Source organism: Phyllostomus hastatus, unplaced genomic scaffold (assembly GCF_019186645.2).
Source record: "Phyllostomus hastatus isolate PE091 unplaced genomic scaffold, TTU_PhHast_1.1 phas_contig_1, whole genome shotgun sequence".
Taxonomy (NCBI): Eukaryota; Metazoa; Chordata; class Mammalia; order Chiroptera; family Phyllostomidae; genus Phyllostomus; species Phyllostomus hastatus.
In genome coordinates, this window is record NW_025333498.1 from 12,277,086 (window position 1) to 12,808,765 (window position 531,680).

General features: G+C 37.7%; 1 protein-coding gene, 1 non-coding gene and 1 pseudogene across 6 annotated transcripts; 2 read left to right on the forward strand and 1 right to left on the reverse strand.

Annotated features, from left to right (window-relative positions):
- Nucleotides 1-12,846: 12,846 nt before the first annotated feature.
- Nucleotides 12,847-12,950, reverse strand: LOC123814407. Its single transcript, XR_006784904.1, has one exon. It is a non-coding gene; the product is annotated as a U6 spliceosomal RNA (small nuclear RNA).
- A 32,558-nt stretch (nucleotides 12,951-45,508) lies between these two features.
- Nucleotides 45,509-407,687, forward strand: ZNF385B (zinc finger protein 385B). 5 transcript variants are annotated; one of them, XM_045823881.1, is made up of 10 exons: nucleotides 45,509-45,751; nucleotides 127,930-128,247; nucleotides 334,020-334,162; nucleotides 354,894-354,932; nucleotides 358,542-358,652; nucleotides 385,447-385,609; nucleotides 400,390-400,635; nucleotides 401,661-401,839; nucleotides 404,714-404,815; nucleotides 406,238-407,687. In XM_045823881.1, exons 2-10 carry the CDS (start codon nucleotides 127,932-127,934, stop codon nucleotides 406,451-406,453), a joined length of 1,515 nt encoding a protein of 504 aa, XP_045679837.1. In that variant the 5' UTR covers nucleotides 45,509-45,751; nucleotides 127,930-127,931; the 3' UTR covers nucleotides 406,454-407,687. The 5 variants fall into 5 exon arrangements, with proteins under 5 accessions (XP_045679837.1, XP_045686220.1, XP_045686925.1 ...); XM_045830264.1 differs by lacking the exon at nucleotides 354,894-354,932; XM_045830969.1 differs by lacking the exons at nucleotides 45,509-45,751; nucleotides 127,930-128,247 and adding an exon at nucleotides 317,822-317,992.
- LOC123814358 lies at nucleotides 351,071-351,167 on the forward strand (annotated as a pseudogene).
- Nucleotides 407,688-531,680: the final 123,993 nt, after the last annotated feature.

A 531,680-nucleotide genomic window follows, 5' to 3' on the forward strand; every position in this document is an offset into this window, starting at 1 on the left:
TCTGCCCCACAGTCAGCACCAGTTTTGTCCTACACGCAGTTTTGGACGGGAACACCATTTAAATAGTTTTTGATTCAGAACCATGTCAGTGATTCTGAATCACTGACTATAGGTCCTTCTCTGACTTTAGTGACTCAGCCTTGCAGCGACTACCTTCCTGCCACTGACTCTCAGCCTCCCAACCTCCACCTCGAGTCCCTGTCCCAGGTCTCCCTGAGTTTCCCATCTGGCCATTGACAAGGTGGTCTCTTTCAAGTCTTGCCTGACCTGCCTCAGCCTCTTAATTTTGGGCTGCTTCTTCCTGTTTCTCAGCTCTGTTGCATATCATCATTGCAGAGGAAGGCTTTTTTTTTTTGGTACTTTTTCCAGTTTTATTAAGATATAATTGACAAACATCACTGTATAAATTTAAGATATAAAGCATGATGGTTTGATTTATATGTATTGTCAAATAATTACTGCAATAGGTGTAGTTAGCATCCTTTTTTATTATTATGACAAAAAGTCCAGCCATTGTTAATATAACAAGAATGGTGTTTGCAACATTATGTAACCTGGCAGCAAAGGAGCGTGGACTGGAATGTGCATGCATGAACAATGACGACTTCACTGTACTAGTCAGTGAGAGCAGTAGATGCCTCTGAGTGAGCACGTGTACTGTGTACTGTCACATTCAAAATAACTGAGTGAGTAGAGCAATGAATCCACATCAAATTTTTCGTTCAGCCTAATCATGCCTCCGCAGAAATTATCCAAATGATTCAGAAGGATTTCAGGGATGATGAAATGAGAGTAGCACAAATAAAAGTGTGGCACAGATGCTTCAAAGAGAAAGTGATCCACACTCTGGAAGGCCTTCAATGAGCAGAACACCTGAGAATGTTGAATGTGTACGGGCTGCAATCCACAAATATCAGCAACTGACAGTGCGAGAACTAGAAGCTGATCTGGGGATTCCAAAAACTACTGTGTCTGAGATTTTGACCCGGGATCTTAGCATGAAACATGCCGTGGCAAAAAGTGTGCTGCAGTTGCTAATGACTTGATTCAAACCACTACTAATGAGCCAGATTTCATCAATGTCATAACCAGAGATAAATTGTGGAAGTACGGCTATGATCCAGAAATAAAGGCCCAGTTTTCCCAATGGAGGTCTCCTGGTTCTCCACACCCAAAGAAGGCAGGGCAAAGTCGCAGCAAGATCAAGGCCATGTTAACTGTGTTTTTGATTGGGAAGGTGTTGTCCAAATCAAGTATGCCCCTCCAGACCAAATAATTAATAAGGAGGACTACCTTAATGTTCTTCATCAGTTGTGAGATGCAATATGACAAAAACAGCTATAGCTATTGGCAACTAGTGATTGGCAGCTTCATCATGACAACACACCTGCTCTTGCATCACATCTTGTACAGAGTTTTTTTGCAAAACATCAAATCACCCAGGTGACTCAGCCCCCTACAACCCAGATTTGGTGCCCTGCGACTTCTGGCTTTTCGCAAAACTGAAATCACCTTTGAAAGGGAAGAGATTTCAGACTGTTGATGAAATTCAGGAAAATATGGCTGGGCAACTGATGATGATTCCAACAAAGGATTTTGCAGTGTTTTGAATAGTGGAAGAGATGCTGGGAGAACTGTGTGAGGTCCCAAGGTGCCTACTTTGTAAGGACTGAGGCATCATTGTCCTGTGTACAATGTTTCTTGTATTGTGTATCTTCTCCTATAAATGTTTCTATTTTTCATATTACATAGCTCCATATGTACTGGACAGACCTCATATAATGTAAAATTTACATTTTAAACACTTCCAAGTATACAATTCAGTGGCATTAAATGCATTATTGTGCAACAGCCTCCACCATCTCTCTCCAGAACGTTTTCATCTTCCAAAATTGAAACTCTACACCCTTTGCCACTTCCTTCCCTCCTCTGCCCAGCACCTGGAAACTACCCTTTGACTTTGCATCTCTATGAATTTGACTATTGCAAGTACCTCATATAAGTGGAATTATACAACATTTGTTCTTTTGTGTCTGATGTTATTTCACTCAGCATAACATCCTCAGGATTTATCCATATTGTAGCATGTGTCAGAATTTTCTTCCTTTTTAAGGCTGAATTACATTCCATTCTATGTATATAGCCTCTTTTGCTCATCCACTTCGCTTATCCAACTTTGAGTTGTTTCTACCTTTTGGCTGTTGTAAATAAACTTGCTGTGCACATGGACATACAGATATCTGTTCAAGATCCTTCTTTTTTATTATTTTGGATATATACCTAAAAGTGAAATTGCTGCATCATAAGCTAATTCTGTGTTATTGTTTTAAGAAGTGCCATACTGCTTTGCATTCCCACCAACAATGCACAAGGGTTCCGAATTTCTACACATCCTTACCAACACTTTTTTTTCTGTTGTTGTCAGTTTATTTATTTATCTATTTATTTATTTTTATAATAGCTATGCTAATGGGCATGAAGTGGTATCCAGGGGGTTAAAATGACCGGAGTTCGTGGTTCAATACCAAAGACTATGATTTAATTGTTTGGAGGGGACATCTTGTCAACAATATTTTTTAAAAACTTCCCCAGGTGATGGTAATGTGAAGTCTGGGTTGATAACCTCTAATATATTCTTGGCTTACGCTAGCTGACATCTGCCCCATACTCCTAGGCTGCCTTCCAGGTATTACATGAATAGACAGAAGTCTACAGAGACTTGCCAAATACACATGGCAGTAACTAACAAGGCCTGTCTGACTGCAAACCCTGTGCTCTGTCCTCCGTCTCCTAATTGCACCTTAAAGGGTGATTTTCACAGAGTGTCAGTGCAGTCTATCAGTACAGAACACACTAACTCCTTGGATCTGGTTCATGGGGTGCACTCATTTCCTGGGGCTATTCTAACAAATTGCCTTAAACTGGATGGCTTAAAATAATAGAACTTTAGTTTCTCACATTTCTAGAGACTGGAGTTTGAAATCAAGGCATCTATAGGGTTGGTTCTTCTAGAGGCTCTGAGAATGGCTTCCATGTCTTTCTCTAGCTTCTGGTGACAGCTGCCAACCCTTGGCATTCCTTGACTTGTAGATGTATCATGCCAATATTTTCTCCCTCTTCATGGCCTTTCCCCCTGTATTTTTGTGTCTTTTCTCCTTTGTGCCTTGTAAGAATACTGGTCATTCCATGTAGAGCCTATCTGAATCCAGGATGATCTCATCAGGAGATCATTAGCTTTATTAAAGATCTGGAAAGACCCTTTTATCAAATAAGGTCATGTTCACAGGTGCCTAGGGTTAGGATTGGACATATTTGGGGGGCACATACAACTCACTACAAGAAGTTTTTTTTAGGTCTTCCAATTTGTAATCAGTTTCATTGGGAGTCAAGAGTTCAGCATAAACCCCATATGTTAGGAACCAGATTGGAACTGGACTTTCCCTGGGATCAGAATACCAACACAAATCTTTGTGTTGGTCACATAAACCTTTGCCTCAGGCCAAAGATGATGCCTGACTTTTTTGTCCATCTGTAATGGGCTCTGGAACAAACTCAAGCACTTATAATGGTTTTTAGACCATCTTGGAGTCAACAAGGTAGTACAAAGACCTTGATTCAAGATGCCACAGAGATGCGCTGACTAGAGCATACGTTCTGTGATCTCTCCCACCTTAAAAGGATCTACTAGAGTACAGGGTGTTGAGGCTGCTCTAGATTGGGGCAAAAAGTTCTAATCATTGGGATGAACTCAAACAATAACATTTAACACCTCCCTGGTAGAGCTCCAAGTTGACCATGCTTCCATGGTGTTCTTTCTCCCTGTCTCCTTGTTCTAACCTATCCTATCTAGCCTTCATTGTCCACACTGCCTCCTGATGACTTCAGGGCTTCTTGGAAAAGAAAAAACTGCAACAACAACAAAATAATCCTCCTTCTCATCGAGAGGGCCAGGGCTGCCTGACTTGTGGGGAGATGGGAAGGATCCTTACCAGGCGGTCTCACTCTTCAGTTAATTTATTGTCCTGTGTAATCAGAAAGGCCCATCCCCAATGGTCAATCTCTGTATAATCTGTGGGCAGCTCGTGGGGAAGAAATTGCATTTTGTCTCATAAATACCTCTACTGTGTGCCGGAATTAGGTCAGCCCCACTTCTCCAAATGTGCAGGCATCTGGGATGTTGGGTGTCAAATCCTGAACTAAATTCAGTTCTGGAGCATTTGATAAGGTGTCTAAAGTGAGAGCATTTTGTTTCTCAGCTTTGCAGAGAATTGCACACATGGCTCTCACTCTCATTCTCTTTTAGTGTTTGGAATGATTTTATTACAGACTATGACTCCTTTATGAGAGAATACATCTGAGAATCCAAACTCAGTCTCCCAGTGGACTCAGCCATTTGTAAAACCATCAGAGAATCTGCAGGCAGAGGTTTTAAGAGGTGAGAGGGGCAATTCATCAACTCTTCATGCATATTCTCCTGACTGCTGAGGAAATTAAATTTGTTTTCACCTACTGAAACCTTAGCATGCTTTTATTATATAAATCTAATATGTGTTTAATGCTAACCTGCGATCAATTTACCCATATGGTGAAAACCTACTCCTACATTTTTCTTATGAGAAGTTCTGCCTTAGCACAACAATTAATCTAAATTCTGATCCTGTATCCTAGTGTTATTATGAATTTATAATTTTTCACATGGAGCTGCCAAGCTGGTCATTTTTATATTTTAATTTCTCCTGTTAGAATGCTTAGTTAATTATATGGAAACACTACAAGTTCAGGGGCAAGGTCATCTTTGCCTCCAAGGGCTTAGAGGAGTGCCTGGTTTGTAGCAAGTGTCCCATAGCTATTGATTGAAATGCACATATATGAGGTGGGTTTGTGCCTTATATACAACACAGAAGCTTAATCTCCCCAAACACTTAATTTCATCTATTTCAGTAGTTCTATATGTGTGCTATTGTAAGTCCTCTCAAATCTCAATAGAGCGTTTTTGTTATACATTCACAAAACATAAATATAAAACTTGTAGTGTTACAGATGGTCATGTAAATACATGTAAATATGCCCTATATCATAAATAAATAATAAATGAAAATTAAAACTATGAGATAATTTTGTCTATCATTTTGGCACAAATGTACAAGTGTGATAACATTTTGAGCTGATGAGAGTAATGTCATACATTGTTGGAAGAAACTGAAATAGGTATATGAATTCAGGAATGAAAATGTTGAGTTTATTAAGAGAGCCATCTCAATATTAGGAATATCGCCTACAAAATTAATTGCACAAGTCTGTAAATAGACATGTGCAAAAGACTTTGTAATAACAAATTATTTGAAACAAGATCATTGCCATTTGTAGAGGAATGAATAAAGAAACAGTGGTTCATACAATGGAATATAATACAATGTTTAAAAAGAACAAGGTAGGCCCTGGATGGTGTGGCTCAGTAGATTAAGTAATGGCCTGCAGACCAAAGGGCTGCTGGTTTGATTCCCAGTCAGGGCACATGGCTGGGTTGCAGGCCTAGTTTCCAGTTGGTGGCCTACAAGAGCCAACCACACATCAATGTTTCTCTCTCTTTCTCCCTCCTTTCCACTCTCTCTAAAAATAAATAAATAAAAGCTTTAAAAATGGGCAACTTAAAAAAAATGAATGAATGAAAAGAACAAGGTAGATTTACCTAACCAGAAAGAACAACTAGGGTATATTGCTATGTGAGAAAATGAATTATGAAGTAATATGTATATAGAACAAAACTTTCTTTATTAGAAAAAAGTCAGTGTTCATATATATGCATGCATTTGTGTGTGTAAGTGTATAGGTATAAAGAAAAAAAGTAGTGGAAAAACTAAATAGTGCATTTGTTTCTATTTTTGTTTTGTTAGAAATACTGTATGTCCCACTTTTCAATCTCAGTGTGGGAGAAATAAAAATAATTCAGAGCACAAGGCTAATTGGATATAGTGATCATTAGAAGATCTTGTATTTCTTATAATTTTAATGTAAGCTTCTAGCCACTTACTCTTTAAATTATCTTCAGAATTGTTGAGAATAACCAGGAGTCTGGTACTTACACATTCATTAAGAAAGGGAGAAAAAAGGAGTATTTTAGTGAGGGCTGCACAGATCACAACTTTGGAGAAAATATATAAATAAAATCTAAAATAAGGCAGAGATAGAGGCATCAATAAGTTACAATTCAAAGATGCATTGACTCATTCATTCATTTAGTCTAGTGATTTTCAATTGGTGTGCTGCAAGAATTTTTAAAACATGCAATACCTGACTATTTAGTCAGGGGCACTGACCTATTTTCTCTTAGATTATCAAATTAAAAAATGACAACAGCCAATACAATAATAGCCATCTGGTATGAATGAATCAAAATTATACCTACTTTTGTCAGATAGGCAAAAGATACATTTTTTGTGTGCTGTAGAATTTTAGTAATTAGTTCTTGTGTGCCAGGAGATGAAAAAGGTTGAAAATCACTGATTTAGTCAGTAATTGTTTATTTTGTATGTACTGCCCTTAGAACTGTTGTAGGTACTAGAGCTCAGATGACCAAAACTGGCACGATCCTGCTGTTAAGTATTTAACGAGTTCCCTTGAAGCATCTCCTGCTCTGGGCCCAAGGCATGCTGGGGAGAACAGATCAGGCAAAGGCCCTGCTCCTGGTGCAAGTTTTGACTGGGAAATAAATGTGTGCTATTTCAGATGGTAATATGACTTATGAAGAAAATAAAGCTAGGACAATGGTAGCAGTAACTGGGGTTAATTAAATTTATGTGGCTTCTTTAGATAGGATGATTGGGGAAGGGCTTTCTGGAAAGGGACATTTCCCCTGAGATCTGAATGTTGAAAAGGCGCTAGCCTGAGAAGATGGGAGAGAACATGCTAGGCAGGGGGAAAATGTGCAAGCCCTGAAATTGTTGTGGTCAGACACCATGGGCTGAATTGTGACTGTATTTGACAATAGGGCCTCCAAAGAGGTAATTACGGTTAGTGAGATTCTAAGGGTGAGGCCTTGATTCCCTAGGATGGGTGTTCTCAGAAATGCTCTCTCCATTTCCTGGCTATTAGGAGGACACGGTGAGAAGGTGGTCTTCTGTGAGCCAGGAAGAGAGCTCTCACCAGAAACTGAACTGGTTGGCACATTGACCTTGGACTTCTCAGGCTCCAGAACTGTGAGAAAATAAAATTCTGTCATTTAAGCCCCCCAGTCAATGGTATCTTTTTATGGCAGCCCGACCTGACCAAGATATCAGGTTAAGGATATATTTCAACTAGAGTTTACAGGACTTCCTAACAGATGAAATGTGTACAGTAAGAGGGAAATAGGTCAAAGATAACAGACTTTTTGCTTGAATGATAGGGGGAATGGTGATGCATTAATTGAGATGGGGAGATGGAGTGGAGCAGGGGAGGGACCAAAGGAGAGGAAGTAGGGGCTGGAATTTCATACACTTACTAATTTTATGACCTCTGCCAGTTAGACACTACACTGGAGTAGGACATGCAAGTTGGGGCTTAGGAAGGGGCATACCAAGTTGGGTGTCATCAGCATTGAAATTAGGTTTAAAGCTGTGGAACTGAGTGAGATGAGGAGATGACCTAACAAGCTATGTTGATAGGGAGCCGAGAGGCATTCCAACAGTGTATGTGAGGGGAATGAAAGGCAGCTAAGCTGGTGAAATTAGAAGAAGCTGGTGAGACTGGAAGAGAACCAGAAACCAAAATGGTCAAGTTCCTATCAACTGCTGCTAAAAGATTGAGTGAGCTGAGAACAGAAGGTGAATTTGGAAGGTGGAGGTTATAGGGACTCAGGAAGACAGGGGTTTCAGTGGAGTAGCGGGCCACGAAAAGCCTGATTGCAATGACTGCGAATGGGAGATGAAGAAGTAGAGGTGAGTCTGACAAAATTTTGCTCCAGTAAGGAAAGAGGCTGAACACAAAAACAGATGCAGGTTTAAGAATTTTAAAAATTATTTTTATGACGGAAATTTTTTTCAGGGATTAATTGAAATTTATTTCTTAGATTATTTTATTGTTGTTCAATTACAGCTGTCTGTGTTTACTACCCACCACTCCCCCCACACTGACCCCAGCCAAACCCTCCTTCCTCCCTTGTTTCTGCCTCCCCCTTGGCTTGCCATGTGTCCTCATGATGGAAACGTTTAAACGTATAATTAAATGGAGCTAAGAGTACAGTGGACCTCATATACCCATCAAGAGCTTTAAGAATTATCAGTTCTGTTCATCTGTCCTGCGATGCACACTCTTATCCTGTATTATTTTGAAACAAACCCTAGATATTATTTCATCTGTAATATTTGAGAGTGTTATCTCTAAGAGATAAGGACTCTTTCTCTCTGAGACTGGCACTCTCTCTCCTCTCCCCATGAGAGTCCTGGCTTCCTGCATTCTTAGCCCAACTGCATGGCAGAGCAATTTGGAAGAGAGAGGATGAGTTTGTTTAAGTTATGATGAAGCCTGAAATACGTCTTTTAATGACATTCAAGCAACAGACTATAAAAAGAAATTTAGGGCAAGAGCCTAAGGATGGAAGTGCCTAGGAAAGAAAAAGTTCAATTAGGGAGTAGAAGAGTACTGATAGAAAATCTTGCATTTTTGAAGTATTACTTAGAACCATCTCCCAAGGACTGAAAAGAGGAAACTTGTCCATTCTCCTATTTCTTCTTATTGGCATCCAATGCTCTCAGGTCCCAGGATCCTGAAATTGATCTACTCATTAGCAGTGCTTGTGTGCTACAGGTCACCCACATTAGAGTTAAAAAGTATCATTTTGTGGAAGTTGGCCAAAATGATTTGTATGGAAAATTTTTGTTCCATTTTTTTAGTAATCAATTTTTAAACTATCTTTGGAACCAAATGTAATCATAAATTGCAATTATACATATGAGCTGTTTATAGAAGGTTGATTTTTCCAAGTGCAAATCAGGATCTAATCACTTAGTCTGCAGAAGTATTCACACTAGGATTCCTTTCAAACAGGAACTCACTTCTTCAGTAGTGAGTACTGCTCTGTCAGACCAGTAACTACTTGACAGAGACTGGAAGGGTGGGTTAAGCCATCTAATGCACAAAAGTTGGAAATTGTTAGACAAAGATGCATGAGAAATGAATATTAAATAAAGTATAGGGAGATAGCAAAATAGAATTGATTTGTTGATCTCTATGTCTTAGGAACAAATCTCTTTGTGACAGTGAGACAGAGACTTAATTGCTGCCCACAGGCATGGTAGAATTTTGTTGTAGTTGTTACTAGGAGTAATTGAATATTTTCCTCTTGTAACATGAAATACCAATATTTTCTTATTCCATTTTGTATAGATTTATCTGCATACTATTTTACACACTTAATGGAAATGCTTATATATCTGCATGCTGCTAGTGAAAGTGCTGCCACTTCACACTTATCCATAGAGTTATTAAGATTTCATGAACATCCATTCTTGATAAATCCTAGTGATAGTGTAAAACAAGATGGTGAAGTAAGGCAATTATCCAGGTAATCTGGGGTAACTCAGAGTTGCTTCACTTGAAAATTCTAGATATTTTTTAAGTGTTCCTCTAGAATTTAATGAATATTTGTGCCACTGAGTGATTTGAGTTGGGTAGGATCTTAGAAATCCTGTCCTCAGAGAGCTTTTATTCTAAGCTGGCACCCAAATCACATATATTAAAGGAAACATTTCTCATTTTACACAACTCCTTGGCTAAAGGTTGAAGGCCAATAAATACTTCATAATGCTTATACAATTCAACTCAATGATTTTAAGGTCTTACCAACTGTTCTAGATGCTGAGATTACTGAATCTCTAGTCTCAAGAGGTTTACAATCTAGTGAGGAACACTAAAATCACCCGTTATAACTTATATTCTCTAAAAGCAATAACAAAACAAAATTCTATAGGTATAAAGCAAGTAGAGTCATTTTTTTCTGAGAGGTTTTTGTGGAAAATGTGGCTTTTAGGCTGACCTTAAAGGATGAGGAAGTTTTCAATAGGCAAAGATGATGAATAGTTTTCTGAAGGAAATGTATGGAAAGAGCAAAACATAAGACATCTTTAGAGATGGAGAAATGTTCCATGGGACAAAAGCTTAGTCTATGGTAATTTGGTGTGGTATTTGAAAATATGGTCCAAGACCAGAATTATAGTTTGGCAAAATAAAACAAAAGACTAAACTTTTCCTGATTGGCAATAAGTTTGTTAGCAAAGTTTTTGAGCATTGATTGTTCTGTGTAAGTGAAGGTAACTAACTCTTATGCCAGTTTGTAAGATTGGAAGGGGCAGAATCTGGAGTGTTGAAGATTAAATAGAAGGCTCTTGCATTTGACTAATGAGGAGAAAATGAGGCTCTAAATTAGTGTAGGAGCAATGGGGATGGAGAGAGGGGGTGGTTTCTAGATTTACCAGGGTAGGATTATGATAACCTAGTGACAGACTGAGTCACATGGGAGTAGAGGTGATGCAGAAGCCTCCTACATTTATGCAGAGGAAGAGAAAGAGAGAAAAATATTAAGAAGCAGTGAGCTTGGAGAAGAACTACACAATATCTCAGAAACCAAATGAGGAAAGGATTTCAAGAAGGAGGTCAACAAAAATAAATGATTCAGAGAAACACAGTAAAAGGAGGACAAAGAGGAAATGTGTAGAATTAACAATACAAAGTTGCTGTTAGTTTTTAACAATGTGATGAGATTGAAAGCCAGATTGCCATGGGTTGGGGAGTAAATGAGAGGTGTGCCTTGATGGAAATACAAGTAGAGATTTATTTTTGAGAATTGGGATGAAATGTAAATGAGAGAATGTTATAACTCTTTGAGGAGAATAAGGTGGAAAGAAGGTTTTATTAGCATAAAGAAAGTTGATTCAAGCAGAAAAGGAAGAGACCAGGTGGTAGTCTGTTGCTTTGGTGACCCCAGTGAGATCTGTCTCCCACTATCATGTCCTTCTGGAGTTCCCTCCTCTTGAATTTGAAATTACTCTGTGACCAGTAGAATGTAATGTTTTAATCAAAGATACTAAGAAGGCTTGGCATCGTCTGATTTTGTACTCTGTAGGAGCCAACCACCATCAAAGAGATCTAAAGCTGACAACACCAACCTTCTAGAGTTGAAATCCAAGCTCTTTTACATGGAAGTACCACAAAATGAGAGAGAGAGAGAGAGAAAGAGAGATCCAGTCAGCTCCCAGCTGTTCTAGGCCTACCAGCTATAGCACCAAACATGAGTGAAGCAACTGTGATCACTGGATCGCACACTTGGGTCACTGAGCGGACCACTCTGAGAAGCCCTCCTGTGCCCAAATTGCAGAATTGTAAGCAAATATTGACAATTGTAGTCTTTTTTAAGTATTTTATTGTAGTTCAATTACAGTTGTCTGCATTTACCCCCCACCACTCCTCCCAAACCCCAGCCAAACCCACCTCCCTCCCTTGCTTCCACTCCCACTCCCACCTTGGTTTTGTCCATGTGTCCTTTATAGTAGTTCCTGAAAACCCTTCCCCCCATTATCTCCTCCACCTCCCCTCTGGTTACTGTCAGATTGTTCTTAATTTCACTGTCTCTGGTTATATTTTGCTTGCTTGTTTTTTGTTGTTGATTAGGTTCCTTTTAAAGGTGAGATCATATGGTATTTGTCCCTTACCACCTGGCTTATTTCACTTAGCATAATGCTCCATCTATGCTGTCACAAAGGGTAGGAGCTCCTTCTTTCTCTCTGCTGCATAGTGTTCCATTGTGTAAATGTACCACAGTTTTTTGATCCAGTCATTCACTGATGGGCACTTAGATTGCTTCTAGTACTTGGCTATTGTAAATTGTGCTGCTATGAACATTGGGGTGCATAGGGTCTTAGGATTGGTGTTTCAGGATTCTTAGGGTATAATCCCAGCAGTGGAATTGCCAGGTCAAAAGGCAGTTCCATTTTTAGTTTTCTAAGGAAATTCCATACTGTTTTCCACAGTGGTTATACCAGTCTGTATTCCCACCAATAGTGCACTAGGGTTCCCTTTTCTCCACAACCTCTCCAACACTTGTTTGTTGAATTATTTATGATGGCCATTCTGACTGGTATGAAGTAATGTATCATTGTGGTTTTAATTTGAATCTCTTTGATCACTAGTGATGCTGAGCATCTTTTCATATGCCTCTGGGCCCTCTGTATGTCCCTGGAGAAGGGTCTGTTCAAGTCTTTTGCCCATTTTTTTTATTGGGTTGTTTGCCTTCTGGAGTGGAGTTGTACAAGTTCTTTATATATTTTGGAGATCAAACCCTTGTCCAAGGTGTCATTGACAAATATGTTTTCCCATATAGTTGGTTCTCTTTTTATTTTAATGCTATTTTCTTTAGCCATGCAGAAGCTTTTTAATTTGATGAGATCTCATTTGTTTATTCTTTCCTTTATGTCCCTTGTTTTAGAGGACACATCAGTGAAGAATTGCTGCATGGAATGTCTGAGATTTTCCTGCCAATGTTTCCTGCCAAAGCCCTCTAGGACTTTTATGGTCTCACAACTTATATTTAAGTCTTTTATCCACCTTGAATTTATTTTTGTGTATGGTATAAGTTGGTGATCCAGTTTCATTTTTTTGCATGTAGCTGTCCAGATCTCCCAACACCATTTGTTGAAGAGGCTATTTTTACTCCATTTTGTGCTTCTTCCCCCTTTGCCAAATATTAATTGACCATAGAGACTTGGGTTTATTTCTGGGCTCTCTGTTCTGTTCCATTGGTTTATGTGTCTGTTCTTATGCCAGTACCAGATTGTTTTGAGTACCATTGCCTTGTAATACAGTTTGATAACATGTAAAAATATGGAACGCTTCACAAATTTGCTTATCATCCTTGCGTAGGGGCCATGCTAATCTCTATATCGTTCCAATTTTAGTATATGTGCCACCAAAGCGAGCACTGACTATTGTAGTCTTAAGCCACTAAAGCTTTTGAGTGCTTTTTATGCAGCAATAGGTGTATGTATATATATATAATTATATATATTATTTATATATATATATATATAACATTTAAAAAAATGATATTGGAGAGTTTTGATAAATGGAATAAGGCCCCAAAGAAGATAAGGGGAGATAAAATCAAGAGGAAGGATTGGTCCTGGAAGTGAGTAAGGACACTGCTTCTTTTGAGGCATGAGAAAAATGAGGAAAGAGTGAGTAAAAATTAATGCCAGATATGGATGGGAAGGAAATAGGACCAATTCAGGTTAGACAGTGAGATGCTCTGTTGAGAATGAGGGCTGCACAAAGGAGGTGAGAGCTAAAGAGGGAGAAAAAAACTTTTGATAATGAATGAGATAGGGATTCATCCTGGGAGGGGTAAATAAATGGCAGAGGGCCTGGATGAGTATGGTAGTCATGAATGTGTAGTGAGGCTGACAGCTCTGTGATTTTTTGCACCCACTCTTACTAAGGTTGGCTTCTGTTGGCAATCAAAACTTACTGTTTATGTGGGTAAACAGTCATCCCTATTTAGTTTAAGAGGTTTGGACTCCAGTTATATCAACAAGCAGAAAAAAAAGTAACCCAACTGAAATTTTGCGTGTTTCAGAGTCTTTCAGAGGCCTGCCCATTTTTATAAAAGAATCCACCAACCTGCTGCTTGCCCATTTGCAACACTGGAAATGATTTCCATTAGCAGTTGCCAAATCATATACCTGAGATTACAGACAATGCTATTTATACTAAAGAAATTGAGTACACATCTTTTTTAGCTTCCTGTCCTATTTTCCTCTTTCATCCATTTGGGCTTCTGTCCCATATGTTGTCCTCCACACTCTGTCTTAAACTGCTGTCTAGTTACAGCCCAAAAAAGCTTCTGTTCCAAATGGGACTTTATTTCAGGAGGGGGCTGTACTTTGAATCTATTACTGTGAAGCTTAATTAGTCAATTCTTAAAAGCTCCCTTTGATGGCAAAGTGAAAAAAGTTAGTTTTTATTTTTTCCCCTCACCTGAGGATATGCTTTTATTGATTTTAGACAGATAGAGGAAGGGGCGGAGAAACATCGATGTGAGAGAGCAATATTGCTTGGTTGCCTCCTGTATGCTCACCAACTGGGAATCAAACCTGCAACCTAGGTAGGTACCAAGGACCAAACCTGCGACTTTTTGGTGTATGGGATGATGCTCCAACCAGCTGAACAACCCAGCCAGGGCAGAAAAAAGTTAGTTTCTATAGCCCTGAATAGAACAGAGTGACTCTTATTTATAGCTTCTTATATGAAAGGTAAACAACTGGGTGGGGGGGGGGGGTTGCAATGTGACTAACTCTTTGGAAAGCCAGAGTTAAATAATACAATGACTTTGAGACACTAAGGGGAGTTTATAACATGCCCATATCACTACTGAGAGTATCATTGCTTCCATCTCATTTCTTGCCTTGTCTTGACATGCAGGGCTCCTTGCTCCCTGACTTCTCATTTTCCTGATCCTCAAGTTTATGGTTGGCTTGATGACTGGCTTTGAACCTTTGATCTTCCTTGTTTTTGTGCCAAGACTTAATTGTGTTGTTTTTCTAAGGTCTGGCTTCTCAGTCTGAGTCTGCAACACGCTTCAATCAATGGCCTGGAGTTGACACACCTTCCACCAACTAGGATGGGGTCCCACAATAAGGAAAGAACTTGCCAAGGTGCACTATCCATTGACCTGTGCCATGTAATGTCTAGTGTTATGGTTGAAAAGAGAGGGTGCCCACTGGCAGTCAGGTAATTCTAAAAACTACTAATTACCTTTGTTCACCAGGAAGTTCCAGCAGGCCCTTTGAAACACGTTAGGATGGTATGGATTGTCATGTCAGGGGTGATGAATTTTGTCCCAGCTGCATTCAATGCAAAGATCTGAGTTAGAACTCAAATTCATTACTGGTTATTTCGGTCATTACCTAGGAACTGATTTAGGGCCACTTTATGTTTAGACCTATGTGCTGGAAGTTAACACCCATTAGGACAGACAGACTCACTACCAAGTTAAGTGAATATTAGGCTGAAGAAAGTCAAGGTTATATATCATGGTATGTACCACAGATAAGTAAGCTAAGCACTTCAATGGAAACAAGCACTTTGTCATCCCAAACTACATGCTAAGTAGATTAGGGAGGAAAAATAGAATCAAACAAATCTATGGCTTAGAAACTGAATTGGCAACAGCATACCTGGGGAAATTCAAGCCAGACTTGTGATATGCTGCAAACCAAATTTCCTAAAGGCCTGGGGGACTTTGGCATGTAGTATTGAGCTGTTAAATTCTAGAGCTATTTCATTTGTGCCAGCTACTTACCATCACTAACATCAAACTTGTACTGCAGTTTTCGTGCTGAGAATGAACTTTTCTTGGCCTGAAAATGTGCAGAGGGTAAATGGCGAGAAGAGATCCAAATTGTTGGGCAGAAAACTAGAGAAAAACTTTCATAGGAAGAGGCTTGAGCATAAAGAACTCCACACAGACATCTGCAGAAAAATTTCCAGGGAAGAAATAGCTGTTACCTAATTTGAAACAAGACTAAGCAAACTCACTTCACATGCAGCCTTCCAAAACAGTATTTAGGAACAAATATGGCCCAGAGATCATATAGTGAGGAGTGATGATCCTACATAGCAACATAGGGACAGGTGATTCCTGTTACCTGGTATAAAAAGACAACTTTTAATACAATGCTTGCAGAGGATGCTCTTAAGTGCCACCTAGATGCCCACTCTAGGGCTGAGGTGTTCTCTCCTTCAGCTGCCTGGGACATTGGCTGCTGTCCGCTCATAGCTGACTTCCTAAGCCTCTGCTAAAGAGAACAGCCTTTCCCAAGGTCATGCCCTCTTCTGGGGCAGCCCACATCCAAAGACTCTTGGTTGTTGGGTACATAGTCCTGGCCCCCTTGTCTGGATTTGGGACAACTCTGAAGGACCATCCAGTTTCATTGCTCCCCTGTAGGACTGTGGGAGGCCTCTGTTACATCTGCTTCACATTCCTTCTGGAAGTGCCCTACTATCCTTCTTTCCTTATTCTGTAAACAGGTGTTGTTCCTGAGAGCTCTCCTCAGTAAGCCTCTTACAGGCCAATCTCTGTTTCAGAGTCTCTTTATCCAGGAACCCAATATTAATGCTGTGTTAGTATCAGATTTTGCAAGCATATCAACATATGCTTGTTCCACCCTTACTTTCCCTGTTCCTCTAAAGAAAAGCCTGACTTTGCCTGTTTCATTTCTTGCCCTCCGACCTCCTCTAAGCAGCCTACTGTTTTTGCAGAATCTTAATTAAAGGCGAAAGGTGGTGGGGAGGATTAGAGTGCTGATGAGAAGAGGTACAAGAGAAGCTATGGCAAATAATGAATGTATTTTAGATGGAAAGGGGTTTTTGAAAAATATCATTGTGCCCTACATGGCCTCTTCGAGCAATATAAACAGAGAAGTTGAATTGTTGGGAAATCCCCTTTTGTGACTTGACTGCCATTCCACTGGGATTGACATGGATTACATGGGTCACAATGTGTAAGTTTTACATTTGCATATAGGCAACCTCATATCTTTGGATGTCAGTGATTATACCAGCAAAACCATATATTTTAGGGATGGCACATTGTTTTACTACAGTACAATTCATATTCTTTGAATTGTATGAATTTAAGTCAACAAAAATAGATTTATAGAGTCCAAGGCTTTAAGCAAAAGTGTTTGTGATATTATAAAAATAATTAAACTATCATTTCAGCCTTCATTGTGAGAGACATCTCAACAAATAATCATTAAAACATTCTTCAAACACATCTACAACTGTCAGCCATGTCCATATGGGAGCTCAGGACAGTCTACTCTAATGGTAGAATGATCTGTGGAAATGTATGGGCAGGGAGGATGAGACAGTCTGCGGTAAGCATTTTAGCTATTCTGTAAGGTTCAGTGTTTATTCTAATGCCCAATGGCAAGAGCACATAGTAGAATTGATGAGGAATCTAGTCAGGCTTGAGAACGTGAAGAACTTCTGCAGACATGACAAGTGGAGGTCTTTCTCCTGCTAGGTTCTCTCCGCCCAGGGACTACATCCTAATTAGACTCTCTGGAAGTGACCTTCTGTTGGTTGTGAATCACAGCATCCTGAATTACAAGATGAATCTTCATTTTTCTTTCTTTCAATTAAGAAGAATTGTTAGGTATTTTTTCTCAAGGGTAAAAATTTCTCAAGAATAAGCCTTCAAAATACAAATAAGTATTTTTAATGGTAAACCTAAGACAAATTTTCCAAACATAATATTTCCTGTGGGGTACAGTTCAAAATCAGATGTACTTACATTTTAAATACCAAAATGCTTCCATTGATCGTCCTTAGGCTAAGTGTTTCAAGGCTTAAGAGGCAAGTTTTGTCTTGAAGATCCCTTTCTCTGGAGTTCAGTTGCAAAGACTCTAAAACCAGAGATGCAGGGCCAGTTGGAGAAAATCAGGACAAGAAAACAAAACATTCTTCAGAGGAAAGGATGGGATGTGGTGTGTTGCCAAGTCCCTTCTATGTCCAGTCCACACAGTGACCTATGAGACTGTTTCTGAACCTGGTCCCATTTCTGTCCTGTGCCCATGCTCCTGGCCATTTTTCAAGTTGATCTTCAGAAATCACTATCTATTAGCTTTGATTTTGTTTATTTTTATAATTTATTTTGTAATCTAAATTTTTTTTTAAAGATCAGAAGTATTGAGATATCTTTTTAATAATGCTACTTAGTACAATACATGTTAATGTTCCAGCACAGAAATATGTAGAAACTTAGTACTTTAACTCTTACCTTTCTTTTGGAATACTTAATATTGAAGTATAGTGTATATAATGACAAATGAATATTTTACCAATACATAGCTCAATGAATTGTCATAAGTGAAACACCTCCAGTTCAAGAAACTGAACATGACCAATATCTGGAAGCTTCCCTTGTGCTCCTATCCAGTTGCTGCCCCTGGCCAAGGGTACTTGCTATCTTGACTTTTTATTCCTTGGGTTAGTTTTGCCTGTTTTGTATTGTATGTAATTGGGTGCATAAATTATGTACTTCTTGTATCTGGCTCCTTTCAATCAATATTATGCTTGTAAAATTTATTTTTATTGTTCTTTGTAGTTGTAGATTTTTTATGTTTATTGCATAATATTTCATTGTATGAATAGACCACTACTTATCGATATCTTCTTCTATACTTATAATTTATTCTTCTAGAAACATTACCCCTCTGGCTACAACAATCTAACTTCCATGGCTTTGTCTAAATCTCTGAGGCCAATGATGCCCTCTGAGGGAGAGACTACCCTTCCCCAGGCTTTTCATCTCTTCAGTGTCCAGAAACCATCTGGCCCCCTTTGGTAGCCCAGACCGGCGCTGTAATACAGTAGCTCCTGCTAGCTATGCGTTACTGCTGAGCATTTGGAACATGGCTAGTATAAAGTAAGATGGCTGTACATGTAAAATACATGGTGGATTTCAATGAGTTGGCATGAAAAAATTATGCAAAATAATTTCATAATTTTTATACTAATTACTTATTAAAATGATTATGATTTGGACTGAATGAAATATATCATTAGAATTGATTTTACCTGGTTTTTACTTTTAAAATTATGGCTATAAGAAAATTTAAAATTACATAAATGGCTTTCATTATACTTTTATGGGCCAGTGCTAATCTAGATCACTATCTTGTACAGGTAGCTCACTTACCTGTACTTACCATCACTTAGCCAAAAGCCAGGATGAACTCCCAAGTTATTTGTTCAAAAATTCTCTGAAGATCCAGGTGCCCCTTGGAGCCAGTACGTGGATGCTCAGTCCCTGGCAGGTGTACAACCTCCCCTTCAGCGATCTGAGATTGGTCCAAGGGAGACCCAGCACATGCCTGTCTCAGTGTGTGAGTGCTGCACAGATGCCTTGGGTAGCCAACAAGCTTGGGTATTGCACCGAGCACTGATGCCACTTTAATTAAGACTGTGACAAGAGATGTTGATTATAAAAGTATACGAGGCTAAAAATCATGAGAGACTTCACATTTCCAGCCTCCAGACGAAGTAACTTTTCACTTCAGTTAACACTGTTTATAGCTGCTATTGGTTTATATGGAGAATGTGGCAGTTAAAGTTCAAACAATTTATAGTTGGCAATATAATTTATATGGAGTCATTTCGAAGGCCAGCTGAATAATAAAAGTGTCAATTAATTTTAAAGTATTTGATCACTTTTATCATCTACAGACCACATTCTAGATCAATTACGAACATTCAGATTAAAGTGGTCCCACCAGTCCCAGAGCCATACAGAAATTAAGATGATATTAGTGAAATAGGAATATAATATGTAAGGTTTTTAAAAATAGAGACAGGATTCCTAACAACTTTACTGAAGTCCATATGCTCCTCATATGTAAAGCTTTATTATAACTTACTGCTTTTAACTTGGAAGAATTTCTGGATTGTTGAACAGTTCACTGGGCAGATAGATTCTTAAATTTCTCGGCACATCTGAGTTTTCATATTTTCTACCCTTGTCTTCGATTCTTCTTTAGTGGCATTATTAGTCACTGTTGGCAAATACACCCACATACGTCTTATCTTTGAAGTCATAAGAGTTTTATATCATTAAAAACCTATAAAAATATGGCTTCTTGGTTGTGCATTATATTATGCTTTAATCCCCAATTGCCCCAATCCCTTAATTAAAACTGTAGCAATTTAAATCCTTGCAATGATGTTTTTGTAATTCTATATTTTAATTGCATTTAAATGATGAATAATTTGATGCTGTATATTTGTCAAATAGTAATAGGCACCCTAATTCCCCAAAAGATAGTTAACTATGATTTAAAGCTAGAAAAGCCTTGATTAAAAAAATTAGGAAATTAGACACAACCTGTAAATGTGTCCAAGGGGCATATTCAAGGACTTCATTCTAAATACCTTTATGGGGGAAAAAATCCATGCTGATTTTAGAAAGGATTAAAAATTGAACAGACCTAGAGTTTTCATCAGGAAATGATCTGGTTTTAGAATCTCCATTATTTTTTAAGCTACTTTGGGGACTATTTTAGAAACAGCTCAGCTTCTGTGGAATGATCCTCTGAGTACAGCACTGACTAGAATCTGTTTTTCTATCATTGGATCCTCACATAAAATCAACCCATTGACGTCCTTCTAACATAATCTTGAGGGAGGATATAAAACATTTCTTTAGAGCAAGCATGAGAGGTGAGGAGTGGATGTCTGGGTGCTTGTCACCCACGGAGCAGTCTGCTGTGCTTGTGAAGTTTCCGTGAGGCCACGGAAGACAGGGAGCAGGGGACACAGCCGTTTGGCCTTCTGCAGGCATGAAAACGACTATCTGCTTGGAATCCAGAAACACCAGGGCTGAAAAGGGACCTTAGAGATCATTAAATTCAGCTCCCTTTCTTCATGAGGAAACTGAGGTCCAAAGAGGAGGCAGCACGATCGTTACTGGCAGAGCTGCTCCGCTTGGAAGTACATTAAGGCAAAGGCAGGACAATGTGCATATACGCTCTTCCATGGTTCATAGTTATCTCTCTCTCTCTCTCTCTCTCTCTCTCACACTCCCTCTCTTGTTCTCTTTCTCATAATCACATACCTTGGCCTTCTGTCCTCAGTAAATTCTCCCATGGTAATAGTCTCCTGAGTAGAGGTGGGAGCTCTTTTTTTTAAAAAATTATTTTATTTTACTTTTCCAGCTTTACTGAAGTGTGATTGACAAAAATCGCATGTATTTCAGGGGTACAACATGATTTTTTGATATACATATACATTGTGAAATGATTATTACAATCAAGCTAACAAACAAATGAATATGTCTATCACCTCACATAGTTCCTTTGTTTTGTGTGGTGAGAACAGAAGTAGACTCTCTTGGCAAATTTTAAGTACACAGTACATGTTATTAACTATAGACACCGTCTTATACAGTAGTCTCCAGAACTCATGTGTCTTATAAATAAAGGTTTCTACCCTTTGATATATCTATGCTCCCGCCTCCCAAATATCCATGCCTTCACTCCCTCTAGCACAGGGTTTCTCAGCCTTGGTGCTGAAAATGTTGGGCCAATATCAGTCTTTGGTTGGAAGCAAGGTGGAGCTGTCCTGGGCGTTAAAGGATATTAATGTATCTTATGTATCACCTTGGCAAGGATGTGGAGAAGAGGGAGCCCTTATTCAATGTTGGTGGGGATGTAAATTGGTACAGCCATTATGGAAAACAGTATGGAGAATGCTCAAAAAATTAAAATTCGACTCTTAAAAAGAAAAACCAGACTCAAAATGGCATCACTTGTGCTAAAGCCTATGAAATCAGACCTACACTTAATTCTGACCTAAATGCAATTTGACCTTCACCACAAACCAGTCTGGCAAATTCTGGTCAAGCACCAGTAAGGTAATCAGTTACCTGGCCCCTCTCCATCCCCCTGAGGAAGAAGAGGTAATCTGCATGATAAGATCCTTGCTATTCCCTTCCCCTCCCAAAGATGTTCTGGCCTAAAAAGAATCCTTTTTTTTCTTTTCCTAATAACTCATTTGCCCCACCCTTCTTTCTATAAAAACAATTTATTGTGTATAGTTCTTCCAAATGCTCTTCTAGTTGCTAGGTGAGATGCTGTCTGATTTATGAATCAAATGTGTAATAAAGCCAATAGAACTTAACTTTACTCATTTGAATTTTGTTTTTTGACAGAACTGTTACATGATCCAGTGACCCGACTTCTGGGTAAATATCCAAAGGAAATAAAATCACTGGAAGCGCTATCTGTGCTCCCCTACTCATCACGGTATTATTCAGGGTACCTCAGAGAAGGAAACAACTTAGATGTCTGTGGATGGAGGAGGGAACTCTTTTCATGGACCTGGGCCTGTCCTTTGAAAAGTCACTCCTGAGAAATCCTTCATGGGAGAATTTTTAGGTTTGGCACTGCAGTCTTGAGGGGCAGGAGACAGCTCATTTATCTTAAGCCCATTGTTGTCGATAATGTGATGTACACAAAGCAGGATGTGTAACTGCCTTTTATCAGCGTTGTCTGTGGAACAAAGGACCTAGGTTTTATTCATTGACAGCTTATGCACTGGCTCCTTCCAGATGTTTGCATTCGTTCTGGCCCTTCTCAATACATTCATGCATACATGCATACAAACCGAAAATGAAAAACTCACCTGGAAGGCAAAGTCATTAACTTCAAGCAGCCACCAGAGAATTCTCCAAATTTTACCAACAATTTGCTACTATTGTCTGAGTCTGAAGTGAAATATTCAGTCAAAAACATCCACTCTATTTTGAAGTCTTTGGAGCCTTTGAGGTCTGATTGAAAAGGCCAAACTTCACCTGGCTGGCGTAGCTCAGTGGATTGAGTGCAGGCTGTGAACCAAAGTGTTGCAGGTTCGATTCCCAGTCAGGGCACATGCCTGGGTTGCTGACCAAGGCCCCCAGCAACTGCACATTGATGTTTCTCTCTCTCTCTTTCTCCCTCCCTTCCCTCTCTAAAAATAAATAAATAAAATCTAAAAAAAAAAAAAAAAGAAAAGGCCAAACTTCTGCCACCCACAGGGTTATCTGCTGCATTTGGCTCCCTTGCATTCTGCTGCTCCTGCCTCCCAAATATCCATGCCTTCACCCCTTCTAGTACAGGGTTTCCCAGCCTTGGTGCTGAAAATGTTGGGCCACTATCAGTCTTTGTGGGGAGCAAGGTGGAGCTGTCCTGGGCGTTGGAGGATATTTAGCAGGATTCCTGGTCTCTACCCACCAGATGCAAATAGCACCCCTTCTCTTAGTCACAATAATCAAAAATGTCTCCAGACATGGACCCCACTTGAGAACCACTGCTCTCACATGACCATCCTGTGGGGTGGGGCTGACTGTATAATCTGGAATGGCTGCATACTTTTACCCAGTTCCCAGATGCAGTGCCACACCAGACTTGGCCAAGGTGTACACCAAGACCACACCCCCTCTAGCTATGCCCGGTGAGGAACTCAGCAAGTTCCTTTCCTGGTGTCTGCGGCTGCTGTGTTTTTCTATATCATGCTCATGAACTCCCTTTCCATATAGCAATGCCCAACAAATGTGGATAAAATTGAGTGATTGAGGACAAGAAGTATCTCCATAGAGGTGGCGACTATGGGCGAAACTGTAGCTGGGATGCCCTCCTCAGGAGACCATCAGTGTAGGTGGCAGTACTTCTTCAGCAGGCTGAGCCCTGGTGCCCAATCAGAGGACAGGAAGACTTCTTTTTGTCTACAAGCCAAGTCCTTGATTCTCAGGGAGCTGTCCCACCTCCCTGATGGTAACATAGTTCCCTCCCAGAAGCAGGGAGACATTTATAAAAAGACAGTGTCCCCTACTCCCAATAGCATGGGTTGCAAATGAGTCATGGGCCAAGTAAGGGCTATGGATCCTGCTTTGTAAAGGCAGTGTTGATTTCAATCATCCTAAGTAAATTAGCTTTCTTCCTTTGGTGGGAACAACAAGTTCACAAACCAATGAGGCTAGATAAGAGGGTGTGCGGGAACAAGAAAAGAGTAGGAGAAGCATTTTGCACTTTATTAAAATAGGAGTCTCAGCTCCCGGTGTTTTTTTTTTTTTTGATGCAAAAACAAAAAGCAATTTACAGTATATATGCATGCATAAACTCTTCCTTCTTCTGGACCATTTCCCAGCAGTAAAAATGTATCATTTTATAGGGTTTGTGGTTGTTGTGGTTGGTGTTGTATTTGTTTTTACCTCATTGTTTATGATCAAATTCATAGGGCCGTCGGTAGGTTAGCAGGTACACAGATGAGAAAAATATCAGCAGACAGAATCTCTTTCTTCCCCTCTCCTTAATTTCCTCTTTTACATGCTGGAACAGAGTGCGGTGCTTACAGAGTTTCTAGAGGCCATTGCAGGTGAGTGTGGTGAATAAAGGATACCACAGAGGAGGACCCCTGCTGATATGAAGGGGGGTGCAAGGTATCTTTCCAAAACAGCTAAATCTGTTTGCACAACTCAGGCCTCCTGGGACCACAGCTCCCAGCAGGGTCTCAGAGGTGCAGCCGAGGGGGTCACGGAACCTGGTCCTGCAGCTCTCTGATGCTGGCATCTCTGAACTGGATGACCCCTACCCCTAACACTGAGTTCTGCCACCAGTTCCTTCCCCTGGGTCCAGCAGATGTAAGTCTGTTCTGCTATCAGGAGGGAGGTTAGATTCCGATCACTGAATTGTAAACTATAGTGTGTTTACAGTAAGTGGCAATAATAGAGCTGTAACTCTGAAGTCTTAGCAATGTTAATGAACCTAAATATGAAAAACTTAGTTTTTTAGAAAAAGAAAGGATTTTTCTTTCAAAAAGAATAATTTGAGTCTCAGATCTATAGAGCCATGCACTGATGGACTTCATGGGGTTTGTAAACCCCTTGAAATGGAAAGCATAAGCCTTTTGTTGAAATAGATTCCATATTGTTCATCAGATTCTCCAAGGGATTCATAATTGATGAAAGGTTAAGAACTACTGTTATGAAGGTACCCTTCTGTCTCTAAAATTTTGACTTGCTTTTGTGTGTGTGTGTTTGATTTGGAACTGTCTGAGACCAGATAGTTTTTTTACAAGACATTTCCCTAGATGGTGATCCAATTTGGGGGTGAAAGTTGTCTGGAGACTCAATTCTTTACTGCATTTGGTTTAGGTCTTGCTTGTAGAATGTTATTTCATTGAAATTCAATGGTGACTTTCTGTGTACAGTGATGTCAGGATGAGAAAGGACATTGCAGGGGTTGGTGGGGGCAAATACTCAGGATTCACCATCCCTTTTGTACCTTTCCTTAAATATGCCTGAGGTCATTAATTTCCTTCTTATTGTCTGTTAAGATTACTGCCTCCATTCTTCTCCTCTGGTAGAAGTGTGTGCATCAAATGCTATTACAAGAAAAGGGACTGAAGGTTACAAAGCTGACTACAGACCCAGGAAACTGGGCTTTGCCTTCCCATGGTACTGCCCTTGATCACGGCCTCACTTCTTCCTTCTTCAAATGCCATGTCTTCTAATAGAGTCCTGAAATTGGTTTGGGAAGCTAGTCATCTCCTCTTCTTTAAGAGTGATTTCTCCCCAACCCATTTGCTGATATCGAGCCACACTGACTTCCTTACTGTTTCGGACACAGCAGACACTTTCCTGCCACAGGGCCAGTGGTTTTGCTGTTCCCTTTGTCTCAAATGCGTTCCTCCCAAAAAGTCTCACAGCTCACTCTACCACTTCCTACAGATCACTGTGTGAAAGTTACTTTCTCATCAGGTTCTTCCCTAGTCACCCTAATATCCTGATGTCCCTCTATTTTCATATCCTTCTTCCCTACTTTATTTTTCTTTTCTCTTTAGCACATAACACTGTCTTTCCTATTCTATGTAAACTTATTCATGTGGTCTCTGGTGGATATATCCTGCAGAATATAAGGCCCATGAGGGCAGGATGAGTACCAAAATTATATTCTTAGAACAGTACCAGTATCATTATAGATACTCAATAAATATTTTTGAGTGAATAATCCCAAGATATTTGAGGTTCAAACTTGCTTATGAAAAGAGCATTGTATGACCTTTTAACCCAGTGAGTTTGTGATAGGCAGCCAAAGTAATCACACAGGCTGGTTAAGTGGCCCGATAGCCCCCCATGTCTACATCTATCAAAGCCCCTGTCAGTCCTACACCGTAACTTCTAACTTGGCTGTTCTCCTCACCAGGTTGAATTCTTGGTGGGAAGGAGGACATTGTAACTCTGAGATGAGGGCTGGAGCATGTAGCAGATGCCCAGCAAATGTGGATAAAAATGAGTGATTGAAAGACAATACAAAAACACTAAGACCAGCCATTGAGGCAGAGATGAATATGTAATCACAGGATAAAGCATTTCTTTGTGAAAGTGTAGAACACTTTTGGTTTGACTTATGAATTCCCTGGAGAGAGGCTAGGCAGAGTGGACAAGGAACTATGGTCTCTGAAGGAATCTCTGGAAGCAAAATTAGGCAGGGCATGTTAGGCACCTTTGATGTGGCTCAGACTCTACTGCCCAGGGAGCAGAAGGGAGGAGAAGACATTACAGGAGCCACAGTGAGACATGGGAAGGACAGTTCAGGTGGCTTGGTGGGCGTTGACCATCTTGGAGCTGAGTTCTGAACTATGGTAAACAACAACCTGGCAACAGTCTTAAAAAAAAACAGTGGGGATGGTTTCACGTTGGTTTTGTGAGAGCAACAGTTTTCCACATCAGTTCCTACCTTTATGCGGGGGTTTGAATAGTCCATCTTCATCATCCATATAGTGATCTTTCAACCCCAGTTAAAACCCATGAGACCTGGTAGAGCATGGCTGGTACATTCATTCAGGCTAATGTATTCTGTGCCCTGAACCATATTCTTGTTCAACCTTACAAATAATCTTCCAAACAGATTTTAGTTAACCAAAATTTCATGGTGATTTTCTTATAAAAGTACACCCACAATTAGGACATTTACTTTCCCCTACTCTCCTCAGCATTATTAATATTTCTTTGCAAATGTATTTCTTTCAGAACATATGAAACTGTCTATCACTTTTCTTCTATAAAATTGTCACTTGTATTAAAAAAAACCTAATACCTTTTACCCTGCTATCTTGATAAAGGAAATATCCACCATCCACAGAAGCTCTCTGATCAAGATTTAGAAATCAGAAGGTGGGTATATCAATCAAGAAGCTTCCGACCTAACACAGAAGCTCTTTTTTTTCCCTCAGTCTTCTAACTTTTCTCTTTTTATTAAATCACAATGCCAAGCAAAATCAGGGGCATGCTGTGCCTGTCATTGTGGTTTATAGATCAAATAAATGCCAGTGTTAATCATCTGTCTCGAGTTTGGAGCCTATTAATTTTCTAAGAACAGGACTCCAATGATACAAGTCCTTCATTCTGTGATCTTATGCAGTGTCATTTGCCTTTCTCCCCTTAGAGGAAACCTTACAAAATGTTAGTTACATAAAACCATTTAAAGTAAATCTATATTTTTTTCACTGACCATGTAGATGAAAGTTCAGTTTAACAAAACTATACTTTGCTTTGCTTTTCCTTAGGAATCTTTAAAATACAGTTGGTACTCCAGGTCTAGGTCTACTAACTAAAGATAAGCTTGAGTCTTTTTTTCTAATTGTCATAAAGGATTCTGTGGAGAATGGACTCAGCTCAATTTTCAGATCTGAGGTCCTCAGATCTGTGGTAATGAGAGTTTTCTAAAGTTTTCCAAGGTCTTGAAGCTATGGGAAGAAAATTAAGCTGACAATAAAGTAGATATTAAAATTCTTAGGAGGAACTCAGTATATTGTAGACCCTCAACAAATATTGTTCATTGAACCAGTAGAGTTGAGAATAGGGCATGCTCTCCATCCTCACCATTATCTCCACAGAAGAGACTCGGATGGTGGAAAGAATGGGGAATGCTGCTTCCTCAATATATCCTGATTGGAACCATTGTGTAGCTAGGTCATTACTGGGTTCTTCTGGAAAAGCTTTATTTCCCAGTAGCATGTTGTGAGTGTATTATTCTGTAATAGAATGTGTACCTTTTGACTTGATTCCAAGTGGCTTCAGAGAATATGAATCAAATTTTTTTCATTACAAGGTTAATATAATCCTTAGGCTATGAAGAGAATTAAGTCAGTACCAGACTAACAGATAAGAGGACTTCAACTAAGATTTTTATTTAAGGATGATTCTGAATGCATATTTAAAAATAATATAGAGATGTTTCTCAAAAATTTAAAAATATAATTACTGTGTGGTCTAGCAATCCCACTTATAGGTATTTATTCAAATTAATCAGAAGCATTAGTTCAAAAGATATATGCATCCCTATGTTCACTGCAGCATTATTAACAATAGCCAAAATATGGAAGCAGACTAGGTGTCCATCAATAGATGAAGAGCTAATGAAGATGTGATACATGCACACGCACACAAACAGACAATGAAATATTACTCAGCCTTGAAAAAGAATGAAATCTTGCCATTTCTTGTAATAATATGAATAGACCCGGAAGGTATTATGCTAAGTGAAATATGTCAGACAAAGACAAATACCACATGATTTCACTTAACTGTAGAACCTAACAAACAAAACAAGTGAACAAACAAACAAAAAACCAGGCACAGACTCATAAAAAGAGAGATCAAACTGATGGTTGCCAGATGGGAGGTAATTGGCAGTGAGGTAAAGGGGTGGGTAGAAAAGGTGAAGAGAACTAAGAAGTACAAACTGCCATTACAGAACGTCACAGGGATGTACTGTAAAGCATGGGGGATATAGTCAGTGATACTGGAATAGCAAGCCTAGTGAAAGATGGTTACTAGACTTATGGTGACCACATTGTAAGGTATATAAATGTCTAGTCACTATGTTTTATACCTGCAGATAGCGTAAAATTGCATGTTAACTACAGTTAAAAGGTAAATATTTTTAAAAGTCCAACTTATGGAAGGAAGAGTTGATTTCTCTACCAGGTACCTATGCAAAAAGAAAAAAGGAGTTTTGTCTAGACTGTAAGCATAGTGTTTATTGAGGTGACCAAGTGGTAGAAGGACAAATTAATCTCTTTATGCAGCTGGGTATCATTTCAGATTTTCTCCGTCTCTTCATTTACTATTATGTTTAATATTAGGTTCTGTTTCTAGCCTTGAGAGTGGAGAGATGTGTAGAAGATACGTATAACATCTATAGATCTGTAGTGATGGATAGGAGAATAACAGAAATGTCTATTTGTCATCTAGTAAAAACACAGATATGTTTCTTTAAAAATAAAAATTCTGCATCTAAAATGGGAAGATTTATAACACTCTACTAAAGTCAAGAACCCATTCTCGAATAGCTCTTAATTAACAAGAAGTAGTCCTACTTCTTAGTCACCCGCTTATTTATAGAACTCCACTGATTGGCACTGCTCATTCCCCTCTGATTTTGAACGTAAAGACCATGGTGCTCTCCAGCATCGATGGCAATACCGGACGAATTCTGTCATGTCGGATATGACAAAGATTTACCTCTTTAGGCACCTAATACAGTAATGCAGAATTAGATATTCTTTTTTTTCCCTTTTTTATTGCTATTCAGCTATGGTTGTCCCCATTTTGCCCCCATTACTCTCCCCTGCCACCCCCACCTCCCACATTCAATGCTCCTCACCCCCATTGTCTTTGTCCATGGGTCCTTTATACGTGTTCCTTGATGACTCTTCTCCTTCCCTCATTACCCCCTAACCCTCTCCCCTCTAGTTACTGTCAGTTTGTTCTTTATTTCCATGTCTCTGGTTCTATTTTTCTTGCTTGTTTGTTTTGTTGATTAGGTTCCACTTATAGGTAAGATCATATGGTATTTGTCTTTTACCACCTGGTTTATTTCATTTAACATAATGCTTTCCAGCACCATCCATGCTGTCAGAAAGGGTAGGAGTTCCTTCTTTCTTTCTGCTATGCAGTATTCCACTGCATAAATGTACCAGAGTTTTTTGAATCCACTCATTTACTGATGGGCACTTAGGCTGTTTCCAGCACTTGGCTGTTGTAAATTGTGCTGCTATGAACAATGGGATTCATAGGTTCTTTTGAATTTGTACTTCAGGATTCTTAGGGTATAATCCCAGCAGTGGAATTGCCAGGTTAAAAGGCAGTTCCATTTTTAGTTTTTTGAGGAAATTGCATACTGTTTTCCACAGTGGCTGCACCAGTCTGCATTCCCACCAACAGTGTATTTCCTCTAAAACATCATCATGGAGCTTGAAAGCTTCAAGAAAAAATAAGCCTAATGTAGAATAGATGAGCAAGATTAGGCATATTTTATAAGGTTATATGATTTTAATTCTTAACTACACAGTTATCTTTGTGTTATAAAAGAAAACCACCTGCAAAACCAACAAGCCACACTCATAGGGAAGGTTCTTTTTTTAAGCATTTATACAGTTAGTACCAATAATGAATTTACCAAACCTACTTAATTTTATTGAGAAGAATTACATTTGTGGTTTTTATTAGGCAACCCACACTTCTCACATTCAGAGGGTTCATAGTGTATCCTCATAGGATAACAGACTCTGAGGATATGTCCTTTGAGAAATCACCAACAAGTTAAATTTATTCCAGAAACAACTATGTAGTTGCAGTTGTAAATGCTGGTATATGGAGACCACCCCAAGGGCAACCTGGAGGATGTTCATGAGGCCCTGTCTTTGAAAAGCACACTATGAGGAAATGTCTGATGAGCACAGGAAACAATAAAAAGAATTATGAAATGACTCCTGTTATGAATGTTCATAAGTTTAACCCACCACAGGGAAAGGCAGAACCAGTCTTGTATGGATATACTTAGGAAGATGTCCCTGTTTTGAACCTCAAAAATTTACCTTTCTCTGCATTGAATCCATTTGGCTCAGTCAAAAAACTATTAATGTCATTTTTAAAGCCTCCTGATTTTCTGCCTCTCTTTCTATGAAAACTCAATGATAAAATTTAAAAGCACATTCTGGTTACTAAGGCATATTAGCATTAGTTAAAAGCAATTATCCCTTGTACTATTTTTCCCTAGCACTCTCCCCTGTAACAGATAATTGACATAATTGCGGCTTCATGTTCTGCTTGTCATCTGCAGGTGCAGTTTCTCTGCTCACCTGGGCACACGTGAACCCCAGTGCGGCCCAGATTCTCACTGAAGGTAGAGGACACTCGATAACAGTAAAAATTGGACATTCGGTCTCTAACCTATTGGCCTACTACATTCTGTTAGCTCTTTTTTCCCTTTGATTCTTGTCTAGGTTGTTCTTAATTTGGCAGACACCTCCTAACTGTGTGCTCATTTTCTGTATTCAGGGCCGATCTGTAAAACTGACCTTGTCTTGCTTCTTGGGTTATCTTGTTACACTCTCACTTAAAAAAAATACTAAAAATCAAAACAAAACAAAAAGCTAATACAACAGGTCTCCATAGATAGAACCCATTTATCCTATTTCTTCACAGATTTATTTTTCATTGTTTCAAGAACTTTTGACAACTGAGCATTAGAGGAGACATGCTGACCATTTCAACTTTATTAGTCCAAATATTATTTTATCAACTTCAAAAACTTGCAGAGCTTATCTAGAAAAGAAATGATGCAATGCAGTTGTCACAGAATAATTACAGATTTACTGGTAGAGACCAGCATAATGGCCTATGCACTCCATTAAATTGAGATAAACTTATTCTACATGATATAGTTAAAATACTCATGAACTGTATCTTTGTAAGAAATTACAGCATGAGATTCTCTCATGTCTACAGGCTCATCCTGACATTGGTCTGCTAGACTGCCAGTAATAGAACAGGCGGGAGCAACAGGCTCCACATATTGTTGCTGAGGAGTTTTGCTCTAGGTTGAGGAAGCAGAATGAAGATTGAAAGATGAGACAACTTCCAAACTGATGGCAGAGCTATAAATATCTGGAAGCTATCACCAGAATTCCCAGCCTTGCAAGTGTTTATAAGAAATGGGGGAGATTCTCTTAAGTAAAGGTTGCTGTCTAGCTGTAAATTTGAAAAGACAAGGCAACAAAGTATAATCCTATCAGTGAGTGACTAGAACTTGGCCTTGAGAAGTTACCACTGTGTTTACAGAACAGGAAGGCTGGTGTTCTCATACTGGCCTCCTCAGCTGACTGCACAGATGCTTTTGTTCCTCAATTCACTGTGGTAAATGGGCAGTGGCTTTCAAACATGCATCTTTCCACAGGAAGAGATGTAGTTTATATTAAGGCCCAACACACACCTACAAATATAAAGTAACAAATACAAAGTTTAATAAACTTATGATCATTTTCTATTTTTAGTAGTGACATGCATGCATTCCATTTTGTACTTTATGAAATATTCTCTTCTGTTTATAGATAGATAAATAAGCCTATAATAAATCTGTCAATTATAGATAAAATTTAAAATTTATATTATCTATAAGACATGAATTATAGATGATGTATATTTTCTTCTACTGAAATAAGTGTTAGTTATACCTTGCCAATGGTCAGTGAGCACACTTTGAAAAACAGTAAGTTTCAGTAAATCCTTCTGCAGCAGGAAAAAGCTCTGCTCCCACCTCCCAAAGGGGCACCTGTTGCTTTACCCGTATTCTCTCAGCACCAGTGCACACAGTCCTCACAGAGTGGATTTGCGCTCATTACTCTAAGTGTCCTAACATTTTCTCTTTGGTTAATTTTTGTATTCTCAGCCTGAATGAAAATTGGAACAACAGGGGCCACCTGCTTGACTCCTATATCTCCTTTCACACCTCCTCCTGGTATTTAGCAAAGTGTGTCTGTTCCTCTGGAGGGCTGATAAATCCTGCTGATTGTTAACACAATTGCAGAAAAGTGCAGAAGGAATACAATTTGATTATTATTTCAGGTTCTGGTGTACGTAGTGTATATTCTCAAAAAAATGGGAGCTGTAAGGCAGGTAATGAGTTTTTCTCAGAATTGTGGTTTATTCAAACCAATAGTTAAATTGCTTAATTTTAAGTCAGCTGGTACAAATGTCTTGTGTTTATTGTTTTCTTCAATGGTATTCTTTATATAATCTAAAAGATTACCTGAATTTAAAAAGTTCTTACCTTAAAAAAATGCACTCAGCATCCTCATTTACTCCCCAGTCATAGCAACCTGTGGACCTCAAGTGCACAGGATTAGCTTAATCATAATCCTGGGCTTGTGAAAATTATTACCATTGGTCCATTCAGTTCATCCATCTATGTGCCTTACTTACCTCTGGAATTACCATATCCAAACTGGTCTATAGATTAACAATTGTGCCAAATATAACTATATTTTAAAGTTACAGTAATTAAGGCAACATTTAAAACAATCAGTGGTCAGGGGCATAACTTTTTAATTAACCAAAGGAACAGGACAGGGAACCTGAAACAGACATGTGCAACTTTTAGTATATGTCAGAGAGTTTATGGTAGATCACTGGGGAAAGGAAAGACAATGGAACCAGATGAGCTAGGAAAAAAATGTGGATTGCTAACACACTGACTACAGATGGATTATGAGCCTAAATGATACCAAAAACCAAACTTAAAAATGTTTAAGAGAAAATATAGATTAATACCTTTCTAACCTCCAAGGAGAGAAGGGTTTCTTAAACAAGATGTAGAAGTGCTAATCATAAAAAGGAGAAGGTTGATGAATTTGACTACTCTAAAATTAAGAACCTATGCTCATCAAGTAATCTTTTAAATGATCATTAAGTGATTGACGACAAGCTAGAAACTGGAGGGAAGTATTTGCCAAATGTAAAACTAATGAAGATCAGAATCAAAACTTTGTAAAGAATTCCCACAAATTAAAAGTGATAAACACTTCTCTTTTCTTCTGTTCTTACCAACTTACCTCTGCTCTCTCATTTTCCTGTGGACTCTGACTCCTTCATCCATCCAACAACAAATTAGACATTGTCTGAATAAGTTGTTCATGGCCACCTCTGTGTCATTTCCTCCAGCTGGAATACTGCCACCACCAGCTGGACTATTAACATCCTGAACACTTCCCTGAGAAAGTCCATCCCTCTCATGAACCTTCCTTGATGGCTCCTACTCATCATTGCTTATTCCCTCGGTCTTCATACAGAATCCATTTATACCTGTTTCCTTTATTTATATATTTATTTTTGAATTCTGATTTTTAAGTTATCTTTTATACCCTGTATCCAACCAACACTTTAATTTTCTCTGAATTCAAGGAGTCTTGTATTTCATTCTAGTTTCATGGCCTTCCTTCAGTCTAGCTTTTCCATCCCATGGCTTAGCACAAGGTTTTGCATGAGAGGGTCCCCAGCAAGTGGCTGGTTGATTGCAAACATAAAGATTTTACTCAGGTTAATCATAAACCCTTTAAAAAATAGGAGAAAATTAAGGTGAGTTTATCCAAGGAAATAGAAAGAAAAACCCAGCAGTTCACACGAATGAATGTTTAACAGCAATCTTAAGGCAGTTATGGAGACATATGGAAGAAATTTAAAAATATCCATTTACAAACAATTTGTGAAGGAGGAAGAAAGCAATGTAAACAGGCCAAATTAAGGAAAAATTATATACTGGGGTAGAGAAAGGCAATAAGCAGCAAGTTACATAAAACATTTCAAATGGCAGTAAAATGTTCAAATAGAATGGCAAAAAAAGCAACTGACTGAACTAATTAGGACTATAAGCAAGAGATTGTTTAGAAGATAAAAATCCAGATGTGTTTATATCTCTTCTTTAAAAAAGCAGGTGGAGAGCTACCTTTATCAGACAATGGTTTTCCTGGGACAACAGATGCAGGCAATTAAAAAACAAATTAGAGGAGGAAGCAGTTGTAGATAGCTGGTGTTCATGATTTTTATAAGAAAGTGAGAAAGTGATGAAGCATTGTGTTAGACATTTTTAGATGATGCCAAAATCATAAGGGTTTCAAGTTTATTAGAATAGAACAAGGTTGGAATTAATTTATTAATTAAAGGTTATATAAGTTGAGAAATCAACAGTGGATTTAGTTTGGGCATTTAAGATCCTCCAATTTCCTTGGTCATTCAAAAATACTCGAATAAAGGTGATTATTTGCAAATTATAACTTCACTAAAACATTACCTTCTAGTAGTGAAAGCTGATAAAATGAGAGTTCATCAGCTCTTCAGCCTGGGGCTGTTGAGTTACTCAGGTACGAAAAGATTCTAATTTTAAAGCTGGTTCACGTAACAGAATACCTTATTTTATTGTACTTTATTTTATTGCACTTCATAGATTTTGTGGGATTTTTTTTTCTTTACAGTTCTAAGGCAAGACCCTCCACTAGCAAAAAGATTACAGCTCACTTTATTGCCATGCTCACTTTATTCCTGTGGTCTGGAACACAACCTGCTATTTCTCTAAGGTATGTCTGCATTAAGTACTTTCGTGACAAGAATCCTAAGGACAGCTTTTCAGTACGACTAGGTACCATCTTCCCCATCCAGGTGCCTAAGGTTGGCATGCCTTTTGTCTTGAAACCTAGATAGCAACAGTTACTAGGTAGTAATTCCATGCCTGGTGCTGCATGAAGTGCTGTCAGATTAGGTCAGAGAAAGAAAGATGTTTTCAAACAGTCTGCATTCTGTATGCATGAAGTTGATTAATATAGATACATCCAGTCATTTATTTAGTCAGCCATGGAAGGCATGAATATGAGATCAAGTACAGACTCTGTTATATACTTGCTGAGTGACCTCAGGTAAATGACATACTCTTTCTGAGCCTCAACCAATACATGAGAGTGGGCAATTGGGGTTGCGGTAGTATAGTTCCTTTACAGGGTTACTGTGAGAACTAGCGTTGAGCACATGTGTGAAAATATTTTTGTAATCATAAACGTCCTCTACAATGAGAAAGTCAAAAAGGAAGAGAAAACTAAAAAGCCTCAAGATTTAGGAATCAAAAATCATTGATTTTATTGGAGGTGAAAATTTGATTGATATGGAGTTGATTGAGGAGAAGGTGAAAATGTGCAAGCAGCAAGTGAAGCCAGTTTTTTCCAAGAAGTTTCTTGTGTCTTTGCCTCCCAAAATAGATTATGCTTTGAAATCAGAGATTGTATCTCATTTATTTTTATACATCTAGCTCTACCACAGAGTTACATGGGAGAGTATCATGTTAAAATAATTAAATGAATGTTGATGGCAATGGAAAGAGTGAAAGAAGACAGCAGCTTTAGGTGAAAGCAAAGTCAAGGGGTGTTTTGCTTTTTCTTATTTTGAAAATAGGAGACCCTTGAATATATTAATTGTGAGAGGGCAGAGTGAATAAAATAGGAGCCACTGAAGGTCTTTCAGAGATGCAGCTATTATCTTAAATGATGGAGAGAGGCAAGAGGAAATAAGGTAAAAAATAGGAGGATTCTACTGAAAGAAACAAGGGAAATTGGCATCAAGTGTACCTGAAGGAGATGTCACCTTGGAGAGACAAAGTTCGAGAATTCCTAGGTGTTTCTTGTGGTGAGGAAGAAAGCTGATGATGCTCCAGGTAGATGGTTTCTGCCTTCCAGGAATTCAAGAGTTAAGTGTCTCCTGCTGGATAGAAGGAGTTGGGGGTTTTGAGATGGTTGCATGTTCCATGAGAAGTTGATATGAGATGAGAAATGGATAGTTGAAAAGAACCTGGTGTAGGCATATCAGGATATCAGGAGTGATGAAAAGGAAGACTGAGTGTGAGTTACAGGTTAGGAAAAATGGAGAGGGAGGGCTTAGTGGGGAAATCTTTAGTTGTTACTCTTGGAGAATATGCAGGCCCAGAAAGGTGGTTGCCTAATTTCATCTCAGATGCCCCAACCTCGTGGTATTTTTTTCTTTCAGTGGAAGAGAATAAGCAGGAAGCCTGGCATCCAACTTGAAAATTGCTTAGAAGAAATATGATTTTGAAATATAAATGAGGAAAATTAAAATGTAGATTTGGAATTACTATAAAGAAGAAACATTGAATAATTGAACCAGCCTAGAAACAGCAGGGTAAATTACTAGCAAAAGGGAAGTTCATATAGAACAGGAAATGTAATGATTGGTCAGGATTAAAACAAATGAAATGTAATTAATGATTCTCATGATAAGCTTGAGTGGCACCCTAATGCTAATCTAGATTATCCCTTTTTGTTCCTCATCAAAATTGTGCTTAATATTTAGTAACTTTTATTAAGCAAAATAAATACATAGATAGGTACAGATGATCTTTAGGTTTCAAAATTCCTGATATTTCAGCAGATTTTTGAATGACCTTGAGCATCACTGCACTGCTAAAACTGAGTATATACTACATCCTTCTCTGCCAACTGCCTTTTGAGAAACATTCATTACTTTTATAACAAAAGTTAATATGTGAATGCGTTATGCTTATAAAATATTCAGTTAATGTATAATAGGATAATTTATTTTACCATTCCTCTGTTGTTGGGCACTTAGTTTGCTTCCACTGTTTTTCTTACTCAAAATAGAATGCAAAGAACATCTTTGTACTACTGCTTTGCTTAGATCTGTCAGCTCTGTTGGTGGGTCTGTCAGACAATGTGGGATTGCTCTGTTGAAGAATATGCACACGAATAAGGTAACTTCCTGAGAGGTTATATCAAGTTACAGTCCCATCAATAGTGCATGAGAGCATGCCAGTGTTTAATAGTCTCATATAACATACAACTACGTCCTTAGTATGATGAAGAAAATAAAAAGCAAACTCTTTGTCTTCTTAGGCTTAAATCAAGAAAACATAACATACATATGTGAAAGAAATGTGAGATGGTGTATATCACAAAATACAATTATAAAGATATATCCAAGTATATGTTATGGGACTTTTATAGAGTTCTTAAAATGTTGTGCCAATCAAAACTTTTGTAAATCAATTTATATGGAGGGGTTTTTCATTTCCTTCATTCTTTTCATGCATTGATTTATTTTGCTTGGTAGTGATCATGCGATATTGTAATTGTTTTCTCCTTTCCTCTTTATGCTGCAATCAATAATTTCCATGTTATTATAAAGCCCTAACATCATTAAGAGTAGCTACATAATATTCCTTTAATGGGATGTATTTATCTATTCCCCTTAAATTGTCTTCAGTTTTTCTTATCATTAGTAAAGCTACAATAAACATTTTTATGGTCCATTATTTTCTCTGTATTTAGCATTATTTTCATATTGGGTTGGCCAAAGATTTTGTTTATTTTTTTTTCTGTACGATGGCTCTAGTATTGCTCAGCTGTTTTTAACTTCATTTGAAACAATTTTGTTAGGTTGCATTGTGACAGCTTGCATGTTAGGTTGCATATCAATGTGCATTAAAAACTTATCAAAATTGGTGAATTTTGTGTAGCCATTTTAATATTGAAGATGGAAGAAGATTTGCAACATTTTTGGCTTAGTATGCTTTATTATTTCAAGAAAGGTAAAAAAATGTGTGCAGTGTATGGAGAAGGTGCTGTGACTGAATGTGTCAAAGTGGTTTGTGAAGTTTCTTAGTACTATTGACATTTTGGCTAAATAATCCTTTGCTGTCATGCTGTGTTATGCATTGGAAGATGTTTAGCAGCACCCCTGGCCTCTACCCACTAGAAGCCAATAGTGGGAGACAGCTGACATACTCAAATATCCAAATCAATAAAGTTGTTGGTGAAAATAAAAACTGTCTTCTTTGTTTTACAGAAAAAAATCTAAACAGACTTTTTGGCCAACCCAATAGCTCAGGGCATTTAATTCAACTGCCCAAGGTCACTTTCCAAGTAAATGGGACTATAACTTAAGTCTTTGTCCCTCAAGCTTTAGATCTTTTCATAATCCCACACTACAGCTCTCCATTATAATTCAGCTGGGTCCATCTCCTTCATGGAAACTTTTTCACAAAACCTACCTGAGCTACAATGATTGAAACCTCTCCACTGGAGTATGGCTTTATTAGCATGGAGTTCTTCAGCTGTTTGATGTTCAAGTGATGGTCACTTGTATTCTAGGCTTGATCCAATAGCTTGAAAAATCCTGGAGGGTACGTGGGTAAGGGCTCTGACACAAAGGGCACTCACGAAATATCACCAACGAGGAACGCTTCAGTAGTGTCTTGAATTATTTTGTTAGGAGTATGTTGATCCTTCAAACTTGCCAAGTGGAGCTGGCCCCTAATAAAAGGGACACAAGCTTTGGCCAGTACAAGGAATGTGGAATATGTGAGCAAAAACCATTTTTAAAGTGAGTAGATTATTAGCATGTTATATTTAATAAGAATGAGAGACAAGAAAAAGATTTATGAGTTAGGAAACGAGGGAAAGAGTAAGGACCTGAGAGGCAAAGTAAAAGTGTAAGGTACTAATGGGAGAACGACAGGAAGAAGTGGTATTGAAGTAAAAGAAGCAGCAGCAACCATTGTTCGGTCTAGAGGAAAACCCATTTCATTTCTACAGGTTGTAGAATTCTGTGTGGTTCTCCACTGCACCCCATGTACCGACGCGGACCTGTGCATTAAACACATATTTACAGAAGAAATGATTGAACAACTGTCTGAACCTGGTTTCTAGAAAATCGCTTCCTTTGCTGTGGCAGAGTCAGGGCCAGCTCTTTACACAGGTGTGAAGAAGAACGGAAAACCACTAGCTTCATTCAAGCTTGCCTACAACCTGTCTGGTTCAGTCCTAGGCACTGCAGGTGGGGGATGAATGCATACAAAATACAAGAAACAGTCTTTGTCTGCAACAGTCTGAACAATCTTGTTGGAAAGATACAACATGAGATAGCTATAGATGGGTGTCCAAAACAGAAGGATATTGAGAGGTGAAAGGCTACAACATATTTGGAATTTGTTAAGGAATGGGGGCTTTCCTCATTAGGCTTCCCAACTCCTTTCCCAAAATGCAGCGTTCAGGTGGCTAAGTTGATAATGTTCAAACGCTATGTGACAGTAGTTGTAGCAAGTGAAAAACAGAAAGTGAGAAATCACTTGCACAGCAAACAGATATTTGTAAGGTACTATATAAATATTAGTGTTATAAGGAACTAAATAAAGAACGGGTATGTTATGAGTTCTACTCCTGGTGGAACTCACAGTCTAATCAATAATTTTGATTAACATCAAGAATCAGCATACAAAGAGCTTTTTAAAGAAAAGATAAACTTGAATTAGAATGTTAGCTCTACCAATTTTTGACCTTGAGCATCTCACAAAAGTGCTGTTTCTCACTTTCCACATCTGTAAAATGGGGTTAATATTTTCTCCACCACAGCATTCTTGTGACAATGAAATGAGACAATGTATGTATAGTATGTGGAACATAGCATTTTTCGACAAGGGCTAAGTGTTGGCTATTCAGACACTGGAGATTTTTGAAAATCATTCAACACACTAAGTTAATATTGTTAAATTCTCTAAAATTATGACATAGGTTAAAATGTAAAACTTAAAAAAAATACAAACTTAAACCAAAAGGTTTTAGTTGGTGGCGAGCTTCCCCAGTGAGTAGGCAGTTGTGAGTTAAAGGTGCAAGGGAGCACACTGAAGGACTGAGTCTGAAAAACGAGTCGTTTTGGAAGGAGCATTACTACATCTTCAGATTTACAAAAAGTAGGAGGAAATCAAAACTGTAAAAGTAGTTCAAAGAAGATTAATTATCTTATATCCTTCTCTGAGTAAAGCACCAAATTGACATGTGTGCTAACCAGGGTAATCACCTTGCAACCTGATCAGGAAAGGATTTGGGGGCATTGTGACGATAGTGCGACCTGCATCCTGGGTCTTAGGGCCGTGCTGGATTAGGTCTCGAAGGCACAGATGCATAAGAGGCACAGTTATTAGTGCAAGGCTGTAGTTAGGGTCTAGAAGGAATACTTTTATAGTATTAATCATCTCTGGACACAAAAGATATTATCGCCTTGGAAAAGGGCATAATGTCACAGCAAAGCACCAATTCCACTAGCTCTCCACTAGAAAACAAATTTTGGAGGGAAGGATGAAAGCAAACAGATTTTGGTCACACTTGGGAAAAATACTTAAATAATTAACTTTAAAGTATAAAAATAAAGAAATCATAATGTACTCATTCCACATATTAGACACATATTAGTGAGCGAGGAATTTAAATACATGGCTTTTCTCTGCTAACAGTACTCAAATTGGAAAGGAAGATAAAAGGGAATTCGATCTCTAGTTAAAAAAAGAATTGTAAGCCAGGAGGACAATTCACAGAATATTAGTGATTCACATAAAAACAGTCCCCTAAGACAGGGGGAAAAACACAGGCAAACTAGCATAGCTACTCAATTAAGCCTGAGATTTAATGATGTGTTTGACACCCCTCATTCTTCCAAAGGCAGTTGCTCCAGTTGGATATAAAAGATAATACAGTTAGGTTTTAAAATGTGACAAGTGTAAAACAGTAATTGATAGTTCAGAAATAACCTTAAGATTTTCATTTAAAACTTCCTATATTTTTCATATTGATTTTTTTAGACATAAATCTCTAGGTTCATAAAACCAACTCATTAGCCTTAAAAAACTATCTCATTATTTTCCCGTCACACTAGTGAGAAAATAATAATGAAAACTACCTCATCAAAAAAACCTCAACATTTGTGTTTTAATTCATCGTTAACCATTTTGAGTAGGCAGACATTCAAATAATAATATCAGTAATTTTGGGCAAATACAAAATTTTTTAGCTAAATTTGAGTTGGAGCTTTTAAGAACAAATGTCACCAAAATAATTAACTTATTAATTTTTCATAATATGTGGAAGTTGAAATAAAATTTTTTTAATATTTGCAATATTCATGCCCTCTTTTAATTAATTTTTATTTATTATTTTTTAAATCCTCACCTGAAGATATGTTTATTAATTTTCTTAGAGAACGGGGAACAGAGAGAGGAAAACACTGATGTAAGGGAGAAATATTGATGGACTGCCTCCTGAATGTGTCCTGACTGGGGATCAAACCCACAACCTAGGTATGTGCCCTGACCTGGGATGAAACTCACAACCTTTTGTGTATGGGATGATGCTCCAACCAACTAGACCACCTGGCCAGGGCCCTGCCCTCCCCCGCTTTTTAAAAAATATTTATTTATTTATTTTTTAGAGAGGGAAGGGAGGGAGAAAGAGAGAGAGAGAGAAACATCAATGTGCGGTTGCTGGGGGCCATGGCCTGCAACCCAGGCATGTGCCCTGACTGGGAATCGAACCTGCAACACTTTGGTTCACAGCCTGCACTCAATCCACTGAGCTACACCAGCCAGGGCTCCTGCCCCCTTTTAAACAACTACAATTTAGTAGTCTATGGAAAAAATGTTATACTATCTTCCATTTAGTTCTAAATTGCTATAAAAGTTTCAGGTATCATTTTATTTATATTTAAATGTAAATAAATATACAGTTTAGACTTTATTACTCAATATGGAAATAAACCTGTTTACTTCCCAAGTAATTATTAAATTATAGTGAACATTTGTAGGACCTTTTGCAGTTTGGAAAATTATTTTCCCATTTGCTTTGGTCCTTGAGTTAACCCTATGAAGACGGTGTATTTATTTCCCATATTACAGATGAGGAAACTGAAGGTTAGAGGGAATGAAGACTGTCACTCAGGTAGTGAGTAAATACCAAGTCAGAGCTCAAGGATTGCTCATCTAATGCTAGAACTCATGCTTCCCCTATTGCATGATGTTGGAGCCATCCAAAAGTACAGTTATCAGGAAAGATTCATAGTGGAAATTTTTGGAGAACTGAACAAGAACTATAAGACACTCTGAGGAAAGGTTTGCAAAAATCTCAAAAGCAATGGAAAAAGGCAAAATATGAGCAGGACAATTATCAACCAATGGTACCAGTATTCCTATATGGTTTCCAAAGTGTTTCATATGCCACTTGTCTTTTGAATATTATGGTAATCCTTGAGACCAGGCTGATATAATTAGTCCTGCCTTACAAATGCAAATGGCTTAAAATTGACAGCTGAATTTGGAATTTGAGTCTACCATTCTTATTTTTCTTCCACTGTTAAGAGTAGTACTCAAAATATAGCCTCCCTCTCGATACCAGAGTGTTACGGATGCCTGCAGAGCAATCTCAAATGTCTTTCAGGCCTTGTGCATAGCATTTCACTGTAACAGCTCTTACCCATTTCTTCTTGAGTAAAACTGATTTATCAAGTCTTCAAATTTGTTGATGTTGTTTTTGTTACTACCAGGTTCTTTATCCACTGGAAGCTGAATTTATGGACATAGTTAAAAGCAATTTGTCTGCCTATGATAATCAGTGTTTAGGAACCAAGGCACTGCACACCTCATACACGATTAATAAAAAAGGCCTTACATTAATCTTTTTCTGCTATGTTCCTCCTCCATGTTTAGGGACTTCTCTTTGCTGTGTGATCCCTCTGTATTGCTAACCCGACTGCCCTCCCAAACCTCCTCACCTGAGGCTAAGAGGTCTCAAGTTGATTTACTCCACTCTTTCCAGGAATGAACAATAATGGTTCTAGGAAAAGCTGTGGTGGGAGAGTTTGAGAACAAGAGGACCCCCTACATTAGATAGCACTGGAAAGTCACAGGCAATGCCAAGTTACCCAATAGGCACACATTTGCAATCAGAAAGTCTAGAGAAAGCTGACTTTTTTTCCTATATATCTGAATCTTGTAGCTTCCAACTTAATGTTGAATCCATTCTGAAGTGTCCTTAGAAGGAAGGCGCTCCTTCCAGAGGCCTTACTCTTGCTTGGCTAAGGACATGAAGACATAGTTCTTAGCTATGCCATTGAGGGAAATTGGGAGTTGTCTGCATGTACTTAATGTTTTTGCTCCAGCTGTTGTTAGGAAAGCAGCCCTCGAATTAATCTCTAGCACAGATGATTAAAAATAGCAAGGAGAGAGAGATATAGCTGCACTTTGCAGGACATAATAAAATGCACATGTTGTAAATTGTGCAAGCCACAGGGAAACTTCTCATAGGTGCTCCATTCTTCAGAGGTTACTCATTTGCCTCCAAGTGCAATCCAAGGTGTTGACTTGATGCTTTAAGGTGCCCTCTCCCATACTCTGCACCTCAGGTACCTGGAGATGCCAATACTTAACCTGAGCTCAGTAGCAACCATACTGTTGCCAACTCTGAAGTGTAGGGCACTGGAAGCTGGGTGTTTTTCTCATGGAAGACTTTGCCTCTGGAATTTCCTGCCTATCCTAGTACACCATAATCTCACCTTACTGGTCTTCAGGGCCTCACCAATAACTTCTTTTAAAAATAACCTTTACTGATGGGAAGAGACTTTAAGGCAGGGGTGTCAAACTCATTTTCACGGGGGATCACATCAGCCTCCCGGTTGCCTTCAAAGGGCTGAATGTAATTTTAGGACTGTATAAATGTAACTACTCCTTAACTAGGGGCAAGGAGCTCTACATTCTGCCCTTTGAAGGCAACCTTGAGGCTGATGTGTCCCCCAGTGAAAATGAGTTTGACATCCCTGCCTTAAGGCCATAATTTTGTAAAAGACAGCTTAAAGCTATTTATTGTAGCTCATAATCTTCTGGATGATGATTTCATTTTGGTGCTTGCTTCCTATAGCAATTTCAAATAGGGTACATTTTTAAGAATAAACATAACAATAAGTGTCTGTGCTTAATAACGAGTCAGTGAGAATGCCTACCTGGATGTGAAGATATTTAGAATTCTAAAAATATAAAAATTATTGGTCAGATAAATGCTCCTTCTTAATTGGTAGCTCAGGTGTGCCGGTGCCTGCCACAACCCTAAATTCCAAGGTGAGTAATCTGCTCCCTTTTGAAAGCTATAGGTTGGTGTGCATGTGTGTTTGATCCCAAGCCCACCCGGGAGAGTAGCATTGGCTTTGGCTGGACACTAAAATATTTACTCTGGATGATTATGCCAAGACATTAACAGCTGCTGGATTAATTATTAATGGAGTTAGTGTCAATCATCTGAGACAAAACCTAAAGAGTAATATTTTAAAATCATCTGCTCAAAAAAAAAACCAAACCAAAAAATCTCTGCTAACACATCTCTCTTGTCCTTTATTACTCTTGCACTTCTCCAGACAAAGTAATCTCAGAAAACTGCTCTTCGAAAATTTTTTCTTGCCCTTTAAATGTTTTCTTTCCAAGCGCTCTTCCTTTCAGAACTCAGCACCTTGGCTGTGTTTGCACTGTTTTCAGAAGATGCCCGACATCAGGGTAACCCAAGACATGTTACAGTTTTGAAAACTTAAACACGGAAAAGAAATCCGGAGGAGCAGGAACCCCCACCCACGAGGCTTTCGATCCCAGCGAGGTTGCGATGCCTTTAGCGCTGCGAGCCTTCCCGGCTCCGCCAAAAATGCCGAGGCTGCTCTGTGTGGTCCTCCAGCCGATAGCCGATTAAAGAGGAAAAACAAATCGAGGGTCTGACGATCTCCAAGAAGAGAGTTTCACGCTGGCTTGACAAGTATTTGAAAGATCCGCCCCACTGCGCCTCTTGGTATCCTAGTTTTGGGACCTTTGCCATTGTCAAGAATTTTATCCCGGACGGGAGCCCGGAGACAGAAGACCGCGAGGACGCCCTGGTCGGGATTTAGACTCGTCTCGCTCGCATTGCGCGCACGCCTGGAAAGGCGGGATTTAAAGGCGGCGATGCTGCGGGAGACTCCGCAGTGTCAACGAGCCCCAGAACGGTCTGGTCTTATTCACCGTAGTGTGTGTGCCTCGCAAGTCCCTGTCTAGTAAACCGTCACCAGCTTCGGCGCGCGGGAGTGGCATTGGCTTGTCTAAACCCCGGGGATCTCGGCCAGGCCACAGGGCTGGGCAGGCTGCTGGGCTGGGCCCCGGCGCAACCCCCGGCCGGCGCGCCCAGCAGGCTGCAGGCACACGCCCCTCACCTGGGCGAGGGAGGGCGCGCGGGCGCTCAGTGGTGGGGCCGCGGTCCAGCGTCTCAGCCGGGCGTCCGCGGGAGTTAGACAGTCGGTGACCGCGCCGGGCCGAGCTGTCGCTGACTCTGCTGCTGCCTCGCCACCTCGCGGGCTGCCGCAGATCGCGGGAGAGCGTCTGCGCGAAACTCCAGCGCGGCACCGGCGGGATCGCCGCAGCCGCAGGAGCGAGAGCAACAGCTTCTCAGCTGGGCTGGAGGAACCCCTGCCCCACTTTCCAGCCGGCCGCGCACCGAGGTAAGCTCCGGGCGCCCAGCCCAGCCCAGTCCAGTCCCGAGCCCCCTGTACCAGCGCCGCCTTCCCGCCCATTGCCCGCCCGCCTGCTCAGGGCGAGCTGGCACCTGGACGCGCCGCCCCAGGGAATGACCTGGAGCCCCCCTCCCGATGGAGTTTCCACTTTGTCCCGCGGTCCCACTTGTAGAGGAGGACGCCCAGCTGCCGCTTGCCGGAGCTGTAAGGTTCCTGTGAACCCTTGGAGTTAGGAGTAGTCGTGGAAGTCAAAGGAGTGGAGAAGAACCCACTGTGGGCTCTGGGCTCTGATTCCCAAGGACGGATGGAAAAGGGGAAAGGACAAGGAGAGTGTCCCACTGTGGTTAGCCGCAGTGCCTCCGCCACCTAGATTAGGAAGTTTGGGGCTGGACGTCTCTCTCGTCATTTTAGGGAAATAAATGGGTATTTGGGGGAAGAGGGTGTGGGGAGGAAGGTAGTAGTCGACGCTTGGGGTCCTGAGAGAGCTCTGCTACTGAATGAAGGTGAAACGGGGGCGGTGAGACAGAAAGCATGTTCCAAAGTTTGCAGCTCCTGGGATCCCTGAGGGGGGTCTAGGCTGCCCCGCACTGGGTGAAGGTGTCAGCGCAGAATGGAAGGACGCTGTGGGACTGCGGAAGGGACAAAGGAGAAGGGAAGGGGAGGACCATCTGTTTCGCCCCTGTCATTTGCGGGGGCCGGTGGGGAGAACTGGCAGGACGATGCTTCCCTGAATGCTTTCCTAGGCTCTGGAGGACAGACATTTTTTATGGTGAAGCCGGATGGGGAGTGTTGTGGTCCTCCAAGGAAAGTAAATTGCCATCGAGCCCCCTGCCCCCATGGGTACAAAAGAAACAGTTGTGGAATGCTCTCGGAAGTTCTTGGCTTAGCGAATGTTGTTTTCATTTTCTTGCAGAGATGTGATGTGCAGTTCTTTTTGGTTTTGCGTTGCTCCAGAGCATCATACCAAGGTGAATGCAAACTTTGTTAAGATGTAGCAAAAGATGCTCAAAAAGAAGGAATAAAACATTTGTTTTATGGAGTCCAGCCTAAAGCTTGGAGACTGGCAGCTTCAGAGCAATGCATGAAGCTGTAGGAAATGCATTTATCAAATTAAAAAGGAGGCTTTTCATAAAGTCAATAAGCTACATCTTAGATAAAGTTTAAGGTTTTGGCTTGGAAGAGTTTCCCGAAATATTTCATGGCCCGATTTCACTGGTTTTCAAAGTCCTTTCAGTTTATTTTGATGCCATATGTGCATTGACTATGGACCATCCATTCCCTGTATTAGATAAATGTCCCGAGCATGCAAATACTGCATTGCAAGTTCTGTTATTGCTTGAGGGTTTTAAGGTTGGAAAATGTTTATTTGGTCAAAGTGTGTGTTGTGATTCAGATTCTATATTCCCATAAATCAAGTATTTGTGGATTTGTAAAAGTGATCAGAGGGAGCTTGGAATGAAAACCACAAATCAAATAGCTATTCTTGTAGCTCTCCTTGACATCTCGTATTTGTAGTAAAATTCTTTTGAGAAGGTAAATTCTCCTAATAAAGGAAAAATTACTGTCTTTTCTGGAGTCATCCTAGTGATATAAATATTTTGCAGTATCATTCCTCATGTAGTTCGTTTTCATTCTATTATTTTACATTACCTGAGTAATGATCTTTTTATAGCAGTTTAATAACCACTAAGAAGCATGTATAGAAAAAAAACAATGTTGATATTTTACAGCATTTGACCAATAAACAGATTCCCAGAGCAATAATAGAACAGTGAACTTAATGTTTCCTTGCTCAACTGAGGTAGAAAGGAAACCAAGGAAGGAGTCTCCTCTACAATTAAGCCAGAGAAGGAACTTGTCACCCAAACATGGCCTGTTAGTGAGACCTGACAGCAGTCGGAGGATACCTTTATGAAGTGTAATTATTATATGAGGACCTATCGAAGTATATCAAGTGTTCTCGGAATCTTTTTTCTTAGGCCAGTGACCTGGCTCAAACAGGAAATAAGATTCCTGCAAAACAAGCACAACTCTAAAAGGGGAGACGTCTACACAGAATGATGCTATGTGGGGTTTCTACATGAAGGAGAAAAGAATCTTAAGTCCCTGAACTGTCCACCCCCCACTCTTTAGATTTTTTTTCTTCAAGCTGAACTTGAAGATATTATTGCTTGATTTTTTAAACAACAATTTATATTTAAAAATACAAGCAATTTACTTCTCACAGGCATGACTGCTTTATTGCAAAAATCTCCAAAAAGAAATAAAAAGCAAAATTGGTTGTCTCCTGTTTCTATAAGATCCTGTCTTCAGACATTTAAAGAACAATGAGTGTGTTTGTCCCAATTTCTCACTGCTTTTTATTTGCTTTTAGGATTTTATTGTGATGCCCCTCACCCAACCCACCATTTCACTATCTCTGTTTTGCCACCTCCCCCCTCCTGTCTCTGTTCCCCATATGTCTCTATTATGTTCTTGTTATTCTTCTTTTTCTTGTCCATTTGTAAATTCTGTGTATTTCTCTGGATCCTCTTTGCTTTATAGATGATTTTTGTTACTTTTTTTTTGCATGTTACTTTTCATTCCATGGTGTCCTTTTATGAGTGCTAGATATTTTCCTAAAGTAACATCTTTATCTTGACTTTCCTTCCTAAATTTCATGTTGACATTTTGAACCACCTACAAGATGGCTTTAGATTATTACTCCTCTTGGGTGCCTCAAATCTAACATGTCTAAACTGTAATCAACACCCTTCTCCTTCCATGAACAGGAGTGACTGTTAATTTCTGTATTTCTCCCAGTCGCCCAGAACCTTCCCAATATCTTTGCTTTCCACCTATACTGCACAGGTAAATTCTAAAGACTCCAATTCCCGCAATGCCTCATGATGCCTGCTTTTTCATATTTTTTATTCCCTTCATGATGTCTTTGTTCAGGCTCTTTAGAGACTACCACGGTGTCTTCCTGACTAGTTTTCCATCTCCATTCTCTCTCATTTCCAATCTATTTACACTTGGTTTGCAGAATAAGCTTCTTAAAGCAGAGCCAAGCTTAGTCACTGGCTAATAAACTTTTCCCCAGTGCCTTACCAATGCCCTAAAAATCTCTCCTATGATGTTTAAGACCCATTGCAGTCCAGCCCCCAAGTAGCTGCACATTTTTTACTTTGACCTCATAGATTCATTGACTCATTTGTTAATTTATTCAATGGATATTTGAGTGCCTGCTGCATGCCAGACATGGCTGTAGGTAATAATTTTAGGAGTACCTATGTATTGGCTCAGTGATAGGTTTCTAATTTTATTTTTCACTAGTGGAATCCACTGTTAAAATATAATCTCATGTGGATGAACTGGGGTCCTAGCAATCCCATCAGCCTTTCCTCTGTACAGTTAGCAGTCTCCAAAGCATCATCACAGAATCGTGAGTGTGTGTGAAATAATTAAAACAACACTGCTCTAGGCTGAAGGCAATGTTCCTTGAACACACAGCAGGCCTCTGAGTTCTGCATCTTTGCTTGTGCTGTTCCCTCTGCCTGAAATAGCCCTTCCCACCTTCCCATAACTATTTCTGCCTCTCAGAATCAGTGCAATTGCTACATGCTTCCTCATCTCCCTCCAAATTCAGTTTTTGCTCTTCTAAGCCATTTTGCTTGACTTCCTCTTGGAACACAAATCATGGTCCTCCTCACATATATGTGCTTTCTGCATTCACCCCTGAAGGCACCATGGCAACCATGCCTAACCTCAAGCATCCATTTCCCAAAACACCCAGCTCAGGGTCTGTCATAGTGTGGTACATTAACAGATAATTTAATTAGTCAGATTGAATTCTACCTAGTTCTCTAGTACTGGTTTCTGTAATAGCTCTTTGTTGTAATTCCTCAATTTTGTTCTTACAGTAGAGCCAGGGCTTCTTAAATTTGTATACGCATCTTAATCTTGAGGAGATCTTATCAAAATGCAGGTTTTGGTTTAGCAGGTGGGGATGAGGCACCCAGATACTGCATTTCTAACAATTCCCAGGTGATGTTGAAATAGCTAATCCATGAACTCTACTTTGAGTGGCGATTGTAGAAGATGATACAGGTTTGGGAGTTTCTGGCAGCCCCTGCCTCCCTGTCAGGTGATTTTCCTACATTTTATGCTTTTGTATGACTTTCTATATTGAAAGTACTTTAGGCTCTAGCATGCTTCCCAAAGCTAAGTGGGAAGGGTTGTGATTCTCTTATATTTTCCTTTGTTTTGCTGATGCAGCATTGCAATGCCTAGTTCTCTCTGTATTGAATTTTTCTCGGGCCAGTTCTGTTGTTTATTATGTATTCCTTCTCATTTACCTATCATTTGCAGATTGTGGCTGTTCTCCTTTCTCATTCTGTTACAATTTTTTTTCTTTCCTTTGCTCTCCCTGGTTCTTGAAATTCTCTTCAGATGCCTTGGTTGACTCCTTGTCCCAGTTGTGTTCCTACGGCTTCCAAAATTTTTCTGTGAAAGGAGCACTGAAATAGGGCACAGGAGACTCCAGCTCTCATTCCGCCTTTACTGCTGTTGTGAGACATTGGGCAAAGCTGTTTCTTTTCTGGGCTCCTCATTCCGGGCTGGAGGGTGTGGGTTACACAGTTTCCTGGGTCTATTTCAGCACCAAGATGCCATGTGGGATTTTCCTGTGAGGCAGGAGCAGGTTGAGGGGGTGGAAACAAGGATGGTCTGTTGATGTCGGTGTAGATATATGTCCCCACCTAGTGTTTCTGTTTAGATAAGCAATTTGAGTTTTTGTTGTTCCTGAACTACTTAGAGAAAGATTCATATATTTTTCACTTAATCTTTATTGTATTTTCCCCATTACCATGTAGTCCCCTTATACCTACCCCACCCCTACACCCCCAGCAATCACCATACTGTTGCCCAGGTCCATGAGTCCTTTTTCCTTTTTGCTCAATCCCTCACCCCCTAAACTCGTCCCCACCCCTTACTAGCTGTCATCTGCTCTCTATGAAGACTCATATTTCTTAAGAAAAAAACCTTGGCATTTGTTAATCCAGTTATTTTCAACCCTGGATTCACACTAAAATCCTCTCAGGGACTTTAAAAATAGTGATGTTCTTAGTTTATCTTGAAGAAATGATTTATCAGTATTTTAAAAGTCTCCCCAAATGATTCTAATTTCCAGCCTGGATGGAGAATATAGCATCAGACCTGTAAAGGCAATGTGGACTGGTGTCTAGGAATACAGCATTGTGCTGAGCTGAGTCAAACCCAGGCTTTGCTCCTTACCAGCTTTGAGAGCTTGGGGAGGAGCCCAAAGTCCTGATCTGTGAAATGGGTTGACTTGGTTGTTGTGAGGAATTGGTAAGAGCCGGTGGTGGGGCACGGCACACACTGTGGTTGTTTAAGGCACAGTAGTGATTGTTTCTCGTGATAACCACATGGCTACAGTCTGTACCCCTGAGTCACTGAAGGGTCATCTTGCCTTCATCGAGTCAACACTCTCCTAACCACTGCTTGCTCCAACGTATTCTGCTGAGCAAAATCAGTTTGAAAAGAAATTTATGAGTATGTTTTCTGGAAGTCAGTGAAAAAATACAGAAGGTGCATATATTAATAAAAACCAATCACCCTTATAATTCTGATCCATTTGGTGCCACATCAACTCTATGATGATCTCATAAATAACTGACACAGATTAAAAAAACATGTAAACTGGTACAAAAAGATGATCAGGCTTTTATATCTACTTCATGAAAAATGACTAGCTCTTTAATAAAGACAGTTCTAACATCAACAAATAGAAAGGCTTGAAACTCACAGGTCTAAGAGAGCATTTTATTTTGGAAATAATATGAATGTGCTAAGCAGTTACACTTCTGACTTCATAATGGGAAATGGAATTTAAAAATAATAATTAAAAACAAGCACACAAACACACAGATAGCCTTTGCTCTGCAGGCTAAAACTAATCAACTTTCTCTTCTCTTCTTGGCTGAGATTCTAAAATAGCCTTTATGCTATTAGGATATCATTGTGTCAGCAAAGCAAAGATTGAATAAAAGAACATAACCAGTGTTAACTGAGGCCGCACATCCCTTTTTCTGTACACACCAGAAAATGAGCGGGGTGCGCAGTGATTCCTGTAGGCCTGGCATCGGGAGGTGATCACGAGTGTCACTGTTGTTCTGCTGGCATCCTTTACCTGTGCAGGGCTGCAGCTGGGTACCAGTTCTCATCCCTTTCTCTGGGGATAAAGCATGTTATATCTGCATTGTTTACTTTTTTCAATGAAATCTTCACTAAATTTTATTTTCCATATTTTGGTGTGTGCTCTTTTTAACAACACAATTAAGAAGATGCTATGAACTTTTAAAAAGAACTTTTGCCTTACACTAATGAAAGGCCCATTGTGAGAGTTAATTTGCTAATTCTTGTGAATCTTTGCTTCAATATACTCATGATAAAGTCATGTAAAATTCCACAGAGAGCTATGGTTTTTGATGTTTGTTAGTTAGAGTGGTCAGTTTGATTGTTACTCAATTATGCAGGTTTCCAGATTCTAGTGGCCTGGACTCTTTGGTCAGTTCATACTGATTGCAAACTCAGAGTTCAGATTCTAATTAATCTCAGGTTTAATAGATTGCTATTTCTGTGAAGTACTGGTTAGTATTAGTTTCTCCTATTAGGGATATGGAAATGACACCTATCCAGTCAAAGAAAATTAGTGTCTTTAGGGTTAAAAGAGATCTTTGTGCAAAATTCTTATTGATATATTAGAAAAATAAGATGAGGGGAATTTAGAATATTTTAAATTTGAGCCCAGGGAGATTAAACATTACAGGTAAGGGGAGAAAACTTCTACTGGTATTAACACTAGAATTCAAACTTCACATAGAAATTAGATGGACTGGGTGATGTCCTTGGATTTGATACTTTAGAGGTAAAAAGTCATTTCCTCACAGACTTTGGGAGAGGTATTAATTTATATGTTATGAAAAATATAATGCTAAGAATAAGAATACAAAGCATAAAATGCCATTGTTTATGTACAGATGTTACCAGCGATGTCAGCTCTTGGTTCTTGAGTTCAGCAAAGAAAGAATTCAGAGCCAGGAACTGTAGCGCAAGAGGAAGTTTATTTAGTATGCAAAGCAGAAGTACACTCGAAGAGAGCATTCAACCAGGCTTCTCAGAAAGCTGCCTTGGCCTTTTAGAAAGTCACAGAGGCAGAAGAAGTGAGCCAGCTGAGCTGCGTGGACTCAGGAAACAAGTTACAAAGGCAAAAGCAGGGCTCTTGAAGACGGATTCAAGGGGTTCACCGAGGATGAGCTGCTGCAGCTGCCCACTGCTCTTCTGGTTGCAAGTTTTGTGGGGACCCTCAGAGCTTAGAAAAAAGAAAGCAAAGAAACACATCTAAAGAAAGCAAAGATACACCCCTTAAGAAAGAAAGTGCGTGTGTGTGATAGAGAGTGAGAACGCACACTGGGTCCTTTGTCTTAAGGGTTTTTATCTGTATTCTAAAGGCAGGAACTTTAGGAGAGATATAAGGGGAGGATCTCAGTATTCATATTCTCTGAATATTCTATGTTTTCCAGGTGTGTCTTTTAATATGCTGATTCACCAAAATGAGTGTATAGCATCAGGGTCCTGGTCTCTACCGATTAGCTGGCACTAGGGTAGGACACCATCAGTCATTGCGTCTGCTCCTGACATCAGTCAAAGTGTTGCTTCTTTTGGTTTTGTTGCATTTCTGGGCCTGGAGCTGAAACATAACATAGGCCTAGATGTTATCTCTAGTTTGACTAAAATTCTGTATCTGTGGTCAGGATATGTGAGGTTTTGTTCCTAAGTTTATTTGAATCTGAGCAGACCTCATTGTCCTAAGGGCTTAATGTTTGAGGCAGTGGTGGTGCCAGGGAGAAGAAGGCAGTTGAGTCAGGGTGCTTGCATTAGGCCAGTTTGAATCAGCTATCTGTCTCAGGATTCCCATTCCACTTGCCAAGGAATTTTCCTGACTTCTTAGTCTCCTGCCTCACAAATAAACATATTTGTATACAAACACAGGCGTTTTGATTTTTATATGTATATATATATTTCATATATATATATAATATATTTAAATAAATTGGTCATTGCACATGGTCTTAAGTAATATCTGGAAATGCTGATGATTAAACACATCTTATTTCCTGCATGTGTTGCACTAATGGAGGTGGAAATAGTTGGCCTAATGGTTGAGTTCAGGCTCTGGAGTCAGACTTCATGGTTGCAAATTCTAGTTCTTCTACTTATTGCTGTGTAACTTTGACCAAGTTACTCAACCTCTCTGTGTCTTAGCTTCCCAAGCCTGAGAGATAATGAGTGAATCTTTCATGAGATTGTTGTCAGATAAAATGAGATAATACACATAACATAAATAGCCAAGTTCTTGGTACCTACAGTACTCATAAAGTAGCCATTATTAGACATTTCATAGTTTAACAATTGATATCAAATACCTCATAGGTACACTGATTTCTTGGCCAAGAGAATTTTTGTGACTCTGACCTTTGAGCCTTCACTTACTTTGTATTTTTTAATTATGTATTTTTCTCCTCTACCTTTCCTTGTTTACTTTAGGAGAATGGTGAAATGAAAGGGAGAACAGGGGTATGGAATTGCACACTATAAGGGCTCTTGAAAATCTGTAACCATGTGAAGCACAGGCACATTTTTTATAACAAAATAAATAATCTGGGTTCTAGAATTTTTGAAAAGACCAAGTGGTTTTTAAACATGGCTTAAAAGGTAGCATCTGCATGATTGGGCTTCATGACCTGGGTTGGCATGTGTAAATCCGGACTGCTTGAAAGTGACCTGTACCAGAGAGTGACCCAGGTGTAGGAGCCAGCCGATGCCACTGTGGTCTGTGTAACCAGGGTGAACTCAGTGGAGGTCTCTTCTCAGGGACCTGAACTGCAATTGAATAGTTCCTTGGATGATCCTGGGCTCAAGGACATTTATTTTAATACCTGAATTGGATTTTCTAAGTTGGAATTTGGACAAAAAATAGGAGAAAAAGACATCATTGGTGAACTACGTGCAGAATTTTCAGAGAGTTTAAGTTCATGTATACCCCGTTGGTATATGCATGGTTCTTAATGGTGAATCTCACTTCCATAGGAATAAAATTGTTTCTGCACAGAATATGGGAGGTAAAGTCTTATTAATGTTCCTTTTTTGCATAGCATTCTCCTTGTGTCTCATGCATGTAGTCACCAGGCTGGCTCAACAAATAAATGTCTCTACTGATGCTTGGAATTACTAGATTCTCTAAGAGAATCCCTGGAGAGCTAGCCAAAAAAAATCAGAGTCTTGGAATTCACCCTTGAAATTTCTGACTCACCAGGTCCAAGGCAGGACGTAGTAATCCAAATATTTCATAATTATCCCAGTTGATTCACAGACCACACCTGGAAATTAGTACTTGTTCTCTAGGTTAACAGTAGTTTCCAACTCGAGATGCCTGTCCAAATGACTGTGGTTCTCCATAAAGGACCAGCGAAGGAGGCCAGGCTCAGTGCCCCCAAGCTTCATTAACCACAGGACATTCCTTCCTTTAGCTGCTCAGGTTGCCCGTGTGGAGCCTGTCAAGTGTGAAGTCTGCAGAACCAGGCTGCCCTTTCATTGACCCACAGGACTTAGTCCACCACAGTTCTCCAAGATACTGTAGGCCACTTGCCATATCCCTTAGGACCTGCCCTGTGACCGCAGATTCCAGGGCCCAAACCTAACCTTGTAAAATCTGAAAGGAAGTGGTGGGAGGTGGGGTCTTGGAGCCAGAACTCTTCCCTGGCTGCCCAGATGATGAGTGTGTCTTGGTGAAGTTCTCTAGCCAGCACTGTGTGGAGCATCACCTTTGCCTGCATGATTCCCAGCTTTAGACAACCCCAGGGGTTGTGGTCGTCACCAGGTCGATGGCGGTGACCATATATGGCTGGTGTGGAGACCACCATGACGACTGAAGGTCAGCAGTGTCTCTTCCCTGTCATGTCTCCAGGCTTGTTTGTTCTCTGCATCCTGAGAACAGCCATTTCTGCTGTTCTTGTGGTTTTATGGTGAGAATCACAGGCTCCTGCCTCTCTGGTCTCTTCCTGTTGTCACTTTCCACAGCTGCCAAGTAGAGACCCACAGGACCATGCCAAATGTACAGATGTGATGGCTCCCAGTCAGACCGCTGCCGTCCTGGCAAAGAGACCCCGCTAAGTCCTTTCGCATCCTTAAAGTCTTCCTTGCCTCCCTGGGTACAGCTGATGTAAACAAGGTCTAAATTTGTCGAGAATTTCACAAGTTCTCGGGTCTGTTATCTTCCTCTTATACTGCTTTGGAAAAGGAGCAGATTTTACTGCTCTTGGCTGGCATGGGGAAAAGGTAACCTGATCTTTGGGAATACTTGATTTCTCAAAATCATGTTTCTGAATTATGACAAATTATATCAAGAAAGATTGTTTACTCTGTATGTATAACAGTTCTGAGTCTTCAGATTATGTAGTTCAGTAGACCCATTTAAAACCACAAATTATGGAATCTTTCAGGGCTGCTATATAAAATAATAAGGAAATATGACATTAAAGTGATTCAGTATTATATTGTGCATAGCTCTATCGCTGTTTATTTTAAAATCTAGCAATAGTGTTCTCTTGTTAAAGAACCCTGTGTCATCAAAAAAACCTCAGAGAGTGATGGAGGGAGGGTGAGGTGCTGTAGAAGTGGGCACTTCAGCATCTCCTCATTCACTGCAAGGCCTTGTGGTGACAGAACCATGTGCACAGCCTGACTCAGGCCTCCTGGAGGTCCACTCCTTTTCTCAACAGTAAGGAAAGTTCACTGTAACTGAGGGGAGCAGAGGCTGGTGAAGGGATTGCCCAAAAGGTATACTTACTTGGAAAATGATACCACCAATCGAATTAAGTGTGAGAGGGAATTATGGGTGTAGGAGATAGCAAAGCCAGACCTTATCGATCTTGTCAAGAGAAAAATTGCTGGTCACACGGCATGTTTTTAACACTGGAAAAAGTTGAAAAGACAACATCTGAACCGTTCAGTAGGGCTAATAATGGTGCTTGTTTGAGACGGCCCTGCACAGGCCCTGTGCTTCGTTGGTAGGCTCCACTGCTTCAGAATCCTCTTGGTCCAGCCCACTTCTTTGTTTTTGTTAAGTCGTATTGTGACCCTGAGAAGGTGTGCACTGGAAACACGAGGTCAGCACTGGCGGAAGCTGCTCTGAACAGCCCTGAGTGAAGAAAGACCCAAGCAGAATCTTTTTGAGTCTCCCCACCCCCATGCTGTCATTTCTTAACCAGCCTTCGCAATAGGACAAAGCATGTGTCTCACCATCTGGTGCCAGATAAGAGGGCTTTGAACAGACACGGCAGCTGCCTGCAAGGACAGCAAGGGATGCTCTGTGGACAAAGATGTTGATCCCTTTTTCTGAAGTTCCAGCAAGCCTGGCCAGATTCCGTGAGTGAGGAGGTAGATTTCAACTCGACATGAGAGGGAACTTTCTAATGGTTCAAACTGTCCAACAATGGCCTTGAAGTTTCATGCTTGCTCCAAGTGGAAGTATGTGACAGAAGAGGGCATCGGCCACCAAAAACAACATAGAAGGAGATTCAACATGGAGTAGAAGCTCAACTTGGCCAATCTCTTCCCTGCTTGGCATTATTGTAATATAATTTGAGATGCGACAGTAGGCAGGGGAAGGGAGACATATAAGAAAACAGGCAGGTTAAGAGGTGTTCTTAGGCTCTAAAAGATGAGAGAAAAATTACTTCATATTTTCCCCACCTTTTAAATCATCTTACACTTATTGAGCACCTACTATGTACCAGAACATCATCTCATTTAACAGCCCAAAGGCACATAGCCCAGTATGTCCCCTCTTAGCCAGAGTTCCGCTGTTGTTTTCCATCTCTTTGATGACTTCCCACAGGCTGCCCTGCATAGGCATCCTACCTGGGCTAACTAACTTGATAATCTTTTCTTTTTATATCATGTTTTCTGTGTTTCTCTTATGGTGTTTGCAATATTAAAGTATAATAATAGGTTTGTATTACTTGTATTGATTTTTCTCACTAGACTGTGAGCTTTCTGGGAGCAGACTCCTTGACTTACTCATCAAGCTAATGACACATTCAAGTATCTGGCAAATACTAAAAGCTAATGTTTGTTGACTGAATATTTTATTACTCCTCCAGTTGTATCTGCCCCCCACCCCCCAAAAAACATACGTGAGATGAGTTTTATCCTTAAGTTAAGGAACTAAAAGAAAAAAAATAATGGAATATCTTTTCTCCTTCTGACCCCTTTCCAGTCCTAATCACCTCCTAATTACCTATCCCATTCATTCTATTTTAGTGGTAGAGGGGAAAGTAGTGAAGAGAATGAGGTGAAAAAAAATCCCCCAAATTAGAGAATAGAAAACTACTCCTTCATCAACCCAACCAGATGTTTGCCTTTGGCAGCACTAGTGATGGGATGAGGAGGGAGCCCTGCTCCTGCTGTTAAGTAGCTGTGTGACCCAAAACTAGTCCTGCGGCCACCTTGCTGTTTCTTTCCTATATGGGGAGTGTCTGCTGAGGCAGTTTTCAGGGGCTCACTGAGGTCTGAAACACTGTAGTTCATAATCTCGTTTCCCTTCCAAGGGTTCCTGAAGTCCTTTTCCTCTAGGAAGTAACCTCCTGGATAACCAGGGGTCCAGAATGATGAGGGAAAACAATGTTGGGAGGTGACTTTGGAATAACACTGTGTTCTTTGTGATCTGACACGTCTAAATCGAGTGCCTGCGATATGGCCTGTGCACATTATAAACCGGTCTGGCTAAAGATTCCTCTCCTGTGAAATGTCACAGGATTACAGGGACTCACTGAGAGAACATAGAGACTTGAAGTACTTATTCTGTACCAGGAACTTGATGAGCACTTGGAAAATGGTAGCTGGTATTATTTGGTAATACTGTACTCCTCCTCTCTCTTTCATCCTCTTTTCTCCAACCTCTGAAAGACACCCACACACAAGTCCTGAAGAAGTGTCCTTGGCCTGGTTTTATTGTGTTCTTGAACATCATTTCTTCTCCATCTGGAACTAGTAGAGGATAGGCAAAGTCTCTTCCTGCTAATGCATACTGCTCCTCCATGTACAGTGGCCAAAAGGGCAACCCATTTCACAGTGGTCAGGAATATATTAATTTAACATTTGCATGAACAATGTGAATGTTATGGAGCAGACACTAGAAGTGGGTGCAGGGTCATCTATTTTAACACCATATAATGTATCACTCCCACATCAAGATGACTTTATTTGAAAAAGCTGTGCCTGAGCAATGGCGACACAGCAGCCCCTGAGCCTGACAGCAAACACCTTATAAAAATTGATGAAGTTCAGGTTGTAAAGAACAAACTGCACATACCCAGTAGTAGCTTTTCTTATTAAAATAATTTTATTTTTAAGTCTGCTGTCTCCATATTATCTATAAGAGAAGCTCATGCTATGACCAGATGCCTCAGTAGCCTGTACACTGTTATATGGGCTTTCGAAAAGGGATGACCGTTTTATGAGATACGATTTTCTCATCTCACCAAATTAGATTATTTGAGACCGAGTCCCTGGTTGTGAAATTTCAATCCTGAGTAAACCCGTACCTCTGAGACTCTGGACAGCCTGCTAGCAGAGTGGAAATGGAGCATAATAAATCTGCCCAGAGCCCATTTTTCTCCACACAATGCTATAATTCATTCTTTGCTTGGTACCCATGACCACCTCTTCACAGCTAATCAGTCTGCACCTGAGTGGGCTCCCTGTACATGCAGTACCTCCTTGTCGGTCCAGATCTCACCTCCTGGCACACTCTCCTGCCACCAGGCTTCTTTCCAGGGCTGGGTGCTGTCAAGCAACCTGGATCCATTCCTGATCATATGGCAGGTAGTTACTCTAGTTATTGGGTGGCTTATTTGTTGTAGTATACTTTAAAAGATTATGTTTAAAATGGATTAAAATAGATAGCAGCATCTCTGGAATGCCTCTGTGGTCAAACATTTCAGTTATTCTTTCCTGAGTCTCCTCAGAGGGTGCAGAGGAGGAGTGACCTGTGACGGAAGCCACAAGTTTCTTTACTCAAGCCCCTTCCACTTCCCCAGTGAGGATGCTGCTCTGTTGCTCCTGTGGCTTTTCTCCCTTCCCTCTGCCACAACATAGCTTTGGTCCAATGGCACCACCCCATCTGTTACCATTTACCCAGGTGTGGCTGCAGATAACTTTCAAGAAGCTTGGGAAAAAAGAAGAGTTTTGAAAAATTTCCTCCAAGGGAGAGCAGAGGCTATCATACTGAACTTGAAGTTAATTACATCGTCTCCATTCCTGTCTCCAACCCTGATTAATTTTGTGATACTGGGAAAGGAATTCATTCTTACTAGCTCTCGCCTTTGTCATGTGTAAAACAAGCAGGTATCGGTAGATGAATTTTAAGAGGAAAAATTATATAAATTATTAATTATATAGGCATGGAAAGTTGTTTTCTCATCCTTCCTCTAATTTAGTTCTATAACTAGTATTTTGAGATTGTTTTAATGGAACCTGGGGCTTTGGAAGAACAGGTAGCAAGAGGATTGTGTTACTTGGCAGAGTGTAGGCTGGAGCCACTCAGAAATTACTTTGTGTAGAAGGCCAGGTTACCCGCTGTAGCTGGGCAGAGGGTGGACACCCAGGGCAGCAGTTTGATGGAGAACATATGAACAGAACGCTCAGTGGGTCACAACACTGGCAGCAGAAGCAGCGACATCCAGTTTGTTGGTTTCAGAGGAAGAGTTATCTTTATATTCTTCATGATTTTAAAGATTATTAATTGAGTAGCTCCTTAAACTTTTTTTCAAATGCCTCCATCTGAATTTACTCATTCATATTATTTTCAACTCTCCGAATTTGTTAAGAAGCTCCATTCCTTGCCTTGTTTTACAGGGGAGAGAACTGAAGGCTTTAGAAGTTACCTAATGAGCCCAAAGTGGTACAGCTCAGTAGTGGCAGAGCAGGACTGGGGTCTTACCGAGGAGGGGTCTCCTATCTGTGCAAGGTGGGTTCATGGACCTGCAGCATCAGCATCACTTGGGTGCTTATTAGAAATGCAGAATCTCAGCCTCACCTCAGACCTGCTGCATCCGAATCTCCATTGCAAACCTCCATGCGTTTCATTTGCAATCAAAGTCTGAGGACAGTAATGAAGTGGGGCCATTCTCCTTCACTGCCCTATGCTTTCAACACAGGGCACCACCTCAAGTCACGAAATCCCACTTGAAAATATGTAAATATAACAGGACAAGTGGGCAACATATCTGATTAGACAGCTGAGCGATTAGGACTATTTAAATCAAGTCTTGTGCCTCTCTTTCTGAAATAACTTCAGAAAGTTGGATGCCCCACCACCCACCCAAGTTCCAAATTCTGAAAAAAGCTATTCTAGATGTTTTACAAGAATATTCTCTAAAATCTAAGCATAAAAGTAATTGAATAATACCAAATTTGGAATATAAACATGCTTTAATTACTATTGTGGTAGCCATTCACTTCTCCAAGAAGGTGACTTTACACAGTCAACTAAAAGTACATATTCAGTCACTACCATAAGCAATATGTTAGTGGAGAGAATATTGTCTAAGAAGAGAATATTTGAAATGTTCCATTTTTCTTTTATCATCTTGCAAAAGAACCAGTTGGCCTTGAAAAAGTCCTGCCAGCCACACAACATGACAACTCTTGATAGTGCCAAGATAAAGGAATGGGACAGATGACACTGATTCATTTTGTTCAAAGATATTCAGGACCACCTTAAACATCCTTTGAATTCTAGGGTATCTGATATCAAATTCTTATCTTCCTTTGGAGGTCCCTAGGATTCCCCAAATAGGGAAACTCTTGCCAGGTTCCTGGTGTGACCATCTGAAAAGGTCACTTGTGCACATGTTGCTTTGCACATTCAAGCTCAGAAAATGGAACAAGAGCTGCACATCTTACAAAGATGATATGAAAAATATGATGCATGTGATCCATACAGTTCTTTTACATGAGAGGCAGGTGCAACGTGCCCTTTGTATGATTACGTTATCTTTGATTGCCGTCCCCATGGGCTTTAGTGGCACTCGTTCTCAGTTTTACAGGTGGAATGAAGGACCTGTGTTGACTTCCTTCACCACCCCCAGCTCACCTGCTGCTGAGGTTTTCCATCTCTCAAGGCTGGCATTGTTGTATTGTACCACATTACGTAGCACTGGTTCTTTTAGGATTATTTTTCTCACTTGTCTAATATTCTCCTACCCTTTTTAAATTCATTGCATTGTATCCTGTCAGATCATGTAACTCACCAAAGAATTGAACTGGGATAAGGCTGCATATTTAAGTATAGCTGTGTCAGTAAGTTGCTGCCACAGTGCACCATCTACGTAGAGAAGAATGTTCTCTAATAGACATCCTAGTTTATTCTTTTGAGAGTTTTAAAACATTCCCACCTTAGGGCTTTTAGGATAGTTTGCGGAGTGAGAAAATCAGTTGGAACTGAGGTAGTCTTGTATGGTGTGGCAGTAGTGAGCACTGTGCTCTTGACCTAAGAAGGAAGGACTATCCTAGCTCTACGGACATTGTGCATGCCACCAAGGTGAGGTTACAAAGAAAGGCAATGGGAAATACAAGTCTTTAACATGGTTCTTCAAGTTGAGTAGTTTATAGGCTTTATCATTCATTAGAGTTATGATTTTACATAATGCTATTTGTATTTGGAGTACCCTTTGTTATTAGTTTTTATTTAAGTTCTGAGAATGATAGAGCTTGAGACAAATAGTGTTACTTTTCCCCCCTCAGGTCATAATTAAACACCTTGTACATTTTTGCATGTCTGGAGAGTTGTATTGATTCTTTGTTCTTCTTCTCCCTACCCTTTTGTACTAATGTTGAGCCAAATGTCTTGATCTTATTCAGAAATTCATTTGACTGAACAATTAATGATGTTTTCATCCTGGTTTCCTTCCTTCCTTTTAAAAACATTTCAAATTCCATTTCATATAGAAATACAATAACAACAATAACAATAGCAATCAGGAGCCATAAGCTGCTTTACTGTCTGGTTTTGTTTTAAACACTTAACATGTATTACATTATTTAATAACAAGGTAGGTACTATTATTATCATCCCCATTTTAAGATGATAAAAAAAACTGATACTTGGAAAGTTGAGGAACTTTTTTAGGTTGTAAGACTAGTGACTGACAAAAAACTATCTTGAACCCAGGCCACACGGACCCTAGAACCCACTTTCATCATGAAAGCCATAATGCAAGAGCAAAAAAGAAATGGAAACATTACTAGTTCAACTATGCTTTCTGCAGATGAAGGAGTAGGTCAAGAGAGCATAAATGCCTCACCCTGCATTACACACCTAGGAAATGGGAGAAACAGTTTCAACTGGTGTCATTTTCAAGGAGGATCAGGTGTCTTCTCTGGACCAATCTGCTGTGACAAGAAGTATGGGCATAACTACAGAATTGTTCAACATGGCTGCTATCTCACTCCCCTCTTGCTGGGGTTACGAGGAATCCATGGACCTGGGAAGATACTACAAAAGCTATTGACTGTACGGAGTTGTTATCTCCCAGGCTGGAACCCCACTTCCAGCCAAACTCATGCAAAGCTAGGAAGCAAGTCCCTGCTAGGGAATTTTCCATGTTATTAGTACTCCTTCTCCTTTCAAAGTCAATCAAATCCAAGGTAAAACCAGCCTGCCTTCGTTGTCTTTGCTCAGCCCCCTCTCCAGGTCCTGCTTCTGTGCTGAAGATAGATTTCGTCTGACAGATGGAAAACCAGCAGCAGTCCCGAGACTGGCTGCCAAATGGGACAGAGGAGGCGAGCTGATGGGTTGTGGCACTGCACTGAAAGGGTGTGAACATCAATGCACAAACGAAGGCAACGAATGGGAGGGCCCTCCTGGGGAAAGAGCAGTATTTTTCATCACTGAATGAACAGGTTGAAGGGTTGCGAAAGGGAGAAGGCAGCTACTGGGCAAGGCACTGCTTTCTGTCATATCCCTGTAATTATAGTTTAAGTTGCTGTGGTGCTGCAGCATAGATGTGTGTCCCAATTGGACTTTTTTTAATAGTGTATTTTTCTGACCACAAAACTAGACTAGTCTTATTTAAGAAAGGTATAAAGAAACAAGTTGTGCTTCACTGAGATGCACAGGCAGGTGGTGACTCACTGGGACCTAGTTGCGCTTCACTCTAGGTGTGCATTTCTTCTCCCTTTCCATCAGGCACCTGGGCCTCTGTGCTCCTTTAGGCTCTGGAATGCTGCATTGCAGAGATGCAAGCAGAAGTTGCCTCTATACCAGAAATGAGGCTGGCTTTGGTCTTCTAAAGGCTCCTCAAGGGAAAGAACAGAAAAAGAGAGGTGATTTCCTAAGGTTAGTTAATCCAATGGACTTCTTTTGAGTGCCCCAGTGCTGTTGCAGGACCTGGTGTGGGAATGTGATTATCTAGGGGAGCTATGTATTTTACAAAGGGACACCCAGTTGTGGTTAAGAGTCCCACAGCACATGAAGTAGCTTCGCCACCCCTGCTCCAGCAAATGTGAGCATGCTTTCCAGCCAAAGATAACTTCAGTGACTTCCTATCTATCTGTAGGGTAGAGAAAGTTATTCCAAGCAGATGGAATAGCATGTGCAAAACTGTGAAATTAATGGCACATGTACTGTGTACCAGTGACTTTCTTCATCTGAATAACAGGGTTGTGTTGATGAGCAGCTGGAGGGATGGGGAAGGGCTGCTCATGGGTGGCCTTGACTGCCCTCTGGTGGAATCTCCATCTAGTAGGCCAGTGATTTTCAAACATTTTTTTTAGGAGCTCATACAGTTTTTTTAGGTAAAATCTTTCACGGAAACCTAATGGACCCTCATGCCAAACCCTCCCCTACACATCCTCGACTCTTGAAGCATCTCTGTGACCGTGGCAGTGAATAATGGGGAACCCATTGTCTGATTAGATTGGAGGTTTAAAATGATGATCACAATGGTGGCATGAAGATGCATTGAGGGGTGGAGATGGAGAACGTTAGATAGAATGCAAAGAGACCAAGTATGAATTTCAGTTTCTATTGGGAGCCTCATTTGATTTGATGGTAGGGATTTAGTTATAATTCATGGTCACACTCTCCTCTGACTTGGATTTAATTCCAGGGGATGTTCATATACATAGTAAGGGCCACCACTTATTCAAAATGCTATTGTGAAGACTGGGAAATTTATAAATTGTAACACATTTGATAATTATAGTTACCCTATATAGTATATGCTATTATTATCTTCATCTTGGAGATGAAGAAACTGAGTACCAGAAGGTTGAGTGATTTGCCAAAGTTAAAGAGCTCTTAATGAATAGAGCTGGGATTTGAACTTAGATAGCTCCAGTATCTCTGTTCTTAACCAACACAGCTACAATGTGGAGGTATCCAAGGGAGTGTACCGTTTTTGTCCATGGGAATGATCAGTCCTCTTTGGCATTCATTGCATTGCATTTATTTTTCTTTATCCCATATGGTTCTAGGATATTATTGTCCACGAAGGTTGCTCTGGGTCCTCCAGAATGATCCATTTAGGTACTCACAACCTATACTACACCTGGAAGAAACTCTTTGAGACTGTCCAGGACTCTATCTACCTAGACCAGTGGTTCTCAACTGGGATTTTGCCCCCAGGACCATTTGGCAATGTCTACAAACATTTTTTGTTGTCCCACCTGGAAGTGGCAGTCACATTACTGTCATTCAATAGAGGCCGGGGTGCTGATAAATATCCTACAAAGCACTGGACTGTCTTCACAACAAAGAATTATTGAGACCAAAATGTTGATAGTGCTGAGGTTGAAAAACCCCAGCATAGATATGAAATAATATTTTAGCCATTTTATTTACAGTCTTGATTTTTTTCTCAGGGTACCACCTTCCCAGGAAAGCACGGATTCCCTTGGTTCTTAGTTCCACCAGACTTTCTGGGGTTTCTGTTACTTTTCTCGCTGTCATGGCTCAATACAGAGCTGGTGAGTAGGCTGGGAGCTAGGGTCCCCTATTCAGGTATTCATGCAAGTTGAAATTCACTTACCCTTTGACTATTTCTCTCTCCCTCCCTTTTATCTTGTCTGGATGTAGGAGGCTTTGCTCTTACTCATATTCTTCAAAATCTATTGCCCATAATTTCCCCTAATGTTTGAACTCAAACTGCAAGAACTGACTACCCTTTTCTTTGCTTTATGCCATGCAGCCTCTTTCCTGGGGGCAATAAATACAAAAAGTCAGCCGCCTGAATGAAGTTTTACAGAAATGCAGGGGAAACCTTGGTTTGTCCATGTCAGCATTTGGCTGTCTATATGTTGAGGTGCATCACAGTCCCTGGTGTTGTCACCAGATTTTTATGAAAGGGAGGCACTGCTACATGCGGTCACCCTCTTTGGGGATTCACAAGTCACATAAACAAACTATTTACATTTGTTTACCTCAGGATTTCCCCAAAGCATTAGACCAGAAATCTTCTATTTTCATGGAATCTCCAAGAACAGTTCGCACATAACTTGAGAAGTGCTGGTCTGTGTGATAAATGTGGCCTTTATCAAAGCATTGGCAGAGATAAGAGGAAAATTAGAGATTAGACTCGCTGGGACTTGATGAATGATTGGTCCTAGGAGGTAAAGAAGCAAGAGAAATCAGTGAGAGAATATAGAAACTTCAAAATTGAAGGAACAAATTTTATATTAGTCCTTATATATCACAAAATACTAGGCACCAGGGATTTTTAAAAGTATAAACCACAGAATGGCAATACTGAATTTATCTCTCTCCTGGATTGTTGTAATGGCCTTCTAAATGGTCTCTTAGCTTTCATTCTTTTCCTCCTCTTATTTCAATGCCAACATAGAAATATTTCTGAACAAAGATCTAATCGTGGCATCACTGTGATCAAAGAACTTTCTGTGATTCAATTTTGCTCGTAGAGAACCCAAACTCTTTTGCATAGTGTTCAGGGGCCCTTGTCAAAATATTCCTGAATATGGATTGAACTTGGTGTAGCAAGAAATGAGCAACTCTTACTCAACAAGCTCTTGCTTTGCGCTGCCGGTGCTTCTGTGCCTTTTAGGGGCTGTGGAGGGCAGGACAAGCTGTTCTGGGGGTCTTGCATCTGCTCCTGCCTTGTGTGAATGCCTTGATTCTATATGATTTATAGATATACCTGGCCCTTACCAGTGTGGCTCACAAAGCAAGAGTTCACCAGTTCAATTCCTGGTCAGGGCATGTGGCTGGATTGCAGGTTTGCTCTGATCAGGGCACATACAAGAGGCGATGATTGATGACCTATTGATTGATGATTCTCTCTCATATCAATGTTTCTTACCCTCTTGTTCCCCCTCCCTTCCTCTCTTTCAATCAATCAATCAATAAAGTCTAATTTACTCTTAGAATGAAAGTGTGTGTCAACTGTCTCTGCCCATCTGGATTTCTTTTGCTTGTCCCTCTAGATCCACTCTCGCCCTTGTTCACTCTTTGCTCTGCTCTGGGAGGCTGACCTACATGGGCTGAATCTAATGAACCCCTTGGCCTCTGTTTTAGAGTTGGGTTTGCTTAATGGAAAATGCTGACAGGAGATTGGAAGAAGGGAGAAGAGTGAGACCAGAGTGTATATTCCTCTTCTCTCCCTGGAAGGGCACCACAGGATGCCTGTGTCCCTTGCTGGTCACCACTCCCCTCAAGGGGGCTTCTCCCGTGGTCTCTTCTCTTCTCCAGGCTCAGTAACTGACTTCTCCGCTGATGGCAGCACCGCCTCTGCTCTGGCCCTGGTTCCTGTGTGTCCTTGTGGCTCCCCTTCACTCCGACTGTGTGCTTATAAATAGCCCTTTAAACAGAAACCCTCTTCAAATTTTCCCAATTTGCATGTCGCGTTTCTTCCCCACTGGGACCCTAACTAGTACAGTTGGCCATCTGAAACGCTTTGGTTTTTGAACATCTGTGAATGGTAAAGATTTACGTGATAAAGAATTGAACTACACAGAGACACATCACAAAATGCCCATTTTTGTGTTTTGCTTCGTATCATTTTAAATGGTAACATAAAAGTGAATATTAAATTTAAAAATAGTTTTGCATAAGGATAGTATTTATATTTCCTTTTGTGATCTCTTGGTTGGAAAATTTTCCATTTCATGGACTGGCGACTTTCCATGAAAATTAACGGGTGAGGGCTCTGAGTTGCTTTGAGTGGTGGGACTTCATTTGCACACGGTTCTCTCTGGCAAGCCCAGGGAGACAGGTGTGTTTGGAGGGTAATGGGGGCAACAGACCCAGGAATCATGACCATAGTGTTTGCTGCTGTCCTTCAGTAAGTCCCCAAAGATTTTAAAGTATGAGGCCATTAGCTGACTAGAGCTAAGCAGTTGTCTTCTAGATTCAGGTATGAATCTTCTTCAGGGGAAGAATTCTCCAGAAGGAATCCAGGTAGGAAGGCCAGATCTGAAAGTTTTTCTCCTCCAGGTGGTTTATAGTACCCATGTTCTTTGCATTAAAACAGAATATATAGCACTGGGGCTGAAAGGGCTTCAGTGTTGACTTGTACAAGGGACAGCAAAATGCCTTTTTTTATTGTATACAATAACAACTAATATTTAGCTTTATTTATCATTGGTTCTTACTCTTTTTAAGTGAAAATATATATTTTAAAGGTAGCTTATATCAATTGATTTCATCCTGTATGATTTTGACCATGAAAAAAAGTTTACTGATTTTCTTATAAGGCAGTGAGTAGTGCTCAGATATGAGACTAGAGAGATCATGAAGCTTCCAGTATCCTCATTTGCTGCATTTTTCCTTGTAGCTTTAGCCATATAGATATTTATATATCCATCTATATATAGCTTTACATCCCATAGAAGCCTGTGCTTTCCTTTGCCTAAGGAATCTTCTTTTGGAAATGACAATACACTGAGCATTTTCTTTGGAGCTGTTGAGGGGACGGAACTCTATGTGTTATAGTAGTGGCATTGGGTTGGGATGTAGCCACCTAAAAGTGTGGAAAGATATTAACCACACTTTCCATGCGATGAGAAGCGAGGTTCTCCACATGCATGAAGATGCTGGTATAAGGGGTAAAAAGACAAATCTATTGTACAAACAGGATTTCCCGTGTAGATTTTCTTGCTTTGTGTGTACTGAAGTGCCAGTGTTGTTGCTGTCAGTGGTTTATGCTTGGGGCGTAAGAGTGGGAAAGAACCAAGAAAGCTCCTGAGTACTGTATGTAGCCCTCAAGCTGTGTGGGGTTTTTTTTCGTTTGTTTTTTTTTCTTTTTGTTTTCTTTTTAACTCCTATACTTGGATGCAGAAGATAATGTATATCACGTTATTTGGAAAGAAGCTTTAAAAACAGGCACAGCTTAAGAACCTGCATCTGTGTAACTCATTAATTCTCACCTTGTTCACCTCTCTATTCACAAGGAGAAACATTCTTTCCTCCCCTGGGACTTGAACAGCAAATACTGGAGATTTATATTTTTAAAGAATTAATAAATATCCTGTGAGTATATTTAACATTTAAAATTCTAGTTTCTTTTAGCTGTGATTCTGAAGTAGTATTAAATTTAGTAAAATTCTAATCATAATGCAAGAACTCAGAAAATGCACTTTATTTTTTGTTATTAAACTATAGTAATGATAGAAGATATCTTCTTTTAAAAACTACAGTCTAGTAATATCTGACTGTGCTGTTTCATTGTGTTAGAACTCAAGCTTTAGTTTATAACCATAAAGATCTTTGAAAGAAGGAAAAAGTTTTGGTATTTATTATAGTGTCTAAGTAAGATAGTTAGATTTTTGATGTGAAAGCTCTTTGTTTCAAGGAATGCCAGTAGAAACTATGTAAACTTGAATACCCTCAAAATATCTTCTAAACCAAGCAGTGTGTTTGGAAGAGGGAAAACCACGGTGAGTCAGCTGTCTCTTCAGGTTCTGCTCTCAGAACAGTCCCTGGCTTGTTTAGTGACCTTGGTCTAACTCCATTTTCATTTTCCCTCCTGACAAATGGAATTTCTCTCTACTAACCTGCTTTTCCTGAATGTACTTTGGAAGAAAGATGCTATATAAATACCATTAACAATAATATTTCCTATCTCCGGAGTGAACTTCAGTCTGAAATGAGAACAGAATTCACTGTTATTGTTTTGACCTTGTAATCCTTACCAAAAATAAAAATAAAATAAAATCTAAGTATATTTTAATAAAGCCCTCTGGGATAAATGACTAAAATTTCATTACCACATAAGAATTATATTCAATGTAGATTCTTCTATGTGTGAAAACAGGGCTTAGCCAGTTGGCAGCTTGAAAATCCTTGCTTTGTTAGTTAGCAAATGATTCTGGGGTTTTGTCACAGTTGTTGTCAGTCTTAGTTTTTGGGTGCCTAGGAATTCAAAATTATATGCTCAACTGACCCTTTAATTAGCTCTCATTCTGTCTTACATGAGTTATAGCCTGGTGGCCCACATGTAAAAATGAAATATGACTTCATGAAGTGGAAAGGCAGAATGGGCTTCCACCTCCGATTGCCTAATGCTTTTTCCTCTGGCTGGTGACTGGAGCTCTGGGGGCAAACAAAGCAGCAGTCACATCCCCTTGCTGCAAGGACAGGAAGGTACAGTGTGCTATGATTTGTGATTGTTTGCAAATATGCTTCTGTTTTGCTAGAAAACAGAAGAGCATTGATTCAGGTATTTTGAGGTAGTCTTTTAAAAGAAACATGAGAGAGGCTATGGACTCAAATTCTCTTATTTTGCATTTTTATTTTATTGCTCCAAATGCAAATATTGTGGGGAAGCAATATAGCATTTAATTTGCAGGGTTTTGCCGTGGTTTAGCATGGTTGGTCCATTACATCCATAAGTGTTTATGGAGTACATTAGGTATTGATCTAGGACTATAGCAGTGACCAAGAGAGACAAAGTCCCCTCCTAGGAGGACAAGATAAAACATCAATACATAAATGCATAATCATGATCATTTCTGATTTGTGCCATGGGGCAAGTGCATGAAGAACAACCGGCTGCTCTAGAGCTGATATCAGGGAAGGACACCCCAGTAAGAGGGCACCCCAGGCAAGACCCACAAGATATGAATGCTGCAGCACAGGAGGGTCTGAAGGCTGAACTAACCAAGCAAAGGGCACAGAGAACACAAAGTGCAAGGAGGAAGGACCTTGATGGACATGAGAAACAGGAAAAGGAAAGTGGGGTGAGGTGTTAACAGATAGGACAGGAGAGGCAGAGATTGAGATTAAGAGGGGCAGATAGTGCAGGGCCTTGAAGGCCACGGTAAGGAAGGGCCACGGTTCCATGAAGTGCCACATCCCAGCCCACACACCCGTCAGCACCCCAGAGGCACTGTGGTGTACCTGTTTAATTTGTGTGCACCCCATCAGGTCCAGGCCCCACCTGAACGATACGAGTGCAGCGTTCTGGAGCCAAAACATATTTGAAAGGGTCTTATTACCTCAAGGGTTCCTACCCTTCCCAAACAGTTTTGTTTTTTTTTTTAATTTTGAAAAAATTTAGATACATGGAAAAATTGTGAAACCCCCTCATGTAGAGTGAGCCATGGGTGATAATTTGCCACTTTTGCTTTATCTCTTTTCTCTCTGTAGACATACTTGGTTTGTTCAGCTATACTAAAGCATTTCAAAGTTAGGTGTGGACATCATGCCAGTTCACACTTAAATACCTCAGTGTGTATCTAATCATGTCCAGGAAATCACCAGCATAATACTTTATTTACCTCACAGCCTACACTGAAATTTCCAAAATTGTCCCACTCAAGCCCTTCATAGTTGATGTTTTGCTGGTCATATGGGCATTCCTTTCATCTCCTCTGATTTGGAATGGTCCCCTCGCCTTCTTTGTTCTTTATGATGTTGACATTTTGCCGGAGTACAGCAAGCTGTTCTGTAGAACCGAGGACTGGATTTGTCTGATGCTTCCTCAAGATTAGATCTAGGTTAAATATATTTGGCAAGAATGCCCCATAGGTGATGTTGCGTCCTTTGTAGTGTGTGATATCTGGTGGCTTACGGTGTTAGTGTGTCCTAATGTGGATGATATTAAACTTGATCACTGGCCAGATTCCCCCATTGTAAAGCAATTTTTGCCCTTTGCAATCAATAAACAATTTGTGGAAAGATGCTTTGAGATTCTGTGAATACCTTGTTTCCTTGTAGCCTTTCACCTAATGGCATTGGCGTCCACAGACCCACCGTTCCAGAATCAGTTATTGCTGTGGTGGCTGCGGCAAGGATGACTTTCTGTTTCTCGTGTTTCTTCTGTGCTCATTAGCTGGCTGGCTTTTGTAAAGAAAATGTCTCTACTTCCTCCCAACTCGCAAAAATTCAGTATGGACTCAGGAATTTTTTAAAAAACTCATCATGTTATATAATCTGTTGCTCTTATTGTACATGTTGATGCCATAATTGTCCCAAATTTAACTATTACGAACTTCTACAAGCTGACATTTTCAGACAGTTTTTGAGAACTTTTTTTCCACCACAGAAAGAGATTTCAGGGCTTACTTTGTATGTTCCCTTCTCCAGATCAGGAATCATTGATTTCTCCAAAATGTCCTGGTTTCTTTTAGTGTGGATGTTATTTAAAAACCAACATCTTGGAACTAGATCATTTATTGCTAACAGGGTATCACTGCTTCTAGAAATATTCGGTGGACAGAGCTAGTAAATAAGTAAACAAACACGCATACAAATGGGTTCTCACTGATACCTCTAATTCCAGTCCATGCCACATTCTTTTCCTACTTCCTCTATCTGTATCTGTATTTTCCTTCTTCCACAAGGAAAAACCCTGGATCCCAGCAACCTTAATACATTAATAATTACTCAATTGTGGATACAATAATTCCTTTCTTAAATTTTAGAATTTTCATCCCAATACCAACAACAAATTAAGTTCAAGATCTTTTTGTACTTTTTTCTGTCCTTAGAGTATGTTTCACTGAGGACATAAAATCATGTATTATGTTAAAAAATTACCTGCATTCTTTTTGTAATTTCTTCTGTATGGTTATGTTGCCTGTTTGATAGAGTATTAGGTTTACTTGTTTCTGTTTAAAATCAGTTTTAGTTTCCTCCATCCAGTCTTATTTGAATTTAACCTATTAATATATAAAATGTTAATATGGTTGAACAGCCAAAACAATACAAAAAAGTATATTCAGTTCACCCAAGTGTCAAAAAAACTCCATTAGTAATTTCAAATGCTAAACTCTTACAAGACAACAATGTATATATTGTCAATTAGTAAATAGGGTACCACTGTCAGATGGCAAATGGTGTAATGGATATCAGTACACTTGTGGAACTTTGAGGGACCATGCAAATAACATTATTTATTCTTGTTTTGATTTTACAATTAATACTTCCCCCCTGAATTGTTACTCATTTATCTTTCTATCTGAGAACTGTGTACTGGGTTTCAGTGGGACGCTGCATTTGTGTGTTTCCACTCCGTGTTTTCATCGTGTTTGTACGATGCACCCTCTGCAGAGCAGTGTTTGCCAGCACCTGATGAGTAAGGTCTGAGAGAGTTCCAAATAACAATAAAAATGTCATTTTATGTGTATGATTTTTCTTTGTGTTCTTTTGAAACAGTCAAGATATGGGCATAATTGGGGAAACAAAAGACTGAAAAGTGTAGTCAGGTCTTCAAGTGTGTCTAAAAGAATTGTACAAAGCATCTGATTGTTTCAAAAATACATATATATCTAAATTTCAGTGTGTCCAGGGTTATATACCTAGAGGAATGTAAAGTAATGGGTTGTGCAGCTTTTCAGAAGCTGCAAAGTAATTTTGAAAAGCTTTTTATATAACGTTGTTGTTTTGGGCTCAACCCAGAGAAATTTCAAATGCATGAAATGATTCTTTTTAAATTTTTTTATTGTCATTCAAGCACAGAATGATTCTTATTGGAGGTAATGTCAGCAAAATCACTTCTGCTCTTAATTGCAGAAATCTTCTTTTTAAAAAGATTTTATTTATTTATTTTTAGAGAGAGAGGCAGGGAGGGAGGGAAACATCGATGTTAAAGAGAAACATTGATCAGTTGCTTCTCCTACACACCCAAACTGGGACCACAACACAAGCCTGTGCCCTGACCTGCCTGGGAATTGAATGGGTGACCTTTTGCTTTGTGGAATGATGCCCAACCAACTGAGCTACACTTGTCAGGACATAATTGCAGAAATACCTTGAATATTTTCTCAAAGCATAGCTTACTTTAATTCTTGGATGCTTTGATTACTAGTGGGGAATGTGATGATTGTTATAAAATATATACTTGACAATTCAAACTGATCATTTAAATTGTCAGCCTAAAGAACGTGCATACCTTGCAAACTCATAAGGTGGCTTGGATTTGAATTAACAGTTTTTCAGAAGTGGAGCAGTAGGTTGCTTTGTGTCCAGGTTTGTTTTTCTGATTTAGTAGGCTAAGGTATGGAGAATAATAAAGGCAGGATGTCCTCGAATCCTGCTCTTTCCTTTCCTAAAAATGAATCCAAAAATTTAAAAGCCCACAGAACTTCTTCTTATCCAAAATCTACTTTTGAAAAGTTGATGGATATTAACATTTTAAAAATGCAAATACTGACCCTGGAACAGTTAAAGTTTCTTTCAGCCATTTACACTGTAGTCTGATTCATTTATATGTTTGCTTTCCTTCCAAAGCGCAGAGGAGCTGCAATGAGACTGCACATTTTAAAGAAGAGGTGAATGTTTGCAGCACGTAGGGAACCTCAAGGAACACCCTGGGATGTGTGCCCAGTGAAGCGGGGAAGGGAGGGAGTAGGCAGCAGAAAAGGGCCTGGGTAGGAGGGGGGAGATTCCTTTGTAAACACACCACTAGGCCAGATTTCCCCCACACTTCCCGCCCCAGTTTTGCATAGAGCCTTGGTTATCCAGAATCACTGTGATACCAATTGGAACTCATTTTCCTAACACTAACAGTTTAATTAATCTGACTGTTCTGCAACTCAGAGATGTGACTATGGAAAGAGGCTTTGCCTCGGAACCTCAGACTCACAGCTGGATGTTACTGGAAGGCGGTCTTGCCTCAACTGAAACTCTGCACCCTATCATAAGTTGTTCATGCCTTAGGACTGAGTTATTTTTCTCTGCCACAAAATAAATAATCTCCAAGGTCCCAAATGCATGAATCCAAGAACTAGAAGTGACTCATGGATTTTCTCTCCCAATCTTCTTAAATTGAGGTCCCAAGAAGCAGATGTGCTTGGCACGGAAGTGGTGGAGCTTGAACCACAACACTGGCCTCCTGACTCCTGGCCCTTTGACCCTCATACCTCTCACTCGCTACAACAGAACCGACCTCTCTTCTTTTCTCTTGCAAGGAGCATTTGAGCAAATGTCTAGGTCATGAAAACATTGGTATCTGCTTGCAAGGATTTCTACTCCGGAAAATTAGAGATTTTACTTTCATTTCACTCAAGTATAGCCAAGTAGTATATGCAGGTCACAGGTAGGTTTTTAAAAAAATATATAATTTAGACAATAAGCCCATTTTTCACCTCCCCCCCGCCCCCAGCGACTCAGTCTGATACATTTAGAATCCTTGGGAGGTGTTCGTGTAATTTTATTGGATCTCCACATTGCAGTAAAATGCATGGTGACCCTGTGGGTAAGGGTACATAGTGGCATCAGTCTGCCAGCTTACCGTTTACTAGCTATGTGAGTTGGGAGCGTTCCTTTATAATTTTTTGAAAAACAAAGATAACAATATCTACTTCATAAGATTATGTGTGGATTAATTTAACTAATGCATGGTTAAGTTAATTAACATAACTCAACTATGTTATATACAAATCTGTACAACAGTGCCTGGCACTTGTAATTGCACAGTAACTGTTACCCATCAGTCATTATCATCGTCATTATTACTGATTCAGTCTGGAAAAGGAAGTCTCCATACACCAGGCATCTTAGTTCGGGATTTAAGTACAATTTCTCTTTCATGAGTATTATGACGTATTTTCAGATATTTTAACTGGCTGAAAATAAAAATCAGTTTATATAATTTTTAAATTAATACACTTTATTTTTTAGAGAAGTTTAAGGTTTGCAGGAAAAGTTGAAGAGAAATTACAGAGTTCCCTGGACTACCTCTCCTCTACCCCCCAGCTTCCCCTGTTGTTAACGTCTTGCATTACTGCGGTACATTTGTTATAGTTGATGAACCAGTATTGGTATGTTACCGTTTACTAAAGTCCATAGTTTACATTAGGGTTCACTCTTTGTCATGTACTGTTCTATGAATTTTGCCAAATACATATTGTGTCTCACCGTTACACAGTATTATGCAGCATAGTTTCACTTTCCTAAAAATCCCCTGTGCTATACCTAGGTATTTATCCCTCTCTCTTCCTTCCTCAACCACTGGAAACCAGTGACCTTTTTCAGAATGTCACAGAGTTGGAATCATATACTATGTGACTTTTCAGATTGTCTTTCATTTAGCGATACGCATTCAAGGTTCCTCCATGTCTTTTTGTGGCTTGATAGCTTATTTCTTTTTATTGCTGAATAATATCGCATTGTCCAGATGTAACACCATTTCTTTATCTATTCACCTCTAGAAGGACATCTTGGTTGCTTCCAAGTTTTGGCAATGATGAATAAAGCTGCTATAATCATATATGTGTAGGGTTTTTTTTCTCCTGGAAATAAGTTCTTAACTCATTTGGTTAGACCCTTAGGAGAGTGATTGCTGGATCATATGGTGACACTCAGTTTAGTTTTGTAAAAAACTGCCTGTCTTCCAAAGTAGCTGCACCATTTTACATTCTGACCAGCAATGAATGAGACATTCCTTTTTCCCATTCTCACCAGTATTTGGCATTGTCAGTGTGTTAGCCATTCCAGTGGGGTTTTAGACATTCTCTTAGGTTTGTACTGGTTTCAAACCAGTGTATTTCTGTGTTTTAATTTGCATTTTCTTATTGATATGGTATTAAGAGTATTTTCATGTGCTTTTTGACATTTGTACATCTTTGATGAGGTATCTGTCAGTCCTTTTGTCCTTTTTAAATTTGGTTGTTTATTATTGTTCAGTTTTGAGAGTTCATTGTATATTTTGGATACAAGTTCTTTATCAGATATGTGTTTTGCAAATATTTCCTCCCAGTCTGTGGCTTGTTTTTCATTCTCTTAACAGTGTCTTCATGAAGCAGAATTTTAAAATTTCAATGAAGTTCCACTTATAAAAATTTTTCTTCATGGACTATACTTTCGGTGTTGCATCTAAAACCTCATTGCCCAACCCAAGGTCACTGAGATTTTTACCTGCTACCTTCTAGAAGTTTTATGGTTTAGTGTTTTACATTTATGTCCATGATCTATTTTGAGTTAATTTTTGTGAAAGGTGTAAAGTTAGTGTCTAGATTCATTTTTTTGCCTGTGTATGCCAGTTGTTAGTTCATTTAATTTTTCTTTTGGTAAGTGAATTAACGTTATGTCATGTGCTGCATTATAATGTTTCAGTCAAGGATGTACCACACATTCGATGGTGGAACCATAATATTATAATGAAGCTGAAAAAATTCCCATTGCTTAGTGACGTAGCTGTAGTGATGTCATAGCCGTTGTGATGTGCTAGCACAACACATCACTCACAGATTTTTGGTGATGATGGTGTACCTGCTTTTCTGCTTGCCTTCCATGCCCCCTCTCTATTTCCCTCCCTTCCTTCCTGCTTCTCTGTTTGTCTGTCTCCCTTCCTCTTTACCTCCCTCCTTTCCTTTCTTTTTAAATCACTGTACTTGGCTAACAAGCCTTAACATCTGCTGACACTATTGATCCTAGGAATAAAATGTGAGATGATCTCTGCGAGAATATCCAGGCACAAAGCCCAGGCAATCCATAAAACCCATCTATTTCAAGTTGTGCAAGTCTTGTGAAATATTTTCAGAAATGCAGTTGCCTGTGATTTGGTTATGTAAGCCTCTTTAAAGGAAAGGTTTTAAAGATTTTCTTGAAGTGATTTGTATTTTTCAAACTCTCAAAATTCATGAAAACTAAGAGTCATTTCTTCTCCAAATGTTTCCTTTCAGGTTCCCTTGGTATGTTCTTTATCACAGTAATGTTGCCACTCCCTGAATGATGCTTTGTATAACGTTGAAGCAAGTTATCTGACAGACAAAATTGAATGAAGGATTTTTAAAAAAAATTTTATTTAATCAAGCTGCATAGCAGAAATGGATTCATGTTATACTTTAAATAAAGAGTTCCCCTCCAAAAGACCATTACCCCTAAATGATATGTGATAGGGTGGGATCATGGTGAAAGAATTAATAAGCAGTAAATAGTGTTTAAATTTTGGTCCAGCTGTTCTTTGTAGGATGTATTTCTACCTCTTCTGTGGTTTCACACATATCCCTGTCTTACATTTACTCTGTACTCGAAAGTATTCGTGTTGTAAACAAAGGAACAGTACAAAGTAAGGCAGACCCAGCAGTTGCACGGGTATGTATAACTATGTCCTCAGAAGTCCAGGTGCTCAGAGCACCTGGTGCTCCAGAGCAGCATCACTGGTAATAACTCCAACTGGAAAATACTCAAATGTCAATTTACAGTAAACCGGATAAATAAATTGTGATATATTCACACAATAGAATACTACAGAGAAATGGAAATGAATACACACAATGTGAACAAAACCCACACACAAATAAATACTGCATAATTCCACGTTTAGGAAGTTTAAAAACAGACCAATCTAATTCATGGTGTTAGAAGTCAGGGTAGTGATTACCCCTGCGGTGGAAAATGATTGGCAGGGACATGAGCAGGCTTCGTGGATTTGGGTAAGATTCCATCTCTTGCTTTAATGCTGGTACATGGGGTATGTTCAGTTTGTGGCAGTTCATAGGTTGTATACTTATGATTTTCTATATGTTATTCCTATATGTATTCCTATATGTTATACTTCAGTAACATGCTAGAAGAAAGGCAATATTTATATCCAACTTCAGCCTCAGTGAAGGTGGCATTTAGTGGGTAGAATAATGGGAGGGGGGAAATGTGGGATATATGGTTAGTATAGTTTTAAAGAATATATTTAATATTTAATATGAATTATTATTACATTTACATTATTTACATTTTGCATGTAAAATGACATATTTCAAATATATTATTATTTATATTTACAAATATAAAAATGCAAAACACTAATTTTCCTGAATCATCATTTCTATAAAGGTACACGTGCTATTATGAAATCAGCTATTAAATATTTAAAATAATTAAAGGGAGATCCTCCCTTAAACATCTTCAGTGACCTACCATTGTCTAAGGATAGAATTCTAATTTGTGGGGGGAAGCCTACAAGGACCACTGTGACCTAGACTCTCTCTGAGTCTCTCTATTCACCTCTCCCTGCTCGGTGCCTCTTATCATGTTCTCTCTCCAAAAGACCCAGCTGCTTGCAGTTCCCTTAACTCTTCCTGTACCTGCAAGTCTTTGCTCTTGCTGTTCCTTGTGTGGTTCTTCTCCCACACACACCCACCATACTTACACATTTTGACTACAGTATCCACAGTGCTTAACATAGTGTGTATTACAGGGTGGGCTCTTAGCAAATTAAGGACAGCTTGAAGAATTTATCAGTTTCTAGTACTGTAATACCTCATTTATCTCCTAAAATAATTATATGTCTCTATTAGATTTTTTTATCCTCATCCAATGATATGTTTTATTGATTTTTTTAGAGAAAGCATAAGGGAGAGCAAGAAAGAGAGAGAAGAGAGACAGAGAAAACATGAATGTGAGAGAGAACCATTGATAGGTTGCCTCCCGTGCGTGCCCTGGCCCCGACTGAGGACTGAACCTGCAACCTAGGTGTGTGCCCTGACCAGGGATCAAACCCACAGCCCTGTGGTGTACGGGATGACGCTCCAACCAACTGAGCCGCTGGGCCAGGGCTCTGTTAGATTTTAGTGTCATTAAAGGTTAGATTTTAATATCATTGAAGGTGAGTTTCCAACTTGTCTTCTGTCTACTGTAGTACTTAGAAAATAATAGGAACATAAGGATTGAATGGATGAAAAATTTGAATGTTTTGAACTGATATATAAACCAGAATTCCACTAGATTTGTTTTATATGCATACTTTATGAATTTTTAGCTTCAAGTTTACCTTTCTTATTACATTATTTATAGATGCAAGAGCAGCTGATGTTTGTTTTTAATATATATTTTGTGGGTAGGTGCTAGGCACGAATCTTATTCTGAATAACTTACAAAACAGATTAAAAAATATGTTCCTTTCAGATACAGATCTATTGTGCATTGTGGAGAAATATTTTGCTACTGACCCCCTGTCTTAAGAGAGGATGCTAAATACTTTAAAGGCATCTCTAGGAATATTTTTGCTTTTCAGCAAAGCTATCAATAGCTCTTTGCTTCATAGAGATGGATGGGGCTGGGGAGAGTGGTGTCTCAGTGTTTTCAACAGGAATGAAATCAGTCTCAAGTTAGAGTTGAAATGTCACCTTTTCGTTATTCTTAACAAGCCTGCCTTCCACCCCGCTCCCTGAAGAAAAGCCACAAGCACATCAAAACCCTTGCCTGTTTTGCTATTGTTTTATTTGTAGCTTTATAGAACTGTACTGAGAAGTAGTGCACTAGCAGTCTTTGTTAGAAATACTCTTTTCCTTCCTCATGCCTTTAGAAAATGTCTCCCTTATTTGTTTAAACATTGAATTCTATTTCGGTGTGTCAGTTCCAAACCCCAAACTGTCGTGTGGAGGGTGGTAGCGACATTTTGGATAGGTTATTTTTCCTTTAAAAACGTTTTGTCTATCCATTCTTTTCTAATTTTAGACTCTCATTTCCAGGTCATGTGGCTGACAGAGACAATGTAAAATTTAAAAAGGAGGATCTCCAAAATTGTCTCACTGAAGCCTGCAGAGTGAGGGAGATAGATGTTCTCAGGATTCTAACAGTGAATTCTGGGGTCTTCAGCAGAAGGGGATGGCAGTGAAAGAGATGGGAGCTAGGGCCGCCGGATGGTGAAAGCTGGGAACTAAAGAGGCAAAGAGGTGTTATCTCCACTTGTATTTCACCTTCTCATGTCCTTGAAAATGGCACTCAATCTCAAAGGTTCAAGGTGAAGCAGCACTTGACAGCAGTATCACAACATGTCAAAAGCCGGGAAGGCTCATTTTAGAACGGTTTGGTGAGTCATCTTGTGGGGTCTTCTACTTTAAAACATCGTTAAGACTTAACTGAGTAAGTATAGGGGCAGCTCACTACATAATCTGAGCTTCAAGATTAAACTCTCAAGTAATTTAGAAAACAGGAAATGAGGTGCTTTTTCAGCTTGACTTTATTCTTTTACAATAGTGGGGATCATTTATTTTGTTAATCTGTATTCTTTAGAAAGGAAAGAATTGTGTTTTGTAATAACATAATTTAGGCTATTAAAATGTGCTTAACCACCACTCAAAACCTCCAAATACTTATTTTGATATTAAATTTAGACTGAGTGAATTTAAAATTTATTTTAATTTTTTTAAAGAAAAAAATTAAAGTAGATAGCCATCGGAAATGGGACTGGCTTTGCTTTTGTAGTGGGGGATTAGGATTTGTCTGTTTTATAAAGGACAAGCCACATTTAGATTAGACATAATCTGATTGTATTACAAGACAAAGGTCATTCAAGTCAGCTTGGTGTCCAGGGTCCGTAAACACCATATAACCACTGATTGGTCCAGGGAAGAGTATTTACAGAAAGATAATGATGAGTTTAATCCACATCCCTAAAGCACAACAGCTGTGGTTTCAAATGAGTTTTCTTTCAGACTTTAGAAATGAGGCTATATTTCTTACAGCATGATTAAAATGAACAGTTTTTTTACTCCCATAGAGTATGCCTGTTTAACTTTACTTTGATTAGTTTTCTTATCTCAAATTTCTTTTAGAATATAATACAGATGTTTTACATTTATTTAAAATTAGGCTGACCAAATACTTATTGTCCAAAGCAGAAGTTTCTCGAGAGTGAAAGTGAGTACTGTTAATAGCTACCCAGGGACAAAAGGCATAAACCAGGAATCTTCTAGGTAAACCAGCATGTATGGCCACACTAAGTAAAAGTAATATTTTTATATTCCAGTAAAATTTTAAAATCATGATTAAAATATTAGGTAAACACAGGTCCTTTCCAAGTGTGATTCTAAATGTATGGTTCTTTGGAAGTCATAATAATAATAATAATAATAATAATAATAATAATAATAAAAGCAAAACCTGGATCTCTGGTCACAATGAGTTTTTAAAATGACAAGTTTGTTTAAATATGATTTATAAATTTTCTTCTCATTTTGTGATTCCCAAATGTATTGATCTATCAAGCATGTGTTCAGCATTTATTCTCTCTGTGTTTGTGTTTTACTAATATCAACACTAACGTTGTACCTGCTGTTTAGGGAATGATACACTATTCTGTGTGGGATATTAGGAGGAATAGCAAGTGCAGAAAAATCACAATGTGATAACATTCAGGATTCAGTTTTGTAGTCAAAGATTGTTGGTTGACTCCAGAGCATCCCTTCTCTCTTTTGAATGCCATGTCTCAAATTTCCCAGCTGTGAAGTTTGGGTAACATAGACCTCTCCTTCAGCTGCAAAGGCCTCTGATTAATGTCAGCAATCAGTGTTTCCCATCCCCTTAGCCACAGCACCAGGCTTTCGTGACGGTCATGCGGTCCTGATGTGCACCACTAGACGATGCTGTCATTTCAGTAGAGCTACTAGAGAAACAGACTATGACTTTCCCACTGAAAGTAATGAAGCTGTAGCCTTAGGGGGTACTGAAAATCATTTGAGGTCAAAACAATCCTCGGGGTGAATACAGCACCTCAGGTCAGAGGGTCGGCATAAAGATAATCTTGGTGACCTTGTTCAGCTGCTGGCTCAAGTCAAATACTGTCACTGGTATTGTTGCTTATATGAACAAGTAAAAAATAACTTTTAATTCTTGTTTTAAAAAATAACTTTTAATGCAATAACTCCATAACTTTTATTGCTCAAGCCTTTGAATTCGAGTTTCAGTTACCTGCAAAGACTTCCTAACCTAATACAAAATTGAAAAATAATTGCAAGCCATTTGATTTGCAAATATTTGAGAATTGTTATTTAAGAAGAGGAATGACATGCTATTTCTGTGATGGATAGGAAGGTCTTTGAGTCTTGGTGTTGGATTAAGGAGGTGGAGACAGGTTGAACCATTAAAAATGCAAGAAAAATTATCCAAGTCAGGATGCTTTTGTACAAAGAGAAATGATGGAAAAAAAGACAGAGAAGAGTTAAGAAAAATGTTACAGATACACTTGATAGTGAACCAACTTTTGACAAAAAGCTAAGATGTTGTTAAAAATGAACTCAGCTTTGTGACCTTGGCTCAAAAGAGCCAGCCAGATATAAAGTAAACTTGTGTAGTCATAGCAAGCATCTTCATCTTTTTACCTATCATTTAAAATATACTTTTTCTTGTGAGACACTTGCACTGCACCTGTGTAGTAGGGCAGAGCAGATCCAGCCAGTATTTTGTTATAACCGAAGCATTTGATGAGTAGGGAACAAGATCCAGGCAGAAGACTGTGTCTCGCCCTCATTACCTCAACTACTTTATCTCACTTACGGAATCAAAGTCAGTGCACTGGAATATAGCTCTTTGGCTCAGCTTATATGAGCAGTGAGAAGTTATCTTTTGATTCATTATGAATGTTGAGCTCTTGAGCACTAGATATTTGCATCGCTTTTTTTTAACTTCTCAAATGGAGAGTCCATCTGTGGGAGAAATTTTTCATAGATTTGCTGAAATCTTCCTTTTTTCCTTCACAGCCTCCAAGGTCACATAGTTACTAACAGAACTGTCTTCATAGCCCCCTTTTGGTGAAACTTTTACACCAAGTCCAAGACTAATATCACACCTTATATGTAATTGATGGCTTACTCCCATAAGCCTAGAATTCCTGCTTTGGTGTGTTCATTTTTGTGCACAAGAGAATAATTTTTTAGGATGGAAAAGGTATTCCAATGACAGTGTTTTAAGGCTCAATGGTCTGGGGTCTTTGGCTTCCACTTCAAGGGGAGATGTCTACATTTACTCTGTCCTTCCCTTATAGCCAAACGGTATTCACATACCAGCCTCGGTTACAGATGAAGTTCTAAAGTCTAGGGAAGTTAGGTTCGGTGTGTGGAGGTGGCATTGAGGACACACATGTGCTTCATGGCTTGGAAGTGACACCTCCCACGAGTGCAGGACTCTGCCAAACACTCTTGACACCAAGGTTGACGTTGGTGCTTCTGCTGCTATTTAGGATTATACTGAGTCAGACAGATATTACAGTTTTCATCATTATTACCTTATATCACTCTCGAACTTTAAAGTGCCTTACCAAAAGAAACTGGTTTTACATGTTAGTCTGCTGCCTTTAGTTAAAATCTGGTTGTGAACAAAGGGATGTATGAAGGTCCATTGATTATAAACTGTGGAATGGCCTCACATTTCGACAATGTATAGTCAACAGCAGTGACAGGCAGTCCTCCTCGAAGAGAAGGCCTAAGGAGCCCGAAAAACCTGCTAACCGACCTCTCCCACTGTCCTTTGTCCATCACTGTGCTCAGTAGATATTTATTTAGCTCATCACCTCAGTATAACACATATTATAGAAATCTATAGTGTATAAAATTTTCTCTCATGGAAAACCAAGAATTTTAATTGCTTAAAAAGGAATCCTGTATGCTTTTTTGAAGGTGACTATTTTCCTCAGAAAGAGAAACGATGTGTGTGTTGCTATTACTTTTTAAAAAAAATAGGAAACCGTGTATTACTTAGCAGAACATAGTGCATTTTAAGCATTTGCTATCACTAGGGAGTTATCTCAGCTTTGTGTTTTTGGACGTGCTAGAGGCCCCCTTTTTCCTTGCTGCCTGTTTTGTCACTCCAGGCAGATGAATGAATTATGAACTATACTATTTCATTAAGATAATAAGAACTAACATAAAATGCTTTCTTGGGGACCTCTGCAGGGAATATCTCATGACCGGTGTTTGGTGAGAACTCTTGTCCAGGCTGAACTGGGAGCCCTGCATTAGCTGATGTGTACCAATGGGTCAAGCAGGTTCGCATCCAAACTGTCCTGGGCAAAGGACATCTTAGTAAAATGGCTAGACGAGGAACCACATCTTAAAATCGCCTCTTACTTTGCTGTCTGTCGGCAGCCTACAGAGTCACATGTGAAACTGTGAAGTGTTGTCAGGAAAACTAGAAGTGGTTTAACAAGAGTATTGTTTTTAGTTTACACCCTTTTAACCAAAGGGTGTAAAGCGTAAAAATAACTGAACTCTGAGTTGGAGGCTTTACTTATTTTCTCAGCATCTCCTATCCTGTTTCCAAACTCCTGAACTCTCCATTCTCCCTTTGTTGGAAGAAATCCAAATGTCTAACAGGATATTTTAAATACTTAACACGACCATTTCTGATAATAAAGAGCATAGTGTTTAGACATTTATATAACTTACGAAGTGGTCCCCTCGATAAGTCTAGTGTCCCCCTGACACCATACACAGTTACTACAGTATTATTAACTGCACTCCCTGTGCTGTACTTTATATTCCTATGACTATTTGGTAACTGCCAATTTGAATTTTTTAATTCCTTAACCTTTTTCGTCCAGCCCCCAAATCCCTCCCAGCTGGCTGGTGACCATCAGTTTGTTCTCTGCATCTATGAGTCTGTTTCTGTTTTGTGTCTATATTTATTTTGTTCATTAGATTTCACATATAAGTGAAATCAATGTGGCATTTGTCTTCCTCTTCCTGACTTACTCCACTTGGTCCCTTGATGCCGCTTTTCCTCAGAATCTTCACAGCATCTCGTCTCTTCTTTAAAGCCTTCATTCTTTCCCTCTCTCCCCTGCTACTCATAGCTCCTAAATGTTTGTTCATGGTTTTCCCATCCCCAAACACAGGCCACTCTCAAATTTATATTCCCCACTTGCCAGATAGTAGAGGCATGTGTATTTGAAATAAGAAAATGAAGAAGACAATAATAATAATCACCCATGATCTCACTAATCTCAGAGATGACAGAATTTACATATTTTTTTCTACATGTAATTTTACTGATTAGGATCCAAATATATATATATATTCATACAAATGTCCACATTTTTGGTGACAGATATTGTTAGAATTCTTCCTGTTACCTCATACCAAAAATACATTTCAAGGGTATATGTATACATTATATATGTACACTTTTTAAAAGTTCTTTTTCATTTGCCTAATGTGATGTCTTAAGAGTTTACATGTTATTAAAAAGTTTTGAAAATAACTGTTTTAAATAGTAGAGTATTCAATACTGTGATTATCCTATGATTTATATATTATTGATTTTATGGGATTTTTCCTAGTTTCTATTTTTGATATAAATAAGACTAGGATGACTATTTTTGTACATAAATCTTTTACTACATTTCAAATTATTTTCTAGGCTAGAGTCTAAGAAAGCTGCTAAATCAAAGAATAAACACTTTTATGACTTGTTAGATATTGCCTGATTTTTTAAAAAATGATTCTGTTCATCTGTATATCTCCTAGAGTGTGTAAGAGTATCTTTCTCCCCAGATTCTTTTCAACTTTGAGGACTTATAAAAACCTGTTTTATGAAATAATTTTTGTTAATTGGGCAGTTTAGTAAGTGTTATTTCATCCTTTAAACTTGTGTTTATTTGATTACAGAGAGATGAAAATCACTATTTTAAATTTATTTTTTAAATTTAATCTTTATTCTATTTTTTCCATTAACATATAGTCCCATTATACCCCCTCCCCCAAGAAGTCACCACATCGTTGTCCATGTCCACGCTTCCTTTTTATTTTGCTCAATCCCTCCACCCCTTAGCCCCCTGAACTCGATTTTTAATGTTTGCATTAGTGATTTATTTTTCTTCTTTCATGAATTTTTTTCATGCCCTTTGCTCATTTTCCATGCCCTTTATTGGAGTTTTAGTGGTTTTTCTGTTGGTTTGTATGATATCATAATGTTATCAATCATTCATCTTTCATATTTGCTGCCATAATTTTTCTAATTTGTTGTCCTTTAATTTTATGCTTTTATTATTTCAAAAATTTTAGTCAAATGATCAGCTTATAATTTAATTAATTAAATAAGTAGCAGAATGGCACAGGGAAGAGACCCAAATAGATAGAATTTTTTACATTTTTAAAAAATTATTTGTTGTTCGAGTACAGTTGTCTGCATTTTCACTTCTCCCATTCTCCTGCCTCTCTGCCACCTCATCCATCCCCACCTCCCACCCTCAACCCCTTTGGCTTTGTCTGTGTGCCCTTCATACATGTTCCTTGATGGCCCTTCCCCTATTTTACCCTATTATCCCCCTCCCCCCTCCCCTTTGGTTACTGAAAGTTTGCTCTTTATTTCAGTGTCTCTGGTTATATTTTGCTTGCTTGTCTGTGTTGTTGATTAGGTTCCACTTACAGGTGAGATCATATGGTATTTGTCTTTCACTGCCTGGCATATTTCACTTAGCATAATGTTCTCCAAATAGGTAGAAGAATTTAGCAGTATTTAAAGTCTTTAATTTGCTCTGGCAGGTGTGGCTCAGTTGGTTGGAGTGTTGTCCCAGACACCAAAAGTTTGGGGGTTTAATTCCTGGTCAGTGAACATACCTAGGTTGTGTGTTCGATCCCTGGTCAGAGTGCATATGGGAAGCAACCAGTTGATGTTTCTTTTTCATATTGATGTTTCTCTCTCCCTTGCTTCCTCTCTCTCTGAAATCAATAAACATATTTTAAAAAATGAAGTCTTTAATTCACTGGGGATAAATGTCCACATTTTGGGTGACAAATATTGTTAGAATTCTTCCTGTTACTTCACACCAAAAATACATTTCAAGGAGACTAAGAATACAAATATAAACAGAACAAAACAAAACATAACATTTTGTGAAGGTGTTTAATCATGAAGTCGTGGCGTTCTTTCTAAGCATGGCCGTAAAGGTAGGAACCATTAGGGTGGTCAACCAAAACAAAAAGAGCAGTAATAAAGAACAAAAAGCATTTAAAGGAGCAAAGATTTGTAACATGGAAAACACAAATTCGGGCAACAACTCAAATTGTGCTTCGAAATGAACTAAGGAAGGCTGGGTTTATAAAGGTGGAAACCATAAGTGTGGTTTCTATTTAGGTCCTCCATGTGAAGAAGGATGCTAGCTCAGTTGACAGGGATCAGTTAGGTCCAGTGTGCGAACAAGGAGGCAAAATGATGAGGACTGTTTCCATTTAGGTCCTCTAGGTAAATGTAGAATGCTGGCTGGTGAAATGGATTGATTCCTTCAAAGGTGAAGAATGCAGATGGCCCGCTTGCCATGGGGAGGTGGCAGTGAAGTTTCAGGATGTGGTTACATAGTTGGCTGAACAGTTCAAAAGTTCATGAGTGGGATATACATAAGGCCAGCTTCCTGAGGGCCTCCTGGCTCTGTTTAAGTTCCCTTGTCATAAATGTCTATACCTTGGCATTTTCCACTGACATGGCAAATATTAGAAAATGTAACTAATTTGAAACCTTTCACACAGGATAAAAGGTACAACAGAATCAGGAAAGATTATTTATAACATATATGGAAACTATTAATCTTTAAAAATTATTTATAACATATATGGAAACTATTAATCTTTAAATATATGGAAACTATTAATCTTTAAAAAAACTATTAATCTTGTAAGATAAATCACAAAAGATTTCAGGTAGGAACTCGATCAAAGAACATGAAGGAATAGCTTAGAAAAGAAGAAATACCAATGACTAATAAACATTTAAAAACTGCAACCCCACTAGTTTTCAAAAAAAGTGAAACAAATGCGTAGAAATAATATTAGAATATGTGAAAATAGAGTATAAATGTGCTGTGCTCTCCATCACTTCTTGGTACCCGAGTGGCCCTCCTCAGCCAGAGTCTAATCTAAGGATATTTTAAACTATTAAAATTAAGAGAAGTTAAAAAAATAAACTTCCAAAATAAACTTCCAGCTTTCGTGGCCAGGTAGTTGAAATAGAAAAGTTTATGTTTGTTTTTAATTCCAAACAGTTTCTTTTAATGGAACAAGACACATTGTGACCTTTGGACACGATAATGACAGTGCCCGTCAAGATCTCCTGAAAGGGACAGGTCTGCGTGATACAGAATGGAGAACTTTTCATTCTGTGTGTGTGTATGTGTGTGTGTGTGTGTGTGTACATACATATATGCATGTGAAAAATAAAGGATATTCTCTAAAATGTAACAATTTTCCCTGGATGGTAAATAAATCAACAAGCTGTCTTTTGTATTTTTCATGCTTTTTAAGATTTCTATGATTTCCATATACTACTTTTATAGTTGCAAGAGTAAAGGTATTTACATTTTGAAAATATTCTTTTCTTTGCCATTTTTCTTTATACTTACAGTCCTTCTATTAAATAAATAGTTCTTTTGTGAAATGATTTCTAAGCTCTTCCTGTTTGATATTTATTTAATATATGGTTTGAGATGAGAATATAAATCCCCCAGCGTAGCCAGTGTTCCAAATAGTTGATAGAGAGTTTCAGTGCCATTTATGAATTATTTATTGATTGCTACGCTCCTCTTATCAAGGATCACCAACTTCTACTTCCTGTTACCCGTTTGAAGACACTTGTGCTCCATTCTGGCTTTCTGCTCTTGTGACATTATCTCCCTCTTTTAATTATTATTTCATTACACTGTGTTTTAATGTTAATAGGACAAATCCCCGTGTTATCTTTTTCAGAACATATTTGTTTTACTAAATTAATTTTAGAGCTAGGAGCTTAAAATTCATTTCTCCAGGCTTCTTCATTAATTATACTGAATAAATGGCATGTATATTTTTTTTTGAAAATTCAAAGCCATGATTGTGAATCCCCATAAATACTGTAGCATTCTTGTGAGTTACTTCGGATTAGCTTGTGTTGTAAGTGGCTCTTGATTATTAGGTTTCCAGAATTTGACAGATTTGTACTCCCCCCACCCCCACACACATCTTTCTTTACTGATACTTCCAGGCGTAAAAACAACTTCCATCTGTGGTAGTCTGGGATATCATATGACTAAATTTTTAGCATTTTATATGAAGAATATACTTTTATTCCCAGGAACAAAAAAAAAAAGAATAACTGATTAAAATTCTGTGATTTGTATTTTGCTTGTTCTTGGGTATTTATGTATATTTCTTTTCTTACCCATGTTTCATGTAATTTACTGCCAGTTTAATGTCTCAGGTTAAGTGTGGTGTTATTATGTTTGCACATGAACATGAAGACATATGAATTTGAGTGTGCTGTGAAGGGAATGGGGATATCACAATGGCAAGGAATCAAGATAGAAAGGAGAGGCTTTTTTCTGACATAGTGAATTATTTTTATGAGACAAAGTTCTATGTGTGTCATTCTCCTTCGTTTTTTAAATCCTCACCCAGGGATGTGGTTATTGATTTTAGAGAGAGTGGAAGGGAGGGCAGGAGGAAACGAAACATAGATATAAGAGAGAAACATTGATCAGTTGCCTCTTGTATGTGCCTTGACCAGGGACCGAATCTGCGACCCAGGTATGTGCCCTGACTGAGAATCAAACCCGCAACCTTTCAGTGTATGGAATGACACTCGAATCAACTGTGCCACACCATCCAGGACATACTTTTTGATTGGTTCTTTCCTACACCTGAATCTCAGCGTTTATAACAAGATCACTATTTATACCGAAATTTAGATGGTGGGACAGGAATGTCCAGAGTAAGGGGCCAGCGAACTAACACAGTTGGACACAAAGTGACTTTTTTTGTTTCTGAGGCATTAATCATAGCTTGACAGTGTCCACTTGATTCCAAATCATTAACCCTGAACATTTTTTCTTCTGGTAGTCTCTCTTCTGCAGAAGGAAAAACATTCAGGTGGCGGGAAAATGGAGACAACTGTATGTGAACAACAAGGAAAATTTTTTAAAATGGTAAAACATATTTTATTTTTGTAATTCCCTGCTGTTGTCTGTCCTGTGACATATTTTGCCAGGTGAAAACAAACATGTTGCTGATATTGTCATAAACATTTTGCCACTAATTATATATATATTTTTTGCTAATTATAATGTGTTTTGTGATTCCTCTTACTTTGTTGTTTGTGTAAAACTGAAATGTCATTGCTGTATAGGAACAATTTATTTTGTTTAATCTCTAAGTGGAGGCAGGAGGCATCAAAGTTAAGGACTCAGAACAACAGATGCTTCTATGGAGCAATGAGCTCTCAAAAGAGGACTTGGATGAAATATATGTAAATTGCCTTTTTTGTTATTAATTTTTAAAATGTTCTCTGTTATGACACATCTCGTTTGTTTTTATATTTTTATTGTGAGATATTTTAAATGTAGAAATAAGTGTACAAACTGAATCACTACCATGCACCTGCCACCCACTTTTATTAAATCTAGACATATTTGCCTTAGTTAAGTTTTTTTTTCAGCCAGCATTATATTACAGATACAGTTAAAGCCCCTGTGTGCCCCTGCCTCATCCCTTTCTGGAGGTCACCAGGCTTTGGAATTTAGTGTTTATTTTCTCCGTTCGTGATTGAGTACTTTATTATACATCAAGTATCATTGGAGAATATGTATATGTGATACTTTTTCATTTTCTTTAAGTTTATATAAATGCTAGCCAACTGTATGATCCTTCAACTTTTTAATTCGATACTATTGTTTTAGTTCTCACCTATTATGAAGTTACTTCCAAGGTCTTCATGTTGATGGCTGAATAGTATTCCATTTTATGACTAGACCAAATTTATAGTTTTCCTTTGGACACTTACATATATCATTGAATATATATATATATATATATAGATACACACACACACACAATTACTTGAAATGTACGTTCTTTAGTTATTTCCTTGACAAATATTCTTTCTCTATATATATCTAGAGGTGAAACCTCTGCAGCATGGAGAATACACATTTCATTTTCGTAAATATTAGCAAATGCACCTGAAAGTGTTTGCACTGGCTATGAGCCCTCTAAACTTTATTATGGATTGTCATGGATCCACATCCTTTAAGTTCATTGTTGTCAGACTTTTAAATGTTTGCCATTCTGCGCATAGTGTGAAATGGTATGTTGCAGGTTTGCATTTCTCTGATTGTTGGTGAGATGAGCATCTTTCCCTGTGTCATATGTTCATAGGCAATAATAACATATGGTTAAGAGCTGATGTTGAAACCGGATAACGGGATTGGAATCCTGACTCTTCTGGATGACCTTGGGCGCATCACCATTTTGTAGCGCACTGGCAAAGACGGGAATAACGACCATACCTCTCGGGGCTGTTCTGCATTAATATGTGAGCATCCCATACAACTGTGTCCAGTCTTTACCATTGTGTAGTCATCATCATAAAACATCACCAAAACTTGGTAAGAGGGATTCAAAAAATTCAATTATGTAAAATGTCAAGTTACATTATTAAAAGGTTAATGGCTTTAGCCGTGGTGATCTGGAAAGATTGGGATGGAAAAATTCTGGAGATGTTTATTATCTTGCCCCTTTCTTACTGGGCTACTTGCTATTTATTACTGATTAGTAGGAATTCTTTGTGTAGCTTGGACACTACCCCCTACAAATTTCTTTTTCCCAGTCTCTGGTTTGTTTTTTAACTTTATGGTAATTTTTTAAATTAAAAAAAATGAGTGTGGTCAAATTTAATAATAATTTCCTTAGTGGTTTTACCCTTTAATACCTGGCTTTAAGTTTCTGCAGCCCCCACCACCAAGCTATTAATAACTTTCTCCTACATTTAAGAAAAATGTTATGACATTTCTGTGTTTTATAAGCAAAATTCTCTTGGAGGTTTATTGCTGTGTCTATAATAAATTAAAGAGCTAATTGTATATGCACTATTTACTGTCTAATTCCAGTGTCTGTTTTGTCTATCCATGACCTTAAACTACACTATCTTCATTTCTATATCTTCATAATTGTAGCAGCAGGAGGAGGAGCAGGAAGAAGAGTGTGAGGAATAGCAGCATCAGCTCACCAGCCTTATATAACCAGTGTTATATCAGGCCCGTTTCTATGTGCTTTACGTATGTTGACTTACTTAATCCTTAACAGGGCCCTGTGTAGTAAGTGCTCTTACTATCTTCATTCTATCATTAAGGAAACGGAGGCACCAACAGTGTAAGTGATAGGCAGACAAATGTGTCAGTGGGAATCAAACCCAGACTGTGAAACAGATTAAAACCCAGGCTGGCTGGCTACAGAGTCCAAATTTATAACCACTCTATTACCTGGCTTCCACAACTTTGTGCTGTGTGATAAAACCAAGTTCCTTCTCCTTGTTCTTCTCCTTAAAAATAGGTAAAACAATATTGGCTAACTTTGGCCTCTTTCTCTATTTCATTTATTTTTATTTTTTCTCAATTATTAGGAGACACTGGTATATAGATGAGGTTCTGGATAGAAATTACAATATTAAATCATCTGATCATTGTTTAGGGGTAATAAACATTGCCCTTTCTATGATTTCCTTTGAATCTACAAAGAGTTAGAGATGTCTGTAATGATAGGCTGGGATGACTTATGATTTTTTTCTGTTTTTTTACACCTTTGTTCTAGGTATCGTAAATTCTGCTACTTTTCTTAGAATTTATTCTGAAAAATGCTTTCCCCTAAGATCCATAGTTACTAGTCTTGAGACTCTCAGGAGAGGAGATAGACATTAAAAATAAATAATTATAAAAGTTTGTTATATTATAGAATAGAATTATGAAATCTTAGCCCAAGAATTACCTCCTCTGTCTATCATGAATGATGATTTGGTATTGCTGTATTATTGCTGTAATAAAATAATGAAAACATAGTGTCTTGAAACCATTTTATTAGCATTTCAAGCCATTATCATATATTTTCTTATCTCATATGTTTCTATAGGCTGACTGACCTCAGCTAAGTACATAGTAATATCTAGGACTCCAGCTGTCTGGGCGCTGACTGTGCTGGACTCTCCAAGACTGCTCCTTTACATGGCACTGACACCAGCCAGGGGCTATGCTGGGCCTATCAACTGGTGTAGTTGGTTCTCCTGTGTGACATCTTCATGTTGCATTGGATTCCATGTCATGGTGGCTGGATTCCAAGAGTGGGAATTGAGGGCCTGGGTTTGAGAGCTCCAGAATGGCCTTCCACCACATTCTGTGGTCCAGGCCAGTCCCAAGGCCAGTCCAGATTCAATGTGAGGGCATTGAATTGCCCATATTTGATGTGAGGGTTGAATGAACAAACAGAACCAGAGGAACTATTGAGGCCTTCTCTGGAGACTTTTAACTAGGTATGAAATTGCTTGGAAGAGGAAATTTATGCTGAACTTTGATGGTTGAGGAAGGCTTCACCAGAATAATTAGGGGAAGAAAATCCAGGCAAAAGGTAACAATAGAGACATGGAAGAGCATAATATGTTTGGATAGAAATTTTGTGCTGTGGAAGCAATTTTGAAATAGAACACCAAAGTTAGAGAAATCACGCTACCTGGTATCAAACTATAGTACAAGCCTATGGTAATCAAAACAGCATGGTGCTGGCATAAAGACAGACATATGGATTAATGGAACAGAATAGAGGGCCCAGAAGTAATCTCATGCCTATATGGTTAATAAACATTTGACAAAGTAGGCAAGAACATATGATAGGGTAAAGACAGTCTATTTAATAAATGGTATTGGTAAATTGGATGATACATGAAAAAAAGTGAAACCAGACCAACTTCTTACACCATATACAAGAATAAATTTGTATTAAAGACTTAAATGTAAGGCTGGATACCATAAAACTCCTAGAAGAAAACATAAGCAGTAAAATCATGAACATTTTTCTTAGTAATATTTTTTCTGTTATATCTCTTCAGTAAAGGAAAATTAAAGAAAAAAATGGGACTGAAAAGTGTTTGCATAGGAAAGGAAACCATCAACAAAATGAAAATACAGCCCACTGAACAGGAGAACATATTCACTGATAATAGATCTGATGAGGGCTTAATAGCCAAAATTTATAAAGAATTTATACAAATCAACACCAAAAAAGAAAAAACAATGCAATAGAAACAGACATATAGATACAGAGAACACACTGATGGGTTGTCAGGTGGGAGAGGTGAGGGGATGGGGTGAAAAAAGTGAAGAGTTTGGAAGTACAGACTTGTAGTTACAAACTGATCATGGAGATATAAAGTATTGCATAGAAAATATAGTCAATAATGTAATTTCTATGTATGGTGCCAGTTGGGTACTGGAAATATTTGGGGGAACACTTTCTAAAGTATATGATTATTTAACCACTATGCTGCACACCTGAAAGTAATATAAAATAATACTAAGTGTAAATTGTAATTGAAAACAATTTAAAGAAATTTTGTGCTGTGGAGTTATAAGGAATAAAATCGGTAAGGTGTATTAGAAGTAATGAGAAAATGATAGTTAAAATCATCAAGTGCTCAGTGTGTGGGGTATCTTTGTAGTCTCTTTAAATGAAAGATTTCTTTTATCTTCATAATAACCCTATGAATAGGAACTACTCTTATCTGAATTTTCTATGCAGAGACACTGAGGTACAGATGGGTTAAGTAACTTGCATGTGGTCTCATACCTCGTAAACGTCAGACCTAAACTTGAACACAGGTAATATTTTCAGAGATTACCCTCTCAAACAGCATAGCATTTAGGCTTACATAGGTTTATAGAAACATGGTGTGCCATATTAAATGCTGCCTCCCATTGATTGTGTATGTCATGTTAAGGAAATTGAGCTCTAAGTAAGATGCTGGAGTGATGGCACAGGTATTCACATTGCTCTGTTTTTAATATTGGTTGGATTTCTTTGAAATAGTTGAGTTTAGGAGTCCCTCAGATGTTTATGGTGACTTCATGATGTCAGGAGGTCTATGTCAAGAAAAGAGATCTCTCATCTTAAGCACATCTCTGGTAATGCCCAAGGTAGTATTGGTGGGAAAAGTCAGCCTAACAAGGCCGTAGGTGACAAACTTGATGATAACATCCTCTCTCTGGATGTCTTTGAATGGGATGCTCTGAGAGATGGAAGCCACTGGAACAGAAACAATTTCTGTTTGATGACAGAATCAGAAGTGGCTTTCAGCAGAGTAGGGATAAGCAGACCCATGTTGGTAACCTAGTTGCCAGAACTTCTTTGAATCCCAAATGACCTTCCACTCTTGAACCCATTTCTCTTTCTCCAGGCCTGGCCCAAATGGTTCTTGCATTTCTTTGCATTCCAATTAGAAGGTAGAAACACCTACCTTCTTTATTTCTAAATAGCAGCTTATAGTCAGTCAACCCTTATGATGTGGCATAACCTGAGTGAGCTTCTATTCTTATAATTAAAAGAGCCAAACTGACATGGATATTTAATTATCAGTTGCCTGTTACAGGGAATATTTTTGAAGACAGAGACTGATACTGTTTACATTAGGACTGTCTTTTATAGGATCTAGCCTAGGGCCTTACACTCAGTAAGTGCTAAGAAGTTTATATCCGCTGATCAATTTTCCTATCCATTATATTTTCAAGTATGTATATGGGTCATGGCCTAGTGATGCTAATGTGTGAAATATCATGTACTCTTTATAAACCTAATTTTTTAAGATTTATGCTTCTACCTCTGAACTGTTCCACTCATTAGAACAAAGCATTTGTCTAAAAAATATTTGAGTATCAAAATAATTCCATATAAACAGCTAATGTTTACATTAAGATTTTTATTTACTTAAATTTAGAGAGGTCTTTGTTCAAATGTCAGGCAGACACATTTATGTGCTAGTAAAAATGTTCCCAGCAGTTTATCACCTGCAATGGATGAGAAGAGCAGCCACCTTGAAACTACATGGATACCACGTTCATTTTTTTTCTATTTCTTTTCTTGTTCAGTGAGATGAAATATTATTTTGTAAATGTTCACATTTACTAAGTGTATATTACTTTAGGATATGTATTTCCTATGTCAAAAAGATGTATCTTCTGAACCATTTACAGTGTAAGTTCTGGATTAACAACACAAACTCTGGAGCCTGATGCCGTAGAATTAAATCCCAGCCAAATCATGCATGACTCTGGGCAAGTTACTGAAGCTCTCTGGGCCTCAGTTACTTTATCTGTAATGTGAGCATGATAAAACCCTGTCTCCCTTATGGTGTAAATAAATAGCCACTATGGAGAACAGTACAGAGCTTCCTAAAAAATTAAGATTAGTGCTCCTATATGACCCAGCGATGCCTCTTATAAGTATCCATCCCAAGTTTTAAAAAACATTTCTTCGGGAAGATATATGTAACACTATGTTTATTGCAGCATCATTCACAACAGCCAAGACATGCAAACAACCTAAGTGTCCCTTAGGGGATGATTGGATAAAGAAGATGTGGTACACACATATGATGGAATATTACTCAGCCACAAGAAAAGGTGAAATACTGCTATTTGTGGCAACATGGATGGATCTTGAAAAACTCATGCTAAGCAAAATAAGACAGAAAAAACAATAATCATGTGATTTCACTCATATATAAGATATAAAGACAGAAAGTAACAAACAAACAAAAAAGCTCATAGACACAGGCAACAGTATGATGATTACCAGAGAGAGGGGGAGGTGGGGGAAGTAGAAGAAAATAAATGGGTTCAAATATGTGGTGATGGAAGGAGACCTGACTGTTGGTGGTGAACACACAATGCAATATACAGATGTATTGAAACATATAATCACATTAGCCAATGTTGCCCCAATAAATTTAATAAAGTTTTTAAAAATTCTAAGCTAGTTATGAGGCTCCACAATAAATAAAGTTTATGATGATGGCAAAAAATGTTTCTCTTACAAGAGCATTCTGAAAATTGAATGAGTTAATGCATGTGAAGTATTTACAAAGGTACTACCACATAGTCAGTGCTATAGAAGGATTAGCTATTGTATTGTTATTACAATATTTACCGTTATTTTCCGAGGCTAAACAAGGCATTTTTGCTTTAGCTGTATCTCACCAGTAGGGTTATCTGTCAGACCTTTTGGAGAGCAGTGTGATATCATGGAGAATGCTCTTGCTGTCCTCTTTCCCTGGAACCACTCACTTTACCTACAAGACACAATTTTCATATTTATAAATTGTGAGCAGGGTTGTTGGAATCAATGTAATTTGGCTTCAGACTGGCTCTACCATTCTGAAGCGTCAGAGCGTGACGTAATGGCAGAACACACTATGGAACACTTGTAGAAATGCTTGAGGAATGATTTTGTGAGGTTTAATTTGTGCTAAAATTCATGAACTTATCTCCAGGAAGACATATTTTCCTAAGATTTATGGAGACTGTTTTAAGGTTGGTTTCCTGATTCTGATTGGGACTGTTTTAATATTATCACTGGATACTTCTAAACAAAGAATGAAATATGAAGCAAATCCTTCTCTAAAATAAGCCCTTCTCTTAAGATGTAGAAAGCAGAATGCCAGTATGAGAGGGAGGATTTAATGTAGTCAATCAAACTAGAGATATTAACAGAAGGGGCCTAGAGAGAGGTGAAGTTATGATACCCAGAAGAGGTTAAGGAATGTAGCAACAATATGGATGGTTTAAAATGATGCATTACATAAAGGAACATTCCCAACAGGATGCATGAGGAAGGGTGTGAAGAGAAGTGCATATTTTAAGGATTGGAATAAACAGTGCATATTTGGAGGGTCTCAAAGTATAAAAAGAGATCTGCTTAGCATGGCAGCCAGCTGCTCACCTCTCATGATGGAGGAGAAGAAATGTGCTTACGCAGAAGTGCAAGGAATTTAGGTTCACCTTTATAAACAGTCAAGATTACCAAACATTGATTTGTTTGGTATCCTCTCAGCCCTGGTCATACTGAAAAATGGCTTAAGTGCTCGTCAGCCAGAGATGTTGTGGCGCAAAAACAGTGACGGGTCCATGACTTCTGACTGTCTGCTGTTTGGTTTGCTTTATGCTTTAGGGTTTTCAGAGTACTTTCTTATTTGAAGGTATGTCATTTTCTCTTGGACTCTTTTCCCCTGCCACCTTTTCCCTTCATTTTCTTCATAGGCTTTATTTTTTTCACTTATTACTTTGTTTATCAGCACTTTCTGTGCCTCAGGTCCTCGCTAGTGCTGTTATTCTATTGTGGATGCATCAGAGAGGTTCCTCTCAGATAAGAGATGTACTTGCCTCTTAAACATGTTTAAAAATGGAATATGTCATTGATTTATGTATTCTTTTAGTCCACAGATTGTTAATACTAGGCACTGCACTAAGCACCAGAGATTCAAAGTTGAATAAGGCGTCATTTCTATCCTGCTGAGATTTACCATGTAGTGGGTCAAAGATAGATAGGACTACAACTAAAATGTAAGAAGAAATATGATAGAAATGTGGACAAGTCTCTTAGTACTAAGAGGGAAGTTAAGAACATTGTTTTGGGATGATGTGTTTATTAACAAATATTCCCACAAATCTTGCAGGGAGCATATTTCTAGTATAGGCCATGAAGAAGGAAACACCTACTAAGAAGGGCTCCTGGTGGCTAACTGGGCTCAAGATAAGAAAGAAAACAAGACAAATTAAAAATAAGATAGAGCCTAGCAACCATTTCTGCACAGGGGCCTCTCATACAAATTGCACTTCAGGAAGAAGCCTTTGCTGAACTAAACTTCATGTCTGTATTATGTTTCTGCCATTTGAGCCAGCCCTTATAAAGGGGTTCCTGAAATCCTATTTCAACCAGTAGGACTTAAGCTTTCCCCATCCAATCAGAGCTGTGCAGCTATATTCCCCCCCCCCGCCCCAACCCCCTTCAACATCTTCACTGACCAACCAGAGTGGCTCCATTCTGACCAATCAGGACAGTCCCTTTGGACCAATCAAACTGCATAAGATTTGTAGTCCTCATTTGCATGAAGTTGGATCAATCAGGAACCAGAGTGGTGCCTTCTGCTTATATGTCAGCTCCCATCCAGCTCTAAAAACTGCTTTCCTTTTTCACCAGGCTGCATTTCCCAGCCTGAGCTGAAACACTGAAGATATCCTGTTGGAGCAGAGTGGATCATGGGGCAAAGCAGGCCAGCACAGAGGAGAACAGCAAGGAACAGAGCAGAGCTGAATAGCCTGGCCCCAGGGCCACCTCACAGTCCCACTGTTGTCCCAGCCTTGACACAATTGAACTGTTTATTCTGGAAAAAAAAAAGTCTCCTTCTTCACCACACCCCTAACTGGGGATTCCTGTTCAACAACCACCATCAGTTGACACTGAGTAAAGGGAAGTGACTGGAGGTATTTGTCACTGAGAAGTGCTTTATTCCAGTCTTAATCCACCTGGGTCAAATGATCACTGCTTAGGGGAGCTCTTGGCAGCTGCTTCCCAGAAACAACTCAATATAATGGGGGAGAAAGCCCAAATTTTGGTAGACAAGTAGCTGTGTCTGCCACATTACCTCCTGAGGATATTTTGAAATTAAGTTAGGTGGTAAATGCAATAGCACCTAGCAAGAAATAGGCACTAAAGAAACATGTATTTTTTTTAAAAAGGTAGAGTTTCTCCAGTAAGAGAAACCCCATGTCAGGGGCATGGGGGAAAGTTAGAGGAGGCATGTTCCTGGGTTAAAACACCATTTGGAGAAATAGCAACAAATGTAAAGTGTAGGCTTTATTTGGATCCTAATTTGAAAGTATAAACTCTAATATGACTGTTTTGAAACAATTGGGAAATTTTGATGATGAACTGGGTAACAAATGAATCAAGGACCCATTGGCAAATGTGTAGTAGTGGAAATAACATTGTAGTTACATAAGAAAATGTCCTTCCTTTTTAGAGATGTATCCTGAAGTGTGCCTGAAATTTGAGATGTGTTTTAAAAGTCTCCCACAATGAAATAAAGAGATGATGATGTAAACGTGGCAAGTTCCTGATATTGTTAAATGTAGGCAATGGCTATGTGGAGGCTCATTGACTATTCTTTCTGTTTTTCCATGTGTTGGAAAATGTTAATAACTAAACTCTTCTCATCCCCCCCTCAGTGAGCTATTTGTGACCACATTGGGGCTCAGATATGTAACTATTGGCAGTGTGCAGGATTTAAGTGGAAAGAGGAAAACAATGTGTGACTGTGAAGTTTGGAGCTAAAATATGCATGTGCAGTATTTTTTATTTTTATGTGTGAACTTAGGTGTAACCCTGCAGCGTACACACCCAAAGCAGATTTCTGTTTAAAAGCAGAGAGGCAGATTTCTTCAGCTTCAGTTGTAACAAGAAACTAAGCTCAGAGTTAATTGGCAAGAATGAATAATTTTAGTGCATATAATTTGTAGCCACTAATATGAACATAGATGATTTTTAATGTAGAGTCATAAATCTGTTTATTCCTGTTGCTTTATCATTTGCTGAGTCACATTCAAAATGTTTCAGTGTAATATTTTTTTAAAATTTATCTTCAGCGATGGTAAGGGAGGGAGAAAGAGAGAGAGAGAAACATCAATGTGTGGTCGCCTCTCATGTGACCTCTCAGTGGGTCGCCCCACTGGGGACCTGCCCGCACCCCAGGCATGTGCCCTGACTGGGAATTGAACTTGCGATACTTTGTTTCGCAGCCCGTGCTCAGTCCACTGAGCTATGCCAGCCAGGGCCTCAGTGTAATATTCTTACTTTAATGAAATTTATGTCTGTTTAAAAGTTTTAAAAGGAAATGTGATTAAATTTCATGTATTATTTTCCCTGAGTTCTCATCAAGCAAAAATCAGTTTCCAGACCGCAGCTTGGATAACTGTAAAGTTCTCATTCACAGTCAGGTGTTGCCGTCATTTTAAACAAACAAATTAAGCTTTAAGATTCAATCTTATCAAACCAGCCATTTAATTCCCTATTTGTTGTGCTTTACAATCACAGTGTTATGGGTTTTAGTTGTTCCATTCAAATGATTAGTTCTTTCTTACAACATACTCTGGCATTGGTAGCATTATCACCACTTGACTGATGGGAAACTGGAAGTTCCAAGAGGAGAGGTGACTTGCTTGAAGTCATCCAACCAGTTAGCAGCTTAGTTAAGATTTTTATTCTGTTCTGACTCCAGATTCTCAGATCTGCAAATCTGACTGCCATTAGCAAATATCTACAAACAAGAAACTGGTAGAAATAAAAATAACTTATATGCATTCTGGAGATATTTGCAGTGTTTTAGTTAATGGGATATTTGCTCTTATAAATGCTTTGGGGATAATAGAATTCATATACTAATTTTTGGCAGACTTTCATGTAAAGGAATATAACACTGGCCTTAACAGAAACAGCCAACTTTTAAGAGAAATCGCTTTATAAGTGTCCCTTTTTCACACTGGCACTTTAAATGAGGGTGCAAGCTATGATTTTCTTACTGAGGTGTAATTGACATATAACATTATATTAGTTTCAGGTGTACAACATAATGATTCAATATGTGTATATATAGTTCACCCTCGAACAACATGGTTTGAATTGTAGGGGTCTACTTATGCATGGGTTTTTTTCAATAAATATACAGTCAGTCCTCCATATGCCTGGGTTTCACATCCATAAATTCACTGGACCATGGATCGAAAACAGTATTTTTGATACATGGTTGGGAATCTGCAGATGTATATATGAAGGGCAACTCCTGTGTCCTTTGGGCATTTTACGTAAGGGACTTGAGCACCTGCAGATTTTAGTATCCAAGGGGGCTCCTGGACCCAATCCCCTGCATGATACAAAGGGTGGCTGTAGTTACGTTTTGGAGGAGTCAGAAGTTCTATAGAGATTTTCTACATTGCAGGGGTTGGTGCCTCTAACCCCCACGCTGTTCGAGGGTCAGCAGTGAGTGATCATATTGCAAAATAATCACTGTAATACATCTGGTTAATATCCACCTCCATATATAATTACGAAACTTTTCCTTGTGATGAGAATTTATAATACCTATTCTCTTAGCAACTTTTAAACATGCAACACACTATTATTACCTTATTATTACCTACAGTCACCATGCTGTACATTACATCTCCAAGACTTATTTTAAAACTGGAAGTTTGTACCTTTTAACCTCCACAAGTGAGCAAAAATGGGTGAGGGAGGTCAAAAAGTATGCTTTTAAAACTGACTATTAATGGGTCTTTAAACATGAAGCTGGATGCCCTTTTCAGTTAGACTACATTGCTGAATCTCACAGAGGTGACAGTAACATCTGATGACCATTACATCACCTTAACTACAATAAGCAGTTGTTTCAGTAAGATAATTAAGGAAAGTTACATGATGCAGGACCTATTGAGTGAAATAAAGAAGATACATGTATGTATCATTCTTATAAGGAGGAGGTATATTTATATTAAAACTATTGTAGAATGGATAAACTATTAACTATAAAATATGAAATATAAAAATATAGTCATATTTTGTATTTAATGGAAGGTAGAGGACAAGTAGGTTAGTTAGAATTCCTTGAAGATATTCTTCTTGCAGATATGATTTGGAGCAATGTAAATATTTTAAATAATTTAAAAATCAAATGTAAAAAAGCAATCCCTAAAAGTCAAAAACAAAGTGAAACAAATAATCTACATAACAAACTGGGAGCATGCTGATAGAAAAGACCTTCTGAAAACTTCGAACAATGGTAATTTGACTATGCCTGTCTAGGGGTACACACCCCAAGAACAACCCCCACCACCAACAAAAACACACAGAGAACTGAAATAATTTATTGTAAGTATACTGTGGGGGGGGGTCAGTAATCATACTGTGATCCTGAGGCAAGCATTGTGAGAGAAAACAGATTTGTTGGTGCCCTCACAAATGGGATTTGGGGACATTAGAGCAGGAAGATAAAGATGAAAATCAATGAAGAATGGGGTTAGCAGAAGCCTTGTAGTCCTGAATTTAAATTGCAACGTCAATATGAACCTGTGATGCACTTTTTAAAGTATTTTCCAGCTCTGTCCAGCGAAATGGCTTGGAAACTGACTAACTGCATATCAATGAGCAGCCCTGGTCACTGGACTGTGGTGCCTTAAGGCCATTTCCTCCTATAAGGAGCTCGGATCCTTGGAGAAACGGTTGATCAGGAAGTAAAAGAAGAGGTGGAAAGAATGATGAAGACTGCTAGGCTTGTGTCTGGAGGACTCAGGAATCAACGTGAATTGGCTCTTAGTAAGCAAAGGGAATAATCCAATCATCAATAGAGTAATATCTGCAATGGATTGAAAACAGATCAGATATTTTAAAACACAAGTTTATGATGATACTTACAAAAAATAGACTCCTCAAGGGCCACCTGTGCAGGAACTAGCAAGTCAACTATTTTCAGTATTTTGAAAAAAATGAAGAAATGAAGGAATTTTCTTGCCTTTTCAGGAGATCAAGAATTGTTGAGAAGATTTTGTATTAGAAGTATTTTCATTTCACAATAATGGATTCATGTAATGCCCATCACACAGCTGCTAATGTCACAAAGAGACGAGAAGGAATCATGTGCTCCTTGATGGAAGTCCACAGTTTCATCCATGACCTACTGGTAACAAGAGTAGACCTCTGTTGGACCAAGCCTTCCCACCGATTGCCAGTTTACAGAAAGAGAAGAATACCAGAAGAATGCATTAAAAGACACCATGGGGATGCCATCAGAAAAATCATGCTTGTGAAGAGCTCTAACATACAAATAACATGGTTTCCAAAACAAATTGAGAGACAAAAAAAACAAAAGCAAAAACAAATGTGATGAGGGATTATAGAGTAAAATAGTCTTGAAAGACATATGAATCAATTGCAGTGTATGGGCCTTATTCAGATCTTGATTCAGTTATATAGTTATGATAATAAGGAATTATCAACAGTTTTGTTTTATACATATCCACATCTTTTAGAGATATACTGAAATATGGATGAGATGATATTATTTTGGGATCTGCTTTAGAATAATCTATGGGGAGGAGAAATGACAGGTGAAACACATGATAATAATAATCAAAACAGGATGATATCGAAACTATTCTCTCTTTTGTGTATACTTTAAGTTTTTTATAATATGATGGATAAAAAGGAGTGTCATTTAAGATCAATCTCAGAGATCATGTTGGGGAGATAGGTAGTCATTTATGTGAAATAATTCACTATAAGAAGGGCGTCAGGTTAACGATATTTCCAACCCATTTTCAAAAGTACATTTTTAATAAGGCGTTGTTAACATTTATCAAGTATTAAGTTATGTGCCACCAGACAGTTGTTTTAGTCACTTCACATATGTTATCTTGATTCAAATTTCTGAGAATCCTCTGAAGTAATTCTACTGTCTTCACTTTTCACATCACGCTGAGAGATTAAATATCTCAAATCAAGACACAGCTAGTGGAGGACGGAGGCAGACTTGCAATGCAGCCCTTTTGATGGTTGTGTTGGTGGGCTCCCCCCACTCCGTGCAGCCTGAACCACGTGGCGATTTCGAGTGACAGTGCCTGCAATTTTATATCTATATGAACTACATACATAGATGAAATGGAAGTGTATATTTCCATTTTATTGATCAGCATTCTTTGTTCAAATTCAAGTCTTTTGGGGGAGATTATAATTTGCATGTTGGCTACATAAGAAACTCCAAACCTAGTTAGCCTGCTCCAAGGCAATACTCAATCTTTAACGAGGCAAGCTGTTCCCCTTCCCCACAAGATAAGGGAGAAAAGCACAATTTTGTTTTAATATTCTTCTTAATGAATTGTTTCAAGGCAATTTTCCCTGGTATAGGGTATTTGCATAGCACAGCGTGCTGCTGGAAGGAAGGAGGATGGCAGTGACCGCACAACAGGAGACCTCCTTATCATGCGTGTGCACAAAGGCGGGATGTGGGGGGATCCCCCAGCCACTAAGAGGTGGCATTTCAGTGCAAAGTAATGAAGACAGCCCTTGCATAAAACTCTGATGTTCCCCCAAGGGGATAGCTCCTTCATCTAGGATCCAGGGGAGCTAATGCAATATTTCAAAAAGTGAAGCTCAAGTCCACCTTTGGACCGTCACAACGTTTTGTGTAAGTAATCTTCAGGCGAGGAAATTAGAAACCTCGAGTCAGTAAACTCTTTTGTAAAGTGGCCCTCTCCATTTCTGGGAGTAGCTGTAATTTGTGATAACTGATGCTGTATTGGTAAAATAGCAGCCCAGGGGGATGACTAAACTAAGTTTTTGTGCTTCAAGCAGTGTGATGACCGACTCCAAACACAGAAAACTGAAGAGATTTGGGAAGCTTCAGCTGAGCCAGGCGTCTTTTACCTCCGGCTTCATTGAAATAGAGGAAACTTGAACACTTTCTGAAATTAATGATACACATAAAACATAATGAAGCAATCCTTCAAGGAAGGTAAAAGAAATACTAGGAAGTTCAATTTCTAGTCAGCCAATGATTATTTAGAAATTGGCTAGAAATTTCCCCAAGATTGGTATAAGAGTACATGTCTTTCAAACTTTAAAATTAGTTGTTTTCACCCTTTCCTGTGGGTGGATTTTCCTCTACCCCCAGCAAGGATAACTAAGTTAAATCCTTCATAGTTCCTATGTCATGGAGGAAAGAGAGAAATAAATTAGCATGGTGTATAGCATTCTGTTCTTTGGTTTAAATCTAAAAATAATTATGCTCAGAGATGTTTCTTACTTACTATGCAGTTTTTAAACAGCTTCCTGATATACGGAAGGTCATAGAAATTTTCAGTTAAAGTAGGGATCACTCCATACTTCAAAGCATGTTTAACTTTATCAAGAAGTTAATGTTAGCTCTCTGATATTCCTTGTAAAACTGTATGTCACTGATTAAGCTCTGCCAACCCAAGTCACGAACGCCACTGATTTTTTAATTCTGAGCATTGTGTACTAACCCAACTTACTACATTTTTTTAAAAGTTGGTTGACAGAATATAAAAATATTGTAAAAGAATGAAAACTGGGATTTCCTTCTAGATCTTTAAATATATCTAAAAATAAATATATCTATATTTTATATTGTTTGTACTTTATGCTTAAGGGAGAAGCTATAGCTATCTCTTTATATAAAATTTATAACTGTAAAATTTTATAATGTAAATGTAAAATTTATAAATGTAAAATGTATACGAGAGTAACTTAAATACATAAGATTTAACCCGCATAGTGTGATGCAATCATTGGTGATGAACATGGCACTGACACTCTATAAAACTCACTGCCACTGTTACCCAGGATGTTCTCATCTATCCTGACTCCCTTTTTGCCTTCAGAAGCTGGTCTCACTTCCCACATAATGATAATGATGGAAACCGTCTGGGCTGAATTCCCTCCTAGGCCTCCGACTTTTCCCAACAGTTCTCTGCATCCGTAGTGTCCTCCTAAGGATTTCTCTTCCCTTCAACACTTTCTTGTCCACCCTACATCTGATCCCTACCTCCTCCTCCTGAGGATTCACTGCCTTAGTTACCCTACTTCAACCTAATTGCAGGCTCTTTGTGCTGTCTTCAAAGTCCTCCAAGTCTTTCTCTCTAGAAAACATTTGTTAGTTGCCCTCAATGGCCTCTTCCCATCCTAGTCAGACCCCTTTGCTGTGAGATTTATGACTGTTCCTTCTCTAGTCCTTACTCACTCATTTTCTTTTTAAACTCCCTGCACACATAGCCCCCTCGTTATATACTTTCACATCAGATCTTGTTTAGGCTGATGACACCCCTGGCTGCATTTTCACCTGTCACTTCTCTCTGTGTTTTAGGTCCAATTTCTTCTCCTGTATATCCAGTCAGATCCTGCCCAGCAGTATTCCTGTCTCATCCAAGACAACTCTTGAGGTCATACTGATTCCTCTTGCCTCTATTCTGATTGAATATTCAATGTAACTTGGCCTAAAATTATGAACATTTGTTATTATTTCCTCAGTAAGATTTTCATTTTCTCAGGACTGTAACATGTGCTTCTCTCCTCCACCCCTACGCTCAGCCAGATCTAGAGAAATAGCGAGAGTCTAATGGTCACTAAATATTAGAAGTGTATAAGCATATTCTTTTGGGGAGGAAAACTCACTGTTAGGTGGGTTATAGCATTATAGAGGTATTACCCTACAAAATTGTTGCTTTTTAAATTATCATTCTCTTTAGTTAAGTGCTCATTGACCACTTTTCATGGTATGTAGCATTTTATTAGGTGACACAGTTTCTGTAATTAAGTTTTAGAATATTCAAATACTTCCAAAAACTGAAAATCTGTTTACAGATTTAGACATGACCTAGATACATTATTAGGCCAAACAACACAGGCATGGGCACATAAATAATAAGTGTGCTATATATTAAATATGTAAACACAAGTGAAAATTGGGTGGGAGTAAGGTGTGAAGTTTGGGATGATATTGAGTTAGCCAGAGTGATTGGTTTCCCTGGAGGAGATGGACTTCAAATAGTTCTGACTCCAGAGTATAAACACGGAAGACCGGCCCAGTGAGAACAGCTTGAGTTCGGGATCAGAGACAGAAGGCACAGAGAGGCAGGATGGGGGATAAATCCAGAGATGTAGGCTTAACGTGGAATACAGGCTAATGTAGGCTTAATGCAGAAAACAGGCTGATGTACGCTTTAACTAGAAACCCAGATATTGTTTTTCTCTCAACAAACTAAATTATTGTCACATCTATACATACATTACATCATTCTCTCATATAATTGGAAGCATTGATATAATGGTTATACTTCCCATTTTGAACTTGAAACTTCAAAATAAAACCATTGTGTGTGCAAAACATTGCTTTCTGATCTTGAAATGTACTGCCTTGCCCCCACTCCATCACTTGTTACCTCTTTCTTTCACCTGTGCATACTGCTGACATCTGTCCCAGCTGCCCACATGGCTGCCTGGCCACGAGCACTCTGACTGGTGTAGATTCTCTGGTACGATCCGTGTGCGTGGTGCGTGGCAGCGCTCACTGAACAGGTGCATCCCCCCTCTTCCTCATGACAGGCGAGGAGTACAGTGGAAAGAGCCTAAAATTTGACATTTGACAGGTCTGGATTGAATTCTGATTTTTTTCACTCAACCAGTATTTGACTTTGCAATTTTCTTATCACCTTGGACTCTTGCTCCTCATATGTAAAGAAAGGGGCACTAATACTTACCTTGAAGGTTATTGGGGGCCTGTGAGAAAATGTTCCATACACATAGCCTGGCTTCTGCCAGGATGGGTGCTTCTCGTCAGTGTTTTTCATTGTGTGGTTCCTGGAATACCTGCATTAGAATCACTTAAAATGCAGATTCTGAGAGTTTTATTTAATTCAAAACTATAGGGATCATCATAAAAATCTACATTTTAAACGAGTTTACCAGGTGAGTCTTAGGGACTCTGAGTTAAAAAAGTCTGTATTCATTCTCCTCTCTTCTTTTGTATCTTTCTCTCTCCTTTTTTCTCCCCCACCTCATCTTTTTAAATAATAGAATATTCACAAGGCATATCTCTCATCAGGTTATTTTCACTTTTTAGAGTTTCATATTTCTCTTATGTAAAAAGAAAAGTTTCTACTTCTTCAGTTGCTGCTTAGAATAAATTATTGAAATGATATCAATCGCTTAGAAAAGGTGCACACACAAATCATAACTATAATAGGAATCATTAGAGTTGTTATAAGTGTTTCTCTTTATTAGGTACAAGATGCAGTAATGGTCATGTGCGGCTTAAAGCAGAAGGCAAATTACTCAAGAACTAGACCTAAGGTGATGGGAAGAAGGCAACCTTTAAGGCATGTAGGGGATGCCCAAAATTTGTAATAATGTAATACTACTTTTGTCTATATTTCAAAAAATCAAAATCAATTAAAAATTTGCCATGAACAAAAATCAAAATTTTACATAGAGATATAATTAGTAATAAAAAAAGATTTCTCAGGTTACAGTATGGCTTGCCATGGCACTGTCACTACACTGTTGCACTAACATATTGCTTATCTTGATTTTTGAGATTATCTTGATTAATGAGGCAAGTGCCTTAGTCACCTCACTATGGTCTTGGCCCTGGCTTATCTCCATGCTGAATCACTTTAGTGTTAATTATCTAAAAACAGAACAGTTCATTTCTATCCACATTTTTCCAGAATCTCCACTTAAACTTTCAAGTGACATTTGTATAAATACTTTCTTTTTGATACAGATACTGGGAAATATTCACCCTTTGGGAATGTCAGTATGGATGGTAGGGATGCAGATATGTCTCAGGAAGAAACATCATTTTGCAAATGACAATATCACCTAAAGATTGCATTAGACACAAGAAGAAGCAAAACTGCAAATCTGGTGTGTTTCAGGCTCATTTTTTATTGTTCTCAGTAAAGACTGGAAAACTAGGAGTCAACAAAAGGGAAAAATGTTCAAGTAGATAAGAATCAGCCTGGCAAGAGAAGTGATCAGGAAAGGAGATTTTGTATAATTAAATGTCTGTTTGCAATTTGAAATATTGCCTGCTGCCTCCCACTCAATCACCAAGTGAGATGCGAGGGAATGTTCTCCATGCAGGCCCAGAGCCAGCAGCAGCCCTTGGGTTTGCCACGAAGGGCGAGTTGTGAGTCAGAAGAATTGGAAGCAGATCATTGTCCCAAGGCAATAAAATATTGCCTGCAAATAGTCACTATGATTTTCCCCTATAAGAAAAACAAATGATAAGAAAGTGAGGCTGAATGATACGCGTTTGGAATTTTAGAACACAGAGGAATTTTAGAGGTTATCTAGTTCATTCTTCTCTCTCTACAAAATACGAATTTGATGTCCATTCAGGTGCATGATTTCTCAAGATACCTGAGCTCTCAGGTGGCTGACAGAGCTGTCACTTTCTTTCCCATGATGCTGGGAACATGTGTCAGGTTGAGAAGCAGGTGACTGGTGCAATAGGAAGTGGTAATTGTCTCCTGTTCCTGGTGGGCACGTGACTTAGAAGTCTCTACATCTGGTGCAGTGGGTTGGGAAGTGGAGAAACAGACTTGGATAAGTGCTCATGACCAGCTGAACACCTATGTTTCTTAGCATTCTAAGAAATACATTGGTTCTTTCTTCCCATTCTAACCAGTTACACAAATTCCAAATTTACCAAATCAGTGTCTACAGAGGTCAAGCTTGGTCATGTGGATGTTGGTTAAAGCTCCCTGGGTATTTTGATTTGCATCTGTATTAAACACTGCTACATTAGATATTTCTTTCCTTCTGACAAAGAGGTCTTTATCAGTCAATAACAGCTTAATGTGAATTAATTCAAGGGCAGGCTTGAGTGGGGATTCGGAATAAAGCATAGGAGTCCAAGAAGAGCAATCTGTGATAATACCAAAGAGGGAAACTCTTCAAACATAAATCTTGCTTCTTTTTCAATTTTGTCCAGCGAATGTAAGAACGAAGTCACTTAGACCCATCGCTAGCAACAGGGGATTTTCTTACTCTGATTGTACCCAGACTAAGCTCTTGAATTCTCCTCTAGGAGCTACTTGAGAATCATACTTAAATGGACCTGTTGTCATGGAACATAATACTGCATTATTCATCATCACGTTGTGGTTTCAAAACAAAAAAATTATATATTTTCTAATCTCAGATGTAGAGAGTTAAGTTAATCACACTTCCAGTCAGAGCATGCTTTCATTCATCACTTCTTTGAGGGAGGTGCCTTTTTTGTATTAATTTGCTTTATTTCCACATCTCGTTCTGCCATCTTCAAAGAGGCAAACATTCTTATGTGTTTGGCATGAGTTCTTTTAAAAATATTCCAATGTACTATGCATGTGTTACACTTTTAGTATATTTTACATTCCTCATCTAGGTCATTGTGGAGAGAGGAGAGAGAGGCTTCAATGCATCTTTAAATAGACAGACATTTGTGGAAATTGTAGGGTACTCCTTTTCAAAATACTTCAGGTCCTTTGTTAATTTCTCTTGGTGGTATAACACTACATGAATGTTTCTTGTTGATGTGAACATAGTGTTTCAAGTGTTCAAACTAGTAAATCCAGGTAGTCGCCCCAGGCATTGCTCCACCTTGCCTGCCATTTTCTCCTCAATCCTGGGTACATGGGTGGTTGATTGCCAGCTACCTATAAATCAAAAATACCCATACTCAGTTCTGTATTTGAAAATATGAAATTAGTCTACAACATGTTGTAGTCACCAGTGATAAAGATTTGACTGGCTGAACAAATTGTATACAAGCTGTCTTTTTTCCTAACTTTTCTGAGTGAAATTCAGTGGTTTTTAATAACTCCATAACTTCGAAATTAAGGATCTATCTAAAAGTAGTTGGGGGACTGTGCTTCATGAACATTTTATAGAGTAAATTTAGCAATTATTCTTTTTTAAAAAAATACTTTATTTACTTATTTTTTAGAGAGAGGGGAAGGGAAGGAGAAAGAGAGGGAGAGAAACATCAGTGTGTGGTTGCCTCTCACACACGACCTACTATGGGCCTGCCTGGTCCACAACCCAGGCATGTGCCCTGACTGGGAATCAAACCAGAGACCCTTTGGTTCGCAGTCTGGTACTCAATCCACTGAGCCACACCAGTCAGGGCAAATTTAGTAATTACTCAAGGGCAACAAATAAATTTAGCTTTCCCTGTTCCCTCAGTTTTTTTTTGATAATGGAATTAAGTTAAAGTCAGTCATTTCTTTCAGTAGGAAAGTGAGAACACAAAGACTTTAAATGTCATTAAACGGACTATCACAAGCAGTGGATATATTTGGCCAAGAAACACTTTTAAAGATCAATTTTAAAAGGACAAAAGACTATGTAAAAGAACTTCAATCTGGAAAGAGCAGGTAGTTGGAAATGGCAATTAATTAGATGTTAAAGCAAAAAACAAGTTCAAGCACAATCCACTTTCTTGTCATTAGACTCTTATTCTGCACGGTCCTTTCCCCGGTCACCTTTCCCTGCCTCCTCTATTTCACATCAGTTCCAACGAGCTGTGTGTGATGACGTGATGAACCTGGAGGTGCCTCTTTCATTTGAAGCCTGGAGGCTTGGTCTTGCCCCCAGAGCATCAGGACACTGGTTTCCAACGAGGCATTTTCTCCTTTTCTCTTCCGAGCAGCTTCTGATTTTGACTCTTACAGTCAAAATCTGACACTCTACGTCACTCTGATATTTGGGTGTTCGTGTTCTGTTCTTACCATCTTTTATATGCCTGATCTTGCTCTCAGTAATTGGCCATCTTCTGCCTGTAGTACCTTTGGGATTAATTTCTCCAACAGGGCTTGTGGGTTTCTTTCCGGGCAGCCATATCACAGCCACAGGGGCTGCCAGCTTTCAGTCTTGACCTGGTGCTCTAAGTTCTTACAAGAGCCTTGGGAATTGCCATTTTCTTCTCATGTTGCTCTGAAGTACGTTACACTGGCTGTATGCTTTGACTCAGCAGAACACAATCCTTTGTCTAAGTCTGCCTTTGTTCCTCATTAGTGGCAGTAGCTTGTAATAGGGTAACTACAAGGGGAGGATAAGAACACTCCAAGGACCAGATAAAATTACACATAGAAGGTACTGGCTTTGAACTAACTGATATCTCCAGATTAGCTGTTACCTGTGTGTTTGTCTGTGTGCACAGAGCATTGCCTTTCCAATGATTCCAGACCCAGTTTTAAAGTATTGTCAGAGAAGAAGAGAATAAAAATTACATTATTGTCTGAAGTTATACTCTAAGGTAAGAAAAGGTAATAATCAGGACTGGAATCCTTATACAAAAGCTTATATTCTATTTTTGAATATCCACAGATGTTAAAACTTTGCATCTGCTGCACAAGTAATACAACTTCTTTGACTTTTGAAATAACATGATAAAATGATGCCCAAGCTTTGTCCCACAAACCTCCTGTATCCAAATTTTGTAGGTGAAATAAAGAAAAACATTGACTGGAAAAGCTGGATGTAGAATTATCTCTTGGACGTGTGTTCTGCTCCTGTAGAGTCAGAGCACGAGAAGGGGGCCCTGTCCCCACCTTGTGTCAGGTAACAGTGGAACGGTCTCTCACATATACCCCAGGGCCTTTCAACATGTTGAAGAGGAGAAAAGTTCATCACCACGGTCTCCAGGATGGAATATTCTATGAGTGTCTAACAAGAACCTTCCCTGCTTTACCTTACCCCGGTTCTTGCCTTTCAGTGCAGCCACTTACAAGAGGCCACAGCCATTTACACATTGTCCCAAATGCCCTTAACTACATTAACAGAGATCATATTGGTTTTTAGACTTCTTTATTTCTTCTTAATCTGTGCATTATGATCAAAACCATAATGGCAATTGCAAAATTATGGAAGTCCCCCTTCATCTGTGGTTTGCCTTTGGCAGTCTCAGCTACCCATGAAAATCTTAAGTGGGAAATTTAATAAACAATTTGTAAGTTTTAAAGTGCGCACTGATCTGAATAGTGTAATGAAATCTCCAAGCAGCCTGCTGTCTCCTGCCCTGGAAAAGGATTACCCCTTCGCCCAGTGTGTCCGTGCTGAGTGTGCCACCCACCCTTGTGTCACTTCACAGCTTCAGTTCTCAGATCCGCTGTCTTGAGGTTGCAGTGCTTCTGTTCACCCTGCTTTACTTAATAATGGCAGCAAAGCCATTCACGTAACTATTATTATAGTGTAATCGTTCCACTTCTTATTTATTGTTGTTAATCTCTTACTGTGCCTAATTTGTAAATTAAACCTTATCACAAATGTGATATATAGGAAAAAAACCCATTGTATATACGGTTCAGTACTCTCCAGTGGTTTCAGACCTCTGCTGGAGGTTCTAGACTGTATCTCCTGTGGGTAAGGTGGGGAGTTACTTTCTATAACATAAGGCAGGGAAGGATTTTTCTAAGCTAAAGATAGTGGTCATAAATGAAAAGGTGGATAGATTTGATGGCATGGAAAATGAAAAAGTTAAGTACATCTGAAAATTTTCATGAGCAAAATGAAAGGTGAATTAAATGGAAAAATATTCACAATATATGAGAGGTAGAGTTAATGTGTTTAATACACAAAAAATGTTTCTTAAACTTAATAAGAGAAACAAGCTCCAATTGAAAAAGAAAAAGAGAACAAAGGCCACGAATAGAAATCCACAAATAAAAGCTATAATACATAGTCAACGTGTGAATGAAAACCTATCCAATCATGTCAGTAATCACCTAAGGGCATTTGAAAACACTCTGTGCTTGTCAGATTGACTAAGAGTTCTTTCAACAGCTTTCTCAGTGTTGCTGAGGGTACAGGGAACTAAACATTCTCTCACACTGCTGATAGAAGTGTAACAGGTGCAGTTTATCTACGAGTCAAAGTGTCGATATATAGTAAAGGTGAACCTAGGAAATCTACGTACTTCCTGGAATTTATCCTAAGGGAATAATCATGGATATGCACAAAGATACAGATACAAAAATATAATCTTTTCCGGTCATATTTAAAATAGTCGAAATGTGGGAAAAAAGACTATCATACCACCACCCCAGGTTCCAGAGGGAATGAAATGGTTTTGCATGGTCCTTGCTTCTGTCTAATCAGGAGATGTTTGGAGCAAACAGCTACCCTGGCCTTAGCTTCCCTGGTCTTTCTCTGGGCATCATATCCTAGCAATGAGACTCTGATTCGGTTAAATTATCTCTGTAGAGTGGATATTTTTCTGTTATTAGGACTGGTGTTAAAGATAAGTAGATAATGCATGGAAAGGTATTTATGATATGTAAACTGAAAAAGCAATATACAATTGTATGTACAGTAATCAGATTTTTATAAATGTATAGTCATGTTTTCAAAAACCTAGAAAAATATACTCTAAATTAAAAGAATATCTCTTTGGTAGTGGGTTTGAGTGGGCATTATTTTTATTCTATGAGATTTCTCAAATTTTCTCTGTTGAACACATTAGTTTTTAACATTTATTAAAATATAATATACATCTAGAAAAATATGCCTCTTATAAATCCCCAGCTCAATGAATTCCTGCAAACCAACCACCCCTGTGTAACGGGGACCCAGCTTCAGACACAGTGCACAGTCAGCTTACTTTGCGCTCACTGTAAGTCATTGCCCACACCTCACCACCACCACCACCTCCAAGGTGGGGACTAGCCTGACTTCTAACCACATGCATTGATTTCACATGGTTTTGTAGTTCATATAAGTAGATGAAATCATACTATTAGTAGTTTTTGGTCTGGCTTCTTCTGCTTGATACCACTGAGATTCATCCATATTGTTGCATGGACTTGTAAGTCATTCCTTTTTACTACTGTATGTATTCTCTTGCAGAAATGAATACTATATGCTACAATATATTCACCCATCTTACTGTTGATGGATATTTAGACACTTTTCAGTTGGAGTCTATTATGACTAGTGCTTCTATGAAAATTCTGGTGAATGTTGTACATTTAGTGAACATAATACATAGTATTTCTGTTGGACATATGAGAGTAGAATTGCCGGGTCTTAGACTATGCACACACCCAGCTTTAGTACATACTGCAGTTTTCTGGGGTGGATGTACTAATTTATACTTCACCAGCCATGTTTGGATTTTTGGAGTTCCGCGTCCTCATCAAGCGCTTTCTATTTTCTGTCATTTTCATTTTAACCATTTTAGTGGGGTAGTGGTATTACATTTTGGTGTTAATTTGCATTCCTCTAATGAGTAATGAGGTTGAGAGCCTTTCCACATGTTTTTTTTTTGTCATTTGGATGTTGTTTTGTGTGAATTCAAGGCTTTTACTCACTTTTAATTGGTTATCTTAGTGATTTGTGTGAGTTTTCATATGTATATATTCTAGATACAGGGCATTGGCTGCCCATGTACATTGTGAATATATCTTCCCTTCTGTGAGTTACTTTTTTAAATCTCTCAATGTCTTTTGATAAGAAACATTTAACATATTTCATTTTGTGTATTTCCTGTTATGATTAATACTTTTTGTGTCTATGCCAATTCCAAAGTCATTAAAATGGTTTTTTATCTTTTTTTAAGGATTCACTATTTTCTTTGAACCATTTAGATTTGCAGTCCTTCTAGAATTGTTATAGAGTGTGAAATGTAGAGAGATCCAGGTACTTTTTTTCCAATATGGATATTCAACCAACCCATTCCATTTATAGAAATGAGTACCCTAGAAATAAACCCATCTCAATATGGTTAGTTAATTTTTTATAAAGGAGACAGGAACATAAAATTAGTGAAAATAGCCTATTCAATAAATGTGTTGAGAGATCTGGACAAATACACGCAAAAAAAATGAAAGTAGACCACCAAGTTACACCATACACCCAAATAAACTCAAGATGGATAAAAGACTTAAATATAAGTCATGACATCATGAAAGTCCTAGATGGAAACACAGGCAGAAAAATTTCAGATATCCCACACACAGTATTTTCACCAATACATGCTCTATGGCTAGGGATATAAAGGAATGAATAAACAAATGGGATTACATCAAACTAAAAGGCTTCTGCTTGGCTAAACATCAACAAAATGGAAAGAGAATCAACCATATGAGAAAACTATTTGCCAATGTTACCTGGGACAAGGGTTTGATCTCCAAAATACATAAAGAACTCACATGACCCACACCAGGAAGACAAACAATCCAATAAAAAAAATGGACAGAGGACCTGAACAGACACCTCTCCAAGGAGGACATACAGAGGGCCCATAGACACATGAAAAAGTTCTCAGTATCACTAGCCATTAGAGAGATGCAAATTACAACCACAATGAGATACTACTTCAACTGGTCAGAATCAGCAAACAAGTGCTGACAAGGTTGTGGAGAAAAGGGAACCCTAGTGCACTATTGGTGGGAATGCAAACTGGTATAGCCACTGTGGAAAACAGTATGGAATTTCCTCAGAAAACTAAAAATGGAACTGCCTTTCAATCCAGTGATCCCACTGCTGGGACTATACCCTAATAATCCTGAAACACCAATTCATAAAACCTATGCATACCTATGTTCACAACAGCATTATTTACAATAGTCAAGTGTTGGAAATAGCCTAAGTGCCCATTGGTAAATGAGTGAATCAAAAAACTGTGGTACATTTACACAATGGAATACTATGCAGCAGAGAGAAAGAAGAAGCCCCTACCTTTTGCAACAGCATGGCTGGAAGTGGAGAGCATTATATTATTGCAATATACCAGGCAGTGAAGACAAATACCGGATGATCTCACCTTTAAGTGGAACCTACTCAACAAAACAAACAAATGAGCAACATAGAACCAGAAACTTGGCAATAAAGAACAAACTGACAGTGACAAGAAGGGAGGGGCAAGGAGGGTAACAGGGGAAAGAAAGGGAAGGGGAAGCAAAGGAACAGGACTAGGGACTCAAGGGCACAATTGTGGGGACTGACTGTGGGAGTCGGTGGGGACAGGGTTGGGGAGAGCAATGGGGAAAATGTGGGACAGCTATAACCAAACAATAATTAAAATTTAAAAAGACCTTTAAAAAAGAAAAAAGAGAAAGAAATGAATATCCTTTCACTGCTATACTATGATCTTTATCATAAATCAGGTGACAGTAAATGTATATGCACATATATAGAAAAAATATATATACACACACACTGTGTGTGTGTGTGTGTGTGTGTGTGTGTGTGTGTGTGGTGTGTGTCTGGGCTCTCCCTTCTGTTCCACTGTTTGTTTTTTTCTTGGGTCAAAACTGGACTGCTTTAATGGCCAGAGCCTCTTAATAGGCTGTGGTATCTGCTAGTATAAGTCCTCCAGCTCTGTAGGTATTCAGAATGGCCGTGGCTATTCTTGGCTCTTTGAACTTCTATGTACATTTTTAATTGAATTTATTGGGGTGACATTTATTAATACAATTATATGGGTTTCAGGTGGACAATTCTATAATACATTGTCTGTACACCATATTGTGCATACACCACCCCAAGTCAAATGTCCTCCCATCACCCTTTGTCCCTTTAACCCTGACTACTCCCCCACCAATCCCCCTTTTCCTCTGGTAATCCCCACACTGTTGTCTGTGTGTATGAGGTTGGTTGGTTTGTTGGTTTATTTTTGCTTAATCCTTTCACCTTTTTCACCCAGCCACCCAAACCCCCTCCCTGCTGACAGCTCTGTTCTTCATCATGCCTCAGTTTCAAAACATAATCCTGCTGGCATTTTGGTTAAGACTGTGTTGAAGCTACAGATTAATTGGTGAAAGTGAACCATTAGTTTTGTAATAAGAAAATAATTTTCTTATTACAAAAGTAATTAAAAAAATAAAATACTCAAACACTACTAGGTTAAACATTTTTGTATCACTTTTGTTTTCCAAAAAGAAGACATATCTTTTAAATTTTCAATGATATATATATTTTTAATTTTTTATCACCATTCATCCCCCCATACCCTCTTCCACCTCCACTCACGCCCTCCCTTCTGCCATCACCATATTGTTGTCTGTGTCCATGAGTTCTTTCTCTCTCCTCTCCCACCCCCTTTTTTTGATCCCTTCGTACTTCCAACCCTCCAGGGTTGTCAAGGCATATATATTTTAGGTGTATTGTGTATTCTAGAAGATACAAAAACAACAGTACAATCTACTTATTAGCCCTTTAGAGAACTCATAAGATTCCAAGGGTTGTTCCTTCACGTAAAATTGTGAAGAAAGTACATCAGACGGCGCTTTCTTGGTTTGGCGCTTCGTTAAAGGCCTCCTGTCCTAAAGCAGTATGTTGTAAACATAGGATGACCATATGCTGGGACAGTCCTGTCTCATGTCTTCTGAGTGGGCATCCTGTCCATCCGTCTTCCTACACTCAGCATTTGTCCCAGGCAAAAGTTCTCCGATTTGACTTTTATGAATCACACAGTCCATCTATGGGTTTGTTATTTTTACTACAAATTCATGTCAATACATTGTCAAAGAAAACTTTTCTTTGAGGATGTTATCCCATGTTAAAATGTCTAAAATATTTCTAAATGTCACTTTTTGAAAAATTATTCTTGTTTTCCAAACAGTATTATCAACCAAGTTCCTGGGAAGGGTCAGGAAGAATACCCTATTGTGATGTTTAGAATAAAAACCTTTCTTAACTGGGATAAAAGCGAATTAATAGAGAAGTCACCTACAGTCACGGGGTGGGGGGGGGCCAAAGGAGGTCACGGCACACCCCATTTATCCCAGGTGGGAGTTGGGAGTCAAGTGAAAACTGCTCGGAGGAAGCAGGATGGAGCCAGGGTACAGGAGGAGGAAATTCTGCCTAGTAGAACACGAGAGCCCGCTAGCTGCTGAGAATTGAATGCGGGGCTCTAGCTTCCTGAATGCAGTGTGCTTCAGATTGCTCCGTCCTGCCCGTCCTCCAAGACACCTGTGTCTTGAAATGAGAGAAAAGCCACTCAAGACCTGAGGAGAAGGTTCTTGGGCTGACTGTAGTCTGGGATTGCTGTACAGTATTCTGGGGGTTACAGTCTAATGGTATCCCCAAAGTGCTGGTGCTTCTCTCTGGAATGGAGGGATCAAATCCCCTTTCCAGACCTGGCTGGTGTCGGGGTGAAATGCATTGACCACTGCACAGCCGGCCCCCAGACTGGGGCAGAAATCACTTTCAGATAGCTGTGGTCTTTAGAGAAGCCGTTCTCACCCTGGCTGCCCATGGGAAACGTGGGAGGCTTCCACTCGCAGGCCGAGTGGAAGTCAGACCAGTCACACCAGAATCTCTAAGGAAGGGTCCCTAGCATCGGTATTTTATGTAAGAACTGTCCCAGCTACATTTAAAATCATCTTTGACACCAGTCTTCTCTCCCTCTGCTCCTAGTCTTGTTTAATCCATCGCCAAGTCTGTTGGTTTTTCTACTCCAGTTTTTCGAATCTCTCCACTTTTTTCTTCTGCTGTGGCCGCCGCTCTCCAGGCTCATCCGCCATTCCTCTTCCTTGGAATCGGTCTCTTCACGTGGCAGTCTCTCTACCATGTAGTACGTGCTTCATCCACTCCGAAGGCCAAGTGATGTTTTTTCAGAAAGCAAGTCCGACCACATCCGCCGTCCAACTGAAAACACGTCCGCACCTCCCCTGGACCAGCACTTGCAGCTCCGCCCCCAAGGGCCCTGGTCTTCTGACCCCGCTCAGTGCCTCCGAGCCCCTTCACATCTCCTTTCTCTTGCCTTCTTTGCTCTGGAGGGACCGGGCTTCTGGACCTTTGCACATTTCATCTTCTTTTCCTGGAATGTTCTTTTCTTTATTCCTACTCATCCTTCAGCTCTTAGTTCAGACCTGGCCTCCCAGACTGCCTTGCCCAGGGCAGCCCCTGTTGAAGGTGTTTCTTTTCGGCAGGACCCTGTTACAGGTGCGTTTGATCCTTGTCAGAGGAGTAAGATGTTGACTTCCTATCAATCTAATTGCAAGTGAATGTAATCAATTTAAAAGCTCAGCTCTAATGTATTTATATATTTGAACTTTTAGCAAGTCTGTGTTGTCAAACCAGAAATCTGTGAAAACAATGTATGCATTTAGAAAGACTAGAAATAAACAATAAAATGTGCTTGACTTTGAATGGTAGGAACATGGAAGATTTTCCCTTAATCCTTCTGCTCTTTGTATTTTCTAAAATCTCTAGAATATATTGCCTTTATAAAGAGTAGAATTCAGTCGATGTAAAAATGTGTCTGGATGGCATATGTAGAGTGTGTGACTTGAAATTAGACTGTGTAACATGGTCTCTTTCATTTAACTACACTTCCCCACATAGCATAAGCCAGCAAACACCATTCTTGTTCATAAACTTAAGATGACCTGAGATTTCAATGAACTGAGAACACTACTTGCTTGATGGATGGATCTCACTTGTGTGGAGCAGTCTATCAAATTACTCAAGTTCCCTTCTGCCAAGCAGAAGGTGCTTGGCAGTTGTTACCTCAGGGAGCCAGGAGAGCTCATTCTTGCTTCACACAGGGACTCAGCTGACATCCTGCGGGAGTGGCTCTCAGGCCTGTGTGCAGAGGAGGGTGGTTAAGGTTTCTGTGGAGGAACGCAGCTGTCACACCTGCCCTTGCCCAGGTCCTCCTGCTTGGGTGTGATTTTGAGTTGTCTCGCCCTTGTTCTGCAGTCCCCTGCTGCACCACTGTGCCAGCTGGAGCGGAGGGTGAGTGGAATCCAGCCTTCAACTGCATAGTCCAGTGGACGGACGTGGTTCTTGCTTATAGCCACTGGTGTACCGTGTACATGTTGTGGTGGAACACTGAGACCTCAGTGTTAAAATCAATATTTGTCTAAGGCCAAAGCCTAAACCAGCATTGAAAACAACTTTTAAGATAGAGAAATAGAAATTGTATCATATTTGTGTTTAAATATTATTTATCTCTTTGAGATAATAATTTTGAGGTAACAAAGCTGGTCTTTTTACTTTGTGTGTTTGTGTGTGCTAATGTTTTATTCATTTATTCTGCCCTCTGGTGTATAGATTATTTATCTGCTCTGCTCGTGATAGATACAGGGATTGTTTCTGGGGTGAGGGGTGAATGTGAACATTCTTATCCATGTCCCCTGGCACAGTTGTTGAAGAGTTTATATGGATAAGTGCCTGGGAATACAACTTCTGGGTCGTGGAATTCTTTTTTCAGTTTTATTGAGAAATAATTGACTTACATCACTGTATAAGTTTAAGGCATACAGCATGATAGTTTAATTTACATAATTATTAAATAATTATTACAATAGGTTCAGCTAACCTCCATCCTCTCATATAGATACAATATAAAGAAGGGAAAGAACTTCAACTGAATTAAATGTAGCTATTATTTTTACTTTGCCAAAGGTTGGTGTAACACATTTTACATGCTGGACATCTGTCTGCTTTTGGAGCTACAATAATGAATGAGAATAAAATAACCTTGTTTTATTTACAGTTGTGTAACTCGAATGCCCCAGACTATTTACCTATTGCTGGTATATTATCTAACTCAAAATAGTTCAAACTTCTTCCCTACTTGATGCAAGAATTTCATTATTTTGTCAGCTTGCCCTCTTGCACACTTTTTTGAATGCCTGAGCTACTCCAAGCCATTTGTTATTCGACATCCTAACCAGCTGCCTGGTTCTGGGCCACTGCATCATTCTTTTGTGTTTGAGTGACATCTTCAGCCTCTTGCTGCTGCTTCCCATGTGTGGCCTTAACCCTGGGTGCCCTTCCAGACTCACACACAATTCCCCACAGTAATGGGGAGCTCAGCTGTGACATTTGCAGGACCTCACTCACAGCTTCAAGATTTAAAGAAAGAAGAAAAAGAAAATACAAGTGGACAACTCCATCATTGTTATGAGATACGGTGGTTCTCCGAGTTCAGAGGCCAAAGCCCTCCACAGGCATTTTCTGTTATGCAGTTTGCTCTGCCCAGGCTGGTCTCCGTGTTTCAGGGATCCACCTAGTTTCCCTCCAAGGGAATGTCGAGAACAAGTCTCTCATGTCTGGATCGCAAGTCACCTGAACCCCAGGCCCAGTGACAGTCAGTCACAGGCTCATCCCTCTAAACGTCTATTTTCTGCCCCTATGAATCTTTTTAGGGTGACAGTGGAAAAATCTTTTCCTTTGTGGTATTCCTGCACTCATCAACAGACATAGAGTCTGTACCTTTAGGTCCTAAGATAATTCAGAACAACATCAGTACTTTCCCCAAAGTTGAGTTTATTAATTGGAAATGGTCCCAAATAGGAGGCTGGCTGTACAGTGTGGTCCAGTTTGAGCTTCAGATCTCAGGCTGTTCTTCTTTCTAAGGTGAGAGGCATTCGTGTCCTCACTGGCTTCCAGTCTCCACCTAGCTCCCTTGGTTAAGTGCTTGAACAAGAAAACGCACTCACCTCCCAGTATCTAACAAAAACTTTAGGGACAATACAATTTAAATCAACTTACAGGAAAATAAAAACAACTGTGAAAGGAAAGATAATTTGCAGCATTGTCATTGTGCTGCAGTGAAAACAACCTTTTATAGGATTATGAAAAGCAGATTAGGCTCCTTGGAGCCATATTATTTCCAGGAGACCTTCACATTTCCACTTATTTGAACAATCCTCTAAGATGTCCTCCCTAAAACAAAAGAGCAGTGTGCCCCTCAAACTGAATTCAAATATTTTCCTCAAGAGAAACAAACAAACTGCTAGAAGCATTAAAATATCAGTCTCTCTTATTCATCAATTAGTGTCAAAATCTCCTGGGATTCACCTCAGGGCAAATCATGCTGCAACAAACTATTTCACTAGAACTCAGCAGGGTGTCAGCAGGTGATGAGGAAAAAAAAAATCTGAGACAAATCAACTCCTACTAAAATCAAACCAAGCAATAAATATCAGTCCAATATGATAAAACTGACATGCTGTAGAAGTACTCTGAGGGTACTTTGGGAACTGTGATACAGGAATTTTCCAGAGTCACTCCCAAATAGGAACAGCCGTACAGCCGTGGTTGCTGCTTCTTGTTTACTTTAAGCTCTTTATTTTTTGAAGTTCTTTATTGTATTCATTTCTTTAGGCACCATAGGACAAAGGATAGGATGTATATATAGTCAGCATTTAATTGAAACACATATAGCTTTGTATACCTGGATTCTGTTAGAAAATAAATAATGAAACATACAAACTGTATCTGAGGGTAACAATGTTGTTTTTAGCCTGATACCCAAGAACTCATTTTTTCAGCTTCCTTTAAAGTAGGAGTTTATGAGTCAGAACCACGCATTGATTGGCAACATAACTAAGTGGGCAAGAATAGGTGTCAGAGTGTGTTTTCTTCTCTCTGTGTTTTTGTAACTAGATTAATAAATTGGGACTTGGTGGACGCCCACCCCCACCCCCAGGCATCGCTTTCTCTCTAGAGTGCCCCCTGAATGTGGTGTTGGAGGCTTGTGGGATCATCTTGGAGAGTAACTCTGGGAGGAAGTAAAATAGGGATAAAGATTATGAAGGGTGCTCGTATACTAAAGAGAGTTTTTTTTTTGTTATTGTTTTTTAAGATTTTATTTATTTTTAGAGTGAGGGGAAGGGAGGAAGAAAGAGAGGGAGAGAAACATCAGTGTGTAGTTGCCTCTCGCACATTCCCTAGTGGGGACCTGGCCTGCAACCAGGCATGTGCCCTGACTGGGAATCAAACCCCTGACCCTTTGGTTCACAGGCCCTCACTCAGTCCACTGAGCCACAGCAGCTGGGGCTTAAAGAGGTTTTTACAGGACAGTTATAGAATAGCCATTCATTTCATATTAAAGGTTTGTTTCTAACTACTTCAAATACTGTATATTTAAATAAATCTAAAGTATGCTTTATTTCTAGACAAATATCAGTCAGAAAGGCACAGGTAAGCAGGCCTTATCTTTTATAAGATAATATTAAAAAGTCATTTTTTAAATAATTCAAATTTAAAAAGGAATGTCATGATGTGTGCCCCATTTCCGTGAACTACTGTGTGTCAATTGGGCACCACCTCCAGGGGGTTCAGTTTCAGACCAGAGCGTCATTGGTCCTCAGCTGGGTGAGGAACCGTGGTTGCTTGAGGTGAAGTATAACACTCAGACTTCAGCAGTGCAGGGCGAGGTGTCTGACCCAGCCTTGTGAGGTTAGAAGTTACAATTTTCCGTATGTTTTACCATGAACTTGTTTTCTAGGTAGGGCATGATGTGTTAACAAGGAGCTCTTTTAAAGATAATCTCTCTACTTATCAGTACATTCAGTGAGTTCTTAAAATAGATTTTAATACTTTAAGAGAGGACACAAAGTAATATTTTTGAACATAACTTTTATAGGGCACTGATATTTTCTAAAGTTTTATTAAAAATGTTTTCATGACCCCCCCATAATAATATGGATTCAGGGAACAAAAGCAAAAGTATTGATGTATGTGCCGCTGAAACAACATTTCATTTATAACTCAGCTACAGGAATTGCTTAAAGCCTATTTATGTATAGTTTGAATAGATTTTTAAAGAAGAAAACTGCCTTTGTGGAGAGGTAAAAGGCATGGATTCTTTTTGGAAAATTTTGTGAAAGAGAGTTCCTTAAAATGGTGGCATGAGTGTAAAGAACTTATGGGGCAAATAGGTTTTACATGTAAAAATGAGCAGTTTTCTTACAACTTTCTGATGGTTGTGACTTGTTCTGTGGTGTAATGCAGCAGGCACTTTGCAATATGGAGTGCAGGTGTAAATAAGGAATTCTTTACGGTATACTGTGTGCACGGAATTCAATCTTCATGATCATGCCCTGTGCTATGATTCATTTCCTGAATTTACGATGGGTGAACACTCCAAATACAGACTGGTCTCCACCAGCTCCTTCCTTTCTACGGACTCCAGTGCTGACTCGAATCAATAGAACTGCCCAAGCCAATGCTTCTCATCTTCCCGAGTTTTCCTGAAGGCAGAACTCCCTCACAAGCCACGATCATTGTTTATCAGAGTCTTTCCTCACTCCTGTCACACTACCGCCTGTCTCAGCCAGTTCTTCTTCATGCAGTTTTTGCCAGTTATTCCCTGACTCGTGTACTCCTCTTTCTTCTATGACAGTGTGTCCTTTTCCTTGTTCTGGTTGAAAACCAAAAACATTGCAATAATTACCCTGATAAGCATGAAAACGCTGGTAAGACCAGCATTACTAAAGTGAGGAAATTACATATGTTAATGTAAAACTGACCAAAATAAAAGCCCAGGCTGTCTTCGTCAGCTGAGGTTCTCAAGGGACTGAGCAGTCTCGTTTAAAATCTTCACTTAAATTATAATCTATCACTCTACCCTTATCTAAATAAATGAAAAAGCTCCCTACTTAAAAGTAAATAAAATTATATCTTAGTTTTATTTTTTTTCTATATTTCAAATACTAGTTTTCCACATATTGTATTTCTGTTATTTTGTATTTCATATGTTCTGTATTTCAACCTCATCAAAGGTTAAATTGATGTTTTTGTGCTAATCTGGAAACCTAAATACAATTTGTTTCACTACCTCTGTAAGAAAATATGTTCCAATTCCCACTGACTGATTTGTAAAGGGGCTTTTGAAACACAACCAAATCTAAGTTGCAGTCACACTGTGCTTCAGTCTTTGTTACTTACTTTCCCCACAGGCGACAGCATGAATCTGTTTGCCAGTGCCCATCTTTGTGTTGATAAGCATATTTTTTCACAGTTCTGGGTTCAGAACATCATTTAGTCCTTCCTTTTTTCACTACACAATTGAATGTCTATTATGTAAAATGTGCTGTTTTAGGCCTAAGGGACATCCAGAAATGAGGTTATGGCCCTCACAAAGTTCCTGCCATGTTGAAGAACATAAACCAGATGGCCGCACAAATGCATGTAAAACGCACTGTTAATGATTGTGATGCAGGAAGGTCACACAGCACTGTTCGAGCAGGTAGCCAGAGGTATGCCTCGTCTCCAGGCTCAGACTGGTTCTCTGGAGAGAGCAGTGCTCCAGCTAAGGTCTCAGGTGTGGGCAAGTTAAGAGAGAAAAGGACTTGAGAAGTGAGGGGTGAGAGGCGAGGGGCAAAGATGGAGTGGAAAGTGCTTTCAGTGGAGGGAACACATGTTTGAAGACCGCATTTGCTCAGTTAGTGACTCTTGATGACTGTTTCCACGAGTGACTACCACATAGCTGGGAGACTTTTGGCCTACCAGGGGTGTCCAACCTGCAGCCTGCAGGCCGCATGCAGCCCTGGGCAGCTGTGTATGAGGCCCAACACAGCACTGTAAATTTACTTAAAACCTTCTGTTTTTGCTAATCAGTTTTCATTAGTGTTTGTGTATTTGATATGCAGCCCAAGGCAACTAACTCTTCTTCTAGTGTGGCCCAGAGATGCCAAAAATTTGGACACCCAAAGCATACCATGAAAATTTATTGTAATCCTACAAGAAGATAAAAAGGTACCTATTTCACAGGCAGTTGTACCCCTTTTTTTCAGGTATGAAGTACTATTTAAGCCCTGACAATTACCCTGAAGATGGAATTATGAATATGGCAACTTTCCTGCGGGGCTTTGAAGACAAGAGGATAAAACCCGACAGGCCTGAGGACCAGCTCAGTAAAGAGAAAAAGAAAATTTTGTTCTCCTTCTGTGAGGTGTGCAACATCCAGCTGAACTCTGCAGCCCAGGCCCAGGTCCACTACAACGGCAAATCCCACCGCAGACGAGTCAAACAGCTGAGTGATGGGCAGCCTCAGCCCCCGGCGCAGGGTGGAGGGCCACTGCTGGCCAGCCCCAGCTCCAACGCCAGCACAGGTAGGCAGGAGCGCCTCGGGCTCCGTTTGCTGCTGGGGTGAAAACTTCTGTTCTAGAAAACAAGGGCTTGAGGGCAAAACTTACCTTTCACCTTAAAGCCTACACCATGATAACGTATTCTTTTCCCTACAGGTAAAATCCAAGAGCTCTTTGTTACTTTCAGTATAGATTTATTATTATTATATATATATTACATTAGCTACAAATACATACGCGCACGCGCGCACACACACACACACACACACACACACACACACATTTTGTGTATTGGATTGTGGGCTCTGCTCTGTGTCCCCAGAGGATGTGAACAATGCTTAAAATATTTTGAATGTGTTCAAAATGGATCAGTGGTATCAGTTTTTCCCCTTCTCCATAAAATTAGGCTTTGTTAGGTTTTCTTTGTCTGCTTTTATTGGATAGCATAGTACTCGACAGTATATAAAAAGCTGCAGCTCTATTTATAAAGTCCCATGATGCAAGAAAGGAGCATTAATCTTGTGTGTTAGATTTGCTACATTCTTCTAGAGAGTTGCCAGCCACAGCTGTTTCTGTGCAGGCGGTTCCTGCAATAGGAACAAACATTGTCAAAACTGACAAGGCTTACGTCTGAGGTCCGGCACCACCACAAGCACTTTCCCTTGCCTCTTGCCTCTCACCCTTTCCTGTGGGCTGTGTGCAGCAGAAGCTCAGGGATTTTCCCTTTCCTGCATCTTCCCTGAATTCTGAGTCTTTTCCTTGGTCAGCACCTCCTCCTCCACATCACTGGTCATTGGGTATCTTCACTGTGATCTGATTAAAAGAAAATGTGAAATTTACTATGATTCATGGTGAAGATGCCTACAAAAAGTGGACCTCCTACCCAGGTTTACCTGGGAGGTCCAGATAAGTCTCCTCCTAAATGTAGGGGAAGAGCTTTAAATTCCACACTAGCAAGAGTCTGCTCTGGTGATGAGGCTTCAGCCTGAAGTGAGATGATGCAAACAGCCATTTGTTGGAATTTCACTCAGTGCTGTTACATAGTTTTTGGTTTTGTGAAGTTATGACATGATCCTTATTAAGGCCCAGGACAAATTATTTGTATGTGTGCTGTAGATAAATATTTTTTTTATATTTCAAGTTAACCTAACTACTTTTTACCAATTTAATTCCATTCAATTATTTTCCCAATTGATACTTATCATACTGCGTAAGACTTAGGAGAACTTATAAGATGTAAGATGCATGCTTATTAAAATATTGAAAAATCAGTTTAACTGTTGTGTTTATGTATTGTAATTATAAGAACTCTTTTAATATGTATATATTTATGTAATTATAAGAACTCATAATTATCTTAACATTACTGTGTCTGTAGTTTTCATATTAAAATAATAATTTATGTATTAAACTATAGTTGGCATTAGATTAAAACTGATTACAGTCTTACATCTAAATCAGAGAGTAAATAACCCTGAGCACAGGTTCAAATTACATCTGTTAAAGTCCACATATCTTTCCCTAAAGCGAGGTTAACCTATAGCTTCTGATTAGTAATATTAGTAGCCAGCATTCATTGAGCACTTTCTAATGTTCTGGTCCTAAGAACTACAGAGGAATTTCCTCATTGAATCCTCTCATCGACCCTGAGGTAGGTGCTACGGTTATCCGTTGTTCACAGGCCAGGCACCAAGAGATACAGTCCTTTGTCCAGCTCCGTGCCGCACGGAAACGGCAGGCCCACGTCCCAACCATGTTTCATGAAAAGTGAAGCCAGCATTCTTCCTCACTCATTGGCCGCGGTTTCCCGCTGTGCAGTGGCACTCAGGTTAAAGTTGGACCTATGTGCTGATATTCAGTCATCGTGGTCATGAATAGCTGCTTTCACAGCAGCTATTTCACTTTGATGTTTCTTGAAAACAGAAATGTAAATCTCCAATTCATTAATTGCTCTGTTGTTCTCCCATGCTAGTGCTAATGAAATTAGCTGGCTGATATCAAATTTAGCAAAGATATAAGCAAATAATTACGCATATATTCTGTAAGTAAAACATGGCTCATCATATAGAATAGCACAATATATTAATATATAGAAAAATGGGTGTAGCTCAGTGGATTGAGCACGGGCTGGGAACCAAAGTGTCCCAGGTTCGATTCCCAGCCAGGGCACATGCCTGGGTTGCAGGCCATAACCCCCAGCAACCGCACATTGATGTTTCTCTGTCTCTCTCTCTATCTCCCTCCCTTCCCTCTCTAAAAATAAATTAATAAAAAAAAAGAAAGAAAAATGGCTAGGAAAAAGTGACAGATTTTCAAGTCTGTATTTTAGACATAAAGGACAATTTTCATAATTGAAAATACAGTCAATGATCCATTCTCAGAAGACTTGGGTTTAACATGTGATGAAGGCAGTTCACTTAACCTCTAAAAGTGATTAGCATTAATCATCACATCTGAAAAAAGTAGATATAATAATATCTCCATTTAGAATTAAAAGTTAGACATACATGTATGTACAAAGTTGGCTATGAGATGATTTATAATTCCAAAATGTTAGATGTATTCTGAATGTCCAGTAAGAGAGTGATGAAACATCTAACAGTGTGCTTCTAAGTTGAGCGACAGAAACCGTGGTCATTGAACAGTGTATTTCTGAGGGAGACCTAATGACGGGGGACTGTCCGTGGCACCGTGCCAGGTGAAACCGCAGGAGCTTGATGAACCTACCTGAGTGTTGCTGTGTGTGCACACGCATGTTCTACTGTTTGGAGTCTCGGTGAGAAGCACGCCTGACATGGTTTTATTTTTCAGTCTTTCCTCAGTTGTGATCTATCACATGTCTGTTTCCTGCTGGGTAGTAGTTCCCTTCACACCTTCTGTGCCCATAACTTCTCACTTTTGTACATTCAGAGGGACTCTGATCTAGAAGATTCTATTCTATGTATAAAAACTTCCATGTCGTCACCAAATGAAGGTTTGATGAGACAGACCCTGGAGTTTAGAGTGGAGGGTGAGGCACAGCAGCTCTCTGGCTGCCCCCCAATCCCCCTGCCCTTGAGTCAGGGTGCTGAGGACCATGGAGGAATGGTCCGGGGGGGGGGTGTGTGTCTCTGCCTTACAGCCTTGGCAAAGTTGCCATGCTTTTCTTGGTAAAGGAGCACTCTTCGCTCTTCTGGTTGTCTCTTTGAGTGACAGGTGCTCCTCGCAGACCTGGGGCTCCCTCAGAGACTGGGAGCCCCTGAGATTTAGCTGCGTCTCCCAGCTCACCCCAGTTGGTCATGAAAGGCCCTATTTCCTAACTGCATGTAGCTCTTTTTCACACATGGTGGCAGTCCTGGCAAGATTGTTTCCTCTCTTCTCATCTACATACCAACTGCTAGGGCTTGAGGACACACACAGAATCAATCTAACAACTGTCATTCCTCTTGAAAACCCAGAGATGCTGGGGCCCAGGCAGGGAGAGGTGGAGTGGGGTCGGCGGAGGGGCTTCTCCACGTTTCTGTTCTCTGCTGAGGTGGCACCCGATTAGGGAACCAAATGCCAGTCTCCCTTTTACACCAATTGCTTGGCTGTGGGGGGTGTTTATGGGATGAACTGCGTTCCCCACCCCCGCAAAAAATATGTTAGACTCCTAATTCTCAGCACTGCAGAATGTAACCTTATTTGGAGATAGATCTTTTACAGAGGAAATTAACTTAAAATGAGGTCATTAGGGTTGAGTTGACCCTAATCCAGTGTGACAGATGTCCTTATAAGAAGGGGAGATTTAGACATAGACACAGACACACACAGAGTGGAGACGAAGCGAACAGACACAGGGACAAGACGGCCGTCTACACACCTCAGAGAGGCCTGGGACTGACTCTTCCCTCAGAGCCCTCAGAAGGAGCCACCCCTGCCCCGCCTTGCTTTCAGGCTGCTTCCCTTCCAGAACTGGGGAGTAAATGTCTGTTGTTAAGCCACCCAGTTTTTGGTCCTTTGCTACGACAGCCCGAGCAGACTAATAGAGGAAGGAAAATAGTAGCCTGTCTCCTCCCCAAAGGAGAAACGATGAGGTAGTAGAGGTAACTTTCCTGAGAATTGTTCATTTCAGCCCACCCTCCTCTCTGTCAGATTTCTACAGTGCTCGGGTGGGCAGGGGTGGGAGTGGGCTTCAGAAGGTGGTGATTGAGACTTGAACCATTGCTCTGAGTGACTGACTGACAGCTAACCACTGGCAATTCTTCCACGACACTTAGAATTCAGGGTGTTTACAGAACTTTTAGAGCTCAGCTTCTGGAAGAGCAGGAGGGTTCTCAAAGTGAACCTAAAACCATTCTGTGTGTGTGTGTGTGTGTGTGTGTATGTGTGTACCAATATAATTTTTTTCCTGAGAGATTCATGACATGCAGCAGCCAGATCCCCTTTTCCCTTTCCCAGCACTGTCCCCAGCCAAGTATTGCAAGAATACTCTGGGCTGCAGACAGGAGAATCAGCAGGGAAGCAAAGAGACCTTACATAACTTGGCCTGCATGGGAAGGATCCCGCTCCCTTTCCCCATCCAGCCGCAAGGGCTGTGTGGAAAGTACATGTGGCTTCAGACAAGGTAGTTGCATACTTCTGTCCCTCAAAGAGTCCGCCAAGAGAGTAAGACCCTGGTGTTCCTGGTCCCAAGGGTGGGCAGATGGCCTGAGGCAGTCGCCTGGTTTTCTGTGGGCTTGGTGAGCTCGGAGGCTGCTGGGTGGAACTGGAAACTGCAGAGTGGCATCTGAGAGGGGCAGGGAATCAGCCTCTCCTGTAGTCTGGATTGGAGCCATGGCAAGAGAATGTTTCCAGCACACTGTGAGCGTAGTGCAGGCCTACCTGAAGTGCCCTCATAGCCTTGGACAAGGGCACACTCCACAGTACCTAGCATGAGTCAATAACCAAACACCAGACAGAAATAAAAATCTCTCAGGAGATGCCTATGTGTAGAAACGACAACCATTTCAGTTTGTAAACCCTCCTACATGAGCCTTGGCACCACTTAAACCCATAAGCACCCTCGGCACCCAACCCCAAATCTCGAGCAGCTCCTGGGAAAGAGGTACTCTGCACCGCCGTCTCAAGAGTAAGTTCCTGTCACCATGTAGTGTGGGGTTTGTGCAAGACACAGGGATTTATTATTGGTAAGTGTACCTTTAAAGATTTTTTTTGACTAAAGGAAGTTTTTTAAACAAAAATGATAAAAAGAAGGAGTCTTGGAGTGTTAAGAAGGAAGAAAAACAATAGAAGGAAAAATATCAGTGCATGCAATGAACTATATTGGTTGGGATACTCCAGAGAAACAGAATCAATAGGTTGTGTATGTATACTGTGTGTACATACATATATAATAAAAATGTTTAGTATAAGTAACTGGCTCACAATTGCAGAGTGTGCCAAGTCCCAAGATCTGCAGTCAGAAAGGGACAGGCTCGCGGGAGCTGATACTGCAGTTCCAGCCAGAAGGCTGGCAGCCTGGAGGCCCAGGAAGGGCAGGAAAAAGCTGATGTCCCAGGTCAGAGACAGCCAGGAAGGAAGAATTCCTTCTTGCTCAGGAGACGGTCAGCCTTCTGTCATACGCAGACCTGCGGCTGACTGATGAGGCTCACCCATGCTAGGGAGAACAATCTGCCTTAGTCTATAGATTTAAATGTGAAATTCATCCAAATTCAAACCGACAGAAACCCACAATAATGTTTGATCAAATATTGGGGCACCCTGTGGCCCATTCAAGTTGACACATAAAATTAATTCTCCCACTGTCCTTTATCTTATGTTTTATAAATCATACTTGATGATAGAAAGAAACATTATAACCATATGATACTCAAGACAATATTTAAAAGTGGAGAAATTAAAGGGACCTAAATGGAAGTAAGTCTTCTGTACTTCATTTGGAGTACCTAAATGGTGATACCAGTAGATTTTCATAAATATGTTTATTTTAATACCCCAGAGCAACCACACTCTAGATACTATAAAAGAGGTACAATCTAAAAGAATATGAATAAATCAAGATGGAGTCTTAAAAAAATGTTTCTGTAACCCACAGGATGATGGGAAAGAGAAACATAGAAATGAGAACCAGAGGAAACAAATGGAAAACAAGTAAGACAATGGTAGACCTAAGCACTAACATATTAACAATTACCCTAAATGTAAATGGTCTGAAAATGCCAATCAAAAGATAGGGATTTTTCAGAGCAAGTTAATAAAAATTACCCAACTCTATCCTGCCAACAAGAAATCACTTTACATGTCATGACACAGGGAGATTGAAAATATGGAAAAGAATATGCCATGCAAACAGTAATTAAAAAAATAAGTTAAGAGTATCTACACTAATATCTGACAAGATAAACTTCAGGCAAAGAAAATTACTGGAGACAAAGAGAGAGATTACAGTATGATAAAAGGTTCAGCCCACCAGGAAGTCAAAGTGATCCTAAATCTTTATGCACCAAACAACAGAGCCACAAAATACATGAAGCCGAAAAGGTAGAGCTGAAAGAAGAAATAGATAAATCCGCAAATGTAGTTGAAGACTTCAACACCCCCTTCTCCATAACTGGTAGAATCACTAGACAGGAAATCAGCAAGGATATAGAAAATCTGAACACCACAACCAAAAAGATCTAACTAATGTGTATACCCAACAATAGGAAAAGGCATATTGTTTTCAAGTGTCCATGGAATATTCATCAAGAAAGAACATTTTCTGGGCCATAAGACAAACTTTAACAGATTTAAAAGTGTTTTAGTCATACACAGTATATTCTCTGACCATAATAAAACTAGAAATCATAATAGAAAATCAATGGGAAAATTAAGCAACATATCTCTTTTTTATATATATAAATTACTTTATTGTTGCTCAATGACAGTTGTCTGCATTTTCTCCCCACCACTCAGCAACATATCTCTTAAGTAATCCATGAGTCAAAGAGTCAAAGGAAATAATCCATGACTCAGAGGAAATAAGAAACACATAGAACTGGATGAAAATGGGAAAACAACATATCACAATATGTGGGATATAATAAAACAGTGCTAAGAGAGAAACTTACAGCACTAAGTGAGAAAAGGTCTCCAATAAATAAGTCCCTACCTTAAGAAGCTAGGAAAAGGAGAGAAAAAATGAACTCAAAGCAAGCAAAACTGGAAACACCTGAGTAAGTATGGTAGAGTGCATTCATATCAATATCTGATTGTAACATTCTTCTATAGTTTTACAGAATGTTACCATCAGTGGGAGCTGGATGGTGCACAAGGAAACTCTATTACTTTGTCCAACTACATGTAAATTTCTAATTGTCTCAATAAAGTTTTTAGGTAAAAGGTCATAAGAAATGTAACCACCTAAAATGCCCAGTCATCTAGTAGCATTATCAGAGAAGGTAATGAGCAAAAATTGGGAGGTTTGGCTTTTTAAAAATGATCAAATGTCTACTTTTAAGAGGTTACTAAATTACAATCTCTTGTTTTAAGACATGTCAAGAGAATATAGGTATCCAAATAATTAATGACAGTATGGTTTGCTAAAAATAGTGACATATCTCCATATAAGCTAGGTGTGGCACAGAGAAAGGAATGGTTAACTTCACAGAGGCCAGGGCAGGCTTCCTAGAGAAGTTATTTGAGGTGAATATTCAAACATAAGTTTCAAGTTATTCAAGGAAAAACAACATTCCAGGCAAAGGGGACATCAAAGAAATGCATATAGTAATAAATTATTATGCAGTGATAAATTACTATGTAATAATAGTTTATTATTACTGGAGTGACATGTTATTGGCTAAAGGGGAGGAGATCCCTCTGGCAAAGTCGAAAGCAGCTGGGACAGAAAGAGTTTTCCTCGTCCCATGAGAGCAGATGCATAGGAAAAAACACTGCTGCCCAAACATGCATACAAAAAAGTAAGGGATGGCTGCGGGAGTTTAGGGGTCTCCTAAGTTTTCTTTCTGTTGTACTCTGGTTTATGTCAACCGGCAGCCTCCCCATCAGGTCCAGACATCCCAGCTTAGGTGCAGTTTCACCAGGACACCACATGAGCGCACAGAGGTTGTTTTCTGTGACCACATAAAACTTTGAAGTCCAGATGAAGTGGACCACATTTATTTTCTGTGCATGGTGGATAGTGACCCTCATCCTGCCCTCTGCTGTCAGAGGCTGAGACCTATTCTTTATCCTGGCTGCCTAGGGCTGTAAAATTTCCCATCCCATTCACCCTTTCATTCTCTGAGGTGGGTCTGGATTTTAAGAACCTAAAGCAATTGGTGTGTGAGTGACCCAGTGGTTCTCAAATTTTACCTTGCATCAGAATCACCTGAAAATGTGTTAAAATGCAGATTTCTGGGCCCCATCCCCAGAGTTTCTGATTCAGTGGGCCTGGGGCAGAATCTGAGAACTTGCATTTCTAGCAGGTTCCTGGATGATGAAGAGGCTCCTGTTCCAAAATCACTCTTTGAGAACACCAATCTGACACATTAAAGAGGATTCATACCCAGAAAAGGAGCTTCTTACCTTAAATTAAATCTGTAATTGGAAAATGGTCAGAAAAAAGAAAGGTAGCTTTCTTGTGTTCTTGTCATCTCCCGGGGCATTCACTGGCCATGGAAACAGAGGAGTGTTTTCATGGACATAGAGTAATGTAGCACCCCAACCTCATCTACCAATCCTCACTCTTAACCGTAAGCTTTATAAGCAACATTTTGCCTTCTATAGCGCCATGAAAACAGTGAAGGCAGACTGAAAGCCTGTCTGTGGTTAAGTGGACAAATGGGGCCTTACTTGTGGCAGGTATTATGCAAAGAGGAACCCCTCATTTGAATACTCATAATGGATTTATGAGGAAGGTATTATTACTATTCCACACAGTGTGGGTGAGGAATAAAGAGGTTAGATAACAGCTGGACTTGGAATAAGGTAGCCTAATTCTGTGGCCTGATTCCTCACCACTCTGTTACTGCCTTTCATCCAGGGATAGAGGTTGGGCTGAACAGCAGGTACCTAGTTTGTGCTTCGAGTTTACTGCTCAGACAGAGCACTGCTGTGGAAGTTGAATCAGAAAATAGAGGACATAAGTTCTCTCTCTGGATACAGCCTATTTATGCAGTAAGGCCTGCTTTCGCTGTGTAGCGATAACTGATACTCTGATAACCTCCCCCTTCCAATCAGGAGGTAAATCACCAAATAGAGTAATAAATGTTAACTTTGCATTTTATTCTCATTGTGTCCTCAAGGAGCATTTGTGCCTGTCATGGAGAATCAAGTTGCCCCGAGGATTCTGATGGGGAGGATTGCTTGTATGCCGGGGCTATTGGGATCCACGTTTCCTCAGAATGGGAAGGAATTCTCCCTTAGGAGGTGACCTCTGATACCTTGGCACTAGTTTGGCACAAAAAATATTATTTAAAACTATGAAACATCACACTCAGAATATGGAGGTTCTGCTGAATGGGGGTAAAGGAGACACATCTGTATTTGATTTTGAGGTGCACTGGAGGTACAGGTTATTATGAAATTACTGAAATAATGACTTCAGTCCTCACAACCCAAAAAGATAGGTATAATTTTCCTTATAATGTGAATAAGGAAACTTGAGAATTAGAGAGATTTTGAGACTTTTCTAAGGCCGCACACAGTTTCAAAGTCTAAGATCTGTCTTGCACTCTACATTACCTCTTATTACCCCTCAGAACTTTTTAATACATATTTTTCACAAAGTAAAAATGAAAAGAGTTGGTGACTATTTCCTAGTTATCTAATGTTTGTTTTTCCCAATTGCACACTAACTAAAATGCACATTTTCTTTCTCACTTTCAATTAATTCCGGAAGAATTTCAAATCACACTTAAGGTTAAGCTTTTAAGACTGAATAGGATTTAGTGAAGGAAAGACAGCAGAGAAACGTGATTGAAGGGGAGTAGTGAGAATGTTTAAATCTTTAATTGAGAAAAAGCTTGGCATGTCTAAAAACCCGAGATTTGACTGAAACTGAGTGAGAGAATTAGAACAAATTAATGAGAAGGTAGAAGACATTAGAAATTTTTTAAAATAATGCTTTATTTTAATCATGATTCTATGGGTCAGAGATTGGGGCTGGTCTCAGCTAGGTATTTCTCCTCCTGGATCACTAGAGGTCACCCAGATAGCCAGGACATTGACTGGGCTGTATGGCCTAAAGTGGCCTCACACATCATCTGTTAATTGGTGCTGCCTGTATGCTGGGTCATGGTTGCCAGTATACTCTGTCTCTGAATTGCTCAGACTGGGCCTTGTCACACAGAGGTCAGAGAGCACCACTGCAAGACAGCAGGAGCAGTCTGCCTCGTCTGGGTCAGACTAGTCACAAGACCAGTCCGCATTCCGGTGGTGGAAAAACATACTCTGCATCTTGATATGAGAAGTGACACCTTTTATTTTGCCTTGGGAATTTTGAACTGAGCTTGAGTAGATTTTAAGTTGAAGACACTTTGGGGACAGGAGGAAGAAAGTAAGGTTGACAAAACCAGAAGATCTGGGAGCAGGAAGTAGAGCTAAAGGTTTGGAGGAGGAGATGGAGATCAAGATTGGAATATGGGTGGTCAGTTGGAGTGTAGTGTGGAGTGTTCTCTTCTTTGTTGCCATAATCTGCGTTTCTCTTTGATGCTTCCAGGATCCTCACCTGTTTATTTTACCTCTCCCTTCTAATGAACTCTTATTTTTATTCCTGTTCTACATTAAAGAAACAGCTCATAGTGTCAGAGCACTGAGGTAGGTATTATGACTATTAAAATATGTGTATGAACTTTTAAATACATAGACCATTTTTCCCACTGCATCTTATATATATTTAAAATATGAAATTTATCAGATCAAATATGACAGTGAAGAAGGTGGATGTTACACTCACCTCCTCCCAGGACTAAACTGGAATTACAACTCAAATACAGAGCAAGCAACCTGAATAACCAGTTGAAGACTAGCTGAAGACAAGTCTTCTGACTTTATAGAAAAAACTACATTGAGACTGGTAGGAAGGGTGGGGATGTGAAAAGGGCTGGCCACACTGCGAAAGGGCTGGCCCTGCCCCATTGGTTGGCAGCTCCTACAGAGGTAATTCAGCTGCAGGGATTCTCCCTGAGAAGTGTAGGGTCTCAACCTCAAGCCAGTTCCCCAGTCCAGAGCACCAGAGCAGGGAAGACACACCCACATAACATCTGACAGTGAAAATCAGCAGGGAAAGATGACTTTGCTGGAGACACAGATGCCCTCTTAAAGGGCCAGCTGACAAAAATCTCCTTCACAGCCACTCATCCTGAGCTCTGGTGGAGAGAGGGTGGAGTAGACTAGAGTCTTATGGGGAGAGTCTGGGATTTGTGGCTCTGGGGAGAGACCTGAAGGGTTAGATGCCAGGATCTCTGTGATGAGTCACACTCCCACATTGCAGATGCCGTCTTTCTTGGGAGGAGCACTTCTCTCCATATAGCATCGGCCTGAGGAATGCAGTAGCCCCCCTCTCTGGACTCCCTGTCACCCCACTCTGCAGAATTTCCATCTGTTGAGTAGTCAGCTGCCTGTGCATGGCTGTAGATATCTGGAAAGACTAGGGGATGTCAGTGACTGAGTCATGTGGCTTTTGGGCAGGGTCTATTCCCTCCACTTTCCTGTGAACTTGAAATTTGCTAGCTGTACTCTATGGCCTCCCAGTGGGCCCTCCCTCCCAACTCCTGGTGGCTGTGCCCTGCTGAGGTGTGGGTAGAGTCTGGGACAGACTAAGTTATGGACTCTGGAGTGGGGGCCACTCTCCCCACCTTCCACTAAAACTGACTGGCACCTCCCCCTCATGGTAAACCCTCTAGCCCCATCCTCCCATCCTCCCAAATGCCAGCAGCACCACCTTGCTAAGATCAGGCTCCTGGAAGAATCTGGGATGAACTGAGTTGTATGGCAGTTGGATGGGGGCTATTTTTCTCATACTCCCAACTGGTGTAAGAGCCTTCCCTTCACCCAGCCAAATCTTGGTGTATTTGGGCCTGATAACTAGATCAAGACAGCTCACCCTGACAACTTCCTGAGATACCACACCAACACAAAGGTGTGTGCCAGCCAGTGCCAGCTAAATGTGGGACATTTACTTGGCCAACATAGGCCAAGTTTGAACCTGTATTGATCTAGTGAATACCACTCATCTCTACCTGATGATTCACTGAGAACTTACCTCATGCAACTTGAACACTGTCAGAGGTGCTTTCAATGACTGAGCCTGACAGGCAGCCGTCAGGTACAGGCAAATGGAGGCAAATCTTGGGGTACTTTGGGACTTCTGCTGACCTGCCCCTGGGCCTAGTACCAGTAAAGCCAGCCTTGGTAAGCAGCTTGGTTCTTCCCACATGCAGCCAGACCCAGAGAGGTAGCAACAACCTATGGATTCCTTTATACCTCAAAACAGGTTGCCCAGGAAGAGTCACAGGCAACATCTGACATTGGGCTGCATCAGAGTCCCCCCCAAGAGACCCAAGAACCAACACATCAAGTGGTCAGCTTTGGACAACATCAGAGCAAGAAGATCCAATTAGCTTCACAAACAGCATATCCAAAGGGAGATCTCAGTGGGCACTAGACCCTGCTGAGGCAAATTTTGCTTGGTGTGGTCAGAACCTCCACTGAGGTATGAGTCAGAGGTCACAGTTAGCCAGCCTGGGGGTTGACCCCATGCATGAATAGCCAATAGCAATCAATACTCAGTTACAACAGGAGAGCTCACATAACCTACACAATGGACACTCCTGGAGCACCCAGCTCAGGTGACCAAGGAGACTGTGCCACTGGGTCTCACAGGACACCTACTGCATAAGGCCATTCTACCAAGACTGGGAGTCACAGTAGATCTATGTAATACACAGAAACAAACATAGAGGCAGCTAAAATAGGGAGACAAAGAAAAATGCTCCAAGTGAAGAATATGAGAAATTTCCACAAAAAGAGTTGAATTAAATGGAGGCAAGTAAGTAATTTATCAGATATGAAGTTCAAGGTAATGGTTATAATGATGCTCAATGGTGTGAAAAAGGACCTAGAAAACATAATAAAGGACCAGTTGGAAAGGAAGACTATAATATCTGAAAGGAATATGACACAGGAAGGAATAAACTGTAGGGTAGATGAAGCAGAGGACTGAATGAACAACTTGGAAGACTAAGACTAAGAATAAGACACACAAGTCCAGGAATTGCAGAGAGTCTCAAACAAGGTCCACACCAAGACACATCATAATTAAAATGGCAAAAATTAAAAGACAAAGAGAGAATATTAAAGACAGCATAAGAAAGACAGTAAGTTATACACAAGGAGCTTTCAGGGGACTGACAGCTGATTTATCTACAGAAACATTTCAGGCCAGAAAGGATTGTTGGGAAATATTCAAAGTGATGAAATGTGAGGACTTATAACCAAGACTACTTTACCCAGCAAGGCTATCATTTAAAATTGAAGGAGAAATAAAAAGCTTCCCAGACAAAAAAAAAAAGCTAAAGGAGTTTGTTATAACCAAAATAGTATTTCAAGAAATGTTAAAAACCCTTCTTTAAGAAGAAAAAAAAGCCCTGGCTGGCATGGCTCAGTGGATTGAGCACGAGCTTCGAACCAGTGTCGCAGGTTCGATTCCCAGTCAGGGTACATGCCTGGGTTGCAGGCCATGACCCCAAGCAACCGCACATTGATGTTTCCCTCTCTCTCTCTATCTCCCTCCCTTCCCTCTCTAAAAAAAATAATAAATAAAAATCTTAAAAAAAATAAAGTTTGCTATATTTAAAAAAGAAGAAAAAAGAGGGAAATAGTTAAAAAATTAAATGGCAATAAATATGCAACTATCAATAATCACTTTAAATGTAAATGGCTTAAATGTTCCAATAAAAATACATAGGGTAGCAAAATGTATAAGAAAACAAGAGATCCATCTCAGAACAAAAGATATAACAGATTTTAAAGTCTAAAATAGACTTTAAAACAAAGTTTATAGCTAGAGAAAAAGAAGGGCACTACATAATGATAAAGGGAGAAATCCAATACAATGATATAACTCCTGTGAACATTTATGCACCCAACATAAGAACATCTAAACATGTCAAATAAATCTTGATGGACAGAAAGGAAGATACTGCCAGTAATGCAGTCATAGTAGGGGATTTTAACATGTAATTGACATCAATGGATAGATCTTCCAAATAGAAAATCAACAAGGAAACAGTGGTTAAATGGCAAACTCGATTAGATGGATTTAACTGGTATCTTGAGCATTTCAACCCAAAACAGCAGAATATAATTCCTATCAAGTGCACATGGAATATTTTCTAGAATAGGTCACATGTTAGGACACAAATCAAGTCTTAATAAATTTAAGAGGTTGAAATCATATCAAACATCATCTGACTATACTGGTGTGAAACTAGAAATCAATCACAAGAAAAAAACTAAAAATCTCAGAAAGACATGGAGGCTAAACAACATATTACCAAGCAATGAATGGGTTAACACTAAGATCAAGGAAGAAATCAAAAGATATCTTGAAGCAAATGAAAATGAGACTACAGCAACCCAAAATTTATGGGACACAGTGAAAGCAGTCCTAAGAGGAAAATTACACACCCAACGTAGCATTACAGGCCTATCTCAAGAAACCAGAAATATCTCAAATAAACAATCTAACATTACACTTCAAGTAACCAGAAAAAGTAAAGCAAACAAAGCCCAAAGAAAGTAAAAGAAAGAAAACAATGAAGATCAGAGCAGAAATAAATGAAATAGTGTGTAGAAAAAATACCAAAAACCAATGAAACGAACAGCTGCTTCTCTGAAGACTAAGAAACAAAACTGACCAAATTTTAACCAGAACCATGAAGAAAAAAAGACAGAGGACCCAAATAAATAAAATCAGAAATGAAACAAGAGAAGTAACAACTGACACCAAAGAAGTAAAAAGGATTATAAGAAAATATTATAAACCAGTATATCAACAAATTGGGCAATCTGGAAGAAATAGATACGTTCCTAGAAACATACAGTCTTCCAAAACAGAATCAAGGAGAATAAAAAAATCTGAATAGAAAAATTATGATAATGAAGCCATAATAAAGAAGCTAAAAAAAGGGAGGGTAGGCCTGGACCAGATGACTTCACAAGTGAATTTTACCAAACATTCAAAGAGGAACTAACATCTCTTCTCAAACTATTCCAAAAATTTCAAGAGGAAAGAAGAGTCCCAGGCTCATTTTACAAGGTATTATCCAAATTTGAAAACCAGATAAAGACACTACAAAGAAAGAAAATTGTAGACCAGTATCCCTGATAAACATCACTGCTAAAATCTTCAATAAAGTATTATAGCAAACTGGATCCAGCAATACATTAAAAAGATCATACAGCATGATCAAGTGGAATTTATTCTAGAAATTCAAGATTGGTACAGTATCCACAAACCAATAAATGTGATATACTGTATAAACAAAATGAAAGATAAAATCACATGATCATATTAACAGATGCAGAAAAAGCACTTAATAAAATCCAGCACCCATTTATGATAAAACTCTCAGCAGAGTGGCAACAGAGAGAACATATTTCATCATAAAATGGCCATATTTGACAAACCCATAGCCAACATTGTACTCAATGGGCAAAAATGAAAAGCATTTAGATCAGGAACAAGACAAGGATGTCTTCTTTCACCACTCTCATTCAACATAGTATTAGGAGACCTAGCCATAGCAATCAGACAAGAAGAAGAAATAAAACGCATCAAAATTGGAAAGGAAGAAGTAAAACTGTCAGTTTTGCAGATGACATGGTACTGTAAAAACAGAACCCCAAAGAGTCCACCAAGAAACTACTAGAACTGATAAATGAATTGAGTAAAGTGGCAGGATAAAAATAAGTATCCAGAAATCAGTTGCATTTTCATATGCCAATAATGAACTATTTGAAAGGGAAACTAAGAAAACAATCCAATTTACAATTGCTACAAAAAAATTACCAGGGAATAAATTTAACCCAGGATGTAAAAGACCTGTACTTGGAAAATTATAAGACACTGAAGAAAGAAATTCAAGAAGATACAAATAAGTGGAAGCACATACCATATTCATGGATAAAAATAATTATCATCATAAAAATGTCCCTACTACCCAAAGCAATCTATAGATTCACGGAAATTCCTACCATAATACCAATGATGTCTTTCACAGGCCTAGAACAAATAATTCCAAAAACTTACATGGTACCAGAAATGACCCCAATAGCCACAGCAATCTTGAGAAGGAAGAACAAAGTTGGAGCAATCGCTCTACTTGATATCACACTATACTATAAGGCCATAGTATCAAAATAGCATGGTATTGGCATAAAAACAGACATAGATCAATGGAACAGAATAGAGAGCCCAGAAATAAACCCATGCAATTATAGTCAACTAATATTTGACAGAGGAGCCAGGAACATACAATGGGGTAAAGATAGTTTAGTCAATAAATTGTGTTGGGAAAATTGAAAATATATGTGCAAAAAAATGAAAGCAAACCACCTTCTTACAACATACACAAGATTGAACTCATAGTGAATTAAAGACAAATATTAGAATCAAAACCATAAAAATTAATGAAGAAAACATAGGTAGTAAAATCTCAGACATTATTTGTAGCAATTTTTTTTCCTGATAATGTCTCCTCAGGCAAGGGAAACAAAAGGCAAAATAGGCAAATGGGACTACATGAAATTAAAAGTTTTTTCACAGTAAAGGAAACCACCAACAAAATGAAAAGACAACTCTTGAATGGGAGAACATATTTGCCAATGATACATCTGATAAAGGGGTTAATATTCAAAATTTTAAAAAAGCTTAGAAAATTAAACAATAAAGAAAGAAATAAACCAATTACAAAATGGGCAAAGGACCTGAATAGACACTTCTCCAAAGAGGACATACAGATGGCCAATAGACATATGAAAAGATGCTCAACATCACTAATCATCAGAGAAACACAAATTAAAACCAGAATGAAATATCACCCCACACCTGTCACAATGGCTATCATCAATACATCAACAAACAAGTGCTGGTGAGGATGTAGAGAAAATTGGACCCTTGTGCACTGGTGGTGGGAATGCAGATTGGTGGAAAGCAGTATGGAGTTACCTCAAAAAATTAAAAATAGAGCTGCCTCATGACTCAGCGTTTCCACTCCTGGAAATATATCAGAAGAAACCCAAATCACTAATTCAAAGAATATATGCAACCTTGTGTTCATTGCAGTGTCATTTACAATAGGCAAGATTTGGAAGCAACCCACGTGCCCATCAGTAGATGAGTGGATAAAAAACCTGTGCTACATTTACACCATGGAGTGCTACTCCATTGTATAAAAAGAGGGAAATCTCACCTTTTTCAACAATATGGATGGACCTGGAGAGCATTATGCTAAGTGAAATAAGCCAGTCAGAGAAAGACAAGTACTATATGATTTCACATATATATGGAATTTAATGAACAAAATAAACTAACAAGGAAAATAGAAACAGATTCATTGATAGAACAGACTGACAGCTGTGAGAGGGGAGGGGAGTTGGGGGCTGGAGTAAAAGGTGAAGGGATTAATTAAAAAAGCTGGATAGATACAGACAATAGTATGGTGATTACCAGATGGAAAAGGGGACTGGAAGGGGGAGGTAGAAGAAGGTAAAGGGGCAATAAATGGTGTTGGAAAGAGACTTGACTTCGGATGGTAAACACGTAATATGTATGTACATGAACACACAAAATAGATTATGTATTTTACAGTTGTATACCTGAAACATAGTTTTATTCAGCACTATAACCCCACTAAATTCAATTTAAAATGTATCCACAAATGGGTTTTCACACATTTTTTAACCTTAAAACTGTACATTGAAACTGTAACACTATTGATTTACCACAAGATGGTGCCACAAGTATATTGAAAGTGAGATACTTCCTCATTTCTAATACTGTAACATTTTGCTGGAATTTATTAATGAGTATGGAGAGCAGAGAAATACAAAGAGGCGAGGATATGTGGGCGGGAGCATGCTCTTTTGACAGACTTTATGAGCATCTTCCATCATTAGGCAGAATCTATAAGGGAGATGGTGGGGTGTGTGTGAGTGTGTTTGAGGGACAGAGTGAGAGTCACAGTAGGAGTGAGAGAGAGATTTTTCTTCAGGTTTCAGGAATAAAAATTACTACTTAAATATCTAGTATTGCCCTCAGTCTACAAAAGTTATCATTCATTTTAAGAGATATTAGATATGAATGTAAATGTTAATGATGCAAACTTAGGTTTGTGAGAAAGATGCAGAAGTAGGGCTAGAATCCATCAGTATGGCAATGTCTCTTACTTTTGCCTTAGAAACATATGGTTTTAAATGCTTGTTTTTCTTAATTTTTGATGAGTCAGTTTTCCATTTATCATTTAACCAAGAAATCTTTTGCAAAATATATGTGCCACACTGAAAATATAACAAATCATTGATGAGTTTCTACAGTAAGTGCACTAGGTAGATAAAACATTTTAGTGTTTAGTGGAGGTTAGTGGGTTAAATTACTTACAATGCACTTATTTCCTTAGAACCCTTAATTGTAAGTACATAAAAATTTTTCATGGAAAAATTATTTTACAACCCATTTTTTACATAGAGCCCATGTGTCTTCCCATAGTTTTCTGTGGAAGAACAGGCTTAGAAGGGTGAAAGTTCTTGGTCAATATACCAAACAGAATACTTGAAAAAAGGACATTTGATTTCTTTGGTTTAAATTCTAGATCCTTAGGAGAGAACCCAAGAATGGTCTCTTACTTGGAATAATTCAGCCCCAGTGATGATACAGTAGAAGGAATATTGAGATACTTTTCTTTCTCTTTGACCCAGGATTGATCACTAAGTTGCCAAGTGTTTTCCTAAATTTTATTTATTTCTTGAATTTTGTTTCCTGAATTTTATTCTTTCAACAAGGATAGAGTTAGTGCTCCACATTTGTACTCCCCAGGTAAATTTAATTGAGATTTCTATTGTAGGGCTTATTGAGACTGAGGTTCCTTGTGAAAGAGAGTAGAGCAACTTGGAAATAGGATGAAAGCTCAGGTTGTAACTCCAACCTCCCAAAGTACTTTCAGTTGGCACCCCAGACATTGTGGGTAGTGTCAGAAATCTAGAACTACACCTAAGGTAGACCTGAAAAAGTCATTAGAAATAAGTTTTGTATTTTTTCTGTACATCTATTTTTAAAATGTTAAACATGAGTGTCAATTATATAAGAACAGAACTCTAAGGAATTGATATAAAGGAGTTTGAATGGAACCTTTATCACAAAAAGGAATTAAAAGGGGCATTTGGCCCATTTTTTAGTGAAGGACTGATAGGCTTATACTTTGGAATATGAACTTCTACATGTATTTATTAACAGATAAATGTTTTATATCAAGCCTTGATTTTTAGATTTTAAAACCCAAGCACTGACACCTTTCAGTGTGGAAACTGACTCTTAGACAATTATGCTAAGTGTTCAGAGTGGCTGAGCGACTTGAATCATTGAACACCCACTTAAAATCCTGGTGTCATCTTAGAATAGAAGTGTAACATATTTGTGTTTGTGTGTTTGTTACCTATTTTAAACTAATCCAGAGAGAAAGATTTGGTAGCTGGCTCCATAGAAATTTAAATTAGCTAGTGGATTTCCTTACTGTGGGTGTTGTCACCCTGACTGTCCAACTTTCTTCACACAAATGTTCTACTTTCATACCTTGACAGCACCAAAGCCAACCAGGCTGTTGGACGCCATTCCAAGTTAGGTGTCCCTGTGGAGTTTTACAGCTGACATGGAGCTGGTTCTTTGGCCAACTGTGAAATATGTTTGCTTTTTCTCCTAATTAGACAAGAAGTTTGAAGGAAGTGGGTAGGCTAGTTATTAGTATTTTTTATTTTATTTTATGGGCTGAGTGTGATGGGATTTACATTATGTTGACCTGCTTCATTTCAAGAGCCAGCCCTCTGGTGAGCCTGCCCTTCCATCAAACGTCTATTGCCTACATGTGCTAGAAGTTAATTTTTCCCTTATGTAAGGTATGAGGAGTTGCTGAGTTTGGTCCTGGTGAGTTACCCACTTTAGATAATGAGTTACTTTCTTTTTTAACCCTTACCCGAGGACATTTTGTTTTCATTGCTTTTGGAGAGAGAAGGGAAAGAGAGAAGCATTGATGTGAAAGAGAAACGTGGATTGGTTGCCTCTGTTACATGCCCAGACCAGGAATTATACATGCCCAGACCAGGGATTGAACCTGCAACGTAGGCATGTGCATGTGCCCTGACCAGGAATCGTACCCACAACCTTTCAGTTATGGGATGATGCTGCACCAACTGAGCCACACAGGCCAGGGTTATAATCAGTTACTTTCAGAAGTTGCAGTAATTCCATCAAACCCCCAGGGCACTATTTGAGTGGCTAAAGAAAGAATTGACCAAAGTATGTTGTATTTTGAAAGACAAATGCAGTTTCTTTTTTCACATGGAAAGTAGCTTTGTATTATAGGTACTAAAATTGGAGCCATACACTCTGCTATAGTTTGTATGGTGAACAGAAAGACCAGTGTTCTAATAAACACCTGTAGAACGATTCCTCACTGCACGTCTGAACCCCCAAAAGCACTAAAGAAATGCTCTTTTACTGGGGGGATACCCATAGTTTTTATTTTTAAATAAACATTGTATGTATTTAAGTTGTACAATATTATTTGATTTACATTTGTATAGTGAAATGATTACTACTATCAAGCCAATTGGCATATCCATCTCCTGATATAATAATTTAATTTGTGTGTGGTAAGAGCACCTGAAATCTCTCTTAGCAAATTTCCAGTGTTCGATATAGTATTATTAACTGTAGTCATTGTGCTGCACAGTAGATAGCTAGACTTGTTCATTCTATATAACTATAACTTTGGACCCTTTGACCAAGATCTCTTAGAAGATGCTGAATGATACAGGTCCAAAGTGTTAGGTCCACAATAGTATCAATGCTACGTTAAAGTTTGTTAAAGTGCTGATTATAAAAAAGTATTTGGGGAAATACACTCATAGGAAAATTCCAAGTAAATACCTCATGATACTTTCTTAGGAATATATCTTGTTAAAGATTTTATTTATTTTTAGAGAGAGGGGAGGGAAGGAGAAAGAGGGAGAGAAATATTATTGTGTGGTTGCCTCTCATGTACCCACTACTGGGGACCTGGCCTGCAACCTAGGCATGTGCCCTGATTGGGAATTGAACTGGCAACCCTTTGGTCTGCAGCCTGTGCTCAATCCACTGAGCTACACCAACCAGGGCAAAAATATTTTAAAAATAGATTTTAAAGTTAAGTAATTTGAATATTGAAGTGAAGAATATTACTTTTTTCTACATGTGGTTTTGAAGAAATCCTATACCAAATAGTATATAGTTTACAAAAATAAAATAGGGCCCTTTAGTTTATAAGGTGAAACTCATTTTTTGTTTCTGACATTCTTATGTATGTTAACGTTATGGATGTTTTGTTTTGGGGTACATTGAGAAGAGGGTGAGATCACCCAATGTTTTATGCTTCATTCTGAAAATGTATTTTTCCTTTTAAAATTTCCTTTTCAAAATTATAAATTAAGTTACTAAGAGAAATATTTATGTCAAGTGCATTTCACATTACTGGGTATAAATTAGGTAACCAATAAGTGGTTGATATTATCATTATGTTAGTTTCTTGACACAATAATTCTGAATGGCTTCTTCTTGCCTTTTGTTCCCATGTCCTAGTTTTGTCATTTTGCATTATAGCCACCTCTCTGCTCTGCTTCGTGTCTCAGTCTTACCAGCACCCCCTCTTGGATCCTTTGCCCATCCTATTAAAGCCATGCTCATCTTCAAATCTCTTGCTCAAGCAAGAGAACATTTGCTTAGGTACCATTTTCTAATCCTTAACCTTGTAACAGTTTAGGTAAACATTGCTACAGATCCATAATCTCTTACCTACAACAATTCCTAAAACCCAAGAAGCTATGAAAATAAGAAGGTTTTATAATTCATATTGATGGCAAAACTCAACCCGATGTGAAGTTAACGATAGTGTTTGTTTATCCCATGTAGCATGACCAAGCACATGTTTTGCTACAGAAATGTTAATGTGTCTGATTATAGAGTGTGACCCCCAACTCCATGGAGGCATTATGTAATCATATTACAAGCAGAGTATTGTCTTCTAAAATTTGAAAGCATTTGAATTCGAAATACATCTTGACAATGAGGATTTTAGATAAGAGATTAAGGGCCTATCATCAAATATTCAATATTACGGTTTCATTTTAAATGTTTATTGCTAAGGAGGTGCATGTATGGAAATAATAAAAAGAATTTTAGGCACATAGTCTCTCATGGACTATTTTCTGAGACGAGAGAAGTACAGATGAAGAGAGAGAGAAACAGAACATTCAGCAGTTGCTGAACTGGTGATGTCCAGTGCCATTTCTCATAATACATTCAAACAAATGTTGTCCTAGGGGCTTCATGGGGCACAAAACAAATGGAATTCAGGCAGCAAAAGTAGACATGCATTCTTCTATGATGTAGGTACACACACATACACTCACGCACACTTGTAGACATGCCCACTCACGTACAACTATAACTGTCTCTGATGAAGGGTGTCTCACCAGCAGCCTGTAAGGAGTCAACTCCACACATAGGGACATAATGAGGATACCCATGCGTATGTCACATTTAACATGACTCCAAAATGCTGTGTTATGTAAATGCATGATGTGGAATATTGCTTTTTTTTTACACAGATGTTTTGGATTGTAGAGACTACTAAATGTGGCGCCTAAGAGCTAGTAGTATTCCTAGAACTGAACACAGTCATGCACAGAAGCTCCTCTTATTAGATACTGATTTGCTCCTCTTTAGAGTTTTAATGAGAACCTAAAACCCATTTAAAGAAGTCTGAATAGAACCTTAAGTGTGTGCTTTATCGATGTTGCCCACTAGGAATTCTTTCCAGTAATTTTTGTGATTTTTGATAAATATTTTATGTCCTTTATGCTCTGCACTTTTCATGCACACATCAAAGTTCTGTATCTTGTGATCTCAAATCATTGCTGCTACTTTCTGAGGGATACCTACCTTGTTCCTCTTAACACTGTGCCAGCTGCCTCTTGGATCTTATAGCACAGTAATGGAAGAGGAAGGGTGGTGAAAGGTAAAGGTATAAATATGGGGTGGCTGGGGAGGGATATATGGATTAAACTATGTACTTTACGAGTAAGCAGTCAAAGACTGTGGTATTAAAAATAGTCTCTAAGTTGTATGCTTATTTTCTTTTTAGACAGAATACATTTAAATTTTTATTGTTTAAGAATTTGTCTTAAAGTGAACTTAATTGTATTTTGCCCTGGTGCTGGCATAGCCCTGCACATTTTTACTACCATTATTACTTTAATTTAGACACAGGCACATAGGGGTTAAAAGATATTTAAATTTCTCTTAATGGATATCTGTGTCGAACATATGGTCATTTTTTTGTGTTATAATTGTAATAGCCTCTAGTGATTTCATTTGTCTATACAGAAGTCCAGGGAACCTACAGCTATTTTTACAGCTTTTATGATAAGTCCTTATAATATAGACTACTGATTTCTTCTCTGTATCTAGCTCATTGTTGAAAAGCCAGAGCTATTTTTAACATTTACACAATTTCACTAGATGAGTCTTCATTCCACAAGGTTTGGTGCTAAATCTGTGGAGCTTTTCATAATCATATCCTTTTTGTGGTTTGCTTGAATCTGATCACAGTGGCTGATTTCATGCATTGATAATGAAGGCTTAGGTTGCCTGTGTCTCGGCTTAAATGTACCTCAGACTTGTAGGTTGACAGTGCCTCTGGTTTCAGCACGCGTGGAGATAGAGAATTGAAATTGCTCTGCTTTCTTTACAAATGACTCAGAGTGTGCTTGTCCTTCCCTAAAATGTTGCCAGCGTGTAAAGGATTTTCAATGAGCAGTGCAATAAACCGGCATCTGGGAAGGTTTGGAGCTGCACCGATGTAGTGTGGTGCTGTCACGCAGATCATCAGGGCTGGAGCCAAGTCTCGGTAGCACTGTGCATGACACTGGTCACACACTGGAAGTTTTGTTTATCGAACTTGGTTGCTCTAGAAGCTTGTGAAAGCCTTACCAGGATGTGGAGTGGACTTCCTAGCAGAGGTGAGCATTTTTATACTAAAACTTGGACACCAGCATCTGAGGTGTCAGTAACAGATTCTTTCGTACGCTGTGTTGAATCCCGTGGAGTTATCAATTGTGTTTATCACGTTGTGCTGACAGATCTGAAGGGGCAACTCTGAAGAGAAAAATGTATGATTTTTTCATTTTATTGGGAAGTAACTCCTTAAATGGGTGTGATAGTATTCTTTTCTTTCTGTGCTAGCTGTTTGCCGAGGACATCTTAACATAGGTGACTTCCTTTGCATTTTAAACATTCAGAACAAGTCAGTGATGTTGTGCAATTTGTTATCATTACATTAAGTAGGTAATTAGCATTGTTATAATGTGCTTCAGGTATACAAAAAAGGTTAAGAACTAAATACGCTTTATAGAATATTTGATGTGAAATGTATATAGGAGGAAATAAGTGATGTTTACAAGGTAACTAAGATAGTAAGTGAAATGGTTACATACTGGAGTTGACACCTTGTTAAGCTTGACATTATTAATAATTAAAAGTTATGACCTGCCGGGCACTGGATAACCTACAGTAGTTGATTTCTAGAGATGATATACTGAATGAGAGAAGAGAAAATTAGCAGCATTTCCTCCTACAGCATGTTTTAATTAGATGTGATGTTTTCAATATAGCAGATTTTATCCTTTAAATGTAAATAAAGTATTGAGACTCACCTGGGTAGTTAAATTACTAGGTTGTCCTGCCCAGATGGTCTGATGTAGCATTATAAGTATAGAGTATCTGAAAGCCAACTATGCAAGGGTGAACTCAAAGTTAGCTTCTGAGCAGATGGAGTCCTATTGCTTAGGCTCCTGTAAACTGCAATTCCTACACGATGAGAAGCTGTCTATAAAGAAGAAAGGACTGTGAGACTTATGATGTATTTGAATAGGAGTATGCTTATTAAGTGTCTGTTTAGAACATAAGGTCTGCAGAGAAATCTATTTTTATTTGATTGGAAGCTTACATGGTACATGGGGTGTGTGTGTATGTATGTATATATATGTATGTATATATAATGTGTCTATGTCTATGTGTTTTTCCTGCTAAATTTGTGGCAGCTGTTTTATAGCTTTCAGCTGTAAAGTTATAGATAAATGTGTAGTTGTTTGACAGAAGATTCGAGAACCCCATTTACTGCCAGTACATGTAAAGCTTGGCTAAGCAGACGCATCAGGAGCAAACCGTTTGTGTTCGCCAGCCTGTCTCAGCAAGTCCCAGGGCCACTATCTTGCTAGAAGCCACTGTGTGCTTTTGAAAGCATGAAATTAGTTTTATACTGAGCACATGGTTTCTCATTTAGCAGTTCTTTTTGTGGTAATGGTCCATTTATGGTTCACTGCCAGGATTTTGGTATTCTGTCAAAGCTGACAATTTCTGCTAAGGTGTCTCTATGACAAATTTTTAAAAGCTGAAATGGGGGGGTCACTTAATTAGACCACCAAGAAAGAGACTCTTACCTTCAACCTAGTCTCTTTCTAAATGCATTGTCATTTCTCCAAATTTCCTTTATGTGGTTTAATCCAGGACCTGCAGATTTAAAGTGCTAACATTTCCCACTTGGGAACTTACTTGACATGTGACATTAAAATAGCTGTGTTCTGAAATGTAAGGTATTTGTTCAACTTTTTGCAACATGTTTGCAGGAAACCACTCTATTCCCGTTGACCATATTGTGCAATCCTTAAGCCTTATCTGCTTGTTTCGTAATACATCCTAGAGCACTGATGGAGAGAACGCGAGGCTTTTATGTAATTTATATTTGATATAAACTACCCATACTTTATTGCATATAGGTGCTATGAGGAGGGTTAGTTAGGAATAAAATTAAATGTTGTCAAGATGTATTAAAAATGTTGAAAAATGTCTCCTTTCATAGAACTGCTTTATTTTGAAAAGTAAAACCTCCCAAATGCTAAAATTACATAAATATGAAAATAGTTTTTCTTTGTTTCCACAGAATGATAATAGAGGTAATTTACTTGTAGATGTTGTAAGAATGACTCCCTTAGCCTTTTTCCCCATCAGAAAATAAATCTTCTTGAAAGTTTTATTGATCATAATGCATTTTGAAATAGAAGTAATCAAAATTAACTATCAAGGACATTCAATGAATTATTTATTCTTGTGTTTATTCTTTACATGGTGGTAATGGATATATATAGGTGAATTGGGGTACAGGAAGGAATGGTGTTTTTGTACTCTTTCTTTCATGTGGCCTTGACAATAAAACTGAAAACACTTCTAAAATATTGAATTTTGTGGGTTTTTCCTTGTTAACCCTTGGATCTTTGCCTAGATAAGGTGATTACACTTGATTAAGGATTCAAGATAAAATGTTATTTATTGAAATGCAGGGATATAATATGTGGCATTATAATTAAAAGATTTTTTGTTTTTACATGAAGCATAATTTTAAACAATTTTTTTCTTCTGTTCTTTTGGGAATGTCATGTCACAAGTTATCATTAGATTGCCAGGGGGATTTTGTTTTAGATTTTGGCTTACAAATAAGTATCTTATATGTCTCACTTCCCCGAGGCCCAGGAAACAAATTGGGTTTGTGGGTTGAGATTTCAAAGGTTAGAAGTGCATTCAGATTTTCCTCTTTAAATTTCCTGATGATGTAATGTGTTTAGTAAATGAAACCTTTAAAGAAGTTTTAGAATGTCAGAATTCTCTTAGAATAGGGGAACTTTTCACAGTTCATAGACCATAGAAAATTTTCTAGAGGAAGTGAGGGATAATTTAGCTTAGCTGCCTAAAGTCTTAACAGTAACTTTTTTTTTTTTTAAAAAAATAGGATTTAGAAAGTTATCGTGAAAATATTGGATTTTCATGTATCTCCGTGATTTACCTGCATCTTTTTACTTTTAGATAAAGAGATAACAACCCAAAGTTTCTTTCAGCAGATTAAAGAAATAATCAGTTATGAAATACAGCAGATGTAGTAAACTCACTTTAGTTCATTGAGCTTTTCCAATGTATATGTTCAGCCACTATTTTGGACCATTTCTATAGTTTGTATTTTGTTTTGAGGTATGTTGCTGTGGTGATGAGTAATTTTAGTATAAGTATGTGCCATGCAATATTTAGTGCATACTTTTACTAAAAAGTATTCATTATTTAGCTGAAATTTAAATTTGATTGGGTGTATAAAGCAAGTCTCCAAAAATTAGCTAGATAATTGAGTCCTAACAAAGCTACAATGGAGGCTTCAAATCCCTATAAAAGAAATCAGTTTCTACTGTTAGAGTTTATGCTTGGAAACTCCTATGATAAGAAAGTTCCCATTTAAGAAACTTAAAATGGTATAAAAAAAGCATTAGTGGAACAGAAATTGTGTGTGAGGATATGAAAGCCTCCTGTAAATAGTGAGATAAAACCATAAAGGCATCACATTCAATAACCGCTGTCAGTAACATTTTAAATAAGTAATACTGAGAATTGTACAATTAATTTCCAGTTGTTATCCCATGACAACCAGAACATTTTCATACTTGTCCTGCCTCAACATGTATGAGATAAGTATAAATTAATTTTGTTTTGTTATAGTAAAGATGCCTAATGAGTGGTCCCTCCATCTGGACTTTATTCAAAAGGTCATAGTACTTTGGACTTTCTAGGACTCTTACTTTTGACTGCTGCTTGCTAGGTTTCTCAGAGAGACACAGTAACTTGCAAACTTGACATGGAAGAAAATTTGTGAGATACTGTAATTATTCAGTGCACCATTGCTGAGTAAAATAGAATAGATATAATATTTATTGTGTACCTACTACGTTCCTCACAGGATATCAAAATATTTATAGGCAGGTTTTATTGAATTTTTAAAAAGCGTATTAATATATCAGTGTAATACCCAGTTGCTAAGCTATTTACCCAAAACACTGCTCCCAGCCCAGTTACTCCAACTTGAATGAGACCAGAAGAGAGCACAATGTGCTATCCTGGCTCTGAGTGTCACTCTGACACATCTGGAACCTCCCCACAGGAATATAAGGAATAAAGGCTCCTTCGTCTTCCTTCATCTCACCAAGGCTGTATTATAAAGCCCTCTTTGCTTACTCCACCCTCTGCATTACCTTTCTTCTCTCTTCTCACTTCCCAGTATCTGCCCACCTCCACTATTCTTGTAAATATTCCCAGCGGGAGTGACTAGATATCAGTGCAAAATTTGTTTCTCAAAAGGAGAAAAATATATATAGATGTAAACTTACATATAGTGTAACAAGATTAGGCAATCTTGCTGCTGATTAGCGAATAAGGTAGAGACATTTAGAGTAAATTCTTTAAGCTAACCTTTTTGCACCCAGTCTAAAATGCCACCTCAGTTCTCTCTACATCAGCCGTATGGTATGTCAAACTAGGAAAACTATTTTTAGCCCAACTTGACCAGTTGAATGTGAGAGCAGTTAACCCAAGCTTTGGAAATGGATTAACTCTATCAGCCCCCAAAAGAAGTGTTCCTTAAACTGTATCTTCTTTTCAATTAAATTGAAACAAATATAGCCATTGATCTAGGTCTTTTATCAATGTCTCTTGTCCTACAGGACAAACTCTAACTTACCTCCGTTTTTGAATGTCTAAGAATAGTATACCACTATTTCAATAGGATTGTTTTGTATCTCAGAATATATTATGTTTTACCTTTGCACAGCAACCTGTTTTCCAACTTTGTCTAGTCATAAATATTACTGTGATATGCATTACTTCTTCTCATTGTTTAAAATGATATTGGTGACCTTTGTGGTATCTACACTGTGTTCTTTGGGAAAAGATTCTGATTCCTGTTTACATTAAATAGCACTCTGTTCTAATCTCTATGTCCTGTTTGGCTGTGTGGTCTGTTTGTGATGGCAAAATACCAATGTGAATCCATAATCTAAATCTCAATCACTAGTTACCTTCAAAAAACATTTTTTCTTTGCAATTGTCCTCACCTTTTTTGAAAAAGCACTGGTGAGTAAGTTAAAGTTGCTTACTTTGAGAAAGTCTATCTTTTAATTTCCTATAAGGCAAAATTGCTCCATAGCTATATTCTCTTATATAGTGAACAAATGGCAATTGAATGATAATTAGCAGTCTCCCACAGGGGATGCCTCTTCTTTCAGAGTGAGGAGATATCTAGCTTTGATTCTGTCCAGGGAGTCTGCAACGCCACTGGGGCATTTAGCTAAGCATCTCTTTGCTGACATTTCAGAATGTTGTGTGAATTTCACCGGGAGGTCTACAGAAATTCTATTTTTTTCCCTCTGATCTGCTCTTTGGTAGTGTTGGTTTTTTAGAAGATGCTGGAGGGAATGGCTTTACTTTTTGTAATCCTCTGTTTCTTCCAGCAAGTTAAAGTGGCATTTTTAATTCAGTTTTATTTGAGGGGTACAAGGAACAGGAGCCTGAATTTTGAAAAAAAAAGTCTAAATAATCAGGAGTAAGCAGATTCGGAAATGAATCCCATAGGGAGTTCTTTTTCTGTTATTTTTCTGCATTTTATGTATTTTTACTGCTGCACAGTAGGTAATATTGTACTTATGATAAATTAGGTAATTCTTGCTTAACTAGAGCTTTCGGATTTTGTGTTATGTAGGTACACAACCACTGCTGTATATTAGGGGGGTGAACAGTGGCTGTCCCTCTGTGCACCCAGCAGTTAGAGACCCTACAATGGGTTGTGGATCATGCTTTCATTGGGGTGAGGAGAAGATGGGGATGGCTTGGAAATGATCTCTAATACTTATTTCTGGCTTCAGCTAAAAGTGATTTAACCAGTATCATATTCCTATCTGTACGTCTTGTCATTATCCTTCTTTAATCAAGTGAATGCTGTTTGAACTACCAATAAGGCAAAATGTGACTTCAGTGTATGAGAAAAAAAGGCTAAGGCTGGAACTGATGGTTAAAGTAGATGATGTTCCAACTTCAGACTCTACAATTATTTGAACTTGTTAAACTAATAAGGTAATATAACAGGACCATTTGTTCACTGTATCATTCTGCATTGAGAGAAAGCTGCAGAGCGTGGTGGGAGGGCTTTCTGTGAGGTTTAAAGCTCAGCCCCACCACAGCTTAGCAGCGGGACCACGGGCAAACGACTTCACTCTCCAAGTCTCAGTGTCCTCATCTATGAAGCAACAATAATAATGGATTTCACTGCATAGATTTGTTCTAAAGATTAGGTTAGAGTCATGTGTATAGAGTTCTGTGTGTGGCAAGTTGAGGCGAAATGGAAGGGATATGAAGCAATCAGAAGTTAGTAGAAGCTGTGAGGTGGCCAGTGATGACTTGATGCTTTGGCATGTGCCATTGGCTACTCAAAAAAAATGTAGCCAATTATTATTTAGAAATTATTGTTTCTTAATATCACAGTTGTCTTCTAGTAAAATTTAGGGTCTGAGAGAGAAAACCTGGAGCAGGTAAGTGTTGGTGGGAGACACGGACCTGGAGCATAGGAGCTCCAAATGGAGGGGTGTGGTGTGGGAGGGTCTGGTGGGCAAGGACCACATACAGACCAGGCCTGGGTGGAAAAGGAAGGGGATCTGAAAGGGGATCAGGGAACCTTACTGCACCCTTTTCTATCTATTATTTCATTTGATCCTTCCCATAACCCTAGGAAGTAAATAAAGTAGTATTTGCTCATTATCCTAAAAATAAATCAGCAGCATCAGTGAAAAGGTAGGTAACTTGCTGACAAGAGCAGGACTGGGAGTCAAACCTAGACCTCTGAACCCCCTTCCCCACTCCACCCGACAGCATCCATATGTCACACCAGCTTCTTCTGTCTAATCCTGTGGGCAGCTCAGCCCGAATGTTTACATTTAAGTGAGAACTTGCTGGTGGACTGCAACGTGATAAAGTTTGGAAGTTAAAGAAAGATGTGAAATGGTAGTACAACCAGTGTGTTGAATTTAGTTCAGGGATAAAGTTTTAAAACTTTCTTGTTGACTGGAAGACAGCTTTCAGAGAAGGTTGGAATCGCAAATAAAAGCTCACATAGTAGTCTACCAATCAATGATGTTGACATTAGTGTCACATTTTATAGGGCCTGAATACTTAAAGGGCCTTCTGTGTATACAATTGATGACCTTTAACACTCCTCATACTTTAGGGCAAGCATGGTATTACAAGTTAAACAATTAATAAGAATCACCACATATTAAAGGTATAGTAGTTCAATGAATTGTGGAGGAGGAAGTGTAGAAGATGAAAGCTTGTGCTTTGATATTTTTAATGAAAAGAAGAGCTAAAATAAGTGCTATGATTTATATTTCAGAAAAAGTTGCAAGTACCCAAAACACATAGCAGACAGGATAGTTTTATAAATTATTCTGCATATATAAATTATTGCAATAAATATAGATTATAAGTATGGATGAGTCAGTTAAAATAATTTTCACCTGATCAGACCATTTAGTTATTAGCTATAATTCCATAATCATACTTCTTGCTGACCAAAGTATTATATTATGTTCCTAATCACATTTGCATAGTCTATAAAATGTAAAAATAAATTAGATAAGTAAGGTATATTCAACGAACAAGCTCTTTATCCAGAGTTAATAATGTCTACATCCAAAGAGTATGCATGTTCTATTATTGAACTTATAACAATGGATATTTATTATTTTTATTGTATTTCTCTCCTAATAGACTGCCTTGAGGGTAAGAACTGTGTCTTAATTCTTCTAATTATGTAACTTTCAATACAACTGGTTCCAGGTGCACCTGGAGCCAATACTTGGCACAGAGTAAATGGTGTACTTAAAACTTGGGCCAAAGGATAGGGCACTTGAGTATAGTATCAGGCACTTGAATATAGGATCTGTGAACACTTGTGCAGAACTCAGTAAATTATTTGATAGTATTGCTCACAATTCTTTAAAAATAAGTATTTAAAATGATATTGAGATACTTTTTATCTTAGTCATCAGATGGGCAAGATGAAACCTACGATGATATGTTGGTTGGCGCAGTATAAGTTGGTTTGTGTATTCACAGGGCAATGTAGAAATAATGATCAAAATTTAAAATCTGCATGTCTTTTGACCCAGAAAGTTTAGTACCCCAGATTTAATCAAGATATACGCTTGCATATGTATACAAAGGTACACAGAACAATACATTTTCTTTCATGTGTTTATATACAAATACATAGAGGATTTTATTGTAACATTATTTATAGTAGAAAAATCAAACAAAAATACCCAGCAGTAGATGATGGTGATAATTATGGTTCATTTGTGCTGTGTGATATTGTCTTGGCCTGTTTGGGCTGCTGTGACAAAATACCACAGACTGAGTAGCTTATAAACAACAGACATTTATTTCTCACCGTTTTGGAAGTCAGGGAACAGGGTGCCGGCATGGTGAGCGAGGGGCCCTCTTCCAGGTCGCAGACTTCTTGTTGTATGCTCGTGAGGCAGAAGGAGCAAGTGATCTCTGTGGGCACTCTTTGATAAGAACAAGATCCCATTCCTGAGGATTCTCTCCTCATGCCCTTGGCACCTCCCAAAGTTCCTACCTCCCAATACCATCACATTGGGCATTAGGATTTCAGCATACGAATTTGGGGGCTCACAAACATTCAAACCATAGCTGATATTGCACAGTCACTTAAAATAGTGAAGTACATCTGTCAGAACTGATATGGAATCATGTACAAGATGTAAGTAAAATGAGAAGTATGCAGAACAAAACATGTATTGTTTGTATGAAAGATATATATGTGTTTGTGTGTTAATATGTGAGTGTACATACATATATACATACGTATAGAGAGAGGGAGAAAGGGGAAGGGAGAAAGAGGAAAGGGATGAATGAATTTCATAGGGAGACTGGAGACTGAGTTCAAAGTTATATTCTCCTTTGTACTGTTTAAAGTAGACTGTTTTTTTTCTGTGATTTCTGAACTTTTTATTAGCCTCCTGCCCCCCAAGAGGTACCCCACTTCTGCTGCCTTTAATGCCTCAAACCTTTGATGTTGACCTCAGATACCACTTTGCCATCCACAGTCCTGAGACTGGTGGTCTTCTGGATGGATTGCATGGAGTTGCTGTTGTCCAGGGTGTCAGCAAGATCAAAGCACTTCCCTTCTTCCAGCAGGTGGCGATGGGTGCTGACCTCAGCCCCCAGCTTGACCTTGATGTTCAGCAGGGCCTCAGGCACCTGGGCCTGGTGCTAGCATACCACTGCTCTAGGTGCAGCAGGATCCCACGGAGCTAACCCATCCGTATGGCATTGAGAGTCTTCCCCTCACTCAGGCTTTTCTCCACACTGGACTCCAAGAGAAATCTGAAGACCAGCTTGAAGGATAGCCTGAAGTAGAGGTTTATTTAACTATTATATCCTGTATTAGTTTTGAAGTTTTTGTTATATACATGGTTTACTATTGAGAGTAACAGATATGTTCACATAAAAATAAAATAAAAGATCAACGAAATGGTGGGACAATGGGAAGAGTGCAATGTAATAAAAAATTATCACAGTAAAAGCTAGTTTGTCAGATAATGACTACATAGTTTCTAGCCACAGTTAACAGATGAGAAAAAATGTAATGTGTAAGCTATTTCACCAGGTACTTGGATGATGATCTAGCCGGTTGCCCTTTGTATTCCCAAGTGTCTGCTTCTTATAAGTTCAAGGTGAAAAGCTGGGGTTTGGCCAAGTCCTGAGCAGGTGTTGCTTTGACTCTCCGTAACTATTCCCAGTGTCCACCTGTAGCCTGCCTGATAGTGTGTGTTTTTCCTTCCAGCACTCACTGGAAATATACTCCTCAAGTTTTCATGCTCATACACAGTCACTTGAGTGTCCCTCCCATAAAATACTTCCAGTTGCCCTAGTGAAAACACAAGTCCCTTAGGGACCTCACCTTTGTGAAAGAAAGCTTCTGAAGTACCTCAGTGCACATCACACTACCATATTAAGAGGATAAATAAGAAAGACCAAAACTATGATAAAGTACTAATAAGCCTGCCTTCATTCCACAAACATGAGAGCATCCAGTGCAGCGCTGAGCTCACTCTGTTGTGCGGAGGGTTTGGTTTTTAATCTCATACATTTAATTCTCTGTTTGAGAAATTCATAACACTGGGCGATCTTACCTTTGGGGTTGTAATACAAAGTCATGAGGAGCTGATGGACATTTTATCATGAATTCCCTTGGTTCTTTGAACATTAATTTAACTCATTCTTTTTGTTTAATAAGCTCAAAATCCCAGCTGAGCTGAAGTAGGAGTAATTTTATCTCATAATTCAGTGTCAGCCTGCAGAAATGTGGCACGAAGGACTTGATTAATATTATGATCATCTAATTATTGATTAACTAGACCAGTCTTTTAACTGGTCTAAATTGGCTGTACTGCTGCCCTTTAAAATATGCTGTTGTTTGCAGTTGAAGATGATACTATTGGATTTTCCCACAGGTAAATATATATATATTTATATATATATATTTTTAAAATATATATATATAATTTAATTTATATATATATATATCCTTCCCTATTATGATCAGCAACATAATCGCTGATTATATGCATTTATGCATTGCCAACTGAGTTAAGTTTGTGTTTGTGAATCCATACAGAGCCAACTAGATGACAGTAAAGCTGTGATATTAGTTTTATTAGCACCATGCTCTTATTGGCTGAGCTAACTAGACACCATCACTATTGACTTAATGCTAATATTCTATGAATTTCCATTTTTCTCTTCCTTATAAAAATGACAGTAGAAATAGAGAAGAGAAAAATGCCTCACACACTTGCTATGTTACATAGTTTTAATAAGTTCAAAGTGTCCAGGAACTAGAACAGACACTATAATATCCAAACTACAAAGGATAAATGAGAGATGGTGAAAGAGCGAGAAAGAGAGAGATTCTAATCCAAGGAAGTTTCTTTCCTTTGATAGGTATTATTTCGTTGTGTAAAGATTAGTGCCAAATGGTGGTCTGTTTGCGGTATGTCTGGAAGTTAGGATGACTGTGAAGAACTGTCAGGAAACTGTTTTTGCAAAGCAGGCAAGCTATTTCAGAGGGCCTGGTGTGCAAGTCTCTGTCTGGATACACCAAGTCCCAGCTGCACTTTAGAATTAGTTGGGGAACTTTTAAATAATACTAATGCCCAGGCTCTGCCCTGATAAATTAAATCAGCATCATTGGCATGAGTGTTTTTAAAAGCTCTTCAGTTTGTTCTAAAGGCTCCTCTGAGAATCAATGGTTAAAGGGGTTTGTGCTGTACTGTGCAGATAGTGGAGAACCTTAAAAGAAGCACCACAAATGAACCCATTGTGAAGGCACTGTTAACAGTTACATAACAGAGTGTAGTAGCAACGAGTTTGTGCTTTGACATCAGTGAGCCACAGGTTCAAACTGTGGCCCAGCCTCATATTAACTGTGTGCACAAGGTCCCTAACACTCTAAACACAGTTTCTGCACCTATAAAAATGTACCTAATCAGGTAGGAGTGATGATCAAATAAAGGTATGGGTGCTGCAGAGCCTGGCACGATGCTTAAAAACATGGTAACTGTGAAAAAGTAAAAGCAGAGGTTTGTGGCCTTGGCTACCTTCTTTTGTGCAAAATAGGAGTAATACTAGCCACATCTGAGAATTACAGGTTAAAGGTCAACGTATGCATATTTTACCTGCATTTTGGTCTGCTTAATGCATATTTCTAACAATTTAACCCATTTAAACTAGTGATTCCATGATAAAGTCTGAGTTACATTTCTACAGTAAAAAGAAAAAATGTCCCCAGTAGACAAGTTTATAACTTTTGGTGCCTTAGGACATTCTGGTCATTGTGGAAAACCAGTGCGTGGTAGGGACTCTTTCAAACTTAATGACACTTCAGTTCTCTGCTTCTTTATCTTGCTGCCATCCTGTCTCTTTGTTTTTGTAGCTTAGGAATTTTTCTATTACTTCACAGTAAATCTCCTGTCTGTAAATTCCTCTCTTATTCATTTATTTATTCATTTGGGTGTTAATTCAGTAACATTTATTAAGCATAGCTTTTGTCTTAAATTCTTTTATCAGTACAGAAGCTGCATCCAAGTTACAAATGAACTGTGTTGCAATAATTGATTTGTAAGTTAATTAGTGGCTTTGAAGCATCTTTTTATAGATTTAGTATTGTAAATTAGGTCTGTGTTTCCAAGCTAACCAAGCACTAGTGGGAAAATGTCAGAAGAGTAATGCGCAATTGTCATAGGAAGGAGCAAACGGTATACTAATAAGAGCAAGTAGTGAAGAAGAAGGACAGGAGGTAGGACCAAATGTCAAGGTGTAAATTGAAATCTTTCTATTATGGCGAGGTCAGCATTTACCCTTCTTTTCTAGCATTAAGTTATATGGAAGGAAAGTCTTCTTGGGGATTAGTAGAGTAAGGGAGGGGTCTATTTAAAGTTTTTTATAGGTGATGGTTCTATGATTTACCATCAAAAAGGGACTTTTACAAGCGTTGTTAAGTTTAAGCCAGGACCACAGCATAAACTCAGGTTATCTCACACTGGGATGTGTGGCTACTCGAATGAGGGTGTGATCAGTCTTAGAATTTCCCCATCATGTTTTAAATTGATTGAACAAGAATCCAGATGTGGTAAGATTTAACAATTTAAAATTAATAATTAAACAACTCTGGCCTTGGAACACTATGGTATTCAATTTCCTGCCCTCCTGATTGCTAATATCTATAGGATCCCTTGGAATAGTTAGGAAATTGGGGAATGTGAGTGTTTCAGATAATCCTTATTCAATTGGAAAAATAAGAAATGATATTGGGTAAGAAGATATACTAGTTTATATGATATTGCTAAATTTGAAAATGTAACATTTATTTTCCTGGTTTTTAACTTAGACTTTGTCCCTGTAGCCTTGAAAATGCTGAGAGGTTTATAACTGTTTACAAAGTCAGTTTTCTAAGACCATTTTGCACTCTTAAGATTCTGTTTTCATGGACTCTCCGACTAGATTGAGTCTACCTCCAGCTGTCTCAAACAGAGTTTAATCACCAGGAAGGTTCCGTTGATTGTTGATGACGTTTGCTTGATTAATTCAGCTCAAGCTGCCTTCCTTTCTAACTGTGTCTTTCGTCAAGTCCTAGAGAATTAAATGTTTCTTTTGGGATTTGGGGGAAACTTGAACAAAAAGTAAGTTAATTTCCCTTTTTTAAAGTATAGAAGACTATTTTTATTATTTTTCTTTAATCCAGTTTTGACTCCAGTATAAATATTTTACATGAGCTAAATTTTCTTTGAAGTTTTGTCTTAACTCAACCAGTCATTAGAATTTAACATATTATTCTTTGTCTGACACTCTAAAGTATAAACTACTTGAATATTTTTAGAAGTCCTTACTTTGTGGGTTGATTTTAAGAAAAATTTCAAAACTATTTGTGCTACCTTGGTTTTAATAAATTTTAATAGATTCCTAGCTTGATCTTTTATCAAAATGTATAAGTGAACTTTAAAATTATAAATACACAAAATGACATGAGTGTTTTCAAAGAGTATTATAGAATGCTTTCTGTCACTGATGCAGTAAACTAGCACTGGTTTTCTTTTTCCTGTCTTCCTGAGAATTTCTTTTTCCTGTCTTCCCAATCTTTAGAAATTAAAGACTTTAGTTTGCTAACCGATATTAAGGATTTCTGCTGACTCCAGTTCTTTGGGAAGAAGTACAGCATGTTGAGAGCAGATAACAGTAGACTTAAAAACCAAAGTTATTTAAAAAAGATTTACACATATCTTAATGTTGTTTTATTTGGGGCCAAAAATGGTTAACTATGAGAAAGATAAATTTTTAAAACCCAAACTCCACAAAGGTGGATCTTACACAGCAACTACTCCCTTCCATATAAAAGACATTGGAGTGTGGTGAAAAGGACACCAGATGAGAGTTAGGTTTTCTGGACTTTCGTCTTGAGGCTGCTACCACTTGCCTTTAAGACCTTGAATAAGTCACATAACCCTCTGGGCTTCAAAGTCCTTTTTGCCAAAATGAGAGATGCAAACGACATTTTTAAGTACTCTTTAAGAACCACTTAAGCTGGGAAATTCTAGGGATATTTTTCACGTGACTTCATTTCATAGCCACTTTTTTACCCTTCATATAGATTTCTGAATATTAGCTGCAGTCATAGTTTAAAAAAAGAGAAGAAAATGTGTAATGTGTTTTGGGTTTCTCCACAATTAGCTGCTCTCAGAACGTGCGATAACTACGCCCCAAGAGTTTGTGTGCCTTTTATTCAGGCAAATCACCCATTCATGTTTGTCTGAAAACAGTCAACCCTGACAAAAGGGCAGTTGCTCTCTGAGGATGGGAACGAACCGCCTGTGTTTTAAGATTCAGAGCACATACTGTGACTGTGATGCTCTGCAGAAATATCTTGAAGTGCCTACATTGTTTGTTACTAATCTGCAAGCATTTCACTACTAAATACCCATTTTGTAGACTTCACAAAAATGCCCCCAGTGATGTGATTAGTCACCCAATGAAAACCTGCTGCCTCCAAACTAACGTAGACATCTGCTCACAAATAAGATTTCCTCAATGTTCAAACTAAATCTTTTCAGTCACTTTGTTGTGGTAGCTTTGATGTGTACCATATGGCTTAAATATGTAGAATTTAGGTGTGGCATGGTGTTTTAGGATGGTGGTTATTCAAAACAGTTTTTTATTTGGACATGTTCATTGGTTACATTTTTAATCATATAATTCCCAATTTATCCTTGTTCTGTATATAATTGTAAGTTTATAAAAATTAAAAAATATACCTGATCAGAAAGGCTATATAATTATAGTCTACTTAAGTAGATTATAAATCTTAAGCAGATTATAAAACACCGGTAAGCATTAGTTCTCTTTCCCATGGTTAATCCTTAAAAGGTGGGAAGTTGTCATTTATAACTGTAGCAATCATATACTTTTTGGATATTATTTTCCCAATTATAAAGGACCTTTTCCAAGCACTACATTATAAGATAGTTTATACTGCAGGATCCTAATATTGCTTAGATCTTTATACCAGAAAGTAAATTATTTATATTTTACATTGTTTGGAGTATTACTTTCTGGAAAGATGAAATTGGTGGATATCTTAAGTAGGATTGCTCATGTTAGAGTCTATTTTAATACATTTTTAATTAATGAAACTAATAAAGTCATAGCTCTTGAAGGTTTACCTGATATGTTATCTTCTACAACACTCAAATCATCTTTCAAGGTAGCTGTGATCTATTTTTAGTGTTGAGTATTTTTTCATCTCATTTAAACAGACCACTGCAGTCCAGGTGTTTCACTACTTGCACTAAAGGGTTAGTATTTCAGGATGGGATGGCATGCTTATTTAAATCACATATTGCGGAATACTCGGGTTGAAGTGGTAGGCCTCTGGTCTTCATTATACACTAACAGGATCGATGTCCAGTTGGCTACTTATTCTCTAACACTGGGGTTTAGTTTCCTCATCCTTAAAATAAGGAAAATAATATGTGCTCTGCAAAACTTATTGAAATGCTATGCATATTACATGAAATAATGCCTATGAAATATGTTTGTGTTATTACTATTATTATTATATTATCCTCCTCTTCCCATTATTACAAATCACCTATTAAGCAAACAGAAATAGCCCATATTTTTCTGGCAACTTTTGTGTTACTGATATTTGTCTTTGCCATGGTGAAATAATGTAGAAAGTCTGGAATAGAAGCAGTAAAAAGTGATGTAATAAAAAAACTAACCCACCACCTCCACAATTTATTGAGATCTTATCTTGTGCCAACTACTACCTATGCTAAGTGCTTTATATATAAAATCACATTTATAGTCATTGTTTAAAAAATTGTTGCATATAAGTACTCTCTCATATCCTAGTGAGCAACACAGATCCAGAGAAAAGCTGCCCTTAAATCATACAGCTAGGAAGTGGAAGTGCTAGGAATGGGTCGTCTAACTGTATTGTTAAAACAGTGCATTGATTGGGCCAGGAAGGGACAGATGAAAACACAGAGAAGATATGGAGAAGAGCAAGGCAAGTATTAAGAAGATGAAAGGAGGCGTGAAGTGGTGTCTCACCTCTAAGACACCAAATCATGCTACCTAATTTACTTCGGCAATGACTAGACAAGAGATTTTAATGGTGGGAAAGACAGAATACCAAAGGTGACTTTCCACACCATTCATCCCTTTAACTGTTATTTCATCTTCATTGTAAAGGAAGTTGAAAAGGTTGCTGTGGAGAGGAGGTTTGAAATGACCATTATCTTATCTATAAGAATGCAAAAGTAAGAACTACAACTTAACCCTATGGATGTAAGCAAATGATACAGCTTTAAGACTTCATTTTAGGAACAGTATATATCTTTTCCTGTAAGGTAGTGTGGTAGTATGCCATTGTCTATATTATCCTACTTTCATGTTTTTAAAAACATTTGTTCATATGGAAAGGCTCATAAATTTAGAAGACTCTGGGGCTCTTTATCTGAAGCATCTTATCAAATTGGAACATAACATTGCTATCAAACTATCAAATTTTAATTTTTTAATTCTTTTTCAAACAATGTGCATATTAATTTCTTGTTAAATTTGTGTGTTTCCGGTTGTCAGGTTTTGTACCATTTCTTGTCAATTTCACACTGTAGAGCAGTGTGAAACTGACAGAGCTAGAGAAATAGAAAACATTATCACTGTATACTAAAAATACATTGTGTAAAAACTCAACACCTTAATGTATAGCATCCCCAAGAAATTGTCAAAAATGACCCTATGTATGTATATCTCAAAAGAAAAGGAAAATATATAAATGTATATATGTACATATACATATATGTCATACACACACATGCAGATGTTCATATATGTGCTGGGTAATTTTAAGGTAATTGAATCTTGCTTTTGTTACTGGACTATAAAAAGTATGTCATAGGAAAATTTAGTTAAAGCCATATTTCATTTATGGCTAACCTTTTCACTGAATCAACAACTGTCCTAGAATAATTTCACTTGACATTTTTAAATACTTAGTTGTATAGAAATTAGATTACTGAAATTGAACAGTGTACACAGAACTTTTAATCACAGAAGCCCTTTTTTTTACTATATAGAAGTTTTGAAAATAGATGGGTGAAATTAAACATTTATTCTGTGAATTTAATTTAATGCTGCATTACATCTGCTGTACTAGTAAAAATACTAATTCATTGTAATGATCATTGGCTTATATGTATTGTGAGTATTCCCTCAAATTATATACAGAGTGAGGCAAAAGTAGGTTTACAGTTGTTTGTATGACAAATAATATAACAATTAGTAAGTAATAAAACAAGAATAAACTGTTTCACATACAACTGTCAACCTACTTTAACCCACCCCTGTGTGTGTATATGCCTACCAATAGAGGCATAGATTTAGAATTCATTTTCAAAGTATATATTGACCATTAAATTATTTTATATAATTTTAAATAAGCTGTATGTATTTTAGATAAGCTTAGTTTATAAGAAAATCATTAGTGGTTTAAATTACAAAAATTTTATATTGAGACTTTTCTGTAAAAATAATATATTTATGTGTACAGGCACTGTTTACATGTAAGGAATGATATATATATTTCCTTTCCAGATACTAAAGAGCAGTTTTTTATTAGAATTTTGTTTAAAGGGTCAAAATAATTATTGACCTCTCACAAAGCCTACGTTTCAATATTCCTATTCTGAAAAAGTACTACTTAGGCTCTGTGTTTGAATAATGTTCACTAAATATGGTTTCCAACATGAGAGATTCTATGCCGAATCCATTTATATAAATAACTCTCTATTATTGAAATTCTTATCATTTTCTAACATTTTTGTTAACCATTTTCAAATTGCATTTTTTAAAGGGGAAAATTATATAATGGTTCTATTATGGTAGAATGTCTGGAAAAATTTACATAAATATTTTTAGAGTACTGATTTAATTGAACCTTTAAACAATTTTGTAAAATACTGTGGATTTTGTTCCTGATAATCACATTCTTATATATTCTTTTTCTTTTATTTATTTTTTGATGACTTTAAATTGTTTTTAAATTTTTCTCTGAGATAAGATTATGCTGTTATAGGATATACTATTTTTGTATGCAGTGACATTTGTGAGTTCTTGATTTTATTACTTTATTGTTTTGGTTCAAATTGATAACCAAGCAAAGAAACTTAGCCTCATTAATATGTTAAGGACATAGAGTATATTTACTGTAAAATATAAAATACTTTCAACATGTATGTAAATCATAGATGTAATATTAAAAAGGTAAACTAAACTCTCATATACCTCCCACTTAATTAAAAAATAAAACCGTATCTTAGATCCCTCCTCCTTTCATACTGCCCAGAAGTAATTCCTCTCTGGAATTGTGTGTTAATTATAATATTGCTTTGTTTTTCTTTATAGTTTACCACTAAATAGGTATATATCTTTAGGATATGCTTAGTTTTTACCTATTGTTACATAATCTTCCAGTAACATTTTTGAGATTTGTATTTTTTGATATGTAGCTATAGTTCATTCAATTATAATGTTTTATGTTCTTTTGTATTTCATACTACAATTTATATATCTGTTCAACTGATGATACACATTTGGCTTATCACCTTTCTTTCCTTTTTTCTCTTTTTCTTTTCACCCTTCTTTCTTAGTTTGATTAGAAGCAGTACTATTTTGAACATTTACATATGTATATATGTAAAGACTTCTCTGGGTTATATACTTACTTTCTATGGGGCATACCCTCTCCAGGAAGTAGAATTACAGTCATAAAAGATGTGCATGTTTAACTCGAAATGGTAATCTTTATCTGTTTTGTTTAGGCTGTAGTCCTGGAATAGTACCAGATGCATAGTAAATGGCCAATTATTGTATAGTGAATGAATGAACATATGCCAAAGTGTTTCCTTAAGTTGAGGTATCAATTTACACTTTGACCAACAGCAGATGAGCACTCGATTGTTTCACATTCTTGGCAACACTTGAGACTGTTTGACTTTTTAAAATTGTTGACAATCTGGTGGTTGTGAAATGCTATCTCATTGGGGATTTAATTTGCATATCCCTGATAACTAATGAGGTTGAGCATCTTTTTGTGTTTATTGGCCCTTTGTATTTCTTCTTCTGTGAAATTACTATTCATATCCAATGACCATTTTTAATCATTAGTTTTATAAAAAGTTATTTGTAAAGTTATCTATATGACACAGATAATAATTTCTTTTCAGTTTTCCATGTTGCAGATATTCTCAGATTATAGCTTGAGTTTTCACTGATTTTATAGTCTCTTGATAAAATTAATTCTTAACTTTAATGTAACCCAATGCTTCTGTTGTTTTTTAGATTTGTCCTTGTTATATTCTGTTTAAGAAGTCTTTCCCTGCCCAAGGTCATACAGATCCTAAATATATCAATCTGCTACAAGAGCTATAGTTTAGGTTTAAATCTTTCATCTACCTGGAATTGTTTTTATGTAATCATTGTTTTGGAGTTTCTTTCTTCTAAATAACCAATTGTTCCAAAGTTATTCAATAAATATTTTCTTTTCTCCACTGCCTTTCAATACCCATTGTGTTAAATGTCAAGTTCTGCAAATGTCCGAGCTTGGTTCTGGACTCTCTGTTGCACTCCATTGGTTGATTTACTTTCTGTACTATCCCAGCCCCACACTCTCATGCAATCTACAGACTTCTGAGAAGTCTTTACAGCCAGTCGTATCTAACAGCCCTCCCTGTTTTTCTCCTTCAGGAATCGTATCTACCTTGGCCATTTGTCCTTCTGTACAAATGTTGAGTCTCCTTATCTAATAATGTGGTTTACCTTTTCATAAGTTCATGTCTTATTTAAAGTCTTAAGTAAAGTTTTATAGTTTTCTTCAAAAATGGTTGAAATATCTTCTGTTAGGTAAACTTCCAGATATTTTACATTGCTGTTGCTGTTTTGAGTAATATACTTTAATAAATTAGGTTTACTAATTGACTGTTGCTAGTACATAGAAACTCAGTTAAGTGTGTATTTATATTCATCCATCTTGATAAGTTATTTATTAACTAATAATTTATGTTTAGGTTATTTCATATTTTATATATAGATAATCATATCATCTACAAATAATATCTGTTTTGTTTCACCTTTTCTGTTCCTTATACCTTGTACTTCTTTTTTGTTTTCTTTTGTTTTGTCTTATTAGACTGGCTAGACCTAGTAATTTAAATAAACAAATATTCAAATAAGTTGGTAATTTTAATAGAAATGGTCAAAGTATGTATTCTTGGTTTTATTTCTTTATTTGATTGATACTTAAATTGTTTGATACTTAATATTTTTCAGTTTTACTGACATATAATTGACACATAAAATTGTAATATATCTAGAGTATACAGGGTGAAGATTTGACAAACATTTACATTGTGAAAGGATTCCCAGCATCATGTTAATGAACACATTTGCCACCTCACATATTTACCTTGAGGACGGTGAGAACACTTAAGCTCTATTCTCTTAGCAAATTTCAGTTACACAGTACGGTATGGTCAGCTGTGGTCACCATGTTATATATTAAGTCCTCAGACCTTGTTCGTCTTATAACTGAAGTTTCGTGTGCTTTTGCCAACTTCTCCTTGTTTCACCCAACACCAGCCCCTAGCAACCACCATTCTACTCTCTGTTTCTATGAGTTTGACTTTTTTTCTTTTTAGGTTCCACATATAGGTGATACCATACAGATTTGTTTTTCTCTGGCCAGCTTATTTCACTTGGTATAATGTCTAAGGACCTTCAGGTTCATCCATGTTGTCACAAATGACAGGACTTCCTTTTTTAAGGCAAAATATTCCATCATATATGTGTGTGTGTGTGTATTCAGATATACCTACAGTTCGAGATAGAAAGAACAATAGCTATTGCAAACCTTTGTAACTGTCCAAGTCACTGTCTTCGCTCTTAGTATCTCCCAGTGAGTTGAGAGTGTGTCCAAACTTGACAGTGCCTCAAAGGGGAGGGATGCAGTGAACACCTAGACGCAGGCCTTTACAACGTGGGTGTTTTCTCAGTTGATCATGTCAACACGCCCCCTCCCCACACACACACACAAAAGATCGTTTAGGCTGTAATAAAGAATAAAAGGCATGTTTTGAGCAAAAGGATTACAATCCAGAGAGACAGATTCAAATAGCAACCCAATCTGCATTCTAGAGAGAACAAAAAAAGGCAGAGTTTATAAAGGCAAAAACCACCCAGTATAATTCTGTCATGCAGATGAAGGATTGCTGGCTAGGTTAAAAGGGACTGGTTAGTTCCAGTACTCCAATGAGGGGGTTGAAACCTATGTATCCATACAGGAGTAGTTCCAAGGTGTTCATGACAGCCTTGAGCTGAGTTTATCAAAAGGTTAGCAACTTAACTACATCTCTGAAAACTTAGGCACAGGATATGCATAGGTCCCACTTCCCCGGTAGCCTCCTGACTGTATTTTAAGTGACTTTCTTAGCCATGTTTATTCTATTTTATATACTTTAGGCATTATCACTCTATATGTAGCAGCCACTCAGTTAGTTTCTGGATTTCTGTCAGAGGAAATTGCTCCCTGGGTATCTGTATATTCAGTGCATCGGTACAAGGAGGTAAATTCAGGAGCCTCCTATGTTGCTGTCTTGGTCTGGACTCCTCTGTTCTGGGTAGATGTACAGAAGCAGAAGAAAGCAAATGATGTAGAACAATTTCTTGCCTGTATTCCTGATCTTAAAGGGAATACTTTAAAATTTCATCCATTAGTATGAGGTTTTTGTGTATCTCCTATAAAATATTATGGAATTTCTCTTTCATTACTGGTGTCTAGCATATTTAATGATATATAATATTGCATTTTATTACAAAAATTTTTCTGTTAATTGAAATAATCACATAGTTTTACTTTATATGCATGCAACTAATTGCATTAGTTTTTAAATTAAACCTATTGTCATTTCTGTGTAAACTTGCTTAACTTCTAGCATTTAACTATTAACCCATTGCTGAGCTCAGAATGCTAATTTTTATGATTATTTAATTTGTCTTCATAAGTGAGAAATGGACTAAGTTTTTCTCTTATATTATCCTCATATGGTTTGTTGTAAGATGTGCTACCATCGTAAAATGAGTTGATGGAAATTATCTCCTTTTTCTCCTTTGGAAGAGTTTGTGTATTGAATTTATCTGTTCCTTCAATTATTGGCAACACTTTTAAAACCAATCTCACACAAACTACTTGGATTTTCTATTTCTTCTTGAGTCGATTTTGGCTAAGCTGTGTTTTTCTAGGAATGTTTTTATTTTATCTATGTTTTCTAAACTGTAGTATAAATTTATAACTATATCCTTTAATAATCAGTTTAAATCTTTCAAACAACTCTAATTATGTTCTTCTTCTTCATTACTAACATTGTCCATGTGTGTGTTCCTTCTGTGTCGAAACTTTTTCATCACATATCTTTTTATTTCTAGTAATTCTTTTTTACTTTAAAGTCTAATTTTTCTGATGGTGATATAATTACTGAGGATTGGTCTTTAGTGTTTTCTCCTATGTCTCTTTTAAAGAACACATAGCTTTAAGTTTATGTTTTTATGTTTTATTTTAGCCTAATCTTTATTTTGAATATAATCTAAACAATTTAGTCCATTTATCATTTTAGCAATAACTGATATACTTGGAATCATATAATGAGTTTTCTGCTCTCTTTTTTGCCTCTATTTCATTTTTTTCTCATGCTTTTGGTTAGAATGAGCTTTGTCTTTTCTTAAAAATCCCATTACTGTTTTCTATACATATGGAAGTTTTATGTAGTGATTACTTCAGATATTTTAACATAATATTTAAAAGTCTGAAATTAATATATTTTCCATTATCCTGAAATGTACTGCCTCTCTGAGATTTATATCCTACTATTGACCAGAATATAACTTAAAACTACTATTGAAATAGTTTAACTTCAGACTATTTTCTTTCCACAAATTAGGTATTATTATCATTGTTTTAAGTTGTCAATATATTATCAGATTTACCTTTTGAGAGAAGTTATCAAGTCTAAATCTATATTACATGTGATGAAACTTTGAATTTACCTTCTGCCAACATTGTTTTTGGAAACACACTTTGTTAAGATAAAGGTGAAAGGTCAGCTATGTTCAGCATTGTTTATTTTGAAGACAGCTCCTCTTGGGACTGAAAAGACTGGTAGTTGACATGCAAACCTAAGGACCCGTGTGATCACAAGTATATGAAAATCTGTTAGAGAAAACATAGCATCTGTTTCCCTGAATGGTTCCCTCATAACTCAGTATCTTATAGGGACTTGGAAAATACTCTCACAGGCAATTATAAAATGTGGTTTCCTTCATGTATGACACTTCCTCATGTCAGAGTAACCTGCATTCCCTTGTGGGAATCTCATTTCTTACATAATCTTAGCGGGGTCTGGAAAGCAATGCCTGGAGTACTGTAAGAACCTCTGTTGAAGATTTATTTGATTCTGTCATACAGACATGCTGTGTTTCCTCTGCTGTATCTAAGTAAACCTCTGGTGACAGTTAAAATCTTTTGTGTTCTGGAAGCGTGAAAGTCAGTCTGAATCCAAACCAGTGCTGGTCATACAGAGTGGGCATTGCAGCCCACATATTTACCAATAGCTTAGCTCATTCTTCCTTCTTGAAGCTCAGATGTCAGCAAGCTAGTATTTTGTTGTATTAATACTTCATCTGTCATTAGGGCCTCTGGGGAAATGGCAATATAACATACCACCCCAAGGAGAGGGTATGATGTATTTATATTGCATGTATCATGAAAAAGGAGGTGAAGAAGCTGTCCCTTGTAGTGGGTTGCAGTAAGGGCTAGAAGAGGAAAAAGAGGAGGTGAGAGGCTCATGAATGCAATGGTTGGCCCCTCCCTATCCTGACTGACTCATGGAATGGGAATGGTAGTGTTAAATAAGTTACTTAGAAAGCCAAAACAAGGGACCTTTACACTCGATCTGCTTTGAAACTTGGGGTTAGATCATGGGAAGGGGGGCAGGAAGAAGAGACCTGCTTACACTAGGTTGTGCACTGGCAACATGTGGAAACCTAAGAAAGTGGAAATGGTGGCAGGGTGTGGTTAGGGGTGAGAGACACACAGGAGTTCTGGAAGCTCATAATAAACTGGTTAGTAAGGAGGTTTCCTGGGGAAGATCAGATCATTAAAACAAGAAAGGTACTTTTTTGACACTGTGAGTTATAAAGTGTGAGTAAATTTGTAACCTTCCCATGTCATCTCCTAGTTCCTTTATTGTAGATTCTATGGTTGATTACCTTTAAAATAAAAACAGCGATTTGTAAAGAAATGATATGCAGAAGCAGTCATTTCAAAGCCAAATCATTCATAATCCTCGATGCTTATTTTGATTAATATGTAATGAAATGTAAAAGTACATTTAAGTATAGCTTAATGGAGAGAAGTCAGAATTGTTCTATAATAAAAAAATATATATTTATCTTTTGAAAATAAGGTAAGAAAACCACTTTTAAGACCTACTATTCAAAACAAGCGAAGACTAAAATGCTTATTATTTTAGTGTTAACATACTATGTATAAATAAATTTTTAGATAAATGCATTCTACATTAATAATAGTATCCTTTTCATTAGTGAAGATCATTTTTTAGAAATGCTTACACTTTATATCATACTCTACTTAAAATATTGCTAGAATAATGAAGCCTCATTAAATGAACCTTTCTAAATAAGACATGAATATCACTGGCTCAGCATATCATAAACATTAGGCTACCTATCTAGAAACCTATTTGCTAAGTAACTTAATAGCAAAAATAAGTCTTCAGATGGAAATAATTATTTGTGTAAGGAAGCGTTGCTTTCAAGGATTTTGATACATTTATGCAAATGTCATCTAATGGCAAATTAATGATGTTATTAAAAATACATATAGAAACAATATATTAACTGGAAGTTCTGAATGCTTCTGAAAGTTAAATTTATAATTTAATATAATCAAAGATTTGATAGTGCTGGTTTCACTTGGACATTCCCTTGGTCTGAATCAGTCTTGGTTTTATATTGGTTTTATATTAAGTACCTGAGAAGAAATTTAATTGTTTTTGTGATTCCTCCTCAAACATCATATATTTCCATACTTTAAATGACTAAAATCTCACAGTTCATTTCTTTTTTGGGTATGTGAACCATTTGAAAATAAATGGAAAATGTAAGTGATTTAAAGTAAATTACTAAGTGAGCTGTACACAGTAACTAATTGGCTCTGTTTTACCATCTCTCGCTGGATCAGCTTTTGTAATCATAGGGGCCTAGTCCAAATCAATTCATTTGGACTAATAGATACTGAGCGCCCACATAATCGGGCACCAAACTGGGCCTGACCTACAAAAACGAAATAGGTACTCAAGGTGCCGGCCTTTAAGGGTGGGGAAACACGTGCAGTTAGTCTCAACCTAATGTTGAGTGCTTAAGAGAATATTCTCTGCCAGAATCCACGACCCCACAGATAAAAGACTTCAGTGCATTTAAGTTAGTAAAGTAGATTGTAAAGGTTGTCATGTTTTATTAGGTTCATTGCTAAAACATAATAGGAGACAGAATCAAGTAACTAAGGTTTTATGGAAAGTGACTGCCTAGTTAGAATTGGGCCTTACCCACTAGAGTAAATTTCCCATAATTTTTCCTCTACAGTTATCACAAGGTTTTACATTACATGAACATTGTTTTCTCTAATTACAAAAGGAACACACATATTCTGTCTTGAAAAACAAAAATTACCCTAATTTTGCTTTATATATTATCATTATTCTGTCAGATATATTTAAAATATAATTTTATGGCATCTTATATTTGTCTGTTTTAATTTTAACTTTATATTTTGATATTTTTAATTTCATATAAGACATATCACTTTTTATTTATGGAATTCGACCTGTGGTGTTGTATTCCACCACTCTATGACCACATAAATATTAACCTGTGATTTCTTCTAGTTTCATTATTTTTTACATTGAAAGCTTTAAATCATAGAATTTAATTTTACTTTGGGTATGACTTTTGGTTTTTTCCCACCTTTCCCACCTGAGCACCACTGTTCAAGTAACCTTTTATTTTCTCATTGAACTTAAATGCCATCTCTGTCGTGTGATTTTATACACTTGATCCTATTTAGGGGCTTCCAGTTATTTTTCTTTGATCTTTTGTCTGGTAGTGTTATCACATATTTAAAAATTTATCTATGTCATTTGTTTTTTAATTATATAATACAAATACCCTATACAATTTCTTGGAGTTAAAAGGGTTTGTATTTTCAGTGTGCGAGACCTATTTTAGCATAAATTATCCTTTGTTTTGTCTTATTTAAAGCTAATTAGTTTAACACAATTACTGCTTTTTTGTGTAACTTTTCTCCCCTCTCTTGTGTTCACGATGTTTTCATGTCGATTGTGTTGCCAAATCTGATTTCAAAATGATGGAGACTTTTATCAATTTATTTTTTATTAAACTTGACACTTTGTATAGTTGCTACATAAGAACTATAGAAAAACACTCTATTGTAGCAAAAGAAAGGAAGTGTTACAAAAGTCTGTTTGGTTTGTAAATGATAAGAATTCAACTCAGTTGAAATAAAAAGGCAATTTACTGTCTGCAGTAATTGGAAGAGTTAGCTTTCAACTCACAGTGATGCTTTTAAATGCTGGGTTTATTCTTAAGCAAGGTCTTTTCATGTAGGAAAAAGTTGATCATCAGCAGGCCCGGGCTCCTCTTCTGTTTAGCATTCGCAGTAGACAGAATTTCTCTCCCTAAATAGCCATATATCAATCCAAGGAAGTTCTTGTTGACCTTTCCTGGGTTATGTGAACTGATTGATAAGGGCTGGACATGGGTTCATCTGAGTAGCCAACCTGGATGAGACTGCCCACTCTGTGTGATAGACAAGCGTCAGTCACAGCCCCAAAGAGCTGACCTGGAGCAGGAGCTCCCCTGAAGGATCTGGAAACTCTCCAACGGGGATAGAAGAATACAGAGAATCAGGGATAAGGTAGATTTATTGTGAACCGCATGAAACCTCAGCTTCAGAGTCTTTTATGTGCATGGGCTCATTTTAGAACTCGAGACTGGCCCTTCAATATGTTCGTATGAGCATACGTTTTGCAGATATTTTAACCACAATCTGTTAAGAACACTGAAGCCTTCAGCTCCAACTTCCTCTCCATCACATTTTTCCTCATGACATGTGGCACTTCAGTGGCCACAGCATGTTCGGGATGTAGGTAAGAAGAAGTTGAGTTGGGGATACTCCAGTATTAGTTTAGGGGATATATTTATGGGGTTCTTAGTCACTTCCTTGTATAGCAAAATTATTATTAGCTATCCTGGCATAGCAATGAGTGTGAGGCATATTTATATCGCCTACTGGGCCAAACCACTCCATGGAGCAATATTACAGTGTGAATATATCTTGTACCAACAAACTGTGTAAACAGAAGGGAAAGAAAGTTTTAAAACTACAAAGCCAGAAGCTGACTGGTAGTAAAATCTTTTAGTTATCTGAAATGCAAAATTTTAAGTGGAGAATCTGCCTCTCACTATGTATGTGCATAATGTATATATACATACTTAGTAATATGGCATATATGATGCTAAACATATACAACTTTTATAAGCTATTAATGATAAAAAATTAATATCAGTCAATCATGCTAGAGGAAAGATATCTTTTTAATCAATAGAAAATACTGTATAGTTGTCATATGAAGGAATAATCAATGTATAAATACAGCCCAAAATATGTAGTTAAAAAGCATGACAGCAGCCCAGGTACCCATCAGTAGATGAGTGGATAAAAAAGCTGTGGTGTATTTACACAATGGAATACTGTTCAGACATAAAAAAAAGAAGGAAGTCTTACCTTTTGCACCAGCATGGGTAGACATGGAGTGCTATGCTAAGTGAAATAAGCCAGTCAGAGAAAGACAAATGCCATATGATTTCACTTATATGTGCAATCTAGTGAACAAAATAAACTAACAAAATAGAAACAGACTCATGGATACAGAGGACAACAGGCTGAGAGCTGTCAGAGGGGTGAGGGGTTGGGAGGTTGGGTGAAAACAGTGAAGAGAATAAACAAAAAATAAAGTCACAGACACCAATATGGTGATTGTCAGAGGGAAAGGGGGTGGGGGGGAGGCAGGAGAGGGTAAAGGGGATCAATGGTGACAAAAGAAGACTTGACTTTGGGTGGAGAATACACAATGCAATATACAGATGATTTATTATAGAGTTGTGCACTTGAAACTTATATAATTTTATTAACAAATGTCACTCCAATAAATTCAATAAAAAATTTTAAAGTATTACAGATGTGTGCTAGGCAGTTAATTAACACAAATTTATTTTTCCTGCATATTGTGATGTTAGTAGTATTTGTCAGCTTTTCAAGATTTGAGATTGTTTAATGATATCTTTTCTCAGTCTAAATGCATATTTATTTTCATAGTTAGTTTTATATTTGTAAACTTATATTCCTTTTCTTAAAGAGAATCTCCGACTTTGTATAAGCTTCTGTCTCCACAAAATTTGGATCTGGCCCTGACTCGAGCTACAACACTTCACCCCAGAGGGTGTGATTTGAAATTATAAAGCATTAAAAAACAGCAAATATATAATGTCTCATGTTCTTCTGTTTCCTCACTGTCATAATTGTGTTTTTAAGCATAATGAGCGTTAGGAAATGATTCATCAAATTTTAAAGCAGACAACCTTTTCATATCCTTTTAAATGTATGTCAGTTATGTCACATGTCTATCCATTCTCTCTCTCTCTCCCCCCTCTCTTTCTCACACACACATACACACAGGTGCACACGACCCATATATCTATTTATATCTCTTGGCAGAACCAGATAGAAGTGATGTTCTTAGGAAAATGATAATATTTAAAGAAAACTGGTGGTTATTTCATCAAATGTTTGTTTTATACTTTGTAAAGATTTAACTCCACTGACATTCATGGAAGTCAAAAATGGAAACTCTTCATTTGAGGAAATAGGTTAAAAGGCCACTTAGAAATAGTCTCTTCTTATTTTACATGAACATCCCTGCTTTTCATCTGCTTTTTTAAAATATTAATTTTGACAGCCTAAAACTTTAAATAATTTGTTCCTACTGCTATTGCTACTTACCAGTCACCCCAAAACTTTGTAGCTTGAGGTGCAACAGTCGTTCTATCTCAGAGTTTCTCTGGGTCAGGAATTTGAGTGAAGCTCAGCTGGGTAGTTTGTGAGAGTTCATGGGCTCTCCTATGGTTGCACTTACTGGCAGTAGCCAATTTGTGTTTCATATTGGTGGGAGCTGGGCATCTGGTTGGGCATCTCTCCCTGTCTGTCACATACTCTCAGGGATTCTGCACGTGTTCTGTCTGTAAGAGCTAGTTTGGGCTTCCTCATGGCATGGCCACCTTAGGGGAACCTCACTATTTGCCTTGTGGCTTAGGGAGCCAAGTATTTGAATTACAGCTTCTGTCTTAGCTGTACCACCTTTTAGGACCTTGTCTCAGGAAGATACTCACTGTCACTGCCACCATCTCCTATTGGCTAAGACTCACAAACTCACCCTGAATCATGAGAGGAAGTAAAGCCTGTCTTTTGATGGGGGACTGAAGGCTATACATACTGAAGAGCATGTGGGAAGGAGGTAAAGGACATTTTTGCAATATATGATTTGCTGCACTGGAGGATTTTTGTAAATCCTATATTTTTGTATTTTCCAACATAAAATATATAGGATTTTTTAAGTAAATCAGATACATAACTTGTAGGCTACATGTTGATGAAGTGAACATAATCAAACTCAAGAAGTTTTTAAGAATTTTTTCAGTTACAATTAACATACAATATTATATTACTTTTAGGTGTACAACATAGCAATTAGACGTTTCTATAACTTACAAAATGATCACTTAGATTAATATTGTAATAATTATACATGGTGTCTGATGGGTATAGACTTAACTCAAGAGAGTTTTAAAACTCCTAAAGTATTTTCTCAAGGCAATATGGAGACTGTCTAGATGACTCTGTAACAGAAAAAAGATCAAGGATTTCACACATGGTTTATAAGTATATGAGATTTTTTTTGTAAGATATTATTTATTTATTTTTAGAGAGGGAAGGGGGAGAGAGAGAGAGAGAGAGAGAGAGAAACATCAATGTACGGTTGCTGGGGGTCATGGCCTACAACCCAGGCATGTACCCTGACTGGGAATCGAACCTGTGACACTTTGGTTCCCAGCCCCCGCTCAATCCACTGAGCTACGCCAGCCAGGGCTTAAGTATATGAGATTTATCGAAGACATATTTCTTTGTAACTGAGATTTCAATAATGGAAAGATATGACCTACTTAATTCTTAAAACCATCATTAAAGCCAAAATGATACTTTCAGAATACCAATCCTTATGCCTAACCCTCTCTACTGTTGTTGTCACTAGTACATTTAATGTGCAGTTCTTTATGAAGCTAAAATAAAATAGTAACTGATCCCTCCAATGTAACCCTGAAAAGGAAGAAGATAAAGATGTATTACAAACATAACACACTGAACTTAACAAAATCTTGTATCCAATAGGATTGATGGGGTATTAGACAATATTTCTGAGGTAGTTCTTATTTTGCCTTGCATTGCATTGTGTAGATGGAATTCACCAATATTGAAAAGCCGACAAAACATGGGCATAAATTATTTAAATGGGCACTTTACATTAATATTTTTAGTGAAAGCAAGAATAAAAGTAAAACTCAGTAGTAATTAACTCATTATTTACCTGTTAAAAACTAAAAGAAAGACTTTGCATGTTCAACTTCAATTTACCATTTTATCATGCAGATGGAAGAGATTTTGTTCATGTGTCCTCTTTCATGTAACTGTAATAGACTCTGAACTAAAGTACTTTAGGTTCAGGGAAAACATTACTGGTGTGCATTGTTAATTCAAGGAACCAACTCTAAATGTGATTTTGGTCTCAGTGCTTTCTCGGTAAATTCCTCTGTTAAGAACCACATACAGTCCTTATGCAAACACTCATAGAATGTTGTGATTGTGGCTAAATCTATAGATTTGTGGTATTTACTCTATACATGATACATTAGACTAAAGAAGATAACAACACTTGGAAGTCAGAGGTAGTGTAAGGATTCTGGGATTGCCAGCAGTTGGAAGTGAGATACGAATTTGAAGTTCTCAACTACAGTGCTGGCGTGTGGCCAGTGAGGTGGAGGGGATCAGTTTGTGCACAAGAAGTGTAGAGATTTGGCATAAGGTGTTATAACATAATAGTGATCCTTATTCTTTTAAGTAAGGTTATTTGTCTTCAAGTTTTGCGTCTGTGTATGTGTTAATCATGTCAGCAATGATAACTGATACCTTGCATGTGCATAGTTTGTAACAGTAGGTATAGCAGATATAAGCAGGAATGTTGTACCATATTTTGGGGATGAAGAAAACTTTCAGAAAACCACTTCTACATTCAGAGAACTCTCTCTTTTCCCAGAGCAAGAAGCTTTCAGATTTCTGAGGACCATAGATGTTGTTCTACATTTCCGTCTTCCTAGGGATGATACTTCTGGCTGTTACCCTAGTCCTTCAACAGCCATAGTTTTTGACTCCCACAGCCATTCCTTATTGTATACCACACACTCGCCCTAAATCTTTTCCATAACCCGCCTCCTTTGTTACAGAGGCACCATTGCGTGGTTGAGAATAAAGCATGCTGCTGGGTTCAAATCCCAGATCCACCATCTACTTACTGGATATCCTTAAGTAAGTAATATAAAAGCTCTTTGCCTCAGTTTTCTCATATGTCAAATGGGAATAAGTCCTCACTTTATGGAATTACCATGGAACTGAGATAATGTAACTGAAGTAACACATATTGGCACATGTGCTGAGTAAATATTAATTATGATCATTGTTATTGTTATTATTATTTTATCCCCTTGCTTTTATCCTGGCCCCCCCGTCCCTCCTCCTTTGTCTTAGGTTTCCAAGTTCAGTTTCAGTGAGGTTATTTGAGCAGGCATGGCTCCCTATGGGCAGAGAACACTGACTTGCTATTTTGCTCGACTTTCCGTATCCATGTGTTTAGCGCTATAGCCCTTTGCTTAGAATGTTTTCTGGAATAACAAATATTTACCAAGAAATATTATTTTATGATGTCTGTGCTGGAGGCTAGATTGTTAATATGTCTTAACCTTAGCCAAGGCCTATGGAAAGGACTAGAATTATAAAACATTCTTACACTGTTAGTGGGCCAAATTAAAAAGTATGAATCAAAGAAGAAACAGAGACACACAATGGAAGCTTTTAGGTAACCCTTGGAGGTTAGTCCCATCTCTCACCCAAATGGAGGTATTCCTTTTATAATATTTGTTTATTTAGCCAGCCAGTCATTATACTTATTGAGCAATCTGTGCCAAGCCCTGTAGAAGGCACTATAGGTACCTCGTAAGAAAATAAGGTTTGGACCTTGCCTTCATGGAGCTTACAGTGGAATGGGTAGGATGAACATTAATTGAATGATGACATAGATATGTAAATTTTACTGTGAAGGAAACACCTAAGAAAGAGTGAGAGTAAATAACAGAGAGAATGGTTCTAGTTGGGTTGGGGTGCAGTTATGGAGTTTAAAGGGGCAGTTAGCTGGGACTGAAGATTTAATAGGCATTAACTGGTTGAAGAAGGAAATGAGCTTTAACAAGAAAGGCAGAGAGTGTGATGATGCATTTGAAGAATGGAAAGAAGCTCATTGTGGTTGGGGCCAAGAGAAACAGGGACAAGAATTAGAAATGATATTGAAGGGATGGGCATAATTAAAAAACCAGTTTCATTTCTTCCAACCCAGATGTCACATGTCCCACTTCTGAAAATGCAGTGGATGGGAAGGAGGAGAAGAAGAGTGTAGGGAGACCATTAGGAGTACAGTGCTTTTCACATTTTAATGTTCACACGAACCACCTGGGCGTCTTGTTAAAATGCAATGTCTGATTCAGTATGCCTGGGGTGAGGCCTGCGAGTCTGCAGTTCTAATAAACTCCCAGAGATGCTGGTTCTTCTTATCCATAGATCTCACTTTGGGTAGTGAGTGCCTAGGTGAAACTATAATAGGGGTGGAATGGAGAAGAAGAGATAGAGTCAAGAGAGATTAGGGAGCAAAAGCAAAAGGACATGGTGAAAATTAAATGAGAGGGGTGGCGCAGGGAGAAGATATGAAGGATGTCTCCTAAGTTTCTGGATTGTGTAAGGAGCTTGGGGTAGTGCTAATCACTGTAGGGGCATAGGAGGAGTGCTCGGGTTGCACAAAAGCTCACTTTCTATTCTGTCATTGTATTTTGTAAGCATGTAACTTGTCTGGTTTCACAGGCTCATAGCTGGAGAGGAATCTTGTCACTAATTAGTCATACTAGTTTCACCCATACCTCGTCTATCAACAGATGCTATTTAGATGAAACTTTGGATTTTAGACTTTAGAGTTGATGCTAGAACTAGTTAGGATTTTGGGAGGTGGCCGGGGCAGGATGTTATGGACTAAATGTGTCCAGTCAAAGTTCATATGGTGAAGCTCTGATTCCTGATGTGATGCTGTTTGGAGGTAGAGCCTTTGAGAGGTGTTAAGATGGTATTATATCATAATTTTGCCCCTGCAAATTGTTATCAATCAGCATGTTATCTTTGAGGTGTATCCACATTTGATACCTGAACTGCAGTTACTGTTTGCTGTGTAGTATTTTGTTGGGAGCATACAACAATTTACGTATTCATTCTGTGCTGATGAACTATTAAGTTATTCACTGTCTTTTTCTACTATTAGAAGTGTTGCAATGTGAATTCTTATACATATCTCCTTTTGCATATATGCAAGTTTTTATCAGGCATACCATTTAATTGGATATGAAATCAATTGAGTTGGTGTTGGTCAGCATATGAAAAGTGAAATATTATAGCATAGACAGTATTAGGCTCTGGCTGGTGTAGCCCAGTGGATTGAGCACGGCCCTGCAAACCAAAGGTCACCAGTTCAATGCCCAGTCAGGACACATGCTTGGGTTGCGGGCCAAGTCCCCAATTGGGGGCACATGAGGGGCAACCACACACTGATGTTTCTCTCCCTCTTTTTCTCCTTCCCTTCCCCTCTCTCTAAAATAAATAAATAAAAATATATTTTTTGAAATGTGCTTTAAAAAAATAGAATAGACAGTAGTAGAGTATGTTACAAGTAGCAAGGATAAATGCTACTTGTAACATTAATGAAACTTTGGTTTGAATTTTATATAATATATAAACACACCCACATATCAGGATCTTTTCTGAAAAATCTAAGCACATTAAATGCTTATGGAAAGGAGCCAGTACAGACAAAGAAGAAAGCAGATCCACTGGTTAAGGCGAGGGAGGAACAAACCTTTTCCAGTACCATAGGAGGGAAGGAAATAGAGGGTTGGATGATAGTGTATTTGTAGGTGGGAGAGAAAAATGTGTAAGGAGTTTTCTTTTGACATACTCTGTTTTCTCTATGAAGTAAGTTAAGTGATAATATGCTAGGAATTAGGATGTAAGTGGTTCCTAGATGTCTTGAGGAAACTGGAAAATGTTTGAAGTTGCATCTGGAGAGACTAGAATAGAAAACTGAAAAAGAAAGTGTAAACGTTTGCTATGAAGGTTTGAAAGTTGGGGATTGAAAACTAGGAATTATAGTACTATCCGTGGGAGAACGAATGATTTTCTCCATCACCATTTAACAACCTAGGAGTAGAGAATGCAAACAGTTGTATTTATCTAAAATTTAAGTTTTCCTGAGTGAGATGACCAAAGATGTGTATCAGTGGAGATGTCAGTGTTCCTGAGAAAATGATGAAATTGGGAACTACAAGGAGGATTAAGGACCAATGAATAGATAAAGTGGAGAAGAAAAAGGGAAAAGAGATTCAAGGTCTATTTCAAGGGTCAGCAAGCTGGCCTGGGGCCAAATCTGGCCCACTGCTTCTTTTTGTACATAAACCTTCATTGCAATGCAGACTCACGCATTTGTTTGCAATTCGTTACTATTATCCTCTGTGGCTGCTTTCATGCTGCAATGGAAGAGTTGAGTAGTTGCAATAATAGGCAAAGCCTAAAGTATTATAATAGGCAAAGCCTATTTAGAATTTGGCTTTTTAGAGACAGTTTGCTAAACCCTGGTCTACTGTACTTTATTCATATTTCTCACTGAGGTTGAAGTAGAGACATGGTGTCAAAGCGATGGGGGGAAAGAGAGGTGAGGTAAGAGAGGGGAGAGTGATACTGTTTCCAGGAGTTGCCAAGACCCAGGGTGATCATGGGAGTGAATTTGGGTCTCTGAAGTTCCTCATTGTTTTCCTCAAATAAAAGACCTGGGAATGTCAGATGGTTTGCCCATATGGATGTCAAAATCACATAGCATGATGGCAGTTGAGGGGTTGGAGAGAAATACAGTGAGCCTGACACCAAATCTTGGAATCAGGTAAACCCAAGAAATGTTTGCTAAGGATTTAGAAGCTAGAAACATGGAAGGATAGAAGGAAATGTGGCCTGTTTGTATGAACTTGAAAGGAAGAGGGGGAAGTAAAGACTTAAAAGTGGAACCGAGGAGCAAGGAGGACAGCGACCCACTCCTAACCCTGAAAGAACAAACTCTCAGCGGTGCTCCCGAGGGTCCAGGGAAGCGATACTTCAGAGGACAGCTTTATGTCGTCTGGGTTCAGGAGGCAGAAGAAGCCTTTAGGACAGAGATTGAGGGAAGTGAGGACGGTTTTGGATTTTTTTTTCTTTTTACTATGGAATGGAAATATACCACGATCTAAGAATGAGGTAAGCTCTGTGGGTTTAGGTCAGAAGAGAAGGGTAACAGAGTAGTACAGGGATGGAAGTAAAGAATAGGTGGCCAGCAGTGTTTACCTTCAGAGGGCAACCAAGGGTTAGGTGGCAGCAGTTCTTTTAAAGAATCGGCACCGGTGTTGTATGGCAGACAGAGAGGAACCGGATGCGTGTCTCAATATACTGTATTTCAAAGATGCCTGGAAAGACGGCACCATGTGCAAACCCCAGCCAGGTGAGCAGGCAGGCGAGCAGGCAGGCGGCGGTGTTAGTTAATGCCCAGTATTCCAACCAAGTGCTCCCAATTGACTACAGGCCCTGGGAGAGAAGAAGTTTCAGGCTTCCTCTGTGGCTCCCAACACGGGGCTGCGGAGACCTGAAACCTCCATCCTACCTTCTGCATTCCTCTCCATTCTTCCTTCACATCCCCTGGACTTGCTGCTGTGGACTCCTGGTAGGGCTGTCTTCCGGTCTCATTCCCCAGAGTTGTTTACTATTTTTGCTCTCCAAAATGAAAAAAAAAGTTTTTTTCTTACTGTATAAGCCATACATGCTCACTGTAACATTAGTTCAGATAGCCCAGAAGGCACAATAAAGAATATAAAATGATGTGAAGTCCTATCATCTAAAGAGTACTACTATTAACATTCTAGTATGTGTCTTCACAGACTTTCCTCTATACAGAGATACATTTTTTAAATTTACTAGGACCATATTATATGGGCTCTCTTAAGATGTATTATTTTGTAACACTATATCATGGATCTTTCTATTGGTAAATTCTAATTTAAATCATTTTGAATATAGACGTAGTATTCTGTTCTATGGATTTGCCATGATGTATCATCCAATTCCATATGTTGGATTGGGTTTAGATTTATTTGCTGCTATACATAACAATATAATGAACATTCTTATATGAATGACTTTCATAGAACCAAAAACTTATCATGTTTTAATTTCTTGCTTGAAATTTTTTAGTGGCTCTCTAGCCTGTGACCTTTACAATTAAATGCAATTGCCTAGCATGCCAGAAGAGGTCATTTCTAATCTGATTTAGGACTGCTTCCTCTCCATCCTGATTTCTCAATACCTGCCCCTGCTACTCTGGTCAGGAGCCCTGCCTGGGTGCCCCAGTAATGCCTCCACTATAGGGTATAATCAGTGTGTGCTGACTTACTCATCTTCTCAGTGGTACTACACGAAGTACGCTCCTTGAGGAAGTGCGGGCTTTATCTTCTGGGAAGAGTTACATGCAGGCACTCCATACACGTTTGTTTTCATGAAGAATGAATGAATGAATGCACACATGCTCGCGTGTTTTCTTCCTTGTTTCTTATTTCCCTTTACGGTATTTTAATGAGTGTTCTCATTTTGTCACAGTTTGTGTTTTCTATTGATTTTTGAGTTCCTTCATCCATTTACTGCATTTCACAAAAGCTGATCGAGCACCTGCGATGGACCAGGCACTGCCATAGGTGCTGGGAAGTGGTGAACAAACCTCCCGGACCTTACACTCTAGTGAGGAGACAGACAGACAATAATAAGGTAAATAAGTGACATGTACACAATGTTAGAGAGTGGTATGTGCTAAGAAGAAAAAATAAAGTGGGGAAGGGGGTTTTGAAGTATGTATATGACAAGTTGGGAAGGAGTGTTGGTATTCCAGACCGGGTGGGAGGGAGAGCCTGTCTCCTTACGAGGGGGCAGAGCTGGTCATACAGTTTCTGAGGGCAGAGCATTCTAGGAATAGGAAGAGCAAGTGCAGGAATGTGCCAGACATGTTTGAGGAGGAGCAAAGAGGCCCGTGTTCCCACATCAGAGAGAACTTCAGGGCGGGAAGATGAGGGCAGGGTAGGGACAGCAAGCGAAACGGCCAACCATCCTGAGAGGTTTAGCATGAAGAGAACAGCCATGGGGATGGGAGGGAAGGTGTGGCTTGTTAGAATGAACCTTCCTCGCTACTGTGTTGAAAAGATGAAGATGAACAGTTAGTTGTTACTGTGATAATTTAAAGGAAAAAAATCCTGTTGTTTGGACCAGGATGGTGGCAGTGAAGGTGACAGTAAATGATAACATTGTGGATTTCTTTTGAAGGGGCTTTGCTCATGGACTAGACAGGGAATGCGAGAGAAAGAACAGAATCGAAGATGACACCAAGGTTTCCAATCTCTCAAAATATAAATACAATAAAAATTTCATTCTATTTACCCAGCAATTACTTATGTTTGTCCCATTAGCCTAAGTTCAAACAATACACTTAACCCATACTAGCTATGTTTAAATTGTCTGAGAGAGAATTCTCTGTATTTGAACATTTTTGTCTTTGTTTACATGGTAACATTGTGAATTAAGGCGATTCATTTGTGTGCGTGTGTCTTATGAGAATCAGGCTTTGTATTTAATAAGCACATCACGTATAACACCCAAAGCCAGTTTTAATATCTGTCATAAAATTCTTGGACCATAGTGCTCTAATAATAAAATTTTCCTGAATTTTGCAAGTGCCTTTGCTTTGCACCTGGATCACTCCTCAGTAAATGAGTCCAGGTGACACTAAGTGAATTAATAGATAAAGCAAGCCTGCCTTTTACTCATAAGTTTTCTAGCGATTGCATTAATAGCTATAAATGGAAATAAAGTACTTACTATGATCCAGTTGCTTTTCATTTTGATTAAGTTATTCCAAATAGTCATATGGAATTACAAATCTTAAAATATAGGCTAATGTTAATAGCTTTTCACTAGCATGAATTTTAAAATAACTTGAATATGATATACTTAAAATGAATGATAAAATCATTTCAATACAGGGAGTATCATTTTCAAAATGGGCACGAGGTGCACCCATTTTCTAGGTTTGATAGAACGCCTATGTTGTGCTTTTCAGGGGATGCTGCAGTTTTGGCTTTAAACCCCGAGAAGTCCATATGCAAGTTCAGTGACCCTTTTATGAGGTTCAGCAGCAAATTGCTTATAAAACATGTGCCAGAAAATAGACGTATCAGTTACTGAACTGAAAAATGCAAGGTGCCTACCAAAGGCCAGGGCCTTGAGATTGCTGAAATCTCAGGCAAGACTAATAAATGCCAGGGTTTTCAGAGAAACAATATGTACTGCCATTTACTTTTAAAAAATCTTTTTATAAACAGGAAGAATTAGAAAACAAAAGCCAGTTATATGTGGAAAAACAATATTGACATTTAAAACTACTGATTAAGAATGTGATGTGGCTTCTCTAGTGACCTTAGGTAAGACCTGGGGGACCTTGATTAAGTTTATTTTTTTAGCTATTTTATACAATACATTGAATGGGGATAAACTGTTGCTACCTGAATGGATTGTTGTGAGGATTAAATGAACAGTTTAATGTAAAATTCTTAGGACAGTTCTGAGCATATTGTAAACTCTCTGTAATCATTAGCTATTATTATTATTGTGTAGCATGTAAATGGAACTCTTGAGTTTACATATGAATTCCTTGTTAAGAACAAACTGCATTAAAGTAAAGAAAGAAAATCATTTCAGAGGAATTTTTACTCTGGCTATTCTTGGTGTACTGTTTCATTTTCATCAATGGGTGAATAATATTCTGCCAGAAATGAGGTGGGGAGGATTTCTAAACTGCATATGACACTTTCCAAGTGTATGAGCTATAAAATGTTGTATCAATCTTAATAACATATTACAAAGTTAAAATGGTGGCAAGTATTGCAGTCATTTTTAGTTTGTTCTGAAGTATGAGATAAACCTGATAACGCTCAGGGGATACCAAAGTGAGCATTTATGATCAACGTGGAAATTGGACCACATTGTCTCTGTTTTTCCAATCCCACCATTCTTCCAACTGAACTCATTCAGCATGCCACAAAAGCTAATCGTCTTCCTTTGCTTTCATACTTTCCTATCTACCATTATTTCTAGCAGTCTCTGTATTTTGTAGGCATAGATGTATGTATAGATCAAGAGTTCACATTGGAAAAGAGCGGGACTTGCACGGGGGCAGAGAGTGCATGGGATGTGACACATTGAGGGTGGTAGTCTGAACTGCAGAGTAAGGATGAGCAAGCTAGGGTGAGTGAATGTGGTACAGTGAGGCATCCCAAAAGCTTTGTGGAAAGGGTTCGCAGCATGCCAGCAGTGGAATATGGATTAGGTGGCCCAAATGTGGCCTTTGAGGATGCAGTCAGCAAATATTTATTCATTATATAAGACTACACTTTGGAGTCCTGGGGTTAAGAACTGGAGCACTAATTACAAACAGAAAAGGGTCATTTAAAACAGACTTCCTTCCTTAAGGTACGCTTCCTTCCAGTCAAGTCAGGTCATCTGAATCAGGTACTTTTTGAAAGTTCCTTTGCCTAAAATGTTAGCTTTTTGTAGAAAGGAAAAGATTTATATGATCTGAAGAGAAACCAGAGTATTAAAATGTTAACTTTTTGTGAGAGGTGGTGTATTTTCTCCTCGACCTTTAGAAGTAGTTCTTTCTTCCTTATTTATTTTTTAAATTAATTTAATGCAAATTATAGAATTTCTCTGTCTACATATTGACTTATATATATTTGTCTACTCATAGTGCCTTTGCCTGACCACAGAGGATATGGTATAAGGAAGCACAGATGACTCCATAAATCTGTAGCCATTCTTCGGAAATTTATACAAAACACCTCCCTGTTCAAGTAGACCGGGGTTGCCCTGTGGGTATTCAGATGCAACATACCATTTCATATCCACATCCTTATATATATTCTGAATCTTTTATTAAAAGCAGGAATTAATAAATCACAAGAGAACTTATTATTCTCTACATTTGCAGTATTTCCATTGATTTAAAAATAATTGCAGGGCTAAAATCCAAACAATGAGTACTCTGTAACATCAACAAATATGCCTACAATGGCGTATATCACTGATGCCAAAAATATTTCAGCACATGATGGTGTTCAGTCTTTGTTTCTGAAGTGCAAGAATAGAACCTAGAGCGCTTTGATTGGGGGCTCCTTTTTAAGAGTATATATTATAACTTATAAAACATTTTTGAAAAACATATCATTTAAAATTGTCTCCTCCATGGGGCAAGGAGAGAATAGGAGTTTAGTGGTATAGAGTTTCAGTTCAGGATGATGTAAAAGTTCTGGACATGAGTGGTAGTAATGTTTGCATAACAATGAATATATTTAATGCCACTGTACATTTAAAAATGATTAAAACATAAATTTTATGTATACCTTAACAATAAGAAAAAAAGTTTGTCTACTCTAAACCTAAAGGACTTTCTAGAGTATTTATAACTTATTTGATATTATTTCCTGCATTAACTTTAAATCAAATATGAGTATGCAAGTAAAAAGTGCATTAACATAAAACACTGGTCAAACTTCAGTCCAGGGAAAATATTTAAATAAACTGATGTTGAGGTTGAGAAGAAAATCACTAAAACATTATCTATCAGGGATCGTAAAGATGACCTTTTGATTTTGTTCTTATCTTGGTGATCTTATAGGTAAATGCAATGGTTTTTAACTCCACTGAAAAGTTTTGAGTTGACTTTTTACTGACTTTAGTCAAAGAAAGAGAGGATTTTTTAATAAAGATCATAAACATTAAACCTCTGGTATTTGGAAGTTGTATTAGATTGAATTTCAGGTGTTATGAGCAGAATAAAGTGACTTTATCATGATCACTCTTCAATTCTGCATATTTCCAGTTTAACAGCATAATAATAGTATGATTGGGATTTACCAGCCTGAGTTATAAATGTGTAACATTCACTTCTAGATAATATATTGCACTGTTATTTTATGAAGAAGTAGTTGCCCTTGATGTAAAAATGGATATTTGATTTGAATAAATGATTCTGAAATTTATGTGATACTCTAAGTTATCCTGTCCTCTCAGATGCTAAAATGCTTTTGTGAGGTGTCAGAGTGGATAAATAATAATTGCCTTCAAGAATCTTCAATATATATGATGGTTATTTTAAAAACCCAGTTTAAAAAGCTTTGTGACATTTTTAAATTTTACCGTACCTATTGGTTTAGCCACATTTTATTGAAAGATGGCTATATATCCTAATACCAGTTGAAAACTCTTCATATACATAAATGGTTATTTGGTTAACAGGTTCTTTTGAATGATTCCATTTGTTATGGAATTTAGTTGTACAGTTTACACATTTACAAATATTGTTTAAATTTACTGAAAAAGGAAAAGAGCACATAAATTCTCATGAGTAGAATCATCTTGAAACCGTTGCACTGGTAAGGATTTTACATTCTAACCTCCAGCTGGATTATAGAGAAGCTAAAAGGATTAGTTTATGATTGTGATTAGAGGGACAGAGGAAATGAGGTGGGTATGAATTTCACCTCAAAAAAAGCTGTGCAAAAAAATTAGCACATATGTTTATCTTCATAAACAAAATTAAATCTGACTCTGTGGTCTGATGGGACATTTCATCACAGGTCATTCCGGGCTCCCCCACCGGAAGGGTCATTTAAAGGACCAAAGTCTTATACTGACTAAAACAGTGGGGGATGGGCACGCTGCTCCAGTCTCTGATTCCCACTGGTCCTTGCTCGGACTGAGCCTAGGCTAAGCTAGGACATTGTTATATGGACCCATACTGCCCTCATTTCCTTCCTCACAGGACTAAATTAGGGCCAGTAGATGGTCCCAGTACTGAGGATATTATAATTCAAAATAAAAATCATAGTAAATTTTCAAAGCCTGTTATTAATGCAGAATATGTATGGTGAGATAAAAAGTTTCTTTCTGTAGCTTTTTAAATGCAAAGTTCTTGAAAAGTTTACTGCAGCTGGACTTATTCAAGGGTCGGGGGAGAACCTGAAGCATGTGTCCAATCCACGTTAATGTAGTGCTGTGATTCAGACGCCCTGAAAAGTAGTGTGGAGGCCACAGTGCATGAGAATGCCTCTGAACAAGTTAACATTTTTCCATCTGAAAAATTCTTCCCTAGCCACTTTATGGAGATGTATTTTTCAACTTGTGTTTTCAGACAGTGTCAGTATGTGTAAAAACTGATCAACTTCCTCACCAGTCTTTCTCTAGAAAGTGAGGTGGTCAGTCACTTAGGTGAGATTAGAGGTAGGTGAGTGCATCAAAATTTGCCCGTATAAACCCAGTTTGTACTTATAGTCCCTCCATGATTTTTAAATTTTTTCTCTTTTAACAGTTTCATTAAGACATAATTTACATGCCATACAACTCACCTATTTAAAGTGTGTAGTAACTCGGAGGTTCTCAGGTGTGTGCATCCATCCCCACAGTCAATTTTAGAACATTTCCATCGCCTCAGAAAGATACCCTGTAACCTTTAGCTACTGTCCTTTCTTCCCCACCTACCCTCCCCATGTCACCTCCATCCCTAAGGAACAGTTAATTGACTTGCTGTCTGTACACATTTCCCTGTTTGGGACTTTAATATAAATGTGAACATATAGTAGTAGCTTTATAGTAGTCTTTGGTGACTGGCTTCTTTAATTAGCGTGTTTTCAAGGTTCATCCACGTTGTAGCATGTGTCAGTACTTAATTTTCATGGCAGAATGCTATGTCATTAAATAGATATATCACATTTTGGTTGACTTTCGGGTGTTTCCTTCTATTGGTTGTCATTGCCACAAACATTCATGTACAAGTTCTTGTGCAGACCTGTCTTTTCACTTTTGGGGGGTATATATCTAAGAGTGGAATTGCTGGCTCACATAGTAGCTCTATATTTAATCATTAAAGGAACTGCAAAACTGCCTTACAAAGTGGCTGCACCATTTTACATTTGTGCCAGCAATATATAAGGCTTCTCATTCTCCACACCCTCACCAAGACTTACTGTTATGGGCTTTTTGACTGTGGTGTGTGTGGTATAACATCCTAGTGGATGTGATGTGGTATCAATTATGGTTTTGATTTGCATTTCTCTGATGACTAATTATGTCAACACTTTTTCATGTCCTTATTTATCATTTGTTCATTTTTTAGAGAAATGTATTATTCAAATACTGTACCCATTTTTAAATTGAAATTTTTGTCCTTTTTTATTATTTAATTGTGAGAGTTCTTTATATATTCTAGATATAAGTTTTTTATGAGATACATGATTTGAAAATATTTCTCCCATTTTGGGGGGTTGTCTTTTCATGTTCTTGATGGCGTTACTGAACTAAAGGAGTTTGTTTGCCTGTGCACATCAAAGCCCAGTCAAATGTGAACAGGGGTTTGCAGCAAAGAAAGTAAAGGTTTATTTTTAAAAATGGTGCCAAACCTGGAGTCCCAGGTGAGCTTATGTTCAAAGACCTGGCTCCCAGATAGCTTTTATGGGATGGGTTCTATGGGGCAAAACCAGTGATCATGGTGACTCTGCTGATCAGTCTGGCTAGGGTGGGGGCAATCGATCATCGCATCTGGTCTTGATGTCAGCCATGGCCTTGCTTTGTTTGGTTTCACAAGGGTATACGGGGGTCATTTCACTTACCTGGTCTGGAGCTGAAACAAGGCTGAGGCCTAGATGTGATCTCTAGTTTGACCGAAACTCTGTCTCTGTTGTCAGCAGGCCTCTTTGTTTCTAAGATTATTTGATGCTGAGCAGAACCTCATTGCCCTGAGGGCTTAATAATTAAGGGAGTGGATGTGCCAGGGAGAAGGAGGAAGGTGAGTAAGGAATCAAAAGGAAAGAAAGGAGAAAAGGCCGCATTAAAGAAATGAAGTTTCTATGCAGTTATAATGACATCCTTTAAAGCACAACTTTTAAAAATTTTGATGTATTCCAATTTATCTGTTTTTTTCTTGCTCATGCTTTTGGTGTCATATCTAAGAATCCTTCACCAAATCCTCAATTGTGAAGATTTACCTCTATGTTTTCACTTAGCAGTATTTCACTTTTAGCTCTTACATTTATGTCTTGATCCATTTTGCACTGATTTTTACATATGATATAAACTGGCATAACTATTCGTCTTACCTGTTTTCACTCTCAAATATGTCCTTGGTTAGGTGATAAATTATATGGTCACCTAGTCAGGGGTGCAGTCAATGAAACAGAGTAAAACTTCCTGACCTATGAAAATATCATATCTATAATTATGGCCTCTGTTGCATTATTTTCTAACATAGTTAACCAACCGAACTTAACCACATGTAAAAGCAAGAATCATATGGCCCTAAGGAAATACAGAGAAAACAATTTTTTAAAAACATAGGATGAGTCAAAGGGTCAAAAGATAAGCCAAAGTTCACAAATGTCTTCTTTCAATAGCTTGTAGGTGCTGTACTTTAAAGCCCCGAAGTCCAAATCCCTTAACTATTCCTAGAACACTTTTATTAAATTTCTGCTATAGAAATGGTATGGCTGTGTGCCAGCCAACATGCTCAGCAGGGTGTCTATTAACTTTTAAATATCAACTTATGGGCAGTTTTGTATTTTTTCTTAAAGAATTTAAACACATACTTTAAAAGCAAATTTCATAACTTGCTGGAATTAGTGACTAATATCTGTGTAGCACCTCGGTGATCCAGATCCGGGGTTTAAAAAGTGTTCATACAGCCAAGCTGAGAGCTGTTCCATATTCTCTATAGTCTGGCAATAAACTTGTCATCCCTTTGCCTATTCTAAAAATACCAACTTAAATATCCTAACTGTATAAGTCTGTTTAAATGAAGTATGTTTAGGCATGATAGAAGACCGACATGATAAAAGACAAAAGATCAGCAGGGCTAGGAGTTGGTTATCATCTCAGTTTAGTTACGAGTTGACAATGATGCATAAAAACTCCTGCACGGAATTTAAGAATAATAATGGATTTGGATCATTAAGAGATATTTTCTCATTTCTCTTTCTTAACAATAATTAGATATTTCTTTGAGTTTTCTTTGCTGAATGTAGTACTAAAATAGGTAAATTTCTATATTTGAATGTAAATGAGTCCACTAATTATCATATTGATATTTTTAACTTTCATATGTATTTGGGCCACTGATAGATTTTTTAACATTCCTCTTGTAAGAAAAAAGGCAAATTTTTTGACTCTGCAAACTTGAATTACCAGAGAATTTAATAGCTAGAATTCCTTTCCTGCCTTTTGCTATCTTATTATCCAAAGGTTCATATTACAGTCAGACAAAAAGCTGGTTACTTCACATTTGTTTGGTTTTGTTCCTCAGGACTAAAGGAGATATAACCACCAAATATCTGTTTACCAAGACAGGCCGTTATTGCTTTCTTGGTTCTGCCAGTCTTTTTGTGCCAGTGATTATTTCATGAAAAGTGTATTGAATGATGGTACATGTTTATCAGTTTCAAGAACAGCTCTATGGAGCAGAATACAAATGTAAAAATCTTAGCCAGTAGAACTATGGGTTGTTTTCATTAGTTTCAAGCTCTGAGAAGCTCAAAATGCTCATTATAAAATGCTTTTCAGTTATTCTTTAAGTATTTCTGTACCAGAAATCATTATTTTCATTATTCCCTTCATTTTCAAGCTGAGTCCATTTTGAGACAGTCAGTAAAGGATAGAAGATTAGAACTAATGTTCCTCTATTGCTTGTATAGTTAAGGAACAGGGTTACAGATGCTGAGACATGGCCGGGGGCGGGGGGGGCGTGGCTTCTGCCCTCCTCACTGCAGTCGTTCAGTGTCCTTGCAAGTGTTACAGAGTTATTTGCAAAGGGTGTGTGCAGGGTGGGTGGGATGAGAATCACTCCAAGGTAACTCCTTTATGTACATTTGTGTCATCCTGTGAGTGTACCTTGCCATAAACAGGTTAGTGATCATTGCTCTTGGGATACTCTAATAAATATAGACCAAATTGTGCCCTTCCTATCTCCAGAAAAAAATGTGCCTGACTAGAGGTATTCTAAATCAGTGCTTCCAAAACTAAAAAAGGCATGTTTTGACTCCATACTTTTGGGCAGAGTTCAACACTGTATATTCTAAGAAGCTTACAGGGATGGGATCCTGCTGGTGCAGGGACCTCACTAAGTCCCTGGGGCCTGTGTGGTCCAGGCTTGCAGAGTACCTCAGGGTATGGAGCTGGAAGGTGAAAGAACAAGCATGTGTGGGGAAAGGCAAGTAGTTGCTCTTGTGGACAGGAGGGGCAAGGAGGAAACTCTAGCGAGGACAGAGAGGAAAGACTAAAGATGGAAGACTGAATTTTTGAGCCATATTAGGGTTTTTAATTCTGTATTACTAATTTTTTTTAGAAATTTCAAGAGAAGTTCTTAGGACTTTGATTAATCACTGAAGGATTTAAAGTGTGCTGTACAGTACAGATTGATGTGATTTGGAACATATTTCTGAAAAATTAAACTCTTTAGATCATTTATCACCAAAGGGGAATATGACAGAGGTGCTGATTGCTGGAACCTGGCCACAGCTTCCCTGCCAACTAAGTGCGTGTGGGGGGAACTGACCAGAGTCATCTTCACCCGGATCTAAATCAGTGCTGAGGGATCTGACTGAGTTCACCCCGATTTAAACACCTTTGATGAAAGCACAATCCCGTGAGAATTCTTAAACTGAGACTTATGGTAGAAACAGATTTGATGAAGTACAAGAATAACAATTATAACTATCATTTATTAAGAATTTATTGTGAGCAAGCATGCACCCAGTAGGGTTCCATTTAATCTCATAAGAATCCCATGAAGAAGGTCTCATGATCCCTATATTTCAGAAGAGAAAATTGAGGCATAAAAAGAGGAAGTAACTTAACACAATAAGCGATGAAAATGGGATTTGAACCTGTCTCTTTCTATTGTGCAACAATGCATATCAAGCTCACTTTAAGAATAACAGAATCCTGCAAATTATATTATTGCCTTATCTTACGAAAATATCACTGAAAACAATTACAAATAAATCATATTGCCATGAATCTAGCTTTGGATTCACATGAAGTTAATAAACATCCTCTAACCCAAGTTCCAGTGTTTCATTCTCATCTCATATTTTCTCTCCTTCTCTGCCTTCTTTAGGAGGGTGATGGACACCCTCTGCCTTTTCTCATTGTGATATTATTCTGTGACCTGCATCCATCAGTTGATGTCTGCAAGTAGGAGATGGTACACTTATGTAGCGCAATCGGAGGGAGTTTAACGAAGGGAATATTTGTAAAGGTATGTGCAGGGCTAAGAAAACAAATGGGAGAGAGTGCAGGGCCAGGAACTAGCAATGGCTGCCATCAATTGCTGTCCCTAGACCTGGAGGCAGCAAGGGAAGAGAGCAGTTACCAAAGGCAGAGAGTTGGAATTTCAGGGGAGGGACAACCAACATATAGGAAGATGCTGTCTTCCAGGAAGGATAGAGTCAACTTGTTGCCACCAGGAAGGAGTAAAACCAAGGTCTTAGGTAAAAACAAGTGAAGAAGCAAGCAAACACCTGCCCTTCCTCTCTTCTTGCTGTCTGGTCTCTTGCTGGACAAAGGTCTGTGTCCCAGAGCACAGAGCAGAGTGGAGAATAGGGCATCTTGGCTCTTGGAAGGGCAGATGGAAAATATCCATTGCACAACACTTTACCACCATGGTTGCATAGCCCAGTAAACTTACTTTTTCTTCTCCTGCACTCTTGTTTTCCATATTCCCTTCTTTATTGTTCCCAAGTTCTCTCTTATGTAGTCCCCTTCATGCACTGCTCTGCACTAGAGCTGCCAGTGCTACCTCGTGCACCTTGATGATGTTTTCCTGGTCCTGGACCCAATTTCTGTGGGGCCCCAGGTGCTTCCTAACTTTGTCTCCAGGTTCACTGAGGGATACCTACTCGGGGGCAGGTGTCACGAAAAGGTCCCTTCCTAGTCACCATATTCCTTGGTTCTTCGATTTCCCTTGAGAGGCCTTTCTTCCTTGTCCTCCCATTGGCAAGCTATTTATATGCCTCCAGGTTCCCCAGAATGTTAAGAGTTCTAAAGGCATATCCTTGAGTGGCTGCCATCTTGGACATCAAGTAGCCCCTGTCTCTGTGCAGTGCCTGATTGACTTCCTGTGGCATTTCTGCCCCCAGAAGTAGTGGATGTCACCATTGGACTTCCACTACTGGACTATTCAACTGGACTATTTTTTACCCAGTAGAAGCCATGACATATTTGACACAGCGTCAGAGCACTGGTACTCAAAGAACACAGCCCAACAATGGGAGGATTTTATTTTATTATTTCTTCTTCCCCTTCTCATCCTCCTCTTTCTTTTTCATGAAGGCTTTTACTTACTTCCCTTGAATGTTCAGATGAGGATATATACAACAAAACAGTATTTCAGGAAATTCCCTTCCAGCTTCATCCTTCATCTATTTGCCCTCCATCCCACAGATCCTCAAGCATCTTTTCTCTAAAGCCTTCCCCTTCCTCCACTCAAACCCACATATCTCCCTTCTTTCTTCTCTTCCTCCTCTCTTTCATTTCTAGGCCACAGTGGGTCCAGAGAACTTGCCTGGCAACAGCACCTCCTGTGAAGCAGAGAGGGGAAAGAAACTGAGCTGGTAGAGACAGAGCTCTCAGGGATGGAGCATGAGAAAGTCTGGGTGCACTACTGCCCCCAGATAATTTTTCTTCCAGTACTAGGAACATGACAGAATGACAAAAGCAGCACTGAAAGGTATCAGAAAGCTTTTAAACTTTTAACAACTTGATATACGGCATATGGGTTATAGTCTCCATAGCCAAAGTCACTTTGTGTGTGTAATTATTACAAGGCTGCCATCCACTGAGTGCTTACTGTATGTCAGGCATTTTGCCTAGGATTTTAATATATTTAACTCCGATGTTCACACCAAATCTGTAAGGCTGTTGTTACCAGCCCCACTTTACAAATGAAAAAGTTGAAAAGCAAATCCATGATTTGAACAAGTTATAAATGTAAAGTGTGTGCCCTTTCCACTAATAACAGCACTCACATAGTAGTTCCCAGCAGCTGAACAAATACGTTCACCAGCCCTTCGGCTATCATGCATGCAGCATTTTAAATCTTCACATAAACCAGTGAGGTAGTAGTGTTGTTAGCACCACTTTATGGATGAGGACACTGAGAATCGAAGGGACATGAACACCTTATTGGCCACATAGCTACTACTCACCAATGACAACTAGAACACAGGTCCATCAAACTCCAGAAGTATTCTCTAAATCACTGTCCTGTATACTCTCATGATGCTTGTTTTATAATATACACAGGGAACATGGTGGTAATGTGGATATAATAGCAATTCAGCATTGGTCTGGATAATTTGAGATGCAGTTGCCATCTCTAAGAGGTGAGAAAGAATCAGTACGGCAGGACTTCTGATACATGGCTCACAGCAGTGCCGTCAGGTCAGTTAGTGATGGGTTGGAGCAACATAATCCATCCCCATTGTTTTGAAATATAAAAATACACAGTTTATGAGACAAATTAAGAGAATCCCAAGTAGAACCGACCCTGTGAAACAGGAACTGAAAGACAGATTACAATGTGCAAGTCCCTCAAGTCAATGGTTACTCCTTAGCACATTTCTTTAAAGGTAATCCAGTAATAGTCAGCTTCCCTCAGCAGCCTCCCAGTAGTGTGGATCATTTCCTTCATGACCAGCTGCCATTTAGTATAGGATTCAACTCAAGCCCTCGTGGACATCTTGATAGCTTTTAATCATGCCAAATAATATTGGAGAAGTGGCAGAAGTATGCTGAACCTAGTTCAAGATAAGGCTGTGATAGTTTTGTGGAGGGTATGTTCTGACACTGAGATTAGCCTACATACTCTGAAATACAACAATATGGAGGTGTTTTGATAACACAGTACAAAGTTTGGCTTGACAAGTTAGTTTCTTCATGAGAGAATTGACCCCTAAAATAAAGTTGTAAAATAATTCTCAGTAGCCCACAAATGTAATTTTTCAAGGTGTATATATTTAAACAAAATTTCCATTTTGTAAGGTAAAAGCCATTCAGTTTTTAGCAGATGAAGACCATTTTTGTGTTAAAATAGAAGTATCCTATAAATTTGGTGATTTCTGACATGATATCATGGAATTTTGTTTTCTTTCCCCTGCTTTTAAGGAAGGGCAAGTTGAGGAAATTGTGCTTTGAGCATCAAGAAAACTTAATCTTAAATCATACATACAATGCATTGTCCTGTCTAGCAGCCTGTCGTCACATCCTTTACCTTCTTATCCTACAGCTGAACTTGAAAGGGAAAAAGGTGAGACTCAGACACAAGTGTGTAAAAGAGCACAAAATTGGACCCAAATCTTGAGCCTTCCCCCAAGCTAATTGCTAATGTAATCCTGCCTTTTCCAGGCTAACATTTTTTAATGTCATTTTTCTTCAATTTTTATCACATCTGAGTTGCTCATGTGCCAAGTACTCAAAATACAGAGACCATGAGCATTCTAGAAGCTCACAGCATGGGGCAGCGTTTCTTTTTCCTTGCAAAGTGGCAGTAAGACCACACCTCATCCATGCTGTGGCTGCTTGTGAACAATGAAGGGTCCTGGGTCCAGGGGAGGCCTGTGGAATCAGAACCTCTAGGGCAGGCAGTAGACGGAGCACCTCTCTCACTAGAGCCACTGAGGGGAACACTGATACTAGCAGAACTGATTGTAACATGATGAAATGAAGAGAATGGTGGTGCCAAAAGAGAAGAGAAGGGAACATGAAGAAGAAGCAGCCCCTACTCCCTCTGTTTATTGGAAGGTAGCTGGGCCCTTTGTCCTCTAGGCCTGTGATGCCAACTAAAGGAGAAGACACATAGGATGATATTGTGTGAGGTTCGTCCTGATTATCTACATTTTATTCAGAACCTACCAGACCTAATTCTTGCTAAATATAATTTGCTACTCAAAAACATGTGATGGTTAACATCAGAAAATGGATCTAGCACGTTAAAGAGATTTATTTGTAAGTGCTAAAACGTTGTGTTGTGCATGCAGTCAGGATGATTCCAGTTACTACCCGGGAATCACATAGTCCATGAATGGGTGTTGACTTCCATTTTCCCTTTTGCAAGATTATACAGCTATTGCACTTTTAATTAGGAGGGCAATGATGCTGGTACCAAGAAATTCAATGTGATGATCTTTTTATTATTAGAGATAAAAATTAATCCTCAATTCCTTTGGCCTTTTAATTGTTAACTGTGGAATCAGTCAAATGTGGAGGCTGAAGAAGCACCAAGGGATAATGTAATTGCAATTCTTCACACAATTGTTATCTGTCTGGAGAATGAAGATTGATGATCTGGAAAATAGATCTCATTGTTTCCGTAGTAGAATTATGGGCTTTGCCAGTGGCTATTAAGAGAGCTTCTCTGGGAAACTTTTACCAAAAGAAAAAAAAGATACTTGTAGATGAAGAAAATTTAATTCAGTCAGAAACTCTAATTCCCAAGTTCATAGTTGACGAGAGGCCCCAGAGCAGCAATTATCCATTTTTCAAGTCTCCTCCTAGAAAGCTCTTGAATTAGATATATGGGGAAAATTATGGTGAAAGGAAGGGTATTTTGTCCTTTCTAAAGAGCACTAGGAGAATGGAGGCTCTATAACAACATTAAGAGAGAATTATATTAAATGAGTTAAGTATTTTGAATTATCTTTAAAGATGTTAAATTACTTTCAGTATTGCTGTTTCACTTAAAGTGCTTAAAATTTTAATTTAGGAAATAAACTTGTATTCAGTATTCATTTATGTTTCCTAAATTCTCAGGAAAGAGAGGTTGCTCCAGACCTCCTCGGACATCCCTTGTGGAAATAGGTTATTCTGTGGATGAACTAGGTGGTGTTTGATTTCCCAGTGCCAATGAATGTTCCAAATGTGATTCAGTGTATTTGTCATGCTACTAGGAAGATTGATTAGTTGTCTCACTTGTTGATTCTAATGTTGCTTGACAAACATTGTTTGCCGTGACTGTTATTTTTCTCTGCCTTCCTCATTCACATATGAGGAAGATGTGGGTAAAATGATTGACTTGGTAGGAGGCTATGGGCAATCATGGATTAATATAAGTAAGAGTACATGCCTCTCTATTTGTTCAACTACATAATGGTAGCACATGAATATTTTATTTTGCCATTTTAAAGCAAAGGAAGCTCAGAAGGTGAATTGAAGTGACTTCTGTGTCTCTCGTTTTGTTTATGATGTTGCATTTGTTGTTATTTGCTGCTAAGCAGAGAGTGAAGATGTAACTATTTACCAGAGTAAACAGAAGCAGCTGTATAACAGTGGCCCACCAGGAAGCTGAACTCTGGTATGTATCTGCCTAGAAATTATTTCTAATCTGAGCACAGAGATACAGAATACACATTTAGAATGGTTAGAAATAGTCACTGGGATTTTTTGATTTTGATCTGCTGAAGGAGGCTTCTGCTACTGGACTATGAATATCAACGGGAGGTTTGGGAAATCTTGGGCTTGAAAACCAGATTATATTAGTATGCGGTGATGATAGTGATGGTGATGATGATGATGATGATGATGATGATGATTAGAAGGTTGTAAGGCCATCTTCTACAAATGTGCAAAACGATTCTTTCTTAAATATATAATACTTATCATTTTATAGTTAAAAATAAGGGAATGTCACATGATAATGGTACTAAAAGGTGATGAACTTGGGGAATTAGGGAAAATTGAAAACAAAGAATTTAGGCCTTTAACTTAGTTTATTTAGAATGTTCAAGGTAAAGTAGCCACAATATTTAAAAAGGAAAAGAACTCATTAACATTTTCTAATGGTAAAATATTAAATGAGTTTCTTTTGTTAACCACTTAAAAATAGACTTGGAAAGATAAGAGAAATTAGCTGCCCCAACAACTGCCCCCATATACTTTCCTCTAGGAGACAGGTGCGACCAGCCACCGGTTCCTCCTGTCTTCGTTCTGTGTGTGGCTGTGGGGGACAGTTGTTTGTTTTTTTTGTTTTTAAAACCAGAATGGGATTCTTTTTTGCATACTATTCAGAAGGTACTTTTTGTCTTGTTTAATTATTTCTCATTATTTGTTTACATTCTTAATCATTAAAAGACATCCACAAAGAGAGCATGAGAGAACAGAAAGCTGAGATTCTGCAAACCCAAGCTGTTTTTCCACTAGTTAATTGCCTTCCACCTCTATAGGGGTGACTTTCCTTCCTCAGCAGGGACCTTAGCCTACAGGACATGAGCTCCATGTTATGAGCTTCAGAGAACCAAAGTGTGGATTCAGCCTCACAGGACAGGGAAGTTTAATAATAATAAATAATAACAACAGTAAGATTAGGCACTGCCACTGATGGAGGTGTATATGTTTTCTTGAGTGGAGGAAAATAAAAACTCAGTGAAATTTATTCAGGCCTGTGCCATAATCAACCTAAATTGTAGTAAATAGGTTTTTTCAGAGACAGTATTAAACCACAGTGAAAAGGCAGAAAGACTTCAGAATGTGGTGGACGAACAAGGAAACTATTGCTAGGATTTGGAATCGGAACATAAGGGATCAGAAATAAGGGGTACCAGAGATCAGTTTTAAAAATAAAAGGACTTTTACTTTGTAGTTACAACAAGAACAGTAGGAAATGTGAAGAAACCAGGAGAAGAATACATAGATCCAACAATTCATGTTAGCCCTGCATATGGAAACAGAAAGGGGGGAATCATCAAGTAAAGCAGGACAGAAAATCAAAACTTGTATTCTGAACCTGCTTGAAGGAAGCAGGGTCACAAGAGTGGGAATGGGTAGAAAATGGCACACTATAATTAGTAAAGCCAGATCCTGCTGATGCAGGGAAAATGTATCAGAAAGAACTGTTTCTGCTATCATTGAAGTGTCAAAAGTTGCAGGAGCCTTAGCAGGGTGTTCCTCTGTTTGACCCTCCCACATGTGCATGTGCCCTGCAGTTGCATCCCAGATGAAAGGTGATGGGTTAAGGACAGGATCTGAATGTTATTTCTTTACTGGCCAAATACTGTCTCACAATTCTTCATTTACAGTGTCATTTTTAATGGCTCCAAAGTGCCCTATTTTTTAATATGCAGTGGATAACTTAATAATTTTTTAATTATTTGACATTTATCTATGCTATAGGGAATATCTTTGCAGGTAAATCTTTGTATGTCATCAGTTATCTCCCTTGAATAATTACTGTTAATTGAATTACAGAGTCTCAGGAAATGTTCATTTTAGGCTGTTGTACTTCCTTTCAAAAAGTTTGTACTCATACACTACCATCAATAATGAAACAAGAAGCACTTCCCACATTCAAGGGTGAATCATCATTGGGTTCACAAACCTCTGAATTATGTTTTTTCCAATAGTGTAGGTGATGTCAAGTCATATGAAGTTTTTTTCCTGGTACTCGTTGTTATGAAAGATGTGCAGTTTTAAAATGTCTGGTAGAAGCTGGAGCTGTGTTCTATAGTGATCAAATAATATTTAAGTTATACAGAGTAGGCATGTTCATTATTTTATTAGCAAAATCTTCTAACCTGTTTCTCTAAGCACAGTCTAAAATGTTTGTCTTTCATCTTTCTAATTGTACATCCACTAGAAAGGAAGACTAATAATTCATTCCCTAAGACTAGAAAACTCAAGTGGAGAACTTTAAAACATAAGGTCCCTGAACAGCTTGGGGATATCACTATAGTTTAGTTTTAAAACAGCAGCCAAAACATAATCCTACCCACATTTGAAATTGATTGCTACATTTAAAAAGGTATGAAACATTATTCATGTACATTATTTGATGTGGAAAAATATATACATAAGTAAGTGGAAATGTTGCCCCTCTGTTAGTGACCTCAATAAATGCACTTATTTTTTGAAACAAAGAGGTTTGAGAAAAAATAACTGCACTTTTTGACTCACAGTGGGGTTAGTCAGAATAAAAAGCATCCAGTTATCTGAATCTCAGATCATTCATTCTGGTTGCATATTATTTTAAATGGCCCCAGTGGGAAACGCAGTGTTATGAGATCAACAACTGATGTCTTAGACTGAACTCTGCCACTTTGTAGATGTGTCAATTGAGGAACAAAATTTAACTGCCTCTGAGTCTCAATATATACATCTATTATAAAAAATAACTTTCATTACTTCTTATCTCTCAGAGGGTTGTTATGAGTTTTGAGATAATGGATATGAGACAAATTTTCTTCCAAGACCTCAAGATCCTAGGTTTTAATATTTAATACTCTAAAGTGAAAATCAGGAGAGATGGCGCAAAATAAAAGAAGAAAACTGATAATAGATAAATTATTTAAAATGAAATGTATATTGAAGTATAAAATAGCTCCAAAGAGTTCATAAACAAGTGTTTACCTTAATGAATTAAGACAAAGTTAATATACTTAAGTAATTACTACCCAGGTCAAGAAATAGAAAATCATCAGCAACCCAGAAGGCCTCCTTATGCCTGTCTTAAACCAATAAAACTGCAAATTTCCTTCTCAAAGATAACCATCATCCTGACTTCTAATATAGCTATGTTACCTGTTTTTTAATTTTATAAACTGAATCCTATGATACACACTTTTGTAACAGGCTTCTTTTGAAATGTTGGATATAGATATAGTTGTGTTAGTTTTATTACTGAATAATAACCCCCATTGCAAATATACCATAATTTATTTATCTATGAGAAACCTGAATTATTTCCAGTCTCAAGCTGTTACAAATAATACTACTATAAATAAATATATATACCTATATCTCTCCAAATGGAAAATATATCTCTCATATATACATATATGTATGTATACATATACATACATATGTATATATATACATACACATAAACATGTATGAACATGTTTTATGTTCAAACAAGAATTACTTGATTAAATGGTATGTGTATTTTCATCAATTAGATATTTCTTCAAAAGGTTTTCTAAACTGGAGAATTCACAGTGTGTGAGAGACCTAATTTTTCCATATCTTCACCAACACTGAGTACTGTTAGACTGTTAATTTTAGTTATTCTCATGGGTGTATTGTAGTATCTCATTTTGGTTTTAATTTTCATTTACCTGATAATTAATGAGTTTAACTTTTTATAATTTTATAAAAATTGGACATTTTCTCTTATGAAGTACCTATTTAAGTATCTTTCCCATTTTCCATTGGTTTTTCAATTCTTGTTTTTAATGATTTGTAAAGGTTGTTTATTTTGAATATGAATCCTTTGTCAAATATGGATAGTCCTCAGTTTATGATGATCTAACTTAACAAGTTAATTTTCTTATGGTGTGAAAGCAATACACATTCAGTAGAAACCATACCTGAAATTTTGAATTTTTGTCTTTTCCCAGGCTAGCGATGTGCATTACAATATTCCTCATGATGCTGGGCAGCAGCAGCAGCAGCAAGCTGCGGCTCCCAGTCGGTCATGTGATCTGGAGCGTAAACAACATAAATGATATTCCCCAACTATAGGCTAATGTAAGTGTTCTGAGACAATGTCAAGTAGGCTAGGCTAAGCTATGATGAAAGTTAGGTGTATTAAATGTACTTTGAGGATATTTTCAACTTATGATGACTCTATTGGGATATAACCCCACTGTAAGTGGAGGAGCAGCTGTATGTGTACTGAATATATTTCAGACTCTGTGGGACGGCTTTTTACTTTCTTAATGGTGTATTAAACAAAAAGAAAACTTTAATTTAACATACTCTAATTTATTAGTTTTTTATGTGGTTAGGACTTTTTGTTCCTACTTAAGCTATTCTTGCCTACCCCAAGGACATAAAAATATGTCCTTCTATTTTGTTACAAAAAACCTTATTGTTTTAACTTTCATGTCTAGACTTAGAATCTGGGATTGACATTTGTGTATGGCATGAGGTATGGCTCAAGATACAGGGTTTTTCCCCACATATGAATGTACAATGAACTGAGCACCATTTATTTCAAAGACAAGCCTTTCCCCACTGCTATTCTACTGTAAATGTACTGTCCACATATGCACTGGGCTTATTATAACTGTTTCTTAGATTTTTTTTGTTTAGCCTTAAACAAATACCTGTCTTAAGTACTATAACTTTATAATAAATGTTGAAATGCAACTGAGCCTTTCCTCCTACTTTGTTCTTCTTTAAGTTTGTCTTACCTAGTTTTTTGTCCCTTGTGTTTCCATATGAATTTTAGAATAATATTGTCTACTAAAAAAAGAGGAGGAAAAAAAGGTAACTTCTGGAATTTTAATTGGGGTTGCATCAAATCTATAGATCAATTTGGAGAAATGACATCTTTACAATATTTAATATTTCTAATCTACAAGCATGATATAGCCATGAGTTTTCTTTATTTTAGTAATGTTTTGTACTATTCTATATAGAGGTTTTGTGTATCATTGTTGAGATTATTTGGGGGTACTTTTTGTTTACTCTATTGCAAATAGTTTAATTTTCCCCTTTTCCTTGTCTTATTGCATTAGCTAGAACTTTCAGCATAATGTCGATTCTAAATGTAAAACACAATTTTGTCTCATTCCTAATCTGAGGGAATTTTTTCATCATTGAATTTTTAAATATGATATTTGCTGTAGGAATTTAGTCATTAACATTTCCCAACCTTTACTGAGATATAGAAGTATTTGACAATTAAAAATTTTATGTATTTCAAGTCCTTTGCCCATTTTTTAATTGGGTTGCTTATCTTCTTAGAGTGGAGTTGTGTAAGTTCTTTATATATTTTGGAGATTAAACCCTTGTCTGGGGTATCATTGGCAAATATGTTCTCCCATATAGTTGCTTCTCTTTTTATTTCGATACTGTTTTCTTTAGCTCTGTGGCACAATTTACAATAGTCAAGTGTTGGAAGCAACCTAGGTGCCCATCAGCAAACGGATGAATCAAAAAACTATGGTATATTTACACAATGGAATTCTATGCAGCAGAAAGAAAGAAGGAGCTCCTACTCTTTGCGACAGCATAGATGGAACTGGAAAGCATTATGCGAAGTGAAATAAGCCAGGTGGTGAAAGACAAATACCACATGATTTCACCTTTAACAGGACCTAAACAACAAAACAAAGAAACAAGCAAAATATAACCAAAGACACTGAAATAGAGAACAGGCTGACAGTGTCCACAGGGGAGAGGGGAGGGATTTCAGGGGGATTTCAGGGGAAAAGAGTTTACAGGAACAAGTATAAAGGACACATGGACAAAAACCAGGGGCAGGTGGAAATGGGAGGGAGGAGGGGAGTGCTGGGTGGGTGGGCTGGGATGGGAGTAAAAAGATAGAAAATTGTACTTGAACAACAATTAACATAAAATTTAAAAAAAACTAAAAAAATTTGTATATTTAAGGTAGACAATGTGAGGATATATGTATATAATTTAAAATGATTACTACAATCAAATTAATTTATTAACACATCTATCATGTCACATAGCTACCCTGCTTTTTGTTTTGTTTTGTTTTTTTGGTGTGGTAAGAACACTTAAGGTCTGTATTTTGGCAAATTTCAAGCATACAGTGTTATTAACTAGAGTCATAATGCTGTATATTCAATCCCTTAGTACTTACTCATCTTATAACTGAAAGTTTATACCTTCTAATTAATGTCTCCCCATTTTCCCCTCCCCTCACCCCCGGTAGTTACCATTCTGGTTTTATGAATTCAACATTTTTAGATTCCACGTGTAAGTGAGATCATACAGTGTTTGTCATTCCCTGTCTGACTTATTTCACTTAGTGTAATGTCCTCCAGTTTTACCCATTTTATCACAAATGGCAGAATTTCCTTAATTTTATGGAGGGATGATATTCCATTGTGTATATTTATATATACTGCAAAAGTTTTTATTAAATTTATCTGAGGCAGATATACTTGACTGTATATGTGCGAGTTTATTTCTGGGCTCTCCATTTCGGTTTGCAGGCCTGTGCTCAATCCATTGAGCTACACCAGCCAGGGCTTGGGCTCTCCATTTTGTTCTAATGGTCTACATGTCTGTTTTATGCCAGTACCATGCTGGCATAAAATAAATAACCTTTTTTTAGGTTATTTTTAATTATAAGTAACCTTTTTTATTATAAAAGGTAACCTTTTTTTTATTATAAAAAGGTTATTTGTAAGTAACCTTTTTACAAAAGGTTATTTGTAAATAACCTTTTTAGGTTATTTTTGGTTACAAATAACCTTTTGATTATAAATAACCTTTTTAAAATTAAGGAACTTTCATTCTATTTATACTTTACTAAGATTTTTGGTCAAAATGGATATTTTATTTATTTATTAATTTTTTGTTCAAGTACAGTTGTCTTCATTTTCCCACCAACAATGCCCCCACCCCACTTCCGACCCTTGATCCCAACCCCCTTTGGCTTTGTCCATGTGTTATTTATACATTTTTTTAATGCTTGTTCTATACTTATTGAGATGGTTGGATGATTTTTCTCCTTCTGTTAAAATGGTAAAAGTTAGATTGATTTTAGAACACTTCAGCAACCTCGCAACCTTGCATTCCTAGAATAAACACAATTTTATTATCAAAAGCAAGTGGAATAAATCTAAAATTATTCCAAGGTAATCAGCTTATTTTTATTTTTTAAAGATTTTATCTATTTTTAGAGAGGGGAAGAGAGGGAGAAAGAAAGGGAAACATCAGTGTGTGGTTGCCTTTCTAGCACCCCCTACTGGGGACCTGGCCTGTAACCTAGGCGTGTGCCCTGACTGGAAATCAAACCAGCCACCCTTTGGTTCACAGGCTGGTGCTCAATCTACTGAGCCACACCAGCCAGTGTTCAGCTTATTTATAAAAAGACAGAAAATGAGAAATTAGATAGAGTCATTTCATATCAGCCAGTGTTAATTGTAGTCAAAATTCACTTTAAAGTCATGAGCCTTAAACAAAATTAAAGCAAAATGGAAAGAAATTAGGAATCAGGTTTAAATTAATATGGTAGCCAAAAACATAAATAATAAACACATACAGTCAAAACTGTTAAGACTCAGAAATTCAAAATCAATTAATAAGCCATGATTAAGAAATATACATGTGTAATGTAATATAAGCACTAATTTTACTTCAAGCAAGTAGTACAAAAAGATAATTCAAATATGGCAAATTCCATAAGAACAGTGAGTTTCACTGTCAGCACCAGTGAGAACCTCTGATCTAACGTGATCCTGGTTCATAGATGGCTTCATGTTTTATTTGAGACTCAAGAGAGAGTTTTAGATGGTACTCATTCTGAGCTTCTAGAAAAATTTAAACCCTATCCAATTTCCTTTCTTATTTACCGTTATCTATTTATTTATTTTGCAAAGAGCATTGGAGTGGTTTGAGGTGATTCCTATCGTCTAGACTCATGGGAAATTATTGTGGCAGGTTGAGTCATCTCCTACCCCGAAAGATTCCTACCCAATTTTGCTTTTCAAAATGCTGTTAAGTAATGTTTAATCAATAGGTGCTTAAATCAATCCTTTACTGTGGGGCAAGTAATGCTCACAGATGTGAAAATGCAAATGTTTTTATTAAATATATTTTAAGGCAAAACATTAATACTGTGTTGCTTTTAATCATTTGTTGGACTGTCCTTTTCTCCTTTTGCCCCTTTCTTTTTTTCCCCCTCTCCTGTCTCTTCATCCTCTCCCTTCCCTTTGCAGTATATTAAACCACTGGCAGATATGTGAGCACCTACTAACTCTTGCAAAGTATTTGACTACAAAGAGGTAGAAAGCACAATTCCTAACTTAATAAATTTATCATCTAGTTGTGAAGGCATAGGATAAATTCAAATTAATAATTTTTATACACAATATTATTAAAGCTCAAAATCAGATAGAAATGTGTAGACAGCAAGTCCTAGTTCAATGTACAGAAGAATTTGTAGGAATGGGCAGTGGGAAAAGTTCCTAAAAACACATAACCTGAACTACAAGTAAGACTATAAAAATTAGAATCATCCCTTGCTGGTGTAGTTCAGTGGATTGAGTGCAGGCCTGTCACAGGTTCAATTCCCAGTCAGGGCACATGCCTGGGTTGTGGGCCACGTCCCTAGTAGGAGGGTGTGAGAGGCAACCACACATTGATGTTTCATTCCTTCTCTTTCTCCTTTCCTTCCCCTCTCTCTAAAAATAAATAAATAAATATTTTTAAAAAATTAAAAAGAAATTAGAATCAGAGTAAGACAGAAGACACAGCAGGCCAGAAAGTGGGATTGTGAAGGTACTGTATTTGGATTCAAGTCATCTATAGTGACAGAAAAATAAAAAGTAACAGTAGTTTAAATAATAGAAATGTATTTATTGTTAATTTAAACATAGTTTGTAGCTCATTCATGTTTGGTATGGTATTCCATCATGTCAGGGAACCAGGCTCCTACTTTTGCTCTGACATCCTCAGCACACAGCTTTCACCAGTGTCCTGTACAGCTTCTTAGGTGTCAGTCATTATATTTGCATTCCAGGCAATAGAAAGAAGAAAGCACACAGTAGCTTCGTTTCCTTTTAAGAAAACATTGGGAAATCTTGGTTGCCTTAAGTTTTTTTCACGTGGCCACACATAGCTGCAAGAGAGGCTGGGGAATGTAGTCTTTATTTCAGTAGCCATGGACCTAGCTAAAGACTTATTTATAATCATAAGCACAGGAGTTTAGGCATGAAGAGTGTAGCACAAATGTGAGGAGACAGAATGACTGAACCAAATGTTTTCTGTATCTCAAGTAGTTAACTCAGGAAAAGACTTTGGTCATGAGGAGAGGGAATTACATGTATTCCTGTAAAAAATGTTATTTAATTTGACTCTAACTAAATAATAAATAATATTATTTAATATGAAGCTGCTGGTATTATTATTATTACTAGTAGTGGTAGAAGAAAACCATTCATCAGTCTTGCTTTAGGACATTAGTTATGAACTCCTTCTAAGTTCATTCTTCTAGTGGTATGTATCTGCTTAGATGAATACAGAATGCAACAATTGAGAGTATTTTACTAGAAGGAATATATCTTGAACTAAAATTTCATAAAACAAAGCAATTTTTTCAAATCTCGAACTGCATTTTAGAAGGTCCCATGAAATGAAGTGAAAAATGAAATATCTTTGTGTTCATCTTTCTGGTCTTTCTTTGTTTGAATAGAAGAGGGATTAAACAGATAATTTAAGGCACAAAAGTACAATCTTAATCTTTTACCTTTTTCAGTAATAGGCCTGCTCAGCCCTTCCACCGATTCAACATTTACCCAGGTCATGTGATAAACATCATATAGACCTTCTGTTCAAAGATATAATAATTATTTGTTTTTCTAATTTACCATTGTAACACTGGAACTTTGACAAAGGGGGTTTTAACTTTTCTAGTACACAGTAATAAAGCCTCCAAACACTTCTCACAAAACTTTGGATGTTAAAAAGTATTCCTTGTGAATGTCTACATTGTGATATTTGTGTTGCCAATGATTTTATCTAGAATCATTGCTTTAATTTCATCTCACGTTTTTGGGAGAACTTTGCAGATGACATGTTTTTAATAGGCTATAATCACACTTGCAACAAGGATTTTGGCAAATAGCTATTAACAGTATAGAAAGAAATGTGGAGTGTGATGGTTTTAGACTTCCTGAGCTTCTTGATACTATTTTAATGCACTAAGTGTATAAACTAAATTTAGATCCTGCTGACTGTCACCAAAGTAAAATGCATGTCTCTTTTGCAGACAATGCTAGATTTAGTCACTGTGTATTTCTGTCAAGCTGGGAATGCAGTTACAGCTTCCATCCCTTCTAAGCATTTTAATACATAACAGTCATTATGTACTTAATGACTCCTTTGATTTGCACCTGTTCATTTACATTTTGTTGTCCCTAAAGTAGTTACTGACATGTGTTGTTTTCTTGTGGTCATTGCATTTTATTTTGATAAATCTGGCATTACACTTAAAGATAATTTCTGACCTGAAGTCCCTGTTTTCTTGAGTATTTCTCTAGTCCATGGTTTCTCAGGTTGGGCATTACTGAAATTTTGGGTCAGATAATTCTTTGTTATGTACACTGTAGGATGTTCAGCAGCATCCTTGGCCTCTATACATTGGATGCCAGGAACACTTTCCTTCATTCCATTTGTGACCACAAACATCTTCAAACGTTGCCAACTGACCCCGGTGGAGCAAAATCATCCCCGGTTGAGGACCCCTACTCTAATCTATGTGCTGCTTTTCATCTTCTTCACTCCTGCCCCAGTCCAGGCTATGGTCATTGCTCAGCAAACTATTGCAATAGTGTTCTGCTGTATTGTCCTGCATACGCCCCACCTGCTCTCTGGTTTATTCTCCATACTGTAGCCAGAGTGAGCTTTTCAAAACCCTAATCTCATCATATTACTCCCTTTTGTAATATTATCACTGCTTCCCAGTGATTTAGGACAAAGGTAGAATTCTTAAAAATAGCCTATAGCATTCATCCTAGTTGGGCTGGAAGTACCCCTTGCTTCCTCTCATCCTAATTTCTCTTGCCAGTTAGGCCTTGCTACCTGCCCTTCCCCACTTTTGCCTTATTCTACCCCTCTGTGACCCCCTGATCAGTGTGCACTCACCCTTTAGTTCTGGCTCCAATCTGACCTCAAGCTGCCAGAATATTCTTATCTGATGACTTAGCACCAATCAGATTGATCTGCTGTAGGTAATTCTCAGCCAAATGGACTAAAGGCGATCATCTAAAAGCCAATCTACCAAAGGACCAAATTACTGAACTTAGTCACCAAATCTACAAATTTAACAAACCTTTGTTTTTTTGTTTCACTATTTATAGAGTTTTCTACAATTAGTTTTGCATGGGTTGGGTTTAGAGGACTACAGAGTCTGTAAAGAGTCAATAATTGGAGGTTATGGAGTCTGCAGGCTCTCCCCGACCTGCGAGCCCTGTTTCCTAGTTCGGTTTTCCCTCTCTGGAACTAGCTGGTCACTCCACCCAATGTGCTGACCTATGTCTCCATCTTCCATTAGCAGGCAGTTGGAATCAGAAACAAATAAAACATTGCTGAAAATGCAATTATGATAACTCATTGAAAAACAGAAATTTTCAAAATCCATTAAAATATCCCATATAGTCTGTTGCTTTGTAAGTAGTTAAAGAAACAAAATTTTATAAATTGTAGAAATCAATAAATTCAACAACTTGTCATTTGGGGTTACAATGAAAAGACTCTAAACATGCTTAAATATTGGCAAAATTGATAATGACTTTAAAAGGATTCAATTTGAATCAGTAATTTTACCATTTCTCATGTGAAAATTTGGATTATATTTAAAAGAATAATGTATTTACAATAAGAACAAATCACTTATTGCCCCTTAACTTTGGAAAAATTAAGTATCCCTTAAAAGTTTCTCAAGACCAATATATTTGTTAACCCTAGTCAAGAAGAACATGTCATAGTTGCCCAATTGCAATTCTACAATTATTTAGTCATTACTCTAGTAATAATCTGTCTCCCTCCCTTGGTTGTGGCTCTTGAGAGCAGGAGCTGTGGCCATTTTTGATCATTAATTATTCACAGAGCATCCCGTAGGACCAGGCACAAAGCAGATATTTATTTAAATACGGTATAAAAAACAGAATACAGCATTAGCCTTCTAATATATAATAATGACACTGCAAGCAGCTCCTGGCATTTAAAAAGCTGTTGATAATTCCGGGCTTAGTTCTGTAAAAACAATAAGCATACACAATGAGTTTGTATATAGTATTTGTGGAAACACTGTGCTTCTAAGGCCAAGACAGTTAACTTAGTCTTTCAATAGTTACATTGAACAATGTTTTATTTTTCATATAAAAGTCTGTGTGGTTTTAAGTTGAATAAAAAGCAGGTTTATAAATTTTATTTACTGCCATATTCAAAAGAAACAGCATGGTTCTTTATCAAATGTAAAACATATGCCATAATGGGATGTTTTAAAATTAGTATTGTAAAGCAGTATCTTCAAATATAATGAGAATATAAGTATTGCCTACAGATTGTAAAGAGTCCGGTTACTTGTTGGCCGTGATGCTTCTACAGCCAGCATTGTCCTTAGTCTGGGGTAGTCGGAGTGCACCTCCCAAGCTCTCTAAAGGGGATGCAGAAGAGGGAGGGCAAGCGAAGGAGGCAGAGGAATAAGGGCAGCAGGTAGACTTGAAAGAAAAATTGCCTTTCTAATCTATGCAGAGTCTTATTTGAAAACTCCCACCATTCCAAACTTATGTTCTCAAATTCTCTCTATGTATCTGAAGTCCTTAATACAACACAGGTGCCCATCCTTTGAATCCTTCAATGACCATTGTGAAATCTACAGTCTCTAACTCTTCAAATATTTCAGATTTACTTTGTAGTCTTTGTTTAACAATTCTAAGGGATCCATGAAGAAGTTTAAAGTATGCTATTTCTGTTTCTGCATCGCTTGCTCATGGTGGCTTATTTCTCTGAATAGTTTATGATTGTTTATTATGAGCTCATGCTTCACTAGGCTTTCTCTGTCAAAACTCTGCCAGGCCTGGGTTAAAGACGCACCCCTCCAGAAAGTATTATTTTAACTACTTCTAGGTGCCCTAGGATGCACCAATCCTGGACCATATACTTTTTGTGGTTTGAGGTTTCCTGGACCAGGCAGGTAGTGAATGTCCAAATCCTGACCCTCCTAATGGCAGAACTGTGGTTGTATATTCTCAGAAAGCCAACCTCTCTCCCCAGTCTCTGGCCAAAACGGACAATTTTCCTTACAATTTCTCTTTGCTGTCAAGTAGACGTTTCTGAGGGGTTACTTTCCAAAGGACTTGGCTTTGAGTTTCATTTTTAACTTTCTACCTTGCCAAGGAGCAGAGCCTTGATTTGTGCCCCCCATTTAGTTGTCTGAACCCCAGACTCTGTGGTACCTGTACTGGCAAAGCCCTTGGCATAGTCGTGGCTGTTGTGCCACCTCATAAAGTTAGTTTCTGTCACTGCCCTTTGGAGATTTCCCTCACTCTCTTGCTACATCTCCTATGCATCTAAACGTGTTCTAAAATAACTTGATCCATTTTACAAGGGGAGGATTTTTAGGGTACCTATCAATTCCTTACATTGCTAGAAATAAAATGCAACAATGATTCTATATTTAAAGAAATCTTTTAAGGAAGAGAAACTTAACTTCCTTCTCTGCCTCCCTCTCTCCCTTTCTTCTTTCCTTCTTCCCTTAAATCTATCTATATAAGGTAATTGATTATTTAAATAAAATTTTAGAGCTACTCTCGGAAGGAAATGGAATTTATAGTCATATAGCTTTTTTTATCATGCAAACAACATAAACTTAACAGGAGGATTATTTTTCCCTAAATTTAGGATTTTCTAAGGATTATAGCAACTGTTGAAATGAAATACAATCACACTTATTGATCACCTAGCATGTACCTGAAACTGTGCTATGCAGATCCTAATATGCTGAAATACAGTGCCTTTATGATTCTGCTGAAAGGAAATAGAGGGAAGACGTAGACTCAGAAGTATGGGTGGCCCTTCAGTTAAGTAATTTTTAACTTTCATACAATCTTTACTTTTGTACCTAGTACTTAGTTGTCCCAAAACTTTAGGAGCCAGGACTTTCATGTGCTGAACAGTGTTTTTGTACTTTGGTATGCCATAAAGGAGGATGTCCAGCTGTAACCCTGAGGAAGCCACACATGACCTCAAGATCTGGTGAGAAGTGTTTGACCTGTTGGGAGGGAGGGCAGCAAGAAGCAGCAGCTCTCACCCACCACATAACATGGGCACCTCTGGACTTGGCCTTCAAATGGTAGACCTCAGAACTTGTTACGTGCATGGTAAACGTAAATTTAGTCTCTTCTTATAAAGGACCATTGAATCCTCCATGGTGCAGGTTAATGAGAGAGAGTTAAGAGAAACACACTTTTGAACCAAGCTTAAAAAGACATGACAACTTATCCTATCAGGTGGAAAGAAGAGCGTGAGAGAAGGCAAGGACACTTGAAAGTTTTTAGTGTGTTCAGGGACCTTTAAGAAGCCATCTCAAGTATGCATACTTTACATACTTGAAGGTGCTTTCATAGGACAGGGCATGTGCAAGGTGCCAGGCACTGTTTTCAGTGTTTTATACATAATGACTTAATTCTGTCAATAGTCCTGTGAAATGGGTACTATTATCCTCCCATTTTACAGGTGCTCAAACTTTTGAAGTAAGTTCTCTAAGTTCATAGAGCTACATACAGGTAGGTGAGTCAGGACTCAAGTCCAGGCATTCTGACCACAGAGCCCTTACTCTTAACCTTTATGCTCTCTTGCTCAAAATAAAGGCTACATTTACTCCAGAGAACTTTATAAAAAAATGCTCATGCCTGAGAAAGCCAAAGAAAAGAAGAGAGTTTGTTTTCTCCCATGTGGACTCTATGTACCACGAAAGTTGACCTACTCTTGAAAATTTATTAAATTAAATATTGCCCTCCTCTAAGAAAAAGGTGTGATTGAATGAATGCCCTTTCAGTGGTAAGTTGGACTAACTTGCAGGAGCTGATAATTAAATTTTCAGGAATTTTTCAAGCCAGTTATTAAATACAGCATTGTTAAAAATTAAATTATGTAAACATACATTAAATGAACTACATTTAAAACACAGGCAATAAATATTCAAAACCCATTACTTCCTAATTGTTTAGCTACATTTTACTGTTATCTATGCTCCTTGAAATGTTTTTTTGTGTGTATGCCTATTGTATACATATGGTGGAAATACTATGTAATGATTTTCTTCAGAACCTCTATTTCCAGATCCACATTCAATAATGTCCTTCACTGATAGCTTGAAATTGGCAATGGTGGGAGCATTTACATCATGATTTGGTAAACACTACAAATTATGGTACTTTTTTTGCCAGATTGCTGATTTATTCAATATGAACAAATACCACACACTGCCTTCATTCCTTGTTTAAAAGATTTTGCCTTAAGTTGGTTCTCAGGAGGGCTCTGAATCAGATAGAGAGTTTAAATTGTATAGCAGAGACCTCTGGTGTCTAAATCATAGTAATGCTGCGATACCTAAGAGGGAATTTGGAGATGTTCATCAGTTTCTCACTAACACAACTATTTCAGAAAATTGAGAATTCATCTTCGTTTTAATAACCACCAAAATTAACACCATCCTTGTGGTTTGGGTTTGATCCAAAGTTTTTGATCCTTGAGTTTTTGATCTTTGACTTTTGGGTTAAGAGGCTCAAATTCATCACTCCAGAGTAAAAAAAATTGTTTCATTTTCTCCCTCAGTTTGCTGAAAGTGGGAGCCATTGTAATGTAAAGGAAAAAGTCAAGGTGAGCGAATTCTGCTTCTGGTTTGACCACCAAATAGCCAGGTGATCTGGGCTTAATGCTCTTGCCTCTCTGCGCTTTAGAATCACCTTGGCAGTTTTTACGTATGCTGATGACAAGCCCCACCCAGAGTATCCGAATCTCATGGGATGGAACTTAAGAGATGGTAAGCTTTGAAATGCTCCCGAGTTGGTTCTAATGCACAACTGAGCTAAGATCTACTGGTCAAAGTACTTACAGAGAGGGCAAACAGCCTGTGATTAAGGGTTCCCACTGCAGGGCCAGAGCTCCTGCTTTCAAACCCCCACTCTTTAACTGCTTAGCTGTGTAACCTCTGATAATGTAATGTCTCTATTTTCTCTTAAGCTGGAAAACCTCAGAGAAGGTAAAGGGCTTCAGATGGTTCAAAGCCATAGCTGAACAATGTTTGCTGTGTCATTTTAATGTATCTTTTGAATTAAAGCATTTGCATTAGCTGAAATATTTTCTTTACATTATACAGAATAAAACCTTTTTTTCTGGTATATCAGGTGGCAACAATAATATTTATAGAGTTTGTTCTAAACAGGAGCAGAGTACATGCAGAAAAAATCTGTGTTTGTTATAGGAACTGCATGATAAAGATGAACAAGTAGGGCAAAATACCATGATCAAATCTTCAAAAGCAAAACAAAGGAGAAAAAGTGTTTTCTCATACAGTTTGGGAAGCATCAGTGACTAATTATATAGAGAATGAAGGAGAAAGTCCTCATGAATATGTTATTTTAGGGGGAAAATTAATTGGGAGAAATATACAGAGCACTTTGATAAAGGAGAATTTCAGAACCTTGGCAAACCAAAAGACTCTTACTTACTGTGCTTTCTTTGGGTGCCTGTTTTCCAGTGCCTTTGATGGAGAAAAAGAGGTGAGGTAACTAGATATTATGAGTGTCATCAAAAACTATTTTGAAGCTGAAATTGGGAAAGATGAATTTAGTACTGTGGTTTTCAGTAACTTTCATATTTTATATTTTGAAGGCTATAGAAATTAACTTATTTAAGAACCACCATGTCATTAAATATTAATGACATAACAGTACCCAAAATTAATTTATGGATGGGGTTCCTTCAGAGATTTAAAAGGAATTACCATTATTTGGGAAAGTCTTTTGCTCTTTTGTTATGGTTTGCAAATGTAGGTATAGATGCATGAAAGGCTCTTTCTCTTGACCAGGATAATGTTGGTTGCAAGCAATAGACTCAGGCTAATTTAAGAAGGAGGGGATTTGTTGAGAGGATGCAACAGTGAATCTCATGAAATCCAAGGTCAATACTGCAGCAGGCTGTGGCTTGTGGGAACCAGTGTTAATGACCTAGAAAACCATAGGGAACAGTCTTTTCTCTCAGAGATGATCTCAGCCTCCCATAGTCTCTTGCCTTCTCAGCACTTTGTGCTCTTCTCTCCTCTCTCTAGAAACCTCTTTCCCTGTAAACTTTGGCTTAACCATGACCCCCAGTGAACATGGTCAGAGCTTGGCCATCTTCAGCACTTACATCACTGGCTTCTCATCTTCCCAGTTCCTCAAGGATTGACTGGAATATTGTTTTAAACCAATCACTATCTCTGATGATTAGCTTTCCCTAAACTCATTGTCTGTATCTAGTCCTGGGTCAATCAAGAGTGGCTTGAATGGGATAGAGTCATATACTACAAAGAGGGGTCACATTAGGCAGGAGAGGGCAGGGGCTGACAAGCCCTGGATACATGCTCTGTATTTTGCTTTATTTACATAATGTGGTTGTCTGAGGTACTTCCTGCTGAAGTTGTTGTACATGTATAATATGTGATTCCTGCAGAATATGAGTGTAAAACCACACATTAGAATTCTTTCCCGATTTCCTGCTGCAGCTGCAGACTGTTACAAGGTCACTTGATATTATATAGCTATTTCTCTAAATCATTCACTTGAATCATAATATGATGATTACTGAATGTTAATGAAGGTACCTAATATTAACTTGGGAAAAAAGAGAAAGTCATTATCTCTGAATCTCAGAATTTTTCAGTTTTGGGGAGACACAGACATAAAAAAATTGAAATATTTTCAATTGTATTATGCCATTATACCCCAAATATGTTATATTGATACAATAAAAAACATAACCCAGATCTTATAAGTTATTTATTCAAAGACATGTCACATAAAGGTCTGGGGTTTTCTTTTTAATATGGATAAATGTGATCATCTTCGAGAAAACAACCATGACAGGTGAATCTAGGTGGAAAAGCACAACAAAAAGCCACAGGCATTTTTTTCACACATTGGAGCCTTTTCAAGAGTTTATTGATGAGCCCTTTTGGTGAGGGAAGTACGTGGGCAAACCAGAAGAGCTACCTAATGAGAATTAGGAAACAGTAGTCTAATGTAAGCTCCATGAGAGCAGGGCTCCCACAGCCTCATCACTCAGAATGCTGCCTGGCACAGAATGGGACTCAAGAAAGATTCAGAGAATGAGTAAATATTCCCATGATTCTTTCCCTCTACCAGCTAGGTGACAATAAGCAAGGTAATTTGTCTCTCTGGGTCTCGGTCTCTTAATTAATAAAATGAGGTGGTTTTGGAGTTACAGTAAGTATTGAGATTCTCTGATTATATGACATGTATTCAAAATTTCAGAACATCCATTGATTGAATCTTAAAACTACATAGTAAAGCAAGTAAATTCATATCCCGAGACAAAAGCAAAATTCTTTATTTTTTCTACTTATTAATACAGTTTAGAGTTTATATATGTGAATTCTGTTGGAAAAGTATATTATTAATAAAAATATTTGTATGGCTAATTTAACAATACAGATCAGATGCAGGCTAGCTGTACCTATATGCCTGTAAAACTATATTTCAGCAGTTTTGACTCAGCGAATTTACCTTCAGATAATATTTTAAATGACTTCCAGTGTTGTTTTCAAATACCTACTGTAACCAGCTCTTGAAAGAAAACAAAGCCAGTTGGTAACTTTCATAATGGGATTTTTTTTAGATTTTATATTAATGGAGAGCAAATCTTAAAATCTTTTTGGGTTTCATCTCCCACAGTTAGGTGTACCTAAACATTTTTGTTTACTGCATATTTTCTCACTACAAAATTGTCCAACTTGTCTAAAGTGTTACGGTCTCATCCATCTCCCCCCAAATATTGGTATGTGCCGGAGGCAAAGTAGAAAAAGAACACTTCTCCCAGCTACCAATCACTCACTCGGGATAAACAGTCACAGAGCATTTTCCTGCACAAGGAAGCTCCATCTGAGAATATAAGCTCATTGTGCATAAAAATAAACAAGGTAAAGTGGATGCCTGTTAGTCAGGTAGAAATTTTTTTAAAAAGAAAGAAAACATGATAGTATTTCTAATTTAACTCTGTTGAAAAACGTGGCACAGCTGAGCATATTTCTTAAAATAGCCAAGATCTGGAAATAGCCCAAGTGCCCATCCGCAGATGAGGGGATAAAAAGGCTGTGGTATGTTCACACAATGGCAACTACTCTGCTGTAAAAAAAAAAAAGGAGAAGTCTTACCTTTTGTGACAGCATGGATGGACCAGTGGAGCATTATGCTAAGTGAAATAAGTCAGAGAATGATAAATACCCTATGATCTCACTTATATGTGTAATAAACAAAATAAACTGATGAACAAAACAGGAACAGAGGCATGGATACATGGAACAGACTGATGGCTGTCAAGGGGAAGTGGAAGGAGGGACTGGATGAAAGAAGGTGACGGGATTAGCCAGAAAACATATATGCATGACACATAGATACAGACAACTGTGTGGCGATGGCCAGAGGAAGGGGAGGGGGGACAGGGGCTGTGTGGAGGTGGGACAGGGGCTGTGTGGAGGTGGGCGAAGTGGTGGAAATAGGGACATCTATAATAGTGTCAACAATAAAAGTAAAGTTTTAAAAAGAATCTTAAAATAGTAAAGAAAAATAAGGAATGAGAAAGATAATCTGTATTGCATTGTTTGAACGCCAGCTAAACAGTGTAGGAGGGGAGCAGGTACTCTGTCTTACTGCATCGTTGATGACACAATCATTCTTTTGGTGTGTCCCGTCATCTGCAGATGTGATGTGTCTGAACCATGTTAATTATATGCCATGATGTTGTCATAGAAATTTTCTGATGACATTGGTACTAATCGTTTAACGAGAGCCATATTATACAAGGTTCCAGGGAGACTTAGCTTCTCAGCATGTAAATGATTTCCTTCGTATAAGTTAAAAACTTGGGCAAAAATGGCAATGCTACCATGGTGTTTAAAAGGTTTTAATGTCCTAAAGGAATCATGCATGTGAGCCTGTTCATAGGCTGGATTCTGAGTCACCTGTCTACAGGTGCTCAATGCTCCTCTCTATAGTAGGTGAGGAGACTGAGTCACAGAGGAGTTGTGGAGGTTGATGGCTAAAGCTCACTATAAATTTTGAATTACGGTTGTCCTAATTTCCCTTTATCTTTTTTATTTCACACGACTTACTATACATTTGCGCTTGCAACAGTGATCAATGTGAGTCTCCTGCCCATGTTGACTCCACATACCTTACCCGGTCTATAACCTTAGTCCAGACCAATCAGAGGGTCATACAGGCCAGAAAGAAACTTGAGAACTTGACTAGTTCTCAGCATTGACCTCCTGGGGTTTCTAAGTGAGATCATCTAAAGTAGCTACTACTACCTTCAGGTTATTGTAAATTATATGTTTTATTTTAAATAGCCAAATTTTTCCCACTGCAAATTTTAAAATGACTTTTTTCAGTTTAGTACAAAAACTGTATCAATAAAGAAAGGAATACTGTAAATTTTTCTACAAATCTGCAATATTAAGTTTTGTACATATAAAAATATTCACATAGATATAGAATAGGCTTTTTTTACATATGTCAGCTTTATTGTATAGTCAGTTCTACAGCATTCCCCCACTTGATATATAGAACATTTTCCTATGTTACTAAATATATTTTATAATATTTTTTAATATCGACCCAGCCATATCTGTGCTACTGAGCATTTAGTATAGAATGACTATCTGCACTCACACAACAATTTTAATTCTTTTTATTCTTTCTTTTTTCCAGGTCCATTTTGGATCTCAAACTTAGAGCTCATGTAATTCCCTAAATATTCATTCTATTCAAGTAAGAGGCAGCCTAGTTCATGGTAATTATCTTTTACCTACAGAGAGCTGTACTTATAGAAAATTGAAAAGCTGATCAGGCTACAATTTTTCCTCAGTTAAGCATATTTTTACCAGAAGGAATAATACTTAATGCCTTTAGGAAGTCGTAAGTAAAAACTAAGCACTTCAAAATGAATGCTACTAAAGAATTTTGTGTGTATCTTAGACACTAAGTGTGAGGATTCTTGAATTAATACAGGAGATGTGCTGCCAGAAGTTAGTATTTATCATGACAGGAAAATCTTAAATAGTGGTATAGCTCAAAATGAAATGATTTACTCTGAAGTGCTTTCATTCTCCCCTAAAAGGAAAGAAAATTAAAATCTCCCTTGAAGCAAAAAAGAGAAAGAGAAACAAAAGGGTCACTTGCTTTTTTTGAAACAAATTTTCTTTTACTTACAAATGATTTATGTTTTTAATTCCAAAAAAAATGAAATATTTTACATTCTCGGGAAATCCCTGCTGTCTCAGTTTACTGGATTTTGTAAGGAGGGAGCCTGGAAGGAGCCCTGGACTGGAAGATCTGTGACCTTGGGCAATCTGCTGATTTTTTCTTCATGTCAGTGAGAACTGAGGAGAAAGCACCTCAAAGAGTGCCTGACACATAACTAACTCCTGCTGTTAAGTGTTAATGCTTTTAAATGATAATGACAGATTATTTCAAGAGGTAGATTTTTTTAAAGATTTTATTTATTTATTTTTAGAGAGGGAAGGGAGGGAGAAAGAGAGAGAGAGAGAGAAACATCAATGTGTGGTTGCTGGGGGCCATGGCCTGCAATCCAGGCATGTGCCCCGACTGGGAATCGAACCTGTGATGCTTTGGTTCACAGCCTGCGCTCAATCCACTGAGCTACGCCAGCTAGGGCTTTCAAGAGGTAGATTTTAAAAATAATTTTTCTCCTTGAATGAAAGTCAATGATTAACACTGTGCTAGTAGGCAAATGCTTGCCATTTTGCCATAAAATTATAAACATACAGACAATTGAAAGTTGACTAATAATACACCAAACAGAATGGAAATGTTAAAACTCCAAAGTTAAGCAATTCTGATGTCCCCAGGGGTACCCTTATGTCTTTTATATATAGTTAATGGCTCAAAAATAGTTGAAACAATGACTTAAATTTGTAATAAACTAAATCTAAAGACTGAATAAAAGATATATTGTTATTTTTATTTCTCAGCTTTTTTCAACCAGCAAGTAAGAAGAAAAGAGGAAAACCAAGACTAAAGTGATAGATTATCTAAACGTTAATGGAAGGGAAAACTTTTTATCAAAAACTGTGCTCTTCAGTGGTTTTAATATTAAAAAACAAAAATTGAAAATAAATGAGCCATGTGTGCATCTTAAAAACTAGAAAAAATGTATTAAAATTAATTAAAAGAAGTAAGGAAGCAGATGTTAGTAAAGACAAGGTCTTAATAGAGTAGAAAATACAACAAAAAGTAAGAGCAGTATGACAAAACCAAAAGCAAAAGACTTTTTGTTGAGAGGTGGGGAGGATCTACTTAAATAGACAAATGCATGACCAACTTGACTAAGGAAAATATAAAGTACAAATATACAACATTTGAGTTCTAAGTAAACCTTCCAAAAATAGCTACTTTACTGCAATTCAGACTTCTTAGTAAAAGAGTAAGTGCTGGTCAGTCAGCTCTCTAGCTCTTGTATGAAGTTAGACTATGCTTAATGTCAAGCGCCTGGTAGAGATGCTGTAGCAGTTTGCTAGGGCCACCGTAACGGAGTACCACCATTCTGGAAGCTAGATGTCTGAGATCAAGGTGTTGGTGGGGTCGGTTCCTTTGCAGAGTCTGAGAAAAGATCTGTTCCAGGCCTCTCCATAACTTGTAGATGGCCAGCTTCTCCTGGTGTCTTCACATTGTTTTCCTTCTCTAACTTATCTGTATCCAAATGTCTTCATTTTTAATAAAGAAATCAGCCATTTTGAATTAGGGCCCACCCACAATTATCTTGTTTTAACTTGATTACCTCTGTAAAGTCTCCATCTCCATAAAAGGTCATATTCTGAGATACTAGGGGTAGGACTTCAACATACGACTTTGGGGAAACACAAATCAAACTGTAACAGATGCTCCTTTTCTTTGATTAATCAATCATTTGGCTTCATGAGGTTTATCCTAGAACAAAACTTTGAAAGATGCCACACCCTATTTTATTTATAAAAGTTTTAAGCATTACCATATTTAAGAAATAGGATGGACCATGGAAATCTACTCTGTTACTGAGAAAACAGGCTCAGTGATATTGGTTGACTTCCTAGTCAGTCCATCGTATCTTGGCTTTCTGGTATCACCTCTTCCAAATTCTTCACACCACTGGGAGACTAGGCAGGGAACCCAGTCAGTGCTGGGCTGGTGCTGGCGTCACAGACTTGGAGATATGATGCTTCTGTGTCCTTGTTCTGCAAAGCTTGTGCCTTCCTAGCAAGCACTACTTGCGTTGGGCCGAGTCAGATGCAGGCAGAGGAGCATCCTCTATTGCCTCTGGCTTTTTTTCCCTCTGCCTTCACAAAGCTACACTGGAATATTTGTGCAGTTTTGTGTTTTGGTTTTTAAACCTTCCTATGGGAATAAACTGTCACAGAATTGTCCTTGTATAGTTTTAATCATTTAGGCAATAACAAAGGTTTATTGTAATTGATTTGGAATTATAGGCACTTCTTTTAGATATATACAATGTATTATTGGAATTAACATTTAGAAGTCCTCCAGTGGTGCTATTCTTATTAAATTTGGTTCTAGAACCAAAGATACTGATTCAATAAATTTCTGGTAGTCCCAGATACCTGCATTTTTAGCAGGCATCCCGGTGACTCTTTACTCAGTTTTCACACCATACTTTGAACAACAACAAAAGCACCCTGCTTTAAATCAATACATTGATCATCAATTTTTAAATAGCTGCTGCTGGGAGTGATTGTTTTATTTCCCAGTAACATCATATTTTGTCAAATCTAAGTTTTTTTTGTTACTATAAGTCACATCATTACTTCATGTATCACTAAGAATGAAAAAAAAACCTCTTCAATAAACAGTGACACAGAGCCTTAGAGTCCCTCTAGACCTGTGAAATATTCACACCAACAACTCATCGTTTTGAAATTTCTATCCAGAGAGATTTAGCAATTTCTTCTGCTTTCAGTTGAATTACTGGGGTTGTGATAGGCAAAACTTTTACATGTGCCATAGCTGCTTCTACTTACCGTGACCATTCTTCTGTCCTGTAATGCAATAGGATGCTGCTTCCCAAGAAAACCTGAAGTCGCTGTCATTCTTCCAATAGTGAACATCCGCTTCCCTTATAAAAATACATACCCCATATCTCTTTACATGCTAGTTTAGAGTGAAGTGTGTTTTAAATTGTTAGAGGAAAAAAATATTGGGGAAAAAGGGTCATTATATTTTTTTAACATGATTTTATGAAATTATTTGTGTACGTTAAGAATTTTTGTCTTTGTGCAGTTAATAGAAAACATTACCTGGAATTTTAATGAAGCAGCATGATGATCAATTCAGAATTTACATCTCCAAGTCCAGTGAAGTCACCTACTTTTCCATAATTTTTTTTGGCTCTGTAGACTGAGGAGGCAGTATCTACTGACAGTCCCTGTATTGTTTGTTAGTTTCAGCAGAGGTACTCAGTGAGGGAGTGGAGCAGGTCCAGCGCTCCAGCAGGCTCAGTGTACAAGGAAGAGTTTGTGAAGGCTCCCACTCTTCCTGTCATAAAACGTGTGACAGGTTAAAGTACTTCTCAACTCTTGGTACCTTTGTTGTACAGAAATTACAGACTGGCTGAATCGACTATTGCTAAGAAACATGCTTCTAGGTAAGTAACACAACCTGCAAATGGTAGATTTGTTCTAGAGTGTTTGGAAATATATGTGGAGGTAAACTTGGCTTTGTCTGTAATTTTCCAGATTTGTACAGATTCCACACAGTGCTGGGCAATGCCATAATCAGTAGTATTTGTCCTACTAGGATTTTAAGTGGTGAATTTTGGCAACTTGAAATGATTTTGGAATTGTGTGTATAAAGCAAAGAGGTAGTCATGATTAGGGTAACTATAAGTTTTCCTTTCCATGAGGATGACCTAACATTTTGGGATTTAGTCAGTAGTTGTTATAGAAAACAGGGCCTTCATGATCTAAATGTTAACATGATTTCTGGTTTAAAATATGTTAGACTTCCACATGTCGTTAAAAAGCTATATGTCTTTTAAAGGGCTCATTCTGTATGATTATTTATTAATATTTAAAATATATGGAAATGCCCAGGTTGTCAGTTTTAAAATTAGTTTCCAATAATAGAACATTGAAAAGGTAAAATATTAGTATGCTGCATATTTTAGTAATAGTCACAATTATAACTTATACAATATAAGATCTTTTAAAATACATCATTTGCATAAAATGGTCTTGATAGAAACTGGCAACACCTTTCAAAGAAGATGCAATAGAGGAAGATGTCTCACTGTATAGAGGGGCATGATTGAGAATTGCACTGGAAGCTGTATAAACACTTTTAAATGTTTCATGGATAAAATGCTTCTTATTAAGTTAATATTGTAAAACGCTTGCTGACTTTTATGCCTTGGATTATTTACTTGAAAAACAAACTTTTTTTCCTGATAGAATATGTCAGTAAGTGCATGACGAGTTGAGGAATTTTCCAGTTACTAAAGGCTAAACAACCATCTGAAATCTCCAGGAAATTTAGTGAAAACATCTTTTATTGCAATGTCTATACTTCCACCAGTTGTACACATTATTTCCCATGTAAGATCCATTTTAGCCTTTATTGGAGTTATTCATAAAATCACTATTTAGGGATATTTGGTAACCCATCTGAGATATAATAACCATAATTATGTTAGTAGTTTAAGAGAACAATTGTATTTTTGCTTTGTTGTGTGTGTTTAAATAATTTAAATATTCAGTTGATCTACACAGAGAAGACCCATAACTCATGATGTATTTTATGGGCCACTTTTTGCTGCAACTTAAAGTTTATTTTATCAGTCTACTTGGTAACAATGTACTATTATAAAGAAAATACTGGTCTAGAAATTAGGAGACCCAAGTTTAGGTCTCAAATCCTCAACACTACTTCTAACCAGTGGGTTACTCCCTCTATAATTTCCTAAGAGTTTTACTTTATTTCTGCTATTTCACTTCTGCCCTCTTAGTTTTCATTATCTTGTCACATTGTAGATACTATGTACATATATTAAATACCCTGGAAACTTTTAACAAGGGCTGTCCGTTCACCTGGGAGCTCCCTTCAAGTCATAAGGTTCAAGGTCATTGTTGGGGAATGAGTGATATAGACCATTTGGGGCAGGGGTCCTGATCTCTGGGAAGTGTGCTTGTGTGCAGGAGCCACCATTTTGTTTATTACTTGTCAAGGTCCTGATATAAAAATGCATGTTTCGCAGCCTTCAAAGTCAGAAAATTCTGACAATTGCCAATTTTGAGGACATTTACTTTAAAAAGTGATCCTTTAATTGAAATCATCTACCAAGTAGCTTCTCATAAGCAAAATCTCAATATGTTATATACCATATCCATTACCTCTGCTTTTTCACTTGCCCGAGATTTCTTCATTTGATTGGAAATTAAAAGTTTGCAAACTTGAGTCTTCACATCATGTCACTAAGAGGATTTCACTGTGGCTGAGGTGGCAAAGCACAGTGACCGGAGTTCAAATTCCTATTCCTCTAGTTCTGAGTGGTTTCCGGAAAATCACCCATCCTTCACACTTATTATCTCTGGGAACAAAGATACAAATATTTATCTTGTAAGATTGCTGTAAGGATTAAATAAGGAATATTTATAAACATCAACTGACACTTGAACATTTAAGTTGGTGACCAGCAAACGGTAGACAATTATTGCCATTGTATTATTAAAATATCATCTGTTGATTTGTTTGGATTCATCATACTTTCCAGGATTACAGACACTATATGAGTTTCATGAAGTTATTTACTCTCATGTTCCAATAAGATGAGTGAATTATTTTCCTGTGTGAATTTAGAGTCAACCAGAGCTAACTCTAAATTATAGCTGTGAGCTATAATTACTTCAATGGTTAAGACCATTTTGGCCTCTGGAAATGAAAAGTTATATTTTACAGAGCATGTGAAAGAAGTATTTGTGAATTCATCTCTGTCTTCTATTCATACCTGGGTTAAAATGAGCCATGGTGTCGAGCAGTTTCTTTGGAACATTACATAAACTTACTTGTTCTTGGCCACGTAGCAGTTGGGAATATGCAAACAGGTCTGAAAGGATCCAAACAGCAAATTCTTCCCAGGCAGGAAACCTAATATTTACACATTAATCAATAGGGTGATGTTCACTGAGGTGGCTTATGACTAAGATTTGTTGTTCATCCTGATTGACAGCTAGCGTCTTAAAGGCCTGAGTTCATGTGAACAGGTTCAACAAGACCGGACAGAAGCACAGTTGTGACCCAGGCATTTCAGCTGCAGAGGCTGCCTGTTCTTTTCCTTCCGCCCCCTCCAGTAGGAAGTGCCCTCACATTCACTTTCTTTCCCTGTCACTCTGGCTTTTGGATCTTCTATTCACACTAAGATATAAATAGCTTATAATGGTTCAACATTGTCTATGTATTTGCATTTTATCATACTGAAAAACTTAAAAGCTAAAAAGTCTCGAGCCCTAATCCCATGCAGTTTTAATGGCTAGCCAGTGGGTTGAGAGGTTTTGGAGTAACAAAGGAAAGAAAACAGCTACATCCTCTAGATTATGTATTCTCATTGCCCCTCAAGGGCAAAATTCATTCTAGGAGGCAAAAAAAAACCCCAAAAATGCCCAACTTGACTCTTTTTATGTATAAAGCACAGATATACATGTAATACATAAGCAGACATAGGGCATATCTGTGGTATTAAAATTAAATGGCAGATGATTAAGGAAAAAGTGTCTAGAGGAGCCCTCAGGGCAGCCATAATGGAAAAAAACAAAAAGTTAAGAAACACCACTCTACATGTGGGTCCCAAAGGACTCTCGAAACCTGTAGAGTGATAGTTTCACAAAATTGTTTCTAAGTGTTTTCAGTATGAAGTAACTTATGTCTGACTTAGTACTTATATATAAAACCGGTATTGATGTGCTAATAAGTCAAATGTGGTTATTTGTTGTACTTTTTACTTGTTTAGTTGTAAGAGGAAATAAAGAGGAGAGACTTGAGAACAAGATGCATTTGGACTTGAATTTTACCTCCCTCTGTTATTTGTTCTGTGACCCTTGACAAATCACTCACCCTCTTTAAGGTTCAGTTTCCTTGTCTTTAGTTTGCTTGGGGATGATAATGTTTACATTGTAGAATTCCAGTATCATTAGAATCAATTAAAATATCATGCATGAAACCTTCTGCACATTGCCTACCTAGTACGTGATAAATGCATGCCAATTGGTTGCTATAATTACATGCATTGTACCTTTTATTTTAATTTACTATCTTTTAAAATTATTATAGAAAAAGATTTAAATTTGAGATAAAAATGTCTATAAAATATAAAAGTCTCTCTGGAACAAATGTTAGTACTATCTTTAAAGAGAAACATTTCTAGTTTTCCTTTAAACTAGTAACCATACCAGGTGACATAAATTAAAAATGTAATAAAATGTAAATTAAAGTGCTTTTTTTAAACTTGGAGGCAATCTTCTGCAAAATTAGGCTTTTTTAGCATGTCTAAATGCTAATGTAGTATACTGAATATAGAATGATTAATTGTTCTGGCAGTTCTGTTGAAATATGTTTTCTTTAAATACTATATTGGATTTACTAGCTGTAACGTCATTGATTTACTTCCCTTAGTGCAATAAGATTTCAGTATTATTTGAAATTTATGTCTGTCTGTGACATCACTTTTGCCTAGAATGTTATCATTTCTTTTCTCTGTATAGATGATATTTGCTTTCAGATATTCACCAACCTGCATAGAATTATAGGCTAGAGAAATTAATTGAAAGGAAATAGTGAGACTCAGCAAGTATTTAAAACTTGAGAATTCATGTGGAATTGGGTGAATTTTAGTATTGATACAATTCTGTGGAAGATTTTGTTTCCTTGAAAGGGGCATTTATAATTCATATTCATTCTCATTCTCTCTCTTTCTCTCTCATTCTCTGTACCCCAAGTGATTGTTCTGCTTTTGTGTCTTTTGTGACATACCATTAAAACTCTAACCTCCCAATTTTATTCCCAGATTAGTTTCTTTCTTGGTAAGATTAAGACTCACCTCTATAGAAGAAAACCAGTGGAGAAGGAGCAGTGCTTTCATTGTAAGCATTGTGATATGGCCAAATAGAATAAACGAGCAACTGCGACATGCATGATGTATTCTCCCTGCCTTTTCAGCTTATCTTCTTTTTGGTACTTTATCCCAACAACAGTATTTCTACTTTGGTATAATATAAAAATCGTTTAATAATGAATAACTATGAAGTAGAGTTCTCCATTCCAGAACTTGGTTTTGTAATTCTGGGCTTTAACAACAGGAAACAAAAGTTTCAGGAGTAGAGTTAAAAGTGCTATAGGGAGGGAACACATTTGTCCAGCATAAATAGACCACAATTGGTAGCATTCAGAAAGCACCAGTGATACAACTGTTTTAAGGGTCATCCTGGCTTTCCCAGGGAACTGAGAGAACAGAATTTCACAAGGTAGACAAACATAATATTTCAAAAGCATACGAGAAATCAAAGAGCCTCATTTGTAATAAAATATATTGGCTCAGATTCTGTTTCCATATGCTTTAAAAATCATACTCCAAGAGGATTTTGGTACAAGTTTTGACTTTAAAACACCATTAACCTGTGGAGTTGGATTAAGAATACTTATATGCTAAATGACTGACACCCTGGAAGTTCTGGTGCACAAAGAATGTTCTTTACTTCACGTGAAATTGTCTCAAGTCCACTCACTGCCGCTCCAGTGGAAAAATCAGAGTTTTCAGAATAGTAGGAGACATGTTTTAACAGAATTGTTGAGATTTATAAGATAGCCCCTTTGAGGACTGAGAAGTGAAATAATTTCCCCAAACTTGACATCTAAAAGTGCTATCACTAAGAGGTTAAAATAATCTTCATGTAGTTGGAACCACAGTATCATGAGGAATTAAATGGTATTTTTTGTCATCTTTATTTATTTCATTTAAGACAGCCAAAGTGATTTAACCAGGATGTCTCACCTAGGAAAGCTGGAACTAAAACTCAATCCAGTACTTCTTTCTATTCATTCCCTAAGCTACTGTCTCTTCCAGGCAGGGTAGGCAAGAGCCCTGGCCCAGGTGATAGGCTCCTGCCCACCTGTGCTGGAAGGACATGTAATGCCCCCTACTCCATCCCTTAATAATATTTATAAATAATGTAAATGATATTTATAAGGGATTAATAGTAATCTAAGTCACCAAATCCAAGTTATTCCTCTGTAGACTACTAGAAAATTAGTGGAGCCAGATCCATGATCTTTCTCTGTTGAAACTCTTTTTGCCTCCTTTCATTCACATGCACTTCTCTGTTTCTTTCTATGGAAATATTTAAAAATAATTTGGAGAAGCACTACCAATTATTTTTCATCTATTTAGAAAGATTAAAGTGGCCTTGGCAGAGGTGAGGAAGGCACTGAACAGCCTGGACTTGTTCACTAGTTGAGGTGTTCCTGAAACAAGAAAACACTTGAACTGCTGGATGTGTGTGTGTGTGTGTGTGTGTGTGTGTGTATCCAGAAGTGACAAGACAAAGATTTTACATATATATATATATATATATATATATATATATATATATATATAAATAATCCTTGTATTTTCCATGTCAACCCCTCTCTTGAGCCTGTCATACTGCTTTCATGTCGTTGGAGGAAATAGAGATAGCTTGATTTGATAAGTGACTTCTGCCTGATCTATTGGTTCTAAGTCTATACAAAGTAACAAAGACCTGCGTATATTCTATGGTATATCGATCAAACAGTTCTGATTGAGCAAAGAAAACATAATCAGCTGGGATTTTCAAAAAGAATTTAACAATGGACCTGTTTGCAGAGGTGTGGTAGGGTTTAGGGGAGTCAGCAGTAGATGTCAAGTTTCTTACTGACCAACTGCAGGCTCCCGTATTCTCGAAGGAGAAGGGGAGGGATTGGAGTGGTCCAAGTTTGGTAGGAGCTGAAACTGGAAGCCAAAAGGGAGACTACTCACTAGAAGCTGCTGTCACAGGAAGATGCCACTGCAAGATTGCTGGCAAGGAGGGAGGCTGAATGAAATACTCCAGCTTCTCTCTGCTTCCCACACAGCTAGGCAAAGAGTAGAGAGAGGCTTTGGGAGCAGAGAGAAACCAGCATACATGGTCCACTGAACTCATTTCTAAACATGTTCCTCACCCAATATTTAATTTGAACAATAATTGATGGAAGCATTCCTTTAGTGCATGGTAGTCCTATATGTTATCTTTATTATTCTAGACATTGATTGGTTTTAAAATTTTATTTTAACTCGGGATCCCTAATGCAAGTGCTAATTGTTGTGTTGTGCAGTGGTAGTGCACATGGTCTGGTAAGAGAGTGAGACCTGTTTGCTCACAAAAGAAATGGCCCCAACTTGTTGTGCTTTTGCATTTTGACCGTGCTTTTTAATGGTCTGCTGGTGTTCTGTGACATCAGCTGGCATGGTCAACTGTCCATATATACGGCAACTCTGGCTCCTAGTTCTGAATTCAGGTATTTTCATTCCTCTATGAATGTAGAAGATACTGTAGTCATTTGGTCAGCACATTTTTATTGAGCATCCATTGTGCTCAGTGAACATCCATTTGCTCAGAAGGCCGAGGACATCAAGGTGAGCAATGTGGAAAGGCTTCTACCCTTACAGAGCTTATGACTCAACTTTTTTCTAAACTAAGTCTTAGAGACCTCAGAAATTGTCTTAAGACTCTTTAATCTTCTGGGGGATGGAGAGGCACTTGTTCTGGTGCCTTGCTGAATTCTGAACTGTTAAGGTTACCAAATAAATATGTGGGGTTTGGTGTTAGGTGTAGTATCATTCATTTATTCCTCAAGTGATTTCTGAACATCTACTATATGCTAGTATGTGTAGCAATTGAGAAGTTAATAAAATATCTTCATGTTCAGGATACTGTTCATCTAGTTGGGAAACAGATATGCAAATAACTGGCAGGATGTCAAGAGCTATGGGACTAGCAAATGATTCCATTGTTTTGGATGAGGATGACTATGAGATTTGTGGTAATAACCATAAGGCCCGATTTCCTGGCTGCTCAGCCAAGCAGTTTAAAGACTCACTGTTCTCAGTGTGTGCTTTTATTTAACAGGAATCCTGTAAGTACTCACTTGTAAAAGAACGTTTCCCAGAATCCACTGGCACAAACTGTTCAGCTCTTTGAAACACACATGAAACAGTTCCAAGCACAGTGGTAACACTGTTTGGGGATAAACCACATGACTCTGAATTAGGGGGCTCAGTAGAAGTTATGGTTTTATAGACCATTGAACACGTACATTATACTGATAGTGTAGATCTGTACTCTGGAAAAATACTCATTAACACTGTTAGAGTAATGAAACCACATAATCATGAAAACATTGTCCTAATAGTGGTTGCATTGTTTATGTATCATAACAGTTATAACCATGGGCTCCATCACTATTTAGGAGGCCACAGCCCTTGTCATTTTTGCAAATCTGCACCTTGCAATACTTTACCTCGGTTATGTTAGCTCATCCTCTAGCATGGTGAAAAGGAAACTCAGCAAGCCTATTTTTAATCTAAGACTTGAACATTTTCCTGGCAGCTCAATTTTGGCATGCCCAGTGAGGCTGTACCTATTTTTCTAAATAATAGAAAGAAATACTCCTGTGGAATATATTTTTCATTTTTTCCTGACTCTTTTTCTTCCTTTCCTTTCCTTTCCTTTCCTTTCCTTTCCTTTCCTTTCCTTTCCTTTCCTTTCCTTTCCTTTCCTTTCCTTTCCTTTCCTTTCCTTTCCTTTCCTTTCCTTTCCTTTCCTTTCCTTTCCTTTCCTTCTTTTCTTTCCTTCCCTCCCTCCCTCTCCCCCTTTCTCTCTCTTTCCTTCCTTCCTTTCTTCCTTCCTTTCTTCCTTTCTTTTTTTCTGTTATTCCTGGTAAAGAAAAGGGAAGCTAGTATTAATAATATTCCAGAAGGAGAGCAATCCTTTTTAGGTTTAAAAATATATTCACAGTGATGGAGTTCACACCTTAGCACCTACTTTAACACCAGCCCATATACATGGTACCATGCTGATGGTTTAGCCCTCAGAGATAGATGTAGGAGACTTCTACAGAGCAATAGTCTCATCCTTCTTTATCAATTTGTAAATCACATTTGGGGGTCTCATTAAAAAAATTCTTAGTCTCAGGGACTGTCTTGTTAGGATTTTGTTTTTGTATTTATTTACGTATTTGTGGTGAAAGAGGTTGAATGATTTATGTACTATGTAATATAGCATGTCTATGAGGCTGGAAAGGAGTATAAATTTATATTTATACTGTGTGTTAGCTTATATTTTAAAATAATGTGCTCAATGTAATTTTCTAATCCTGCAGACACATTTTTAGATAAAATATCTCTAAATGTAAAACAATGTGTACAAATATTAATCTAAAGTACAACAAATATTTTCCCAGTGTTTCCAGGTTAACCATTAACCACATTACTTTACATTTAGAGATCCTTCACCTGAAAATTATTATTGGATGTATTGTTTTAAAATGTAACTTACATATTATTGAAAAATAGGTTTTCTCTACAAATATGAAATGCATACTTAAAACTGATATAATGTTGTATATCAGTTGTATTTCAATAATAATAATAATTTTATTCCATGTTAGTTTCCTAACTGCAAACAACCTGTATTATTTTATTCTTTTATCAAGCTTTCCTCAAATGGTAAAAAGTCTTGGGACAAAACATGCATTCCAAAGATAATAAAGTAAGAATTATTTAAATTAGTCTATGTGTTGCTTCTATATTATGCATTTAATTAATGCATGTCTTTGTGTTTCATCCTTGAGTAATACCAGTGGCAAAGGTGAAGCAATAGGCATTGTTTCCAAATGTTTGCCTTTTTGATTCTCAAGATTATTATGCTGCTCTTTTACCTTAATCACTTCCCACCTGTATTAAGGTATAGCTGTATCATTGTCTAGTGGATTTAATGCCTCTTAGTTGTATAGTGTGGTGGAGAATGGTATAGCTATCATTCAAATAAGTCATGTTATGCCACATTGATTCAAAGAAAATTTATAATGTTATATATAGGTAACCACTAAAGACTTTTGTGTTTTGGTTTCTCACCTCTCTACATTATCAATTTGCTTTTCTTCTACTTCTGATAAAGACAATGAATTACCCACTGTGTATGGAATAAATGTGAGTTACCAATATAGCCAAATGACTGAAAAAGGCACAGTGCCACTCTCAAATGACAGCTTGTTACTGGATTTCTCTCCCAACAATAAAACCCCCCAGCCTATGCACCAACCTCAAGCAAGAAAATATGCCATCCTTTCGGCATTTGGCAATATCTGTTACCTTCATTTGTCTTCAGATATTCCTTATCTTGAAGATGTATGTCACCTCTCATATAAACCCATTTTTTGTGATTGCCCCTGAATATATAATTAAACCCTATTTATCAAAAAAAATTGTCCATCAACAAATGTTCCTTTTCATTCTTCAAACATGCCTTCTTCTTCCAAACATATTACATATACACGATCTTTAGAAGTAAAACCTCTCACTCTTTTTCTTTAATCTTCTAGAAAATTCAAAGAGAAGTAGTTTGAGTATAGTCAGTTTTCTCCAGGGCATGTTATAGACTACAGGAGTTCACAGCCGTTCTGGTCGCAGGTGAATTAAATGTGATATGGGGAGTCTGCACCGCTGGACTCAGGATGATTTCATGTCAGCCTGATCCGGAGGGCAGGCAGTCTTTTCTGTCACCAAGTCAAAGCTGTGACATTTCATACTGATAACCAGGAAAAAAATTTTGTATAAAATTTTAATCCCTAAAAGTTTCCTGCTTCTAGATCCAGATTACCTCTTTGCTCATATCTGTGATTAAATATGAAATAGTATGTTAAATGGTATATTCATTTATGTAATAGCTCTTTGAGATCTCCTCCACAGCAGAAGGCATTCTTGGCCATTCCAAACAAACTTCAGTGCCACATAACCTAATTGTAATTTGTTTGTGACATTGAACGAAGGAGCATATTTTTGTAACATAATTGAAGATTATGATTTTAATTTAATATGTTAGAGTCTATTTTGTTACAGTGTCAGATCCATGGGCTCAAAGGTCTTAGGGTGTCACAGGCAGCAAGTCAGAGAGGCTTATTTTTGGGTTCTCAGCTCAGACTACCAGCAGGAGTTCATTTATCCATTCATTTATTCAGTAGTTATTTGTTGAACACCTCTTGTGTTCAACATACTGTAAAGTATGTAATAAAATTCAGAATTGGATATGATGTCTGATTTATGTTTTTAAAAACTCACCGTGGCAGAGTTGTGGAGGATGGAATACAGGACGGGGAGACATAGGCCAGAGAGCTGGCCAGAAAATGGTGCAGCACTCAGGGGAAGATGCTGCCAGGACTCGAGGGCAGTGGGTCAGAACAGAGGGAACCCATTAGACCCAGTGTGGTAGTTAAGCCTCCAAGGGTTTTATCCCTTTAATAATCACACGAAAACCTTTCATCTTGTCCACAGAGAAGGAAATGCACATGGGTGTGTAAGTGCAGTTGCTCAAGGCCCATCTTCACAGTTCTTTTCAAAGGTGGGGCACAGGTCGAGGGCCCCACAATTTGTCCCTTGAAATTACAAGCTAAGGTACAGTTGCAAGCAAAAGTTATCTTTCATTAAAAAAATAAACAACTGGCAGACATCATCAGGGTCTCAGAAATAAAACTATAAATGTACCTTAGACTATGTAAAGAGATTTAGAGGGGTATGTTCTTTTTCGTTTGTTTTGCCTCCAGAAAAAACTAACTGCTTGGGAAAGAAGTGACATGGAATTGGCAACAGCTAGACTGATTAAAAAGAGTAGGATATCATTTTTTCAGCCTACAAAAACAAAGGAATGTCACTGGAGACTATAAAATTGTGTAGCATATGAGTGGGACCAAACACAAGAGAAAGCCTTCAGAGTTCTAAAGAGGCAAATAAAATATAATAAATAAAAAGAATCACTTTTTCACAACGTAGTCACATTATAGAAATCATTGCCCTGCTACATGGTACGGACCTCTCAACTTATAAGTCTCAAAGAGGATTTCAGAAAGTTCATGTTTAATAGAGCTATAATAAAAGGTAAGAGAAAAATGTATCTGTTGAGGGATAAAATGCATTTATAATTTTTAAACTAGAAATTAGAGAATTTGTACCAAAAAAATCAATGAGTTTGACCTAAAGTGGTGGTCATCATATCATTTTGTTCACAAATAAAATGTAAAAACTTAAATTTGAGGCAAGCTAACATTAAAATGTTATTTTAAATTTTTTCTAGTTCTGTTTTTTTCTCAGTGTACCCATTACAGTACCAAATAGGACATCCTGAGTTTACTTGGTCAAGTCAATGCTTGCCCTAAAGCTCTTCCAGAGAAGTGATCATCCAGACTTATACCATCTTCATAGCAATATATTCTCCTCACTTATTAGTTTTCAGATCATTATTTCCCAATTGAAAACCACCTATTTGCAACTGCAATTTGTGTTTTACTCTGATCAATTTCAACCCACATCAAATTGCAGAAATAACTCAAGGAACACCCATATACACCCATATTTATTAACTTTAATAAATATTATTTTTTCCACATTTGCATTAGCTCTCTTACTCCTTAAAGTACATGAAATATGAAGTTGTTTTTTCACATATTTACATTCATTTATATATCATTAATACACCTGCATGCATATATACTCCCGCTGTAGCACTTGAGAATTATTGCAGAAACCAAGACACTTCACCCCTAAATACTCCAGCATGGATATTCTAAGAGCTGGAATATCTTCTGCAGCTCACCAGGGAGTACTGAGAGACCCGTGTCGACAAGAGTGCTGGTATATAACATGTATGGCACTCATATATCCCCACTGTCCCAATAATATCATTTGTAGTCACTTTCTTATTGTTTTCAAACTGGGATTGAAGTTGGGATTAACTACATTCTGTTAGTTGTTATATCTGTTTAGTTTCCTTTCAATTTAACCAGTTTCCAGCTTTTTAAAAAATAGTATTGCTGTTCTCCATAATGTTGATATTTTTTAAAAGTTCAGTGCAGTTGTTTTTCAAAATGTCCTTCGTTTTGGATTCATTTTGGCTGTTTCCTCATGATTAGACTCAGATGAAGCATTTCAAGCAGGGTGTCTACAGAGGCAGTGCTGTGTCCTTCCCAGTGTCCTTCTTGGGAAACAGGTTATGAATGTGTTCCAGAATTGATTATGTTAAGGAAAAGGTAATGTCTGCATGATTTTTCTACTGTAAAGCAAATGTTTCCCTCTTAAATTCAAATATAATCTGCATATGAATAGGACAGTGATGCTTTGAGACTGTGATTTTCCAGTCCCCTGACTTTTACCTGGTGGTTTTAGTATTCATTGATGATTATACCTGAATAGGTTATTATTATGTGGTTGTAAAATTATGGTTTTCTATTTTTAGCATTGCTTTTACGTTTATTAGTTGATTTGCTTTAATTTTCCTTCTCTTCCCTCTCCCATTAAAAAAACTTTTAGTATCACTATGTATTTATGAATACACTTTCCAATTCGACATTGTTATAATCTCTTCTTCTCATTATCTACTTTATGCTCAAACTGTACCAGATGTGACTGGTGGAAACCTTGCATAGCTGGTGTCTGTTTCCCTCTGATGTGTCCTCATCAGTGTGTGCACATTCTCTATGGCACATCCAGGTACTTCAGGCTTAACTCCTGATTTCCTGTCCCAGGAGGCCTTACTCTAAAGCCCAGATCTGGACACTTGGTTTGCTTGGTGCTACCAGAGTGTCATTGTTTCTAGGCCTTTTTAGTGAGTAATAAAAAATACACATACTCACCCCTACATATACATATACATGTACCTATATGTGTCCAGTATGGTTAGAGCCATATAGTAGAGTATCTCTGTGATGCTACCATTGACTTCATTCCAGCATCATTCTCTCCTTCCCCCATTGCATATTTGGGTGTCTGTTCTCTCAAGTTAGAATTCTCATAATTTACAGTAACAGTCAATATACAGGGTAAAGCAAAGGTAGGTTTACAGTTTTAAGTATGTGAAACAGAGTTTATTCTTGTATTATTATTTATTAATTATTGTATTACTTTCCATATGAACAACTGTAAACCTACTTTTGTTCTACCCTGTATTTACGTATTTCCTCAGTCCTACGGTGCACACAAAGTAGTTTCAGATCTGCCACACCACTACTGCTACCAAGAACAAACTTAGCTGTGTCGGGTTCAAGATTTCCTACAGTTCTTTCTGTCTTTAGAATAGGTGTCTCCCTATAATCAGAATGTTTGTAAAAAACAGCTAACATTGAATTTTTCCTATTCTTATCAGCTTGATATAGCTTTACTTTTTTAAAATATAATTGATTTAAGAATTTATTTTCCAATATTAATTTAATTTTGAGTATGCAGAAAGTACTAATTTTAAATGCTAAAAATCTAAATGTTACATTACTAACTATATGCAAAATTCAGTGTCATCATAACATGCAAGATCTGTTTAGAAATTGAGAGGGAAAGCATAAATATTTTTCCCTGGCCCTGGCTGATATGACTCAGCTGGCCATCATCCCACAAACTGAAAGGTCCCTGGTTGATTCCCGCTCAGGGCACATGCCTGGGTTGGAGGTTTAGTCCCCAGTAAGGGCGTGTATGGAAGGCAACCGATCAATGTTCCTCTTGCAGATCAATGTTATTCTCCCTCTTTCTGCCTCCCATCCCCTCTCTCAAAAAATTAATTAATTAATTAAAACAAAATTTTTCCTTGTACTAATAAATATTTAAATATCTTATTACTACTCCAAGTTCAGGATCAAGATTAGTCTTTTTTCAAACATACTAGCACTGCAAGGCAGTGTAGAGCAGGAGATAACAAATTATCAATGGAATTTGATTGCCTGAGGTCAAATCCTAGTCCCCACTCCACTTACAGGTTGTAAACTGGTCCACTTTGTTGTTTTTTTACTCTCTTGTCCTCCTTGCATATAAACTCTGGGTACCACAAAGTTTAATATAAGGCACTTAGCTCAGTGCCTGATGAATAATAAGTGCAAAATGAATATTACCTGTGATTGTGGGTGGTGATGCTGGTGGTGTTTTAACAGTGCACTCTGGATATCCACAGCTGCTAATTTTAAAGACTTACTTTCATAGTAACAGGTTTTTTGTGGGGGACGGTTGTTGTTTTGTTTTGTATTTTATTTTATTTTCTCTCAGTACTGTTGATACACAAGGAAAAGTTATTGCTTAGCTAGAAGTTCTGGCATTGGGAATGACCTTGTGCTTCTTTTGAAGTATCTGAAAAATAAAAATAAAAATTCCTCCCATAAAACCCTGTTGCTGCTGCTGGGCCCAGGGCTGGCTGCCCATCGGGATGCCGAGCATGCCGGCTGCTGTAATTGCTGGGGCCCCTTCCAGAGATGTCCAGTCTGAAACGAGGTAGGAAAGTCTGTGTTATATCTAATAATAGCTCTGGAAATTTCCCTGAAATGTTTGCGTGCACCTCCCAGGCTTGACAGGACATAGCACCCTATAACAAATAGTATGTTGTTCTTATTCTTGCTAGTGAGTATGTTACAATACAAACCAAAATACTAGCTAGAAATATTTGCTGCGACTTTTTTAAGTTTTCATTTGTAATCTTGGCTTCTGCCAAGAGTGACTGAATATATTTATATAGATGTCCTGTATATTTAATCCATGGCTTCTTGTAAACTATGGATTCATATAAACTATTGATTCCACCAGTGAGGAGTTTGGATAGGAGAAAAATTATGTGTGATACTGTTACTTGTTCGTTACCTGTAGGGATTGCTTTTGAGACTGTGAAATCAGGATGCTTCTGCGTTCCGGAGCAGGGTCTGGTGAAGGACAGGGGATGGGCATGGGAAGCACGGACTTCCGTCTGTGTGCACTAGAGTCACCTGCAGGTGGGCCCAGAGCCAAATGGTACATGCATGTTCCAGGACTGGGCACCTATTCCTGACAGAAAGGTTAAAGTGGGAAACAAAAAAACTGAGCAGGCAGGTCATGATTTCCTCTTGCGACGGAGACCTACTGTGAACCCAGTGAAGCTTAAACTAAAGGACCCCTCACCTGCATGGGCCCCTCCAAGGCTCTGGAGGGCCTGACCAGTGTGTTCGGGTGGGGGTATGTTTTTGTAATATTTGCTAAAGTAGGTTATTTTAACTGCAGTTGGTAAAAACCACTGTTTCTTTCTAGTCCAACTTTTCTTCCATCTCCCTTTTCCTCACTTTGAGTGGGATTGGAGGTAGCTTTGGGCATAGAGGACAAAAGTTTGGGTATATATGTACTGTGGGTTTAGTGGGCTCTATATGGAATCTGCAATCACTTCTGTGTGTAAATAAGCTCTTGCCAGGCACCCAGGGAGGGAAAGGCTTCTGAGTCCTTTCACATACTTAGCTGACCCCCCAAGCATGGCCATAGGCTATGCTGTGTTATGAAAGTGTCCTACAGTACCCAACCCTAGAAGTATATAGACAGCAGAGGAGAAATAACAGTTGAAATATACAGAATCAGAAGCTAATCTGTGTAAAATTCTGTTCAGCCACCAGACATGTAAACTTGTAACCACATGGTTTAGTTCTGTTTAATCCCTAGTCACAAGTTCTTGCCTATCAAAACTATACTAGGTAATATACTGGTGTGTAGACTTATAAAAGCATCATACATTTTCCCTTTTAAAATGGGAATTGCTTAAAATAGAATTTATCAAAGTTCCCCAGCAAGATACAAACCATAGTAATTCTACAGGTAAGAGTATGTTTGTGTGTAAAGTCACAAGTTTTTAAGCACTCCAGCTTGCAAAAACTAAGGGGCAGTGTGGTCAACCATACATACTAGAGAAAAGAGTGAATTATCTTTCTGATCTTTCTATGGAACGGTATCACAACATCATTATCATATGAAAAGTGATCAAAGAGAAAGCAACCAAAAATGTAAGAGTAAATTAATAAAAATATGTTACTTTTTATATTCTCTGATTTCTATTGTATTTTTAAGCTTTCTCTACATTTGTAATTTGCCATGATTTTTTTCTCACCCTAAACAAATTTTCACTTTCTTGTCTAACTTTGTATGTGTAAGTGATTTCAGTTTCTAAAGGAGAGATTTCTCCCAATTGTTTAGATTTCACGTCCCCCCAAATCTGGATCCTCTAATAATATATAAAGCATGTATACAGTATAGTCTTATAGATGGTCACTCATTCATATGCTTAAGGTAATCAATAATGAGTTAGGTTACAATAAAGATTATATTATGAACATTTAACCTGATAGATTCTGTGTTAAGATGGCAGCTTTTGCTCTACTACATAAAATTTCAGAAGCTGGTTGGCAGTCCTTTGTACCCCATCTGTATTTTGAGAGTGCTTAGAGTGTTCTGGCTGAGAATCTCTCCTGGGTGAGAGAAAATGCGTTTAAGTGGTAGGAAGACCCACTTTCCACAGCAAGAAACCAGGATCTTCAGAAAAATGTCTGCTTCTAGAAGTGGCATGGAAAATGTACAAGAGCATGGAATATACTAGAAAGCAAGGAAGGTATCAAAAATCACTGGGGTTGTGTCAAAAAGATACATGAACCAATTTGAAAGAATTACTGAAACACGTGAAGTATATTAAAATCTGTGATTGCAAAATTATAGGAAAAAGTAAAACCCAAAAACCTCTTTGACCACTTTTGAAGGATATGGGGGCATAAAGTCATTCTAATAATTGGTTGATAAAGGTAAAGTCCTGGAGCCCTGCTGAGACGTGAATCCGGGAAATGATCGCCCATGCTTTTGGAACCGATCAGTGACAGGCTGACCTGGGATCTTTTAGGAGGTGCATTAGACTGGGAACACCTAAGCCCCCTAATTACAAAAACAGAGATGATACATGCTATATACCTTCTAATGTGATGCAGTAGCAGATGTACAATCCCACCCATGAAATATGCTGTTCAAAAAGTAGAACATGAATCTGTCCAAACCTCTATGTCTAACTATCAATTTTCAAGAAATAAAGAAGAAAAGGAAACTTGTTATGTGATACCATGGAGTCCAATCAGCAAACTCCACAATGTAAGATATTCTATAGCACAAATGACTCAATTTCTTCTATAAACAAATGGCAAGAGGAAAATAGGTAGGGAGACTATAAAAATTAATGTATTAAGATAAATTTATATCTAAGATATATTTTATCCAAATGTAATATGTGGACTTCAATTCTTGATTTGAACAAAGCAACTTTGTAACAGAGAGCTTTGAGGCAAGTGGGAAAAGTTGGGTATGAACAGAACATTATATGATATTAAGAAAGTACTGATAATTTTAAAGTATGATAATGGTATTATGTTTTAAAATGGTTTTATCTCAGAGAATCAAAATGATGTACAGTACTTTCAAATAAAATGAACTAATTTCTGATATTTGTTTAAAATAATCTATCTGGGAAGAAAAAAGTTTGGGGAGTACAAGTGAAATAAGGTTGGCATATGTTAATAGTTATTAAAATCAGTTGATGTGGACATAGGGATCATTATATTATCGCAACTACTTTTAGATGACTCTGACGTTTTTCTTAATGGTAGGCAAAGTTCCCAGGGAGTAAATGTGCAGAACACACACTGAGGGATTTTATACCTGTGCTCTTGTCATTATTTGTTTTTGAAAATGAAAAAGGATTGACCATCAGAAACATGCAGTCATGACATTTGTGAGACATTAAATACAAATGTTATACATAGGCAGTGGTGTGCTGGTAAATGACCCTCTGAAGAAGCCCTGATTTGTAATGCTTGCCCATCTGCACAGTATAAATACTCCTCCATGGTTGATTTCAGCCTATTGATGTGATGTTACAGAAGGTGAAGTTGGGAAGAGCTGGGCCCCGGCAGCTCTTGTGAGCTGGCATGGCCGGCTGCAGCCCACTGCTGGGAGAGGGAACAGACACAATTGCTTTGGAGTCAGACTCTTGGTGAGATCCCAGCTCCAATGTGTACTCCAGGTCCTGGATCCACTTACTGAGTTTTCCCTCAGCTTCCCCTCTGGGAAATGGAGATAATGATTCCTACTATTGATTAAATGAGATCACACATGAAATGGACCTTCTCTGACTCCAATTACATAGTGAGTGATCCTTCATGCTAACTAACATCCCTTCTTCTCTTCAAGTTAAAATGGAAGAGAGAACTCTTGATTTGGGGTGGTTTTACAGTTTTAAAAGAAAAGGATGAGGCTGATCATCCTTTCAGAGAGGGCTTCCTGCCTAGAATTTCTATAATTAGTTAAAATTGCAGGTTTCAGACACAGTCACAAAACTGCCAGAAGCTCACCAAGCTCTAATTGGTCTGCTATTAATAGATAGGCTGGGAAGTGATATGATGGTGGCTACAATGGAACTATCCATTAAAGGTGGGGTTTCTACGCAGTGTAGTGTGGCACTGCAAATCCACAGTGAGAATTAAGTGTTATCCTGGCGATGACACGGTAAAACGCCTGTAACTCACTTAGCCTTCCCTCAGGGAACCTCAAGACCCAGCTGAAATGTACAAGCCTAAAGATTAAGTTGACAAATTGGAAATGTTTCCATTCACAATTTTGATTTTTATTTGAGCAGAGTTATTAATAATAGTAGCATTTTACTTTCCAAATTTTTGAAATGGGTGATTAAGCATGATGTCAGTTAATTTAAAAGGGTTTTTTTTTCTCCCTGAGCAATGTATTTTTTTTTCTGTGCAGAAATCTAAAATTAAGGTCATCACTGATTTGTCAGTGATGCAGTTTTCAGAACTAGTGAACTGTATGCATACATGAAAATATTTTTAAAGTGCATTGTAATGAAGGCTAGAGAGAAGCTGAATTATGAGTTCAGCCCATATTTAGAATCTGGAGACACTAATACTTAAGGCATTTAAAATGTGATTTACATGTGTGGGTTGATGTGTTCCTCCTGGGAATACAACTTGGGAGTGTATTTTCCCCTGTGAGCGAGAGTTCCATGAATCATAGCTCTACATAGTTTGAATTTCTGAGCGAATATTTAGGAGATAAGAAGCAGTATGCTCTATCATCCATCTGAAGTTGGCCCAATTGCCTAAAGAATAGTTTTCCTTTAGAAAATAAAAGCATTTACCTTTTGACAATTAAAATGTCCTGTTTCTTGAAAACAATGCTATTCATACTATAGTTAACTTAATGGGTCATATAATAAGGATATTTTAAGAAATGAAATGGAACAAAATCGAGGAAAAAAATGGAATGTGTCACACATGAAAAGGACCTAGGATATTCTGTGAAACAGGTTTCAGTTCTGTGTGTGTGTACATTCTAAATTGTGAAGTAAAATTTATTTGTCACTGAGCCCGTTGAAACCAATTTTGTTAACCAGTGTCACCCCAATAAATTTAATAAAAAGGGAAAATTAAAATAAATAAAAACTTTAAGATGCTTTGTGCAATGAAAAAGTCCATGAAAAGAAAACAACAACTCTTCTTTTTGTAGTATGTATCGAAATGATATCTGGATTAAGAAATCTTGGAACATTGTTGTTTTAAACAAAATCATCCTGGATTTCGAGGGGAAGAGGGGAAGCTATGAGTCTGCCGTGCTTCATGGGGAAAGGAGATCAGTAGGAGAAGCAATTTGCACTTTCAGACATTGTGGTTGTAGAGACACACCATCTGTTTTAATTTCTCTCTTTCTTAAGCAAGAAGAATACTTTTTGACTTTGGCCTAGCAATATACACATATGTATGTGTATGTGGGTATACATACATATAACATATAGTTTACTATCATGTATTTATCATATTCTTATGTACCAGCCCTATTATCTCAATTAAAATTCTGCAGTTTGAGAGTCAGGAGCTTTGCTTTAGACTCTCTTATCTTCTCACCCATCATGTGCCTTGCACACACAGCAGTATGAGCTTACTAAGTTACGGTTAATAGTAATCATGACTAACGTTCACCTTAACATACTATTTGACCACATGTATTCATATGGTTATATATTTATTCATATTCCACCTTCCCGAAAGAATTTATCATGGCTTATGGCATGGATGAATATGAAATATGGCCAAATTATAAATGAAAATCATAATATATGTATAAACATGCATGTATCTAAATATATATATTTGCACACATAGATAGACATACACACACCCTTACATGTCATAAAGACAAGCAAGGTCAAAGGAAGAAATATAATCAGGCATCAAGTTTCTTCCTGGTTCTTCCTTTGAGCCCCACTCCTGCATCTGTACTTCTCAGGAGGCAAAGAAATAGCCACATCACCACTCCGTGGTAATGGATTTATTCCTGTTACATCTGACTTCAAATTCATCTGGATGTTGGTGCTTATAATTTAGATGGAATAGTTGAAAACAAATCTAAGTGTTTGGGAAGCATGTGTCTGCCCTCTGAGAGCTCCAGGGAAGCCTTTTCATAATGATGGTAACACACAAACTGGCCCTTGTAGGCGCCAGCTGTGTAAGCTTGTCCCTTCACCTGGCGCTCTGCCAGCCACACCAGCCCTTACACAGCTGCTGCCTGCTACCCCTCCAGGGTGCAGGCCAGTCTTCCCTCTGTCTCTTGTCAGTTGACAATGCTCGTTACAGGAATCATGCCAGCCCACACTCTGGTGTGGTGGTCATGCTAATGGGGACACGGAAAGATTACCCAACTAGTTGTGATTAAACATTCTTATATGTAGCTTAAAATGATACAGGGTGCTGAAAATGCAGAATAAGAACCTAAATAATTCTTGCAAGATTCTCAAATACAGAGTTGGAACCAAAATAACTTTTTTAAATCTCCCTTGGAGGATGCCCTCCTAAGCCATGCTAGCCTAAACTTAGAAATTGTGGTTTATTTTTAACTTTGGTGCCTCTCTGAGTTATTCCAAGGAGGTTTTCATAGACATTTGCCAGTGCCATTATATGCCACAAAGTGTATACTGCAAAAGGTTGGATTCACCTGCATGTCCTTGAAGATAAATCCAGGACACTCCATGGGCTCATTGTCTACCTAGCCCAAGCTAGGCTGAAAGATGTCAGGGCAATGATGGATCTGATGGTGATGACCCTGAACAAGTTTTAGGGGTGGGCTGTTATGTTACATTTTTATTCATTGTTGCACATCTTGAGATCTGATTCATTCCTATCTATATGGGTCTTTGAGCCCTTACTACTTTGCATGAGTGCTCCGAACCATGCTAATTTTTTCATTTTATTTCAACATAGTTTGTGTTAAGAGAAAAATGCATGGGATTTCTAATCAAATGTTGGCTCAACTGAGGAACTATAACTTGTAGCTAGAAAGTCATAGCTTAGTATAACAGTGGAGAAGCAAAAAACAAAACAAAACCCTGATAATTCAATGGCTTGAGTCTTTCTCATATATAATTTATAGTTTCTGTAAGATTCAGAGAGGCTAAACCCACATCATTTTGTCAAATTGAGAGTAACATTTATCATAAAACAAGTCTTCCTAACATTTTCATCAGTGGCCTAAAAGGAGATGATAGGTTTTCATTTTATTTCCAAAGTGGTTTTTAGATTTTCGGGTCTCACTGAAAGGTGAGATGGAGGGTACACAGTGAACCACTGTGTCCAAAACACAATCCCACACAGGAAACTGAGGGGCAGAACTCTCTGGGGAGCCCTGTTCCATGGCCGCCCTTTGCCCCAGACCTATGACAGCTCTGTCCCTCTTCCTTGGAAGGAAGTGAGGAAGGCGGGTGAGGAGGAAGGACACTGTCGGTGGTGGAACCAGTGCTCACTGGCTTGGGAGAGCCAACTGTGTGCACCTCTGCCCGAATTTACATTAAGTAACATCTTAGTAGCTTAATATCAGCCGTGGTGGGAGTATTTCCATCATAGAAATTGGCAGCACTACAAATCAGGGCTGCCGCTCCCTCTGCGTAGGTTGTTAACATTTATTCGCATTCCACTGGTGACCTGCTGTTGAAAGGAACATTATGTGTCACAACCTTATCGTTGTTATCACTTTCTGAATCAGTGTAGGTGAAATTTCTCAACACCTTGACTAGAGTCTGCTTATCGGAACCTTTATGTATTATAGATACACAGAGTTGGAATATGTTCTCTATTTACAAGTTATTCAGGATGCATTTGTTTCCTGTGTAATGTTACCTTGTTAGATTTTGCAGTGTGGTGTTATCTTTTCACCTTCCCCTTTTTCTTTACCTCTTTCTCTGTGGTCCTGTCTTGATTACTTAGTCTTCTCTTACACTTGGACGTCTTATGAAGAAGTATTCATATGTCTACTGCCTAGTTAGTGTGACCCAGAGCATCAAAGATTATATAGACTCAATTCGGCAGACACTAATTGAGTATCTCCTTTGTCTAAGACACTGTGCCCTAGAAAATAAGACACAGTACCTAGTCGCAAGCAACTAAAATCTAGGGGAGAAAATCAGATACACAATTCAGACTGTTGTAGAACATAATGTGAAAGATGGTATTAGAGAAAATACAGAAAAATGCAAGCTTGACCACAGAGACTCGAGATTATTTCTTATTTTTTTTAAAGTACTTTATTTTTTTAAAGATTTTATTTATTTATTTTTAGGGAGGGAAGGGAGAGAGAGAGAGAGAGAGAGAGAGAGAGAGAGAGAGAGAGAGAGAGAGAGAAACATCAATGTGCAGTTGCTGGGGGTTATGGCCTGCAACCCAGGAATGTACCCTAGCTGGGAATCGAACCTGGGACACTTTGGTTCCTAGCCCACGCTCAATCCACTGAGCTACGCCAGCCAGGGCTGAGATTATTTCTAACTACAGAAATTAGAGAAGGCTTTATAGAGATGAAGCTGCCATAGAAAAGTCTTCAGAAATTGGGATGCATATTATAACTCAACTCTATATATATCGTTTTTAGGACTAGATAACTATAAAGTTTACATTAAAATAGTTTGTGAGTCAGTTCATACAGAATAAAGAAAAAGTAGGTTTATAGTTGGGAGTACATGAAACAGAGTTTATTCTTGTATTATTATTTATTAATTGTCACATTATTTTCCATATAAACAACTGTAAACCTACTTTGCCCCACCCTGTATTGTTTATAGTTCTGCCAAAATTGAGTTATCATCACAGGAGTCAGGAAAACTTAACAAAAATAATGTTTGCTGTCAAAAATATATGGGATTACTGGATTCAGCAGATGCCAATGCAAATGACATGTTCTGCTCATCTCTGTGCCCTCCATGGGTTACAGTCAGAGCTCCAGTATAGTAGGTGTTTAATAAAAGCTTCCAATTACTGAGGACCAGTTATGTGCCAAGCATTTCTACATATATAATACCAGAAAACTAAAACCAACAATGTAAGGAAATTGATTTTATTCAAGCAGTTGCAGTGGGGAGAGTACTCCAGATCTGAAGATGAGAGTGTCTCTACGGAGTGGGGAATTTGCATTTGTGATTTTGCAGCCAGGGGAAATCTCACTCAGGTGAACAGGCGAAGTCTACTTCTGTGTCTAGCTAGTTTCAAGGGGAAAGAAGTTCTAATCCTAGCTAATCGCTCATGAGACACAGAGCAAGAAGTTGGCTAGTCACCATCTGAATCTCACTACCAGATACAATTTTTTTTAATTTTTAAATCAGAAACTGACATTGAGAAAGGTTGAGAAACTCGCCATGATCGCCTAGTTAGTACGTAAATAACAGAGCTGGAATTCCATCTCTTATTTTTCTGGCTCCAAACCTCATGATCATGCCATAATACTCACTTTGTGCTGAAAGAATGCTTTCACAGTAATTTTTAAGGTTAATGAAACTGTCACTTATTTCTGTGTGCATTTTTTCATACATACTACCTAGTTTGGAGAGAATAGCCTTCAAAGAAGCAGGTTGAAATGTTGAGAATTGACAGAAATCTGTTCCCAGGCTGGTGTATAATAAGAGTGAGCCTCCTTCCCCATAAATAAACCTACCTTTCATGTGAACGAGCACAGAAAGATTTAGAATTGTATCCTCATGTCTTGATATTCAGTGACTGTGCTTGCTGTCAGCCAATGAGGTATCATTGTTGCATCTTCACCTCTGCTCCGTGGAGTGGTGCAGGTTTGAGGAGGTCCTGGGAGCACCTCGCAGAGGTGCTTGCCTGGATGAGGCACAGAGCAGAAATCAGGCAGAGCTTGGTCACCCAGCTTCTGCCAGAGCTTTTAGGTAATGCATGTTGAACATCAAAGTTTAAAAACAAGGGGAGGTCACTAAAGGCAATAAAACTGTGACCACCACTGACCCAGTAGAATCAATTATTTCCATAAAACAAGTGCTGAGTCGGTTTTGCCCCCAGAAGCCTGTGAGCCCCTGAGCTTATTGGCTGCTGCTGTCTTCGTGGGCCCTCGCTGTGCTTTTGACAGTCACAGCCGCGCAGTGTCCAGCTGCCCCTGGAATGTTCATCTGCACAGCAGGGAACACTTAACCTGGCTGCCCAGGATCGTGTGGTGCCTATTCCACTCTCAAATTATTCTGGTAATTATGAATGTGAGGTGATAATTTGTGGTTGAGTTTTGTCCTAAGGCCCAGTAATCCAGTTTTGAAAACAATTTACGTTTTACTTTTATAATGTTGTGTTAGTAAACAGACCAGGTGCTGTTTTACACTAGCTGTGTAATATATTCTCGGAACATTGAAACAAAAATTAAGTGCAAAAGAAAAGCAACTGCCCTTCTGGCTGTGCTACCTCTTCAAGCATGGTAATCGTGTCTGTTCTAAGCAGAAGGGAAGCATGAGTTTGTTACACTTTGGATCTGGAGCTGCTGAAGCCCAGATAATTGGGGGCAATTTGTCTTTGCTGGCAGTGGAAATGTGGACTTTTAATGTAGAGGCAAGAAAGCCAGGTCTGGTGCTGTCCTGTTTCCCCTTGGGTCTCTGCTCAGGGGTGACCTGGCTGCCCCTGCCCTGCGCAGCACTTATGGAGAAGCTGAGGCAATGAAGGGAGACACTGCCGTCAGTTTGTTTTGTTTCCCTGTTATTTCCCAGTTTTAGGAGAAGAGCACCATGGTCAAAGGAAGACAGCAAAATAAAAAATAAAACAAATTGGCCAGAAGACACTAGAAAATGAAGTATCAGAACTCAGAACTGTGTTTACCTGCTAGAAAGCAAAACAAGTGAATTATTTGTATGGGTCAGAGTTTCTAAAGAAAGGTATTTTGGAGGCGTGGAATCTCAGGAAGCTGTGTTTGGAGAGAAGTGTGGACAGGGACAGACAGGACGTATGCCGACATTCGGGGCAGGGGAAGCTGCAAGTGCAAAAGCCGAGTGGGGCTGAACCATGGGTACCGATGGCAGAAAAAGGAAGTGTGATGAGACACAAGTAGGCAGCGATGCCGAGGCTGGCATCAGTAGAGCTGCATTTTATGTTTTGCTGTTAAAATTATAATCATTGGTTGACTGGTGATCAGACTTTCTAAGGCCAGGCTTCAAAATGCTGTTTATTTTTCCTTGATAAGATCATCGGAAATTTACTGAGTATGGGAATAATCACTTTCTCAGGCTAGAACTGGCAAATCTGGGTAATACTCAATAAGCAGGAGGAAGAAAAAAGAGAGAAAGAGCAAGGAAAACAGAGAAAAGTGTTAGTGGAGGGCTCTTAGTGAAGCTAAATATTAACTTTCTCCCCTTTTAGGGGGATGAAGTACTCAAGAGTCTTATGAATAAATTCTTTAAGAGAGTGGTCCTCCAAGCTAGTCCTGAGCTAGCACCATCAGCAACACTTGGGAACTAGTCAGAAATGGCAATTTCCAGGCCTCATTCTAGGCCTACTGAATCAGAAACTCAGCAACCTGTTTTAATAAGCCCTTGTTGTATATCTCTGCTGTTATAACAACAATAACAACAACAACAACAGAAGTGCCAAAAACTGAGTGGCTTATAAACAACAGAAATGTATTTCTCTCAAGTCCGTAGGCTGGGAAGTCCAAGTTCACTGGTAGATTTGGTGTTTAGGGGCCAAGGAGTTCTGTGAGGTCTCTTTTGTAAGGGTGTAGTACCTCTCTTGAGGACTCTGCCCTCATGACACGATCGCCACCCAAAGACCCTCATCCTAATACTGTTACTTTAGGGGCTAGGATTTCAGGACATGAATGGGGGGTGGTAGACAACTCATTCAATCTGGAATGGCCCTCCAGGGGATTCTCATGCATGTTAAAATATAAAAAAACACTGCCTTAAAGTATTTGTTTTCAATTAAAAAAGTGCTCCAGACAGTAGAAAGTAGATAAAATTTTCTACTAAACTCCTTTTCTAAGTGCTTTACCATTCTATGATTAAATCTGGGGGGAAAACAGCCCAATTAGGCCTTCCGTCTTTGACACATTCAAATCTGTCTTTGCAAAGAGCAGTGTTGTTGGGGCTTCTGCTTGACCTAAAACAGCCACTGCAGGAGCTCCCAGCGGGGCTGCACAGCATCAGCGCCTGTCCTGGACCTACCGACCCAGGAATGATTTTCTTTAAGAAATCAATTCTTAATCTCAGACTCACAAGCGTTCTGTTTCACAGAGTCTCAGAAACTCTAATCATTAATTATGTCCACGATGAAAAAAATAGCTGTGATGCTGAACTTTCAACCTGAGAGAATTTAGCAAACATTTCTTAAATACACTGAGATAACTGTCAGTTGCAACCTTTGGCACAGGTCAGATAAACATAGTAAAGGTAACAGACATGAAACTGAAAGGGGGAAAGCGGAACTGTGAAGGCACTGGGCACTGGAGGGAAAAAGGATGAAGACAGGGCCTTTTGTCCAGACGAGGGGCAGTCAGAGTCGTGGCAAGGGACAGAGGTTGGATGAGAGGAGTGAAGCAGAAGAGTTCTCATACATGAAGAGAGACAGACATGTTCCACTTAGAATCATGGCCAATTACAATTAAAATGAATGATTGATTAGTATAGGACTTACAGAAAATAGAGTTAAGAATAGCCATAAAGCATAGATATCCTTATATTATGAATGGCTAATGTTTTCAGTTCTCATTATGTGCCAAGCACTCATTTGACTCTCAACAATGAATAGACACCGTCATTTCTACCTCTGCTGAAGATGGGAAGAAACTGAGGCTTCCAGAGGAAAGTTGCAGTTATTAATCAAGCCTTTAGGATTTGAGCCCAGGCAGTGCTACTACTCCAGGATCTAAGCTTCTCGTCACTCTGATACAAGTAATACAAGGAAAATACACAAATCTCTTAAGTCTCCAAAATGAGTTGATGCCACTTTGTCTGCTTTATCCTTTTAAAATAATTGCTTTATTGCTATTTTCTGATTTTAAAAGTAGTATATAATCATTGCATCCAACTGAAAAATTTCAAAAAGTATATAGTAAATGATTGTTCTTGGTTCCATCACCCAGAGATTACTGATGTTAATATAAGCTATACTTTATTCTATGATTATCATAATTAATGCTTCAAAACTGTCTGACATGCCCTGTAAGAGGCAATCAGCCTGAACTCAGACACTCTGATTCGCTAAGTCTGGGTGGAGTTAAGACTTAAGTATTTTTAATAAGAACCTCTCCTGTGGTACTGTATATAGTTCAAACCCAATTCTGAAACTGCTCTTCTATACCTTAGATTTTCAAATATCTTTATGTAGAACATTTGCATTCAGTTTATCTCTGGATGCTTGAGTACCTTAACATTTCTCATCAAAACTATCCTTAGAGACAGGAGGATACCTAGAAGAAAAGTACCTCTTACACTTTAGCATACATCGCAATAACCTACAGGACATGTTAAAACACAGACTGCAGAGTTTCTGAGGTAATCGACCTGGAATGGAGCCTATATTAGTCAGAGAAATAGAACCAACAGCATAGAGACAGAGATGGAGATGGAGATATATGAGGATATTTATTATAGGAATTGGCTCACATGGTTATGGAGGCTGAGAAGTTCCACGATCTGTTCTCTACAAGCTAGAGAACCAGGAAAGTCAATAGCATAATTCAGCCTGAGTCTGAAGGTCTAAGAACCAGGAGCTCCAAGGTCCAAGGGCAGGAGAAGATGATGGTCCCAGCTCAAGGAGAGAGAGTTCAGCCTTCCTCCATCTTCTGTTCCGTGTGGGCCCTCCACAGATTGGGGGATGTCTGCCTACACTGGTGAGAGTGGATTTACTTTCAGTCTCCTGATTCAGATGCTAATCTCTCCCGGAAACAGTCTCACAGATACACCCAGACAAAAATGTTCTGCCAGCTAATTGAGCCAGTAAACCATTACAGGACTCAACATTTTGCATTTTTAATGAGTTAGTGGGTGATGCCCATGCACCTGGTACAAGGACCACACTTGGAGAATCCCTGTAAGTGACAGTCTCTCAAGTGAGAGTTTCTGGTAGAGATCCTTGTGGTCTTCAGAAATTCCTCAAAATTCAAGGAGTAGGGCCTGACCTTGATGCAACTATTTAGAAACAAATCCAGTGACATAGAGTAGCATGGTTAGTATCACCCCTCTGTCAGGAACACCATATGTGAAAATTCTGTTCAGCTGTTTTTGCGTCTCTATGACAACAGCAAACGTGGAACAAGAATAGCTCCTGATGTCAGCTGAAACATCTCAAATGTACAAATGATTGTTGGTAATAATGAAGGGACAGTAGGACAAGGTCCATTACATCCAATAATGGGCATAACACCTATCCCAGAAGTCTAACGTGTCACATTCCTTAAGGAGGGCGAACACCAAAGGAGGGTGTTGATGCTCCTGGCAGTTTTGATGAATTATACATGATGCACTATTTTAAAATTCAACAGAAAACTGCCATTTACGCTCTGTAGTAAAAGATATTATGTGAAGACTGAAATGCTGGATGAGTGAGCATGGGATGCTACCAGTATAATGGATCTTAAGCACATTTCTGTTTGCTCTCTGTCACCTGTTTCAGAAGACAACCAAGCTTTCAGAAAAAGGGTTGGCCCCTGGAAACCTGACAGGATCTTTCTTGAACTAGATACCTTGGTACTGTCCATCTGTGCTTTCAAACCAGCAACCAGTTTCTAAAATGTAACTCTTACATTTAATTGGCTTGTGGTTTTAACCCCTTGATTCGAGGGTCATATAAGTGTATAGCTATTTTTGACATTCTCTCTTAGTGCATTCAGGCACTGTACAGAGTATACCATAGACTGGGTGGTTTATAAGTAACAAATTTATTTCTCACAATTTGGGGGGAACATAAGCATTTAGTACATTGCAAACGTTTATTTGTCAGTCATTAAAAATAGAGAAAACCCACTGCCAAATAATGTAATTTACCCTAGAATTTTGAATGGTAAAATTACACAGCAGAAGGAAAAAAGGAGCTCCTACCCTTTGCAACAGCATGAATGGAACTGGAGAGCATTATGCTAAGTGAAATAAGCCAGGCGGTGAAAGACAAATACCGTATGATCTCACTTGTAAGTGGAACCTAATCAACAAAGCAAACAAGCAAGCAAAATATAAACAGAGACACAGAAATAAAGAACAAACTGACAGTAACTAGAGGGGAGGGGGCAGGGGATAACAGGGGTAAAAGGGAAAGGTCGTCAAGGACTATGTATTAAGGACACATGGACAAAGCCAAAGCGGGGAAGGACTGAGGGTGGGAGGTCAGGGGGGAGTGGTGGTGGAAAAATGGAGACAACTGTACAGGAACAAAAATTATATATACATATACATATACATGAGAAAAATCTCCAGGCCTCTACATGCTTTCTTAATCTGTAAAAACAGTATTTGAAATTTAGCATAAATCTGACATTTGAAAAAAATGCAATCAGAAATTTTTACCACGATTGGAATTTCTGCTCGTATGGGAGAATTCGTTCATTTACTATGCAGTTAACAAATATCTGTTGAACACTTCCCTACATTCTAGTTACTGTTGTAGATTCAGGCGACAGAACAGTGGGGGGAATACACGTACATACAGTCTTGCCCCCTAAAGAGCTGACATCGAGGTGGCGATGAGGTCTCTTGTTCTGTGTGTCCTGGAACCTCACTGGGTAAAGGGCCGACAGGAATGTCACTGGGGAAGTGGTTTGAGTGTGGTATCACGGGCTCCATCCCAGCTTGCCTGTCATAAAATCCGCATTTTATTTTACAAGATCCCCGAGTGATTTGTGTCTGCACTAAAATTTGAGAATCACTGCTCTAGAAAACATAGCCTGAGGCAGGAATTAAACTTCTGCTTTTATTTGAGAGTGCAGGCCTAGTGGAGGAAGAACAAGTGAGGGAGGGATGTCAGACAAGGGAAGCTGCAAAGCAGCAACAGACTGTGCCTGCTGCTGTGTCAGAGTGAGTCTGGGAAGGACACAGCAGCCCAGTCAGCAGATGGGACACCTTCTCCAGACAGTTTTCAAGGAGGATTCACATGGCTCCCTCCTGACTCCTGCTCTCTGCTGATCGAGGTTCACACCAGTGGCAGGTGCCACCGCTGCACTTCTGGGTTACAGTATCCCTAGTCTGGCAGTGAAAGGGTGTGTACAGATCAAGAAAGAGGAAAACAAGGGCACAGTTAAGGATTTCTGAGACACACAGTTTGTGTCTCAAACAACGTGTGTGGGAAATCCATCACAGTAAGTTGGTAGCAGTGAATAGAAATGGCATTTATTTGTCAGTCACCAGAAACACAGAAACCCCTCTGCCAGACAATGTCATTCACCCTAGAATTTTGAGTATTGAATTTTGTCATCATGACTAGGAGTTACTGAAGTCTTCTTCAACATTCACTAGTCACTTCCTCACTCCCTGCTATGACCTGCTGCTCCTTTGAGTGCACCCAGGATTCCCGCATATGCATTATTTCATTAGCTGCTCCCCACCCCCAGTTGTCTAACCTGTCTTCCCCATAGTTGCTGAAATCTCTGGTGCACTTATCAATGCTTCACCTCTGAAATGTGCAGGACCATCCCTACTCACCCAGTGTTCTTGCCCACACCATTCACGTCTGCACATTAAATATGATTATGCCCACATTCTCCTCCTTGCACTCGCCTCCTTGGTCCATAGAACCAAACAATCTGATTCAGTGAATCTCAGTAAGCAAATAGTAGGAGACATCCAAGGAGAGGCCACAGATCCCACGTGAGACAGACCCACGGCCCAGCAGACCCTGCTGCACGCAGTGTGTGCCCTCCCAGAGCACTCCCAGCATGAGGTCGCGGGCAGGCCATCCAGGCTGCACCCCGCCTGGGCCCTGTGGGAATGAATGATGAGAATGCAACCAGTGCTTAAATGTCAAAGGTAGTTCATCCTGGGTGATGAAAGTATTGATTTTCATTTTCATTTTTATCATTTCCTATGCTCCTCCAAATCTATGAGTAAGCTGTGACTGCTCTTAGGATGAGAAGGAAACACTTCAGTTATTTTTATAAAATAATATATTTTGTCAAAGAAACTCTATTAAGAACAGAAAAATGAAAAACTGGAATGACATGACAGCCATTATCAAAATTATTTGCATATTTTATGGATGGTAATCTCCTAAATTCCTGTCTAGAGTTAAGAAAACTGTAGATACCCACAGCTCCCAAACCATAAAGGAGAAAATCTCTTTCTCAGAGCAAAAGAGAAGGAATATATGAAGAATCAGGAAGCAGAAATCGCCTTTTCTGAAGGCAATCGATCCTACACTGCCCAGTGTGTGATGCAGCATTTCAGGAACGCCCGTGTGCCCCATGTGCTGGTGAAACACGGATGCTATACGTCCGGCCCTAGAGTCATGACAAGGGCCTTCAAAAATGTGTGGGACTGTTAGTCTGCCCGGACTCCAGCCACCTCTCAAGTAGGAGCTCAGTGTCACAGGGTGCCCTTAACCCTTCTTTTCTTCTGAACAAGAAGAGCCCTTTTCAAATTCTTCTTCAAATCGAAGCTCAGCCCAGATGCTGCACAACTAGCTAAAACATGACTTACACTAGTTCATCATTTGATCCACTCTGATCAGCAAGCACATCAGAGGTAATTTTGTATAAATGTGAACAGATAGGTTTAGTTTATTTCTACCAATGGGTTGACTGACAGCTACTGCTTATACTTGCTATACTATTACAAAAGTGATAATAATAACTTCTACCCAGAATTCACTGGTTCTGAAGAGCCCTCCTCACCTAGACCTTAATGTTCTCGTCAGAAGATTTCATAGGTCTCCGTCTAAAATCCCTGTGGAGAGGAAGGAAAGTTGGCTTTCTCATGTGTTTGCTGCCCTGATTCACTGGGACTCTAGAGGCTTCAGGCCCCGCATACCATTGATGTTGCTAGGTAGGACCAGTCAGTGCACTTGGGAATACTCGACTAAAGGACACAAATTAGTAGTTAGGCCCTGTAACTATTAAGCTTGTTCAATAATGTATGAAAATAAATGCATCTGAAGGGATCAAGATTCCTGACCGTTCACTTTGCGCATTGAGACAAACCACTCAGTAAGCGTTCATGGGGTACCCACCCACGCACTGGTTTACAGCCATCGGGGCCCGTGGTCACCCTGTTTGTTAAACAGTTGGTATGGTGTTCACTTCGGTGACCTAATGTGACTGACTGCTTTTAAGTCCTAACTTTAGGACTGACTGACTACCCACAATACACTTCAAATCCAAAATCACATCTTAGTCTCTTTCATTTAAAAAAAATACTTATTAATAATGATGATTCTAATGAAGTTATCCATTGTTTCATGTTTACAAAATCAGTTTTCAATCAGTAGATAACTTGGGTCAGTTTATAAACCAGAATATATGATGTAGATGAAATAGCACAGGAAGCCGTGTGTCTCAGTGTCCCATTTTAATCAGAAAACAAACACCACAGAAAAAAGAATCATAAAGTGTTTCTAGTCAGCCTAAGAGTGGCAAGTAAAGTGGCATGTGGTAGAAATAAAATATTTATACATTAAAAAAACTATTACTAATATTTAACATGTTAAAATACATTGCTATATTCATTTTTTTAAAAATCACACTGTGTTTTAAACATGTTTAAGCATGCTTTTGTTAGGTATTCAGAATCCGTGAGATGAGGAAAAGGGCTTTGTTGTATTAAAGATAGCAGGTACGTTGTTTAACAGATACAGAGCCTGAAACACAGTAACACCATATGAGTATTTCTTAAGATATGCACTGTGGAAAGCAAATCACTTCACAATTATGTACCTTGTGTGACAAGAAAATACTATTCCCTTGTGCTACTAAATATAAAGTGGTTTTGGATTAAATTAGAAGGTGTTTGTAGGCACAGTGATATTTTACAATTTTAAATATTGTAGTACTCTTTGGAAACATAGTTTAAGACATTCCCTCCAGAAGCCATGTTGACAAGGATATTATTTATAAGTAGGCAAGAACGTTTCCTTAAAAACAGTCTTGCTGTTTTACTTTGTAACAAATTAAAATCTGTGCAGAATAAGCCCTATACTATATTTATGAATATTTACAACATGCCAAAATATTTACTTTGGAAAAACCTTTTCAGATATTAAGACCTACTAGTCTATTATTTACATCTGAATTTATATGATGAACAAAATTCAGTAAGATTACCAACATAAATATATTTAAATCATAGGAAGGCCTGGTGGGAGTTCTCGATTCCAGCTACAGTTATCTTTTGTCAATTAACTCAGAAGTTCTAGATAATAAGATGATTGTTTTATTGGAACAAAATTATACTTTATCTTTTTCAGTGCCACCCCTTCTTGAGATAGCTGCTTTTCCCTAATTATCATTAATCCTTTCTTAAGAATCCATTTTTTATAAAAATCTTTTTTTATAGTCTGCCTTATATTTTTATATTGGTTTTTGTTGTTGCTGTTGTTGTTGTTTATTTCATTTTTGCCTTTTGGTGGTTTTTTTCCAGTTAGACTTTAAACTTATCGAGAGCAGCGTCTCTATGAACTAACTTTAATAACTCTCAGAGTGCTAATCCTTGGAGAGGGCCTTTGATATGTGTTCTGAATGGACTTGGCTTTAAAACTGATTACAAATTATCACAGAGGCATTTTTCTGAAGGGAGACTTGAGCTTAAGTCCCAATAAATGTTGCTTTACCGTGTAGCATTTTTCTGCTCTTCCATAAATAAAGGATTATTGTAGCTCATGTGGGGAGGGAGTGTGGGGCCAGCACCGGACTAAGAAGAGCTGAATTCTAGTCTCACCTCCATTAGTAACTAGCCTGTGAGCTTTTTAAAGTACCCAACTGCTGTCGATCTGCCCTTATCCAGGGTCAACCGGAGATATGTACTGGTTGCTCCCCCTGCTTCATGGAATTATTACTACAATTGCATTAAGTAATGTATGAGATAGCACTCTGAGCACTACAGACTACCATTAAAATGCATGGTATGCATATGATTTCACGTGTGTGTGGAATCTAAAAACAAACAAAACTGAAACAGACTCATAGACTAAGAGAGCAGACTGGTGGATGCCAGAGGAAAGGGGTGATGGAGGACTGGGTGAAAGAGGCGAAGGGACTAAGGACAAATTGGTGGTTACAGAAGTCACAGGGATGGAAAGTACAGCGTGGGGAATGTAGTCAGTAATGCTGCGATGACCGTGTGCGGTTCCAGATGGGGGCCGGAGGTGTCGGAGGGAACACTTTGTGATTGGCTGCTGTGCTGTACACCTGAGGCCAATATGGGATGATGTTGAAGGTGGACTGTGGTTGAAAACAAAAGTATGGAGTGATTACACTATGTGTTTTCCATGAGACACTGAATGTTATGAAATAATATAACATTTCTCTAAGTGTTCTCAGGTTCCTGGCCATTGCATTGTTTTTGGGATTGAAAATAATTTCTTTCAAAAAGTTGAAATCCTAGAAACCCTATTTTAAAAGATACAAGATTTACCAGTCCAACTTTATACTCTGAACCAGACACCGGCGCAATCAAACTGTTATTTGGGGCTGCCTTGGAAGATTGTATTAACTCCTGCTTCTATTGAGTGTGTGCACTTGGGGGAGATTGTACTAACACCAACTTCTATTGAGTGTGTGTACTTTGCACTAGGCACACTGTCTCGTTTAATCCTCAATACTGCCCTGTGAAGGTGGGCAGCATTATCGCCACTTTGTAGGTGAGGACACGGTGGCGTAGATAGATAGTGTAACTAAGTCCAGACAGATCCGAAGGGTGGAGCCAGATCTGAGTCCACACTTCCTTACTCTAGCACCAGTGCTCATTTCTTCCTTTCTGCCCTGGTGATCCTATTCACTAGAGCCCAACCAATTTTCTAGCAATCCAAATCTATGAGGAAGTAATTAAATAGTAAGAGTCACATTGTTGAATCTCAAATTGGTTTGACGATACCTGAGGAATCATGCCAATCTTTATACATAGTTAAAGAAAATGTTAGCATCTTTACACATAAAGAGTTTTTTAAATACTAATCAATGATGAAAACTATATATCAAAATACATTCCTTTAATGAGTTATTGCTTAAGACATGCCTGTTGACAGCACATGAATTTTACAAATATGTAACGTATAACATCAGGATTCTGTTCTCTAATGTAACATTTGAATTATGACAACTTTCTTTTAAAAAATATTACTCCAGTTGAAAAATCATTTTGGTTTCCCAGACTCTTTCTTGCTGGCAATATATAGAATATTTTCCCTTGAAAAATTGCAGAGTGGTTACCAATGCAGAAAGGAAAAAGAAGTAATTTTTAACCAGATGGGTCAATAGAGAAGCACTGACATATTTTAAAAATACAATCCTAGTTTGGCAGTCTTGGTGATGTGCTGATAGAATGACTATAATTATTGTAACACTTTAAAAAAGAAAAAAAAGCTTGCATGTTGTATTTTGATTAATGAGACTCTGAACTATAATCGTTCAGTGTGATAAAAATTAACTCAGAGAAGTAGTCTGATCCCACTTCCACTTGTACATTTTATTAGTGGACAGTTACAAGTATTTCATAAATATCTTCTCAGGATATTTTCTAATGAAGCCTCAGGCAATTTGTAGAACAAAATAACTACTTCTAGAGTGAGTCTAAGCAATATGTCAGTGATCAGTAATCCTGAAAATCCTGATATACCATACTGTTGTTGTGGTCCTATTTGTTGTAGAGCCTACTACAAAGGCATTTACTTTCATTTGATGCTATAAACTTTACATACATCTTGCATCAATATTATGAGAACTGTAGGTTTGTCATTAGTTAGCAAAAATTGAATCATTTTGATCCTGCTCCTGAAATTTCTTGTTTTGTTGAGTCTTTGGATCTTTTCATAATAAAAGGTGAAGCAGATCATAGCTTTAAATAAAGAAACGGATAATTAAAAAGCAGATTGTCCTCATGGCATATTTGGGAGGAAAGATGTTTAAAAACTAAAAATTCTTCTTTTGCTCATGAAATTTTAGTGTAACAACATCACTGGCTCTGTTGACCCTAAGGGACCTGGTAACTATTATCTCCATGGAATATTTGTAATGCATATATTGCATTTAATACATAATTTCAAGTAGCTCAGAAATTCACACATCTGTCACAACCATGTTACAAATTCAGGTGGTAAATGTGAGTTTGAAAGTGGAGGATCCTTCGAGTCACTTGAGCACAAAGCAAGATTAGTATCCTTAATATCTGGCTCTATTTTTCATAATGACAGATCTATAAAAACTAAACTGAACAACACAAAACTGCAAAACTGGTACCAGGCTAAAATTCAGAAATTTTATATACTAATTACTATTATCTTAAAAGTCAGAAAAATTGTTTATTCCATACCTGTTACCCAGTTTCATAAGGCATAAAATGACAATCCTAGATTACAACTAAGAATTGTACACATGAAATGAATATTTTACTATTGATTTGGGATATTTTCATAATTTGCTTAGTGAACTTTAAAATCTCTTATTCTTGCTTCATGCAGCCCAAACCATTACTCCTTCTTCCTCAGCATGGAGCTATCAAATGAGCTGGCAGCAGGCCCAAACCTAAATGCAGTTTCTAGTTATTGCTAAAGAAATATGCCCAGAGATTCTAATGCTTTCAAAGGATTGTAAGAATATACAGTTTTGTCCTGTCTATTCAAAGAAAATGGTTTCAACTGGGATGCCCAAGTGGGTTATATGCCTTCATTCATCGAAGAATGAAATGGCCTATGTGGTTATAATGTCACTTTCACCTTGCATTTTTTTCTATCCACATATACTTGTAAAACTTTCGAGAAACTCAGCTGCACTTCACCATTTCCTTTTCCAGCGGGGGGTTTAAATGGTGCTATTGTGTAGGGAAAAGGGGAGTTGGAAACACTTTTCCTAAATGGAATGTGGGTCTTTCTATGAGAGTGATATAATTGTGGGGACTTTTGTTAGGCACTCACGGTGTTCTTGTTTCTGTGATGGAGGGAGGAAAACAATACAGGATTGGTTCTTGCCTTCAAGTATCTCACAGCGTAGCAGTCAAGAGTGCTGTATAAAAAAGCAGCATTGTGGAAATTGAAATGCAAGACAGTCACTTTAGTTTGGTTAAGCAATTTAAATGGCTATGCCCGTCTGAAGAACCAACATAAGGAATTAATATACATTATTCTTTCAATATAAAGGACTATACCTGCCCAAAGATTTGACAGATAAAATATTTGATCCAAAAATACAGAAATGGATACATGATAATTTCTCCAGATTGCACATTCGGATAAATACTTTCTCATTTAGAGTAGCCACTTTAGGAAGCTATGCAGTGTTCCTTTGATTAGAATATTATTGGATTTCCTCTGGTTAACTTGCCTACAGAAGTAATTTACTAGATTGTCAAACTTGACAGTGTCTAATTTACATTTGTAGTTTTTCAGTCAAAATGCTAAAACCTCTCTTTAGTTGCGTATTAAAATATTTTAAAGATATGCCACATTGTTTTTGAGTGGTGTCTTTACTTCTCAGATCACTAGAATTGGGGGGGGGTTGTTGAGACTGTTACTAAAATTCCCATTTGATCTGTTATTCTTTAACCCTTATTTTTGCAGAATTCTCTGTTGGTAATGGCTGGTCCTGCTCTAAGGCAGACCACTAAATCTGGTCTGGGCTGGAAGATCGGCACAAATGAAGACAGATTCCACAGAAAGTTGTTTCAGTTAGGGTAAAATAACGAGCGAACAGACAGCACAACAAATGAGATCAAGGTACGAGGTAGTGGACCCATTTCCTGGAGCCTCCCTTGTTCCTCAGGGAAGGCATATTCAAAGTGGTCACTGCAGTGCTTGTACCGTTGGTGCACTTGGACTGCAAACAAGTCCAAGTGCACCACTGAACCACAAACAAGTGTACCAGTAATTAGATCACTGGAGAGATTCTACAGAAGATAGGAGTATAACAGCAAGGCAGTCTTGGAAAAGTCAAATACCATATACCAAATACCAAAAAAGGTCTAATATTCATGAGGAATCCACCTGGACAGAGCAGCACAGAACCAGACCAGCAGCTTACTCTCATAGCACATGAGACTAGGGGAACTTTGTCACCACAGAAGGAGTTTCATCCTGAATCATCATTATATACTTTGTTTTTACAAAATCATCAAACCTGGCCAGTCTTCAGAATGGTATTTGAATTTCGAAGAGACTGTATTGTTCTCCCATGTCTATCCTGCAGAATCCCTTGGTGAATCTAATCACTGCTGGTGGACTTGCCTGTGGTTGAAGAAGTGCTCATAAGCTGGCTTTGTCATCCAAAGAGCTTATCCGGCGTTTTTACCGACTTTGAGAACAACACTGCACTGACATGGAATGCCACAACATTTAAATAATGTAGAATCTCCTTTAATGGAAATAACTTTAACAGATAAAAGTTTAGGTGAAAGTGTTTTTATATAAACCTATAACAATTATTCATATTTTTAATTATTTGGGGGAAATATTAAGTAAGAAAGTTTAAAAAGAATTTCTCTAAGTTGTGCTTATTCAGCTGTGACTGAAGAATTTTGGCAGTTAGTTGCAATTAAACATTTGGATGTTCTTTTTTTTATTTGACAGAATGCAGTGTAGGTTTATCAGAATTTTTCTTTGTTGCTATTAATCTTCATTATGTTAAATACTTTCCATCCACATATACTTGGTGCTAAGATGTACAAAGGAATGGATACCTTGGGTTTTGGGAATTAGAGAATCTGGGTTGAGTCTAACCTTTGAAATTCAAGCAGCATAGTTTTGAGCAAGTCCCTTAGCATTCCTGGAATTCAGTTTCTAAATCAACAAAGTGAGTATTTTTTGAACCACAAACAAGTGTACCAGTAATTAGATCACTCAAGAGATTCTATAGAAGATAGGAGTATAACAGCAAGGCAGTCTGTTGGAAAAGTCGAATATCATATGTTATTCAAAAAGGTCTAAAATTCATTCTACAGAGTGTACTGTTATCTGTTAACAAACACACAATGTTTACAAATACAATGAAGACATTCTCTTATTTATTTTCTACATTTTTTCAAATAATAGTCTTTCCCTACATATGGATTAAACCATGATTCCCAACATATTGTATAATTCTTTACAATGAGTGTCCTCAGGAATTATTTCCTTATTTACATTGTAAATATCTAGAACATTTAATATAACAATGTTGCATATAGCAAAGTGCCCTACTAATTTATGTTTGAAAGAATACAAAAATGCTCTTTTCCAAATAAAGTTTCTGAACCATAAGAATTAGTCAACTCTTTAAAACCATGAAAAATAATTCTAAAGCTAATTTTTCAAAGTGACAAACAAGTATGCATTACATGATGTCATATTTTTAAAAATTTGTTATGAAGACACATCTTTAATTACATGAAATTTATTATGGCATTTGTTATAACTTTATTATATATTCAGAACCCAAATTCAAAACTGTCATAATGTATATTAGTTATGGTCTTAAGGCATCATGATAATTTCTCATACACAACCTTCCCTGTATGTGTTTAATAAATACATACTAGAATATTACAGATTATGTTTATTGAAAATGGACTTTATCTTTGACATATACAATTATATCAAATTATACGCTCATTAAAGAAAGGCCCTAACATGTGTTGGACACTTAAAACCAAAGTACATCAGAACCATGCCATGATGGGGAGAACATAGAACAAGGAAAATTCTGTGGTGAACTCCATAATACAACAACTATTCACATCCCTCATGGAAAAACTCAGTCCATGCACCATCTATGGTGGTACCTCACATCACAGTGGAGCAAGATGCAGACTACAGAGCACAGAGCTAGAGCTCCAGAAATAGCCAGGACAGAGGAAGCAGTTTAGTAGTCTTGGGTATGTCAAGAAAACAAGCTCATGTTAATGGATTTTTAGGTTTGGCTGTATTTTTCAGGTATCTCTTTGAAAGCATTTCAAGATTTACTAATACTATTTTTGAATTTTCCAAATTTTGAATTTATAAAATATGTCTTTTATTTTAAAGAATCTAATACAAAGACTCTTTACTAACTACATACTAGTTTGCAACAGGGTATGCTGCAGTTACCGTGGCAACTATACTATAAATCTGTCTTTGCTAACTTGGAATTTTTTCATGATTCTTTCTTAGGACTGACATTTCCAAGGCTTAAGCTCTAGTAAAAATGACTTTTACTTCTTCACATTGTGAAAAAGTTGAATTAATCTTTTCAAAGAGTTTTGTATGCATATGTTTTGATTTTTGTTTTTGTATCAGGACACTTCAACTTAGAACTTAAAGTTCAAACCAAGACAGAAAAAAAAAAGGCCTATGAGCTAATAATATTAACCATTTTCCCCTAACTATAAGACATGGACATAACATATATTTTATATATATATATCTCATAAAACATTCTAATTTTCCCAACCACATTAAAATGAAAAATAAAATGGTGTTAGGATGTAGTTTGTATCAATAAGACCTATGATTGGTCAGCACAGAGGTATCCATGCATTAGCTGTGTGATAAGCCCAGGTGGTGTGACCAAAGGAGAAATTATGGAAGGAACAAGAAAGACTAATGGAAGCTTATTTCAAGAGTGAAGTACTGACTTTTCAGAGATAAGTGTGAAGGATACAAATGAACTTTCCATTTTCAGTCATTGACATCACATTAAGTTATGTCTATATCCAAACATAAGTGCTAATGTAAGTATATTTTATCTGTAAAGTATGGACAAAGCAATATATACTTCTTAGATGTTGGATATTACTGAACTGTGATAAAGTGTCACTGCATGTCTTAAGATACCACTGAACTCATTTATTTATTTTCACATTTGACTGCAGTGCCCTGGGAGATATATGGACAAAAATATTGCTACATGAGATATCTGAGATTTTACTGCCTATATTTTCTTCCAGGACATTTATGTTTTCATGACTTACATTTAACTCTTTTATCCTCTTAACTCTTTTAAGTTTATTCTTGTGTATGGTGTAAATTAATGGTCAGGTTTCATTTTCCAAAATATACAAAGAACTAATACAACTCAACTCTAGGAACATAAACAATCAAATTAAAAAATGGCCAAAAGACCTGAGTAGACACTTCTCCAAAGAGGACATACGGATGGTACATAGACATATAAAAAATGCCCAACATCACTAATTATTAGAGAGATGCAAATTAAAATCACAATGGGATATCACCTCACACCTGTCAAAATGGTTACCATCAATAAATCAACAGACAACAAGCGCTAGCGAGGATGCGGAGAAAAGAGAACCCTAGTGCTCTGTTGGTGGGAATGAAGTCTGGTACAACCACTGTGGAAAACAATATGGAGTAACCTCAAAACATTAAAAATGTGACTCCCTTTTAACCCAGAAATCCCACTCCAGGGAGTATATCCTAAGAATCATGAAACACCAATACAAAAAACCTATATAACCCCATGTTTATAGCAGCACTATTTACAATAGCCAAGATCTGGAAAACAGCGTAATTGCCCACCTGTAATGAATGAATACAAAAGCTATGATACATTTACATAATGGAATACTATGCAGCTGAAAAAAAAAAAGAAGAAACTCTTACCATTTGCAACAGCATGGATGGATCTGGAACATATTATGCTAAGTGAAATAGGCCAGTCAGTGACGGGCATGATCTCACATATATGTGGAATCTGGTGAACCCAATAAACTAACAAAATAGAAACAGAAGAATAGATACATAAAACAAACTGACAGCTGCCAGAAGGGAGAGAGTCTGAGTGAAAGATGGTGAAGGAATTAATCAAAGAACATTTATACATGACCCATGGACATGGAAAACAATATGGGGATTGACAGAGGGAGGGAAGAGAGAAGAGTTGGATGAAGGTGGAAATAGGAAAAAAAAAGCTGGAACAACTTTAATAGCATAAACAAAAAGAATATTTTTAAGATAGCACTGAACTGACCTTAAAAATAGAAACACGAGATGTGGTTAAAAACATAAAAACCAAGAAAAGAACAAGAGTCGAGAGAAATAGAATCTCTCTGAAGAAATAGATTGGGTATTTGAAAGTGGGGTACTGCCATAACAAATAATTTGAAATGTAGTGTTGGCTTTGGAATCAAGAAGTGACTAGAGTCTGGAAGAACTTTAAGACTCAGGATAAAAAAAATCCAGATTCTCTGGAACAGACCCTTAGTAGAAATATAGACATTACAGATGCTGCTGGTGGTGGTGCTGTAGGAAGTGAAGAGCATGTTATTGGGAACTACAAGAATGGAACTCTTTCTTGCATAGTGACAAAGCTTAGCTGAAATGTGTCTTTGACTTACGTGGAAAACAGAACTTGTGAAAGATGAACTAGAATATCTTGCTAAGGCTGTTTCTAAGCAAAGTGTTTAATGTGTGGCCTGTTCCATGGCGCTTAGAATAAATTTAAGAAGAGAGATGTAAACTGAAGGAAGAACTGTTAGGCAAAAAGGAACCAGGACACGATAATTTGGGAAATTCAGATGACAAAAGACACTAAAATCAAGAGATTGCCTCTGAAAACATGCTATAAAAAATGGCCAAGGGATGGCTATACAAGTCTTTGTTAAACCTTTGAAACATAAAAAAAAAAATACATGTTCAGTCATAAGGGATTCTGGTGTGACTCACAGAGCTTCTCAATTAAATTGCAAGGCTCCTAGGAATCTGTGTGGCCCTGAGCCATCTCTAACCAGAGTTAGAGTTAGAGAAGGGATCAACTCAAAAATGACTTATAAGTGTGGCTTATTTCTAATGGAGAACATTGTTATGCCATCCATAGAGACCTGCAAAGTTCCTAAGAAAATTGTGCCAGCAGAAACACTACCAGCTTGGACTGAAAGGAGCAAGAGACTACTAAGTGAAAGGAGGCTGTTGGACTCCAAAATTCTACTACAGTAAGCAAGCTTATAAAACTTCTCAGCTGCAAAAATATGCTAATGTTCACAAAAAAAGAAGGATGACTCAGAAGGTCATCCACTCATCACCTTTATCCAAGATAATATTACAAGTTCTAGCCAGAGCAATTAGGCAAGAAAAAGAAATAAAAGGAGCCCAAATTGGAAAGGAAGAATAAAACTGTCATTTGTGGATGACATGATTTTACATATAGAAAACCTTAAAGACTCCACAAAAAAAAAAAAAAAAACCACTGGAAATGATAAATGAAAACAGTAAAGTTTCAGCATACAAAATCAACATACAAAAATTTGTCATATTTCCAAACACCAACAACAAAATATGAGAGACAAAAATTAAATACACAGAAGAAAACATAGGCAGTAAGATCCTTGATATTAATCTTAGAAATGTTTTTGTGAACTTGACTCCAATGGCAAAGGAAACAAAGCAAAAATAAACAAATAGGATTACATCAAACTAAAAAGCTTCTACATGGGAAAGGAAACCATCATCGCCAGAGAAAGTGACCAAATGAATAGGAAAAGATATTTGCAAATGATACTTCAGATAAGGGGTTAATATCCAAAATATATAAAGAACTCATAAATATCAACACCAAAAAGCAAACAACCCAATTTAAAACTGGGCAGAGGATCTGAATAGACATTTTTTCAAGGGAGATGTACAGTGGCTAATAGACATATGGAAAGATGTTCAACATTACTAATCATTTTAGGGAAATGCAAATCAAAACTACACTGAGATAATACCCTATACCTGTTAGAATGGTTATTATCAAAAAGACAAGAAATAAGAAGTGTTGGAAAGGATGTGGAGCAAAGGGAAACTTTTGTACACTGTTGGTGGGATTGTAAGTTGGTACAGCCACTATGGAAAACAGTCTGGAGGTTCCTCAAAAAAATTAAAACTAAAACTACCATATGACTCAGCTATTACAATTCTGGATATTTATCTCAAAATTATAAAAACATTCATTTGAAAAGATATATGTACCCTCTGTTCATTGCAGCATAATTTACAGAAGCCAAGATATAGACACAAGTATCTAAGTACTTGTTGCTAAGTATCTGTTGCTAATTATCTATTAACAACAGATGAATGGATAAAAAAGACATGGTATACATATATACATACATACAAACACACACACACAATGGAATACTAATCAGCCATAAAAAGAGGAAACACTGCCATTTGCAACAACATGGATGAACCTTAAGGGTATCATGCTAAGTGAAATGTTAGATTTCAAAAGACAAAAACTGGATGATTTCACTTATATGTGGACTATAAAACAAAACAAACAAAAAACACTTATATAGATAGATATCATATATATAGATAGATATATCTATCTATAGATACTTATATAGATAACAGATTGGTGAGACTTCTGGCCAAGATAGGGGTGTAGGTAGATACATTGTGCCTCCCTGCACAACCAAAAGAAGGACAACAACAAATTTAAAAACAAAAAATATCCAGAACTGCCAAAAAATCAAACTGTATGGAAGTCCAATAACCAAGGAGTTAAAGAAGAAGCACACATTCAGACTAGTAGGAGGGGGCAGAGGTGGGCAATTGGGTCAGAGAGGACTTGTGGCAAGGCAGTGGCTGGAGGTCTGAGCAGGCAAGGCAGCAGCTGGTGGACCGAGTGGTCCCACATTTGTGTGTGGGTAAACTAGGAGGAAGAACTGGGGAGCAAGACAGACCATGCAACCCAGGGTTCCAGCATGGGGAAATAAATCCTCAAAACCTCTGGCAGTAACAATCTGTGGGGGTTGCGATGGTGGGAGAAATTCCCAGCCTCACAGGAGAGTTCATTAGAGAGACCCATAGAGTCCTAGAATGTACACAAACCCACCCACCTGGAAATCAGCACCAGAAGGACTGATTTGCTTGTGGGTAGTGGAGGAAGTGACTGAAAGCCAGCAGAGAACTGAACAAGGGGCTTTGTTCCCTCTCAGACCCCTCCCCCACATACAGTACCACAATACAGTGATGTGGGTTGCCCCATCCTGGCAAATACCTAAGGTTCTGCCCCTTACAATGTAACAGGTGCAGCAAGACAAAAAAATATGGTGCAAATGAAAGAACAGATCAAAGCTCCAAAAATAGAACTAAGTAATGAAGAGATAGCCAACCTATCAGATGCAGAGTTCAAAACAGTGGTAATCAAGATGCTCACAGAAATGGTTGAGTATGGTCACAAAATAGAGGAAGAAGTGAAGGCTATGCAAAGTGAAATAAAGAAAAATATACAGGGAACCGACAGTGAAGGAAAGGAAACTGGGACTCAAATCAATGATTTGGAGCAGAAGGAAGAAATAAACATTCAACGGGAACAGAATGAAGAAAGAAGAATTTTAAAAAATGAGCAGAAGCTCAGAAAGCTCCAGGACAATTTTAAACATTCCAACATCTGAATCATACGGGTGCCAGAAGGAGAAAAGGAAGAGCAAGAAATTGAAAACTTATTTGAACAAATAATGAATGAGAACTTCCTGGCAAAGGATATAGACTTCCAGGAAGTCCAGGAAGCTCAGAGTCCCAAAGAAGTTGGACCCAAGAAAGCACACACCAAGGCACCTCCTAATTGCATTAGCCAAGATTAAAGATAAGGAAAGAATCTTAAAAGCAGCAAGAAAAAAGGAGTGAGTTACCTACAAAGGATTTCACATAAGACTATCAGCTGATTTCTTCAAAGAAAGCTTGCAGGCAATAAGGGGCTGGAAAGAAGTATTCCAAGTCCTAAAAGGCAAAGACCTACATCTGAGATTACTCTATCCAGCAAAGCTGTCATTTAGAATGGAGGAGCAGATAAAGTGCTTCCCAGATAAAGTCAAATTAGAGGAGTTCATCATCACCAAACCCTTATTATAGTAAATGTTAAAGAGATTTATCTAAGAAAAAGAAGATGATCAAAACTATGAACAGTAAAATAACAACAAACTCACAGCTATCAACAACTGAACCTAAAAAACAAAAGCAAAAACAAACTAAGCAAACAACTAGAACAGGAACAGAATCAGAGAAATGGAGATCACATGGAGGGTTATCAGCAGGGAAGGGGAGGGAGGAGAATGAGGGGGAAAGGTACAGGGAATAAGAAGCATAAATGGTAGGTACAAAAGAGACAGGGAAGGTTAAGAATAGTATGGGAAATGGAGAAGCCAAAGAACTTATACATATGACCCATGAACATGAACTAAGGGTGTGGGGGTGAATGCTGGTGGGAGGGGTGGTGCAGAGCAGAGGAGAATAAAGGGGAAGGAAAAAAAGGGACAATTGTAATAGCATAATCAATAAAATACATTTTAAAAATAAAATAAAAAGCAAAATAAACTATAAAAATAAAATAACATATTGGTGGTTACCGGGGAGAAGGAAGTTGGTGGGGAGAGTAAAATGGTCAAGGGACTCAAATGTATGGTGATAGATGAAAACCAGACTCTTGGTGGTGAGCACACTATGGTGTATTGAAAGTGCAAATTATGTTGCACAGCTGCACCTATATAATGTTATAAACCATGTTATCTCAATAAAGAGAGAACAAAGTGACTCAATGAGATTTTCACATATACCCACTCCTAAAATGTTTACCAAATGTTTACTCTGAAAACAGTTTTTCTTTAATTATAGACTGTCTATATGGTATCTATTAAGTAATAAATGCATATATTCCTGGATCTAGGAACTCACCAGTTATTTTTTCCTTCAACTAATTGCAATGTATACTTAGAGAAGTAGATTTCAAGTCTCCTCTTCACAGCCATAGGGGCAATAGGGCATTGTGGAATCTTCTATCTCTTCCCTTTCTTGCATATCCATTAATATCATTCATCACATTGTTTACTACATATAGAAACCCCATATATGAACCTGAACCTGAAATATCACTTCAAAGAAAATGTTCATTTGGGAAAATTGTCTTTTCCTACTCTAGCTTTTACCATGTAAGTATATAATTAAGTCTCTAAATGGTGTGACCTGTACTTAGATGTTTTAAACATACATGGGTGGAGATCGGAGACTGGAAAAATTGCCACATCAACACTCCAGACCATAACAACCTGAGTCATTTTTTTCTCTTTAAGACTAGCAAGAAAAGATATAGCGAGGTAGGAGAGGGAGTTGTATGGTGTGCTAAGAATTTGCTAAAATACTGGAGAAAAATAAGAGATAGGCCAAAGAGGGAAGATCATAGCTGTGTTAGAATGAATTTATGCCTATAATACTTTTTAAATTTTGAGGAAGGAAACTAATAATTTTACATTCCCACATTCAGTGATGTGTTGGTCGAGGTTCACCTACAGAGAATAAAGCCACATTAGCTATTTCAGTACAAAAGGAATTATTAGAACATATTAAATGACTTCCAGAATATTTTGGATGTCTGAAAAACAACCAAGTTTTTAGCAAGACATTCTGGATGTGAGTCCTAAATCTCTGTCACAGAACTGGGCTTTGGAAGGAGCTGCTGCGGCCGCCAGAACTGGGGAGCTTCTCACATGGCACCTCCGTGACAGCCAGGTGCCTCTCCCCATGTGACCTCACTAAGCTTCCCTAATTGGTGGAACCTAAATCATATCTGGAACCCTAGCCACAAATCATATAAGAAATGTAGTTTTAAGCTTTCCAGGAGGCAAGAGCAGAAGAAGGTTGACATAGTTTTTGAGCAACCCCCGCCGAGCATAATAATTTAAATTTAAAAGCCACTGGGAAAGCCACTTCACTCAGGAAAGCCAAATTGTCTGCTTTGGAAGTAGTAATAAAAAGATCAGATACTTAAAGAATGATTTTTTTCTTTGATTCTTAGTAATTTTAGGTTTTAATAAATTTTTAAATTATAATATTTGTTTTTTTACAGTATAAATTCTGTTTAGTGATTGACATTAAATTAAGATAAAAATCAAGGTATCATTTTCATTGGCATTCATTTTATGTTCATATAAAATTTGATTTATTAGAGTATCACAGATCTGTGAAATCTGCTCATCATTTGTAACTTACAGTAAGAGTTCACCTGCTATCACCCGAGAGAGTGGCTTTGTATCATGGTCTGTACGTGATATTCTCCCAAAGTGAGAGTCCTACTTAAGCATTTTTTGGCATTGTGGTTGCTCTTTATCTGAACTAGATTCAAAAACAGTGACATCGAGAATAACATCGGCTTTCAATGGGCTTACAGCAGTGACGGTAGTTTTAGTAACTGAGTCAGCCTTAGGCCAAGTGCCATCAGCTGGCTCAAGTCATATGGCAGAGCATTTTCTCTGTGCTAACACTTAGAACATTGGGGCTTAGAGAGAGGCAGTCACAAAGAAGACTAAAACCAGCAGTGGTGAGCAGTCTCCTCCCTGCTGTAAGGCATGCAATAAAACGCAGGTATTCTAGAGTGTGTGTTGGTGAGTTAATGACTGAGCACAGTTGCCTTTTGAGAGCACTGGACCGCTTTCCAGTAGCTTTGAGCCTTGTTCCTGAATGTAACCTGATGGAATTAACTGCCTCTTATTGTAATATTTATTTAGGTTTATTTGTGTTGTTGCCAAAGTAAGTTGAAATTAGAGCTGCTAAATAACAGTAACAAATTAACCTAAAAAATTACTAACCTTTACTAGGCAACTAAGGGTTCTATAGGAAGCAAGAAATGAGTAACTGAGGCAGCAGAGTGAATTTTTTTAACCTTTGCCCTTCCCAGTAACTAATCTTACTTTCTTTAGTCTTTTCTTTGTTTTTTTGCCTGCTTTTCCTTTTCAAAGTTAAAAGAAAGCTTCCTGGTTGTTTTTACCGGCCGACTCTGCTTTTCCCGTCCTTATTTATATGTCCTGGATATTCTCCTGGGATATATCCCCTGGATATATCCTGGGAATTGTAATTTGGAGACACTGACTCAACATGTGCATTCTTTTAACTTAATGACAGCAGAAAGATTGTGAAGAGACATTGCTCTATCTACAGTAACCATTTATCCAGGTTTGCTGGGGACAGTCCCAGTCCACACCTATTAATAGCATCCCCTTTCATTCTCAAAACTGTGCTGGCTCCGATGGCAATTCCGTGGCCACCCTGGTTATAACTAAGATGGGCTAAGGATGGTGTGCAAAAATAGAGATACTTACAACATGTTGACAGTTGTTGAATTTTGGGTAGAACCCAAAAGCCTTAAGTAAGAATCTCCTTAATAACGGCAAGGGAGGAATTGCCTTTCCTGACACTGGGGTCTCTGTGTACTCCTCGGAACTGTGTTATCTTTTGAGAGCATTTTCAAATATTTAAGCAGTTATTCTTGTTTACATGCATGAACATTGAACTACCCAGATTGTTATATAATTATAATAAACAAGAGGGCATTTTCAATTCAGTAATAAAAAATGTTCGTATGTCATTGAAATTGTATTTTAGAAATGTAAATGGAGATTGAATAAAATGTACTCATGATGGAATTTTTAAAAATTTATAAAAGATTCTATTACCCTATCAATGCTAATAGTTTAGGTAGAGAAAGAATTTAAGTGGAAAATATTTGAAATGCTCAGCAAAGAGAATAAAGTGAATAGAGTGGTGTCTTTTTCAGATACTTCAATATTCTTTTTCATATATAATTTCTGAAAGCAATTTGGTGTTATGTTTCCATGTTTTTTGTAATTTATAGAAAATGTTTCTTTCCCCTTTCTTGCCCCAAACCAAGTATTTATTCCCATTGATATCAAGTAATTCAGTTTCATCATAATTGAGTGATATTAATATTTTGGAGAAATGTAATTGAATCCCAGGAGAGTTCCTTTCTTTGTCTTCCTTTCTAACACTACCTTTTTATAGTAGATTGAATAAATAAAGCTCATTGTGAAGACCTAGGTGTTAGACTTCCCAAGTAGGTTGTTTGTAACAGACCATATTCCCATGTGGATACTCACAGAGCTCACTTCGAAAGACTGCAGGGACTTCTGAGAAGGCATCAGAGCCTTCTATCAATAAAGGAAAACACAGAGGAGTAAAATATCTGATTAAACCTGCCAAAAACCTTCCATATACAGTTTAGACATACAACTTTCAATTAGAACTAAAACAGCTTCAGTGTAATATCTTGTTACCTTGTTAATAATTAACATAATGCAATAACCCCATCTGGACTGTGAAATAATAGAACACAATTCCTAAATTCTTTATAGTACTTTTTAAAAAAGATTTTATTTATTTATTTCCAGAGAAGGAAGAGAGGGAGAAAGAGAGAGAGAGAGAAACATCAATGTGCGGTTGCTGGGGGCTGTGGCCTGCAACCCAGGCATGTGCCCTGACTGGGAATCGAATCTGCGACACTTTGGTTCACAGCCTGTGCTCAATCCACAGAGCTACACCAGCCAGGGCTATAGTACTTTTTTAATGTAAAAAACATTGTCTAAAGATCTTATGGGGTACTTTTATTTAATTTTTTAAAAGATTTTATTTATTTTTAGACAGAAGGGAAGGGAGAAAGAGAGAGGGAAACATCAATGTGTGGTTGCCTCTCGAGTGCCCCCTACCTGGAACTTGGCCTGCAACCCAGACATGTGCCCCAATCTGGGAATTGAACCTGTGGCCCTTTGGTTCGCAGGCTGGCACTCAATCCACTGAGCCAAATCAGCCAGGGTGTGTTTAGTATTCTTTTTTCCCCAATTACTATTAGCACTTTTACTGTTTGAAATTTCTTGTGTGGTTCTGCTGTTTTAAAGATAACCTGAGGTTAATCACAGTGTCATCTTTTCATTCTGAGTTTTTTTAATGAGATGTACTTACTGCCAAAAGAAAACATTCTACAAAAAAGTGGAGCCTGCATCATAATTGTTATGATTGAATTGTGTATTTTATCCACCCACCTTCTAAGACCATTAAATTACCATGGTCAGTGTTATACTTATGATTTAATAAAAATAGTAGTTAAGTTATTTAAAGAAACAGGTTTTTTTCCCCCCAAGTAGACATTAGGTTTGTCTGCGTGAACAAGTAGAAGAAGGGGGTGTGGGGAGCTCTTAACTGCATCACTGCTGAGAGACCTAAACGGAGAGCAGAGAAAGAGGTCTATCTGCCAGTCCCATAATCATTTTTAAGGGAGTTCACAACTGTTTATTCCTCATAAGTGGGATACATACAGGTTTCAGTGGTTTCATTTTTTGAAAAAAGAGATTTTAGTTGTCTATCTTTAGAGAGAGGTGAAGGGAGAGAGAAAGAGAGCGAGACAAACATCTATTGGTTGCCTCTTGTATGTGCCCAGAACAGGGACTGAACCCACAATCCAGGCATGTGCCCTGACAGGGAATCAAACCAGCAACCTTTTGCTTTGTAGGATCACACCCAACCATTTGAACCACGGTGTTCAGGGCTCAGTGGTTTCATTTTTGAAAAGATATGGTTCCTGTCCAATTTGTAGTCACAACATACCCAATCTCATTACTGCTAACACCACTATATTTTCTCATGATGGACAGCTGGGCAAGTTCTGGTCCTTGTTTACCATTAAGGAAAAAGCAAATAAGCTGGTGGTCAGTCACTATGGTATAAGGGACCTTTGGGTCCAAGGGACCTATGAAATGAGCCCGGGAAGGCGACTTGAGATTCAGCCTGCAGTTCTGCTTGATAAATTCCAGAAAAGTTGCCTGAGCCTCAGTTTGTCTATGAATGAGGAGCACTCACACATTTTATCATGTTCAATTTATGATGACAGGAGAGAAAAATCTGTGTGAACCCCCAAGGAGACTGTTCTTAGTGTTAAGAAGGCAGAGCACAGTATAAGCCAAAGCAGAAAGAGAAGGGCCAGCTGCTTTATTCTCTACCCTAAATAAAGCCCCACCAGGTGCTGAAGTCACCATTTGGGTAGAACAGTCTTGAGGTGCTTTTGCAATCAGCCATACTTAGGAGGAATTAAGTTAAAGTTTCCCTAGGAGAGCAACTTTCTAGGGATGATTCTAATACAAAATCTTTCAAGAAAATCTATGGGAGAGGCCAGGCCAACCCCCTGCCTTTCCCTGGGTTGCAGCCGCCTGCTTTGGAGTCCTAACCCTGAAGTCCTTCAGTCACTCTTGGTGTTTTCCTAGTCAACAAAGTATATCTTCTGCTCAAAGAAAAGTATCTTTTATAACAAATATTCACATTTTTTCTTAATCTTTGAAACTACTTTATACTAATAATATATAAAGGACTGAGTGATCATTTTTAATTGTGAGGAACACATAGGAAATAAGCAATGAAATAAAAATACTAGCATATAAGAATTTCACAATTGCAAAGTTTCTATGAGTTTTAACATATATAAAATATTTTATATAAAAATATTATGAAGTGTATATGGATATTTTGTGTCTTAGAATGAGCCACTCTGGGACTGAAATAACTCATACTTTATCTTTGTAATAAGTAGCTAGATAATTAGAGAATCTCCAAGGTCTCATTAAAACTTAACTTTCTAGGAGCATTGATACCATCAGTCATCATAAGTAAGTATGAGCCAATTAAAACATTTATCTAAAGGGAAAGCTAAAATAATCAAATAATATTTATGCAATATTAAACATGAAATGTTCTCAGGTGGGGAAAAAGTTTATATAAAAGGGAGAAATAAAGCTACTATTAATTGAGCATGACCACATCCTGGATGATAAAGATAGTAATAATAATAGTAACCACAGTCGGTAGTGAAACAGGTGGAACAGGTGTAGGTAAACTCCCCAGGTGCCCAGCTTTGGCCCTAAACCTCATGCACACATTGTCTTCTAATTCTGTGAAGCAGATTCTAATACCATTTCCATCATACAAATGACAGAGGTGAGACGGAGATTCACTTACTGACCCAAGGTCCCTGAGGTTATGGAACATGACTTCAAACCCTGGGGGTCTGGCTCCCAGGTCTGTGCCTTCCTCTTACTCAGTTCTGACACCCCTGTAAGATGGGTATCGTGCTGATGCAGCTCATGGTTTCCTTATCACAGGAAGAGGCTGGGGGGCTTCCCTGGGGTTGCACACAGACTCGACCTGACAGCAAGAATGTTAACCTGGGCCTTTTTGAACATGTACTTTCTACTATACTATGCTAATTTTCCCTGATATAATTTTTGTCCTTGTAGTGACAGTTTGATGATGAACATTGAATTAGAGAGCTGACTATAATTAGATTTGCTTCACAAAAGAAATATCAGCAGGTTAATGCTAGGTTTTAGACTAGTGATAATCATTCACATCACAGTAACAACTTTTTACCCCCCAGTTGACCAGTGGCATAGTTTCCCATAAGAATCAGTTCCTATGACTGAAGTGGGACAGTGTTACAATCCTAAAACTGCTTGTATTCCAGGGACTCAGCTAATGATGTATCAGTGACATTCTTCCTTCTATTCATGGAGCTAGTTAAGTAAAGTGATGCTTGGTTCATCGTTTCTAAGTCCTGGGACCCTATCGTAAAGCATCCTTCCTCTGTCAGGGTCAGTGTTAAAGGGTACATACCAATAAGGAAATACACATGTAATCTGGGCTTTGAGTGGGGTGGGAGAGGACCACCATTTTTTTCCCAGTGTGGATTAAAGGAATGCCTAGACAGCTTCCCAATTAGCCTACTTTAAAATACACTCTCTTTTCAGAAACTTCTTTTGTTCTCTTTTTTGCTGCTTTCTTTTCTCCAGGGAACATATGGTATGAGCATCTCTACTTGGTTTGAATTTGATGGGAGAATGAATGAGAAGCTGGGTCATTCAGTCCCTGGCTCTCTGCTGATACAGGTGAAATGAAGCCAATCAGATGGGAGTTAAGCCCCTGTTCATTTTATGTATGCTGTTGAGCAGCTAGAGAGTAATAATGATTTTTTATGGCCTTCTGGCATGGAGTCTGACAAGCAAACTGACAAGTAACAAGACAATTCAAAATTAAAGCTGACATACGCTTCTTGATTCTTTGCAATGTGCTTGAGTATGATTATTATTTAATGCATCTTTGTCCTTGTAAATATACAGGGTACCAGTCAATATATGAAATTGTTCTGGAAAATAGAACTCTTCCTGAAAGTGAAGACCAAAATAGGAAAATACAAGAGAGGCTGGAGGTGTGGGGATGGAAGCAGGTTTCTGAAAGCCTATGCAGATGAATGCAGAGCTCTCTTTGCAGTGCTAGGCAAAGTTTTTCAAGAATTTCTGTCATTTTGTGACATTTTCTTTCTGCATGTAGTCCTCAAGCTCAGTGCTACTGTGTGGTCACATTTTGCTTTTCAGGTTCACCACCTCTCGTGGTGGGTCAGGAACATCACCCATATCTACAAAGGACAGTGCATTGTAACATTTGAAGATGGAAAAGAAAAGATTCTTCAGTTGCTAGGCAGGCTGACCTCAGGACTGTCAAGAGAATTACACCAGCCCAGGATACCTGCTCAGAGAGTCACTGGTGGTGTGGCAGGTGGTGACTGAGGGCTTTTCACCACCTCAGGCTCCTCTCCAAGAGAGACTAAGGTGGAAGATGATTTTAGCAGTTGTGGTGGGTAAGTCAGATAGAACTCAAATATCCCCCTACCTCTCTGCTTACATGAGGAATAATGGTAGGACAAGGTCTTGACTTGTGGGATGTTCCCTATAAAGATAAGAAAAATTATCTTCCCTATTTATTGCCCCTCTTTAAAATGAAAAGTCACGCAAGCAGAACAGGTTTTCATTACAGCAGTGGCTTTGCTGATCCAGAGAGAAGGGTCTGCAAAATGCTCACCTGTCCAATGGAGGTTAGAAACAAGAGTTGACACAAGGGCTCTGGGCTTCTCATCCATGCCTGATCTGGCAGGTCTTCTCATACTCAAATGCCATCAACCACAAAAGGAACATGAAGACCACTTTTATCTGTGGAGAGAACCTACATGCAGGGCAAGGTTGTCTTACTTCATACATTTAGAAATGGAATTTATTATTAGCAGAAACTAGAAGCTGAATATTCATTAGTATCCTTGATTCTCTTTTGAGCAGAAGACTTGAAAGAAGCCTAGGTTTGGAAACATTTTTAAAAAAATCTTTTCTTCTCCTTGTGCTTTTGGGGTTGATGTTAAGTTCTGCCATCTGTAGGACATGTACACATTAAACCTCTTTCACTTACAAGCTTCAGCTCTTTCAGGAGATTGTTTGTTACTTCACCAAAAGAAATTAGCTTCTGTTTCACAGAGTCTCTGCATTATTAAAATGCAGCTTGTTGTGCAGAGTTTTAATGGACTCTTTACTGCCTTTACATATTAATGTTATATACTAAGAACTATTTAAGTATTCCAAATGAAAATATTCACCAGGTAGATGTTCTTTTTTATTTGTGATTATAAATGAAGAGGACAAGCTAGTTATCTTCATGGTCATTTAGAAAAAAATATCTTAACCTAATACAAACTCAGTCTCCTCATATTGGGCAACTTAGTCACATAATTCCAAGGGAGTCTGGAATGTACTACTCTTTTTTTATTCTTATCTTTAAATAGCAAAACAAAAACAATAGCAACTTACAGTTGATTATTTAAGAATGAAATACATATAGTAAATTCTTAATCCAAGTCAGGTGGTTTTCTTTTTCTTTCTGTCAATAAGAAGAATGTGGTAATATTTAGTTTGTCTTCAGCTGGTATGTACTTAGGGATTCTGAACTCTTTGAAAACATGTGAATAAATGCTACGTGGTAAGGCCAACCAGGCAGAAGAGAGTGCAAAAGAAGGTGAGAATAAAATTAAATAATACATCATTTAAAAATTACCTAGCTCACTTTTTCTCTCAACCAAAAAAAAAATAGTGGTTTCTCATCACATATATTCACCAAAGTATTTGATATTAAACTTTGTTCATCCAAATTAGCAACTTACAGTGTTGCGGCCGTGAATGCCCTCTTTTCAAGCAAACGAAGTGGCATTCAGGAATAGTGCCAGGAGCCCGAGCTTAAAGCCAACGATATCTGCAGTTTCTATCTTCCTCTCTGCCACGCATTAGGTGGGTGACCTTGGCTAAGTCATTTAACTTCTCCAGGTCTTGTTTCCTCATCGGTAAAAATAGACGCTTGGACCAAATTCGTTCAACAGATAAATACTGAGCTCTTAATAAGTGCCATGTTTCAGTGAGATAAAAAAAAAATTAAAAGCAGCCCCTATCTTCAAGGAGATGAGGGTTCAATAGAAAAAATACCTGTAAAAACTAATGTATGGAATGTAGAGGCTTTGATACGCTTAAAGACATCTGTATAAGGTACATGGTGGAGCAGCAAAACAGGAGTAGTCAGTTCTGCCTGGGTTTGGGTGGAAGAGAAAAGATGGACAAAGACTTCACAGAGAAGATGTTTGAACTGAATTTGAAAATTGCTCTCCAAACAAATGGGGTGGAAGGTGTGAGAGCACAGGTCTGTAGGAGTTAAGGCAGTATAAAGCCCCAGGACCAACTGGGCATCACGTATGACTGTAAAATGAGTCTGAGATGAGATGTGTAGCAGACCATTGGAGCAAATGGAAAGGGCGTTGTATGACTTAGGACTCTGGATTTTGTGAGAAGCCACACTATGGTTCCAAGCAGAGCTTGTGAACTGTTCATATATGTGTTCTAGAAAAATCACTCTAGAAGATGATGACCAAGACCTGGAGAGGGCAAAGATTAGAAGCAAGAAGGCCAGTTAGGAGGCTGTTACAGAGGCACGTGGGAGAGATGATGGAGATGACAGCAGTAGCTAGGGAATGGAAGGGAAAGCACGGGACCTGTTACTTCCTGCATAGGTAGTGTTGAATAACACACGGTCCCGGTTCTCCAAAAGCTTACCGTTTAGTGGGAGAAACAAAAAATAAATACGAATATGCGATTACAACAGAATAGGGTTTTTCAGCCTTAGCACTAGTGACCTTTTGTACTGCGTGATTCTCTGTTGTTGGGGACCATACACTGCAGGGTCTGTAACAGCACTAGATGGCAGTAGCCCCCAACCTTTTGTTACAGCATGTAGTAGATACTCAGTAAATATGAATGCATAAAGGGGTGGATAAATTGATGGATGTTTTTAATGGTTTCCTATCTAAACCCAGAGAGAAAAACTATAGGTATATGTGGGCTGAGGGCAGTACATTCTGAGGTTATACTCCAAAAATGGCCCTATTGCCACTTCTGCTGTTCGATGTGCTGATTCTGGAGAGAAGCAGGACTCAAACTACAGATGTATAATTCTGTTTTGTTGCATAGTTAAATATATATAATTTTATTTGTTTATTTAAATATTGTTCTATACTGCTTGTTGAGTGAGGTTTAACAGTCTGTGTTCGCACACATTGCTAGTAAGCAACATAGGTCTGGGTACCTGGTATAAGCAAGCCATTTTAGTACACTGTGATAAGAAGACAGGGTTTGGTTTAAATTTTGCTTTAGTTTCAATACTAAGCTGTGTCAACCCAAACAAGAGTTGCAGTGTCACTAATCTTTAATTTTCTCAGCTGTAAGCATAGTGTTGTTTTGATGATTACATGAACTTAAAAATATATTAAGTACTTTATATTTAGTAGGTTCTCAATAAATGTTACTTCCCTCTGTCTCTTCTCCAAACAATGTATATTATTAGGAATTACATTTGACTCAAAGAGAGCCCTGTTAGTAGTAGTTTGACTTAAAGAGTTTATTTCCTCCCACACAAAAGTCTAGAGATCTGCAATCCAGGATTGAAATGATGACATCACAATCATAAAGGAATACAGGCTCAACACTTTACCAATTCGAAACTCGGGCCCTAGTACTCAGAATTCCTGCTGATGCACCAGGCACTCCTGCTGTGTGCCAGGCAGCAGGCTAGACAACAGGGTGAAGAAGGTCATGCCCTCTCTTCTAAGGAGCCTTGCAGAATGCATTTCTGCTCCAGTAAGTGTGCTCATGCATATTCTTTAAGATTTAGCATCTTAGAATATAAATGACAAAAATGTTGTAGGATTTAAAGAAGTCTATAGCTAAATTTATTTTACTACCTCTAAATTAGTGTGTATATCTGTGTATATTATGTACATATGTGTATAAATATATGCATTCCAAAATACTTTTGCTACATTTTAATGTAGACTTTCAGAAATGGAGCTCATTGGTTCTGACACTCAAAAATTATTTATTATTTTAGGTAAAAGACTTAAATGTTAGACTTGGAACCATAAAAATCCTACAAGACAATATACACAGTAAAATCTTATATATTGTTCATAGCAATATTTTTCAAACTTTTTTCTCTGTCCAAAACTATTTTATTTTATCTTTTTTTCTTTTTTTATTGTTGTTCAATTACAGTTGTCCCACCTTTTTCCCCATTGCTGTCCCCTGCCCCCACCCCACTCCCACAGTTGATCCCCACACCATTGTCTGTGCCCACAAGCCCCCTATTCATGTTCCTTGATTGCCTCTTCCCTTCTTTCCCCTGTTACCCCACTCCCCTCCCCCGCAAACACTGTCAATTTGTTCTTTATTTCCATGTCTCTGGTTCTATTTTGTTCACTTATTTGTTTTGTTGATTAGGTTCCACTTATAGGTGAGATCATATGCTGTTGTCTTTCGCCACCTGGCTTATTTCACTTAGCATAATGCTCTCCAGTTCCATTCATGCTGTCATGATGGGTAGGAGTTCCTTTCCTTCTGCTGTGTAGTATTCCATTGTGTACATGTACAACAGTTTCTTGATCCACTAATTTACTGATGTGCACTTAAGCTGTTTCCAGCACTTGGTATTATAAATTGTGCTGCTATGAACATTGGGGTGCATAGGTTCTTTTGAATTGGTAATTCAAGATGCTTAAGGTATAATCCCAGCAGTGGAATTGCCAGGTTTAGTTTTTGAAAAAACTCCATAGTGTTTTCCACAGTAGCTGTACCAGTTTATAGTCCCATCAACAGTGCACTAGGGTTCCCTTTTCTCCATAATGTTGCCAGCACTTGTTGTTTGTTGATTTGTTTATGATGGCCATTCTGACTGGTGTGAAGTGGTATCTCATTGTGGTTTTAATTTGCATCTCTCTGTTGGCTACTGATGTTGATCATTTTTTCATGCATCTTTGGGCCCTCTGTATGTCCTCCTTGGAGAAGTGTCTGTTCAGATCCTCTGTCTATTTTTTAATTGGATTGTTTGTCTTCCTGGTGTGGAGTTATGTGAGTTCTTCATATATTTTGGAGATTAAACCCTTGTCTGAAGTATCATTGGCAAATATGTTTTCCCATATGGTTAGCTCTTTTTCCATTTTTTGATGTTTTCTTTAACCATGCTGAAGCTTTTACATTTGATATACTCTCATTTGTTTATTCTTTTCTTTATATCCCTTTCCCTAGGGGATGTATTGGTGAAAATATTGCTGCATGGGATATTTGAAATTTTCCTGCCTATATTCCTCTAGGACTTTTATAGTATCACATCTTATATGTAAGTCTTTTTCCATCTTAAGTTTATTTTGGTGTATGGTGTAAGTTGGTGGTCTAGTTTCATTTTTTTGGCATATCTCCCAACACCATTCCCTACTCCAAGACACATCATAGTTAAAATGCCAAATGTTAAAGACAGAGAAAACCTTAAAGGCAACAAGGGAGAAACAGATAGTAACATACAAGAGAGCTCCCATAAGGCTAGCTCCTAATTTCACAACAGAAACACTATAAGCCAGAAGAAAATGGCAAGAAATATTCCAAATAATGAAAAGCAAAGGGCTGCAACCAAGACTACTTTACCCAGCAAAACTGTCATTTAAAATGGAAGGTAAAATCAGGAGTTTCCCAGATAAAAGAAGGCTAAAAGAATACATCTCCACCAAACCAGCATTGCAAGACATGCTAAAGAGACTGCTTTAAAAATATGAAACAAAAGAGTGAGAGAGAGAACAGAGCTACAAAGGGGGAAATGGCAATGAATAAGTACCTATTGATAATAATCTTAAATGTAAATGGATTAAATGCTCCAGTCAAAAGACATAGGGTCACTGAATGGATAAGAAAACATGACCCACATATATGCTGTATACAAGAGACCCACCTCAGAACAAAAGACCTACACAGACTGAAAGTGAAGGGTTGGAAAAAACTATTCCAAGAAAGTGGACAGGGAAAAAAAGGCAGGTTAGCAATATTTATATCAGACAAAATAGATTTCAAAACAAAGACCATAAAAAGAGACAGAAGTTCACTTCATAATACTTAAGGGAAGAATCCATCAAAATGATAACCCTTATAAACATATATGCACCCAACATAGGAGTACCCAAATATATAAGGAAAATCTTGGAGGACTTCAAGAAAGATATAGATGGCAACACACCTAGAGTAGGGGATTTTAACACCCCACTGTCAACAATAGACAGATCATCCAAACAAAGAATCAATAAGGATATCATGGTATTGAATAACAGTCTAGATCAAATGGACTTAACTGATATACACAGAACCTTTCACTCCAAAGAAGCAAAACATACATTCTTTTCAAATGCACATGGAACATTTTCAAAGATAGACCACATGATAGGACACAAAACAAGCATCAGCAAATTCAAGAAAATTGAAATCATAGCAAACATTTTCTCAGATCACAATGGCTTGATACTAGAAACCAACCTCAAGGAAAAATCTCAAAAACATTCTAATCTGTGAAGACTGAATAACATGTTATTAAACAATGAATAGGTTAACCATGAGATGAAGGAAGAAATCAAAAAGTTTCTGGGAACAAATGAAAATGAATACACAACAGCCTAGAACCTATGAGACACAGCAAAGGCAGTCCTGAGAGAGAAGTTCATAGCAATACAGCCCTACCTAAAAAAGATGGAAGCATTTCAAATAAACAACCTAACACTACACCTACAAGAACTAGAGGAACAACAACAAACAAAGCCCAAAGTGAGTAGAAGGAAGGAAATTATCAAGATCAGAGCAAAATTAAATAACATAGAGTCTAAAAGAACAATTCCAAGGATCAATACATCCAGGAGTTGGTTCTTTGAAAAGATAAACAAGATGGACAAGTCTTTAACCAGACTCATCAAGACAAAAAGAGAAAAGGCCTAAATAAATAATCTCAGAAATGAAAGAGGAAAAATTACAACTTATATCACAGAAATACAAAGAATCATAAGAAATTACTACAAACAACTATATGCCAAGGAATTTGAAAATCTAGGTGAAATGGACAGATTTCTAGAAACATAAAAACTTCCAAAACTGAGTGAAACAGAAAACCTGAATAGACTGATAACAGCTAATGAAATTGAAGCAATAATCAATATCTGGCACACAAAAGCCAGGGACTGGACAGATTCACAGGAGAATTTTACAGAACATTTAGCAAAAAGCTAACCCTACTCCTCAAACTATTCCAGAAAATCCAAGAAGAGGGAAGACTACCAAACACTTTTTATGAGGTCAATATTATCCTAACTTCAAAACCAGATAAAGGCACAACAAAGAAAGAAAACTGCAGGCCAATATAACTGATGAATGTACATGCTAAAATCCTCAACAAATATTGGCAAACCAGATCCAGCAATATGTTAAAAAGATCATATACCATGATCAAGTGGGATTCATCCCAGGTACAATATACACAAATCAATAAACATAATATATCACGTAAACAAAATGACAGACAAAAACCACATGATCATATCAATAGATGCTGAATTAGCATTTAATAAAGTATAGCACCCATTTATGATAAAAAAAAACACTCAGCAAAGTGGGAGTAGAAGGAGCATACCTCAACATAATAAAGTTTATATATGAGAAACCTACAGCCAACATCATACTCAATGGGCAAAAACTAAAGTGTTCCCCCTAAGATCAGGAACAAGACAAGAGTGTCCACTTTCACCACTTCTGTTCAATGTAGTATCAGAAGTTCTAGGCACAGTGATCAGACAAGAAAAATAAATAAAAAGCATACAAATTGTAAAAGAGTAAGTAAAACTGTCATTGTTTGCAGATGACATGTTAGTGTACATAGAAAAAGCTATAGACTCCATCAAAAAACTACTTGACCTAATAAGTGAATTTGACGAAACAGCGGGATACAAAGTCAATATTCAGAAATCAAAGGCATTTTTGTACACCAACAATGAAATGTCAGAAAACGAAATCAGAAAAAAAATCCCATTTGATATAACAACAGGAAAAATAAAATACCTAGGGATATACTTAACCAAGGAGTTGAAAAACTTGTACACAAAAAACAAGAGAGTACTGAAGAAATAAATTAAGGAAGACACAAACAAATGGAAGCATATACCATGTTCATGGATTGGAAGAATTAACATCATCAAAATGTCCATAATACCCAAAGCAATCTGTAAGATTCAGTGCAATCCCTGTTAAAATATCAATGGCATATTTCACAAACCTAGAACAAATATTTCAAAAATTTTTATAGAACCGTAAATGGTTCTGAATAGCCTCAGCAACTTTGAGAAAGAAGAACAAAGTAGGAGGGATCCCAATACCTGATATCAAACTATGTTATAAGGCCACTATAATCAAAACAGTCTGGTACTAGCATAAGAACAAAAACATAGACAAATGAAACAGAATAGATAGCCCAGAAATAAGCCCATGTCACTATGCTCATGGCAATATTTTTTTCTGATTTGTCACCTCAGGCAAGGGAACAAGTGAAAAAATAAACAAATGGTACTACATCAAACTAGAAAGTTTTTGCACAGCAAAAGAAAGGAAACCATCAATAAAATAAGAAGATAGCTCAGTAAATGGGAGAACATATTCTCCAGTAATACATTTCATAGGGGTTAATATCTAAAATTTATAAAGAACTTATAGAACTCAACACCAGAATAAAAACAATGTTAAAATAGGCAAAGGATCTGAATTGACACTTCTCCAGAGAGGACATTCAAATGGGCAATAGACATATGAAAAGATACCCAATGTCATTAATCATCAGAGAAATGCAAATTAAAACCACAATGAGATTTGTGGATTTGCTTCTCACCTGTTAGAATGGCTACCATCAATAAATCAACAAACAATAAGTGTTGGCGAGGATGTGGAGAAAAGGGAACCCTCATGCACTATTGGTGGGAATGCAGATTGGTGCAGCCACTGTGAAAAGCAGTATTGAGTTACCTCAAAAAATTAAAAATGGAACTACCTTATGACCTAATGATTCCACTCTTGGGAATATATCTAAAGAAACCCAAAGCACTAATTCAAAAGACTATATCCCCCCCTATGTTCATAGCTACATTGTTTACAGTCGCCAAGATGTGGAAACAGCCCAAGAGCCCATCAGTAGATGAGTGGATAAAACAACTATGGGACGTTTATACAATGGAATACTACTCAGCCATAAGAAAGAAGGAACTCTTACCTTTTGCCATAGCATAAATGGACCAGGAGAGCATAGTGCTAAGTGAAGTAAGCCAGTTAGAGAAAGGCAAATGCCATTTAATGTCACATGTGAACTCTAATGAACAGAATAAACAGACTCACTACATACAGAGAACAGACTGACAGCTGTCAGAGGGAAGGGGTGAGTGAGCTGGATGAAAAACGTGAAAGGATTAAGCAAAAAACCCTCATAAACACAGACAACACTATGATGGTTGCTAGAGGGAAAGGGGGTAGGGAGGTAGAAGAGGGTAAAGGGAGGATCAGTAGTGATGGAAGGAGACTTGACTTGTGGTGAACGCACAATACAATATACTGATGATGTATTATAGAACTGTACACCTGAAGCCTCTATAATTTTACTAAAGAATGTTACCTCAAAACATTCAATAAAATTTTTTAAAAGAAGAAAAACATATTTTGTTTTTAAAATCACATTGCTTACTGAAAGGACATGGAAACAATAACACCTCAGTGGCAATGAACACACCCAATACCCAGGTCTGTGTTTCTAAATTCCATTCTCCAATAAATAGGACTAGGACTCTTTGGAGATCAGTGTTGTAACATCACCAGTGATAAGTCATTAGTATCATCTATCCCTTGGTATGAAGTGATGAAAAGGTAACTTTATCTCTGAGATATTCTTTCCAAAAGAATATCTCCAACCCTGTTGAGGGACATTTACAAAATACCTGACCAGTATGCCTTAAACTCTTCATGGTCATAATACAAAAAGGAACAATTGAGAAACTGTCACAGGCTAAAGGAGACTAAGGAAGCTGGGTGAGTAAATGTAATGTGGCATTGTGGTGTTGGATCCTGGAGTGAGCAAGGACATTAGTGAAATCTGAATAATGCCTGGAATGTAGTTAATAGAAATGTATCAATACTGGTTTCATAATTTTGATAAATGTACCCTGGTAATATCAGATGTTAACATTGGAAGAAACTGAGTGAGGAGTACATGGAAACTCTCTGTATTATCTTTGTAACTTTTCTGAAAAGGTAAAATGATTCAGAAACAAGGTTTATTCTAAAAATAAAAATTATTGGCACACATTGGAAGCCTATTATGTTCTCCCGTGTAGGACATTATTTACCACAGATACATTTGAGTATAATCCCCATGCATGCAGGAATTTTGTCTAGTTTATTTACTGCTCTTTCCCCAACATCTAAAGAAGTGCCTGAAATACAGTAGGCACTCTGTAAATATTTGTCAAATGTTGAATGACTGCACAAATGTTGCCTTCTAAAAACAAATTCATGAGTTTACTTGAGGGTAATACTCAGGAAGAAAATGTACTCTAAAAACCCCTTGGATCTGTTTCTGAGTTACTGTGATTTCATAGTCCATCATTTTGTAAATTGTGAGGGCATTCTGACTAGCCCTTCATTTCACAGTCCAGGAGAATTGGCATACTTCTCCTCCATAATTTTCCTTATGGAACATTTTACAAGTGATAGGTCCTGAAGGAGTTGTAAGTGACCATTGGGCACTTTATTAGAAAAAATAGGTGTTTGTAGCACTGATTCTAATTCAAAGAAATTGAAGCTTTTTTGTAATCCTGAGATTAATAGATCAGGGATTAGAAAACTGCATGCTACTAATTTTTTACAAATTAGTAATTTTCTCTCTATTAGTATAAAAAAGATCTAATGGGAAAGGCAAGTGATTAAAATACCAGCCTTACCGCTTACTACCTATGTGATTGTAGCAAGTGCTGTAATCTAAGTCTCAATTCTCTAGTAAAAGGTATATGTCCAGTCCTCTATTAATGAAAGTACAGGATAGATTATTGTAATAAGAGTTCAGGGATATAGCATCTCTTATAAAGAAGAGGCTCATTTCTGTCTCCTCTAACAATCTAGGAATGGTGTAACAGCTTTTGGGGAGCCCAGGCTACTTTTATCTTCATCTGTTGATTGGCCACCTATGGTCTGCATTTCTTCTTTTACATGCTCGAGTCATCAACACTTCCACAAAGCAGGTCACAGGAAGGAGGAAGTCTAGAGGAAGCAAACTTTCCTTCTAAAGGTATGACCTGGAAGTTATCACTTCCACTCATATCTCATTGGTCAGAATCTAGTCTTCTGGCTGCAGCTAGATTCAAGGGTAGCTGGGAAATATTTTCTTTAGTTGGGAAGCAATTTGATAAACTAATACTTCTGGTATCATGGAGACTGGCAAGAAAACTTATGGCAGAGCTTGCCATAAGCACCTTGAGTAGTGCCTCACATGGAATAAATGATGTTCTCTTTAAATTATCTGGAAGGTGATTAGCCTGAAAGGAGAAGGTAGGTGGAAATGTTTTATCAGCTATGACTTTTGCATTAGTCAGAATTTAGGATTAGACCTTCCTGGGGAATTATATTAGCCTTTGAAAACTTGCTTATATTTTTAAAATTAAGACCCAACTCCCAAGAAATAAGGTTTATATTCATCCTTAAAAAACAAGCTGCAAAAGTAATATTTCCAAAAGTTTATTCATTTTTATATATAATAGCTATAGCTAGCTTCCCTTCTAGTTCAGAAAACTCTGGTAGGTTAATTTAGAAGGAACAGTGTGCTCTGTGGGAAAGGGGGCAAATACAAAGTGAACTATGTTACTTATTTTTAATGTAGAAATTCTTTTCTTTACTCAGTTGTACTTTTGCTAATCAGAATTTTTATACTCTCTACTTTGGCATGGGTTCAGTTTCAAGCTCTTAACAGTAATGCATACCTACAGATATAAGACTACATCATTTGGAGCTTTTTGAAATTTGTTTTACTGGTTTGTCTTGACTGTTTTCCTGAGGATATTTACTGTAACCTGCTGAGCCTGGACAGTTTTTTCCAGGCAGAGCAGTTTATTCTAAGTCAGAATTATGCTAGGCTTGCCTAGGACATTCTTATATTCATTCATGGGCCCCAACTGCAGGTTGTCAGCCCCTGATATGATCCATCAGACCACACTGCTGACAGCTGGACAGGGCTCAGTTGGCCCTGATCTTTGGGTAACATTGGCAAAATGAAGGGTGAGCATGATCCTGGTTGTATTAGTCAGCTTGGGCTGCCATAACAAAATGCCCTATACCACGTCACTTAAACAACAGACACTTATTTCTCACAGTTGTGGAGACTTGGGAGGTCTAAGATCAAGGTTCCTGCCAATTCAGGTTCTTATGAGAATTCTCTTCCTGGCTTGCAGTGTTTTTTCTTCTCTCTGTGCCCTTACATGGCAGAGGATGAGCCCTCTGGTGTGTCTTCCCCTTCTTATAAAGGCATTGGTTCTATTGGGTTACACCTTCCTCATTTATGACCTCATTTAACTATCATCTCCTCATAGGTCCTGTCTCCAGCTATAGTCACATTCAGAGCTAGGGCTTCAAGATATGAATTTGGGGAGGGAGAATACAAGTATTCATGCCATAACACTGATCTTCCTTTCAGGTATCACAGTAACCAAAAAGGGTGAATGATTTTTCTAATACTTGCCCTGTACCATCCTGGGCAACCTGCCTAAAATTTCCTATAGCAGAAGGAAAGCTTGTTCTAGTAGCTTCCTAAAGTCTCTTTCTCTAGTCAGATTTTTGGTTTAATGTCATTTTTTGGTCCTACAAAATGCTTTAGGAGTTATAAAATGTTTACATATTATAGTCTAATAAAGTGATATTTATAGAGCGCTCTACAGTTTCCTCACATTATGTCTTAAATCCTCATTGTACCTCTATGAGATGGTTAGGATGTTTTATTGACTCTATTTTTTTCTATTGGAAAATTGCAATTTGAGGAAGTTCAGTAATTTTCCTAAGGTCTTGGGGCTAATAATTGACTGACTCCAGTCCAGGCCTCCTAATTTCTAATCTACAGTAAACCAAATATAAGCTAGAATTTGGCTCTGGAATCACTAAGGTTTGGTTTCAATCCAAGTTCTATCACTTATTAACAGTAAGCAGGTGAGTTACTTAACTCACTAAAATTCCTGAACCTTCTCTGTGACATAGAAATAACAGAGTTAAGCTCATAGGGTTCCAATGAAAATTAAGTTACATAATGCATATAAATCACTTAGCATAGTACCTGCTACATAGAAAATTGTGAAAGATTGCTGGTTATTATTTTTAAGTACATGTCAAAATCCTATGCCATTTAACTTAACTCTGAAACCAAATTTATATTTACATTGTACTGGACTTTAGGATAAAATACTATTCAAATTATGTAAAGCTAATGACTGATTTTTAAATACTTCACAAGTTAAAAAGTGTTAAAATTTACAGTATGAATTTTTCTAAGATGAACATCTTAACCATCACCTCAATATCTGTCTCTGTGTATGTATTTATTCTTGCTTGGTCAAGCAACATATGACAACAGCAGCTAACAGGCATTTTAAACTCTTCCTTATAATTTACAAGCCAGTGGGATCTTTTGAATTATCTTACTTGGGTTTGAAGTCACTTAGTATTCATTAAAGAAGAGCACTGAGTTTGGAATTCCCATTTTTCATTTTATACCAGTAAGCCAATAACAGTCAACATGTGCCAATACTTGCAATCAAAGAAAACATTGAAGAAGCAAATATTTTGCTGCTTAAAAATTGCTCTACAGAAAACTCCAATTATTTGCTATTGTTCTCCATATGATCCAGGATTTACTCTTCCTGGGAATACACAGTTTTCTATTATAGTGGGATTCTACAAGCCTAAGAAGTTATTGTCACATAGGCTTTTGTCAACAATAATAACTGGGAGGTACTCTCCTAATGTGGCCAGATTTTTGTCAGTCTAATGTGTATGTCAGAGTAAGTTAAACATGTAACTTGTTCTGCACATCAGCCCTAATTCTCATATGGCATAGGTGATTAGAAAATTTCATACATTTCTAGATTTAATGTGTATGTGTCTGTGTTGGTAGGTGTGTGAGTAAGGAAACGTTCTTCTTATTCATATAATAGTTCTAGCTAGTTTCATGCAGGAGGTCATGTAAGCTTTTCTCAGGTAGAAGAAACTACACCAAACCAGGAATTAACACACTGGAGCAAAGTCTGTTGGCAGTGTAAATGGAATTACCTCCGATTTCTGATCAGCTGAACAGTGAAGGGCCAGTGTCCTTTCAGGCTTCAGAGTCTAATGGCTTTTCCAGGTCAAAAAGCTGTTTCCCACTAGGTTTGTAAGTTAGTCACTTCTGAATAGTCTTGACTGGGAATGAATAATAGTGATGGTTTGAGTTGATCCTAAATGGTTCTCAGTATCTGGGAAGGGCATCTATGAATACATACATGAGTGAGGTGGACAGTAACTGAAAACCATTTTCTTTCTACACCTCGCAGATGACCTCAGAGTGACTGTACACCTACAGACAGACACCACTCACACCTCTGATGGTTTTGATTTGAGAAGGCAAGACGAATGTATCTACTACATCATTTTGTTTTGTGTATTATTTTTATAATTTTAAGGTATGGTTTAACTTTTGGCATGCACTCAGAAAGGAGAGTTCCACCTCACTCACTGCCCCTGTCACATGTGCTTGTTTTGTATTCCCAGCTTCCTGAGAGCTGGGCACATGTCTGACTCAGGAACACAGGGCCTGGTTCATAGTAGTTGCTTAATAAGCATTTCAATGAATGGGTAAATGGACTTGAGCTTACAATTGGATATCTACAGTACTTAACTGTATGACAAACATAAATATAAGCATGGTATGAAGAAGCTATCAATGTGGATGGATGCAGGCACACACACATCCCGTATTCAGGACACTGTAGGTGAGGAAAGTAAGTGACGTCAAAGTATCTAGCCAAAAATAATACCATGTAAATATGGAATTAAATAATGACTAATTGCAGAAACAGGAAAAATAATTAAGCTGATTAATTTCTTAGTGTGCAAAATAGACATATGTCAGTTTAAAAACATTAAGAGAGTTAAATATATCATCCTGAGAAAACTTACAGAAGTTCAACCCATTCACATTTATTCACAACCACCAGTTATTGGGAGTTTTTTAAACTAAGACCAGCTGTCAGTACTAACCACAAAGCAATTATTTTATTCAATGTTTTCTTTATGGTAATTTACTAAAATATTGAAACATAATTACCCAAAATTTAGTTGAAAAGCAATTATAGTTTTTTCTAATAAGAATAATAGGTTATACAACTTATAAGGTTTTAATAAGCCCTTAAATTGACCTGATTTTTCCCCTGAAGATTAGTTATTATAAAAGAGCGCAGATTCAGTTGCCATATTTTCTGCTAGAAATATACTGACATATACAGACAAAGTTCTATTTAAAGTAGACACCAATTCTATATAATTAGAGAATTACAGTAATAGGGCTTACACATGGAAAGGAGCTATATACTTTTTTTATGTATACTTTTTGTCATGTTATCAGCGAAACTTTAGTTTCACTGTGAAATTATGTATCTGATATATAATCAACTTTATATTATCTAAACTAATTAAAACTAAAGTAACTTAAAGTGGGGAAAAAAACAAATTATTCCAAGATCTCATCTAAGAAGGTAGTTTTGTCTTACACCTCACTAATCATGGCCTTAATAAGCAACAGCCCTTCAATCCAGTGGGCCCCAGATAGCTGGGCTCTTGTTGCCCTGTTTTCTCATGCAGTGGCCTGCAGGCTTTGAGGAAGTCTTAGCTTTTCGTGTAGCAGCCTGCCAGCATGGAGCTTTTCCTCCATGTCATAATGATCCATGTGCAGGTAATGTTTACTTTCTGCTGCCTCAGTATTACTGTATTCATATCTAGTTTTCTCCTGGATTCCTTATATCCCATAAAAGAATGCTAGAAGCCCTCTGTTAACAGAGCTTTTCCTCAATCCCCTGGTTCTGGCAAAAGGACCAGCCTTTAGCCCAACACAACCATTAATACCTCAGTCAGGAAGGCAAACATATTAGTGTAGCAAAGATTGCTGGAACAAGGCAGTCAGTTGAATTTAGTCTTTATTGGTTGAATTTCCTGAATTTTTAAAGACCATTGTTGATGTGGGATTATAGCTACAGTCCAAACAGCTCTTTCCTCCTTCCCTCTTCTCCTCAAGATAATTCTGTCTAATATTAGCATCTCTTTGCCACCAATTTTCTCTGAAATCATTCTAGAATATGCAAATCATTATGTTGAGTTTGGTAGCTGAAAAATAAGTATTTGTCTAGAATTGGTGTACCTAACATGATTATATGCACACACACACACACACAACACAACACAATGTGGTAGGTGTGATGATGTGGGTGTGGAATGCAGGTATTACTGGAACACAATAGAAGGAAAATTCACACAGCCTGAGTTAGTCATAGAGAGATTTCCTCTCTTAAAGAATGGATAGCAACAGACAAATGAGAGTGGGGAGGAGAGGAAACGGTCAGTAGGAGAAAATCACAGAGGTGAGAAATAGCATGACATGACGTACACAGGAAATTGGAGACAGATGTGTTTTGCTGATACAGTGTTTGAGACCAAGATGGTGAGAAATGAAGCCCAGATGATAGTGAGGGGTCTCATCGTGGAGGGCCACATAAGCCACGTTAGTGTAAATCACATGGTGAAAGCAAAGCTCATGGGCCTGGAAACCCTGTTGGCTTGCTCATGCCACATTATTCACACTGTATTGATCTGACAGATAGGTCCTGGAGCTCAATAGATATTTTTTGACTAGATGAACAGAAAGAAAAGAATTTTCCTCAGAAGAGTCATGTGGTTCAATTTTCAGTTTGGATTCTTGATATATTGTTCTGACAGCAGCCTAAATATGGATTTAAGGAAAATAACAGTAGAGTGAAGGAGCCAGTGCTGATGGGAAGCGAAGAGGATCTGAACCAAGACAGTGGCCAACCCAGAGATGATCTTGAGGCATACTGTAGTGTTAAATATTGAGGCCTCAGAGTGGCTATGTAGCTGTGGGAAGAAAAGGAAAGGTAGGAGTCATGTGCTCTATTAGAGTTGCCATCAAGCAACTTAAAGAATACCAGGAGAGGAGTTGTCCTGGGACACAGTCAAGTTCAAGTTTTCCTGCAAATGTATTGGAATTAAATGTTTCAACTTTTATTTTTAAAATCATTAAGAAATTCTTATGGATTTTCAATGACAATCTTGTAACACTTTAAGTTTTTAAAATATACAATGGATATAACATTAGGTTTAGAATACAATCTGAATATATGGGCCCCTTCCTTACCTGCAAAAATATTTTTTATTCTAATGATACCAAAACAATTTGGCACAACTAGTTAATACTTCACACAGAAATTCTAGCAGAGAAAAAATATGTTGTTTTCTCCTTTATTTTTTTCTGGTATTCTTCCCTGTGGTTTAGCCTTCTCAGTGAAGGCGGGGGTGTGATTAACTACCACATGGAGCCTTCCAGACAAGTGGCCTTTGAAAGCTTCTCGACTTTGCAGGGAAAGGAGCAATGCTTGGAGGCGAGGAGAATTCGAAATAAAAACAGCATTTCTACTTCTGTTTCTCAATCTGGCTTTAACATTTATAGAGGGGCAAAACAAACCCAAGAGAATGAAGGGCCATCCATTATTTGAACTTAAAGTTCAAGTAGTGTTAAATTTAATTTGTACTCAGATGGTTAAAAGCATTGTTAAAATATCTAATTCTTGTTCACTGACTGAAGACTTATTAGAGATAGTGTTATCATTTTTCCTTTTTTACCCTTTGCCACTGGCTTTCTTCCTCTTCTAAATAATATCTTTTATTCTCTCAGAATATTCCTTTAGGATGAGTGACTTCATTCCATCACATTTCAAAGTAAAATCTCTCAGCCCAAAGAAATGAGGTTCTAGACATGGTTCTGGCACATCTAGTCGACAACCTCCAGCAACCTCCAGCCATCCAGTATCTGGATGTACAGATTGGAGGCATGCACAGGCGCCCGGGCTGCGTGTAGCAGTCACTCGCAGAGATAGTGTCCTGAGAGGCAGGGATCATCCAGGGAGAAGGTGTAGAGGGCCACCAGCAGAAAACCAGTGTGGGAACCTGAACATCCATATGCGCAGAACCGGAAGAGGAAGAACAGGCCTCAGAGGGACAGAGCAACTTAATCAAAGAAGCCAGAGGAGACCCTAGAGAGACAGATAACATCTCAGAATGCAGAGCTAAAGAGCGTTCAAAAGGAAAGAGGGGAGAGCCGGTGAAGCAAAGAGCTCCTCAGGCAAAACCTACTTTTCTTTCATTAACTTGCCTCCTTAACCTGCCTCCTTCATAATCCTCCATCATTGCCAACTCTTCTGAACTATAAGGGAAGATGGTAGTTAATCATTGTTTCTGTACTGATAAATGTTCATGTTTTATGTAAAGAACGTAATTTTCTCCGTGTGCAAGTATGACTTCAAAATAGCTTCTAGCGTCACTTCCATCTAGTTTGTTTATAGGCTTTGTGGCTCTTAATGGTCTTTTCCTGTAACTAGCTGCAATTAATTTGACTATAATGTGAGTGTTTGCATAGTAATTATTTTTGTGGTTACCCAGCAGATTTTGTCATTGTTTACTAGGGGGTATTTTTCAGTCCACTCTGCTCCTTGTTCAGGATGAAACAAATAAATAACTTGCTTAGAACTGATCAAAGATAGTTTAGATTCTGCTTCCATAGACTTTCTACTTTTGTTATTTGCACTGAGAGAACCCCTAACAATTTTAAGAAGAATAAGCAGAAAAGTTCATTTTATTTTAGTGTTCTGAGTGAGGACAATGCTGCCTGTCTGATTATTGGCAGTTCTGGTCTGCATTTCATTCACAGAAAGGCACAGTTCTTTCTTTCCCTATAGATTGTAGTGTGTATTTGTCTCACTATAAATGCAGTTCATATGTAAAATTCAAATCCTTTAATCTAGGCATGGGTAATACTTCTGTTAAAGCACCCTCTTTTTGTTAATTTTTTTTGCCTATTCCTCCTGGGGAAAGATTTTGTTATCAATCTTATTATTATTTTTTAATCCTCATCCAAGGATGTGCTTATTGATTTTAGAGAGAGAGGAAGGGAGGAAGGAGAAATGGAGAGAGAGAGACAGAGAGAGAAATACTGATATGAGTAAGAAAGATCGATTGGTTGCTTCTCACATGCACCTGGACTGGGGATCGAACCTGCAATCTAGGTATGTGTCCGGACTGGGGATTGAACCCACAACCTTTTGGTGTACAGTACAATGCTCAACCAACTGAACCACCTGGCCAGGGCTTGTTATCAATCTTAAAAAGCATAATAGTAAAGGAGTGATTTAAAATACCATTCCTTTGGTTCACAGGAATGCAGGTCTGTGTGAAGATAAAATAAGGTGGATCTAATAATAGTGTTATATACTTTTTTATCAAGTGAATGTCAGAACTCATTAGAAACCTTAGTTTCTGTAGCATTTTTGTAAGTTTGTGTTGATGCTTTTTCTATTATTCACAAAGAAACTGGGATATAAAGAAATTAAGAATTTTATCCAAAGCCACATAGGCATTAGATCTGAGTAACCTTGGCATTGCTGAAACAACATGACTTTTTACTCTCAGCTTGCTTAAAATATTGATGGAGACCTTGAAAGCTTCTCATCTGTATTCTTGTTTTCCTTACAGAATATTTGTTTCTGTTTTTTTAACTTCAAAAATTCACAAAGCACAATTGTTTAAAAGCAACTTCCTTAAATTTTGCTTTTAACCTAAATTTTAGATTTAAAAAAATAACAACTTTACTGCATATGATATAGCTAATGAATAATGCAGACAATGCTCATCAACGTTGAGCAAAATGATACACTTTACTTTTGAAAAGTTTGTTTTCAAGAACCAAACCCAACCCTGGCTGGTATGGCTCAGGGGATTGAGCACCAGCCTGCAAATCAAAGGGTCACTGGTTTGACTCCCAGTCAAGGCATATTCCTGAGTTGTGAGCCTGGTCCCCCATGGGGAGAATGCAAGAGGTAACCATATACTGATGTTTTTCTCCCTTTATTTTTCTTCCTTCCCCTCTGTCTAAAAATAAATTTAAAAATCTTAAAAAAAAAGAACTGAACCCATCCTTTATGGTTTTATTTGTTTTTGTTTGTTTGTTAGTTTTTTCCTGGTAGCTGCTAACTTCACAAAGGATTATTAGTATATCAGTTGATGTTTAGTCTGGAAAAATGAAAAAATTAAAATTACATTATTCTTTTTATCCAAAATTAAGTGCTATTACTTAAAATTTCTGTTCGGGTGAAAATTTTTGTTCTGGTTTTGTTTTGCCCATGTGAAATTCTTGGAGACTGAGAAGAGACTGTAACTCAGATCTATTGATAAGGATTAATTTTTTATAGAGATGTACTTTGAAATGCTTGTGTAAAGTTTGAGAAGATATGTTACGGAAGAATATGGATTAGCCATTCTCTAATTTTCTTTATCTTTAAAGGATCAACATTTATGAGGTTAACATAAAATATTAGAGAGCCAAATCCTGATATAGTGACTAAATCTGAATTCTCGCTATAATATTTGAGACACCCAAAAATCAAGTATAATTGTGGAAATTCTAACACATTTTCATTTATCAAATAATTCTGGTAACTTTTATTATAGCCAAATATCTTAAACAAATGATTATCTCTTACAGAAGAATTATAAATGAGAGTCTCATTCAGGAATTCCCTTTTTCATGGCTATTGTTTGCCCACCCTCCCTCCCTCCTGGTGGCAGAAGAGAAGCAGGGCACAGGGGGAAGGGCGGGGCCTGTGTCCTGCACTGTGGCCTTGGGCTCTCAGCCTCGGCATGTGATATTGAAAAAGGAAAACCCAAAACCCTGATTTGGAGTGGCACTGAAGTCAAAGCTCAGAAACCAAGTTTTTCTGCAAGCGTACTCCTCCCTCCGCTCTCCTTCTCTGTGATTGACCCCTCATCTACCCAGGCCGGGAACTTTGCTTTGGTCCATTGGATATCAGCCCCATATCCAATCAGTTCCCATGTCCTGTTGAGTTACCTCTTTCATCTGTCTTTTCTCACTACAACCTAACCCTGCTTGTGCCAACACTGTCTCTCACCCGGATTACTGGGATGCTTCCAGTTGGACTCCTTAGCTCCATCAGTCTCTGTCTCCCTCCCCTCTCTCCCCTTCCTCAGCTCTTCTAGAATATACACACAATCCATTCTCCAACCCCTGATTTTCCTAACATGAAAGTCTCATCATGCCATGACTTTGTTTAAAATCTATTTTGACTATTCACTACCTTTAGATTACATCTGCACACCTTAACATGACCTGTAAGACCTGCGTTGGTCTGGTCCCTGTTTTCTTCGTCAGGAACATTTCTTGCTCCAGAGACTTAATTTAGTCAATACTGAAATTCTTGACCATGCTTGCCTGAAGCCAGCTGATGTTTGCATAGATGGACTTCATACCAAGTCACCATTAAAGGCAGAGTGAGGAACACAGGACCCACAGCAGATACAGAGCCCTGCCAAAGGGGTCAAAGGGCCAGGAAAGCCAAGAGAGAGCAGCACTGGGAAGCAGAAAGCAGGCAGGCCTACCCTACCCACCCTACCATGTGTGAGGCCCACATACGTCTATTTTAAAGTTAAAAAGCTATTAAGCTGATAAAGTATATGTTATCCTTTTTTAAAAAAAAATTTATTTATTTGTTTTTAGAGAAAGGGGGAGGGAGGAGAAAAAAAAGAAAGAGAAACATCGATTGGTTGCCTCTTGCATGTTGTCCACACGAGGACCGGCCCACAGCCTAGGCATGTGCCCTGACTGGGAATCAAACTGGCAATCTTTTGCTTTGTGGGATGGTGCTCAACCAACTGAGCCACACTGGTCAGGGCTATTATCCTCTTATATTGACAAACATATAGTCATAAAAATTTAAAAAGACCAGGTTTTATTTTAGAATTTCCAGAATTATTTAGGATTCTCAAGGTTCTCATGGAATCACGATGTGACTCCTGTCCCATGCCCTTTTATTCCACCCCAGCTCAGCCCTCCACTACAGGCGTGTGGCCCCATGCCCCACTGCCAAGCTCCAGCTACCTTTCCTGAAAACAGCCATTCAGAGGCCACTCGCTGGTAACTCAGGGGGACAGATCTGGAAAGAGACCTTTGCAGGCCCTGGAAGTGGCTCCAGGACTATTAGGACATGGATATATAAAGCCCTGAGTACCCAGAATGTGGTCTAGAAATGGAGGAGGGAGAGCATAGACTCCATATGGGTCTATTCCCTTGGCCTGCAGATGGGAGAGATGCCTGGGGAAACAGGGTTGAACCTGTACCCCTGTTGTACTCCTAGTATATACCTGTGAGGGGGTAGCATTACCAAGGACTGGCTAATACTACATTAAAAAAAAAAGGAAAAACCTTTTAAATATATAAAACTTAAAGTTTGTTGATACACTTTTCCTAACTAACCTCTCAGTTATTTATACTTCAAGATCATGTGGCTCTCTGTTCTGCTGTATTCTGGAAGGCAGTTTAACCTAATGCCTATAAGCACTTCTTTCAAATTAAAACAGGGTTCTGAGTTGTGAGTTGGTCTGGGTTCTGAGTTGTCCGTTTATTGGCTGTGGAGCCCTGGGCAGGGTGCTTCATCTGCTGAGTAGATGAAATAAAATCTTCTAGGGTTGTAGTGAAAGTACATGAGGTTAAAGTCTTAAAAGGCTTAGCTCAAGTAAATGCCCAATAGATCATAGTGCTGTCATCATCATCATAATCACTGTCATTATTTTTACAGCTGTTATTGTCTGTAACTATTGCAATGACCTTGGGCAAGTCACGTAACCTCTCAGAACCTCAATTTCTTCATCCATAAAATGAGGTCTTTGGAGCAGAGGATAGCTAAGGTTCTGTCCACTTAAGAGCAGAGACTTTTTAGTTTCCTCTTTTTCAGTTTACATAGAACCTGAACTTGACCTCCAGGCTACATTATAAATTTTTAATGGGTGTTAGCTACTATTCATACAATATCATGATGTGTTCTATTTGAACAAGCCTGATATTGAATAATCTGAATCTTTTGTAAAAACTGAAAAACTCTGGGCTACATCTGCGGTTTATGAAATAAGTATTTGCTTTACAGAAAGATTCATTGTAGATGTTCTTTATTCACTGGCTCCTCTCATACATTAAAAATCCAATTTGATTTGCAAAAAGATATTCAGTTAGCTTATAATTTTTCAGAAATATATGCAGAGATTTTTAAGCTCTTCGAATCACAGAATCCTTTGAGAAATGATTAAATCTGATTCCATTCTCCCCCAAACAAGCACTTGTTTGTGGATTTTGATTTTGCTTAGGCTTTATGCCAGAGATCCTTAAATTAGAACCCACGGATTCCTTTTCTCGAAGAATCGCATGCAGATATTTGCCGGCTTCACATCAACAGCCAATCCCTCCTGACCCAGTGTTTTTGTGTGATCTCGCTGGAGCTGGAGTCACTTGCAGGAGTGCTGTGATGCTGCTGGGATGCGGGACAGTCAGAGAGCGCAGGGATGATGGATTCTCTCCACTGGACGTGCTTCAGAAGCTCTGATCCACTGCGTGCCCCAGTAAGGGTTCTGGCTGATGTCTGTGTAAAAGAGTTGCCAGCTGAAGAGCAGAGAAGTGGCCTGTCAGACTCAGGGTGTCCCACTTGCCAAGTCTCACATGAGAAAAGCGAACACAGTCCCATGTGGAAAAGAAAATCTGCTTTCTAACAGGTTTATTACATAAGGGTCATGCTGCTCAGCAGGTGCCGGGGTCAGCAGACTCAGCTTCTCCTTGATTCATTCATGTTTTACCAGAAAGCTAACTAACCTCTTTAAAAAGGAAGAAGTGGGTGGAGTTAGAAAAAAATGAAGGATCTTCTAGAATGACAAAACAACCTCACTCTTATTAGCATTGTCTTGGTTCTATAAGCTAAGATTGAACTTCCTTCATAAATAGCCTGACCCAAAACTGTGCAGAAATCTCTGAGGTTTGCACAGTTAAAGACCTTACATACTAAGGTGAGGTCTGAATCCCCATGTTCTAACCTGTCAGAATAGAACATTCTTGGCAAGTCAGGAATAACACTCAGAAATCCATTTTGGGTTTCCAGTCATTTTAAGATATGCTATCTTATCACAGGCTTCACAGTGCATTCTAGAAAATAATGCTGTTTTCACTGTGATATTAAAGCACAGGGACATTTGGTATTTGATTTAGATTTTCCTCATGATTTCCCACATGATATAGAACTGCTTCATGAAGTCACTTGCTGCTAAGCATCCCAGACCTTTATTTGGCAGTAATGAGAAAAACAACCACTTAAAAATGTTTGTAAGTGGAATATGCATATTTAGAAGCAGCTGACATCTCATGGGTAATTTTTCTTATATGCTATGTATTTTGCAAGAGATTCTCTACCGGTGTAAAGACAGTACCTTCCACTAGAAAGGCAGTATTGCACAATGGTTAAAGTGGACTGTAGAGCCAGAAATGTGCATTTGCATATCAGCTCTGCCACTTATCTGGTTTGTGACCTTGAGCAAGATGCATAATCTTTGTGTGCCCTGTTTCCTCATCTGTGAAATGCAGGTAATAGGAAGTTCCTCCCTTACTGCATTCATTTGAAGACTGGGTGAATAATGTGCTTAGAATAGTGTTGGCATATACTAAATGCTGTGTGTTAGCCATTGTTGTACACATGAGTAAAGGTAAACAATAAATCTACTTGAGTGTTAAAAAGTTCAACTATAAGTTAGTTTGCCCTGGCCAAGTGGTTCAGTTGGTTGGAGCATTGTCCCCTACACAAAAAGGTTATGAGTTTAATTACTGGTCAGAGCACATACCTAGGTTGCAAGGTCGATCCCTGGTAAGCGTGCGTATGGGAGGCAACTGATCTCACATGTTTCTCTCTCACATTGATGTCCCCCCCCACCCTCTCTCTCTTTCTCAATCAATAAAAACATATCCTTGGGTGAGGATTAAAACAAAAGTCAATTTATCTTTGTTTAGGATAAAGCTTTACACTGAGTTTATTCTTGTCAGTGTCTTGAGAAAGTTCTAATGAGGACAGCTGCCATTCCTTCTGCTCCCTTATACTAAGTCTGCATTGCAGTGAGTCCCATAACATCATGTACCTGTAAATGGAAATGGGAACCATGTATTGTGGACATTGAATAAATACCATGTCTCACACATACCCAACATATTCTTGCCGATGTATATCAGCCCTAATATGATAAAGAAATACCTTTATTTTAGATGATACTGAGTTCACAACAGCATTGTATATAATCAGTGAATACTAAGGAAGAAAACAGTAATAACACAAGAGGAGTCCTTCAATGATGTAATCTGTTTAAAATGAAGAACATAATGCTAAGTGAAATAAGCCAGTCAGTGAAAGACAAATACCATATGATTTCACTCATATGTGGAATCTAATGAACAAACTGAACTAACACGCAAAATAGAGACAGACTCACAGATAGAGAGGAAGATGACAGCTCAGGGTTGGGGGCAGGGGTGGAGGGACTGAACAAAACAGAAAAAGGACTCATAGACACAGATAAAAATGTGGTGATTGTGGGTGGGTAGGGTTGCCTGGAGGTGAAAGAGGGTATAAGGTGGATAAATGGTAATGGGAAAAATACAATTTAAAAATTTTTATTTTTTTTGTTCAAGTACAGTTGTGTAAACAATTTTTTTAAATAAAATGTGTCTTCATACTTGAAAAGGTGTAGGAAGTATAGTCATTCATTCATTCATTCATTCATTCATTTAAAATAGGTATTGAGTGCCCACCACAAGCCTAGCACTGTTCTAGAAGCTGGGAGTAGAATACCTAAAATAGAGCTGTTGCTGTGGTGGAGATTATATTCTAGTGAGAGGCGACAATGAACAAGTAAACAAAGAAGACAAGATACTCTAGAGAAAGATAAGGGGGTAGCTAAGCCAAACAGAGCAGTGTAACATAGGGAAGGCCTCGCTGAAGGCCTCTGCTGTGCCTCAGCTGAGCTAAGACACAAATGACTTGGGGAGGGAGAGTTGCATGCTGAGAGATCAGCAAGGGCAAAAGCCTTGATATGAGAATGAATTTGACATGTTTGGGAAAGAGAACTGAAGCCTAGATCTTGGTGGGGGAGGGGAGGGGAGGGTGAGAGGACAGAAAGTGAGGCCCTGAAACTAAGCATGGACTCAATCACGTGTTAACTGTCAGCCATGGTAAGATTTTATTCAAAAGTGTGGTGGGAAACCATTGTGTACTGGAGTAGCGTGATAAGATTTGTATTTTTAAACTGCTTGGCTGCGGTGTGGAAAACCAAGGGTAGGGACACATAAGTGGTCCCAGAAAGAGCTGTTGTAATCCAGTTAGATGTTGGTGGCTTGGACTACAGTGTGGCAGTGACAAGGAGAGAAGAAGAAAGATTTTCAATGTATGTTGGAGGCAGAGACAACAGGACTTGCAGATAGCCTGGATGTAGGTGGTGAGTCAAGGGAAGAGCCAAGGAATCACACATTTTTATGGCCTCTCTCCCGTCCTGCCCTCACAGGCTTTCTAACCCACTTGGTCTTTCCTTTGAGTGTAGCAGTTGTGTGTTGGGCCCACAGTATGTGCAAGGCCTGGTTCTAGGTGCTTAGGGTATATTAGTGAACCGAGACCCTGCCACTGTGGAGGTTATATTCTTCTCTCCCATACTACTTCTCTGTCTGTGCCCACCATTTACACTAAATTTTATGTCTGAGTATAGTCTCCAGTTGTTTCAGATGTATTATTTTTGTTTTCCAAATAGACAGTTACCTTCTTAAGGACTGGGGGCCCCAGTGTTCAGTTTACCATAATGCTGAGCTCAGTGCTGAGGGAGCAAGAGGAGCAATTGGAAATACGTCTTTTTCACACATAACTTCTTGTTTATCGACTTGCCTGCTTTAAATAAGTAAATTTGTGGAAATGTAACGTTGCAATTTAGATTATTGGAAAGGCAATCATTTTTCCATTAAAAAAGAATTATTTACTCACTCAAGAGTTACTTTAAAGTAACAAGCTTTCCTAATGAATGTAATTAAAAGTTTATTAACAGGTCATTATGTGTTTGTCAGGGGATATGGAGACAAAGGAGCTGAAATTTAGAATTGTAAATAAAAAGAAAACAAGTTCTGATTTCTAAATATTTTAAATATGGACAATTTCATAGGGGCCTTTTATTTTCTAAATTTATAACTTAAAATTGGCAATTATAAATCGATTCTTTAACCAGATCATGTTCACCCTAATGAAAAGAAATCATCGGAATACACAGGAAAATTGGCTTCTGGTTATGGTTTTCTGAGTATGTCTTAAAATACAAAGAAGAATACAAAATTCATGTTTTTTGTTTTTCTGTTTTTTCCTTTTTATTGAATTTATTGGGGTGACACTGGTTAACAAAATTATATAGATTTCAGTTGCATAGTCTCACAGCACATCATCTGTACACTGTATTGCGTGTTCATCCCCCCAGATCAAGTCTCTGTCCATCACCATTTATCCCCCCATACCCTCCTGCACCCTCCACCCCACTCCTCCCAGCAATCACCACTCTGCTGTCTGTGTCCATGAGTTTTTTTCTTTTCTTTTTTTTTTTTTGCTCAATGCTTCCCTTCCTCCCTCCACCCAGCACTTCTTCCCCTCTAACCAAGATAACTGTCAGCCTGCTCTCTGATCTATGTGTTTGTCTCTGTTTAGCTTGTTTGTTCATTTTGTTCATTAGATTCCACATATGAGTGAAACCATACGGTATTTGTCTTTCTCTGACTGGCTTATTTCACTTAGCATAATGTTCTTCAGGTCTATTCATGCTGTCACAAAGGTATGATTTTCTTCTTTTTTATTTGCAAGTAGTACAGTATTCCATTGTATAAATGTACCACAGATTTTTTTAATCCACTCATCTACTGATGGATACTTGTTCTGCAAGAAACACTGGACATCTTCACAAATATTTGGAGGATATTGACTCCTGTTTGGGACCCCATATTATGTCATTTAGGTGCTATTGCTAGTGTAATGTTCTCTCTAATACACCTCTCCTGTGGGGTAATTAAGCTTTTGAGAACTATCCCAGTAATCCAATGACCATTTATGATTTTGTTTTCATGGAAAATGCTATTAAGTTCCAGAATACTAACTTTAAACTCAAGGTTAGGCATACACCCCATTTACAATATACGGGGTTCTTATGTTGTAAATGGGTTGTTTCTTTAACTCTCGTAAACCATTTACTCTTTAAAGACCATCATGATTATCAATGGGAAAGGAAACCTTTAATCGGGTAGTATGCAGCAGCACAGTTCTTGTAATGAGAGTGTACATGTTGTTCTCTTTACCTCATTCATCACTCAGCACATCCACTGAGTGTTTTCTCTGGGCAAGGTACTAGGCAAACAGCAGTAAATCAAGTCTGGTCTCTAACTCAAAAGAGTGTAGAGCTCCTTGCAGGGAAAGAGACATGCACAGTAGAATGTCTTAAGTACTGTAAGAGAGGTGTAAATGAGAGGTATTGTGGGTTCACAGGAGAGCAAAATGTTTTCTTCTGATGGAAGTAGGAAGACTTCCTGGAAGAGATGACATCTAAAACACCACCTGAAAAATGGAACGAATTTGAAAGAGGACAGTAAGGGAAAGTTGTCCTGGGAAGCATGAACAAAGTGATAGAACTAAGAGAAATGTGTGTGCAAGAACCAGCCGGAGTTTTGTGCAGTGAACAGCTCCATAAGACACTGCCCAAGGAGCCAAAGACAGAAAGAAAGCTAAGGTTTGGCCCTCACCCTTGAGGAATAATTCAGTTTAACGTATGTTAGAAAGGGTGAGTAAGAAAATGGTTCTCAGTTAAGTTTGAAGATAGCGACAGATACTGAACTGAGGTATTGGAATTGTATTATGTGGAATGGCTTTGGTGATGGTAATAATAATGCTTATTATTTACTGAATCCTTCAGTGTTCTATGCACTTTAGTTAGAATTTACATGTATTAGTTCTTTCAGGTCTCCTCATTAGATATGATTACCATTTTATTCCTGCTTGTCAGCTGAGAAAACTGGGGCTTAAGAAGTCAATTAATTCATTTAATGTGGTCCAGCTTCTAAGTAGCAAAGTGGAGATTAGAACAAGTGTATTGGATTTCAGAGTCCGTAAGTCACTAAGGGGAGCTATGGAAGACATTTGAGTAGGAAAATGATTGATTCAAGCTGTTTTTCTTAAGAATTTATTTGGCTACAGGGGGAATATAGTGATTAAAGGATTATGCTAGTGAACAGCTCATGAAGAGCTAGCTGAAGGTAATGATCATGGGTATGAAAAGGGGAAGGAGGTGAAAGATGTCATGGACATAACCAGCTTGATTAAGGGACAAGGAAGAGGAAGCAGTCAGATGCAGCTTCAGGTTTTAGAGTCTGTGTAACTGGGAGACTCGTGGCGCCAGGCAGCAAAACAAGGACCACAGAGGAGGAATGTTCTTTGGGGTAGGGGCACTGGGGTGGCTAGTTTAATTTTGTACCAGCTGAAGTTCAGGTGCCAGCGGGTTGCCAGGTGGCTGGAAATCAAAAGTCAGGCATGGACATGGACAACACTGGGGTGCTTGCTTGGGGGAGAAGGCTAAGGAGACTACATGGTAATGGAAAAAATATAATAAAGATTAAAAAAAGAAAGAAAGAAAATCAGAAGTTAAGCTTGGAAAAGAGGGCAGATACGGGATCATGTTCTACCAATGGTTTCAAGGCCAAGGAGGACTGATAAAGAACTTCAAAACTATAATTTTATTAGGCTGGAGAAATAAGAAGCCTGATCACTTGATTTATGACATGAAGTAATAGTAAAAAGTAATAAAGAAAATGTAGGTTACACTAAAAGGAATTAAAAGTTAGGGGGGGGAAAGTTGTTGGTAGACAAAGAGGCCAACAGGAATGAGACAACTCTTCTTTGTTGTCCTAAAAAATGGAATGACTGAAGAAAGATGATGACAGGTGGAATAAAAGCTTGGAATCTCTGGGCCTATATTAACTCAAGGGCACAGGCGATGGGTTTGATGGGTGAGGGGTGCCTGGTGCGTCTTTCAGATTCATCCAGATTGTTTCCATTCTTTAGCAGACCACTTAAATGCCACTTCTCTGCTAAGCCTTTATCTCTCCTATAGTTCCCCACATAGAGGTTTAGATGTTCCTTATCACATGTTCTTACTGCTCTTAGTACATACATGACAGTGGTTCACTTGAGTGGTTCTCAAACATCAGTTCACTTGAATCACCTAGAGAGCTGGTTAAAACGTACATTGCTGGGTCCCACCCCCAGAGCTTGTGACTCCACAGGTTTGGGATGGAGCCTGGGAATTTGCTTTGCTAACAAGTTCTCAGATGATGCTGATGCTGATGCTGATGTGATGCTGCTGGCCTGGGGACCACACTTTGTACACTACTAAACTAAGCTAAGCATCTGTGAAAGGTATAAATAAAGGGTTCAGGGGTTTGAGTATGGACTACTGTGCCAGACTTGGACACATTTTAGAAAAATAATTCTCGAATCAGGCATGATTTAAGGACAGACAAAAAAAAAGCGGGGGTAGGGGGGGCGGATATTTTGCCTGGCTCCATGAAAGAAAAATACTTTGAAAGAAGCATCAACATAATCCATACTGAACAAAGAGTTTCTTAGGAGAGGTCTATCTTGGTACAGATTTTTAAAAATAAAATAAAAATTCATAACCACAGCACTGATTAGAATGTTAATTATGAAGAACTAAATAAATGTTACGTGAGCAAGAAGTGCACAATTGTTATTTGGGGGAAATTTAAGTATAGAGCTAGCATAATATGCCCCATTTAGAATGCTATTTTGTTATAACAACTGAGATCACTGAGCCTGCAGATATGCACCTTTACTAAGAGCTGGTTTTATAATTACCATTTTGATTGCTGCATCTAATTATTCCCTTAGGTTTACCTGTCCCGGACAGTTACCATGCAGATCCGGCATAAACAGATATACCAAATCATTGAATTTGAGTGGTGTAATTTGTTCTGTACGTCACTAACGTGTTGGCTGTGGTTGGCAAAAGTGCTAAGTTGCACAACCAAAGGTGTAAAATCCTTCCTGACATTTGTAAACGCCAGTCATTTCAAGGTTGTTGTGTTGTGTGTGTTTTTTTTTTCATTTAGTCAGATGCCCATTAAGCTAACTCATCAGTATCAATGACAGTAAACTTAGCGTAAGCAAAACAACCAGTCAGTCATAGCCACACTGTGTAACCTGGGTATATCAGAAGCCTTGTTCTGATCACATGGTCAGATGCCACTAGACAGAGTGAAATTAGTTAGATACCTGAGTAAATGATGTATCATTTAGTTGGAAGCCTGCACAGCTGCTAATTTCACCATGATTATTTCCCATATAACTGAAATTAGGTTTTTGAATTGAAATGCAGAAACATCCCTGTTAATGTTATAAATATCAAATTATCAGCTTTAGTTTTTTATAAATTATATGCTGTGAATCTTTGTTTAAAAATCTAAAAATACACAGGAAGGGAAACAAATTCTTCACGCCTAACAGACGGCAAATAAATTGTTTTGGACTAACAATATAAATTAAGTTCATATTTTGAGAAGATTTTTTAAAAATAAAAAGCAATATTCAAATAAAGATACAGTTGCCCACCTAGAAAAGAAAGATACCAAAAATTCCAAGTTGTTAAAATACGTAAATATTTTGAAAGACTTGCATGTCTTTTCTGGGAAGGAGAAGCGGGTGTCCCATTATTTGGTTTCATTCCTACTGTGTTAAAGTGGTAGTTTCTGAGGGCCAATCAGAAAAATTACATGAAAGAAAGTAACTTGTCAGTCTTTTAGGATATATTTGGTTCAGTGTCGTCAGAAGGTAGTCTGCCCTCTCCCTGGAATCAAGTTGCAAACACTATCCTCAATAGTAATTAGAGCTAAGCTGCAATTAGAGGACCTGTGATTTGTTCAGATGCACTGCCTGTCGCCTGTTTCCTAGCACCACATTTCACAAGAGCGCCAGGTTGAAACCGTGGAATTATTTCTCTCTCAATGCAATACCTCATAAAGTACTCAATGCAGAAGTGACGGTGGACCGTCCTCTTAACAAAGGTAAGCGATGCAGGCTGATCAGCACTTGCACCTCAGGGAACTTTTTCCTGAAGTATGTGACCAAAATGGAAAACAATTAATGTCAATTTCAGGAGACAGAAAAAACATCAGACTTAGAGCAAACAGAATGTGCTAATTTCACACCTCCCTTGCCTGATTATGATCTTTGTTTTCCAAACTTGTTTTTATTCAAATTGTAATGTTGCTTCACTTGGCTAAATGTAATGAAGATGTGACTGGTTGCCCACATTTCCTTTATCTTTATGAACTATGATTTCTTTTTCTTATGAAATCTGTCTCAGAATAACTACCAGGTAAAAATGTGATTCACGTTTAATCCAAGTGTGTTAGAACCCTCTCTCCCTTCTCTCCTCTCTTCAGGAAGTATATTTACAGTGATGAGGGTGCTTGTTCAAGAATGCACATTCAGAGTGACAGTGGCTGGTAGCCTGTGATAAAATTGAGTGACGCGTGTTATTTGCACTCCTGTCACATGACTTTGTGACGGGCACGATTCAAGTTTTTAACCTTCCATCTAGTTCAAGTCAGAACTCAATGGCTTCATGTGTATTTAGTCTCCTGGCCTTAGAAATCTCTCTGGAAAGCAGGTAAGTTTAGCTCCTCAAGAGGGAGTATTGTCTGTTCTGTGGAGACATGTATGTTGTGTGTATATACTAGGTATTGGTGAAATTCTCATTTCTATTTTTATATTCTTCCTACCTAAAGTATTTTTTCTTTCCATTTTGCTATTTCTTTAAACATGAATAAATATTAGTTAGAAAAGAGCTTAGAAACTCTTGGTACGAGGAAGATGTTTTTATCTTGTAGTCCCCAGTGGGATTTCAGAAGGTTTGAAAAATATTGAAAGAGCATCAGCTTCTTTTATTCTCCCTCACTGGTGGATTAGAAGAGTAAACAGAGAGGGTTCAGTATACTCTGGCAAAAAAAAGTGAGGAGTAAAGCCCATGCCAGGTCCTAGAGACTACTCTGTGACGTGGGACCTCTTAGCAGACACTGTTGCTCAGTGTCGTTACCACTGTTAGAAATTTTTATGTATTTGCTTAGTCATGGAATTATTTATCCTTGAGCATCACTTTCTTTATCAGAAAAACATGGGATGATTGTAAGCCACGTAACACATTAGAAGTGTACTTCATACATGGAAAAGCACCTGTGCTCCCCAATGAAAAGTTACAGCACTTATATAACCCAGGATAGTGGTGATGAATTTTTATAAACTATACCATTAAATTCTGTGGTGGATTTAGGTTTTTAACCTTCCCATTCTGTAATGCATATGACAAATACTATAGTGTGACAGAGCAACCCTTTGTTATTAAAACTGATGTGACTACTTGAAACATTACTGGAGATATGACCTTAATTTAACTGTTTTATCTTGTCACAGGAACAGACTTGTTCTGATATTAACAAAATCTTGTTATTCATTTTACAATTTATGGGAGCAAATACTGAAAATGAAATTAACATAACACAGTACAAAGCAAGGCAAAAGACAAATTTTGAGCATTTTCTAGTTTGCTGGCAGTATTATGGTGAGAGAGAGAGAGAGATGAAGACAAAGAGATGAAACAGATAGACAGGCATGTACACATCAAGAGATAAAAGGAGACAGAGACGGAGAATAGCCACAGGCGTGAGAGGGGCAAGAGAGATGTGGGAGCCAGAAAGGACAGACGGGAGAGGAAGGGAGACCAGGGCCACGGGTATAGGACAGAGACAGAGAAAGGGAGTGTCAGAGAAGAAAGACACAAGTTCATCCAAGTTTGGAAATAGAGAGTGTATGGTTTTGCAACTTTGTATTCTTTTTTGCATTTTCTTTAAGTGGAAACATGCTTTGTCAAATTAAATACATTGAGCACCAAGTCTTTTTTAAAAAAGATTTTATTTATTTATTTTTAGAGAGGGAAGGGAGGGGGAGAGAGAGAGAGAGAGAGAGAAACATCAATGTGCGGTTGCTGGGGGTCATGGCCTGCAACCCAGGCATGTACCCGGACTGGGAATTGAACCTGTGACACTTTGGTTCGCAGTCCGCGCTCAATTCACTGAGCTATGCCAGCCAGGGCAAGCACCAAGTCCTTTTTTATGAATTGTTTACTTTCCATTTGTGTCCTTTAAAACAAATGGAGCTTTAAAAGGCTGTTTGAAGTTCAGAAGAGAGCAAGAGTCAAAATAAATGTTCATCTAAAGGAAAATATTTCCATTCCTTTGTTGCCTTATAAAGCAAATCTTTGAAAATGAAAGCGGTGAGTATTGTGATTACATGCTCTATTTTCTGTGTGGCTTTGTATTAAAATATCACCATCTTCAACTTTTGGAGATCACTGGGATTGGACAAGTGAGGAATCATTTGGGAAGCCAAAAATTCCACAGAAGAAAAACTGGTACAAAGTCAGTATAATGGTTGAAGAGTAGAGATGACACACGGGGACAGGGGCAGTCATTTATAATGGATCACTTCCAATGCAGAAACCCTGGGCCTTATCTGAGGCTGTTTGCATGTCACTAGTGCCTCAGAAGCTGCCTGCATGACTGAAGCAAGGAGCATGGATTTCTAAAATGTCAGGACAATGGCAGAATTCCAAGAAGGCAGGCCAGGGACTGGCCATTCTGTTCAATACTCACTAGAGACCCCGTGGAGTACAAGCATCCTCTTGGTCACAGGACACTCGTGTTTCTCAGGACAAGCCTGATACCACATACTCTCCCAGTTGCCCATATCCTTTGTTTGGAGGAGTTAGATGTCCTGCTTAAATAGATTGTTCCTGCTCATCTAGTTTTTGCTCTGCACCTTCATTCCATACAGATTTCCACCACACACTCAAAAGATAAAAGGGAAGGAAATTATTTTAGAAATGAGATAGTAAATTCCAAATAAGGAATTGGTGCTGATTCTAGTCCATGCTGCAAAATTGAGCCAAACTCATCACTTTTTTTTCTTCCCTCCCCAAATTTCCCCCTCCTTTTTCCCCATCCTAACCCCACTGTTTCCCCACTACTCACAATCTCTGCTACGCCACCCATCCCTGGCATGGCTTACATTAATCACGTCATACGAGGATTCCACAGGATGCAGTGGTGGCTTTCATGCTGTTTGCATGGCAGCCGTGCCCCTGAACAAAATGGTTTCTTGGCTGATGGAGGACCAAGAGTGGCCTCCTCTATGATGGTCACCATGACGGTCATACTCCAATCCACTAGAATTTTTCCGGAATACTCTACAGTGTATTATAATTGTGGTAGCTATGGCCTCTACACACAAAAAGAAAAAGAGTTACAACATAATTTTTACCACTTCTATTTTACTCCGTAATTGTGCTTTCTATCTAGAAGCCTATTACTTTTATTTTTTTAACATGGACCACAGCTTTTGAATGGCTTTAAGATGTTTGGTTAATATTTAAACTGGGAAATCTCTCTTCCCCACAAAGGTGGGAGTAGAGAGCACTGGCAGAAAAAATATTAACTCTGTTTCTTTAAAGTAAGGGAGCTTGTGGGGGGAAAATATATTAAATATATTTTTAAAAGGGCCATTAAGTAAACCGCTGTTCCCTTCCCCTCCCCATCCCCTTTTGGTTCTTAAATGCAAATAGCCTAGACACTGAATGCAAGAACTGAAATTCTCTGAAACCAGGAGGCAAAATGTTGTATGTCCTGGAGCTAGAATTTATGGCAGCAGCTGGGTGCACTGACCTCCTGAGTGGCTGAACGCAGCCCCTGCAGCCCAGGCCTTTCTGTGAGCTGCAGAGGAGAAGTCTGAAGACCACAGCCAGAGGCTTTGCAGGCCCTGCTCCTGTGATCTGCTCCAATGGAAGGGCAGTTGCCATTGCTTGAAAAAAAATGTGTCTTTGAAGATAGCATTTTGCTTGCAGTTTTAACAGTACTTCAGTATAAAAACCACCAACAGAAATGTGAGTGTGCCTCCTACTATGAGGCTGTTTGAATTAGTTACATTGATCCACACACTACAGTTAAAGGCAGAGTTTTAATGGATTTGCTATTCTCCTTTTTCCCATTGGGAATATTAGAAGAATTACTTTCAATGAGGTGTTGCAATCAATCTTAAGCCAGTCTTTGAAAAGGAAAAAAATGTTGACTTTTGACCAGGTTTTTCTCTTTTTGATTTCTTTCTTCTATCAGTCACATTAATAAAACATTAAAATGAAAATCTCATTTGAAAATGAATACTTCTAAATTTCAGTCAAAATATAAATAGATATTTCTGGCCAAGATGGAGGCGTAGGTAGACACACTTCGCCTCCTTGCATGACCGTAAGAAGGATCACAACTAACCTCAAAACAAAAAACACCCAGAACTGCCAGAAAGTCAAACTGTATGGAAATCTGACAACCAAGGATTTAAAGAAGAAATATTCATCCAGATCAGTGTTGGGGGCGGGGGGAGCAGGGGAAGACAGGACTCAGTGTGGCAGCAGCAAGGTGGTGGCCGGTGGAACAGGCAGTCCCATATTCACGTGTAGCAGATAAAAACTGGGAGGGGCACCGATCCCAACCCCAGGCTAGACCACACAGCCCAGGTTTCCAGCTCTGGGAAATAAACCTTCATAAATTCTGGCTATAAAAACCAGTGGGGGTTGGGTTGGTGGCAGACTCTGCCCATCTCTCAGGGAAGTCCATTTAAAGTACCCACATGGTCTAGAATATACACAAACTCACCCACTCTGAGATTCAGCACCAGGGCAGCAGCTAATGGCCACCAGTCATGTACAGGAAGTGGGAGAAGAGACTGGAAACAACATAAGAGAGAGCCAAGCAAGTAGTATTGGTCCCTGTCTGACCCCTCCCCCACATACAGCACCACAAAACAGCAAAGCAGGATGCCCCACCCTGGCAAATACCTAAGGCTCTGTCTCTTACAATGTAACAGGTGTGCCAAGACATGGAGTCAAAGCAGCTCTATCTAATTCACAGATACAAACATAGGGAGGCTGCCAAATTGAAGAGACAAAGAAATGTGGCCCAAATGAAAGTATAGAACAAAACCCCAGAAAAAGAACTAAACAAAACAGAGACAACTATCCTATCAAATTCAGTGTTCAAAACACTGGTGATCAGGATGCTCAAAGCACTCAGTGAGTACAGCAAAAACATAAGAGAAGAAATGAAGGCTGCACTAAGTGAAATAAAGAAAAATCTACAGGGAATCATCAGTGGAGGGGAGGAAGCCAGGATTCAAATCAATGATTTGAAACATAAGAAAGAAATAAGTATTAAACCAGAACAGTAAGAAGAAACAAGAATTGAAAAAACCGAGGTTAGTATAAGAAGCCTCTGGGACATCTCCAAACGTACCAACATCCAAATCATGGGGTGCCAGAAGGAGAAAAGGAAGAGCAAGAAATTGAAAACTGATTTGAAAAAATAATGAAAGAAAACTTCCCTATTTTGGCAAAGGAAATAGACATACATGTCCAGGAAGCTCATAGAGTCCCAAACAAGTTGGACCCAAAGAGGACCACACCAAGACACATCATAATTAAAATGCCAAAGATTAAAGATAAAGAAAGAATCTTAAAAGTATCAAGAGAAAAGCAGAGAGTTACCTACAAAGGAGTTCCCATAAGACTCTCAGCTGATTTCTCAAAAGAAACTTTGCAGGCAAGAAGGGACTGGCAAGAAGTATTCAAAGTGAGGAAAAGTAAGGACCTACAACCTAGGTTACTCTATCCAGCAAAGCTATCATTTAGATGGAAGGGCAGATAAAGTGCTTCCCAGACAAGGTAAAGCTTAAGGAGTTCATCATCACCAAGCCCTTACTATATGAAATGTTAAAGGGTCTTATTTAAAAAAGAGAACCAAAACTATGAATATTAAAATGACAACAAACTCATAACTATAACAACTGAATCTAAAAAACAAAAACAAACTAAGCAAACAACCAGAACAGGAACAGAATCACAGAAATGGAGATCACATGGCGGGTTAGCAGTGGGTAGAGGGAGAGGAAGAATGGGGAAGAAGGTAGAGGAATAAGAAGCATAATTGGTAGGTACAGAATACACAGGGGGAGGTTAATAATAGTATAGGAAATGGAGAAGCCAAAGAACTTACACTCACAAACCATGGACATGAACTAAGTGGAGGGATTGCTGGAGCTAAGGGGGGTATCGGGCAGAGGGGGGCACAGGGAAAAACTATTGGGACAACTGTAATAGCATAATCAATAAAATATACTTAAAAAATAAAAATTTAATAAAAATTTTAAAATATATAAATAGAAAACAGACCAACTACCAGTCTACTTAGATTTTTTAAGGTAATGATAATACATGATTCTTGCACATCTGTGATCATACAGACCTAAATATTCCAACCGTGTCTCTGAGCAAGAAGTTCTTGTTTGATTCCACCATCAGACAGATTCCATACAGGATCCAGTTCTCACAATCACATTCTTCTTGTATAAAATGAAGTGTAGATTCCTAAGTAATGTTTACCTCTAACATTGTATGAAATGCAATTCCTCTAGACATATCAGTGGTTTGAGAAAAATAGTTGTTGTTTTCCTAAGAAAGTCTGTATTTTTAGGAATATTTCTAAAAAAAAAAGTCCTAGTTCTATGCTGCCTTCCATTAGGTCCCTAACATGCTGTAACGGGAGAGCAAATAGCTGCTCTGTAACAGAAAGAGGTGTCAGACCTCAGAAAAGAGGCTTGGTGCCACAGAGCGGAGTCACTGGGCAAATGTAGCTCAGGACCATCTCCCTGGGTCTTTCTGCCAGAAAATGTCACCAGGCTGCTGTGACCTCCCAGTCCACTCTCGACCTCAGACAATTTTAGTAAATCCCTGTCTGGAGATAATTTTGGCTTCTTTAAAGCCTTAGTCGTTTAGGAACTAAGCACATGACATTCCCTTTTGATAAGTCAGGTGTGTTAAAAACAGTTTTGAAAAACTTGACGAAAGCATTCATCGGAACCTCGTTTTTCCTTCCTTGATTTTCTTGCCTAATCATGCTTAATACTATCAGGTTACATGTAGAAAAACTATAACAAAGCAAAACATTTTAAATTCACTTTAAAAGAAGACAATTGGATCCCAAGACTTACTTGGAAAACCAACTATCTTCTTTACTTAAATTCTGAAATGCTCAGATTTTTCAGTGTACTTTTAAAAAATGATTGCAACTGATGAAGTCTGTCACATGTTTAACCAATTTGATACTATATAGTAAATAAATCTTACTCCTTTTACCCCAGATTTAAATATAAGAAACTCAGTGCATGGGCAAGATATTCAGATGTAGACGAATCACCACTTGGCTGTGTGCTTTCTACTGCCAGCATCTACTGAAAAGCTCTCCATTGCATCTTAGAGAAAGATTCATTTGGGGTAAAAGCTGGCATACTACTAAACCCAAAGGACATGGTGGCTTAAAATCTATCACGATGTGCTTTCACTGCTGTTTTTTGATGTAGCACTTCCTTTTTGCTTGCACACTTCAGTGTAGCACTCACAAGTATTTATTTTTAAATGAAGCAGTCTGCCAGGATGCTGCTGTCAGAGCTCTTTGGAGGGAACCCCGACCTACGCCAAGAAAGATTCAGGCACAGAACTTCTCATTGTTAAGACATTATAGATTCAGAGTTCTAGACATGCATTTTTCTCCTTGCCATCACTGAATTCTGTATCAGTCTCCTCTGTCCACTTCTGAAATTCAGCAAGGAAGCATCAGTATTAAAGAGAACTTATATTTTCTCACAAATCATTTTGACTAAAATCAAGCTGGCCGTGGAAAAAAGAGCTCAGAAAACTTATTCATCCTAAAAATGTACAAACTTGACAGTATTTGAAAGTGTCCTTTTTACTGAGGAATTTTGCTCTGTTTGTCCAAATTGTTTACTGAAATTAACAACATTGAATATATCACTTTTTAGAAATTTCCATTAGGGTATAACATACACAATAGTGTGCTCTAAGTGTACAGTTGCATGAATGTACACAGGCGTGCATGCCTGTGCAGCTGGCACTGAGATCAAGTACAAGAACATCTGCAGCGCCGGAGAAGCCCCTCGAATGCTCCCTTTCGGTCACTCCACCCTGACCCTGTCTCACCCTCCCTGCAAGGACATTACAGCATAGATTCATTTTTGCCCGATTTCTACTTTCTATAAAAGGTATCACACAGAATGTTGATATGCTCCTTTATTTTGTTTCCTTTTCCTGGCATTATATTTGCAAAGTCTATCTGTTATCTCATGTACTTATATGAGCAAAAGTAGGTTTACAGTTGTGAGTACACAAAACAGAGTATATTCTTGTGTTATTATTTATTGAGTACTGTATTTTCCATATGGAAAACTGTAAGCCTACTTTTGCCACACACCACATCTCATTTTTCTCATTGCTGTATTCCATCAAGTGAATGTTTTATTGGGCAAAGATAACAAAAATATTTTTTTCTATTGTTCATGGGTTAATTGGCTAATTTCCAGTTTGGGGCTATTATAAATAGTATTGCTATGAACATTCTAGTACATATTACTTATATTAAGTATGTACTTAGAAGTGAAATTGCTGAGTAATGGGTTATGTATATATTCTGTTTTAGTAGGTATTGCTAAATAGTTTTTTTAAGTTGTAACAATTTCTACTTCAGGTAAGAGTTCTTGTCAGCATTTGATAATCTGCCATTCTTTTTTTAAAAATTTTATTTCTTTATTTTTAGGGAGTGAAGGGAGGGAGATAGAGAGAGAGAGAGAGAAACATCAATGTGTAGTTGCTAGGGGTCATGGCCTGCAACCCAGGCATGTACCCTGATTGGGAACTGAACCTGCAACACTTTGGTTCACAGCCCGCAGTCAATCCACTGAGCTACACCAGCCAGGGCTAATCTGCCATTCTTCATTGTAGTCATTCTTTTAGTATGTAATGATAGCTCATTAATTTGCATATTTCTAATGACTAATGAAGTTAAACATGTTTTTATATGTTTACAGGCCATTTTAGTATCTATTTTGGGAAAATATTCAAGTCTTTTGCCCAATTTTCTTATGTTACCTTTTTCTTATTGATTTTCAGGAGTTCTTTATTCTACATTCAAGTCCTTTGTACATATATATATATATATAATGAATATTAGAAATTATTTATTTGGGGGGAGAGGGGAAGGAAGGGAGAAAGAGAGGGAGAGAAACATCCGTGTGTGGTTGCCTTTCATGTGCCCCTCACTGGGGACCTGGCCCACAACCCAGGCTTGTGCCTGGACTGGGAATCAAACCAGTGACCTTTCAGCCCACAGTCTGGTGCTCAGTCCACTGAGCCACATCAGCCAGGGCTGTAATGAATATCTTCCATCCTGTGGATGGCCTTTTCATTACCTTGATAATATTTTATTCTTGTATTCTTATTCTTAACAATAAAGTATGTTTACTAATTTTTTATTAGCAAATTTGTTTTCTATTTAAGAAATTTTTGTTTAGCCTTGGCTGGCGTGGTTCAGTGGATTGAGCACCAGACTGTGGGCTGAAGGTCACTGGTTTAATTCCCAGTTAGGGCACATGCCTAGGTTGCAGGCCACCAGTTGGGGGCACATGAGAGGCAACCACACATTGATGTTTTGCTCCCTCTCTTTCTCCTACCCTTCCCCTCTCTCTAAAATTAAATAAATAATTTTTTAAGAAGAAATTTTTGTTTACTCCAAGGTCACACAGATGTTCTGTTTTTATTGTTTTACCTTCTAATCCAAATGTACTAAGAATAGTTTAAGTGCCTTTAAAAAATTTAAATTTAATGCATTCCATTTCTCTATGCCTTTTGTTTATGCAGTTTCCTCAATCATTTTTCCCTTATTCACCTCTGAAAATACTAACTGTTCCTCAACACTTAAGAGATAACTCATCTACAGAAACATTTATGAACCCAAATCCTAACCAGATGTAATTTCTTTCTCTCTTGAACCTCCTTGACATTTTGTTAATAATGTAAAACCCTGGCATATCCTGCCTTTTACAAGTATTAATGGATTTAACTATTTATGCTCTCTGGAGATACAGCATAGTGCAAAAGGAGTAGGAATACTTCATAACTACAGTGACTGAAGCCTGTTGAACACTTGCTGTGTCAGACATGAGGTTGAGCACTTCCATAGAAAAATCCCAGCTGGTTCTCCAGCCACCTCTGTGATGTAGATACTCGTATGTGCCCCAATTTTTAGAAAAGCAAATGGAGGTATAGGAAAGTAAAATCACTTGTTCTGTGTTGCACAACAAGAAAGTGGTAAATATGGAAGTTGTCAGCTTTCTCCTGAACTGGTGCTTTTAACACGTGCAGAACAGTGTTGCCTGAAGGATGGGCCATGGTGTCATGTCCCAGAAGCTCTGTGGAAATAAATAGGATTGGTTCATGCTCAAGGAATTGAGGGTAGACATTATATCTGCCTAGACATCCACAGTTTCCATTAGTGTATTGAAAGCTCAAAGATGCCTTGCAGAAAAGAAATGTTTTAAACTGTGTTGAAGACAGCATTTTCTATGTGTATTTGATGACAGAATCTTCTTCACATAACCACAAACTTAACCAACTTTACGAAATGATAGCGTGGGTTTACAGATGACCACAAGTGCGAAAATAATTCCTCCCACATGCTATGTGATCCTGATCTCTCTAAAACCTCACCTTCCCCATCTATAAAATGGGGGTAATAATAAACCTATTGAGTATTGTAATTGAATAAAATAAAGGACACAAATCACTTAGCACAGCACCTGGCATGGAGTAGAACCTCATTAAATAGTAGTTGTTATTATTTTCTTATCTTCTCTTAGTAAGTAGAATAAATTTTCTCTGACTTAACTTGTGATCCCTGTAGCTGCCAGCACTGTGATGAATTAAATAATACTATTATTTGAGGGAGATTATTTTTAGATAAATATGTTCTAGAAACATGTCTTATAGAGCATTTAAAAAGTTGTATAGTTTAGTTATTTTAGTATCTGGTACTATGGAAAATTTCAACTAATTCCCAGCTGCAAAAGAGATGCATTTTAACTCCCTTAGTTTGATGATAAAATGTTCCTATCTACAGCTGGAGAATGTGTCTACATAAGTGAAGTATTTTCAGGTGTGCAATTTGGTGACCATAGCATAGTAGTCAAGAATAGAATTCAGCCCTGGCCAGTGTGGCCAGTTATTTGGAGTGTCAGTCCCATACACCGAGTGGTGGTGGGTTCAGTTCCCGGTCAGGACACATACCCAGGTTGCAGGTTCAGTCTCCAGTCAGGGCACATGTAAGAAGGCAATCAATCAATGTTTCTCTTCACACCAATGTTTCTCTCTCCTTCTCTCCCTTCCTCTCTCTCTAAAGGCAATAAAGAATGTCCTCAGGTGAGGATAAAAAATTACTTTAATTTAAAAAAAGAGCAGAATTCAGTAGTCAAATTGCCTGAGTTTGAATCCTGGCTCTTCCACATGCAAGCTGGATGAAATCGGGCTTAACCACTTTGTGCTTCAGTTTTTCATGTATAAAATGTACATATACATATGTAACACTCTACATATAAGGAGTATATATAGATACATACAACTGTATATATACTTATATGTGTGTATGCATATATACAGTGGTATAACATGTTTAGGGCAATACACATGTACACATATGTAATGTGCTTAGGGTAGTGCTGGCACATAGTATACACTGTAAAAATATTATTATTATTGTATAGCTTTTTCAGAAGCAAAACCCTTTATCAGTTACAACCCCTACCCACACAGCCCCCTCTGCCTGGCCGTGTTCAACAATCTCTTGATGAGCTTGTTCTCCTCACATGGCAGACTGATGAAAGGAAGGAAGTGAATGAAGGGGCAAAGGAGATAGTTGGTGCTGGTCTTGGTAAGAGGGCCTGCTGCTTGCCATAGGGGCAGCAGAGTTAGGAAAGCCATAAAACAAGAAAACTGAGTTTGGTGAAAAATCTGAACTGTCACTCAATTAATTGAAGAAATGTTTGGGACTTCTATAATTGACATTGCCTCTAATAGATTTTTATAATGTTACGATTTTTTATTTTAGTAGTCACTAAAGCAGACGTATATAATAATGGTATAAGAAGGAACTATTTCTGTATAGAATATTATATATATTCTGTATTCTGTAGAATTAAAAAAAAAATATATATATATATATACGTTCTCATTCTATAAATGCTTCTCCAAGCAGACTTTCTGTGGTTTGGGCACACTGTCCTTTCCAGAATGAGATGTTTTGTTTGTTTGCGTTATGGTACATAAAGAAGAGCCACTACGAATCCTCAAAGCTATGACCTAAATAAGCCTTCACAATTATATTTCTAAAGGTCAAAAACTAAGGCAATGGCTTCAGGTGTCAACTTTTCCTCAAGCAAGGTTTTATTGTGATGGATTATGACATAATCCATTGATACAATAAGGCACTTATTATATCACAGAGGCCATTGGCTGAAATAATAGTTTTCTTTATGATCATAGTGATGAGCTGTCTTTCACATATTGTTGGTTTCACAGCTATAGATGACTACAATTTGAATTTTACCATCAAAATAGAATTTATGGGAAAGGGTTAGTTGCATTCTTATGGGAGATTGTTTGGATGTGTGTGGTTTCCACGGACAGAGTACTGACCCCCAGATCTTTGGGGTGTGCCCACTTATGTGTTCTTTTTCATTTTCATGCAGGGGGTTTGAAAAACATACACATTATATAATATGAAAACCTTATCATCAAATAAGGGGAAGCCCTATTATGGCTTGATTCAGTATGACATATAAAATGATAGCCTATGCTTTCCAACAAAACTATGCAGAAGAAGTGTCTTATATAATATTGCCAAATGATTCACGCAACAAGGGTTGATCCTGTTCCATGAGAATAGCAATGTAAAGGATACATTACACAGTCCTTTACGTTGACATACCTGTTCATTATATTTTCAGCTTCCTTTTCTCTCAGTGAGTCCTTGAGTTTTAGAGACATTAAGCATTTTCTCGCAGGGTGCAGTGCATTCTGGCCAAATGTCCGCTTCTATTTCCCAATGACTTTGGAGTATCTGGAGGTGAAAAGAAATGCTTCCCAGCAGTAGCTGCAGCAGCAAAATCTGGAATAAGGTGACAGAGGGATCAAAGCATGAACTAACCCATGCAAAAAAAAATGCACTTTATCCCCATTTATTTACCATTTGCAAAAATTTCCTTTGAAGCAATGAGACTTGGTGAGGCAATATTAAAAAGCAGGTTTTAAAATTGAAAACAGCAAAGTTGAGGTGAGGGAGTTGATGAAAGCATAGTTTATATTTATTCAGAAGTACTTGAAAACAATCTGTGTTTAACATGGCAAATTGTCTGTCATTAAAATGCTAATGAAATGGTAAACAGCTGCTAAGTTTTTTATGCTAATGAGTGGTGGCAGTTTAGTAGCTCTCCAGCCTTGTCTTTATTAGCATAGAGATTTGATTGGGTAAGGGGGATCATTGTGCATTCTGACCTTTGTTGATGGAGCAATCTGTTTATCAGGTTCCATGTTTCATTCTGTTTGATTTTACTTTGTTAGTACAAAGTGACTCTTGCCAGGCCCTTGAGGACCATGTATTACATAGTTGTTATCAGAGCCACCATTGTGGGCTTAGAATTTTCTTCTCTTTGGGAGACTCAGCATGGCAAAATAATTATACATTTGTTCATGAGGCAGCTTTAAATAGAATAATTCTGTAAAATGTTTATACTTTTGACTTTTAACAGTTATACTAATTGTAAATTGTAAAAGGATGTTGCTCTAGTATAATAAGTCAGTTTTTCAACTTAGCTAAGATTTTACAGCAAAGCTTTTAACATAAATTTTTTAGTAAGTGCCTCTGCAACATTTGACGTATTGATATAATACATCACCTTGGATCTACAAGCTCTGAAGTTAGCGATGAATGTGATGTTACCTAATTAGAAGAATAAGCATAATTAAATAGAGGATGTTTATGTGAATGCCATAAGTACTCACTTTGGCTTCAGAAAAACAACCATTACTGTTTGATCCATACTTTTGGCCGATTTTCTTTTTGCTGATTCTACTCTGTATTTTCTAATGGAGGGGACTAATCTGAAGGCTTGTCATTACAGATGAATGCCTCAGATGCCTTTCTCTTCTTTTCTGTTTTCAGGATCAATGTAAATGAGGTATGATCGGTAAATGGTGTCTATTAAACACCATTGCCAATAATGTTCTGGGATGATTTGAAATATGATGCAGAGTTCATTAAGGAAAATCATTGAAATCGGAATTCTAATTATTCTGGGGCACTGAATAAGAACATTGATGGACATTTTAATAGTTGGGAATATTTTCCTATACTGTTTGCTTCTTCTCAAGTCAGAAGGGGCTATAGGCATATGATCGTCGTGGTCCTATAGACATGCCAGGAGAACACGGAGCCCTCATACACTGCTGGTAGTGATGCAAAACAGGTCAACGGTTTTGGAAAACAGTCTGGAAGTTCTCAAAAGGTTAAACCATATGACCTAACAGTCACTAATTCCACTCTTAGATACATAACCCAAGAGAGCTAAAAACATACATACATACAAAAACTTAGAAAAAATATTCATACTAGCATTATTAATAAAAGCCAAAAAGTGGAAACAGCACAAATGCCCATCAATGGATGAATGAATAAGCAAAAAGTGATACATTTACAATGGAATATCGTCAGCCTTAAAAAGGAATTAAGATCTGGTACATGTGACAGCATGGGTGAACTTTGAAAACATTATGCCAAGTGAAAGAAGACAGTCACAAAAGACCTCATATTGTATGACGTCATTTAAATCAAATGCCCAGAAGAGACAAATCTGTAGACACAGAAAGCAGATCAGTGGCTGCCAGGAACTGGGGGTGTTAGGAGGAAATGGAGAGTGACTGCCAGTGGGCATGGAGTTTCTTTTAGGGATTGTGCAAATGCTCTAAAATTGTGGTGATGGTTGCACAATTCTGTGAATATACTAAAAGCCACTGAAAATTGTACTATAAGGGCTTAAATTATTTGGTGTGAATTATATTTCAATAAAGTTGTTATATATATATACACACACATATATACATATATATATATTTTAAGCCATGCCAGAGCCAGTCTCCCAGAGTGCCACCTGCACCAGCAGTTCCTCATCTGCTGTGTGTGGAGGCCACATGCTAAAGAAGAACACTTGTGACTGGGGAGAAGCACTTTCCATCTCCCACACATGGGTTAAGCCAGACATCTAAATAGATGACAACTATTATAATTGTTAAAAGGGATGGTTGCTACAATAATAGGTCTTATTAGAAATAAAAGTTGAATATACAAATTTGAGTTCCTGTCCCAGCTCCTCCCTGTCCCCCACTACCCTGCACTGATCCAGGTCATAATAGCTGCCTTAAGATTCACAGTCTGTCTAAACTCCCTATTTCCCACAATGTAAAAGGCAGCTTTGTTTGTTTTTGTAATTAAAAAATTTTATTGATTTTAGAGAGAGATAGGAAGGGAGAGTCAGAGAGAGAAACATGAATTTGTTGCACCACCTACTTATGCATTCATTGGCTGATTCGTGTATGTCCCCTTGTAAAAATCCTACAATTATCTATGATTTGCATAAAGCATGCCTACTAGCCATCTAGTGACCGAGAAGTAAAGGGCATCTGACTTCAAAAGGCTCCTCCCTGCTTCTCCTACCTAGTCAGAGACAACAGTTAGACAGCAGGATGGTCCCTCATTCTGCCCCACCTGCCAGCAGATCGGTGTACTCTGTGTCTCAGCAGAGACTGAGCCGCCTTGGCCCTTGCTGTAAGGAAGCATTTTGCATCACTGTCTTAGGTGATGAGCAAGAAGACCCTTTGTAACTGTATTTTCTCCTCCTGTGCTATTCGCTTACTTCCAAAGTAACTTTCTTTCTTGCTGGTTGCAGCTCAGCAGTCTTGTTTTTGCACCATAGGTTGGGGAAGGAGATGGATGTGAGCAAGAGACTGAATTTTTTTTTCTTTGTCCTTTGCAGGCAGTACATGCCACACTACCACCCTTCCTGCTCTTGTGCGTACACCTACCCTGATGATGCAGCCTTCACTGGACATCAAGCCGTTTATGTCTTTTCCAGTGGACAGCAGTTCTGCTGTTGGACTCTTTCCAAACTTTAACACAGTGAGTAAATGCATTTTTATGTTATTTGTGTCCTTCTCATTTCCTTTTATGAATAGGCAGTTGGTATAGCCCATTTCTAAAGTGTGTAATTTTAGACCATGCCCTGCTTACACTGCTCAGCTATGTTATGGAAGATAATCTGTCACCTGTGAGAGTTGGTCCAAATGATAGCTGGCATATTTATTTTACAGGTGTACCCATAGGTGACTTTTTACTTGTTGCTTTGAACAATTTTAATAGACTTTTCAGTGGCTTGAGAACTCGTATCATTTCTGGGATACTGTTCACATGGTCAGGGACACAATTTAGAGATAAAAGCCACATTGATTGTTCCCTCCAACTACCAAGAAAATTACATGCTTTGTCTCCCTGGGTACATTTTTATTTAGGAGATATTTTAGATAAACATACTTACACAAACAGAATTTTTATTTGGAGGCTATTGTGGATTATATAAATCTGAGTCTAATAGTAAAAAAAAATCTCATTTAAATCTACACATTAGTTGTCTAGATGATAACTTGACATCCCCATTAAAATATATGATAAATATTAGTGAATTACTATCATTGGCTATATTCTAATTCAGGTCAGCTGACCTTTAACCTGAGTAAAAGGCATTTTGTAGGTCAGCTCTTGAGAACATGACTTCTTTCAGCACCAGAATTCAGCATAAAGTCAGTTCATAGCCAGATTCTAAACTTATGGTGAGAGAAGAGGTTAAAACCGTTCAGGTGATTGCATGAATTGTGTCCATTTAACTACTATAGTCGGTTGGGGGACAATGGTCATCCTAAAGGGTACAGCATTCTAGAAGCCGCCATGGTCAAGAAAAAGAACTGCACTATCATCGCCACCAGACAGTGAACATCTGAAGCACTGCCAAATGTTTTCTTTTGCAAACTTATCTTTTATATGAAGTGAAAACAGCAACAGGATTCTTTCTCAAGGCTGTAAATAAAATCTGCTGACAGGCCTTCTGCTTGGCTTAGCATTGGTAAGGTAATTAGCAGTTGGGGGATCAGCCAACTTTCTAAAGAGCACTGGCCTTGACTTACCAAGTGAACACTTGAATGTTTTTTTCTTTAGGTTTTTCAAAGAGACAAGTCAGACAGCATTTTTTAAAAGGGATTAAAAGGTGAGCATCACTTCTCAGCTCAGGAGGATAAATCCCACCTGCCCTGGTCACATTACTCCCTCAGACATGACCACACCTAAGATCATGCCCTTCAGGGAACCTAAACTCAGGCACGCCTGCTGTAGCCTTTATCGAAACACGGGTGATATATTCCAAACATCACTGGATGAAGTCATCAATGCATACTTCTTAAGAATGCACAGTTGGTGCTCATGCTCTGACTAATGCGCCTTTGGAAGACAGCATTTGCAGCTACTGCACACATCCCGTTGCTGCCAGGAAGCAGCACTGCCTGTGTGGGTCGGCACAGGGGGCTCCTGCTGCGGCTCATTTCTGTGTTTTGTTTTGTTTTTTAATACAAGTCATACATAAATACTGGTTTCAGAGATTCAGATAAAGCATTAACATTCAAACTGTGAAATCCATCGTTCCCTGCCCCTGCAAAGTGCTCTTCAATGACTGGCATGCATCCTTCCAGCCCCCTTCTAAAGCATGTTGTGTATGTACCTAAAAGGAACACTGCCACAATATGTGTTTATAATCGCGATCAGATTGACACGATTCTCTAAGTCACTTTTTTCTATTATCAGAGTGCCTTACATGTGCCTCTGTGTTCATAAGGAACAAAAAATGGAAAGAATATTTTCATAAAGGGGTTTTTAAAGATAAAAATAGTTTCATAATGGCTTATGATGTGATATAGGGCTTACAGATGTAATAACTTGCCTTTTTGTTTATTTCTGTATTATTCATAGCAATTAACCTTACATTTGAAAATGTCCAAAGAATAATTCTCCTTATAGAAGTTAACTTTTTTCTTAAAAAAAAAACTTGTAATTTTCAAATCAAAATAGTTTTTGGTTAAGGTGAAGAATGTAGCAAAGAACTATATAAATAATAATTTTTCTCTATATATTATGTCAAAGTCATTTATTGAACAGAGAGTCCTTTTGATAGTATGTTAAAATTAATTCATCGCAAGTGGGATCCTTATCATTTTTATGAATTTCTAAGATGACTGGAGGGTTTCCTATGACTTTTTCATTGAACTGTAGTTTTTATTACTCTAACCTTTGACCTATAGCCTTTTGCATTCTACTGCTGAACTTTACTCAATAGATTTCCTAAGGTAATTTCATAAAAGTCACTGTCAACATTTTCCTAGTAAATCATTTTTACATCACTAATAATAATTATACTAGATTATTATATATTTGTGATGTCTTATATCCTTCAAAGATCTCATACTTGAAAACATCCGAGTAGACCTTAATTATTACTTCTGTTGTCTAGAGGAGGGAAGAGAGTCAGTAAAGGAAGAACTGAGACTTGAACTGGAATCTTCTAACTCCGAAACTCGGGTTCTGGCTCTTCCGTGCTGTCAGCTCTTTCAGTCCTTGTCACCTCCCACCTCATTCACTGTGAACAAAACTCAATCAGAAATCTTGTCTGTGTTTTTCCAGAAACAGGATAGACAGTTTTCAGCAGAATCAATAAATAAGAAGAAGAAAGGATGTTTTGAATGCATAACATGGACCTTTCTACAAATAATATCTGTGAAGCAGAATGTATTTTAAAAACAGTTATAATTTCTTGTTAGCAAATTTTAAAATTATATTCTACTCAGTAATCCACTTGTTCTTTGAAAGCCAAAGTGAGTGCTATTTTACTCACTTTATTTTTCATTAAGGATACTATTAGCAAGTATAAGAAATATTTTAACTCAGTTATTATCAGTAGAGTGAAAACTGTGTACTTTGTGAAGATAGCTAAAAGCTTTAGAATTTGAATTTTGCTATTTTCTTTATATGTATTTAAAAAATATATTTTTATAGTAATGGATATATATATATATCCATTAACCATATATATATGGTTTCCTCTTGTTTTTATAGTGGAGTATTAGAAAGTTACATCAGAAATATAGCAAGAACCAAGTGGGTCTCTGTCAGAGTCCAAAGCAGAATAGGTAACACTACACTGTACACAGTGAAGAGATGTGCCTCAGAGCATTCATTCTGTGACTGTCTTGTCTTATGCTCCACAACTGACATAATCTCTCTCAGTGTTTGTATGTGACGAATAAGCACGTGATTTGAGACATGACCAAGCAGAGTTAGGAAGAGCCATGCTGGGGAAGATGGAGTTTGGATCACTGGTAATTTACGATGGGCTGTGTGTCAAGGATGCATGTCTGGAGAATGATGAAGTTAACTCTGTACCTCAACAGTTCTACCTTACGAAGGGGCTGTTTTGAACTACTCATAGGCAAAAGACCGTGCAAACAAGAACATAAATTTTTAAAGATCTTGACCTTTTTATCTAAAGCCTAATAGGCTTATCAGCCTGGCTGCCCACTAATGCTCACTTCCATCTCTGCCACTGCACCTTCAGTTATTTGTTGTTCAGGGCCCAACTTAGATATTACCTCCCTCACGGAACTCTTCTGTGACTCTTCATGTCTGAACTAAGTGTCCACCCTCTGTATTTCCAAAGTCCATCCAGACTACCTCCATTATGGTCACTGTTCCACTACAGACTAGTTACCTGATTATTACACACCTGATTGGAATGGGTGTGTAATAACACTTTTTCAAAAGAAGAAAGGAAGAGAAGAAAAGAAAAAAGGGACAGAGGAAAGGGCCCCAATTCCTTGGTTTTGAATGTTCACACTTCTCCATCCAGCACAGGAAACACCAACATTTCTGCACTTCTAACCATGAAGTGGTAGGCCCAGGTGTTTACTTATATTTTTATTTTCCTGATAACTGTCATTCTTCCTTAATCTAAAGGCAATAATTAGTTACAAAGTTATCCCCAGCGATAGCACTGGCTTTCTCTGTTTGGATGGTGTGGAGACTTTGCAAGTATCTACTGAATCCTGTCCTAAACCCCAGTTTTAAGAGCATTCAGTTAGAAAACACAGTAATTAGTTACTGAATTTTATTGAAAACATCATATATGTACTAAAGAGTCCTGGGTTTGGGAAAGAAGGTAAAATAAATACCCTAGGGCCAAGAAACTTGTTAGAAATAGAATAAATAGACAAGAAAGGGCAAGACAATACAACTTAAGAAATATAGGTAAAATGAAAATAGTTATGGAACTATTATAGAGTTCAAGAAGAATGAATTTTTTTGTATGCTAGTAGTACAGCTATTTTCATTATTTTGTTATTTACTTTAAATGCCAAATGTTCCATGGTCATTCTCTAATTATTGTACATAATGTTTTGGTAGCTTCCGAAATATATACACTTGTTTCTCCTATTAGAATTAGGATCTACCATCTCCTTTACTGTGGATGCAGTCTTTGTCTTTGTTCAACTAGGATAATACTTGGTGTTTAATACTTGGTGTTTAACAATTGGGATAATACTTGATGTTAAATTCTCCTTAAAAGATACTTCTTCAGAATTGAAATAAATTGTATACTTACAGCAATGGATAGTATCAATTTAATATAGTAAAACAATATAGTAGAAGACAAGTATCCATACATGCTGTAATAAACTGAATGTCTGTATCCTCCTCTCCAAATTCATTTATTGGAGCCCTAATACCCACGTAAAGGTATTTAGAGAGGTAATTAAGATTAGCTGGGGTTGTAAGGGTGGGACCCTCATAATGGGATTAGTGTCCTTCTAAGAAGAGATCCCAGAGAGCTTTCCCTCATTCTACCATTAAGAACAACGTGAGAAGGCAGCCATTTGCAAGCCAGCAAGAGAGTTCTCACCAGAACATGACCATGCTGAAACCGTGATCTTGAACTTCCAGTCTCCAGAACTATGATAAAACAGATTTCTGTTGTTCAAGCCACTCAGTTTCTGGTATTTTGTTATGGCAGTCCAAGCTGACTAAATCACATACTCAATATATATATATATATGTTTGTCCAGAAGGTATCCAACCATGTAATGTGAAAAAAGAGACATTTATTGAAAAAGATACAAGACACAAGAAACATTGGACATAGGACAATCACACCTCAGTCCTCTTCAAACTAGGCACCTTGGGACCTCACACAATTCTCCCAATCACCATCAGCTGTTCCATCATATTTTCCTGGATCTCATTGATGGTCTAAAATCACTTCTCTTTCAAAGGTGATTTTAGTTTTTGGAAAAGCCAAAGGTTTCAGGGCACCAAATCTAGGCTGTACAGGTGATTTGATGTCTCCACAAAAAAACTCTGCATAAGATGTGATGCATGAGCAGGTGTATTGTCATGATGAAGTTGCTAATCATCAGTTGCCCATAGCTGCAGCCTTCTGAATCATCTGAATAGTTTCCACAGAGAAATGTTCAAGCTTAGCATAAAATTTGATGCAGTTCTATTGCTCTACTTGCTCAGTCATTTTGAATATGACAGCTACACAGTACACATGTTCACTCATCGGTGTCTACCACCCCCACTGACTGGTATAGTGAAATCATCATTATTCACTCATGTGCATTCCAGTCTATTCTCCTTGGCTGCCAGGTTACATCAATGTCATGAAAACCATTCTTGTTATATTAACAATGGCTGGACTTTTTCTGGACAGACCCCATATGTATTGCATGTGATGATAGGTAGGCCAACTTTCTTTTTAACAGCCACATATATTGGGTACATGTACAGATGTATTTGTTGGACTCTCCAGAGCTATTGCTATAATCAAGAGCTGCCTTGAGACCACAAGTCACCTGTCAGTCTCTCTGCAGATTGGCAGGTGTTTTCCATGCCTATTTATTTCAATTGTCTTTGTCAGTTCTGTCATGTTTCTGCAATTGCTCCAGGAAAGCACAACTACAATGGAGGTCACTGTTGCTTTATTGCAAGAGGCTCAACAAGCTCAACAATCTCATTTTTGTGAAAAAATAATCTTATTTTTACTGCCTTGCCTACCTTGAAATGATTTTTTTCCTGACACATGAACAAGTATGTGGAACAGAAATATTATTTCTAAATTATAGTTTCATATTGCTATATGATTCTTTGAATTATTCATGACAAGCTGTGAAATGATTTATATGTTTACCATTTATTTTATCATTTTAGATTCTTTGAAATTCTGGGTCATTCATCGTTTGGCACTGTCAATGAATTTTTAAATTTTTTTTTCTTGTAATAAAATTAATAATATATTTATCCAAGAGGACTAAAATAAAAAAAATTGGGAGTCAGAAATCATACTTTGCTGTTAATTCATGCCATGCTTCCTATGAAGTGTTCTTGTAGGGAAACCTGAAGTAAGCTAGAACATTTAACATTTTTACCTGCCTTTAATACCTTTATCTACTTAATAAAGTCCTTATTTATGTACTGAAGTTAAAGATTTTTCTTTTATTTCAATTTTCTTTTATCTTGATTTACATAAAATATTTTACCTCTGCTAATGCAACCAAAATGTGAATTTTTGCTGTTGAGTCTTCTTTTTTACTGTAGTAATGCTTCTCTGCCATTAAAAGTTTATATTCCATATTTCCTGTTACTAATATGTCCAGCTACTTGAAATGACATGTGTACCCCAGTCATATAAAAAGAAAATATCGTTAAATTTGTATTCATATGATATGCTTAAAGTATATTGAAGGATAATATATGTTCTTTTATATGTTCTAAAGAAATGTATAGCATTAAAACATGCCAAGTTGAAATTTCCCATGGTTACTCAAATTTACTTGAAAAGGAAAGAAGAAAATTGCCTGTTACGGCATTTAGACAAGTCAGCAGCGATAGTTCCCAGATCATTAAAGAAAAAAGATAGTTATGGGAAATCTTTGAAATGTGGTACAAAACTTATGAAGAGTATGTACACATACTTAAGCATAGATTCTTGCCTAGAAATTTTTATATCCCTATTAAATATGATGGAGTAAAAAATGATGTCAACATGACCACTAGGAGGAAAAAATACTACATCTGTACTGTTGTCTTCCCCTCCCTTTTAAATTGCAGTCATGTCCTTTTTAAATTTAACTCATGTCCCTTGCCTTATTCAAAAGTCTCAAGATCTACTGACTAAAAATTTTGTGTTAAAATCTTCCTTTTCTCTGCTGACTCTTGAAACCCTTTTAGAAAATGCATGTATTATTTTTATGTTTTGTATGTATATATGCATGTATGTATATATACATGTATGTTTATATAATGTCTGCCCATAGATGTTTTCTCTCCCTAATTAAATTATTTGTCCAGGCCACCTGGGAAAAGGCATGCATTCATAACCACTTACTGAAAGTGTACATGTGCCAGTCATTGTGCTGAGGAAGGTGTGTAGCAAACAAAACAGAATCTGCTCACTGTCTGATAGAAAGGACTTCCTTCTCTTGTGCAATTCACCATAACATAACAGAGGAGTCCGCTCACAGTTAGTTAAAGCTGCCAAGAAACATCAGACAAAGGCCCTGATGGGCCTGTATGGGGTAGTTGAACACAGGTTTCAGAAGCCTGAGAAAAGAGGTATCTATAGTTCCACCACGCTATGTCCTCTTGCATGTCCATTTCATTATCCTAGTCTCAACCTCACATGGCTCAGGAGCTTCATCTTTAGTGCTAGAGTTTCAAGGATTATGTGTACTTGGAGGGTACATCAGATTTTCTGGCAAGACAGGTCTTCAGTTTTGGTGCTGTCCCAGGTCAGCATTTTTCAAGAGTAGAGTCAACTTGGAAAAAGTGTCTGTGTCAGGCTCTCTCTTCTTTCCCACCCCCCCCTCACCAGAAGACATTTTTCTTCATTGCTTTTAGAGGGAGAGGAAGGGGGAGGGGATAGGAGAGAGAAACATCAATACAAGAGAGAAGCATCGATTGGTTACCTCTTACACGCCTGGCCCAGGAACCACATGTGCCTAGACCAAGGATTGAACCCGCAACCTAGGCATGTGCCCTGACCAGGAATCAAACCCCCATCCCTTTAGTTACTACATGATGCTCCTAACAACTGAGCCACACAAGTTAGAGCAGGTTTTCTTCTTTAACAAATTGTCAGTTAATTATAAGGAAACAAAATCAACAACAATCTCGTTCTTAACTTCTCTCAGTGAACAAGCTTTTATGTGCCTGTGGTAATGTAGGAGAGCTTAATAAATATAAAAAGTAGCAAAATATTGTTCTACAAAATATTCCTTCCAGCCCAGATAAAGTATTTCTAAATTGGTTGCTCTGCAAACATTAATTGATGGTGGTTTCCTGAGCTACTTTTATCAGAATCTTGCAAACAAATCCAATAGCACAGACCATTTTTTTCTCCCTCCCTCTAGATTCTTGTATTCAGAAATAAGTCTCAAATTTGGAGAGGGAAAATTCCAACATGTTTTGGAATATTCTAGTCCCTTTACTATTATGGTTGCCACTGAGGATGCTGAGATGAATTGCAGTGCTATTTAGCAATCTGTGAAGTTTCAACATCTTTGTGGTGCTCAGTTGGAACCTTGGAAAAATACTTTTTTCACAGATTTAGCAGTCACTTTAGGTTTTCTTACACTCCTTTTTATGTCCTGATGCTTGAAATAAGAGGAAAAAACATAAATTATATGAACAATACATGATTTTTATGGAATTCTAGTGTCAAAGGTCTTTAGAAAATTTTAAAGCTATTCTACAATTAGTTTTTTATACATCCACATATGAAGTAGGCTACATGTGTCATTGTTGAACCTTTTTTTCCCAGATCAGGAGATTGAAGAGTGTAATCCAGTCTTCCGATTTCTTCCAGTAGACAGCTTTGCCACTGAAAAAGAGAAAGATGAATATTAGACAAGCGAGAGCAGTCTCTGCCCTACCATATACGAAATGTAAATGTGTGTATTACTCACAAGTTATCCACGGGGGACATATTTTCTTAAGTGCCCAATAAATCCCTGTGGCTCCTAAAGTCATGTTGAAATACTTATTTGCAGTATGTTCTATTTAGAAGATCGATTTTTCTTGTCAGTCTTACACTGACTGTCAGCAGTTGTCTGTTGCCAGCAGTTTCTAGAGCCAAGATCTGAGTGGTATGGTGGCACATCTGTCTGGTGTCTTTACCAGCTTATGCTTTTCAAATAATTAGAGGTGTACAGAAAGTCTCCAACAATTAAAAACAAGTATCTGGGTCTGATTTCTGTTTTCTTCATGTAGACACCAAACTTATAATAATTGTCATCATAATATAACCAAACCCACATGATCTCTACTTCCCAAAATGAACTGAAGCTATTAGATGCTAAAATGATTCCTAATAGCCACTATCATTACATGGCATATACTTGTTTAAACTTTTGAAGTACTTACCTTCTAAAGGAGTTGGCAACATTCATTTATTTAGTCATTCATTCATTACTTATATCCCGCCTCCTCCCTAAAGCCACTGGGAGCAGTATCTCTCGGAGAAGTAACGCTGCATGACTTTTCCAAAGTAAGCTTCTAACAGTCCCACCTCACCTGGACTCCACCTCATGCCGCCCGGGGTAGCAGGAGCCAGAGTAAAGGGGAGAAGGAGGTAGAGCCGCCAACCTCGTTGCAAAGGGAATGAGCACTCAAATAGGAATCAGAAGACCAATATGTAGACTCACTGTCTTTGATCTTCAGTAAGCCACTTACTCCACTTTCCTCATTTAAAACTAGAGAGGATAATACCTTTCTAATCTATACCATTAGATCATGAAAATTTGAGTTTATTATGTTTATGGAAAATTGAGGCTATGACTGAGTATTTAGAAAAATTTTTGGAATTTAGTGACAGTCTGGAAAAAATCATACCTATATAACACATCACCATTTATTTTTAATAATTTAAAATGCCCCTGAATATCAAATGAGAAGGTTTATAAAAGAACCCTTAAAACAGCAAAGTCATTCCTTATACATTATATTAAGACTCTTACGAATATTTCTGTTGCTTTTATCTCTTCTTTCTAACCAGTTACCTTAAATAAACCGAGTTATGATTATCACTGGGGCTAGCTGTGTGCATTAGAGCAATGCTGAGTAAGGTGGATGCCAAGGATATACACATGGCTAAGACCTGGTTCTTGAATTTAAGAAATTTACACTCAGTTTAATGCAGTCATATCCAGTACTAAGCAGGTGCTCAGTGTATGTCAGCCAAATGAGATAATAGTAGGGCGTGCTTCAAGATCGGACCCACCTGACTGCCAGAAAGCAATGAAGAGGGGCTACAGCTGAATCTGGAGCAGGACTGAGGGTAGGGAATAACCACAGACTTACTGGTTGGATTTCAGTTTTCCTTGTTTACCTTCAAGGGTACTTAGACTTTAAAGACAATGTATAAAGGTATTTTGAACATAAAAGCTGTGTCCTGTGACACATTGTCAGTGAGTCTTAAGACATAACGATGTTTTCTGTTATAGTTTTAAAATACTGTTGACTTCCAAGCATAGAACTATTATTCTCAAATTATGAATTAATCAAATTGGTATTAATTCACGTGGCAATTTACTTTATATCTTAAACTCAGTCATGGTAGTCAACATATTGAATTATCCTTCCTTCAGTGATAATAGAAATTTAACTCTAAAAATGTTTTTGCCTTTTGACTGTTACAGATCTGCTTGTACCATTCCTTTCCCAGCTTTTATTTGTCTGCATTTAAATTGCCGATCATTCGAGAAGCACCCGCTTAGCCTGTGCCCTGAGCAGTGACATTGAACTGTAAATTTGATGCTGACTCAAACAGATTAGCAGTTTTATATTCTATTCCAAAGTATTATATATAGATCTTAAGGGCATGCACATATGTTATGTAAACTACTTTTTTCAGAGTACAAGTATCAGCTTAAATAAAACTTAAAAAAAATTATACAAGCCAAAATATAGCTCCATAGCTATTAGGAACAGCTGAGAAATATATCACAATCTTTAGACTTCTGTGAGTGTGTGATGGGGGAGGGAAGAGGTTTAAAGCAGATATACTTTAAATCAGCTCCTTCACAAAAGGACTTTCCAAAAAGGCAGCCTGTAGCACACAGCTCATCACTCCTGGCGCAATCAGACCCTCCATTGTCTTCAGAGCGAGAGCGGCTGCCTCCGTAGGCCTGGCCCCTTTAAAAGGTAAGTAGCTTCTGAAGAAGCATTATGACACCCAGATGTGGAGTTCTGGGGAGCCATCATTTTGTTACAGAGCCAAGAGTAATACCAGAATTTCCTGGGAATTGGTCATCACAGGAAGTTATCAGCAATTCATAGACTCCTTTTTGCGTTTGCTTCAGCCTCAAGGGTAATCACAAAAGATTACAGTCTCCATTTCAGCCTTCATATCACTGAAATATTCTTCTCTGCAGAGAGCATGATTGATTTCCAGAGGCCAGCTCTTAACCTCAGCTTCGTGAGGCCAGTACCACTAAAGTGGTTTGATAACCGCCAACAATTGTTGTAATGTTGGTGGAGCAGGAATTTGGTGATCGTGACTAATTATATTAAATCTTTAAAATTAAGATGATGTAACTTCTCATGTATTAGATAAAGGTATTCATCCTGTTTTAGTAAAAGTGTTAGAGGTTAGGAAAGACAGGAGTGAATAAAAATTTCAAGTGAGTGCTGTGAAGATGTTGAAGCACCAGGCTGAATTTCAGAAAGAAACAATAGAATAATTCAAAAATGTTTCTGGAAATCTTTGTAATGAATAGATGGATTATAAATGCAAATGCTTCACAATGTTAAAACTCTAACAAACTCCTATTAATATTACTGACATCATTTTGTGTTTTGTGACAACTTGCTATGTGGTTCCTGTAGTTTTTTCCATTGCTTGATTAGGAAATCTTGATGCCATATTCATGGCCAAAATATAAGCACACTTTAATTTATTATTCCACTTGCTGCATTCATTTTTATATTATATGTATTGCTCTATTCAGAATATATAGATGTAGGGAGGACTTTATGTACATTTGAAATAAATTTTGTAGATAAAGAAATTTTAGTGACTACATATACTTACAAAGTCATAAGAAAAGAAACAGTTCTGTCCAAACAGTTCTGTTTGGGTTTGAACTACAGCCTCCTTGCGATCACGTGAAAATGATTATATATCAAATGGATAAAAGTTAAATGTTAAGATGTATCATTAACAGAGCCTTATTCAATGAAGCAGCTATCACTGCAGAGAGCAGAAGAAGGTACTTTATTAAAGGTCTTTATTTTACCTTACAAGTATGGTATATTTTGCATAATATAAATATAGAGTTGAACCAAAAGTGGGTTTTTTTGCCGAGGACAGTTAAATGGGCTGTTTACACGTATGCATTCATACAAAAAGGCAGTAAATGGAGTCTAAATGAGAGATAACTCAATGGAGTCTTGTCAGACTTCAGCTGCCAGGCTTCTCCTTAGTGCAAGAGTCAAAACTGCATCGTCCTCCATTTGGGGAGAAAATCACTTCATTCTGCTTTGCCTTGTAGAATAAGGAACACATCCCGACAGGCCCAGGTTTCTGATTTTGTACTTCCTCCTGCCTGGGTTTTCTTTTCATCTTACACCTTTTAATTTGTGTCATGGACCTGTTTGCCTCAGCATCAGGAAATACCTGATTAGTAACTGAACAGCCTTTCAAACTTAGCTTTGACAGAATGGTTTTGAAAGAATGTCAGTTAATGCATTTGGCTCTTCAGGAACTATTGATTTTTAAATCAGGAAAGCTCATTACTTCCCTAGCTCCTTAGAAAACCTTTGTAACATTTTTTATCCCGTTTACCAGAAAACAGGCAAGCATATCCTTACTTACTTAGGAGTCCTAGCATCAATGACTTTTAAAACTGCATTTATAAGTATCAGCAAATAATCTAGTTACTTGTATGCCATATCTTTTCTCCTAAAAAATAAAAAATTCTATTTTTAATGTTTCTAGATGGTATATATTTTTTTAATTTTTAATTTTATTTTAGAGAAAGATGAAGGGAGGGAGAAAGAGAAGGAGAGAAACATCAATATGAGAGAGAAACATTGATTGGTTGCCTTCTGCCTTTGCAAGCATCCCAGACAGGGCAGAGCCCACAGCCCAAAGCCCAGGCACCTGCCCTGAGCAGGAATCCAACCTGCAACCTTCCAGTTCTCAGGATGACAACCAACCAACTGATCACTGCCAGCTGGGGCAAAAAAATTTTTTTAATATTTTTCAGACTTAGTTTTGGCAATGAATTTTATGTGATGTAAATTTAATCTCAGAGACAGTTTGGGGGATTGTTTTCAAGTTCACTATTTGAAAAAATCAGCAACAGGGAAGGCCAAGAACTAGGTGACTGTGTTCTATTTCAGACATTGGCTCATCCTTGCAAACCAGGATGGCTGTCCTCTTCCAATGTGCTGTAGAGTGACCTCTTCTCATGACCTACTCTCAAATGATTGTCTCAGTTAGTATTTGTTCACATCTATTTAAAAAATATTCCTCAGTCCAGTAAAATGATTTCATTTTTGTTATATTTTTCCCTGAGGAGACATAGTACTAAATAACCTAGGAAACCCCTGACTCATTTGTCTTAGATTCTCTTGGTGAATCCAGTTCCTGTTCCCATCACTCTGAATAGTGTACTCTAACTAGGTTTCTCTGTTGCTGTTTTTCTATGGGTGATATAGTTTATTGTCAACTCTGCATACCTTGGGATGTTTGTTTTTTTGGAGTATAGATATATCTCATTGAGAAATACAGACTGTAAATATTTTGAGGATAGTAACTTTTCCACAGACAAAAATATTAATAGTATTTGTCATCATTTCATTTCTTCTTCTGTGCTATTCAAATTTACAATAGACCTAACATCTTATTAATTCCCTAAAAAGATTCTGGTAGTTTATCATTTTCCTTAAAATTTTTTGTAACTTTTCCCATATTGCTTCAAAAGGGCATCTTACAATTTTCTGTGAATTTTTGCTACTTTGTCTTTGACAGATGTTATGGATCTTCATATCTTTATACATTCATTAGCCCCAAATTATTTTAGCTATAGGAACATTGAATCTTGAAAAAGCGAATATCTGATCAAGACCTTTTTGTGTATGCTAGTGGAAAAATATCTCCCTTTCCTAACGGTTTCTAGTCACATCTAAGTATTTGCTTGTTAGCGAAGGGAAACAAAAAAAAAGCACTGCATTTCCTCCGGAGACATCGTTGAGCTCATTCCCAGAATGCTCTTTACCTCCATGGAAAGGAGCAGTTGCAGTTGGGTTGAGGGTGGTCTCATCTCCTTTAATACATCTCATTAACCAATCAGACCTTTCAAAATACATTTTAAACCTGAATATGGGTACATATGCAATTGAAGTTCAGTTCTTTTGTGGCAGGAAAAGAAAACTCCAAAAGTTTCTTATGCTCTGTAACTGTAACACTTGCAAAATTTCACACAGGACTGTAGAAGCTGACAAGTCGTAACCAAAGCAACGGCCAGTTACTCAAGGTCGTACACAAACTCCCATGATAAGCTCCTGTGCTCTGTAGCTTCTGCAAATTCCTCCTGAGTTTTCTCTTTGTCTCCCATATAAGGTAGCTAGACCTAAATTCCTCATTAGGCTTCTGTAACCTTGCTTCGCCACGTAGGTAGGAAGCCCGGGACTATTTAAACCCCGGGAGAGTGAGGATCGGGGCTCAGAGGATTTGGATGTTAAACCACCCCCTCTGGGCCCCCGGGTAATAAAGTTTGTGCTTCGTTATCTCCCCACATGTGGGTGGATTTTCCACAACACTTTAGTTTACACATCGAATGTTTGACTAGGAACGTCAACACCCAGAACACTGCTGAGTCTGTGTGTGCCAGTGCAGTGAGGGATGAGTGGGCCTTCAGTTGAGTCTCATAGCCATTGCTGACAGAAGCTGAAAGTCTTATTTGTGAAATTGAACTTTCTGAAATACTCTTTGATGTGGCTTCTTAAATTACCCAGCGGCACAACTACAGTTTTGCTGCTTCACCCTCGATCCCTGGCAGCATGGAAAATCACCAGGCATGCAGAGCCAGCCAGGAAAATGAAACATTTTACATTTTTACTGACCATATTTATTACAAACAAGGATCTACTGTCAGAGTTAGGCATTCAGCTTCAGTAAGATACACAGGTTTACTCTTACGGCATCTCTCATTTACAAAATAACTCCTGTTTGAAGAAAGACTTAAAAAGTATTCCTTTTACTTAACAACAATTTAAAAATTATCTGTCAAAAGTATTAAACTGGCCTTCCACCAAAGAAAGGGAGATGTAAAACCATCCATTCATTTGTTTTCAGCTTTTTTGCTTTTACCATTTGCTAACTCTTTAAAATCCAAAAAGTGGTACAAATGGAAAACATTGTTTTCTTATAACATCATCACAAGAAACTTAGATCTTAGACAAAAATATGTACTTATTTAAAAAACAATAGAAGTAACTCATGGTCATTTTGCTAGTTTCTGAGTTCTGGGCCAATGACACTGCACAGAAACCCACTGGAAAGGTCTGCAGGTCCGATGCATCTGGCACTTAGCGAACTTCCAACACGCAGGCCACCTTGGTTTCCCCTTCTCCTCGGGGAAATGATGACAGTGGCAGGTCCGAAATCCAGTTGTTGTCTTGGGACTTGGTCATTAAAGAAGGTCCTCTTCAAAGATCTCACAGACCACACCCTTTACAGTTGTCACAAGTTGTATGATTTGAATTCTGTATCAACTCCCCTAATTCATGGAATAATGTTCTTATTTTTACATATTTAGTATGGTTTTACTGGTAAAAGTACCTGAATCACAGTTGTATCAAGACAACCAAAATGTTTATAGGAATTATCCACAATAAAATACTGCTTCATTCCCATTATACTGTTTTAATTATTTTCATGGTACTAAAAACATTGAAATACCTTATTACTTTAGACATACATCTCACCAGCTCGAATATTGTATTTTGAAGGCTGTTCTCCACTGTATGTCCAGCTCCTAAAAGAGTACATGACAGCCACTTAAAACTTTTGTTAAACACATGAATTTTCAAGACAATATAGTTTTCGTACAAACTGCAAGTCATTTATAAGTGTGTGATGTGTTGGGAAGGAGCAAAAATTCCCAAGGACAGAACTATCTAAGTTGATATGAAACACTTAACCTTTAAAAAGATTGCATCTTTTACTATCAGAGTAGTCTAGAAAGAGGACATTATTTTATGGCAGAAACACAAATCTTGTAGCATCCTATGTTTCTCTTTACTCTTCAAAAAAAAAAAAAGAAAAATCCAAATAGAATTTCTAAAAAAAAATCTACTGAAAATGCAGTTTAATTTTCCTCTCAAAACAGATCTTCATAATAGATCACAGAGTGTTTTTTCCTTCCACTAGTCACCCGTTGTGTGAATGGGATATGCAGCTGTTGTTCGATGAACCCCAGAGCTTTCACCTGACTATGTGGACTTTGAGTGAAAGGCATCACGCTTTCTAAATCACTGGTACAAAAGGGGGCGGGGGCAGGAAATTCTAAGCTGTGCTCTATTCTGATTAGCTGCTTCAAATTTCTGGGTCAACTTCTACTTACATTTTCTGCAGGAAATATTAACCACCACTTGGGAGACTCTAGAAAAGGATCCCAGAATCTCACCTAATTTCTGCAGTAATCAGATACTGTGAATTGTCAGCCAGAATCAAAATCCTTAAAGCCTACACTTTGATAAAGTAGTATAATAGTTGTAGTAGTAATTGGGTTGGCCAAAAAGTTCATTTGGTTTTTTCCATAAGGTGGGTCTAGTAGCACTTAGTTGTCTTTAACTTCATTTGAAATAATTTTGTTAGATTATATTATGACAGCTGTCATACCTGCTTGCATTTAAAAATAAAAACTTATCATCACTTCTAGGCCTTTTGGCTAAGATCAAGTGTAGTATCTCTTATCAGTTTAAAAATAAAAACTTATCAAAATTGATGAATTTTTGTGCAGCCATTTTAATACTGAAGATGGAATAAAATGCACAACATTTTCAGCATATTATTCTTTATTATTTCCACAAAGATGAAAAAGCAACTGAAATGCAAAAAAAGATTGTGTAGCGTATGAAGAAGGTGCTGTGACTGATCAAATGTGTCAAAAGTGGCTTGTGAAGTTTTCTCCTGGAGATTTCTCACTGGGTGATGCTCCAGGGTTCCGTAGACCAGTTGAAGTTGATAGTGATCAAGTAGTGATCATGACAGTGATAATATTTTGCCATGTATAATTCACAATTTTTGCCCATATTTCTGAGGGAAAAATAAGGATGTGCGTTATACTGGGGTTGTACCTGGAATACTTTGTATCTGTTCTTGTGTTTTGTAATTATTTGTTACATTAAATTTCTTGTATCATAATATATTCAAAAATAAGTGCCACAATTCCTTTATAATTAAAAAAGTATCTATATATACAAATAAATAAATAAAAGTTGAATTAAAATGAAAGATTTTTCTTGCCTGAAAGTTTGGGCCAAAAACATGGCTGTGCATTGTACACGGCAAAATACGGTAGCTGAGAACAATCAATATTGCACCATGTGGGAGATAGCCAATGTACTCAGTCTGTCAAAATCAATACAGTTATTTGTGAAGATGAAAATGTGTTTTTTATTTTACAGAAAGAAACTATACAAACTTTTTGGCTAACCCATAGTCATAGGGATAGCTTTATTAGGTCTGATATTTTGATATATTGTGAACTATTATTTTCTTAAGTATGTATTGTGTTGTGTTAGTTTAGCCTTTATGCCAGTTCTGAATGCCTAGTTGACTTTCTGGTGGCGTAATGGTATCTCAGGAGAACGGAGGCACGCTGGATTTTGTTTGTAAGGCACTGGCCATGTGGGGTTTTAACAATGAGCTGGGGATGGGTGGGGGAAGCACCTTTCCAAACCTCTGGTTCTCAGTTGAACCAGCAGTCTGTGGAGCAAGTGGCATGCCATTCATCTTTCTTTCAGCAACAATGGTGGTGTGCAGGCAGGCCCCTGATGGGGTGCTCTGGGTAGGAGGAGCAGTGTCAGTGTGGCAGGCTGCAGCTCTCACACGTCCCAGAGGCAAAAGCCCAGGTCTCACAGCCCCATGCAGCCCCAGTGTGACATTCCCTGCGGTTTATTTTTACTGAGCCTTCTGATTGCAAATCCAAAACAGTGCAAAGTTGTGTGGCTGAGCAAATGCTGCCAATAATATGTAATTGTTTGTATTTCTTGATCTTTGAGGGGTAAAAATTATCTTTGTGGTAGCTGTGTCTGTTTTGTTTATATTGAAGTTATCGAGGATTTAAGAAAAGTAAAACAGTAACATAAAAACGTGTGGTCAAGGTACTTAAATAGAAAAGGTGAAGCCTTTTTGAAGTAACTTCAGAGAGACATTGCTCTTCACTGATGTAGCTATCACTTTTAAATGTGTCACCTCATGAATATTTGAAGCTCTTATGAGACCCTATTGTCATAATCTTTTCCATAAATCAATATTGAAAGAGGAAGGGGTGAAAAATTGTCATTCTTTTTGTACTACTGTAATTTGGTGACATCTCGGATAAAAAATGGATGCTTTGCCAAACTTCCAGAAAGCCCTAAATAATCGCAATGGTTTAATAACAGAGCCCCTCTTTGCACTAAAACCAAGATGGGTGCAAAATACCACGGCCATCTGCTGTGTGTGATCTCCAAGCATTCCCAGAGATGTCTGTGTGTCTGTGTGCCTGCAGACCCAACAGCTACAGAGGGGAAAGAGGACAGCACAGCCCCAGTTTCACATACGGCTCTCCTAGAGTCGCATCAGAAGAAATGGCCTTGTCCTAAGAAGGGCATGGATGGGTCACGAAGAGAAAAGCCAAGACGCTTTTCCAGGAAACGTTTGTTTAAGCGCCAAGTAGGCCTTGTATGTTGTTTGACAAGGCAGCTGCCTTCCAGGGTCCAGAAATCCTGGAACAGTCATCCCTTTGTCTCACATTCTGCAGGAGCCACACACGATCCCCATCATCCCTGCTCCATGTTCCATTAGGGAACATAATGAGGAGAGGCTCCTGCCTGAGTTTGAATCCCAGCTTCAAGCCTAAGAACTTGGGGGTGACAAGTTACTAAACCTCTCAAGGCCTCAGATTCCTCACTTGCAAAAGGAGGATAATAATGGTGTCTTATGAGGGTGGGAACTACACAAGATATCCCTTAGTGTAGTTTCTGGCACAAGGTAAGAGCTCTGCAAATCTAAGCTGCAGTGATTATAATGTGTATTGTTGTTACTGCACAGCTAGAAAAGGGATTAATGGGCAAATATCCCTGGGAGGATAATGCATTTCAGTCACCGTTAAAGGGAGGATACTGGTTGCTTAAAGTTGAGAAAATCAGAAAGGGGGTTAAAGTCCAAAGTAGGGGTGGGGCAGAGGAGAAACACCTTTGTGTGCCTTCTCATGCTCTTTTTCTTTTTCTTTTTTTTCCTTAGTGGTCACTTCTTTTCCCACCTTCCAATTAAATAGAGTTTATACTATCTTTTTCACTATTCAACTTTTGCAATTAGGTCCTTTCTTGTGTTTGACTCATCCTGATCCACCTAGTCTGGGACAGCATCTGAAACTCCTGAGGCCTCCAGCAATGTTTGTTGGATGACTGATTTTCACATTTTAAAAGTAAAAAACCTGGTTTACATTTGTTTAGTAGAAAAGTTAGTATTGCCTACTATATTGTACAATACGTGCTTATCAAATGATTTTCAGAACACTGGTTAAAATCACAGTAGATGGCGAAATTTAAAATGAAATTTCCCCAGTTTTAGGACTAGTAGGGGTATCCAGCCATTTAACCACATAAGAGAAAGCCTTGTGTGATTCTTGAGCATTCCTTTTTGCTTTTTCATTGGGTAGAATTCAATTTACTCCCCTGCCCAGTCCTGCCTGATGGCTAGTGAAATCATAAGCCTCTTAGAAGAATACAATTCAAACTTCAGGCCTCTTGAAAAGCACTGGGATAGTTGAAAAGCTGGTCATTCTCTCTGTTGCCTAAAGTTTCAGCTAGCAAAATTACCTAGAATCTGAATACCATCCGGTGTGAAGTCCTTTGATCATGTAGCACCTTCCGTAGATCCCCTCCCTGCCCATACTGTTCTTCCTGCCTTTAGTGAATGCTGCCTTATGTGGCTTTTCCCTGTGGCTGGGTTTTATTGGAAGCTGTGTATTTTTACAAGATCGCTTACACTATGCAGATATAAATTACTTTTTGGTACACTCAGTGAAAGTAATGATCTTTTAAAAAATTCACACAGATTAATGACTCCATAATCATGGTGGTATACTAGTGGTGCCTGTTTATTGTATGTTGATATTTAAAATATATAGATGGTATGATAAGGACAGCTTTATTAATTTTCTTTATAAGCACTATAATATAATAGTTCATTTTTCCATACATAGCCTCCAGTTATCTCCTTGATTCTTGGTAATAGTCACAATTCCATTTTTCATTTTTATTACTTACCAGTTAATTGTACTAATAGGTTTTGCTTTGCATTTCTACATGATTTTCACTAGACAAAATGGCAAGTGTTAATTCTTACAGCTTTTTAGTGAGTAAGCATTTAAGGCTTTTTAATCAGAAATTAGCAAAGAAAATAGATTTGTAAAAATTTTACATAAATGTGCTTGCTAGCCTCAAAATTCCAGAATACTACTTCTGACTTTTACTTTTTTAGAAAAGAAGAGGCTTATTTGGGACCAATAAATTCTGTCAGGTAAGGAATATTTGTAGCTAGAGCTACATGGTAGGGTTTTTTTTTTTAAACAAAAGCATTTTCAACATTATTTACCAATGAATCTCAGTCTTCTCAATCCAAGACAGCTTTGTTGTGCAGTGTGAACTAACATGAGCTAATCTAATCTGAGTATTTAAGAAGGAATTTGTTCATCTAAAAGTGATATAAACATCTTAATAAAGATGTTTTAAAACACTCATTCTTAATAATCAAATGTCTATGAAATGTCAAGTAAATTTTTAAAAATAAGAATTTGTCAAAGAATTGCAAAACCTGCAAAGATTTTTCCAAGCATTCTATATGTGAAATTATCATTACATATAGTTTGACTATACTAAATTGAATCACTTGCATCCATCACCATTATCACATTTTAGGATTTATGAGACTGTTTTAATTTATCTTGAATGTTTTATTCATCCTGAAAATTGATGACTGAACAAAATAATTACCATTGATTTAGTTATACATATCTCATTATGATTATAGAGAACTGACATTGCTTTAATGAAGCAAAAAATATGAGTTAATGTAAGTTTACATCATAGTTATGTTCATCTAACTTTTAGAGTAATGTAAGAATAAGGAAAATATTCAGGTTTTTACCACCATATGCTTTAAAAAGAGAAAGAGAGAGATCTGAAAACATTTTCTAAGTTATTACCTAGCCTGGATCCCCATGAATGACTCAGGTATTTATAATCATGGGATCAGGTAGAAAACACACAAGACATCATCTTGACGGTCAGGTTCAAGATACAGATGATCCAGCAAGTGGAACATTTCTTTTTTATACCACTTCTTCCAACTAAATCACATTCCCCAAAGGATGGATAAGAAATATAATTATAGCCCTGGCTAGTGCAGCTTAGTGGATGGAGTGCCAGCCTGCAAATCAAAGGGTCGCCGGTTCGATTCCCAGTCAGAGCACATGCCTGGGTTGCAGTCCAGGTCCCCAGGGGGATGCGCGTGACAGACAACCACACACTGATGTTTCTCTCCCTCGCTCCCTCCTTTCCCCTCTCTATAAAAATAAATAAAATCTTTTTAAAAAAGAAACCTAATAATACAATTCTGTGAGGAGCAACAGAGAAAGATAAGAGAGATGTAGGCAGGGAAATACAAGTGGATGGTTTCCTGAAATACTGCCTATAAGAAAAAAGAGAATCAAGTGGAAAATAGAAAAAGTCTCTTATAAGTGAGAAACAAGGAGGATGAAATTTTTATGTGGCGGGTGACTGCGATGGAGTAAAAGGCTGTGTTTACTTAGTTGATTTTATGGGTACAAGTAGGATTATGTATATAAAGCAGAGAAGCCAATTCTGGTTAGAGTTTCTTAAAAGAACCACCTTAGTGTGCTCCACAGGGAGCAGCTAGCTGAGAGCTTGTCTGCCTCTGGAGTTGCAGTGCTCAGCCACCTTTCCAGACAGAGCTTGCAGTGCTGGGCACGGAAACGAAACAGTTTAGGCTGATGTGGGAATGTGAGATTGAAGTAGAATAAATTTGTATCAGGAGTTACTTTTTAAATCATGTAGGCAGCTAATTTCAAAAATTTGAAGGGAACATGTATATTCAAGAGTTAAGTTGGAACTGTCAACAAATATCTTGGTTTACTAAAACTTAAAAAAATTAGATGATGAAAGTTTTCATTTTTAATGTCAATGTTGAATATATTTTTTGAAATGAGTAATAGGAAAACATACAACTATGATTTTATAATTGTTATGTTTTTAAAAGTTTATTTTAATTTGAGTTAAGGGAAAATATTAACTGAATAATAATACAATAGTATGTGAATATCACAAAAATAATGAAAGTGACATGTGAAAATTGGTATTTGAGAATATTCATATAGTTTTAATCCATGTCATTCACACTTTTTTAGAGCCTGAGAACAGAAAATAGAATATTTCAATTAAATGCTCTTATTTTTTAACTTTGTAGAGCAGTGTAGTTTCTTTATCCTGCCAACATAGGTAGCTAATTTATTTCCTGTCCAAACTGATTTTCATTTTTTAGTAACAATCAGAAAGTATAGTTTCTTGTTTTACAAATGAATAATGAGACTTAAGTGTATGTTCTTGTGAGTAAACTAAGAAAATGAATAGGGTTTTTCTTACATTTTGAGACTTCCTTTGACTGTGGAGGCTTGTTTTTATTTTTTATTCTCATTAAATAAAATTTAATGTAAGCAATTATTTTCTTGGACAAAATAAATCTGCAGGTTTATTTTATACTTGGTAGTTAAACATAGTACTCTTAACAATTTACTTTTTAAATTATTATAGATAAAATGGGCTTTGGGGGAGTTTGTATAGCTCCATAACTTTTAAAACATGTATAGATTTGTGTGACCACTCCTACAAGCAGGTTATGGAATCGTTCTGTGGTCAGAAAACTCCTCTCTTTGAAATTTGGAAATGTCCTAAGCCGCAGAACTCTTTTATAGTGACAGTAGTCTGTCATCTTTCTTAACCTTATAGCAAAAAATAGGCCACTTTGCTGTTCAATAATTTTTTAATCCATCCTTCTTTCTAATATATTTAAGTTTTTCTAGATGCTAATTTTGCACTTTGTTGATTTATACTCCTGACCAGGGATAGTCTTTATTTTTCCTCTCTACCAAATATCAGCTGGCCCAGTCCTAAGCTCAAACCTCAGGAGATTTCCTAGACGATGGTGTCAGTTCATGTTCCATCTGTTTATAAGTTATGCTTTGTTCACCATCCACATTGTTTTTGAACTGCCAGTTGTCCATTGTTAATACTGGAGATTATTATCTGGCGCACACAAGAGAATTACTGCTGTGTCTCTTATTATAGGCCTTGCAAATCGTGTGTTTTCTTTTCCCAAGTATTTTCATGGCTTTGAGCCATACTTTTTCTGTGGCTGAGTACTTTAATCACTATACTGAACATGCATGATGTATGCAAACCAAAGGGAGGGAAGTCACAAGTTATAAGTCAAAAACTTTAATTGGTCAACATTTCAACAAGGGTTGCATATTAACCAATCTGTTATGAGCATTTGAGTGTACAATTCTGAATTCATTTCAATTAGAATGAATTTCATCTATAGTACATGAAAAGTAATAAATTATTTTCAAGTAAGGATCAACATTTTCTGGCTTGTGATATGAGCCAGAAATTTATGACATTGGTCATAAATCAAAATTTAGGGAACTTAAACATGGCTGTAATAATTGTCATTGAGATCATTTCAGACTATCATAAGTATTTTCACCTCATTTAGGGAAAACATTAACAAGTTAATTTTAACCTTGACCTTTGGATCATAAATTTTCTTGTTTTTTGACTCTTTCAGGGATTTTCAAGGCTCCTTCTACATGTATGATTTCTTGGGGCATTGGGTTCTCCTATGATTTGTGTTATGATTTCAAAGCAGTTTTTTTGTTTTGGTTTTCAATTTCTGGAAACAAATTCATTAATATTGAATGAGATTCTTTGTTATCCCTGCCAGGGAATGAAAAGTTAAAGCCTTAAGGAACAATACAGCTGCTTTTACTTGTTCAAACTGTTATCTATCCTTCGAAATTATTAATTGACTATTTTATCATTTGCTCTTCAGATGGATCCTGTGCAAAAAGCAGTCATTAACCACACATTTGGAGTGTCTATTCCTCCAAAGAAGAAACAAGTTATTTCTTGTAATGTCTGTCAGCTTCGCTTTAACTCGGATGTGAGTATCACCTTTTCATTGCTCTCTGTAGTCTGTCAAGCTGAAAGTCTGATTGTTCTGAATATATACATCCCTTCATGCTTGCATACTCTCCAGCAGCCACTCCTCTTGGTGGGCCACTTACTTCATTGTGCCAGATTTCTGAGGGATTTGGATTCAACACTAGAAACTTGAGCAACAGAGTGCCTAATATCAGAAAAAAATCAAGGCTTTCTCTGTGTAGTCGGTCTTACCTATATCATTTTACACTAGTTTCACCAATTATATTTACTTTTGAAAAATACTTGAATAACAGAAAATATTTTTTAAAGTTTAAAATGCAATGGAAACATGAAAAAATTAAAATACCATGAATGCTGATGAAAAACCATTATTATTACTCTCGATGAGGGTCACATTTCATGTGTGTGCAAATCATATTAAATACCAGAGAAAATAAATCACTCTATAATTTGTATTTTCCTAGACATGGAAATACAGAGAAAGGTTTATAAATTATTTTGTCTGGCCTAGCCTAATTATCCTGCTTAAAAATATAAGAAAAAAGTACAAATTAATCTTTTATGAAAGCAGATTTTAAAATTAAAGACAAAATAACATTAAATGAAAATAAATAATATTGGAATGTTTATAATAATACACAATTACTAAGTAAAGCCAATAACCAATGCAAATCTGAACCTGGTGATTGTATATTATATATGATATTTCTTGAGTTACTCTACCCTGGAGGCTATTTTGCAGAGTATATTACAAGATTCCTGTTTACTGGAAATACTAAAATAATAAATACTCTCTATGCTACTGTATAATTGCACTTACATAACTTTCTGCAAAGAACAAAACTATGGAGACAGAAATCAGACCTATCGTTAGCTGGGACTGTGGGTAGGGTCAGGGCACTGACAGCAGAAGGGCATGAAAGAACTTTATCATGTGCACGTCTTCATCGTTGTGGTGGTTACAAAGCTGCTTTTGTTTTTCAAAACTCATGAAACCCAGTACCTAAAAAGGAATTTTACTATATGTAAAGTATAATTCAATAAACCTGACTAGAAGAAAATCAATATGCTAAGAAACATGAAATATTTTGTAAATAGAAGGCTAATTAATTAGAGACACAAGTACTAGAGATCTATTAAAATACAATATTACTATTAAATTTAAGGTATAACAATTAAAGGACTTTTGCAAGAAAAGATAGAATAATAAATACTGAAAAGATCCAAATATATTTAATAGTTATGCATAGTTATTATTCAGTTTCTACATTCAAACAGAGAAATTAAATTTCTGCAACTTTATGACTATAAAATGAAAATGTTCACCACTTAACTGACTCCTTGTGAAATGAGTGCCCCCTGAAGACATGCATTGTATTCAGTGCTCGCATTCCCAGCGCAGGAATGCTGGATGTTGAAAATATCTTATAACACACTGCAGGAAATTGCAAAGTGAACCCATGTGAATATTGCAACACAGGCCAACTTGCATGAAGTCTGTGAACATCGTGTTAGGGAACTAACTGCTCTATACACAGCCACCAGCAACTGAGGTTCCCAAGTTAATTTAAGGAGAGAAAAGTAACAAGGTTGATGAATAATACAGGCTCTGGGCAATTGTGAATTCCTTGAATTAAAAAAATAATAATAATAGCCCTGGCTGGGTGGCTCAGTTGGTTGAAGCATCATCTCATACACCAAAATGTTGCAGGTTCAGTCTCCGGTCAGGGCACATGCCTGGGTTGCAGGTTGGATCCCTGTTCAGGGGTGCATATAGGAGGCAACCAACTGATGTTTCTCTCTCACAATGATGTTTCTCTCTCTCTCTCTTTCTCTCTCTCTCTATCTCTATCTCTCTATCCCCTCCTCTCTCTCTAAAATCAAAAAGCCTCAGATCCAGATTTAAAAAATAAATAACAACAACATATATTTACATGGTTCAAAAAGCAAATTAATTTTAAGGGATACATTGAAAAATCTTGTTCTGCCCCATTCCCCGTCCCCCAACCCTCCCTGCTATTCCTGTCTATCTGCAGCCACTTCAGTATTTCTTGGGTATCTTTCCTGGGTTTCATTATGCAAATATAACCAAGTGTGAATATATGCGTATATTCTTCTTTCCTCCCTTTTCTACATAAAAGGTAGTGCACTATTCACACTATTTGCCTTGCATTTTTTACGTAATAATATATCCTGGAGAATTTTCCCTATCAATACATAAAGAGCTTCCTCACAGTTTATTTACAGATATGCTAGGCTAAGATGTTCACATTTTAGCCTAATCTCTGGAACCTTTCACCATGTGCCCTAATATGCCAGAGGAGAATTCCGTTAATAAATGGAATTAAGGGTCCTTAGTTTCCTCTTCTGTGATATGACTTAAAATGAGCTATATGATCTTCAGAGGACCTGTCTAGTTCTAGGATTAAATGTCATTTGCATGGCAATCCTGTTAGAAGAACAGGGTATAAACACCCTCACTTCATGGGTGGAACAGTTAAGACCAAGAAAGAATGACTGCAAATTTTTATTTTTTTGCTTGCATCATGGGTTGGCCAGGGGTGGGGGATTAGGGACGGTTTGCCAATCTTCTTTCTCTGCATCCCAGAATTGCTCTGGGGGTGGGTTCACTGTTGACTTGAGTCCTTAAAATATTTTATTCTTGGTAATCCTGTGGGCCCAAGGGTCCTTAAAAGTAGAAAAGGGAAGCAAAAGAAAAGGCTAGAGTGATGTGATATGATGTGATGTGATGTGATGTGATGTGATGTGATGTGATGTGATGTGATGTGAGAACAGCTCTACTGGCCATTGCGGGCTTTGACGGTGAAAGAAGGGACCATGAGCCATGGAATGTGGGCACCCTCTAGACGCTGGAAAATTAAGGACATTGATTTTCTCCTGGAGCCTCCCAAAGAGAACATAGATCCCAGACGAATTAAGATAATAAATGTGTGCTGTTGTAATCCAGTAAATTGGGGATAATTTGCTCAGCAGCGATAAAAAACCAACACAGAAGTCTACATATGCATATTCTATAGTTTATTTAACTAGTCCCTCATTGGTGGACATTTAGGTCATTTCCAAACTTTTGGAATTACATAGATTTTTATAGTCAACAAATGACAGATCTATGACATAAATTCAGTCTCTTGCTTCTAAACCTACAGCTCTCTTCCTATTTTATTATGTTGTCTCACTTAATAACTTGACTTATTTTCTTCGCATTTATTGAGCTTTTATTTTATGCCACGCTAGGCTCCAGAGACCAGCAACAAATTTCCTAAAAAAGACTGAGTGAAAGCATCTAAATTTTAACCTTAGTAGATCCTCCCCAAACCTATCCCAGGTCTTCGACTCTATATTTTTTTTATTCTGTACATAGAGAGGCCATGAGGTATGGAACACTAGATTAAGAGTCCTTGAATGTGGTTTAAGCTCTAAGTCTTACCTTGATAAACCACTTCACCACTGTGGGCCTCAGTTTCCTCTTCTGTGATATGACTTAAAACGGACTATATGATCTTCAGAGGACCTGTCCAGTTCTATGATTAAATATAATTTGCATGGCAATTCTTTTAGAAGAACAGGGTATAAACTCCCTCACTTCATGGGCAGAAAACAGTTAAGGCCAAGAAAGAATGACTGCAAATTTTATTTTTTTTGCTTGCATTATGGGTTGGCCAGGGGTGGGGGACAGGGGGAGGTTTGCCAATCTTCTTTCTGCACCCCAAAATTGCTCTGGGGGTGGGTTCACTGTTGACTTGAGTCTCATTCCATGTCTGTGATTTTCTTAGTTACTGACAGGGACATGGGCAAATGTACACACGTGAGCATGTGAACACCATCTTCCTTGCCGCCGCTCAGAAACTCTGTTGATAATGGAGAAAGAAAGAAAATTTCTGACTCACACTTAGGCTCTGGGCAGTAAAGCCACACATTCCCGATGGCAAATTCACAAGAGAGACGTATACATGTTCTCTGTGTCTGGTAATGGTGGCCTGCTTGCATAACCGAGCTCCGAGACTGAGCATTTTTTATCTGGGGGCAAGTGTATTATTTTATAATTACCCTATTTACATCCTAATGTAAGAATTAGAAGATGCTCATTCTTACTTCTTTAATAACATTTCTAAACCAGCCTGAAACTGTATTGTCTTCACTCTTCAGTGTAGAAAATGTGGTTACTAACAATCTGGAAGGCAGATTTGCACGGCAAATGGACCGCACTCTGCAGTTTTCCATTACCCATATAAAATGTACCAGGGCAGGATTCATGCATTAAAATTCAATGTGACCCAGTTTAAGTTGTCCCATAGTAGCCTCCCTTTGTCCAGCTCTTATCCTCTCCGTAGAACTCCACTGTTGCGAAGCAAAAGGCTACAGCTTTATTTACACAATACAGCATTATGCAAATGAGCAAGCATTAATCATAAACATTTCCCAAATGAACCTTTACAAATTAACACCATTAACTTTGCCAGGGGCCAAGCATTGCAGTCCAGGAAGAATATATCTTTCCAGCTGAACTGGAGACACTTACACAAATATATGCAGCACATGAATCCCTAGGTTATTCTTAGACCCTTTCTCGCCTACCCCAGCATGGTTTGAGTTGAGCACTGCGGAGCTTACCCTACGCCTGAACGACCCATTCCTCTCCAAGGAATGAATGAGTGCACTGCAACTGTTACCGGAAATTGATAAGCCTGACTCCGAATTTTTACTCTTTTGCTGGGAAATACCTTTCTAGCATTAAGCCTTTCCAGAAAAATGGGTCTTCTATACTGTTCTGTAGTTAATTTTAAATAAGACTCAAAATTATTACGCTTTCAGTTTGTATACAAAAATACTGGAAACTAGCCCTAACATAAGCCTTTAAAATATTTTTCAGGCTAACATTTCTCTTTTTGGCTAGGTTTTAAGTTGGCAGATCTCAAATAATTTCTAATTTGCATGTTAATTTCAATTCCTTGGAGAAGAGTAGCAGAAGGATAAAAGAAACTAATCATTAAACAGATTCTTACACAAAATCAGGACAATCTGATTCTCTTAAATATTTAAAAATAGAGATGATCTGTTTATTATTATTATTATCATCATCATCATCACAGTACAGTTAATCACAAATACCCATAATACATGACTGAATCCTTTATGCTTTATAGACAAATTGGGATGAAAGCATAATGATACTCTAATTTAGGAATTGACCCTGAAATTTTGACACTCAGCATTAATACCACAATTGAACAAGTATGAGATGCAGTATCCCCAATTGGTGACTCCACAGACTTAAATTTACAGTATTACCTTGTGAATAGCACTATAAACTTCAAATCACTTATAGTTGACATTTTCTTTATTTTATCTTACTTTGTGGTTCCTCTAGGTTTTTACTTTTGCTGTGCTTTTCAATGTCTTTGTTTTGGTTTTTGATTATCCAGTGTCTCTAGCTCTCATTTTAGCTCGCTCTTCTTTTTACTGTGTTCTGTTCCCTCACATCTCAAGACATAAGGAGATGACCTGATGCCATTTCATTGATTTACGTTAGACTGATTAAGCACACATGGACAGGAGATGAAAGGTTTTCTTAGAATTTAAAATGGCAGAGGGACCAACCATTTGTATAAACATTCTGTGGGTGACCTGACTCTCTCTCCTATTCTTTCCTATAAATCTCTCTGAAGTTTTAGAAAGTGAAATTGTTCAGCAGTCACCTCCAGTCCCCATGTGACTGCATCAGTGTGTAATTGCTGTGTCTGCAGTGCCATTTCCCTCTGCATTTTGTATCTTTGTCATGTTAGCAGTTTTTATTTGGGTAAGGTTATGTAAGTATGTCCCCCTGGGTCTGTCAGTCAGTCAGTCTGTCTGTCTCTCTTTCTCTCTTTTAGTTTTAAACTTATGCCCACTTCCTGACTTCTTTATGCAATTCATATAATACAAATTCTCTGTCTTGCATTAACAAACCACCCCATCCACCATCTGCCATTAGTGCAATTTTGTTTAGAGGCCCTGGCATTCTCTGTCATCCAGCAGAGATCTCAGCAGTCATGAGATTAGGGAGAAAGCCACAGCTTTGGGTCCCACATAAATGCTCTTTTCCATGTCCTTGGCTGACCCTCCATTTCCTTTGGCCACTATGCTTAATGCCATCTCTCCACCAGCTGCTGTGAGGTAGCAAGTCCCTGCAGCAGCTGTGCTTCCTTCCCTGGGAAGTCAGAGCGGCTGGGAAACAGGAGCCGCTAGATGCCACATTTAAAGATGTCCCTTGCAGCAAAAAGCAGGAAAGGCATTCAGCTGCAACGGTGCATGCTTGTACTTTCTGAAGGATCAAGCTTTTCCTTTCTCATCGTGTGACATTCTTCTAAGGAATTCTGTGTTTTGCTATTTGCTGCCTAGTGCTTGCTTTTAACTCTAGAAATTCTTTCCACGAGTTATCAGTGTTTCTCTCTCCTTGTCAAAATACATTCTTTTCCAGTAGACCATCAGATTACTCCTTCCTATCTTCTCTACTTTATCTTCTCTTCTCCTCTAGTTCTTTCTTGGACGTTTGTAGCGTCTTTATTAAGTGGGTTTTTAAAAAAAATTTTTAGGTTTCATTGGACTGGATACATTGCTTTAAATTAAGAGGCACTTCCCTTTGAGGGGGGATACCTACTGAGTTTATATTTCTAAATATTTTATTTATTTATTTTTAGAGAGAGGGGAAGGGAGGGAATAAGAGAGAGAGAGAAAGATCAACTATTTGCCTCTCGCATGCACCTCGACCGTGGACAGAATGTGCAACCCAGGCATATGCCCTGACTGGGAATCAAACCACACCCTTTCACTTTGTGGGATGATGCCCAACCAACTGAGCCACACCGGTCAGGGTAAGCATATATTGTTTAAAACTCCAACCAACGTACTGCTTTTAAAAATGAGTTTATCCTATATATCCTGAATTTTCAGACATTGTGTTTGATAACTGATATGTCAAAGAAAACTTTGACCCTCCCTATAACACCATTCTCAGATCTAGTCATATTAATTCTACAGATTAACTCCTGCCTCCTCTCACATATATTTATCCAGTCATTGTCTGCCACTCAGGAACATCTACTCTGTTTCTCTTGGAGCCCTTGAGTAGAGAGCAGCTCCTTAAACAGCCTCTCGATCAATTTATAATGTATTCATATTTGTAGAATCATACATAAAATTATATATATAATTATGTCTGAATAAATATATATTGATTTGTTGGGGTTTTTTTAGAAAAATACTTGGTGCTGATAAAATGTGAGAGGCAGAGTTTTGAGAATACTGGCGCCCAGCCTGCCAGGTCCCTCCTGTGCTAGTAGTGGCCTCCCCTTGAGAAACTGAATAAGCCATGAAAGTTGGTCCTCCCTGGAAAGTAAGTGAGTTTATCATGAGGTGATTGGGAGGAAACCACAGTTAAACTGAATCCAGCAGCTGATGATTAAATAAAGAGATTCCACAGTGATAATAATCTCATTGGTGAATTTAGAACTCAGAAGCTAGTTGTAAAGTTTACATCTACTATTAAGCAGTACAAATTATTAAATGAATAATTTTATAAGTTTAAAAAACCAATGGATTCTATCAAGAAGGAAAGTACTGAAGAAGGAAGACATCCGTAGCATCAAATGGAAATCTAGAAAGTGATAGCATGCTTTCGTCAAACATTTTATATTTTTCCCATAAATAAGACTATTTCTGTTGATTCTTAGGTATGGAAGGTAGTGAAGCAGATAGGAGGTAATTAAAAGTATAAATCTCAGGAGCTTGGGAAGGTAATTCTCTGCTTTGTAGACAGAGATGACAAAATGATGAACATTTTTTGCTTCAATGTGACAGAAATATAGCGTGGTTACAGGGAGTAGGAACACACCACACTGAAAGTTTTCTTCAGTAGCTGCTGTATAACAAAGGTCTTAAAAAGTTTAGTCATGTTTTCTTGAAGTTAGTTAGTTACTTATTAAATTAAAAGAAAAAAACTTGCTCCAAAGCAGCACTTTATATTACAAAAAGTTCTTAGACATACCTTATTTGAAAGGGGTATTCGGATAATTTAGGGCTGATTTTAAATTCATCACTGAAAGGGAAGACTAGGATAAAAGAGTTTTGTAAATGTGAACTTTAGGACTTAAAAAACTCATCAGATCCTGTTTAACTAATGGGGAAATTATACTATACATTTCAGTATTTCTCTGACTTTTCTTAAAATGTGTAGATGTTTCACATGAAATGTTACTCTAACTATTTATATGTGTTTAACAATATTCAAAATTAGAATGATAAGCCTAATATGATATTCTGAAGAACAATAAATATGAATGTCACAAAGACAGTACCTGAATCCATCCCCACACATGAGCAAAACCATTAGGCATCCACAGCACACCATGGCTGCTGCAAGCTCTGGTACATTTCCACTCAGTACAGCTTTGCTGATCAAACATTAACAACACCTTTAAAAAATATGGTGGGTCATCTTTTTTCCTGTGTAAAATTCCATACCTCTTGTAGGGGAAAGTAAAAGATTCCTGAAAGGATTTTCAAGTCATTTTGTTGGTTGTTTTGTCATCTACAAGTTGCCTTGCCACTTAGGGGTTAGGGAAGACTGTTGAAAGTTTGTGAGTTTTCCCTCTTTGCTTGCTATGTACTGCTTTAGTTAAGACTGGTTGTGGAATCCTTACCAATCAGATGAAGTTTCACTCAATTTTTGTGATTTAGGATTCTTTAGCTAAAAATTTATTCAACATATAATCTGATATCAGGTAGAATTTCTAGGCTGAACACTTATAGGTTCCCTAACTGATTAGCTGCTGGTTTAAAGTTTATATTCAGGCTTTATTTGGGACATGTTTGCTTTCCCATAGCTTGTCTACTGTTTGCTTCAGTGAACAGTTGACTATAATTTTCATAACCTTTCCAACAAGGAAAAAAGGTGTTCTGTACACAAGACAGAAGCAAAACAAAACAAAGCAAAAACCCTTCATACAACAAAAGTAGTCTTGTCTATTCCATTGCTTTCAAACAAGTAGCTGATTTCATATAGTACAGAACAACCTGCAAAAGACAGTTTAGGTACTGTCTTAGACACTTCTGTGTCTCAAGCAGTTCTTTGAATGAAATGACAGCATTTACCCTGGAGGCGAAAGAACTTTAGATATGGTGGGTCAGCATAAAGAGCAGTTTTGGGGGAAAACTGGAAGGGCGGTAAGAAACTCAGTGACACATGGCTGGGGACGGGGTTTGAGGGTAGCATATGAGGAAGTATTCTCACCAGTTTTAAAATTTCAAGCTAGAAAGACTTTGTAGGAAAATAGTGTTGCTGGTTAACGTGAGCTCTTCAAGGAGAGCAAAGAAGTAGTGAAGCTGACCAGAGACTGAAGAGTATCCAACTAGCTCCTGCCAAGAAAGGAAGAGTCAAGAAATGTAAGAGAAGTTCCCTACTCTCACAGACCTGATTATCTCCCTAGGGAAATAAAACTAATGCACTTAGGAACACTGCTGAACTATATGATGTTAACTAAAGGGTAATATCAGTTTAGGAAAGGAGACAGCACACAAGCTAGAATAACAATCACAAGTGGAAAGCTAGTCTCGATTCTTTCCTGTGCCTGTTCTTTCCTTCTGCCAGGCCCTAAACTAGACACTCTCCATATACATACGTTATCGCTGTATTTTCAGAGATTTGTGAAAGAGGTGAAACCAGGGGAGAGGCTTAAGAGATGATCAGAATCTGAAGGAGAGAAAATTGAGGAATTATTAAAAACTAGAACTAAAATAGATAGGGCTCCTTTGAGGATGTTGTCTGTGGATAGGCCGCAAGGAGGTCCATGAACCCCCCCAAATTATACAAAAATTTGCCTGTCTGCACATGATCAATTAAGATGATCTCTTATAGGTGACTGAATCTTCTCTCCAAGAGAATATTCCACAGCTCCATTGGCGACATTTCAGGATTTAGTCATTTTTAGTAATGAATATTACATCTTACCTAAATCTTAGAGAGAGAAAGAGGGAGGGAGAGAGGGAGGGAGGGAGGGAGGAAGGGAGGGAGGGAGGGAGGAAGGAAGGAAGGAAGAAAGGAAGGAAGGAAGGAAGGAAGGAAGGAAGGAAGGAAGGAAAAAGGGGAGAGAAAAGAGAAAAACCCTGTACATTTTTGTCACTTTAGTTCTGTCTTCTAGGGTACATGGAGAGCAAATGTTGTATTCACTGCTCAGAAAATAGATCTGATGAACAAGGACTCCCCAGAATACATCATTTTGTTAAGATTCTGCTTTGGGGAGGCAGATAATATGATTTTACTCTTATTAATTTGTGTTTTCTTCAGATGTAAAGTATATTTTACCTCTCACAAATAATAATTGTATTACTGTATCAGTGATATTCCTAACATATCTGTCTACTAAACTAGATCATTTTTAACATCTCTTCCAGAAGACAAAATCACTCTCAGAAAAAGTGTGAAATTACATGAATAATAATAACCAGATAAGAAACTTAGATACTGTTTTAATATTTGAATATATTAATACTTAATATTATAATACAAAAAAGGAAAAGAGTAAAGGCTAAATCCTTTTGATTATGTTAATATATTTGTAAATGAGAAAAAACTTAAACCCACATATTAATCTATTGCAATAATGAATACTATTATAGTAACAAATGAGTGAATTTTAATAAAATCAAAATTATATGTAAGATACAATTTACATATCTATTAAATTATACCACTGATATTTTATTTTCTTCTCTGTTCCTTAGTTTAAAAGCACATAATAACTTACAAAGAAGCATAAATATTCATTTGAAAGATATTAACCAAAGTCAGTGGAATATGTTATACATTAAGTTAAAATTTATATTTACCAATCAAGAATAATATACCTCACAGTTGTCACTGTCACTCTTAACTTTCAAACATAAACAAAAATTCTAAGCAGTCATGTATTTAAAATAAGAGAATTGCTCTGACTGGTGTAGCTCAGTTAGTTGGGCATCGTCCCACAAAGTGAAAGGTCATGGATTCAATTCCCTGTAAGGGCACTTGCCTGGGTTACAGGTTCAGTTCCCCAGTCAGGGCACATACAAGAGGCAACCAATCATTGTTTATCTCTCATATCAATGTTTCTCTTCCTCTCTCTCTCCCTTCCCATCTCTCTAAAAATAAATAAATAAACTCTTTAAAATGAGAGAATTGAAATATCTCAAGTTTTTGACTCTACAGCCACTATACTAACATTGCTTATTGCAAATCCACAGTTGAAATTCTAGAATATGAGTGACACAGAATTTGAAAACTAGAACTGTATCTGAAACTAGCTTAAATGATTCTTAACCACTAGGAACTTATTTTTGAGTGTGTAGCAGAGTCATTGTGGATTGGGAGTTTGATGATATAACTGCAAGTTCTCTGTATTAGTTTTCATGTGGTTAATTAAAAGATAAGTAACAAAAATATGCTAATTCTAAGTTTACCTATGTTATTAAAATTCCACTGCAAGCACAGCAATTGTTTAGAACTTAGACCAAAATTTTTTTTCAACAAGTATTTTATTACAGACCTTAGCATTGCCAGATCATAGTGATAATAAAAAGCAGACTGATATTTAGTCACTTTTATTGTTTTTAACTCACAGAGGCAGACAGTACACCCTCTTATTTCCTGAAGGTGGACTGCCCCACTGTCAGTATACCACTACCACTCGTAAATATTTTTAACAGAATTCTAATTCTGCTGTAAGTGTGTGTTGCATTTAGCATGGGAGATGTGTAGTGCTGACTTATACTCACAATCATAAAATAGTTTCCTTTTTATCTCCGATAACGCCTACTGAGTGTTCTCTGAAATGTAGCTTTCATTATCTCTGAACTGTGAACTTGAAATGATTAGCTGGTTTTTGCTCTGGAAAGATATAACATTCAATATTTTTTGAGAGACACCTATGGAATCCTTTTATGTGATGATTTGTTTATGTCATGAATTTTATCGGCTTTGTCTTATATCATTTGAGAAGAATGAAAAAGTATAGATTCACTAAAGGAGTAGTTAGGTTATTTGGTACAGTTTTGTAATTTAAAATGTTTAAGCCAACAAAATGCTCTATGTGCACTTTTAAACTAAAAATACCAATGATCTCTTTGTAAAATTCAATTATGGATTTACACAGATGGTCATAGAAGGGGGTATTCATTAACATCTGTAAGTGTTGGAGAAATGATAGATGTCTATATTTGTAAACTGCCAGAATAGAATTACAGAATTTGCAGATGTAGATTTAAAAATACAAAGTTTGGATATCTGAAAGACATTCTCTTCAAGCTAGTTTTCTACAGAGCTAGACATTGAATAATTGCCTTTTATATAAATTTCCATTTTCATAAATACAGAAAATTCCTGTTAATTTGGACTATAGTTATTAAAGATTTGTGATAATTCAGGTACAGGCTGAACTGAACTTTTCAAATTCTTTGGTCCAAATTCTTCAAAGAAAATGCAGATGAATGTTGTTGCAAAAGAGATTAAAGCATAGAGACTTAGAATGCCAACAGAACCAATTTCACAGGCTTACTTAACTTTGAAGGCACTCATTAAAATATAGCAATATATAATTTAAATTAATTCTTACATATTTTGATACCTAAGCATCTCTGGTAGCTAACAGTTATTAACTAACAGCATTTCTTCAAAAATGTTCTACTTTTTTAATGTGTTTTTTACCATTTCATTATATCCTTCACCCAAATTAGCCTACATTGTTAAGGTTTTTCTGAAATTATAACCATTTAGTAACATCTAATACTATTTTCTTTTTTAAAGCAAATGATATTTTTGTGACTTGGTTGGAATTTTTCTGAAAATTTTTTGAGTCAAGTGTTTTAACTTAGGCAGTATATAAGATTTATGTTTCAGGCCAACGTTTTGAGTGATGATTAATCCAATGTGGTTATTTATTCATACTGATCAAATTAAGTGAATGATGAACAAATTACTTATTTGGTGTTCTGACCTGGGCAATCTTAACAGACAAGTGAGTGAACCATTGTATTTAAGAATTGTTTTTCCAATTACTGAGCAATTGGTCTGTTATAACTGATCAAGCCTGAAACCCCCCAAACCATTCTAACTTATGACCCCAACTTCAACCCACTGCTTCTAATCATAGGCAGAAAGAAGTCGGGAATCTAGAGCAGCAATTTTCAACCTTTTTCATCTCATGGCACACATAAACTAATTATTAAAAGTCTGTGGTGCACCAAAAATACATACTTTTGCCAATATGACAAAAATATGTATAATTTTGATTCATTCACACCAGATAGTTATTGTTGTGTTGGCTGTTCTTTTTTTTTTTAAATTTGACACTCCAAGGGAAAAGAGGTCATTGCCCCTGACTAAATAATCAGGTATTTCATGTTTTAAAACTCTTATAGCACACCAGTTGAAAATCACTGATCGAGAGGAAGTAGTAGGTACTCAGTTGATTATGGCTACTCTTAATACCAAAATCTCCACTCTACTAACAGAAATCAAAATAGGGTTTCTAACCAGATATATACATCTCTAGTCAGTTCTTACCTCTGGCCACACTGTTCGCTGACTTCAGTCACAGTGGCTTCCTTTATTTCCATCCACCTGCCAAGCTCCTCCTGCCCCTCCCACTTTTGGTCTAGTCCACACTTCTCCTTCAGGCCTCACTTTAAATGTCTCTTCCTTGGAAGAGCTTTTCTAGACTTCAGTAGTCTAAACTAGTCCCGCTCTTGATAATGATTTTATAACACCCAGTGATTTTCCTCTATGAAATATATCACAGTTTGTAAATATATCTTTATGTAACTCTTTGTTTAGTATCCGTTTCCAACACACACATGCACACACAGGCACGTGCGAGTGCTGGCTCCATAAGAACGGGACTGAGGATGCTTTCGCCATTGCTGTCTCTCTGGTGTCTAGCACAGGACACATATATTTCTTGGATAAATTGTCCTAAAGGGGATTTATTTTTTTAATCTTTAATTTACGACAACCCAGAATTGACTGGGAGTTACTGAATCTATTCTCTACAATGAAAACTAATTTTTATATGACCTTAAAGGTCACATCCCCAGCCCTGTTTTCACCACCATATCATTCACTCTAAGGAAATGAAGATCTTGTCTTACCAGAGTGATAAGGGACAGAGTCTCTTCTGTTTTGGATCTTCCCCTGTGGAGGCTGTTTGGACCATGGGCTTGGGGCCTGCTACAGTGGGGCAGTGGTTAAGAGCCTAATCTTTTAGTCCTGGGGTTGAATTCAGGACCTTCCATTTATGGAAGTGTGATATTGCATAATTGCTTAACTTTTCAGAGTCTTTGTAAACTTGGGCTAACGATACTTGCTTTGCATGGTTTTATGAGGATTAAAAGAGATGCTATCTCTTAACACAAAACACTGTGCCTGGTACTTAGCAAATAATTAATAATAACTATTTGTCACTATTTTTATTTTTATTTTTATTTTTGAATTCAGAGTGATTTTTGTAACCTGGCGTTGTATTTGCAGTCTTTCTGGCTGCTGCGCTCTTTCTGTGGGTCTGCATTCCTCAGCTCTTTGAAGTGATGGGTGAGGCGCTGTAATTTTCCTTGGAGCAGTAGCTATAAATAAGCCCCTCATTTCACACAAACATGGCTAATACTACATTTTTTGTGCCACATTATCAAATATTCTTCCAGGACATAAAGACCTCATATTATTTTCCAGTTACTTTATGAGATTGTGTTGAAATTACAGAAAAGTATTTTAGCATTTAAGATACTGCACTGGAGCCCTGACTGGTGTGGTTCAGTGGACTGAGTGCCGACCTACAAACCAAAGGGTCACCAGTTCAATTCCCAGTCTGGGCACATGCCTGGGTTTCAGGCTTAGGTCCCCAGTCAGGGGTGTTCGAGAGGAAATCACACATTGATGTTTCTCTCCCTCTCTCCCTCCCTTCCCCTCTCTCTAAAAAATAAATAAAACATTTTCTAAAACACATATAATTGTACTTCAGTAAGACTATAGTTCCTTTTTGGTAGTTGCGTGTATGCATTTTTAATTACTGTTCCTCTGGAATTTTCACTTTCCTTGACCTCTGTGTTTTATTACTCCCTGGTACATCCAGCTTTTCTGGTGGCCTCTTTTCTTTATCTTGTGCTGACTCCTCTTACCTATTAAATATAGCTGTTCCTCATCTTACCCATTAAATATAGCTGTTTCTCATCTTACCCATTAAATATAGCTGTTTCCCAAGATTCCTTCTTCAAAATAGATTTTATCCCCTTTGTACTTAAGTCCTCAGGAATGCATATGTCCCCAGGGTTTTAGTTATCATCTTATCATGTGGTTCTCAAATGGATGGCTCCAGCTCCAGCCTTCTTCCTCAACTACCAATTTTATTTCCTGTTGTTTGTTGGGCATCTACATTATGTATCTCTTGAGCAGTCTAAATAGATGTCCAAACTGAATTCTCATTTTTATCTGCAAAATTTTCTCATCCCACTATAACTGCATCTTTTTGTTAATTACTTCACCATTTTCTTTGTCATTTAGGCCTGAATCATTTAGAGTAAACTCCAATTATTTTTTCTTCCTCTACCATTACTTTAATTCTATTGTCAAGTGATAAAGAGACTTTCTCCATTCATTAATTCATTTGTTTATCTATGTAATCGGTATTTATCAAACAGGTAGAATGTTTCAGGCAGTGTGCTAAGTGCAAGATACTGAATGAAAAACAAAAATCTTATAGGTACAGCTTTAATGAAGGTTATTGTTTAGGGGGGAGACATGCATTAATCAAATTATTACAAAAATTAATAATTTTTCTAATTGTAAAATGTTCTATGAAAGAAAGAATCCAAAAAGTTAAGATGTCGCCTAGTCTGGGACATCATGGAAAACTTCTTAAGGAAGTGTGTCTGGGCTGGGTTCTGAAGGATGAGTAGGAGTTAACTAGGAAAAGAGAAAAGGAACAGTATTTTAGGCCTGTGTAAAAGGATAGCTCAACACATCTCAGCCACACACTCTCAGTTTCTCAGAGAATAACGGAGAGACTGCTACCAAAGGAAACTAGAGGTAAGCAGGTCCAGGGAAATCAACCATGTAAGTCTTGAATATGATGAGTTTAGATTTTAAACTAAGAACAGTGAAAAGGCATTGAGTATTTTAAGCAGAGGACTGACATGATCAGCTTTTCATTTTGAAAATGTCACTCTGACCCTTTGGGGGAGAACAGCTTACAAGAGAGCAAGAGGGGCCTCTGGTGCTCACTAAAGAAGCTATAGCAGTAGTCCAGGCAAAAACGGATGGCAGTGTGGACCAGGCTGTGGTTGAGATCTAAAGAACTGTCTTGGTTAGAGAGATAAATACACAGGTGGTAGAATCTGCAGGACTTAGGGACTGATGAATCTGGGGGTGTGGGCAGAGTGTAGCAGTGAAGTTGATTCCTGGCTTTGGCTCTTACAGCAGATGTAGAGTGATGCCATCTGCAGAAAAGAATTGATAGAAAAGGACAAGGTAGTTTGGGCAGTAAAGCAGAGGCATGCTACCAAAAGTTTGGTTTTGAACTCACGTTTAAGATGCTTTGAGACATCCAAGTAGATATTCTTAGTCTTGAGCTCCGAAGAGAGATCTGGAGTAGAGAAACCAGGAAATGATTGGTGCAGAGAGGGTTGGGGAAGTTGTGGTGTGGGTGAGACTGGAATAGGGAGTAGACTGGAACGTTTGGAGTGGAAAGACAAGAAGGCCTCAAGCTGAGCCTTGGAATATGTCAACATTCAATGACTGGGCAGGGGAGGGGATAAGCCTGCAAATGGTTCTGACATGAAGGGACATGAGGGACACTAGTCTAAGAAAGAGCCTGGGAAAGAGTGTTTTCCTGAGAAGAAGCGAGTTTCTCCAGCAGGTCCAGGTGTACCTTATTGGTCAAGCAAGATGAGGCATGAAAGACGTTCTCGGTTTTAGGATTTAGAGCATAGGTGTCGTCATGATGTCTGTTTTAGTGGATTGAGGTGGACTGATTAGAGAAGAGAACGTGGAAGTGTCTAAGATTAATTTAACAAGTCAGTCTGTTAAAGGGAGCAGAGTAATAGGGTAGGAGTGAGTGGAGGTTGAGGAATGGTTTATTTTGGGTTGGGAAGAGCTGAGCTTGTTTAAACACTGATGATAAAGACGTGTTGGTGGTGGGGGTTGAATATAAATGTAAAAAAAGAGAAAAGATAACAGACACTTGGGAAGGCAAAAGGAGCAGCATCTTTAGTTGGAGAGATTTATCTTAATATGAGGAATAGCTCCTTTTCTATAAAAACTTTGGCTTTTGGTTTATGATGCCCCTGAAATTTGAGACATGTATATTTAAGAATATCAGTACTCCCTGACTCACTGTGGTCAGAATCTTCTATTTACTCTCCTCTCTTTCTTTTCCTTCTGGTAGGCCTTTGCTGCTATTAGATTGTGCTAGAACCAAAGCCCTGACTGTCTTCTCATTAACTACATAATCAAGTATGCTATTTGTTAACTACCATCCCATTACCTAGTATTTAAGACCTAAATAACCTGGCACTTACCTTTCTAATCTTTTCTTCCTCTCCTACTCTATTCATGTCCACATTCACATTTTCCTAAATATAAATTGTTTTTTCTAGACATTTTTTTCTTATCACAGTCTTCTCCTCATGGGGAGTACATACCTCTTGCCTTTGAAATCCTTTTTTTATTGAAGGCCCATTTCAAAGCCTTTTCTTTTCTCCAGTGTTCATATCATTTTATAAGCCTGCGGCAAGGATCCACATTTTGTTGCCTGATTTCAAGAAATATGCTTAAGAGCACACATAACTACGAAGTATTCATAATTACAAATTAGGGTATAGAAACTAATTAGTAAAAATTTTAATGTCTGCTTTAATTCAATTAAAGTACTAAAAATTTTTGTTCTAATTGTGAAAGAAGAAAATAAGTATTTAAAGTATCTAATGCCTATTTTTGCACCATGGGTGACAGAGCAGCTTTGGAAGCAACACACATATCCACAATGAGGTACTGTTGAAATAAATTATGGTTCATTCATATAATGAAATAAATATACACAGCCATTTAAAAAGTCAAAAAACTTTCTAATTACTCATTTTTAAAAATCTCTAAGATATACTGCTACACAGAAAAAGCCAAATGCAGAACAACATATGTGGTATGTAGGCATTTGTCTAAAAATGAAAGAAAGGAAAAATATAGGCATTTATATATATTTGCTTGATAGGCATGTAAATTACCCCTGGCAGGATACCCAGAAAGTGACAACAACTAGTTGCTGAATCTGAAAGGTAGACCTTTCACTGTGTATACTTTTTAAATTACTTTTAAACAGTGTGATTATACTACCTAGACAATATATATATATATATATAATTTGAACTTAAAAAACACAAAAGTAATGATTAGCAAATGGTTATACAAATAAAATTCTATACAAATCATAAATGATTTAAGACCAAAGATTGTAGATCTCCCAAATATTATAACTACTGGTTAAGAAAATCATTCTTTTGAAGCCTTTCTGATCCTCCGGTGGCTTCAATTCTGAACTTTGTACACTTCAATGCTGGTGATGGTGAAGGCCTGAGTCCTACTTTACCTCGCCCCAACCTCCCCACGGTACACATTAGCTCATTCTCCACACAGTAACCATAGTGATCATTATATAAACAGAAGTCAGACAAGGTTCGTCCTCGGTACAAAACACTGCTGGGATTTTCCACCTACTCACAGTAGAAGTCAAAATCCTAACATTAGACTTTTGCTGTTTTCTGGACCTGAGCTGCTCACCACCCTAGTTAACTCCTTCACTTCATTCAGGTTCCCAAGCAAAGACCCCCTCAAAAGAAAGGCTTTCCTTGATACCAAAAATGGTATACCATCCCATCATAGTCTATACTACTTACCTTTTCTTATTTGTTGTAGCACCACCAAACATATTCATAGTTATCACTGAGTACTTACTATATAAAATATATATAAATTTATATTTTATTGTTTATGTCCCCATACTAGGATGTAAAGTTTACTAGACTTGCATCCAACAACCCATAAGATGATTCCTGGAACATAATAGGTATTCAATAAATATTTGTTGAATGAAAGAATAAATGGACAGGCCCTCAGCATAAAATTCCTGCTTTTTAGATTATTCCTACTCTGTCCCATGTATATTACATTCAATTCAACTCTTATCGAGTGCATGCCATGTGGTAGATCCTTCAGAAGACTCAAAGATGAGTAAGACAGCATTCACACTGACCATATTGTATATTATATGAACAACCATTGACGTGACTATTATTGGTGAGTAGAACTTTTAGATAAATAACATCTCTGGAACGAAACACTGGAAGTCCACTTAGCATTTCACTGATTATGTTGAAATATTTTTGTATTATTGGGTGACTCAAAGTTATAGGCATGTTAATTTTAGTTTTGCCTCAGGTAGACCAAACTCTTATATGTGACATTGATCTGGAATGAAAACTTCTAGTTTAATCTGGCACTTTAGTTAGAAACATGACTCAGGTTGGTTGACTAGTATAAATGTAATTTCTTTAGTTTCTGTTATTTATATTTGTATGTTTTGAAAGGATATTTTAGTAATCTTTACATTTACATAATTCACTTAACTTTGAATTATCAAATATCTGCTGAGTTTTAAAAATTGGTTTAGGGCTTTGGAGTAGCAGTTTTACAAAAATCTGTATTGTAAAAAAAAGTTTTCAAATGAGCAATGATAAATAAATAGCACATTAAAGATATATAAAACTTTACTAAAGCCATTCTTTAACCAATTTTCTAAGCATTGCACTCCCAAAACCACTTTGCCTCCTTAGATTGTATTAAAGATATCACATATCAAATATAAGGAGACAATGGATTGAAAATTCTAATTTTAGATTTATTTTGTATCATTTATGTAAATTTCTATAATATGGAAATGGAAATAAAGATAATACCTTCCAGCCTGACTAAAATGCAGAATATGCAGAAGCCCAGGAGCCTAATTTAACTGACTGTCAGAAGACTCAAATTAGTGAGCTGTAGAGTCACAGCTTTAATGCGTAGCTCTTGCACAGCACACAGTGGTGACCTGTTGCCCCACTGAAAGATAGCAATGCTCTTGATCACATTAGAAATTTAGGACATGACTTTGAAATCACTATAAACTCTTAAATAGTTGGGAATTATTAACTAAAATCTCCCAGTTTAATATAGAATGTGAAAGTAACTTGAGAGTGGTAGATAATATATTTGTTTTTAAACACTTTGGGGAAAATCATAAAATAAGTGATAAAATCAAGTAATTATTAACAAATTTGTAGTGTTTTATAAGGTATTATAAAATAAAAGATGTTACCTATATGCTTCATAAAAATTCTAAGATTTAGATGTTCAAACAGGTTGAGTTCCCAAGTGCATAATTTCTTGAGGAAAATGATATATTTTAATAAATTATAAATGCTCCCATTATTTCATAATCAAGATTACTTTAGTGTAAATGGCACTAGTTTTCCTACTTTGGGCATAATAATAATCCCACTTTGGGCATAATAATTTAGAGAACCTGGCTTATTGAATCCTTCTGTGTGAAGTTCATGATTACTCCCCCTAATGATCTGGGAGAAGGATTAAAGGCATATTTCTCTAGGGTTCATTTACTTCACTTTATCTCGGTTAAACTAGTGTACATACTGGCACTTTACACACACACATTTATCATTAAATTGACACAGACATTGACCTCCGATCCAGGAGACAAAGTAAACATATCTTTCAAAAAATCTAATATACTGTAAAATGAAGAAGTTAGCAGTCTTATTTCTTAGGATAAGCATGGCAGATATTTTTTGCTGAATTCTTAACTAAATTGTGATGATGTAAAGAAATTGCATTGAATAAATTCATTGTCCATTATCTACAATGAAAAAGTCATGTAAGCCCACTTCCATTAAGTTGATAGAAGGAACACTTATTTTCAAAATATAATCTCTATAATTATAGTATTCATGAATAGAATTAAAAATTAATATATTAATAGGGATAAACTTTACACACACACACACACACATATATATATATATATATAACATTGCTTTTTAAAAGTATAAAATTTTTCATTACAGTCTAACTTGAAAATGAGGAGGGAACAGGAGAGAGCACAGAATAGAACAAATAAAAGAATCTGTGGCCCAGATCATAGATGATATAGCCAACTTCAAATAACTCTGTTTTATGCCCTGCTCTTCTCAATCTTAAATGGGAAACATAAGCTATATGTTTGTCCAGGGAAAGAATCTTAGATTGCTGAAATTCTCCTAAAATTAAAACCCCACCTTCATATAATTGAAATATAAAACTCATTGGAAAAATGAGACAAAATTTTGATCCTTTGGAACTCTACAGGAAACTATTTTATTTTAAAAAAGCACTCTTTGAAGAAAAAGTCACTTTTTGGAAAAAAAAAGTCACTTTTTGCTGTGACTTTTAAACTCCATATCATTTGAAACCCAAACTTAAGTGCTTCTCTGATTTCCCATGTAAATTCTGTCATAGTGGTTAGGTCCACTCACAGTTTCCCCACGTTCCCATGTGTGAAGGACTCTCACAGGCGAACCACGCACCAGGAACGTGAGCATCAAGGGTCAAATGAGTCAAATTACCTACATGGAAAATGTATGTAATGTGAATGAATATATGTAAAATTCATGTGTTCAAACAGTGGCATTTTAAATCTGCTCCAACCCAAAAACTCTACTTCTGGGTTGTGATATTTAATAGAATCTAAATTAGGCCCAAAGAGAATTAGTAGTCTAGAGTGCATATCATTTCGTTCCTAGAAGCTACAACTTTTCTCTTTAGTGATATAGAAATATTTGGAGTTGATGAGGGTTTTTTTTTTTACATATACGCTAGAAAGCCAGTAAATATGACACGCCATAGCCAGAACACTGCCTTGCAGGAGCCAGAGCCGCCCCGCACGCTGAATTGTGTGTCTGGGCCCCCACCCCCCAGAGAATTATGCAATGCAGTGACCCTAGATAGGCTGTTGAATGCTCAAGTGTTTCACTTAGCTATAAATAAGAAAGTGTATCTTTTTAAGCTAAAAACCTCATAATGGTTATGACTTTGTTTTCAACAGATCCCAGTAGATGACAATTGAGGGAAGTGAGTATCAAAGCCAGTACTTCTTCGTGGCTGTGATTGTAGGCCTAATAATTGGGAACATCAGCAGAAAGACCTACTGGCAGGCTTTGGATGAAGTGCACCTTTTCCTGAGTGTGCCTCATGTTGTACCTTTGGCTCTGACAGTGTGTGGTCTTGTCAGTTCAACAAATACAGGCAAGGAACACTTGGATAGTTAAAAACAGTCTGATGTTAAAACAAAGATTTGAGTAATTAGCGATTACTCAGTAATCTCTAGTTTGTTTCTTAATAGGTTTAACTGCAGTATTCTAAATACCATGCTTTCATCTCAAACAATTATGAAAGCTTCAATATAAATAATTTAATTGTGCTTTTAAGATAGGATTATAGTTTCGAGCACAGGATAAAATCTGTCATGTAAAATCAACATCTTCACAACCATCTATGCAAGATGCCTACAAATAGAACTTCTCCTTAATTTTAGAACTCTTATGTTTTTTGTTTTATAGGAGATAATTTTTGAGGTAGTGCTACATGATAAAAAGAACTCTACTCTTTCTGTGTTCTAGTGGCTCTGAAAAGCAGACATGCCTGGGGAATATCGCAGAGTTCACAGGACTTCACAGCCCTAGCACATTCTTTTCACTTAGCCTGAAACACCTCCCCCTTCACAAGGCCACTTCAGAGCTCTGTCCCTGGAGCAGGGTCCAGCTCTCATGTCCCCTTCTCATGAAGCTTTCATGATCCCCAACAATCTGAAGAGATTTTTCTCTCTTCTGATGCCCATAAGCCTTTGTAGCCTTTTATCTCCCATTTTACAATTCCGCTCTCTGCTTTGGGTTATAGTTATTAGCATGTATGTCTTTCTTCTAACTACCATTCTTACAAGTAGGGGGTCTTTGCTTTTAATCTTTCATAATTTCTATCTATCACATGGCAGGTGCTAAATAATTCTTTGTGGAATAAATAATCAGATTGTCCCCTTGTTAGTTTAGTCTGTTTTTATGCTAGGTCATTTGACATCTGTTTTATTTGGCATTTTAGTGTATAGAGTTTTTCTAAAAATTACCTGACCTCTGCTATTTTCCACATAACACTGTTTTAACACATCAAAATCTGTCTCAGGAAAAACGATGCCAATAGTTTTAATGATGAACGTTTTTAAATAAAGGGAAAAGTTCTAGTTACTTTTTGAAATGCAAGAAAGAAAGAAAGAGAGAGAAACAGGTTTAATTGGTAAAAAAAAAATAGTTGAGGACTTTTTCCAGTGGCACTGACCTTCCCCAGACACTGTGAGTTTCTCTATAAAGTAAACACATTTTTAACATCATGTTCCAAAATCCTAGTCACTTCTCTGAAGCACAAATTTGAAATAATAAGGCAAAAACTAGAAAAGGGAACACAGTGAATTTTAGAATTTCTCATTACTACATTTTTATTTTTAAAGCAATATTTTATCTTATTATTTATCTTTTTTGTTTGGATCAGTTAAGTCCCGAGTGATGTAGAAGACTTGGGAAAGTGAACCACCTTAGCAACAAAGATGGAGAGGAATGGAAGAAAGAGTTCCAGGATTTAATTTCTTGTCAGTACTAGTCCTCTACCAGGGGGTGGTCAGGGGACTGCCGCAGCAATCTCTGAGAGGAGAACCCAGAGACCAACGGATTCTTGTGTGGAGGTCAGAATGGTGGTTTAGGCAACTCTCCAATCTGGCAATTCTTGGCAAGCAGTTATTTTCGATCACTCTAGTTGGGGGCACAACAGCACTTTTGGCGGGGAAGCAGAAAGCAAGCCATTAGTGCTAGACAAATATGTGTCTGCTGATCAGTTGTTGAGGTGTAAAGTAAGTTAATTTGGTCAACCAAGTCTCTTAGAAGTGACACGAGAGCCATTGTTGATGTGCTTGATTATGTTGCCTCCTTCATGGGTTTTCTGGCTCTTGTCCTTGTTCCTTTCACTTCCCGGTTAGGGAGATTCCTAGATAATGAAGTCAGGTTAATCATGTTACTATTTAACGGTGTCTTGGTTTTACTTGAAGATTTGCCAAGGATTTAGAAGCTGTTGACACTGCATCAGATACAGTAGTGAGGATAGCAAAGTGCTGCTACCAAGAATATCACAGGGGAATTGGAAGGAAGCCGAATGTGAGTGAAAGGCACCTGCCCCCATCTCTGTTCCACAGTCTTCCCCAGACAGCGGCCCCTCAGAGCTAAGAACCCTTGTTACATGTGTCTCCCTGCCCCAGAACTCGAAGGAAAGTGGATCGTGGCGACGGGCAGTTCTTTCCATCTTGGCATCCAGTGCAGTGTCACTTATCCCGAGTGCTAATTGATGCTGTTAACTTTCTGCATTGATGCCAGGAAATAGTAATGAGGAAATGACACTCTGCTTATCTTGTGCTAGGAGGTTTTATTTTGAGAACCACATGTTTCTTTAGCCGAAGGGCACAAAAGTAACATCTGACTATTTGGTGTACTTGGGAAGAGGAGGAGGTCTCCTGACTGCGGAGGTGTCCTAATACTTTATAGAAATTGTTATATACATGAAAAGCAGGACTCAGCTACTCACTGGAAGGATCAGGCTGAATGTATTATGCTAGTTTATTTCCCCACAAATTAAATAGATATTCCCTACTTATAGAAACTTCTGTTAAAATACAATCTTCATTGAGTCATTAAAAGTGTGCTTTTTTGTGTGAAATTTTTCACTTCTAATAAAACTATATGGTTTCATTAGTGTGAGTATGTATACATATAGTATGTGGGCATATAGTTAAATAGGCATAACACAGCCAAACATTTCAAACTGGAAAATGGCTTCTCTGCCTACCTGTGTGACTTGTGATAAGTTATTTAACATTTCTGTGCCCAGTTTTTATTTGTAAAGTGCTGACTGATAACCCTGCCTTACAGGCTATTACAAAGATTCCATGAGCTAATACATATAATGCATTTAGAACTATGCTTGGCAAAGATTTAATAAGATTACTCATCATTATTATTTTAACTTCACATTATCAATTTTTAAATTTTTAGTTGTATATTTTCTTAATTTGTATCAACCTAGCTAATTAGCTAGATTTAATCATTCTTCAAAGGTAATAAATAAGACTTAAAATAATGTCACACTTTTCTTCTCCATTGAGACTTTTTCCCCACTCAGCGAGTACATAATGAAAAGTCCCTGAGCAAACCAACTAAGAGCAATAAGTTAGTGATGATCTAAACCAATACTTATGAAAAGACATTCAGGAAGTTAGGGACTGTGCACGGTCATACAAGTTCATTGACCTTGCGGGACCAGGGCTATATGCTAGAAAAATCACTTACATATCTTTTGTTGAAACATAAAATTATAACCTGGCTCATTCTGTGTATTGTCACTTCTACCTACCTACCTACCTACCTACCTACCTACCTACCTACTTAAACACATACACACACGCACACACACACCATCCATATTCTGCTTGCCGAGGAAATGGATAAAAACAGTAGTATGATCATCTTCACATACAGACAGTTTTATAAGGAAAACTGATATAAAACAATTATTCAGAAATCTTCTAATAAAAACTCATATAATAGTTTTATCATCCATTTCCCTTTTATAAGTAACCTAATATGCCCAATAAGGTATGTTTAGTGTTTTGTCATTAAATGGATGTTTATATTTTCAGGGTTTATTAAAAATGAAATCAAAGTGAATATATGTATTATTTTATTAATATGTGCATTAGTACTCAATGCCAAAAAAATAAAATCCTTGTTCTTTAGTCAGAGGGGAATTTTCCACATCAATAAATTGACTAAATGTTTTCTTGTTTTTCTGTAATTTGATTTTGTCTTTTAAAGGTTTTGAGGAGTCACTTGTCTTGATCTCTTTTCTTCCTTTTGATCTAGTATGGAAGTCACAGTTCTACCCATGCTTCTTGTATAAATGAATGTAGCAATAACTGCTGTGACTTCAGAATCACATCTGAGATCAGAAACAAAGATTGTCCCTACCCTCTTTGTAGCTTATATCATCTATTGTTAGAACTGGAATCATCGAAATGTTGCATGAAACTCATGTAGATGACTCCAAAGCATAGTGCCATCTTCACTCACTAGCAAGTTGCTTTGTTACATCACTTGCTTTCAGAGCAGAGACCAGAAGAAAGTAGATTCAGGACAGACAGGTTTTTAGTTAGCCAAGGGAGAAAACAAAACACAATGGTGGTGGAAGGACTTGCCTGGGTAGGACCCCCAAAGCAGCTTGCTGCCAGCCAAATGTAACCTCAGCAGACAATGGTAGAAGGCATGGATGACAAAGCTTACTGTCATCACAGTTTTTCCCTGGCCGTGTTGTCCTCTGGTTTTCAAAGACACGGGTCCCCTGTGTTACAGAGAATGTTTCAGTATGCAAAAGCCTCTTAGATACTGCTCTACCACTTCATTATATGCCAAAACGTAGTTAAGTGCTGAGTGGTAAATGTTTGTGTTGCCTATGATTGAATGTATTTTTTCCTGCATGATCATCCATTGTGGTGTTTGTAAGTAGCAAAAAAATGAGCCTGATTTGTTCTCCTTTGTAGAGCCAGGCCGAGGCCCACTACAAAGGAAGTAAACATGCCAAGAAGGTCAAAGCACTAGAGGCAACGAAAAACAAACCCAAAATGGTTTCTTCCAAGGACAGCGCAAAGGCTAATACCAGCTGCTCCATCACTCCAATCACAGGCAACAGCTCTGACAAATCAGGTCAATGGCACTTTTTGTTCTTTACATCTCTTGTGTTCCTCTGGTCCCCTGCCCCAGCCCCATTCTCCTCCACTCAGCTGTTGCATGTTTTCTCCATGATTTGTTTTTATAATATTAACATGTTTCCTTCGCAGGATGTTGTGTGTTTGCATGGAATCTAAACATGTGATATGTTACCATTCCATGTTGTGGAATATATACATTTAAGTATATATGTGTATGTAAATATATATATATATGTATATATAGCCTACTCCGTCACAGTGTGTTTAGACAAAAATCAACAAATGGATCTAAGATACTGACTTTATTATTCCTTTGTATTCATTTTATGTTTGGTTTTTACTGTAGGCTTTTTCAGTGAAGGAATTCTTCAATTTATCTACTAATAGATGTTTTTATATTCTTTTTACCACAGTGAAGGGGAATGGGGGGATAAAACAGTGAAGTTTTATGAGGTAGTGACATTATTAAATGAATTGGAAAATGGGTTCAATAATAAAAGATTTTGATTTTTGAAGGTCTTTATAGAGTTCCTCTCAGAATTACAAACGAACTTGAGGATTTTAAGGGAACTACCCACAAAGTAATGAATTAACAGGAGAACTTTATGTAATTGGAAGTGGGCTACTAGTGGGAGTACCTTTTCTGAAGAGTCCATATTTCATAGCCCCAGTGATTCATCAGTTTTTCTGAGTCAACTCAAGATGATTCAGAGAGAAGAGAAAAAATTCATTTTTCTAGCATGTATACCATAAAATTGGTTGTTTAATAGGCTGTCACACACTCGCATCTGCCCCTCAGGGCCCAAAGTGGCTGAGTCATCTTGTTTCAGTGACTAGTTGAGGACCACATCCATTAGAGGGGACTAAGAGAATGCATCCCTCTCTGTGTTCGACTGTCATGTTAGGGGCCTCTCTGTTGTTGAAAACACACATGCAAATATTTCTCTTTGGATTCTCTTCTGCTCGTCGAGTCACTGTAAATTTTGAGGAAATGACCACAGAATACTTTCCTGTGGCTGCCCAGGGCCTTTGGAGAAGAAAAAATCCATTACTGTAAGAGGAAGCTTCAGAAAGCCTCCTCAGACAAGGAGACTGTGTGGGAAGGGACCACTATCAATTAGGTCCCATAAATGCCAGTTCCAGAAGCTCTGCAGCCTAGAACGAGTCAGCAAACCCACATTTGGTAACAAAGATTATTTGTTCTTTATGTTGTAGAATCACTAAATATGTTATCTAATACATAGATAATAGATACTGCACTATTATATCATGCTTCTCCCTTTTTAAAGAAGAAAGCCTTTCATGTATATTATTTAATTAATTTTTAACCCTGACCTGTCAGATGGTAGGGTCAAATATTGTCTCCAGTTTACAAAATGGCCAACTCAGTGAAGGTCCCCATTGTGACGGTGATTTGCTGTAGGTTACCCACTATTTGGAAGAACAGAAGCTATCATCTCCTGACTTCCTGTCCGGTTTTATTTTTTACAGTTTTTTGCTGCCTCCATGACACAATACTCTGTCAAATATTCTATTATCTGAATTACATACTTCATTAGAAAGAAAATATGTTTTGTTAAAGGCAGTTAAGTAAGAATAGCTGTCCTGTTCACTTTTTAGAAGTTAGAGTAGAATTAAATGTAAAATCCAAAGAAATGTCTTTCAGGTCTCCTAGGATCTATCCCAACTTTTAATGATGCACTAATGGGAGTTCAAAACATGGTAGGAGGGAGAAGAAATGTGCTTTGGGAGAATTGGGGTCAAAACACAGCAAGCATTAAGCATCTTTAGAAAGATAGTGAGAACATATGGGCCAGGCACTTGACCCAAATTTCTCCCTGGAGTTCAGGTGTCATCATGCCTTATGACAGCATGCCTCCCTGTGATAATATACCCCGTACAACAAATGGAATGGGTTTTGTTTTGGGGGAAGGGGGGATTTGGTGACAGCATTTAACCTCTCATAATAGGTTCAAAAAAAAAAAAACCCAGATCCTTTGAAAAACCTTATTTCTTGAAAATAACAAAATATTGTGATAATCAAACTAATGATGAAATATTGTCATAGTCAATCTAATGGTCCATATGTCTAGTCTTTAGCAATAGATGTTTTTAAAAATAATTAAATATCAAGATGGGGAAAAATACATTTGTAGTTTTTCAAAATATATAAAGCTATTTAGACCTAAACAGACTAAATCAGTTGCTGTCTAAACACACGAAAGCTGATGGAATGATTTTAAATGCTACAGATATTTTTATAAATTCAATTAAGGGGAAAGATGATGGAACCAGCGTGTTCTGCTTGAACCATATCAACAGGAACACCTTAAATTTGATCTGTTTATACAACCCAGTCACATATGTGTTTTCGTCCTCTCAACACTCTAACTAGTAGGGCTGAAATTAGTGTTGATCTTTCATTAATTCATACAACAAACCTTATACCCATTTAATCACTCAACAAATGTAAATCTCTGTAATAAGTAGTATAGGAGGTCTGTCCAGAAGGTATCCAGTGATATACTATGAAAAAGAGACATTTATTGAAGAAAACACAAGATACGAGAAACATTGTACACAAGACAATGATGCCTCAGTCCCCTTCAAAGTAGGCACCTTGGAACCTCACATAGTTCTAATCGCCCTCAGCTGCCCCATAGTATTTTCCTGAATCTCACTGATGGTCTCAAATCTCTTTTCTTTCAAAGGTGATTTTAGTTTTCAGAAAAGGCAGAAGTCACAGGTCACTAAATCTGGGCTGTAGGGTCTTGGTCACCTGGGTGATTTGATGTTTCACAAAAAAACTCTGCAAGAGATGTGATGCTTGAGTGGTTTTATTGTCATGATGAAGCTGCCAATCACCAGTTGTCCATAGCTGCAGTCTTATGAATTATCTGAATAGTCCATAGAGGAATGTTCAAGCTTAAATCAAAATATGATGCAGATTCGTTGCTCTACTTACTCAGTCATTTTGAATGTGACAGCCCCACAGTACACAAGTTCACTCAATGGTGTCTACTGCCTCCACTGACTAGTACAGTAAAGTCATCATTGTTCATGAATGTGCATACCAGTCCACTCTCCTTGGCTGCCAGGTTACATCGATGTTGTGCAAACCATTCTCATTATATTAATAATGGTTGGGCTTTTTCTGGACAGACCTCATAGTATATTGGTATATTTACCAGATACTGGGGTACAATGGGGAACAGAAAGATATTTTATTGCCCTCAAAGAACTTCCAACCAAGCATGTTTTTTTAATTGTGTTGGATATTTGAACTACAAAGAAAAATAATGGTTATCACCTTCAAGCTGCTCCTAAAACTATGATAACAATGAGGAACCTGGGATCTGGGAAGGGTTAAATGGCCTGTGTGAGGTTCACAGTTCATATCCCAGTAGAGTCAGGGCAGGAACCCAGGGCTTCCTGTTATGTATATCCCATTATTCCCATTATTTCCAAACTTCTCTGACTTGGGGGCAGAAATACAAGTATCCCAATGGGCAAAGTCAGACCACTAAACCCCTTTTCAAAGAATTAGTGAGTAAGACCATATATTACTTTTAAATTGCTTGGTGACTCTTGATATTTTTTAGTAGGAGCTATAGCAATGAAAGGCCCATTAAGGCTTCATTTTATTGATAATCTTTAGTGCCTACACAGTATATATGTTGTCTGTAGCATTTAGCCTAATAGAGCAAAGCTTTAGACATTACAGATCTTTTCAAGGGCAAGTTTGAATGAAAACACTCATTTCAGGTAAATGATAAATGTTCTCAAAGCTCCAGCTTGACAACTGTAGGCTTCCTGTGTCTAAGCCAAATGCACTAACTGAGATAGAGGTCAACCACAGTGGGAAGGTCATCGAGCCACGAACTGCCTCCTGAAGGGCCCAGTTGAGTTGTCCTGAGCACTGTCCAAATTTTCAGTAGCATTTTGCATTATTTCATCTCAAATATCCCCACAGGGGACATAGAGATTGTTTTATTTATCCCATACCTGTGACCACACCGTGAACACTGTGAGATGACAGTGTCGAAAAAGACGTAAGAAGGAAGGAAAGAAAAAAGGATTCGCCCCAGCAGCTCATTTTGGTTTTCAGTAGGCTGTCCTTTCACACAGCGGTGATCTCTTGGGTGTGAACCCAGAGCAGTTATCAACTAGCTGATCAGTGTGATTTGCCTGGAAAGGCTGCGAGTTCAGCTCTTTATGATCACCCTGTTGCCTTATGAAAGAGCATTTTCAATTTTGTCGAAGGGTTTTTCTGCCAAGGATACAAATGCAGACCCTCGCCGCGTCGTTTTTATGGGTTCCCCTATGTGTTTCACAGTTTTTATGTGTTGTTACAAATGGGGCCAGGCTTTCCAAATGACAGCTTCTCATTTCCACCGGCTGCTGCGGGACTCTGTCGATTAGCAAACAAGGTCTTCGTGACTGCCTCTTCCCCCACTTCCATCTCCAGCAGCAGGACCTTGTGCTGTTGAGTAGGAAAAAAGTGATAGTTTTCTGCTTTGGCTGCATCTGTCATTTATAGACAAGTGCCATCATAAACTTGGCATACATCTATCCAAATCCAGGAGGCTGAGATTTAGTATCCCTCATAAAATAATAGATTAACTATATTTATGACAGACATCTTAAGTCTGAAATTCTGGGGTACAATCATGTAGAACATAAATTGAGTCCCATCTGTCTGAGAACAGACCATTATACTAAGGCTCATATTTTTATGAAATGTACATATATCATTAAGGCTTTCAAAGTCAATTTAAAAAATGAAACTGCCTCCATCTTTGCCCATCTACCTTGAATTTGACATAGCAACCTGCCAGGCAAAGCTGAAGATTTTTAGGTAGTTGTTTGTCGTACTTTGGAAACTAACTTCTGAAACTTTCGAGCATTTTTTTTGCTTCCAAATAATACTGAGCATTTATTGTTACGTTTTCCACTTCTAGAAGCTATTACCCACTGTTGCTCCAAGAATGTGAACCAAAAGTTAAGACTGACTTGTGGCTTACTGAGGATCTATTACCTTATGATTTACTAGCAATATGTTATAAACTATTCTACAAAGCAAAATCTTGGATATCTCCTTGAGACTTGTATCACCATTAAAAACCTTTCTGCACTTAAAGATATTGGAATATAAAAAACTTTGTATGCACATTGAATAATTTTGTAAATGCATAACCATGAATAACCTTGAGACTTTACCAAAGGTTATTACTTACATTTTTATGACATTTCACCTGTTTGCTTCAGGAAGAATTCTGTTACAGTGACACACTTCTCTGAGACAGGCGGATGATCGAACAGAACTACTCAATAAATATTTGTAGCATCCCTGTGCAGCACACTGGCACCAGGTGCTGTGGGGGCTTCTGGGCCCGATGCTGATTATGCTTATAGTCCAGTGTCACACTAATTGAGCTTTGTAGTATAAAGCTTCAGGTGTTTTTTTATAGAAACATTCCTGTAGTATCTTCATCCCCTGTGACTTCTTTCTCTGAATATCAGGTTCACTGTTGCGCACGTGAAGGCACAGTATTATGCAGTAATGATTTGGTGCTCTTCGTTTCTATAGACAGCACTATCCAATGAAACATTCTGTGGTGATAAAAAAGGTCTATTATCCATGTCACCCAACACGAGTGCCATTAGCCATGCATAGCTGTTCAGCACATGAAATGCAGCTTGTGCTACTGAGGAACTGAATATTTAATTTTAAGTAGCCACACATGGCTACTGTATTGGATGGCCCATCTATAGACTGTGGTACCCTTTGCTCTTTGGACCAGCTGTAACTCCGCAGAAGGCATTAAATTCTCTGAGCCTCCTTTTCTCATCTGTGAAAGTATGAATAATGCCCTCCCCACATTACACATCACAGCCGTGTTGGATGGAGCGAATGAAATGATTGTGAAAGAGCTTTGCAAATGTAAAGCATAATAAAAATGCCTGTGATTGATATAATTAGATTTTGGATTTTTCGGGGGAGGGGGGCGTCTACTTGTGGTATCTTATTTCAGCTGTCTCTTCTTGCTGCTCTGCGTAGAGGCGGTCAGCTCTCATCCTCCATTATGCCGCACCTAATAGAGCATATTCTAGAAAAACAGATCCAAGCTTTTAGACTTACATGCAAAATGTAATTTTAACACCAGTACTAATCATAATTAATGTGCAACTGAATCATCATGTGCCTGACACTAATATGCTAAATATTTTATACCTACTATCTTGTTTAATCACTATACAAATCCTCTGATGGCTGCTAGAAAGTGAAACTTAAAGAGGGGAAATAATGGCTCAGAGCCATTCAGCGAGGAAGCAGTTTCAAGGCCAGAGTCTCGCCGGGGCAGTTTCTCAGATTCACTACCATGACATGCTGCCTCTGCATGAAGGCTCATGGACTTCCCTGCACATGCTTTCTGAAGGCTGTTTGAGATGATTTTTTGCCAGGTGATACTTCTAGAAGTCTGATGTCTCAGAAAAGCATGCCATCCTCTTCCATACCCTATTTTACAACTGGTTTTGTTTCAAATAAAAAGTTTTGATTTGTTTTGAGTATGGATATGTAATATTAGCCAGGGTGTGATTCGTGAATGCAATTTACCTACTTTGCATGGGTAACACAATAAAAAGAACATGAGCTTGAATTCAGATTAGCTCCACCTCCCACTGACCACATAACCTTGACCAAGTCATGTTCCCTGCCCTTCCATTTTCCCATCTATAAAATGGGAGAACTAATACTTACCCCCCAGGTTTGTTGCTGGGACCAATGAAGTAACAAATGTGCCTGGATCAGTGCCTGTCATTTAAGAGATGCTCGATAAATGGCATTTACCCCCTGCTCCCTCATAAAAAGCAACCATTGCTCAAAGAAATTTCCAGACCCAGTCCTTGTCTTGACTCTACAATCATTTCATGCCATGCTGCCATCATGCAACAGCAATCAGCAGTTATCTTTATGTGCTTTTCTTATCATCTCATAGCGATCATTGCACTTGTGTTTTCATTGCAGGACATTCAGGCTCGATAAGCCTGTCTTTCCCAGTGGAACATTTAAAGACATAAAAGGACCTTCTTGGTCTTCTTCACTTTTCTGTGTAATGGAGGAAATGTCTTTCCACTCATTCTTCCGCTGGTTAATGTATCTGACATCCAGTATGTTCCCTACAGTTCCTGGTACTTCATTGTGTACACAGCAGTCATGTGGTTAAATGTGTATTAAATTAATAGCCTTAACTAGAATTGAATGGGGGAGGCTCTGGTGCCCTCCCTGGAATATGGACAGGGCAAAAAGACACTGGTTAGCTCTTTTTTCTTAGTTTTCAATAAGATAGATACCCTATCTCACAGGTCAACTATCTGCTACACATCCAGCTACAGTAATAAAAGACGGTTCTGGCTGGTGTGGCTCAGTGGATTGAGTGCCGGCCAGCAAACCAAAATGTCACCTGTTTGATTCCCAGTCAGGGCACATGCCTGGGTTGTGGGTCAGGTCCCCAGTAGGGGGTGGCAAGAGGCAAGCAACTGATCGATGTATATCTCACATCAATGTTTCTCTCCCTGTCTTTCTCCCTCCCTTCCCCTCTCTCTAAAAATAAATAAATAAAATCTTTTAAAAAAATAAAAGCAAAGAAGAGACAATTTAACACGTCTCCATTTGTTGAGGGAGAAAACTGGGTGCTTCGTGTGGAGGAGCTGCCACCCTGAAGCCAGGGTTGGCTCCTGAGATCGAGGGAGCAGGGAGCAGGGGGTGATCAGAATGAAAAACAGGCCCCCGCCTGACAAGTTTCTGCAAGCATTTATGTCAGTAAATAGGAGAAGCTTGTCAGTCCATGCATTTTATTCCTAGCTTCTTGCAAAACTTTTTCTTAGTGTACAATTTTTATTTCTTGTTTCCCAATATTTGAACTTCTGTCAGAGTTTTATGATGAGTTTTGCCCATTTAACTAGCAAAATGTATATCTAAGTTAAAATTATTTGTCTTTGCTGGCACAATATCTTTGTTCTTAGTTCTCTATTAACAAATAAAATATTTTTATTCAATGTGAAAATGAGTGTACCATATTCTGAACTTAGGAAAAGTTATTTATTTTACTCCTTTAAACCAACATTTTACCCAATCCTTTGACTAATCCATAAGACATAATCATTAATATCTAGCAAAAGTTTTAAAAAACTCTTTGAAAAATCATGAGTAGATGTTCTGTTTATATTAAAGCATTTCAAATTGAGAGAACTCTTTTTGAAAGCAGTGTCACATAATAAATTAAGAACAAAACAAATGTTTTTTGCATCAGATCAGTTAATTAATACCAAGAAAATAATCCTAAATGCAAAGCAAGAAAAATAAAATGTTATGCATGAAGATGTCCATTGTAGCATTATTTGTATTAATAAAAACTGTAAACAAGATAATTAGTACTAGGGAAATTATTTAAAGTACTTGCATCCAATAGAGTATTATGCAGCTTTAAAGTAAATAAAAGTAACAACATGAAAAATGCATATAATACATTAAATCATACAGTTACAAAATGTATTGAGTCAAAACTTTAAAAATGGTATACTCATGTTGATTTGCATACTCATTTGCATACTTGTGTGTAAATTTGCATACATTTATCCACCACTGAATACCCAGCCTTGTGCTAGGCACTGGCACAAAGCAGTGAGTGAGGCAGACTTGGCCTTGCCCTCATGAAAGCATGTCTGGAAGGGCAGATGCTGGACATGTGATGACAAGCTTGATGAAGGAAAAGAAAGGGACAAGGGATGCTGGTGGGCGAGAGGAAGTTAGCCAGGCAAACAAGGACCCTGGTTTGAGGGTGGAGGGGAAGAGGTTTCTCACCAGAGGGACCAGTACTCTATAGGAGTTGACATGTGAGAGACTGTCCTGTCCTGTTTAAGTAACTGGAGGAATGGAAGGACACTTGGAGACATGGAGGGAATTTAGGATATTGATTGGTAAAAAAGTGGTTGAAATAATGGCTAAGGACAGAGATGAAGGCAGGATGAAGTGATAGGCATGAATACAGAGGCTCTTAACCTCTTGTTATGGCCAACTAGTGAAGCCTAGTCTCAGAAGAATGCTTTTAAATCCATAAAATAAATGTATAGTTTTGCAAAGAAAACCAATTATATTGAAATATAGTTTTTAATTTCTTGTTATGATATGGCAATATATATAATAATTAATATAATGCCCTAATTAAAATCTAGCAACAGGTCTAATAATTTTGGTCTACCATAATTTTGAAGGGGCAATGAGCATAAACAGTATTTTAAGCTTTCCAGTGAGAATATATGATTTCCATTGGTGACAGAGTTACAGGTTCTGCTAAGACTGCTCTAGTTTGTTGCCTTCCTTTGTAATGGAAAGAAATGCTAAATTTCAGTTGGAGATAAATGAAAATAAAAATACATTTGACATTCAAGTTCATGAATCCCATGAACTCATGGGTCGCTTTACAGTTTCACAGACTCCACCCAGATCAAATATTTCTGTCTAGTGTGATAAGATTAGGGTTGTTGTGTTTTCCCCTATTCTCTGTGTGCTATTTGCATAATAGTTTCTTCTAATGACTTGATGAGGTTTATATATCTCCAGCCACATATAGGACAGGAAAGAACCTCTTAGCCAGGCCTCTTAAATTTATACCACTTTCTAAGGTCAGCATGCTTTCTCCTGCAACCTATAAATATAGAATGTCAATATCAATATAAAGCTCTCCTTGACAATTTGGTAATAAAACAGCAGATTGAATTTAGACACAAATGCTAGATTCAAAATGTAAAAATATGAATAGTTTTTAGCAATATATTTTTAAAGGATTGGCAACTTTCTGATGCCTGGCAGCCTGGCTCAGTCTCCTTAGGCCAGGCAGTACCCAGTTAGGTCCATAACAGTGAGAGCAGATACCTAGCTCCCTGGAATAGCCTGAAGCAATCAACTTGCTTGCTAGCAGTACATTTTTGTATTTTCTGTATTAAATAAAAATACATTTTTTAAATGAAGAAAAACTCAGTTTCCTCAGTATTGTTCAGACTGACCTTTCCATTGTCACACTGCATTCACTCTGCTTAGAATGTCAAAGCCAACCCCTAAACTCTTCACCTACAGAGGAAGGAGGCGGGAGGAGCAAAATTCAAATGTTTTCTTTGTACCTTATGAATCTATGTTTCCTTTGTAAAGTGCCATTCATTTGAGGGGGGGGGGGGGAATCTGCTCCTCATTCCACCTAGAAAATTCAGTTTTAATCTTATTCCTGGTTTTTGAGTCGTTGCTGGACCTATTCCCTGAGGGACTTGATTTGAGTGACATGAGTTAGTTATTCCATTTTCCATAATAAAGCTGCCTCAGAAATAACTGTTTCACATTTCTTAGTGACAGATCAAAAAAGGGGCAATTTTTCAACCTGGAGAAATTGAAATATGACTTCTCTATTTTACAAGTCAAATGGCTGGAAAACTATACAAAACAGGAGAAAGCTGCTCATTGGATTCAAACTCAAGCAAACAAGCCCCTTTTGTGCTCCCTTCAGAAAGTGCCACGTTCACCAATATCAGTGCCAGCTCGTGGATACAGAGCGTAGACTGCCAGCTATCTGGAGGTGCCACTGTTTGATCCAACAGCTCTGCCCCCCAACAAAGTGCCACAAGGGACAATAGGGCAGTTGTCATGCAGACCTCAGACAAGGAGGGCCTTATCACTGCCCCCACAAAATCACTGCAGGGTGTCTCCCAGTGGCCAGAGCCCAACTGACATAGGCTTTCAAATGGAAAAAGCAGGGATATCCTAAATCAGGATCATGGCCTGAGAGGAAATTATGGTTCAGGACTTGTTCCGAACTTAAAACATTAGTCATGGGTCCTAAGTTATTTAAAATAAATAGGCTTCTTAGTTTCTTTAAGGTAAGGACATATAGATTCTGATTCAATGAAGAGTCACTTTAATTTAAGGATAATTTTCACTGCTTCCAGGATTAGACTGAAAGCCAAGATATGGAAATGAGATATAAAGGCAGTTAATTAGGAGTTAGCAGGCTTCACAGTGGTCAACCGTGCTTGAAGACCCCGACTTTCTGGAATTCAGCGTGAAGCATGACAAGGTGGCATGGGATGTGCAGGGCCCACCAGCATCAGATTGGCTGAATGTGTAATATGTTAGGACTTCTGGCATGTTCCTTTCATCTTCTGTGTTAGCATATTAATCCTCTGAGGCCATATGTGATCCAGGTAGTGCTGACTCGGATGAATAGGTGGGTTAATTTGAGTAAAGTTTCCAGAGTAAAAAATACTGAAGACATTTCCTTCACATGGTTTACCAACTGGATATGAAAATAGCTCCCCCATAAAAGAGATTTTCAAAATGTTTAGAGCTTTGGAAAATAAGTAAATTAACATGGAACCTCCCAAGAAAGCTACTTTGAAGAACTAAGTTCACTTGGCTGCATAAATTATGGATATCTGTTACAAAAGGCAATTCTGATGTAGCTAAGCAAATTTTGCTTCAAAATCCTGTAGGATAAACCCTTAAAAAAGGTGTTTGAGTAATGAGAAAATAATTCAGACAGCGAGAAGCCCTGCTAATTAACATTAGGTGAGGGAATACTTGAAAGTGGAATTTATATTAACCAGAAGTTCTGGGTGGCATGCATCTTTATTAAAAGAAACAGAAGGAAACAGCACATTAATTAAATATTCTAATACACAACATAAGGAGCCTTTAAAATGTCAATAAAGAAAGAGAAATAATATAATGGATTTTGATAAAAATATCAAGCAATTAAAATGAGGAATAACAAATTTAGGTTTTGAAGCTTATGAGTTTACACATCCAGAAAGAATGCTACAATTTAATATATTATTGTCTAAGTGACTTTCTTGATTTTAGAATCTGTCGTATTGACTACATAATATCAATCTAATCACAGAACTCACTGAATATGATGGAACCATTTATACATTTCCAAAGTCAAAAAATATATCCCTAATATTCTCAAAGCTAAAGACTCTGACCTATCTAGGGGATAAAAACTAAAACATAATTTATCTAAATGTTCAATTATATAAATGCTATATACACCATGCTTCTTAATATTTTTTAAACCAGACATGGCTACCTTTAGTACCTATTATAATAATTTTAAGGTATCCTCTGCCCTCTGACTCAACCCACCTTTATGTCTCCCCTAACTCCTGTTGCCATCATCGATGCTCCACTACCGGGTATTCGCCATGCAAACCCCAAGCTTTCTAACCCAGAAGCATTTCCTCGTGTTTCCATGTATACCCATTCACTTCCCACTCCTTTGCACCCCATTCTATGCTTATCTAAATCTGACCTTCAAAACCCAACCACCATGACCCATTCTTTATGGAAAATGTCTCCTTTTGCCCAGCTAGATGCATTTCCCAATCTTAATGGTTTCCATCATAAATTGGAGTTCTCTAGATGACTGCCTCATTCCTGTGCTAATCTGTTACTTTCTTAAAGCCTGTACCTACTTTATTTACTGTTTTCTGCAACATCTAGCACATTGCTAGCAACTAGCATATTGTTAATATGCATTCATTAATGAAAAAATGACCTCTTTTGAAAAAGAGATATGAAAAGGAAATGTTGACTTTTTCTAAAAGAAATAGGGATACAGAGAAAAAGATATAATTTTGTTCATCTTCTCAGTGTTACCTGAATCAGATGATTGTTGACTAGGATATACATATTCATTTAAGGAAAATATGCTTTAAAACTAAACTGTAGTTTTAAAACAAAGCAACAGCTTTTTTACATTTCTGGGTGACCATTGTAGGTCATTCATAACATTAATGCCATGTAAAGTCCTCCCTCCGTGCGGGAGAATTAGTACACTACTGTCAGCGAACAGCTAAAGAAAGTATCACGCTCCTTTATGCCCTTGCTGACCTGTGGGACATTATTTAGTCTTGAGGAGCCTTAGTTTTTAGTTTCCTCATCTTTAAGACAGGAACAATCATTTTCAGTCTTACCTATTTGGCAAGTTTGTTGTGGGAGATAATAATGTAAGTAGTAGCACTTTGTAAATTGTAAAATTCTTCATAAATGTAGGAATAGATGATGGAGATCAATATAATAGACATTAAAATAATAATATGAAAAGGAGAGAAAATGAGTGAGTAAATGACTGAAGCAGGTCAGAGTCTTCAGGTCAAACTTATATGACGTATTCTGTGAAATGACTGAGGAAGAGGTTTTGTTGTGCAGTGACTGAAGTTTCCTCCACAAGAAATAGTAATTCTGTAAGGTCAAATATTAAAATTAATGAATAATTTCTCTTTGTATATCTATAAAATATCCAATTTAATCAGGGGTTCTTATAGGTGAGAAAGTTCCAGGCCTGAAATAATCTTCAATCTAATTTACTCACTATTACCATTTAGTAAGGATGATTTTATTTTCTACTCTCCTACTATTGAGGTCAGTTTAGTAAACATCTAAGATCTTTTCCATCATACTTCATGGTATTCTGAAATGTTAATAAAGTTGCTGGAGAGGAATATTGTGGAACCCAAGGATAAAAGGGGATCTGAACATTCACATATTCTAAATACCACCCAAACCTGGAATCCATCTGTAGAATCCCTGACCTAGATAGATCCAACGCAGAAAAAGGGATGGAAGCCAACTGCTGATCCCTCAATCAAAAAGAAATAGGACACATCTTATTTGTGATGTGTATGACACTTTGGTTTTCCTGGTGTGCAGAAGAGACACACTCGTATGTTGCTGTCCCTTTCGTCATGCCTGCGCTCTTGGTCATCCAGGTCCATAGTATGCAGTTCCAAATTAGCTAGGGCAATGGACAAGTAAATGTTCGGCTTTCATTCCCCTTCTCTCTTAATGAGAGTTTAGTAGCATGCCTATAGACATTTTCTAAGGCACCAGCTCTAGTAGGATTAAACCTCTGATGGATTTTGCCGTTGCCTAAGAAGTTCCAGTTTCGTCCCCAAAGGGGCCACTGAATAGAGCCTGTGTTGAATAACAAATGGCCCCCTCATGTGGCCTGCACCTGAGCCCTGAGCATTATAAGCATTTAGCAGCTCTATGATCAAAATGCTGAAATGTCTGTAAATTATTTGGCCAATCCTCATATTGTGCTTATGGTTCATGTCATTATTTAAAATTTATGACTTAGAGTGGCAGTAACTAGTAAGTATTATGGAAACTTTGCATCCTACATTTTGGATAAATTTCATTGCAATTCAAAGAACAGCAAAAACAATTCATCATAACCCAAGTAAAGCATGTTTCTTCCCTCCTCTCTATCCCACACCCCAAACTTAAAATTTTAACTTGTTGTAAAGATTGAATTTTAACTTTATATTCATGTCCTAATTAAAACATGAGTAGCTGAATGAAACTCCCATTGCCTAATGACTTATTTCATGTTCCTGTCACATCATGTAATCACATGGGAGGGTAGCTGGTTTTCTATGTATATTAAAGTCTTCCCTGGAGCAAAATTTACAACTCAAGGATATTTGATAGGAAGTTATGTGCTTTGAGTGGGAGAATGAAGTTAATCTTATAAGTCGTCCTGACTTTGGGGTGACCTGATAGGGAAACCAATGGCATGGAATTCTGTTTCATCAGATTCAATGGACTAAACTCTGGGATGGGGTAAAACCAAATACAGAAGTCAAATTCTTATAGTTAATTCCTTTATGTCAATGTATCTGATATGAGGCTTTAATACCATATCTCTGTGTCTCTCTTAGAAGACAAAGGGAAACTAAAAGTCAGCAGTTCCGGTCAGCTGTCAAGCTCTGAAGGTGGCTCATTTCTCCTCAAACCTGGCACAACGGCCCTGCCACCGGGAGCAGACACTTCTCCCTCCAAGAGCACTAACGGAGCTCCTGGTACTCTTTCTGAATCAGAAGAAGAAAAAGCCAAAAAATTGCTTTATTGTTCTCTATGCAAAGTGGCTGTGAACTCCCTGTCACAGCTAGAGGCACACAACACAGGTTAGCCGCTATGGTGGGGTTTCAAATAATGTTTATAACAAGAGCCAACTTTTCTCATCAGAACACCATTAGGTGTTCAAACATTAGGTTTGTTCAGTATCTTCTCTACTTTCATGACTCAAAGGTATAATTTTGAAAAAAGTGTGATCATAATGACTTTGCAAACAGCAAGGCAAAAGCAGGTTGGAGATAAAACTTGTTCTGTTCTTTATTTTCTCAAAAGTGTCTAATACTTCCCAAAACTTATTGTAAGGAAGTGACAGGGACGAAGACAAATATCTGTGCACAGTGTTCACTGTAATACACTTACAAGAGGAAAAAAAATGGAAACAACCTAAAAGTCCTTCAGTAGGGAAATGTTGAATAAATTATAGGAACTCTATATTATAGATTATATTACTCAGCCATTAAAATGTAATTCAGAGAAAGTAAGTATACAATATGATATGTGAAATTTTCAGAATATTTAATTAGCATGATCCCTATTTTGAAAAATATATGTATTTGTATGCTGATTTTTAAATTTAAGTGTAATTGGTATATGATATTATATAAGTTATATTAGTTTCAAGTATATATAGTATATAGATTGAACATTTTTAAACCTTGCATTGTGATCACCACAGTAATTCTAACAACCATCTTTCACCATGCAAACTTCTCACGATATTATTGACCATATTTACTTCTTTCTTCTTATTGAATTTATTGTGGTAACACTGGACTATAGTTATTTTTTTATATACTACAAGAGAACCTAAAAAGAAATGCACTAAAATGATCATTTTGGTTATGCCTGGGCTTTGAAAATATCAATAATCTTTATTTTCTCATGCTTCTCCATACTTTCTTGTTTTCCCATTTTTTACAATGGAAATGTGTTAAATGTATCATAAGAATTAAAATGGTATTAAAAATAAAAGCATTGGGAAATTCAGCCTGAAAATACTTCTCAAGAATAAGAAAACAAAGAGCTTCGTGTAGTCCTTAAATAGCTATTTAACACATTTCTCTGTCTGTTCTAGGGTCTAAACACAAGACCATGGTTGAAGCTCGTAATGGGGCCGGTCCGATTAAGTCCTATCCTCGACCTGGGTCAAGATTAAAGATGCATAATGGCAGTAAGGGTTCAGGACTACAGAACAAGACATTTCATTGTGAAATCTGTGATGTTCATGTTAATTCAGAAATTCAACTCAAACAGGTAATGTATTCAGAATTAGTAGCCACTGTTTTGGGGGTCACTGCTTAACTGTGCTTTATAGTCTGTATACCATATTTTGCCATGTATACTGCACACCCATGTTTTTGGACAAACTTTCAGGAAAAAAATATATTTTGTTTTAATTTTTTAATTCAATTTTTTATTTATATTTAGATACTTGGGGGTTTTTTTATATTATAAAGGAGTTTTAGCATTTGCTTTTGGACATATTATGGTACAAGAAATTTTATGCAACAAGTAACTACAAAACACAAGAACAGATACAACGTATTTCAGGTACTCCCCATGTATAATGCGCACCCTTATTTTTCCCTCAAACACTTTGGGTAAAAAAGTGTACATTACATATGGCAAAATACAGTAATGACTGTCGCTGTGCTCACAGGTAAATTTACTTATATTTGTCAGTGTAAGAAACATCCAAACCTGTAAGAATTTATATGAGTTTCTTTGAGCCAAACTGACAACAACTCTCAGGAAGCAAAATCTCATCAGATTGAGAAAATGGCCCAGACAGTGGCAGTTTTACACCTAATTTTATACATTACAATCAAAGCAGGAGACATAGGGGGTTACATGAAATCCACTGATGATGGATTAGGGAGGCAGGAGAAAGCAAAAGGGGGAAGAATCTCTGGAATTGGATAAAAAGTAAAATGAATAGATACATACTTCTTTTACATTGGTGGGTATAGGATAGTTAACAATCAACATAACGATAACAATGAGGGGTTTTGTAGTCTCTGCTCTGGTGAGTGAGTGTGCCATGAGGGGTGTGGAAAAAGGAAATTACCCAGATATCCCAAAGGTATGTTATAGTAGATGCAAAAAGGCAATAGACGGGCTCAGTTAAGGTCAAGACTGGCCTTGGTCTGGGAAGATACCGGACTATGACGTCACTACCTGCCATGGCTTTCTTTTAGTTGGGAATTTTTAATTTCAGACCATACTACGTGGTTAGGTCTCTGAGTTTGTAAGGCCCACCATGCAGGCCTCCCCTGAACTTGTCAGGTTTAGTACGTGGCCCCTTTTTTTCATCCTCACCTTTATAGGATGCATACAATATACAAACTGCAGGTGCTCTGTGGAAGAAAAAGTCTGTACCGAGTATTTGCACACAACTTACTATCCCTAGTCTGGGATACATCAAATCCCAGACTAGGTATTAGAGACAGATGAGCACAGCAGTCACCTGGAGCTTACTGGAAGCAGGAACTTCTGGAAGATAAGTGAGATATTCAGCCCATCTTCCAAGGACCCAAAGTCTGGCTAGTGAGACAGACTCAACAGTCACAGTGCTAATACCAGGCAAAGTCGGATAAGAGCTGTAGAGAGAGAGGAAAGGGAGAGAGGCATTACGATTGAGTGGGGGCAAACCTTAACTTACAGAGCAGGGTGATTTTACTGACACTGCTACCAAGCAAAAAAGGGGATTTGTCTGCCTGCTGCCATAAAAGCCAAACCTGTGAGGCTATCAATGTTGAAAAAGGAAAGAGCTTTTACCCAGATGCTGTGCGATCTGCGAAAATTACAGATTCCCCATTTCAAAGCTCATCTCTTCCACAAAACCAAGACAGAGTCCAACCAGCCTCACCAAGACCAAAATAAAAGGCAGTGCCCAGAGTTCCTGCTCCATTTTAAAGCACCAACCTTTGGAGCCCATAGGTGGCTGCTAAGTAGTCATCCAGATAGCTTAGCTTGTTCCTGGCTGCTGACCATTTCAGGCCCCCCGACCCCCATGTCTGCATGCGGACTTCATGCAGCCATGGGCCATGCAGTTGCTAGGGCCTCACATACTCCTGGGGTGGAGAGCATGTGCACATGGCCTATGCATCATCAGGTGGGTGAAGAGCAAGAGAGACTCCCTCCTGGAGGACATGGGCCACACGGCTGCCAAGACCACGTGGACCATGGAGAGAATAGGCCAGCGCACCATCTAAGTGCAGGTCCAAGCCAGCAAGCCACAAGCAAGAGAGAGAGCCGCCTTTGTTCTCCTGGGTTTATCTTAGCTTGGGTGTGGGATGGACCAGGTACTTTCTCAAAATAACCAATGAAAGTTCTCAAACTTTTGTGTGCTATGGGTGGGTGCACCTCCCAACCAATCCCTTTTTTCCCTAGGCTAGACTAACAGGCCTCTTTGGTCTAGCACCTCCCCATGCCACCATTTTGACTTCTGTGGGCAGGTGCATGCCTTCCCCTGGTCCCACCCCCAATCTGGTACTAGAGAGGTGGAAGGAAGGGATTTTCACACCCTCAGTGTGAGAACCTTCCCCTGCCACCATTCCAGGGAATGGGGGAGACGCCCTGGGCTCCCACTGCATTCTGAGGCTTCCCAGTTTCCCTTCTTATGAGCTTTGGCCTGGAGTCTGCAGCAGCTTCACCACCTCTGAGTGAATGCTTTGCTGCATCGGGGCCTCACCATGGCATTCGCTGGTGGAAGTGCACCGGTCCTGGTGCCCACCAGGGTTCCTACTACCTCTGGGCTTGGTAGTCACATGGCTTAGATGCCAGGCAGTTGGATGGTCCTCTGCAGCAATCAGCTGAGCCTCGGCCTCCGAGATGATGGGCTGTACACCCATTCACAAAGAGGTCCTCCTCCTCCCTGTAGTTTGGCACAGTCTGTAGGGCATCAGGCACCTGGCTCACTGAGAACAATAAAGGGCAGGTGGAGGGTACAGGCTCATCCACTGGTAAGGACACTACTTGGAACTCGTACCTACAACTGGGTCCAGCTACCTCTGGCATTAAAGCCTCATAAATCATGGTGAAACCAGCTGCCTCTATGTAGGAAATATATTTTACATGGAATAAAACTCACATTTAGATTCAGCTAATGCATCAAATTTTTTTCAGCACATTTCTAGCCGAAGGCATAAGGATCGAGTTGCAGGGAAGCCACTGAAGCCGAAATACAGCCCATACAACAAACTCCAGCGGAGCCCAAGCATTTTAGCAGTAAGTTCACCTGGCCTGTTCCTGCTTTGCAGGGCAGCCTTGCTGTCTAGGGCAGGTTGGTGGGTGAGGAGGGCTTCGGGACTAATTGGTTCTGAAAGGTTGGGAACTTAAATAGCCCATGTAAACAGAAGTTTTAAAATGAACTGCCTGGTCCCTGCTGTAGGGCACCTTGAAGAGAAGCAGAACCTCTTTAATAGCTAATAACTTACCCTTTACCAGGACCTTTCAAAGAGGCTACTTTCTTTAGCATATAAAGAAAAGTAAAGGCTCAGGGACAAGGAATGCAATGCCTGTTGAACCTGGGAAAAGGGATTGCTTTCAGAAAACAAAAATCCATTAATTTAACGTCTTCCTCCCTCCCTCCCTCCCTCCCTCCCTCTACCTTCCCCTCCCCGCACCTCCCCAGAAGGTAAAGTGCATGTATATGCTGCTCTCCTTCCTTGTCTGGTAGTTGGTAATCAGCCTGTCTCACCTGCTCAGTTTTCAGTTTCTTCGCAAAAATACATAAGGACTTCAGCAATAGGTGTCATACAAATACCGAGATGAATGGATTTCATAGTCTCCCTGGGACCCAGCCTGGCACTCTGTGTGAGGTCAAAGCTGAGAGTGGCCAGCTGGAGGTGGTACTGAGTTTTCTCATCTTCCAGCTTCTTTAAAACCTTCCTCTGATGCTGAAGACAGTGTAACCTGCATTAAGCAAACACAGCTTGCAAAACTCTTCCTGATTGCAAAACAGAAATTAAGAATCCACTTCTTACTTCACAGGAGGATTCCACCACATAGGGAGAGTTGCTAGCCCACCTACAGTGATTCCCAATGAAAGAAATTTGAGTTAGCTGCAGTTTTTCAAGGAATACGCTTAAGTGGCCAGAGAGAGAGAGATGTGAACTGACTGCTTTCCTGACTCTTCCTGGCCCTAATGTCAGGAACCCCGGTTGCCTGTCCCAATGCGGCTTTTGGAAAAGAAAAGTGAGGTGAAGGGTTGTGAATATCCTTCAAAAAATTTTGAAAAACTCTTTCAAGGCTGCATTGTGGTTTAAGACAAGTCAGAATTTTGAATTGAGCTCCGTTGTCTAAGCAGGAAACCGTCTGGGGATGTTTGTGTTTTCTTTCTGAGCCACCGTATGAAGTAGATTTAGGATCTATTCAGAGAGGCCTTCCTGTGTCCTAGTGCCCATGGACAAAGGCCACCAAAACAGAGTTGAAATGGACACACATCAAAGTAAAGGTACGCCAGCAGCCTTTGAAACCAGCTTTGTGGAAATAATCATGTCTTGACATCTGAAAAATTTTTAAAATTTGACTTTTTAATGTTGGTGTCTTACTTATGAAAACATCTGTGGTGTCTTACTTATTAAAATATCTGTGGTGTTCATTCAAAACAATATCCCTACCCCTTTCCTGGTTTTCTCCCTCCATTAGGCAAAACTTGCATTCCAGAAAGATATGATGAAGCCTCTGACCCCGGCCTTCCTGTCCTCACCCCTGGCAGCAGCCGCGGTGTCTTCGGCACTGTCGCTACCGGCGCGGCCATCGGCCTCGCTCTTCCAGGCCCCGGCCCTACCGCCTGCTCTCCTGCGGCCCGGCCACGGGCCCATCCGAGCTGCACCTGCCTCCATCCTCTTCACTCCCTACTAAGTCTGCAAGCCCCCAGTCGGCTGAAGGCAGTAAGTAGGAAAGCCTAGAGAAGGAAAGCCAAAAGGATTGAGCAGTTCAAGCATTTTGTGTTGCAGTGCCCCCACCCAGCCGACTCCAAAGAATAACACATCACTAGAGGCAAGAGTGCTTTTAGGAACCGCTCCTGTCACTTAGGAATCTGAGCAGCACAGGCTTTACTTCCCTGTTCCCTCCCACCCCCTGTCCTACCCCATTCAATTTGTGTATCTGAGATACTCAGTTTCTTGCAAATGTATTGGTCAGAAAAAAATATATATACATATACCATTCTCTATTTTTCCATGAGTGTGATCTGGCTTAGAAACAATGTGGAATATTTTCCTGACAGACTTGAAATATAGGGTCTTCCTCACATGTCTGTAAATAACTCTGGAATCCAACTGGGCACCTTCTAGTGTGGAACAAAATAGATGAACACAAGTGCTTGCTTGTGGAGACCATCTTACCAATGGGTCAGTCACAACCTTTTCTCGTCGGGGTACCATTGTTGACAGGGATCGTGCACTGTTTCAGACCCAGGTACTGTTGCGTCCTGTGTAGTACTAGATCTGTATCTCTTGTCTAAATTCAGCATTTTTACTTGCCGTGTAAATGTTAGGAAGCAAGATAGCTTTGAATGTTCTTGTTCAGAGAACAAAAGATAATGTATTTTTCTTTATATTCTATTTTATTTGGTAATATTTAAATGAAATAGAAAGCCATATAACATAGCTATAATTTCTACCTGTTTGCTATTTTTGTTTAACTTATTTTGTAGCTTCCTCACAGTTTGAGTTGCTAAGCAAATGTGTACAAACAGAAAAGAGCTTCCTAAATTGCACATTTTTGCACCTCTTGTGCATTCTGCAAGATGACAATGAATCCATGTATTTCTATGTAATTACCTTCTTTGTTTTTAACCTGTTTTCATTTGTAATGATGCTACATAATCTTGTGGCTCCCTAATGCAATAATGTACAGAAGATAAAAAAAAATTTATAATTGAACAATTTGTCTTTCTGTTCACTGACTATGTTGCAGGTCACACTCCCATGCCCCATTTCTCAGTTGATATCACAAGACTGGAATGTTTGTGATCAGGGGCAAGAGGTATCATAACACAACAAAACAGAGTGAACTCTTTCTGAGCATCTGTATCTGCAATCCATAAATGGTAAAATGTCTGTGTATTTTTTTAAATGTACCTTTCCAATAAAAGTACGAAAAATAAAAATCTGTTTGTATTTTCAAAGTTATTTTCTCCTGAGACATCTTCAATTTGAAATCATCTGATGAAAGATTTTCAGTAGATGCAAAGATTGCTTTTTCCATATTTAGCATTTTCAGCTCTTTTTTGCAGCATATTTGTTTGTCATGTTTATTCATTACTGTCCATGGCATCTGCATGAGGTGAGACTTTACTGCTGCTCTCCCTCCAAATCTCAAAGAAATTGGGTCAAAGTTGTGAGTGTGACTCAAAATCACAGTAGCAGCCTGACAAAAATTTGGGACTGATTCCTTAAAACTTGCTGTGGTCTTCTAAAGTTCTAACCCATCTTTTATTCATACCCATGGCAATTACAGTCTTTTTAAATTTTTTGTAGAATTTTATTTCACTCCTCCCCCTTTACCTTCTGTAATCAGCCCACCCTTCTTTTCTCCCACCTGGTTCTGTTCTTAAGTGTAAAGATTAATACAACACTATTTGTTCTGATTATCTGTTGCTGTTCAAAGAACTACTTGAAAATTTACTGCCTTAAAATAACCATTTTATTATATTACAATTTCAGGAGTCAGGAACTCCAGCAGGGATGGGCTGGGCTGTTCTGTTCCCTGGGGCATCAATAAGAGATCCCTTGGTAGCATTCAGCCAGTGGGTGGGCTGGTCCAGAGGCCCAAGACAGCTTCACTTCCATGTCTGCCTAGACGAAGATGGCCAGAAAGCTGAACTCTACTGGAACAGTCCACAAGAGGGGTTATATGTAGCCTCCCCAGCCATGTGGTCTCAGATAATACGTAGTAACTCTGGATTCTCAAGGCATTTCAAGGGGCCTGGGTGGAAGTCAAAAGAGGCTTCTTTAAAATTGCCTCACAACTGCCAGCATATCATTTACAGTGCATTGTGTTGATCAAACAAGTCACTAAGGGCAACCCAGGTTCAAGGGGAAGGAAATTATTCACTTTTTAGTGTGAAGAAGAGCAAAGAATTTGTAGCCAACTTTAATCTACCACTGCATTATAGAATTTGAGCCGAGGGCTAACAAAGCTATTATAGATGCCCTTTTCCCCCACCATGAGTCTAAACAGTGTCAATTTTTTTTAAATGAGAATTGGAGTGGGAGTAGGACCTAAATTCTCATTTCTATAAATTACAGGGCCAACAGTTGGCAGTCCAGCTGTGATACATGGCAATAGACTACGTTTATCAAAGAGTTTATATAACTATTGGAAAATTGTTAATCTTAATATTCTAGACTTGTAATCAGGCTAGTTTTAGAGTCTATTAGGATTTCAGTTTGACATTCAGAATTTGGTTGATTTCTTTAATATGACTAATTTGAACTCTGACCAACACTAGTTACACTAAACCTCGGTTAGACCTTTAGGCATGGCTTATGGACATTATACTCTAAGTCGTGTTTAACACTTTAGAGAAGTTTTTTTTATTTTTTATGGATTTTAGTGGTAATTATTATTTATTTCTAGTGTATCCTCATCTATTCCATTAAAGATAACTGCAATCCTCAAAAATTGTTTAATGTCAATATTTAAATAGATGTGGAAATTTACTGTTTAGATTCATAGAGTTTAAAATATTAAAAAATCATCTCAGGCAGGAAGAATAAAGGAATGACAATTAATTTAAATGAATGCCTCCAAAAGTAAGCCAGGAGTAGCTTCAAACAGTGACTTATAAAACATCATTAACCAGATATATCTCATCATCCACCCTGATTCTGCAGTGGCAGAGCGGGTCAGTCCTGAGGGGATATACAATATTTGAACTAATACATCTTCCTATGCCAGTTCTTATGGAAAAACCACCACTCCACCTCCTCTACTTACTAGGAAAGTTCAAAAATGTGTTGCTTTCTCTGACAGTCCAGCTCTGGTCTCTATGGAATCTGAAAACTGCCCTCAGGTAGGATTGCCAGAGAAAATATAAAACACCCAGTTAAACTTGAATTTCAGATAAACAATGGATTTTAATACAGTATTCTAATAATTTTTAGTGTGGTATTACACTAAAAATTAGCGCATTAGTGCATTAGTATATCCCATAAATATATAATATTTGAGACAGACTTATATTAAAAGAATATTTGTTGTCTATCTCAAATTTGAACTTAAATGGGTAGACTGTACTTTTTTTTCTAAATCTGGCAACCCTTGTCTCAGGGGCATTCTTCTTCATCTTGAGCACCATTGTTCTTCAAGAGAGAAGCAACCTCTTGGGTATTAGAAACTAAATAATGAGTTTTTAAAGTCACACTGTGAAATGCACTCATAAACAGGCAGAGGAAGGGATCTGCAGTAAGTGAAAGTCAGTGATATATTAACGTTGGATAGGACAGAACAGGGAAAATGCAGCTACAGAAGCTTCCTACTTAAAGCTATACTGATGTCTTCTAACAGTATTCAACTACTGAAAAAGCAAAATACAAATTTTCATCTGTGTTACCCACCATATACAATACTCCCTAATTTGTTCCTTCTCTATCCTTAGATAATTCTTATTTTCTGGAGCAGAAATGGTTATGGTTGTGTAGAAAGTGTTTAAGGAAAACTACCCTACAGTTAATGTAGCTGAGAAAGAGGATCAAGGGGTTCCCATTGGAAAAAAAAAAAAAAAAGGAGAAGGAACTGAAAGGGCATGCGGCAGAAATCCTGTTGTGCTAAGATTCCCTGTGGGAGTCTAAGGAGACTTGGCAAGAAGACCGAGTTTGGGGATTGTGTTGTGACCATTCAAGGCCTGACAGGTTCACGGTACTCGGGCAGACTGAAGAATGTTCTTGGAGCTGTGGGAATGTCTAACATGCCTTTATTCTCAGGCGTGTGAGCCACACACACTGCAAGCTATGTGTCTCCCTGCATGTCTCTGCATGGTACACTACATGTCACCTGTTCCCTTGCATGGCACCTGTCATGGCTCCCAGCTGGGAGTCCCTACTGGCTTAAGTACCAGAGGCAAAGAAAGCTGTTTTCCAGCCAGAAAATTATATAGCATAGCATGATTCTGCACATGTGAGTCCACTTCATGTTATAGGAACAGTTCATCGGACCCAGTCTCAAGGCTATGAGAACACTACTTATTAAGCCCAGTCAAGACTATGGGAACACTGCTTCCCTTAGTTACCCAGACACCTGTGTGAGGAAGCCAGACTGCCTCCATTTACCCTACAGGGATGCTTTGAGAAATGAGAACTCACTCCCTGGGGTGCCATGAGAGAGAGAATCATGGTGGCAGGAAAGACATATACAGGACTATTCGACAGACATCAAGACATACACCCTTGATAAGTACAAGTATCTTCAGGTAACTGGTGAGGGGATTCATTTCACCGCTGAGGTCTGCTGTGTGGATTCTGGCCTCTCCTTACAGTGGTCCTTCTATCCGATTTCTGTTTTGTTAATATGATGGCCCTCAATATGAGAGGTGACACAGCCTCTTTAGGAAAACGCCGGTGTCTGGTACCTTGGTGGGCTGATGAGAAGCCATGTGGTCCAAGAGCAGATTCCACAGGGGATGCTCGTCTCTTTGCCTCCTTCCTTCCTGCAAGTAATTAGCTGCTTAAGGAAATCCAGGGACATGATGCAGATTCTCAGCAGCTATGCTGTGTGACTACTGGGAATTGCTCTGATTTCTTTAACTAAAATTTCTAAAGCCAGAGTGACAATAAAATGTCTTCTTCCACCCCTCACTAGGTGTTCAAACTGCATCAAACCTCTGCTTCTCAGATGGAATCCATTCCGTGGGTACAATGAAAATATCTTCATATCACATTATTCATTATCAAAACTCACTTATCTACAGATGATAGGGCAAGCTTGTCATTAAATATCTGCTTTTCATTTTTATCATAGTGAACAAATAAAATTAGGATAGAAGAGAAATAAATGAGAATAATACACAATTTGCACTTAAAAGACCTGAATTCAAATCCTAATCATGTCATACACTCATTAGTTTTGTGATTTTATGTCAGAAAATGATCTTACGTAGTATTTCCACAGCCTCAATATTTCACATATATAAAATAGATATAATGTTACCCAACACACAGGGTGGTTATAAGAAACAAATATACTGAGCATGTAAAAATGTTTCCAAAATTATAGCTTGCTATATAAATTTTCATAAGTGGAAAAATAAACTCAATTTTTCTTATTTTAAATTTCTAGATTTTAAGTAAGATTCTCTCAAATTAGCCAGTTTTGAGCCTTTGGCATTAATGTAGAGTCAGACAAAAATGCATCTGTAACAAAAAGAAGAAATAGCAAATTCAGTCCAGTCAAGATGGAGGCATAGGTAAACACAGCTCACCTCCTTGCACAACCACATCAAATATGCAACTAACCTATAGAACAACCATCACTCAAATATGCAACTAACCTATAGAACAACCATCACTCAGAACTGTCAGATATGGAGTTGAATGGAAGTCCGATAATTACAGAATTAAGTAAAACACATCCATCCAGGCTGGTAGGAGGGGCAGAGATGCAGAGTCATGGAACAGGCTGGTCTCACATCCATGTGTGGTGGATAACAATTTGGGAGGGACATCTTGTCAGTGAGCAGTCCCAGTCCTACACCAGGACCCCAGCCCAGGGTTCCAGTGCCAGGAAGATAAGTTCCCATACCTTCTGGCTGCAAAAGAAAAGAAAAGACAAAACCAGGGATGAGTAGGTAGAAGAAACTTCTGGATTCCCATGCAGTTCCTCTTAAAGAACCCACACACAGACTTACCCAGACTCACTCCCTCTGAGCTCTGGCACTGGGATAGCAGCTTGAAGGTCACCGGTGGCATATGCGGAGGAACTGAGGTATCTGACATCAAGGTGAGAGCTGGAGAAGAGCTTTCTCCCAGACAGGCAGGCTGAGGCTGTAACTGGATAAGAATGGCCCTGCCTTCAAGTTGCTTAAAATGCTGGGAAGTAGAGAGGAGAGGAGCAAAGGGAGTAAGTGGCTGTGAAGACAACACGTATGAACATTATTTGTCTCTATCAAGAGATGAACATTGTTCAGTCTCCATCAAGTGAAAAACTAGGCCCATTGGTAGGGCTGGCACCTGTGCAGAGAGAGAGTAGATGTTAAGAAAAACTTCCTGGAAAGCAGGATCGCTAAAATGGCAACAACAACAACAACAACAAAGCATTCAAACGACTAATGGCATGAGCAAAGACATGGAAGTGTGAAATTCAGTGGGTGCAGGGGACCGCATGCAGTTCGGAAAGCTGAAAACTCGAAGCGGGAGGGTAAGAGTAGACTGAGAGGTAGAATGGTTCAGTCATGAAGAACCTCATAGAGAAGTCCAGGCGAATCCTCATCCGAGAGTTTTAATTGGGAGTAATATGATCAGATGTGCATTGAGGGAGATCTTAGTTTGTAGAAATAGAACTAAGGGATTGGAAAATGTTATTAGACCAGAGAGACCGTCTATGAGACCACAAGGATGAATGAACTGCCTCCTCGGTTTTAAAAACTATAAGATGCTTTGGACAGCAAGAACCACTGTACAAACCTCAGCAGCTGCAGCAGCATGATTTAAACAGCAGCACTTGAAACAATTTAAGAACAAGAACAGCAAGCCAAGACTTGCTCTATACTCATTGAGAGTTCACCCTTGTAATCTCAACGCATCCTGTGTGGAACCTTGCACTAGTGAATTGTAATATGAGTGAACAATGGGCACAAAGTCAGAGTGGCTGGTGTGTAAAACTTCTGCGCCCTCATCCTGAAGAGTCCCAGACTATAGTAATCTCTGGGTTCCACTGTTTACTCTTTCGATGTGCCATATTCCTTAGTGTTCAATTGCAAAGCAGTCTCTGCTTCCCTTTTAAGTTTCTGTGAACCAAGAACCAGAGAAGCAAGGCTGTTAGACCTGTGTGCAAAATAAGAAGAGCTCCCGGAGCAGCCTGAGGGATGCTCCCAGGACTAAAGTATACTGGAATCATTCTTAGACTTTTTGACATCTATTTTAAATGCTTGAGTACAGCACTTTCTTTTCTTGTCTTTTAGCACTTCTTTTTCTTTCTTACTTTTAGGTATTCTGTAGTGTTTGTAAGTTGAAAATGTAATACAAATAGTCCTGGCTGGATGGCTCAGTTGGTTAGAGCATCGTCCTGTGCTCCAAAAGGTTGTGGGTTCAATCCCTGGTCAGGACACATCCAGGAGGCAAATGATCAATGTTTCTTTCTCTCACATCAGATGTTTTTCTTTTTCTCTCTTTCCCCCTTCCTCCCTCTAAAATCAATAAAAACATGTTCTTGAGTGAAGATTTTTTTAAAAAGATGTAGTATCAATGACTTCTGGACATATATTATGAACCATTATTATACCAAAAGAATAATCAGCTTCTTAATTCATTCTACAAACTGTGATATGCCAGACACTCTTAAGAATACTGAAGTAAATGAGGCTTCTACCCAGCCCTGGAGATTACTGAGACCTTCAAAAAAGTAAAGTGTATAGGTAAGCAGGTTAGTTTTTATATGTATCTGTTTTAACTTGAATTAATTTATTCTTTTTCTGATAATGCTGAGATGAGTTTAATCCAGAGTACTTAAACGTAGCTGAGGACTGCCTAAGGAGCTCTCAAAAAATATCAAAGCCATGGCCTCAACATCACACCAACTGAATCAGAATCTCAGCAGGTGAGCCCCTGGGATTGATTGGGAAATGGACAAACTGTCCAGGTGATCTTAATAAAATGTCAGGTTTGAGGTCCTAATGATTTACAGCTGAAAAGGAAGCACAGCTGTTTGGTGCCTCTAATCACTAATATTTGAGGGCAAAATACATTTCCCAAGCCCGAGGAACAATACAAACAAACTAGCCTTCCGGATATATGAGTGGTGGGGGAGAGAGGACATTTTAGTTAAATGAGGCCTCTTTGACCTTCAAACCATTGTCTAATCCACCCATGTGTGGGCCTCCAGACCATTAGAACCGACATCTGGCTCTATGTTCTTGGGGAGCTGAGAAAAATGTTCTCATGTACTATGAAAATCCTGACGGTAAAGAATAAAGGCTGGAAGTAAATCTCCTAAAATTATATATCTAAATATGAAATTCCTAAAGTGGCACAGAATATCTGTTAGACCACTAATGCTGGACCAAAATAATTCTTGTTATTTAACTGCCCATGATCTATACAAGTTCTTGTATGGTTGGCCTCAAAAATCACCATAGGAAATTGCCTTGTACCAAGTTCAGATCAGGGTGATTTTCTGATCAAATAGTGGTTTCTGAGTGCATTAGACATGTTTGCTACATCATGATGATAATGAGAGTAGGGAAACATAATCCCACATATTTAACAGATAATAATAATAATAAATGATGGGTAGAGATACTAATGCTAAGAAGTCCTGAATGCTTCTGAACCATAACATATGTCCACAGTCTGAAGCTGGTTCAACGACCTTTCTCTGCACTGAGTGTGAATTTTGCCAGCCTCCATGTGATGATGTCATCTGATTTCCTCTGAAACCTCGTGGCATAATTACCAGACTCTGTAACATGAGCCCCGGGGCGGTGTGGGGGGAGGGGGGAAACCTCGCCCAGAGCCACATGTACTTGTCAGTGCTGGAAGCAACTGCACAACCAGAATCGTATTTCATGTAACAGATCACATTTTATGAGACAGAAAGAAGAGGGGGGCTCTCCCTACTTTCTCTTTTCATCTTTTAAATTCTGCTCCATTTTGCTTCCTCATTTAGGGGTGCCACTGATGATTAATATCTTGTGCTCTGACCATGACTAACTCAGAGAAAAGTGGGGTGACTCCCTTTTCTGCCTGTTTCAACACTTACTAAAGCAAAGCTGAAAAACGTGCATAATAGGCAGAAAAACGACTACATTCACTGAGGGCTGTAAGTCTGGATTCTCCCACTACGGCACTCTGCCAAAATTAGCCCCTGAGAGAAACCCATAGGCAATGGAACGCCTCCTGCACGTTTTCTCTCCCTCACACCTGGAGGCTCAGATGGGTCACCTGTGTGAGTGCGGCAGCTGGAGGAGGAGGTGAGCAGGGTTTGCATCAACTATAAAAGGCCTCTGCATCCTAGAGCAGGTAGAGCTCTAGTTACTGGGACTGACTTCCCAGAATTGAGCCCTGAGGCCACCACCTGCAGGCCTTCCCACTGAGCTTTACTCCCCGGGCCTGCCCGCCCACTCTCGATGTATCAAAAAGGAGATAAAATAGTGTTTGTTCTAAGCAAACACAGGAAGCGGAACCTGAGCTCTTAGGTAATTGCTTGAATTTGAGGATTTTGGATGAGTTTAAATCCTTAGGGGCAGGCACAATGTGACATTTAGGAAGATCAGAAGTAGCTTTTGACCAAGGGAGCTCAGGAGCGATGGGAATGTGCTTGGCTCTGTTCCCAGCAGCAGTGGGGATCCCTGATCCAGCACACATTGAAGGCAGTGCAGTGCTCACTTCCTTCCTGGGGACCAGACAGAATCAGTACAACAGGAGTTGCCACAGGAAGAAGAAAGTTGAAGGTTTTGCTGCGTAAGTGAGCATCACAGGCAAGTGAGCATCAGTTTTCTGCTGTCTCCAAAGATGCTTGGAAGGAAATGGAATGTTCTAGGAAGAGAAAAGCCATTTGTTAATTAATTGAACAACTTTGGAGGGAAAAAAAGGAAAAGAAAAATAGGAAAAGGATGGAATTAAGTATAAATAAATACAAATTAAAGAAGTATGAAGCTCCTGCCCTGGCTGCGTGACTCAGTTGTTTGGAGCATTGTTAGTGTGCAGGTTCAATCCCCAGTCAGGGCACTTGCGTAGGTTGTGGGTTTGATCCCTGGTCGGGGCACATATGGGTGGCAACCAATTGATGTTTCGCTCTCACATGTCTGTCTATCTGTCTGTCTCTCTCTCCTCCTCCCCCCTCTGCCTGTCTCCCTCTCCCTCTCTCCCTTCCTCTCTCTCTAAAATCAATAAACATATCCTCGGGTGAGGGTTAAAAAAAGAAACATGTGGCTCCTATGGAGATAATGCCTCCAACCACAGGTCATACCGGCCCCTCTCTCCTCCTGCCCCAACCACTCGTAACATGGGGGTGCCCTTTCCCCGGTGAAGACCATTCCCTTGTTTTTTCAGTTCCCACAGTCCCACAGGAGCTGAGATTCCACAGGCCCACGGTCAGTGTGCCTCTGATCCCGGGATCTCCGAGTCTCATTCATACACTCTGATCTGTGCCCTGCACCCGTGGCTTCCGAAACAGAGTAACTCCCTCCCGACTTGATTGCAGGGATCCTGAAGATGAAATGTTAATTTTTTACTTATGCAAATGTTTATTTTGTATTACCTGTTCCCAGGCAATGCAGATAGGCAGTAAGATTAATTAAGTCAACATTCTCTGTTACCACTCCTACTATTTCCCCAAAATAAGTTGTCATCTCTCTAAGAAAGAGGAGTTTCTCCCAAGGCTATTTTAAAATGGTAATACAACCTCTGTTACAAATGCAGGATGACTGGCAATAAAATGGGCAAAATTACCTTTTCTAAATTTAATTAAACTCACATGGCAAGATGTCTTTTGGAGCCATAGTCTTCAATGGGACTCCGACATATCTGAACATATCTGGAGAACTTGGGGTGAGGAGGGGATGAGAAAGTCTAGTTGTCAAAACAAGGCAAACAGATTTCTCTCACTGTCACCTGCCCAAGTGCAGGGAAGCTAAAGAGCCCCCTGTGGAGGGTGGACAGAGTTATGGGGTGAGGAGTCCCCCATAACCTGAAAGCAATGCCTTCAGAGAGAGACAGTTCTTAACCTTTTCAACTCAAGGAGCATTTAAGAATCTGCTAAAAGTATTGGACCCTTTCCACAGAAAAAGTTACAGACACACCACAGTACTCCATCTTTTTACACAGTTCCAGGGCTTTCTCAGAGTCCTGGGAACCCACTGGTGGATTATGTGGGCTCGGGGGGGCACTGCCCTTACCGTTCCTGCTCCTTGAGCATTGACTAAGAAATGGCACCCCAGGGTGCAGGCCTGGTCCTGGGCAGAAAGGAGTCCACTGTACTTGATTCTATAACCCACTGGCCACCAAATGACACTGATTTGGCATCCTGTGTCTGAATTTCATGTTCAGAGAAAAGATAGTCTCACCACTCACCCCAAGCACCACAGCCAGCTGCACAGATGTGTGTGCCCAGCAGAGCTCTGATACTAGGAAGGGCCGCGTGTGTGAAACCCTCGTGGCAGAGTGCACTGCAGTCTTGGGGGCTGGGGACTCGACCAAGCCAGGGCACCAGCACCAAGCCAGTAAAAGTGGGTATGAACATGTCAGTGATCTCATTTGTCCCCACAGGCTGGTGACATTCAAGTTATAGCTAATAATTACATTCTTTAAGTCATTATTTGGTACTGGAAATGTGAGATATGAAGGCATTTCTGGAGTAAAGGAGGAAGGCTTTCAAAACTTCAGTTTTATGGAGCTACCGTAATCCTTTTTTTTTAGCTCCTCTCCATGTAATATTTTCACGATGGTTAAAATAAATTCCGGAGACAGTCCTTGAAGTCGACATCTCTGAACACAGCAGCTCTTAGAATGGCAGGTGTGGCCGGTTGGGCGGCTGTGTTTTCAACCAGGGAGCTCTGCAAGGGGCTGGGCGTGCAGGTGAGGAGGTTGGTGACAGAGGAGGGAGGAGATGGAGGCAGCCACTGAATGTGCATATAAGCTCACCCAAGCCTACGGTATCAGAAGCCACACAGACTTGCTGAATCTTAAGCCAGATTGTTGTCTTTTTACTACTACTTTCATTTATCTACCTCCCTAATACAGTTTACCTGCACTTTCTTTCAGCGCACTGAACTACCTTATGATGGCACTGACAAGAAGCAGAATCACAGCACAATTGTTATTAGAATCTATGCTTTCAGGATAACAGGGAGGGTGCAAGGGTGCTGATAGTATTGATTCCTAAAATACAGCAACTTTAGATTCTGCTTGAGCTCACCTGTAAATGTAAGCAGGCTGGTTAGCCAGTCCTGTTCCCATCAGCGTAATATAAAGGGTTCTGATAGGTATCTCTCATGTACTTTCTAATCACAATCATGACTATAATACCTTGACTTTGTATGGACTTACGATGTTCATAAAGCACCTTCTCTCATTTAATCCAGCCTATTTCTCAAGAGCACAGCTCTGGAGTGAGACAGCCAGCCTGAGTTCAACTTCTGGCCCTACCTCTTACTAACTGTGTGACCTCTCTGTGCCTCAGTTTCCTCATCTATAAAATGGAAAAAATAATTCCTCATAGGATTGCTATGAGGATTAAACAACTTGTCATGTGATGAGCTTGGAACCATATCTGATTACAGTGTAACTGCTCAATAAATATGATATTTAATTATGTTCATTTTGTAATTGAATCCAGATTTGGGTCAGTGCCTCTTAATTTTTCATTTGATTTCTCCTTTTTGCTGTTTTTCTCATAGATCAACTTTGGCTCTCTTTCTTCCTTTGTGGAACTAGTTAATATAGCCAATAAATTTGAGTTTGTGTTGGCCAACGGAAGTGCATCCTTTAGCTGTGGGCTGAGAGTACTATTCGAAGCGGGCACTCTTTGTTATATCATTTATAAGTGTTCTTTTGTCCCATTTGTACCCATATTTTCTTAAGCAGTTTATTTTGCTCCTAAGTAGAATCCAGCCAATAGGTCAACATATATACATGGAACAGGGTCACCCTTCCAAGGAGGTGAAACGGCTGAGTCCCCGTAAAGTGACACTTTTTAGCTCTATGATCATTATTTATTTTACATATGTTGCCATTATTGATGGCACTTTTACATTTAAACACCGTAAAAGAACTCTACAATATATACAACCACTCCTACCTGCTGAAGCAAATGTAAACAGTCACTCCCATGCCTGCTTTTAGAAAGCTGTGCATTCCACCTGATAGGAAAGGCAATGGACTACAGCAACTTTCCCAAATAAAAACCGAAGGGGGTGTTAAATTTTTCTGAGAGCCAGACTTTACTCACACAAAAGCATCTTATTGCAAGTTCCTTGGAAAACAAAAGTATATAAATCAATATTTAAGATATACTAGACCAAAAAACCTGAATAAAGGTGATACTATATTTCTCAAAAAAAACTTTAAAAAACTTATGAAATTATTAGAATATGAAACTTTAATTTCCCTGTAGTCAAAATTTTATGTACAGGATGTTGCAGGGTGGTTAGGGGAGAAATCCTCCTGAGGTGGCATTTACCGGAAAACAAGAATTACTAGTAACCAGTAGCCCCTGGAGACCTCCTTGTATTTATTCAAGGAGACAACATACTGCTGTTGACTCTTAAACAATGTGGGGGTTAGGGTCTCCCACCATCCACACAGTCGGAAATCCATGTATAACTTACATTCGACGCCCTGCATACACAGATTTCCCACTGCCATTTGACCCTCGAACATCGTGGGTTTGAGCTGTGTATATCAATCAAATGTGCATGTAAGTGGACCCTCACACTTCAAAACTCTTTGTTGAAGGGTCAACTGTGTAAGTTTACTTTTTAAAGCATTTCAATGTTAATTCTCATGTGTACCTCCCAATACACCTGAAGAACCATGGAATAGTATCACAATTTTATGGATGAGGAAATAGAGACGCTAAACAAATTGGCCAAATCTCCAAACATACTCATCAATTTGTTAAGCAACCAATAAGTGCCCAGCATGGTCACTAGGGGGACTTAAAATTAAAGATGTAAATGTAAAAAGATTTAACAATTTAGTTGGTCTTCTTTTGTCACCTTGGAAACTAGGGTATGTTTAGAATTTCCAGATCTGTTAAAGGTATGTTTAGAATTTCCAGATCTGTTAAATTAATCATCTTGAGAAGTAGAGAGAACTGACCATAGAGAACAGGAAACCAAACCCAGGAGAGTTTCAGAGCCGAGGTCAGACGGGGGAGGGTACTGACACATGATTCAGTACTGATACAGATGTCTGGGACAGTCCACAATGAAGGTCCTTAGTAACCCAGACCTATAAAAGAAGACTAGTTGAGTCAGATGAACCCTGACTATAGGTCAGACCCCTGGACAGGACACTCTGGATAGGGAAAGCCAGCAGCACAGTTTGTTCTGGGACCGGGCCTGTATCTAACACAGCCCTTGACGTTGCAAAGGCAAGGCTCTATGTGCTGATTTACACACAGATACTCGAACTTCTGCCCCATTCTGATTGGCAGATCAGATGAGCAATTACAAATAATCATCAGAGAAACTGCTCCCTGGTATTGTCTGATCATAATAGTTAAGTTTATGTGTCTATTTGACTTGGCTGTGATGCCCAGATATTCAGTCAAACATTGTTCTGAATGTTTCTGTAAATGTGTTTTTTGGATGAGAGCAACAATTAAATTGGTGGACTCATCCAATCATTGGAAGGCCTTGAGATAACAAAGACTGACCTCCCCAAGAAAGAAGGAATTCTGCCAAAAGACTGCCACTGGACTTAGACTACAACTCTTTCTTGGGTCTTCAACCTACCCTAAAGATCTTAGACTCACCGAAGACTGAAAGCCTCCACAGTCACGTAAACCAGTTCCTTAAAGTCAGTCTCTCTATATATATCTTATCTGCCTTTCTCTCTTTTTTTTCTGTCTTTGTCTCTCATACACACACACACACACACACACACACACACACACACACACATGTTGTTGGTTCTGCTTCCCTAGAGAACCCTTACTAGTACACCAGTAAACAGCTGTATAAATTTCATTTATAAGCAAAATGACTGATTTTTCTGCAACTACTAAGCTCCAATATTTTTGAAAATACAAGACCTATTATGCTGGGAGGCAATGCCATGCAATGAATAAGAATATGGGCTCTACCTGGTTTGAATTCTGGCTCCATCGCTTATTGAAAATTGATATCAAGTACCTTAACCTCTCTGGTTCTAATTGATAGTAATAGCTTCTACCTCATAGAATTCTTTTCTTTTTTTAAGTATATGTGCCACTACAACAAGCACCCATACAATTCTTAAAGGTGTAAATGACCTAATACACATAAAGGATTTAGCACAGAGTCTAGCACTTAATAAACTTTCACTAATATTAGCTATTATGTACCTTGCTCAATAATATTAACTATCATGTTCCTTGCTCCCCATATCTGGTGAACGCATATTAAGTCAGGAATGAACAGACTGAATTCTCAGAATGTGAAGAATTCCCTATTAAGCTGTGCATCAGCATATTGCGTGATTTCCATGGTGCCTCCATTTCTCTGCTATAAAATGGAGTAAAACAGATGGGCTGCGAGTTAATGAGGGTACAAAGCATAGTGGAAACCTTAGATAAAAGGTGCCCGTAGGCATTGTTATCACAGGACAGGCAATTGGGTGTTATTACAGCGTAGGTTTTATGTTTTAAATATGTTTTAAATGTTTTTTTATTTTCAGTTGACACATAGATTGGGGTCAACGAAGTGTTATTAGAAGAGAAACTCATGAACAGTGAAATAATTACCTGTTGGCTTATACTCCCCTGCTGTATTCAACTCACTGCAGAGAGTTCAAAAGATTGTTAAAAATTCTAATTTTTCTGGGGCTTACACTTTCTAGAATCTAGTTCTGATAAACAAGGCCATACGAAGTCTATTTCTGTGACTTGGACAAGCTCAAGCATTTGTAAGTAAATCATAGAAGTCCAGTTATTCATTTTTTTTAAAAATAAGCATCAAGCCAGAATCAGCATCTTTTCTCAACTGTGTTGTTTTTAGAGTATTTCAAAATTCCATAATACTTCCAAGGATACCAGAGTCATCTAATCTATGAATTACAAAGATAGCCTCCTTTCTGTCATTAAACAGAATGTAATAAAATAGCCTTAATTATGTCCAATGCATAATAGATACTTCCAGAGGTGGCATGGTTTAGAACTGGACCTGATTTTAGTTCTGTTTCTGACACCTATTAGCTATGTGACTTTGACCAATTACTAATGTTTGTTATTACCTTTTTAGTAAAATAATGCAATACATAACTTACAAGCTACTACATGGAAAATATCTAACCCAGTGTCTAACACATAATAAATATTTCCTCTCCTATGGCCCCATGGTGACAGATTCTATTACCTTGGTGTGACTTTAGAGCCTTCAGATTCTCAGGTCACTCTCTGGAGGGTTAAGCTGAGTTCACAGAATACAGCACAGTTATTTTGCTTACTGCTCCCCCAGACTTCTAGCAGAATTAAGAGGAACTGCTGGAATCATTTCCTTCCTCAAATTCCCCAGCTAGGAATTCTAGGCAGTGATGAAACAAGGAAACTGCAAACAGGACCCAGGTAATCTGCTATATCTAGACCAGCTATTGACCCCACTTCTGGGAATATATCTGAAGGAACCCAAAACATAACAAAACATTCAAAAGAACATAACAAAACATTCAAAAGAACATAACCCTCTCCATGTTCATTATATTGTTATGTACAATCACCAAGATATGGAAGCAGCTCAAGTGTTCAGTAGGTGACTGGATAAAACAACTATGGGACATTTATACAATGGAATATTACTCAGCCATAAAAAAGAAGAAAATTTTACCCTTTGTGATAGTATGGATGGACTTAGAGAAATTATGCTAAGTGAAATAAGCCAGTCAGAGAAAGACAAATACCAAATGGTTTCACTCATATGTGGAATCTAACAAACAAACCAAACTAACAAGGAAAATGGGGACAGACTCATAGATGAAGAGCAGATAACAGGTAGTTGAGGGGAGGTAGTTGGCAGATAGAGAGATTGAACAAAAAGGAGAGAGGACTCACGGACATGGACAACAGTGTGGTGATTGCTGGGGGGAGCAGGTATAAGTGGCATAAATGGTAATGGGAAAAAATAAAGATTAAATCAAACAAACAAATAAGTAAATAAGCAGATATACTCTCAAGATTTCCAGCCAGGGCCTGAGGCAAGGAATCCCACAGCCTTCTCATGCTCCCTGGAGGCTGCCCGGACCCTCTATATGCAAAGAACTCCAGCTTCTAACGGGGTATAAAGGGAAAGTTAGAGCCCCACTCTTACATGTGTTAAAGTTAAAAATATATATGCCTCAAATTTGCACCATCAGGCACTAACATCCATTTCAATTTTCTGATGTAGAGGGGCCTTCTTTCTACGCTCATTAACTTTCTATGCCTGGAGACAATGCTTTTAGAAGTAACAACAAACATTGAAAGAAGTCATAAAAACCAGCATACTGGAGAAATACAAATCAAAACCACAATGAGATACCACTCACACGGTTAGGATGGCTATTATTAAAAAAAAAAAGAAGATAAAACAAAAAACAGAAGTAACAACTGTTGACAAGGATGTGGAGAAATTGGAGCCCCTGTGCATTGCTGGTGGGGATATAACATGGTGCAGCCACTTTAGAAAATAGTTTGGCTCCTCCTCAAAAAGTTAAAAATAAAAGTTCCATATGACCCAACAATTTCACTCCTGGGTATACACCCCAAAAACTGAAAGCAGGAGGGATACACACACATATACATATACACCCATGCTTATTGTAGCATTATTTACAATAGCCAAAAGGTAAAAACCTAAGTGTCCACCATTGAATGAATAAACCAATCATGGTGTGTGTATATGTGTGTGTGTGTGTGTGTATATATGTGTGTATATACATATATGTATATAAAGATATGTATTTATATATATTTATATACACACATATATGTATAAATATATAAATACATATATACATATACACACACATACACACACACATACACAATAGAATATTATTCAGTCTTAAAAATTAAGGCAATTCTGACACGTGCTACAAAGTGGATTAATCTTGAGACATATACTAAGTGAAACAGCCAGTCACAAAGAAAAAAATACTGTATAATTCCACTCATACAAGGAACTTAGAGTGGTCAAATCCATGGAGATAGAAAGTAGAATGGTGGTTGGGAGAGGCAAGGGGGAGGGAAATTGGGGAGTTACTGTATAATGGGTATAGAGTTTCTGTTTTGCAAGACAAAACATGTTTTGGAGATGGATGGTGTTGGTGGTTGCACAATAATATGAATGTATGTAATATCACTGAACTGTGCTCTTAAAAATGGTTAAAATGGACAATTTTGTTATGTATTTTACCATAATTTCTAAAAATTAATTAGTTGGCTAGAAATAGTTTTTTTTAAGAAGCCAGCATATCAAAAAACTAGATTTTCTTTCTGAATGAGTACTTTTTAACAAAATAATAGATTTTAAACTCTAGGAGAAATGAATATTCTGTCCTTTGGACAAATGTGTGGACATATACAGAATGTGACAATGTACACTCTCTCCATTTTTCTTTTTCATTTTTAACAAGAAAGTTGGGAGCAGTCCCTCGGCTAAAGTGTAGGTAGACAGTGATCATCTTTAGTGGCTCCCTTCACATCCTAAGATTTACTCTTTCTTTTTCCATTCAAACAAGCTCTCTGAAATGATATGAAGCCAATGTACACCAGGGTGAAATAACTCATCACAGCTTACAGCGACACTCTCCCCCTGGGAAGAGGTATGTGTTGGCCAGCCTCAAAGCCCTTAGCTGAAGTAACAACATACTTGCACTGAAATTGGAAACACCAGCCAGAGGAGAAGGGAGAAACCTGGGGTTTTATTTCATAAGGCACTTGAAAACATACTACGTCCACTATTCAGTTATGGGTAGTCAAGCCCTGAATCATGGAAAATGTATGTTAATGCTACATTAATTGCATTCCCTTAGTATTATTGAGACTAAAAACAACATGTTTTACATGTTTCTCTAAAGTAGACTGCATTAAGTTCATTCATCTATTACATGCCAAGCATGTACCTAAAAGTTTACTAGGCAATGTATATACAAAAGTGATGAGACATAGTCACTTGTCCTAAAGGAACAAGAGAGTTAGCCAACTGTAAGATTGTGAATAACCCTATATGCATATATAACTCTATATGACCCCTTTTTCCCTCCCCCAGGGCTGGCTCGGATGACCCTCATAGTATTATTGTACATGCTTTTATTATACTATTTGTTGAATCATATTTTAATTATATATCTTCATGTCTGTCTGTTCCACTGTACTGTGGGTATGAGATGCATCAAGGCCATAATATGTTATATTTGCATATAAGAAAGATTCTTTGTGTTTTCTGGAAAGCAGCACTGTCTCATTATCTGATGTGAAACAAATCACCTCAAAATTTAATAGCTTAAAACAACAATTTTCTTCATGATCCTGAAAGTCAAAATTTTGGCGTGGCTCAGCCAGTTTGTTTTACTTCACATTTCATGAGTCAGAGTTACTACTATACCTGTGTTTAGCCATAAGCCACGCTATGATTTGGAGCGTTCCAAGATGCCCACTCATAATCCAGAGCTTCTCTTCCTGTGGTCATTCATTAGTCAAGCCTAAATTTCCTCATAGCACAGTGGCTGGGCCCCAAGGGAATAAAAGCAGAAATTACCAGAACTCTTAAGACCTTGGCTCATAAGTCCCAGAATATTATTCCCACCACATCCTATTGGGAAGACTCAAGGAGAAAGAAAATAGACTCAGCTTTTTGATGTGAGCAGTATGGGCATAAAAGAATTGGAGGGGTTGTTGGCTGCTATATTTAAAGGCTATATAGCACAATATTTTTCTAAACCCTCCTAATTACCATAAATACCTACAAATACAGAGTAAGACATAATAAACGTCTCCTTAAATAAAGATCTGAGCTCCCAGCAAAGTACTGAAAACCCTAGAGGCCAAAAATGAAGAAGAAATTGGAAACTAGTGTGATGACTCTGTGGCTGTCGTGGGGAAGAATATCAGTCCCACCAACACGGAGCTTGGATCTCACAACCCCGTGGACATAGGAGTTGCATAAGGGCAAGGAGCTACAAGTGAGAACCCACAAAAACATGGTTCTTGAAGGGCTTCACCCTCAGAGGACAGACCGGAAACACGCATCCAGGAGGATGATATAGAAGGTCCCCTCCTAGGCTCTGCAAGGAATCAAGTCTCTCCTCAAAATATTAACTTCAGGCCAGCCCTAATACAAGTTTAGGGTGAAATACATACTATTTGTAATGTTTGGAGACCCCAGAATAGGAAACAAAAATAAAGTGGTCCCCACCCCATGACATCCTGAGAAATTAGCATAAAAATTTAAAAACCTCTTTGGAAGGAAAAGTAAATAAACCAAGCCACACACAATTCTCCTAAATAAAGTATACCGATGATCAGATCGAGATCCGAATTTATCTACAGGAAAACAACTGAATCTGAGCGAGACTCAGCAGACAAAACAAATGTAAGGATACATAGAGACTTACATTCACTGTATATAAATATTACCTCAAAATTGCAACCAAACATTAAAGTCTGGCTAATGACATACACACTGAAGTACAGACAAGGATGGTCACTAGGACTGTTTCCAACTGTCCCGATTCACTCCTCCATCCCTTTCTGAGGTTAGTCATGGCTACGTGACTTGCTCTGACCAACAAAACATGTAAAAAAAAAGTGATAGATGTCATTTCCAGGGGGAAATTTTAGAGCCTGTCCTGCCCCATTACCAGAGAAGAGCGTGTTGACATGGAGCCTTCATCAGGCTTCATCTCGGAGTGACGACCACAAGCTGAGCTCGCCTCCAACTTCTGTTGAACGTGGTTGTGACTAAGAAATAAATCTTTGTTGTATGAAGTCCATGTGGGAGTTACTTCATCATAACATTGCCTACCCCAGCTGACACATGAGCCTTCACTGATGTACTGCAGAAAAGAAGAAACAGAATCCAAAGCAAGGAATTAGATGCAAAAAGGAGCAGGATTTTGGAGGGGAGAGGGGGGTAGATTAAATGAACTAATTTGACAGAACATTAGATTATAAGGGCCATCTAAATCCAAATGTCTCCTCATATCCCCCCAAAATCAGCCAGGAAAGGAAATCACCTTTAACCTATCCCTATAACGTAATTATGAGTTAAAGAATATTGCAAGCATTAATATATATGTAATTAGGAAATAAACATCCCAAACTATCAAAGTCAGCTCTGGAGCCCATATCACAAGACAGGCAAAGACTGTAGAGGAAAGAAGTCTAGAGGAGGCAGAACACAGATAATACACACCCCAGAAAAAGGCTCAGCCTTAACTAGGTCATGCAAAGAACTGGTGCGGGTCTTGGTGAAGCACATCGCTGGCTACCAGATGACAAAAACAAAGTCAAACAGTGTGGGAAGAGACATCCAGTCATTATCTGCTTCCTAAAGTAGCCAGAAAAATTAACCTTTGAAATGCTTTGCACCCAAAATACATTTTTTAAAAATTGTCTTACCTCCCTCTGATCAAGCTTTGAGAAAACAATGATCAATTTACAAAAGAAAGAGGACAGAAAAATATGTTAAAATATACCACGAAGCCCTGGCTGATGTAGCTCAGTGGATTGAGCACAGGCTGGGAACCAAAGTGTCCCAGGTTCGATTCCCAGCCAGGGTACATTCCTGGGTTGCAGGCCATAACCCCCAGCAACCGCACATTGATGTTTCTCTCTCTCTCTCTGTCTCTCTCTCTCCCCCCCTCCCTCTCTCTCTCTCTACCCCTCCCTTCCCTCCCTAAAAATGGATGAATAAAATCTTTAAAAATATATATATATACACCATGAAGATGCAATTAGCAACATCTAAACTGTGAGAAACTATTTATTTAGTTTCCAATTACAGTTGACACACAATATTACATTAGCTTCCGATATACAACATAACAATTAGACATTTACATATCTTATAACATCATCACCCTAATAAGTAGAGTACCTGATACCATACAGAGTTATTACAATATTATTGACTGTAGCCCCTGTGGTGTACTTCCTGTCCTGTGACTACTTTTATAACTGGCAATTGGTACTTCTTAACCCCTTTTACCTTTTTCACCCATCCCTCAAATCCCCCTTCCACCTGGCAACCATCACTTTATTCTCTGTATCTATGACTTTGATTTTAGTTTGTTTATTCATTTTTTTCATATTCCACATATAAGTGAAATCATATGGTATTTTTTGAGGAACCTCCATACTCCTTTCCACAGTGGCTGCACCAATTTACAATCCTGCCAACAGTGTGTGAGGGTTCCTTTTCTCCACATTCTCTCCAGCACTTATTGTTTGTGGATTTGTTGCAGATGGTCATTCTGACAGGTGTGAGATATCTCATTGTGGTTTCCATTTGCACTACCCTGGTGATTAGTGACATTGAACATCTTTTCATATGTCTATTGGCCATCTGTATGTCCTCTTTGGAGAACAGTCTCTTCAGGTCCTCTGTGCATGTTTTAATTGAGTTATTTGGTTATTGGTTTTTTGTTTTTTGGGGTTTCTTTTTTTTGGTGTTAAGTTGTGAGTTCCTTATGTAGTTTGGATATTAACACCTTAGTGGATGTGTTATTGACAAATATGTTCTCCCATTTAGTAGGTTGTTTTTTAATTTTGTTGATGGTGTCTTTTCCTGTGTGAAAACCATTTAGTTCAATGTAGTCCCATTTGTTTATTTTTTTTCTTCTGTTTCCCTTGCTTAGGGAGACATACCACCACCCGCCAAAATATTGCTAAGAGCTATGTGAAAGAGTTTACTGCCTATGTTTTCTTCTAGGAGTTTTGTGATTTCAGGTCTTACATTTAAGTCTTTAATCCATTTTGAGTTTATTCTTATATATGGTGTGAAAGAGTGATCCAGTTTCTTTCTGTTGCATGTATCTGTGCAGTTGTCCCAATGCCATTTATCGAAGAAACTGTCTTTTGCCCTGTTGTGTGTTCTTGTCTTCATTGCCGTAGATTAAATGACCAGCTCAGTGTGAAATTTTTTTGATCCACGTTTCTGTTTTTATGCCAGTATTATGCTTTGTTGATTGCTGTAGCTCTATAGTACAGTTTTACATCAGGTAGCATGAAACTTCCAACGTTGTTCTTTCTTAATATTGCTATGGCTACTCAGGGTCTTTTGTGGTTCCATAAAATCTTAGGGTTATTTGTTTTAGTTCTGTGGAAAATGTCATTGGTACTTTGGTAGGAATTGTATTGAGTCTGTAGATTGCTTTGGGCAGTATGAACAGTTTTAACAATGTTAATTCTTCTTAGCTGTGAGAACTATATATGCTTTCATTTATGGTATTATCTTCAGTCTCTTTCTTCAAAGTCTTAAAGTTTTCTAAAACAAGTCTTTTACCTCCTGGCTTAAATTTAATCATAGGTATTTTATTCTTTTTGATGCAATCATAAATGGGATTTACTTTTTAAAAAACATGAGTGTATCTTGTTGCAATTATTTACACCTTGGTATTTATTATATTATATTATATTATATTATATTATATTATATTATATTATATTATATTATATTAATTATATTATATTATATTAATTATATTATATTATATTATATTATATTATATTATATTATATTATATTATATTATATTATATTATATTATATTATTATACTATACTGTAGTGATTAATGAATCTGTCCCACCCATACAAGAGCTTGGAAGTTGTCTAGTAATGAGTGGCAAAAATGTATGAACCTGCTGTAACACATCCTGCTCCTGGGCCAGCTTGAGCAGAGGCTGAGCCCGTTACCTGGGACCCCAAGCCAAGCAGAAAGGAAGAATACCTGCCCTACTTGTACTGCAGGTGGCACTGTTGCTTGGATCCCAAATCCTCTTTCTGCACTAGTATCAGGAACTTCAAAGCTCCAGGCATCCCATTATTGCCCCCTGGTGGATGACGTGATGTAATAGCTTATCCATCTTGAGCACCTACATGAAGTATTTCTCCAAGCTTCATTACTTTTTTAAAGTATATTTTATTGATTATGCTATTACAATTATCCCATTTTTCCTCCTCTTTTTCCCCCTCTTCTCAGTGCCTCCATTCCCTCCAGCATTCCCCCTCTTTTAATTCATGTCCATGGTTCATACATTTAAGGTCTTTGAGTTCTCCATTTCCAATACTATTCTTAATCTCCCCATGTTTGTTTTGTACTTACCAATTGTGAATCCCAGTAAATGACCACTTTAACACATACTTTCTCTCGAACAGTGAAGTATTTTCCATAAGCTTGAAAGTTTGGACTCATTTAGCAGACAGCATTTCTCAATTATCATTGTTTTTCACCACTATGTTATTTATTGATGTTCTCATTGTCCTGAAAGTCTATCTTTCTAGTCCCTGGCATGCAAAAAATTCTGAGTAGCAATTACTCAGCTACTAAATGTCTTGGAGATCCAGTCCCCAGGAAGGGAGCTGTCCAGAAACTTCACATTGTAGGAGCAGTTCAATCACTGACTTCCTTTTCCCTTCCTGAAATGATGTCTATTTATTAAGAACTAGGTTAGTGTGATGTTTGGGTAATAAAATATGAATGCCCAAGCATTTTGGCTGAAGCTCCCCACCCCATACTAGAATACAAACAGATAGTAGAAAATTCATGTAAAAAATTGTGCTTCCTTATCTGACAAAGGATATCTACCAAAAACTACTGCAGTGTCATTCTTAATGGAGAAATTAAAATTTTTTTCCATTAAAAAATCAGTATTGAGAATGATAATTACTGTAATTACTTGTATTCAACATGGTGCTTCTGTGCTCACATTGGGGTACCTTATCCTAGCCCACTTATATTTTCCTTTCCTAATTAGCACAGTGAGAGAAGAAAATAAATTTAAAAAATATAAGGATTGAAAAGAAACAAACTCAATCTTATTTATTCATAGATAATTAAAATATAAATGTTTAAGTTATTCAAATTAATTAGAAAATGTAGCAAAGTGGATATAAAAATCAAATATTCAAAAATCAATTGTATTTCTATATGTCAGTAAAAACCAGAAAGTTAGAAACCATATGTCTTAAGAAGAAGCTAATTTCTGTAACAATAAAAACATAAAGTATCTAGAAATTAGTCTAATAAAATATGTTTAAAACTTTTATGGAGAAAATTATAAAATTTTATTGCAAGCCATGAAAGAACGTCTAAACAAATAAAGAAGACACCTTAGTGGATAGGAAAATTCAGATCTTAAGAGTCCTAACTCCTTCTGAATTAATGTACAATAAAATTTCCCTAGGGGTTTTTCTGGGAATTTAACAAGTGATAAAATTCCTGTGGAAAGCCCAAAGCCAAGAATTGTCAAGATGCTCCCAGGGAGGGGGTGAGGAGAGAGAGAGGAAGAGGGGGAGAAGACGTGTTCTATCAAGATTTATTATAACAAAGTGCCAGTTATGAAAATGGTCACGGGGCTATCAAGGACAGCATAAGGAATATGTATACTCAATAATACTCTAATAACTATGTATGGGGTCAGAGGGGAACCAGACTTATCACAGCGATCACTTCATAAGCTATATCAATGCCTAAGCACTATGTCATGCACATGAAACCAATATATTGTATGTCAACTGTAATTGCAAAAAATGAAAATTTAAAGGTTTATAATAAAGCCAGAGAATGACTGGCACATTGGCAATGTAACATAGAAGGGAGCTCAGAAACAGACCTATAACATATTTGGAAATGGTGTGAGAATTAGTATTACAGATGCCTGGGGAATGAATAAGCCATTCAGTAAATAGTACTGGGATGACTGGGGATCCATTTTAAAATTAAAAAAAGTTATCTCTATCTCAGAGTGTACACAAAAACCCATTAAGATGAATTAGAGACTTGAATGTTAAAGGTGATTAAAATAGACATGGTGAAATTTTATTCCTAGTTTGGGACTAGATAACAATTTTAACCCAAAGGACAGTCTAAGTCCAGTATCTCAGATGAGAGCTTTTAAAATGTACTATAAATAAACCAAGAAGCCCAATAAAAAGCAACCATGAAGCAATGTTTCATTCAAATAAATAGAGAGCAAATAAAAGGTAATTAAACATACTAAATTGTCATTAAATCTGTGAAGATTATACAAAGGCACTATTAGTGCATACAGTCTTAGATCTCTTATAACTTCTTGCCAAATGTTCCTTTTATCATTAAAGAACAACCTACTTTAGTAGATTTTATGTTTCTTTCACTGCACACACACACAAATGGTAACTGAGGTAATAAATGTATTAATTAACTTGATTGTGGTACTCTTTAACTTTTACTTCCAAAATAATTAATGCAGTCTTAAAGGAACAGACTATTACAGCAAATACAAATGTACCCACTACTCACCTTAAGAAAAAAGTACTAACAGAGTTAAAGCCACCTGCGTACTCACCTCTGATGGATACCTTCCCCACCCCCACTTTTCCCTACCAGGGGTAACCCCTTTGATTAATTTGATATTGATTGCTTTCACACATTTCTTTGTTCTTTTACTAGATACTTAAATTTTTCTAATGGTGTGGTTATGCATTTTTAAACTTTATGTATATAATAGATTATATTGCATACTTAACATTATATTTTCAGATTGTAGTATGTTAATATATATAGCTCTGGTTCATTAATTTTCACTCATGTGTAGTGGTCCTCTTTGTGACCATTTCATAATTTATCCATTCTCATATTATGGATATATCCATATTTCCAAATTGTTGTTACTATTGAAAATGCTGCTGTAAACATTTCTCTGTATATATTTATAAGAGTTCCTGTAGGGGTGGATATGCTGAGTTGCAGATTGCTTTATTGAAAGTTGACAAATTTATTCAAAGTTGTTAAATAAAATACATAGGCAGTGCCTCCTTTATGTACAGTAAACACCTTACAAATTTTCTCTCCCCTTTGTTCCATTCCTCTCAATAACAGTCACAGAAATTGCAGACGTTTTACCAAATAATTTCCCCCACTCTGAGGTCCCAACCCCCAAACCTCCACACAATCTCATCACCACCTCCAGGTCTCGTTCTCCCCCAGGCTGACACCCCCAGGGCGGCAGAAGTACGTGGTTGGCTCTCCCACCTCCCATTTTCCCTGGACTCAGTGGAGGTACTAATAAGTGTCCCGGCCTAATAAGCCTAGTGTTTATCTCCTTTCCCAGCTCTCTTTATTAAGGCAAATTCTCTTGTGAATAAAATTCTTCAGATTTTTACACAAGTGACTTCCCAAGTTAAGTCACTACATTAATCTGTGCTTGTTTTACACATTCATTTCAACACTTATGTTCAAGAGGAAATATCCATTTCTCTATACACAAAAGAACTTACATAGGCTGGTCCAAAGATTCTAGATTTTATAACTGATCTTCAGAAATCACATACACTATGTGCATATGAGCATTTTACCAGGGGGGAGGTCTATGATGTCTGTCATATTCTCAGAGAAGTTTATGACCCCATAACAATGCATAATCAACAGTTACATATATACCTGAATGAATTTCAAATATATATGGATGAGGTATGTATGCACCTGAATGAATTTCAGGTGTACATGGATGAGGTTGGCCCCACTGGAGCATTACGGGCAGGAGGGGCTCCTTAGCTCCTTCCTTTCATTGTAGGCAGCTCCTTTGCACAGTCTGAGTCTATTTATTCAAGGAAACAACTACAGGCTATAGACTGCAATTATTTTATCTTTCTGATCTAAAATTTTTAAGTACAAATTATAAATCAATAACCTTGTCTGCATGTGTATTTCCAAGTTAAACATGCCCAAGATACATAAAACATCTAATAAATAGGCACTTCTATATATTTGTTCTAGTCAACTGAAATAACAAATGATGAAATTTCTTTAAATATGTCTATCCCAGAGATTTTTAAAATTCATTTATTATATCTCTCTATGGAACTTCAAAGAAATTGTTTATTGTTATAAAGAAGAAGAAAGAATAGTTTTTTTTACTTCAGCTGATTGCTAAAAATATTCCTTTCTTAATTTACTATAGTGAACGCATTTATGAAGATCCAGCTAATATGTTCATGGAATATGAGGCATGTAGCACTCATATTTGCAACTAAGTCTCTCAAATGAAAGAGTAAATTGCTGACAACAGAAACGTTTGTATTGGCCAAGCACTGTGGTTTGATTAAGTTTGCTCATTTCTTTTATAAATCTGTTATAAAGCCATTAGAAGAGTTTTATTACTCAAATTATGAGGCTGAGTCAGAGTGGCCTTTTAAATCTATAAATTAATTAGAACTCTATTACCAGAGTACTGAAAATATCCACTCTTCTTCTAATGAATATATTTTTCTACTTTATTACAAATAAATTGTGATTTACTTCACAATTTCCCTAGTCAGCCATTATTCATATGTATGCTACTAGGACAGGGCAGCGAATATAAATTTCCTTCACTAACCATTTCTGAATAGATGAGAGAAGCATTGTATAGAAGAAATTAACTTCGATCAAAATAGTGTCTATATTTAATACGTGGTCTAAACACATGTTCAAGCAAGGATGGTCTATCTTTCCTCTTTGCAAAAAAAAAAAATCTTTTTGCTTTCTTTATAACTTTAACATGAGAGTTGCCTCAGCAGCTTTCTGCTTTCTCCTAATTTTGTTTGCCATTTCTTTGTTCTTTCTACTACTTTACCCTCACTTTCTTGATATCCTTCCTATCGGTTCATCCTTACTAAGTTTTTTTCATGTCTAATCGTCTTATGCCATATTTGGCTTGTGATTGTTTTCTGACTGCCTCCCAAATCCTGCCTAACTGTGTCCATGAGGTTCGGGCAGCGCCGACTCCACCGCCTCCACCACTTCTCAACTCAGTCATGGCAGCTGGTCCAGGGTTAGGTGCAAGGTCCAGGGTTAAGTGCAAGGTCCAGGGTTAGGTGCAAGGTCCAGGGTTAGGTGCAAGGTCCAGGCAGAGTCAATCTGGAAAAAGAGTTCTCTAGAGGGGTTTTATAGGCTGATAGAATTTAAGATTACAGTTGATGGAAGACATAATCTGAGGATAGTGCAGCCACAGAGAGCGGAATAGAGAGAGCGATTTAAAGACGTGTTTTTGAACACCTAGATCCAGCTATGCCTGAATAATCACTTAACTTTTCATTTCTGTAAAGGTAATGATTTGCTAAAAGCAGTGTGAATCATATTTGTTTCGTATAAAATAAGAGTTTCAATACCTTTTCTTTGTTTTAAAATATTTTGTTCCCAATTAGAAAGGCAAGTTATTACTACCGAAATCCTAAATATGCCCCATAGAACAACATTGCACTAGTCACGATACATTAGATTCCAAGGAATAGAAAGCAATTTTTTAATTTTTTCTAAGTTAAAAGGGACTTTCTTCATTATTTGCTCATTCCTGTAAAGTTTCAGGTGAAGCAAGAGGTGAAGCAAGCTTGGGCATGACTAGTTCCCAGAACTCAAACCCTATTTTACCTTACTAATTTGCTATTAATCCCTCATTTCAGTTGATATACTTTTCTCTTGCCTCAGCAATTCTCCATGTGGAGATACTGTGAGCACTAGCAGTTCCAGAATGGCTTCCAGATCAAATTTCTATATCATTAAAAGAAAGACTATGATTCCTCCAGTTCTATGTCATCTAATTATGCCTCCTTGGGTCATATCTCTAGCTGAAAAAAATCACATGGCAATTGTGTAGAGTCTGTAACTAACCAGCCCTGAGTTACATGTTCTCTTCTGTGATCAAGTGGAAGCTTCTTATGACTGGTGATTCCAAGAGAGCTACATGAAATTGGAGCAGGTTCTGTTCCATGGGGTCAACCCCTACACAGCAGCTCCTTTGCTGTGGTAGCAGCTGGTCCTTGCAGCCCATTGACCTAGGGGGTCAGTCCCTCCCAGGGGTGCCAACAGCAATCAAGATTCAACCACAACTGAACAGTGCATATGGCTCATGCAGGAGGCTCACCTAAAGCACCCAGGTCAAGTGATTAGGGAGACTGCACCACTGGGCCCCATAGGAAACCTACTACACAAGCCACTCTACCAACTCTGGGAGACACAGCAGCTAAGCCTTATACATAGGAACAAACACAGGGAAGCAGCCAAAATGAGGTGACAAAAAACAGGTCCTAAATGAAAGAACAAGAGAAATCTCCAGAAAAAAAAACAAACTAAATGAAATGGAGGCAAGCAAACTACTAGATACAGAGTTCAAGACAATGGTTATGAGGATGCTCAAAGAGCTTAGTGAGAACTTCAACCGCATAAAAGAGGACATGGAAACCACACAAAAAGTACCAGTCATAAATGCAGGGAGTACAGCACACTAACTAAAATGAAGAGTAAATTACAGGAAATCAGCATTATTATTAAATGTTAAAGAAGCTTCTTTAAGAAAAAGAAGAAAAATGATTAAAAATATGAACAATAAAATATAAACAAATACATATCTATCAACATTTTCTGGGCTTGTATCAAAAGAAACCCAAAATACTAAATCAAAAAGACATATACATCCATTTGTTTACTGCAGCTTTATTTATAATAGCCAAGATATGGAAGCAACCTAAATGTCCATAAATAGATGAATGGGTAAGGAAGAAGTGGTTCATCTATACAATGGAATATGACTCAAACATAAAAAAGAATGAAATTTCATCATTTTCCAAACATGAATGGATCTAGAAGGTATTATGCTAAGTGAAATAGGTCAGACAAAGGAAGACAAATTTCCAATGATTTCACATAAATGTGGAATTGAAACAAAATAAACTAGCAGAACAGAAACAGACTCATGGATACAAAGAATGTTTTGACAGTTGCCAGGTGGGAGAGGGACTAGGGGGATGGGTGAAAAAGGGGAAGGTATTAAGAAGTACAAATTAGTAGTTACAGAATAGTCACAGAAAGGTAAAGCACAGCATAGGGAATATGCTATATGCAAAGGGAGTACAGCACAGTCAATAACATAACAAATATATATGGTATCAGATGGGTACTAGGTTTATGGGGGTGATCACTTCATAACTTTAATAAATATATAATCATGGGGTTGTACACCTGAAATTAATATAATATTTTATGTCAACTGTACTTTAAAAATTAAAAAGTGGAAAACAAGATTTAAAAAGATTTTGTAATGTCTCATTCTCAACTATGGAATGGACACTAAAAGATTACCAGAGAGTTAAGATATCTCCAACATAAATAAGAAAAAATGTTAAAACAGACATTTTAAAAAATCGTATAAGGCCCTGGCTGGTGTGACTCAGTGGATTGAGTGCCGACCTGTGGAGCAAAGGGTCTCTGGTTCAGTTCCCAGTCAGGGCACAGGCCTGGGTTATGGGCCAGGTCCCTGTAGGGGGTATGTAAGGGGCAACCACACGCTGATCTTTCTCTCCCTGTTTCTGCCTCCCTTCCCCTCTCTAAAAATAAATAAATAAAATCTTAAAAAATAAACTTATATAAGGAAACAAAGGTGTTCAGGGAACAAAAAAGAGTATTAAAAAAGAAAACAAAATTTGTAATTGGAACCCTCCAAAATATAAGTAAATATGCATAAAACAAGAAAAAATATGAAAAAACAAAACAAAGTTTAAGAATATTGGAAACTAAAAGTATTATTATCAAAATTCATGGAAGTAGAAAATAAAGTCCTTGAACTCTGAAAAGTTAAACAAAAAAATAAAGTATAGCCCTGGCTGATGTGACTCAGTGGATTGAGTGCGGGCCTGCAAACCAAATGGTTACTGGTTCAGTTCCCAGTCAGAGCACATGCCTGGGTTGAGGGCCAGTGGGGGTTGTGCAAGAGGAAACCACACACTGATGTTTCCCCCTCTTTCTCCTTCCCTTCTCCTCTGCAAATAAAAAAATAAAATATTTTTAAAAATAAAATACAATAAAATATAAAAAAAATAAGACAAAAGATAGGCATGGAGGTTTAAGCTAGAAAGTCTTACAACAAACCAAAATTAATTCCAGGAAGATCAGAGGAAATTTTGGAAGAGAAATAGTCAAACAAATGATATAACAATATTTTCTACAAGAAAGGAAATGAGTGTCCAGATTAAAAGAGGCCATCAAACGAATGGCACATTAAATGGAAAAAGACCCACAACAACGCCTCAGGAATAAAGAAGTAATGATATGTTTCCAATATAAGAACGTTAGGTCATATAAAAAAGACTGGGACTGAGAAATAGCACTGGCTTCTTAAGAAATAGCATTACAAGTTAAAAGACAGTGGTGAAACACCTTCAAAATGATGAAGCATTCATTCTCAAATTATCATTCAAAGACAAGCATACAATAAGAATATATTCAGAGATGCAGAGAATGAGATATTTTCCTTCCATTCATTCTTTCAAAAGGACCCACAGAAGAATGGACTCAAGCAAAATCAGGGGGTAAAATAAAAAAGAAGAAAATGTGAAATGTGAGGAAAATGGAACCAACCCAATAAAGCAGCAAAGGGGACTCCTGACTGGCTATGCAGCCTGCACTGGAGTGAGAGAACAGAGACATCACAATCAGATGCCTTCCAGGAAAACTATTCAGGAGTTCACTTTATCTTAGGGAGCATTTCTAATGGACACAGGGTAGGAGAGGGTATGTAGAGATCGGGTATTACACATGAAAAATCTGACCAGGTAAAAAACTGATGCAAAAGGAGAAATGTGTCATAGCCTGCAGTATATGCTTTAGTTCTACAGTGACTAGTATTTACAAGATTGTAATGATTTTACACTAAGTATTGATTTAACTTAAAGTAGTTGTATATAAAAGGAGACAGGTAGGAGAAGGGTAAGTTAGTATGAAATCTGTCATAACAGGATGCCTAAAATTAATAAATTGAAAAAATAGTAGTATTAGTTTGTCATTTAGAAATACGAATTTAAGAATAGAAGCAGCTTAAAAAGTCAAAATATTAGATTTAGGGAGCAAGACTTATTTTTCATTTTAAGCTGAATGGTACTTTTCAATTTTTCAACCATCTCCACAAATTTTTTTCAGTAAATCTTTATAAAGCAAGAGAATTTAAAAACAAAATGATATCCATGTCTTTGGATACCTATCTCACCTGGGTTTGCTTTATTTATCACAACTCTGACCACAAGCCATGTTAACAGATTTGTTTGGTTTATACCTACACAGACAAAATTCCAAATATTTAAGAAGAAAATGCTTTTGTTGATTCCATCAATATAATCCATTTGAGTGTATGTATAGCTGTTGGCTGACTTAACTTCCCCTGGCTCCTTACTACATTTCTATGACAGGATTCTCATGCAATCTGTGCACAGCTGCTGGCTGTGTTAGGGAAGCACTTGGGCACCCCACAGTTAAGAGGCTCCTGAGAATTGTTAGCTCCTTGAAGTCCTGTGGATTTTTAGACACACAAATCCTAAGTTTAAGAAATTGTTAAAGTAATCTCCAATACACCAGGAATTTAGGTCAGAAAACACTCCAAATCCCTGAGACAGAAAAAGCTGTAAATCCTTTAGTTTTCTTTGGAGGGTCTGAAGCGAGGTCATGCATTTAAATCTGCGAATTGCATGGCAAAATTGGATTAGCTTGGCAAATTCTTGCCATGATGCTGTACTTGTAGGGAGAGCCAGTCGGTGCCTGCTATAGTACGTCCCTGGGAAATCTGCCGATTCCTTTCCGCTCCCCTGAAGTCTCTGCAGAAATATTCAGTGTTCCTCTGAGTAGAATAATCAGACCAAAAGAAATGGCCAAAAAGTTTTTGAAATCAAAACTTTTCATGATTTTACTTTCGACTCTTCAGTTGTTTCTTACTGTGCCAACCCAACGGCTCTCAAAACTAAACTTTTCTGTAATCCAACAATTATTTTATTTTTTGTTTTATTTATGACTGACTTTTTTACCTTCAATTTAATTGACTTTTTATTTGATTAGGACAAGTAAATCAACTAGTGCATTTGGTTACCTGCTTACCTAGTCTCTGTAATAAATAAATGAGACGGTAATTCATCAACATTGTATAACCTTTATTAGAGCCAAAATATTTGCCCAAGTTTTCTATAATGGCTACATTTAATAGCTACTCTATGCTACTGAGTTCCCTGGTCGTGTATGCAAATAAATGATCAATTTTGAGTATTCCAGTTAAATGATTTAAATATCCTCATTTAAGATATATGAAATATAGTTAAAAATTATATAATTTGTGTGTATAAACTTCTCCTGACATCCAAAAACTAGTTCTAATTGACAACACCAAAAACATAAATTTCTACTTGGTATCTGTTCAAAAACTTGAAGTACATGGATTACTGAAAAAAGAGACATTTTAATGCAATCTTTCCCAGATCTTTCAGAAATGTATTCTCAGTAGTGTTTGTTCCTATTGTTTACCCTGACCAGTCAGATATCAAAGGGCTATCCTGGGGAAAAATAATCCGGCTATGACAAAAAGACAATATGCACACTGGAAATCTATGTTCTCTGTTTAGATGTCTATCTAGAGAACTTCTGTTTATCCTCCAAGTCTCAGCTCAGATGCTGACTCTGTTCTGAAACAAAAACAAAGAGGCAGCCAAAATGAGAAGACAAAGAAACAAGCCCAAAATGAAAGAACAGTAGAAATCTCTAGAAAAAGAGCTAAATGAAGTGGAGGCAAGCAATTTATCAGATAAAGAGTTCAAAGTAATGGCTATAAGGCTGCTCAACAGCATTATAAAAGACATAGAAACTATTAAACAGGACCAGTCAGAAATGAGGATACAATATCTGAAATGAAGAATACACTGGAAGGAATAAACAGTAGGTCAGGTGAAGCAGAGGACTGAATCAGCAGTTTGGAAGGCAAGGTGAAAAAAACAACAACAGCCAATCAGAGAAGCAAAAACAAAAAAGAATTTTATTTTAAAATGAGGACAGTTTAAACAATCTTTGGGACAACATGAATAACAACAGCCACATCATAGGGGCACCAGAAGAAGAACAAAAAGAGCAAGGAATTGAGAGCCTGTTTGAAGAAATGACTGACAACTTCCCTGACCTGGTGAAGGAAAAAGACGTACAAGTACAAAAAAGTGCTGAGAGTCCCAAACAAGATGGACCCAAACAGGCCCACACAAAGAAACATCATAATTAAAATCACAAAGATTAAAGACAATAAAAGAATCTTAAAGGTCACGAGATAAAATCAGTTACCTACAAGGGAGCTCTCATAAGATTGTTAGTTGATTTATCAACTGAAATATTTGAGACCATCCCTGACTGGTGTGGCTCAATGGGTTGGGCACTGCCCTGCAACCAAAAGGTCACTGGTCAATTCTCAGGCAGGACACATGCCTGGGTTGTAGGCCACGTCCCCAGCTGGGGGCATGTGAGAGACAACCAACTGATGTTTCTCTCTCACATCAACTTTCTCTCCCTCTTTTTCTAAAATTAATTTACCGTTTCTCTAAAATTAGATAAATAAAATTTTTTTTAAAGATTTCATTTATTTATTTTTAGATAGGGAAGGGAGGGAGAGAGAGAGAGAGAAACATCAATGTGCAGTTGCTGGGGATCATGGCCTGCAACCCAGGCATGTACCCTGACTGGGAATCGAACCTGTGACACTTTGGTTCGCAGCCCGTGCTCAATCCACTGAGCTACGCCAGCCAGGGCAATAAAATCTTTTAAAAAAGAAATATTTCAGGCCAGAGGAATTCACATGAAATATTCAAAGTGAGGAAAAGCAAGGACCTACAACCAAGACTACTTTACCCAGCAAGGCTGTCATTTAAAATTGAAGGAGAAGTAAGGAGTTTCCCAGAATGAAAAAAAAAAAGCAAAAGGAGTCTGTTACCACCACACAACTATTACAATAAATGTTAAAGGGCCCACTGAAGAAGGAGGAGGAAGAGCAGGAGAAGGAAAGGAGCAGAAGGAGAAAAATAGAGGAACATAGCTAAAAAAAATAAAATAGTAAAAATGTCTACCTATTAATAATCACTTTACATGCAAAGAGTTAAATGCTCCAATCAAAAGACATAAAGCAGCTAAACAGATAAAAAAGCAAGAACCATATATATACTGTATACAAGAGATCCAACTCAGAATGAAAGATACACACAGAATAAAAATAAAGAATTAGAAAAAGATCTTTCCAGCAAATTGAAAGGAAAAAACAAATGAGGTAGCAATATTTATATCTGACTAAATCAATTTTGAGAAAGAAAAACAAAGTTAGAGAGATCATGCTACCTGGTATCACACTATATTACAGGGCCATAATAAACAAAACAGCATGGTACTGACATAAAAACAAACGTACAACACAATTGAACAAAATAGACAGCCCAGAAATAAACCCACACCTTTACAGTCAATTAATATTTGACAAAGGAGAAAAAACATACAATGGACTAAAGATAGTTTATTCAATAAATGGTGTTGGGGAAATTGGACAGATATGTGCTGAAAAATGAAACTAGACCACCTTTTTATACCACACACAAGAAGAAACTCATAATTAATTAAAGACTTAAATGTCAGTCTCAAAATCATAAAAATCCTAGAAGAAAACATAGGCAGCAAAATGTCAGACATTTCTTGCAGCAATAATTTTTCTGATATAACTCTTCAAGCAAGGGAAACAAAAGGAAAAATAAGTAAATGGCACATCAAACTAAAAAGTTTTTGCTCAGAAAAGAACACCAACAATAAAATGAAGAGACAACCCACTAAATGAGAGAACATATACACCAATGATGTACCTGATAAGTAGTTTGTATACAAAATTTTTAAAGAACTGAATTAAATTCAATACAAAAAATATCAAATTAAAAATGGGCAGTAATCACTTCTACAAAAAAGACATACAGATGGCCAATAGACATATGAAAAGATTCTTAACATCACTAATCATCAAAGAGCTGAAAATTAAAACCACAATGAAATGTCATCTCACACATATCAGAGTTGCTATCATCAATAAATCAACAAACAAGTGTTGCTGAAGATGTGGAGAAAGGGGAACCCTCATGCGTGCTGGTGGGAATGCAGACTGGAGCAGCCACTGTGGAAAGCAGTATGGAGATACCTCAAAAAATTGAAAATGGAACTGCCTTAACAACCCAGTAATTCCTCTTCTGGGAATATATCCAAAGAGACCCAAAACACTAATTTGAAAGAATATATGCACCTCTACGTTCATTGCAGTGTTATTTACAATAGCCAATATTTGGAAGCAGTCCAAGTGCCCATGAGTAGGTGAGTGGATAAAAAAGCTCTGGTATGTTTACATGATGGAATACTACTCAGCCATAAAAAGAAGAAAATTTTACCCTTTGCATGGATAGACCTGGAGAGCATTATGCTAAGTGAAATAAGTCAGTCAGAGAAAGACAAGTATCATATGATTTCATTCGTATATGAAATCTAATGAACAAATTGAACTAACAAGCACAATAGAGACAGACTCATAGAGCAGGCTGACAGCTATCAAGTGGTGGAGGTAGCTGACTGGCAGGATGGAGGGATTAGGAAACAAAAAACAAAATGGATGGACACAGACAGCAGTGTGATGATTGCTGGGGTGAAGGACTGGTGGGGAGAGTTGGGGAGGGTATAGGGGCATAAATGGTGATGGAAGAGACTTGGCTTGGGGTGTGAACACACAATACAGTGTGCAGATGATGTGCTGTGGAATTGTGCACATTAAACCTGTATAATTGTCTTAACCAGTGTCATTCCAATAAATTTAATAAAAAGGGGGAAAAAAGAATGATCATAACTGTATTACATTATATTCACAATGCAGAGGAAAACATAGGCATGTTAAGGAGAAACAGAAAAGATACAAAAATAATTCAAACTTACCTTCTAAACATGAATAGTGCAATGTCAGAAATTAAATATACCCGAAGAAACTCCAACCCAAAGAGAGCTGACAAATACTTTTATTTGAAATCATTTCACTAATTTCCATTTTAGTTCTATTTCCTCACTTGTAAACAGGCATAATTTAGTGTCCTACTATACTGGGTGTTACAGTAGAGGATTAAGTGAGATTAACAAGTGCAACTCAGAGCTACCCCTAGCATATAAAAAGAATGTATTAATATTAGTTACTATTAATACAAATATATCTTATTTACATATTTCACACAGCTGCTCTGCTCTGTCCCAGCCTTCTCTTCAATTCTCTGCTGCTGATTGTCTGTTTATATCAACCAATTACCTACCATCATTCTTATCAACACTTCCAGTTTGACTGAGCTTCCTTTTGTCATCTGCAGACAGATACGACAATAATGTTTATCCCTCCCAAGGGTCAATCTAGATTCTGCTTCTTTTCCCACTTGGCTTAGTCTGTCCTGCTGTTTATCAAATTCACTGTTCCTTCTCTGACAACAGGGAATCTTGGAAGTCATCCAGTCCAATCACTAAAACTCCCACTGTGATAGATACTATGAAGAATTTATTTTTCTAGATTTAGAAGTTTGTTTCAGGCAAGATATACTATACACAATCCAGGTTTGCAAAGTTTTTATAACTGAAATGACAAGTTTGACTAAATCCTGTAACATAAACCATTATATTTTAGTTTATATACCAAAATATACATGATATACTGCAAACCATAATAATGTATAAAATAGCATGTTATATCATATTGCATAGTGTATAGTATCTCATTTCCACCCTGGATTTAGAAATGCAATTCCTGCTAATGAAAAATAATGAGCTAGTTACATTAACAACAGCTATAATGTTTTAGCAAATTACATACCAGGGAAGATTTTTATATGCTATTTCATTTCATTCTTACCAGAACTCAGTCAAGTATTTATTACTGATATCTTTATTTTACAGATGAGAAAATTAAGATTAAGAAAGATTAAGTAACATGAAAGTCACATACTCTGGAAGTTGGTGGGCCTGGATTCCAGTCCCTGTGTTTCTGATGCAAAAGATTTGGTTCTTAACCACCGTGCTATCCTGGACAAAAATGGGATAAGTGCCGTGAATAGAACTAGCATTTTTATTCCCCTTTGAATAATAATCTACTAAAGCACAAAACAGGAAGATCCATAAGATTCATGTGGAGGAGGCTCTGGAAATCTACAGAGAGAGATAAATCCTGGAGAGAAGATCAACTACACTACAGGGTCCGTAGGAAGTAACGCCTGCATGAGTGCAATTGGTAGGGTGATAATAAGGGTGTAATAATTTATAGTTTTAATTTGAATATTCCACCTAGTGTTATATGGTGTGCTCGAGTGTGTATTGTCATGTTACAGAATTACATGCTTACGATTTTGTAATAAAAAGGGCATTATTTGTGCTGAACCCTGTACACCTTGAATCATCCATGAAGTGAAAACAAGTGTTAGGTCTAACTGTAGCTAGAAATCAATTTTCTTCCTAGTTTTTCAAAGCTCCTCTATCCCCACTCTTTAAACTGTCCTAATCTGCTTTCCTACTGTGACTTATTTCCGGTAATATATAGTTGGCATAACCGCATCCTCACACCTGGTGGGCAATGCAGCTGTGCATGCTGGGAATGGTAAGGATCATGAAGAACTGTGCGGGAACAATGCAAGACATTGCCACTTCAGAAATGAAGACATGAGCTCTGCTGATGGTGGGAACTGGCCAAAGCCAGTAACATCAAAACCACAGGAACATCTTCACATGTAAAAGCAGACTCAGTCAGTGACAGACTAGCAGAGCACTCTGATGAGAAAAAAAACGTGTTTTTGAAAGCAGCTTCCTCTATTTGTTGAAGTTGTGCCTTCAATCATAAAATTCATTTGATTCATTTGTCCTACAGACATATGCTTAGTATCCAGTCAGGCCCTATGATTCGTACAGGGAGTACCAAAATGAATGAATGAATAAATGCCCCAGATCTCAAAGTCTTCATAGCCTACTGGAAAGATCAAATATGTAAATGTCTTGATGCCCAACAGCAAAACACCACCAGAAATATACCTGCAATCAAACAAGGGTGGGTTTATTATTTACTACAGCAAAGGAGACCTCATGCCATGTGGAATAAAGAGGAACCTCGGAGAGTATTGGAGGGACGTAACAGGATTTGGGCTCGTGTTAGATAATTTGGGGGAAGGTTCAAGGAAGCAGAGATTTGCTTTGGATTAGATGCTATGAGAAAGTGAGGCAATTCTATGGTTGGATATCCTCATAATTTTTATGTGGGAGAAGAGAGGAATGGAATGGGGTTTAACCTGCAATTGGTAAAGAAGCAGAAGCCACTTATGTTAGCTGGGGAAAGGAGATTTTTTGTGATTAGCATAGTGTCTTTGTTTTTGCCCATGCTCACATGATTATGGCGAGTTCTCATTATGTTTTATTTCATTAAGTGGATTAGCTGCACAGTAATCTCATACGATTTTGATAGTCTGTGAAAATTGTGTTCAACAGGATAACACCATGGCCTAGCTGGGAGCTAGGGCTTCTTTTACTTCCTCAACACTGAGTTACACTATACCTTGATAATTGCTAAATTATAAGAATCCACAAATGTTGTGGGAGTTTGAGAGACTGATAAAGTGACAAATTCTGCTTACGAATAGGTATTTTTTAGAAAGGAGTTTCATGTGAATGGTGTTTTGAAAGATGCACAGAAATTTACTGGATGAAGGAGAGATCAAAGGCCATTGCCAAGCAGAAACCAAGTGCATAAACAGATGTGAGCACACAGCATAATGAGGAGCTTTGAGGAGCACAGTATTCTAGAATAAATGAGGGAAGTGGGTTGGTGAAATGAAGGCTGAGTCCACAGGTAGTGATCAAATCATGAAGGAAACTGGACTTCGTTCCACTGGTAATATGGATCCATCAAAATTATCTGAATCAGGGAGTAACATAATCAGATATGAGTTTTAGAAGACTTTGACAGCTTTATGGAGAACAAACTAGTCTGAGAAGGGAAAAAAGACAAATACCAACCTGAATATTACTTTAGGCAAGAGATGATGAATTTTTTAAATTTAATCTTTATTGCGTTTTTTCTACTACCATTTAGTTCCCTCATGCCCCTCCCCAGCAATCACCACACTGCTGTCTATGCCCATGAGTCCCTTTTACTTTTTGCTTAGTCCCTCTACCCCCTAAACTTCTCCCCCATGAACTATTTATCTTGCTCTCCATCTATGAGTCTGTCCCCATTTTCCTTGTTAGTTCAGCTTGTTCATTAGATTCCACATATGAGTGAAATCATATGGTATTTGTCTTTCTCTGAATTGCTTATTTCACTTAGTATAATATTCTCTAGGTCCATCCATACTATCACAAAGGGTAAAATTTTCTTCTTTTTTATAGCTGAGTAGTATTCCATTGTATAAATGTCCCACAGGTGTTTTATCTACTCAACTGGTAGACACTTGGGCTGCTTCCATATCCTGTCAGTTGTAAATAATACTGCAATGAACATAGGAGAGCTTACATTCTTTCAAGTTAGTATTTTGGTCTCCTTCAGATATATTTCCAGAAGTGGGTTCCCTGGGTCAAAAGGCAGATCCATTTTTAATTTTTTGAAGTATCTCCACACTGCTCTGCACAGTGGCTACACCAATCTGCATTCCCACCAACAATACAAAAGGGTCCCCCTTTCTCCACATCCTTCCCAGCACTTGTTGTTTGTTGATTTATTGATAATAGCCATTCTGACAAGAGTGAGATCATATCTCATTGTGGTTTTAATTTGCATTTCTCTGATGATTATTGACATTGAACATCTTTTCATATGTCTGCTGGCCAATTGTATGTCCTCTTTGGATAAGTGTCTATTCTGGTCCTTTGCCCATTTTTTAATTGTGTTGTTTAGAGATCATTTCTATAGTTCATTAATTAGACTGTTTATTTTTTTAGTGTTGAGTTTTGTTAAGTTCTTTACAAATTTTGGATATTAACCCCTTATCAGATGTATCAGCGACTATGTTCTCCCATTCTGTGGGTTGTCTTTTTATCTTGTTGATGACTTCCTTTGCTGTGCAAAAACTGTGTAGTTTGATGTAGTCCCATTTGTTTATGTTTTCTTCTGTTTCCCTTGCCTGTGGAGATATATCTAATAGAATACTGCTACAAGCAGTGTCCAAGATTTTGCTGTTTATGTTTTCTATGATGTTAATGGTTTGGGTCTAACATTTAAGTCTTTGATTTATTTTGAATTTATTCTTGTGTGTGGTATAAGAAGGTGGTCTAGTTTCATTAATCTTCATGTATCTGTCCAATTTTCCCTGCACCATTTATTGAATGAACTGTATGTGCTTGCTTCCTCTGTAGCATATTGATTGACTATAAATATGTGGGTTTATACCTGGGCTCTCTATTCTGTTTGACTGGTCTATATGTGTGTTTTTATGCCACCACTATGATGCTTTGAATACAGTATTTTTCTTTGTGTAATGCACAACCACATTTTATGTATAATGTGCACCCATGTATAGTGCAAATTATACATGGGAATTAGTACTACCCATGTATAATGCGCATCCATATTTTTCCCTTGAAAATTTGGGCAAAACATTGTGCATTATACATGGCAAAATGCTATGGCCTTATAGTATAGTTTGATATTAGGCAGGTGTTTCCTCCAACTTTGTTCTTCTTTCTCAGGATCATTGTTGCTATGCAGGGCTTTTTGTGGTACCATATAAATTTTTGAAATATTTGTTCTAGTTTGGTGAAATACATCATTGGAATCTTGATAGGAATTGTGTTGACTCTATAGGTTGCTTTGAATAGTATGGACATTTTAATGATGTTAATTCTTCCTGTCCATGAACACAGTATGTGCTTCCACTTATTTGTATTTTCTTCAATTTCTTTCTTCAGTGTCTTATAATTTTCTGAGTACAGGTGTTTTACATCCTTGGTTAGGTTTATTCGTAGGTATTGTATTCTTTTTTGTAGCAATTGTGAATGGGATTGTTTAATTAATTTCCCTTTTTGTTAGTTTTTTATTGGCAAATAAAAATGCAACTGATTTCTGGATATTAACTTTGTATCCTACTTTGTTGAATTCATTTATCAGTTCTGTTACTTGGTGTAATCTTTGGGGTCCTCTATGTACAGTATCATGTCGTCTGCAAATAATGACAGTTTTACTTCTTCTTTTCCAATTTGGATGCCTTTTATTTCTTCTTCTTTTATGATTGCTGTGGCTAAGACTTCCAGTACTATGTTGAATAATAGGTGAAAGCAGACATCCCTGTCTTTTTCCTGATCTTAATGGAATTGCTTGTATTTTTTGCCTATTGAGTATGATGCTGGCAGTGAGTTTGTCATATATGGCCTTTATTATGTTTAGGTATGTGCCTTCTATTTCCAATTTGCTGAGAGTTTTTATCATAAATAGGTGTTGGGTTTTATTAAATGCTTTTTCTGCATCTATTGTTATGATTATGTGATTTTTATACTTCATTTTGTTTATGTGATAAACCACATTTATTGATTTGTGAATGTTGTACCAACCCTGCATTCCTGAAATAAGTCATAGTTGATCATGGTGTCTGATCTTTTTGATGCCTTGCTCTATTCTGTTTGCTAATATTTTGTTGAGGATTTTAGTGTCTATATTCATCAGCGATATTTGCCTATCATTTTCTTTCTTTGTGGTGTCTTTATCTGGTTTTGGAATTAGGATAATACTGGCCTCACAAAATAAATTTGGGAGCCTTTCCTCCACTTGAATTTTATGAAATAGTTTGGGAAGGAGAAGTGTTAGCTGGGAAGGAAACATTCCAAGAAGAATGTTTGGTAAAATTCACCTATGAAGTCATCTGGTCCAGGCCTTTTGTTTGTTTGGGAGTTTTTTTATTACAGCTTCAATTCCACTAGATATAATCTGTCTATTCAGATCCTTCCTGGTTTATTCTGGAAAATTGTATGTTTCAAGGAATTTATCCATTTCACCCAGGTTGTCCAGTTTGTTGGCAGTTGTTCGTAATATTTTCTTACAATCCTTTGTATTTCTTTGGTGTCAGTTGTTATTTCTCCTTTTTCATTTCTGATTTTTTGTTTGGGTCCTCTCTTTTTTTTTTTGATGAGTCTGGTTAAAGATTTGTCAATCTTACTTATCTTTTCAAAGAAACAGCTCTTGGATTCATAGATCTTTTGTATTATTTTTTTAGACTCTATTTCATTTATTTCTGCTCTGATCAGATTTTAACACCCCATTGACTTTAATGGATAGATCTTCTAGGCAGAAAATCAACAAGGAGACAGTGGCTTTAAACAACACACCAGATCAAATGGATTTATTTGATATTTTCAGAGCATTTCACCCCAAAGCTGCAGAATATACATACTTTTCAAGTGCACATGGAACATTTTCTAGTATAGACCACATGTTAAGACACAAAACAAGTCTCAATAAATTTAAGAAGATTCAAATCATATCAAGCATCTTCTCTGACCACAATGCTATGAAACTAGGAATCAATCGCAAGAACACTGAAGAGCACACAAAGATATGGAAACTAGATAACATGTTATTAAACAATGAATGGGTCAACAGTGAGATCAGGGAAGAAATCAAAAGATACCTAGAAACAAATGAAAATGAGGACACAACAATAGAAAATCAGTGGGATACTGGGAAAGCAATCTGAAGAGGGAAATTCATAGCATCACAGGACTGTCTCAAAAAAAAAAAGCTCAAATAAATTATCTAACTTTACACTTAAAGGAACTTGAAAAAGAACAACCAACAGAGCCCAAAGTGAGAAGATGATGAGTTTTAAAACAGAATCAGTAAAAATGTGAATGGAGAATAGAAGAGAATTGAGGCATTTCCAGTGCAGAGTTGACAAGACTTAGAGACTATATTCACTGCTGAAATGTTAGATGCCAAAAGGTAGGAATCAAGTACATTTCCTTCCTACTGGACACCTAATAACTAGTATAATGCCTAGCATATGGTAGTTGCTCAATGAATATATTTGTTGAATTAATAAATAAATTATGAGAAATGGATTGAGGAAGAAGGTGTCAGTGAAGAATGAGTAAATGTTTCTAGATCATTGTGCTAGGTAAATGATTTAATAAATTGAGATAAAAGAGCAGATTTGTGGAGAAATTGTTTTGATTTTGTATGAAGATACAAAATGAGATAGACATTGTTGGCTATACTTGCATATATTGAATATTAAAACTCTTTGAGCCATATTTTTAAAATAAAAATAACCTTGAGTGTGCTGATTAACTGAGTAAAAACCCAGAATCCCAAGAACATTATCTTATGTTAAAAGAGGTTAATACATTCCTTCCAAGCTGAAAACGATCCTATAATGGATAAGCCCCAGACTTATTCATTATATTTGGTAGCTAAAAAGACAGAGCTAAAAAATAAAGTTCTAGAAAATATAATTGGCATATAAACTTAAGAAATTCTTTAATTTTTTTCAGCCTTAAGGTATAATTGACATACAATCAATTGCACATATTTAAAACCTACAATTTGATGAGTTTGACATATTTCAATATCTCTAAAATCATTACAAGATAATGAGCATATTCATTACCTCAAAAAGTTTCTTTGTGTTTCTTTGAAATCCCTCCCTCTATCCCTTTATCCTCCCTCATTCCCAAACCCAGTCCCCAGGCAACCACTGATCTACTTACTCTATGTACAGCTTAGTGTTCAGTTTTTAGAATTTTGTGTAAGAGAAATCCTATGGTATGTGGTTTTTATTGTCTGGCTGCATTAACTTAGCATGATTATTATGAAATTCATCCATGTTGTTGTATGTGTCAAAGCTTCATTAGTTTTATTTTTGGGTGTTATTTCATCACACATGCAAACAATTTCTTTATGGAGTCTCCTGTTGATAGACAGATAGGTTGTACGGTGGTTTTAAAATATGTCCACAAGATTTTGATGCTACTTCTTTCAAGAAGTGGAGCCTAATTTCCCTTTCCTTTGCAATGTGGGCTAAATTTTGCAACTGTTCTCTAGGGAATAAAGCAGAAGTGATGCCATGCAACTTTTGAGACGAGGTCACATAGGACTTTGAACTTCCACCTTGCTCTCTTCAGGATCACCCACTCTGGGGAACTCAGTTACCATGATGCAAGGGACAAGCAGCCCTATGGAGAAGCCTGTGTAATGAGAACCTGCAGTCTCCTGTCAACAGCCATACAAGGGAGCCATGCTGGAAATAAATCTTCCAATTTCAATCCAGTCTTCAGAGGACTATAACCCCATGGGAGACCCACAGGCAGAATAACTCAGATAAATGACTCCCAAATTCCTGATCCACAGAAACTGTGAGATAATAAATGTTTGTTGGTTTAAGTCACTAAACTTTGGGGTAATATGTATGCAACAATAAGAAACTAATATAGGTTGTTTCAGTTTTGGGGTCATTGTGAATAAAACTGCTATAAACATTTGTATGCAACTTTTGTATAGATATATTTCTTTTTGGTTTACTACATATTATGGCACAGTTTTTATTTTGCCTTACATTATTTCCATTCACGTGTCAAGTTGACCCAACAAGGTTACAAGCTCCAGGTACTTACTTAATATTCCACTCAATGCTCAGACCCCTGCTAATTATCTAGTAAATGATCAATATGTTGAAGTGAGATAAATTGAGAACAATAAGTACTCAAATGACTTTCAGTAGCACCTGAGAGGAGAGAGAAGGTGATTCAATGTTGTTGGTGAACATACTGACTCACCTCCCTTGTCTCCACCTTGTAAAAGATGAATTGATGTATTAGGTCCAGGAAAAGAATGTGGTTTGGAATCCATAAATAAAGTTCATCCCCAGGTGATATGAGATTTAATTTGAATACTACCCACAAATGAAGAGAATTAATCCAACATCATCCTAGTGAAAATCTAAAATGACACACTTCTCAAAATAGAAATAAAATGTACTTTATCACATTGCTAAAGTGTCCTCTCTCTTTCAGCTGCTTTTTGACCAATCTAAGTTATGCTTATGGAAACTGACAATGACATTGAGAATGAGTAAGATATATATTTCAGCTCTCTGAAATGGCTGGAGAGAGCCATGTATGTAGAAATATAGGAATGCCTTGCTTTTGCTCAATTGGTTTCTACGTGTTCAGTTTCTTTATCTGGCATGGAGAACACTGAGCTTTCTAAAGGGGTAGAAATATATGATTTAAAACAGCCAATTGCCTCAAAGAAACATTCTATGCAAAGAAGTGCTACCAAATTTAACCACATTGTATTGATTAATTCTACATACTAATGAGAGATAAGAACCACTCCATAGTATTTCTTGAGAGCTAGTAATAATGGGTACTTTTTAAAAATATTCATGAGACTTTTCTGTTTTGCATTTTCTTATTCTAATCTTGATTCTATTCTACCAACAAACTTGCCTAGGGGAGATTTAGAATTTTTAAAACAGGAATGCAAAAAGGAAAAAAAATAGTGTTAATATTCAGCTTTTGATACCAAAATTCAGCAAATTTTTATGGAGGAAAAGAGACTAAAAGGATTTTCTAAACTCCTTTATCTTCTTTGAGACCCAAATTGTGATCCTAGTCCTAATCTTTTGCTTAAGGGAGATGCTTTTAGCATGAGAAGAGGAATTATGTAAACAAAACCACCCTAGGCCTGGTGGGTTAGGAAGTCTACAGTCAACAGAGGAGAAGGGAACAGAATGAGTAGGAGCAAAATCAAAGCTGCTGATATCCTCCCTGCTTCCAGCACCCAACTTCACAGCACAGACTCCTGGTCAGAAACAAAGGACTTACTAATCACAGCAATAGCGGTATTCAGAGTATCAGCAGTTACATAAGTTTCTGAAGCCTGAATGTCCACAGGGTGATAGGAGGGGTCCACCTCACTCCTGCACACTAGTTGAGGGTTTTACAGGAAACTGAGTTTAGGAAACCTGATCTTTTATAATGGAAAGTGAGCCTATCTGAACTTTGCCCCAGAGGTAGCTCTTGTCTTGTTATGATCAGGAAACAAATTCTTCTGTCACAGAGGGAATCAGTTTCCTCCAAGTCTGCTCATCCTACAATCAACCTTAAGAAGACAGTCTGGAAGAAAGGTAACCAGTGCCTCCTAGATGTGCAAAATTATGAGACCCATAGAGGACTGTGTCCCAACAATCACTACCTAAGAAAAATCTTCAAAGTAAGCATATTTCACTCACTTTCCAGATAAGGAAATGAGGATCAGAGAACTAAACCCCACAATAATGCAGTTGGGATTTATACCCAGCCCTGTCTCCTTCCATGCCCTCTCCCTGCTAAACTACTCCCAAGACCCATATGTGTTTATGATAAGCCAGAAATCACTTCTATTCATTTACTATGCCCCTACATCTAGGATAACAAATCTTATTTCCTGAAAAATATTCCAGAAAAACTGAAACAAAACTTTATAAATGAGCTTAGGTACCTTCCCCCATATGTGATAACATATAAACAAAGAACCATCTTTTTTTTAAAGATTTTATTTATTTTTTATTTTTAGAGAAAGGAGAAGGGAAGGAGAAAGAGGGGGAGAGAAACATCAATGTGTGGTTGCCTCTCACATGCCCCTTACTGGGGACCTGGCCTGCAACCCAGGCATGTGCCCAGATTGGGAGTCAAACCAGTGACCCTTTGGTTTGCAGGCCCACACTCAATCCACTTAGCTATACCAGCCAGGGTTAAAGAACCATCTTGAACATTTTGGTCCCAGCAGATGCAAAACGGAGGGGAAATTTAAAAAAAAAAAAACAAAGCCAGAAACTCAACCAACAGGCAGACCAAGGTCTGGTACACACAGCCCAGCTGAGTTATCTTAAGTGTCTGCAGCTACCATTACTATGTTCCATCAAATCTCTGACTCACAAAATCATGCCTATAACAAAACGGATGGTTTTGTGTTTGCTATAATGTTTTCAGGTGTTTTGTTAAGAAGCCAATAGACAACTGCAACAATATGTATGCATGTTGGAAGACTCATTGAAAATTAAGATTTAGGGTAAATATTAAAGAGGAACTGTAAGTTTAGATTGTGAGCTGATTAAAAGTTTAAAAGGGCAATTAAAACTTAAAAATGAATGTTTTGCAGAGTTAAGAGGATTAGATTTCTGATGATCTTTGAAATCTCTTTCAGATACTGACCTGAAGTTGGTAGTTATCATTCTAGGGTTGTAAATCTCAACCAGAAACAGTTTTGCCCTCCACCGTGCATTTGGCAATGTCTAGAGACACGTTTGGTTGTCACAACTGGGGTAGGGGTGCTAATGGCATATCATGAGTAGAGGGCAAGGACGGTGCTAAACCCCTTTGATGAGCAGGACAGACTCCTCGCAAAACAAAATCATCCAGTTGAAATGATCAATAGTGCCAAGGTTGAGAGACCATGTTTCAGGATTCCAGAGACAACTGTATTTAAATAAAGGCTTTGAAAACCCTTTTCTCTGGTAAATTCAAAACTTCTTACATTTGAAGAGAAGCTTTTCTTGTTTACATTTTATGTTGTCCAAAATAAAATTTTTAAATGTTTATGTGATATGGAGCATAGAGGTTTGAGTCTGAGATATATACATTTCTTCACGTATTTATTTGGCATTTTATTTGCAGTAGACAATGCACTAGGCACACTGGATTTCAAAATAAGTTCCCTGCCTGCCATGAGCATCTAATAAAGAGATAGGTCAACAGACACATTACCATCGGATAATTGTAGAACCGGAGGTTGGAAAATAGGACAAAGAACACCAAAGTCAGTAGGAGATTCTCAAGAAAGGCTTTAAGAGGAAGGAGTCCTGGGTGGAGATTATATGGATAAGTAGAAATATTTCAGATCGAAGGCTGAGAAAAACAGGCCTTATGACAGGGACAAAAAGCATACCTGATGTACAAGTCTAATTAGTTTAGAAAATAAATTGTGCTTCCCTTTGATAGTATATGAAGCAATTAGGAGTTAAACCAGAGCTAAAAATCATGTAAGGCTTCTGAAAATTTGATTGGAAAAAGTGTAATGGCTGATAACATAAATCTCCAAGGGAAAAAAAAACCCCAAGCAAACGAGTTTCTGTAATATAACTTTCTTCATAGTTCAGAGATGAAAAATATGAAAAGTGAAAAACACAAAGACAAGTTTGGCCACAGCTATGAAGAGATTTAACACAGAAAAAAAAGCTTTGAAAGGACCCAAGGCCAGCATCAAACCTAAGGATAAAGAATAAAGGGGCATTAGAACCAGCATGCAGGAAGTATTAGTGATGTAAAAACACAGGTTACATTTTGGAAAGTAAGTTTGCCTTTTTTGTTTTCTAAATTCTTTTTCAGCTTGGAACAATCATTTTTTGAAATTCCATTTAAAACCCAGGAGATCTTTATGATAAATAACCTAAAGTCTCTTATACTATCATATGCTTTCAATTTTCCTACATTTATTTTCCCTTTAGGGGCAAGAAAAAAAATCCCCATGGGCTCCAGAATATTTTAAGTACTTTAGTCATACAATATTCAATTTGAACTGGTATTACTTGTAAGTTTTTATGATTGGAAAATCATACGGTGTGACTTTTTAAAATAGCCCCAAAGACTCATAGCACTTCTATAATCATTTGCTATAATGATGTATTCTAACACCCAAGAAAATGCACCTAATTTCAAAAGACACATTTCCCTTGGCAAAACACCTGGTTCAAAGTGGAACAAAGCTTCTTACTTCACAGCATCCTCTGAAAGCGATGCATGTTAAAAGATCATGGTCCAACCCACAGCCAACACCGGAATCTTACTACACCAGGTTGGCCTGCTTGTTCTTAACTAGGTAGGGTCCAGGCTCTCTCCCTAAGCACTGAGAAACCCCGTTTTCAAAAAAATCAGTTGTATAATGACTTCAAAGTAGGTAAGTGGGACTTATGCTAGAATATCTAGTGCTTGAGTGTCCCAAATATCAAGTATGTGATGTGATGTATTTTTGTGGAAGGTAGAAACCAGATCACCCCCAGAGGAACTCGCTCATTGTTCTCCTCCACATTAATGGTTTTCTCAAAACCATTTCTCAAAGTGTGGTTCTCAGATTACTTGCCCTGACAAAATCTGGGGTGCTTATGAAAAGGCAGTTTCCTTGGTGCCCTCTCAGGCCTAATGGATAAGAATCTTTCATTTGATTCTTAGGCATGTTCGAGTTTAATATTCATGTCTTATGTCAAAAGCCCAGCAAGATTTTGCATAAGAAAATTACTATGTGTTGAATTCATTCAGGATATGAAATTATACTCAAAATATGAATTTTCACTTCTTTAATCAGTGGTATTGAGGATTATTAGCCTACATTTTCATTTTGAGATATCGATATTTGGGGGAAATAACTACTGATCCTCTACTTAAATAAAATATTTTATCACAACATTTATCAAAGCCAGTGAACCATCATAGTTGTGTTAATACTATTTCCTCAGTTCCCACTTCTAGAAGGGTGTGGTGGAGCAATGTTTCTCCAGAGAGAGAAGTCAGATTCACAAATCCAATTTCTCTGGAAAAAAAAGTTTATTTAAAAATTTTTTTAATTTAAAGTATGAATGTGGCCTGGCACCAGGAAAGGATTGTAGATTTAACTTAAGAGCCAAAACCACAGGGGTAACAGTGTGAAAAAGAGTAAAGTATATTGTACTGACAGGATATTTTTTCAGACATAAGATGTATCATAAAAAGTAAAACAATCTTAAAACCATGTGTTTCTATAGATCTGCAGTGTGCCCCACAATACCTAGCAAAATGTTATTAATACCTTGGGAGGAAGGGCTGGGTAGTGGAAGGAATTTATATGTTCACGACTGAATAAGCGCAGTACATCTCCCCTCCCTTCACAGCTCGTTGTTCCTGAATTGGATTCCCAGAGGAGACTGTCCATTGGCTAGCCAGAGATGTCTGGCTTCATGGAAATACATAATCTGGACCAGATTTTTCTTACTGTCATTTGGAATCATGAGAAAGATGAGTGATGTGGGGTAGGGGAACCTATGATGAAGAAGGGCCCTAAGGGAGCAGAAACAAGACAGACAGACAAGGGACCAGAATGCCTCTGGAAGACAGGTTGGTTTTCCAATTCTAGTTGTCATGAAAGCTAACTGAATGCCATTACGTGTCCTTATATTCCACGAGATCTATGAATGCCTCCAATAGCCCCATTTCACTTTGATGTGGGCCTTTGTTCTTGCAGCCTTGAATAGAATAATAAGGTTCCTAAGAGAATGTGCTGAATAACAGTGTGAACTTCCATACAAAGCACATATAATGGGGATCTGCCTCCTCACTTGGCTTTCATCAGAAGTCTGGCCTCTCTGAAATAGCTTCTATGTATTTTATACAGAATTTTTTTTGCCTATCATGTGAATAAGAATCACACAGAGAAGACAGTATTTGGGCACAAACCATACTGTCTTGATTTGAGTAAACATTGGTCTTTATTCAGTTGAATTCCCTTTAAGGAATAGGAACTAACATTTAAGTACATTGCATGTGCAAAGATCTTTACATCATTAGCTTTTTAATCCTCATAGATGTATAAGGTTTTGAGGGGGTAACTCAAGAGTTAAACACTTTTAGCTTTAGATATATAGTTAATAGGCTTAGTGATTGATGCTTATAGAAAGCTGTTGTTCCAGGACCTGGAATGTATGACTGGACCTAGCCTGACTCCAGGAGGCCTATAAGCAATTCACCCTTTGTGCCCCGAGGAGGACTGCATGTGATGGTATCTGAGCCATTGTGCTCCAGGGAGAAAACATCGGATGCAGACAGAGAATCACTGGGATGCTAGGAAAATCACAGGACTGCAACTTTTATCTGACTTACTTTTTCCCCTGAATTCCAAACCCCTTACCTACCCTTTTCTTTTCCTTATAAAAAAGTTCTGCTTGAGATGGTTTTTTAGGGCACAGAACCCTCCCTTTTCTCAAATCATTGGCATCTGAATAAAGCACTCATAAAGATGCAATCCTTATCCCTAGTTATTGGTTCTGGTAGTGACAGGCAGCACCAACACTGACTGTTCTGGTTTCAGTTTTGGCTCAGGAAAGCAAATTGATTTGTTCAGTGATCAAAGTTCAAAAATGGTGATGTTCATACCATAGTCCAGGACTCCACCTCTTCACTCAGAACTCTTTCTGCTAGACCAGTGTCTCACAAAATATGGTACATGTAGCATTTGTGGTTTCAATGATTACTTTAAATAGCTAATGAAAAGATTTTTAAATTTTAAAGTTACACATATACTTTAGAAAAATAATTAGAAGCAAATTTGGTTTTATGAATTTATATATGTATATATATAGTAAATAATAGAACAGATGACATATAGATACAGCAAAAACATTAAAGAGAAATGATTGAGTTTTGAAACCCTCACCACATCAGGTTCATATGAAAGTATAATCGACATCTTGGAAATCCATTCAAAAGGGGTCCAGTGGCAATATTAAGTTCAAGACTGGCACTTTAATTTTTAGAAAAAAAAAATATGTCTGTAGTGCTCTATCTCCATGTCATGTTGAAATGATTAGGGTGTTGAAGATATTATTGCATTTTGGTTTTCTGTAATCTACATCTAGTGTTATTTCTGTTCAAAGTATTAAATATAAAAATATAAATATTTTTTCTACATCCAATGCATGTACATTAAAATCGCTGAGTAATAATATACATAAACATTGTAAACTCTTCTAAACACTTTAACAAGTGCTAAGGAGCTTCAAGCATACACTCCACAACTTTGTGCATCTTGAGAATATTTTCCAGGTAATCAATAAAACAAGAGAGGGCAATGTTATAAAGAAGGCCTAAGGACTTCACCCATTGGAGAGATAGAACAATCCTTCAGTGGCATATTGCCTGGGCTGTCATACTCAGATGACACAATGGACCAGGGAAACTAAAATGACTGAGAAATCAAAATGGATAGTAAATGGACATTCTGGACACAAACATAAGAATATGCACAAATAGAAAATTCTTCTCTCACTAAATCTAAAGTTCTTCCAGAGAAATGTAAATGAGCCATTAAGGGGGGTTTCATTGTAATTGCATGGGCACTAGGGGAAAGTAGCAATAGGACTTGATTAAGGAATACAAAATTCTATTGTTCCAGCTCCACCTTCTACTCACTGAGAGGCTTCAGGGAAGGCCTCTCACTGCTCCAAGTCTTTGTTTTGTCACTTGGAAGCTATGAATAAAAATACCTGCCTGACTAGATCCAAAGATTATTGTAAAGGGACATTATATAATTAAAATGTTATATATCTGTTAAACAATATTATGCTTAGAAAAATAGTTAACAAAAAAAAGGCTTAAATTTTCTACCTTGTAATGAAGTTTGCTTGCCACATTTTCTCTTATATTGCAAAGCTTGGTGTGTTTCTTTTAAGAAGCACAGTTATTCTGGAACACAGAATGATACTTAAAATATGAAGGCTGAAAACATGTTTAATGGGAGATGGGGAAATCATGTGTTAAAGAAAGGACTTCTTTCAAGGATTACAGCAGATTAGGTGATGCACTGGATGAGATGGTCCAATTTAAACGAAAAATTGCTCTTAGAATTCTAATGAGAAATGTGTTTATTTTTCACAGCACAGGCTGCACCAGTATGATGAAATATTTGAATGAGGAATCCATAAACTCTGCATCTGTCTCATGCCAATCATCACTTGCTGGTTTGGGAATGTTGTCTCGCTCTCTCTTCTGCCAACATGGACCTTACTGAGGTTCTGAAAGCCTATGTGGTCATCATTTTGTTTTCTGAGTCCTCATGAAGTTTATCTTTCCAGAGAAAAATCACTCTAGGAGGAGCTTTCAATACAGGCTTGCTGAGTGAGATGGATGTGCAGTTCTATGTAAGTATAAAAGGCTTATTTATGTCCTGTTTAATTACTTTAGAAACATTTCTGTATTCCTTGATAAACTCGCTTGACTTTCACTGAGGTCAAACACTGCCCTTAAAAATCACTTGATACCCTCTGCCCTTGGTTAGATGTCAAGTCTTTGGAACATTTCCAAAAAACCATTGCTCCTCCAGGTGACCTATAGAGGTGGTTTCAAGTTCTGTGAATCTAAATTGCCTTTTTCTTCAGTTCAGATATCTGGAAGAAAGGTTGCTTATTGTACCCTCTAGTGGTGATTGTGACACTCCTTTAAAAAATATTTTTATTTTATTCCTTGGTCTTTTATAGTAAAGCCACTGTATATTTTAAAATGCATTTATTTCATTCTTTGGACTTATACTGTAAATTCTATAATACAAAAGAATCTTTTCAATATTTCTAGAGATGCAAATAATGAAAATCATTTATATTATACTATGGTGTTTATAAATGCATCAAAAATAGTTTCATAGATTGACTCATTTTCCTCACATTTTATTAACCTAAATTTCATTCCACTTTTTAAAAATGTTTTAATTTTTCTTTTCAAAATGAAAGAAATTTTGGAATATTGCCAGTAGGCACTTAGTTATTTATATTATTGGAGGAAGTATATATAGCACTCTGCATATCCCAAAATATCATTTATATTTGTGTTTAGGGGCCCTTTATATTCATTTTGTGTCATGAGTACATCACATTTTTTAGAATTTACAGGATTTGAAATAAAATAAAAAAGCCACACTTGAAAATCTTGATTCTGCAAGAACTAGGAATATATCCACTGTTCTGTCCTTTCTCGCTGTGCTGCCTGGCTCTCCACTCTCCCCGCCCCCCCTCCCCCGAGATGGGCCAGGGAGCATCTGTAAACCGAGGCGAAGCTCACAGTCTGGCAGAGCTGCTGCTGAGAGTATTGTGATCTCTGTCTACATTCTTCTCCTGTAGAAATTTAATTAGATATTTTTCTTCTAAAGTTCTTGCTTCCAAATTCCTAATGAACTACAGTCTGAATGTAGATTATGAGAACTAAAGCAGTTAAGAAAAACAAAGGAGATAATCAAACAGAACAGGTGGTTCTCAACAAAAACTTGAAATTAAGATTTATCTTCAATAGAGAGCAATCAAGAGATAACCGTAAGTTGAAATGACTTGAACAAATAGATAAAAATGTCTTGTTCCTGGATAAAAAGACTCAGTATTTTAAGATGTCAACTTTCCTAAATTAACCCTTTGGAAATTCAGTAATATCCAATGGAATTTTAATAAACTTGAATGAATGTTTCTAAAATTTATCTGAAAGAACATGCAAGTGAAAATAGGCAACAACAGCAAAATTAAAATAAGGGTAATAGAGGGAGGAATAGTTTTTTGTGTTTTTTAAAGACTTTATTTATTTATTTTTAGAGAGGGAAGGGAGGGAGAAAGAAAGAGAGAGAGAAACATCAATGTGCGGTTCCTGGAGGCCGAGGCCTGCAACCCAGGCATGTGCCCTGACTGGGAATTGAACCTGGGATGCTTTGGTTCGCAGCCCATGCTCAGTCCACTGAGCTACGCCAGCCAGAGTGGAGGAATAGTTTTAATATGTGTTTAAAGGTGATATGAAGCCATAATAAATAAAACTGTATGTTATCCCAGTAAAACAGAAATATATCAATGGAATAGGAAAACAAACAAGCAGTAATATGTGGTATTTTAGTAAATGCTAATATTATTTTGAATTAGTGAAGAAGGGATCCGAACTACTAATTAACCATTTGGAGAAAATATACAAAGTCCTACTTCTCTTCTCACACCAAAATATTTTCCAGTAAGATCCATGAATTAAATTTTGAAAGACAGTAAAATACTGAAAATCATAAGAATTAGTATTTTAATATATCTTGGAGTGAGGAAAGCATTTATGAGCACAAAATAAAACCCAGAGGCCATAAAGAAAAATACTATAAATACAACACTGAACAAATTTAAACTTCAAAATTATTTATAAAAGTCTTCCATAATTATGGTCAGAAGACAAAAACTGAGAAGATATGCAGAGTATCTGTGAGGATGAAGTACTAGTTTTCTAATTTACAAGGAGCTCTCTGTAGTCACTAAGGAAAAGACAACCCAATGAAAATTTGGCAAAGCACGTAAATCGGCAAACCACAGATGAGCAAAGGCAAATGGGCAGAAAACAATGAAAAGATGCTCAGCCTCACTAATGATCACACAAATGCAAATCTAAACAAGCTAAAAATTTCACTGATTACCTTGGCAAGTGTTAAAAGAGTTTATAATATGAATTATTTGAGAGTATGATGAGACAGGGTGTTTTAGTACTATAAGTAGGAATGTCAATTAATACAATCTTTTGGGAAGTAAATTTGGCAATATTTATTTTTTAATGTAATCTTTATTGTATTTTTTCCATTACCATTTAGTCCCCTCGTACTCACTCCCCCAGCAATCACTGAACTGTTGTCCAGTATTTGCTCGACATTTATTAAAATGTTCTTTGACTAAGTAATTTCACTTCTACACTCTTAGGACTTTATCCTGCATAAATACTTTGCATGAATATACAGAGATATATGTATAGAGGTGTTTTTATGTTATTAAAAATGATCCAAATGTCCACTGTAGAAAGCGAATTGGCATTCCTCATAAAATTAAACATAGTAATTCAATGAATCATGGTACCATATTTTGCTGTGTATAATGCATGCCTTTTTCCTCAAATTTTTGAGGGAAAAATAAGGGTGTGCATTATACATGGGTAGAACTAAATCCATATCTATATATGTTTTCAATTGTTTTATTTATGCTTATGTGTTAAAAGTGTAACTCTAGAAAGCAATAATGATTTCTGTATGCAAAGTAATACCCTGGAATATGATAATCGGTTTTGTTTCTAAATATAGCTAAATAAATTGAATTAGAAGTTAAAACAAAAGACTTTTTGCCTGAAAGTTTGGGCCAAAAACGTGGGTGCACAATATACACAGGAGCGCATTATACACAGCAAGATAAGGCAATTCACATGATCCACTGATACAGAGAGATCTGATTACGATTAACTCGGATCACTGGGGAGAAGTAAGCAGGGGCCATAGGGGGAGTTTGCTAAGGTAACTGTGGGCAGTCTAGGACAGGGTTGGCTGAGAAGTTGAATGCCTCCAGGGTGTGTGGAAATAAAAAGAGGGCTGGCGCCTGCTCAGAGAACTCTCTGGCTCCTGATCTGGCTCTCGCTCAGGCTCAGGCTCAGGCTCAGGCTCAGGCTCAGGCTCAGGCTCAGGCTCAGGCTCAGCTCGGGCTCAGGCTCAGGCTCAGGCTCAGGCTCAGCTCGGGCTTGGGCTTGGCCTCGGCCTCCGGCTCTTAGGCTCCAGCTCTCAGGCTTGTTCTCAGGCCCTCCTTCCTCGGGGATACCTGGATGATCATGCTGCCGCTGCCTGCATTTCCCAATGAATGGTATTTTGTATGGGAAGGAACTCTGGGCATATCCTAGGACTGGGTTGGCCTGGCAGAGGGTGGCAGGTTTATTCTGCGGCTGTCCTAGAGGGAAAAGACTCTGAGGCAGAAGCCTACCATTCTTCCAAAATTGTGTAGTTTTTGTATATTATGTTGTTTTTAGTTTGTAAACTAACCCTATGGAAACAAGATGACTAAAAACTAATAGGGAAAAAGATAGGAGAACTCAGGTATTAAAATTTATTCTTAATTGATAGGCTTAAGTAATTAAAGCTGTGCCTTGATAGGTTTAAGTAAATGCTTTTGAATAAAGACTCCTTCTCTTTATCACCAAACCTTTGCCTCTGGAATTTTTGCCTAGAGGGTGGCCAGGGGCAACAGGACCCCAAGTTCTGTTCGGTAACAGCAGAAATTTCACTTTTGAATACAAACCCAAAATAACTGAAATCAGGGACTCAAACATATATTTGTGCATCCATGTTCATTGCAGCCTCACCGACAACAGACAAATGTGGAAGCAACCTAGTGTCCACTGACAGATGAAAAGATAAACAGAATATAGTATATGCATACAGTTGAATATTATTCAGTGTTAAAAAGGAAGGAAATTCGAATACATGGTACAACATGGATGAAGCTTGGAAACATTATGCTAAGAGAAATAAGCCAGTCACCAAAGAACAAGTATTATGTGAATCCACTTACATGAGGTACTTGGAGTAGTCAGATTACAGAAACAGAAAGAAGAATGGTGGTTTCCAGTAGCTGAGGGAAGGGGAGATGGAGAGCTAATGTCTATAGACACAGCGTTTCAGTTGGGGAAGGTTAAAACTTTGCGAAGATGGATGATGGTGATGTGCTGGACAATTCGAATACACATAATTCCACAGGACTGTACACCTACAAATGACCAAAATGGTACATTTTATGTTATGAATATTTGACCACATCTTTAAGAGTGTTAGATAATAAATATTGGAGTATACACTCCACTTACATTATCTATTAAAGTATTTTTAAATAGTTGCAACATGTTTTAAAAATTATCAAACTGTTCATCGATAAAAAAATAGCATAACCATTTAATGGAGTAACACACAGCTATTATTTATAAAAAGAATGTTGTCAACATGTACTTACATGGAATGATGAATGAGGTGCATTGTCAGGTGAAATGAGGAAATGGAAATAGAAAATTGTGTTACAGTTATTTTACATATTTCTCTTATAAAAATAATATCACATCATGAACCAAGGGTAAGGCCATGTAATCAGATGATGGGAAAGCATCATATTTGTGGTTTTCTTCTTAGGGACACCGAGCCAGGCCTCACTGTTGAATATGCCAGTTGGGTTTCTCTCTAAAAGATGGATGTTCTCCATTGTCAGTCACATGAGGAAGAGAATCAGCCTGGAACAGAAAGTGAGGATTTAGTGAGCAGGAATTAGACTGAGGTAAGAAGAAAAATTTCCCTCTTTCTCTGGGTTTAAGACTTGGAGATTGTGAGAGGCCGGGAGCTCTGGCCTGTGTCCGACCACAAGGAGACACGGTGATGCCAAGTTAGGAAGATAGCTAGGCCCATACGGGGTCCAAGGCAGGCTGGATTTGAGCTGCAGAAGACATTTATTTTTCATGTCTTCCATTAGTCCCTGTCCTTCCGTAAGGTCTCAGGCATGCTGCAGGGATATCACTGGAGAGCCTCTGTCCAAGCTGGTGGGCAGCCATCACCACCAAAGGCTGTCGTGTCCTCTAGAGTAGAAGTGGTATCATCCCTACAGCAAGGAGAACCACTCGGCTAAAAAGAGGCAGGGTGGGAAGAACCTTGGGGATGTGTTCTGTAGCACATGTTAGGTGCCAAAAACCCTTAAAGATGTCTGAGATATTCTCTGTAGGAGATTCCATCTTAGTCAATAAAGAATACTGGGGAGAGGTCTCACCATCATGGTTTGGATCAGAGTAATTTTAACCCAGATATAATCTGGGATCTTTCTGACCCCCAAAGGTAAAGGTGGTTAAACACCCAACCCCAGTTTGAAGTCCTATGGATTCTAAAACCTCCCCAAGCATTCTGTGAATTCAAGGAGACCAAGGAGCAAAGGAGGAAAGGACTTGGGTCTCACAGCCTCCTCTGGTGTAGTCTCCATTCACACAGCTTCGAAAAAAGCTCACTCACACCAAAAAGTCGGTGGATGTAACAGTCTTACTAAACCACTGGGGGCCCTGGAATGAACCAAATGGCACAAAGCCCCATGGAAGAATGCTGGTGCCACACACTTCTTGGCACCCCAGGACCACGGATTCTCGTTACCCCTCCATGCAGTGCCCTGTCTTGCAGCATCCTTGAGCTCCTCCCTCTGCCCTCTCATTTATGTCCCCCAGATTATTTCTTCTCGGCTCTGCCCTCTTCTCATTAAAAAAAAACAAAACTCTTCTCTCTGTCCTATGCAGAGCGATTCTGCCCTATTGTCTGAAGTTTGTGTATCAACCCTCACCTTGACCAACATCTCCAAGGCTTCACCTTTTAATTCAATTATTTATTAAGGTATTTTTCCAGACTCAATCTATGATGAATTTTCAGGTCAGCAGTTAAGATAACAAAAATATTTCTACCTTTTATTCTGAAATAGAAAGATAAATAATAGATATATATAGCCTCTGAAAAAGTTAGACAATTTACTGAAAAGTCAACAATAAATTATCTATAAGGGAGTGGATCCCAGATTACTTTCATTTTCTTCCTTGGATATTTTCAGTGACTTTCAAATTTTTACAATAAGCATGTCTCTTTTCCCTGGGGCTTCAAAGGTGATGTGGATATACCACCTGCTCTTGGGGAGCTCCCAGTGCACAGCCCAGGTTCCAGCCCCAGTGGGACAGGGCTGGTCCTTATGGCTTGTCCCTAACTATCCAAAGAGCTAAGATATCTCATTGAATTATCCTGTACTTGTTGAATTTATTTCATATTGCTGTGAAACATTTTCTGAGTAACAGTAGTCCCATCTTCTGTCTCCCAGAGCCATAAATTGCCACAAATTCCTAGTTTTAATGGGTCTCCCTAATTAGTTCTTCTGATAAAATTGGCATTTGATTTTCTCTGTCATTCACTCTGCAGTCTATCTTTTGTTGGATTTTAATTAAAAATATTTCCAAATATTTTCTCTGGAGCTATAATGCCAAGGAATACATTGTTAGGCACACTTTCCTGTTTGTCCTGATAAGAAAGTCAGGGAATTATAATTCTACCAGTTTTTCCCCCAGGTTTGGAATTTAAATTATTTCAATATATACTCATATATTTATAAAATGAGACAAGTTGATAGCAAGAGCAGTACTCAGTAATTGGAAAATCAGTTACCTTTTATCTCTTGGTTAAAAAGAAATAGGTCAGTTCCTTGTTAATATTAGCAAATATTATTTATAGCATGGTATAAATTACTGGGGGAAAGACATCCTGATTTTGATTTTCAAGCAGGAGACTACAGCTAACTCATTTTTATTCCTAAATGTATTAAGGATTCAGTAGACCAATTTTTTAGGAATCAAAGTCCTTGCTACCTTATTAAAAAACAATCTAATTAAATTAAGTCACTAAACCATTTTCACTTCTCATATCAAGTACCTGTTAGAAGGTTTGTGACAGATACACATTTCAGCCATATACCACAGGTCTTTGTGATAGAGAGAGAAATACAGTATTTATGACATGGATAAAGTATTTATGACATGGATTTACTTATGCCCATTTATCTACATACCCTTCCTTGTGTGGCTCTATCACAACTATAAAACTACAATTTGGGTAGCTCCCTCTGCATTAGAGTCTTCTGTTGAGGAGATATAAATTACCCATTCACAAAACTGGGTGCATTTGAAATAAGTCATGAGTTAATTATGAATATCATCATGTCAAAGGCCAGGGAATGATGTCTATGCGTTTGGCTTATTACTAAACTAAGAAGATTGACTTGAAGGCAACGAGATTCCCAAGCAGCCTCAGTGTTTGCACACATCAGGGCTGGTAGCAATTTGCAAGCAAGATACAAAAGCAAACATTTCTCAGAAAGCACTATGATTTGCTGCTGTCTAATTCTGTCTAACTCTCAGTGAAATATTACCAAAAACCTACTCTGCCTTGCTCCTACATTACCTGTGACATCATCTTTTGATGGTTTTTTTAAAAAGGAGGAAACCATATTTGAACTAGAAAACCTAGAAAACATTAAAACTCCTCAAACTGGAAATTTCCATGACGTCTGACCTCATAATAAAAGCCATTGGGATGAAAATGCTTCGGAGTGCTCTTCGCCTTGCAATTTGCTCTCCTTCCTAAATATTCCGCAGTTCTCAGGCCTGCTTCTGGAGGCATGCTGGTCAGCGCTCTTGGTAAAATGGTTCCCTGAGAAATGCTTCATGTCGAACTCCTGCATACACCAGGGAGATCCCAGACACCATCCTGTGAACAGTTGCCCCAGGAGAAGTCAAAACCTCATCTGAAGGAGGAGCCTTTGAATCTGTCATTCTCTGGGATAGCACAGGATCAGTTCTGAGCCTTTAGATTGGAAATCAAAGCAAGAACACCAGCACCTGAGTCCCTGCCTTGCGTCAGTTTCGAAGTTTAGAGCAATCTTCAAAGACACAAGACTCTGAGTTATAATTTTGTTAGTAGTTCTTTATTTACCACTTTCATATTTAATGCCTCCTCAAGTCCAGCAGCTCCATAGATCCATGGATGATTTAACTTGAATCATGGTTCTGTTACTTGGTAGTAAGAAGAATGACCACAGATAGAATAGGCCCAAGAAAGTTGCATTTCCATCACACCTTCCAAGGATATTTATTCTGTTATAACTGATCCATTATATTTCCATTGCCCTGAACACCCAGTTTATATATTCCTGAATTATTTGAATCCCATCTATTTCTAGAATATTTACTTGCTTCAGCCAATTAAATTTATAGTTACATATTAGCTTATTGTTTTAGTTTTTAATTGTAGAAAAGAAAACCTTTTCTCAATGATTTTCTTTTTTTCTCCTACCTGTTTAAGCCATTGTTCAGTCACATTAGAAGTTCAGTTTTGCTCTCTGATTTTTATCAAGGCGGTGAGGTCCCTTTAGACTTGAAACAGTATCAAGTTTCACGCTATGATATTTTGGACATCTTGGAAAATGTTCATGTAGCTAACTCAAGAATATAACGAACACCTCAGGATTCATGAAGAATTGCTTGATGAAGAAACAGACCACTCGAATGGTGGAATTTGACAAAACGGCCCGGCAGACCTCTCTGTTGTCTCATCTAGGTCTTTCCCACACACCCTTCTTCACTGGTGGCCACGGCTCTCCTAGAGCTTGCACTGTGCATGCGTGCTTTTGATGCTACTGCCGGCTGTTTAACAAGTTGGAATGGGTGTGGTTCTTGTCTGTCTTGATGAAGTGATTTTCTTCCAAAGAGGAAAGTAAAGTAAAAGGAAGCTCACTTAGGATTCTGTTATGAGTTTGTATCCCTCCCAAAATTCTATGTTCAAGTCCTAATCCCCAGGACCTCAGAACAAAGACAGGGTTTTTACAGAAGTAATCAAATTAAAATAAGCTCATTAAAATGGGCCCTCAGCCAATATGACTCGTGTCTTACAAAAAGGAAAATTTGGACACAGAGGGGAGATGATACGAGGAGACAAAGGGAGAAGTTGGCTATCTACAAGCCAAAGAGAAGGGCCTGGAACAGACTCTTTCCTCTCAGCCTCCGAAGAAAGCAGCCCTGCTGACTGACACCTTGACTCCAGACGGCCAGCCTCCAGACCTAGGAGACAATGAATTTTAAAAAACTGTGAGACGGTAAAAGTACCCAGTTTGTGGTACTTTGTTAAGACACCCCTAGCAAACTTATAAAAATATAGAAAATAGAATTCAATGCTGATGGTCTCTAGTGTATGGATGAAAGGTTAACTTTTTTTCTTGCTGCTTCTCTGTGTTTTCTAAATTTTTGAAATGGCCTTTACATTCCAAAACTTAAGGCATAGCAAAGCATAAAAATTCCTAAAATAAACTTCTCCTGATTTCTAACATTGAAGAGAAAGAAGTCAGTCTTGTTTTGTTTTCTTTTGCTTTAGTTATTTATGTGTCAAACAATCCTGGGCACCTCTACCTGGAGGTAAGGGCCTGCTATCCAACTTTTTCTCTGGATCAGACTCTTTAGTTTTCATAAGAAAATGTCAATTCTACTGTCAACTCAGCTGACTCTGATAGATGTACCCTTCACTGTAATCATAGATTATCTATACTTGAGCATCTTTCTACAGAGCATAACCTTGAACTCTGCTGTACGAAACAGTTTGACTGCAAAAAAATTTAAAAATTGTTTTTAAGATAAAACTCTCAGATGGCCATCTAGTCTATGAGTTTCTCTGGGCCTTGACATGTTACCACCCAGTCTTACAGCTCTGCCTTGCAGCCACGTTATTGGGCTCCTTATAGAATTACCTTCACTGAGCTGAATTTGGCCATAAAAGCATTAGCTTGAATTGAGGGATCTTATAAGAAACAATCCCATGAAACTCATTTTTGCATTAAATGCGTAAGTGCTGTTGAAACAGTTGTTCACCGCTTCATTACACTTCAGGAGAGATTTTTTCCTCAGATCAAAAATCAACATTATCTTTCTAGGCAAGGAGTTTGTTGTAATCCTATGGACACTATAATTTGTATTATTTATTTAAAAACTACAGGCCACAGAGCCCTGGCTGACATAGCTCAGTGGATTGAGCGCGGGCTGGGAACCAAAGTGTCCCAGGTTCGATTCCCAGCCAGGGTACATTCCTGGGTTGCAGGCCAGAAACCCCAGCAACCGCACATTGATGTTTCTCTCTCTCTCTCTCTCCCTTCCTTTCCCTCCCTTCCCTCTCTAAAAATAAATAAATAAAATCTTAAAAAAAAAAAAACTACAGGCCACACATACCGCTCTGTCTTTGCTGCTGTAAAGCCCTGGGCCAAATATATGGTGTTTCTCTAGCCAACAGATGAATATATGTTTGGTGTACTGACCTCTGATTTTATTCAGGCATTGATTTTTCTCCCCCCCCCACCCCATTTTAAAAATATTCCTTGAAAGGATATAAGGAGAGGGAAGGGAGAAGTGAATGAATGAATAAATAAATTTGTGATGGAAAGTTATGACTATAATTTCAAGACAACACAATGAAGAAGAAAGGTTTATTGCTTCATTCTGTTTTTCTAGAACAATCTACAGTGATTCAAGAGTTGTTGACTTGATTAAAACATGACAACTAGAAGACTTTTCTCCACTACTTGTTTTCAAGAAGAATAACAGAGTTCAAGTCCCAAGTACATGAACAGCTCTGACAAGATCCACTGTGACCCCAGAGACAACCTGAAACGGACTAATTTCTTCAAGGACTAGGCCAGGTAAGAGTGACTTTTTTTCTGTTTCTTTGTAATTTTCCAAGTTCAAATTCTACGTCGAATCCACTCATTACATAAACTCCTCCACCTACAAACTTTAAACTTTAGCAAAGTGAAGACTAAGGCAGGAATCCGAGGGAGGGCGGGTCCACACACCCCCAACAACAGTGCAGTCAGCAATCAGAGCCCTTTGTTCACGCACAGTACCGGCCCTGTTCACACCTAAGGCAGCTTCCACAGTTCCCTTTAACTTGTCCCGACAGGATCTCCTTCATGTGTTGTTTTTCCTCTGAAACTTAGGTTTGATGTTTCAGCTTTCCCTGAGGGCAGCATTTGATCTCATTCTTTCCTGTAACAGCAGTGTGGCCTGTCTTAACATTCCCTCCAGAACAATTTTTCTCTCTAAGGTGCTGACTCACTGAAGGGAGCAAGACGTTCTGTGGGCAGCAGCAGTCAATTGGAAAAACAATCATTTTCTGGGGCTTAAAAGTTCCCTTTCAAGAGAGCAAATTCAGAAGGATCAGGAAAGTGGGTGAGAAGTTCATGCAGGGTAAAAGGGACAAAGGCCATTTCACACAGTTTATGAAAGATTATATTTCATAAATGAAAATGGTACAAGTGGAAAATTCCCTTACTTAGGGAGGCAGTGTATCAGCCCTGGGCTGGGACTACAGAGAGTTCTGTTCTGTTCTCATCTTTTCCTCCTGGCCTCAGCCTTGGGGCTTTTCACCAGTTAAACAGGAAGATGACAACTTCTGCCCCTCCTATAACAGCAGAGTACAGAGAGGATGAATGTATAAGAGTTCTGAGCTTTTGGATGCCTTGGTTTAGCTACTGATCTCCAAATAGCTGCTGCTTCAAAGTCAAAATATAGGTACATTTGAACTTTCCATTTTACACTTCCCAAAGGGTACTAAATGAAAAGTAAACTTCTTAAGCAAAAGAATGAAGAGTAGCAGGATATACAAGTAAAATATAAGCCTTATATATGGGTATCAGTGGTGACTTCTTGTGAATCAACAATATTTCAAAATGAAAACAATTGAAGAGTGAGCATTGATCCTACCAAAACTTTATATTATCACTTCAGATGAAAAGACCAATATCATTTTTCACAAATGCAAGTTAGCAATGTGTTGTGATTTTGAAGAAGTATATTTGCCCAAGGATTCTGCAGTCATACTGCTCAGGTTTCTCGGTTCATCTCCTAACAGTATGACTTGGACAAGAAATTGTATTTCTAACTCTTACATTCCTTTGACAAACAGATGATCAATAAATGGATGAATAAGTGAATAAATTATGCAGACACAGAGAACACACTTCCTGACAATGTTTCTATGTTTTCCCCATCCTTTACTTGGGTGGTTGGATGGAATGTGAGAGCCTATTTGTGCCTTTTAGCAACAACTGCTCTAAATCTTTTTGCATTAAGACAGGAAATAAATATTTTCACATATACACATACACATTCAAATATTCCTGCCACATTCTGGTGAGCTTCCCAGGGTCTCCCCCCATATTCTGGTCTCTGTTCCTACTAATGTAAGTCCCTGGGTGAGCACAGGTAGAGAGAAGTGGAGCTTGAGCAAGAAAGGGTTCATATCCTGAACATGTCATTGGTTTGAGAACATCTAGGACATAGGGAAATCAAAGTAAAAGAACAAAACACACAGGTTTTCTTGCCTAAAAGTCAATAGATTACTCCTGGCAGATATTAAAAATGACTGTATGCTTCAAGGAGTAATGCTGACATTTAACACCCAAAGGAATACTTCAGTATTTTCCCCTTTAATAGCTCCAAATGCAGGAAAATTGAAAAGACAGTAGAATGCTCCAAAGAGTCTGAAATATGAGGCCACCTGCCTCTGTAGGCTTTGTATGTTTTCTGATCATTCCCCCACTATAAATCAATCTATGGTTAAGTGGTCTTTCCATCGGTTGTGGTGCCAGAATATATGGAGGGGAAAGAGAAATCTAATTGATAGAGTTATTCCTGGGCAGAAGTGAATCTTTCAGGCTCTATCCCTAAAGTAGGGCAACTGGCCAATAACTCAAGAAGTCTTCAGCATTGGGGGGGAAAGAGGTTCTTATAACCCTAGCCATAAAACCAGTTCATACAGCTTCTTCTATCATGAAAACCTGTTTGGGGGAATACCTCTTCCTCCTTTCTGAAGATGTACTTTAGTGACTTTAATGATTTTTTCTCCTTTATTTTGCTTATTTGTACCTCATTTATTCATCATTTATTCAACAAATATTTCTGAGTACCTTCTAGAGACTAGGGATATGAAAGGAAAAAGACAAGTTCTCCGCTGTGGAAAAACTGACTTGCATCTATAATGTGAACAAGCAGACAGACAATTAACCAAATAAGCAAAGATTACTTTGCCTAATTATAGAAAAACAGGATAGTGTGGTTGTGAGTGGGGAAAGTAAGCAACCTTAGCATGACTTATTGGGTAAAGGCTCTGTGAGAATGTGGCATTTGTTCTAAGACCTCAATGGGAGTTAACTATGCAATTCTTGCAGAAAGAGATTTCCAGTAGAGGACAGCCACCACAGGCCACTAGGCAAGATCAAGTTGGAGGAACAAAAGGAATATCAGAGTCTGTAACAACTGGATCAAGGCAGAGAGTGATGTGAATAAAAGGATGTTGGCACAGATTCAGTGAATTTATATATATCTCTATGGTGGATGGTGTTGGGCAGGTGGAGATGATGTGAGAGTATAATGTGATGAGCCTAGGAGCCCCAAGCTCTACAGTAATTTTGTTTGTTTTTAGAGCCTATGGTTAATTTGTGGTTGCAGGGAAAGGAAGATGCTTTGCATATTGGGGCTGGGTTAACTTGAGTTCTGTTGATGTTCATAAGTGGACCTATCAGAATGGTTTTCTCCATGAGGAGAAATGGTATCCAATGTTGCATATTGAGTTATCTTGGAAGCTGCTCAATCATGGTGGCTCTTGAAGAGAAAATAACAATGTTAAAATCCGATCAACTCATGAAAAGTTTTAGATATTTAAAATTTTAGACTTATCAGTAACTGTTATAATTATCTCCTGCTGAGAATCTATTTTTCAGAGCATCATTACTCTTCATAGTTAGTTCTGTAATATCCCCATAAAATATGATCCATTTTATCTAAAGTGCTAAAACTAAGCACTAGTAGTTGATCACTGTCTGCCTGTCATTTGCATAGTTCTTTATCCAAGGAAATATTAGTTCTTATTAGCCAGATAGAGATCTATTATGAACATTGATATAACATAATTAAAGCATAATATTAATCATAATACTATCTTCCAGGCTCAAACACTTCCCTAGTGATGTTTACTTGCCTACACCTTCACTGATGAAATGCACCGATAAATCAGATGAAGACACTTTTGATGAGTAGGGAGATTTAACCAAATCCTTTCTTAATGAAAAAATAATGTAATAGAAAGTATAGAAAGAATTGTATCTGCTAAATTACATGCAAAAGGGGATCTCAATAAAATAAGAAATTTGTTTTACTGACTTTATACCTAAACATTAAGTAATACATATTCATTGAACTTCTGCTATATTAGTCAACCAGACATAGTTCATACCCTCTATTAGTTTTCTCAAATTTTATTCATTATTATTCAAAATGTAGAAATTCATTTTAGGCATTAGAAAAAGTTCAGCCGTAATCACAGATTCTTGCCTAGTATTGATACATGTAATAGCATTTAAAAACTTAAGTGTGTTCTGTATTAATGGGGGTGGCTGCAACTTCCTTGGGGAAAATTGTCCATTTCTTAGAAAAAATTATTTAATGAATTTTTGGCTAGTCGAGAGAAGCCCAAAACTTGGGACAAAAGTGGTGTTTGGTCAGGGGGTGGTGCAGTATTTAGGCAATGAGGTGTTACAGAGAGACAATGCTTCTCCCCACAATTAAATAAAAGGCTGCCTTCCCAAAGTAACTGACTCAAAGCTCCTGATTGGTGTTGTAGTTGTCCCAGAAACAGTAGAGTTGTCATCCTGAAACTAAAGAGAAGAGAAAGAGAGCTTAGATTATGAGAGTGGCCCCAGTCACAGAGAAAAAGTGACAAGAGAACAAAAGAAAGACTTACTTACTCCCTGGCCATTCTAGGCAACTTGGAAAGGTCAAGGTGCTCTAGTGGTCTCCCAGGGCGAGGGCCTGAATGACAGGATTAAAATAAAGAATTACCACAGAAGGCTGGAGAACATTGTGGATACTCAGGTTGCACCTTACATTATGTCAGCTGCAATTCTTATGGAAGCAAGAGGCAAAAAACTCAACCCAAACTGAACTAAACAATAAATGAGAATTTTGGGCTCAGATATTCAGCAGTCATGTGGGGGTTGACATGAGATCCAGTCAGGGCACAGACTCGGCAAGAAACGGTTCTTTCAGTCTGCCTTCCTTCATACCTCAGCTCTGCCCTCAGGTGGGCTTCACAGCATGACCGCCAACATCTGCTGGAGCCACCTGCTCCTCCTGCATCCGTGAAATGAGAGAAGAGACAGACTTTCCCCAACCACTTATCAAGGAAAAGTTCATGTGCTGATTACCTAGGCTGAAATTCCCTGAACTAATGAAAGTGTCAAGGGTACAGGATTACTCAGATTGGTTCACATATATCATGGCTAAGCCCTGGCCTTGGAAATGGAGTCAAGGCCACCCAGATAGGATAGTATGAGGGACTTAGGGAGGATGTTTGGAAGAAAATTTGATGTCCTAACTACTTTCTAACTACTTTCCTGAACTTTGACATCAGGAAGTTTTAGAAATGAGTTTAAACTCCACTAAAATTTCAGATGAATACTCAAGAAAATCCAATTTTAATTCTCTTTTTAGAGTTGCTACATAATAACATTATTTTAAATGTAACCAATTCATTGTCTCAGAATTAGACCATATCCACTTAATCTATAGTATTTTTAGTGAAACAACCAGACTTAGGACTGAGTATTAATAAGTGGATACCAATTTGAAAACTTTTAAGAACCACTCAACTCAGAAGTCTTTTCACAAAGGCAAGAGCTGGATATTGAAGGAAATTGAAGGTATTCAGACAGCACAGGGGTGTCTGCCTCTCCATCCCCACAGACAGAAGCTATGGCACACTGCCCAAATATGATGCCAGCTGTGCTGCCTGAAAAGAGAGCCCAGCTGTGAAGCTCCACAGGATTTTCTAGGACTCTCCTGGGGCATCCTTGCACCAGTATTCGGTGCTCCCCCCAATAAATACCAAAAGTCTAAGCAGCAGAAACTCGTGTGGGCAGCGCACTGTTGGAGCGCTTTAAGCAGCCAATATTTTCCAGATGTAGAGACTCAGTGTGCTGGGAGATCTGCTTGTGGAGCACTAGGTAGCTGCCTGTCCTTGCTGACCTAAGAGGGCATGTGGCTGGCGCCCTTCTAGACAGGAAGTAAGACAAGTAAGTTGTATTTCTTTTAACACAATGAAGAAAGACCTAAAAATAACGAAGGTGAAGGTTTTAAGGCTTCGGAGGTCCTGGGGCTCAGCCGCAGGCTGAAACTGAGAGTACCAGATTTTTTTCCCAAATGGTTTGGCCATTGCTCATTTTGGCTTTGCCTGTATTCAGGAGGCTGGGAAACACACCAGTGAGCACTGGGTCAGAACCTTCAGAGATCTTGGAGTACCTATGGAGACATAGAAGCCATTCTCTTTATGATCTCCTTTTGATGTACACCAAAATTTGTCAGTCAGAAGCTTTCCTTCTAAAAGATTTCATGAGCTACACCTGGAGAACGTTATTATTTTCTATTTAGCAAGGTCTTCAAAGGCTAGAAACATGTATATTTGAATTTTAAAGAACACTATTAATTCCCTTAATTATGACCCAGCCAGGCAAACAGTACAAAGTTGGGTGGTGCATGCATTATACATGTGTTTGTTTTTAATTGATTGATTTGAATACTTTTCATCATGCTGGTTTAGATTGGCAGTGTATGAGTATGCTGTTCTGTAGCTGCTGCTACAGATTACATTAGCCTTTTCTAAAGGAGGGCAGTTTTTCACTTGGCCACACTGACCTTGGACAGGAGAACAGATTGTGTGTGTGATGTCAACTCTGCTCAGCTGTTGCAAGATACTCTACTTTAAAAATATCTGCCTTCCAGGTTCTGGAATCCCTACTCCTCCCTGTTCTTTAAAGCTTAGAAGAATTTATTTCAGGAGTTGCTTCCTAAAGTGTTTTTTAAAAATTTGGTTGCAGGGAGAGCAATGTATTTATTGTTCCACTTATTATGCATTTGTTGGTTTACTTCCTGTGTGTGCCCTGACCAGGGATCAATCCCAGAATCTTGGTGTATTGAGACAATGCTCTAACCAACTGAGCTACTTAGCCAGGGCCTAAAATGTAAATACTACTGGGAAAAGAAAGTCTTATATTTATCCAACTCACATCTGGTTTATATACAATGTGTACTTGAGTATAATTTTTTGTCTTGCACATTCCAGTTGAGGGTGGTACCTAAGATTTTTTTCCCAGACAATCTAAATTCTTTATATTTTGGTTATTCTTTCTTCCTATAGATGTGGTTATAAAATTATAATACACACACACATAAACCTATTTATGCAACCAATCCCCTGAAGCATGTGCCATAAATTCCCATTTTATATTGATGTTGCTATGAATGTAATTATAATTTCATTCATGATAGTCACGCACTTCAGCCCTCCTGAGCTCAATATCGTATACTATTCTTACTATTCTATTTTGCCATTTTCTAACAACAAAAATGTTATCCTGTTGCTAGGTAACCTCTGCAGTATTGTAAGTAGCCCTCTACTTTCTGCATTCTTCTATCCTCCTTCTTGTGGTCTAATTATAATTGTTATTCTCCTGAAGACTTTCTCCCCGTTCATGGCTGCCATTGTCATCGGATAACTGTCATCATATTATTGTCACTATTGCATTCTTTGATGAGAAGCCACATTTTGCTCATCCTTCCACACAATAGAAAATTGACATGTTCTTTCCAATGCATCAGAGAAACAGTTCACCTCTGAGAGGTTTCATTCCCAAAGAAGGTTTGCAGCATTTAGAGACCCTCCCTGTCTATTCACTTCATCTTTTTAACCCCTGTCCTAATTTATTTCTTTCAAGAAGTAGGTTTGTGACTGGAATGTGGCCATGTTTTGTGTATAATGATACAATTCTGACAGAAAGTATTTTCCAGCTGATTGACCATGACTGATGCTCAGCGTGTGAACCAGTAAATGTCAGCACCAACACAAATAACAATGACTATGCCTGCATTTAGCTGTGGGCCTATTGTGTGCCAGGTATTGCTAAGTGATTTACATCAGTTATCTCATTTAATCTTCATAAATTCTATGTAGTAGAGTCATTCCCATTTTATAGATGAGGAGGCTGAGATGAGACTCAAAGAGCCCAGATTAAATAGTCAGTGGGAAGCAGAACCAGGGTTTCTTCATCTAAGGTGTCATTGGAAAGACAAATAGCATGTGATCATACCTATGAGAGGAATCTAATAAGCAAAATAAACTAATGAGAAAAATAGAACCAGAGACATGGAAACATGGAACAAACTGACAATAGCCAGAGGGGAGGTGGGGGGGATAATGTTGGAAAGAAGGGGAAGGTACTAGTCAAAGAACATGTGTAAATGACCATGGACATGAACAACATGACCATGGACATGATTGTAGGAGCAGGAAGTGGGCAAAGGTATGAAACTTGGGACAACTGTAAAAGAACAACAATAAAAATCTTTTTTAAAGTAGTTGCAATTTAATAACATCTTTCTATTAAATGTAAATATTAATTGTAAGATGAATCTTGAATTCAGAAATATTGACTGTGGACAAAGATGCACCTTAGAAGCAAGAAAATACTGTATGTGCACAGGCTACTCTATTCTTTTGCTTATAAATTTTAATCATTCCCTAATTATTGTTCCAAGTAAATAATGTAACTGGAACAATGTCTTCTAATTCCATTGTTTCCCTCTTCTATACCCTAACTCCTTTTAATGGGGCTCTTTCCAGTATGTACATGCCTGATGAGTGTTTTGTGGTTCATGAAGACATTAGAAAACCACTTGTCACTTGAGAGATAAATCATATTGAGCAAGATGATTCTCTGACCCCACTGTTCTGGTTTTATTTTGGTTACTCTTATTACATTTTTGATGGAGAGACAGATTTATATAAGCATGTAAGTCCCAGTTGCCTATGACTTCTTTGATGGCAAAGTCTGTCGTTTGGTTATCCTGGTATTTCTCTACAGTACTTAGCCTGGTACCTCACACACACTGAGGTAGATATTCAGCATTTGTTTAATCAAATTCATTTTGATTACATTTTTTATTACATTACATTTAATACATTTTTTTTCTAAATGTTTAGGCCCAGTGTGCTGGTATTATAAGAACAAATCAAGTAATTTGGGGAGATCTCGTTCTTTCTTCCCTCAGAAATGTCTCGAAGCTGAGCTTTCACTTGTTCCTTGAGGCTTTGCTACAAGGCTAAGATCCTGTACTTTGCCCAACAAAATTATAACTTCTTAAAACTTGGATTTGTGCCTTCTTCCTTCTTCAAAGGAGAAGGTGAATGATTAATGATGTAGGGAGAAGATTGAGCACAAAGGTAATTGTACAAAGCTTGAAAACCTTGTAATCTTTAGTAAATTGACTTTTTAAAAAAGTTTCACAGGATGAACAGAACAAATGTCTGAGTCCTAGAGATGATTTGAAATTTTTTTCATCACGCATGGCATATTGTGCATGTACTTTTATAATCTGCTCCTCTTAAGAAAAGAGCCAGTTTAAGTGTATAAATCAAGCCAGAAACTCTGGCAAAGAGGCATCTGTCTCCTAAATGCTTTCCCTTTGCTAGCTGTGAAACAGATTAAGCTTAATTATAGCATTATGGTTTCGCAAAGCATGCTGAACTCTTCGTAAATGCATAGGTGTTAGCCAGTGAGAAGAAAGGAAGGGATAGACGATATACCTCTAATTAAATTAGGTGATTAGCAATTTAATTTCCTTTGTCTTTTCTTTGTTTCCTGTTATATCTCATCTCAAATTGTTTTATAAAAGAAATTAAACTGAAAGGGAGAGTGGAGAGATACCCTGATTGGCAAGTTATAAGAAAAGCTCTACTTGGAATCAGCATAAAAGCAAAAGACAAAATAGAAAAACAGCCTGAACATTACATATTTGTTTAAACGTTGGGCTTATATTGCGATTGCAATCAAGATTGTTCATCTCGGATTTGGTGAGACTAATCAGAGCCATTTGGGTTGCTCATCTCTGGATAACAGGAGTGTGCACTTTCCCTGTTTTGATTCACAGGCATCACATTGCCTATTTGATAATTGCCCTCCTATAGCATGCTATTTCAACTCAAAGTCCACAGATTCCAAATATTACTAGGGTGCAGAATTTCCTTTCAGAAATATTCATGATTTCTTCCTATAACAGATTTTCCCTTTCTCTAAACAATATTTCACATATTTTATGGGGGCTGTATGATGGGTTTTTCTTTGATTTTCAGGAATCATTTTTACAATTTATACTTCAGACTCTTTTTTAGCACAACAGTAATATCCTTAGACTCAGGTCAGCAAACACACTGTGCAAGTGCCATCACTACCCAACTACACAACCAAGCCAAATATCACTCATTGATCTTCCCTCTTTAGCCTGAACATTGGAATCCAATGCCACATACCAAACATGGGATCTTTATGCCTCTTGAAGCACCTTATTTATGCATTCTTAGAACATTTTTAGATCAATCAAGTCAGAAGTGCAGTATTTGTTATCTTCAATGTCCAGGATATAAACGTTCTCATGTTGCTTCAAATAGAATCAGCCAGTCAGAAGTGATCAGCTTCTAGAGGCAGAATATGAATTTTGGGGTCTTACAATAGCATAGCATCGTCCCTCTCATATTTTTTCCAATGTTCTCATTTATCTCGGGTAAACTTCTTTAGAGTTTGTTTAGCAACAATGCAGAGTGCATCAATTTTAGTACACAATATAATCTGATGGGAAAAGTACAAATATTTTTAACATTTAATTTGGAGCTATGTCCTTATACACTCTTTTCTTCTAGACCAATTTCATCAAAGCTCTAACTGATTTAATTAATTTTGGCAAAGTCAAGCAGGACCTGACAGAGTTGTCAGAGGCAGAAGATCAAGGGCCTAACACAAAGCTTTGACTGTTGCCGATTCTGAATAAGCATCTGCTGATTAATTTGATGGCAGTGATTGAAAGCTGGTATTTCCAGGCAAATCTCAGCTAGATGTGGTAAGAAAATACTGCTTTGGGAACCTCATCACCACCTGGTAAGCAGATCTCTCTGACAACCAGGTCTGGTTGGAAATACAAATATGAAGTTCACATAAAATATGGGAGCTGAAATATAGCCAATCACCTTTGCATCCCTACAGGAAATATGGATCATACCTACAGGTGTTATGCAAAGATATGGGATGGATGCAGTTTCCTAAGGAGAGAGATTTAAACATTAGAAAAATGCTGGAATGAAACCCCGAGTGAAACACTTTGTAATGGGCAGATAAACTCAGTAAAGGAGTCTGAGATGTGGTCTGAGAGGTAAGAAAACCAGGAGGTAGGATAAGGGGGTACCTCATCAAAGCATTTTTTAGAAAGAAAATTTCATTTACTGCAGGTTCAAATATATAAGAGAAGTATCAAAGAGAGTAAAGGGAGTTTACAGTTAAAATTGTGGGAAGTTGAGAAACTATTTACCAGATCACTTCTGTTTTCAGGAGTTAAAGATAATGTCATTTAGTAAGTATGAATGGGTGAATTATAGAAGTTTGGGACAGCTGATATACGGATGGAAAAGAAAGTATAGGCAGGAATATTTCACACAGCTTTGAGAACCCAGCAAGGCTGGAAGATACATATTATGACACCAATTTATGTCACTATATAAGTTCCTCTAGCAGTCCAGGTGCACATTGTAGCAGGGAAAGATTAGAATGAATTCAAGCTCACTTATAACACAATGACTTCAAAGATGGACCTGAGTCCATTGATAACCAAAGTTATATCTGAAATCCTATGCAAACATACCAAAGAATTACAGAGTATATTTTAAAGCTTTAACTAGGAATCAAGTGATCTGAGTTCTATCAATGGCTCAGTCACTAACTAGTTATGTAACTTGGTTAAGTAACCAGCTGACTTATCTGTCCTTCACCTTTCTGGAACTTAGCCCATCTATAAAAAGAGAAAGTAGAAATGGTTCAAGTCTCATAGAGCTTTACAATCTGAAGTCTATGATTCTTTGTGATATTCATTTATTTACTGAACAACCACTTATTGATTATTGATATGTGCCAAGAATTAAGATATAAGTTATAGTTATGAACAACACAAATGTGTGCCTTTTTTATATTCTGGAGAGAAAAACTGACAGTGAACAAGATTAAATATATGTGTGTATATGTGTGTAATAGGTGTGGTGAAAGGAAAAAATAATGTAATAGAGAAGAAATAAAATGGAGGTGATCTTAAACAAAGAGATAATAAGAAAACTCAGGTGGCTTAATGAGTTGTTGTATGAATGACAAGCAAGAGCCAGTCATGCAAATATTTAAGGAAATAAACACACCACGCTGAAGAAACAGCTAGTACAAAAGCCTTGAGGTAGAACTGAGCTTGCTATGTGTGAAGAACAAAAATACCAGTGGGACTGGATCACAACGACCAAGGGGGAGGATAGTTCAAGAACCCGTTGATAAAGTAGGTAGGAGCCAAGTCATGAGTGCAGAACCTCGTACACCATGGTATAAGTTTGAATTTTATTTTGAGTGTGGTAGGGAGCCATTGTAGACATCATCATAAAGCAAAAAGCTTGTGTTATTTACATGTTTAAAAGGAAAACTTATGATGCAATGCGAAGGACACTTCACCTCTGTGGTATTTCTTCCCCCAAATCCATAACTCTAGTCTAGTCATGAGGAAACGAGACGAAATGAGATTGAGGAGCACAGGACATTCTATCAAATAGCTGAACAGCACTCTTCACAGCGTCAAATTCATGAAAATTAAGGCAAGGCTGAGAAACTGTGATAGATTTGAGGAGACTAAGGCAATATGACGACTCAATGCAATGTGGTATTCTAGATTGGATCCTGAAACAGAAAAAGGACATTAGTAGCAAAATATGAATAAACCCTGTATCATTCAGTTAATAGTTATGGACTATTAACCAATGTCAATTTCTTAGTTTTGATAAATGGACTGAGGTTATGTATAAGATGTTAACTTTCAGGGAAGCTGAGTGAAGGGTATATGGGAATTCTATTTCTCTTTGTAACTCATCTGTATATCAAAAATTATTCCAAAGTAAGTTTTTCAAAGATAACTTGTAACTTATTTCCTTATTTTAGTCCTCACTTGAGAATATTTTTATTGATTTTAGAGAGAGAGAGAGAAGAAGGGAGAGGGAGAGAGAGACAGACAGAGGGAGAGAGAAAGAAAGATATCCTTGTGAGAAACATTGACCAGTTGCCTCCCAAACGCACTCCAACCAGAGATCAAACCTGCAATGCAGGTATGTGCTCAGATCAGGAAATGAACCCTCAACTTTTTGGTGTATAGGATGATGCTCCAACCAGCTGAGTCATCCAGCCAGGGTTGTAACTTATTTCTTGATAATAGGCATCAAGGAGTTAAAACATGTTAAGTATAAACCACAGTTCAAAACACTAAAAAAAATTAATATTTTCAATAAAATCATTTGGGTTGACAAAAACAGAAGCAGAAAGAACACTTATTCAGTTTCACATGTAAAAGATGTGGTGACTTAACTAGAGTGGATGCAGTGGAAATGAAGCCAATGAATTTAGAGTATATTTTGGAGGTTATGTTGGCAAGACTAGTTGAAAGATTGGATGGTGAGAGCAAGGGTGAGGATGGAGGAAATGAGAGAAAGAAAAATATCAACAGTTATGCCCAAGTTTTGTACTTAACAATGGAGGTTTATGGGTATCATTTGCTAATACAGGAAAGCCTAAGTGAAGAACAGCTTTCCTAAAAATGGTGATGGCTAAGAATTTCCAGTATTTTCTTTAGACATGTTGAGTCTAATGTACTCATTGACATCCAAGGGGAAATAGCAGATGTTCAATGAACACTACAAATCTAGAATTTGGAGGAAGTCGGGTCTGAAGGTAACTATTTGGAAATAATTAAAACATAAATGCTTTCTAAAGCCATGGGGCCGATGAGATCATCAAGGAACTAGGAGTCATATAAGTAGAGAAGCCTGAATCCTATCACACTCCAATGTCTAGAGAGCAGGCAGAGGAGTGGGAACTAGAGACTGGAACTGCAGAGGGTTTACAGGAGGCAGGCAACAATCAGGAAAGCTGGGCTCCAGCAAACAAGAAGAGAGCCGAGGAAGCTGTTGACTGTCTCATCCACTGAGAATAGGAGGAGAGCAAAGAATGAATCCCTGGGTTTGACAAGGTAGAAAGTTCTGGTGACTTTAAAAGAGCCATTTAGTGGAGTAAAAGGCCAAAAACCCAATGGTAGTTAAGATTGTAGAGCTAATAAATAAAGACCACTCTTTTCAGTACATTTGCAGCAGACGGGAAGCAAAGAGATGGGGCTGAAGCAGGAAGAGGATATGTAGTTAAAAGAGTTTTGCTTTGTTATGATGTATGTCCTACAAACTCAGCTCACATACTCTCCAGCCAAGTTGTTATGGATTACAACTAATGTTTTCTGTCTGGCTCCTGATCCCTGGAAATGAACATTCTTCATTTCTGTGTTGTTTCTTCTTAATCATCATAGTTTCTTAGTCATTTTAACCATAGAACCTGCAATTGTTCAATTTTATCAGTCCTGGTATCTGATGAATACAGCAAATTCTTCTCACTCTTAAATTTTGGAAATACAGGGTGGGCCAAAATAGGTTTACAATCGTGAGTGTGCAAAATACAGAGTTTATTCTTATATTATTATTTATCAATTATTGTACTATTTTTTTCATACAAACAACTGTAAACCTACTTTTGCTCAGCCCTGTATGGTGAATTAAATCTAGAAAGGGGTTTAAGAGATTTAATCAGTTTTCTCATCTTATTTTATAAATGAGAAAACTGAAGCACTAGAGGACAAGTACAATGCTTCAGTGATAGATCCAGAAATAAAACCAATATTTTTACTGTGTGACAAGATACACATTTCTCTTTTTTAGCTCTGAACACTTTTCTAATCTCAGATGCAGCAACCTGCATATCTGGGTGCAGTAAAGCATCTTACCTTCAACCACTGAGACCTGAAAGTTAAGCCATTTCCTACCATAGTCAAAGCAATTTCTATGACATATGTATACCTTTACTAATAAGTTAAGTAAGTCCTTTGAATTTTGAATTGGACAATGAGAAATAATTCATTACAAATAATAAGGCATGATTTGTTCTTGCAGATTAGAAGCTCTCCATCTAGATCATGAGCTCACAGAGGGCAGGAATCTGAGTCTAGATTTCCAATTGTGTGATACAATGTTTTGATCATGGTGAATATCTAAGAAATCCTTATTTACTGATGGAAAGAATCAATATAATAGTTGTTTGTCAGCCTATGTCTCAGATAATTACGTTACAATTAGGAATCACAATTCTGTTTCTTGCCTGCCTTTCTTTGGGTTAGCCTTCTGATTTCACAATGATTACCTTCATATTCTACAAAATGTTGTTCATTTCCATATTTCTTCCATCAGTTCTACATAACCACAATTTGCTTTATTCCTTAAGGATTTGTAAAGCTAGGTATCTGTGTATTATCCTCTCAGGTTCTTGATCTAGTAAAAGTCTCAATATTTAATCATCTTATGACTCTAGAGATATATGGGTAGGATGTTAATGCTAGTGTTAAATTATGAATTAATACTTGAGAACCGCCCCGACAGGTGTGGTTCAGTTGGTTGGGCATTGTCCCACAAAGCAAAAAGTCACCAGTTTGATACCTGGTCAGGGCACATGGCTGGGCTGCAGGTTTGTAAGGCAACCATTTGATGTTTCTCTCACACACTGATGTTTCTTTCCCTCTCTTTCTCCCTCCCTTCCCCTCTCCAAACATAAATAAATAAAATCTTCAAAAACTAAATAAAAATAAAAATTGAGAACCTAGTCTTTTTATGGGCACAAACATACAAAAGCATTTACTTAAAGGAAATAATATTACTATGTACATCATTTCCTATATGCCTTACAGAGAGTGCATGGTTCAGTGATCTAAGCCTTGAATATAAGAACTGACTTTTATGTCTGTTTCTGAAGTTCTCTCTGTACAAGTGACTTCATCTGGAAAATGAAAAGTGAGTCCTGTTGAATAGTTGATGTAATAGTGAACCTTTCCAAAACCATCTGAAATATCATTTTAAATAGAAGAAAAAAACCACCTAATTCCAGTCAGAGAAACTTATTTAAGAGGATATTTTACGTTTAAAATAAAAGTTGAAAATTCAGTATAAAAATTTCAGGAGAAAAAAGTTTAGCCATACTTATGTATTTTTTTAATGTTCTGTGATGTCCAAAGAAATTTGACTCAGCCTTAAGGAAAATCTACTTAACTTAATGACAGTTTAAAGGGATTTTTAAAATCTAAGCTGGAGAGTAACTAAAAAGTATAAGCAAAATATTCAAATTCAAGGAATCCAGGACTCCCTGACAATTTTTTAAAAAGTTAACTCTATTTGCCTATGGTGCTTTCCACATCTGTAAAATCATTTGCCAGTAAAGACTTTAATAAAGGTAAAATTTAGTGTCAGATGGAGTACTTTGTGGAAAACTATGGAAATCTGGACTTTTAAAATTTCATTTTTCCTTTAGAAAGTAAATTAATATTTCACTTGAGACTAAGCCAATTTTGTATTGGCATATTCTAGTTATAGGTAAGCCAGAAATGAAGAGTATTGAAAGGCTCACACTCAACAGACAAATACAAAATATTAACTGGAAACATAGAAGATTTATGAAGCTTGAGATTTTTTCCACCAGAATTAAACTCTTTAGATGTGTGACTCCAAAATCACCAAGTTACACCTGATGGCTTCTCTACCACGTAAAAACAAATGGAACTCAGCCCACATTAAGACGAGTCACTTTATAATCACAATTGATATATGTAGGAGTTTCTACTTTACAACTTATGTTAATAAAATAAAAGAAGAGCAAAGGTTTTGCTACCACTGAGAAAGCACCTAGTTCATAGCAAGCACCCACATATGGTAGCCAGGAGCTGCTATGAACCTTATGTTTCCAAGGGCAAAGGTAGCAAATGATTCGTGACTAGAAGTTCAGTCCCTGGTTTGTCTTCCAAGTCATACTCAAAAGGTTTTCGCGTTCAACGGTGGCTGATGCAGAGTCAGACAATAGGAAAGGCTGTTCAGGAAGGAAGACTTAGAAAGTGATGGGACTGAAAGGATTGTTTCTAGCCTTTTGGAATTTCCTAAATGTAAAACTTCAATATACAGATACACTCTGCTCTGTGTATACCAAAAAGCTTCTTTGCTGCCTGGAGAAACATCTTTGTAGGGTAAAAGCTACAGGCCTTCAGGGCTCCAGTGATCACTCTGGAGTAAGAACCAGATGATACATCCATTTAAACTTCAATTTGTGCTTTTCAGTGTGCATGGTAGAAAGTGGGTGGGTGAAAATGTCATAGATAGTTTTGTAATATTTTACAGTTCTTCATTTCATATGATAAACAGTGGGAAAGCTGTGTGCAAACTGATTATTTTTTTAATGTGTTCATCGAGCCAACTGAATAAAGGGGTACAAGCCTGTACTCTCTGGCAAAGTCAACAATAACCCTGCAATCTCCTCTGTGCAAATCTAAACATTCATAATGAGGTTTGATTAAAGCCAGGTCCACATACCTTATTAAATCCCATATTTATAGAGCAATTTTACTTCTTATATGATGTAAAAATCACTAATTACTTCTTCCAATTCTCCTTTGAGGATGAGAAGGAAGCACTATTAATCCAATTTTATTTCTATACATGATTAACCAAATCACTTTGACTCAAATGAAAGCTAGTTATTATCTCCCTATCTTCCTGCTAACACAGTATTGGAATATGCAAGTGAATTCAAAGCTGTTGGAGATTTACGCATAAAACTGGATTTCTGGCTACTACTAACCAATATTGTAATGTTCGTTCCTACCCAGTAAAAGTGGATAGAAACATCATGTGAAAAACATTCATAGCGTGTATGAATATGGTACATAGTATGTGGGTGGTCAAATTATGGCCTACAGAGCAAATCCAGCCCACTATTTGTTTTTGTACAGACCACATATGTGGATTTTACATTTTTAAATGCTTGAAAATGTTAAAGAATATTTTGTGATACATAAAAATTATATGAAATTTAAATTTCAGCTCTAATGAATAAAGTTTTATTAAAACATATCTACATTCCTTCATTTGTATATTATCTGCAGCTGCTTTTATGCTACAAAGAAGAGCTGTGTAATTTAGACAGAAACTTTACAACCCACAAACCTGAAATATTTACCAGCTGGCCCTTTACAAAAGTTTGCTGAAATTTTACACAATGTTTCAGGTCACTTGCATCCCAACAGTAAATAGTGTAACAGTGAAGAACTGTATCCCTGTTGGATTAAAATAAAATATTAAAATATAACAAAGTTGCCTGAGATTGAAATATGTATAAATTATGTGGACATATAAGGTCTAATATTACAAAGAGAAAATAGTCATTTGAGATAGTGACTACACAAATTATTTTATTTTATTTTATTCTACCTTATTTTTTAATTATATTTTATTGATTATGCTGTTATAGTTGTCCCAATTTTCCCATTTTCCCCATTTTCCCCTTCCACCCAGCACAACCCACTCCCTCAGATAATCCCCTCACCTTTGTTCATGTCTATGGGCCATGCATGTAAGTTCTTTGGCTCCTCCATTTCGGTGACTACCAGTTGCACTTGTTTGTCCCCTCACCTCTTTACCCATCACTCCAAACCCCCTTCCCATCTGGCAACCATCAAAACACTCTCCATATCCATGATTCTGTCTCTGCTCTTATTCGCTTAGTTTGTGTTTTAGATTCAATTGTTGATAGATATTATTTATTGCCATTTTATTCTTTGTAGTATTGATCTTTTTTCTTAAATAAATCCCTTTAACATTTCATATGACAATGGTTTGGTGATGATGAACTCCTTTAGTTTTTTCTCTTCTGGGAAGCTCTTTTTCTGCCTTTCAGTTCTACATGATAGCTTTGCTGGGTAAAGCAATCTTGGCAATAGATCCTTACTTTTGATGACTTTGAATATTTCTTATCAATCCCTTATAGCCTGCAAAGTTTCTTTTGAGAAATCAGCTGACAACCTATGGGAACTCCTCTATAGGTAAGTAACTGCTTTTCTCTTGCTGACTTTAAGAGAAAAGTTACTTATCTTTAACCTTTGACATTTTAATTATGTTGTGTCTTGGTGTGGGCCTGTTCGCCTCCATCTTGTTTGAGTCTCTGTGCTTCCTAGACTTGTATGTCTATTTCCTTCACCAAATTAAAGAAGTTTTCTTTCATTATTTTTTCAAATAAATTTTCAATTTCTTGCTCTTTCTCTTTTCCTTCTGGCACCCCTATGATATGAATGTTGGAATGCTTGAAGTTGTCCCAGGAACTCCATACACTGTCCTAGATTTTTTTGGATTTTTTTTCCTGCTTTTTGTTCTGATTGGTTATTTATTATATTCCAAATCATTGATTTGATTCTTGGTTTTATCCATTCTACTGTTGATTCCCTGTAAATTGTTCTTTATTTCCATTAGTATATCCTTCATTTCTGCCTGGGTCTTTTTATGCTGTTGAGATACTCACTACGTTCTTCGAGCATCCTTATAACCAGTGTTTTGGATTCTGCATCTGATAGATTGCTTATCTCCATTTTGATTAGCTCTTTTTCTGAAGTTTTGATCTGTTCTTTCCTTCATCTCCTCATTTTGGCAGGCTCCTTGTGTTTGTTTCTGTGTATTAGGTAGAGTTGCTATGACTACCCTGTCTTTGTAGTATGGCCTAATGTAGTAGGTATCCTGTAGGGTCCAGTGGCAAAGCCTCCTCTATCACCCAAGCTGGGTATTCGAGGTGCACCTTCATGTGGGCTGAGCACACTCTCCTCTTGTAGTTGAGTCTTAATTACTGTTGACAGGCCACTGGGTGGGATTTACCCAGGCAGGCCAGTCAGTGCCAGGACTGTCCATGACCACTGACCACCAACCTCTGCCCTCTGTGGAGAGTCATTCAGGGGCAAGGTGGTGGTGATCTGATTTGGTCTGTAGTTTTCCACTGGGCACACAGGCTCTGGGATTTCCCAGGTGATGCCAGCCAGGGTTAGCCACCACCCATGTTCTGCTTGAGGCCACCCAGCATAAGCTACAAAGAAATCTGCAGATGGTACAATCTGCAGATGGCTACTACTTGTGCTGGGCTTGGAGGTTCCCATCAAAGTCAAACTATGATCTAAAGCTAGGTCCTGCTAGTGCCAGGCCCAGAGTCACTTAGCCAGAGATATGGGGACTGGGTGCTCACTGAGACTGGTTGTAACTTGTTTGAGATTTAGAAAGATATGAAGCTTAAGCAGATACCAGCCATTCATATGGAAAAGTCACTGTTACAGCTTGGGTGGGCCATAATTTAGGTGGGGCGAAGCCTAGAAATTCACCAGGGCAGAGCAAACTATGTGAACAAGGTTGAAGGACCCTCTGATATGGCCCCTCCCCCACCAGCTCTTTGGCTTTGTTGGGGAAGATCTCAGAAAAGGAAGAATGGCCTCTGTCTATCTTTCTGTCTGAGAGAGAACTGTCCCCCAGCTCTTACCCTGATGCCAGACACTTCAGTTCCTCCCTATATGCCACTGGTGCCTTTCAGGCTGGTACCCCACTGCTGGAGCTCAAAGGAAGTAAGTCTGTGTAAGTCTATGTGTGGGCTCTTTAAGAGGAACTGCTTGGGAATCCAGTAGATTTCTTTTTTTCCAGCAACTCAAACCCCTCTGGTTTTAGAGCTAGAAGTTATGGGGACTTATCTTCCTGGCACTAGAACCCTGGGCTTAGGGGCCTGATGTGGGGCTTAGACCCCTTGCTCCTGAGATATCCTTCCCAAATTTTTATCCACTACACATGGGTGTGGGACCAGCCTGTTCCACATCTCCATATCTCTTACCTGTCTGGATGGATGTAGTTTTTTTAGTTCCATAGTTGTTGGACTTTCATTCAACTTGATTTCTTATGGTTCCACATGATGGTTCTATAGTTTAGCTGTAATTCTGATGTGGTTGTGTGAGGAGGCAAGCCATGGTTATCTATGCCTCCATCTTGACTGGACTCTACATAGATGACTTTAAAATGAAATTAAGTGCCCTTTCAATAGAAGGAAAAAAATAATTATAAATAGATGTGGAAATGAATCTATAGGTCATTTTCATTTTGGGCACTTTGATCTGTGAACCAAAATTTTTTTGGCTGTAATTCAAAAAAACAAGGGACAAGCAAATTAAATAAAGAAGTAACAGCCCTGGCTGGCGTAGCTCAGTGGATTGAGAGCGGGCTGTGAACCAAAGTGTCACAGGTTCGATTCCCAGCCAGGGTACATGCCTGGGTTGCAGGCCATAACCCCCAGCAACCGCACATTGATGTTTCTCTCTCTATCTATCTATCTCCCTCCCTTCCCTCTCTAAATATAAATAAATAAAATCTTAAAAAAAAGTAACTCCATTCAGATTATGGAAAGAGAAATGATAACACAATTAATAATATATTTGAGTGACTTATAATAGAAGAAACATGCTTAGTAAAGTTTTTTAATGCTTCCTGAATTTCATACATCTGCACAATTTTTCAATGTTTAGCTCTGTTTTGGAAGTATTGTTTTTCTTTCTGATAATGACAACAGACCAAAGAAATAATTTTATATTCTAGTAAGTCTAATAGGCATTTTATAGTGCTACCTGGAAAATCAGCACGATTCTGCAGCAATTTAACTATTCTTACATCAGGCTGAGGCCAGAACTCATGAGGTAATGCAGTGTTCTGAGGTACTAGAGCCCAGGATTATACCTTATTTTAATGTAAATAAAGCTATTTCAATCAAGAGAAGAAATAAAATCATCTCTTGTTCATTGATTATACCTACTAGAAAATAAATGCTAATGCTCTTCAGTCACACTTGATTGATCCTTTAATTCAGCAATTTTCAACCTTTTTCATCTCATGACACACATAAGCTAATTTCTAAAATTCTGCAGCACACCAAAAAATATATTTTTTGCCTATCTGACAAAAAATAGGTATAATTTTTATTCATTTGCACAGACAACTATTGTTGTGTTGGCTATTGTCATTTTTCAATTTGACAACCTAAGGGGAAAGAGGTCAGTGCCTCTGACTAAATAGTCAGGTATTGCATATTTTAAAAAGTCTTGCAGCACACTGATTGAAAATAGCTGCTTTAATTCTAAGTTTCTGTGCATGTTAAGGCCTTTTGATATGCTCAGATTACCTCCAATAACTTATAGTAAGGTAACATGTGGCAATTAAAAGAACAGGATTCTCATGGAAGGAAGAAGCACTGTATTATATGTGGGCCTCAAGGACACAGGAAGGAAGCTTGGCCAACGGAAACACCCACCGCAGCTCCAGGTGTAAGGTGATATTTGTGCACGTGCAGGAGGCTCCACTTCACCTCTCACCCTGATGGTGGCTTATTTCTCCTGTCATTGTTTCTATGGCTCTTGCCATGACCTCCTAAATCCTTAATCTCTAGGATTCAAAAACAAGAAATCAGAATGCATGGAAATTCTCAGGAGTTCTAGAAATCCCAAGATTTTTGTATTTCCTGTTAACACTATTTGTGTATTGTTCAGTAATAATACATGATCATAATAATAAACAATGATTCATTTTTCTATGATAGGGTTATACAAAATTTTCAGATGCTTTTCTGTAAAAGTTATATAATAATAAATTTCAGTTATTATTATTATGATCCTAATATATTATCATGTAAATATGTAATGTGTATACAACATGTAAATATAATTTGTATAAATAAAAACACATAAATATATATAACATGTAAGTATAAAAATATGTTATAAATATGTAAACATGTAAACATATAAAACATGTAAAAATGATCTTAGCCTGATTATAAAAATATACTAAAAGAAAGAATAACACAAAAAATAAAATAATGTTAAATACAAGCAATTTAAAAAATTATAATAGAATGCCATAAATATTTAATATTTAAAATTATCATTCTTAAAGTAAAACTTCAAAATGCACCTAGAATTAATTGCTTGTTCAACATAGAAAATGTTCTTTTACTTTACATTCATGTTGGTCAAATTGCTAAAGGTGTATCCAAAAACATCTTCAAGTTGGGGGCATTAGGGTACATATCTTTTCATAAAGTTTATTTCCTTGTTAATGTTGAAAATATTTTATCTGATTGCCTCAATTTTGGTTTTGATGTTGAACTCAATATGCTTTTGATAACTCAGATCTTTAATCTTGTTCTGATTTCATGTGGTAATATTCCACAACATACACATCTTTTTCTCTGTATATATTTCTGTAATAACATTACAAAGATCAGGATCCTATAGTAAATATTCAAACACTGAAAATGTCAGCAATCATTATTAGGTGCTATTCAAATTAACATTCAGATCTCCCAGCAGGTTAGCAACTTTTATAACACTTCATAGAATCATGCATGAAAATTACCTGTTTAAGGACTCATTTTGCTTCCAAAACATGTCTTAGAACACTATTCATAGGATTTGTATGAAGTGTACTATGCAGATACACTTATCAACTTATTTTAATTTGAAAGAATAACTCATCATGAACAAAAGTTGGGGCTATAAAAATCCACTTATAACATGGCCACAGCTACTGTAAGAGGGGTACAGAGCAGGGGTCTCCTAAGGGCAGGGGATCCCCACCATCACTCCCAAATCCTGCGGTGGGGGAAGGTAGGAAGGGGGCAGGAGGGGCAACCACAGAGCAGAAAATACAGCATTTAAGACACATTGCATAACAAATGCAGGTTAACATCCTGTGCCTTCCTGAAAGGAAGATTTTGGAAGCTGCAGAATTGTGTATGTGACTGTGAGAATGTGCAGTGACTCATGACACAGCGGCGGGGGGCAACTGGGGGAAGCTCCTATAGCACCTGTGTGAGCTACAGTCAGGGAAGGGGACAGATGCCCTCCTGGATACCTGTGTGTCACTGGGAACTCTTGCCCTTACTAAACGTAGCAGTCAAAAGAAGATCAAAGGCACTGGGGAGCTGACAAAAATGGAGGACACTAATGCATCATAGAAAGATCCGAATGTTAGATCATGCAGGAAGTTCTGAGCATAGCATTTAAAATTGGAGCCGGAAGTCTGAAAGTCAGTCAGCCATGAAGCTTGCAGGGAGGTCTGCAGAGAAAGCTGCCACGAGGTCAGGAGGTCTGCCTGGAAGCCTGGAAGTCTGCCTGCAGAAGGTGGCAGCAGAGCTGGTGGTGCTGCGGGAACCTGCCTGGCCAATCACACAGAGACCTGAGAGATACTTGGAGCTGAACTGTGACTGGGAATGCTGAGCTGCAGGCTCCCGCTTTTTTGAAAGACAGTACCTCTGAGTGGCATATTCTGAAACTGGCCTGGTTTGGCAGAGGGAAGCAGGACTGTTTGTTTTTGGGTGTTTTTAAAGGGACTTAATGGCAGAAATCTGTAATTATTCTAAATCTGTATAGACTTTAAATAAACAATCCCTTTCCTTTTTCACCAAACTCTTGCCTTGGGAGTCATGCTTCTTGGCAGTGGGCAGTTGAATCCCATGGCTGTTCCAGAACACCATTGACTGATTCTCTAACACTACAAGCTCATCAATTCTACATGCTCCTGTTCCTGTGAAACTCAGCCTAGACCTTTGACTCCACTTGTCAGCATTTCCTGTTCCTGCTTTCAACTTGACATCAGGAGGTTCCACAAATCTAGTGACGTCTCAAGGTTGATTGTTGGGCTTTAATTCTCACAAAAGAATTGGGTAAATTGTCCCTGTTTTCTCAGTTTCTCAACTAATTTTTCTATGGATTTGGACAGAATTCAGAGAAACAAATTTCCTGTGAAATTCTGGGAAGAAAATTTCCACATGGAAATACTATGACCAACCAACCCTCTCCTCCCCGCTTATGCTTCCTACTACAGCTGTCCATTTGCCTTCAAAATACTAAGTTCTCTAACTGGCCTAGCTCACTTCTTTTGTCACTTCTTTAGGCTATATCATTGTCTCCAGGTTGTTCTTGGATTAGATGCTTAGTGGCTTAGGGGAAATGATGACAAAATATGTAGCCCAAAGCCTCAGCTCCACATTAGAAATAAGGTAGCTTTTCCTCAGAGTTTGTTGGCAAGCTGTGCATAGTGATTAACTGGTATAATACTCACTGCAGCTTCCTTTGGAGGAAAATATTGCCTGTGAACTGAAATAAAATATCATTGCCTTGTGAAGAGTAGATCTCTAACACTGTAGGATATTTTTGTTATTTAGCATCTATATATACACTGAAGACTAAAACTGAGGCAGAGCCAAACTGCTCAGTATAACAAAGAGAGGAGAAGGCATTAGAATTTGGGTATTTGGGGTGGGAAACCCAGAAGACAGGGAGCTAGGGAAGGTGAGGACAATGTTAAGGGAAGAGGCCAGGAAAAGGGAATGCCTATTGGTGGCACAACCAAGGAAGGGACTTTAAAATCAATAAAAGAAAAGTAAAAGTAGGAATTGGATGTCTTCCCTTCAAGTGACATATTCTCTTGCTTTGATTTATTTCCTTCCCTTCTTTCCCCCTTTTTGCTTTTTTACATAATTATAAAATGGCATTAAAACAGAGCCTTTTGGTTGTCCTCCAAAATTTCTACTCCCTTTTTCCATGGTGATAGAGCCCCAACTTTGAGCTACACACAGCCATCCAGATTGGAGACTACATTTCCCAGCTTTCCTTACAGCTAAGAGTGGCCTCTTGACTGAGTTGGACCGGAGGGATCTATGCAGGAAGGGCATGTGGCAACTTCTGGGAATTATTCTTCACAGATGGCATGAGTGCCCTGTGCCTCTTCCCCTAAATCTCTTCCTTTGTCCTATTGCCTGAGAGTACAGACATCTCCATCTTTAGTTTTGAGGCTGTGTTCATGCATAGTGGAACAACAAGATTAATGTCTGTGTGCTGTCAGCATACCACCCCTGGACGGCCAAATGAATTTTCATTTAACAGACAAATAAGCTTCTGTCTTCTTTAAGCCACTGTTATTTAGGATTTTCTTCACACGTATTTACTTTTAATCTTGAGTAATATAGGTGCATGGATTTTGCTATAGCCTACCCTTTTCACTTAATACTATATAATACATTTTATTGCCAAATATTATTTGTAAATACTATAGACTGAATGTTTATGTTTTTCAAGATTTGTAGGTTAAAATTCTACCTCACCAATGTGATGGTATTAAGAGGTAGGGCCTTGGGAGGTAATTAAATCAGGAAGACCCCTCATGAATGGGATTAGTGTCTTTCTGAGAGACTCCAGAGAGCTCCCTCACCCCTTACACCACGTGAGGACACAGTGATACACCAGCCACCTACAAACTAGGAAGCAGGCCCCAGGCACAAAGGCACAGCTAGTGTCTTGATCTTTGTAGCATCTGGAATTATGAGAAATAAATTTCTGTCATTTATAAACCACCAAAACTCTGGTATTCTGTTATAGTAGCCTGAATGGGTTAAGATAGTAATCATAATTTTTAATGGCTGCTTACAATTCATCTCATAAATGTGATGCAATTTATATAAGCAATTTCTATTATTGAATGTTTAAGTTGGTATTTATTTATCAAGCTCTAAAAGCTCCCTAGTCTTTTTTTTTAAGATTTTATATTTATTTTTAGAGAGGGAAGGGAGGGAGAAAGAGAGAGAGAGAGAAACATCAATGTGCGGTTGCTGGGGGCTGTTGCCTACAACCCAGGCATGTACCCTGACTGGGAATTGATCCTGCCACACTTTGTTTCGCAGCCCGTGCTCAATCCACTGAGCTATGCCAGCCAGGGAAAAAGCTCCCTAGTCTTAATATACCCATCCCTACTAGAAGCATTAATATATAGTACCAGATGGGCATAATTATTTTTGTGACTATTCAGTTACCATGACTCTTTATTCAATAACATTCTCATCTTCCTTTGATTTGTGCTGCTGTGATCCGATACTAAATTCTTATACTAGCAATTTCTGGTTTATTTATTCTATTCAATTAATCTATTCTTAGGCCAATGTCTATTTTAATTACAATACCTATAAAATGACTTATCTAGAAATAATACGTTAAAATACAACTTTTTGGGAGGGACTTGCGTCAGTCTATTTTATCCATGTATCTTATAACCACAATTTCATTTTTAGAGCTGCGTCTGTTATTCAAAAACAATGCTAATAATAATGATACCTGGTTTTCCCTCTAAACAGTATTTATTTCAGAGCTCCTTCAAATGTGTTGTTTCATTTGATTTCTAAATGGAGTTGTTATGACGTTATTCAGATTAGCCACATTCAACTACTCAATCTTCCAAAATTTGAAACCAAAGGATTTTAAAAAGAGGTTGCGGTCAGGCTCTCTGAAACTGTTCTGAAATGCTCCTAAGGAGACAGCTGTCAGCTCTCCTGGCTGCAGCCCACAGCATTCACCGCAGATTACTGATGGTGCTCGGCATTCGGGTCAGAGCCTGTTAGCCTCTTGCTAACTTTGGTTGCAGCTGTCTGCAGTCACGCTGAGCGTGTGAGGTCCAGCAGCACGGTGTTCAAAAAAAAAAACACCTCTTCTCTGCCTGCTTTAAAAATAAATCCCTATAAAGTAGGAAACGTAATTGAAGCTTTGTAATTTTTCAGCTTGGGGCCTCAACTCTGATCTTAAATTGATGAAGCATTGAAGCATTAGTAGATGTGCTTAGAAAAGAGGCGAGAAACTGCTGTTTGAACAATAAAACACGTGAGAGACATTTTACAGATTTTCAGGTTGTACTGCTGACGACAGGATGATAGATTATACGCAGAGTTCAATGGGCTTCTCAGCATAGTGTCGATTTTGTGCAAAGGGATATGGAAAGAATATAGTCTTCTGCACTTTAAGTGCTTTAACTACCAACAAGTGGTAGTGTGAGTGTGATAGGACAAGAAATTCGAGCAGTTTCTAAGATAATGTACTTTTTAGAAAAGCGTAAGTGACAAACAAATTAGCTGGAAATTTTCTATAACTGTATATGTGTACCAAGTTTTTAAATGTTACAAAGAAAAGGCTATAGCCACTGTAATCAGTGGCAAGAAAGTAAAATAGTAGCTTAGAAGATAGAATTTAAGAAATTCCTTAGAAATTAACTTTCACATGCAGGCAGTCTAAAACAGAAAGATGCATTAGGTGGAGATAATAATCAGATTGGAAAGGAATAATCAAGAGCACTTATCTAGCCATAAAATAGTTCTAACTTAAGCCCGTCTGCTTATACAAGGAACTTTATGAACAAATAACTAAAGGGAAGAGTAGAAAGGTTGCTCTAAATTAGAGTTTCCCAAGTTGGTGCCATCTGAATAAATTGCCACAGGATATGAATATGCATGCCATGAAAAACTGTTCCATGATCACTTTGGGTAGGGAAATGCTGGATTAAGCACATTTCTATGTTACAGAACTTCCTGAGGCTTCAGCAAACCAAAATAGATTGTGCACCTCCAAAAAGGGCTTTAGGACACAGCAATTTCCCAAACTTACTTGACCTCTGCTGAGGTGAGCTATTTCCATCTCCTGGAACACTGGTTTGGAAAATACAGCTCAAAAGAAACATGTACTTTTTCAGACATTTTTCCTTAAAAGTCAGGCATGCTAAGAGACCAAATTTACACTTTCTTTGATATTCTGCCAACAGAAAATTCGAGATTCTGCCATGGTGCCACCCTTAGATGATTTGACTGGTCCTAAAGAATGGTGGAGTTGCTTTTAACATTCAAAGAATACATATCAAAATTGTCTCAAAACAGAAAATATTTAAATTAAACTCCTTTAAATTAAATTGTCTTCTTAAAAGAAGAATTCCATTACTGAGTTATTCATTTGTTCCATTGGTAAAACAGTAGAACTGTAGACTTGGGAAAGAAATAAAAGGACAAGTTTAGCCAGTCCTCTGATTTACAGATGGGAGAAAATTGAGGCCCAGATTAGCTAAGTGGTTTGTCCAGGATTATTCAATGAGATAGGGCAAGACTACAGGAGTGATAACTTGCAGGCCATGCTCTCTTAGTCTCATAACTCCCATACAACAGGCCAGTTATTTTTTTGTAATTTAGCACATAAATAGAAAAATGAAAATTAATTTACTCAGTGCTTCACCTCACAATTTTCTCCGGAATTAACAGTTTTGTGTTTTTTTATTTTGTGGTCAGACATCTGTAGTTCTCTAATGCAATGCTACAGCTTCTGGATCTCTCGTGTTAAAAAGATCCAATGACAACAATGTGGGGAAGGGATTAGAGTGAAGAAGGCAAGAAGCTATGGCAGTGGTCTAAGGAAAAAGTGATGAGAGCCTGAAATATGCCACGGGAGCAAGAACAGAAGCAGAGAGCCTCTTCTCTGAAGAGAGGTAAAGGTGGGCTAGAATCAGGATAAAGTGAAGACAGAGAGTGGATTGGTTCAGGATTTCTTTTGGAGGTACTATCACAGGACCTGCTATTAGACTAGATGTTACAGGTGTAGCAGTTAAGGAGAGAAAGGAATTGAAGATAAAGTCCAGGTTTCTGGCTTAAACATTTAGGCAGATCATCACGATGCCCCATTTTGAGTGACAAAGCTAGGAGACAAGCTAGATTAGGAGAAAACATTTTTGGACATGTTAAGTGAGACATTGAAGAGCATGGCAATTTTAACAATTGGATACACAAGAGTTCAGTATAGAAGAGTGGTTTGGGCTAGAGATGTTAATCTGGAAATCCTCAGCAGATAACACAGATTCTGGGTATAAAGTCATGAAATGGGTGGGATTCTCTCCCAAGAACATGTGCAGAAAGAACAGAAGACTCATGGCACAGAATATCAAGGTCAGGAAAAGAAGAGAGTGTGCCAACCCAGAAGACCCCAGAGTGGTCCAAGGGTGAGAATAAAGTTAGGTAGGACCTGAAACCCCCTATTGGGTTTATCAGCTAGGAGCTCATGGGTGGAGGAATGAACAGCAGAAGAAGTAACTGAGATTTAAGGAATATAAGAGAAAGAGGTGGGACTTTGGAGATAGGGAAAGATCAAAGGTGGGTAGCGTCATAGAGAGATTTGACATGGAAGGGCAGGAAACTGAGGGATCTTTGTTCCCCTGAAAAATCTTCTTTACGCTTTAAAATAGAAGCAAGTTTGTTTTCTAAGAAGAAGGTAGTGTACTTCAGGGGTTTAACTACACTAGTGAAGATTTACAAATAAATATTGAGGAAGCCATCAACAGCAAGCTCATGAATGATTGTTGAACACAGTTAACAGCCCAGCTAACATGGGACTTCAAGATGCTGAGGGGTCACCAGTCCATTCATTATGAATATATATGAAGGAAACTTTGGTATTTAGACTAAGAGCTAATTTTTATAGAGAACTGATGAGCTTCTGGGCTAGTCTTTCATTTTGGTCAATTACTCACACCTCAGGTAAACCTGTGCAGTGGAGATAAGCAATCCTAACTCAGAACAACACTGTTCACCTGCTACTGCTGATATCTGGACTGCAGTCTGTCTGCAGAGGGAATAAGTCACCCTAATCCTAGGACCCTGAAGATCAAAATTACACAGACCATAGGTCTGCGACCTCCCCTCTCATGGATCCAAGAAGAGTTGATGATTTGTCAGTCTGTTCAGCTTTTTTATTTTTGTTAGGGTAGAGGGATGACTTCCCAGCTTCTTTCTTACACATGGAAGCAGAAACCAGGAGTCTTTTGATTTTAGAGAGAAGAAAGAGTGGGAGAGAAACATCGATGCAAGAGATAAATATTGACCAGTTGCCTTATGCACCCTCCCTGACTGGGGACCCAACCCACAATCCAGGCATGTGCCCCAACCGGAATCAAACCAGCGACTTTTCAGTTTGCAGTATGATGCCCAAACAATTGAGCCACACTGGTCAGGATCAGAAATTTATACATTTTAGATGTGAGTATTGCAAGTATCTTCTCTGTGGCTCATTTTTATTCATAATAATATTTTAATAAACAGAAGTTTATCATTTCATTGTAATCCCATATATAACTTTTTCTTCATGGTTACTATTTTTTACATTCCTTTTGGAAATTTTTGCCTATCCCAAGCCCATGAAAATATTCTTCTAAGTTTTATTCTGAAACTTGTGGAAGCATTAGATCTTTAATCCATTTGGGATTGGGTTCTGTGTATTATATAAGGCAGAAGATCAGGATTTTTCTCCATAGCAGATACCAGCTGATACAGCATCATGTATGGAAAAGACCATGTTTCTCCACTGCAGTAAGTGTCACCTGTATCATAAACACATGACAGATGTGACCTAGAGCCAGGATGTTGGTTTCTTTTCTGATCTCTCAGTGCCTGACCAGATACTGGGCTGGGCCCTCCAGACACTTCCTCATCAACCAAAGGCCACTGAGCAGCAGCCTGGGCCTGTGACCTCATTTCTCTCCTCTGTCCTGACCTCACTGAAGATCACAAAGCCATCATAAAATTGATGAATTTTGTTATGCAGACTTATTCACAGCTTTTTGATAAAGGCCTCAATTATCCTAAAAAAACAAACAAACAAACAAAAAAACCCAAACCCACTGAAGGATCTCAGTTTCAAGATAATATATTTCATTGCCTTGGACTTTCTCAAAACAGGTGATCGATATGTGTACCTACCTTGTTAAATACTGTAAACCTAAAATTTACACATGAAAATTCTTTTCTGATATTTAGGAAAGTTTCTGTTTGTTTTTTTAAGCTCAAATTGCACTCCAAAATATGAAACAGAGACATCAAAGAATGCCATAATACTATATACATGGATGAAGGAATAAGTAATTAGGAGTGAGCAATTGCATTTCAGGGAGAAGTTTGAGCTAAATAAAAATAATTTTTCAGATAAGTCATTAATTATATTCCCTTCAAGATCAAACTCTGTAGTTTATTTTGTATTTGTATAAACTATGAATATAGATGCAGATACAGTTACACTTCCTAATTTCTTTGTAAGTAAGTGCTCAATAAATGCTAGCATGGCCTTTGAATTTTTTTCTCCCATTTCTGGATTAGGCAATACAGAAGTCCCCTCTTGCAAATGGCAGCCTTCATTGTGTCTTCATAAGGTCTTTTCTCTTTACTCGGGCATCCCTGGTATCTCTCTGTGTCTAAACTTCCTCTTCTTATAACAGTACATAACCAGTTTCAACAAATTTTTAAAAAGCTCTTCATATATTCCTTGAGTCTGTGTTGGAGTTTAACTTGTAACTTTAAAAAGAATGCAAACTTATTCATGGAACATAAAGTAAAATACATTCATCTTTAGTACAATTGCAATAGAGATACAATAAACATTTGAACTCGCTGCCTTTTCGATATTAGGAAACGAAAATTTGATTAGCAAAGTAAGCCTTTGGGCCATGTGTTACAAAGGCTTTTTCAGATACAGTACTTAGGTTAATTAGCTCCTTCTATTGTTCTGTAAATAGAACGAAGATACAGGATCTATTTCAATCCCATAGTATTATGTATGAGCCCATGTATAAATCATGGGAAGCAAAATACATAATACCTCATGATACAATGTGTTCTGCTGGGTTTCACTTATTATATTTTCTTAGGATAAAATATTTCAGAAATAAAATTTAAAAAGAGTTTTCTATATATTTGCTTTTAAAAATTCTTTTTGGCTCATAATAATAATTATTTGTTCACATTAAAGGTCAGTTGATAAATGGGTTTAGAGGAATGTTAATTCTCTACTAAAACCAAAAACAAAAAACTTCATTTAAAATATCATGACAGACCATTTCATATTTCTTATCATATATCACTTTTTGTGGAAGAAAGGAAACTATAGTTTTGGACTAAACTTATTAGGCATTTATTACATTTTTTGAAAATATAAGTATGTGTTTGAGTATCTATTATATTTTCTAAAAATAGTTCTTCCAAGTGCAAATAAGTATATATCTCTCCACATAATACGGGTCTTCTTCCTCTGACCCCACCTTTTTTATTTTTTGGAAGAAAATTCAGATCACTGAAGATAAAGAAAAATTAAGTGATTTGACTCTACAGCTGGTGAAATTTCAGTCTCATAGCTGTGCTGTGTTCCTGTATAAATATTTGCTTGTAAGATGCACTAAGAAATGGCTGCTACCACGTGTCAATTTCACAGTGGACAATGCTGTCAATCAATTAGATTGCCCCATTTTTTCCAGCTTAGTTTTTTCAAGTTGCAAATTCTAAAATCACATGTCATTACCATCAACCACCAAATGGAATGATTTAATTTTAAATCCTTTGTCCATTAACTCACTGAAGAAACGATTTTGTGATCAATTTGGCCTTTTGTCATCAAAAGTGCCAAATAATTAACAATGATAAATGATTATCATCTGAAATATTGTAAGGAATCATTAAATGCATACATTTCATATGAACAGAAACTATACATTTTCTTAAAAAAAAGATTTTACTTATTTATTTTTAAAGAGAGGGCAAGGGAAGGAGAAAGAGAGGGAGAGAAACATCAATGTGTGGTTGCCTCTTATGTGCCCCATACAGGGGACCTGGCCCGCAACCCAGGCATGTGTCCTGACATGTGGGAATTGAACTGACAACCCTTTGGTTCACAGGCCTACACTCAATTTGTAAGCCACACCAGCCATGGCTATATTTTCTATAAAATATTGGAAATATTTATTTCATCCATTCAACACATATTTATCAAGTGCCTACTATGTACCAGAAACCATAAACCAGAAGTTTATGATCCAAAACTGAATAAAACAAATGAGTGATGTAGTATATTAGAAAGCATTAAGTGCCACAGGAAAAAAAAAGGCAAGGAAATGGAATTGAAAATATGTGTATGAGGTTAAGAGAGTGCAATTTTCAACAGGATGGTCAGAGAAGGTGACATCTAAACAAAGACGTGAAGGACGTGAGGGAGGGTGTGAAGCGTGTGGATATCAGGAGGAGGTAAAGGTGACCAAACATCCTGGCTTATCTGAGACTAAGGGGTTTCCTGGGGTGCATCCTGGTGCTAAAACCAGGATAGTCCCAGCCCAGGCAAACCAGACAGGTGATTGGCCATTCCACCTGGCCATTGTTCCAGATGAAAGAGAGAGGCAGAACAAAGGCTTTGAGACGGGAGCATGCCTGGCTGTTTCAGGAACTGCAGTAATAAGGCCAGTGCAGCTAAGGAAAGGGTGAGGTCAGTAATATGAAAAGGTCACATTGTATTGGGCCTTGGAGTGGATGAACATTCCACCCCAATCCTCTCCTCACAGTTGATGCGCCCATCCCTAACTACAGCCAATAGGCTCATGGTATGTCTTTCCATGGACCTTACCCTTGGCTGCAGAGAATTGCCTCCCCCAAGGTTGTGTACCTTTCAGGAAGCATCTAATGACTAATGACTGGCTAATGTGGGAACAAAATGGCCTAGCCCCCTTCTCTCGATTTGGTCCCTTCTAGCTTAAGGTGTGTGTTATGTGCCATTGAGTCGGCTCTGTCTCCTGGTAGCCCTATGAATGAGTGGTGTCCACAGTGTTCTGTCCTCAACAGCCCTGCTCAGGTCCTGTAGACCAGTGGTCCCCAACCTCTGGGATGTGAGCTGGTACAGGTCCAGGCCTTTTAGGAACCAGGCCACAATGAAGAAGGTGAGCTCAAATGTAATGTGCTTGAATCATCCCAAAACTATCCCTCACCCCCCACCTCCCCAACCCCTGCTCCATGGAAAAGTTATCTTCCATGAAACCAGTCCCTGGTGCCAAAACAGGTTAGGGGCTACTGCTGTAGATGCAAGACTATGGCTTCTTTTATGGGATCACTCTCTCTCATGTTTGGTCTTCCTCTTTCCTGCTGCCTTCTATCTTTCCTGTCATTACTGTCTTTTCCAAAGAACCCTGCTTTCTCCTGATGTGCTGAAACTGTCGTAGTTTCAGTTTTGATGTTCTTGCCTCAAGGGATGTTTCAAGCTGAATTCGCTCTAGGATCTACTTATTCATTTTTCTGGCAATCCAGGGTATCCACAGGGCTCTCCTTCAAGACCATAGTTCAATAAATCGATGTTTTTTTTTTTTCTGATCTGCTTTCATCACTGTCCAACTTTCACACCAGTACATAGTACTTGGAAATATGAGGGTGAGGATGATCTTCATCTTGGTCTCCAATGACACATGTTTGCTCTTGGTGATCTTTCCTAATCCTTGCCTTGCTGCCTTCTGAGTCTCAGCCTTCTCTTGGTTTCTTGGTTGCAGTTTCCATTTAAATTGATGACTAAACCAAGGTGAGCAAAATTCAGTGTCTTCATTGTATATGTTAAAGTTGCATATTTTTTCTGTAGTCAGGATTTTTGTCTTCCTGATGTCCAAATTCAGTCCTGTTTTGGCACTTTCTCCTTACATTCTCATCAGAGGTCAATTCAGATCATTGCTGCTTTTTGCCAGTAAGATGCTGTCATCTACCTAGCTTGATATTGATGTTTGTTCCACCACTTTTCACTCCTCCTTCCTCTGAGTCTAGCCCAGTTTTTTGTATACGCTCTGCATACAGATTAAACAAATAGGGAGATAAAATGCACCCTTGTCTGACACTGTTGCCTATGAGAAACCTTTCGGTCTCTCCCCATTTTGTCCTGACAGTTGCTTCCTGTCCACAACACAGATTACACAACAGGACAATCAGGTGCTGGGGAAACCCATTTCCCTCAGGAAAACATACAGACTTTCATGATCCACACACTCAAAGAAAGGCCTTATTGTTGTTTATAAATCATAGACTAAACTTCTGAAATTCTGTGAGCACTTCAGTGTCCCGTGAATGTTCACAATTAGATCCTTTTCTGAATCCAACTTGAACATCTGTCATTCTTTGTTCCGTATAAGGTAGAAGCCTTTGTTGCATCACCTTGGGTATCACTTTACTTGTGTGGGAAATTAAAGCAGTGGTCCTATACTTACTGCACTCCTTGGCATCCCCTTTCTTAAAGATCAGGGTGTTTATTGACTGTTTCCAATCTGTAGACCATTGTTTTGTCTTCTATATTTGTTGACATATTCTTGTTAGGATTTTGACAGATTCAGTCTCCCTGGCTTCAAATAATTCTATTGCTGTCCCATCTACCCTTGGTGATTTATTTCTTCCCAATACTTTCAGGGCAGCTTTTACTTCACTTTCTAAAATTACAGGGTCTTCCTCATAGGAATCATCTTCAAAGGTATCGGTCATTCTTTGTCTCTTCTGTATAGATTTTCAATATACTGTTTCCATCTTCCCTTTATTTTCTCCTGGTCAGATAATGAGGTTTTTTTGTTTTTTGTTTTTTGGTTGTTCAGCATTCCTGTCTAGGTTTGAATTTCCCTTTTATTTCTTGAATCATCTGGTAGAGACACTTTGTTTTTCCCTTCGCTGTTGTTCTCGTCTATCTGTCCTTATGTTGACTATTGTAATATTCATAGCTCTCTTTATCTCTACATGATAGTCATTGAAAAACTGTATTAAGGATTCTAACCCACTTTTGTCACCTTCAACTTTTGCCTTTTGCCTGTCTTTAATACTTTTTCATGTTTCTTTGGTCATCCATCTAGATTTTTCTTTCCTCTTTACTTCTGGCATTGTCTTTTCACATTCTTCCCTAATAATTTTTCTAGTTTCAGTCCATAGTTCTGGTTCTTATTCAAGTAAGTTTAACAGTTCAAACCTATTTTTTATATGGACTTCAAATTCATCAGGAATGTTATTTATGTTCTATTTTGGCCCTATAATTTTTTTAGTGTTCATCTTCAGCCTTACTCTAATGTTTGATATCAGCAAGTTCATGGTCTCATCCACAGTCTGCTCTTGGTCTTGTTTTGGCAGAGAGAATGCAGCCTCTTCATCTCCTGCTTCCAATTCCACAGTCTGATTTCTGCATTGGCCATCTGGTGATGTCCTTGTATATAGTCATCTGTTTGGTTGTGTAAAGCATGTGTTTTGGATGGACAAATTGTTGGCTTTACAGAAACCCATGAGTCAATATTCTGCTTAATTTTTTGGCCCCTAGTCCAAATTCTTCAATAATATCTGATTCTGCTTTATTTCCTACTTTTGTGTCCCACTTACCTATATTATCATCATGTCTTCTTTTAGTGTATGATTGATTTCTTCTTGGATACTTGCATAAAAGTTTTCAATTTTATCTTCTGCTGATGCTGTAGTTGACACATAGACTCGGGTGGTGGTTATGTACTGGTTTTCCTAGAAGTTTGACTGATATTATTTGGCCAGACCTAGCATTATAACCCCTGGCTGTGCTATGTCTTGCCTCAGTATTAAGTTGCTCCATTTCTTCTGAGTTTGTCATTTCAAGAGTAAAACACTTTGTAGCTGTTTGTCTAAAAATGCACCATTCTGGTCTATTTTTTACAAACACGAAGCATGCTTTATTTAGACATTCTATTTCTTACTTTACACTTTCCATTTTACTTTGGTTCATGCTTCTTACATTCCATATTCTGATTTTATTTGTTGTGCTTTATCGTGCTTTCCTTTTGCCTTCATGCACACCAGACACTAGACATCCTTCCAGCTTTAGACAAGTTGTGTCATTAGCAATAATGCTATTCATACTTGTCCTCTGTTCTTCCCTACGGACTGTATGAAAGATTTCTGACCTGGTAGTCTCATCTTTCAGCACCAGCTCATGTTTCATTTTGGACTGTCTCATCTTAGGGTTTTCAAGGTAAACTAAAAAAAAATTAAAGGGAGCTTGGATGTCTCCTTAATATTGTCTGAGGTCTCCTTTGTAACTAACTGTAGTTAAGCCTTTTCCCTTTGCCTCACTTCTTTACAGATGTATTTCCTGAGAACACTCCCCAGCAAACTTTCCAGATGCAACTCTCCGTCTCAGTATCTGTGTCTAGAGAACCCAGGGTAAGATAGGCTTTGAAAGCAATTTTGAGAGAAGTGAAGGCTCTGAAGGGTTTTGAAAGAAACTGAAACCTGAAATAGTTTTTTTTTTCTCTCTGCCTCTCTAGGCATAGACAAATATAGAACTTTCTTAGTTGCCTATTTCTGTTCACTGCATTTCTAACTTCACTGCATTAATTCCACATGATGGAAGAACTGGGCCATAACTCAACTGGAAATTTTAAGTCTGCTCAATTGTTGGCATTTCCCCTTTTGTCTCAAAATTTGAGGAGTAGGTGGGCCAACTTTTAAGTTTATGCAGAGAAGTTCATAAGTCCCTGGGTAGATTACATCTTACATTGAATTCCATTGTTTGGGGGATTTCAGTTGTTTTAAGTAAAGAAGGTACATCAAAATGCAACAACAAGCAACAAGGAAGTACTCACCCTCAAGGATTTTATTCTAGTCTTCTATGAACCATTCTATTGAAAATGTTCAGTAATAGATGGCTTATGCCAGCATATCTCAGGACCTTCAATTCCTGTGGGCCCAGCAAGTAGAGGTAGGGGAGATGAGGAAAAACAATTGTCTCTAGTTACACACACCAACTTAAATGTCCAGCTACCCAAAATACATATTAGCTGCACTTAATATGTCCAGCATTCTCACATTTCAGGCTTTACTGAAGAGTTTCTAGGCCAATAGTGGACTCCAACTTCATATTACTTAAGAAAACCATGACTAGGAACATGGTAAGTAGGTGGCACTTCTCCACTTTTTATCATGTCCTGAGGAGGCCTTTTGTCCCTCAGTTCAAAATGTTACTTTGACGGTTTCAGTGTAAATATCTCCCTGCATGTGATTTTTTTTCTAAGTGTATATGACTTTTCTATATAATTAAAAATTTCTAGAGACTGGTATGGTTAATTATGCTTATGGTAAAATTCAGGCTAATCATTAAAATTTTTTTATTTCTCTTCACATAGGATGGCATTAAATATCATGTAAAAATGCCATGACAAGTTGAAAGATAGCCCATGGAAGAAAGGAAAAAGCTTTATATTTTAGTACCTTTAATAGCACTATTTCCCTGCTTTTTCAACACGGGCTCTTTATTTTTATTTTGTATGAGGCCTAATAAATTATGTAACTGGCCTTCAGTGTATGTGTGTTTATGTGTGAGAGAGAAGTGGATAAGAATAGAGCAAGAAAGCACACATTCCAGTGTTTCAACTCAGAGGATATATATAAACTGATTATGCGTTAGGCACATGGCCCTGTACTAGGCCCTGACACAAACTGAAGACGGATTGCACTTTGGCTAGTGGAGAATGGTGAGTCAAGTGTGGAACTTGCCGAGTTTAAAATAACAGCAGAACTTTCAAGTAGAAATATCTAAAAAATAGCTAGCCATGTTTGTGTTGTGCTTCTAAAAGACCTTAAGGTGAAAATAATTTTAAAGTAATTTGCTCATAATACATGTTATCATAGCAACAAAAAGAGAAATGTAAAAATAAATTTTAAAATAAATGTGCATCATTTATACAAAAAAAAAAAACAACCCCAAAAACCAAAAGCACTACTGAAGGACACTTGAACAGAAGACTTGAACAAATCAAAAACATATTATATCCTGGATTGGCAGACTCAGCATCATAAATATGTCAGTTATTTCTAAATTAATCTGTAAATCTAACTTGATCCAAATCAATTAACACTAAAAATTTTTAATTTAGAACTGGACAAGCTGATTCTAAATTTATGTGTAAAAATACATAAGCAAGAACAGCTTGGAAAAATTCAGAAAAGAAGAAAAATGAGAAGGGACTCTGTATGATATAAATAAAATTACAGTAATTCTGGAACATGTTCATCAATAAAATATAATAAAAATATCCAAAAATAGAGCACAAAACACAAAAGGTGATAAAAATCGCACTTCAAATTGAGGAGAAAAGCAAAATTATTAAAATTTTTGCATTCCTACCTTACACTTTGCATGTAAATGAATTTCAGATAGATCAAAGATCTAGACATGAAAACCAACCCATAAAAGTATAAGAATAAAGCATGAGAAAATTTTGTTTTAAATAATATCTGCATGGAAAGAAAGGCTTCCCAAGTGTGACATGAAACTCAGACACCATAAAGAAGCAATTGAAACAAAACCATCCTACATGAATTAAAAATAGAGAACTAAGCTCTGAGCAGTGTAGCTCAGTCGGTTGGGCATCATAGTGCAAAGCAAAAGTTCACCAGTTGAATTCCAGGTCAAATTTCCAGTCAGGGCATATGCCTGCGTTGCAGGTTTGGTACCCAGTTGGGGTACATAAAAGAGGCAACCAATTGATGTTTCTCTCTTATATTAATGTTTCTCTCCCTCTCTTTCCCCCTTCCTTCTCCTTTCTCTAAAAATAAATAAATAAAATCTTGTTTAAAAATTGAGAAATAATTTATACAATATATATCAGAAGCAAATCCCTATATATTAACAAGAAAAAAGACAAACTATGCAATACAATATCAGAATGAGAGGAGCAATGGATATTAAAAAATAGTGTACTAAAAAGGAAATACAGATTGCTCTTGAACCTGTAAAAAAGTGCCAATCTTCACCCAATTATATACTACATTGAGATGCTATCTTTCACTTATAAGACTAGCAAAAGCCCCCCCAAATAAATTTATAACAAAAATTTTATACCAAGTGTTGCTGGAGGGGCTATAAATTGGTAAAACCTCAATGAAAGGCAATTTCATAATAATTATTCAAAATAACGAATACACATAGTTTTTGACTTAGCAACTCTAGTCCTAAGTACTTATCCTATAAGGACAAAATGATGTTTATAATAAATTATAAGAGACCAGAGGCAAACTAAATGTTTAACAGTAGAAGTCTGGTTTAAAAAGTTATGATATATTTAAATAATGAAATACAATGCTCTCTCCTGTGTATTGGCAGGAAAAGATCCCCAAATTCTATTATTCGAGTGAAAAAGTAATGTGTAGAACAGTATACACAGCATGCTAATATTTGTGTGGTGAATATTATATACTCAGATATAATTTATATTTGTATGTATACATTATAATATGTATATATTATAGTATGTATATATCATAATAAATATATTATCATATATTTATAAATGTATAGAACATTCTTAGAAGGCTCTGCAAGTGACTGTAATAATGATCATCCCTTAGAAGAGAAACAAGATGGCTGAGGGTCAGGAGAAAAAGAGGCTTATTTTTCATTGCATATTTTTTGTAATTTTGAATTTGATGCTATGCAAATATATTACTCAGAAAAAAATATTTTTAGATTAAGAGGGTCAGTATTTAAAGTCATGGAGCTATTTGGAATAGATTACATCTGAGTGTAATCTCTGACATTTTTGGCATAAAAAGACCAAGCACCATGACGAACATCTCTATTTGAGGCAGGAAGAAGTGTCAGTGAGACACCACAGCAAAACAAACTGAGAAGTAGGAAGTAGGATAAGTCAGCGACACAGATTATGGAAAAGAAGTGTTTGGTAAGGAAATCAAGTTTTCCAAAGGACAAGATAAATGCACTTAACTATAAAATAATTGTAGAACTTTTCTTATCAATATTTGTAAAATATGGCAGACAAAAAATTGATATACTTAGTATTATATAAAGAAAGAATACAAATTTAAAAAACTCTAATAGAAAAATAATCAAAGAACATGAAGGGATAATTCACAAAAGGAAGAATTACAAATTTTAAGTACATGTGTTCACTTATAATTCAGGAAAAGCAAATTAAAAGAATAAATTTTTGCCCATGCACTTAAAAAAATAAAAGTATGTTAATGTAATTCTCATTGCTAATGGGAACATTAACTGAGACAATGTATTTGAAAAACAGTAGTTGATATATATCAAGAGACTTTATAATTGTTCATAAATTTGACACGGTAATTTCCCCTACCAAGAATTTCTACCAAGGAAATAATCAGTGATGTTCATCACTACATATTTGATAGCAAAACAAAAGTCAATCTTAATGTTCATCATTGGGTAAATAAAGTGTAGTTCATAGTACAAAACACTATGCAGTCACTAAAATTATATCTTCAGCCCTGGCTGGTGTAGCTCAGTGGATTGAGCTCGGATCTGCAAACCAAAGGGTTGCTGGTTTGATTCCCAGTCAGGGCACATGCCCAGGTTGCGGCCAGGTTCCCAGTAGGGGATGTGCAATACGCAACCATACATTGATGTTTCTCTCCCTCTCTCCTTTCCTTCCCCTCTCTAAAAAATAAAAATAAATAAAATAAAATTATATATTCAAAGATTAGCTCATTATGAAGCACTGTGCTCATAGTATATAATTAATTGTTAAAAGCAGGATATAACATTTTATATAGGATATGAAACAATTTTCTAAAAATGTACACATATGCACAGTTCACTTTGAAATTTTTTTTATTTTTTAATTATAGGTGACATTCGATATTATTTTATATTAGCTTCAGTTGCACAGCATAGTGGTTAGACATTTATATAATTTATGAAGTGATCCCCCTCATAAGTCTAGTACCCACCTGACACCATACATATTACAACACTATTGACTACATTTTCTATGCTGTAACTTACATCCTCGTGACTAATTTGTAACTACCAATCTGTACTTCTCAATCCCTTCACCTTTTTTACCCAGCCCCCACAATCCTCCCCTCTGGCAACCATCAATTTTTTTGTTTGTTTTGTTTTGTTTTTTATTGTTGTACAATTACAGTTGTCCCTATTTCCCCCCATTACTCTCCCACACCCTACCTATTCCCAACTCCCACATTCAATCTCACCCCTGCCCCGCCCCCACTTGTTGTCTTTGTCCATGGGTCCTTTACCCATGTTCCTTAATGTCCCTTCCCCTTCTTTCCCCTACTATCCCCCATGCCCCTCCCCTTTGTTTACTATTAGTTTATTCTTTATTTCCATGTCTCTGGTTATATTTTGCTTGCTTGCTTGTTTTATTGATAAGGTTCCACTTATAGGTGAGATCATGTGGTATTTGTCTTTCACCCACTGGCTTATTTCACTTAGCATAATGCTCTCCAGTTCTATCCATGCTGCCGCAAAGTGTAGGAGCTCCTCCTTTCTTTCTGCTGAATAGTACCACAGTTTTTTGATCCACTCACTTACTGATGGGCACTTAGGCTGTTTCCAGCACTTGGCTATTGTAAATAGCGCTGCTGTGAACATTAGGGTGCATAGGTTCTTTTAAATTGGTGTTCCGGGATTCTTAGGATATAATCACAGCAGTGGAATCACTGGGTCAAAGGGCAGTTGCATTTTTAATTTTTTCGAGGAAATTCCATACTGTTTTCCACAATGGTTGCACCAGTCTGCATTCCCACCAACAGTGTACTAGGGTTCCCTTTTCTCCACAACCTCAACAGCACTTGTTTCTTGATTTGTTTATGATGGCCATTCTGACCGGTGTGAGGTAATATCTCCATGTGGTTTTAATTTGCATTTCTCTGATGGCTAGTGATGGACAGCTCCTGATGGTGAGCATCCTTTCATATGCCCATGGGCCCTCTGTATGTCCTCCTTGGAAAGCGTCTATTAAAGTCTTTTGTCCATTTTTTTTCATTGGATTGTTTGTTTTCCTGGTGTGGAGTCATCTAAGTTCTTTATATATTTTGGAGATCAAACCTTTGTCTGAGGTATCATTGGCAAATGTATTTTCCCATATGGTAACTATTAATTTGTTTACTGTATCTCTCCATCTGTTTCTGTTTTGTTTGTTCATTTATTTTATTCTTATTTTCCACATATAAGTGAAATCATATTATATTTGTCTTTGTCTGACTTATTTCACTTAGCATAATACATTCTAGGTTCATCCATGCTGTCTCAAATGGCAAGATTTCTTTCTTATTTTTTATGGCCAAGTATATTCCAAGTATATATTATTGTGTACAGGGGTGGGCAAAGGTAGGTTTACAGTTGTTTGTATGGAAAATAATACAATAATTAATAAATGATTATTTATTCACAACTATAAACCTACTTTTGCCCACCCCTGTATATGTACTATTTCTTCTTTATCCAGTGTATATTGATGGGCACTCAGGTTGCTTCTGTATCCTGGCTATTGTAAATAACAATGCAGTGAAAACTGTTTTAGATTTCTTCAGATAGATACCCATAAATAAAATGCTGGTTCATAATGTAATTCTATTTTTAATTTTTTTAGGAACCTCCATACTATTTTCCATATTGGCTGACCTATTTGCAATCCCACCAACAGTGCATGAAGGTTCCCTTTCCTTTACATGCTCACCAACACTTGTTTGTTCATTTATTAATGATGGCCATTATCACAAGTGTATGGTGATATCTCACTGTGGTTTTAATTTGCATTTCTCTGATGATTAGTGACATTGAACTTCTTTTCATATGTCTAGTGACCATCTATATGTCTTCTTTGGAGAAGTATCTATTCAGAGCCTCTGCTCATTTTTAATTGGATTTTTTTGGTATTAAGTTGTCTAAATCTTTATGAATTTTGGATATTAACCCCTTATCAGACATATCCTTGGCAAAAATCTTCTCCCATCAGTAGGTTGTCTTTTAATTTTATTGATGGTTTCCTTTGCTGTGCAAACATTTTTTAGTTTGATATAGTCCCATCTGTTTATTTTTTTTGTTGTTTTCCTTGTCTGAGGGACACGTAAACAAAAATATTTCTAAAAGCAATGTCAGAGAATTTACTGCCTATATTTTCTTCTAGAAATTTTATGTTTTCAAGTCTTACATTTAATTCTTTAGTTCATTTTGAGTTTATTCTTGTATGTGGTATAAGAAAGTGATCTAGTTTCAATTTTTTTGCATGTATCTGTCCAGTTTTCCCAGCACCATTTATTAAATAGATTGTCTTTACCCTATTGTATATTCTCTCCTCTTTTGTCATACATTTATTGACCATATAAGTGTGAGTTTATTTCTGGGCTCTCTATTCTGTTTCATTGATCTATGTATGTTTTATGCCAGTACCATACTGTTTTGATTACTATGGCCTTGTAGTATAGTTTTAGATCAGGTATTGTGATACTTCCAACTTTGTTCTTTCTCAGTATTGCTGTGACTATTTGGGGACTTTTGTGGTTCCATATAAATTTTAGGATTATATGATCTAGTTCTGTGAAAAATGCCATTGATATTTTGATATGGATTGCATTGAATCTACAGATTGCTTTTGGTAGTATGGACATTTTAACTATGGTAATTCTTCCTATCTGTGTGCACTATATATGCTTCCATTTGTATCTTTTTCAATTTCTTTCTTCAGTATCTTATAATTTTCCTAGTGTAGGTCTTTTAGTTCTATGGTTAAATTTATTCCTAGCTATTTTTTGGTGAAATTTTAAATGGTGTTGTTTTCTTAACTTCTATTTCTGATAGTTCATTATTGGTATATAAAAATGCAACTGATTTCTGAATATCAATTTTGTATTCTGATGCATAGCTCACACTTTTAAAATTTTCTGTAAATTTGTATTATAAAATCACAGATGGGTTTTTTCCTTGCTTTTCAAAATGTTCCAAATCATCTGCAATGAAAAGATATGTTTTATAATGAGAAATGTGAATAAATATAAAAACAACAAAAAGAAGAGGGCCAAAAAGAAATACATGGTTATCAATTCAAGTAGACACATTGGGATGCCCAACCAGAGCACACTCCTCATCTCTGAGAACATCTTCCCCCACCCTGCTCCTCTTTCCTAATGGGACACGTATCTACTCCATTTACCATCTCTCACACCTGCGCGCACTCTCTCTCACTCAAAACTTAAAGGTTGCCTAAGTAGTCTACTTTCTTCAGCTGAATAGCCTTCCAGTTCAGCCTCCATCTTCTTGCAGAAATGTTATTTCTAAATTACAAATATAGTAAGGAGAAGGAGAAAAAAGGAGAATCCCTTTAGCACCTTGTTTAGTACCTTAAAATAAAATCCAAACTCCTCTGAATGGCTTCAAAGCTTTCCATGACTTTGCATTGCCTTTCATTCTGGCCTTAAAGTACATCTTGGTTCTTATGTTCTGGTGTATACTGAGCTGTTTGTAGTGCCCTGAACATGCCTGGATGCTTTATGTTGATGTACCTTTACTCATCTGCATCCTCTGCCTGGAATAATGCTGTAATTTTTGCCCATCTGCCTGGTGAACAATACTCTTTCAAGAGAACTCAAGTGTAAAGCTTTTCCTTCTCTACCGGTAGAAGTGATGACTCCCTCATTTATGGTTCCACTTTTTCTTTTAGTGTTTTATTTCATTTAGTTGTGCATATGTCTTATTTGATAAGCAGACTATAAATAAATCACTTGATGTCAGAGAACTCTCTTATGTTTTTAACCTCTGACCATAGTTTCAAGACCAGCAAAAACTTAATAAATGTTTCTTGATTAAAAGAAGGGAATGTAACAGTATCAAGTAATATAAAAAAAGCAAAGAGAGAAAAGAAGTTCATTGAATATGATAAGTAGTCTTTGTTAACTTTGAAAGAGCTGTTCCAGTTGATTAACTGTGGGGGCAGCAAGTAGTGAATAAATGGTGAACAGATAATCGTTTCAAGTCTAGATGATTTTTTTCCAAGAAATTTGTCACTGAATTGAAGGAGAAAGAGAAGATAATAGCTGGAAAGAGTTCTTTGAATTTTGATTTTTATAAATAAATAGAAACTTAAGTATGTGTGTAGGCACAGAAGAAGAAACCACCCACAACAATTCTGATGTCACATGGCAAGATTAGTTTCACAGGAAGATTTTAGTCCCATATTAAAACAGGCATATTGTAAGTGGATCCACTGTGTATACATCACAGTTGTTACTGGTAATAATAGGATGAGGAATTTCTGTTGGCTCTGCCATGTTCCCAATGCCCATCCTTGCCTCCTCCAAAGGGAAAATATTAATTACATCTATCTAAGATTTTGTGGCACCCAGTAAGGCTCAGGGTCATTGTGTCTGAACTCTGTGGGCTTTATCTTCTGCTCACATACTTGGTGCTAAACATGTGGTACATAGGCTTTCTCTTTCTCTCTTCTTAGCAACCTCATATGACTATTTCCATATCTTTAATCTTTCATATTTGGCATATGTTTATCTTCTGTACTGCATTCTGTATCATTTCTCGGATCTGGCTTTACTTTATCAATATCTTTATTCAGCTATGCCTGATATGTATTCTAACCAATCAAATTTTTAAACAATTCTCTTTTTTTTAATTTCTGAGAGCTTTATTTACTTTGTTTTCAAATATGCACTATCTTACAGAAGAACCTCTTGCTGCTTATTTATCTTTTATTTTATCATTTATTTCTGTAAAAATTTCATAATCATTTTTTATATTCTTTGACTGATAACTCCAATATTTGAAACCCCTAGGAAACTAGCTTTGACATTCATTGTTTCTGATACTCTCATGAATGTGTTTGCTTATGTATTTCTTATACCCATTGATTATGAAAGCACATTTTATTGATATTAATCTGTGGGAATCTTGAGGACTTACATTGAGGATATTGTTCTCCAAGGCCCCTCCTCCAGGTGTAGCCACATGTCTCACCAGGGACCTGGGATGACGGTAAGCCCTTTCAGGTCTCCGGCTTCATGAGAGAGCTGCTTTCCTTTCGTTCCCCATCTTGCCCCTACGCTCCTTCTCTGGGTGCTGTCAACCAGCATCGGGTGAGTCTGCCCTGGTGGTTCTTGGAGATCCACAGACCTGTTTCCTTTCCCTCGTGTGCTGTGAACCCAGAAGTACATGGCATTTTTGGTATGCAGCGGAAGAGGCCCTCCTCCTGTGTACTTTCCCATGGGCCCCTTCCAATCAAGCTTTTTTTCCCCACCATTCCATCAAAACTGTGCTCCCTAAAGTCACCAATAACCTCTCAGTTGCTCAATGGCCACTTCTTGGCTCATCTTACTTTCTCTGACAGTCACTTTTCTGAGTCAACTTGGCTGAACCACAGTGCCCAACATTTGATCCAACATTTTTCTGAATATTTCTGTGGGAATCTTTTCAGATAAGATTTACATATAAATTGGTGGATTTTAAATAAAGCAGATTGCCCTCCAAAATGTAGGTGAGCCTCATCTATTCAGTTGAAGACATGAACAGAACAAAAGACTGACATTTCCTCCAATATGAAAGAATTCTGCAGCAGAAGTCCTTGGGACTTGGACTGCAGCATCAATTATGGGGTTTTCAGCCTGTTGGCCCATCCTGCTGATTTGGAGTTTGCCAGGCCTTTAAAAAGCTAATTTCTTAAAATAAATCTCTCTCTCTCTTTCTACACATACATACACACACACCCTCACACATTACTGGTTCTGTTTCTCCAGGAGCCCCGACTGATAAACTCATCCTATTAGTAGCATTTGACAGAGTGGATCACTCCCCACTCTTTGAAACTCTACTTGATTTCCAGAGTAACTCATACTCCTGGTTTTTCTCCAAACTCACTGGCTATTTCTTCTAAGTCTCCTTGGTTGATCTCTCCTCATCTTCCCAGTCTATAAATGTTGGAGCACTCCAGAGCTAAGTCTTCAGACATCTTCTTTACACCTGCTATCCCATTAATCTCATGGTTTTAATGTTACCTATACATTGATACACCAACAAATTCCCAATGTACATTTTTTATTGAGCTATCTCTCTTTAACTCCAGACTTACATGTCCAGCTGCATATTTTGAATGCATGCTTGTTGACTGATAAGAATCTCAAATTAAGCCCCCTCCTCTCTTTTTCTACCCTGTAAACAAAATTCCTCTTCCCCACAATTTTCTCCATAGTAAATGGAATGTTACTGTTATAATAGCCCAGACCAAAACCCCTAGAATTATCCCTGCATTCCTCCTTTTTCCTGACTCCCACATCTAATCTGTCAGGAAATCCTGGTGCTCTATCTCTAACATCCAGTCAAAATCTAAGCACTTCCTACCACTCCTATTGCCCCCATGCTGGTCCAAGCCACCATCATGTCTGTCCTGAGAGGCTCTCACTTCTCAGTTGGTCTCTGTGCTTCCACCTTCGATGTCTCACCCACCAGGCATTCAGTTCTATACACAGCAGTCACAGTGAATCTTTAAAAATAAAAACCCCACCTATCACTCCTCTGCCCAAAACCACTCAGAGCCTTTTCAGTTTGCTCAGACTACAAGCCGGAGTCTTCACAATTCCCTAAAAGACCCTACACAATTTATTTTCCCCTTACCCCCTTCTCCTTAATCCCTCTTGGTAAGATCTCACCTCAGGGCCTTTGATTTGTTGCTTGCTCTGCTTGAAATGCTCTTTCCACAGATGTCTGCATTGCTCCCTCTTTCACATCCACCAACCTTTGCACAGTGGTTACCTTCTTGGTGACGCCTTCCTGATTACTCTCTCTAACATCCAGCCTGTCTCCTTCTGTTGATTGTCCCTCCTTTATTTTTCTCCATAGCATTTATCTGACAACTTGACATTTTCCTTCTTTACCTAGTTTGTCTCCCTCACTAGAATGCAAGTTCCACAAAAGTAGGAATTCTTGTTGTATTCACTGCTGTATCCTCAATTCCAAATACAAACACCTCACAGTAGAAGGCACTCAACACATATTTGTTTAATGAATGGAAAATATTACTGTAAATTCCCATTCTTGGGAAGGGTGTGGGGAAACAGGCAATCTCTCACATTCAGGAGATAAGCATAATTTGGTGCAATATTTTTAGAGTTTTGTATCCTCCTCATGGAGAATGCATTTTCTCAGTTTCACTAATCTTCATTAGCTGCCTTGCCTCTGTAGGCTGTTGAAATTTCCACCCCTGGCCCACAAGTTCTCATTTGGATCCTCCCTTAACTGATCCCCTCTATACTCATGTGAGCAAGAATACTCAAATTCTTCTCCAAGTGGCATGTTTTTTAGTGCCTGTCAGCCACTGACTACATTCTTTCTTACAATTTTTCTCCCTTTTCCTCACCTAGACAATTTTGACTGTTTCTTCTAGACTCAGTTCAAATGACAATGCCTCCAGGAAGCCTTTATTAGACACACTGACAGTGACTCTTCTCTTGGTCTCAATAGCATTTTGTGTAGAATGTAATGACAAATCTAGTAGTATGTTCCATGTTACATTGAATGTTTGGTTGGGTTCCTGTTTCCCAGTGAGACAGAGAGCAAACTCATAATGTCCTCAACACCGTCTAGGTCTCTGAAGCAGAGTTAGCACTACTTTTTTGGCTGCATGAACAAATAAACAAATCATTGAACATTCTTTCCCATGTTGGTGTCCACTCTCGCCTTTTTTCCAAGTAAAATGTTTAAAAGTTGGTCATATGACATGAAAATAACACATTTTCCTGGATACAACCAGGAACGCAGAATCTCCAAACACTGTTCTAGAACACTGAAGACTCTGGGCACAATTTCTGTACAGACACAACTATTTCTCAAAAGGGTCAGTGGAACAACACCTCTTGCTCCAAATTTTCTGTCATCATTTAAATGGAGAAGTATAGGCTATCACTTTTCTCATTTTTAGGAATGGTGACAGAATATGGTCTGGTTTATTTGCATAATTTTTATAAAAAACTTAAGATTTTTGGAATAAAATTGTCAGTTAGGGCCTACCCCATGGTTCCCTTTCTTTAAGTCCCCAAAGAGAAACACGGTTTTCATTCCTTTCTTTCTCCAAATCGAAGATAATATCAGCGAGGCATGGACCTAGTTCGTGTCACATGTTTTGAGTACACTGATCCACAGGGCCGGAATCAAGTAACTCCACACCCTGAGAAGTGGCTCTAACCCAGGATGACACAATCTGTGTTTGTCAAATCTCCAACTGAAATAAGGAAGAAATTGTTTAAAGGCTCTTTGTTACATAATAATGTTTTATTCAGAAGGAGAGGAAAAGTTGGACTAATACAAAAGGCAATTCTTTCCTCCTTTTTTTACTTTATCCCACAACCAAATCGATTCTTTCTTTTTGTGTTGCTAGTGCCTCTCCGACTTCACGCAATGGGATTTTTCCTGAGCTGCCCGCTGTTGAGCTGCTGAAGTCACAGTTGAGTTTCACACACCTCTCTAAGCAGCTGGAGAGAGTGACAGAGTGGAAGGACCCTGGCAATGGGTGGGATTATTTTTAAATGTGGTTTGTCCCTATTTTGTTTAAGAACACAGAGTTTTGTTTTTAAATGTAAATGAACAAGAGAACCATTTCTGACCAGGAGAGAAGGGAGGCTAGCAGGGAACATTTTAGTCTCTGGCCTCAGATTTTAAGTCTAGAGCAGAGCACATCGCTTAATTACTGAGGTAAATGTTCTTGACCTTTGTATTCAGGCTACGACTGGAACACATTAAAAAAACAAAAGTCAACCTTGTGACTTGGACAAAGCTTGTTTTTCACATTCTTTTCTGTCTTACTAATAACTAGGAAGTAGGCCTATATTAAAACACCATGCAACAGAAACTAAAGAACTTTCTCCATAACTAATACTTTGTGAATGAGACCTGAATATTGCACTATGCAGGTTGAATTTGACAACCAAGTGCTTTTGCCTTTTGAGCTTTGAATAACATATCTTTAGATCTAAATTTTTAAAACCCATAATGTAAATAATAAGTAAAAATGCTCTGATGAAGCAAAATTGTATTTTTCCACCATAGTCATGAATAAATTGAAAGATTTTTCTAGGCTAGGGTTTTAAAGGAGCATCAACACACCAAAGGGGAAAAAATGCTTGAGCATAGAGTTTTAATATAAATTGAGACTAGAAATAATTTACATTATAATTTTAATATTTGAGTGGGTAAAAAATATTTCACAAAAACTGCCTTTTAGTATTCAGTTTAGTTTTCTAAACGTACCTTACACATATCTTGCAGTGAATATTGACTGCTTTTGTCAGCCTGATGAGCCTTTTCCACCTTTTCCTAACAATTCACCTAATCCTTCAGAGCAGACTTCTTTCCATGATGGAACCCTCCAGTTATGGTGCCCATCCCCCCATCAGCCCCCCCACCCCCGACTCCAGGCCAGTCTTGTTCTACTTGCACCAGTATTTGAACATTCATGTGACCCCTAATGTTTTTCTACCAGAGTTATCCATAAGCTGGAGAAAGTAGAGCCAGTGCTACCTGGGACCCATCTCCTTTGTAGTAAAGCAGACTGGTTTGCTGCTGTTGGACAGAGTGAAGACTAATCTGAGAGGAACAGGCTTTCAAGAAGGGACTGAGAAAGATGCTGACTTTACTTGAGTCTCTGAAGTCCCCAGAAATGCAATTCTTTCTTCAGTGCTGTTGAGCTACTTCAGTATTGTTCCCGAAAATCCACAGCATTTTTCCAGAAAATCCATTATCCCTTTACCCCAATCCAGTTCAAATTGGCTTTGGCACTTGCAACCAAAGAGTTCTGACTCAACAACACCTGTTTGAACATATATCGTGTTGACATTTAATGGTACTTTCTGGAATAAAATTTATTGGAGAAAACTATAAAAAATTGGCATAGCCAGTTTACTATACTCTATTACATAATGTATTGTACATTGCCAGACCCTTTAAAATAATTTGCCTAGACAATTTGCTTTTAACTTGGCCTCTGTTAAACTCTATTACAAAGCTTATGTTAATTAAAAGTGACAGAAAACTAATGCTGAAATTAGGAACTTTTCCTTAGTCTGAAATTTTGTTTCATTTTCTATGATTCAGAATACTTTGAAAGCATTATTGATTTTTTGAAAAATTATATTTATTTATTTTTAGAGAGAGGGGAAGAGAAGGAGAAAGAGAGAAAAACATCAATGTGTGATTGCTTCATGCACGCCCACTACTGGGGACGTGGCCTGCAACCCAGGCATGTGCCCTGACTGGGAATCGAACCAGCAGCACTTTGGTTCTCAGGAAGGCACTCAATCCACTGAGTCACACCAGTCAGGGCAAAAGCACTATTGATGTTTAAGAGATAAATTTGTATTATGCCTAAATTATGTACCTATTTATGCACATCTATTTATACACCTACTGATGACACTGCAAATATTCAAATACTTTCAGCTTGTGTCAACTAGTAGCCCGAAGGCCTAGATTCTTGTCTTTGATGTTTTGTTAACTGACTCTAGAGTTGGGTATGTTGCTTGATTTCTCTGGACAGATATGGTATCTTCCAGCTTAAAAATCTTATGATTCCACAACTAGAAAAAGAAGTTAGTTTTATCAGAAAAAGTTCTTGCTGGTTTAAAAAAAAATTCAAGCATAACTTTTTACTCTTTCCTTTGGCCTGTTTACTGAAAACGTTTTGTGAATGTGTGATGGGGAGAGGGGGGAAAAGACTAAAGCAAAAACACGAACCATCTGACACAAGTGAATGTGAACTATGTTGGCCTTGGAAAAAGTTCTGTTGTATAAAGTTCTCCAAATACATTGGCCTAGGTAGCCAAAAAACTCCCTCCAAATCCCAAACAAACAAACAAACAAACAAACAAAACCCCTTAGAAGTGTTATTTATATAATTTCAGGACCATGAAGGTATATTTTAAAAAATATTAGATGTTTTTAACTGCCTCAGTGAGAGAGAAAATTTTTGAATTTGGAATTAAAATGACAAATGTAAAAAGTAATAAACTGAGTGCTCAAAGTAATTTTTTTATTTTAATCATTGTTCAAATACAGTTTTCTCTCAAAGTAATTTTTAAATAAAGTTATTAGATATTTTTCTTAAGCCAATTATGTGTTAAGTATATATTATGAAATCAATGTTACACACCTTTAGATTTTAAAATACAATACTTGGACAATTTTTTCAGAAATTGACTTTGAAAGACTAAAAAAAGAACCACAGATTTTCATTTTTGTTTTGCCCCTAAAGGCAAGAAGTGCAGAATGAAGAACACTAGCCCAGTGCCATAGCCCTGGCACCACTGTCTCGTAGCCTTGTCAGTGTGCTAGGTTAGAGAACTTCGAAGATACGGAAACTCAAACATGTGACCTCAGGGAATAGGGTATTGGGGTTTGGTTCATGTTCTTTAAGTTTATAAAGAATACATATGCAAATTAGAAAAAGTGAAATCTCAGCTATGATATCAGTCTCCCCAAGAATAACAGAAAAGTTGAACAACCGAGCTTCCTAGGAGGAAAGGGATGCAGATTCAGTTTGTATGTTCAGAACCCAAGGCATCAGGAATAATTTGTGGATCTTTCCTTTAGATCAGGGGTTCTCATCCTGCTGGAACATCTCAATCACCTGGGGAGTGTTTTAAAAATGTAGATTTTGAGGCCCTATTGTCAAGGATTCTTGTGTAGTACACTTGGGGAACTACCAGGATCATTTTGTTTCTGAAAAGTTCCCAGCTAGATTTTGAATACCCTGCTCAAGACACTGTCTGACTTTGCCATTCTCTTGGTGTCTGCTTCATGATTAGCCCACTACCATTTGACTCCCTTGGGTTCCACTATATGTGTCTTTTTTTAACCATAGACTCACTGCCTCATCTCCTTAAAGCCTTAGCTCAAGTGTCACCTCACTGAGGACTTCCATGTTCCTATTATTAAAAATTGTTCTCCATTCCCTTGGCACTTCCCAGTCCTCTTTCCTGCATTATATTTATCCACCACTTATCACCTTCTAATACACTGTTTGACTTATTTATTGCTTATTGGCTGTCTCATCCACCAGAATGCAAGATCCATGAAGCAGAATTTTTGCATATTTTGTCTATGCTGTATCTCAGCACTAAACCAGAGAAGATGTTTAATAAATATTTTTGAATGAATGAGTAAATGGATGTGTAAATGGATGTTTTCTGCTTAGTCATTGGCTGATATTAGTACCTGCTCTTTGGTGATGCCTGGGGCCCTTCTCACCCAGGGCCACCACCCTCTGTGCCTCCTTTTGGACTCAGCTTCCCCAGTTGATTGTCTGATTGGACCAGTGTTTTGGGATAGAGCATTTTCCCGGGTTATTTCTGAATGGGTATGACTTGGCTATTTACAGGTCAGGTGCCCTTCCAGAGTTACCAGCAGTGATTCTGGGATTACACGGCAATAAAGAGGGCCATCTGTTCGTCAGGGGCTGTGTGAAGGCAGTTTCTCCAAAAAGCCAGTTTTGAAATACAGTAAGTTCAGTAAATTACTTAACCCTCCTGAGTTTTAGGAAAATAGAATTATACCAGTTTGTCTTAGCTCAGTGAGTTCTTCAGAAGTTCCAGGAAACAATGTATGAGAAACTCATGCACATAAACAGTGTTTTCAAATATTAACTTGTTATAAAAATAAGATGAGTATGAGAAGTTATGTAATTTTAGATGATATTTAAATGTGGCATTTAATAAAGAGCCTAAGAGAAGCTGTAGGGGAGTAATTATAAATTTAGAAACTTGTTGCTTGAAGTACCTTTGGGATTCTTTCCTCCACCCTGAATGTTTTTTAAATGTTATTCTGATTTCACTGATTTCTATTTGGCAGGGGTTCCTGGGACATAATTTCCAAAATAGTATTTAAGAAGGATAAATGCAAAGATCTGCACTCAGTCTCCAAAAACAAATTGCACAAATACAAATTGGAGAAGATAGGGTTTCATAGCTGTATGCATGTTAGAGACTTAAAAAATATTGGATGGGGGGTATTTTTGTTTGTTTTTAGTTGGCCAAAACATAATGTTTACAAATAGCATGGGGTAAAAATATTAACCAAACTGAATTTTGAAATATCATTCTAAGAATGCAGAAAACTATACTTCTCTACCCCTCTCTTTCTGCCTGGAATATTGGAGTCAGTTGTAGATGCCACATTTGAAAAGGCATTAGGGTTAGATAAGAGTGGAGGAAATAAATGGGGTATTTAAGTGAAGGGTGGTTTCAGAGGGTACATGCTATGGTTGCTAACTTCAAATGTTTCAGGGTTATGTACCAAAGGGGAGTTGGGCTGTTCTGTACTCCATACACATTAGTACTAGCTTCAGATTCACTTGTCGCATTAATATACATTGTACTCATATTTATAATAATGATTTAAATTCCTGTTATTATTTTCTCCCTTTATTTTTTCTCTTTTTTTTATTGTTACTTTATTACAGTTGTCCCAATTTTTCCCTCTTTGCCTTCCTCTGACCAACTGCCCAGCCCCTATTCCCACAGTCAATCCCCATTCCATCGTCCATGTCCATGGGTCATTCATACATGTTCTCTGACTAGTCCCTACCCCTTCTTTCCACCATTACCCCCTCCCCTTTGGGCACTGTCAGTTTGTTCCATGTTTTCATGTCTCTGGTTCTATTTTGCTCATTAGTTTATTTTGTTCATTAGAATCCTCTAACAAGTGAGATCAAATGGTATTTGTCTTTCACCCACGGTCTTATTTCACTTAGCATAATATTCTCCTGTTCCATCCTTGCTGCCACGAAGGATAGGAGCTCCTTCTTTCTTTCTGCTGCATAGTGTTCCACTGTGTAAATGTACCGTAGTTTTTTGATCCACTCATTTACTGATGGGCACTTAGGCTGCTTCCAGCACTTGGCTATTGTAAATTGTGCTGCTATGAATATAGGGGTGCATAGATTCTTTTGAATTGGTGTTCCAGCATTCTTAGGGTATATTCCCAGTTGTGGAATCATTGATTCAAAAGGCAGTTCCATTTTTAATTTTTTGAGGAAATTCCATACTGTTTTCCACAGTGACTGCATCAGTCTGTCTGCATTCTCACGAATAGTATACTAGGGTTCCCGTTTTTCTACAACCTTGCCAGCATTTGTTGTTTTTTGATTTATTAATGGCGGCCATTCTGACAGGAGTGAGGTGATATCTCATGGTGGTTTTAATTTGCATTTCTCTGATGGCTAGTGATGATGAACATCTTTTCATATATTTATGGGCCCTCTGTATGTTCTTTTTGGAGAAGTGTCCATTAAGGTATTTTGCCCATTTTTTAAATTGGATCGTTTGTCTTCCTGGTTTTGAGTCATACGAGCTCTTCATATTTTGGAGATTAAACCCATGTCTGATGTATCATTGACAAATATGTTTTCCCATTTGGTCAGTTCCCTCTTCATTTTGATGATGGTTTCTTTATCCATGCAGAAGTTTTAAAATTTGATATAGTCTCATTTGTTTATTTTTTCCTTTATTTCCCTTGCCCTAGGAGGTATACCAGCAAAAATCTTGCTACATGGGATATCTGAAATTTTATTGCCTATGTTTATGCTAGGTCTTTTATGGTATCTCAACTTACAGGGTTTTTTTTTTATTCATTTTGAGTTTCTTCTGGTGTATGGTATAAGTTGGTAGTCTAGTTTCATTTTCTTGCATGTACCAGTCCAGTTCTTTCAATATCATTTATTAAAGAGATTTTTTACTCCATTGTAAGCTCATGCCCCCTTTGTCAAATAGTAATTGACCATAGAGACATGGGTTTATTTCTGGGCTCTCTATTCTGTTCCACTGATCTATGTGTCTGTCCTATGCTAGTACCAGACTGTTTTGATTACAATGGCCTTGTAGTATAGTTTTATATCTGGCTTTGTTATCCCTCCAACTTTATTCTTCTTTCTCAAGATTGCTGAGGCTATTCATGGTCTTTTTTGGCTCCATATAATTTTTTGCAGCATTTGTTTTATATCAAAATATGCCATTGGTATTTTAATAGGAATTGTGTTAAATCTATAGATTGCTTTGGGTAGTATGGACATTTTAATGATGGTAATTCTTCCAATCCATGAACATGGTATATACTTCCATTTATTTATATCTTCCCCAATTTCTTTCTTCAGTGTGCTATAGTTTTTCAAGTATAGGCCCTTTACTTCCTTGGTTAAGTTTATTCCTAGGTACTTTTTCTTTTTGCTACAGTAAATGGGATTTTTTTCCTAGTTTCTCCTTCTGATAGCTTATTGTTGGTCAAAAATGCCATTGATTTCTGAATATTGATATTGTATCCTGCTACTTTGCCAAATTCACTTATTAGGTTGAGTAGTTTTTGGAGGAGACTATAGGATTTTCTATGTACACTATCACGTTGTCTGCAAATATGAGAGTTTTACTTCCTCTTTTCCAATTTGGATGGCTTTTATTTCTTTTTTTAGAGATTTTATTTATTTATTTATTTATTTATTTATTTATTATTTATGAGATAGGGGAACGGAGAGAGAAAGAAACATCAATGTTTGGTTTGGTTGCCTATTGCACATCTCCTACAGTGGACTTGGCCAGAAACTCAAGCATGTGCCCTGACTGGGAATCAAACTGGTAACCCTTTGCTTCACAGTCCAATGCTCAATCCACTGAGCCACACCAGCCAGGGCTGGATGGCTTTTATTTCTCTTTCTTGTTTGATTGCTGTGGCTAGAACTTCCAGTACTATGTTGAATAAGAGGGGTGAAAGTAGACACCCTTGTCTTGTTTCTGATCTTGAGGGAAATGCTTTTAGTTTTTGCCCATTGAGTATGATATTGGCAGTAGGTTTCTCATATGTGGCCTTTATTATGTTGAGATATGCTCTCTGTATTCCCACTTTTTTTAGTGTTTTTATCATAAATGGGTGCTGGATTATAGCAAGTGCTTTTTCAGCATCTATTGATATGACCATGTCCTTTATTTTATTTATGTGGTATATGTTATGTTTATTGATTTGCAAATATTGTACCATTCTTGCATCCTTGGAATAAAGCCCATTTGGTCATTGTGTATGATCTTTTTTTTTAATTTTTTTTAAGATTTTATTTATTTATTTTTAGGGAGGGAAGGGGGGGGAGAGAGAGAGAGAGAGAGAGAGAGAGGGAGAGAGAGAGAAACATCAATGTGCGGTTGCTGGGGGTTATGGCCTGCAACCCAGGAATGTACCCTGGCTGGGAATCGAACCTGGGACACTTTGGTTCCCAGCCCACGCTCAATCCACTGAGCTACGCCAGCAAGGGCGTGTATGATCTTTTTAATGTATTGCTGGATCCAAATTGCTAATATTTTGATGAAGAGTTTAGCACCTATGTTCATCAGAGATATTGGCCTGTAATTTTCTTTCTTTGTTGCATCTTTACCTGGTTTTACTGACCTCATGAAAAGAGTTTAGGAGTTTTCCCTCTTCTTGAATTTTTTGGAATACTTTGAGAAGGATAGGAGTTAGTTCTTTGAGTGTTTGGTAAAATTCACCTGCAAAGCCATCTGGCCCAGGGCTTTTGTGTGCTGGGAGTTTTTTTATTACTTCTTTGATTTTGCTAGTTCTTAACTGGTCTATGCAGGCTTGCTGCTTCTTCTTGATTCAGTTTTGGAAGATTGTATATTTCTAGAAATTTATCCATTTTACCCAGGTTGTCCAATTTCTTAGCATATAGTTGTCCACAGTAATGTTTTACAATTCTTTGTATTTCTGTGGTATGGGTTGTTACTTCTCCTCTCTGGTTTTTGATTTTATTTATTTGGGTCCTCTCTCTTTTTTTTCTTGATGAGTCTGATTAACAATTTGTGAATTTTATTTATCTTTTCAAAGAACCAGCTCCTGGATTTATTGATCCTTTGAATTATCTTATCATAGGGGATTTTAAAACTCCACTGTCAACAATGGATAGATTATCCAAACAAAAAATCAACAAGGATATTGTGGCATTGAATGACACCCTAGATCAAATAGACTTAATTGATATTTACAGAGCACTTTGCCCCAAAGAAGCAAAATATATATTCTTTCCAAACACATAAATAAATTTCAAAGTTAGGCCACATAGTAGGACACAAAACAAGCCTCGAGAAGTTCAAGAAAACTGAAATCATATCAAGCATCTTCTTGGATCACAATGGCTAGAAACTAGCAACCAACCTCAAGGAAAAAACTCAAAAACATTCAAATGCATGGAAACTGAATAACATGTTATTAAATAATGAAGGGGTTTACAATGAGATCAAGGAAGAAAAAAAAGTACCCGGAAACAAATGAAAATGAACATACAACAACCCAAAACCTATGGAACACAGCAGAGGCAGTCCTGAAAAGGAAGTTCATAGCAATACAGGCCTACCTAAAGAAGACAGAAAAATCTCAAATAAGCAACATAACCCTACATCTAAAGGAACTAGAGAAATGATAATAACAAAGCCCAGAGTGAGTAGAAGGAAGGTAATAATCAAAATCAGAGCAGAATTAAATGACATAGAGACTAAAAAAAACA

Excerpts from the sequence above, each read along its gene's own strand:
- ZNF385B (XM_045823881.1), top strand. The coding sequence starts at position 127,932 with ATGAAGTACTATTTAAGCCCTGACAATTACCCTGAAGATGGAATTATG. Across the intron at positions 354,933-358,541 it reads GGACCAATAAATTCTGTCAG|ATGGATCCTGTGCAAAAAGC; the intron begins GTAAGGAATATT and ends TTTGCTCTTCAG. Across the intron at positions 385,610-400,389 it reads CAACAGCTCTGACAAATCAG|AAGACAAAGGGAAACTAAAA; the intron begins GTCAATGGCACT and ends TGTCTCTCTTAG.